This window comes from Trachinotus anak, unplaced genomic scaffold, assembly GCF_046630095.1.
Source record: "Trachinotus anak isolate AG129_WGS33_773 ecotype Australia unplaced genomic scaffold, CSIRO_AGI_Tana_v1 ptg000001l, whole genome shotgun sequence".
Taxonomy (NCBI): Eukaryota; Metazoa; Chordata; class Actinopteri; order Carangiformes; family Carangidae; genus Trachinotus; species Trachinotus anak.
In genome coordinates, this window is record NW_027273852.1 from 8,459,152 (window position 1) to 8,897,003 (window position 437,852).

The 437,852-nt window shown below is 39.8% G+C and overlaps 27 protein-coding genes across 50 annotated transcripts; 19 read left to right on the forward strand and 8 right to left on the reverse strand.

Annotated features, from left to right (window-relative positions):
* Positions 1-14,315: 14,315 nt before the first annotated feature.
* On the forward strand, positions 14,316-33,623 carry xirp2b (xin actin binding repeat containing 2b). The gene is made up of 9 exons (XM_071473941.1): positions 14,316-14,465; positions 17,477-17,638; positions 18,268-18,396; positions 19,071-19,160; positions 19,345-19,402; positions 19,501-19,589; positions 21,133-30,730; positions 31,817-31,947; positions 32,107-33,623. The coding sequence occupies exons 2-8, from the start codon at positions 17,588-17,590 to the stop codon at positions 31,906-31,908; spliced, it is 10,107 nt and encodes a 3,368-aa protein (XP_071330042.1). The 5' UTR covers positions 14,316-14,465; positions 17,477-17,587; the 3' UTR covers positions 31,909-31,947; positions 32,107-33,623.
* A 42,062-nt stretch (positions 33,624-75,685) lies between these two features.
* Positions 75,686-76,958, forward strand: b3galt1b (UDP-Gal:betaGlcNAc beta 1,3-galactosyltransferase, polypeptide 1b). The gene has a single exon (XM_071473978.1). It carries the CDS (start codon positions 75,828-75,830, stop codon positions 76,812-76,814), a length of 987 nt encoding a protein of 328 aa, XP_071330079.1. The 5' UTR covers positions 75,686-75,827; the 3' UTR covers positions 76,815-76,958.
* Positions 76,959-78,542: 1,584 nt separating this feature from the next.
* On the reverse strand, positions 78,543-101,892 carry stk39 (serine threonine kinase 39). 2 transcript variants are annotated; one of them, XM_071473954.1, is made up of 18 exons: positions 101,688-101,891; positions 99,934-100,046; positions 99,559-99,667; positions 98,780-98,918; positions 98,418-98,473; positions 96,831-96,940; positions 96,493-96,594; positions 95,985-96,118; positions 95,791-95,839; positions 95,065-95,130; positions 91,891-92,013; positions 91,222-91,251; positions 90,711-90,767; positions 89,943-90,004; positions 84,371-84,423; positions 84,095-84,163; positions 83,728-83,792; positions 78,543-80,053 (listed from the first exon to the last, which is right to left on the reverse strand). In XM_071473954.1, exons 1-18 carry the CDS (start codon positions 101,791-101,793, stop codon positions 79,979-79,981), a joined length of 1,518 nt encoding a protein of 505 aa, XP_071330055.1. In that variant the 5' UTR covers positions 101,794-101,891; the 3' UTR covers positions 78,543-79,978. The 2 variants fall into 2 exon arrangements, with proteins under 2 accessions (XP_071330055.1, XP_071330065.1); XM_071473964.1 differs by lacking the exon at positions 90,711-90,767 and having other exon boundaries at positions 79,833-80,053; positions 101,688-101,892.
* A 1,804-nt stretch (positions 101,893-103,696) lies between these two features.
* cers6 (ceramide synthase 6) lies at positions 103,697-120,340 on the forward strand. The gene is made up of 11 exons (XM_071473987.1): positions 103,697-104,033; positions 104,903-105,008; positions 105,123-105,253; positions 111,126-111,183; positions 113,101-113,151; positions 113,282-113,374; positions 115,978-116,106; positions 116,336-116,442; positions 117,958-118,114; positions 118,280-118,303; positions 119,325-120,340. Exons 1-11 carry the CDS (start codon positions 103,864-103,866, stop codon positions 119,481-119,483), a joined length of 1,185 nt encoding a protein of 394 aa, XP_071330088.1. The 5' UTR covers positions 103,697-103,863; the 3' UTR covers positions 119,484-120,340.
* Positions 120,341-122,373: 2,033 nt separating this feature from the next.
* On the forward strand, positions 122,374-128,878 carry nostrin (nitric oxide synthase trafficking). The gene is made up of 16 exons (XM_071473998.1): positions 122,374-122,540; positions 122,700-122,785; positions 122,889-122,972; positions 123,164-123,226; positions 123,330-123,411; positions 123,494-123,556; positions 124,849-124,947; positions 125,066-125,191; positions 125,681-125,779; positions 125,854-125,979; positions 126,445-126,553; positions 126,720-126,808; positions 126,934-127,059; positions 127,832-128,087; positions 128,200-128,292; positions 128,379-128,878. The coding sequence occupies exons 1-16, from the start codon at positions 122,445-122,447 to the stop codon at positions 128,513-128,515; spliced, it is 1,734 nt and encodes a 577-aa protein (XP_071330099.1). The 5' UTR covers positions 122,374-122,444; the 3' UTR covers positions 128,516-128,878.
* A 187-nt stretch (positions 128,879-129,065) lies between these two features.
* Positions 129,066-134,248, reverse strand: spc25 (SPC25 component of NDC80 kinetochore complex). Its single transcript, XM_071474010.1, has 7 exons — positions 134,136-134,248; positions 132,816-132,987; positions 132,407-132,472; positions 132,017-132,163; positions 131,771-131,896; positions 131,273-131,371; positions 129,066-129,450 (listed from the first exon to the last, which is right to left on the reverse strand). The coding sequence occupies exons 2-7, from the start codon at positions 132,964-132,966 to the stop codon at positions 129,326-129,328; spliced, it is 714 nt and encodes a 237-aa protein (XP_071330111.1). The 5' UTR covers positions 132,967-132,987; positions 134,136-134,248; the 3' UTR covers positions 129,066-129,325.
* A 668-nt stretch (positions 134,249-134,916) lies between these two features.
* On the forward strand, positions 134,917-136,654 carry LOC139618258 (glucose-6-phosphatase 2-like). Its single transcript, XM_071474048.1, has 5 exons — positions 134,917-135,337; positions 135,421-135,530; positions 135,606-135,720; positions 135,798-135,919; positions 136,013-136,654. The coding sequence occupies exons 1-5, from the start codon at positions 135,057-135,059 to the stop codon at positions 136,522-136,524; spliced, it is 1,140 nt and encodes a 379-aa protein (XP_071330149.1). The 5' UTR covers positions 134,917-135,056; the 3' UTR covers positions 136,525-136,654.
* A 1,423-nt stretch (positions 136,655-138,077) lies between these two features.
* abcb11a (ATP-binding cassette, sub-family B (MDR/TAP), member 11a) lies at positions 138,078-146,595 on the reverse strand. 2 transcript variants are annotated; one of them, XM_071474024.1, is made up of 27 exons: positions 146,545-146,595; positions 146,061-146,118; positions 145,793-145,841; positions 145,458-145,699; positions 145,291-145,375; positions 145,050-145,183; positions 144,779-144,950; positions 144,560-144,684; positions 144,288-144,462; positions 144,073-144,186; positions 143,847-143,957; positions 143,641-143,766; positions 143,354-143,557; positions 143,075-143,245; positions 142,782-142,971; positions 142,093-142,174; positions 141,885-141,990; positions 141,637-141,795; positions 141,435-141,539; positions 141,164-141,325; positions 140,873-141,076; positions 140,504-140,745; positions 140,237-140,393; positions 139,947-140,144; positions 139,637-139,843; positions 138,825-138,971; positions 138,078-138,750 (listed from the first exon to the last, which is right to left on the reverse strand). In XM_071474024.1, the coding sequence occupies exons 2-27, from the start codon at positions 146,105-146,107 to the stop codon at positions 138,550-138,552; spliced, it is 3,915 nt and encodes a 1,304-aa protein (XP_071330125.1). In that variant the 5' UTR covers positions 146,108-146,118; positions 146,545-146,595; the 3' UTR covers positions 138,078-138,549. The 2 variants fall into 2 exon arrangements, with proteins under 2 accessions (XP_071330125.1, XP_071330134.1); XM_071474033.1 differs by lacking the exons at positions 146,061-146,118; positions 146,545-146,595 and having other exon boundaries at positions 138,415-138,750; positions 138,825-138,935; positions 145,793-145,836.
* A 12,598-nt stretch (positions 146,596-159,193) lies between these two features.
* dhrs9 (dehydrogenase/reductase (SDR family) member 9) lies at positions 159,194-162,413 on the forward strand. Of its 2 annotated transcripts, none has more exons than XM_071474177.1 (5): positions 159,194-159,351; positions 160,613-160,929; positions 161,303-161,561; positions 161,653-161,816; positions 162,098-162,413. In XM_071474177.1, the coding sequence occupies exons 2-5, from the start codon at positions 160,617-160,619 to the stop codon at positions 162,319-162,321; spliced, it is 960 nt and encodes a 319-aa protein (XP_071330278.1). In that variant the 5' UTR covers positions 159,194-159,351; positions 160,613-160,616; the 3' UTR covers positions 162,322-162,413. The 2 variants fall into 2 exon arrangements, with proteins under 2 accessions (XP_071330278.1, XP_071330268.1); XM_071474167.1 differs by having other exon boundaries at positions 159,221-159,351; positions 160,593-160,929.
* Positions 162,414-163,440: 1,027 nt separating this feature from the next.
* rdh1 (retinol dehydrogenase 1) lies at positions 163,441-169,009 on the forward strand. The gene is made up of 6 exons (XM_071474155.1): positions 163,441-163,782; positions 164,847-164,882; positions 165,052-165,382; positions 166,141-166,399; positions 167,497-167,660; positions 167,755-169,009. The coding sequence occupies exons 1-6, from the start codon at positions 163,771-163,773 to the stop codon at positions 167,979-167,981; spliced, it is 1,029 nt and encodes a 342-aa protein (XP_071330256.1). The 5' UTR covers positions 163,441-163,770; the 3' UTR covers positions 167,982-169,009.
* A 34-nt stretch (positions 169,010-169,043) lies between these two features.
* lrp2a (low density lipoprotein receptor-related protein 2a) lies at positions 169,044-215,271 on the reverse strand. Of its 4 annotated transcripts, XM_071474063.1 has the most exons (82): positions 215,057-215,271; positions 214,261-214,633; positions 209,127-209,234; positions 208,487-208,609; positions 208,139-208,255; positions 207,622-207,732; positions 207,376-207,489; positions 207,146-207,262; positions 206,413-206,556; positions 206,185-206,304; positions 205,532-205,660; positions 204,890-205,059; positions 203,275-203,498; positions 202,618-202,824; positions 202,247-202,449; positions 201,884-202,024; positions 201,483-201,686; positions 200,687-200,879; positions 199,852-199,977; positions 199,539-199,669; positions 199,165-199,302; positions 198,777-199,058; positions 198,394-198,633; positions 197,983-198,102; positions 197,350-197,466; positions 196,815-197,195; positions 196,468-196,482; positions 195,870-196,118; positions 195,045-195,256; positions 194,715-194,899; positions 194,368-194,596; positions 194,038-194,215; positions 193,681-193,809; positions 192,645-192,811; positions 192,210-192,353; positions 191,900-192,009; positions 191,366-191,543; positions 191,031-191,244; positions 190,669-190,908; positions 190,281-190,469; positions 188,933-189,865; positions 188,667-188,832; positions 188,181-188,339; positions 187,781-188,070; positions 187,491-187,691; positions 187,211-187,237; positions 187,062-187,097; positions 186,719-186,961; positions 186,491-186,616; positions 185,669-185,788; positions 184,944-185,075; positions 184,122-184,323; positions 183,727-184,022; positions 182,388-183,054; positions 181,513-181,683; positions 181,202-181,425; positions 180,835-181,012; positions 180,009-180,205; positions 179,631-179,876; positions 179,255-179,383; positions 177,277-177,396; positions 176,384-176,500; positions 175,888-176,004; positions 175,571-175,708; positions 175,273-175,395; positions 175,001-175,129; positions 174,515-174,646; positions 174,256-174,387; positions 173,988-174,131; positions 173,734-173,899; positions 173,517-173,645; positions 173,179-173,402; positions 172,872-173,051; positions 172,144-172,263; positions 171,860-171,950; positions 171,643-171,710; positions 170,966-171,083; positions 170,753-170,873; positions 170,414-170,524; positions 169,473-169,589; positions 169,315-169,386; positions 169,044-169,214 (listed from the first exon to the last, which is right to left on the reverse strand). In XM_071474063.1, exons 1-82 carry the CDS (start codon positions 215,252-215,254, stop codon positions 169,044-169,046), a joined length of 14,553 nt encoding a protein of 4,850 aa, XP_071330164.1. In that variant the 5' UTR covers positions 215,255-215,271. The 4 variants fall into 4 exon arrangements, with proteins under 4 accessions (XP_071330164.1, XP_071330173.1, XP_071330182.1 ...); XM_071474072.1 differs by lacking the exons at positions 187,062-187,097; positions 187,211-187,237; XM_071474081.1 differs by lacking the exons at positions 208,487-208,609; positions 209,127-209,234; positions 214,261-214,633; positions 215,057-215,271 and having other exon boundaries at positions 207,376-207,484.
* LOC139618299 (coiled-coil domain-containing protein 89) lies at positions 215,114-218,316 on the forward strand. Of its 3 annotated transcripts, none has more exons than XM_071474127.1 (7): positions 215,114-215,317; positions 216,465-216,931; positions 217,319-217,449; positions 217,533-217,669; positions 217,765-217,841; positions 217,923-218,022; positions 218,120-218,316. In XM_071474127.1, the coding sequence occupies exons 1-7, from the start codon at positions 215,270-215,272 to the stop codon at positions 218,204-218,206; spliced, it is 1,047 nt and encodes a 348-aa protein (XP_071330228.1). In that variant the 5' UTR covers positions 215,114-215,269; the 3' UTR covers positions 218,207-218,316. The 3 variants fall into 3 exon arrangements, with proteins under 3 accessions (XP_071330228.1, XP_071330244.1, XP_071330235.1); XM_071474134.1 differs by having other exon boundaries at positions 215,218-215,356; XM_071474143.1 differs by lacking the exon at positions 218,120-218,316 and having other exon boundaries at positions 217,902-218,018.
* Positions 218,317-218,322: 6 nt separating this feature from the next.
* On the reverse strand, positions 218,323-221,587 carry LOC139618290 (ATP synthase subunit beta, mitochondrial-like). The gene is made up of 10 exons (XM_071474115.1): positions 221,425-221,587; positions 220,710-220,883; positions 220,443-220,617; positions 220,129-220,250; positions 219,837-220,021; positions 219,496-219,654; positions 219,262-219,384; positions 218,965-219,177; positions 218,672-218,873; positions 218,323-218,582 (listed from the first exon to the last, which is right to left on the reverse strand). The coding sequence occupies exons 1-10, from the start codon at positions 221,528-221,530 to the stop codon at positions 218,485-218,487; spliced, it is 1,557 nt and encodes a 518-aa protein (XP_071330216.1). The 5' UTR covers positions 221,531-221,587; the 3' UTR covers positions 218,323-218,484.
* Positions 221,588-221,652: 65 nt separating this feature from the next.
* Positions 221,653-241,511, forward strand: col28a2a (collagen, type XXVIII, alpha 2a). Of its 2 annotated transcripts, XR_011689708.1 has the most exons (37): positions 221,653-221,738; positions 225,656-225,796; positions 226,082-226,656; positions 227,306-227,326; positions 227,469-227,528; positions 228,665-228,718; positions 229,487-229,531; positions 229,622-229,648; positions 229,736-229,780; positions 229,890-229,934; positions 230,476-230,529; positions 231,185-231,253; positions 231,376-231,444; positions 231,608-231,676; positions 233,528-233,596; positions 234,463-234,531; positions 234,663-234,731; positions 234,878-234,946; positions 235,060-235,131; positions 235,329-235,397; positions 235,486-235,557; positions 235,765-235,833; positions 235,970-236,038; positions 236,125-236,193; positions 236,296-236,364; positions 236,474-236,542; positions 236,684-236,752; positions 236,994-237,062; positions 237,151-237,231; positions 237,571-237,606; positions 237,692-237,728; positions 238,245-238,802; positions 238,938-239,260; positions 239,374-239,418; positions 239,525-239,617; positions 240,468-240,659; positions 240,743-241,511. XR_011689708.1 is itself a non-coding variant. In XM_071474103.1 (36 exons), exons 2-36 carry the CDS (start codon positions 225,667-225,669, stop codon positions 240,748-240,750), a joined length of 3,714 nt encoding a protein of 1,237 aa, XP_071330204.1. In that variant the 5' UTR covers positions 221,653-221,738; positions 225,656-225,666; the 3' UTR covers positions 240,751-241,511. The 2 variants fall into 2 exon arrangements, 1 of the variants encoding a protein (XP_071330204.1); XM_071474103.1 differs by having other exon boundaries at positions 239,374-239,617.
* Positions 241,512-242,451: 940 nt separating this feature from the next.
* Positions 242,452-246,719, forward strand: bbs5 (Bardet-Biedl syndrome 5). Of its 2 annotated transcripts, none has more exons than XM_071474222.1 (12): positions 242,452-242,635; positions 242,865-242,947; positions 243,028-243,093; positions 243,680-243,729; positions 244,028-244,155; positions 244,251-244,386; positions 244,861-244,956; positions 245,388-245,450; positions 245,562-245,696; positions 245,924-246,007; positions 246,260-246,283; positions 246,365-246,719. In XM_071474222.1, the coding sequence occupies exons 1-12, from the start codon at positions 242,574-242,576 to the stop codon at positions 246,464-246,466; spliced, it is 1,029 nt and encodes a 342-aa protein (XP_071330323.1). In that variant the 5' UTR covers positions 242,452-242,573; the 3' UTR covers positions 246,467-246,719. The 2 variants fall into 2 exon arrangements, with proteins under 2 accessions (XP_071330323.1, XP_071330332.1); XM_071474231.1 differs by having other exon boundaries at positions 242,494-242,635; positions 242,819-242,947.
* A 675-nt stretch (positions 246,720-247,394) lies between these two features.
* klhl41a (kelch-like family member 41a) lies at positions 247,395-250,733 on the forward strand. Its single transcript, XM_071474210.1, has 6 exons — positions 247,395-248,564; positions 248,643-248,800; positions 248,912-249,019; positions 249,117-249,302; positions 250,185-250,331; positions 250,460-250,733. Exons 1-6 carry the CDS (start codon positions 247,476-247,478, stop codon positions 250,569-250,571), a joined length of 1,800 nt encoding a protein of 599 aa, XP_071330311.1. The 5' UTR covers positions 247,395-247,475; the 3' UTR covers positions 250,572-250,733.
* A 535-nt stretch (positions 250,734-251,268) lies between these two features.
* On the reverse strand, positions 251,269-257,077 carry fastkd1 (FAST kinase domains 1). 2 transcript variants are annotated; one of them, XM_071474189.1, is made up of 15 exons: positions 256,738-257,077; positions 256,098-256,609; positions 255,942-256,010; positions 255,376-255,501; positions 254,902-255,300; positions 254,263-254,373; positions 253,849-253,980; positions 253,277-253,763; positions 253,080-253,194; positions 252,864-252,992; positions 252,591-252,722; positions 252,375-252,488; positions 251,928-252,072; positions 251,722-251,836; positions 251,269-251,583 (listed from the first exon to the last, which is right to left on the reverse strand). In XM_071474189.1, exons 2-15 carry the CDS (start codon positions 256,430-256,432, stop codon positions 251,488-251,490), a joined length of 2,505 nt encoding a protein of 834 aa, XP_071330290.1. In that variant the 5' UTR covers positions 256,433-256,609; positions 256,738-257,077; the 3' UTR covers positions 251,269-251,487. The 2 variants fall into 2 exon arrangements, with proteins under 2 accessions (XP_071330290.1, XP_071330298.1); XM_071474197.1 differs by having other exon boundaries at positions 256,878-257,075.
* Positions 257,078-257,843: 766 nt separating this feature from the next.
* ppig (peptidylprolyl isomerase G (cyclophilin G)) lies at positions 257,844-264,656 on the forward strand. Its single transcript, XM_071474242.1, has 13 exons — positions 257,844-257,995; positions 258,537-258,620; positions 259,096-259,170; positions 259,257-259,364; positions 259,541-259,585; positions 259,674-259,761; positions 259,886-259,915; positions 260,017-260,156; positions 260,277-260,454; positions 260,539-260,724; positions 260,825-260,915; positions 261,128-261,267; positions 262,597-264,656. Exons 2-13 carry the CDS (start codon positions 258,560-258,562, stop codon positions 263,591-263,593), a joined length of 2,139 nt encoding a protein of 712 aa, XP_071330343.1. The 5' UTR covers positions 257,844-257,995; positions 258,537-258,559; the 3' UTR covers positions 263,594-264,656.
* A 379-nt stretch (positions 264,657-265,035) lies between these two features.
* Positions 265,036-269,376, reverse strand: cfap210 (cilia and flagella associated protein 210). The gene is made up of 9 exons (XM_071474254.1): positions 269,191-269,376; positions 268,166-268,365; positions 267,884-268,057; positions 267,544-267,749; positions 267,128-267,284; positions 266,903-267,042; positions 266,613-266,805; positions 266,268-266,432; positions 265,036-266,163 (listed from the first exon to the last, which is right to left on the reverse strand). Exons 1-9 carry the CDS (start codon positions 269,237-269,239, stop codon positions 265,813-265,815), a joined length of 1,635 nt encoding a protein of 544 aa, XP_071330355.1. The 5' UTR covers positions 269,240-269,376; the 3' UTR covers positions 265,036-265,812.
* A 2,401-nt stretch (positions 269,377-271,777) lies between these two features.
* Positions 271,778-279,915, forward strand: phgdh (phosphoglycerate dehydrogenase). The gene is made up of 12 exons (XM_071474267.1): positions 271,778-272,009; positions 273,528-273,679; positions 273,773-273,838; positions 273,934-273,988; positions 274,175-274,273; positions 274,377-274,509; positions 274,643-274,791; positions 274,934-275,086; positions 277,556-277,694; positions 277,966-278,093; positions 278,187-278,409; positions 279,479-279,915. The coding sequence occupies exons 1-12, from the start codon at positions 271,872-271,874 to the stop codon at positions 279,631-279,633; spliced, it is 1,590 nt and encodes a 529-aa protein (XP_071330368.1). The 5' UTR covers positions 271,778-271,871; the 3' UTR covers positions 279,634-279,915.
* Positions 279,916-281,470: 1,555 nt separating this feature from the next.
* klhl23 (kelch-like family member 23) lies at positions 281,471-285,080 on the forward strand. Of its 2 annotated transcripts, none has more exons than XM_071474285.1 (4): positions 281,471-281,630; positions 281,874-283,106; positions 284,081-284,233; positions 284,311-285,080. In XM_071474285.1, the coding sequence occupies exons 2-4, from the start codon at positions 281,882-281,884 to the stop codon at positions 284,619-284,621; spliced, it is 1,689 nt and encodes a 562-aa protein (XP_071330386.1). In that variant the 5' UTR covers positions 281,471-281,630; positions 281,874-281,881; the 3' UTR covers positions 284,622-285,080. The 2 variants fall into 2 exon arrangements, with proteins under 2 accessions (XP_071330386.1, XP_071330379.1); XM_071474278.1 differs by having other exon boundaries at positions 281,497-281,630; positions 281,840-283,106.
* Positions 285,081-286,245: 1,165 nt separating this feature from the next.
* On the forward strand, positions 286,246-292,693 carry ssb (small RNA binding exonuclease protection factor La). The gene is made up of 12 exons (XM_071474424.1): positions 286,246-286,402; positions 287,728-287,798; positions 287,881-287,984; positions 289,187-289,361; positions 289,710-289,817; positions 289,902-290,005; positions 290,537-290,608; positions 290,697-290,739; positions 290,870-291,010; positions 291,102-291,288; positions 291,376-291,504; positions 291,602-292,693. The coding sequence occupies exons 2-12, from the start codon at positions 287,739-287,741 to the stop codon at positions 291,679-291,681; spliced, it is 1,203 nt and encodes a 400-aa protein (XP_071330525.1). The 5' UTR covers positions 286,246-286,402; positions 287,728-287,738; the 3' UTR covers positions 291,682-292,693.
* mettl5 (methyltransferase 5, N6-adenosine) lies at positions 291,702-293,906 on the reverse strand. Its single transcript, XM_071474412.1, has 7 exons — positions 293,717-293,906; positions 293,520-293,634; positions 293,257-293,441; positions 292,577-292,659; positions 292,355-292,406; positions 292,227-292,276; positions 291,702-291,817 (listed from the first exon to the last, which is right to left on the reverse strand). The coding sequence occupies exons 1-7, from the start codon at positions 293,817-293,819 to the stop codon at positions 291,776-291,778; spliced, it is 630 nt and encodes a 209-aa protein (XP_071330513.1). The 5' UTR covers positions 293,820-293,906; the 3' UTR covers positions 291,702-291,775.
* A 571-nt stretch (positions 293,907-294,477) lies between these two features.
* On the forward strand, positions 294,478-335,891 carry ubr3 (ubiquitin protein ligase E3 component n-recognin 3). Of its 2 annotated transcripts, XM_071474299.1 has the most exons (40): positions 294,500-294,967; positions 296,192-296,331; positions 296,662-296,814; positions 297,063-297,218; positions 297,636-297,676; positions 297,856-297,922; positions 298,000-298,130; positions 298,371-298,599; positions 299,824-300,003; positions 301,011-301,144; positions 301,288-301,374; positions 301,455-301,520; positions 301,620-301,709; positions 301,810-301,938; positions 302,150-302,202; positions 302,311-302,444; positions 303,672-303,757; positions 303,847-303,988; positions 305,421-305,517; positions 306,572-306,713; positions 307,148-307,252; positions 307,344-307,514; positions 308,698-308,730; positions 309,668-310,113; positions 311,598-311,686; positions 313,921-314,070; positions 315,118-315,251; positions 315,958-316,068; positions 316,479-316,679; positions 317,887-318,023; positions 321,580-321,665; positions 325,035-325,140; positions 327,427-327,527; positions 328,641-328,765; positions 331,403-331,510; positions 331,751-331,876; positions 332,024-332,203; positions 332,904-333,113; positions 333,274-333,413; positions 333,911-335,891. In XM_071474299.1, the coding sequence occupies exons 1-40, from the start codon at positions 294,534-294,536 to the stop codon at positions 334,026-334,028; spliced, it is 5,568 nt and encodes a 1,855-aa protein (XP_071330400.1). In that variant the 5' UTR covers positions 294,500-294,533; the 3' UTR covers positions 334,029-335,891. The 2 variants fall into 2 exon arrangements, with proteins under 2 accessions (XP_071330407.1, XP_071330400.1); XM_071474306.1 differs by lacking the exon at positions 308,698-308,730 and having other exon boundaries at positions 294,478-294,967.
* An 844-nt stretch (positions 335,892-336,735) lies between these two features.
* On the forward strand, positions 336,736-401,837 carry myo3b (myosin IIIB). Of its 11 annotated transcripts, XM_071474387.1 has the most exons (39): positions 336,907-337,062; positions 337,202-337,238; positions 338,730-338,781; positions 342,902-343,085; positions 343,779-343,799; positions 344,435-344,569; positions 345,179-345,283; positions 345,545-345,644; positions 346,302-346,378; positions 347,152-347,297; positions 353,111-353,176; positions 355,311-355,466; positions 357,979-358,063; positions 358,150-358,266; positions 358,744-358,848; positions 359,216-359,299; positions 359,407-359,609; positions 359,685-359,783; positions 359,882-359,996; positions 360,090-360,216; positions 360,843-361,053; positions 361,856-362,003; positions 363,177-363,330; positions 363,495-363,583; positions 364,396-364,525; positions 371,630-371,709; positions 372,539-372,559; positions 373,735-373,812; positions 375,071-375,276; positions 378,010-378,121; positions 378,404-378,566; positions 378,997-379,077; positions 380,538-380,634; positions 382,097-382,151; positions 383,064-383,187; positions 394,077-394,177; positions 394,555-394,601; positions 395,004-395,157; positions 401,706-401,837. In XM_071474387.1, exons 1-38 carry the CDS (start codon positions 337,048-337,050, stop codon positions 395,134-395,136), a joined length of 4,059 nt encoding a protein of 1,352 aa, XP_071330488.1. In that variant the 5' UTR covers positions 336,907-337,047; the 3' UTR covers positions 395,137-395,157; positions 401,706-401,837. The 11 variants fall into 11 exon arrangements, with proteins under 11 accessions (XP_071330452.1, XP_071330501.1, XP_071330418.1 ...); XM_071474395.1 differs by lacking the exon at positions 343,779-343,799; XM_071474351.1 differs by lacking the exons at positions 336,907-337,062; positions 394,077-394,177; positions 394,555-394,601; positions 395,004-395,157; positions 401,706-401,837 and adding exons at positions 336,736-336,892; positions 386,351-386,736.
* A 3,167-nt stretch (positions 401,838-405,004) lies between these two features.
* On the forward strand, positions 405,005-407,272 carry sp5a (Sp5 transcription factor a). Its single transcript, XM_071474437.1, has 2 exons — positions 405,005-405,367; positions 405,719-407,272. The coding sequence occupies exons 1-2, from the start codon at positions 405,317-405,319 to the stop codon at positions 406,793-406,795; spliced, it is 1,128 nt and encodes a 375-aa protein (XP_071330538.1). The 5' UTR covers positions 405,005-405,316; the 3' UTR covers positions 406,796-407,272.
* A 10,713-nt stretch (positions 407,273-417,985) lies between these two features.
* LOC139618492 (glutamate decarboxylase 1) lies at positions 417,986-431,897 on the forward strand. Its single transcript, XM_071474451.1, has 17 exons — positions 417,986-418,433; positions 419,193-419,396; positions 421,152-421,214; positions 422,394-422,549; positions 422,978-423,220; positions 423,376-423,466; positions 426,049-426,161; positions 426,746-426,861; positions 426,974-427,053; positions 427,137-427,191; positions 427,607-427,723; positions 427,864-427,928; positions 428,912-428,990; positions 429,129-429,278; positions 429,389-429,496; positions 429,861-429,950; positions 430,118-431,897. Exons 2-17 carry the CDS (start codon positions 419,321-419,323, stop codon positions 430,289-430,291), a joined length of 1,776 nt encoding a protein of 591 aa, XP_071330552.1. The 5' UTR covers positions 417,986-418,433; positions 419,193-419,320; the 3' UTR covers positions 430,292-431,897.
* The last annotated feature ends 5,955 nt before the right edge of the window (positions 431,898-437,852 follow it).

Sequence of the window (437,852 nt, forward strand, 5' to 3'; positions counted from 1 at the left end):
GAAAAGAAGAACGAACATTTCCCTTGAATCCATCAGGAGGCCAGAACGCAACACAAAATAAGTAGTTAGTGGTCCACGTTTCCTGGATGTGTAAACAGGACACACATTAACCATATCAGCTTTATAGGTTGATTATTTGTCTTTTATGTTTACAGCTTTTTGACACTGAAAAAAACAATCAGTGCTGCTTTTTTCTATGATGTTTCATTTATCATGAGGAACTCTTGTGATAAGGAAATGGAGTGGATAGGGCATGGTTATAGGGGCCAGAAACAAAATTAGCTTCCGAGACCCAGCCCTCGAAAATAAATGGAGAGTACCTAAATTTTTACATTTTAACATATGATGATGATGATGATGATGATGATGATGATTATTATTATTATCATTATTATTGGCAAAACCAAGTTTGAGTTTGAATGTCTTTCTCCTAGCATGATTTTGAAAAGTATAGAATCAGTTACTTCTCATTGTATGCTATTGTTCCCAGTGATTTTACACTGTGAGAACAACAATGAGTATAATCTGTCCAACATGACTGATTTTAATAGGGGGAGACAATCTGGCAGAACACAGAATTGCATGGTTTGCAGTGTGTGGGAGCGAATCATGTCATATTCCAACGCTATGAACTGCTGATGAATTTGAATGACCATTCCATGTATCCATGACAACTACAACAAATGACTGTGTGCACGATAGTAAATCCTCATTTAGTTTGAATTATCCGGTATCTATGTCAAATGGGACATGAAGCATATTAGCCTCGTAGATTGGCATTTTTCAGGTCTCCCGGTCTATCTGACAGTGTGCAGCCAGTATTTCTTTTACATAAATAATGAGACCAGAAGTACCGGATGAACATTACACCATGTGGGGCTTAGGAGTAGTGAATTACTGGGTACAACTAGGCTGACTGGCATTATGCATGTGGCTCATTTGCATTCAGACTCCATTGTAGGAGCAACAGGCATGAGACATTATAGTTGATATATTTACAGACTTCCAAGCCCTGGAATAGAAAACATTTTTCTGTTAGCTTGAAACCCGCAGCTTGTCTTGTGGTTGATGTTGTGTTGTGTGATGAACATTAACCAAAGGGTGTTTATGTTTAGGGCAATGGGATTACTGGCTCAGTCTTTAGCACTTCCTGTCTCTATGTTACTCTTGCTATACATTTGCAGTACAGTTGTCCCAATCAGCCGCTCATGACCATGAAAAAGATTAGGCTGGCAGATGAAACTGAATGAATGAATGAATGAATCCCCTGCCGTCATGTAACTCAAACTAATATTGTAGTAACAGTATTTCACCACAAGATGGATGGAAGATACACAGAGAAAATGATGAGAAGACCCTGCCTTTGCCTGACAGGAATATTTTGTTGACTGGCTTTTTGAAGTTCCTCCAACGAGGGTGGACTCTTTCTCCAGGCAAAACAGAATAAATTATATTTTAATTACTGAAGTTACTGCCGGCAACAACAACGGTTTACACTTGAAAATGTACCCTCCAAATTATTCATATAACATATGTAAATTACTATAAAGATACCTTTGGTCCTCCTCCGCTGGATGATGCTGCTTGACTTTGCCCATAACTTTTTAATTATTGTTATGGAACAGTATACCTGCTGCAGGGGCTGTGCCTTAAATGGGTGCCCCTGTTGTGTACTACAACACTCTGCATGGCAAAAAAAAGATTGATTTCAATGTATCAAATCCAAATAAACATGTTGTGCTTCTAAAACAACATTAATAAAACATTCATCATGACTCCATTGCAAATCTGACTGTACTGTTAATCGCTCAAGAGCCAAAACCAGTGCAATGGTGAAATGTTTCTACTTTAGATCAGGCTGATGTGACTTATGATTTAATATGCTTACACCACAAGACACTCTCACTGCAGCAAAGATTGATTAAGCATGATACATTTTGCATAATGGGCACTTGTGTTTAGTAAACAATTTAAGTTAACATAAATCACTGAGGGCAGTCTGGTAATTGATGCAGGGAGAAAAATCTGTCTTGTGTGTATCTTTGAGTCTGCCCCAACCACTGCAGAGCAGATCCAGAGCTCTTCCACTGTCTGCATGGGCACAGCCACTCTACCTTTAACACAGTTTAATGCTACATTAAATGAGAGTGTCTCATGACTGCCCTATTAATCAATATGAGCCAATGTGTCGCGTGTCAGCTGTAATGCATTAATGAAGTTGAACCTTAAACCCAAGAACCTCAAGTTTACCACAGTTTAATGAAGTATGAGCAGTTCCTGAGGATGGCCTATTTAGTTTAATACTGTGCTGCTCAGTGTAGTTTAGTTCTAGTGTTTACAGCTGGTTGGAGCTTGAATTTAGTTCTTTTGTGAATGCTTTGTGTTTATCCTCGGTGTTTCACATGTGATGTGACAAGGTTTTTCCATAGCAACCTTTTTCTAGCACAACCACACGAAAATGTATCAAACAATTCAATTACTATAAACTTGTTGTTTCATCCCCAAATGTTAAGATAAATGTTGAAGCTGAATGTTCTTATGTTAAAACTAAAGCAACTGGAAATGTAAAACACATACTGAGGAGCATTTTTAATGTGTTCAGAATGTATTAAATTAAGAGATCAAAGGATACTTTACCCAATCAGTCATTAAAGCCCTATGACATATTTGGATGTCAAAGATATGTACTGCATATCTGTGATTTGATTAGATTTTTGATAACTCATAAAAATTTAAGCTTTTGCTCATTTTAATAATTTACCAAGTGGAAATTGTCTTTTATTTATTAGCATTAACCCAGTTAAATCATTCAAACATAATAACATAGGATCAAAAATAGTTTACTGAATAGCTGAATGATTATAGCTTAAAGATGAAATTTTGCTAAACTAACCCGACTCATGCAGACTCATGCATATAATGGGGAGCTGGGCTGCACATTACATTAAATGGAAGAAAAGAGACACACTCCTTTATTGGTAAAACACTATAAATTTCAGAGCAGAAAATTGCCTTTTTCAACGACCCTAATGGTAGGGCTAACACATTTGAATCACCTGAACACTGTTAGCAGGCATCAGAGAGCCTTTGGGAGTACTTGTGAAAATGTCATCACAAACATAGATATTCTGAGAACAGCATTACTGGCCTCTGTAGGCACTTTACTGGCCAACACAGAGCCACTTCAAGTGTCAGCCAACAACTTTTGGAGACACATCAATGAAAAAAAATCAGGATTCAGCTCAGGTCTGGAGTGTAAGATTGTTGGTTCTTTAATATGAGTATGGGTCGGCATACTAAGTCAGAGCATGATTATCAAAGTCCCTACACCTTGACTACACCCTGATGCTGGAGTGCAGCTGAATATACACACACTGAACCAAACAAGGGGTCGAGCTACTTGGCCCTGCAACAGCTTGTAGCAACAAAATAACCAGAATGAAATGGAACAATGCTGTGTAAATAGATTTTTGACTGATGAGTGTGAAAGTGTTGACAAGTGTGAAAAGGACAGGACTCAGGGAAGATGAATAGCACAGACAAAGAAAGCCAACTTTATCATCTTTGAACATGAGGAGTTTTGTAGATTCAAGTGTTAATGTCGTGGGATTATTAATTTTAAAAAAAGCTTAATTTTTTAAAGTATAAGGTAGATGCACTTTTCTCTAGTGCCTTTCAGCTTGTCCAGGTTTTACATTCTACATCTACCGGGTTCTTACTCAGACTAAAGATATGGACTAATTTGTCATTAGGACACATTTGAGCATGCTGAACATTTTATTGATAGTAATGTAGGTCACCCTTCTTTGAGTCATGGTGCTTAGTCTTTTGTCACTTGAGACAGTTATTTTTAGGCTCTTTTTGAGTTTCCGTCGTGGCTTTTGGTGCCGAGATTGGGTGTCAGGCATGACTATGTCATAGGACAAGCAGGGGCTAAATATACGCCCTGTTGCTATGAATGTTGATGGTGATGTTGTGTGTTTTTTACGCAAATTCATTGTGCCATTGTCTCAGTAGCTTAATTCACACATATTGTTCATGAGAGGCATCAGAATATTTGCAGGTTAATGACCTGAATGGGATTTTCTGGTTATTCTTGACCACTTCTCAGCTCTGTTACCTCCCTGTGTCAACATCTCTTTGTCTTGATTGTTGTTTCATTCAGACAGACTCTGACAGAGCTGCACGTGAAGATTGTTTGGCTGCCATTATCTTTTCCCTCTTTTCTTCAGCTTGTTGGTTACATAGAGCCTCACAGGTTGAAAAACAAAGTCTTGTGAGATCAGGGTAAAAGTGTCGGCTGATTATTTTACAGAAACTTGACACCCTAATTGACGGACAGCGGTGGGTGGAGGCAGTTAGGAGCCATGTACAGTATCTACCACACAGTCCCTCATGATGATCATAGGAAACACATACTTGCCATTCCATTTTAATGATGTTCCTCCTCTGCAAGAATGACCCAGATTCAAACAAGTTGTGTTATTTGTTTCTGCAGATGGAAGTTAAATTGATCAAATTGTGGTGGGATGTGCGGAGCAGAAAGGCACATGAGAAAAATCACTCCTTAGAGTCACTACAATGTAATGAAGTGCCATTTTAATCATTTTAAAGGGCAATTTTCCAAAGAAATCAGGTCAGTGAGTGTGAATGCTTCATAATCCTCCTCTGGATACAACATATCTAATTAACATGAGAAGTGGTCTGTACTTGACTTAGTTCTCCATCTTGTGTTTGCTGGTGTCAGTCATCAACAGAGACAAGGTGAAGGGGTGTTACACCTATTGGTGCAGATTTTTAAAACAATATTGAAAATAAATTCATTTCCTAGGAGAGAGGAAGGTTGTGAATACCACCCAACACTACCAGTGGTTATTGACAGGTTTCACTGGTTTATGAATAGAGGTCATTGCATGGCAATCCCAGTGCTCCAATTCTGCAAACATGCTGAAATATTTAAAATGCCTCAATGCATTCCAGTCACATGTTAACCTTCAGCATGAGGGAGGGAGGGCATAACACAACCGGCCTTTCTCTGCAAGGCTGATGCATTGTGTGTGTGTACTTACATGCTAATTGAAAGTTGACACATGATCAAGGTTTTATACGCTTCAAAGAATTGTCCTACTCAATAATATTTGGTTGCCATGGCAAAGCACCACTATTAAGAGCTGATCTGTGAGAAATGAATAAATGTGAAGGAACTTGACATCACCATGAGTCTTCAGCAAAGTGAAATATCATGACCGAATTTAAAATCTTCATATTAATTCAAATGTCAAATCAATTAGTCTAATTGACTAAATACATTTCTTAATCCTTTATTCAACCCATGCTCTTTGCTGTTACATGGGTGTGAGATAATGATAATAAAATACAGTAAAAATTGAGTGACATATTAGATCAGGACATGGGGTATCATTTACATTAATTTCATGCTGACTGCTCACAGGGGGAAATGGCCGTTTCATCTTTTAGCCAAATCGCAGGAAAGACCACAGACCTACACAAAAAATCTTTTTGTAGCACTGAAGAGCTTTTAGTATAATTTTAGTATTTTGACCTTGCTGTGCTCCTCTGTTAATGCTTTTTACTGAATTCAGTGATGTGCTACTCAGTTTATGTTGGATATTCCTTCTAGCACAGAAGTTGAGTTGCCAGCAAGTACGATGAGTCTGAAATAGGCTACATTTGGGTACAAATTTCAGACTAAAGTCAAGGCAATTGGAGATCGCTTATTTTTGAGGCTGTGTTTGAGTCTCCAGGAAATGGGTGCAAGTCTGTGCAATGTTCCCAAAAGTTATGCATGTGTGTGTGGCAGTGCAATGAACCAAGTCAGAGCTTTCCCTGTGCTGCCTGTTCCTCACTCCAGTCAGGAGGATCAAGATCAGCCACACAGCTTTATTAGCATACTCCCAATTACCATCACACACAAACACGTATGGGTGCACAAACACAAGGACACACACACACACAAGCAGTGTGTAGTGAGCAGAACCAGGCCCCACGCCACTGAGCATCTGAAACAAAGTGCTGTCTGCTTTTTGTTCTCAGCAGTGGCAGCACTGAAGGCTGGCTGAAGGCTTGAAAGCACAAAGTACCTGCATGTGTGGGTAGGCAGTACCAGGAAGAATTGATTATTTGCTCCAAAGACATTTTCCTCTGTGCATCAATGACCTCGGTCTAATGTAAAGTGTCTGTTTATTTTACTGACATTTCACTATTTTCAGTGCTTTTTAATGAGTTTGTAAATTCCCCAAAGAAGCTCAGCTATGTATTTTGATATGTGAGTTTGACAGTAACTTGTATGTTTGAACATTGTTATAATCATTAGCTAGAGTGATATGTGATTTTTGAAAGAAATATCATTTATTTTTAGGCAGTGAGATGGGGGGGGGGGGGGGGGGGGGGGGGCAAGAAAGCTGAATGTACAAAAAAAAAACACATAAAAAGCCAATTATGCATGAAATGATGAGTACATAAAAGCAGAGAGAGAGCTGCATTTTAAAATCAGACACCCTTTCTAAGAGAGTCACACATGAACTGTTTCTATTCTGTCTGTCATAATTCTCCAGTGAGCCTTTTCCTAAAGGCCAGCTTTGTACAGCTGGGACTGAGAGATTTGAGCTTTCGCAGAAATCCCTCTGTCTTCAGTGTCTTATGAGGCACAAACACTCAGAGCTCAGTCTGGCTATGTGGTGTACAGTAGGCAATAACAACTGGAAGTCTGCAGGGACAAATGTGTAAATTCTTGGAGGATTATGTTTTTGATAATGCCATATGTGAGAGTCTCTTTAAGTGTTTAGTTTGTTAGATAAACATCAATTTAAATGTTTCAAGGAATAGTTCAGCATTTTTGGGAAGAACAATTATTCTGCTTTCTTTCTTACAGTTCGGTGAGAAGATTGACACCACTCGCTGTACAGAACTAAATCATGGGGGCAATTAGCATAGCTTAGCATAAAAACTGAAAAGGGCTCTGTAGTTGAAAATACGCTTACCCGCCCCCTCCAAAGCTCACAAACAAACACATTGTGAATTAAATGCTATCTTGGTGAAAAACAGCTAAGCGTAGTGACTGTTGTTGAAATAGTTATACCAGGTAGCTTTATCTAAAACCTTTCTTTATGCTAAGCTAGATCCAGGCCCCATAATGCACAAACATGAGATGGGTACAAATCTTCTCATTTAATTCCCAGGAAGAAAGTGAATAACCTTATTTTTCACCAAACGTGGAATTGTTTCCTTAAAACATGAACCCATCATAAGGTTATTCTGAAGGGTCACAAAATGATTTGTGTAATTGGAAAATAATCCATCACATCCATTAGTGAATGCATTCTCTCATTTTCAGCCATACTAGCTGTGTAGCTCTATGAATGGTCATGTTGGTCTCTCAGTCCACCACTTTGCTACAGACTGAAATATCTCATTAACTGCAAGATGGATTTCCATGATTTTTTTTTTTTTTGCAGAGATATTCATGTTCCCCAGGCACTGAATCTAAATGACTCTTGTGGTCCCCTCACTTTTCTACTATTACCACCAACAGGTGAACATTTTCACTTATCCAGTGAAATATACCATTAATATATTAATTAAGTCTTAAGTCTAACCCCTAACCCTACCATCAAGACTGAATATAAATTCTTCCAATATTTTGGACTGAATACCTGGAAAAACTAGTCTAGCTGTGTTTACTGCTAATTAGCACATGTTAGCATGCTAAAGCTTAAGCCCAACTCTGATAGTCAAAAAGAATGAAACCACTTCAGCAAAAGTAGGAAATTATAATCATTCTTGTTTACCTCTGTTTGTCTTATAACCTGTGACAGAAGGCTGTAAGAAGGCATTGCTTTACTTTAAGGGAGAGCTGCTTCTTAGTTGACACCTGACATGATTTGGTTCAAATACTGTACACATTATATTATACCTAGTCATCACGCATTTTGTGCCTGCCTGCCTGTTTGGGTACGTGTGTGTGCTGTTTGTATTCAGTGATTCAAAGATCATGTTGGAAACCACCTTTCTTCAGCAGCCAGTGATCCAACACCACACTAAATATATCAGGGACAAACTTAGAGTCTGGGACGCTTTAACTGCCGTCCAAATACTGTAAACTACTTCAGGTCTGAAGTGAACATCTAATCTGTGCACAGCAGTGCTAAAATGTCAAAAATAGGATTGTTGGCATGACAGTTAGCAAAGACTTTGTCTACTCACGCGCCAAGCAACAACACTTGCAGTATTTTCTGTGAGTGGTAGTGGGAGAGATATGAGATCACACTTTCAATTACAATATGAGCGTAGATATTTTGAAGACAGTAAAGAAAGGTATATTTTGAAGCCTCCTGAGAATCTCTGCAGTTTTGTTGCTGGTTTCTCAGATGCCCATTTAGCATTTCCTCTCTTACAGGAATTTTTTTTATTTCAGTCCATAAAGTGATCAGATGTGAGGTTTAAGCTTCGTGTGAGAAGGTTTCTTTGCTGCAGTTTCCGTGCAGATGTGTGCCACTGCCTCGATGTCAGACTTGTTCTACCTAATTTTCTAAAGAAGCAGCATGAGAAACACCTTCAGGGGCTTATTTAATTTGCAAACAATTTGGAACCAAAGGAAAGGCATTTCTGCGCCCTGCGGTGCTGATTAGCAGCCAAGTGGTATATCCTCATTGCCCCCCCCCCCCCCACCCATTTACATAAAAAAAAAAAAAAAAAGGTATGCATATTATTATCTATGATACATTATCATTCATCACACATCACATCTTGTATTGTATGTAACTCTCTGTGATTGACAAAACCTCAGGTATTGAAGTTACAACTCTCTCAGATAAGAGCCGTTCTCCACAGCTCTCAGAGCATTTGTAGTAAAAAGACTGATTGATTCTTTGTGTAGAAAAAGCTTTTGAACTGTGACTCATTGCTGCTTATGATTTTCATTTACTGCTGCTCGTTAATGTCTTAATTGCAAATGTGTAAGTGTGTGTGTAAGCTTTAAGCTGAGCTTTTCAGTTAGCGTGTCTCTTGAAAATCATTTGTTGTTTATAGCAAGCATAGCATAGTAGAAAAACATCACAGATTCACATCACAGTGTTATGGTTGCAGCAGCAGTATTCACTGCATTTTGATCATTGAATGTATTTTTTAAAATTTGGTATGCAAACATGATGTTACACACATAAACTGACTTAAATCAAGCTGGTCCACCGCTTTGATCAAGACTGAAATACCTCGGCAACTAGCGACTATTAACCTACTAGTTGGATGAAGTTATATATAGATATTTGTGGTTCCCTGGTGATGAAGCCTACTTACTTTGGTGATCCCCTGACTTTTCTTTCAGGGCAACTATGATATTGTGGTTTGAGTGAAATGTCTCAGCCAACTATTGGATGAATTACAATGAAATTTGGCACAGACAGCGTTCCCCTCAGGATGAACTATAATTACTTTGGTGATCCCTTAACTTTTCATCTAACTCCATCATCAAGTTCATGACTGAAATTCAAGAAGGCTGCTAATTAGCATATGTTCGCATGCTAACACAGATGACGAACATGGTAGCATGTTAGCCTTTTCATTGTGAGCATTGTTAGCATGCTGACAATTAAGGCCTCGCACTGCTGAGCTGTAGAGCCTCACAGAGCGGCTAGCTTGGCTGTAGACGCTCAGTCTTGTTTATCAAAAGATGCCAACGAAGAAAGGTGACAGGGTTTAGAAACTAAAACGTTGTTTCATGCCAGCTGTTTTCAGCTGTCCATTCATGTGTTTCATTGAGTCTCTAAGGACAAACAGAAGGGACTGTCATCACCAGGCTGGTCGATGTGTGTCTGCTATAAATTAGGTCTTGTAATGTTTTCTGTGGACCACATGAGACCTAGCTTGTCAAAGATAATGGCCTTCCTGATAATGAACAAATAGCTTCCTCTTAGATTCGGCTTTCTCTCTCTATAGTAATAGAGTTAGTACCAATCAACAAAAGCGTCACACACCACTGCATTATTTTACCCTCGTGCTCTAAAATTCCACTCTGTTCATTTCATTTATTTGACAGTGATTTTTGCTATTTGAAAGCATAAAAACCTTCCGATACAGACTAATAATTTCAATTTTTGATATCTGCTAGACCTGCATATTTCTGAAAGGCTGGCCAATTGTGCGGCTCCCTTCGGTAGCTGCTACCAGGTGGCCTGCGTTCAAAGGCACAAAGTGTATAGCAGAGACCACCTCACACAGAGCAGTGACTGAGGCGCTTTAAGAAGCTGCTGCCAATCTACATGACGCCACAGTGTACAGACATTCTGGAGCTGCCTCGTACCACCTCTTAAAATACAGCATATCACTGACCTCTCAGACCTGACATCATCTGTCAGGCTTGTTGGGCTTGTTGTGTAGATCTGCATTCTTCATCTGACAAAAAAGAGGAGTGCTCTAACTTGTGTAGTTTTAGCTACATAGCAGTAAATAGTAGTTATTAATTCCCTGTTTTGAGGTTTTTGAGGTATTCCTATTCATCACCCTAAATGTGAATCCGGTTAAAGTTAAAAAAAAAAAAAAAAAACAAAATCTGCCCCTAAATAAAAAGCTTTTCTTCGCAAGTGTGTGAATACAAGAACTCTTGTGATTCATAGCCTCACTTCTAATGGCATCTGGTGGAGATGTGGCTCATTGTCATGCATCCCATGGTGCTATCTGCCTGTGGTCCACATGCAGTGCTCACTGATGTGAGCTACACCAAGCCTCTGCTGGGGAGAGGATCCAAATGAAAACACTGTTGATACGACTGGCAAAACCCATGAAATATTTGCTGTTTAAGTTACCCAAGTTATGGATGTAACCACACACTACAGCTGAAATGCATATAAAATTCCTTTAAGTGCCAGCAATCATATAGTGGAGACGTAATTAACAGGAGGAGACATCCAGCAACTGTCATAATTCTTATGGAGATTAAATATGAATTGTTGTTGTAGTGAATTTGTGATACTGATGACAGCTCTGTTAATGAGCAGTGATTAATTTCCGCACAAGATGATTGATGTGCTTTGTAGAACTACGGAAGTCCCATTAATTCCAGTTGAATTTCTGCATTAAATCTGAGACAACTGCTATCTTAAGATGAAGAAATGTATGTTTGCATGTAGAAAAATTGGAATCAGAAAGAACTATTACATAGGAAATTGCTGCTTCATGCAGATTGTATTGCAGGGATACTTTAGCAGCTATCATATCAAGATACAGAGATAACAGATATGAGTGTTTAAATTGCATTGTTAGTGGAGTGACTAGAGTTAGTATCTCTGTTAGTGGATATATGGCGCTACCATTGCATAATCTTCTGATTGCCTCTAACATAAAAACCACATTTGTTCTCAGCATTGCCATCTCAGAGTATATCAGGCAGAAGTGTCTGTCAGCTTTTGTGAATGTGACATTTCCTTTGTTTCATCAGAAATCTAATTAAATGTTGTAATGTAAATAGCTCAGGGTCCTCTCCTCTGGGCATCCCTCTTATTTAATCAGGCACTATAACAAAGAGCCCACAGATATTTACAGCAACAGCCTGGATGACTTGTTGCGAGAGGAGCGAGGTTTACAAATTCACACTTTAAGGCTCTCCACCAAACACTTGTGCTGGTTGGCAATGAGCCATTTCTCTTGGGGGGAGCCACCATTGGTTTAGTGCCTTGCTTATAGGCATGTTGTTATTAAAAGAGTAAAGAGCATCTACTTACCCAGCCTGTCTGTATTCATTGTAGATGAATACAGACAGGACTGTGAAAGTTTGGACTGTGAAAGTTTGTTATTCTCTGTAAATTATTCTTTTTAGTAACATTCCTGGGCAACATACCAAAGCTTTTTATTGATGTTGGAAATTTCAAAATTCTTTTTTCCAACATGGCAAGGAAACCATATCCATATATGTACAGTCAGTATTGACCAATACTAAATGCACTGGTCATGCAGTGGTCACATATTTGGACAATGACACATTTTTTGTTTTCGCTGTCCTCCAGAACATTGATTAAAAAATTTAAAAATTATTATGTGGTTGCATTGCCAATTTGTAGGCAGCTGTGGCTCAGGAGGTAGGGTTGTCCACTAATCAGAAGGTCATAGGTTCGATCCCCTGCTCCTCCGGTCTGCGTGTTAAACTGTCCTTGGCCTTGAGTGTCTGTATGTGCTGTATGTATGAATGGGTAAATGGAGCAAGTATTGCAAAGCGCCTTGGGTAGTCTGTTAGAAAAGTGCTATATAAGTGTAATTCAGTTCATCTGAGGGTGTTATATTGGGTGAACTACCTTCCTCAAACACAGATGCAAGTCAGCACTTTAAGGTAATAATAATAATAATAATTTATTTATTTAAAATCCAATCCAATGCTCTAGAGTAAAGAAGCAAAACAGTACTAAAAAACTGTAACTGTTCAGATCTTTATTGATTGCTCTGACCGTAAATATGGACAGGATTCACAGGCGGTACTTGATAATAGGATAAATCTATTGTTGGTTTTGCTCTTTTCATGGGATTTTATGAAATTAAGAAAAAAAAATAGGTATCACCAGCCTCTGATGTACAAATCCACATACAAGTTTAATCATTTTCCCTGATTTTTCTCTTTGCTTTGTACACTGTAATGCCTCCAACACTATGAGCTATCTAAACCTAAGGACCTGTTACAATGTTACACAAGACAAAACCAATTTCCTTTTTTATTCTGAAGCCATTTCCAAAAGAGTTGGACTTTTCTATAGCCAAAGACTTGGTGAAAGAAGCTGTCACTAAAATATTACGCTTAACAATATTTCTTCCTTGGCACCATGTGTCTCCTGAAAGCCTATAGTATCTGATGGAAATCACTTCTTATCTCCTGTGCTGGCCTGGCACTGCTCTTCGTTTCTCTCTCCCTCACTATGTCTGTGTGTGCGTGTGTTTGTGTGGTGCCTTGTTTTACAATATTTGCGGGGTCCAAAAACAGAGAACTCACTGTATTTGTGGGGTCCCAACAGCTTTGCAGGACCAAAATGCTGGACTCCACAGGTTCAAATGGCTGTTTGAAGGTTAAGACTTGGTTTCAGGGTTCAGGTTACAGTTAAGGTTACAGTTAGGGTCAGGGTTAGGGATTTAGTTGTGATGCTTAAGGTTACAGTAAGAGGTTAGGAAATGCATTATGTCAAGGATGCAATCACATGAATATAGTAAGACAAGGGTGTGTGTGTGTGAGAGAGAGAGAGAGAGAGAGGGAGAGAAAACGAAAATTTAATATCTTTTCTTTCCTCGCGCCCTCACTGTGTGACTTAACTCTGCTGTGGATCACAAAGGACCAGCTTCAAGCTGAATAAAGAGCAGGGTCATCATGAAAAGAACATGAGACCTCGAAATGCTCACACAGATTTCTTTTTTTCTCTATAATCTTTTCTTGCTCTTCTTAATATTTGACAGAAAAATAACTGTGATTTTCATTAACAATAGCCCAATTACTTAAACATTAAAATCCCCAGAGTAAATGCACCATCATATTAATCTATATTTGAAATGGTCAGGAAAACAGGTCAGCAGGATCTTTTGCCTTTCAGTCCGCTGTGTGGTTTGGCGGGAGCTGGAATCCCAGAGTGTCTCTTTAAGACAGGTGGTCTTTGGAAATGCAGGTATGAATTACACATGCTGCAGATGAACAGGGTTGAGTAGATGCCTAGCAGACATGTCTGCTCTCCAAACACTCGCCCAGCTTCCACGAGATACTGTAGTCAGCCTGGCGCCACCGTCTCCAGCTGGGCTAAACAAGATGAGCTGGCTAGCTCGTCCACACTCAGAGGTGTCTCTTGTCTTATTTACGGCCCCCCCTGAACCCTCCTTCTCTTCAACAAATAGCATTACATCACTGACCCCATTTCAGACCATATGCAAAGCACAGCACTTGGCCAGTTACATTTCACCACCATTTACTGTCACTTGAATTTGCACCTGCCATATCCACTTTGCGGTGCTTTAGGATTAACAGAAGCAGTGAATAATGAGAGATTCACGAGTATCTATTGTGGACTTGTATCTGCATAATTTGGCATATCATGACAGGCGGTAACAGCTGCTGGAGTATGCTGTGCACTCTGATGATGAAACCAGGGTGACCTGATTTATTAGTACACAAGCGTCTGCAGTGGAGTCACAGGAAGTATTTCCATATAGATTTTCTCGGGACTTGACATGGGAGGTACAGAGGCCTCACTCTCTAAAAAAAAAAACACCCCAGGCCCATCTTTCGCAAGTGGGCGGAGGGTCTAAAATAAAATCAGCTGTCACTGTCTGCTTGTTGGACAGAGGTGGACACATAGTACTGGAGCTGGTCTCCAACACTGACTGGGATTTGCTTTTGGCTTGGAAAGACCCTGCAGGCCAGGGGTGCGGTGGCCTCCGTGTGGGATTCTACCTGCTGAGCTCATATTTTTATAATTCACTATATCCTGGTAGGTAATGAATAATGGATGGTGATTGTCCCTTCGTGTTGAGTGGAATTTTATAAAAATATGTGAATAATTTTGGTTCCTTAACTTATATTTTTATGTCAATAATTCTGCATGCAAAGGAAATTGTGATACATTCTAAAAATTTATTTCTGATATCTGCAGAGAAAAACATGGAAGACTGACAGCGGTGAATTCTTGACTTTACATTAAAATTCATTAACATTGTCCTCCTGCTGAGTGCAAATCCAGTAAAAAAACAGGGATGAATTATGAATCTTACGTCAGGCCTGCAGGAAAATAAACTGTGACTGATGCGCTAAATAAACTGAATTTTTGGCTTGAGGAGAAGTTAGATTTATTCTGTTAACTAATTTCAAATAGATGGAGAGCTGTTTGTGCCAAGTTACCTCTAGGTGTTATCTCGCTCCACTTCCATGATGCTGGGAAAGCCATGAAATGAGGAATACTGAAGCATAATTACAAATAAAGCTATGAACACAAGGTTAATAATGCAGGATATCAGAGCTTTTGGAAAGGAAAGCCTTGACCTCCCAGCTTTCCTCTTTATTTCACTGGGAAACACGACCCTTCGTGGTTAAGTTTAAAATAGGCTTGATTTATTTTTGCAGGTACATGGCGCCTAGATTACTTCACTTTCTTGTTATTTGAGCTCTCAGCCCAACCTGACATGTCATGAGATAGCCTCAGACTGTTGACAGATTTTTTTTGGCCACAAACTTTAGTTCCTAGCACAATAATTTACAGTCTGTGAGTCTCTGCCCTCTAGACCTCAGATGGAACATGCTGCAGTGCAGAGTTTTCTTACTTCTATCTTTTTAAGTAAAAGATAGAAGTAAGTAAAACTGTCTAATTTTAAGAGTTGTGTGATACCAACTCGTCCTTTATCTGTCCTTTATGATCTGATTGGTTTACACGAACATAGCCATCATTCCTCCAAGGCTAAAATAGATCATCCTGGTTGACTAGTAAGTTAAACATCATAAACAGCCAGCAGGAGAAATAAAGAAATATACCAGCTGCTATCAGTGGTGCAATGCACCAGTAGTTGTTATAAAATGTGCTTTTGGTTTATAAGAGGCTCCACTCTTGAGTTTACTTTTGAATAGCTTATCACTTTCAGCTATCGAACTGAAAGAACTGATTTAAAAAATTGGGGTGTTTTGATCTTTTGATTTGGTGTTTCATTCACTCAGTACATTAATGAGTTTTCTGTCCCTGTGCTGTCAAAAATAATATTACAAATGTGGAATATCGTCTCATGCTGACAGTCGTACACCTTTTGCTGACATTATTCTCTGATACTACATGAGTTGAATATACACCTGGTTTCAAATAGGGTTAATTCACCACTGAGTAGAGCAGATTTTCCTCTAAAGCTGTTAGTCTTCAGAGTAATGGATAGTCTTATGAAGATTTTGATGCTTTATTTTTTTCTCAGACATCAAACAGTATGTATTCATATTTCATTTTTTATTTGCATCAGCACATTCATATCCACAAAAACTGAGGTGTGAATACTTGGAATTCACAAAAATGTTGTCTCAGCAGCAACTGGCCAGATATTGAGTCTGTGCCTGTTGGAAGAGTTTATTATCTCACTGACAGTATTTGCAGCACATTAAAACACTCCAGGTTAACGATAATGTTTATTTTGGTTCTGGACTGTTGATGCCGCTCCAGACATAAACTCTCATAATGTCTAATTATGCCTAAAATGGACCGGAGAATCCAAATCACAACTAATCCAACTTCCTTGATGATAACCTGAATATGATGATACATTTCTATCTTGATTGAAATGCAGTGTAAAAGGAACACTTTAAAGGTCCCATATTTTAGACTTTTCTGGTGTTGTATTTTAAGTTTTAATGTCCATAAGAAGATATATTTTCATTTTTATGTTGCGCTTCATTTTTTCTGTCAATCTCTGAGCCTCTCAGTCTGCTGCTGTTAAAACTCACCAGTAAATGCAAATGGTGAAGGTGAAATTCATGGGATGGCTGTGCAATATTTGGCCTCCTGAAATCCAATGACTGTGCAGCATTTCCTGTACAGACATTTTTCTGTCTTGTAGCTTGCTGGCTCAGTGATAGTTGTTCTGTTTTTAAATAAGTTGAAATGAGAAAAAAAAAAAAGTTGTGCGGTGGGCCCAGCTGGGCTGTGCTGGGAGCATGATGGAGGGCGGAGAATGTTTCACTGTGACACCAAAATAATTATGGAAGTCCTGATGGCTCATTTTAAGGCACAGTTTTTGATATACAGGCGGTGCGCATCTGTCTGTGGATTGAGCACTTTGATACTTTCACAGTCCTTTTATAGCACCTAGACCTGCTTTATAATCAAAAAAAGTCTCACTTTATACAATATGGGGCCTTTAATAATGATTAATGTGAGTAGTAACAGTGATTTAAAGTGCACAAAAGCTCATTTCAGTATTCCAGATTTCAAGGAGATTGATAAACAAACACCTGGTGCACAATGCTATTGAAGGAATAATTTTGTCAGTTCAGTAGTTTAGGTGTGGACCAAACTTACACAGCTCACGCAGCTGTAAATTAGTACACCCCCTTTCAATAAACCCTGCACATCCTGTGAGGCAGTGGATGTCAGGAGACATGTGTCTAATTGATTTAAATAATGTCCCTGTAGAGTACTTTAAAGACATCATTCACAAGAGCACCACCTGCACTATGGCAGCACAAGGTGCTGCCATTGTGATTTTGTGTGCCTTTAGGTTGAAAAACCTATGATTAATTTACAGATGTAGATTAATTACCATGAGATTGATGTCCTTTGCAAGATGCTCAAAACAGCGTTATATTTGTATATAAAATTAAAATGACTGCACAAAAACATAAAGGGTTCTGACACCCTTAGCAGTTCTTTAATAGGTCAGGTTTACATCACTAGGTCTTGTGTGTTACCTCTTTATAATTGGTTGACACCTAATAACACATTTTTTAACAGTTTGTTGACTATTTGTGCCTCAGCTGCTGGCAGCGCAGGTTTAACCAGGGCAGGACTTCCTGAAAGCTTTAGACCAGAGGAACCGGATTCACTCTGTGGGCTCAGAGGTCATCCCACTGACCAACTGTGAGGCCATGTACCAGGCAGCTGTCTCCACGCGAGCGGACAACACCATCCCCAGCGGGGTACTTAAGCTTGTGCATGGACATGTATTGTTTCAGCTACAACAAGTAGCTACGGTACCTGCCAGAGCTGCCTGCACTGAAAAGAACATTTTTGTAATTAGAAGCCAATTTCCCAATGGTCATTTTAATGGTTTGTTTGCTAGCTGACTATCTGGGTTGTACAGTAGCTGAGCTGTACTTTGATGGTATTTTCACCATTATTGTTGGTGTTGTCATGCAGTTATTACTGGAGGTGATGACAGTTTTGCAGCCAGGAAAAGGGGGTCAGCAGTCTTGCACAAATACGTGTATAAATAGAGGGGAAACATGAGACTACTCTCACAGGGCAGAATATAGACGGAGGCTGCAAAAAACATCAAATATTGTTGGTTTTACTTTGAAAGAGCACCTGCAATTCCTTATGTAAATTTAAAAATATGACATAAGCAGAAAATTATGTGAGTTTGTGTTTGTGTGTGTGTGTGTGTGTGTCTGCAGAGAGAGAAAACAAACTGCATATAGTATTAGCTGTACATTTGACAGTGACCTGTGCTGCATGCATACCACACAGACTAGCCCTCTGAAGCAGATGTTTGATTTCAGGTCATGTAGGAATGTGAGGCAGCTAATGATATTTCCTGCTTCATTAGGTCATGGAGGAGTCGGAGGTCTGTTCCCTGCCTGGGGGACTTGCCAGTGTGAGGAAACAATTTCAGACTCAGGAAACGGCAACATCACACAATGTAACCCAGTTCCATTTTCATCACAGAGCCGTGCAGGTACACATATTTGAACACAGTATTTGCCTTCATCAGGCTAATTCTAAGAGCATGAAAGAGATGACCATGGTTAAATGATGATAATGTTTCTTCCGACCTTAGCTAGTTTCTATTTGCACAGTTTCATTTTGCATTTCATCATTCTGCATCACTGCATGGGAAGCTTTCCAAGTAAAATAAATTTTAGGTTGGATATCAACACTGATGCTCCTGTTACATCTTATTGCACCAATAACGGAGCAAGGTCTGTGCGTTGAGTTGCAGACTTTCACTTTTCTAACAGCTTTCGTGAAAACCTCCAGGGTGCTTGTATAACACTAATATTATAATTCCATTAGAACTTAATAAAGTAATGGAAAGGAATTTATTATTTTGTGCTGTGCTGTGGTGTGAGTGAACAATTTGGCATATTCTTTGTCATCTTCCCTCCATGTGTGATTAGTCATTTTAAACTGCAGCGAGCAATCTGGTCCAGCATCCTCTCTGCATGGTATTCAGGCATGTACTATGAAGCTTTGGCTGGTGGAGTAAATTGCAGTGGAATAAACTCACATCTGTGGCTATGATGAGGTGGAGGGCTGGGTTGAGACAGAGAGAGTCATTTGTGTGAGTGCCTGCTTTTGTGGCAAGCACACATTCACTGTGTTTGACAACCACTGTCTTCATCTTCACAGGAAATGTCTAACTCAGAGATGACAGTGTTGAGCAGCAGCAGGCAGATCATCCCAGGCAGTCAGCAGCTGAACTTCAACCAAGAAACGATGGTACCGAACACATTCTGTCACTGTGTTTCTGCTGGCAGGCAGGCTTTGCTAATGAGCTAAACACTTTAATTGCCTGTTGGGTAAAAACCGTAACTGATTGCAATCAATCACATTGGTGTAATAATGTTTGTTTAGCAGCTTTTCCATCCATTTATTTTCTTATTCTTGCATTAAACACACACAGGTGTCATACAGCGACAGTAACCTGGCATCCAGTTATGAAAACCATCAAAACGAAACAGGTAGGATGTTTAGACATTTTTATTCTCTGCCATATACACTGTCACTGCCTCACATGTTTAAGGCCTCCCTTTATACTTATGTCTTTGCTGACTTTTAGAAGAGGACTTTCCCAGGTACACTACAAAAGAACTGAGGGATCGCTTTGAAAGAACAATAGAAGAGGCTGCTCCACACAAACCAGTTAAGGTAAGCATTTCCATTTCACTTCAGTTAAGCAAAAGAACTGAACAAATGTGAGGAAATTTCATTTGGGGTATTTAAGACTGTATTAACTGTAATTCAAGATATTCATAAAAGCTTTAATCCTTAAGATTTTAATCCTGTTTGCTTTGGCAACACTTGTGATTACTGTTGGTAACTGCAAGTGCAGTTTAATATTGCAGCAAACTTCCATTACTTCATGCAGTATTTTAACACACAGTATGTAACTTCTGCTGCTAGGGGTCTCTAAATCAAAACAAAAACAAAAGACGGCATTGTGTGACATCATGAAATAGTGTGGGATCATGGGATTTGTTGTCTTCACCACCATTGCTGGAAGCTTCTCCCGCTTTGGATTCCTTCAGTGTCAGTGGTTCAGGTGGTTTTCACTGGCAGCTGAATAATCAGCAGACGTGTCATCTCCATAACAAATGGACCAGTGGATTAAAACTGGTAGAAACGCTGAATAAAGCAGTTTCCCTTAAAAATTAATGATGTCTCATGGGAGCTGAGGTGCCTAACATTTGCCGTTTTTTTTTCTCTGATAATTTAAGGTCCGATGTCCAATGATTAAAATCCTTCATTCAATAAAATTATATAGCTGAAAATGACCAAGTTGTTAAAAAAAAAAGAAAAAAATAAGAAAAAAGTATCTTAAACTGGACACAAGTCAATTTTGAGCTTCTGGCAGGCAACGACAATGCCATCACATGAGCACAGAGGATATGACACCATTGAGAGGAGACCAAATGAAATGGGCCGTTACCAATATTAAAATTATGTTGTTTCTTTTTTAGGTTTGAGAATTGCTGGAAACATTTGGGATAATGGAAGTACACAACTCAAAAAATATATAACATCAGTCTAGTCATTTTTAGACATTTAAATGTGGAAAAGTTAACCTTAAAACTGATCCACTGGACAAACAGGCCCAAAAATGACAGATATCTTGCTTTGGAGATAAATACCTTTCATTTCCTGTGCCAACTTCACAATGAAAGCCTATCTGGCTTTTGCTAGTTAAAGTAGGAGTAGGAAATTTTCAGTTTGCATTGCAATAACTTAATACAGCTCTGTGATAGAACGAACAGTAAACAGTGAGGCTGATATAACCCTGGGTTACAGACATGCATTGTTTCCTCCTTTGTGTGTGTGAAGGCAATTTAAATCCAGTGGGAACGGTGGACAGTGAATGGCTATTGCTGCAAAATGCCACTCATAGATAATGTCAAAAACAAGCTTTGTTTTCAAGAAACTCTTAAGGATTATAACTTTAACTCATCCCAGTGATTAATTTGTTTGTGACTGCAAAAAGCATAATAAGAAATCATTTATTCACACAGTACCATTAACCTTGAACTGTTAGGTGCTTGTCTGTATAAGATGATTTGTGTTTTATGATCTCATTTTTACACTTTACCTGTAATTATTACAACAAAGTGAATTGTAACATACAAATAATTCTGCCATTAAGCAATGTGATAGAGCTATAGTTATTTACCCATAAATATCATTTTTGTTCCTTAAGATTGGACGTGACATCAATCGATCTAAGTGGTGCTCAAATGTGACACAAAACAACACAGTAACTAGTGAGATCTATGAGGCCCCCACTATTGAAGCAACAGCAGTCACAACAGCCGCAGAGATGGATTATGAGGACTTTCCACCCCCACCGGCTGAGGATTCTGACTATCTTCCACCACCGCCACCCGACTTACTACAAATGCCACCAGACAGTCAAAATATTCCAGTGAACCAGTACTCACCTGAGCCTCCACAACCAGCAAACCCGTCCAAATACCCACTCAGCAGAGAGGCTTACTTCAAGCAGAAGAGTATGAATGAGCTGAAACGTCTTTACAAGCATATTCATCCTGAGGTCCGCAGAAATATTGAGAAAGAGTACTACAATGAAAACAATGGAACTGACAACAACCAGTTAGAGAGCCAAGAGTACATGTATGAGGATGATGGTGGTAGTCCTGATGAGTTCAACGATGAAGAATATGTGGAATGGGAAGAGATCCTTCCGGGGGAGGTGCAGGCGATGCGTTGGATGTTTGAAAATAAGCCGCTGGACACCATTAAAGATGAAACTCCTGATGAGGATGACAACAACAAGAAAATAACTCAACAGGAAATAATTCTTGGAAAAGATGTGAGACGCACAGCTTGGATGTTTGAAACCAAATCAGTGGATGAGCTGGGTTCACAAAACACCAACTCGACAGAATATAAAAACAAATTCAACAAAGGAGATGTCCGTGCTGCAGCGTGGTTGTTTGAAACCCAAACTATGGACACTCTAAACAATATGCATAAGGAGGAAGATTTAACAAAAGAGATTGTGTTTACAGAAGAGGATGGAAATGCTACCATTTACATGATTGACAATAAGTACATGGAAATGCTTGGGCACACTGAAACCATTGATGAGAGCCACCTGCTCAGTCTAAGGGCAGTGTTGGAGGAAATTAATGGAGAAGTGAAAACTGTAACAAGTACTTTTGACACTCAGTTTAAATGTATCATTATGGGACAATCAAGCCAAATGCTGGAGATTAAGTCTGTACGCAAAATTGAAACTGAATTGGAAAACTCCATTGCCTCTCGTTGGCTTTTCGATACCCAACCCCTGGACATGACAAACAGAGAACCTACAGCTTTGAAACTTGTGTGTAGTATTTCCATGGAGGACAGCAATAAGGGAGACTGGGGCAGGTGGTTGTTTGAGATAAAGACATTGAATTCTCTTGATGAGTGGGAAAGCTCACAGATGGAGAAGAAAGAGATCACCGGAGCGGATGTGCGCAAACACTGCTTAGTTTTTGAAACACAGCCAATGGATTCTCTGAAGGATGAATCCAATGCCAGACCTCAGTCTATTGAAGAAATTATTGGAGGGAACGTTAGATCTGCGAGGCACTTTTTCGAAAGCAGCCCTCAAACAGCCAGAAAGAATTGCCCTGAGGTTGGAAAACTTAAAAAGGCAACAGTAAATGAAGAAATAAAAGGAGATGTGAGACACCAAAAGTGGCGCTTTGAGAGTCAACCTCTAGAGCACATAAGAGAGGAGAAGAAAGAGGTTACACGAACTGTTAATATTGAGGACGACCTCACACAAGAGGATGGCACAAGCTGCAGAGCAGATGTTCGTAAGAATTGCTGGGTATTTGAGACACAGCCAATGGATACTTTAAAAGATGATTCAAATACTCGCCCATTGACAAAAGAAGATATTATTGCAGGTAACGTGAGATCAGCCAGAGATTATTTTGAAACAATTCCAACCGAGGAGTTGAAAGAGCTTGCAGAAGTGGGCAAACTGAAAAAAACAGGAGCACTTAATGAGGACAAGGGTGATGTTAGACATCAGAAATGGCGATTTGAAAGCCAACCCCTGGAACAGATCAGAGAGGAAAAGAAGGAAGTCATTCGAACAATCGACCTGGAAGAAATTGATAAAGTGGACGTCTCAAACTACAAGCAAATCTTTGAGAGCACAGATATAAGCAGGTGGGATGAATCTCAAAAGATTCTCATTGAAGGTGTAAAATCTGGCTCTGTGAAATCAAATAAAAACCTGTTTGAGTCTACTCCACTTTATGCCATGCAAGACAACTCAGGCCACTTCCATGAGGTGAGAACAGTGCGGCGTGAGGAGGTTGTAAAAGGAGATGTAACAACCTGCAAGTGGATGTTTGAAACACGACCAATAGACCAGTTTGATGAAAGCATGAATAAATACCAAATCATTAAGGGCATTTCCAAACAAGAAATAGAATCTGGTGATGTTAAAACTGCAAAGTGGTTGTTTGAGACACAGCCTCTTGATGCGATTAAGTACTTCAGCAATATTGAAGATGAAGAAAATGTTGGGACAAGTACAACTCAGGATGTCATAAAGGGCGATGTGAAAACTTGCAAGTGGCTATTTGAAACAAAACCAATGGATGTCCTGTATGAAAGAGTGGAGGTGAAAAGTGACACTGAATCTGAAGAAATGCATAAGGGAGACGTCAAAACCTGCACATGGCTCTTTGAGACACAAGCACTTGATACTATCCACGATGAGACAGAGACCATTCTGAAAACATGCACAGTCAATCAAGAGGACATTAGAGGAAAGGATGTAAGAATGGCTTGTTTTCTCTTTGAGACTGAGAAACTGGAGAACCTCAGCGGGGAAGAGGCAGGCTCGTTCAAGTGTGTCACAGAGATAGACATTGCGTCTGGAGATGTGTCAAGGATGAAGTACATTTTTGAAAACCAAACATCCGATATCATGACTTCTACATCTGAGGAAGCGATGCAAAAGCTCAAGAGAGTTCAGACTGATGATATTCAAAAAGGAAATGTGGGGAACTGCAAATGGCTCTTTGAAAACCAATCCATTGATACGATACATGATAGCCAAGAGGAATCTATGAGCAGCCGCACAGTGAACGACGTACAAGGAGGAGATGTAGATAAGGGCCGTTTAATTTTTGAGACATACTCCTTGGATAAAATCCATGAGGTGTCCTCAGAGACAGACACGGAGCTGATGAAAATGCAAAAAATTATCCGTGATGAAGATGAGAAGGGCGATGTCAGAAATTATACCATTATGTTTGAAACTCAGCCCCTTTATGCAATTCAGGACAAAGAGGGCTATTACCACGAGGTCACCACTGTCACTAGTGAGGAGGTAACAAAAGGAGATGTAGTGGGAACCCGTTGGTTGTTTGAAACCAAGCCTCTTGACGCTATCAAGGACACAGATGAGGTTTATATAATCAAATCTGTCACACAGCAGGATGTGCAAAAAGGAGATGTCACCTCTGCTAAGTGGAAATTTGAGACACAACCTCTCGATGGGATTGCTGAAGAAAAGAAGGCTTTAATTAAAACGGTTGATGATATTCAGGGAGGCAACGTTAGGATGAATAAACATCGTTTTGAGTCTGATGCCCTTTCACAGGAATCTGTTAAAACAGTTAATGTGAGTGAAATACAAAAAGGTGATGTTAGGACTGCGAAATGGAAATTTGAAACCCAGTCCATCGATAAAATAAGAAGCATGAGCTCTGAAAATCTGATTGAAACCGTTAAAAAGGAGGAGTTTGCAAAGGGAGATGTTAAAAACTCAGTCTGGCTCTTTGAGAAAAATCCTCTTGATCACATTAAAGAGGTTGATGAGGATGAGAATACAACCATCACTCAAGAGGAGATTCCCAAAGCAGATGTAAAGACAACAACGTGGCTCTTTGAAACAACACCATTTGACGACTTTAATGACACAAAAATGGAGAAGACTGAAATCCTGGGCAAGAGTGTCAAGGGAACGCTTGAGGAGCTTTATAGTCAGAAAATGGTGAAGTCGAAGGGAATACTTATTGAAGCTGATGAAATTGGCGATGTTAGGATGGCAAAATACCAGTTAATGAATAAGCAGGCTCCTGAGATTCAACGAGAGGAAGTCATCAGGGGAGATCTGCAGACTATTATGATGAACCTACTGAACAGACAGGAAAGAAACGAGCGGCAGATAGTCATAGATTCAGAGGAGAAGGGTAATATCACTTCAACAGTGCAGCAACTATTCAACCAAGAGAGAGACAGCAGTATTGAAAGGGAGGAAATATTACGAGGTGATATTCAAGAAGCTATAAACAACCTTTTCAATGGGGACGGTTTAACGAAACATGGAATACTCATCCAAGAGGATGAAAAAGGAGACGTACGGATGACATTATATTCCCTTCTCAATAAGCAGGAGAATGTTAATGTTGAAAAAGAAGACGTTGTAAGAGGGGATATAAAGAGTGCTCTTCAAAGACTGTCCAGCTCAGACAAGACCAATCAGACAGTGAAGATAAAGGTAGATGACACTGAAAAAGGAAATGTCAACTTTTACTCCACATGTATTGAATCTGGGGCACTTGATTATCTTAAACAGCTCCATTTAGAACCTGATGAGACTTCACCTGACACAGCAGAGAAAGAGAAGATTGTTGGAGGTGACATCAAGGGCACAAAACTTATCCTCGGTCGTAATAAAACACAAATCGAGCGTACGGTAGAGGATGTTATACCTGGTGACATTAACAACACAATTAAAGTTTTCACTTCAGAGCCAACTGTCTCATTAGAAGGACTTCTAAAGGAGGAAATAGTCAAAGGCGATTTAAGAGCTGCTTTGAATTCATTGTCAGAATCAGTGAATCAGACAGTTGTTGTGGAGAAGGAGGAGGTGGTGAAAGGCAACATACCGAAAGCACTGCGGTGTCTGGAGAAGGCTCAGAGGTGCTACAAGGAGGTGGAGAAGCCAGATATCATACCAGGAAATATCAAAGGGGCTCTGAGATCTCTTGAGAAATCGGCAACATCCAAAGTTGACGTTGTTGTTGAAGATTTAGTTGCTGGAGATGTGAAGGCCACGCTAAAATCTCTGGAGCTGGCAAAGCAAGCAGTGAGGGAAGTTGAAAAGGAGGAAATAGTGAAGGGTGATATTCACACAGCTTTGCAAAACCTGCAGGATGCCTCCAGTGAAAGAAGAAAGTGTCAGCAGGAAGTAGATGTGCAGGGAAACGTCAGAGGAACAATTCAGCTCTTAATGGAGCCTCCACCATCACCAAGTATGCAAAGGAGCCCAACCCTTGAGGGTGATGCAAAGGGTGACGTCAAGATGTCAATTAAGTCATTATATGAGACACAGGAGCAAAACCAGCTGGAGAAAGAAGAAGTGATAAAGGGTGATGTTAAAGGCACTATTAAATCACTGTTGGAGACAGCACAACGTGAAACTACCAAAGTCAGGCCCAGAGCATACAGAAGAGTTCGAGTCAAGCACAGCGCTCCAGTTAAAAACCTAAATGTTGATGCACAGAGGAACATACAAAAGATAAAAACAGCTAATTTAGTTGAAACATCAAAAGAAAATCACTCACTCTGTAATGAAACTGAAACTGTTGGAGCAAAGTCATGTACTGTGGAGCAGACTGCTCAACAATCAACAACTGTGGTGGAACATAAAACTATTACCCAAAACCATGGCATCAAAACATTAAAGACAGAGTTTCGTAATCTCAAGTCCAATCCAAAGGGAATGATAAAACTAGATAAAACCAAGGTGAAATCAGATGTTTACATCTTAAAACCACAAGTTCCAGAGCCCGATTTGCCTCTCCCACCTCCACCTCCACCAGTGGTAGACAATGACCTTCCTCCCCCTCCTCCCACTCCTCCTCCTCCTCCTCCCTCTGTTGATTCTGACATTGATCACCTTCCTCCTCCGCCGCCACCGCTCACCAGTGAGCAGGACTTCCTCCCACCTCCTCCATCTCAGCAAGAACTGGAGAGTATGCCAGCACAGGCAATTCATCCTTCACCAGGAAAAGCAAAAAAGATGACAGTGAAAAAAGTGAAAGCTCCGGCTTTACACCCAGTCCCAAAACTGGAGCCTAAAGTGGACTTTGTGAAAACACAAAAGGTGGAGGTAACATCAGAGAAAGTGGTAGAAATGAGCAAAAACGAATCGAAAACAACAACACATACATCAAAGACTGTGTCACGTGAAATCCCTCCACTACCAGAGTCACCACAACCATTAAGAAAAGTTTACATATCTCCTGTGAAATTCACCCCTCCACCCTCTCCTCCTCCCTTCATGAGAGGGAAAATGAGCAAATTTAACACTCCTTTGATAAAAGCAGAAGAAACCTATCGGAAGCTGAGGGAGGAAAACACACCCCCAACCACTCCAACTCCCACTTACATACATGACTCAGTTACCACGGCTCTTGAAATGCTTTCCACCAAAGACATAGAGCAGTCAAATAATACATCAGAAATCACACAGCTGAGATGTGAAAAGAATCTTCAGTCAGACTTGCTACCATCTGATTTATCCAAGTATGTTGTAAATACCACCCAAGGCAATGTCTGCAACAGTCATGAGAAAATGCTCACTGATTCTATGATTATATCTACTGCTAAACAGCAAATGGTTTCTAATGAGACTTCTAAGGTTGTCTCAACTCAGAAGACTTCATCTGTCTCAGCTGTTAGACAACAGATGCAGACAACAACACAGAAAACAGTTTCCGTTTCCTCCAAACAGTCTGCTGCATCTGTCATTACTGAAAAAGTCCAGACCTTAAACACTGATGTTGCAAAAGCAGTAAACATGACTGCTGATAGAAAGAAAGACTCTAAAAATCAGAAAACAAAGGGCTCCAGCAAATCTGAAGATAAAAAGGAAGATGAAATGCATACTGATAAAATCCCTGTTCAAATAGTGAAACCTGAAAATGCTTTCACTACTGAGGAGAATGTAAAATCAAGCAAATCACAATTTGAGATCATGGAAACTAAGCATAATACAGAATTAACCAGTAGCCTTCACAATCAGTCCTCTAAAAAAGAAAATGTGACTTCAGACAAAAATGTAAAGGAGTCCAAATCACCACAGCGTGATAACAAAAAGAAGAAGGACCATTCTCCTACCAAGAGCCAAGAGAAAGTTTCTGATAAGCCAATGCAAATAGAAAAGGAAACGGTCAATACAAATGAAAAAACAGGCAAATCAAACCAAAAGGTGAAAAAGAATAAACAGGAAAAGCAAGTTGAGGCAAAAATGTCCAGTGAGAGTGAGAAACAGAGTATTTCAGATCTGAGCGTGGAAATGATGGAAAGTACTGAAGTGAAAGTGATCAGTGAACCCAAAGAAGTGAAGACTGAGTTAAAACAGGGGATTAAGAATGTTACTGCCTCTCCTGCTACTGCCTCAGCGCCTGCTGTTACTGAGATCATAACTGACAGCCAAGTAGTAACTCCAACTCCCACAAAGAAGAAAAAGAAGTCCAAAAAGTCTAAAGGGGGTGCACAGCTAGGTCAAGCTAAAGATATTTCCACAGAATCAAAGACCGAAGCTACAGAAACCAAGACGGTAACGTCTGAAAAATCTCATCAAACTCAGGAAACAATTGCAGTTTCTCAAATTCACAAAAGTCTAAAAGAAGAGCATGCTCAAGTCAAGAGAGAGGTCATTACCACAGAAGGCGAAGACCATCAGAATTCCCAGCAACAAAGAGGAGTTCAAAAGCATGTGAAGGCATCTCACAAGAAGAAAGGGCTGGCAGTTATTCAGCAGAGCACAGACGAACCAACAGAAGAAAGTAGGGATGTCCCAATTATAGTGACAGGCAAGTCAGAACAAAATCAGCTGGTCAAGTCCACAACAGGGAGAACAGAGGACTCTCAGAGGCAAGAGGTCCAAGTGTTAATCTCTCACATCACAGAGATACAAAGGGTTTCAGAAAAAAATGATTCCAAATCTTTGAAGACTCTGCTCAATACAGTCCCCAATTGGCTCATAACTCCAGAGAGCAAAAATGAACTGGAGGGATCTGTAGTGGAAAGCGATGCACATAAAAATGAAGCAATTCTCTCATGTGTGAGGGAGCTTGCAGAGGCTAAGCTAATGCATCTAGAAGATAATGAGACGATGGAGAAACATGAATGTGAGCCCGTTTCTGAGAAAGGCATCTCTGGTGGGGCAACACCAAGAATATCCAAGATCAGTATTGGTTCTGCCAGAGTTGAGAACCAAACAAAGAAAAAGACCTCTCAAGAACGAAGGAAGGAAGAAGTGAGTCAGTGCAAGTCTGTCGACCTTCGGGCTCCCTCGCCATCACTGAGGATGCGTTCTCCATCGCCGACGTTTATCACCATCGAATCCACACGAAGAACTGACTCACCCCAGACGGTAACTCCATCACCTACCCTCCTGCACAGGCCACCCACACCTCCTACACCACCGCCACGCAGGTGTGACACCCCAACGTCACGCCTCACTAGAATCACACCTTCTCCAACTTTTGACCGAGCAGAAAATTTGGCTCGACTCAAAGACACGACAGCCAAGCTCTCACGTGGCGTCACCCCACCGCCCCTTCTTTCACCCCAGCAGATCTCAGAGAAGAAATCAGAGATTGTGGAATCGCCTGCATCATTCCATCGGCAAATCAAAATCAAGTCACAAGATGTGGAGGCCTCAGGGACGTCACTTGGAACAGAAAGACACAAAAACAGTTTATCTGAGGAGACTCAGCAAACACATGTAGGAGATGATCAAGATAATATCTCAGAGAGTCTGAATGCAAATGAAATACAAAGGAAGTCTGAGACCCACACGCCATTGTGTCATGATGACCCAGATATTGTTGACGCCTCAGATGTTGCAGAGCCATCATCTGCATCTGTCAAAGAAAGGAGAGAGTTTTTTGAAGAGGCACAAAAGGCTGAAATTAATAAGACCTATGTGCGAAAGGAGCCCATTGCTATCCCTGAACGACTGGGCCCAGACATCGAGGAGTGTGACGATGAAAATAAGAACAAAGAAAAGGATGAGGTTCCCAGGGCAGACTTGTCTAGTCTTGTAAACAAATTTGAATCACCAGAAGAGAAAATACATATCAGAAAAGAGCTTATCCCACTCACAGAGCGGCTTCATGATGACGCTGAAAGCACAGATTGTGACAAAGAGAAAGTAGACATCAGGGAACAGGGAATGCCAACTTTTGACATCCAGGCTATTAAAAATGTTTTTGAACTGGGTGAGCAAAGTTCTTCATTCAGAGAGGAGAAAAAGGATCAGGAGGAGCCTGTGTCAAGCCTGAGTGAAACAACAGCAGACACTTCAAAGCGGGAAAGTCCTCAAGAGACAAAGAGAGGCTCACGGCAGAGCACCCCCCTCCCTTTGCAGAAAAATGAGCTCGAAACCGTGCCAGCAGAACCATCAGGCTTCTCTGAAACCAAATCAATCACAGAACACTTCTCAAATGTTGATGAGTTTGGTAACAAGGTCAGTGGAACAAGGACAGCTGTCACTGAGCACTCTGAGAGTGAGAGTATGTCAACCCAGCAGGCTCCTTTCTCCTACGCTGATGCAGTCAAAAGAAAAGCTGCAGCAGTGAGGCGAACGGAAACATACGATGAAGATGCTACTGAGAAGCTGCTGAGAAATTTCCACAAAACATGGTCGGAGAGTGAGACAGTTTTCAAAAGTCTTGGCTACACCATTTCTGAAGAGACGACATCACAAGTTGTGTCGCATCAGACGAAGATTGTCTCATCTGGTAACAACTGTACGGCATGAAACAACAGAACCTAATGGCATGGGCTATGGATGGGTGTAATTTTAATAAATATTTGTTTGTGCTGTGTTGCAAAAGCTGAATTTCTAATCACTGCATTACAGCTTATAGATTATGTAAGATTTTCTGCTTTTGGTTTTGGTCATTTCATGCGAACATGAACATGCTTACAATGGTAATGCTGACATACAGAAGGTAATTATTACCCTCTTGGTTCAGGGTTTAGCATGCTTAGATTTACCAATTAGCACTAAACACAATATACAGTTGGGGCTGATTGGTAACATCATTGGACAAATAAGAAATCTCAACACAGGGCTCAACACAGTTCATTCTTAGGGGAATATGAATTGCTTTTTTCTGAAGCTTTCAACCACATTTCATGGTTTTCATTAGTAAATGGAGTTTGCTCAGTGCAAGACCAGTCTTTCCACTACCAGTTACATCTGACACCAGTCATGTGATGACAACTGCAACAACTCCATTCACCAATAAACACCATGAGAATCACTTTAAAGCTGAAAACAGGAAAAAAGTAGACCTAGAGTTCCATCATCTATTTGAAGTTTTTGTACATTGTTTTTGACAGGGATGATGTCATTCTCAACATAATCGCTCTTAACTGGTCTAACTGGTCATGATAAACACTGACCCCATGCTATATTTTCTAGAGGCTGTCAATTAGCTGACCAGAATGAAGCCAGCATGTAATGTACCTTTCCACCAGGGAAATTACAATATACAGTGTGGTGGCTGAGGGTTTCAAACACTACCAAACGCATGTAGGTTTATGCTTGAATGAATAAAACAGAATCCCAAGGAATAACATGAACCATTCCTTCTGACGACCATTGTGTTTTAACAAATGAATGAGATTTTCACGTAACCTTTTCAAATGCAAACATAATCTATTGTACAGTTTTGTATTAGCTAGATTAACCGTAATTTAAACTGGAAGAAAAGCTGTAGCTCATTGTGGCATTGTGTGAAAGCCCAAAAGAAAATGCTTTTCACATTGGATAAATGAAGAAAAAATCTCACAATTTGCATTTTATCTCTTTCAAACAGGTGCGAGTTCCGAAGTCGGAGCTCTGCACGGTATGTCGGCGGAGAGCTTATCCGATGGATGCTCTGATAGTGGACAAAAAAAAGTACCATAAATCCTGTTTCTGCTGTGAGCACTGCAGAAATAAATTAAGGTAAATATGGCGCTCATGTGGTACAATGGATTCTTTGAACAATGAAATAGTAATTAGTTAATTTCTTGCTGTTTTAATGAAAGTATAATTGTTTAAAAAAATAATAATGTTCTACATGTGGTGCAGCTCTCAACAGAAGATTATTCTATTGTCTTCTAGCCTAGGAAATTATGTTTCTCTCCATGGACACTTCTACTGTCTACACCATTACAAACAACTCGTCAAGTCCAAAGGGAACTATGATAATGGACTTGGGCAGAAACCTCCCTCAGGAAGTGGCGGACCTTTCCCCTCAGATGAGAAACTTGAATGGAGATATTCCATGAGCAGCATAAGTTCAGTAGACAAAACACACAGTGGTGAAAACGAAATGACAAAAACATTTGATGAAAGCAAACCACACTGTAACAAAATATCTGTGGTTTGGCCCCCACAGGCCGATCCCCCAAAGAAGGCCTTTAAAATAGAAGAAGACATTCAGCTTACTAAACCACAGTGGCCCCCTCCAGACAATTCCCCCAAGTCACCCAAGCACCAACACAGAAAGGCTGTTCCCAGAAGTGTCCTTTGAAATCAATTCACCCAAATACACAGTTTAGTCAAATAAATTCAAAGAAGGAGCACACACGAATGAATGGTAGAATAACGCTAGCAAAGAGCCGTCCTGTAGGTACATTTAAGGAAGTGTTTGGTTGAAAGTTATGCAGATAAGTGATTCAAAAGGGAACATGACACGTAAGGATATGGAAACTGAAACTGTATATAAGTGTAAATGTTGTGGAAAAGCAGGTTGCAATAGTAAGTATTAGAGAGCGATTAAGACAGATGTGGACAAAGTGTGGAAACTGAATGTGGAATGAAGTGGTGTGCCTTGAACTGGCAGGTTTATCTCACAGGTAAATTTTCTTTCACTGGATTTTATATATTTACTTCCATTTAGTATTTGACACAAAATGATTGAATCTTATTTTACAAAGAAAAATATTCATTTTGCTGCAACAATTGACCCTTTAACTTGCTAAACTAAATTTAAAACATCGTGATGAGCAAGAGTATCATGTGGATTGATAGTAATTCTTAATCTACAGTTTAACCTACTGCTCTGGAATAAAAAGACAACTGAATGTCTAAATCTTACAAATCCCACCGCTCCTGAGGCATAGTCTAGTAAAAGTATAGCAAAGTCACAAATGGTATCTTCAAATGTAATTTGGCTGAGTTTCTCTTTCACCCTTTTTGTTTTATTGTAACATTAATTGGTTTATTGTAATATTCAGTCCTTTTTTCTTTTTCTTTTTTTTTGTGCTGCTGCATGCCAGTGCTGTTCTGCCGTTGTATTATTTTGTCAGGGCTTTTATCTTTCAACATATCAACATTTTTGCATTTGCCTTTTTCAGCACCTGGTGTGCAGACTACTCAAAGCATCTTGGAATTATTTTATTTATGATATTGAAAGTATATAATATAAACAAGTGAATTGGTGATAATCATGTTTGTTTTGGACATTTGTATCCTATTTTGAACAACAACTATTTTGCAATGAAGAATTTTATTTTTTAGATTAGACAGTCATACTGTACCTTGCTTTGTACAAGAAAATTCCTGATTCTGTCATGCTGTCAGGCTGGTTCACTTACTTTATTGCTGATCTAAGAGCAATAAAATGTTGAATTTCATTGTTTCATTTGTCTGTTTGAAAGTTTATGGCCTACTTTAAGTCTGGTACCAGCGTACTGTATGTATCACCACATCTCTACTCTATCCACGTCAAACACAAGGGGAAGTACTTCCCCAGAGCTTGTCAGGTGTGTATCAGATAGACGCCGCCTACAGTAGACAGGGTCAGGTCAGCAGATCCCTTTTGCGCCGTCAGTATAATCTCCTTTAGAAGCTATCCCCACCCTGAGGGGGATTTTGGAGCTCTAGCTGCAGGTGTAGCTGACAGCAGACCAGACAACCACTTCCATGTGGAGAAAAATGGAAGTTGAGCATTAAAAGAAAGGCAGATGAGCGACAGCTCGGGCACAGGCAGTGTGATACGGCAGCAGAGGAAAGGAAGTCTTAAATAAAATTTTACAGCCAGTCTAAAATAAGCTTATGACCAAATGTGGCTACTCATCCTCTTACTGCTCCTCACTGTGGACGTCCACAAGCTTAGCTTACAGTTTGCTGAGTTTGACCACCTTCACAACTGCAAGGCATATTTTCTATGATCAGAATCTAAACATGTAAAGAAGTATATTAAGGGTAAAATGAGGCTCTGCATAAGGTGAAGTTTAAAGTAGGGACACATAAACAGGTGATTTGCCTTACATATTACTTTTATATACTAACTCCATATACAGGCCTACTGAAAAATTGCACAGTCCACTGCACAGTATGTACTTAAGCATTTTAAAACTTTTATATTTACATGTTTTTTTTTATCTTTAAAGTTTTATCCTTTACATTTCTTTCTCTAAGTCTTATTTTCTCTTATTGTAATGATTGCTTACTGCACACTAACGTTTTAGCCCAGTCTCACACACTGAGTCCTGACAAGGCTGAGTTCTACAGGAAGAGAAAAGACCCCGCTTTCTTAAAAATGAACTGACATATTAAACCACACTAAACCTCAGCACCTGTCCGGCCACTCAGTACACACTTGCGCGGCCCGTCCAGCTGCTTCATCTGAGCTGGACTGGGCAGGAGCTACATGTGTGCTGCGCTGAGGAGCCGCTTTGCAGGAGTTGACCGGAGATTCTCTCACAGCGTCAATCTACCTTGCTACTTCCGAGCTCCGCACTTTCCCTCTTTGAGCGGATTGGTGAGGGATCTATCGGATTACACTCTGATTGGTCGTCTGTGTCACGTCAGCCCACTTGCGCTACCATCATGTTCCCCCCCCCCCCCCCCCTCCAGTCGAATAACACTACTGTGGGATGCTGGAGCAGAGCAGTAGCGTAACATCAGGACCACAAGTCGGAGTGGGATGGAGACACTGAGTGAGGTAGGCACAAAAACAACGCTTTTCCTCTTTTCTGTGGCGTGTGCAGCGCAGGCTGAGCCTCACTCGTCTTGCGGAATTTGGTGTGTAGGGACGGTTCTACTTTTTTTTGGGTGGGGGGATTTCTGCAGTGTTAGTAGATTTCGCCCGTCCTCAGATAATAATCTGCCCTTCCTAATTTCCGTGCGCTCGTCCGCAGGTTTTCGGGTGTCGCTGCTGTTGTGGAGCCTCGATCTGCGCTTTAGTCCGTGCCGGTTCCACCTGTCTGGCTCTGTAGGGATGCAGCTACTTTAGCTCACTCACTGATCTCCGTCCTATTTGGCAAGGACTGTCACCCCTGCACTTGTGCTCAGAAATGCGTAGGTTGTCCAGGACGATGGGTGATGCAGATGGCCAAGTTACACCGAAGCCTATTAAACTTTAAACACGCGTATTTATACATTTTAGTGTTTGTTTTTTTTTACTCGTCCCTGTCTTGCAAAGAGTTCCTGCTTCTTAGAAAATGTTTGAATGTTAAAGGTAGCATATATTCGACCTCTGATCAATAATAATTTTTTTTTTTTTTTTAAAAAAGTCGTGGATGACTGAAATGTTTCTTTAGGTCAAGGGGGGCCAGCTTGTAAAATGGTTCTTTATAATCATAAATTCTGTATTATTTATTATAGCTCAATAACGAATGATGGTGAGTGAGTCAGGCTTGTGAAATGAGATTTCCAGTGGCAACGTTAGCCTGCATAAAAAATAGAAAATAAAAAAATGCTCTGAAAAACGTCTTAAGTCTGATACAGTCTCTGGTGGTGTTTCAGTCTAATAAGTTTTCAGTAGTCATAGAAACTGTGGGAACATTTTTTTTTTTATCCTTACTATTCATTGTGGAAGAACATTTCTGTCAAGGAAGAAAGAGCTACTACTATTGTGCTGATGTGTGAAAGAGATGCAAGCTGGAGTTAAAACATGCAGGAGAAAGATGATTAAAAAATATCTCTCTTAAACAACAGGTTCAAATTCAGTTTATTTGTACTTTTTACTGTTGAAATTAGTTTTAGTGAAATACATAATCCTGAAAATCACTTTTAGAATCTTTTAGACAAAGTGTGTCATAGAATCATGTTCCTAATTTCACTGTTACTTTTCTGATTTTATACTATTTTACCTCTTATATAGCAAACGATGATGAAAATAACCAGAAACGTTCAAAGCCACGAGCAAGCGAGTTGTCTTGAGGACCTGCGTTTCTTCTCGTCGTTACTAGGGCATTTTAGATCACTATCTGGATCAAACACTAATCCTCTTTCTTATTTAACCACATGAGGGTTTCCATTACATGCCCATCTGCCGGTACAGTAAGTAAAGATTTGTACCAGGCTGCCTGTCTGTCTGGAACCATGGTTTTCATTTTGTTTGCTGCTTGGATCTTGGTCGCACCATAACTGCAGGTCTGTGTCTGTGCCCTGCTTACTGTGGCTGCTCTCACTAATCACATTTCTGCAAGGTGTAATTAGTCGAGGGAGTCTAAAGCCTTAATCCATGGTTTAAGACTACTGTATTGCTTAGTCAGTGTTGCTTCCAATGTTACACAGGGCTTACAATCAGCATTTATGTAAATGTTGTTTAAGTATCTGGGTATTGAGCTTGCTTTAAATAAATTGACTATGACACAATTTGAGATGAGAGATCTGAGATCTGAAATGAAAAGAATTGCCGGACATTGTTGGCATATTTCTTAATTACCAGCGCTCCCCTAGAAGGCCTAGTCTATTCTCATACAAACATTTTATATGTGACATGTAATTTGTGCAAAGTTGAGGTTTTCTTGTAAATCTGTGTAAAACATTATTCTGTTCTTGGCATAATGTTACACAGAGCTTTCTGTCCGTTTAGGGCTATAATGACTATTGTATCAAGTCAAGACAATAGCACAGAATTTACTTGTCCAAAACAGCCTGGGCTCAGGCTTGCTAATAATAGGTTGACATGTGCACAGCATCTTGTCTTACTGTATTTCTGCCAACTCTTTTCCTCTCGAAAAGCACAGCTTGACGCATTATTCACTGAGAAATGTGCAACATCTTCTGACCTCTTTAATAATTGCAAAAGGCCCATACAAATGGCAGCAACTTCGACAGAACTTGTCCTCTCCATATACACACAAGCACATACACGATGCAGCCTTCCCACAGTGGTTTTGTGATAAATAATTAGAGCAGAGATCCATTAGAAACAGCTGAGGTCATACTGTATATCACAATGCAAAATACTGACTCAAAGAGTTTTCTTTGCTTGTCAGGATTTAAAAACTTTGGCTATATGGGCTGGAAACAGCATAGTGGCTATAAGGGGCAACAAGGCCAGATATCTGGACTCATAAGATGTGACCAAAACCCTCATACACATACAGTGATCTCCAAAGGTCTAAGACCACTTTCCCAATTTAAGTGAATGGGAAAGGGGTCTCAGACTTTTAGACCCTACTCTATTGACAAAACATGCTGTTAATATAGAAATTCATTACTTGAAAGTATCAGTATGATTACAGCTTGGATGGAAATATCAGATCTCAGATTAGAAACATTTTTAGGGTTCTTTGTGGATCATATAGAAACAATTTGGACAGAGCTATAGAGTAGATCCTAAATTCACACATATACTGTATGTATGATGTTAAAAGAACCACAGTGCTCATTTTGGCTGTTTAGACCTCTTCTCGGCCTGGACAAGCATAAAGGTACAAAATTGCCAAATAAATCAAATGTACATTGTCAAAAGAATCACAAACTTTTTATTTGTGCACCTGTAACAGGTGCGACAAAACTTACACTGGAGAGTGAGGGGTCAGTCTGTGCATGCCCCCGTAGTCCTGAGAGATGAGGTCTAATCAGCCAAAGTGACTGCGAATGCCTGTTAGATTGTACAGAACCTGTAGCTGTTCTTTTAATCATCACTGAAGCAGCTGAGGTGGTTTTGCATTCAAGAATTAATTTTGAGTTGATTTGCTGAGTGCAGCTCATCCCTGGCCACTGTGTGGTGCCGTCATTCAGAAACTGAACAATTTTATTGAAATTTTGTGCAAATTTTATTTTATTTTTTTTCTGTGTGAACATGCTATAGTATAATGTTCCTGTGTGTTATGTATGAAATTAAGGTGTTAGTTTATTAATTAGTCTTGCTGAGATTAAATGGTGATTAATGACTGGAAATAAACTGATTTATTTACTGGCATGCAGCAACCACAAGATGTTTGTTGTTGCAGTGGTGCTCATCGGTGCGTACAACTATGGTTACTTGCTTCAGTTATAATAATGATGATGGTTAGATCTCTTGTGATACAATATCGATCCTCAGGTGTCGTCACTGCAGTGCATTTGTTTTACTGTGAAATCTTCTGTTTTCTGATAATCCAACCTTTTGTCAGTTTGTGGCTGTTTGATAGTGATGGTGTAACACTGCTGTGTGTGAGAGTGTTAAAAGGGCCAACACTCTGCTATTGAACTCTTTTAAAAAATAAAAGCTCTCCATAATACAGTCAATAACTACAGTACTCCTCCTTTTGCCTTTTTAGTCCTACATTTGCCTCTTCAGTTCACTGGTATCATGATGTACTGAAGATGATTTCCTTGCAACATATATCATATGGCAGAATTGCCCAAGTTCTAATGGTCTTATATCTTAGAATTCCCTCATCTAATGTGCAGTCAGCTGCAGTAGATTATATGACTCATGGGTTAATGGTGGCTTTTTCCATCAGAATTTTATGATTCCTATGGTATAAATATTGAGAACATGCTCCATTGGTAACAGCACTAGTTTTATGATTCTGTTTGGTGATGTTCACTGTGTTTTCATAACCTGCCATGTAGTGGCTCAGTATGTACACCAGGCCTAATAACTAATAGTTATTGTCATCATTCCTTTGTTGCTTTCTTACAACAGTCCAAACCCCAAATATCTGCAGTTTACTGTCTCTGCTCATTTTACCACAACAGAAATCATGTATTCTTTAGTATTTTTGCTCAAAAAAGGCCAAAACAATGAATTGACTGTCAAAATAGTTGATTCATTTCCTTCTTCCAAAAAAAAAAAAAAAAATCTACTTTTTTTTAGGTTAAATCTACATTCACAGATGGCAAATGTGTGATGTCATATACTGTAGATGTTACAGACTAGTTCCACAATTGTGCTGTACTACGAGACTGTGTTACATTTGTAGGATAAAATCAACATTCAGTTGCAATTAGCACTTTGTACAGGCATTATCAGTTATCAGAAACGAGAAGAGAAGATGTTATACTGATGATCGGATAGTGAGCCACTGCCTGATAAAACAGAAGCAGGAATTAAATGTTTAATGATATAAGAAAGTATTGGATATTTAGGATGTATGGCTGTAAGAGAGCTGTTGAACAAGGAGGGGGTCCTACAGGTTAGGCTGATTAGAGACCAGACTATAAAGCTGGGAACAGGGGAGACTTTAGTGTGGGAAATCTGTCTCGTGTCCCAGACAGACAGTTCCTGAAGAAGGAGAGGGTGGGAGAGATGTGCATGGGATTGAGGGAGGATGGAGGAGATGAAAAAGGAGAGATGAGAGGCTGCATGGGTGTGAAGAGGGATAGGTGAAGGAGGTGGATGAGACATGGAGGATGGAGATGTTGGGTTAAACGGGTAGTAGAGAAAAAGTGGTATATATACTGAATACTCAGGTTTTGATGCTATTGTGGATGTTAAATTAAACCTGTCTGTTAGCATGCAAGCATCATTCTTTCACCACTGAGAAACATTTTAAGAGCTTTTCCTCCTGGGAAGATACCCAAAATTGTTCAGAAGTGATGATAAGACCTCTGTCACCGCAAATTATCAGATGGCGTTAAAAATGTGATAATGCGTTTTCTATGTTTTGAAGAACCCCAGGCGATTACAGCCTCCATCCCACGTCTTATTCACAGGACCTACTGAAACACACTCAAATTGTCATCATCTCTCAGGAAAATAAACAAAGTTAAGTTTTCCCTGATTGTGAAATTACGACATATCCAGTGTTTGTGTCCTATTTGCTTTCAGGAATACACAAACTATTACACATTTCTGTGCTGTTTTCGCCAAAATAGCAATATGGCTACAGAAAAATAACCATTGTTTTGAGAATTCGCTGCAGAATCTATCCAAACAATTATAAGATTAAAGCAGCATTTAGCTACAATGCTGCGCACACATGGAACCATCTTCTTAAATATTAAAATTCTGGGATCCTTAATCACATATTGCATTCACATGCATTCACCTGCTTTTCAGTGTCTTGTTAGCGTGTGTCTGCACCCAAATATGCCCCCAGCTTTAATCATTCTGATCCTCCTACGCACACACACACACAGTAATTACTTTTTGTATTCAATCTTTTAACAAGATTGTGGATTAGCCTCTCAGCTGTAGTTAGTTTTTTTTATCTTCTTCTCACTTATGAGAATGCAGCGAGAAATTTCTAAAATATCTGCAATCAGTCCAGTTGCTCATGATTCAACCCTTCTTGGAAAACTGTGACCTGGGTGACTGAGAATCTTCACAAACATGTCTAAAACGTCACAATTTTAAATTAGCTGACAGGGGTGTCCCACTTTCATCCGTTGCTATTGTCACGTTTGTATGTTTTTGCATGTATTCTGTGTCTGATTTGTGTGAAATGAATGAATGAAATGCAATTCTGTATCCATATTCTGAATTTTGTCTTTAATGGCCTTTTCCTTGAGGCACCATTGCTGTGAAGATTTGTGAAAACCAGGTTTACATCACATGGAGATATAGTACATCCTCTTCTCCTCCTGCTCTTCAATGAATAGCATCAGTTTTGAATTCATATAAAAACTGACTCTGAATTTTTGAAGATTTAGTTGCACCCATACAGTATACATTCATTCAAGTACTGATGTGAAAAACATCATAATCACACAGGCTGCTGGGCATTTTCCATCAGTTCCATCTGTTTCATGCCTACAAATACTGAGACTGAAGAAAGGCATTTTTCCAGGAGACACTGAGGAACAATTCCAGCCCATGACTGGTTTCGAGCTACCTTATTAGAGGAATGAGTCTGAACTAAGGCCGCTTGAAGTTTGACTTGATTTCCCCAGTGACCAGCAGACCAAACCATTTTTATTGCTGTGACAAAAAGGGCCCTGGACAAGTTCTGCAGAAGCCATGACCAATGGCAAAGAGGAAAAGTTTCAGGTGCTCCCCCTGACATGAGCTAATGTCTTGACCCATATCATCTAATACTAATTCTAATCCCAGTACTTCTATAAAAACAACACTATTTTCAGAGTAGTAATTCAATCAGTGTGCATCTGCAGCTATTTTTGGCTCATAGAATTTGCTTATGGATGTTTCCACTGGACTCGGCACAGTAAGACAGCCTCCAGTCTACCATAACTGAGCTGGGTTGTAATCCTTTAACATATATGCTCTCTGAATGACAGTCTGCTTCAGTCAGCTGAGCAGTGTCGTTGTCTTTAACAGTCTCCATGCTCTGCTCAAACCTGATTTATTTTCCTCACAGTTCTACAATTCTGAGTGCCTCAAAAACTGACTTGTACATTTAGAGATAACAAATTGCTCTCTAGAGGGAAAATGGGCCAGTGCAGAAATCTATGCAGGAATAGCAAATTTCTTCTCCATCTACAAGCGAACAAACTGCTCTCTAGAGCTGACTTAGACCCTTGAACTGATTTAATGTGGCACATTGCCTCTCTTACAGAGTTGTACTGGTGCTGTCCCAGTCCTGTAGGTAGTGTGCCTGAGGCAGACCCTAATCGTGTGGAGGTTGGGGTGGTGGAGTTTGCGTCCAGTTAACAATCGCCACAATCTTTCCCTCACCCTAACTAAGTACCTAACTATAATTTATTTCCCATAACCACCAGCTTTTCCTAACCAGCACTATACCGTCATTGCCATGTGCCGACATTGAAAAGGAGCAAGAAGAGTTAGTAACACAGAGACATTTCAGTCCCACTCATTAAAGTAAATTTGTAGAGGGTACCTGTGGCTCCTTTTGCCTTGTACAGGTTCAGCACTGAATGTTTAGAAATGATCTATTTATAATTACAGCGGGCTTCTATTAGTTTAGAAAGCTGTAAAGGCAAAATATCATCTGACGCAGTATGTGATTTGTTAAGTCATGGAGTAAATTAGCTCTCAGTTTGCCAGCATGAGCAACTCTCTCTGGAGTTATGTCCCCTCATTTAAACTCCCACTGAAGCCCAAGCGATATACTCTGAGGGCTCACGCAGTACTCAGTTAAATATGCAATATGGCACGCAAGTCAGCCAGTCTAAAATTTTCACTTATTACGTTTTGCCTGCTCAACCTGATCCCCAGAGCTCGTCCTGATCTTTTGGCATAGCCTGGTGCATTTCACGGAGCAGACCTGTTCGCACACAGTTTTCATCTATTAACCTAATGGTATTGTAATATTTTGAGTGACTGTGTTTGTTTTCTCGTTCATTAAAGGAATTCAACAAAAATGTTCTCAGCTGCCTTTTCCCACTGTCACAGCTTTGTGCTATCGCCACAGGGCGAAATAAAACAAAACAAAACAAAACAAACAAAAAAAACAAAAAACACATTGCACACATATTGTTGTATTGTTAAGCCGGCCACCATTTGAACTGTGCTTGTAGAACATGTTGCATAACAAAATGTTTACACCAGACATTAAGAGTTCAAGCTTCATGTGGAGAGATGTAATTATTTGAAGTGTTTTGCTGCTGTTATTCACAGTATAGTATATCTAACCACCTTGTATAGGAAGTCTTTGTTTGAAATGCTGTCCTTTTGGGCCTTTGACAGTTAAATGTTGCTGAGCCTCTCCTCCATCTAGATGCTATGCTTGAATTTAATATAATATTTTACCTGTTATTCTTCCAGCGTTTGGACAAATGGAAGACTGGCCATCTGTGAAGACAAAAAAAAAAAAAAAAGTGTTGAGAGCTATATCACGGGTGCGTTTGCTGTGTATGTGGCAATTATGAAACAGGTGCAAAAAGGTTTTAGCTTGGTTGATGGGCAGTGAGAAATTACAAGCAAGTTACACAGTGCAGGACTGGTACAAAACAAAATGCAGCAGGACCTCATGCATAAGCAAAACAGCAAAAAGGTACAGAGATACAGCTGAGAATATGTTCTGACTGTCGTGACACACAGCAGCTATAGTTAAGTACTGGTTCAAATGATCTAGTCTGAGAGGTCCATCAGGAAACTGGCAGTGTAGTGATCTGCTGAGTTCTTTTTCTTGACCTCAAGTCAAGTGTACTTGTGTCTTAAAAACATACATTTGCATTGCAGAAAGAGGTGGTGCCCTGCTATATACATACTATAGTTGTGTCATCTAGGGCTCAGTGTGCCAAAATGGCAAGCAGACAAACAAAGCTGCCATAAGAACACAAAGTAGAACCTGACAGAGGGAGAATAGGAGTTTTCTGATGGTCGTAAAAAGTAGATTCATTTTCTTTGTATGTATGTGTGGTCATCTGCCGTGTGTTTCAGTCTCTATAATTACATTACTCTATAGTCATTACTGTTTTTAACCCTATAGCATCTATGCTGTGTCCTGCACAATGACCAGAGTTTTCAGCTATGAATCCCTCTCACTTGATCCAGGGCAGTTATCAGAGATATGAAGAGATGCCTGTGTTCTCAGGGCTGTCCCTCCCTCTCAGAGGAACACAGTAACGGGACAGCCTGTGAAGGTGACACTGTACCAGCACCTTGGACAGAGCAAAGCACAGCCTGCCTGGAATTGATATTCCTCAAAATCCCCAGCCAAAAGTGGATCCTTGGTGGTGATTGCAGAAAATGTGCAAGGCACAGCCCTGGAAGATGACAAGTATTTCAGTCTTGCAACATACAGCGCAATGCACTGTAAGTGCAACATTATTTCTAACTCTGATTTCTGTGTTTTCTTGTACAAGGGGATGAGTGTCTTGGATCTTTATATCCCAAAGCACTGGAGCTGTCACTGCAGTGGTTGCTTGAAAAAGATTTTTTTGTTGAAACTTGAGTTAACTTGGCCTCCAAAGCTCTTTCTCACTTGTTATTTCAGCATGCATGCAGAGAGTTGTGGGAGTTAGTACTGAATTTCTTTTGCTTTTGCTTTATATAAAAAAAAAAAACTTTTTCACCTTCTTAACTCAGTAATTGTAGATGGTGTATTTTTGTACGACATAATGACACCCTCAAAGTTTCTGTAGCAGTTTGACTTATTCAGGAGATATTCTTCTTCAGAGGAGAGAAAAGGTCAGCTTCTCTGCAGCTTGGTAGGCAACATCTGTTCAATGATATGTAAGGAGGGAGATCACACAGCCAGTGCAGTCAGTGCATCAGCTTTGCCCCTCTAAAGAATGAAAGAGCTCTCCAGTTGGACAAGCTTAATGAGAAAACGTGATTGAAACCAACCGAGACGAGGGATGTTATTGATTTGTTGGGGAGATACAGAATTGTAATGTCAGGTGTCTGAGAAAAATTGTTAGTCTTCTCTTCTGTTCGCTGAAACACCAACGTAAAAAAAAAAAAAAAAACCTAACAGCAAGTTGAACTAAATTAGACCAACTGATGAAAACCAGCATCTTCCTTATTTGCTTCTTGATGTGATGTGTTCATCATTCAGCCAATAAGTGTATCAGTTAATCAAGATACGATACGATAAAGACAGAAAACCACTGAACAAGATTTTAACAAGAAATGATGGAGGCATTGGACAGAGGAAGGTAAATAGACATGGTCCATGGCTTCATTGGTCCATTTGCAGAAATATCAGCACAAGATTAAAGAACTTGTCTTGAAGACTATTGAAAGGTATTATTGGGATGGAAAAATCTGAGACTGAGAACGTGGCTTATTTTTTTTACTTCTAGCTAAAAGGAGCTCTAAAATAACTTTTGTAAACAGAATGTTTTTGAGTCAAATGTAGCTTTGCAGCTATTATGGGGGATGATTGCCTGACCAGCCTGTGGTGTTATAAAAAGCCTTTCCTACGGGCCATAGGCAGCAGAAAAACAACTTTGACAGATCACTTAACATATTCAGCACATTAACATGTAAAAAAGCATGTGCAAGTCTAAGGTCACTTGGGAAAATGGCTTTAAAAGCTATTTGACAGGAAAAACAAAAAAGCAGCCAAAGTCAAAACAGTACACATTACATTTCCGTGGCGGGAGTCTTTTGCACAGGATGCCCAGGAGGATTTACTACAAGGTTCCTTCAAAACATGACAGGACTGTAGATAAATACATACATTTTAATTACATCACAGGGTGTATGAATGTTATCTCTAAAAGTATGTCATTCATACACAGAAGACAGCTTCAAACACAACAGATGACAGTGACTAACCATCTAACTTATAATAAAACAACCAAAAAGCTGATGTAGAAGTGTTAAAGCAGAGGACGAAACTTGAAAATCCAGGACAAAAAAAAATCCAGTGAGCTTGTTTAATTGAGAAAGAGAAGAATTGAGAAAGTCTTTCAGATAATCTGCTGTAGTATTCCTTTGTACGCCTTTGTGCCAGGCATACCATATTAATCTGAATGATAGTCCGTGTGATCTGAAAGTATGTGTGTAAGGGAGGTGGTCTGAGATGGTTCTCCCATTTCTTTATTTAAATTTTGATCAGCATCGTATGCTTAATCATCAGCTAGATTTGCAACTATAGATGTCAGCAGTGCAATTAGTTTGAACTCTGAGTGCAAGCCCATTGACAAAAGCCTTTTCAGTTGTCCACAACAGAATACAAATTTCTTGCGCTGTGCCATGTTTGTACAAATGGCCTTAAAGCCCAGTTAATTTTTAGTCAGTCTCTTATTTCCAGATTGCAGATTTTAGTGAGGAACCTGTGTGATAGGTTACAATATTGCTCATTCAAACAAGTGCCTGAAATGCTCATTTAGTGTGCTTTTAGATGCTCCACATTTCCTGTGCCATCTCAGTCTCTATTATTGCAATTAATTCCAATGGAAAAATTGATGAATTTCCTCTCGTGAATATCCTGGTCTGCAGTGTCGTTGTTTGTTCAACCTGCTTTTTTGCTTTGTGTGTTTTTGAGAAGGAGAAGCTGCAGTGAAAGGTTTGATTGAAAATTGATTTTCTGTAGATGGGAAATATACCACCATATAGATCCTGACTGGGATGTCTTTGTGTATCATGCCAATAGTCTCTTTCTGTGAATGGTTTCACTTCAATCACATAATCCCAGCATTGCTTTATACATATGTATTATATACATACCTGATATCAGTATTGATGTATGTCTATGTCTGTGTGTCTGCTCATATTGTGTGTGTGTGTGTCTGTAGTGTTCAGTATTCACAGGGCATTGTTTGAGTGAAAACAGCACTGTTTGAGCTGCTACAGAGGCTTGCTGTGTATTTGGGATAAGTAGTAGCCACTGAGTAGTGATATAAAACATTTTCTAGAAGGTGTAACCAAGGGGCCGCATGTTTGCCCAGCTCTCCTATAATGAGCATTCACCTGCTTCAGCTTCCTCATTAGCATGGCCCCGTCTGCCCTTGAGGTGACGGAGTCATCGTTGCAAGTCATGACATGCTCTACCTTGAAGTCACCAAGAACCGAGCTTTCAGACAGTGGAGGAAAAGAACTGAGGAAGCTGAAGCTTTTTCTAAACTGCTTTGTGCAATTAAAATATTTTTTAAAAATGCAAATTACCACAAAAAATACACCAATAAAACACCTCACATAAAATTCTACAAATACTGCAGGAACGCTTACAGTCAATGGCATTGTAAGCAACCCAAACAAATATGGGTTGGCTACAAATTGTGAGAAATGAATTCGGCTTATTTACAGTACATTTACTTATTTACATTACACTCCTGTGTAATATCATTAAAATGTTAAGTTATTCAAATTTGTATCATGTACAATAATTTTATTAATAATAATAAAATATTTGTTATTATTTTTAAGGTGAAGTTGAGGGTATTTGAGAGCCAGTGAACAGCACAGCCGGGTTGAGTCTAATGCAATATGGCTCCACATGGATATTAATTGCCGAAACAAGTAAGAAACCAAATTGTTGGACTTCATAAAGATGGGTACAAGAGCAGTGGGCTGCTGCACATGAGCCAAAACAAGAGGTACAGGAGGGCATCTCAAGAAGCTTGGCAGGAGAGGAATTTTCCAACACAACAATGGAGAGTTTGTGAAGAAGAGAACAGTAAAACTCTCATCATGTCATCATCTGGCAAAGTGAACTCAATGGAATATCTTTGGAGTATTTTAAAGCAGGAGGTAGGACAACAAAACCCCTCCAGCAAAGAGCAGCTAAAAAAGAATCACCTGTGAAGAACAGCAGAACGTTTTCTCCACAGATTTGTTCAAGACTGGTATCATTCATGCCCAGGAGGATCAACTCTGTCGTCAAACATTCAAAATATAATTTTTTTTTTTTTTTTAAACATAAAATAGAACAATGGAATCTCAGTAATGATGGCTAAAAACAAATCAAACTTTACCAATACAGTGCTGTGCTCTATTTCTTGATACATCATATGAGCATGTCACAGCACAATCCACCAGTTTGAAGTGAAGGCCAGTGACAAAAGGAACGAGAAGTACATATGCACTGTTCCTACTTTTTTCATGCCATCATTTCCTGTGAGTGTCCTCTCGCTAATAATGTCTGACAGGGACAGGTTGAAAGATAAAGGTTAATCACTCTGTGTGTAAGTGCTCAAGGACCCAAATCCTTTCTGCAGTGGCGTCCTTTGTATTCTGAAGGAGTACCTGCAGCTCCTCTGTTTCCCTCTGTAATTGCTTTGAAGAAGGGCAATGTTTCAGGACAAAGTAGAGATAAAGGATATTTTGTTGTGTTTGTAATGGCCTCAGCATTAAAGCCTCTCAAGTGTTCCAAATAAATTCTTTTGCTCAGTCAGTAGTTTTCCTAACAACAAGGACTGCAAGTAATAACCTATTGATATTTATTTATTTATTTTTATTCATCAGTTAATAATTAAGCCATACAATGTTACTCGTTGCTCTCTACAAGTTAACAAATCTGAAAGTGACGTTGTCAACATCTCATTTAAAATTCTAATGAAACCGGATTCATACCTTTTCAGGTATGATATTACGATCTCAGGTATCAGCGAGAAGTCAAAATTTAATTGTTGGTCCTTTAGCAGAGGATTTTAATTTGGACATTTCTGGTTTAAGCACTCTCACTGCAATCCGTCATAGCTCCAACCAAATGTGTTTGTACTGCTCACATTATGTGCCATGTGACTCACCCAATAATCCCTCTGTTTGATTTATCACTATTGTATTAAGTCTGTTGTGAGACTCTCAGTTTTATTTGAACTGGAAACAATGAGCAAATACTAAACTGGAACAGCACTCAGTAGAGTGCTTACCTCCACCAAGACTAAACAATCCTACATGTCTTTTGTTTACACCTTTAGCTCTGTTTATTTATTGTCTTCAATCCTTACACAAGACAACTGTGGTGTTATTACCTGTTGTGTGAGATGATGACATCAGCATTATACAACTCATACAGCTCTACAGCCACATGAATTGTCTCATTGTACTGTTTTTGAGTCATTTTATCAGTTGCGTGTGGAATGAAATAGACTTCTTAAATGTTACTGGTGGCATATGCACTGATACTTGCTATCAATGATAATTCCAACTCTGTGTGTAATGTGGAGTCAGCATTTTCTCCCACCAGATCTGGATCATTATTCAGATCTGTACAAAGTCATAGATTTCATAAATGTTTTATATCAAGATCCATACATTATTTACTGAGAAAATGACAAAAATGTTGAAAAATGCCCCGTTAGGGAAAGCGAAAATTCCTGCATCCACCCCTTAAAGCAGATCCACAACAGAATTGAATGGCTTCCTCCACGTCGGATCCTTCCACCAGGTTTGGTGCAAATCACTTCAGTACTTTTTGTTTAAACCTCCTGACAAACAAACAAACAGACATGGTGAAAACACAACCTCCTTGGTGGAGGTAAATATATTAACAAGCCTTCATCTTGTACCTCTTCTTACATCTTAGTATAGAGTCCAAATTAATGGAGCAGTTCAACCCTGCCAGGAAGGTGCGTTTGAAGTTTGGCTGAAGTTGATATCTGGAATTAAGAGGTGAACAAGACATCGCAGCTGAATGTGCTACTGGGCTGTATCTCACAGCCTCATTGTAGGAGGTGTTATACCACTGTGCCACCTGCCAGCCTCAGGTCTGATGAGATGAACCAACCAAGACTGTGGCCTCAGTAGCCCTGTGGAAACCTTGTCAAAACCTTATCGGGATGGCTCGACTTGAGCCTGTCCTTATTAATCATGCTTGTTTCTGCAAAAGTTTTTGTTTTTATTATTCATAGTTTTTCATCATGAGGATGAGGATTAGGTTGGACTTTCTGCGTCATGTTATTATTTGAACAAAGCAAATCAAGGTAAACAAAGCTTAGCTGTAGATCCATGCACAGTACACTATAGTCTGTGTTTCTGAGGTTTAAAGCTCTCCGGGCATATTCTTGCTCATGGGTTTGGTTTTTTTTGTCTGCATTTGTTTTAATTGCGGTTTGGCCTTGTTGACGCGTGAATAAACAGTCACCCTAAACAAAACATGAGCTGCTCTTCTCTCTAGTATTCCAGTTTTGTTTTTTTTGTTTTTTGGTTTGTTTTTTGGTTTTTGTTTTGCCATCCAGACACACAGAAATAAAACATTATGTGCGATGAAAGGGAGATAAAGTGGTAGCATCCATCTGCTCCTCAGGGAACTGACTCTAAGCAAACCTGCCATCAGTCTGATTTTGATGTTGAAAAGTGCCAAAAAAGATTGTTATAAGTCTCAATTTTGCAAATTGCAGCGTACACAGAGGAGCTCATAGCTATATATCCTGTTTTCCCCACTCCATATGGAAATCAGCTCAAAGGATAACACTGTAGGGGTTTAGATTTAGCAAAATGTATTTGTGTTTTTGAAGACTTTAAACAGCCTCTTCCATATTCTCTGCTCTCCGATCTGTCTCATCACTGGATTATATTAAAACTGCCAAGACATAATTACAGACAGTAACTATGATGAATCTAGTTCTGTAATTACTTTGCAGTTCTTTTTCATTCGCCATTGACTGTCAGCACCAGTTATCATCTGCGTAATGAGACACTGTTTTGGACAATGTATAGCTGCACTTAAGAGAGTTGTGGAAGCTTAATTGTACAATCATAACTTACTGAAGAAATCTTTCATCACTTCATGTCTCTACCTTAAATAACAGGAGAAATCTAAAATTCTGACAAGTTAGAGATTTGCCTTGTGATTTTGTTGAGGTCAGATTGTAAAATGCACTTCTGTGCAGTCGTCCACCTGGGATACTAATAGAAGTTAGTGAAATTTGAAGTCATCTCTCTCTGCTGTGAGATCAATCTATAAAGATGTTGGCTTTGACAGCTCCATCTGCCTTTCAGTGATTGTTTTTGGCTCATTTAATAAAGCTTCTAACACAGTAAAGCTCCCTATTGGCAGAGAATAGATTCAATAGAAATGGAAGTAAAGCAAGTCTAACAACATGTGTAACAATCTGTTATTTTGGCAGACCTCATTAGAGCATTTCTATTACTGAGAGGAGAAAAAAATCCCCCTAACAGTATCTCAAGCTTACCAACCTTACCTTAACATGCTATAGATCATTTGTTAAATCCAATTCAGGGTGTAAAAAAGACCAACTTGTGGTTATGCATTGGGTTATGTGTGCGACTGTTTCTTGGCAGGCGACCTGCTTAGACTCCAGGAGGTCACTTCACTTGGACAAGAAATTTTCACACACATAGCAACCCGTAAAATGAAGTATTTACTTATCTAACTCTCAGCAAGAAAGTGAGTAAGTATATTTCTTTCTCCCCCTTCATTTTAGTATGTGTGTGTGTGTGTGTGTGTGGGGGGGGGGGGGGGGGGGGGGGGATTACCCAGGGGCATAGTGGCTTCATTTTGAGGACTCTGGGCCCTCCTGTATAAACCGACCTGCCATGTGGAAATGTACTGCTGTTCTTCAGTGGAGGATTGTTCACAGAGCTATTGCTACAATCTGAGGTGATATGCACCTTGATCCAGCTGTGTGTGAGGGGGGAAAGCTGTGTGGTGTGAAGTAGAGAAAGTCTTTGATTGTAGCAGCGAGAGAGGTTCATTGGGAAAGGCAGAGCACCAGAGCCTGTGGATTGAGGTTGTTTTTTGTTTTTGTTTTTCTCTTTTTTAGGGGTTTTTGTGTGGGCCGAGTGATGTGTAGAGCCAGAGAAACGAGGCTAAGAACAGGCTCAGTAGCAGGAGTTATTAGCAGGGCTGGGGGTTAGTCGTCAATTACACAGTTTTATATAGTGTATAATCCTAATTGGGGATACTTGATTTGGTAAAATAATACTACTCTCTGAACATTGTGGTGGCCGGTGGGGAAGGTTATTCTGTATACTAAACATGCATGTGATTGAACCAAGAAGTTCAACAGTGAATTTTCACACAATTTGCCTCATTTTGATCAAGATTATAGTCTACATACTGTAACACAGCTAAGCGTTAACTATAGCCAGTGGTGAATAAACTGATGTATTGTCACATTGTTGGTTTGTTGAATTTGTGTAACATCAAAGTCAAATTGGGTTTATCGCTAATAGCTACAGGCGACACAAACTGTGGTTAACCACAACCTCTGACTTCTTGCATCAGTATGCAGCATCACACTACACACTGTTACACGTGTTGGAAATATGTAAGCGTTGGTTGTTTCAAACGTTAAGACAAACAACCACTGCTGATGTATTTGTTGGGATAATCTTCTCTAGACATGATAATAATAATGCAGCAGGGAATTTAACTGTGGCTTTGGCTGAGCTTGAGAAGAGCAGATTGACAGGTAAACTAGTTGTTGGGAAAAACAGGGAAGAATAATGATGAACAGGTAAATAAAGTAAAAAGAGTTAAGTTAAAAAGAATTTAGCAATTTTATCTACTAACTCAGGGTATAATCTAAACAAGTCCACAATGCATACACTACTGTGTAAAGCAATTCTTGTTATAAAAGAAACCTTTCATTCCATGTAAGACTGAAAAAGGTTTGTACCCACTTATATTCAGTATCAGTGAGTATCCATCATGCTCCTGCTACTACAAAACTACAATACAACATCAAATCCACAAAGTCCCAAAGTAAATTAGAAACATAATTGACCGTAAATAGACAGTACATGACGGCAGATTGCCTGGTCATTGTGACTGACCCTGAGTTGAGAAAGATCCAGACTCAGTGAGCACAGCCTGACTGGAAGACAATCTGCCAAACAAGCTGTCCTTTAGGACTCAAGAAGAGTTGGAAACAGATCCGCACTTCCGTTTTACACTAAACACAATCCAAATAAACTTCAGCAGTAATTATATGTGGTATGACAACCTGCTGTTTCTCAGTTCTTGGGAGCATTAGTCGTTCCCTCTGTCATTACACACAGATGCAAGCTTGAGCGCCTTTTTCTCTGAGCCCCAAGACTTTAGAAGTTATTTCATGTCTTAAGTTTCACCAAGTGCTTCACAGATTCAGAATCAGCACAGCCTCAGCTAATTATATATGTCACTCAATAAAGACTTAGGGGATAGTAGTCTACAAAAAAGACCTTGAATTTTTACAGATTTTTTTTTTTTTTTAGATAAAAGTACTGTAATATAATGATAACCATAATAATGAAAGAAAACTTCAACACAAAGTTTCACACACTAGTTTGGATTGTGTTGGAGGTGATTTGAAGTCTCTATCTTTTTGTGATCATGGGTTATTCACGTATTCATGGGGATTTTTTTTTTTTTTTATTCTCCTTGAAAAATCTGCTCCAAAGCCTCTGCAGCACTAAATGTCTGACTGGTCATATTTCTCTCTTTGAGCTCAGAATAATACAGTATTGCTCCCATTTAGTCTGGGTACAAAGGCAACTAACAACCAAGCCTCTGAATCAGACACTCTGATTGGCTGTGACAGCACCCACTGGAGCCAACAGGAGTGTCCAAATCAGTGACAGAGATACAATGATTGATATACAATATACACACAGAAGTCAAGCAGCAATGTGCCAGTCAAACGGTGAGACGGCTACAAATCTATACGCTCCCGTGGGCTTCAGAGGGTTAGGAGGCAGATTCTCATGATTAAATTTACTGTAAAATTTAGGGAATTGGTTTCTAATAATTTTGTAGTGTAATACTGATTTCATTTTTATTAAATGGCTAATAATGGGTAATTTGGTTTTGTCTGTCCCAAAGCACTCTTTGCAGAGTCACCGATTTTGAAGCCAACATTTCATAATTATCAGTTGAATACATCCCGCCATATGCCAGGTCAGAGTCACAGTGTCTCTAGAGGATCCTTAATTCTCTGTGTTCAGTATATTTTAGCTGTTCCTGTGGGCAAGCTCAGATGTGCAGCCAAACTGCCAAACGAAAACAATGCCAGTGTGTATTTTCAAGTACAAAGGATGTTTCAGTCCATCCACGCTGTTTAAAAAGGACAGAGAGTACATTAAAGTGGCAATAGACAAGTTTTTAGCTTGGACTCGTCATTATGAAGTAATTAGGAATAATAACACCATCAGCGTTTATCCCTATAAGGCTCGCTTTCACATTGCAATTCCCACTGCCACTGAGTACGAAGTCTACCTGGGAAATGAAGGCTCGCACAGTGGAAGTGCGTCTGCTACTAAGCAACCAAAACAGGAAGAAGTTAGTGCTTTTGTCTGTGTTTGTAATAACTAGCTTTCCCCAGTTAAAGGTAAATGGCAGATGGTGGAACAACCACAGCAGGAGCCTAGCAAAAGACAAAGAGCCCCATTTTTGGAGGTGGCGAAGAAGGTGAAGAAACCAAGGTAAAGCAAGAGTGAACCTCAGACAGGCATTCACCTAATGGAGGAACTTGAGAGGGTTCAAAACCAACATTCAGTTGGCAGAATTTCTGTGTGGGTGTTTTACTCTGCCTCTATCATAGCACTGAGATCAGGGTCTCTAATTGGGATTCTTTCGGGTGTTTCTTGCTTTAGACGGTAACCAGCCTGATAGGTAGCCATGTTGCTAACACATATGAAACGATGACAATTTCACTCGACCTCTTGAGTGGACATGCTTCTTTCGTCTCCCTTATTTCCAAAGTGGTGTTGATCGATTCATCTCCCGTCTTACTAATAATTGCTAGGCAATGAAGAAAATGGAAGGCGATCTGGTCTTTGTGACAGTGGGCGGGGGGTGGCAGTGGCAGGGGGACATGCTTATTTGGAAACATGCTTACATCTCACATGGTTAAGACTCTGGGTTTTGATTTTCTGCACTGTGGTGTGCCTGTTATATGCTCTTTTTTTTAAGCCACGCAAACCAGCAGCATTGTCTTTCATTTCACATTTCTCTGAACCTGAAGCATTGGAATTTGATGAATGGCAGATTCTTTTTGTGTTCTGCATGTTATTCCTCTTGGCAGTATTTCTGTGGCTTCTCCTTTTTGAAAAGTATGAAACTTTCTTTGCACTGCTGTGATGGATATAGATTTTTTTTCTTTCAAGTCAGACACCCATCACACCCAGATTTCTGAACTTTTTACAGGTATACATTTCAAAGATTTGTTCTTTGGAGGAAGGTGTGCACAAGATAAGCAGCTGGCCTCACCTCGCCCAAAGGTGTAACAAGGCTAAGAGAGTACAGCTGCTCTGTTAGGCTGTGCTTATGCACAGCTCTGTCTTGAGATAAATGCTAACACATCTTTAGCAGCTTTAGCATGTTCACAAGCTAATATTTATGAATGAATAATTCAAATTCAAATTAACTCAAATGAATAGGGGGAGGGGGGATATATTGAGATATTTTAGTCTGAACTGCAACAACAAATGACATAAAATGTGAATTAGTGAGCTTTAGAGGTGCTGGTTGGCTGACAGTGCGAGGATAGCCATTTCCCCCTGTTTTCAGTCTTAATGCTATGCTAAACTAAGCTAACCAGTTGCTGGTTATAACCTTACACTGAACAGACAGATTGAATACACAATTAGTTAGATTAGTTGAATAGATTTGTAAACTGTTATTATGGTCTTAAGCTCATTAAATCCACTAAAATTTTATATTATTGATAATATTGATATTTACACTTTCATAGGTACTTGTTGTGGATATACAAATTGAAGCTTTATCTCAGTGACTGTTCCTTTAAATTATTCTCTCACTAGCTTTCACCTCTTGATATGTCATTGGGTCAAGGCATCCAGTCATCATAAAGGGCACCTAGAGGTCATGTCTTTGGAGATTATTCACATAGTTTAATGTGAATTGCATTTGGAAACAGTTTTTGGCTCAGCACCTTAACTTTTTTTTTTTTTTTGCTGTGTGTTTTCATGTCCTTGGTGCTAGAAACATGGTATTCTGGTAATTTACCCATTTGCACACCACTTAGCAGACTGAGGCTCCCACCAAAAATGGCTTAGTGGACGCATATATTATTACTGTGTATGCACTTTTGACTTAAAGAAAGCATAATAACCACAACTCCTAACAGCCTAAAGCGCCAAATATCAGCAGCAGAAGGTTTATACATCAACTAGGCTGAAAATATAAATAAGGCACACAAGAATTGTGGAGATCTATTCATGGGGTCTGTCACTTTCAATTTGAATCAAAGGCTTTGTGCACATTTGGGCCTTGATATTTCAGGTGAAAGAAAATAGAATAGAACACATGGATTTGGTGCAACATTTACCATGTCTTCCTCCACTTTTCCTTTCATTCATCATCTTAGGCTACTGTGTCCACCGAACTGAATGCGCCTTGAACAACACTTCACATGGTGCAAGCTTTTTCTCAGATGATGTGGACATAAATCACTTTGTCGCTGCATCACAGAGACTGAAGATGGTATTGATTTTACTTTAAATCATGTAGCTTGTGGTTTCTTTTCATGATGGACGAGACATACTGTATGTCATTGGTACTGACTGTAGAAATCCAAAATCATATCTGTTTTATGGCAGTGAATATGCCATTTATCAGAATGTGGTTGTGTATTATTGAATGTTGGATTTCCATTACCATCTTCTTGTAAAAAAAAAAGCTTTATTAATAAGGTTTCTAAATACCAAATCTTTCACTGCACTGCAACGTAGGAAGCGTGCCACCTCTGCACTGATACTCTGATTCATTCTGAAACCATTTACTTTCCACTTTATGTGGGCTTTGTAATAGTCTTTTTTACTTCACGTGGCACTGACATGCTGTGTCAGACCAGCCTAAACTTTTTTTGGATATTGTTTCTCTAGAGACACTTATCTTCTGTTAGCTTTCTGCATCCTGCACCTGTAATAAGAGCCTCAGAGCTGTATGTTTCCCATTATCCCTCCCCATGAACTGTTTCCAGTCATGCTGAGTCTCAAATGGCCATGCTGGCCTTCTGCGTCATGCTTGCACCATTACACGCCCTGGTTGCATGATGCGACAGTTCAAAGATACACAACATACATTTAGCTGACAAAGACTAAATTGTGAGGATGGTAGCAAGAAAAGCTGGATACTTAACACCAGTGTCCCATTTTTCATTCTTCTTTTGATGATCAATGGAGACAAAAGGTCTGAGTCTGTGACAGAGTGACTCATGGTGGCCAGCTGTAATTGTGTTTGCCTCCCAGTTTTAACTTGTGTCATAAATTATCCAGAGTGCTGTGCTGATGAAAAGGGGCTGGAGGCTAGAAGAAGCAGATTTTTACAACTGGGACTAGTAAGGGAAATAGGCTTTTCCTTCACTTCTGTGTGTTGACTCTGGATCCCAACATATTGAATTTGAATGCATATTTCATGACACGGCTTTGGGAGTGAGGGAGAGGGGGAGGGCTGCGAATCGAAGAGAACCTGTGCTTTTTGAGGGGCACACACAGAGAGACACGGTGAGACACAGAGCATTACCGCAAAAGAAACTTGTGGCTTGCATTTTTTCGTGCTGTGTGATTGTGTCCGCGTGTGGGTGCGTATGGTAATAAAAAAACACTTCTGTGTGGCCTGTATGTGCACGTGTGGGTGTGCAGTGTGACATCGAGCTCTGTGTTCACAATGCATTTCTTTATTCAGCTGTTTAACAGGAGTGCAGCACATCACAAGTGTAACTGTGGTCAACAACATGTGTCATGGTGAAGTGCTTTACAAGAAGGCTTGGTGATCCTCTTCACATTGCCACGGGGCTGAAGGAGGTGGTGGTGGTGGTGGGGGGGGGGTAATAGGATTCAGGCAGAGGTGTCTTTGGGGTTGACGGGGGAACTGCAGCCTGTCAAGTAATGAGACGAAAATGCCAGATCCCCCTGCATAATGAATCATCATTAATGCTGATGTTACCACTGAAGGGGAAGGCGGTGGTGACAGAGGGGTTATGTTTGGCTATTTACATTAACTGTGCACGTGTGTTTGAAGCGACAAGAGGAAAATCTTAGGAATGATGTGCAGAGAGAAGCAAACTCCGTGTAATGGGAGCTTAATTACTTCCTGTCACATGCGCAGGTCCCACAGCTGCTTTTACACTACCGATACATCAATGCCTGACTTCATAAAGCACGCATTTAGAGACCCCCATTAACCCGGAGATGAGAAGTTTGGTTTTAGTAAATGAATTACCTCTGTGTCTTTACTATTGCCAGAACTAAGCATAACAATTATTTACAGCAAGCCAGGCAGGGTAAAGTATCTGTAGCATTGGTTACTCTTTTATTAATTGTGTTGTTTCACATCAAAAGAAAATATGACACTGCTTGTGTTAAAAACTGCACTGTGACATCATGCCGAACAACCTCTGCACTGTGAACGCCCACTATTATCAGTATCTTACTTTATTCTTCCATTAAAGTTACTGGATCTTTCAATTCCAATCTATTTGTGTACCAGATGAGCACCAACAAGAGAGCTCCGTGTCAGGAGGCATCAGCCTTGTGGAAAAGGGTTTTGAAAAATCACTGTCAACTTCAAAGATGATGACTGATTCTCCCATATGACTGCAGGGGTGGGATCCATTTCATACACAGTGGAAAAGCACATGGTCCATTTTGCCTCCCGAGCTGTGATGATACAGGTCGCTCAGTGCTTTCATGGCCATCTGGACAAATAACCCACCGACTCTGAGAGCAGCTCAGTGGAGGAGAAGATGGAGCCTACTAATGTCATGTTGTTCATTTGGTATTAAATATAGAAATTAAATATAGAGACCATGTTAGAAAGATGAGTTTGTTCATTTGAATTCATTTGATGCTGACTGGCATTGGTGCAGAGAAGATAAAGCTTTCTATATGCCTCGTATATTAAGCAAAACAGTTAAAAAAAAAAAACAAAGGAATGGTGCAATGGAGCTTCACTTTAGTTCAGGCAGAGAACTGAAGTCACACTTGCATTCTATTTTTTTCACAGCAGAGATTTTGATTTGGCCTAGGAAAAGCACAGTTGGAATAAATTTCCTTAATAATGGCTTAATTCCATAAAATGACCCAGTAAGCTGTGGCAGTGTGACATTGATCCTGCATGCACACTATCAGGACTTTGAAACTGGCTCACATAATGGAAAGCTGAGTCATTTTGATGTTATCAGTAACACGTGTGCTTTTACCACTATGTGAGAAAAAAGGTCTGTTATATTCATGTCTCACAATCACTGGCTCATTCATCAGCTTGGCCGCCAGCGGACTAATAAGGTCCACTCATATTCATACAGTGTACAGTGCAGCCATTATGACCTGACAGACCAGATTTCACTTCCCATTTAGCTCCCTCTCTTTCCTGACACGGAGCTGTCAAGTTGATGCTCATCTGATTTAACTCTGACACACGAAATTCGCAGTGCTTTCCAATGCCCAGCCGGTTTGAGAGACAGGGTGGGACTGACCTTTCGCTCAGGAAACGCTGATTGCTGATGGGCTTCTTTTGTAACTCCATGCTGAAATACTACAAGCAGCAGTGACGGCGGGAGGCTGCAGTGAGTGCAAAGGCGGCCACAGAGGTTAATGACAGTGAAGCGCTTGATTAGAAGCTGTATGATTAACAACTTTGTGGACTGCTGTGGTTACCCTGCTTATGGTTACAATCCTACCCACAGCAGAACTGAATTCCCTGCTGATACCCTAACTGTTTGCTGCTGCAGCTCCCACCACCTTATCCTCCTGATGTGCGAAGATTCTGGTTTTAGTTGACTTCGCTAAGATTAAATGTGTTTGCTAAGATTAGTTGTCCCAGCAGACTAGAGCCTTTTCTGCCATATCTAACTGTGCCACCATTGCTATAAACAATCAGTACCTTGACATAAGCATCTCTAAAATTTCATCTTGTAATGTTAAGTGTTGGGATAGTGCACTTTTCACAATTGGATATGGTCGTGGCATCATTGGACACAAATCTACTTTACAGTACTATCATGATGGGAGGTGATATAGTGGAGCAGTAGTTCATGCAGGCACAGAAGTCTCTTTATAATCACATGTTCTATTTACAGTGCCCTAATATATGACCCCAACGTATCTCAAACAACAAGGTGGTCCATGTACTGTAAGCTTGGCATTGATTTATTCTGCGTTCTCCAGTCTTGTCATAGCATGTCAACATTTCTGCACTAACTCCTTCAATTTCCCCAGCCCCCTCCAGCATTAGCATTCAGCTGTGGTTTTAAGAGATTCCTGCAGTACATGTCCATTTACATTCAGAGTTGTGTATCTCAGGCCTTCTTTGGGAGGTTGTGAGCTCAGGGACTGTCTGTGTAAAGCTTAGATTTGTTACAGCCCATCACATGAATAGAGCCACAGCACTAACAATAAAGAAGCAGTAAAGTCCATTGTACAGCCAGTGACGGTATAACATCATCTTGTCAATGGTAAGGACGTACTTTATCTCCGACAGACACAGACAGCCTCAAGCTTAAGATTCATTTAAGGACATAGTCATTAAAAGATAAATGCTTTGATACTTAGACAGATATTTTTCTTTCACTGTGTCCTGTTTGGCTCAATATGTCTATAGCAAACTATTCAGAAAGAATAAAACGTTTGACATTGCAGAGTTAGAAGAGCTCATTCAATAGACTCACGTGGAATAGATGTTATTGCGTAAATACAGAGAGTGAACAGAGGTATTTGTTTTCCAGACTCTGACCTTCTCACTCCCTACAAGCATAAAAACATCCCTAGAGCCAATATGCAAGAGACCAGGTCTGCAATAACCCAGTTGGAGACCTCCTGCAAAACAAGAACAACAAATTTGACAAATGCACCTAAATTAATTAATCTCCAAGCACGCATGAAGCAGTATGGAGGCATCATGATTTACAGGTTTTACCCACTAAATTCTGTTCGGCAGCAACACACATGCAGGAATTAGCAGCCAGCAGAGGGCACGACATGCGAGATCAGCTTCAGTGCATAAAAAACAGCCAGCAGCACTGCTGGTATTAAATCTTATTGATTTCTGTGTTTATGTTGCCAAGCACACAAACACTAACTGAGCCAAGACAACACTTTAACTTACTATTATACTTAATTACTTAACTTCGTGAAGTTGTGACGGTAACAGGCTGCTGGCAGAAGTATTTTGGTCTTGGCCTCAAGTGCATTTTTGAGAGTGGCAGCTGAGATGACGAAACAGCATCACCAAACACCGACAGCAGAGAGCACACCACAGAGCATCTACTGCTGTTTCCCCACACCACCAGCCTGAGGTGACATGATGTGGCTGACTGGCAGCAGCTAGTTTTGGGGGAAGGCGTTGCAACTGTAGTGAAGCTACATGCTGTCGTCATTTGTTGTTGCAAACATCCATTACTAATTTGGATGTTTTCAAGCACTGCAAAGCCTTGTTTTCCCGCCTCATGAGATGTTGTTTATTTTGTGAGCTTGTGGGAAAATAGTGAAAATTATAGATTTTGTCATTCAGCATCAGAGAAGATCACACCCTTCCACATCCTATGCTTCCTCCTTTGATGCTAGACATGCAGTGACAGCCTCTATAGAAATGACCCATCCAGCCTTCATTGTTCCCATGGTATCCTGTTTCATCCTGTTCTGAAATGTTGCAGAAATGAAGCTAGAAAAGGCATTCTGCAACATGACACTCTTTTTTGGACTCCATGCTGTTTTATTTCTGGTGCAAGTGAAAGTGTCTGGCTTCAGATGTAAATTCAAAAGATGGGAAACGTCATCAAGAGATTACTGGCTTTAGGATGTTTGATACTTTCTCTGCATGTTAAAATCAGGTTGTGAGGGGGTTTTCTGGAAACAGCTGCTCCGATAGTGAGGTAGCCTCCTCATTTTGTCTACATTTCACATTTCATTCAGCACATCCCTTTTTGTTGCACAAACCAACATAAAATCATCTTTACTTTCTCTTTCAATCCAGCTTTGACATTTTCATTTTGCGTGTAATCCATCTATCATCTTCATTGCAGATGTTTTTTGTGCAAAAGGAACATTTTAAGATGGCAAAGTAATAGCTGGTTATATGGCCTTGAGTGATAAAAAGACCCGTGTCTTTGTGCTTTTAATCATGAGCAGTTCACAAGCTCATTGAGAGCCTTGGAGTCTCCCACACATCAAAGCTGCAATAGATGTCCTGCAGATTACTGAAGTGCACTTTGCATTTCTGTCTTTATTTGGGCCTCACTATTTCTTACACTGCTCACTACTTCTGAGGAGAGGCATGATGAGGAAAAACACCTTCAAATAGGTCAGCAGAGAGACCAATCAGCCGCATCACCATCTGTCCCTCTAACGACTACCTGGCTGCTCAGTGATGTGACACGCTTGGCTGGAGAGGCTCCTTAGCAAACATCCTCTCATTAAGCCTCCGCATTTCTTCCCGACTGTACAACTGCAGACACGTGATCAGGTCTGTCTCTATTTTTTTTAATTGCACAAAAATATACATCTACTGGGCCCCTTCATCAGTATGTATATGCTAAAAAACAGTGAACAGAATCTTTCTTTGTTCTCGGTTTATCTGATAAAATTGGAATGCATTGCTGCGGACGCAGAGTTATGATCTACTTAAGGATTTTTATAATCCTGTTTTTTGATTGTGATATATACTCATTGTTATATTACTGTTCATCTGAAACACTAGTTCAACATCTTCTCCAAATAATCAATTTTAATGAAACTTTATAATTATGTTTTAGACAGATTTTGGATTTCTTTTATAGACTCTATTGACACGATGCAAGGAGAAAGCATTTTGCATCAATTCTTAATTTGGAAATTGCTCATATACACTCAGTTGCCAGCTTATTAGCTACACCTTGGCAATGCAGTCTAATACAGCAGTGCTGCAGTAAATCCTATCATCTTGAAGGTTATAATGTTCTGTTTCTGTTTTAAATTGTATTATGTTATACTAATAGGTGTTTCTGATATTTAGTCTACCCTCACTGATAAAATGGGATGGACATAATATTAGTAGAAGGGTCAAATAAGGCTTAATCGATAGAATGTAACCTGCTGAGGTAGCTAAGTCATTTATTTAATTAAATAGTTCATGGCTTTGTCAGTGGCAGTGGGAGTTTGTTTGGTAATAAGAGCTTCTCTTAAGTACAAAGTCTCACATCAAAAGTTAATGGATCTCAGTAAAGCTTTCAGTAACCAAACCTCAAGGTAAACGTATTGTGGGTCCCAAGATGTTTCTGCTGTCCGTCTTACCAGTATTGCCACGGCAACACACTTTAACACAGTACAATAAAGTTGTAAGCAGATCTAAGCATATATACCCATACAGTGGAGGTTGGCCTTTAAACAGATAATAAATGACAAGTTATAATGATATAAAATATGTCGTCATAGGAGAAATTTTAATATTGAGAAATACTGTACTTAATGAACACTTAAAACATCATATCTATTTACAACTGCATCGTAGTGTGTTATTAACCTTTCACTGAATGTTTATTTGCTGCCTATGAATGCTTATTAGGTGTTACCTTTAGTTGTGTGCCCCAGAGACACAGCCAGGATGCAGATTTTTGAGGAGACATTTCCAGGACTGCCAGACTGGAAGCTAACTATGCTGATAGTGTCAGCATGAACACCTTCAGTGAAAAATACAACCTGACATGGTTGACAGATACTGTTGAGGGTTACAGAATCATTACGATTCATTCATTCACAATTCAATTTAAATTATGACTGTTTAAGTGCTTATACAGTTAACTGCATAGACCCCAGCTTTAGTTATGTGTCAGAACAGCAGATGCACTTTGTCAGCTTGCCCAGTAAGGCCTAGTTTACCTCATCTGCATGACTGGTGGTGTGTGACTGACTGCTGCTGCTGATGTCAGTGCTGACACACTACACAATAGGTGATTAGTAGAACCACCAGTCTTGTATCTAAAACCAATTTTTTGTTCGATTTCATGACTAGCATGTAAACAATACCTTTTTGTTTCCACAGTAGAAAAGTGTGAGTGAATAATTTTGCTGTTGATGGAGGACGTGCTTAGCTGAGCCTGATGATGTCTGGGAGCCTATGTGCCAGGGCCGATGCCTGGATAGCCCCAGTCCAATTTATCCGATGGCTGTGTGCTAAAGCCAGAGATCCAGGGCACTCTCCGTAACACTGAACACATCACTCAAAGTTGTGCTTGCCTGACATTTGAGAACTGAATCTCACATGCGCAGTTGGTATTTTATGCAAGATAATCTGCATAATAACTTCGCACCAGAAGCTCTGAAAATCCTTGCCTGTATCATTATTTTCATTATTTGAAGCATGGGGTACATACTTAAATCTTCAGAATCTTCAAAGGGTGTCAGTCATGTTTGGGATAAATTCCAAGACCTGCAAAACGTCTTTATTTAAGTCTTGCTCTCTACTTTGCTGTATCTACCCTCTGTTGTAGATCTAAAGAATAAGGCTGCCATTATAGTGTAATTTTCTTATTGTCAACAAATCTCATGGCTAGACCAAAACAAATAATGATAAGTAATTTCCTAAAGCACCTGGGCACTGTATCATTCAGTAAAAACATGTTTAAATAGTACATTTGTTGGGAACTATTTTAAGCTGTGGATTAAGACACATTCAGTGCCTTAGTTGATATTTTCGGTGGCAGGATGGTATGGGAGAGACTGAGTCAAAATAAAATTGGAGGTTTATACCATAGAGAAATAAGTTACATCAGACTTCAGCTACACAGAGAACACTAGCTAGTACAATCAATTCACTGTGGTATGTGGGATGAATATATATATATATATATATATATATATATATATATAAAATATTGCCAACTTGTCATTTATTGGTCAAACACAAACTATTTAGCATTTATCCAGCAGACAGTAAATAGGAACTAAAGGATGAATGGCTTGCAAATATGCTTGCTATCCCCACAGTCATGCAAATAGCCTCAAGACTTTCTTCTGTAATATAATACCAGTTCACTATAGAAACACTGCAACAAAGCAATAATTGTTTAGGGTGTGAAAGAAATCTTATCTTAAAGCCATCTCTAGCAGTATCTGTGTATGTTTGTACCCTCAAGTGCCTCCATCATTCATACTCTGTCATATGCATCACACTCATGTCAGAGCTCTAAACTGCTGCCATGGTTCATACACTCATCAATTCATCGGGTGTTCACGTAATCTGGGAATTTGATTGCATTTAGACCCATAAATCTGTTGTATATGCTGACCTGCCATCTGTTTGGCAGCATTTCTTCCAGCACTGTCAGCATCATAGGGATAATTTGCAAGGACATTTTTGGAAAATGCAGAAGTGTAATTACAACTGCATATATAGTATCTGATGGGCTGAAAAAAGAACACGCTTTTATCTATTTTTAAATTTTGATTATGATTTTTTTTTAAATCTTTGTTTTTCTGTTGGAGAGACAGGTCTGGAGTTTGATTGCTGCTCTGTGCAGTGTCACATCCTGTTTAATTTAGTGTCTAGGCCTCAGTAATGAGGGCCCTTCACATCATATTACTGGGGACAAGACACAGAAACACACAGGAAAGAACTGGATCCACAAGATAGAAGGAGACACAGTAGCCACCGGCTCACTGACAGTTTTCTTTTGTAGAAGCGAGTCACTTCAGTTTTCAGTCTTCCCTGGAGATTATTCTTGTATAAAGTACAATAAAGGTAATGCTTCAATTTCATGTTGACTTGTTGAATGTCTTTTGAAATAGAGAGTCCTAAACAGTTTCATGAGAAAGTTCTGAGAACCCACCCAGCATTCCTCTTTACTTATGTGACTAAACACAGCAAACCACCACCACTATCTCAAAGAGCAACTTCAATGACTATAAATAAGCTCTTTATTTTACAGTTTTTAGAATGCACAAACAAATGTATTCCATATCAGTGAGGAGATACCCCGTGAAGAAAGGCTGTACTTCCATTTTTCAGGCAGGTAATGGCTGTTTGTTGTTTTGTCTGCTAGACACATTTAAGCTTAGTTTCGAGCATCTCTACTCCCCGTGGTGTAGTTTACTGGAAGGAATCATTTGTTGGACAGCACATAGAAATACCCCTCTGGTCCAAACAGAAAATGGCCATGGCAGAAAACTTTATATGGAAAATCACTCATTTCTGTGAGGATCGCCTCAAGAGTTCATGAACAGTTCTGAGAGGTGTGAAAAGGAAGTGTGGAAGAAAAAGTCAAATCTAATTTATGCAGATTTCAGAGCGTCCAATCTTACAATTTTAAAGCATCGGGAGCAACACAAGCTCGGATGGAAATGTTTTGAGTTGATGGAGGAGGTTTCAGGAGATCCAGTTGTCTTAAGCAGCAGCATTTATTGAAGCTCAATTGAGACTGGAGATGAGCAATTCAAGTTAACACTGTGAAATGCTACCCAGTGCCAAAGGTTATCTTCCTTATTTAAGCCCACACAGAAGACTGGGCCAGCTGGATTCTGTGTGTCTTCACAGTTATTCTGGAGACACATAATCAACTATTGCTCTTAGGTTTACTTGTATGTGGCCTGTGGAAACACCCCTTACTGCTACCTCAAGACCTAAAGAAGGAACAATGCCATCACACAAGCTACTATCCCTTCATCACTGACCTATAAATATATAAACATCCTAAAGTATAATGACAACAATTGATCACTCTTTCTCCACTTTCCTCAAGGTATTATTTCAGACTGTAGAACAGTCAGAGGGTTATAAATTATTGAGTTATTCAGGCCCTTAACTCTGACACAATGTACTCTCATCTCATCTCAACATATATTTCTACCAGCAAAATCAACGGATTATTTACTATGTCATATGCACTACATTTATTTATTTTTTCTCATTATCGTGTCTTTACTATGCAACTACAGATTAATCCCAAGTTATTGGCCATCACAGTTAGCAGCCTGTGAACAGATATATTATCCACAGTTTTCAGCTGTACAGAGATGTGTTGGCAATAACACATTTGAGTTCAGAGAGCAGTTGATCTGATTAACGCAGGGCAGTGGACTTCATTCATATCACGAGGCTTTCCAAACTGAAGCACTTTAATTAACTGTATCATTATTATGTGTGGTATTTCTATCGAATTAGCTATATGAAGGCCATGCGTAATAGATTGTATAATCCATTTTCAAACTCTTCAGAGTGTCATAAATTGAGAAATGAGTCATCAGCTCGTACAGCAGCTGTGCAATGCTGGTAATGAAGAAGAAGTTTTATTTTATTCCTCATATTTCTTGACATTTTTTCAGCACCTCTGTCCAGTGCTGTGGTGTTTAATATCCATCAGGCCAGCTGTGTGGAACAGTGATCCATCTCTTGGATATTTCACAGACGTCAAACTAAGTCCTGGATTCATAAAGCCAAGTTTAAAAGTAGCTCTCTGCAAGTCAGCATTGTTTACACTTTTCCAAAGTAGCTCATCAAAAATTGAGGAGGAGGTTGATGGCGTCCTTTACTGGCATCAAGGTGAGCGTTTTTATTCGGTGTGCATGCAGCGTGCAACACCAGGTGCCTTTGGGGAAGGGGGAAAAAAAGAATAGCAGGTACTGGGCAGCATCTGTTGAGGTATGAAGAATGCTGCTATCATCCCATCAGGGTGCCAGCTTCCTGTTTGTCCACTGCTCTGCTTTGGAAAAATCCAGCTCACCCTGCTTCATTGCTAATATTTTTCAGACACACCTGACGGCTGAAAGGTGCGACCAGTCCACGCAGTAACAGGATCTTTGACTCTGCCTGTCATCTCCAAGCGAAACTTGCAAATGAATCTCATTGTTTCAGACACAGCTAATGACTTATTTACACACTGTGCTGTGCCCAGGCTCAAAATTAGCAACAGTTTTACCAGCAAGTAGTAGGTAGGATGACTTCAAAACTGCATGTTCTGCTTGTTAATAAGTACAGCAGAGTCCCACAGGAGTGGAGGTTGCCTGAGGGCAACATCATGTTACTGAACAATGAGATAAATTGGAATTAGGAACCAAGTTGTATTCAAAATATAACATAACAAGGATGTCGGACACAAAAGGAAAAATATTGCAATCCTCTCCATAGGTACTGTATATAATACTAATTTGCTTTCAATTTTCTTTTTCCAGCTCTTCTCTTTCCATATTATAAGTCAGGGACATCATTAAAATAGATTCAATAAATTATGATTCATTCAACAAATAACAGAATTAACAAAATGTGACAATGTCCTCCAGTCTTTAGGTTACAAAGATTGCTAAAGAATAGAAGTTTTCCACATCAGCTGAGGTATACACGTTCTTGTTAATGACGTGATATTTCCCGAGTAGACTACATCAAAAACTCTGATATCAGCCACTGGCACTTCATTGTGACGTGGTCGTAGAAATGTAGGACTTGGACAGATGGTCAGGTTTAGGCAGCACTGTGAGAAAGTGGTTTTGGTTACACACAACCTACACAACCTGTTTTGTGATCGAAGTTACTAATATTTTTCTGATTTTTTACCAATGCAACAGTCTTTCCCTCACTTTAACCATGTGGAGTGAGCACCAAAGGACACCTACAGAAAAAGAGAAGTCATACTTTGTATATGAACATTTTGTGATAGTGCAGATATGTTTGTTAAAAATATTTCCTTATTATTTGATTAAAAAATGGATTTAAAAAATGTGATTTGGGTGACCATCAATTTTGCCAGCTGAAATGAATTGTCTTTGTTTGATCACAACATTAAGTAGTAAGCCAGTTAGCTGGGCATGCTAATAATCACATCTTACATTAGACCAAACAAACACCTTTTAAACACATTTGATTCTTTTTTTTTTTTTTTTTTCAAAATCTGAACATGATACTTTGCTTTAAATAATGAAATTCACTCAAGCCAGAGAAATCTAAAGCTTGGAAGGCCTGCCATGTCTTCTTGCTGTTGCTAAGCTGTGACAGTTACTGGTTTGTTAAATGGTCAAGTCTTTCTAATTTCTTACATTGTACTGCACCTTCTAAAAAAATTATCCATGCACTGCCCTTGCATTACCATTCCCTTTTGATTTAAAGTATAATTGTGCTTGTGTGATAATGAAACCAAAATGATTACCCACCATCAACCCCTGTGTAGAATTATTTTACACTTCACTTCCTTAAGCAGAAACTGTTCTTGCCTATTATAAAGTCAGTCCTGCATTTTACTGGTACATTATACAGCAGAAAGCAGTCCTCCACCCAAGCATATCTGTGTTTTAGAGTTACATTTGGTGAGCCTATCAACAGTTATTCTCATATTAATTTTCCTCAAGATGTGGTGATATTCAAGGGACTTCAGCTCTCCCAATGGAATAAAGTAACCGCAAATCCGGTTTTATGCTTTTCAAGCAATCAAAAGTTTTCATTCAGCGTAATCTAGTCTCGCTCATTTAACTGCTGGTATAGATTTTCCCCCAGTGTTTGGCTTGCTATAATAGTAGAACACAATTCAGATCAAGCCCTAAGAATAAAATATGTAAATGACAATATTCCCCTAATGTTTCAGTCGGGGAGCAATAACAAAGACAGGAGCCTGTGGAAAAAAAGATAAAGTGATTCTTTTCATCTGGTTTCAGATCTTACATCTCAGAGGTGAGGACACAGTGATGCAGGATGTTATTAAACTGTTAATTGTGCGTGTATGCTATATATGTATACTTACTGTGTCTTTAACAGAACATGCTGTTCTCATGTTGTCATTTCAAGGACTGCAAAAGTACTTGTCGAAATGAATTGAAAAATGTTTGTTTTGACAAGTTCAGTGAAGGAGACAATGTAACTTTAAGAAGTTGTGAGTTGTGTATTGGAACTTTTTTGTGGAAAAACCACATCAGACACATTTTTTTCAGAGCCTGGCATTTTATTATGTTATATAACATATCTGGGCATCTTTAATAGATGAATAAGATAGTATGAAACGTATAATATGTATAGACTGTAGAACAGAACAATGAAATTGTAAGAAATAATCCAATATATTTTTCAAATATCGCTCATTCTTATGAAATGTAATATATAATCCTCCTTCTGTTTACAACAACAGGAGTTTATTGGAGGTCACTTTTGTTTCATTCCAGCAGCTTTTATTGCAAAATGTCCTTTTCCTGAAGTTAGTTTTTATTTCACAATAACATTTCATCAATGACTTCTATTTCATTATTCCAGTTCTCACCACAAAATCTTTGTCGACTTTGTCGACTTTCACGACAGAGAAGGCAGCAGCCACTCGTGTGATTGGCTGTTGCTTTAGTCTGAATTACTGGACAAAAACTTTAGAAAAGGGCATCGCACAATTTCATGATATGTTTTTACTTTAATGTTATTTATTTTGAATTGAACACTCTGAGTCACTATAGCAACAGGGGTAAATAGACCTACAGTATGCAAAAGGGATGCTGCACTAATGAGAGGAAGTGTGTGTTTTCTCAGTTGATATACTGAAGCAATCTGTGTGCCCAGATCTTATAGTACAGTCTTCCTGGAGTGGAGCATTTATGCAGACAGAGTGATGGAAAAGCTTTACAGCCTTGTTTGGGTTTAAGGGATCTGACACCATAGTTGAAAAATAGTCTTTTAAACGCGGCTTTTTGTTTGATTTATGTTTTATATTAGAGTACCTGCAAAAATGGTTCATAAAATGTAGAGAGGTTTAAGTAAATGTAATGAAAAACATATTTTAATAGCTTGGAAACTGTGCACACGGTCACTCTCCTTTCTTTTCCAAGGTCACTGAAATCTCAGCTATAAGCTTACAAATGTGGCTTTCAGCAACATAGTGCTGGGCAGGGAGATTTGAGACTTTACCACTCGCTGTGCTTCAATTTTCTTATCATTTTTCCACACGTCTCTGCTCCATCAGGCGGTCTTGTCATCAGTGTTTCATATGTCACTCAATTATTTGTTGTTGTGAAAAGACACGCATACTGTAGGCATGTCCCGTGCTAGGATTCACATTTGAAATTAAAAGTCAACAGGAATCCAACCTTCATAATGTCATCCACATAATATTGAATATTAAATGCTCCACCAAAACAGCATGGTGTAGATATACTGTAGTCGTCACGCAGAGTGCATAGAAATATTGAAATGTAAAGGGTGTGTTATTGCAATTAATACTTTTAACTAAAGTTATGCCATTAGTGTGTCATGTGATTAAAAGTCTAAACAGCAATATTCAAAGAGTGTTGTGTCAAATGAAATCCAAGGTAATCAATTTAAATTTTTGGCACGGACTCTCCCCAATAAGCAATAAGCTTTGTATGAAGCAGTTAATTCAATCTGGCAATCTATTAGTTCAGAGACGCTGTTATTGGAAAAACACTTCAGAGACCTGTCTATACATGGTCAGGGGGCCATGAATCAAAACATTTTTGTTGTGTGCAGAGGAGAGCGTAATAGCCCTTTTTAGAAACTAGTCCTCCAAACAGTCAACCCAGAAGCTTAGAGAAAGAAATGTCATGTCCTGATGAATGGCTGTCTTTGTGCTGGGTTCCCTGTGCAAGTTTACCTCTTGCTATATAATAAATCATGATAAATTGGGTCTCTGTTGGTAGTATAGGGTAATTATTTCCCCATTTAATTACCTTCCCTGTTGTGTTTCCGTTGTTTGTTTCATGTCCTGAAAGTCCAGTGTTCAGAGGTTCAACCATTTACACCTGCCCCCCCCCACCCCCTTACAGACCGTATTTTACCATATTTTGCTATTCTTTCTGCCAGTCACCAGGCCAGTCTGGTAACACAGGCAGGGGATTTTATGAGTGACTCTCAGTGTGACATCCAGCCTTATGGAGACTGATTGGAATAATAGCTCTGCAAAGGTCTGGCAGCCTGCCTGCAGGCTCTGCTCGATGCTACAGTCATCTGACCACAAGCTAGAGCAGCCCACATCGAGGCATCCACACATGGAGAGAGCTAGAGGCTGAGCCTGAACTTTGCCAGGTGGTGGATAAGAGTTGACAACTAAGTCACTGTTTAGTGCACATTTAATGAGCAGTTCAACAAAGTGGGGTCTAAAGAGCACATTTTTGGTTTGATGGACTTCTGACAGAGGGCTTGGGTATTTCAAGTTCGACACCACAGCACACTGCGTTTTCCCAGCAGTGGAGACTTGTGACTGATGTCCAACTCTTTGGTTCAACGTTCCCACCTCTGGAGCCAGTGTGGCTAAAACTGACATGCCCCTTACTTTTAGAAGTTCCTCTTACTTCGGTCCTTCAGATGTTTTGTCAATAAAACATGGTAACCAGCACCAAAATAGAAACGTTTCCCAGTTTATGCTGGTGCTATTAAAAAATCCCCAAATACAGTAAACGGCAGCTTTTCTGTGTTTGATGTATTTGAAGTCAGACGTTACTTGAGAAACTCTTGCTCAGTGAGGTGGCAGCAGAGGAGAAAGGATAATTACACTGGTTCTCATACACAGTTCACTCTGAACAAAATCAGGCGTCAACCCTTCTAACACTCTCCTATGCCCCCTTCTCCCCCACCTCCTTTTACTGCATTTTCCATATGTCTCACTGTTTAAAGGAGCTATTTGTAAGTTTTGCTATTGCTACGTAGCCAACGTTAGCATTAACAGCTGTTTACTTACCAGTCTAGAAGAAACTTTGCAAAGTCAGCATCAAACTTCACTTCTTTCCTCACCAAGAGCTGTCTCCAGCACATAACTGCCATCACTCCTGTTTCTCCTGGGAGTCTCCCATATTTCAAGGTAATTGAATGACACCCTCCCGTTTTGTTGTTTCTCCCAGGAAAATCTCTGGTAATTTGCATAGCCCTCAACCTTTATTATAAATAACTGTCATACACAGATCCATAGGTCTTCTGTGTTTGTCTGGCGTTATCCAATTTGCAAGATTGTGTATGAAACACAAGCTAGACACACAATCCAAATACATACATACATACATACATACAACTGTCTCTATCACTTCTTTACTTCTACAGAAGTTAGCATGCTAACCAGCCAGCCCCAGCCTATTCCAGCTTGTCTCCTCACTTTCCAATAGCCGGTCACTGGTAACCTGCAATCTGCCCTGAAGATGTGGCTCTGCTCAGAGAGCTCACTGTAACCTCTTGTATTATAAAAAACAAAGATGGCTGATGCTCTTGTCAAATCACAGTCACCACCACCTGCTGAGAAAACAGGCAGAGCAAACCTACAAATAGCCCCATTCAGCCTGATATTTACTGTCACGCAGTTCAATGGCAAATAGACCCATTTATATCTCTCTATGTAATGCACAAAAATAAACCACACACATCTGATCTATCATTTATTCTTTTTCTGTCACTTTCTTCAGGCCACATTTTGTCAGCACGTGAGCCACTGCCGTTTGTAGACAGTGGCGCAACAGGACGTTAAGTAATTCCTTCCACTTCAGTTTTGCTTATGCACAGAGCATCCTCAGTTCATACTGAACTAATTAATGACAGACATTCACAAAGCAGTAGAATGCACTTTCCTCTCTATCATTCAGAGTCAGGGACATATTTATTCGTCTGTTTAATCTATCGATGTAGATGCACATGAGACCCAGATGAGAAATGTTTGTTCTGAGAAGCCACTGGAGGTTATGTTTTACAGACTGGCAGCCAAATGCATTGTCACATAAACAGTGTCTCAGTTGTGTCTCAAAATTTTATTTATTTTTTATTTTTTTGCGTCAGTCTGGGAACTGAGATTTCAAAGTGACAATGTGGGACGCAGTGACTGTTTGCTACCAGCTGGCCTTGGTGTTTGTGTATTTCAACATGTTGTACACATGTACACACAGCATGTGGCTTGCTGTTGTTTTCACTGTGTTATTAATCTAAAAGCAAACAGTTATTGCTTGGCCTGCCCCTGTTACTCTGTCCTCACTCCAACCTGACCCTCCTCCCTTCTCTGGTGTTAGGAAATATTGGCGCCCGTGTGTCTCTTGCACCTGTGTAAACTGTTGTTAATGGGCAGGATTGTTTGCTTCTCTGAATCCTACGACATCTAACAGTAATTTCAAAAGACGAGGAGAGGTCTGATATTGTACTCGCGACATCAGAGTTTTTGCTGCAAGACTCTGGGGGAAAAACGGTTCAGTACAAAATGGACTGAGAAGAAACACTATTTGTAAGACAGTCTCAAACTGATAATCTACTGTCAGAAAATCTATTCTTGAGCTGTCACAAATAAACAGTATAGATGTAGTCACAAGATAAGATGGTATGTTTCTCTCAAAAATGTCCAGCACTAATTCATGTGACAGATTACGTTCTACAAAGAAAACGGCATTGTTTCCTAAGTGTGTATGTGTCTTTTGTTGTTGATTGAACAGATTACCTTTGTATACAATATGGGTATAGGCTGCAGGTAATTGCACTCTATCCATAAACTGAATTCAAATCATGTTATTATGGCTGCATTTGCCTGCTCAAAGTGGGTTTTGCTACTCTTCAGCTTTGAAGATGGAAATGCAGACTTTTATTGCATTAAGGCCATTCCCTTGTGGAGTGCATCATCTCATCTGCCTTCCCAGGATGAAAAGAAAAGTCGCAGAGTGCTACAAAAGCCAGGATACACGATCTGCATGCTAACGTATAGTGTAGGTGCTCAGCCACCTGTGCAAAGGCGCAAACAAATGCCATTTCAGTCTCCATGCTGTAGAATGACTGTTCAAAAAATAGACATGCCACATTTCTGTCAGCACAGTAAGAGGCAGACAGTGCAGCAATGCAGCATTGAACAAATTGGGGGGGAAATGAAAAAAAAAACACCCCAGGGGAGAAGCATATCATGGCACAGAGTTCCCTTTGTGCCACCATATCACACTGTCGTACAGAATGCTGCCAACCCCACAGCTCCTTTGAGCCACAGAACAAGAGATCTTTTTTTCTTTTTGGTTTTGGTTTGAGTTTAAAAGGGTATTTGTCTCCTCTTGTAAGACGTCAGCCTGTGCACCAGGATCATGTACTGAATGGTGAAAATGTCCTGAAGCAAAATCTATAATTCATTTATATGCAAGCATGAACATTTAATTCAGTTTGCACTTGTAAAGCAATTGAACATGTTAAAGTACTGTATGTAAGTGCAAATTGGAGGCACTTGTACTCAACTTGAGCATTTACATTTCGATCCACTTTAAATCAAGAGGAAATGTTGTGCTTTTTTTTATGAAAAAATGAAACTAACTAGCAGTAAACAGAGCCCTAGAATTTGCTACAATTTGGTCGACTATAAAAGCAAAGTAAATCAATGTACACATTAAGATATCAGATATAATGATCTAACAATATATAACAGTAAAGCACTTATTGGGGCCAGTTTCCTGTGTTGAGTACTTTTACTTTTTAAGTGCATTTTGCTGATAATACAACATTTTCAGAGAAAACTGTTGCAGTTTAGGTATTTGCAATGCTCTTAAGAATACACCAGCATTGTGCTGTGTGTTGTTACTGTGCTTCCCTCATTTTTTATGAAAATAAGCTCTTTATGACTAGATTATAACGATTAAATATTCCGTGTTGCTTATTGTTCAACGTGAGAGCAAAATAAAACCACAATTGAAATAGCAAATGATCATATTATCACACAGTACATTTGGCCTGTCGCAAGCCAGGGATGTAACACAGCGTGCAGACAATCCTCACATCTCAACGTGTGTTGCCGATGAATAATAACTAAACCTGTGCTATGAATAATATAAATGTGTCTGACAATGAGTCACTTCTGCTAGACGGCTGATGGCACCACAATCTTTCCCATGTGTTTCCCTCAGTGGTGTTAGTTATTAGATATTGATTTCATTTGAGTCCTCTCCTTTCTTTCTCAAACTAGACTCACTCAGATGGAACAAATTAATTTTAGAAATTGAGTTGTGATGATTTTTTGATTCCAACACCCAAATGATAAGTTTGATACATCAAGTCTGTTTTCCATGGCACTGGTTATTTATTGTATATAAATAACATTATATTCAAGCAGCATTTCCTCATTTGTTTGACCTGTCGTCGTAGTAACTGATAGCAAAGTGTATAGAGTGGCTATTTTTTCATACTTGCCACTGCAGACTATGAAAAAAAAATGCAAATATCTTTTTAGGACTTGTCTTATGAATATACACCTGGTATATGTATATATATATATATATATATATATATATATATGTATTCATGAACCATTCCTCTCTCTCTCTGTCTGTCTCTTTCAGATGTAAATGGAGAAGCAGCGGTGTCCCCGAGAGAAACTGGACATCTGTATTATTTTAAAGCACTTTGCATTAAAACAGCATCACTTCTCTCTGAAGTAATCCATTACTGACAATTAATGTCAAACTGCACGCTGGAGCAGCTTAATGCTGCCTTGCTGGGTGAAACATTGCTAATGGAAAGAAAACCTTATAAGATCCAGTTCATCAAAATACACCTAAATGCAGCATAATGCCTTCAAAAGTGTCATGTTTATACCTGCTGACAGTGGTCTGCTGGGCGAGCGCTCTCTGGTACTTGAGTATATCTCGTCCCACATCCACTTATGTCAGCCACATGTCTGTGTCCATACGGAAGACTGTGAAACCCCACAAAAACATCACCTTCACCAACATCCGCACCCGCCCCCTCAATCCACATGCCTTCGAATTTGTGATCAATGAGCCGAAGAAGTGCGAAAGCGTCACACCCTTCCTGGTCATCCTCATAAGCACCACACACAAGGAGTTTGATGCGCGCCAAGCCATCCGGGAGACCTGGGGGGATGAGAGCACCTTCAGCGACATCCGCATCCTCACCATCTTTCTGCTGGGCATCAACACGGATGCTGTCCTGAACCAGATGGTGGAGCAGGAAAGTCAGATCTTTCATGACATCGTGGTGGAGAACTTTATTGATTCCTACCACAACCTCACTCTCAAGACCATGATGGGCATGCGCTGGGTGGCTACCTTCTGCCCCAAAGCGCAGTATGTCATGAAGACTGACAGTGACATCTTTGTCAACATGGACAACCTGATCTACAAGCTCCTGAAGCCCACCACCAAGCCGAGGAGAAGATATTTCACCGGCTATGTGATAAATGGTGGCCCAATTAGAGATATGCGCAGTAAGTGGTACATGCCCAGAGACTTGTACCCTGAGAACAAATACCCACCTTTCTGCTCTGGCACTGGCTACGTGTTCTCAGCAGATGTAGCTGAGCTCATCTACAAGACTTCATTACACACAAGACTGTTGCACCTGGAGGATGTGTATGTGGGACTGTGTTTGCGTAAGCTGGGTATACACCCTTATCAGAACAGTGGTTTTAATCACTGGAAAATGGCCTACAGTCTGTGCAGGTACAGACGGGTTATCACCGTCCACCAGATCTCCCCGGAGGAGATGCACCGCATTTGGAATGACATGTCCAGCAAGAAGCACCTGAGATGTTAGAGGACCACTGACCAACAACTTTTTTTTTTTTTGCCTTTTCTCCTTTTCAAACTTCATCAGTTACACACTGATTAATGTAAAAACATTGAGGGCTGCTGCAAGTCTCTATTTCATGACAGATGTTTTCATTCACACCATCTCTGTGTGTTTCTGCTGATTACACCTCATGATTGTTAATGAATGCATGACGCTTGTAAAGCGCCTATTCTCACGCATAATTAAAGTGTGGTGTTGTTATTGGAAGTAATTTTGTTCATGTGTTCCAGCTCCAGTCTAACCACACTATTTTTGATAAGCATTAAGTCAATCAGCATTATCCACTAAATAGCGTGGCCTAATGGGCAGGGACAGGTTCAAGCCCTCACACTGACAAGCTTTTTCCCTGCTGAAGTGTCCTTGAGCAAGACACTGGATATCTACCAGCTCCATGGCTGCTGACTCAGCACCCTGATATTCCTGCAGGGGGCAAGCCAAAAGAAAATCTCTGTGCAGGAAATAATACATGATCAAATTACTACAATAAAGCTGTAATATTACACATTTTATAGTATAAGTGTCAATCACAAATGAAAGAAGAGTTTCTGGACAATGAGAATGCAAATATTAATCTTTTCTAGCAACAAACCAGTTTGTCTGTTGAGATAAAACTGCGTCTGCACTCGCTCTGCTCTGCCCCTTTTTGAATCTTTCCTATGAGCAAAGTCACATACTAAGCGGAAAATTAGCTGCATTATATTATTAATCTCCAGACAGACCAAGCTTACAGATAACTGATCATTTTCTCCAGTATTGGTAATAATGAAACCACATAGCAGAATTCACCAGATGCTTTTTTTAAAATAAATTTTCCTGATGACGTTTTTGTTTACAGATAATCATAATTTCACCGCCTCTTCTTTCTGAAATACACAAATGTATATTTTTATTTACTTTTTTCTTTTTCTTTTTTTTTTTTTTTTTAAGATGCATTTTGTTGTTTTCCCACTTTGAAATGTTCATACTTGAGGAAGGCTAATTGTGTCTCTCAGCTACCAGCTCCTCATTACTCCAGCTGGTTACGTTCACTGTACGTCAGCTGCTATTTCAGCTCATCAGCTCCTCCACGCATCAAGAGAAATGCAGTATCATGTCGTGCAAGTATGAGTTAAACTGTTGGTGAAACCATTACAGACTGGATGTATTATCATATGTATCTGGCGTGTCAGTGATTATTGAAGCACTGCTACTGACATCATGGAAAAAAAGTTTGTGTTTCTCAGAAAATTAGGCTTTTATGGCCAAAAGTTTCCTTTTTGTTTTTCAGAGTTTTGTAGTATTATAAGCTAATGTGACATTTACTGTGAAAGCATCTATCCCGCAAGGGGTTGTTGTTATATATTGTATGTTTTTTATATTAAAAAACAAACACTTGAATAATTAAAGTTATATTACTGCTTTTACCTGTTGCCTTTTTCCACTTGCCTCAGGTATGAATTTGCAGATGATTATTTCTTAATATTATTAGTTAAGAGCAGGTTGTTTTGTCCCTTATGGAGTTATTTAAAATTATTTAGCTATTCAAAGCAGATCTATGTAACTTTACCTGAGAAGCAACATATTTGGTCACATATCTGAAATGACAGGTTAACGGTGTAATGTAACAGTAGCATAAGTAGAAACAAGTCATAAACTCCGTAAATTCACTCCATAAAATCTTAGTATTTAAGCTAATACTAAATACAGCACACCTTTTTTTTTTTAAATAATAGCAATTCTTTATTTGTTGCTCCTCGTCAGAAATTTGACATCAGCAGATTACAGAGAGGGAACAGGGGTAATATGCTGAAATGGTACACATACTGTACATAGAAAACACAATAAATTACTTCATAAAATAAAGAATTTAGTAGAAGTTAATATTTACCACCTCAATACTGAAAAATAATTTCGAGCTACTGGACTTGTTTGAACAAACAAATGGCTCGTCACCCTTTCAATAGATGCCTTTTGGTTTCATCCTCAGATGCATTGTCATACAGTACATTTTAGTAACTACTATATTTTTGGGAACAAAAAAAAAACTTTTTTTGTAGTGCAGCAGGACAGAGCAAGAAGATTTAACTGTTGTGGTTTTGTCTATTAGCCTGGCATCTGAAAACACATCAACCAGAGTGGATTACATGAGTACAGGTTCTGTTATGTTTTATGAGTCTGGTGACGAAAGCACACAAGTTAACTTGTCTCCAGGGGCTAAGCATCAGCTCGTCGGGGGCACACACTCAGCCCAAAAAAGTGCATTGTAGCTTGTCTCTTTAAGATACTTCACATGAATTGTGTCATTGCTAAAGTAATACATTTGTGAAATGGAAATCAGCAGGCTCTGCTCTTTGTGTGGTCTCACTCATTGACTACTTTCTTAGGCACAGAAAAATGAACAAGGCACCTCTAGCATTTTGAAGCATTAACACTGTCGAGAGCAGCAAATTATACACAGTAACGTCCAGGTCTCGTTTTTTTTTTTTTTTTTCTTCTGCACACTCAAGCACATGTTTCCCTTCTTGTCAATGTCAAACAGGTCTTGACACAGAAATACAATTCATTCTCTTTTTAGACATTAATTATGTTATTATGAAAATGTGCTTGTCCCCATAAATTCACTCTAAAGTCTTACATTCTGGGTGGGTTGGTGAGGTGTGAGTCAAAGCAAATTTGTTTTCACTGTGGCAACAAAACAGCATGAGAGACACAAAAAAAAAAAAAAAAATTCTCATTTCAATAAATAATGAGAGCTTTGCTGGACACAGAGGTAATGAGATGTAAAACAAAAATGAGTAAAAGAAAAAAAAATAAATAAAACATTCAAAGCTACATCTTAATCATCTTCTTTCACCACCTGAGTACATCTTTAGGTTCCTGGGCTGTATCCTGATCCCGGTCTGTGCGCTGGGCGGTGGAATGTTGTTAAGGTTAAAGGGGACAGTGAGCAGGGAAGTCTGTGCTAAGGAAGTGAAGGCGGGGCAGGTGGCATTGCTTAGACTCAGGGAAGGTGAAAGGGAGTGAGGGGGGTTGGGGTTGTTTCAGGGAAGGTGTTGGGGAAAATGTTGCAGGAGGTGGTGGTGTGTTCCTCAGTCTGTCTGCCCTGAACTGTCTCCCTTGTCTCACCTGCTTCAGGCATGAAGAGAGCATCAGCTAACACTTAGCTGTGCAAAGCCGATCAGCTTCACCTCGTCCGGGATCTCCGTGTCGTCGCAGCTGGACGCCTGAGCAAGGAAGGAGACATCAAGAGCGTCAGCAGGGATAGATTGCATCCTGACATTCAGATCTCCATCACCGAAACTGGTTCTGCAAAATCTCCATGACAGCTGCAGTGTAACACCCTGGATTAATCAGGCAACTGAAAAAAAACTGCTCCTCATTTCACAAAATGAGGCTTTTTTAGCCTGCTGAGTGTTATTCTCATAACTCCAAGAACAACATGGTTTGTATTTGATTTCACCAACAAAGAGATGAAAGCTGGAGAAAGAAAGAAATTACACAAAATGTGACAATTCTCTGGTACTTTAGGTTAAAAAGATCACATCAATGCGCTGCCTGCAGACGAGATGGACCAGTTTTCTCTTTCCATATCAATAATTCAGGTATTGGTTGATACCAAAAGCTGATCGGATACAGTGCTCTTTTTTCTTTTTTCATTTCAAAATCTATAAGCATCAATGTGTCCAAACTGAGCAGTCATCTGACGTGAAGCTTCTTTTTGGACATTTTTTGGGGGGTCTGTTAAGTCATTTTGTTTTTCCTCAGTTTTTGGTCTCCACCATCTCCTAAAAAAATATGTAAGGTGAAAGTCCCCATAAAGCTCGGTGGAGCTCATGGGAACTGCAAATTCAGGTAATAACTCTTTATCTGTTTGTCACCACAAGTGACCGCTCTTACATTTCATTTAGTCATTCAATGATTTGATAATATAAAAAATACTGATCAGAGAATTTACCCATGTGCAAATTTTTGTTATGTTGTTCTGGAAGGTTTATAAGATCACACTTACAATTTTATACAGACCATGAGTAAGAAAGAGGAATTTAATGTAGGTTTGTCACATCTGGACAATACCTTATCTGTTTTTAATAAGGTCAGAAGTGGTGTCAGTGCTGCTGCAGTATTTCAGATAAGAGCATCACTAGGATGAAGACGGAGAAAAACAAAACAAAAACGAAAATTTCATCTATTTGCAGTTTGTAAATACGAAATAAAAAATTTACAATACATGACCAAAAGTATGTGGACATATCCTGTTGACATTCTTTTATCTTACTTTCGGTCTTGGGCTGTTTTTCATGGTTTTGACAAGCCTCCTTAGTTCCAGTTACAAAAGCTACAGCATACAATGATATTTTAGACAAGAGTGTTCTTTCAACTTTGAGGCATTGACATGTCGATGCGCCCGTGGACTCAGTAAGGTCAGTAAAAAAAAACATGGTTTTCAAAGTTTGGATTGGAAGAACTTGACTGGCCTTGTCATTAACCCCATCCAACACCCTCGAGATGAATTTGGAAAACTGAATGCAAGTCATGCCTTTCTAGCATCAGTGGCCGACCTCACTGATGCTCTTGCGACTGAAGGGGAGCAAAACCCTGAAGCCAGGTTTTAAAATCTAGTGATAAGCTTTCCCAGAAGAAGGAGTCTATTACAGCCATATATTAATGTCCATGGTTTTGGAATAAGATGTTAAATCAGAGATATTATGAGGACTTTGGTGATATTCAGGTATCCATATACCGGGTTGGCCATGTAGTGTACAATCCCAAAGACAAACAGCTCCCACTGACAAAGCAAAATATTTATTTCACTGACAGTTCAACCTTTCAGCAACTCACGTCACCCCAATTTGTGGGACCAACGTGGGAGTCTCCTTTTTCATTCAGCTATTCTCACGAAAAGCCAGTGTGAATGGGTGACCTAACCTGCCGGCCTCCAACAATTCACACCTGATTGGAGACAGACATTCCACATCTCCCTGGGGGTCTCAAAGCCCTGCAGCTGTCTGATCAACATGGTGGGACGGTTATTAAAACAGGTCACTTTTTGTGAGCTCACAGAGGCGATAGTGACCTCTTGCTCAGTGAAGTCATAAAGCTGCTCGAGTGCCACCCACACTATAAACTGTCTGCATAAAAGGATATGAATTGTTCCCTTAGCGAGGGTAATTATTCTCACTCCCCGGGTTTTGTGACACTGCACTCATAACTCTTCGTTTAGAAAGGGAGGGTTGAGCCATAGTGAGGATTTTACACTCCCTGCAGCAGAGCAGAGTTAATATATGGAAATGTAAGCATGCGCATGTATCTACATGGTGTGCCCAGTACTGGCCTCACTCTGACTCTCCAGAGATCCATCCACCTGCAACACAGAGTAGCTGCTGATAAGGCAAACGTGGCAGAAAGGTCACTCTGTGTAGCACTGTGACCCGAAGCACAGATGTTGTTTACCCACAACAACAGAAATGTCAATAAAACATAATTTACATTTTTTTGTAAAATTCAGCAGGACTACATTATTGCTTTACTATTATTATATTTTATAACAAATGTCAGAGTTTCTCTAATAACCAAACAGAGGTGATGTCTTAAAGTGGCATATACTGTGTGTAACATGCAATTAGTCTTTTTCTGCTGTGATTATAGATAAAGTAATTACGTGAGTCTGGATCGCATGCAGACATTACAGTACTCAGAATGAGTGACCCACAGGTGAACTGTGGAGCGCACAAACAAATAAACAGCATCCAGCAGCTTTTGTTATGATTTAACAAGGTGCATTGCTGAGCGATGCCTGCAAGGAGAAAACTGTGCTTCTGCTGGTTGAAAACTGTGTTTGACCTTTAGTTTTTTCCTTCACGCTGGAGATGAGATGAGATGCCATTGGAATCGTGACACTTATCTCCATGAATGTTACACAAAATAAAGTCAGACATCATACAAAATAATAATAAAAACTAACAAAGGCTCATTTTCGGATGCAGAGCCATTCAGCTGTAAAATACATTTCAATTACATTACTACTTTTAATTTAGGGTTCCCCTAGGCTAAATGTGCTTTTTGCAGAAGCATTACACAGGGGAAAACAAACATGACAAAAATAGATATTGGATCGTACTCAGTAGTGGCAGACACTCAATACCGAAAAGCTCTGAGGCTAAATGTGATGGGAGGATCCCTTTTTATCAAAAGTCTTTCCATGAACAAGGAGCTAGTTTATGACTAGCTGGACACATATCAAAATGTGTACCTATACATAAAACTTTATATGAATGATATATGTTTGTATCTAAACATGGAATGATTATTTTAAATCAAATTTTATTCTGGCAGTATATTTATATTTGTTCCAGTAACAGATACTTAACTACATATAGAAAATAGTTATAATGTAAGTATGTAGAAGTGAAAAGAAACCTATTATTCTAAAAGTTTTTATTTTTATTATAAGAGTCATCAGTACTATAAAAAGTTTGACCATCTACAGTCACAACTGCACAAACTCCCCCTGCTGATGAACATTGTGCGATAAGTTCAAAAGAGTAATTGGACCTTGAGTTGAGAGTTGAGAAGTATATACAGTTGCTGTTGTATGTGATATGGAAGAAAGGGCCCTTGAGATTAGAAGATTAAAAAACACTGGTATTTCACGCATATATTTTTGCTAATAGCATCAGCCATTGAGCAACGTCTCAAAACTCCCTCACCAACAAAACAGCCTTAAATGAATTCTCTGCGACAGATATTGATTCATACTGAAACAATTTGGTTTGTTTGTGGCCTTTGTAATAACTCCAGCTCTCACATTCCTAACTGAACCTTTCATCAACAAGCTGTTTATAGATAGAAACTGCCGGGGACGAGGCTTTCGTCAACCATCAATCATCTGGAAACTTACCAGCTTAAAGGTCAATACTTTGTAGGTAGTCGGGTCATCTACAATCTTCTGAAGGTTGGCAGCAACTGTAACAGTTACAGAGTCAACACTATTAGAAAGTAATATTTTGTGTCTTCGGCTCTTGCAGAAATGAATTGTTATTGTTTAATTCTAAAATCAAAAATGATGCAATAAATATAAGAAATACAAGTCATTTCAATACATTTTACTGATGTCAGGTTCTAAGGGAAAAGCAAGAAATGCCTGTTCCTGATAATGGCACTTCAAGTAACATCCTAACACTTTCTAAGTAATGTTTTATGGCAAATGTGCTTAAGTATGTATTCAGACAACACAATTTTACGAGAATACAGAGGTGTCACATTACCAATAACAACATCGTGCCCGTTGACCAGACCAGCCGAGAACAGTTCCTGGGAAACGCCATCAGCAGTGTCTTGTGAGGGAATAACATGACAAATATTGGACCTGCAACAATCCACTTACCAGGTAATTGTGTTAGATATTGAATTACATACAGTCATGAGCATTCCCATTCAGAAACACTGCCCTTACCTATTACACGCATAACAATTCACAGAGTCTGAAGCTATTATCACAAAGGATGTGAGCACATTCAAATCAATTTAGGCTGAACTCTTACCTCGCCCAGGAGTGAATTCAAACCGGATGTCATTCAGCTCCTTTCTAGAGTTCCTGAAAGCAGAGACAAGTGGGCGGGTTTGCACAAGTAGTATCCAAAATGATGTCCAATTTGAATTTGTAATAGCAGACACATAACTGAGAGGCAGAACATCAGGAGACAAGCATGAGACCACCGTTGTGTGCAGACATGAAAATGACTTATGTGAAATAGGAGAAGTGATGATAAGGTGGACAAGCAGCACAGACGGTGCGTTAACACAGGAGGACCACATCCGTGAGCTTGTCAGACTTGGATGAAAATGAGTGTGAAATTATTGTCCTTACACCTACATTCATTGATTTATTTATTCTTTTTTTTTTACCACTTGGGAGCAGCAGAAACAAGATTAAATTGACAAGTTCACAACAGGCAGCGTATTTACTCGTCAGACAGCAACCGTAGCATTCATTTGGAGTAGCACACCTGATAAACAGTCCAGTATTCCCCTCACCTTTGCTCTCCACCAACTCCTAAGGGAAATATCTGTCTCTTTTTACCCGCTAAATGCTGCACTATGTTCATCAGCTGGTCGCTAACTTTGTTGCTCGATGCTGATCGGGCAACGTACAGTGATATTTTAGAGATTTCTTTCTGTGACTGAAAACAATGAAAGTGGTGTTAAACCAAACAGTAAAGTTTCAGGCAGGAAGACCAAATCAATGAAGTGAAAGACAAAGTCATTTAGATCCATCATTTAATATAAATGTAAGTAACTTTTACACGAGTAAAACAATGATTATGTACATTTGTTACCATAAAAAAACGAATGGAAAATATATTGGATTGAAATTTGAAATGACATTTTGAGATACAAAATGTACCTGTTTAGAATCTGTTTCAAGATTAAACATGATTAGATGTTTTTTTTTATTGAGTACACAGTGCTTTAAAGCCAGTGTATGTTTGAGGTGGTATGTATCCTCAATCCTAGACTGCAGTAAAATGTGAAAAAATAAGCATGCATACATCCAGCTCATTCAATAGTTTTAATAAATGTGCCCTCAAGCTTCTTTACAGAATCAACCTGCATTCATCTGCATCGCATGCATTCGAAATCTGTCTTCAATATTTGTGAGTGAGGGGGAGTTGCCGGTTTCTGGTAAAGGCAGAACCCCTAAAACAGTAGAAGATTAATTACCTCTGACAAGGTGGTTATGTTTTCACCCATGTTTGTTTTTTTGTTTGTTTGATTACGCCAGAGGGATTTGCACCAAACTTGGTGCAGGGATGGGGCATGTGCCAGAGAAAAATTCTGGGGGTCAATCTGGTTAAAGGGGACAGATCAGGACTTTTTTCATCACTTCCTTTAACAATGACTTTGCATTTTTCATCATTTTTCATCAACGTGCAGGATTGCTTGGCCTTAGCAGAAGAGTGCACTCTACTGAGTGCCATTCCAGTTAGGTTAGTGGTCTGGTTAAACAAATAACACGGCCAGCCCACAAGTGAGGATTTAATATCACTTAAGTGTGACTCAACTTGACTCAACTTGAAGAGGGAAAAAAAAAACATTAAAAATTCTGGCAGAGCCGGTCGACGTGAACAACATCTCCATTCCCTGCAGTGGAGGCAGAGGGGACACACTGCCAAGCCTGTCAAGGCAACGTGTGTCAGAGGATCATAACCCTGCCCAAATAAAATGTGCCTAAACTCTGCCTCCTCCAGAGATAAACCACAGCGGGTGTCGAGAAAACATTCTGACAGACTACATCAGGACTATGTGGGATGAGCCCTATATAGTAGGCTGAACACTGTCACGATGTGTGAGACTTAATATTACCTTGTTAAATACCACTCTGAAGATTTCATGGTTATTCATAGTTCATTGTTCAACAGCATTAAAATTAGCGTTTCACCTACCAATACCTTATTTGTTTTTGACACGTTATGAGCTAACCAGAGATGTTGTGAGATAGTGTGAGATGCATAATCCCACTGGGCAATGGCAGCTTTTTAACAAATTATTTTCACAGACTGTGATTCTGGGTAGAGGCTTCATAAACATTTCAAATATTATAGTGACCAGTAAAGCAATCTCAAGAGCAATCCATTAAAATTGACTTGAGTGTTTTTGTCAATGCAGCCCTGTATTGTTGACCGTCCCCAAAGTTACTGACAGTAAGTCAGAAAAATGTAGACATGTCACAGAGAAACACACGATGAGGCCAAGGCCAACAAACAGATGTTCTGCTCTGTTGAGACTACATAGGTGTACAATACAATTTATGTCACACTGACGGGCAGGCAGTAAACAAGTCAGGGAGCATTCACTGTCATGACTGAAAAATGATTGTATGTTATGATAATACAGTGAAAATATCCAAAGCTCAAATCTTAACTACTTAACTACTTATAGAAAAAAAGAGGAGTTCAGGCAATCACTTTTATGCAGTTTTATGCTTTTTAAATATGAGGTTCAGGTTTCACACTGAAAACACACTAGAACTGGCAAAAATGTTACTAGGGTTACAACTAAAACCTTAATGAGTTATTTTTCTAATAATGTCCGAGACGCTTCCTAGAAAGAACTGTCTTCTTTGACATTAATTATAGGGGAATCGAAATAGTGTTCAATCTGGAGACTAATTCATTCATTCTGAACTATTGCTAGAGTACCCATCTTTTAGGCAATACACACCGGGTCAGCTGGACAATACAATATTAAATGTTGACAATATTTACAACATTAAATTACTACACAGTTTGCTTGGTTTTTATTTCAAGGGAATTCCTATGTTCCCTATAACTAGAACCAAATTAATGAGTTCTTTCAAGGCAACTTTAAAAAAAAAATTTTAATCAGTGACCTGTAAAATAAAGCATCACTTAATTATCTTATAATTGATTAATCAGTTTATTATTATTTTTGGATAGCCTATTCTTCATTTAGGCTACATAAATGTCAGGACATTTGGAAAAGTGTCGGTCACAGATTCCCAGAGCCCAAGGTGACATCCTCACATCGCTTGTTTTGTCCAACTAAAAGTCTAAAACCTAAAAATATATAATAAGCCAAAGGGGGAGAGCTGGTGAGTAGCTGAAAAAACACAAGGAAATGTCACCTCTGGATCTGGCTCAGTGAAACCAATTTGCATCTGTGCTATTTTGGCTCTATTATTATATATTTTGGTGCTATTTAAACTCCAATGACATTGCACCAACAGCCAAGTATTTTATGTAAGTCTTAACTTCCTCTTTAAACTGCTGACAATGCCTTTGTCCTGCCTTTGTTAAAAAAAAAAAAAAAAAAAGAAAGAAAAGAAAAAATTGAACAAGTTCCAAACAAAATGTTGACATGAATCCAATCCTGCTGCTGGTTTTCCCCCATCACTGCTACTGAGGGAATCGTATTACCATAAACTCATGCTAATCAGCTGTAACTCATTTATTAGTTGAGAGAGGAGACCAATTAGCTGTTTATTTTGTTCTCGCAAATGCAGTGACACTCATGGATTATTATTTTACAATGACTATTTTAAAACCCTTACCAAATGTCAAATTCATTGTTCATCATTGTTGTTGTATTTGGCCATCATATCATAGCAGCATATGTTATACCATATGTGTTGGTATAACATTGCACCTGACGACTGACTTTAAGATCCAGGGTTCTATTTTTTTTAAGTACATCTTCTTGACAATGAGGACTAATGAAGAACTGATAAATTTAATAATTTAATAATAAAATAATAAAACCTCATTGATAATTCATTTACAAATGCCTGTTTAAAAAAAATTCTCTTTATACAAACAAAAACCACCACAGATTTGCCTAACATCTACTTTACATTAATATTCCAGATTAATTCTTCATTTAATTGCCCTGCTTAAATACACTGCTTCACTGCTCCATTTGTGAGGGCCATAAATATTTCTTATTCTGCCCCCAAAACATAGGAATACAGCCAAAGAAAATCCCAAAATATGAATGCAGTCTCTCATCTTATAATACCCTCTGTGCTGATTCACTTTAAAACATACCAGGCAAATCCTTCTCAACACAAAAAAGTCAATTTTCTCGAAATGAAACACTTCCTAAGGAATAAATTGCTCAGAACCTGTTTGTTTGCTCTTATCCCAGAATTTCAAGTTCAAAATACCGCAAAATGCTCCCAAAACTACTGATTCTAAGTCAGCGTAACACCGGCTGTTCAGATGGAGAGAGATTCGGCTTATTGTAGAGCACTTGAAGCATAAACTGTACACAGAGAGAGGCTTGATGTTATTCATCCTTTCAAAGGGTTTCTTATATCTTACTGCTACATCAAATAAAATGGAGTGTTCTGTCAAGTATATCTTTTATAGTTCAGGAAATATAAAACACAATCCCATCGTCACAACATCCCCCACATAATACTGAGGAGCATGTCAGAGAAGAGGGTATAATGAAAGGTCTTAGTAATCCACCAGGGCCATAAGAGCATTTAAACCCTTAGATTTCTGTGAAAAAAAATGCCATTAAGCTTTTGGACTTACATCTAAGAAGGCATCCATCCCACCTGTATCTCTCACACTGAATATTCTGTAGCGAGATGACCTGACATCCTAATGCAGCAGCCACATTAAACACAGTCAGTACATTTCTCTGTAAAGGAAATTAATTCATTCACTGCACGACTCTGCTTTGACATTTTTTTACAAGCTTGTTCTGAAGTTACCAGGATGACTGTATTTTTTTCCCATTTGAGCCTACGTATGTTGTAACTGCACAGCTGATAACCAGATTTAATCTGTTTGTCGAGCTGAAGCTAGGAAATCCACAGACTGATCAAACGTCACTAAGCACACGTGTAAATTGTGAAAGTGAAGAACAGAAAAAGCCCAAACTGTCAAAGCGCTCTCTCTCTTTATTTTTACTGCCAGGTTGGAATAATGACCCTTCACCAGCCACAAAACAGTTAGCCGCCTCCTGTTGTGTCCAGACCACTGCTCTGTTAGGAAGCACAGACTAAAATGGCTTTCTGTGCTATGCTGGACGCCGGGGGAGGGACCTTCACGTGCCTGCTCTGCAGCCATCTCATCTGGGAGCTGCAGGCAGACTTTCAACTGTCCAAATATGCACCATTGTCTGTCTGTTGATGCATCCCTTAAAATGCACCCCTCCAACCCCTGCCCCCACTCACCCCCCACCCCACCCACTCTCTCTCTTTCTGTGTGCTTGCATACTGGGGTGGTGGGTGGTGCTACAAGTGCAGACAGTCTAAGGGAGAAAGGCAGATTGTGGAGCACAGCCAAAGACCCAATGGAGTGTAACACTCTCCTCCCTATGACACAAGTGAGACAAAGTGCGATGACGGGATCCATGGCAATGCCAGAGCCCCTCTGCAGCAGACAGAGATTGATCATTATGTCTATTAGTAACCTGCAAAGTGAAGTAGCTCTACTCTGTAAATCTGCTCTGAATGTCTGCTTTTACTCCATTGAAACAAAGATTTCTAAACAGCTTTTTGACCCCGAGCTGCCTCCTTCTTAAGACTAACTTGTGTGCCAGCATATGATGGAGGACATTATCTGGAAACATCGGTCTCACCTTAGCCGTAGTACCATGTTCACAGCACCTTGAATGTATGGTGTATCCACATATGGTTCAACCTGCATGAAAAGAAAAGACAACCGACGGTGAGGCAGTTTTCGTCGTGCATAAATAGATTTAAAAATCAGGCAACAAAAACACTCTGTGTGAAAAACAGGACAGAGCTTTACAGGTTCTGATAACTGCAAAATACAGTTAGAATACACAAGTGTGTATTTAGTGACCACGCACTCGCCCACGTGGTTTATTTTTTCTGAAAAAAGTCTCCAATTTATTGCAGCTGCAGGAAAAGTTGTAAGGGGAAAAACAGAGGGAAGGATACATTAAGGTGTATTGTGAAAGAATCTATCAACATTATCAATATTGTATTACAAATGGGCTTTTTCTACAGCAAGAAATGGATTTTAGGGGTAAGAAATGACTGCTGAGTAGCTGTCAGAGTTAATTCCCGACAGGAGCACAAGACTACACCTCAAACTGCTTTGGCTCATTTTCAAAATGACAATAGCCTTAGAAAATGGGTTACAATGGCAGAGAGTCTTTAGATGAGATACACCCAGGCTATGAGCTGGCATTGTCAGGCAGACAGCCATTTACTCTGAGTTATTACTGCTGAGAGCATCCCTCCTGGAGAACCAACATTCACAGACACACACATTCGCCCACCGACGCACGCATAGACGTATACAAGCACACCACAGACAATCAGTGTGGCATCAAGGTCACTGAATCGTGACAAATTAGTGCCGCTGCTGAATCCCTCACCTCGGGATGCTGAATAGACAACCCTTCAATAGGAACATTGTTGGCATTCTCCTCATTCTAGGAGGAACAAAATGAGAGGCATAATTGCACAAATGCTATTACATCCCTGGTAAATATCAAAGAGCTCATCTTATAAAGACAACACAGGAAAGTCGATTCAAAACCAGCACAGGAAAGTCAATTCACAACAATCACCGAGGGGAAGTCTGGGGGCTTCGTCAGACAGTTTAAAACAGGTGCTTGGCTGTTTTGATCAAACTGCATAGAAATGTGTGTGGTGAAATAAACATTCATAATTGAGTTCATGATTCTTACACAGGCTTCAGCCCGAGTAGGCCAGTTAATTGCATTTTCAAAAATGTCCCTCTGCCAAGTTATCAAATTGTACAGCAGCAGAAAGGATACAGCCTGTGTGTCTATGACAAACTCATCTCTTCATCAAAATGCAAGAAAATATTCATCATTTTAATTGCATGTTAAAATTAGTGTACGAGAGGAAGAACTAACTTACGTCTTTGGCCTCATCTTTGACCCTTCGTGACTGGAGGGAAAAATCAAACACACATTTACATTTTATACCGCAATCATAATTATTTCTTTCCTTTTTTCAGTTTCTGAGATCACTGACAGGAAATTAAAAGCACATCCTAGTATGAATACTAGCAGGAACAACTTATTTCTTCAATCATTACTTTTGGTAACATATTATTTATTGCATCATACATTAAAGCAGGGTATCTTTATCAAAGAGCCCTTTGATCATAGCTGTCTACTTCCTCCTGCCTCAAATCCTTGCAGCTATCATCCAGCTCATTAAAGCGACCTCATGACAGGCTCTCTCAGAGATAAGCCATCTGCTATCCAAAAAGCTAACTGATCAGGGGGGGAAGGAATGCACAGGGTCAAAGACAGTGGGGAAGTTACATAACGATTAGATTTTCGGTTAGACATGACATGCAGCAATAACAACAAACACCTAAATAACTGGTAAATTCTGAATTCCATACTCAAGTAGTCATTTTATTACAGTGACAAGTAAAGCTTAGTCTAAAAAAGGATCTTGAACATACGTTACAAAACTTGTTACTGATACACACATGTGCATTTGAAGATGAATACAAAGACTAAATATGAAAGGACTGCACCCTGCTGAGGTAGGTCTGTGTGGGGTCTCACCTACCCTGCCCTGATTCACCGCTGCCTTGCCCTCCTCACTGCCCTCGTCCAGCTCGTCATCGCTCCACTCCCAGTCTCCGTCCTCTGTCTTGTGCAGGTGACCGCTGGAGCCTGGGACCCTCCTCACCTGGACCACACAGCCAGCACACCAAATATTATGGTCGTTATTCAAAGTTTTTCAGTTGCATATGTAGTTGCATTGTTCTCTCCACATGAATCCATTAGGTATTAAAAGTCTTTAGATCACTCCTTGAGATGAGCCGACATGTGAGGTTTGCGATGAAAAGCACGAGTAAAAAGCCACATTGTAGTCACTTAGCCGGTTGAATGCATCTGGTACGGCAGCGTATTGCTGCCACTATGACAAAAAAATGTTCTCTGTTATTAAAATATCCTTTTCATGATACAACAAGATATTGTTCACATCATAATGATTCACTTAAGAGTAAATCACTGCCTAAAATGTCTTTCATGATCTAACAATGATAATTTTAATTTTAATATTAATAAGACCTTGAAGGATAAAACAAATCAAACTTGTCATCACAGCTGTTGTGATATATAGTACACTGGCTTACAAAACTGCTCAGTGCTTCAAAAGAAACCTTAAGGTTGTTTAAAGTAATGCAGTCCATTTAGCCTGTACAGCCTAGATACAGCACAATCAGTACAGCACCGCACAGGGGAAAACATTGTAAATCAAATGGAAAGGCAACATAAGAGGGATATCCACCACAGTTTAAACCAGGTTAAACACCAGTATTAATATAACTGCAAATGTAACCAGCATAACAAAGCAGATAAGTATGGCAGAGTCATCAGTAAATCCTATAATTTGCTGCACTTCCACATCCTGGAAGAGTGAGTAAGCAACACATGACTAGTCTAGCAGTGTGAGATATGGGATAAGAGCACCACAGTGTTACAGAGGAGACAGCACACAAAACTGTAAGCCACTACCACCATTGTTCTCCTCCGCTCTAGACAAGGTCAAAGTTAAAGAAGCACTACCCTTCTGGTGGTGTCAGGTTTATTTTCCAAACCTGACATAGAACCAAGGCTCCCCCACTTCTGTTCAGGGTCCTTGAGCAAAACAGACACAGATCAATGCACTCTCCAGCCATACATGATCGCCTGACTAACATTCACACACACACAGAAAAATGCCAGTACAGGGTGCACAAAACGTGCAGCTGACAAAAATACCCACTGCAAATATACAGATATATATGAGAACAGAAACATCATGACATGCGGAGGTGAAATCAGCGTGTGCAGGGACACATCTGGGTAAAATGCCTTGCATCTTGAACTCAGGCTTCAGAAAACATCCATGCAGAACTCAATCAGTATCCTATCATCACTTGTGCAGTGGACCATAGATTTGAACTCAATACCAATCCCCTTCTACTTTCCTACTTTTCATTATGTAACAAATCAGTGAAACTAGCCCATCACCTTGGCTATAAACCACTAATGTCTAATCTATCAACAATAAAGCCTCCAATTTTCTCATCCAGAAGCTCTATTGTGGATGTCAGACTGCCCTCTGCTGGTTATTCAACTCACATGCACCTACCGTTTATACAGAATGACTCTGCATGTAATCTTTTTTGAGGTTCATATTTCTAATTATTTTTCTGGTGACAGCTGACCAGAGGATCTGCCATCTCCTTTTCATTCACCGCAGCATTTTCAAGGAGAAGTTCAGTCCCCTTTAAAGCCTGTTTAAAGAGTAACGTTTTATATCGGCTGTTCGGCTTTACGTCTCATCTCTTAAACCCCCATAGTGCTTGTTTCCTGGGAGATGAATTGCATGTGTTTACCATGACCACAGAAAGAAAGAAGAAAACACTACAGAAACAGAGCAAGAACACCAAGGAACAGAGGAGCAAAAGGGCAGAGGAAAGCTATTCACACTATTCAGTTCACAGAGGCCAAGAGATGTAGGGTGGCTGTGTATGGAGAGGAGCTGAACTAGTTTGGGCCCACCTGAACAACGTCTTAGGAGAGCAAGGTCACTGTGGTATTCCTATAAACTGGTCACAGCATCCTGAGATGACAGTGATTCTGCAGTATTGCTTGTCTCTGCAAGCTTTAGGTAATGTTTGCTGAGTGTATAATGTAGATGACTGGGGGTCAGATCAGCAAAAAAATACCAAGGACACTGGCTCTGTGGCTCGCGCATTTCAGCCACTGAAAGTATCACATGGATCAGACATTACCTTGCTGTATATACTCGGCTTGCTGTCTAATCTTACACTTTTAACAGGACTCCACAAATAAAAACACATAAAATGACTCATCTGTAAAAGTAGATTACACAAATTGCCAGCATTTGCTTAAATTTTATAATTTGGCAAAGGTGTTGCTGTGCAAATCATAAATGCTGCAGCTCATTTTAGAGCCAACCTCACATAATTTGTGTTGGAGCTGTACTAACAAAACTTAATATAGGAAATCCATGTACCTTTAGCAATAGGTTCATTCATAGTTACATCTACCACATCAACCATCAACAAACCAAATGAAATCACGCTACTTCCACCATAGCTGCATCCCTCTTTATTGACACCCTGCCCTGTTTGTGCGTAATGTTAACGTCATACACAGTAACAGCCCGGCTCTCCTCTATGCCCTCCATTTACTCCCGACCATGTCAGTGAATTTCCACCCCTCCACTCAGCTACTCTGCCTTTCGGCAATAGCCCTCTGTTCCCATTTCTGTCCTAGCCATCCAGGCGGAGTGTTATGTGAAGCCAATATCAGCTGTGCTTGAAAACTGCACTTCCTCCTAATAAAGCGCGGACAACTGAGCAAGCAAAGTGAACAATAATGTGCTCCTTTCTGTTACCTAATGTTAACAATTCATTTAATCCTGTTTGTCTTTAGTGTGCCACGTGCAGAGAGCTGCACTGAAGGGCCACAGAAACAAGACATAAGTACATCTATGCCATTTGACTCTGCAGTGGCCCATATTTTTAAATAATATGCACAACAGTTTAGGCATGATGTGTTTGAGGTGCTGAAGAAAGTCAGAGTGCGTAGCTTGTGTTGACTGTAAATGCAGCACTCTGGTGGAAAGAGATATTTCAGTCAATCCCAGCCCTCTGCCATAATTCGTTAATGTTTAGTCAATAACAGAGTTATTTTACAGGGAATGTTTGCATAAACATACCTTCTTAGCTCTCTGGGAAATCTTTGGTGCACGACACAAAAGCTTCTCTACCAGATATTCTTTGTTCTGCAAGAGAAAAATCCAAATATGAATCAAAACATCATTGATAAACATAGTGAACTGAGGGATTAAATTAATGAAAACCAACTGATGAGTCACAAAGATATCAATTATTGTGATTTTAAATGGTAGCCCTCAGAAATCAGCTTTGTCGATGAAGCATAAAAGGTGTATGAAAGTTGTGAAGTTATCTTTTTAAAATGTGAAAGTTAGATCACTGACTAAACCAGCTTGAATGGAAACAATACAGTGAGGTCCCTCCTGAATCACATTCATAAAATTAACATGATACAAATGATGATAAAAATAATGACTCTATTTTGCATTGCAGATACTCAGAGCAGCTGTTCAAAAGCTTTTCCTACCTCTGAACCAGAACATTTAGGACACTCTTTTAAATAATTATTATGTTAAATTATTGAAAATATGATGCAGTTAACTATAAAATGAACTATAAAAACTGGCAGTCACTGTGTTACAGAGGAATCAGCCTCAACTAGACAAGGATATAGAATTAAATTACAGATTTTGTTTGATGTATCCAAGTAAATACAACCATAATAATCAAATAAGAAAATATGAAGATACAGGGCATAAAATAAGCATCACATTACTAACAAAACTAAACAAAGATGATGAGTCAAATAGTTGAGATGAAACAAATACCTTGGCCTTCTGGAAGAATTTACACTTCAAAAGCTCTGCAGCTGTCGGCCTAGAGATAAAGAAAAGTACCACTGTTGGAAAATATATCTCAGCACAGCACTCACTGAATGTTAATCAGGTCTTTTTATTGATCACAAATTGCATCAGCTCTCCTCACTGAAATATTTGGTTGAAATATGGAAAGAGGAGCTAACCTTTTGGCAGGATCCTTCTGAAGGCACATAGTTATTAGCTTTCTAAATGATTTGCCATATTTCTTTAGCATTTCCTTGTCTTCTACACCCGTCTCTAGAGTGGGTGGATCGTTCTGTAGAGTAAGCATTAAAACCTGTAAAGACAGGAAAAATTGTCAGAACTCCCCACAAAACACTGTAGATGAGGAAAAGAAACTCAAAGCAGGAAACTGTAGCAGAAATGCTGTGGAAACTAAAAGCAACACGTTTCTTTAGGTTAAAGGTTCTTTCTTTATTAGTTGTTTGGTTTCCCAATTACAGCAAAGGCAGAAAGGTTTTAGTTTTTCTTTAGTTGCTAATGATGAAATTTCAGAGAAACAAACTTTAGGAGAAATGTTAGTAAGCCAAGAAGTTAATGGACACTGCTTTCTTCTTTTATTTTCCAGTGCCAGTGAAAGCTACAAGTATAACTGTGATTAGGATACCAGACTAATTAAATAACACCCAGTAACACATCCAGAGTACTCACCTTCATGGGAGGGTAACGGTGATAGGGTGCAGAGCCTGTTGCTAACTCTATGGCTGTAATCCCAAAACTCCATATATCTGCTTTGAAATCATAGCCTCGTACCTGTGGATACAGAATTACAATAATCCATAACATCAGAGTCATACACTCAAGTCTGGCAGACTTCATGTTAATGTCATGATCTCAGTGGTTAACAGAAATACAATAGATTTATTGTCAAATTACATAATGATATAGTCACACGATGTAATGCAAAAGCCCCCATACAGAAGCAAACTCACAAGGTCAGTTTACAATGTCACCAACGGCTACCTTTGTATGGACAGAGACAGACTCACCTGTTCCATCACCTCCGGTGCCATCCAGCATGGTGTGCCAACAAAGGTCTTTCGTACTTTGTTTCTTGTCATATCCCCCCCTGTAGCCAGGAATGCGCTGACTCCAAAATCTTAAAGACAATAAGAAACAATGCACAGTTCAACTCTATTAAAGATGTGAAATAAAATGGGCAAGGTATGTTGTAATGAATCTGTCTACAGGTGAGACTTTTTTCATATTCCCATATTAATTAATTAATTAATATTAATATAAATATTAATATTGGTCAAAACAGTACATTCAACAAAGCGTAAGTGTAAATATTCACAGCGTAAATGCAAAACCAAAAATATTTTATATATTTTAGTCAAGCTAAGGAAGATATTTGTCATAAATATCAGTTTATGTGCTATTTAGAATCTAATGACCGTTTTCTTTGGGTTACATGATACACTTTTTCACACTAAACGTCCCAGTAAGCCAAAACAGTGAGACAGCGATGTTGCATTCATGTCATACAGTTTGGACTGTAGTCACATGCAGCCAATTAAAACCAGTCACATCAGCCTCCAGCTCATTATTCTGAGTTGAAGATACTAAGGCTTGTACTATGAAGCTACGAAGTTCAACATAATTGACTTATGTTGAACCTTAATTGAACCTAAAATTGGGTTTACATGTCTGGCTACGGGCGCGTTCATGTGAAAGAGGCGGAGATGTTAATTATAAGCAAAATCATCATCATCATCACCATGAATAAAGTACTTAATGTGATGTAGGAAGAAATGGTGATACCTGCAGGTGATTTCAGTTAAAGCAACATCCAAAAGTGATATTCAACAACGTGACATGTAAACAACATGATCACATGACTAGGATAAGAAAGAAACTAGAATGATTTCCAATAACTAAAATCAGCCTAAGACTATACTATAAATAAGTGCATGAATTATCATTAAGTTTCTTCCTGTGTATTTTTCTCTATTGTGAATATGTGATGCAAAAAAAAACATTAACATGAAGTCAGACTGTTTCTGCTTGCCAATGCAGAGAGGAGAGAAGAGAAGAAAAGTAACTGATGACTGGTGAGGTACATCTGATTGAAATGTTCATTTATAATCATGGGAAATATTTAACAGTGAGTGGTTATTTTTCCTAAAAAAGACATCAAAGGGTTTCGTTTTTGTTTACAGTTATCGTCATAAAGTCTTCTCATTTTATTCTGAGCTGCAGTGATGAGGAAGAGAGTAAAAGCATCAGCGCTGTCGGGAAGAATCTGTGTTCAGTTCAAATGAAGCTATAATAGTTATTATATAGTTATTGAGTGTGATAAACGCTCCTCTACTTCTTAGAAGCTCTCTTTTAAAAGCAGAGTGGACACGTGCAAGGTCTGGAACAACAAAACGATTCCACTGATCTATAAGAATATCAACTGCTCTTTATCTTTTATCACTTAATTGGAAGCTATTTTGTTCCCCTCGGGCTCCTGCAGAAATTACTAGGAATTCAATGCCACAGTCTCAGCATATGTATATGCTTTTAGTTTTAAACCAAAGGAAGACTTAAGAAAGCGTAGCAATACAACTGTAGTACTATGTTCAACACACCTGCAATCTGAACAGATCCATCCTCTCCCAGTAGTATGTTCCCAGCTTTCACATCCCTGAGGTCAACAAAACACAGAGTCACACATCAAAGTCATGTAGAGCAGCATTGATTCTTCCGTTTGCGTGATCGAGTCCCACAGCCCACCACCATCTGGATCTCTGCCCAAGGGGCCAGCTCTCAGTGACCTTGAAATCCGGGAAGTTGACGGAACACAACTGAGCTGCAGGTCAATAAATACAATTACATGTGTGGTTTTTAATTTTCAGTTTTTAAATAACTTTTTTGTGCTTTTAAGCCATTTGTTTAACTCTCTTACCCTCTCTTACTAAATTCACAACAATAAAAATTTCCGACATGTTACCTGTGAATCTGTCCATTTCTGTGCAGATAGTCCAGGCCCTCTAGCACTTCTTTCAATATAGTAGCAATGATAGGCTCATCTAGAGCTCGGTTTTTGTCCTCTTCTTTGCTTGTGTGCTTAATTATATCCAGCATAGAGCCTTAAATATGAACCACAGAAACAACAGAAACAATGTGTTCATTTTGCACATTTTAAAGGCACAATACAAATAAACTGCCCAGTGTTCCACTGAGTCATTACATGATCGATATCTACAACCAGGCACAATTTATTTCAGTGTCTGATAATTGTTTGTTGTCCTCTAAACAGTAAATCATGACAGGCAGTACAATACAGTCACAGTGAGAGTCACAGGGATGTGCAAAGGAACATCATCAGACCACAGATGTTATATACCATGGCATGCAACCAAATACTGTGCTAGCGCTTTCATATAATTGTAATAAAACCAGCCTACATACTGTGCTGAGAAAATACTTTTTAAGGATTTAGATCTGATGTTTTTTAGGAGACATGATGAAAAATACTGGCCGAAATGCTCATAAAATTGCTCTGTTTGATTGCTCTAAGCAATATATTATGTGACATTATGACTATGCTATTTTTTTAAGTATTAGTGAGTTATAACCCAGGTAGATGTCATCTAGTTATCAGCAGATCAGAGCACAAACATGAAAAAGGGCATTTACAGTGCATCATCGTCACGTTTGCGGAGCGTTCATGCATTATTAAGACAGAGGCAGGATTTAGTTCCGTGCAGCTTGGAAGGGGAAGCTTACCTCCACTGAGAAGCTTCATTACTAACCAGAGTTCATCCTTCACAACAAACGAGGTGTAGTAGGTGACAACATTGGGGTGGTTGCACTGACTCATTGCCTGAATTTCTTTCTATTAAGAGAGATGTGACAGGATATTTCACTTTTAATCATAACTTAATCAAAACTTCATCAAACAACAGGAAGGAGCAACAAGCTTATGCAGCAAATGATCCAGTATTACAATCTACAAAGGGCGTCAATAAACATTTAATTCTCAGATTAAAGAGATCGATAATAATGCGGAATTAGAGGCAAAGCAGTAGTAAGGCATGAGAGAGAGGTACAAAAACACTGAGCACACATGCTGTGAAAATAGCCCGTATTTATTGTACTCACCAACAGCTCATCCATGCTGGTCTGGCATTTTTCCAGGTTGATTCTCTTTATGGCCACACGCTCCTGTCTGGGGGTACAGAGGGCTGCCTGCACCACAGCTGTGGCCCCGCTGCCTGGAATCACGGCCACAACAGAGCAATGACAAAGTAGGCAGGAGCAAAGAGGAACACACACACACACACAGCTGGAAGACAACTTTTAAAATTCAACATCAGTCTGTGGCTTCATGGCCTTTTCCACTGGGCACGTGTTCCTCACGTTTTTGTGTTTACGTTATGGTATTCATCCGTCGTGTGTGCTGGCTGAAACATTAGACACAAACTGTGACAGAAGCTGACTTGAACACGATGGGTTGTTAACTTGGTTCATTACAAATCAGACCACGCTGGGAGTAGTGAAGTTGTTCACACCAAGAAGCTGTGACACGCAACATATTGCTCGCCGACTGTTAGTGGCAGATAAGGAGCGGAGAACACATGTGATCTGACTGTTTACCAGTTGTTTGAGAGAGAGGGGGTCTCACAAACTCAACACAGTCGTCAGCACACAGCTGTGGTGCTACCTCTTATCAGCAATGATATGACTTAACAGCTCATCTGCACAGTACAGACGTTTGCCAGAAATATTCAGGCAACTTCCTTTTGTGACTTTCAGTACATTTGAAATTTTCCATTGTTGTTTTATTGAGTAATTAATATTTCCAACTTATAATGATTCATGACAACACTAAATTGAGTATTTTTTTTTACTTATGCGGATAAATATAACTTTCAAATTGCTGGGAAAGTTTAAAGTGTTTAGATGTCCCGGGAAGAGAAACACACTGACAGTAAACAATGATAACAAGTGAGTGAGCATGTGTTAGTTCACTGCCTTCGATTAGTGGCTATTGTGGGAGTTAGTGCTGAAAGAATTTATCAATTAATTGATCAGCTGTTTTACAGAAAATTTTCAGCAACTAATTTGGTAAAGTGCTTTTAAAGTTTTTATGAGGTTCTGAGTTGTGGATTGTTGGTTGGACATAATGGGTAAATTTTAAGACATCACCTTAGATTCTTTCACTGTTTTTTTGACATTTAAGTAAATGATTGATAAATTATTATTAGAACAACAACAAAAATCAATAGATTAATCAATAGAAATAATCGTTAGTTGCAGTCCTAGTGGGAAGTGAGTCTCCTGCGTTTTTATTTAGGGTGAGTTCAGTGGTTCTACGAGTCTACATGACCTACTATTGCCCTTATTCTAATGATCATAATTAATATTAATAATAGTTGTATAGTTAAGTAAGTACACGGTATGTTTGTAATACTGTCCACGTAATTGTGATACGCTCCTTTCTGTCGATGTGCCATCGCAGACAACACAACCAACAACACATTGTGGTCTTTACACAACAACAGCATCTGTGATTTCAGTCATGTCTAATGAACTGGACATGTGCCATGAACCGGCATCGCTGGAGTGGGTCTCTATCATTAACCCGAGCCGCTGAAAAAAACGCACTTAGGGGAATGTGACATTTTCAACCCCGGAGCAGCAGCCTGTGTTTCCCCCGCCTCGGCTTCGTCTGAGTCACAGACACATCTGCCGTACACCGGCGGTCTCTGGATGTGCCTGTTAACATCCGCATTGCAAAGCATTGCAGGAGGGTACTGCACACGAAAAAGCCGGTAGGCCCTCGTCGTCATTGCCAGCTGATAACCCGCCGCGGCATGCCTTCCCACGATCACGCCACAGCCCCGGGTACTAACCTATGACTTCCTGCAGCTCGTACGACTCCCTGGTAATTGGCCAGCTGGTTGTCAGCGCCGGTTGCGGGTGGTGGACAGGAGCCGGAGATTCGCCTTGATCCGCCATGATGATGATGATGATGATGATGATGATGATGCGCTTGTTAGCGGCCTCACAGATACAGAGAGAGAGAGAGAGAGGGGGGGGAGAAGGAGGGAGAGAGAGAGAGAGGGAGATAAAGAAAGAAAGAGAGAGAGAGAGAGAGAGTCAAATCTGACCTCACCTCCTCGGTACAAGTGTCAGCTGGCGGCTGCAGCAGCGCAACTACCGCTAGCGATGAGCACAACCCGGAAAATAACGGACCACACACATGCGCGTCCACACACACACACACACATGCAAGTTGACAACACAATGGTTCAATACCAACAGGAAGGCGTTTATTAAAATCACTAGTAATCATCTAGAGGCATCACTTCACATATTTCATTAATTTTATTTATTTATTTTTTCCAGTTTAATGCAATAATACAAATACTATGTGAAACTGCTGTCTGCAAGTTTTTTTTTTGTTTTTTTTTTTTTTACTATTATCACGTAAATAATAGACAGTGACTCGGATAGGTGACGATTCAATGTGTCATGTTCAGCCGGAACTGCAGGTGATGTTAACACTGGCCAGTAGATGGAGCCACGACGTCTTGATATGGTCTGCTGGGGTCTGACGACTGGAGAGCAAAGTTTACACCACACTGCAGAACTGAGCAACATTAGAGTCCACTGTTAGTTGGCTGATCAAATGCAAACATAAATTAATCAGCGAGTACTTTAATTTTCAATTAAAAATGTCGAACATGCCCTCGGTCTGCAGCTACTATGAAAATATTTTCTGCTTTGCTTTGTTTTGTGTGACAGTAAATTGAGTTATCCTTGGTTTTAGCACGGTTGGTACAAAAAAAAAAAAAAGCCATGCAAAAATTACATCTTCAACTTTAGGATATTGTGACTGGAATCACTCTTTTCGGACATTTTATAAAGAAAACAATTAATCGAGATAATAATCAGCCTTTTAACCAATGATAATAAAAAAATATATTAGCTATATTATTATTATATTTTATTGATGTAATGTGTGTCTACTATAATGCTACGGAATCCGCAAATATTCCCTCTGATCTATCTTTCATAAGAGTGAGTAAAGTTAAATCAATATTTTTTTTTATAGCGTATATAAAACATTTCTTACGTATGTTCAGGTGTGTACTGCGTTGCCAGTTTACACCTGAACTAATGCAGTTTAATACCGTGCAATAAATTCTGCCTCATTATATTCAGTTTTTGTAGAAATTGTTTTTAAAGGTGTTTTGATTTAACTAAAAAAAGTCCATTTGTAGTTCTGTTTAAATGTACTGCCTTATAATAAGAGGTGTTTCTGATATTTCACTGATATAAATGCGCTAGACAAAATAGTAGAAACTCAATATAACGCAGTGCTGTTCAGGAACACCATCCAAACTATTTACATAAATGCTAGATTGTGTCCCTTTCACTTCAAAAAAAAAAATAATAATAATAATAGGTCACACCACATTTTAATTCACGAAGTGTTACAAGGTCAGATTCACATCTGCTGATTGCTACATCAAAGCTGTCAGTAGGTGGCACAGTGTATCAAGCATGGTGTAGTCTTTGAGCCCGTTCCTACATTGTTGCTTTATTATTTGCGCTTACATTTCCCTGTTGGACTCATGCTGGTGAACGACCATGACGAGTCTGGCTGAAATAAATCCTTCAAGTTGACTTTGATGTTGTGCAATTTAATGTCGTGATTCCTGCTGCAGCATAACAGCGTAAAAACAAACGCGCCAAATAATAAAACATCTTCCAGGGTCAGATCATGAGGGAACCTGCTTTTAGGTTTGGTGTTACTCTTTTTTACACCGTGATGCAGCCGGCACAGCGCAAACCCACTGTAGCTGCATGACATTTCAACGCACCAATCAGTCGCGGAGGAGCTGATTGAGTCTACTTCCCTACAGTGGAATAGCTGAGGGGAAGCGGACGCACGGATCTCACACGGATATCTCATCATCGACCGAGCCAGCGCGGTCAGATCGGCTGGGAGAGACCTCCGGAGATACAGCGGGCCGTCGATTTCTCTTCCGACCCGGTCGCGGTGTGTGTCTGCGGGGCGAGATGGCCGGTATTTTGGCGTGGTTTTGGAACGAGAGGTTCTGGCTCCCCCACAATGTAACCTGGGCTGACTTAAAAAACACAGATGAGGCTACGTTCCCGCAAGCCGAGGACCTCTATCTGGCGTGTCCTTTAGCATTCTGCATCTTTATGATACGGCTGGTTTTCGAAAGGTGGGTCTAAGCACACGCCGTGATCCAGGTGGCCGCGACACGGTTTGTTATTATGTCGATTAAATGTTCCGGTGAATGATGCGGCACAGCCCTCTGTCCGTGTTCGTCAGCCTGTTACCTAAACAATGGCATCTTATCTGGTTAGCCCACAAATCACCGGGGTTGATCGTCCTTCTTTCGGCAGGCCTGCAGCATTACGCGTTGTCTGCATTTGATGCATCTGTCAGTGCACACAGTGCAGCCAAGTTACCCTACCTGCCCAAACCCAGTTACTGCCCTCTCAGCCCAAAACCCACATTTCAGTAAAGCACTATGCTGAGAACAGGCTGTTTTGTTCAGTTTGTTTTTTTTTTTTTCAACTTTACTGCCCCAGTTGAGATAGGGTGCATGTTGCATCACAATTTCTTCAACTGTTATTATACATACAGAAATATACAGTAAGGCACAGAGTCATCATGGTCACAGCAATGCACCTCATGCACATGTGGGTCAGGAGTCTCTTTAGGGTGAAGCGACTGAGGCCTTAAATTTCTCCACTGAACCCTGCAATCTGTCCCTGAAAGTGCAGCTTGTTAATTAAATAGTGAATATCATGTTGGCTTGTAGGTGTTGAATCCATGTGGTGCTGTATAAATCAATAGTTTATTTATATACCCATATCATAACTCAGATGCTTGTGTCTAGGACCAGATTACTGTTACTCACTACCAGTAAAGAATTTATGGAAATGCACGTGCACCTCCTGATGATGTACGTATGCTTCATGTCCCCATCGCTAAATGTGACTAATGCACCCTTAATTCACCTCAGTGATACTGTCTCTGCTTTGATTTTGATAATAGACTTGGGTCCTGACCTTTTACTTATAGGTTTATTGCAAGACCATGTGCGATGGGCCTGAAGATCCAAGCCAACGGGCCACAAAAAGCACAACCCAACGCCATCCTCGAGAAGGTCTTCACTGCTATAACCAAGGTGGTGCATGTGTTCTTCTTGTTCTTGTTCATGTTCTGTCATACCTTTGTAACCTGTACTGCAATTAAAGCTACCTCTACACTAACACACTGAGTGCTTCTTTTGTCTTGCCAGCACCCAGATGAGAAGAGGCTCGAAGGCCTGTCCAAGCAGCTCGACTGGGATGTACGGACCATCCAACGCTGGTTCAGACAACGGCGCAACCAGGAGAAGCCCAGCACTCTTGCTCGATTCTGTGAAAGCATGTAAGGCAAATTACATTTAACACCACAACATATAACTAACTTGGCTGCAAGGCATTTTCTCTGCATGCAGTGACGTCCAAGTTTGTGAAAAAGAATTACCACATTCGACTTTCCTGACGCATGTAGGTAATTCATCACACTGACCATCATGGCTGCTTTATTGCTTTACATTGTGTGATGTGAATTTATTGTTGGTTGGTAATGGTGTTTGAAGTGAAGGCTGATTTAAATAGGCTGCGCTGAATTGCCACTCATCAATAACACAACCGTGACAGTAGTAAAAGCAGGTAACATATAATGTGCGCAGTGATAGATAACTTTATCCCAGCGAGTTTCATGTTTCTGCAAGTTCATTTTCATACTGTATGGAAATGAGGGGAAATACCATGGCTGCTTAGAAGCACATTCTCACAAACTTTTTTTACTTAAATAAATGATGACATTAATTTAAAGGTGATTTTTAGGGCTATAATTAACTGGTCTCTTTATTATTGATTACTGCAGTGATTATTGTTTTCTCTATTACTTCATAATTATGTCCAAATTTTCCAAAAATAGTGAAATCACAATGTCTTCCAAGATGACATCTTCACATTGCTTGTCTTGTCGGACCAATAGTCTAAAACCCCAAAATATTAAGTTTACCATGATATAAAACAGAGAAAAGCAGCAACTCCTCACATCAGGAAACCGGAATGTCTGGCACTTTTGTTTGAAAAAAACCCCAGAAATGATTCTTCAGTTATCAGAACAGTTTAGTTGATTACTTTTCTTGTCTGTTCAATTAATCAACCTATTGTTTGAGCTTTAATTATTTTTGATAAATAGACAAAGAGAAGCAGAAATGCATCTCCTGCCATTCAGTCGCTACGTCAGTTCTGGTTAACCGTTTCTGTCTCTTACATGCTTTATGAAGATTGCAACATAAATGCTGGTGCTGCTGTGGGATAATAGTCAAATGTGTCCCAGTGCGAACCAGCAAACCCACTCAGGCTGTAATAGAGAACTGGCTAATCTGCAGGAGAGGGTTTGCCATCAGGGAGATTGTAGTTACTTAGCAGCGTGATGTTAAAGGCCAATGAGCGAGTGTGGCTGTCAGAGCAGAGTCATGTCTGACACCAGTAGAGCCAATCTGGCAGTTTGAGACACAGGGAGCCTCACATCTTCTGATCTGCCTGAGGCTGCTGTTCACTCAGGAGGACAGTGTTGGCTGATTAGACCACTGGACTCCTATTACAACCTTCGAGAGGAATCTGAAAAAGCAACCCCGTTTCCTTACACGCAAGAGGAAAGTGGATTTGTACTCCTCTGAAACATGTATGGGCTTTTTGAACACGCTTAGCTGGCATTCATTCTCCTTAAGCAGCGATTACGCCAAAGCCGTTATCTGCATACAGCATAATTGACTGCAGACGACAGTGGGCTTTGCAATAGTTTGGCCAGGTTGTGTGTCTCAGTTGCTTACGATGCAGTTCTTCAAACGGGGTTGGCTTCAATCCTTTAGCAGCGATTGTGCTCTAATTAGGCCCTCATGCACAGCTGTTGCAGACTGATAGCATTCTTTGTCTCTCAGTTGTCAGGATGGCTGATCTGTTGTCTGTTCTTTTCATTATGCAGACAGTATGTAGCAGACACATTTGCTCAGGGAATAATGAAGACTCTGCATGGAGTTTGTTTACCAGCTATTGTTATTGCCTCTCCTTTTCCCCAGATACACAGCAAAAAAGCCCTTCCAACAAGTTCAAGTATGGATTTTTTTTTTTTGGCAAGTAACCCACAGTAACCCCTGTTTCTTACAACAGTAACTGAAATCTTTCCAAAAATGTCTTAAAACAGATGTTTTGCAGTCATAGCAAGAAACAGTCATTGAAACAAACAGAAAATGACCCGCTAGAAGTATTATTATTTTTGTTATTATGATTATAGCACAGTGTCAAAAGTTTCATGTGTTTAGAATTATGAATTATATTTAGAAAGAGACCAAATGACAAATTAAGAGTGTAGTGCAGTGTAGTTTTACCTGTGAACCCCTCCCCTCTTCAGTGCTCCTTGGTTAGGACAGGCTGAGGCAGGATCATGCTTTGATGTCCTCAATGGCCTCAGTTCTCTGATCTCATCTTCCTCTGTCCTGTCTCTTCTCTGCTTTCACTGAGAACAAAGAAATGATCACAAGCAAAATAATGCAATTCACAGCTTCTCAAGACATAGAGACTGGGTATTTCTGTGACTTAATATCACTAAATAGAGTTACTATTTTTATCCTGTAATATCTATCTTTGTCCTTTGATGTGTGCTAAAATGGTTTTCAATGGATTTTGTTTGGGGTGGTTTTGGGGTTATACATATATAATACAAGCATGTACAATGGGTCTTTAAGGAATCGTTTTACATTTCAGGAAATATGCTTATCCCCTTTCTTGCGAAGATTTAGATGAGAAGATTGATACCACTCCTGTGTCTGTATGGTGAATATAAAGCTAGCAGTTACCTTAGCTCAGTACAAAGTCTGGAAACAGGGGGAAACAGCTGCCCTGGTTCTGTCCAAAGGTAACAAAATACATCTAACAGCTCACTAATTAACACATAATATCTTACTTGTTTAAACCAAACAAAAAATGAAGTATTAAAGCAGTAAGCTGTGGTTGTGAAGGGGTTATTTGCTGCAGTCTTTCTTGGCCAGGCACAGTGACTTGCCTTTGATGATAATTCTGCAAAAAGGAACTATGCAAGAACTAGCCTGGGATATAGTGAGATATATTATGTTAAATGTATTTTCCAAAATCTTAAACTATTCCTTTAAGTTATTTTTTGTTGTTGTTTTGAGGTGGACATTGCAAAATTTCACATTCATAATTAAAAATTAACACCAGCATTTTCTTGGCAATGAATGGCCAATTACTACGCTCTCTTAATCAAACGGAAGATTTGAATGAGATACAAAACCAAAGCCTGCAGTAGATTAACCTCTACAGAAACATGCCAGTAATAACAGCTGAGATTAGCAATAGCCCCATTACTGCTCTTCCTCTGACCAATATGTAAGTGTGTGATTTTCATACCTTTAAACCAACACACCTCCTTAGAAGCGGCTCAGTAGACACCAAGCTGACAACTAATAAGCATGTTTGTGCTCATCACATGCTTATGCTCATGCTGAGAGATGAGCCATATACACGTGTTCTTGAGAGACGACAGCCACACCCCTGTTTTTCCACAAAAATTAGTTGCAGTCTTCTGGCTAACACCACATTAAAATAACTAGCTATTAATGAGCTTTTTCATGTGGGGAATTGGAAATCATGCCTAGTGATCAGACCAAATTAGACAAATATACAAAGGTGAAAAGGATAGCTATTACTGCCTGAAGCTGGTTTAACAGCGAGAGGGAAGAGGGAATATACTGTATATCAAGGCTTCCTCACAACTGAATTTTGATTAAAGCTCGAGCCTCATGACTGATTTTTTTATGTTGAACCATCTGGAAGCAAACAGTTGCAGTCAACTACCCACCTGGAGAAGTGACAAAAGAATTAAATTAAATAAACCAGCAGGACCTGCTTTTTATCATTTTATTCCAAAGCTAGGTGCTACACACAGACTAAAGGTAACCTCGTTATTTAGTTTTTGATCCAATCAGTGCTGCCCCACCACAATTATGTCCTCAAGCGATGTTCTGTCTAAACAGGTACATTTGCTTTCATTGGAATCAGTGGATCTATCTCAGTTTAAAACCCACAGTTTGATCAGATATCATGAATGATTCATTAATGTATAATCAAGCCATTATGAAGGGATGGTGGTTCTATTTGTATCCTGACTCATTACACAAGCTTACTGCTATTTGGTCATATCAATAAACTTTAGTTAGCTGTTAATAAACCTGACTCTTTAACAACAGTTACTAACCAGCGACAACTAATTACAAGTGTAATTGACTAGTTGCTGCTACATCATGAGCAGAAAATAAACAGTGACCTTTCGATAATTAAATGAAAAACATTTCAGTCTCTCTACAACCAGTCTTTATCAACATTGTATTTGGAAAACATAACTCATAATTACAAAAAAAACATCTGTGCCTGACTTCAGAAAAAAATCTATTCATGGGAAGCTGTGTGAGTCATTGTGATTGTACATATATAGCAGCGATTCAGCAGCACTTGAAAAAGACTCTTGCGTGCTTGATGAACCAGTTGCCATGCAACAGTTTTTACTGCGTGCCAGGTAGACTTGTCCAGTTAATTTGGCTTTACAATACTGTTGATCAAGCACAAACAGCAGTTAATGACAGCTTCCACAGGCCACATGTTAACATGTTCGTAATTTCTCCACTGAGAGTTACACCTGAATATCTTGAACAAAAATCCACATGAAAGGCTTGCTGTGTCAGATGTGCCTGAACTGAGGAGGTGATATGGATTTACCCTGCTCTCTTTTTAAGTGTTCGTGTCATGTTGTGTTTGGAGGCTGTGGCTGTCAAAATGTGTTTGATTTGAGGTCAGCTGGAAAAAACCACACAGCACAACCTGCAGAACCTCATCTTACATACGCAGCTTCTGTCACAGCAATGGGGGTGAATAGTGGCTGTTTTCATGTGTCAGGGGAATCCTGCTGTGTTCTGTTCCTCTTCTACATGTTTTACTTCATGAAACTCTCACACTGTATTCAGATGTGTATGTTATGTGTATATATTTTAGGACATAGTCCCCACTGGGAAAAAAACATTTAATCTAATTGGTGACGAATTTGTCAAATGCTGTGACAACTCAAGATCGCACAAGAGGAGGTCTTTTATTCAAGCCTTGCAGTCAAAGTTGCTTTTGTTCCCTGCATAAGGATATTTGCTTTTGTCTGATGCAACTTCCAGAGTTTTGCAGAAAGGGACTTGCTAGTTAGCCAGTCTTAAATCCTTCCTCCCAGTTGCTGACTGTTATGAGTTGGGTATATATTCTCTCTCCCTGCTCAGCAAGGCTTTGATCACTGAAATGTCAGCTGAAGCAGTTTCGTCTTTGCCTGTAAGCTCAGACCTCATGATCACTTTCCCTACTATTGTGTAGTTGTGGTTACTGTAAACGATGTGCAGGGTTATATAAAGCACAGAGCAGGCTGGGCTGGGACTGGACACTGTGAGTGTCTCGTCTTTCCCTCAGGACCTCACCAATGTGAAGTCGGTGATGTCCCATTTTTGGTGAATCACCCCAGACTGCAGATGTGGAGAAGTAAGAGGACCTCGCACCACTTTGTGTGCTGCAGTGTGCTGCAAATGAAAAACAAACTATATAAGTAGTATACAGTACAAGTTGCATTAACTTACACATCCCCTGGTGATGTTTATATTTTGGAATGCATCTGTATTGTTGAATCAGAGGATGTGATGCAGCTCCATTATTTTCAAGTAATTGGTCTGAGAGGATTAAAACACTTTTCTTCTCTCTCTAATCTTCTAATTCTGTTGTTTTACTGCAAAAAGCTTGAGATTCTGGGAAAAAATGTAAAAACTATGTAGAAAAAAGAGAAAGCCAAGAAAAACCAAATAAAGGGATCAAATGCAAACTGTAAACACACTGCTTATCAGAGGGCGAATGTCTGGAGTATCCCCACACTTAGTCAATGGCCTACCAAAGCCATTTGGGAGCAGCAAGATATACCTCCACATTTTTCGAGGTTATAAGGTGCCATAAAATAAATTGTTAATTGCAAAAATAATGGTAGATCTGTTGAGGCTTGTTAAATATGTGTGTTCAGCAAAGTTAAGCTAACCCTGGACTTTTTGTAGCCTTTCATTTAGATCTACCCAGGATGAAGACAATGAAGTGTCATTCTACAGCTTTCATTCTTGCTGTTACTGTGTGTTTTTCTTTATTTCTTTCAGGTGGAGGTTTACTTTCTATCTATACATATTTACCTACGGAGTGCGTTTCCTTAAAAAGGTAAGTTTTACATGGACAATTGAGCACCAGCCTCCTGTTATGACTGCTAAAGTTAGTATGAGTCATTGGGGTTTGAGGCCATTTTGGACAGAGCGCAGTGTAGACGTCCATGGCCAGCATGAAAATCTTGTGGTTTATGAATAGCATGATGCCTAGTCATGAGACTGGGAGGCACAATGGAGGTTATGGTGTGAGGGACTAAGTTTACAAAGTAAAGCAATCCAGCCCAGGACAAAAACAGTTTGTTAATAATGGATCATACAAAGATCTGTCAAGGTAAAGGGGAAGCTGCTGACAAATAAAACACAGTTTCAGTTTCTCAGTGATGACTCTCTTTGAATTGTGAATGTAAGGTGCTGGAAGTTAATGTTCATATATATAGTATTACTGGGTGTCATGTTCTCCCATTTCAACAGTCACGTGAAATGGCACATGCTAGTGCCAGCTTGCAAAATGAGAACAGCTGAGATGACCGTAGTTACCTGTTGGCAGCTATTTTCTAAACTTTACATACATGACATATAGTGTTAATGTTCAGTGGATTAGACGACTATGTTTGTGTTGTATGGATCATGTTAAAGTGGTTCTCCTTATGGCTCTCCATTGTACTGTGATTGTTGTACTGTGACCACTGCCAGAGTGACTCACTTTTTAGATTAGCTTGTCCCCTGTGTGGCTTAGCTACAGCATGCTAACTTCTCTATCAAACATAATGCCAATTCTACATTCAGGGTGAATATTTTTAAAATTGAATTTTTTTTTTAAAAACACTTTTACCTTTCAACCTCTGGCAAATGTTCACTTGGTTTGTGAAAATTGTTGAATTGATCATGTTACCATGTATTTCCATACTGTGCATAGTTAAAGGGATCTTGGAAATTAGAGCATTCCTAGTACTCCTACCCAGTAAAATCCTCTGTTGAGGTTACTGAGGAGTGACCAGCAACCTTGTTAGAGTTCAGAACTTGTGGTCATTTTGCCCACTGAGCCAGTTAAATATTACGGAAATATGTGGCTGAGATGAATTAATATATTTCATGCATATATTCATGAAAATCCATAATTTAGTGTAATCACCAGAGCAATGGTTGAGATAGCAGAAAGGGGAAAATCTCCCAAAGAAACAAGTTGCATGACATAGCACTTTGTGAAAATAGTTCATTCCTTGGCAGTCCCTGCTGCAGACGCCATTCACTGTGGGGTTTATTAATAGAGCAGGTCTGGAGATGTAAACTCACTCACAGCGATGGGTCAGTGTTTGCTTATAATGCATTCTTTAGTATCACAGTTACCATTTCTCTTTTTGTCCTGATATCATGTCATTACTCAGGACTTCATTTGAGGATAAACCACACTGGTTCCTCGGTTATCCTGCTTCCTTTTACATCAATGTATGCACTGTTAGTATGCGCCCTTATACATTCAGTGTTTAATAAACCACATTGATTTCATTCACAATCAATCTAGGGAATTATACATTTTCAGTGGTTACATTGATATCCACGTGTACAGTGTTAAATAACAAGGAAATATTGAGCCCCAGCTGTACGTGTGGGAGCAACATAGCACTGCATTGATGTTGTAATTAATGGAGCCGGCTCTTTTTATGTTTTATTGAAAGGCTTTAACAGAAGTTTGTGTAAAATACCTTTTTTGGTTTGTTTTGACTAACTGACAGCACTGTTTTAACTTTATGAAATACATCATATGAGCTGTCGTCAGGGATGGAATATTCCATTGTTGTCCCTGGAGCTTTCACAGTAAACTCCATTATAGTACTTCCAAAGCTTTGGTAATTCACTCAAGAGTTTTATGATCTTTTATATTTCAAATATAAATAATCTAAAACAATCTAGTTTTATTTGTTTAAAAGGTTAAAATGTATTTATTTTGAGTCACTGTTTTTATTTTCTGCAGACTCCATGGTTATGGAACACTAAAGAGTGCTGGTACAACTACCCCTATCAGGTAAAAGTCTTTTAACACAGCACTTTTCACCCATCTTCAGTAATCATGATACAGCAAGATGAATTGCATAACCAACACTCCTACTTCTCAAATATTTATTTTAACCCTGTTGCTTTGTGTTTTTATGCAGCCACTGACTGTGGACATCCATTATTACTATATACTGGAGCTGTCTTTCTACCTGTCCTTACTCTTTTCCCAATTCACAGACATCAGGAGGAAGGTAAGAATGACTGCAAGTCACACCAAGATATCTCTAATAACATGCATCATTGAATATTTGGTGAAGGATCTACTGCACAGCAAAAAGTGACACTTTTCGTCACTTTTTGTGTCTAAACAAGACAATTCTGTTCTGTTTCTGCCATTTTAAGTAGAAATATAACATTGCATCATTATCCTTGTCTGACTGTCTCTTTTCTAACTGTCACCATGACTCTGTTATGTTTTTGCATGTGAACATTTGCTTTCTGCCTCAGTGTATTCTCACTGATGTGTGAAATAACAAAACATTAAAAGGGTAGAAAGGATTAGCAGTTTTTCAAATATTCAGAAATTGGATTCGCTTCATAAAAACTTTTCTCAAACTTTCGGACAGCCATTGGTTGGCGTAGAGTTTGTTCTGTTTAATTAAAAGTTTTTGTATAATCCACTCTTTACTTTTGTAAAGATAGTGCCATTCAACACGCAGACATTATACTGAACTTTAAAGAGCAGTTTCACTGTAATATCAGATTTAAAGTTCAATCTGTTGTTTAATAAATAATTATACCAGACAAGACCATGTACTGATGGGAAAAGGCCCCAGGTTTACTACCAAATCATAGTACTGAAAAATAGCACAAAATAATCCACATACACTTGTTACAAGTACTTACATATAATTGTTATGTATGTTTTCATGTATTAAGTGGTTAGGTGCTTAGTGTCAGGTGTCATTAACCATATACAATATATTAAGTGTATACTGCAAATGTATTATATACATAGTACTGTAAACAAGGTTCAAGGTTTGAAAGGCCCACCTTGGTCAGTGTTTGTAAAAGCTGAGATCCAGTTTCAGTTTGTACAGATATTCTTAATGGGAAACAACTAACTTCAACACACATTCTCACATTCTCTGTTTTAAATAGCTGTATATAAAAATGGCCACACATTTGGTTCATTAAGTATCAATTTGCATGCTTTCCAGCCATGATCTTACTCCTGTCTCCAGTCCATCCCCAGCTCTGCCCTCTCCACACTCCACTCACTGCACTCACAGCAGCCCCCATGATGCCATGCTGTGTATGCCTTCACTCTGTCATCTTCTTTGTTGACTGTTGGCATGTTGTCTGTTTTTGTTTCTCCTTTCAGTTTTTTCATGCACAGTGCTACACTGAGGAGGTCCTCTGCACCCCCTGCCAATTCCAGTATGTTCTCCCCTGCACACTCTGGCCTTGCTTTCATTCTGTATCTTGCACCATTGCTCTTCCTTCTCATCCTCCCTCTCATTCTTTCACTATTTTGGACTGGTTCTGGTTGCTTTGAGCTGAGACGTGTCAGTAGCTAAAGATTTGCTAGAGGAATGCTTCCCCATATCACCTGTCTGCATCCTTAGTCACCTGGAGCTCCATTCAAGGAAATCCCAAACCTAATGGCTCATACCAAGATGGGACCATATAATGACGGGACGGGTCATATATTTTCACGAGATATTAACTGTAGCCACAGTAGTGATTGTTTTAGCTAGAACTGTGGTGGAATGTAATAACTAAGTATACCACTTTATATTTTTATTCCACTACAGTTCAGAGCAGAATAATATACCTTTAACTCACCTGGCATCTATAGTTACTAGGTACTTTACAAATTAAGATTTTACATACAAACCATATGATGAGCTTCTTAAATATAATGTATTGTTATATATTAAACTAGTATATAAATTCATTACAAATCTCTCCACCATGATCATGTACAACATTAACATACTGCTCATTCATTTTTGCATCAGTAGTAATAATCTAAACATGCAGTATAATGTATATAACAGTGCAACAGTCACAGGGGCACAGGGGGCATTGTTCTGCATTTAGCACTTTTGGGACTTTCAGTACATTTTGTTGATAATACTCCATAAAGAGACATTTTCAATGCAGCACTTCTACTTGTAAAGCAGTATTTTTATATTGTGGTATTGCCACTTTTACTTCAGTAACTGATCTGCATGTTCCTCCATCAATGACACAATCAGATGAAGAGTAAACAAACAGACACACGATTGCAACAACACAGTGTTCATGAATGCTCGGACACTGAGGACGTGCTTGCTATTTTTGTTTAAGTGGTGATTAATCATTGCCTTGTCATAACTTTTTTTTTATATCTTTTCAATAGCATCGCCAATCACAGTGGCACATGATGAACATGCCTTAACAAAACTGAAATTTTATTTTGAAAGACATGGGTCCACACAATAGTGACATGTGCACCCACTAACTTGAGCAAAGCACATTTCAAGGACATGAAAACATATTCGTAGTGCTTCTTCTGCTCATTTTGAAAACAGGCTCCACTTCGTTGCACAATGGTTCCACAAATTGAGCTGATATTAGTCAGCAGTGGGGGCCTTGCCATTTTGAAAATACTGAATTTTCATCAGTGTAAACCCACAAGGCCACTGTGTGCGCACACAGTGGTCAAATCCATTTTATTTTTTCACATTTTTGTACTGTACTAGAAGCCCTGGCTTTGTCCTGCATGCAGTGACTCAAACAGCCATGAAGCAGTTTTTGAAGTGCTTTCTACAGTTATGTGACATTTCCTTGGCAATTGTGTCACCAGGATTTCCTGATCATGTTCCTGCACCATGTGGCAACTATCTCCCTCATTACCTTTTCCTACGTGAACAACATGGCACGAGTGGGAACTCTGGTCATGTGTCTCCACGATGCAGCCGACGTGCTGATAGAGGTGAGGACTGGCGAGAGAAAAAATGCTATAGATAGGGGCTGGGCGTGTGGGTGGATCTTTATCTACATTTAAATACAAGTCTTATATCATGAGCACTACGTCAGACTGTATCATACAGGTACAGATAGAGTTGCTGGAAACAAGAGCCTTTTTTTATTCTTATACTGTCAGAAATATTTCAAGCAGTTGTTGACATGATGAAATTAATTGTTGATTTATTTTTTCCTAGGCTGCCAAGATGGCCAACTATGCCAAATGTCAGATTCTGTGCAACCTCCTGTTTGCAATGTTTGCAATTCTCTTCATAAGTTCTAGACTGGGAGTTTACCCTGTCTGGTAAGTGTTATTCACTCTCCTGTGTGCCATAATTAGCATCCCTCCGACGATTGGCTTTAGTGTAGTAGTGTTACCTTGCCATTTGCATACACTGCAGCACATACAGACAGTCAGAGAGTTAAAAGATCCATGCAGTAGATGTCTTAGTTGCTCTGCACATTTTGGCAGGCCATCCGTGATCTCAGTGTTTTTTTTCTTTTCTTTTTTTTTTTTTTTTTACTACTTTTTCTACGACGGCTTTCAGTTCAGACACATCTCTGTGAATATTGTTGCTAAGAAATAGTTACTATGGATACAGCAGCTTTAACCTCTCAAAGAAATCCATACAAATCAACAAATGAAGCACAGATCATTATGGATATTGCTTTATCATTGAAAACAGTGTCTAGAGTTTCACCTAATTGTTAAAACATCAAAGGGTTCTGCACACATTAGGATCATTTTGGTTGTGTTGCTTTTTCACTTTTATATTTACATTACATTTATTCAACATTATAAGTTGTAGCTTATCTATTCTCATTTCTGTGCCAGAGAAATTAGGCAGATTTAAATATTTTAAATAATTTCTTTTGGCCTTTTTTGGCCAGACATTTAAAAGTCTAATGACAATAGGTGGTGAATGCCTGTTATAATGGGCCATTCTGATGATATTCGCAGAGTTACCACTAATCAGCTTTAGTCCCTGAAAGTGTGCTCAACAGTCATCATGCAGTCACCAGGAGCAGCGTTATCATACCTTTCGTTATAGAAGGGAGAAATGACTCAGTTTCCAAAATCAGGCAGACTGCTTTTCTTTGAGATACCCATCGATACTTGATCAGCACAAAAATGCTATTTTGAGCATCTAGATTCAATTTTGTTGTCTTTAACAAGTAGTGTGATTCTGAGGAAAGCATTTGAGAAACACAGAGGCTTTTGGATTAGTCTATGCAGCACTCAAGGATTTCTTAAAAGATTTTATACGGCGCCCCACTGTTCTCTGCCTTTGTTGCCACACTGTAATATGATGATCCAACAACTACATTTTAGTCAGCTCCCACCACAGCAGTAGTAAAGTTGTCATTACTGTAAAGCTGTTGCCATGGCTTCAGTATGTGGAGTATGATTCACAGACAGCCATTTGCAAGAATTGGCCCAGAGTTAAATTTATCACAGATACTTGAAATTTTGATCGTATGTCATGAAGCCAAGTGCTGCATTGCTTTTTCTACTCCATCAGCCGTTTTTTATTACAACAATTAGATTTATTGTTGTACATATATTGAACTACAAACCAAACACTATTTCAAATACACATCTATTTGTGCTATAAACACATCATTAAAGGTGCTCCATGAAAGACATACAAAAGAGCTGGAGCAGAGCCCACCTCATTTCTTTTCTTTTCCCAGGCTTCTGTTTGGTTTTGTCTACACTGTCATTCCCCCACTCTAATAGAGTGATTTTAATCCTTGAGTTTTTGTAATGTGAAATGTCGAGTTAATTATCTCTCTCCCCCCTCTGTGGCTATGGAAGGATTTTAAATACCACCTTGTTTGAGAGTTGGGAGATTGTAGGGCCCTACCCGTCCTGGTGGGTCTTCAACCTGCTTCTGATCCTGCTGCAGCTTCTTCACTCCTTCTGGTCCTACCTCATAGTGAAGACGGCGTGCCGAGCCATATCCAAAGGAAAGGTGAGTCACTGTACACAGCTCCTCTTCTGAGTCTTTCCACATAATCCTTCCATTTATACCTGTTCTTGCATAATGGTGTGTTTTGCTGCTATTACACCCATAAATACTGTGTAGCCACTTCTGACTTTCTCTTTCTGTTCCCCATGTTAATTTGCAACCTTCAAGGTGGGAAAATGGAATCCTTTACATGTAAGTCACCATAAAGGGGTACAGCTCAATCAACATGGTGTACCTTACATTTAGTTTGATGGCATGTCTCTAGCACCCGTGTATAATCATTTGCATTCATCATGATCCTGACTGTCAATCAGCCCTAACCTAATCAGTGCATGTTTAGCCACACTAGCAGCATGGCTTCGGGGATGGCAATGTCAGTCAATTGAACATCCCACCACTTTGGTCCTGACTGAAATATCTCTGCAAATATTGGATGGATTGGCATGACATTTAGTAGATACATTTATGCTCCCCTCAGGATGAAATGCAGTAACTCTGATGATCTTCTGACCTTTTCTGCAGCGCCATCATCAGGTCAAAACTTTGATTTGTTTAACTCTTTGGTTAAACAAGCCAATTTTAGCATTCTAACATTGTAAATGAGTCATTGTGAACATGTTAGTATGATGAGATTAGCATTTAGCTCCGATCACCGCTGGGCCTAAATTCAGTCTCAAATACCTGCCAGCATTGTTTAAATCCATTTCATCATCACCATTTGTAGCAGTAATTATTTGTCAGTTTATTCATAAATCCTGAATAGTTTACTATATTTGGATAAATTGACACCTGACATATTAAATTACATCATGTCTAGAGCTAATAAGTCAGTTATGTGACTGTCAGAAAATGAATTGCCAATTCTGGTAAACAGCTAATCATTTATATTCACTGGTAGCAACCTCTCAAATGTGAGGATTTGCTGCTCTTCTTTGTTTTATAGCATTCAAAATTATTCTAAATTGAACATCTGCATCTTTTCACCTGTTAATAGGATAGTTGGTAGATTTATATTTCTCCATATTTCAAGTTTGCAAATTGATTTTAAGGCTGTTGCAGTTTATTGCTTCATATTGATTGGCAGAACACCTCTCCGTTTGATATGCAAGAGCGCATTTGTGACACCACCTTGAGTGACTGCCACAGATAATGACACAGACCATAATTTTAATGAGAGAAGTCTAATCTCCGACCATCCCTCTTGTTGCTGCAGGTGTCTAAGGACGACCGCAGCGACATCGAGTCCAGCTCTGATGAGGATGACAGCCCTCCACCCAGTCAGAAGCATCACAACAGCACCACCAACGGGACCAATAAAAATCACGGGACCAACGGCTACCTGACAGGAGCCCCGTATCCCGACGAACACTGACTAAGCTAATATCACAACACTGGAGCCATGCTACAGACACCATCCATCAATCTGTGTGTGTGGGTGTGTGTATTTGAGTGTATGGTGGAGACTTGAACAACATTGCCTGTCTGGTACTGGAAGTTCTTACAAGATTTAAGTGAATGCAGTTTTATTATCAATTTGATTCTTTACTAATTTCCTTGCGCAGTTTATTCTCTTCATCTATATATTTGCATCGAACTGCACTCAGTGAGATATCAAAGCACTCCTATCGGTACAGCCCACTCTCTGTTTAGCCAATGAAAGCATTCCTCTTTATGGTGTAAGCATGCTACTTTAACATACAGTAGTTTGGCATACTGGGGGTGTGTTTTCCCTATGTTTGTGTCTTTCTATGTTATTTATTTTTTATAAATATGTTTGCAGATGGTAGTTGGACATCTATTCTACTCTGATGTCAGTGTTAAAGATGAAATCATCTTGAACAACAACACAGCTGATTTTTTCACACCACACATCACAACGAGTATTAGCAAAGTGCTGACGACCTGGGTTTACTTTTAATGCTACACCCCCAAAGATTTGCCAAAACGATGACTGAGTTTGTCTTCACTCACAAATGGATTGTAATGTGTGAAGTTTACTCACATTTAAAAAAAAAAGCAAACATTCTCCACTCAAACTGTATATGAGATGTCAATAACAGTATTATGTGTGTGCATCAGATATGGCTAGATGCTGTATTCCCTATTGAAGCATTTTGTTAAGTATTCTGATACATTTCTGGTAAGCATTTCATTAAAGGCCATTTGCTGTGTTACGAGGCAGACCTGAGTTGTTTTAATTATTTAATAAAAAAAACAAAAAAACATGAAGACTGCAAATATGTGTGGGTATGTTCAATACGCTTAATCAAAAAACCTATTTATCAAACTCTGGTGGTTGATGCTAATTTTATAAAGAAATTAATCTCGGGAACTCACATTTTCATTGATTATTCATGAATAAACATTGTGTGACAATTTGCATGAGGCCTTTTTCACAGCAGAGATTTTGACAAGTAACAACAGGAAAAGCAAAGGTGTAAGTAATACAATGAATCATGGATAATCATGGATAAATTCCATGTATGCTGCTTCAGTTTCACGGCTCTGATATTGCGCATGCTGGCTCACTGCCACTGTCATGGCTTAATGTGACACCTGAATAGAACTGAGCCGTTGCTAATGTTATTAGTAGCACTTTTGTGTTTCCCATTATGACAAGTGAAAATGTCTGCTGTGAAAAATGTCTATTTAGAAGCATAGGCCCAGATTCCTCTGCAGTGTCCTCGACAGACACGTCAAATTCAGTTCTGATTTCTTCTTTCAGATGAAAACAATTACTACTCAACCTACTTCATGATTTACACATGAATAATCAGTAAAGAATCGTCTCCAAAAATGGCCTGTTTTGCATATGAACGGCAGGGACATGTCCCTTCAAATATTTCCTTCAATATTAGAGTGAACTGGTTGACACTGTCGTTAACTCTAAAGTGCTCTTCCAGAGGCCACGACAGCTCACTTACGCATCACTCCCTCTGGCCTCGAAAATCATTGTACGCCATTACAACCACTTTGTGCCCAGGCTACTGTCAAAATGTCTTTGAAAGCGTCACTGCAACAGTCCTCGCAGCTTGGATTGGTTGTGTGAATATACCATACTTCTAACATCGAACTACTTCTACTTCTGGTCAAGCTAGCCTCCAGAGAACCAAAACAAGCTGAAAGATGCTAAAATGCTGCATAGAGCTGGGGGAACAGATAATGCTCTGTAGGTTCATCCCTTCAAATGACCCATTTACAACCCACATACAAGAAGCAAAATAATTTACTCTTGATATAAAAATATTGAGAAGCTAGCTTGCTGCCACCACAAGAGGACAGTTAATTGCCTGATGGATGAAAACAGGCATCAGATCCTTCATGGGAAAGAAAGCTGTTCTGAGATCAGATATAAGGAGAGATGTCACTTCCACGTCAGTATTTTTCTATTTTTAGTTTTAACTGGTCAAGCACTGCCAGCCTTGCTTGCCCTGATGCCACTGAGATGAATATCTGAATTTTACTGTGCTGATTTAAGTGAGTTTGACACAAGACTGTTCTTACATTCATTTGCTGAAAGTGCTAAGTTTCTCTGAAATTAAATGAAAAACCTACACCCTTGTTTGCATTAGATTTCATCATTAGTGGAACCACTTTATAATAAAGCAGCCTTTGTACAGGGTTTATAAGTGATAGGTCCGTGGCCAGAATTGAACCAGGGACGTTCGAATTATGCTGTGCACCTTAAAGAGGCTTTAATCAACATTTTTACATCAACAGTAAATTATTTTGCTTCTTGTATGTCAAAGGGGTCATTTGAAGGGATGAACCTACAGAGCATTATCTGTTCCCCCAGCTCTATGCAACATTTTAGCATCTTTCAGCTTGTTTTGGTTCATTTTCACTGCTCTCATAGTGTCATTTTCAGCCTCAGGGGGCTTTTTTTGTGAAAACACTCTAAAGAAAACATTGGACACTACCTGTTCAGCACCTAACAGCAGGTGGAGCATTTAGAAATGAAAAAGCCGGATTTTTCCCTCAGCAGTCGGTTGAGATCAAAGCAGAGATAAAAAAGAGAGTGAGTGTTAGATTGACGTTAATTGGAAAGGCACAAACAAGACTCCAAATGAATGCTAATGCTGGTCTGTGTATTCTGCGTTTTGTAAATAAGCAACTGTTATAACTATTTATAAAGGGTCACCTATTACAAACAGACAGGTTTTAAGTGAAAGACAGCAGCAAGAATGGGCCTTTGTTTTGTGTTTATAGCTTTCCCTCTCTTTATACCTGTGCCAGACTAACTTGCCATCCACCTTGAGTTTATATTTGTTCTGTTCCCTCTCACTGGAATTTTCCTTTGTATAGCACTGACAAAAGCTCAGGTGATTTCCGCATGAGTGACTTTGGGAGGAGGGTGGTCAAAGTTCTCAGTCCAAAGTCAACAAACAACCACAGTCTTAAGATGAGGGATCCTATCAGCACCTGCTCTGTGAGTATGTCTTTTGAAAAAGTTCAAAGTAATGTTTTAAATGGATTTTGCTGTAAGAGGCAGGTTTCAAAACTTTAACAATCACATCTAACATTGTGTGGGTTTGAACTCAGTTGATTCAGGTAAAGATCTCATGGAGGCTTAATCATTGTCTTTCAGTACAACCTACTGTATCAAAATGTGAAACGATTTTCAAAAAGTGGGGAGTACTTCTGCAAAGAACTTATGGCAGTTTTTCAGCAAAGGTGGGTTTGTTACAGTTATGGCATTCACACTCAGTTTTACTGACTACAGAAGTTATTGTTTGACTCAGTTATCGTCCCTTGCTGTAACCTTTCCCTGCTTTAGGGCTGAGTTGGAACTTACTTATGCTAAAGGACTGCGAAAACTTGCTGGCAAACTCATCCGGGCCTCCAAAGGAATGTCAAACAAGTAATTGGCTACCTTTTTTGTCTGTTTTGTGTTTAACATTATATCTTCCTAGGGGCTAACTGCCACGTGTTGTACAGAAATAATGGTATCATGGAAAATAACATGCACCAAGCAGGTTAGACACAAGCAAAACATAGTGTCAGGCTAATTAGCCCACAGCTCTAACCTTTTCCTTCTGGCTCCCCACTCAGTTCCACCTACAGTGCCTGGTGTCATGTGTCAGATGAGATGTACTCAAGAGCTGACGCCCACAGGTAGTTTTCAGCCTGAGTTCACTTAATAACTGTGCCTGTCCACAGATTATATTCATGTAAGGGAGGTCAGGAGTTAAAAACAGCATTGTTGTTCTCATTCCAGATACTTAGGAAATGCATTTCAACAAGAAGCAATTCTGGAAATACGACAAGTCTTAGACGAGCATAATAAGAGAAAGAGGCCTGTATGTCAATCATTCTTTATCTTTAATTTCTGTTCTAGCCTCCAGTCAAGATGTGTCTCTAACCTTTTCTTTGTTTTAATAGCTTGACAGTGCCATTGAAAGAACTGGAAAACTTGTTACTGTCAACTGGAGTGAGCAACTCAAGGTAAAGAATCTTCTTCCAAACAGAAGGAAAAAAAAACACTTTAAATCAGCTGTTATGGAGCTGCTGCAGAGTCAATTATCAGCATGCTAATCCATAAATCCTTAATCCATAAAATGTTGTGTTAACCAGGGGTCTCCAACCTTTTTACTCTTAGAGCTACTCATGTCTTATACTACTGGTTACATTTATTCAAATATCATATCAAAACACTCAAACTGATCTCTAACCCAAATCAGACGAATAAGATAATTTAACAAATATCATCACATATCAATATCCAAAACTCACATTTTGTACCAAAAACATCTGAAACTCACATCAGTGTCAATTTTTGTGTCAAAAATCTGAGTCATGATTCAGTCAAACCTGAACACACAGACATGATAACACCATTGCAAATAAATGTCCATGAATCTGCTTAGAAATCAGAAAAAAAAGCTCCTTGCAGCAATAGTTATCAGTACAAGTGGAAACCCCTGCTCTGAACTACTATGTTATGGAATCTACATAGAGAATCCCTTACAGTAAAAGTAGGATCCCAACTCTTCACAAGGTCATTGCATGACAGGTTGTAAAGGCATTACAGTCAGCCATAACTACACTTTCTGCTCATTATGTTTATTCAAAGCACTATAATGCTCACATGACTTTATAACCTTTCATGTAAAATGGGCAGATTGATCATGAGCCACAGTGATGTTTGACCTTATGAAGTATTATGACTATACTTACAAATACTCTTGGCTGCTGCTGTGGAACATAATACATTATGAAGCTTATAGCAACTTTTGTGCTGTGTTATGAAAGTGCAAAAGTTCATAGAAAATATCACAGATTTTATTTTTGTAAAATAATCATTAAAACATGCAAAGGAACAATAATAAAAACTGAATTAAGTAATAACTGAGATGTTAATATAGAAATGTCAAACAATAAATGATTTAACTAGCAGTTGTAATTAAATAAACGTTCAACCCTGTGACTCCGTCTGTATGTGGCTTAGTGTGTGGCATTTTCTCATTTGTAACAGTTGTTACATGTTTCAAATCTGGCAATTCAAAGTTGCTATAAACATATTTTCCAACCTTGAAGACTTCAAAAGCATATAAAACATACATCACCAGAAATAGCTTGACAAAGTACAATACAAATACAAAATATATGTTTAAAATGAGCTCCATATCGTAGTTAAGTGTTGAATGTAATCTTATTCCTGATTTATTTACCTATATAATTTTGTTATGCTGCGATTTATTTATGTGACATCTTGAGTTTCAACATGTCTAAAACAGATAAAGAAGAAATTGGTTGGACTGACAAAAGAACATGAGGCTCTATTCAACTTTGTTGAGAACAACAAACACATCAGCACAGAAAAGGAAAAACAAAAGGTACAGTGTATGGTTACCACACTATTTTCATCACTACATATTTTGTCACACTCTGGGAGACTGACAAAAGCTGTCAACATTGTCGCTAAAGATGTTTTTTTCCTGTTCTTGACAACAGATGCTTAACAGGCTGACTAAGTCGGCAGAGATGCAGACGCGGGTGGATGAGGAGTACTTTAATATCAACATGGAGGGTCATCAGATGAGACTCAAATGGGAAAACACACTGAAAAACTGCTACCAGGTACTGGAAAATGCTTTCATAGTTCTCTTTTTGTAGGCATTTAGTTGTTCCTCTTATCCAAAGTGGCTTCTTGTGAGTGAACAGGTACAGTACAGTTGGCAGAAAATGTTTTATAAGCACCAGGTCAGTCTACCACCCAAGTGATCTGGTTGGAGCACCAAATAACTAGTGTATTCTGCAAACGCATTTCATCCTGTATTCTCTGAGATACATGCATTGTACCAGTGTGCAGAAAGGAATAGGAAAATGGGAAAATGTGGAAACAGCAGGACATTGGGCTGCTAGCCCATGATCTTTTAGTTACTGTACAATATTTCCAGTCACTTTGACCTTGTTTTCCTTAGTGTTTTTAATTCTAATTTTGCCTCGGGTTACGACGATAATCACCCAACAGAAGGTGATGTATTAGGGTATCACATGCTCAACAGGGTGGATAAGGATTGAATGTGTGTACAGAAAGCATCACAGTGCTACTTTTTGCTTTTTCAGATCATACAGGAGCTGGAGAAACAACGAATTGAGGTTCTGTGCAACATTTTGAATAGATACAACCTCCACATGTCCAGTTTTGGACAGACCCTCAAACATGTAAGACATCTTGACATTCGTCTGAACTTCCCATGATGGCTATTGTAACTGATATATATGTGTGCCTCCTCCAGGGCCAAAGACAAATAGAACAGTTGGTCCAAAGGTTGGATATGGACAAAGACATACAAATCCTGATGGAGGAAACCAGAATCACAGCTGAAGATAACAAAGCTGAGTTTTTGATGGCTGATTATTTCGTAAGTCTACAGTTTTACCCTCAGCATCTGCTGTTGCATTTTGAAGGGAAGTCTGACTGTAGGCCACAGATTCATTCAGTGACTCATCCATTCAAAGGCATACCCAGTCATCTCTGCATGGGGTGTCTCTTTGATGAGAGTGTGCAAGCTGCATGCAACAAAGATGTACTTGTCATTTTGTGACAGGCCCTGATATGAAGGCTGTTTTTTAGTGTGCTCCAATACTGTATATATTCACCCTTTTTTAAACCACTTCTAATTTGAAAATATGATAGTAACCTCAATGGAATTTACCTGATTTAATAAAGATTATATAATGTATATGAATGTGCAAAGTGCAGTGCAATAGCAACAATAGCATGATTCCAAAATTTCCTGGAAATGCTCCATCAATCAATACTACACCAAGATCAGCAAAGTTACTGATGTGATTCAATAAATACATGGAACCCTCTGGTAAATCAGGAGGAGGACAGCAAATCACTGATGGACAAAGACCGAAGAAGAGAGGCCATCAAACTCAAACTCCAGCGCCTGGAGGACAGTGTTACAAAAACAAAGAAAGACTGTGAAGGTTAGTTGAGCGTGCTATCGATTCAATAATGCATTAAAATTAGACTATTATTTCATGTAGATGGAAAAATTGTCTTTCAGTACTTTCACTCTGCGATTCATAATGGACAGTGCAAAAAAAGGCCATTACATTTGATTCTAAGTCACCTCTAATGTTCTTGTTGCAGGAATTGAGAAACTGATAAAAATGTATTCTGAAAATCCTTCATTCTCAAACCAAAAGAACCTTGAGGAAACTGAACAGCAGCTTGATGAGGTAAACAGCATTCAGTGTTTGCAAGAAGGATGGAGAGTGGCGTATACATAGATGGATATTTACTTTAAATTGATCATAAATTAGATTTGCTGATGGGTTGATTAATGTCATCTTGTTGCCTGTAGAGTACTCTAAAACTGGATCTCCTTGAGGCAACTCACTACAAACTCTCTGTGTCACTGTCTGAACTAGAAGGAAGGCCCAGGCCCTTTCACCGATTTAGTGACAGCATTGTGAAATTGAAAGATAAGGTGAGACGACAAGTATCATCTTCAGAACAGACTGTTGGTATATATTATGTGGTGGCTTATTTGCTTAGTATTGGGTGTTTCTGATTGTAATGTCCCTGGTTTGAATCTCCACAATAATTACAAACGTCCTGGTTGGAAAACAAATAATTAAGCTCTCCCTCAGAATAATGGCTGCATTTAAAGCAGGCCCACTGGAAATACAGTGTGATGGTGAACTGATTATATTGGACAATTGGTGTCTGATTTTCACTGGATTAAAAGGAACAGGAGGTCTTTTAATTCAAGTATTCTTCATTTGGTTATTGTGTCAATTGCTGCCTGGGTGCCTCCGTTGGTTCCCAGATATTATAGGTGATTGCCAACCTGTTTTGTCTGATTTACCCCCACAGCCCCTGAAGTACCCCATCATCAATACTAGCTGTAATACAAGACACAGGGAACTTGGTCTATGTAATTTCAATAGGTTTGGGCAATTTTGCATTCATATCAGTCCTGCAATGAAATTATTCTCATTATGGAATAATACACTTACATACATCAACATACATCATTTTCTTGCTTAATCATCTAATCTCTTGATCTATAAAATATCAAAATAAGAGAAAAAAAAATTATTCCAATTCCCTTAGCCCAACGTGAGCTATTGTTTCAATAAATATACTAAAGATCAGCCACATATAACACAACTTGTATGTTCACTTCCCTAGTAAACAATTCAAAAGAGAAATAATGCTGATGATTAAACATAACCCAAACGATTATTCTTTCAAAGGATTGTGAGCACAGTGTTGTTCAACTGACCCGTCAAGTCAAACTCAGGAGGACACCATTCAGATCCCGGCAGTCACTGAGAGCTTCCATCATTTACAAAGGACCGGTTCAATTTGTGACACAACAGTCTGCAGAGCCTTCACCAGGTGCCAGCGAGCAGGTCTCCTCCACAGCTTCAACACGTGACACTGAAGCTGTAGACTGTGGCAGCATTGTAAATGGGGCCCTGCCTCACACAGCTGATGATGAAGGACAGGGTAAGAAATTTCCAGAGCACACACACACACACACACAAAGATTTACTTGTAATAACTACATTTGGAAATTTGCAATAAAATTACAGCTATGAAAAATACTAACACTTTGTAGGTCAAACACCATCAGAGTTGTGCAGTATAGGAAAATGCAAGGCCCTATACAACTTCACACCTGAACAGGATGATGAGTTGACATTGAAAGAAGGTAAATTGCAACTCAGCTGCAGATTATTTCAGTAACAGTAGACGTTGATATCTTTACTAACAAAATGATTTGTTTGTGTTTCACAGGAGATCTTCTAGACATTTACACAAAAGAGGAGAATGGTTGGTGGTTTGGTGAACTTAATGGGCAGACAGGACATTTCCCGTCATCTTATGTTGAGGAGCTGCCTGTCTTATGCAGTGTCAAATCATCTGATGCCTGACAGACCTGATGCATGAAAAAGATAAAAGTCAGCAGAATCAAAGAGATTATCTACTTCTACGATGCCAAACAATGAAATGGCAATGGCTTAAGGCCTCATACCAAATAAAAATATAAATCAACTTCCTAGGCTTTAAAATAGTTAATTAAAACAATAGCACCAAGTTCAATAATACACGTTCCCCTGCCAAATCTATGCTTTTTTTGTCACTGGAGTTATTTTGTAATGCTGTAAGGATTCATACTATATTTTAATTTTAATACCCAAATAATAACCTTTTTCATTTTTTACACCACATTGTGTACAGCCAAACTCAATTATTGTGTATATGATATTATGACAATAATAACATGAAAAAATAAATGAAAAGTGTTTACATCCATTTGTGAATGATCAGTTACTTTATTTATGTTTACTTTTGAAGAAAATCTAGACTTGGGTAGTGAAACTCCAGGGTTTGAAACAATGCAAAATACAGTGTTATGTGGACTGTAGCGTGACCATGCTCAGGACAAATAAGACAGGACACTTGTGCATAAAACACCAGTAATTATGCGGTAAGATGTTTTAATATAGCATGTTAATTACTGCCTACAAAAGTGTATTGTAAATCCATATATACATATTAGCCATGACAAAGCAGATAATGTGTTGGTTACAGGGATGTGAATACAAATTAAAAATAGTGCTGCTTTACATTTTAGTTGATTAAGATTATGAACAGATTCATGAACATGAGGTCCTCTCCTTGCTTACATTAGTCCACATTGCAGCAAGAACTTCCCTCTGTGGTTCCTTGTGCTTCCACCCTTAACAGCGAGCCTGAGAGATGAACTCCTTCCTGACATTTGCCAGGAATGCTGGTAAGTTATTGGTCTCTTGAAGCCGGCTTTCCAAGACTGGCAAACACTCAAGTGCAGGGTCACTAGACACAACTGTAGAAATTGAAAATTTGGGTAAATCTTATGCAAGCAATCTGCAATGCTGATTGCAGGATAAGGACAGTGAAATTTAACATATTTATTTTTGTCAACAAATCCCTTGACAAGACCAAAGCTTTGGGTGCAATAATCTGTTTCTGAATATTTTTTAAATGTCCTGCCTAAGGCACTCCTATTGGTGCCTACTGAAAATATAAATGGTTAAAACCTGGTCACAAATGTAGTTTTATTTTCAAAATCAAATAATCTCCGGAGATAGCCAGGCACTGTAGTTTTTAGCAAATGTTATTCAAACAGGAGTAGAAGATACATTTTTAATGTACAGTGGATTAATACACATTTGGTGCACTACTGAGCATTCACAGCAGTAGAACAGTGAATACAGGATCGACTCAAAATGCACCACAGTGGTTGTGTTGATGAGAATGAAGCAACACGGCAGAAACGTTTTTGGACAACAGTGAAGCTCTATGGCACAGAGAAATAAGTTACACCAGGCTTTAGATGAGTGATACTCCCAGGCCTCATGCGACTCGCCAAGCTTTAATCTGCAACTTGCAGGGCAGCAAATGATAATGTAGCCAATAAATATATAATCCGTAATATGCTCAAAACAGCAACACAACTCATACACAAGATGGCAGTATGGGCTACAAATACTAGACATACCCTAACTCACTGCTATGTTGCCAGTTTTGGCCCTACGGAGCACAATGACCGACGTGCTGTTTGTCAGTTAAATAAATAATGGGCTAGTGTAGAATAAAAGTAGGGTGATAAAAAAAATACACATACAGTCCAGTGCAGCGTAAGCACACCAAATTTTCATACATTTTTGGCCTTTTACTAGACTCCTAAATATTTATGCTTAATTAAACGGGGGGAAACAGTCACAACACTGCTCACGCATGTAGTAACATTTAGTTTGGCTATTGCAGGGTCTCCAGCTAGTTACCATGTAGTGCGTGAACAATTAAAACAAAACAATAAATTAATTAATTAAATTAAAAAAAAATTTTAAAAATCGATCAATTTCTAATCATACAAAGTCGCAAACCAGATGGAGAGAAACAAGGTAGCGTGCCAGTGAGAAGAAAAAAAAAAAGAGTGTGTAGCAGCCAAAAATGAAGACTGCAGGATGTTACAGTAAAACTAGAATTGCCTCCACCAATCAGACTAATTTCAGATCACATCCCTGTCATATAAAATATTAACCATTTGTGTGAAATTTGACATAATTGCTGTGTGAAGTCTTGAGCAATGGCTAAAGGTGTTTTATAAGGGCACAATGACCTTGACCTTTGACAACCATAATTGAATCAGTTCGTCCTCGAGTCCAAATGAACGTTTGTGCCAAATTTGAAGAAGTCCTGTCAAGGCGTTACTGAGATATCTTGTCCACAAGAATGGGACTGACGGACAACCCAAAAATAATGATGGAACAAGCTTTATAAAATGAGCAGAGGATTTGTCAAGAACACTGGACTGATCTTTTTTTTTTTTTTTTGTCCTCCATGGAGCAACCCCAAAACTGCATGTTTTTGATGTTTCACAAGTGGCTGTCCTACTGACTGTGCCCTTCCAGTGGGGCTGCCATGAAAAATTGGGAAGATACACAAACCGTATGTGTCAGTAGGATCGATTTTGGTGTTTTTTCTTTTTTCTTTGACAGCAGATAAATGAAATAATACCAGTCACTTAAATGAGGGAGATAAACTGATATCAATATGTTGGCATCATTACACTGCACAAAAGTTTGATATTACAGCACATTTTTCTGATGTACAGTGTGGGTGTTTCTGCATTTTAAACTTACTCTGGTAAGATCCGTCTTCTTTAATCCCCATCGTGACAACGTAGGCACTGTCCTGATCTGAAGGGTTGATATTCCGGAAAACAAACTGCAACTTTTCACCTTTTGAAGAGAGGACAAAAAACACATAAATTTACATATTTACTTCAACTTTAGAAAGAACCAGGACTTTACTTAAGACAAGCTACAATTAGCATTATTTGTTTTACAAAGTCCTTGAGGTAATGTTTACTCCCTTTTCTTTGATCTGGTATAACCACGACTAAACTGCTTGAATATAAAGTTACTTCTACACCTGTGATAGTGTTTTGCTAGGGAGGTATTAAAAGAAACAAAAGAGGGCAATCCTATAAGGATATAAACCTACTTCTTAGTAGACAGAGAGCCCACACACTTCAGGCAAGTGCAAATCCCCAAACTCACCAGATCCATTGCTATTAATGCATAAAAGCAGTGATGTACTCAGGAAAGTTACTGAATATGGAAATGTGTTCTACATACTTTTAACCAGTTGTGTTTTGCCGAGGATTGTTCGTATCTCCATCCCCAAATGATCCTGAAAGACTAGTCTGGCTTTCTGGAGATTCCTCAGTCTGTCTTTGTTTGCTTTATTTTGAGACTCAATTACTGAAAAAGAGAAAAAAAAAAAATTGTATATGGGCAAAGTACTAAAACAGCCGTATTCTACAGTTACAAATTAAGTTATGTGATCTACATACTCAATTTAACTTTTAAATATCAACTTACACTCTTTTCTCTTAGCTTGTTCTTCTTTAAGTTTCTCTATCTTCTGAATAATGTCATCTTTCTGCATCTCCTTCTGCCGAATCTCAGATATCACTTCAGAAATGGCATGGTGTTTCTCTTTCAATGATGATTTTTTTTGTTCCAAGTCTGGGGGACAAACATTGCATCAGTCGAAGTCTGTCACATAAACAATGGAGTGTTTGAAGCTGCATTACAATGTTTTGTCTCAAAACACAAGCATGTGCCTATAGCATGTATCAAAACCAGAGGAATTATTCAGCAACAAAAATACAGAGGGTGTGTAAACAAATCAACACAGAGCTACATGTGAGTGTATAGCATACATGTTGGCACAGATTCAATGCTGTGTGGCCAAATGCAGACACTCACCTCCTTTGAATGTTTGTATTGTCTCAAACAGAATCTCATCATCCTTAGATTTCTTTAAACATGTATCTGCAAAGGAAAAAATATCAATAAACAACCATCAAACTCCGCAAAGTCCTAGCATAAGAGCAACTCTCATGTCAAATTAACTAACTGTATATGAATGATAGTCATGGCCCTGAGTTCCTCAGTTCCACTCAGAGGCTATGTGCATATAGTAGGTTTGGCTTCACACATACACAAAAATTACAAAAAAAGTACAAAATTACAATTGTCAAATTAACTGTTAATTTTTAGTTAATGTAGTTTGAGAAAAGCTCTAGTGATCACTTAAGATTTGACAGATTTATTATAGCTTTGATTAAAAAATAAATAAAAAAGGTTAGTGAGTGAAATATGTAATTAAACTTACCAAGTGCTGTCTTCATAAACAGTCTATGGGACTGGCACAATTCTGTAGTTGTGTCCATTATCTCCCCATATGTTTTAAGTTGTTTGTTGTGGATCTCCTCCATTGCACTGGTGAACCTGACACTCATGTTTGGATCAGTAATGGACGTCATGATGTTCAGATGTCAGACAATCTGTGATAAGAAACAACAGACAGCACAATGCCCATTGTGTGCACTTAAAAGAACAATATTATTCTCACTACATCAACTTTCTAAAAATATATATAGCTTGTATCTTGTTGACTATAGATTGTCACTGGTAATATCATTTTTGTGATTTGCCTGTTTAATGTCTGGCAGCAAGCTCATGATTTGCAGTCCAATTATTGTAAATAATAGTATTAAGATGAGGGCATCAGTGTAAAAAAAGAGATCAATACTCTCATCCACTTTCAAACATATCTACCTGCAAGCCTGTATGATTGTGTAATTATATAGACAAATTACCAGACAGTGAATTTAAACAAAAAGAATAAACTGTGTTCTAAGTATCATTATATGGATACTACCTTATAACATAATCAGCCTTTCTAAATTAATATGATGAAGATTGTGAAGACTGTCTGATACTAAGAAGTTGAAAGCTCCATAAGAAAAAAAAATAGTAACTGGTCCTTAAAATGGGATTGTTAACTTCAAGATCCAGAAGTCAACAAATCCTGAAAGTGCTAAGGATTAAAGTAGAGGTCCAAAGATTTGTGGTTTCAAGTTCTCAAGTGTGAGCATGTTCTACTTTTCCTCAGTCTTCCATAATTGTAAAACCAATATATTTGGCTGCTCAAATAAACAAGATAGTCAATGACGTTATCTTGATATCTATGAAATTGTCATCGACATTTTTCACAGTTTTGTTTTGTAACCAAACAATGAATCGAGAAAATAATCGGCAGTAAATTAAATTAAAATCAAGTAGACGGCGACCGAGCAAACTCTATCGGCTGATGAACACTATGTTGTCCGGTTCAAAGTGCTTTAATTGACGCTGAGCTGAGATTGTTTTTTATTATACTTTTACAAAGCAATAGCATCCGTCAGAACTGGTCACAAATGTGGTTCTCCCGCAGAACCGAGTGACACTTCCTACATAAACAGTTTGAGTGGTCAGCCCCAGCTAGCAACATTAGCAGGTTAGCTAATGTTAGCTAGGAAACATTCGCTGTTCAGTTAGCCGTTGATTCCCCAGAGTTTACGTTACTTGCACAGCAAACAAAACCAACGACTGTGTTTACAAACTTATTTAAAATAAAGCTACTTCGTTTACATTTCGATGCAATACTCACAGGTAATTGTATGCCAGCGTTAAACGCGTCTTTTTGTTTTACGTCTTCCTACTGAAACAGTCGTTATTTTTAAAAATCGGCGGTCCGCATACAAGGGGCGGGGACTGAGCACCGGAAATTACGTTTATTATTGTTCTTCCGCATAGAGGTCTGCTATTTGCACAAAAAAGTCAGCTATTTGCAATTCAGATATACCGTGTTTTCCATTCTGTTATTTAAATATGAAATAGTCTACTTTTTTAAGCAGTAATACAAAATGTAAGCGCCATAAGGTTCCCACAATGTAAATTTTACCCCTGTCTTTGCTGCGACTTGACACCACCATGTGGAGAGTTTTAGAAAGTTCAGATTGGTCCATAGGATGGGTCCCAACCTTAGGTCCCAACCATGGACTGTATATGGTCCAAACGAGAACAGCATCAAGTTAAAAAAGACTGTATAGCAGTATTATGACATTGCCAGTGTTGTGTATGCACAAGGATGATTGTAGTTTAAACATGGAAAAAAAATAATGATGATAGGTCCAGTCAGTATGCTCAGCTGTGGATGCCAGATGGGCTGTGTTTTTCAGTTACAATATTATGGGAAGTCCATTTTGTTGCTATGTTCATAGAGAATGAGAATATTAATGAGGCTGAAAGGATCCAAGGGGTTACATGGGGCACTGTCTGTTTCAGTGTGTACAATGGCTAATATTTAACAATTGTAAAAGCAATGGTCTGTGAAACATCTAATGGCTCCACAGTCTGGGTGTAAACAGTTTTTGTAACGTCTTAAAATGCTGAGCCCTCATGGTTAGGGAACACATTTTTATTTCTTGTGGGTCCAAATTGAAGAGCTTGAAGTTGTTGCCATGGTTCTGTTGAATGATTTATGATGCCAGGTTGAGATATAAAGCTATCCGAGATGTGAAAGGGCTTCATGGTGTTTTTACTGGTGCTGCGGAAGCGGCTGTTGCAGTGGTGCACACAGAAAGGGAACTTCATGGATTTTGTCCACAGCAACGGGGTGCTGGTTATACAGCACCTGCAGAACAACTACAGGGAATGTCACGACTTCCTCAACTTCATGTCAACTGTGGGTGACCCTCGTAATATTTTCTCTGTTTATTTCCCTCTCTGGTTCCATCTCAGTCACAATGTTGGCACCAAGATGATATGGGTGGCTGTTATTGGAGATTGGTTCAATCTAATTTTCAAATGGTAAGCCAACTCTCAGGTCAATCATTTAACCTTTGGAGTATTTTGTGCAAATATTACCTTTAATCTGGTACTTGTTTTTTAAGGATTCTGTTTGGTCAGCGACCTTACTGGTGGGTCCAAGAAACTGACTTTTACCACAACAATTCATTCCCACATTTGGAGCAATTTCCTATCACATGTGAAACAGGGCCAGGTTAGTATCATGTATGCAGTATATTGTAGCTGATGCCATTAAAAACAACACTAACACTTATGTTTCTTTCTGCAGGTAGTCCATCTGGTCATGCCATGGGTTCATCATGCGTGTGGTATGTGATGATCACCTCTGCTCTCAATTTCACCTGGCTTTCCTCCAGTGCCACATCTGTCCAGAGTTTTCAGAGGTGGGCAGTTATACCATACCACGGTGGTACGTGGTGTTTTCATTACTGGCCACATCTAAATGTGTCTATCCTTTCAGGTTTCATCTTCTGAGGTCTGGTCTGTGGATGGCTTTTTGGGTCATTCAGATAAGCGTTTGTATCTCTAGGGTTTTTATTGCAACACATTTTCCACATCAGGTTATCCTCGGTCTTTTAGCAGGTGAGTTCCATCTTGCCTTCATAAATATACTGTCAGTTGTATGCTGCTGTAGTTTATGTATGAATTAATATTTGTTTTTTCTACATCTTTCAGGTATGCTGGTTGCTGAGGTGTTTGATCACATCCCCTCAGTCCACAGCGCAAGCTTGAAAGTATACCTCCAGACCAGCGTTTTTCTTTTCTCTTTTGCTGTTTGCTTTTATCTGCTCCTCAAATTGATGGACATTGATCTTCTGTGGTCAGTTACTAAGGCTAAGAGGTGGTGTGCTAACCCAGAGTGGATCCATCTCGACACCACCCCTTTTGCTGGTCTTTTTAGAAACCTTGGAGCCTTGTTCGGTCTGGGCATAGCAGTGAACTCCGAGATGTTCACTCAGAGCTGTAAGGGGAAGAACAGCTACAAAATCAGATTTAAACTCATGTGTGTGACAGCAACTCTCACATGTCTGCAGCTGTATGATTTCATCAAAATGCCCACTCACAATGAGGTTCTGTTTTACATACTGTCATTTTGTAAGAGTGCTTCAGTACCTCTTGGTGTGGTTGCTGTTATTCCTTACTGTGTTCACTTGTTGATCGGAGATGAGGACAAGAAGCTGGCTTAGATTATCTGTAATATTTCTCACATTGCTTTTTAGCTAACATTAAAGGATAGCAAATGGGTTGGGTCCTGTCAGCTGACAAGCGGACACCGCCCATCAGTCACAGTTACTGCACAGTTACATAAGCACTGAAACAGCAATATATGTTAAAATAAGTTGCATTACTGGGTCACTAATGAGATATTTTATGTGGTTTTTATGTGATGAATATAGCAAAGTATGTATAGCCTTTTGACTTTTTTGACTTTTCTTTTTTGTGTTAGTTTTACATGTACAGTATAACCCATTGTATGTGTGTGTATGTGAAGCATTAATATGATATGAAAGTTTGTTGTGAATAAAACTGTTAAGATTTTTATCACTTTGGAATTAATAGTTTTCTTATAACAGAGTTATATTGCATTACTTTGATTTGGGAGACAATTTTTCCCAAAATAATTGTCATACATTACCTTTAAAATATCTTTCAAAGACAAAATGTTTTTCTAATACATCAGTCTATCTTAACAATCAATGTTTACTTTGCCCATCGGCCCAGCATATTAGTAATAAAACACAAATTAATATATGCTAAAAAAAAAAAGAAAGCAAAACTGTATTATGATTATATCATGTAAGAGATTTCTCAACATTTATATTTTGCTGCAATATATAGACAATAACCCCAAAAGTATGAAGTAGTATTTAAACAGAGCCAGTCGTGGGCACCATGACAACAGGTCAACATCTGATATATTTTTCTATAATCCCTGGCATTTTCCAGGACCCACTGAATCATTCAGTTTTTTTACAGCATACAGTACCCATGTACTGTATGTGCTGTATATATGTACGTCGATCCTCTGTGTGAGGACACAATTTCTAACATATTGCTTAGCCTCTTTAGGTAAATTCAGATATTAATCAGCCAAAATGTAATGAGGTAGAACAAAGTCTCTGATGTGACTAGATTAGGCAGATTACTTAAACTCCTCAGCAGAACCTATTTCCACATCTTTTCCCACTGTCTGTGGTTGCTTAGCATCCAGTGGAACCTGAGGCCTGGCACTAAATGATGTAACAGTCCTCAGTGCCCAGGCTACTTGCTAAGCCAAGCTTGAAGAAACATCTGTGTGTGGGTACTTTATGTCATGGTGCTGAGAGCAACACAACATAGGACCACTCAGCAGACACAACTTTAGGCATTCAAACTTTAAATCTAAATATTTAGAAAACTCAATTTAAGTAGGAAGGCATTTCTACTTAACTAATTAGAAATCTGAAAGCAAAAGAATTTTAATTACATACATTATTGACTGAAATAAGGAAATACCAGTGACTTTTGTCGAGGATCCCGTGCATTGAAATACAATTGTTTTAAATTCTTGCTTCTTCAAAAACGTTATATTTAGGTTTCATCACATACATCCCCAAAATTCCAAGGTAACTGTTCATGTTTGGAAATCAAATGTGAACAATGGCAAGTTTTAAAACATTACAGTAACACACAAATATTAAGATTTTTGGGCACTATCAGGTACTATTACAAAAATCATATTGCTAAAAGAACACATAACTAGACTCAGAGCTTTTCTTTTTTCATTGAAACTGTACAGTTTTACACATATTCCTAATTAAAATAATCGCAAATTACACAAAGAACAATTCATGACATTAATATCTATCTAACAGTACAAATATGGCCAAATGATTGTAAAACCTTATTCTTAAAACTCTTATACTCATAAACGATAAATACACAATAAATATTTTACCATATAATTTTATCTCCACATAGTTTTTGATAAATCATATAATTACTAAAACTTGTTATTCAAACCAGAAGATGTGAACAATTTATGCTCTGTATGTTCTACCTGAAAAAAGCTTTCCTATGATTTCTGTATGTTTGAGGGCACCACATAAAGCTAATATCAATGCATCATCAAAGACTTTCTTAGTGTGATATCACAAGATGACACCACATCAATCAAACGTACAGTAAGGCCAGCACAAAAATCATTGTCATCGTATGCTCATCATATTTGCCTAGCTGATAGGAGCACCTGTTGTAACCAATTTATAATAGGCACCCCTCTTGACCATTAGTGTATCATGTGTGCCTTGCTCTATGATAACTCCATGAGACATCACTGCAATGACGTCAGCAGTCTGGATAGTAGACAGCCGGTGAGCAATTACGATGCAGGTTCGTCCTTTTCTTGCCTCATCCAAAGCAGACTGGACAGTCTGCAGGAAAACAAAGGTTTGTTAGTAAGTACTTTGCTTTATGTATATGCTGTTAGCATTTAGAAATGTATCACCTTTTCACTCTCTGTGTCCAGGGCCGAGGTGGCCTCGTCTAAGAGCAGGATCTTGGGGTTCCTGATAATGGCCCGGGCAATGGCAATGCGTTGTTTCTGTCCTCTTGAGAGCTGGGAACCCAGAGCACCAACCTGAGTCTCATATTTCTACCAGTTTGTAAATGTAGTGAGAGAAGTGGAAAAAGCCAAAGGTCACAAGGTCAGCAATTGTGATCTTTAAAAAATACATTTTTTGTGGTGGTAAATCTGTATCAGTCATCTGGTGAAGTCACTGTGACACAGGTCATGCATATATTTTAGGCATTCAGCTGCCAGTTCAGATTTAAATGTAATTCTTGACCTTGGTAACAGCAGTTGACAAAACAATCTCACCTCATGCTCCATTTCGTAGCAGTTGGAGCTTTTGAAAATGTCAGATGATTGAAATTGGGAGGTCATGGAGACAAAGATATTTATCATTCCATTTACTGAGCATTTCTTGGACATTTCACTCATGTTGGCTTAAAAATAGACTCATCTTAAAACTTAAAACCTCCAGAACCACTACTAAATGGAACTTTTGATGAAAGTGTTGTGTCAGTTTTGCTGACATTTTTCAGAGCAATTCATAATGACAGAACTTTATAAACTCTACATCATCCATCCAGCTTCTATTTTTCTTAAGTTAAAAACTGTTTAACAGGTTATCACAGTCAAATTAGCTTCATAAGCTATATTTTTTAAATTGTGTTGGATTTAATACTGATTACATACGAGAATATTAAAAGCAATTCTAGTAAAACTGTATCATAAATTGAAGTATTTCAACTTACATCTGGTAGTGTCATCACAAAGTCATGAAGATAGGCTTTTTTAGCAGCCTCTACAATCTCCTCCATGCTGATGATACGTGTGTTATCTCCATACTGTATATTCTCAGCTATACTGCAGTCAAACAACACTGGCTCCTGGGACACTATGCCAATCTGAGCTCTTAGAAAGGGCACATTGACTGTGTGAGATGGGCGACCATCAATCAACTGAAAATAAAAGATGACATTGTTAAGACAGTGCTAGTGGCTTTGCAATGTATTCAATTCATTTTGTAGTGAGTGCAATGAATGTCTAAATCGGTCTACACACCACTTGGCCCTCATCTGGGTCATAAAACCTTTCCAACAGTTGAACACTGGTGCTTTTCCCACAGCCACTGCTCCCAACAAACGCTAAAGTCTGACCAGGCTTCACAGACACAGCCAGGCCATTCAACACCTGGGTATCTGGTCGTGTTGGATAGGTGAACTTGCAGTCGAGGAACTCTATTTCACCTCTGAACATATCCTAAAGACGGATAACAAGCCTTAATTATTTCATCATGACAAAATTACATCTTATTATGCATGATTCCATCGTATTTAATGAATTGAACCAACCCATTTCTCTCCATCTTTGGGTTTTATGCTGATTTTAGGAACTCTGTCCAACAGTTTGAAAAACTGAGCAGCAGCAGTTTTGGCTTTGGCGTAATCTGGAGTAAAGGAGGAGGCTCTGCCCAGTGACAGCCCACTGACTACTATAGCTGTAATCACTCTAGAAGAACAACATATGAATGTGCTTGGTTATTGTTTGGTAATCACACAAAAACACAAAATGTCAGTCTGCAAAAGTCTGATTTCCCAAAAGAACATTGTTTTACCAACCTGAAAACAAACACATAATGTAACCCCTCAGAGCTCACAAGATAGCCTCCATATCTAAATGAAGCAGCGTTTGCCATGAAGATGACACACTGAGCAAAGCCAAAACAGAGGCCATAGATGTTGGCTCTCTTTTTAGCAGATTTATATGGAAGCTCCAGTTTCTGCTCATATGATTCCACAAATGACCTCTCTTTAGCTATGCCTGCAATGGTCCTGATGTTAGCAACAGCTTCACTGGATACCTGGGGGAGAGAGGGCAGATCTTATACAGTATCCTATGATTTTTACAGAGAAATTAGCAGATATCAGTGGTCCTAAGTGGCAAACATTCATATGGTAGACATATATAATGGCAGAAGAGGAGCTTACCTGCCCTGCTTCTTCCATGGCCTTTTTATCTTCATTTGCAAAACCTGTCAGCATTTTGGTTTGGAATATTCCAGATAGCCCAATGAGCGGCAGGAAGCAGATAACTACCAAAGTTAACTTCCAACTGTAGTAGAAGGCAATGATGAAACACGCTCCAATGCTGGCCATTGAGTTAATGATCATGCCAATCTGAGAACCTGTTGCCTGCAGAAATCACATCACATGTGAAACAACCATATCAAAACTGTGCGTGACAAATAAGAGGTACAGGCCTGTAAATTTGTCACTTACTGCCTGGACCATAGATGCATCAGTGGCCAGTCTGGTGGTCAGAGCTCCTGGGCTGTTTTGGGGGTCGTCAAACCAGCCAATCTCCTGTTGCAATATGGCCTGGAAGCCCACTTTCCTCAGACGACGGGTCAGCCGCTCTCCAGACTTAGCAAAAGAATATCCCTGGAACATTAAATCCGAGTCAGTCTGTATGTGAGTCCTATCTTATTCTTATTATTCTGTCTGCTCTATGTATACATTTAACATCTCAATTATAAACGCTGATGCAAACCTGTACAAACTGTGTAAAGAAACTAGCCACGGCCACAATGCAAAACAGACCACATATCCCACTGATTTGCTCCCTCTGTTTGTTCAAGTCCTGAATGGCAAAAGTCTGCAAACACAAAGATTATGTAAATCACCAAACAAACTACCAAAGATTGCTAACAATAGAGCAACAATCCATCGTGAGCATTAGGAGCAGCCCTTACACCAAGAATTTGGCTGAACAGGATGGCATAGATAGGGTTGACAGAGCCGTTGGCAGCAGCTCCAAGCGAGCCCAGCAGAATATAAGGCCACTCTGGTTGGTTGTACTTCAGGATACGTGCTACTGGGGCAGGCTCTACATATTCATCATCTTCACATTTCTGTTAAAAATATGCATTAGATCTATTTAATTTCCACAGGACAATTTGCCATAAAGTTAATGCATTATTAAAATCTATAAGAGGAATACATTTTCTGGTATGATCTCCATGCCTGAAAGGATCCTGAGGCTGCCCGATAATGCATCAGGAACACAATCAGACAATTGGCTATGAGATCGCAGCCGAACAGAGCTCCTACAAGAGTAATATTGAGAACATCAAATTATTTTAATTTTGATATAATGTTCTGTTCATACATTTTTCTGGCACAATCTATTTCAGCTGGATTTACTGTACCTGTTCATGGATCTGTAGCTTCCACAGCTAAAGCTCCTCACTTTCAGATCAAAGTCCTCTTTCTGAGCTTCACTGACTCCATCTGGTAGAAAAAGATAACAAATCAATACAGCATTGATACAAGTGTTTCAACAGACACAGGAACGATGCTCAGACACTCTACGGGGTTGCACTATGGCTCCTGCTGAGTGCTTTGAAATGTGCTATCTCAACATATCAGAGCTGAACTGTACTGGGAGGAATTTGTGGGTATAAGAGTGTTAAGGGTAGAGAGTTGTGCCTCCATTTACATAACCTTGGTTACAGTACTAGTTTTATAGCAATCAGTCTCAAAAGGCCTTTATCACAACAGACATTTTGATTTGTCACAGCAGGAAAAGCACAGGTGTGATTAATAACATTAACCATGGCTGAGGGGTCTTGTAATGTGTATACATTCTGTAGCATATTTAGTATATTTTCTGCTTGTCTTAATGCTGGCAGCCTGGCTAGCAAATGCAAGGAGCATGGCTAAACAAACCATAAAGGAGACTTCTTTTAATGTTTCACTAGTATTCACACACAAATTTGGCCCTGTACTGTAGTTCTAAACACATTTCAAACAACACAGACCAATGTGTGAATTGTTGCAACAGGTTTTTTTGGTGAGAACCGAAAAGGATGTGAAATGTGATGCATATAAATCTTACCATTAGTTGTGCTGGATGTGTTTTGGTTCTGCAGGGTGATCAGGGTGAAGTAGACACCTTTCCTTTCTAGTAGCTCACTGTGTGTCCCCCTCTCCACAGCCTGTCCATGCTCAAAACCAACTATAACATCTGCATTTCTAATTGTGGAAAGACGGTGGGCTATGGAAATTGTTGTTCTGCCCAAGCGCACCTGCACATATTCCAGTTGTTAGAGTCTCATTCCACAAAACACAGTGTGTTAATCACGTCAATTAGTGTGTTGTGTTATGTAGTGTACTGACAGTGTGGTTCACCTTATCAAGCGCTTCCTGGACCACAGCTTCACTCTCATTGTCTAAGGCAGATGTGGCCATGTCCAGCAGCAGGATCCTGGGGTTTCGGATCAGGGCTCGAGCAATTGCAATCCTCTGTTTCTGTCCTCCACTCATCTGGCCTCCACCCGCACCCACCAGAGTATCAAATTTCTGGAGAATATTTCATTATTATTACATATCATTGACCTTTTGGATTAGTTTCATAGTTTCAATTGTGACTGTAAATCTTCTGTGTCAGCTTTAAATATCGAAACATACCTGTGGTAGTTCCATTATAAAATTATAAGCATTAGCCTCCTTTGTTGCCTGGATAATTTCTTCCATGGTAACTTCAGGTCGACCAAAGCGGATGTTTTCAGCTATGGTTGTAGCAAACAACGCAGGCTCCTGCTCTACAATACCAATGAGAGAGCGGAGCCACTGGATGTTTAAAGTACGAATGTCATGGCCATCCAAAGTCACCTGAGAATGAAAATTTTATATATGATGCCCCACTGAAGCCCAAACTTTCCACTCATGTCATGCTTTGTTGCTCAGATAGTTACCATTCCCCCTTGTGGGTCATAAAACCTCTGGATGAGTTGGACTGTGGTGCTCTTTCCAGATCCGCTTGGTCCAACAAAAGCAGTGGTTTCTCCTGCTTTGATCTGCATTTTCAGATCATTTAAAATCTGAAAACATAGTTGGTTTTTCAGTTTAATTTTGAGAACTGAGACATGGATATTAAGACCCTCTAGGTGAAGAAAATTACCATAATGTCAGGCCGGGATGGGTAGTAGAAAGTGACATTATGGAACTCAATGTCACCTTTAACTCTGTCTAATTTGTAACCCTCTTCTGAGAAACAATCAATTTCTGGTTCCTGTAAACACAACATCACAGAACTTTATTTTATGGTGAAGAATCTTTCTCTTAAAATATAGTTTCCATCCTGGACTGTATCTGCAATAAAGTCTTGAATTGCATCCTGATTTTACCCGGTCAATTGTGTCAAAGATGGATTTTGCAGCTGCACGACCAGAAGCAAAGGCCTCCAGACACGGTGAGGCCTGACCAAAGCTCATAGCTGCTGTGAGTACTCCAAAAAATACCTGCAAACAAACAAAGCAACCACATGGTGAAACAACTACCACTGTCTCTGAAATACACGAATGATATAAAGTATCAGTTTCACGCATTTAATTTTATATACCTGAACAAGGCTACCAGGTGTCAGCTCCTTGGTGTCAATGACCAGTTTAGATCCATACCAAAAGGTCAGAGCGTAAAAGAGGAAAATGATGCACCAAAGGTATCCCTGAAACATTCCAATGATTGCGCCCTTTTTCACGCCCCAGTTCTGAGCTTCCACAAGGTTTTTGTCATATCTGTCCAAAGTTCACAACGTTTTTAATTTCATTTTAAATACAGGAGCCATTGCCCTTCATCATCAACTTCTTGTGATTTTAGAAAAAGATTAAATACCTTTCAACTTCTTTTTCTTCCGCACCAAATGCTGCTACTGTTCTAATGGATGACAGAACCTCGTCAGCCACTGCCCCTGCCTTTGCATAGGCCCTCAGCCCTCGTCCCGTCAGCCTGGCTACAGCCTTCAGGTGCAAGCAATCAAAAACACACAAAACATTGAAAAACATATCATTTATTTATCTAAACAGAATGTGTGATTCGCAACTGGACTCCTACCAAAGCCATCAGTCCAGCAGCTATACCAATCAGTGGGGTCGCAGCTATGACCACCAGAGTCAGCTTCCACCCTCCAATGAATCCAACCATGAATCCAAACACAAATGTAGACAGCCTCTCAATGAAGATAGACACCTGGTCAGCGATGGCATTATTGATCCTGTTGATATCACTGTAAAGGAACAAAAGTCACCAGAAACACCACTCCATGTAAAACATTATCCCAGCCATGCACTGATAACAGAGCAGCAGAAACAGTGGCCCAACTCACTCAGAAATCCTTGTGTTCAGTTCACCAACAGAGTTGCAGTCAAACCATCCAATCTCCATTTGCATTACTTTTAGGAAAAAAGTCTTTCGGATTCTGTGAGTCTGTCGTGCAGCCGCTGACACCCACAAGACAATCTACATTTTGGTACAAAATGACTTCTTTGAGTGGATATAATGTGCTACACTGTCATGAGACATAGGGGTATCAATTAAAGTTGAATATTGAAAGCAAAAATACTTACTTGAAAATAACTAACAATGAGAACTCCTAGTCCAATTCCAGCATAGTAAAATGCAAACGTGGTCATCTGTGCTTCAATATCCACCCTACCAAGAGAATAAAATGGTGACAGCAACAACTCTTATGCACTGTAACAACAATCACATCAGCAATAAATTACTGACTCACCCACAGTAGATGGTACTGTTTTCAGCTGTTTCATAAACAGAGCCATTTTTCCAATAGATGGTGTTGTTGATACATGTCTTGTTTGGGTCTTTCAGCTGTTGGATCTCAAGGTCATGCATCACAAATGTGTTTGTTATCTCACCATACACCAGGAGCATGAGAGGTGGAGCTGCACCATGTAGGAGGGCACACAAACTCCCCACTACCATCATCACAATGTCTGTCCAGGTGGCAAATCTAAACTGTAAAATAGAATTTGTGGATTTGAAAAAAATAAATAAATAAAAAAAACAGAAGTTGACTACCATTGAACTAAACATGGACATAGTATTTACCAGCTTAAAGTATCCAACACTCAGTGTGTTTTTTTCTTTCTGGTCATCTCTGTAAGATATGTAAATAACATATTTAACAAATAACAACAACTGCAAATATATTATGGTCTGAACCATGGTATATTACAGGCAATGTCAAGTCTGCACTTACCCATTTTGATTGTCTGTTGAGGAGAAGGTTGAAAACTATGTTTAGAGCTGCCTGTATTTATTTAGATTTTCATACAAAACATTATCATGTCAGTTTTGTGCAATGAAAGAAGCTCACTCACCTCCTTTACCCAATGTTGATGTAAGTTTGATCGATTCCTTCATGTTTGTTTCATCTGGCAATTGTACAAAAAACATCAAAATTATAATTTGGTTGTTTAATCAGTGGGATACATGCATCTTACTGAGGTACATTTTCAAAATAAGTTCAATAGAGCTGGGTTTTGATTCAAAAAGAAAGAAATAAAAGCATGACACATTCTGCTGACATGTGCCCAATAACTGCAGACACCTAGAATTTAAAAAATATCTGGAGTCAGTTTGCGGAAAGAATGTTTTTGTTCATGTAAAAAAGTTGCATTGTTAAACATTTTTCATCAAGCAGCATAGGTATAAGATATGAGGGAAAACATTACAGAAACACACTGCTTTGAACAGCTTACTGTACCAATGTTAAAGAACAGCAATTATTACTGAGGGGTCCCTATTGAGTATTAATGCAGCAGCAGTTTAGGTGGAGGAAAAACAAAAATGTACTGTACCTGGACTTCTAACAATGAATCTCTGTTATCCTCAGAAATCACAACACAACTGAGGCTCATCAGAGGAAAATCCTATGTCATTTGCAGGTAACCTATGCCCCCCCCCCCTTACCCATTAACTACACCTCGATTAGACTGATAAGGGTCATATCACCATTACAACTTTTACTAGACTGCGTTTGTAAGGCAAAATTCAGCTAAGATAATGTGTACTGGAAACTATTAGTTACACAGTTATATCATTATACCTTAGTTATACCATTATACCAAGTGGCATTTGTAAAATGTGAAATTTGGTAACACTGTTTGCTTACAATAAAAGTGTCCCTTAGCATAAACGTGTTTAGTTGTTATCACAAGTGGCTGTAAAATGGGTTAATGACCGCAAGGCCATTATTTGTTGTCAGGTGCTGTCTCAATAACATTACAAAATTAAATCAAATTGATGTGGACGGTAAAACTTTGGTCCCTTCTCGTCATTTTAAAATCATTTGAATGGTTTTGCCAAACTTTCATTATTACAAATTTTAATGAAGATACATGAATTAAGACTAAATAATCATCAAAGTAATTATTGTTCTAGCAGATCCAAGATTGCAAACCATGTAACACAAATTCACATTTCACCAGTCTAAGGTTTATTACAATTTTTACATGTACTACAGTGAAATTTGTGTGGCATAAGTAGCCTACTACTAGATCTAATAAGCTATTTGTACCATGCCTCTTAGATGAAGATCAATAAAAAGATCACTGTAATATATAAAATATAAAATTAAAGCTTTCTAAAAGTGGAAACGGAGAAACCTTTATACTATCCAAACAGATGTTTGAGGAGGTTAATGCCCACTAGGACAAGAAGCAGAGGACCCAGGTTTGGAATTTGCTCCTTCTTTACAACCAGTCATCATTCACAACACAGGTGATTGATAATACCAAAGGAAGGAGGGGGCTCTAGTCAAAGACACACTCTAATAAAAACGGTTTACTCCTCTGGATCTTTCTAACAGAGCTGAGGGCTGCTTGGCATGGAGAAGCCTGCACTAATAATTGTGATCAAATGTAGTAGAAGACAGAATCAAGCAAAGTATACTCAAGTCTGTCTGACCAAGACAGAGATAAGACCAGGGCGCAACCATCAAAACAATTGCTAGCTGTCTTACTTTGCTGAGGAGCATATGATGGTAATGGGGGCTAATGGTTGTGCCTGGATTGGTAACCTTATTTAGTTGTGCTTCTTGTTATGTGCTAGCCGCATTGACCAAAAGAGAGAGAGCGACAAAAGAGTGAGCAAGAAAGTGTCCAGCTACTCTCTCAAAACAAAAATTGTCATCACACACTAAGCATTGATTTATTTACATTTAATAATCAGAGCATTCACAATATTCACTCAGCAGGAGGAGGCACATAGGAACAGCTGTTTCACTTCATTTATTCATTTAAGCCCCAAGAATCATTTGCACATTGAGGTGACATGGTTTGAGATCATTGTCTTGAATTGTCCATGGGTAGTGAGCATGTGGTGAATGTCCAATAGAGCTTTATGGAAAAAAAAGGTACAGGTGTTTATCACGTCTCTGTGCCAGAGAGGACCAACTTTGTTATATAGAGTGCAGTGGTGTGTGATCTCCGGTAATGAATCTCAGGGCAGAATGCTAAACGAGTCTAGAGGTTTGAGAGTGTAAGCAGCAGCATGTCTGTAGATAATGTCCCCATAAACCAGTATTGACAGGAAGATTGCCTCAACTACACCTTTCCTACTATGCAAAGGGAAGCTGGATCTGTTTCTACAAAAAAAAAAATAAATAAATTTCCACAGTTTAGTGATGAGATTTTTTATATGATATGTAAACGTAAATGATTCATCAAGCCAAATACCGAGGTATTTACAGTGCATCCGGAAAGTATTCACAGCGCTTCACTTTTTCCACATTTTGTTATGTTACAGATTCCAAAATGGATTAAATTCATTTTTTACCTCAAAATTCTACACACAATACCACATAATGACAAAGTGAAAAAAAGTTTGCTTGAAACTTTTGCAAATTTATTAAAAATAAAAAACCTAACATGTACATAAGTATTCACAGCCTTTGAAAAAAAAAAAAAAAAAAAAAAAAAAAATTGTTGAGGCACCTTGGCAGCAATTACAGCCTCAAGTCTTTTTGAGTAAGATGCTACAAGCTTGGCGCACCTATGTTTGGGCAGTTTCTCCCATTCTTCTTTGCAGAACCTCTCAAGCTCCATCAGGTTGGATGGGGAGCTTCGGTGCACAGCCATTTTCAGATCTCTCCAGAGATGTTCGATCGGGTTCAAGTCTGGGCTCTGGCTGGGCCATTCAAGGACATTCACAGAATTGTTCTGAAGCCACTCCTTTGTTATCTCGGCTGTGTGCTTAGGGTCGTTGTCCTGTTGGAAGATGAACCTTCGCCCCAGTCCGAGGTCCAGAGCGCTCTGGAGCAGGTTATCATCAAGGATGTCTCTGTACTTTGCTGCATTCATCTTTCCCTTGCCCCTGACTAGTCTCCCAGTTCCTGCTGCCGAAAAACATCCCCACAACATGATGCTGCCACCACCATGCTTCACTGTGGGGATGGTATTGGCCAAGTGATGAGTGGTGCCTGGTTTCCTCCAGACATGACGCTTGGCATTCAGGCCAAAGAGTTCAATCTTTGTTTCACCAGACCAGAGAACTTTGTTTCTCATGGTCTGAGAGGCCTTCAGGTGCCTTTTGGTAAACTCCCGGTGGGCTGTCATGTGCCTTTTACTGAAGAGTGACTTCCGTCTGTCCACTCTACCATACAGGCCTGATTGATGGAGTGCTGCAGAAATGGTTGTCCCTCTGGAAGGTTCTCCTCTCTCCACAGAGCAACGCTGGAGCACTGTCAGAGTGACCATCAGGTTCTTGGTCACCTCCCTGACTGTGGCCCTCCTGCCCAGATGGCTCAGATTGGCCAGGCGGCCAGCTCTAGGAAGAGTCCTGGTGGTTCCAAACTTCTTCCATTTACAGATGATGGAGGCCACTGTGCTCATTGGGACCTTCAATGCTGCAGAAATTTTTCTGTACCCTTCCCCAGATCTGTGCCTCCATACAATCCTGTCTCAGAGGTCTACAGACAATTCCTTGGACTTCATGACTTGGTTTGTGCTCTGACATGCACTGTCAACTATGGGACCTTATATAGACAGGTGTGTCCAAATCATGTCCAATCAACTGAATTTACCACAGGTGGACTCCAATCAAGTTGTAGAAACATCTGAAGGATGATTTTTTGTTTTTTATTTTTAATATATTAGCAAAAAATTTCAAGCAAACTTTTTTCACTTTGTCATTATGGGGTATTGTGTGTAGAGTTTTGAGGTAAAAATGAATTTAATCCATTTTGGAATCTGTAACATAACAAAATGTGGAAAAAGTGAAGCGCTGTGAATACTTTCTGGATGCACTGTATAGTCTGTGACTCTTAGTACCATTTAGTGTTGATAAATGCAGTGTTAAAATCAATATCTCTTGCTCTAGAAAAAAGCATGAACTTGCTTTTGCTTGCATTAAGTACTAGCTTTAGGTTGATAAGTGCATCTTGAATAGCACTAGGCGCATTGCAGAGACCATGCTTTGTTTATCTATGATTGTAAGGAAGTTCTCTGAAAAATAATCTACTGCCATTTCAACATCTGAGATTTCAGAAGTAAAGTGAATGCTACAATGATAAAGGTCAATTAAAAATGCTTATTCATTAAAGATTCTTAGATTTCTTTTGACAACAACTCTAGACATATACACATTTGTTTTCTTCAAATGTATATCGCTAATACAAACAACTGGGCAGTGATCACTTATTCCAAGATCAAAAACACCAGCAACAATTTTATTACTTCTAATGGTTAAGATAAGATCTTTTAATATGGATCTGTCATGATTTTTATTTTTATTTAATTTATTTTTTTTACAATTTTGGCATATATAGCAACACCAATCCTTCCAATCCCGTCTGTTCTATATATATTGTAACCATTTATTGATACATCAGAATTATTAATGCCTTTAGCCAGGTTTCCATGACAACCAGAATGTCAGGGTCTGCCTGTGAGACCAGTATGTTAAAATGAAGAAAATTTTCTTGTTGACACAAACTCAACAAAAGGAGTTGGGACTGGAGGTAGAGGTAGGGCAGGGATTCAGGGTGGGTGTGTGCTGTGTAAACAGTCATGCACATGGAGAGGACTGGCCCACATGTTGAATGTTAGCTGATAGCATTTGGCTACAACACTCTCTTTTGAAGAGACATGATCCCAGAACAGGTTAAAATTATTGATAAAATCCACACTGAGAGACCTGCATGCAGACTGGAGCCAGGTGTGCAGGCTGAGTATGCGCTAAAATTCTCAGTTCTGCGACCAAGCGTTGGAATCGGGCCGGAGATAAAAACAGACTTTACACAGTCATGTTTATGAAGCGGACATCCCTAATTATGGAGTCTCTGATGATTAATGTAGTGGGAGGAAAGAGCAGACAAGGAGATGCTGATGTGAGGACTTCCTGTAGGGTAGCAGATGCTCCACTGTGTTCTCCTGCGCTGAGGGTGGCAGCTCAGGCTGAAGGTTCTGTTGCAGGCCAAGCTGCATCTCACATTTACTAAGCTATTCATTGATAACTTAAAATCCAGCCACCTATGAGTAAGATCCTTCATCCAGTTCAAAGTTAACGTAAAAATGTGGCCGTTTTCTGGCAGTGATTCTGGCAGGAGCGAAGCAGGAACGAAGCTTTTTTACAGTTTGCAGTTCTCTCTCTCTCTTTCTCTCTCTCTGTGAGTGGCTGAAAGTTCTGTTTGCAACCATGAAAAGCAGCAGCAAAGAAACTGAAATCAGTGATGTGTTCTGTCTGTCTATAGATCTCTTCTGCTCTGTTTAATCACAGCGTGGTATACACAACAAACTGCATTTAAATGACAGTCGCCTGGTCAGAGTGTGCATGTGTGCACGTGCGCACAGCGGTGTTTCAAGCACTGGTTTGCAGGGGATGCTGAAGTAAAACTATATCAAGGCTAAATTGAATTTAATATTATAAGCATAACATTGTCTTAATATTATAGCATAATTAAGGACCACACCACAGAACCACAAGGACCATATGGATTCACTGGTTCATTTAATAGTTAAATAAAACTGCAAAATACAGTGCAACAAATCTGCAGAGGCTAATCTATAACAGAGTTTATTTGATAGACAATATAATCTGTGAGATTTATTTGGGTAACAGCGTTGTCACCACGTCCAGAGAAGGGAAAAAGTGGATTAGAACCACAAAGACCACTCCACAGACCACTCACTACCTGGTGCAGACCACTATCTTCAACTCCCCTAGTGGTAGTAACCAGTGGTCTGTTTTAGTGACCATTGTTTGACAGACCACAGCTTTGGCTACAACCCCCTCTCTTACTGTCCCAAGGGAGAAATTTGACTTCGATTCTACAGAGCCAGACTATTTCTTGGTCAGGGGCAGTCTCTGCTGATTGCCTGGCAAAACTGTGAAATTACTGTGAGACGTTTAACAAGGAAAGAAACCAAGGTACAAGGTAGAATTTATCATCATTCTCAAATATTCAGTATGCAGCGGAATGAAATTGCTTTTCTTCAGTGTAGCAGACTCCAGACCAGGTGTGGACCCTGGAAATAAACTTTCAGTGCAACCTGACCCAGTCTGCCTTTGAATGATGCATAATGTCAACTCAGCTGTCAGCTGCAGTCAACAAGGTTGTTGTCAGAACACAGAGAAAAGAATCAACTGAAGTTGTTATATTAAGCCTCCAGTACAATTTTCCAAATGTAAAATCAATAACATAGCAAGAGCAGGCAATGGAGGCTTCACTGAGAGCAACACGAGTCTTAGGCAAACACAAGAAGCCCTTTTCAGAAAATGAAGTTATGAAAAAGTGTTTGAGTTATGTGATGGATGCCTTGCTATGAGGAAAGCAAAAGGATGAAAAGAGAGGGAAAATAGGTCAGATACCACTGTCAGATTCCTATGCAGCAAGACAAACAGAGACTCTTGCTGAAAATGTCAGTTCTGTGATGGCATTAAACAGACACATTTCATCTGATTTATTTAGATTTCAAGATGAAAAAAGCGGGAATTTGTGAAGATGTTAGGGGACTTAGATCCCATTATGGCCACACATGAGTGGGTGGGGTGGGGGGTATCTGTATGAAGCCATTATGCATAGGCTTCCTGACAGAGCAATAGATCTGAAGCATGTTGTCTCCATAGCTTACTGATGGAGCACCATCCATGACTGGGTAAAATGTATACAGAAGCCAAGGCATCATCAGCACTGCAGCATCATATGCTGCATACATGATTTACTCCAACATGGGGTTCAAGCAAAGGCAGAGTACTGGAGCCTTTTTGGGGCATTCGCATTGAGCTGCAAAACCTCCCGTCCGAACAAAAAAATGCAAAAGCCAAAATGTTTGCGGGTTTGTTCCAAAATGAATTGAAAAAGTGAATTGGAAAGTGAACTTCTGACAGATACACCATCCCACCTGGATTTCCTTAATGTCAAGCTTCAGGATAGAACCAACACAGTGAGTAAGCTCCTTTCTGCAATGCCTGGTTTTCAATGGAAGCTGGAGGCGTTTTGAACTATATAAACTCGACAAACCAGAAGAAACTAGAATTACGGCTAACGGTTGTATGAATGAACAAATGAATATTTGTGCCAAATTTAAAGAAGTTTGTTTAAGGCGTTACTGAGATATCACATTCACAAGGCCAAAACCATTTTTTGTGCCAAATTTGATTAACTTCCGTCAAGGCGTTACTGAGATATTGTGTCCATTCAAATGAGATGTGTGGATGGACAGACAACCCAATAACAATATGCCTCCAGCCCTTGCTGTTGCCTGTATGGATGCATAAAAGTCAGCTTTAGATTCATGCCTGGTGTTCACGGAGAAGCTGAATGAAAATTTCAAAACCAGCTTTGAGGGCTTTAACTTGGGAAAATAAGTTGTACTGCACTATGAAAACCCATTTCCTGTCAGAAATGTCACAGAATTCTCAGTGGAAACACAGAAAATCAGCCCGTGGCTCAGTACATCTTCTCTGCAAACTGAGTTGTTTGAGCTCTAAGAAAACCCGTGTCTGCAGGGAGCTCAGTGTGATCCTGTCACTTTCTGGATAAAAGGTTTAAAGTTTTCCTATGTCTGCAGAAGCTGGCCCTTTAAATCCTCATCATTTTTGGTTTGACATACTGATGCTCAGGGGTGGGTCTACAACATTTTTGATGGGGGGGGGGGGTGGGGTGGGGGGGGGGGGGGGGGGGGGGGTAGGCCAATAATAATGACCTCTACATTATTCCTGGCCAAGTAGGTAGGACATAGCCTCTCATGGATGCACAGCATTAACCCATAGTAATTTTCTAGTGAAGTATTTCACCAAACAGTTTTAAAACTACGAGTGATACAGGTTATTATTTATAACTCACCATGCATTAAGTCACAATAGCACTGATTCTGAATTCCTTATTGTGAACTACAGTTGGGCTTGGGATATTTTAGTAACAGACTAGATCACTATAATGTTGGTTGCAGCTTTCCTTTTACTGTAAATTTCACTGTAAGATTGGAGGTTAAATACCCTCTGGTTCTGATGGTGTGGGGTGTGAAGAATGTGAAGCCTCCTCTGCGTCACTGAAACTTTAACTTGGGATGAAGCATGCAGACTCCTGTTGGTCTATATCTGGGTCATCTGAGTGGCCACGACTCACTACTTTTATGACTGTTGGTGTCTAGATGGGGCCACTACCATCCTGCATAGCTAGGGTACACGGGGTCTTGTAGATAAGGGGTTAGAAGGAAAGCATAAACTTAGAAAATAATATTCAAATCTAGTAGTTGTCGAGGATGAGCTAAGTAGGGGAAAGGACAAGACACGTGTAATACTAATTAGGTACTGTGGAGCAAGTGACAGTGCAGATGTTGGTGTCCAATAGCATCTTCACACATGAAAGTTTAGGATGAAGTTTAGCCTTATATGGAGTAAGTTGTGGTAAACTGTTGCAGCCATGTGAGACCTGGGAACATATAGCCACTGTCAGACAAGATATCTTCACTGACTTCGCTGACTGTGTACTGATCATCATTTTCTCCCAGCTTACAAAAAATACTTCTGAGACATCTGAACTCCTGGTGATTGTCTTTTTCTCCAGCTCACAAGATTTCCACATCCTACTGATACACATACCTTGATCTGCAGAAAACTTAGTGGACAGTGATGACGTCCGCTTATTCCTCCCATCCCATCCTCCCATCCTTGCTGCTTGTTCCTTTGCCTGTGTGTCTACTGTCTGTCCCGGAAGAAATGTGAAATAGCAGTGCTTGAAATGACAATGCTTTACTGTTCAGTTACTTAGTCAAGTCACAAAATATTGTATTTCCTAAAGCTGTTTTTTTTTCTCTCATTTAAAAATCCAGTTAAATTAAGTTAATTTCATTCATTCAATTGGCAGGACAATGCTCTATTTGAGTGATGTCTTCGCCACGGTTTTTCTGTTTCTATACAGCACATGTAATGGACCTGGTGATATTTACCTTTTTTAAATAATTTCGCAGAACTTTCACTTTGCATACATGCTGGCATGCTCTCTTATTAAGGAAAATTTAATTATTCCTTTGAACCATAGTTCTCTCAACTAGACAGTCAGGTTTGCTGCTGCATAAATGCCAGCTCTTAAATGAACTACTAGCGGTAGCTGCCCCAGGACTTAACCTAAGTAATGTAATCTTAGCGTCCCATAACTTTCAGTATTAAACACTGCACATACCAAAAGTCAGTTTACGTACCAATGCCTTTGGTCTCCCTTCCTGCACCAAAAGTGTATAAATAAGTCTATCTTAAGTTATCTTCCTCCCAGTAGTATCACCGTCTTGCTAATTTTCCATGCGTGTTTCATTTACTCTGATAACAACACGTCGCTGGTTCCTCCCCAGTGCCGTGTGTTACATCAGGTGCTCCACAACCTCAACAACTCACAGGGCCTGCAGGAGTACTGTGAGGCACTGTGAGTTCAGCAGACTCACTCGTGAGAACTTATAAGACACATAAATATGAGCAGGATTTTGTGATATTACAACGAGTTCAAAGCCAATCATGGTTTAATATGCACCTCCAGTGCACATACACTGGGAAAGGACTTGTTGACATCTTGTGCCCTGCAGTTTCGATTTTGAAATGAATTTTAACTGACTGAAATTGAATTTCAAAGAAAGTAGATGTAGATGAGTTTTTAACAAGATAATTGAATTTTTGGAAAAGACATGTCAAACACAAATTATTGTAACTATAATAATAAAATATTTAAAAAGTGCAGGGTTGTTTCTGTAAACACATTATTGGGTTGATTATGCTGGTTCATAAAACTGGGTTGTTAGGGGTACTGTGAACCCACTGTGGGATTACTAATGCTGGGTCAAAGGTGTTTTAAGGAGTTCATTCACAGCTGATTGGATACTGCGACCCAACTGCTCGTTCATTCATTTTCCTGCTCGGCCATTGTCAAACTGTTTGGATCAATCTTTGGTTCAGGGATTCTCAAGACGCATGGTGGGAAGGATTTTTATAGTATGTTACTAAGTGACAGTAACATTAGCAGCTAATTCTGGCCATCACAAATTTATTACTGTTATGAAATGAGACAATGACAGTTACATTACCTGTCAGCACTGCCCACTTAAAAGTAAGTAAGGTAAAAAGAAAAATGACAATATAATGACTCTAAAGTGGATATAACATGATAAAATGTCAGTAATAGTAGCTGCTAAATTGGCATTGAATTATAGAATCTAGAATACTATAATGTTTTCAATAACATTAGCTGCTAACATTTCCCACCATATATGTAATATTTACAAGAAATTAAAATGTCATTAATGTTAATTTTGATTTTCGTGATCAACAATCTAAAAATAAGATGAAATTGTAAAAAAAAAAAAAAAAAAAAATGCAGTAGTTGCAAAGTTGGCCATTAAACTTTGCATTTTCTGTTCAAATGAAAACTATTCAAAAATGTAACCTGTTTGACCTCCAACAATCTAATGAGTGAAAGCGACAGGAACATTAGCTGCTGATTCTGGCCATTACAAATTTAATATTGTTGTGAAGTGAAACTATGACAGTTATATGAATTGTCAGTGTTGCTTTCAAAAAAGTTAGTAATAAGGTAAAAAGAAAAAAAGGACAATATAACAATTCTAAAGTGGATGAGACGGATGTGATGACAAAATGTCCAAAAGAAGTTGCAGTAGCTGCCATTTAATATGTATACCCTATAAAAATGAAACCTTTTCAATAACTTTAGCTGCTAAATTTGTCCTCCAACAATCTAATTTCAAGTGAAAAGGAAAAAAGCTACACTAACATTAGCTGCTTAGTTTGGCCATCACAAATTTAATATTGATGTGAAATCAAACATTGACAGTTACTTTACCATAGTGCATTGTCCACAAAAAAGTTAACAGTGAGGTAAAATGAAAGAAATGAAAGCCTAATGAATCCAAAATTAATGTTATATGAAAAAATGTTAGTGACCTTAACTGCTAACTTTGGCCACCACAAACCTTATGTTTAGATCAAATAAAAAATGTCATTAACATTAACAGGCTATTTGGTCATCAAGGTTCTCCTGAGAAGATGAGATGACTACATGTTAACATGAGCTGTTAAGTTTCCCTAACCCTACCATTTGGCCATTAAACATACATTTCCTATTAAATTAAACCTTTTCAATAACTTTAGCTCAATCCCTCTTTCCAACATTTGCTCGCTGTTTACAAATTGTGTTACAACCAATCACACCTTTGCTCAGTTCATGTGGAGTAATTGTTTCTTTACTTTTTCTGCTTTGATGAGGGTGTACATCTGTACAGCTTGATATGCTTGATAATTGTAAAGGTAATTTAGGGCCAGAATGTTTGAAAGCAATAAAATAACAAAACGGTAAGTGAGACAAAGGAATGTGAATGAGAAAACAACTGTAAGAAAAGGCAAACAAACTGTAAGTGAAGAATAAACCTTAAGGAGAAAAGATATTTGAAATCAGTTGTCCTGTTTTAATGATGTGACACAATCAGGCTTTTTTCACTCTCAGATCCTTCTTTGCTTTCATGGTTCAATTCTGTCATTCTCAGTTCAGTGTTTTTGTTCTCGGTTTACATTCAAAGTTTAATTTTTTCATTTAGGGGTTTTGCTTTACATTCACAGTTTGTTAGTTTTTGCTTTTCAAACCTTCTAAATTACCCTCATAGATAACTCTCTAGTGATTACTGGAGGCCAGGAGCCCACCGTTTGATCTTGAGCTGATTTTTATGGTAGCACTGCCTAATAGTCTCAAACACAGGGGCATGTTTTATCTACAGTCCCTCTAATTAGCACCGGGGATGTTTATCACGTCATGTAATCATGAATATATAACTATAAATGTCATGTATTCTCTTAAAACTATGCCTGTAAGATTTGGTGTGTGGGTTTGTGTGTTATAATGTTAATCACAATATTAACAATAATCAAATTATTAGTCCAAACTACTATTTCAAAATAACTTTTACATTGAGTTTATAAGTACTGAGTTTAAATAATAATTTATTTGTTTGCCTTTCACATATTTGCATTTGGCCATATTTTGAAATGTTTATACAGTTTATACCATGTTCAATGGTTTTTGGTGATCCCACATTTATTTTGCATTTTGATACTTTCATAAAATAAGCTTAATAACTTAAATGTCGGTTATATTGCAACACTAAGTGACTGATGTGTAATTAACAGATGGAAATCAACATGGTTGAGCATTTACACATTGCAGAGACCAGTCAACCATTCTCAAACATTTTATGAATAAAGTATGAAATGACGATGTGCTAGACCTTCACCATTATTTCAAGCCACTGAAACAGACTCTTCGCTGTGGGATGTGGATGTTTCTGTCTTTGTGTTTGTCATCAGTTACAAGCAGTGCCTCATCGCCTGGGAGTTTCTCTAGCATGCAGTGTATTGTATATCATGCACATCTGTAGTCATGCATACTAATTCATCTTGGCAGAAAAATTGTAAAATGACCGCTTTTTGTTTAGTTTATGTTTGCATTAGCATGAGAAATTATTATTACACAGCTATAATTGTTATATAATATGTTGTTGTTGTTACTATCATTTTTATTAAATATATAAGTATCAAGGCAATAAGACATAACAAATAATCCAGCATATGGGTAATACCTCTGCAAGAAAGTTAGTCTCAAATTTGGGTCAAATGAACAGCCCAGCATTCTGGATTAAATGTCCCATACCCAGCAGGGGGTTAAGGCTGGGTTACCTTTTAACCCTGCAGTTTTTGAGCGTAGGTATATTTGAAGATAGTGTAATAAAAAGTAATCAGCAATACATTAAAAGTGTGTGTCCATGAATATATTCATGTTAAGAACAATATACTTACTCTGTAGAGGAAAGGGAGTAATGGAAAAACTCCGCATTGGTGAAATATGAGAAAAAATATGAGAAAAATATGAATATGTTTCATATGTGAATTTCCCTGACATTATCACGTGATGTCCGGCAGGTGGCGCTCCTCACACGTCATCAGGGGGAGCGGCTGACGTTCCCGGAAGTTACGGGAGAGCAGCTTCAAGTCGAGTAGAAAAGTCAAACAAACGGGACAGAGCAGCCTCTTGCTTGTGTATTTCTTGCAGAGGTTGACGACCCGCAGCGAAAGATACTGGTTTCATGGTATTTTGGACCGCAGAAAGTACACACGTAAGTTTCTTGTTTGCAGTCGACCGACATGTTTAGTTTGTTCAGCCCGGTTCGGTCCAGTGTCTGAACCTGTCTGAGGTTCACTCGTGTGAGCCAAAATCTCAAAAAACTCAATGTCGGCCTCATGGTGAAAACATTCAGGCCATTTAATTGGCGTTCAGAAGTTCGTGTTTGGCTTCATCATGAATCTGCACAGACTTTGTTCGTATAATTAAGACTAAATTCTGCGGGAAAAACAGCTCAAACTTCTTAAAATCATTAATAGAACTATCAGGAAATCAGAGGTGATAATCAATAGTCAATTGAGGTACTTAAAGTGGTCTGGTGTGGTCTTGTCTGTATGCTATGAAGTTAACCACCAGGCTGTATTCAGTAGAACTGAATGATATAGTGAATATAATCAACAACCACTTTGATCATTTAATTTGTCATTGAAGGCAAGCCCATTTTTTTATTTTTTTTTATTTAAATAGCAGAGAATTATTGTTATTGGCTTCCCAAATATTCAGGCTCAATTGATCTGGCTAACTTGTGAAATGATAGTCATGTAAGTTGTTGATAAATTAGTCAATTAACTGATTAGTTAGCCAACAGAAAATTAGTTAGAAGCTATCTTACTTGTTGATTAATCTCATAAGATTGATTGAATCACTGGTTTCACCATCTCAAATGTGAATGTAAGTTATGATGATATTTCTAATATAATATTTTGGAGTTTGGGCACTTGATCAGATAAAACAAAATGCTGAATATGTGAACTTGGGCCCTGGGAAAATATTATGGCCATTTTTCAGACTTGATCATTTAAGAAAATAATCAGCTGATTAGTCAGTTGATAATTACGATGTTTTTATTTACAGCCTTGCAAAATTAATTTATTTAGACCATCCATTTAACATTTTTGTGTGCAATAAAAATTGCTCAATGCACTAAACTTCAGTTTCTACCTTCACATGTGCAATAAAGTCACATTCTTTCACACAGTCAATATTGGGGTTGAAAGTCCATATTTTTATGCAAAGTGGACTCCTGATCTTAAATGAATCTTTCACCGGACAAAACAAGGACCGGTACACAAACACCATAGAGCAACAACATGATAAAATAAAAACAACAGCGTTTTCACATGTTAAAAGTAGATGTTTTTGCAGAAGGAGCTCATTTCCTATTTGAGTGGAACAGACATTTCATAAGGTTCAGCATGATAGAGCAGCTTTCCTCTCCTGTTTTTCTCACTGCAGTGGTTTCTTTCTTGCCTCAGAAAAATGTTTCTGTATATCCTCGGGCTGGTGGCTCTTTGGTTCGTCTATCGCTGGTGCAAGGAAATCAAAAGGGTGTCCAACAAGGAAGATAAATATGTCTACGTCACTGGCTGTGACTCTGGGTTTGGTAACCTCCTTGCGAGACACCTGGACAAGTTGGGCTTCCGTGTGATTGCAGCCTGTTACACTGAGAAGGGTGAGGACGAGCTGAAGAAGGTCTCCTCTGACAGGCTGACAACCACACACCTGGATGTCTCCGACTCCGAAAGTGTTGGCAAAGCAGCCGCTGTGATCAAGACTTTGGTTGGAGAGAACGGTGAGTGAGTTCATTTTAACACATTTATTTTATTTAATGCTTTTTTAAATCTCATGGGTGTTATTTTAATCTCACTAGCCGAGAGATTTTACCGCACTTTTTGGATTTCAGATGAATCAACAATATTAATTTGTTGTTTACATTTGAAGCTGGGCAGTGTTAATAATGTGTTTTGAAATAAATCTCTCCAACTTTAAAGGAATGGTTCAACATCTGAAGAAATACACTGTAGCTTCATATTTACTCTACAGTCTCAAGAGGGGTATCAATCCTCTCAGCTAACCTCTGAGCAGTGGTTGCACTTCTAGGCGTTGCCCTGCATGTGGGTGTGACCACTCTCATCTATTTGTGTTTAACTTGTGTTTTGCTTCAGGCCTGTGGGCTGTTGTGAACAACGCCGGAGTTGCTCTGCCGTCCGGCCCCACTGACTGGCTCACGATAGCGGATTATAAATCCATGCTGGCCGTCAATCTGTTTGGAGTAATAGACGTGACTCTGAGCGTCCTCCCTCTCATCAAGAAGGCCAAAGGCAGAGTGGTGAACGTCGCCAGTGTGTTTGGGCGAATCAGCCCGGTTGGTGGACCTTACTGTGTGTCCAAGTACGGAGTGGAGTCCTTCAATGACAGTCTGCGGTGAGAGGAGACATAACCTTTTCATGCTCTGCAGAGACTGTTATTCCAGTGAGTGTGTTCTTTACTTAGGGCGAATCATTTTGTGTTTCAGTTTAAACATGGCACCATTTGGAGTCAAGGTCGCATGCATCGAGCCAGGGTTTTTCAAAACAAATGTGACTGACACATTGATACTGAAGAATAACCTGAAGAGGCTGTGGGACAGATTACCTCAGGACGTGAAGGATGACTATGGAGATACTTTCTTGGACAAAGGTGAGTTACAGTATTTGTTTAAATCCAAGAGGACAGTGTTAATGAACACTTCATTCCACATTTCTGTATTTTATTTTTTAAAGGCTGGAAATAACTATGTAATTTGGTATTTTGCCAATCAAACATTGTCTATGTCTATATCTATACCTATAATTGGTGCCCATTCATATAGTTTTTTTCTATGAAACTTTCAAGTAAATTATAAGGAAATGATTAGGAATTTTTAATTTTGCCCCAATAAAGTGTACTGCATATAAACCACGCTGACATTTCTCTTTCAGCTCTTGAAAGTTTGGATGAAAGTTTCAGGCTGTTCACAGATGCGGACTTGATGAAGGTGGTTGGCTGTATGGAGCACGCTGTCTCTGCCGTTCACCCTCGTACTCGCTACTCTCCTGGATGGGACGCAAAGTTCCTCTGGTTGCCTCTCTCATACGTGCCAACCTGCATCTCAGATAGACTTTTCCTTAAAAATAGCTCCAAACCCAAAATATCTGTCCTGTAGTTGCCGTCAAATTAGTCATTTTGTAGAACGGGTTTATACAAAGATTATTTGTGTGTCTTTTATTTTCACCGCAATAAATGTTTACTGATTAAGGGTTGTAGCGGCACCTTGGTTCAAACGGTCAAGATGCTGAGAGTTTCGAAAGGGTGTCTTTAAGTTTATTCTTTCCTCATTGTTTTCTGTAGCACTGTGAAAATTATAAAAGGGATACACACAGAAATGTAGTGCTTGTTTATACTTACAGAAGTCACATAAATGGACATATTCACGTGTAAGACAGTCTGCTAGCACAACACACTACGGCAGTCTCATAAATATGTGGCCTCACATTGCAACAATGACCATAAAACATACCAATAATTTCAGTAACATAATAGATTATTATTTTTTCACTTTCTGCTTTTAAACACTTGTTATATTTTGTAACATTACAATGAATATACCCCATATTGTTTAGATTGCCAATTGTTATGATAAGAGGAGCATTTGTTTGTTTGTTTTTGTGGGGTTTAGGTTTAGGACATCAGCTCATCAGCTCAGCTTGCTAGCATGATCTCTAACTCTTCACCTTTCATGGTTCTCCTCAAGCAACATATAAACAATACAAAGCAACGTAAATCACACATAAATTTGTTTCTCACAAGATGCGTCCATATGAACAAGGTAAACAATCAATTCATTTCATACCTGTAGCCATTTCACACAATGCTTAACAACTGCTTTGCGCCAGAATCTCCCAAAATGCAACAGAAAGACAAACATAAGGCCACAAGGGGGCAGCGTAGTACTGCATCATGTTTCCCCACAACCCCCTGTAAACAGTCACTGCACAAAGAAGTAATTTAACGGTCGTTTACAAGGGTTCTGCAACATTGTTAGCTGTTACTCTGGTTTATAAAACATGTTTGGTTCTTTATTATGTTTTTGACTTGACAGCAGACATCATCATGCTTGCTGTATTGGTTATTAGATCTCAGTTCATGGTATTTGCTTCTCAAGTTAGTTTGAACACAGTGTCACACCTCTGTCAATTTGTAAGGCTTTTTTTCTTCATGGACTTTGGTTCTGCTGCATCTGTTTAACATGTATGTTTGATCAATAATGTCCATTTGTTCTCAATACAGAATAGACAGAACAGTGTTTTCCCTGTAACCTTTGGGCTGGGTTGTTGTGTTTTCAGAGTGGATTTGAGGTAAAAGGGGGATGGCAGTTATCAAAACTGGGGGTCATGTAATCTGTTGTTGTCTATTACTCAATCCCATGCTGGTGAAACAGTTAGCCCCGCTGTTATATCCAGAATGGACTTTGGCTCTGCAGACATGCTGAAGTCAGTTCACAGAAACTTAAGCATAACCTCACCTGGAGCGTCCAGAGCTGACTGAGAAAGAATCGCCACTGCGTTCAGTTATCTCATTTTCTTCATCAGGAAGTCGCATCTACATCTAAAGAATGGTAGCCATGGTATGTGTGCATTCTTATTATACATATTGCATATCTTAAATTGGTATTAATTTGGCTTTGATGCCAATAGGAAGTACCCAAACAGTTGGCATATGAATGTCAACTTGATGTTTTTATTTGTTTGACACAAAATAAGGAACAGACATAAAGAGTGGCAGACAGGAGTAAACTAATTGAACAATTTTGTATTTTTTGCACCAACCAGCTTAATGAGATCTGATGCCATCTGGTGGTTGAGTAAATACATTAGTACATTAAAGGCTCAGTTCACCAACATACCACTCATCTCATTTTGGTTCTAGCGCCTAGGTCTAGGATTTCCACTGCTGAGATCCAGTACAGTGGAGGTAAATGGTCTGTTTGTTTGTGGTGTTGAAAGCAACCCAGAGTGTCACTTTTCAAAATGACGTGACCACCACAAACAACATTTAGTTAATCTCCTCGAAATCTCTTTGCTATTAGTGTTGCATAGTGGAGGGAGAAGTATTAAGAGTTTTAACTTGTGTAAAAATTGCAATAACCCAATGCAAGTTAAAAGTCCATCAATCATTATTTAGCGAAGACAGAAATTTTAGAAGAAAGATGCACTTCATGTATCCAATGGAAGGACCCATTATGCTGAACATTATTATATATTAATATGTTTTGTATTACTGGATCAATAATACTAATGCATTCATGTGTAAGTAGCATTCAGTCTTGGTTGAGGTGGTGTTATTTTGACTTAACTATGTTTTATAAGATGCTCATATTTTTTTAATGTGAAAAGTAACTCGTAATTCAAGCTGTCAAATAAAAGTAAACGTTTGTAGAAGTTAAAGCCGAATGTTAAATTGCTCTGTCATTTCAGCTGAATGGTCGGTTAGTGCTGCATATCCCTGCTGCTTGTTCCCAATAAGGATAAGGGTTAATGAATGAACAGTACAGAAGTGACAGTTATTGTTAGTAATGTTGTAGCCAGACACTTTGGATATTTATTATTTCATGTTAATCTTCATTGCTTCTGTGCGTGGGAGCTTTAATGTTTTGAACTGAAGAATCTCATGTCAAGTCTCTCCACTCAGGTGTCAACTGACAGTCTAATGACATATTTATTGGAGGTAGGTTGATTTCTCTGTCTATTTGCACTATTTGCATAAATATTCATAAGTAAATATATCTATTTCCACAACTTTTATAGAAAAAGAAGATGGCATGAAAATGTTTGTTTTAGGATTTATGTGTTTGTTTTACTCAAAATGTGAATTAAAAGTGAGCTGTGTGTTTTAGGTAATCCTGTCACATCTGGTCTTAACCTCAGCTTTACTTGTGGCTGCTCTCACTGCCACCCGCTGGCTCATCAGAGATTCCTACAAGGTTGGTGGCTTCAGCCAGAAGCATGTGTTCATCACAGGCTGTGACAGTGGCTTCGGGAATCTGCTGGCCAGACAGCTGGATCGAAAAGGTTTCCATGTCATAGCTGCTTGTCTCACAGAGAAAGGTGCAGCAGATCTGGCAGCAGAGGCCTCCCCCAGACTGAAGACCCTCCTGCTGAATGTTACAGACAGTGAGAGCATCAGGAGGGCGGTAGAGTTTGCGAGCAGAGAGGTCGGAGAGCGAGGTGAGCTGGGCGGACAGCAGGGGGTACGTACAGATAGGGTGCCAGTCAGAGTGAGGCACTGGAGGAGATAAGGCAACCTGGACCATACCATCATCAACCCATCATCCTCCTACTGATAGCATTTAACAGCCAGAAACACAGTAAAGCTTCTGCAGACATAAATCTTTACTACAGATTGATAAAAAGTTTACTCTGACTTCATTCTAAATTTGTTAGAGTCTTTTTAGACCTTGCTTTATTTGTAGAGTGGATTTACCTTACCTTTTTTTTTCTCACCGTCTCTATTCTAGTTTAACTCCTCACAGTCTCTACTAAATACTGTTCTCTACACATATCACCACTGATAACATGAGCAAAGTGCCAGTCCATTACTCCATTAGGATCTTGGGCAAATTTAAACCCTTCATAATAATTATGAATCAAAGATGTAACATTTCAGAATTGCTCAAGTTCATGTGTGTAAGGAGCTGATTTCTGTGCGGGTGTTGGAACAGCAAAATGAGGAGGGAATAGAATAACAATGATAACTTAAGGTTATAATAAAAATGTGAAATAGAAACAAATCTAAATACACATTAACATTATTCGTATATTGGCAGGACAATTAGTCAATGAGTTAGTCAGTCGACAGAAAATTACTTTCACTATTTTCTAACATTGCATTGACAACAGGATTAATCACAATAAGAATTAAAATATTAAACTATAATGATCATTAATTGCAAGATTGGTAATTCTCCTGCCTCTTTCCTCTGCAGGCCTGTGGGGGCTGGTCAATAATGCCGGCAGGTCCATACCCATCGGCCCAACAGAATGGATGCAGTTGGAGGATTTCACAAAGGTTTTGGATGTGAATCTGATAGGAGTCATTGAGGTGACTCTCCAGTTTCTGCCACTGCTGAAGAAAGCCCAGGGCAGGGTGGTAAATGTGGCCAGTATCCTGGGCAGACTGTCTCTCACTGGTGGAGGATACTGCCTGTCCAAATATGGAGTGGAGGCCTTTTCTGACAGCCTCAGGTAGAGGAGCAAAAAACTGATTTATCTCACATCCTCTTAAGATTAACACATTAGTGTAAAAAGGTTAGTAGAAACTAAACAAACCTGAAGTTTCTTCAAGAGTAAAGATTAATTGTTCCTAAGGTGCAATTTGGCTTATAGACTGCAGTCAGTAATTATAAATGCAGAAACATACACAGGTATCATTCAAAAACACAGCTGTCATTGTCACCAAAATCATCTGGATAAAACAGTGAGAGGAAGAAGCCAGAAACCAAACAGACCAAATGACATTCAGTTTAGAAAGATGGAATAAAGGATTTCAAAACTGGAAAGCTCCATCCTGATGAAAGAAAATTAAACTCATTGTCTGAAGTTGCTGACAGCCCTGAGCTTTCTGTATAGCTCTGACTTGATGCAAGCGACAGTGATTTTATACCACACATCATTATTTCAAGTAACTATCTTTTACACTGATTACGCAGTAAATGTTGAAACTGACTCAGCAAAGAAAGAACAGAAATTTTTTAACAGGGACTTGATAACTTTCAAAATTCTAAAATTCTTTAAGAGGAAAAATCTTTGGTTTAAAGTCAAAAACTGCTTTATATACAGTTACAGTAGGTAGTTTAAACCCGTGGTTCCCAACATAGGGGTCAGGCCCTTCCTTAGGGACACAAATCTGAGGGGCCAAGAGATGATGGGAAAAAGCTATGCTACACAAATGTGTGTTCTTATTTTTGACTAATTTCTTATGTTTTTACCCCTTTGGGCTTCAAACAGCTACTTGAATGAAACCATTTAAGAAGTTCTGAGAGGAAATTGCTCTTTAGTGGAACTGCTAACGTCTCATAATGAAACATGATAAACAAGGGACCACAAGTCGATACCACCACTGATTTAACCATTAAGTTCTTTATATAAAATCTTAATCTGAAAATAAACTGGTAACAACAGCTGTCAAATGACTGTAGTGGAGTACAATAACTACAGTACTTGCTTCTGGTATGTAGTTGATAAGTATAAAGTAGCAGAAAATGGAAATACTACAGTAAAGTGCAAGTGTGCCAAATTGTACTTAAGTAAATTTCTTGAGTTAATATATTTCTTCTGCCCAGGAGAGACATGCAGCACTTTGGTATCAAAGTGAGCATTATCGAGCCTGGTTTCTTCAAGACAGGAGTGACCCGTCTGGATTTTATTGAAGCTGACCTGCAGAGGCTGTGGACTCGCCTCCCTCAAGATGCTAAAGCCTCATATGGAGCCACATACTTTGAAGACTGTGAGTGGAAGCACAGTTGATTTCATTCAGCAGCACTGTTAATTAAATATCCTAAATGATCCCTTTCATCTGTTTTTTTTTTTTCTACCAACAGATTTGAAAGCTCAGGATTTCTCCATGGGTATTTTGTGCAGTCCAGACATCTCAAAGGTGACCAGGTGCATGGAGCATGCCCTGACAGCTCATTTCCCACGCACACGTTACAGTGCAGGCTGGGATGCCAAGTTTTTTTGGATTCCTCTGTCCTATCTGCCTTCATTTGTTTCAGACTTTGTCGTCAGTGCGCTTCTTCCTTCACCTAAAGATGAGAGAAGCATCTGAGCAGACAACCTCATTTTTCCTGTCAGCAATGCATATGTATGCACAATATGTTATAAAATTAAACACATTTTGAGAGTAAGTGGTAAAAAAAAAAAAAAAAACAAACAAACAAACAAAAAAAACCTGTCCAGACTCTGTTACAAAATAGGAAATTTATTCATTCATGACTCAGCAGCAGCAATTTAAACCACATGGGCATGTTCTGGATGATCACAGGTACAGTTTTTATTTGTCCTCATTATGATACAAAATAAATCATTCTGTGAAGAATTTATTCACTGTGTTTATAAAACAACTCGACATCCTGCATCCTCAGGTCATGTGTTGCTCCTCAAGATAATCAACTACATAAATTCAATTCCATGCAACCAACATGGTCACGTTCAAGTATTGTTCCAAACTATTTTGGCCATTAATCCAATATCATTACTTAGAGAAATGATCATGTTGATTCAAAATCACAAAGTCAGGGAACGTAGGTCGAGGTTAAGTACGATATGTATGCTTTGCACACGTATTTTAGCTTAAAATCCAATTTCTTTTTCCTTGCTTTAATTTTTCAGCCCTGAAATGAGGTATATAAACATGAAAGATGAAGTAAATACATCTTCAGTTTTGTTCAGTGGCAAAAAACATCATTATTCAACACAATTCTCTAATAACCTTCGATCAAACAAGTACTGTACATTCAGAATGCAGCTCACCTTTTACATGTGTTACTGTGTTTATGTTGAACTATTCATAGGATCTATTTCAAAGATATTTTCTGACAAAATCTTACTGTTCAAATTTACAAATATACAACATATTTATTAACATTTCTATCAGCAGCTTCAGTGCAAAGATATACATATTGTACATCAGAATAAAGAAAAAAACATTAACACAAGAATTGGCATAAGAAATGTCAGAAGGCATAGTCACAGAAGACTTTTTTCTTCATTCTATAGAAATGTATTTCTCTTTTCTAAAACAATTTGAGTTTTGTACACAGGCTGCATAAAAAAATAAATTCTGTGCAAAGTGTGTTTCTTTTTTCGATTCCCGTCCATGAGAGAGGGGTTATACGTCGCTGTCCTCTTTAACGAGGTTGGCTGTGTCTTTGAAACTGTCCTCGGTTGGCGAAAAGGTGCTGGGACGATCCCTCTTCTGAGGTTTGGCAGGGGGGACAAACGGAGAGGGCTCAGGGGCAGAAGGGTCCCCGCTGCTGCTTACAGGCTTTTCATCCTTCATCTGCGAAGCAAAGCAGAGGGTAAAGAAAAAAAAGATGAGAAAAGAACCTTTCCGTTTTTTTTTTTTTTGGAACTAGTGTCTTCAAAATGTCCAAACTCACCTCTGAGTATGTAGGGTTTTCAAACGTGGTGCTTGGCTTTAATTTTCGTTTGAATAAGCTCCACTTTGACTCCTGCACACAAACAGTGAGGTGGTGTCACACGTGAATAATTCTTCTTCCATCGTTTGAAATGGCCACATTGTTTGATAGAGACTCACCTGAACAGGTTTGGTGCTGACAGAAGATGTGTTCACAATGCCCACATTTTGATCCCCGCGATACGCCGGGTTCACAAAGTTGTTCTGCAGCTGTTCACCGCTCACATTAACAGTCACCTGTTTAAAAGTAAAGGATGCAAGGTTGTTACACCAATTTACTGCCTTCTGCCATGTCAGCTGAGTTCATTGGCTTAACTAATTTCCAAAATTTGTCACTTTCAAGGGTTAATAAAATATTTAGGCAATGATCAGGAGGGGCATCAAAAAAGTCTTTGCAGGTGCTGGTTAACAATTAGGTACTTGTCATGTCCATGTAAAATAAAAATGTCCATGTAAAATAAAAGAATAGTTCTAAATGAGACAGCAGTGTCTCAGTGTTCAGCAATTTCTTTTTTCCATTTGTTTATAAAAAATTAAGACTGTTTTACTGTGAAACTGAACTCCTGACCCTGGAAACATACACTCAGGATTTTAATTTAAAGCCCCAAATGTGTTAGCTTCAGATTAAATCTCTTGTTATGGTTTCCATCAAAGTCAGTGAACTTTTTTTCGTCCAGTAGTCTATTGATTCACTATGTTTTTGATCCATTCATACTGTATGTATATTTCAGAGATGTCCGGCTCACATATAGTCTGACCTCTCTGGTGGAAGTAAATACATATGTGAAGAAAATGAAATACGACATTAAATGTATTTTGTTGAATCTTGTCCTTTAGATCAATATTTTAGAAAGAAGTTAATTAAAACTAAAAAAGATGACTTTCTGTTGGAAGATGCTGAAATTATGACTGAACCATGTGCAGTGTGTGGTTTGCAGGAATATATATTTTTATTTTTTTGAGCAGTATTTGGTGCCATGCAACTGGGCAATGGACCATTTAAATGGCATGACACAAAAACAACAAAGAAAAAAATCATTCATTCATTCATTTACGAGTACCTGCGTGGCATGAATGACAGCAGGAGCACCAGACACTCCAGGAGCAGTGGCGTATAATGGGTTCTCAAATGTGATTGGCTGCCTCCCAGCTTCCATAGCAAAGTTATCATCCTATGGGGATATTGATAAAATTGGTTTTACAGTAAATATCAAACCACTATTCATTTGTTAACCTTTCTCAATTAATGCTGAAACAAGCAGTTCTAAAAGGAAGACTAAAATAAAAGTTGTCAATAAATACCACATAGGACACTTGTTTGTGAGTTAATAATGCTGACAGCACTCTTTTAATGACTTAGGAGAATATTAACTGCTAATAAGGATTCTTCCTGGACTCACCATCTGCATGGCCGTGTCAATGAATGACACGCCAATGTGTGATGGTCCAAGATCAACATTATCCCCCGAGCGAAACGTCACCCCATTCCCAGTGTCACTGGATTTTACCAGGCTGCTGAGGCTGGACAAAAACAAAACACTCCAAAGTTTGATCTAAATACTCTAGTGTGAGCTTCTATATAAGCAATAATAGAAAGGCGAGAGCTGAGATACCTGGGTAGTTTGGGCATGGAGGGGATGAAGGATCCTGTTCGTTTGTAGTTAAGGAAAACCCCGACAGCCAAAGCTCCAGTAATCAAGATGATAATGACGGCTAGTAAGACAGCCACAGCTAAACACAGAAAAAGTGGAAAATATTCAGTTGTGTGGTTATGGGATACTCGGAACAATGTGCTGTTAATACACATTTCTAAGAATATTTTTGCTGACTCGTCTGTCAGTGTTCATGACCTCTGGATGACCCGTTAATTTGCTGAAGTTAAACAGTGATTGATTGTCATATTATCTAGCTACTTATTGAGCAAAAGTGTGATTTTGGCCAGTCAACTTCTTCAGTATTTGCTGATCCAGACTGTTTTCTAAGCCGTTGCCCTGAGCAGCCGTTAGTTAGATAAGCCAGACGACTGACTTCATCACTTTTGGCCTTGATCTGTTTCAGTAAAGCTGAAATGTTACTATACAGCAGCTCCCATACATCAGCCAGTGCGTGTGTGAAGGACTCCCAGAGATTGTTGGTTGTAAGAATTTGTTTAGTCAACTTTTCAAATTACACAAAACTCCAACTATTCCATTATGAAAAACCATGCAAATGGGAAGTGGTATGAATTGATTTAGAAACTTTGAATGAGAATAAATAAATCAAATGATAGATAATAGGAGAAGTACAATACCTGTTCCTGCTGGAGCGCCCCTTGACTTCCCGATTTCACAGAAGCTGCCCACATAACCATATGGACATCTAAAAAAAAAACAAACATTACAAAGTTTTAATACAACAATGTACAATGGAAAACAGCATCTTAAAGTATGTTTGGAAAAAAGACATTATAGGGTATGACTGATGGAAAATCATTTACTGGTGTAAATGGCACCTGCAGCTACACTCACTTGCACTTGGGCAGACCACCTTCATCAGTGTAGCAGGTTCCACCATTCATGCATCTACATGCAAGGGGCATTGCAACAGGTGCCTCAATGGCTGCAGGAGCAAAAGCCAGCCACACACAGAATCAAAAACAACAAAATAATACTGCACCACAATCTCAAAAAGAACCACACGCAAGCAGCCAGGCACATGTGGAGAATAGATTTATGAATGTAAAATGATGATGCAACACAACAGCCACCACAACACCATAGACTGTACATGCAGCCAACCTGTTGTTGTTTACCTGCATCACATTTGTTGGAGTCGAACTCCGCCTGAGAGGAGCCTTGTGGGCAGGTGCAGGTGTACCCACCAGGCCGGAGGAGGCAGAGGTGACTGCACACGTTCTTACAAGGGTTTGGCACTGAAGGGGACACAACATGAAAAGTAACAAACACTGTTAGATACGGTTCAGTGAAAAAGCAAATCCTGTAACTGAACTGTACTGAACTGAACTGTAATGTATGTTGCCCCCTCTCACTCAGTCTCTCAGTCTCTCAGTGAATTCATATCATTGCTGCAGAAACAGCGTACTCTCTTCTCTGGCTGTCAATGTTTTGGGTTATAGTAGAATTTCAATGTGTTCGTCTTGGTGCTATCTAGGTTGTATCGATGATGAAATCTTGATTGATTTGATTGGATCAGGATTCTTATTCCTCATTTTGTAATCACATTTCTGTTTAATTCTGATTTTGTGACATTCTTATCTTGTTATATCTGTTACATGTTGACTGTAACTCATTGTTATTGCTGCTTATATTCGGCGGGACCCTCTTGAAAATGAGTTATCAGTCTTCCCAGGTTAAATAAAGGTAAAAAACATGAAAGTACTATTCAACATAAGTAACATAAGTACACAACATAAGTAAATGCCCATTACTATCCTGTTTTCCGTTCTTAGCTCTCAACCACACATACTGTACAGTAGTACAAAATTTATGAACACCATATGAATCCTTATTGTGTTCTGACCTGACTGGTTATGTCGGTGCTCTTGGTAAATGCGGACTTGAGTCAGCCAGGGGTTGATGGTTAGAACTTTAACTTTGTTTCCTTTCCCAAACTTATTGGTCCTCCACACTTCACCTTTCTCTTTTGTTGTCCAGTACACATGCCCTTCAAAGACATCCAGACTGTAGGGATGTCCAATATCTGGAACAGACAAAACACAATACTTTTAATGCACATCATACTCAGTCTTTAATCACCTTCACTATGCTTTGAATACAAACACTGAATGTATCAGCGCCCATGCTGCCCCGTCTCTCAGTGCTCTGACCTCCTGAGATGACGATCTTCCTGTCTGTGCCATCAGGCTTCATGGACTCAATGATGTTTTCTTTGGAGTCACACCAGTAGATCCTGTTTCCATTCAGATAGTCCAGAGCCAGTCCAGTAGGCCAGCCCAGATCCTCTTCCTTCACCAGTACCTCTCTGTGCTGACCGTCCATCCACGCTGACTCTATCCTGGGTTTCCTACCCCAGTCTGTCCAGTACATCATTCTGCCATACAGAAATAATTACACAGACATTTTTAAAAGCTTACTTATGCTTCACAAAGGAATTAAGGATGAGAATGATATAATTTTTAATACTAAAAGCTCATCAGCCTCCTACCCAAGTGATGGATTGACAACAATAGCAGCAGGCTGGTCAAGGTCAGCGTGGATCAACCACTTCCTGTACCGCCCATCCAGTTTGGCCACTTCAATGCGATTGGTTCCTGAATCTGTCCAGTAAATGTGGCTGTAAATGGTGATAAGTACATTGTGAGCAGCTGAGTGAAACTTGGAGCAACCTTTACAAATAAGAAGTCATAATCCTGGTGAATTACCCGCCAACCCAGTCCACAGCAATGCCGTCAGGATTAGCGATGTATCTCAGGTTCAGATCCACCTCTTTCACCGGGTTGTTACCATGATCATTGAACGTGGTCATATAGGCACGTTTGATAGAGCCGAACTGAGATCCTCGACCCAGAACTGTCCAGTACACAATACCTACAGCACATCAAGTGATAAAGGTTATCCAAACTTGGAGATCTTGCTGTTTTTATATTAACACAAAGGTTTCCAGCAGTGGTCTTACTGAGGCCTTGTCCCTCTGGATCCCACAGGTAGTCCAAGGCTTGGATGTGCTCAGCGTTGTCCACATAGTCTGAATACTCCTCAGACGACAGGTTGAAACGACGGATGCGAACGTTGTCTGGCAAGAGCAGCACTGGTGGGTTTCCTGTACAGAAATTGAGGTGTGGTGTAAGCTGTTAGCAATTTCAATTCAGGGTTTGGCTTTAATGAGAAATAAAAGAGAGCATTTGTAAAGAATTTTCTCCTTTGTATGAATGCCAAGCTCTTACCCTGGGCAGCACACTCTGTCCCATGCGGCTCACCAAACGAGTGAAAGCCTTCAGCACAAAAGCACTCATAGCTGCCCTTTGTGTTCTTGCACTCCTGAGGACACGTCCCATACACTTCACATTCATTCACATCTTTTCCCAAGAGCAGAAGAAATGGAAAAAATAGAGAGAATAAACATTAATTGAATGTAGAAAACTACTTCCGTGCCACTGTTTAAACAGACTGAGTGCATGACTGACTAATTGATGTCTTGTTTACCTTCACAGGTGTGTTTTTCTGTTGTTCTGGGCTTGTAGCCAGGCCTGCAGGAGCAGAGGAAGCCTCCCTCTGTCAGGTCAGTGCAGTTGTGTTCACAGATGTTGTCACTGCACATGTGCCCACTGCCATGGTCTGACAGTAGCAGATAAAAAAAAAAAAACACACGTTGAAAGTTAAACTTCATGTAGTTATAATTACATTTTTATAATTTTATCCTCTTGTTACCTTTTTCAAGTTAGGTTAGCTGGAATAGTCAAAATAGTTCATTGCATTGCAATCAATGTCGGTGGTACTGAATCTCAAGATATGTTTTTTTGCCTTACTGTAAATGGTCACAGGTTTTATTTCTCAAAATTTTTAGAACACCAGCTGATACATTGTACAGTCATCACTGTTTTGCCAAAACAAATCCAACATAATATGGATATATAATCATTTTTTTTCAAATATTCAGATCCTATTACTAATAAACCCTTTCCTACTTACGGCAGCCGAGCTCATCTGACTGGTCTCCACAGTCGTCATAATCATCACAGGCATACTGTAGAGGGATGCATTGTCCATTACTGCATTTGTATTCATCATCTGTACAGGGACCATGTGTGGGGCTTTGGCCTAGATAGAGAGAAACATATCAACTCAAGAGAAGCTGCAGATGCATTTAATTACGCTGAGAAATAGAGTTTGAATTGCTGTAGCTTGAGTAGATAAGTGTTAATGTTAGTACAGTAACCTCTATGACTGAAAGCATCACTTACAGTTTTCCTGTCTCTCATCAGAGCCGTCGCCACAGTCATCAACAGAGTTACACAGCTCGTGGCTGTAGATGCAACGGTTGTTTTCACAGCGAAAGCGGAACGGAGTCTCACACTGGATGTCCACTGTGGACGAACAGACACAGCAGGAAAGAAAGACAGAAAACCCATTAGCAACTTTAGCAGAATCTAAAACTTCACCACAATAATTTAGATAAATAGTAAGTAAATATGTTGTTTTATGAGATCCTGGGTTTGACAGCTGAACGAAATGCTGGACATGAGTTTTTATGCTACTTACAGCAAAGGTGAAGCTCCTCGTCTGAATTGTCTCCACAGTCATTGTCTCCATCACATTTCCACTGAGGCTGGACACATACGTGGTTTTTGCACTCAAACAGGAAGGGGGGGCAGTATGTGCCATTGGGAAAGCGGGTTGCTGAAAGTCAAGAGCCATTGTGTCAAATTATATCTGTGACTTAAACACCTGAAAATCAACACAATCCCTAATCATTATGACACTAGCACTACATGAGTATGCTGTGTTCACTTATGTCACATTTTTTGTGATAGCACTGAAGAGAGCACAAGGAAAACCATTAGATACGGGACACTCACGACATGACATCTCATCAGAATAGTCCAGGCAGTCTGCGTTGCCATCACATTTGAAACGTTCAGCGATACAATGTCCACTACCACACTGGAAGTAGCCTGGATGACAAGTCCGCAACTCTGCAACACAAACCAATCACCATTTGTGATTATAATGAAGAAACACTTATCAAGATGAAAAAAAGGCTGTTGTAAAAGTCTCACAGCACCTCAAAGCCCCAGAATTTAGTCTGTATTCCTACATTAGAGATTTATTATTTCATGTGTGTCATCTAGAATAACATTTAGATGATCTGTCCTGCACTCTACCAGCACTGTATGGAAGAAATCCTCCAGCTGTTCCAGAGTGAATAAACTCTTTGACCAAACAGCCATTGCCCGTCCTGTCTGTCTATGCTGTCCCTCAAAACTTGAAGTTTTATTGCTTCTTTGTTTAGTGCCGCCCTCTGTTACTGACAAACAGCCAGAGCCTGAGCCAAAACAAAGAACCTCCACTTACCACAGTCCCTTTCATCCGAGTTGTCCTCACAGTCGTTGTCATGGTCACAGACCCAACGGTCGGGAATGCAGCGCAGATTATCACAACGAAACTCGCTCTCTGTGCACGCGCGTGGAACTGGAGGAAAACATGACAACAAGGAATTTTGGTGTGGAATCAGGCAAATGAAGAGTTTTATTATGTTGTTGTTAAATTTCCATATTAGACAAGCATTAATTAGGTGGACACCTAAAGCCTGAAGTCTCTCTTCTTAGACTGATCAACTTTTCAATACTTTTCTCAGACTTGTAAAAACACATCAGGAATGCGCTGTATTATTTTCTTCTGCAGTACGACATAAATAGACCAACCCGAGCAACATGTGCAGCTGAGTTCACTAGAGACAGGCTCTCTTGGCCTCATCAGCACAGCAACAAGAGCAGCAGCACAACCATGATTTAACCTTAGTCACTGTTTCTCCTTTGAGAAGCTACATTATCCTTATTAACTGGCATGTTCTCAGACATGTTTAAATTCTCCAGGGCAAGGGGTGACAGACTCCCTCACTCCCTCTTTCTGACACTCTGAGGACAGCCTGTTTCTCCAGCAGCTGATAAGACTACCTCTCTCAGCACTCTGCTGTCGGTAGAAGTGTTGAGCCTCTTACAAAACCTTCCTGCTGTCTGATAAAATGATAGCATGACTAGTCTTTGTCATCAACACTCCCTTTTCATTTGGACAGTTCACACAAAACTGAGCAGGAATCCCATAATAAACCCACTTAAAAGACACTTAGATGACATCAAAACAATGTGCACTGGTTTTCACTGTTCACATTCTTGTCAGTGCTCACACCGAACCCTTAAACACTACTGAATGATGTGACTTTATCAGTGATAACAAACAGTCCTCACTGCAGCTGCGTTCATCAGAGTTGTCCCCACAGTCATCGTCCCCGTCACACCTCCACCTCAGTGGGACACAGCGGTGGTTGTCACAGCGGAAGTCTCCGTCAGGATTACAGGTCAGTTCATCTGAGAAAGGAGCAGACACATGACACACAAGACGCTCTTTGAAACCATTATGTCCAACTAAATAAATGTTTTTGGTACAACTTGTCTACCACCGTATGAAGAGCATTTCTTTTCAATGACCAGTTTGTTTCTTAACCCAGATTCAGCATCCTTTTTCCAGAGGTACATGAGGTTTATAACAAAAAACTTGCTACTTCTGTAGCATTGAAAATTTTAGTGTGGCAAGACCTCAACTCTAGTGTGGGACTGTTTTTAGCAAATACAGTTTAGCATGATCCTAAAAAAACATGTTTTTGAGCATAATCTATAAAAACTACTGAGGAAATGACTAGTTTGACAATCTAGAGCGAATTAGACACTAATAAATTGACATTATACTCAGTACACAAAGATTTAAAAGCCACTTTTTGTGCTGAATTTAATTGAATTAATTTAATTTTCATATTTTCTTGAAGTTTTAAGATAAAATATAATGTTCAGTTGAAGTTGCCGTATTTGAAAGCTGTAGTTGTTTGTGGCACTGCTGTTGAACATTGTGTGAGAGGCGTTTCTAATATTTAGGCTACCCTCATCGCTTAAAAATGTGGTAAACAAAATACAATAAATACCTCAAGTAAGTGTTACACAACACAGTTTAACAGCACCACAAACTACAACCTCCAAAATGACCATAAACAAAAGTTTTAACAAAAACTGAACATCATAAACTCTATAAAGGCGGGCTTTGTAGCAGGACTGTATCAGACTGAATTAACTATGTGCACCTAACAAACTGACAACTTAAGGTATATTGTGCATTACAATTATTTTTACTGTTTTAAAAGCCTCATTCATGAGCTTGTTGTCACCACAGTTACATCAAGATATTCACCTTTAAATGGCCCCTTAAAGACTGAAAACCCAATCACCTTTTTCTACAACTCACAGTCAGAGATGTTCCAGCAGATAAATGTATCAATAAGAGCAACAGCTGCACGACCTGACTGGAAATTTTTGGGCTTTTAAGTAATAATGAAAATGTCAGTTTGAAATGAAAGGCATCTTGTTTTTTAATTAAGCTGCAATAGTCGTAGAGGGAGGAGAGCAGCCTGCCTGAGACAGATGGGTGACCTCTCTCCATGCCAGTTCGTGTCTGTAGAGGATAAGACTACAGGAGATGAGAAGCACAGAGGGGAGAGGAGTGGAGGAGAGCTGGTCTGAGCCATCTCTACCACACAGTGCTGGGGGTCATAGATAGCGCAGCGTTAGCTAGTCCTGCCCTCCTAGCCCTCCACCTGGCTCATCTGCTACATTCTTACAGGAAGATTAGCACGGATCTCCCCTCCTGCGCGGGCATGGCACTAATGGAGTGAGAGCCTCTGATAAGACACGGGAGGGCTGCGGTGAGTGTGTTTGGATTGTAGCAAATTACAAAGAGGCTTGTGTGAACCCTGCCCCCACGCAAGGACAGAGCAACAACACACACATACATGCATATATGTGGACCCATACCACTGGACAGCTCATAAATCTGTGGTGCTCTCAGGGAGTGGCAAATTGTGGGGGAGGGTGAGTGGTGAGACCCTCTCCATCAGCACCTCCCACCACCTTGCTATGTAATGTTCCACAGGAGGCTGAGGAGTTGGCTAATTGCCCTTCACTCGCTCCTCGAATACATACTCCTGTTTCCAAGCTGTGATTTTTTTTTTATATTCTCTAGCATCATCTAAACATCAGTAAACACCAAATATGACTTAATCAACCAGGAAAGCTTTAACACCAGGTCTGATAATGTGATAACAATAAACAGTCTTCAAATCACTGCCACGATGTAAACAGGACTTCACTTCTGTCTCAAGGATGTTTGTCACAGACTCACCGCAGCCCTGCTCGTCGCTGTTGTCTCTGCAGTCATTGTGGCCGTTGCAAACGGACCACAGGGGCACACAGCGGTAGTTGGTCTTGCAGTCAAACTCTGTGTGGTTGTCACATCGATATGCCGGTCCCACTGCGGAGAAGACACCGTGATTGTCACATAACAAAGATAAGTAATGAAGACAAATGATAGGGCAGTTTTTTAAACATTAAAATCTGTGAAGTCACACTTTAAACTTAGTGTTATGTCTGTAGTTAGGTTAAAGGTTTGACTTTAATGTAACTATGATGCATATTAGGATATCAGGACATGTATCACACTGAAATGTCCATGTAGTAAAGTTTAAAAAAAAGGGAGAAAGAAACTCTATATCACTTACTGCACTCCTCTAACGGTTCATCAGAGTTGTCACCACAGTCATCATCCACATCACATTTCCAGCTCTGGGGGATACAGCGTCCGTTGCGGCACTTGAACTGTCCAGGGCGACAGGTCCTGGTGGAGCAGTGGGCGGAGTCCTCATCAGACTGATCACCGCAGTCATCCTCACCGTCACACTGCCACGATTCGGGGATACACCGCTTATTTGCACATTGCCACTGGTGGGTTTCACACTGGTGTGTAGCTAGAGGGAAGACATATTCATACATGAAGTCATAAGAAACACAGAAATGGGAAAAATGACACAACTTTAAGTAAAAACAGTAAGATCACGTAACATTTCAGCAAATAGCTATTAAAATGAGACACAACCTACCACACAGCACTGGGTCTTCGTCTGAGCCATCATGACAGTCCTGGTTGCTGTTGCAAAGGAAGTGTGGACTAGTGCAGTTTCCATCGTTGCACTGAAACTGTCCAAGCCTGCAGTGGCGAGTTGGGCAGGTAGAGGGCTCGTCTGAGCCGTCTCTGCAGTCCCGCTGACCATCACATTTCCACCAGATAGGAATACAACTGTTGAGGTGGGTATAAAAATGAGAGATTTAGATTAGGTCAAAAAATGTGTTGACTAATGTAGAGCAGAGCAAAACAAACTCCAAAACAGATTCCTGAACTCAACTCCCCTCCCCACATACCTCTGGGCATTGAAAGGCCGGGGAAATTTGGCCAGGAGGTTAAATGTGGCATGTGTAGCATGTTGATTAAATCATTACTACATGATTTTTTAAACACACTAAACATCTGAATTTAATTGCATTGCACTGAAAAATCTGGTGAGCATTATTGCACAAACAGCAGGTGGCGCAGTTCTTTCAAATGAAAGAGAGCAAACTGATTTGCTGTATATTTCAGTGTTTTGAAATGACATACCAAGTCACCAGTCCACATAAACACTGCTAACAGAATATTTTCTCTTCTCAGTAAATAAAAAGAGAATGAACATGCAACAAGTAATGCCAGGATGAAAACAGCAAAATTCTTTTTTGTGACTTAAAGGCTAATTATGAGAAATATCTTCTAACTACAAGAATGAAATGATGATGTCTCATTTCGTTCTTGTAGTTACACAGGCAGTCTGACAATAATACACAGATTTCTAAAATGTTTCACATCAAATAATACGATGAGAAATATTGACAAACCGTTCATTGTTGGCACATCTGTACTGGGTGCTGGTGCACATGGGAAGGCATCGGGTCACACCTCCTATTTGGACAGTCAGGAAATGATCGGGGCACTCACAGGTGTGTCCTCGCCCACCGTGACGGATCAGGCACAGGTGAGAGCAGCCTCCATTGTTCACCGCACAGGGACTGTTCACTGTCAAAGGAAGAGACACTGTCAGACAATCTCAGCTCAGCACAGCTGGGCAAATACAGGCCAGGCAGTGTTCAGCTGATAGTAAATACCTGTACTTAAATCAACTCAAGGTGGACGCATCAAGATAAAAAAAACAACTATTTTGAAAGCAAAAGTCAGAATCTGAACATCAGATTCTTTTAAACTCACAAATAGGCTGTCTGTAAGGATGGCACACATGGATGTCAAACGGCCTGTGCGTGGTGTTGACCAGGGCCTGACGACCTGAGCCGTCGTATTTGTTGCCTTTCTCCACCGTGCGTGTGTTCCAGTCAGTCCAGTATACGCTGTCTTCAAATACAGTCAGGGCAAACGGATGAGGCAAATTTCCATCATACACTGTGTGTCTGTGTTTACCATCCAGGTCGGAGAACCTGAGAAACAAAAAGAGTGAAAGGCTGTTAAGTCTCACTGCACTGCAGGCTAAAAGAGTGTGATTACCTCTTGATAAATGTACTTACTCGATGTAATTGAGATGAGCATCAGACCAGTAGAGCTTGTCGTTAGTGTAGTCAATCGTGATCCCGTTGGGCCACTCTATCTTGGTGGTAACGACGGCGACTTTGTTGTTTCCATCCATTCCAACACGGCCTATAAAGGCTTTGTCTCCCCAGTCTGTCCAGTACACATATCTAGCAGCAACACAAGAAAATCACTTACATCACATGGTATCTACATACATGTGAATCTTTCCTTATATCAAAATATTACAAATAACAAATAACAACAATAATCAAAAGATGGTAACTCTTTCTCTCACAGGTCCATGGTTTTTTTAATAACTTCCTAGAAAATGACTTGAAACAAACTATGTAATTTGGTGCTAATTAATAATTATCAGTAAAGCACAGTCTTCGGTTGCTACATTTCCAGTCAATTAATTTCAACTAATTGCCAGGGCAACCCAGGAAGTCTTTTAGACAGGAGGTCAGCTGAACAAACAAAAATGTGACAAAGGCAACAAACAATCTAACAAATATGAAGAATCAAGTTCCAATAATAAATGAATAATAGCTGACTATTTACCTGGATTTAAATGGAGCTCTTCTTTCAAGGAAATACCTCAGGAAATCAACAACTGCCTGGAAACGTACTACATCTGACTAATATCGGAAGAATAGAAACAAAGGTCTGAGACTTTTGTTTCTATTCTTCCGATATTTAGGCAAATATGCAGAATAATTCTAAATCTATGAAAGTGCCTATTATTTCACCAATTTACTGCTCTAAATGTCTCCCAACATACTGATACTAATGTATTGACAGAAAATTGGCAATAACACCAGCCCTACCAATATATCAGTCTACTCTTCCATGAGATTTGATTCTTACTCACCCGTATTTGGGATGCAGCACGATGGCCCTGGGGTTTTCGAAGCAGTAGGTATTATTGGCGTCAACGCAGTGTTCAGCCAGTTTCTTCACAAAGCGACCATCCAGTTCAGACACTTTGAGACAATCCAAGAAGCTGTCCGCCCAGTACAGTTTCCTTGCTATCCAGTCTACTGCAAGGCCCTCCCCATGTAGGACTCCATTGACCACCACCTCTCTGTTACTGCCGTCGAAGGACATCCTCTCTATCACTCTGCGGCTCACGTCAATCCAATAGAGACGCTTGTCAACACGATCAAAGTCCATGGCCACCACGCTGGTCAGGCCCTGCAGGATCAGAGAGTAAGCCTGCCCGTCCGTTGACAGGTTCCTCAGGTAATAGCGGTTGCTGAAGATGAGGTAGGGTGAGATGTTACTGTTCTGACGGCAGCTACGTCCGTCTGGCTCTCGCAGGAACCCAGGCGCACACTTACACACGTGTGAGCCAACGGTGTTCTCACAGACCTGACTGCACACGCTCGGCGTCTCTGCACACTCGTTGACGTCATCACATGTTTTGCTGTCGGACATGAGGCGGTAGCCGGGACGACAGGTGCAGATGAAGTTGGTGGGTGTGTCGGTGCAGTTGTGATCGCAGTGATGGACGGATGGGTCTGTGCATTCATTGATACCTACAGTCACAGAGGGATAAGAGAAACAAAGTTATTTAAGTCATCAGCAACAACACTTTGTCAAACCAATATCTTCATAAAGAAAAAGAAGCAAGGTGAAAAGCAATATTATTTGTGTTCTTGTATTTTTTTTAATTTAACTATTATTAATTTTACTATTATTAGTTCTTTCTTTTACAATTTCTTTCAGAATAAATAGTTTTTTTCTTTTTTCTATACTGTGGCTCATCATTCACACTTAAACTATACATATGAGATCCTCAGACATAATCAAAATCATAGCTTTTAATTTTGATTCTAATCCCAAATCTGTATCTGCAAAGGACATAACATCTCCCCAGTCATTTGCTACATGTTATATGAATCATTAATATTTGCCAGTTATTATCAATATTGCACAAAGCATAGTTATCCTATAATTTGATTGTTGTATTTCTAGATGGTATATTCAGTCCTTTCTCACACCACCTCCAGCACTTCTTTGATATTTCCTCTAGAGGGAGCTTGTACCAGCTGAGCCAAACCCAATTGCAGACAGACAGACAGACAGACAGACAGACAGACAGACACACACACACACACACACACACACACACACGCACACACACACACACACACCAGCCACTGGAAAGATAAAAGTATATTTTTTCATAGCAATCTCTTCACACTCACCACATCCCTTCTCGTCACTGTTGTCAGAGCAGTCGTCGTTCCTGTCGCACACCTGGACCAGGCTGATACAGTGTCCATTGTCACATCTGAACTCTCCCGGGGGGCAAGTTGGTGTCGGTGTGCGGCACATGTGCTCCAGCTCATCAGACTCATCACCACAGTCATTGTCCCCATCGCAGACAAAGTCGTGCGACACGCAGCGTCCGTTCTGGCAGGTGAACTGGTGTTGTTGGCAGGGCTGGTAGGTGCAGCCCTGCTCATCACTGCTGTCCCCGCAGTCATTACGTCGATCACACCTGGTTTTAGATGACAGGCCACAAAAAAATTAACTCAAGTTTCCAGACAGACTGATGCCAGATGACACCTATGATATTTTATAAGAGTTTTTCTCAAACCTGTAGGAACTCTGTATGCACAGGCCGTTGCTGCAGGTGAACTCATTGATGCCACAGGATCTGCGCGTGCAGTTTTGATGCTCATCTAATGCATCTGCACAGTCTGCGTCTCCGTCACACACCCAGTCGCGTGGGATGCATTTCCTCTGAGGTGGCTGGTTGTTCACACAGGTGAACTCTGCACTTGAACATGTGCGATTGGCTGAAAAAAAAAAAAATCCGGCAGGGGGGGTTTACGAGAAGTTAAATAATGATAATTATGACCAAATGTCAACCTGCATTTTTGGCAAGCCAAACATTCCAAACTGTATTTCAAAACATGCAGCCGTGACCTCAAATTCTTTATCCATCTAGTGTGATTGATTCCCATTGTTTGAAGTGAGTCTCCTACAGGGGCTCAGGCAATGCTGAAAACCTTAGCTTCAGGCATCTTACTGTTAGAGCACACATTGGTGAGATATAAGAGTCTTGATCCTCCCTGAGCCAGGAAGCCAGAAAAAGGAGACATGCACAAAGTAACGAGTGAGGCAGGAGAAATCAGGAATGTCAGCTCCTTGGACTGGTGACCTTCTACAGGAGACTAAGATTTTGGGCACTGACTGCCAGTGTCTCCCCCATAACACACCCCCAGGGGTGTGTATCCTAATCCATCAGGGTCCTGAATAATGGCAGGGTGAAGGAACAGGAGGGGGCAAAGAGGAGAAGTGGTAAGAAATGAGAGAATGGCCTAAGAGGGGAGGAGATGCACAAGATGATGAAAATACCCACAAAAAAATGAGAGGAAAGGGGAAAAAACAGAAGAGGTGATGAGAGGATGCATACCACAGTTATGCCTCTGGTCTTCATCACTCATGTCTCCACAGTCATTGTCCCCATCACAGATCCAGGAAGAGGCAATACACCTGCCATCATCACAACGGAACTGATCTGTGTTGCAGGTTCTGATCAGTGTGGCTGCAGAGGCAAATCATATAACATTAGACTGTAGATAATACAGCAGGGCAAACACAGTGCTGTGACTATATAACGTGTGCCAACTGATTTATATCCAATATAAATGTTAATCCTTTTTGTTTTCCTTTTTTCCTTTTTGTTATTAGCAATTATCTCAGGTACTTCCCCCACTGCGTTTCAACTAATAAAGAAGACACAATACAACACTGGCAAAGCTCTCAAAATAGTCATGGCAGCCCCACATTCCCATGCATGGTGAGCTATCTAAACAAAAGGCAAAGTGAGGCTCTGTAACCCCTGGTGGACAAAGGGAGGGGGAGGTGCTGTTTGTCAGGGGACACTGAGGGGCGTCACCACAGAGGAATGCCGCACACAATAGGAGGCCTGACTGACCACATCGTCAACAAAGAGATACACCAGTGACTATCACTCTCTGCTGCATCACTCACAGCACTCTCTCACACCCAACACACAGATGCAGCTTGGCGGAGAGACACAAACACACAATAACCGAGCGGCTGATAATGGGACGGGGGCAGACACACAAAGCCAGTAGGGCTGTTTTAGGGGTGAGAGAGTTGTGCGACACTCACTGCAGGAGAGGGGCTCATCAGAGCCGTCGGCGCAGTCAGAGCCTCCATCACAGTACCAGTGGGCGGGGATGCAGCGGCCGCTGGAGCAACGGAACTCACTCTGGGAACATGTGGATGCAGCTATGTAGAGGATGCAAAAAGTCACTTGGAGGACTTGGGGGCACTTGGGGGCAAGGCAAATACTGATTTTTTCTTTCTCATAAATTAAGGTCGATTAAACTTCTCTTTTATCCAGATTGAGCGGATTAAAACATAATACAATAATAATACTCCAAATAACTTCTGGTTACAGACTACGGTGGGTTAACACACAGTCCTTTTAGTTTCTCTTCTGGTGACTGTGAGGGGCTGTTTGATCAATGCTTCATCCTTGAACCTACAGGACTGTGTCCAAAACACTCTGTATTTTCTACCTAGTGCACTGTTTGCTTTCAGCTATTTTATTTGAGTGTCCAAAATCTCAGTGTGAAATTAATACACCGTATGTTGCCTTCAAAACTTTGCAACATTAACAAAAACATTCATAACATTTTTAAAATTCCACAAAGCAGTGATTTTTATTTAATTTTCAAAAAAGGCATTTTTATTTATCACAGCAGGACCAACACAGGTGTTACTAATAAGATTAACAATGGCTTTGTTCTGTTTGAGTGTTTCTTAGTGAGACGTCCACAATAGCAAGTTCACTGACACTGAATTCAACACTGATTAGAGTTATTAATTACACCTGTGGTATGATATGTCAAAATGTGTGCAGTGAAAAAGGTCCGTAACTACATTAGTATAACAACAGAAAGAGAAAAAACATAATATTGTTCTCACCACAATGTGTGGGGCTCTCGTCACTCATATCCCCACAGTCATTGTCTCCATCACACAGGTATGAACGTGGGATGCAAATGTTGGTGGACTGGCATTTAGTGTGCTCTGGTTGGCAGGTTCTCTCCGCTGAGATAATCATGAATTAGAACATATTTACTACAAGCAATAATTTCTCCAATTTGATGAAGGTTTACCTCTTTTTGATTTATGTAAACTTAAGGTACTCACGGCAGTTTTGCTCATCAGAGGTGCCGTTGTCATAGCAGTTGTTGATGCCATTGCAAACGTAGTCCTTTGCAATACAGCGGCCATTGTTGCAGGTGAACTCCGTGTTGGGGTCACACGGTCTGAAAAGACAGCCCACCTCGTCACTGTTGTCTCCACAGTCGTCATAGTGGTCGCAGCGGTAGTGGTAGGGCACGCATCGGCCATTGCCGCAAGTAAACACTGTGGGCTCACAGGTGTGGAAGGCTGCCAATCAGAAGCAAGGACAGGTCAGAGCTCTAGCCACTAGAGACCAAAGTCAGGAGAAAGAGGGGTGATATGCACATGTAGCAGACTCTTGTTTTACCTGACAATGCAATAAAGGACGAAAGCATCTGTGGGACTGCATGCAAAGATATGAGCACATTGATTTATGTGTTAGAGTTGATTTGAGTTATTACTTAGGGAGAGGGAGCATGTTAATGGAAATTTAATCAAAAGTGCAAGCATACACACCAACATAGTTGAAGTCAGGTTTAGGTCCTAAGAGAGAAATTTTTTAAAGCGAAAAAAAGAACTTGTTAGTGTTAGTGAAGGTAAAAGATCTAGACTTGAATAGAAAAGAGATTTGAGTTCTGATTCACTCATTCAGAAGGGGCTACACCTTGTATGAGAACTACTGTTACTATTAATCAACAGTGAAATTTTAGATGAATCCACTTAAAAATAAAATGAAGAAGATACAAAAGTAAGCAACACAGCAAATTCAAACTCCTTGTTTTCAAGAACGCCCTACCACAGACTCTCTCCAACTCATCGCTGCCATCTCCACAGTCATTGTCATTGTCACATTTCCACTGGGCACGAATACAGCGGCCATTCATGCAGGTGAACTGGCCTGGCTGGCAGCGAGTCCCATTATCAGGGATACAGTGCTTGTAGTCAGCCAGGTACCAGCGACCCTCTGATGGACACTGACACTCAGCTCCATTGGGTCCTAACAAAATAAAATAGCATAGAACAGTTTAAACAATTCAGTGGGGCTTTTGATTATTGCACTAAAAGAATATTACAAACTGCATGTACCTGGTGTACAGATGTGGCTGCATCCTCCATTAAACTGCTGGCAGGGACTGTCACACTCCTGCTGCTTCCTGCTGGCCAGAACATGGATGTCCATTGGCCGAGATGGAAGGTTCTGAATCATGACCCTCTGATCAGAACCGTCATGCTTGTTGGCGCGATAGATGCTGCGTGTGTTCCAGTCAGTCCAATAGATGAACTGGCCAAACATGGTCATAGCAAAGGGGTAGATGGCTGTGCTGACAATGACTTCCCGATTGGAACCCGTGAGGGAGGATCGCTCAATCTTCTGCCTGATTGCAGAGCAAAATAGTAATTGAACAGCAGTAGCTTGAGGGTAACAAGACAATGGGATAAACCAAACTGAGTACATATTTCAACAGTGGAATTCTTCTGATCTTACAAGCTCGCGTCCGCCCAATACAGCCTCTCTTCTTCATAGTCCAGGGTCAGTCCATTGGGCCACACGAGACTGCTGTTCACAACCTCTGTTCTGAAGTTTCCACCTAAGGTGGCACGCTCAATCTTTGCATGGGTTCCCCAGTCTGTCCAATACATGTACCTGTGGAACAAGGTACATTCTTTTTTAGTATTTGTGCCTTTTTTCAAAGTGGACAGTAGAAAGATGACAGGAAACCAGGGGGAGAGAGAGGGAGGGAGAGATGGGGACGTGGGGATGACATGCAACAAAGGTTTAGTGAGGTCCCTAAATTGCAAGATGTTTTGGAAGCGTCTGCCAAACTTTAAATGTAAATGTAAAGGTCCCTGGCTGGACTAAAACTGGGGGATGTGGTTCATTGTTGTTGCCCCTAACCACCCTAGAAGCATTTATTTCTAAATCCCAGTTTAATCTAATGATCAAAGAGATTGTGTGCTGTGTTAGTCTTACCCCCTGCAGGGATCCAACATGATGGCCCGTGGCCTAGACACATGGGCGATAATAGTCCTCTGAGAGCCGTCCACAGACATGGAGCTGATGCTCTGGTTAACATAATCACTGTAGTAAATTCTTCTGTTTATCCAGTCATAAGCAATGCCATCAGGAGCTCCAAGATCTGTCACACAGAGACCACAAAACATTAGTAATATCACTGGTAATAATCCATACATCCATAGAAAGCCTACCAAAACTAATAGTGTGAATGTAAAACCTACCTGAAGCCACCACTACAGGGGCTGAGGTGGGGGAGGACAGGCTGATGTAGCTGATCTTGCTTGCTCCTGCGCCTGAGCTCTGTGTGAAGTAGATCCTCCTGTCTGTGAGGTCAAAATCCAGTGCCACTGAGGTACGTGGCACGTTGACCACAGGGAAGGGCAACGCGTGGTCCTCTGGGTCAAGGCGCAGGCTGCGCACGGTGCTCTCAGTTGTGTAGATGAGATAATCGTCCCTTGACACCACACAGTTCTCATTATCTGCTGCAAGATTTCCAAAAGCGCAGCTGCATCTCTTGTTCTGGCTGCCTGCGCCAGAACCAGGGAGGGCAAAGCAGAAGTGGGCACAGCCTCCATTGGCCTCAATGCAGGGGTTGTAGTTAAGCTCCTGAGCGGTAGTGGGCTGGGTACGCTGGTCAAAGACGGTAACATCTCTCAGCATGTTGATGTTGTCTCTAATGACAGCAGGCTGCTCTGTGCTACCTGGCTCTTTGCTTGCTTGTAACACCTTCTTGAGGTTTCTGTCCACCCAAATGATGCTATTCTCAAACACTGTGATCCCATAAGGAGTTGGGTAGCGGCTGCCATACCTGACTATCTCTGTCTCCCCTCCTTGAGGGTTGACACGAGCAATCATATCCAGGGAGTCATCCACCCAGTAGACATAGCCAGACTGCCAGTCCAGAGCGAGACCTCGCGGAGTGATAATGCCCGATGACACTAAAATTGTGCGGTTGGTTCCATCCAAAAGTGCTCGCTCAATTTTTGGGTTCTGACCATAATCAGCCCAGAACAAGTATCTGTTTCTGGGATCCACAACAATATGGCGAGGCATGTCCACTTGGGTCTTCAGCAGCACCCTGCGGAAAGTGGTGTTCAGGCGGAGCACCTCCACATATGTCTCAGTCAGGAAAGCGTTGGTGAAATACAAGTTCCCTGAGGACAGAAAAGTAGAAATCTTACAAGCTGACATTATGAGGGTGATATCAATATTTTCTATTATGCCTTCAGTTATGGCGATGGAATTATAAATTGAGAAACAAGCAAAAAGATTTTCCTGACTGAAGATATTTCTGTTTTTACTCAACTAGCTGATTAAATCTTCTCTCCTGTTGCCTGTCTGGGACAATAAATTCAGAACCAACACCTCATGTTCAAGATCAAGTTATCTAAGTGTTGAGGGAATGCTCCAGATAGATTAAAATAAATGGCTGATCATTATGAAAATTAGAGATGCAGCACCGAGGGCACTGAATGAACATATATCAAAGATCCAAAAATGGTTTATTTGCTGCTTTGACTGGATTGCACATTTGTAGTTAAACAGAAACTGAGCTGTGTGCTGACATACCTGCAGCCCAGTCCACAGCAATGCCTCGTATCCCATTGCGTCCTATTCCAGATGTCACAATGCTACGTAATCCTGAGCCATCTGGCTTAATGCGTCTGACCCCGTTCTGCATTGCCACAGTGCTGCTGAAGTCGCACCAGTAGATGAAGCCAGAAGCCATGTGGACATCAATGTGTAGAGCATTACGTCCTGAAAGAGGATAACCATAGTCATTAGAGGCCATCATTGTTACTTCGAACACAATAACCATATGATGAATTCTGTGAATATTCTGTTCATTACTGCACCTTGAGAACATTTTTTGAGTCAATCAGCATTTTAGAAACATTATTATATTACTTTATTATATTTAACATAGTAAATAATACAGTATATAAGAATCACTGACCTCTCCCAGCCACAGGCACCATGGCCTCAGAGTGGTCTCCCCCTTCCAGACTGAAGCCTTTGATTGCAGACAGGGTAGAGATGATGACATAGGACTGGTAGGGAGCACAGGTCCTGTTGTCAGCATTGAGTTTAAAACCTGTGGCACACGCACAAGTAAAGAGACCCTGCGGCCGGGGCAGACATAGCTGCTCACACACTCCCACGTTGTTGGTGCAGCCATTGGAGGTACCTGCAGAGGCTGAGTTTGTGGAGAGAACACAGTGTGACAAACACAAGAAAGAGCAACGCACCAAAGAACAGATGACAGTGAACGGGAACTATGTAATTTTCTTAGTGATAATGTGTCCTTGCGTTACTTACTCTCTCTATAATGCACTTTCAGAACTCGGAGACCAGAAATGTTGTCTCGCAGCACAACCTTGTTGGCACCTGTGGACTTGTCCACGCGCTCTATGACCTCAAAGTCGCGGTCAGTGAAGTAGATGTAGTTTTGATGAACAGCCACACCCCAGGGGTGAGACAGGCCTGTCACTATGGTGATACGGTTACTCCCATCTGGATCACCACGCTCAATCTGTGGAGGCAGTGAAATGCAGTATCTGAATGTATTACAATCACTAACATTAACATTAATGTAATTATCACTTTACATTTGTGAGAAGATTATATAGGATGAACACAACGTGAAGACCCACCATGCCAGTGCTTGTAACAGCCCAATACAGCTTGTTCTCTTGGATGTCCAGGGTGAGGAACTCAATGTGATCTAGGTTGTTGGTGAACAGGGTGACAGGGTTTAAGCCATCCATGTCGGCTGATGCCACTTTGGCAGGAATGCCACTCTCTGTTCCCTGGTCTGTCCAGTACAGTTTGCTTTAAAGACACATAAAGATGTAGGTGAGTGTTAGTGTTTCAGACATTTAGTCATGGATCTACTGTGTGTGCTCATTACTTTTTAAGTCTTACATTCTACAGTGAAATAAGAGAGATACAAACTGCCTCTGCTGGGTTATTCAGTGGTTTTTGAAAAGGGATGGTTTGTAAATGATTTTCTTGTTTCTTGGTTGTACTCCATTGTATGGTGCTGGGGTCTGAGAGTGCAGTGTGGTGTTCAGTAACACTAGTTAAGTTCTCTCTAGAGGCAGAGCAGGTGGCGATGAAGAGGGTGTTCGAGCTCAGTAGCTGTGGGGATGAGGGACTGTGCCAGGACTGTGTTAAATGGGGCTTACCCACGTGCTGGGTCCACTGCGATGCCAACAGGACTGCCAGCGCCAGTTGGAGAGCCGTTATTTGTGATTAGAGTTTTCCGGTACTGAACCTCCCCTCTCAACTTCAAAACCTGACAGAGCACAAACACAAACAGATGCATTTATTGTTCTGCGTAACTGTGTTGTGACACCGCCTTTATTTGCACTTAATCTCTGATTGTTGCTATTCCAGATGCAATTACAAAGAAAAAAAGACTGATTGGGATAATGCCATGCGAAGCCGATAATAACCGTAAAAAACAACCACAAGGCAAAGTGTTATTTGTCTCACCTCAATAGCCTGTGTAGCTGGATTGGTGTAGTACAGGTTCTCTGTTAACCAGTCCAAGGCCAGGCCTACAGGGGAGCCCAGGATGGCTGCAGGGGCAAACTCTGTCCTGTTAGTACCGTCTGATTTCACCCTGTGGATCTCACCCTGGTGGAGAAAAGAAGACAGATTGATCTCAACCCCTGTTGTATGTGGACATGTAGAATGAATCTTTTGTTATGTTTTTCATGTGTTTTTTATTGTTAAGCCTATTTCTCAATAGAGGAGGATAAATAAGTTTTGAGCTTAACTGTGACACATACAGTTACAATATATGTACAGTATGTCTCTTGTACACTTGTAGACTTCTTAGCACTGTTTATCTCCGCAACACATAATTTCCTTGTCTACTGTATCCTGTTACGAAAACAGATTAAGAGCTTGGACACAGTGACTTACCGGGTGCTCCACCCAGTAGATGGTCTGCTCATTGTCATCAAAGTCAACATCATAGCCGTTGTGAAGCCCAGTAACAGGGACCATAGCATCATTACTCTTGTCATCTGGGTTCAAGGAAATGCCGTAAATGATGCTGTCTCTCACGACAACCAGGAAAGGATCCTCAACTTAAAGTAAAAGAGATAAAACAAAAGCAGTCTATAAACAGTGACTACAATTACAAACTGCTCTCCCTACAGTAAAAAACAAACAAAAGCTGCATCATTATGTTCTAATTTTTGATCATAATACACCTATCCTTAAACTCGAATTTATCTAAAGGCACTGAATTACTTAATAATTTAAAAATGACAAAACTAATTCTGAACGAGAGCTATTTTTCCTAGATGTGGACTGGGTAAACCAAAACTAACAGTTGCTTTCAGTGTTTGACATCTGGTGCAAAATAGGAATCCCAAGCTGACAGGCCTTTATCTATATAGCGGATTGACTGGTGAAAGTTGGCTCCACAATCTGATTTGCTTTGTCATCAGAGATTAGAATCAATGAATGGTTGTGGGGCATTTTCATTCTTGGATAATCGTTGGCCTCAGGGGGAGACTGTGTTCTGCTTGGCTTGAATGGGCTGAAACCTGAGATGAGTTAAGCTGTTGACCTAAGAAGGGACTCCTTGGACCTTGAATTAAAGGTCCCTTGTCTTCTTAAGACCTTGAAAGACACGCTTATATGATTCTCAATATTTATGACTGGAACAGCAGTTTACAAGAGAATCTAAATGGGAGACTGTTGACAAGTGCCTGGATCAATATATAATACGAGTTTAATGTTTTCAAATAATGCCCTTCTTAGCAACATTGAGATGGCAGCAAGTAAAGCACCATCATTTCTGCCATAACAATATTTCTCATTTACAAAAGTGACCATAGCTAAGACAAATATCTAATGAGTGCATCCACTCATCACCTGCATCTGACCTGACTTCCTTTTTCATCAAACTGAGTGATGAGTGTTTTCCTCCACTTGGCAGGATGCATACCTCTGGTGCAGGTGATTTGGTCGGCTGCAAGTGTCCAGCCCGAGGGGCAGGCACATGAGTAATACCTCGGTCCCACAGCAGAGAGCAGACAGATATGAGTACAGGGGCTCCTCAGGCAGTGATTTTCACCTACAAATTGTCATACCAAACAGACACACACAAAATCACATGCAATATCCACAAAAAGCATAAGACAATATGTTTCTCTAGGATTATTCTTAAATGTAATTACAAAAACAATGGACCTGCTGCAGCATTATCAACCAAATGTGTTCAGGTGGCTAACACAATGGTCAGTATCAGCTAATACTGATGGAAGAGACATTGGTTGGTTTATGTTCATTATCTTTGCCATACCTGCTGGCTGCCTGGCTGGGTGTACTGCCACCAGACCCATGGGCTGAGGGAGGTTGAACAGCATCACTGTTTGGTTCTCCCCATGCCACTTATGGGCTCGCATCACACGGTTGATGTATCTGTCGGTCCAATACACAAAATCCTCAAAAATGGTAATTGCGTGGGGATGTTGCAGTACCTTTTCATAGAGAGTAGCAAAAGAAGAGAAGTGTGTCTTACACATATTATTCACAAGGAAATTGTTTGTGCTTTGTTCACTTTTAGATTGTGAATATGAATAAAATCTATACAGATAATTCAGAGAGCTTGTCTGCCTTCTCACACACTCACCAGGTCACTGGCCAGAACTTGCTTTCTGTTGTTGCCGTTATAATCGCAGTAGTCAATGAAATCCAAGTAGGCATCAGCAAAGTACAACAAATTGTTTGGGTAGTCTATGGTTAGACCATTGGGCCAGTACAGCTTGTTGCTTATGATAACAGTCCTCAGCTTTCCATCCATGCTGGCCTTCTCAATGCGGGGGTTCCTCCCCCAGTCGGTCCAGAACATCAGGTGAGCACTGCAAAACAAACGGCTTCTTTTAAACACCAACAGCTTTAAGACTGAAAAGCTGTTCATGCACTGCATTCCAAAACACACCAATTTAAAATACACTTGTTCCTCTGAACATCACTGACCTGTCCCTTGGGTCCAGCACCAGGCCTCGGGGATTGGTGACATTTTCACTAACTAATACAGTCCGATGGGTGCCATCCAGCTTAGACACTTCAATAGTCTCCAAGACGTAGTCAGTCCAGTATAGGTTCCTGCCCACCCAGTCCACAGCGAGGCTTTCTGTCACAGTCACTCCACTGTCAAATATCTGTCGACAAGACACTCATTCTTAGTTAAACTTTTTTACTGGTGATGCAGTCACTACATGTAAAACCTCAGACTAAACATACATGAATGATCAAAAATGTTTTGTGCAATATGTTTGTAACAAAAATGGAACAAATTAAACTCACCACAGTCCTATCACTGCCATTTTTGTGAGCACTCCAGATTCTGTCCTGGCTGGTATCAGACCAGTATACACGGTCGGTGACCGAGTCAAAATCAAGGGCTACAATGTTGCGTCCATCTCGAACCAGTGAGCGGACGACGTTGGGCTGAGCAGTTATGTCATCTTGCACAATCTGATTTCGACTAGCCACGAGCAAGAAGGCCTGACGAGAATCTGTAAACAGACATCAAATCTCAGTTACCTATTTTTCGCGTCCATTCTCATGCTAATAAGGGCATTTATCCGCTTGCGCGTGTTTACCAAAATTATACAACAGGACTGTTAAACAGATCCTACTCAAATGGCAATCCTTAGGGAATGCACTTTTGTCCAAATAATGACCTATTGTATTGCAAAGCCTTTCAGCAGGTTATCTGTGTGGAAGAGGAGCTCATGTCAAGCACACTCCCTATAAACAGCCCTTTGTTAGTCATTATGTCCTAATTACACCAGTGATGGCCAGTGAGTGACACATATGTTATTTGCCTTATCTAAAGAAATCAGAGCAGCAAAGAGAGACAGGGGAGAAGAAAGACAGTGTGTCAGTCTCGCAGTCTGGGGGCCAAACTCCCCCTTATAATAGCTCATTCCTGCCCCACAGCCAGCACAGCAGAGTAAACTGATATATGTGCTGTAAAGGCAAATCATGCTGACATCCAAATCACTGTAGGACTAATGATATGCCTATTTTCTATTTTACTGCATTACGAAATTATAGGTTGTTATTTACAAGTCCCAAGGGAGGAATATGTTCCCTGCACAAAAGGTCGACATAATCCCTCCTCACCTGAGGCCTTGCAGGTACGCTGGTCTGCTTCAAGAGTGTAGCCGTCCTGGCAGTGGCAGCGGAAAGAGCCTCTCTCATTAAAGCAGTGCTGGCTACAAAGTCCAGGGGGATTACACTCGTCTATATCCTCACAGGTTTTGGAGTCATTGCTCAGCTGATAACCCACAGGGCACGTGCACTGGGCCCCAAACGGTCCCTGGATACAACCGTGGGTGCAGCCAGCATTGTTGTCGGAACAGCTTTCCTGGTCTGAGTTGAAAGCAGGCAAAGCACAGTTTAGTACTGAACATTAAGAATTAAACCAAATAAATGAAAATGTACCAAATCATTAATATGCACACTGCACTCTAATGATAATGAACACCAAAGCGCAAACTACTTTCCTTATAATTGCTATTTAACTACTTTCTATGCATATTTATGGAACATCGTCTTTACATTTACCACACACATTCTACCAGCCACAAAATTTTCCTTTGATCATGCTTTGAAACAAATCCATGACTATTAAAATAGTTAACAGAGATATTGTTCATGTTGAAAATTTGATCAAAACTACTTGCAGCATTTCTACCAATGATTGAGAGTTTGTTCCTACCTGGCAAAGGCTCATCTGAAAGTTGTGAGAAAGGCAAGAAAAATCACATATCATTTTCAGGTTAATACAGGTGTAATCACACACATGCATGATTTTTAACACAAAGACAAACAGATAACATTCAACACAAAATTTCAGTGAAATGAAGCCACTCTTGTTTATGGAATACAAGAACTTCAAAAATTAAACATAATCAGTTTGATCCTGTTCATCATGTGATGTGAAAATGTAATTGAATTTGAGGAGACCAACAAACTTGGAAATGTAATAAAATAATCAAGTCTTTCTGGTAAACAAAGAACATGTTCCATGCTGACTCAGATGATAAAAGCAGAGGGCAGACTTACTGCAAAGGGGAGACTCATCAGCACCGTTCGGACAGTCAGGCGTGTTGTCGCACACTGTGGTGAGGTTGATGCACACGCTGTGGCCAGGGCACTGCCACTGCCAGCTTGGACATCGGAAAGGCGGTGTGGGACAGTCTCGTTCATCACTCATGTCCCGGCAGTCATTGTCCCCGTCACAAAGCCAGCTGCGTAACACACAGTTTCCATTGTCACAGCGGAAGAGTGAGGACGGGCAGGTGCGAGGTGGGCAGGCGTGGTGCTCGTCGCTGCCGTCCTCGCAGTCCGGGTGACCATCACACTCCCAGGTAGACGGGACACAGCTGCCATCTGACTGGCACTGGAACTCGCTCTCGTGGTGGCACATCCCTGGAGGCCTAGTGGCTGAAATACATTATGAAACAACACAAACAGCATGTTAGCACAGGGCAAAATGAATACAAATCCAAACATGTTGGCAACCTTGTATATAATTATGCAAGACTGAATAATGCTACAGTAATATAACCTCTCACCAAGGAAGTATTTAAATACTTACGACAGCTGTGCTCATCTGAGCGGTCGCTGCAATCAAAGACTCCATCACATCGGTAGTAAGAGTTGATACACTGGTGGCCACTGGAGCACTTGAACTCATTCACAGTGCAGTTGTAGACTGAAAAATCCAGTTGAGTATGTTAATACTGATATTCAATATTTCTGCAGTTGTGTATGTGTGCTGAGCTCCACTGTTGTGCAACACAAGTAATGAGATCAATACACTAATAGGCTTAGGAAATGCTTGTTGAATTTTACAGAGCATTCAATTGACCTCTACAACTTTTTGAGCATGGTTAGCTTGTAAAAACAGAGTGCTGCTAAATGCATGACTGACTGAACAAATTATTGAATTTTCCTCCTTTGGGAAAAGGGCAGATAAAGCTCCAGCCTAAAATATGTCACAGTGAGAGTCTAAGCTGAAGCAAGTTTACAATTTGGTTGTGGCCATGACAGCTGATGCAAATAGATCTGATCAGCAATTTCAATTTATTTTAATAGGTACTGAAATATTAACAGAATGAAATATAAATACATTTTATGCAGTAAAAACTTGATATGCTCTCAGTAAACATCAGATAAGACCAGTGACTATACTGTAAGTATATCCAGGGAACACAGCAGCAGTACTCACTGCATCCCTGTTCGTCTGCCCCATCCACACAGTCCCTGTCCCCATCACAGACATAGTTGGGATCTATACAGCGGTGGTCTGGACACTGAAACTGTCCTGGATGGCATGTGTTTCCCAGATCTGTCAACACAAATTGTTAGACAAGAATATGAACCTTTTCCAATAAATACTAAACTACACAGGTCTTAATATTTATTTTTTTTTGAGGAACAAAAATTAAATCAATTAAATTTATTTCAATTCATATTCAACTCATTCTTTAGACATTCAGTGTTTTGTCTGTTTCCCGTCATATTTGTTCTGTCAATGTAATAAATATCTTTCTGCCTATTGTGTGTTCAGATTTGCCAAAACAAGATACTATGCAAATTCTGTTAATTTTAAGTTGATAGCCTCTACAACGATACTCACGGCAGTCAGCTTCATCTGAACTGTCCCCGCAGTCATTATCAGTGTCGCAACGCCAGGTATGTGGGATGCAGCGGCGGTTGGCACAGGTAAACTGATTGGCAGGGCACGTTCCAGGAACCTGTGTAGGACAGTTGTTCTCATCGCTGTTATCAAAACAGTCATTGTGCCCATCACAGCGCCATCCTGCAGGCACGCAGCGCTGATTGGCACAGGTGAATGCAGAGGGGGAGCAAGTGGTGTCTAAAAAAAGAGATCATCTTGATTAAATATCATAACATTGAGCTGAATTTTTTTTTTTAATCAGGGCATCAAGCTGTTTTTTATTCTGATCAGGTCAGGACAGTACAATCAACTAGATTTACAAAAAAAAAAAAAAGCATTACTGTTAATTCCACAGTTGACTTCGTCACTGTTGTCATGGCAGTCGTCAACACCATCGCATCTGTAGCTGTTTGGGACACATTTGCCGTTGCCACAGGAGAAGGAGTTGGCTCCGCACTGCAGCGTGGGGGGCTCATTTGAAGGGTCCTCCACACATGTCTGTTGGTTGGGCGACAGCTTCATGCCATATGGGCAGCCACACACCCTCTGTGAGTCCGGGGCTGGGAAGCAGAAGTGGCTGCAGTCTCCATTAGGATTTGTCTGCCTGTTGCAGAGGTTGGACCCTGAGAAGGGGAGTAGAGGGTTATTACAAGGAACATGACTGACAAGTACGAGCTGCAGCTATTCATGAATAGCAAAGTGAGAAGACCAGTGAATAAAGCTACTGACCAGTCTGAGAGTTGGAGTTAAAAGACTTGACATGCATAATGTGGCTGATTCCTCTTCTGATAACGACCATCTCCCCTCCATCGGTCTTGCGCACTCGTACAATGCCACCCAGACGCCAGTCAGTGAAATATGCATAGCCTTTATGCGACATGAGCAAGAGAGAACAACCTCAGTTATTTTATCTTTTATCACCTCCTGGTAACAGTAATTGATTTTTTGACAGGATATGTATTAAAACAAGAACAACAAACCACATTTCAAGCTCAACTGAAAGTCTGTGCTAGTGCTCTGAGCTCCCTCTATATTTAGATTAAACACATTGACCTGTGAAGGACGTTTATAGGCAACTTGTTGTTTATTCCAAGACTTATTACCTTCAAAAATGGTGAGACCAAATGGATGGGAGATCTGGGTTATGCGATCCAATGAAAGCCTGTTCTTTCCATCAAAACTGCTGTGCTCAATTTTGTCAAAGAAGGCATCCACCCAATACAGACGCATTGAGCTGGGTGGAGATTAAAGCAGGGGACAGAGAACATACACACAGTCACACAAGTAGTCAAATACTCAAATTGTTATAACAAAACAAAGACAAATTATATCAATCTTGAGTGTAATAAAGAAGGTGAAATAGTGTGTTGTGGGACTGTTCCTTTTTGGCACATGGCTGTATGACTTTTGGCTCACCTCCAGTCAATAGCTAGGCCATTTGGCCAGCCAAGAGTAGTGTTTACAATAGACAGGGCATGTGACCCGTCACCCCATGCCCTCATAATCTTCGCTGGTCGGTACCAGTCAGTCCAAAAAATATACCTGTCAAAGCAAAATAAACAAGGATCAATGTCATATTTCATTCAAAAATCTGCCTACTCTGAATACTTTGAAACATCCACCGTGGTGACAAAAACCCTGTTTATTTAGACTTATTTTTGGATTCTTCCACCTTATAGAGCTTTTCAGTTTAAGCCAACTTCTTAGTGTTCGCTACAATACTGCCCTTCACGTTGAACTAATCTCAGCTGTTGGACACAGAGGCCTTATGACTTTGAGGCTATTGGAAATAACAGCTTGCTCTAAATAAGGATTCCTTTTATCAGGTGGGGGCTTAATTTGAGGACATTTTATGAATGACTGAGTACATCTAACAGTGTGTAGCCACACTTCCCTATCCTTAAAAGCAAAGACAGATACAATCCACATACATGTCCTATAATAACTTCTCGTATGTTTTTAATCCATTTAGATATTCTAAAAAGATTTTCAAAGATTTAAGTGTAGAATATTCATTATACATGAGCTGTAAACTGGCTTTATTCAGATATAATGGGGCAGTGTCATGGTATAATGAATAGTAGCATTGCCCTATACAATAAACCTAAAATGTGTAGGGTAGTTTGAGAGGTGGCCCTGCATCGCCTACATAACCTCTATGTTGAGGAGAGCAAGCAAAATGTCAATATAAGCTTTAAGAAACAACAGTCACAAAATCACTAATCATTTTTCCAAACTTATATTGATTTACCCAATAAGAGGGTGCACCACAATAGCCCTTGGGTTGTTGAGGTTACGTATGATGGCTCTCCTGGACTTATCAGCCAGCCTCATGACAGATATGCTCCTGTATCGTGGGTCAGTCCAGTAGAGGTTTTTTGAAATCCAGTCGTAAGCCAGGTCCTCCACTCCATCCACTCTATTGGCTGCCAGTACCTCCCTGCCTGTGCAGATCAAAGCAGTCAGACCACCGTTTACCACAGAGATGAAAGAGGAACACATTTAAATAAATAGGCTGTCAGCTTGCATTTTCCCCATGCGGACCGGACTGAAAAAACTAGAGCAGGTCCAAAAACAACATCACTGATCAGAGCAGTGGTGTTTCTGCTTGTGGATTATCACATTAGTGGCTGCTATTCACTGTTTAAGTGATCATTTAGAAACTAAGCATCAAAACTGCTTGGCAAAACACCCTTGATTAGCCTAGTTAGTTCTAGCCATTTTCAGATGATTAGTTTGAGATGTAAGTTGATTATATGATCCATTTCCACTGTCCATTCACTCCCCCATTGTACCAGTCGGCCCCATCAGGCACTCCCTTAACTCCCTGTATAAGCCTGGCTGAATCACATGGTAGAGCTCTCTGCTAGGAAAGAAATTATCCAAGGATGTAAGCACAGAGAAAACACTGGAAACATTTTAGCTGCTGATAGTTTTTCACACTCAACAACACGTCTTCCCTTGTATTATTATGCTGTTGTTATGAATGTCTACAATAATGAGGATATTCTAAACAGTTCGGCTACAGCAACACACATGACGCTCACCTGTCCCATTCACTTTCTGTTTGTAAATAATGTCTTTGGCTGTGTCTGAGAAGAAGATGGCATCGTCCTCAGCACTAAAATCCACCCCTACAAAGTAGGAGGGTGATCCAGTGACGGGCAGGATGATGTCCTCCTGAGAGGAGAGGTTAAAGGGGATCCCTCTTACAGCTAGCTGGCTGGAGAAGAGCAGAAACTGCCTCACCGCTGCAAAAAGGTTAGAGAAGACTTTCTGAAACAAAGATACTCAGCCTCACAAACACATAATGACAGAACAAGAAAGGAAGGGTTACTCAAGATGAAACCAATGTTGGTTGCTGTACAGGTGGGTTACATCTTTGGAGCGATCAACCAGAAAAAATACTGAGGTCTGTTCAAGAAACAGAAGAGAAATGTTCTTTTACCCAAACACCGCTTTCCATCAGCATGTAGGTCATAGCCTATTCGACATTTGCAGCGGTAACCCAGTCCTCCATTGTCACTCCTGTGACTCAGAACACAGATCTGCTCACATCCGCCTCTGTCAACACTGCAAGGGTTTGGCACTGGAGACAAAACAAAAAATTCTGTTTTGACTGGCAAACTCATTTGAGATAAATTACAGATTGTGATATTTGACTGCAGCTATTTGTAGCTTCAGAGACAATGGAAGTTACATGGCAAAAAATCTGGGTAAATTTACACACAAAATTGTGAGAACTATGAGAACTGTGAGCTGCATCAGGACCACTACAAAGGAGACAAGTTTGGCTCGGTGAAGGGCTTACCATGTGGCTGTTTCAGCTGATGTATCACTGCTACTCCATGTGGAGTCTGAGATGTACTGTAAACCACCTGAGGACTGCTGTCAGTGAACTTGTTGGCTTTCATCACAGCCATCTTGGTCCAGTCCGTGAAATAGACATTGTGCTCAAACAGACTGATGCCAAATGGGTGTGGGATCACAGAACCTCCATGGACCACTGTTTTTCTATTAAAAAAATTGGTGATGACATTGACGTGTTAGAATATAAATCCATGAATCCTCCTACTTATGTACCTTGGGGACTGATTCTTGGGGATTAGCTTTTATGTTTGTGGCAAATTAATCTAAAAAATGTTAAGATGTTCTTTTTGAGGAATAACATGATGTATTTACCTGTGAAGGCCATCATATGTTGCAGTTTCTATGTAGTCATAGCGACTGTCAACCCAGTAGATGCGTTTGGCCTCAATGTCCAGTGTGATACCAGCTGGCCAGCCCAGTTTACTCCCAATGATCCCATAACGGTTTGTGCCATCCATGAAAGCCCGCTCCAGGCCTGGCTGTCCATTCAGTGCCTCCCAATCCGAGAAGAACATATACCTGTGAAAAGAGGGGAAATGTTTAATCCTCTCTGAGGTGGGATCGTTACATGAGGCTCACTACATACAGCTAGGCACACAGAAATAACATAAGGTGTATTCACCTCAGAAAAAACATAGGAGGCTCTCCTCTTTTTAATTAAGTACCCACAGCATCGCATTATATCTCCAGGTGGGTGGCTCTGCATCTCACCAGACAGCTGTACAGTAATTTACGATGTGTAATTCCTGTAGCCACCTGGTTCTCCTCCCCCCTTGAACTATACTATTGGATTACAATGAGGGTCATCACTTACATTGCTCCTCACTAATCCACCCAGGGCAATCTCCTAATCTCACACACACACACAACCCCCCATTTTTCCATGCCAATGGAGCACGACAGATACTGTATGCGGGGATTGGGAATGGGTGGATAGATGAATGGATGGAAACTGGGAGATGTGCTTACCCAACAGTGGGGTCCACCGCGAGTCCTCTCGGGTTTCCAAGGTTTTCAGTGATGAGTGTGACCCGGTTACTCCCATCAAAGTCCACCATGTCAATCCTGTTGACGCTAGCCTCCACCACATACAGTTTATTGTTCACCCAATCCACGGCCAAGTTCTCAGGGTAGTCAACTGATATGTTTAAAACCACCTGCACGTCAGAACCATCCATATCCACAGAAAACACCTGTAGACAAAAGACGCCATTGTTGTCAGGAAATGAGCCCTCAGGTGGTCACTGTTTCCAGAAATAAAGGGAAAATATTAAAGGATAGGTTCAGATTTTATCAAGTGCAATACTCATATGCATGTAGGAAGTCTTACTGTTTGCTGTAATTGTACCCCCTGTCCACATCCCTTCCTAAACCAATTTCAGTGTAAGTGATGGGAAACAAACCCACAGTTTTTGTTTGGTGTAAAAATGACATCTAAAGTTTATCTTCACCTAAAATCTGTGGTCTTTTGTTTAAGAAAATGTCCTCTTTGTGCTGGAACGAACAGTGTTTCCTTGCTGAGCTAGAGAAACGCACTGTTCTGGCCCCTTTCTTTGGGGCCAGAACAGGAAACAAGAGAAACAATTACAATAGACAAAAACTCTCACTGTACATATGAGCACTTCAAAGAATTTGAACCTATCCTTTAAGAAAAAAGTATGATTAAGCAGACGAGCTGTTGCAGGCAGTAATGTAAAGGTAACACTAAGAAACACATTTCAGGAAGAAGCAAGAGGCAGAGAGAGATTATCATTGTCTTGTTACATTTGTTAGGTCTGTAAGGTGGTTTTCTGAACCTGCCAGTCTGCTGATACTACGATGGCACTAGTTTCTCAGACCAGAAGCCTTGGCACCATGCAGTTGGTTAAAGGGGCACTGCTCTTTAGCAGCTCTGCTTCTTTTGAAACAAGATCCAGGGGTCTAAAAAGCAGGATTTTCAACTGACCTGTTTAAAGAGAAACTGAAGATGTGGAAATAGCCTGATTGTTTAACCTTTCCTGTTACATTCACATGCCCTGTTTGTGCTCTCCCTACTTCTAATCTGACACACTGCCATAGAGGTGGCTGATATACACAGTTGCCCAGTCAGAGATGTGTCCTAGTCTTTCAGCCCAGTGGCTGCAGTTCAAACCAATGAGAATCCATGGCATAAGCTGAACAAAGACTTTTCAGATGGCCAAAGAATGCATATAGATGGACAGTGCTACTGAAAATAAATACAGCATGATTACTCTGAACAAGATTGAGTTACAAAAATTGCACCCTGGTATGTGGACATCATACCAGCCTATCGGACAGGTTTCAAGATTAGGCCATTTGGATTCCATTCCACATCTACTTCCCGTTCATTATGACCCAACCAGGAGCCAACAGCTATCCTATTATTAAAGTATCAACATTGCTGATATTTTAAAAGATAACAGAGAGAATTCAGTCCTGGCCAGCTCCAGTCTAACTCAAGTATTTACTCAAATGAGAAACTGTCCAACTTCTAATAAAGTGTTACCCAGGCATAACAGACTGTTCTGAAGGGTAATGCCTTATGGCTAACATAGTAGTAAGAGTAAATAAAACATAAAAATACCTTATTCTGAATGGTATCAGTCCAGAAGATCCTATGAAGATTATAATGGAAGTCCACTCCTACTGCAACTCCTCTGTTCTGTGAATGAATCAAAGTGCGCAGACCGTTGCCATGGATGTCACCTATTAGTAGGTCTCTGCCATTAGAAAATATCAAGGAAGGAACTCCAGCTGGAGGGGAAACAATACAAAACAAGTCAAAAACACAGTGTAAAGAAATCTTTATCTTTTAAATTTTAAGGTTCGAGCCAGACTAATTTGTACTACAACAGAAATCAGTATGCAAATGCTCAACTAAAACATCATTGAGAAAAAGGGGAAATTTTAAGAAGTCAGACTAATGAAGGTGGAGGGCCATTATCATTTCACACTCTTTTTGCCAAAGCTAAAGGCAAAGAGGTCAGCCTCTCAGTCAACACTCTTTCTAAGTTCAGCAAAGGCAAGAGACTAACTAAAACAACATTCAGTACGCAACAATGCACCACAAAGAAGCACAGCCGCTCAGAGGAGCAGCCACAGAGGTCGGCAAAAAGGAAGGGGGTCTATGCTAATGCGCCTCATGTGAGCGATTCATTCTTTCTTTCAACATCTGAGCATACTGTATGTAAAACAACTGTTCAAACAGAGAGGAAGTGACACTCACTCGAGACGTCAGCTCGGCAGTATCTGTGCTGCTCCAGGGTGTAGCCCTCTCGGCAGCTGCAGCGGTGGGAGCCTATGCGGTCCTCACACAGCTGGTCACACACACCCCACATCGAACAGTCGTCAAAGTCTTCAGCATGAAATCAAAATCAAAGCAAATGAAGATTACACACTGATTTGTTCTTTTTGAGTCACATTACACCTTCAACAGGTTTTTAAGAGACAACATAAACCAGTGTTTTTACATTCTGCTGGTTGCGATGTACTTTTGAGTTCAAATAAACAGCATGTCCTTTCTCTGGGTCCACACAAACAGCAAATTTTATGATAAAGTCTCTGGTCAGAATCAGAATGTGGATGTACTGCAGGTTTGAAAAGTTACATGCACATTGTTAAGGTCTTATATGGGTTCAGCTGTTTCTCTGTAATGGTGGCATCCTGTGATTGAGGAGCTCTGTTGTTCCGCCCTTAGGCAGAAAACCCCAAATAAAAGGTATGAAAAGGCTGACCTTTATCAACTGAGCAAAAGAAGAAAACTTTTTATCACATGGGCACAAGTGTCACACATCCCATATTGTCCTTACCATTGTCTACATGTACAAAAAATCTCAAACATTGGGCTATGCTGCTGTAACGTTTATGAAGCGTATATACCTATACATGAGCGACTATTGTTGCTGCTGACAATGTATCCAGAAGGACAAGAACAGGTTCCTCCTTCAGGAGAGGCATGACAACGATGCTCACAGCTTAGAGAGGCACATCTCCAGATACCTGTTCCAACACAGAAATCAGAAAAGTGAGGAATATACTGCAGTGGCACAGTTTCTGTAATATCAGATGCTCTACTGTGTATTTGACACTAGTTGTGTTGGTACTAACTGCAGTTGCGGCCGGCAGTGGTGTTAGTTTCGTCCTCTCCCTCGGGGCAGTGAGCTGTCCCATCACACAGCTGATCCATGGGGATACACAGACCAGAGGACGGACAGGGCCATTCTCCGGGGTAACACTCTCTCGGCACATTATCTGTAGTCAAAACCAATTCACCATCTTTATCTTTGAGGGCTTACACAGTAAAGACAATTTTTTTAAAAACTGCGCAGCAGAGGGCTTTAAATGCGTCAGACTGTTGGGAATTGAATTCAGCGGGTGAGGTGTGTATTAGGGACAGGGAGCCTCAGCAGGAATGTGGTGCTGATCTTAAGAAAATTGCGACTGAGACTTCATTGTCAGGGAAATTACTGTCACTTTAAATCGATGCAGGGGAGTGGAGCTTGGAGGGGGTCACATGGGGGCTCAGAGGGCTTCTGCAGCCCATCCTCTAAAAACACACACTCTTCACAGCCGTGTGAAGGAATTCTAAAGCCCTTTGGGGGGCTGCGCAATCTTGTGCCACAAAGAGGCATTTGAATAACACACTTAAAGGAGCACAGGCATAGCGTCTTGCTATCCCGAACCGACCATGGTGACTGGAGATGAATCAGGTTCACTCAGAGAACTCCAGTTGTAACCCATTGTGGTGTTCTTTAACCAGCATTACTATTACCATTACCGGCCCTAACAGTAAACATTAAGTACATTCATGACAGCTGGTTTGCAATGATTAGATTCATACCGCAGCCTTTTTCGTCAGCATTGTCCTCACAATCATCCTCTCCATCGCAAACCCAGACTTGATGGATACAGCGGCCACTGGGGCAGGTGAAGTAGTTCCCTCTACATGTAGGATATGCTGTAGGTGAGATCAAGTTATTTGTTTATCTATCTGGGCAAAGATAAGAGTTACGAGACTTGCAATGGGGTAAGATTAAAGAAAAAGAGGATATAGAGACAGAGGCTACATACTGCAGTTTAGCTCATCACTTCTGTCTCCGCAGTCGTCGTCATGGTCACAGACGTAGCGTTGGGGAATACACACTCCGTTATGACATTGAAACAGACCCGTGTTGCAGTGCTGTGCTAAAGAAAACACAAAACAACAGAAACAGAGAAAAAGAACTGTTTTGATGCTACTTTTTTTCCATTGCTGCTGCATAGCGCCAGTGAAAGTTTTTTGGAGATGCCTGTTTCTAAAATTGACTGGTTTCTTACTGCAATTGGCCTCATCAGAGCCATCACGGCAGTCAAGTATCTGGTCACATCGCTGAGTCCGGTTGTAGCAGGCCCCATTAGCACATCTCAGCTGTGTACACTCGGGGTAATCTGAAAGATTAAATCATCATCAGGGGTATGCTATGCATTCAAATCAGTCTGACAACTGTGTTCCTTTCAGCTCTTAAAATGTGAGAAGCTCAGCGAATGGGAAGGATAAGAGACTAAAATTTAACGCCACCACCATAACAACAGCAGTCGCCACAGCATTCTTTATGCAATTGTGAGATTACCACAGTGTGTAGAGCTGTGAGTCTACCATGTCGGCACAATAATGGCATAGCAGCTGAACTTCAGCTTGACTAATCCACCAAGGAATCTGCAATCAACCTCTGACAACAAGAAGCATATTGTGGCCCATTCTGTCAGTCAGCGAGCCTCTTAATCTTAACAAATTGATTAAAATGCCACAGGAGCCTGACATAAAAAAAAGGAAACCACCCTGGAGAAGACTTACGGCAGTTTCTCTCATCAGATCCATCTGAGCAGTCCACCACATGGTCACATCGGTATTCTCCTGGGATGCACGCCCCATTACTGCAGCTGAACTGACCACTGGTGCACGTCCTTCCAGCTGGGGACAGATTGGAGAGTGGTTTAGCTGCACATAAGGAAGTTTGAGTCACATATTTCTTATATGTAGTTAAGATTTGAGCTACTTATAAATACATAGAAAATACAATAACGCAACACTCTTTGACAGGTCCATTTCTTGGGTTAGGGTTCAGGTGGTTAAAGCACAGTTAGAACAATGGCTTGGTATAATTTCCCTGCAGAATTGCTGACACTGTAACAATGTACTCACGGCAGTGTTGCCTCTCATCGGAGCCATCCTCACAATCTTCCTCATCATCACACACCCACACATCTGGGATACACTCGCCGTCACTCAAGCATTGGAAATGACTGTCATCACATGTTACCTGAGCTGTGGGAATAAACACAGAGCACAGAAGATTTCATTATTTATAACAGTTGACTGAAATCCCCTGTTCGAAAGTTAATATGTAAATTTGCTCAAGAACACTACTTGTACTTCACTTGAGTGTTCTCATTTTATGCTACTATATACTTCTACTCCACTACATTTCTGAGGAAAATATTTTGCTTTATACTCAACTAAATTTTACAGCACTGAAGTCACTAGTTACTTTGCAAATTAAGATTCTACATACAATATACATATAATCAATTAGTAAGATATGATGGACATACTGTAAACTAAGGAGGGGTACTTTTAATTGGGATACTTAAAGTATATTTTGTTAGTAATACAAATGTATTTTTACATAAGTAAAATTTTGAAAATTGAAGTTAAGGATCTGAGTATTTCTTCCACCTCTGCTATAATTCAGTTTGAAATGACACATCCAATAAGTATCCTAAATATTCCTACCCTCTCAGGTTATATACCGGCATACAGTGTGAAACAATGAGTAACTCACGGCAGTCATGTTCGTCAGAGTCATCCACACAGTCTGATGTCCCGTCACAGTGCCAGTCACCTGGGATACATCGGCCTGTCCCACAGCGGAACTGCCCCAGTTCACATCCTGCACACAGTCATAATTTGGCATAATTCAGTACATCATTTCAAACTTTTTCTTACATGCCATTCATTTTTTTTATCCTGTTATTATTCTTCATAAATGTTTTTGCCATTTTAATGTTGATGAAATTATTGTTATTAAAAGTATCATTACACAGTTCTGTCCAAAGGCTTTGTCACTCGGGTAATCTCAAAAAGAGAATTGATTCATTCTTAAATTCTTAATTCTTAAAAAAAAAAAAAAAACATGGCATAAGGGGGGCAGGGATGTCCTCCTCTGATGAACATGCTGTTAATAGCATTGACAAGCCTTGGAGACAAGCGTGCCAGCCGTCCTCCCGACAGTTACACAACCTTCATCGCACTCATCCTGAGCCTCCTTTTGATGTTCTCACTGAGTGGCATCTGTAGAGATAAGGTACCACCACTCTACCTTCCCTGACATTTTCCAGGAGAGATTGATTCAGGCAGCATAGTTTAGTGGCAGAGCACTCCATCAGACCCGTCCAAATAGGAATGTGCGATTCTGATTGTCTCTCTGACAGCCTGATTTATGGTGCATGCTGTTCCTGTCCAGTCTGAAATGTAATTGGAATAAATAGTGGTACTGGGTGGTACCACAACCATCTCAACCCAAATTCTTCATGAGAAGAGCTGTGAGGTGGTGATTGCTGGTGCACGCTTGGGGTTGGTGGTCTATCTCTGTCCTGCCTTATCCAGCATTTCAGAAACACTCTTTCCATTTGATCAAATACACTTAACAGGAAAATCAACCGCCTATTAACAGATTGGAATAACTCATCTAAAATCAAATGCTGCATTACCCCTTTGCTTTGGCTTTACAATTCCTCTGTAATACCTTAAAGCGACTAGGATTAATAGAGACATGCGCAAAAGTGTTATGCCTTCATGTGCATTTACCTGAGCAACTGTGAGTAAAAAAGTATTTTCAGTAAACTAGTGAAAATGTATCATTATCATCATTATCATTGTCCTTTCTTTTATGTGATGTACTCTTTTAAAGATGGATAGATCACTTCCACAACAGTTGTGGAGTCACTGCATGTGTTACTGCACTACAAGTCTTGTGTTTTCTCCAATCAAGAAATATTGTCTCAGATTATTTAAAACCACCAACTACTTTAACTCTAACCCAGTAAAACAGGCTGAATATTTACAGTACCTCCTACAGCAGCTATCCGGTCAGAAAACCTTTTTTTTTCCTGCTCAGTTTACTAATGATAAAATTGCTCACAATCTGCTCAAAGGGAGCCTTTGTTGCGAGGCAGTGATCCCTGAGGTTTCAGCATCACCTATAGCATGGCAGCAGGGACAAGTGTTGCATACAGTATAAGAATAGCTATGGGATGTGCTCTATGAATTGAAATACAATATTTACCCCAAAAATGAAGGGTACAGTCAATACATGTCAATACAAGTATTAAATGACAGCATTATTGTATGTGCAGGACCATAAAGTAAAAAAAAAAAGGTTTTTAATCAAAAATGAAGAATAAAATATCTTTTAAAGATTATTTAAATACAAACTTATCACATTAAAATAATAATGATAACATTATTCAAGAAACAAACCCATAAAAAATAATAAACAAAAGAACAAAATCTGCTTTGGAAAGTTGTTTATAGTTGCCATACATTCAGACCTAGGTTGACAACTTAAAACCATGTACACCAAGGAGAAACCAATCTGCTGGAGGCTTTCAAATGCAGCCTGTGTTCCCTGACAGTATTACTTCTGGGAAAGGTGACAGATACACTGAAGCTGAACTTTCAACAGCACTATCTTGTGTGAGGGTTCTTCTTACATTCTCAAAAGAACATCGTCTCTGTAACGTTTCCTTAATCCTCAAGTTTCTATGTCTTCATCCTGACAAAGTCACAATTTGACTATGTCAATAAATATTAGGTAAAAGACAGGGTGAACGGTGCAAATCTGCTAAATAAGAATGTTTAGTCTGATGAAGAGTGCTTTTCTTGTTAGTGTTTTCCCTTCTCTTCTTTCTGGCCTAGTCTTTTCTAATTAGCAACTTAAACCCACAGCAGGAGAGAGCGCCGCACTATCCATGTGGGAAGATAAGGACACCCTACTATTGCCCAACAAAGAGGAGCAGTAGAGGAATTTTCATTAGAATGAACCCCCCCAAACGCCTTAAACCCCGCTGTGAAATTACAATGGCACAGAAAAGGTGCCAGCAGGGATGCAAACTCATAACTGGATGTGTCACCCTAAAAAAGCCACTTCGGAGATGGACAGTGGAGAGCAGAGTACAGTGGGGCTTACTTCCTGTGATAAGGTAAAACAAAAGTGAAACATAAGCTCCCCTCTCGTGGCCACCTATTAAGAAAACACCTGTACACTACAGCTGAAATCTCTTTCTTGTCCCGTGGGGCGCCTGAGAGATGTCTTCAGGCTTTCATCAATATAGTCTTGTTTTGGCACAGCCCCCTGCACTCACTGAATGTGTGTGGAGAAAAGTGGTGAAAACGGCTGCTGGCAGCATGAAACGCTGGACCCGTCCATGCTGTCAGAGCGAAGTGCTGCTGCCTATTTCATATGGAAATCAATGCGGCAGAATGCAGTCAATTGCCAAACAAGTGACTTTGGCTCTTTCTGCTACACACTAAACAGTGAAAAACCGAGGGGCTTTGGCAGTGGCATGGGAGCAAAGGGAAGAAATAAATAGAGTGAGGAATAAAGCCTTGGTCTGGTTAGAACTGAGGAATACCCAACATGATTTTTGGTTGGTAATTTAACAAAAGCATGAGTGAAACGAATCACAAATTAAGTTGTCACAATGCAGTGACACAGGCAGTGGCCAACTTCCTCTGTACAGTGAGTCACAGCTCACCAGCTGCTAGTTAGAGGCTAAACTCCATCCTCAGTGTCTGTAACCTAGACTGAAGGAGCTACAGGAAAAGAAAGGATTTGCTCTTGATTTGTGCCAACTGCGTTCTTGTTTCTAACGCCGTGTTACTGTTGCACAAGGATTTAGGAAAGACCGGAAAGAAGCCGGCATGTGTGAGGTTTAACGTGCACATGCTAGCCGAGCTGGTGTGTCTTTCAAGGTTTGAACATGACATTTTTAACAATGTCATTACAGACTCAAACTGAAAATACAGAGACCCCGCAACCTGACCAAAACACAAGCGGACTGCCTTACATTAACAAACATGCTGACTGTGTCATTATTCTGTTTCATATTCTTCTTATGAAGGAAAAACTTAATTTTTAACACCATTAAAATTCTTACTGTGCATTTAATATGTTATTAACATCTCAGTGGTCAATGATTGATAGAAAAAAAACAACTCCTTTGACTGACAAAATATGTCTGGAACAGCAAAAATGTCAGAGGGTAGTTAACAAACCAGGACCGTGAAATCCCCCCACACTGTCATATTAGCTATTATTGCCAGTGTAAGCATTCTCCAGCAGTATCACAGATGAGGCCTGGATAATGTGTTACAGAAGGTTGTGGATGAAACAATTATCAAACTGAAGGATTTTTGTGGAGGATCAAGCAGAGATTAGAGAAAACACCCTTCCCCCCCTCATAGTAAAACTACACAAATAAACCATTACTAATCTTCTCAGCATATTATTCATTCATACATCTTTCGATTTTATTCACACTTGACCAGAAAGCACCTGATACTATTCTCTTGTGGAATTCACTGCAGCCACAACATGGCGTTGTTATTATAACTTCAGGTTAAAGGTAAGTGGTGGAACATCATCACAACCTACAAGATGCATTTTTATTTAAGCAGTCTATAGAAGTGTCTGTTAATCACTGCAGATCGGTGCTAATAATCAACACGAACATGCTGACAAAGTCTGCTGAGATTTTAGCTAAGTCATCATTTTGTTTACTTCAGTTGTCATCAGCAGATTTCTGCTGCAAATACTGAGACTGCTGTGATTCAAAGGAAATGCCAAGTGATTTTTTTTTTTTTTTCTCAAATGCCACAGTCTCACTGTCAATATGGGTATATTGTCTTTTTGGCATGCAGAGCTTTTTTTTGTTTTTGTGTGTCTGTTAGCCAGTGAGGAAATGGGCCCAGGATATTTCATAATAAATAAATAAGAAAGCTGTGGCTGCGACTCGTACACTTGGGTACAGTTTCTTTTCTTAACTCCAAACTGCTCCTTAGGTGGAAATAGTTCCATTCTGCAGCACCTGCAGTGTAATTAGTTGCTTGATTCACACTAAGGAGCTTACGTACTAAGGGTTGAGCAAAAAGAAAGCAGATTACAATTTGAGAAGTAGGATCTAGCCGTGCTACAAACACAAGAGACAAACACAAGACTGTCATGCATAAAGGGCAGTATCTGAGCATTTTCTCCGTCTTGGTCTTACAACAGGAAATAAAGTTCTTCCTCGAGCTGCAATCAAGTTTGAATCAGTGGTCTGCAGCGTAAAATCGAATGAGATTTGTACCAGTAACCCTCAGTCCTCGCAGATTGTCTGTAAGTCACATGCTCTTTTCTGTTACCTAGCAACAGTAAAGCTCAGGCAAAAGTTCCTCAAGAGAACTTCCAATCTGTCTGAGGAAGGCTTTGTGCTCAACCTTTAAAGCAATACTATGTGGTAAAACACTCAGCTCCAGAGGCAGAATTACTGTACCTTGTGGCCACTTCAAAATTACTGGAAGATTTAGTGAGGCTCCATTGAAGCAGTGGCTTTTTTTGGATCATCAACAAGGTTATTTTCATGTTTTCGTTTGATTCGGCATCCTTGATTCTCAAAAGTTGAACTTGTGTGAATACTTTGGTGTTTTGCTTTGGAAAAAAGAGCAATTTAATTCAGCAAAAAAATCAGCATCACTTTATCTGCAAAGTAAGTGGTTTGTTTTGATTGAGTAACAAGTGCGTTGGGTGACTCACTGGTAGCTCAACAACTTTTACCAAATGAATCATGCAACTGGCAGCCTGTGTGGACAGAAAAAGAAAGTAGGAGATTTAAAAAAAAAAAAAAAAAAAAAAAAAAAAAAATCACACTACTTACCTTCAGAGTGGCACCATCTAACACAGCACATGAAGACAAGGATGAGTTTAAGTAGCAGTGCTCTCCACATTCTGGCTGGTCCGTCCAGCTCCGCTGTGCAGATGGAGGAGCTGTAAGGACAGGGGCCGGGATGCTGTTGCTTTCCTCTGTCTGTCTTTCTTGGCCCGCTAGTTGATGAAAAGGGGCGTGCACAAAGGCCACGACAGCCGCTCCCCCAACCCAGTGTCGGCCCTCCAAATAAATCCCTCTGGCCCTGGAACCTGCATAATGCCATGCAGGTCCGGCTTGTCCCCGGTGCCAATGATTTTTCACTCACAGCTTGCTCTGGGCCCTGTTTATTTGTCCCACTCCTAGAGGGGTTGCCTACGGGTTCCTGGGAGAAAAATATAAAACTATTAAAAGTTTTGAATTAGGGTGTCCAGAGGGCCTAGAAGTAATCCCAGTGTCTCAGGTTGGAGTCCGACTAAGGAGCCTCGCTGCATGCTTTACACTCACTTCCCCCCATTGAGCTTTATATCCACGGACGACCAGAAAATTATCAGTCATTGTAAGAGTGCTTTTCACAAGATGTTAAAAACCCACAAATTGCCATGAATTCACTCTAAAGTATTTCAGGTTGTGTGTTATTAACTAATAGGACATGTCCCCAAAGATTTATAAAGTAACGTGAATTTAAATCAACGGAAGAGCCAGCTCTTAAAAATTAAAAGCTACCATATAAAACACAACAAAAATGAGTGAGTAACTAAAAATGTACCAAACTGAAAACAGGATATTAGTAACGTAGGAAAACTACCGCTGCTTCTTCCACCATGATTATCCGAGACGTTAGCTCCACGGTCGGTCTCCGCCATCTTGCGGCTGAACTGCGGAACCAACGCTCCCGGAGCACAGAGAGCCGCGCGAAGACGGTTGCCATTAGCGACCGAGCAACTGAAACTCCGAAATACTTCCTACGAAAAGTGGAAGCGAGCATTGGATAAAAATAACACATAAGTCATTACTCATCATGGCAACTCCGCCGAGAAATGCAGAAAACTTCCCGAACACGACGGAGGTATAGTGTGTAAAAGATGTCAGCAGGAAATCTGTGGAGGTCCGCTGTTAGCTAATGAATCTGCAGAGTTCACTTCATGTTTCATGTGAAGTCATGTTAATGTCGCAACTGTCACATAATGTTTCAATGGTTTTAAAGTCTTAAATTAACTTGAAGCTTAAAAGCAGCTACATTAGTAAGGTGTAAAATGCATCTGAATTAAATTAGCAACTCAAACGTTAATGTACGTTAATAAAGTTATTGTCTCAAATTATGTGTTCCTCCAAAAGGGGCTGATATGTAGACATTTGTGAATGTATTTGCTTTTTTTTAAGCATGGCTGAATTTAACTTTATTTAATTTTTTGTTGAACTCCATTCACCTGCACTGTATACGACAGTTTTCATTACTTCCCCATGCAACTAAAAACCAACCAGTAGGCTACCAGAAATAAAAATTTACATGACAAGTTGATTGGCAGAAATTTCATGGTAGCCTTTTTTATAGTTGACCTAATCTTTTAAGTCATTTTTAAGGAAAAATGTCAACAATGTTGACTATTAACTCTATAATTTGGGGCTTTTAAACTGTTGGCCAGACAAAATAAAGCAATTTTAATATGTTGTAATTGGATCACCTTACATGTAAATGCATCAGTGACAAGACAATCTAATGATACATAAAATTATCCCAATGACAGGAATCATTCTGCCTCCATAAGTACTATCTTAAGTATATTTACAAGGTATATATAGATGATAATGCATCTATACTTTTACTTTGAAATTTCTAATGTTGAGGACCTTTACTTGAATTATGTATTGTAAAGTATCTGACTACTTATTCCATTACCACCTCTTTTTACATGTTTCTGTAATGCCAATATCTTATGTATGTTTTTGAGGGACCCTGTAAAAAATTTGGGATACCACCAAGGTTAGGGCACTTTAACTGTCCAAATCAAAGTCCAATCAGTAAAATGGTCACTGGTTGATATTAATAGCTCATTTTAGATATATTTATTTTTCAAATGTAAAATGTTTCCCTCAGTTCATATCCCTGTTAATACTGATATCCGTGTCAGTCTCAAAACCCCATATCAGTCAAGCTCAAGTTTTAAACTGCCCGTCTCTCATGTTTTAACACACAATATTTTCCTTGTTCCCAGCATATGGACATAATTCAGAAGTCACTGGACAAACTTCTAAGCTTTTCTGCAGAGGATACGACAGAAATGCTGCGGTCTAGGATAGATGAACAGTCAAATTTGATCTGCATTCTGAAACAGAGAGCAGATGAGCTGCTTTTGCGATGCCAAGCCCTGCAAAAAATCAACACAGAGCTGGAGGACAGTGTAACAGACTGCCATAAAGAACTGGATGGCGAAAGAAAGAAAGCGGAGTTATTAGAGACAAGATTTATGGATTTAGCTGCCAACAATCAAGCAATTATTGCGTTTATGGAAGAATACAAAAATCAGAATGCCCAGTTAAAGATGGAAAACAAACAGCTGCAGTCAGAAAATGACACACTCTTCTCCCAGAAATTACAAGATAAAGAAGTGTTTCTGCAAAAACTGATGCAAGATATCAAACTGCTGACAGAGAATTATACAAATAAAGAAAATGAATATCGGTAAGTTTTTCTATTTGTCAGGCCACAGAAATTCAACATTTTTAACTGAAAATCATTTAAGTCATGTATCAAGCCTCTAAAATGTAAGGATTCACCATTATTCTGTTATGTTATTTGATTATAGAATTGTAACTAGAATATCTTTGGGTTTTGGACTTAATACAAGCAATACAAAGATGTCAACTGGAATTTTGGGAAATTGTGATTTGCATTTTTCACTTAAATTTTTTACCATTTTACAGACTATTCAAAAAAAAAATCAATCTATATGTATAGATTAATCAGTAATGAAAATAGTAACTTAAGTATAGTTGCAGCCATAGATCATTATTTAACATTTACTATACACTGATAATTTTGAAGCTGTATTTTACCTCTATGTTTCAGGGAGAAATTAGCCGAATACCAGTCAAAACTCCTTGAACAGGCAACACAGCATCAAGCCAAGAAGGCATCACTACTTGATCAATTACATGATGCTCAGCAACAGCTAGGAGATGCTGTAGAGGCGTGCAAAGGTGGGTAGTCAGTGTTTTATCCTTCTCTGAAGTGCTTCAAAATACAAGCACTTGTAAACTTGTGGCCTTCCTTCTACAATCAGATATGAAGCTGAAGCTAGGAACAGCAGAAGAAAAGCATGCTTTAAAGGAGATCAACATGAGAGAGAGCATAGCAAGCCTCACCAAAGAGAAGGACAAACTATTGTCTCTGTCTATGGAAAGAGGGAGAATGATACAGGTGATCAACAAGAGGATTTGTTCTTTACTAAAATTACAGCTCTGCACAGAATGGACCAATCACTTCATGTACATATAAATTGGTCTTGAATACAGGAAAAACAAGTCCAAATCCAACAGCTGGAGAGGAAATGGAAAGAAGAGAAAAAATCCCGGGCTGAAGCAGAGCATAGGTAAATCGTGCATCAACAACCTTTTTAATTGAACTGCTGAGTATAACAAGTACATCTCAGTTGTCCTTGACCTTGTCTCAGATTTGAACGGGAAGCAGAAGCTGTTAATGCAGATTTAAAAGTGAAGTCTCTCCAGTGTGCTCTTGATGAATCCATGAGGAAGTATGAGAAGCTTGAAAAGGTTTGTTGAAATCTTCAGTGTTGAAGAGTGAATTGATAGTGGCCCATATAGAGTTAAGAACATGCTCAGCTTGTTTTCCTTTCCAATTATTTTACAGGATTTCGAAGCCTTCAGAGAACACAGTGCAAGTCTCCTCACACAAGAGAAGGAGCTGAATAAGAAACTTCGCCACATGATAGGCTAAACCTTAGCATTCTGTCTTCTTGAGACATGTTTTCATTTTAAAAATTTCATTTTCCCCAAGAATATTTGCTCAATGACAGTGCTAAGAATAAATGAAGGAAAAACCATGACAAATAATTAATATATCACAATGTAATTTTTAATTTCATCTTCACCTTTCCAGAGAAATGGAACCACAACACAACATACTTAGCATGACACGTCAGAAGTTCCTCAAATAGAAATTATACTGTACAAATATTTATCTCATCAAACTTTCCAGCCTTGCAGATAAATCCCTTATGAGTGCTCCTCTGCCAGTTTCTCAGCCTTCTGGACTACTTCTTCAATAGGACCCACCATGTAGAAAGCTTGCTCTGGCAGGGCATCATATTCACCTTGAAGAGAGGAAAGAATAGCCATTAGTATTAAATTTCCATTAAGTTCATCCATTTCAAAATGTTTTAGCCTTGGAGTAGCACTCTACCTCCTAGAATGCTCTTGAAGCCTTTGATTGTTTCCTTGAGAGGCACCAGCTTGCCCAAGTGGCCAGTAAAGACCTCTGCTACCTGGAAGGGCTGCGACAAGAAACGCTGAATCTTGCGAGCACGAGCCACAGTCAACTTGTCTTCCTCAGACAATTCATCCATTCCCAGGATAGCAATGATGTCCTGCAATGATTTGTAATCCTAAAAGAAAAGCAATTTAGCTGTTAGACAAAGTTTTAGTTTCGTTTTTTAGTTGAATTCAAAATTTGTTAGCATCCAACATAAGGCTTGCCTGAAGAATCTTCTGAACACCACGAGCAACATCATAGTGTTCAGCCCCAACTATGTTGGGGTCCATGATGCGGGAGGTGGAATCCAGAGGGTCCACAGCAGGATAGATGCCAAGCTCAGCAATGGCACGGGACAGCACAGTTGTTGCATCCAAGTGAGCAAAAGTTGTGGCAGGGGCAGGGTCAGTTAAGTCATCAGCAGGTACATAGATGGCCTGTAACACAATAAACAACATTAGTATGAATAATCCAGAAAATGCAGTGCGCTGACATGTGATTAACATCTTGTGTCATCTCACTTGTACAGAGGTGATGGAGCCCTTCTTAGTGGTGGTAATTCTTTCCTGCATTGTACCCATATCAGTGGCCAGGGTAGGCTGGTAACCCACAGCAGAGGGGATACGACCCAGCAGGGCAGAGACCTGAAGAAAAATGACACAAATATTCAGACACAAGAGTTATATGCATAAAAAGTATTATTTTGTTGATGACATCTGTCAATAATGAAAAAAAATCTATCTAGTATTGTGAACCTCTGATCCAGCCTGGGTAAACCTAAAGATGTTGTCAATGAAGAGCAGCACATCCTGTCCCTCCTGATCACGGAAGTATTCGGCAACAGTCAGACCAGTAAGAGCAACTCTGGCGCGGGCACCTGGGGGCTCGTTCATCTGACCGTACACCAGCGCTACCTGAGGAAATGAAGAGCCGGGAAGTTCAGCATGAAATAATGCAGAATAGATTTAGATGAATCCCATCAAAACTGATAAACTACACTTTACATCATGTGCTATGCTGTGCTAAGGATCTTAATTAGAAAAGCTAAACTGTGTTTTAACAAATAACTGTGTTTTAAATGCATTGAAGTTGTTACCTTTGAGGTGGTGTCCTTCAGGTTAATGACACCGGACTCAATCATTTCATGGTACAAGTCATTTCCCTCACGAGTTCGCTCTCCCACTCCGGCAAACACAGAGTAACCACCATGGGCTTTGGCTACATTGTTGATCAGCTCCATAATTAACACAGTCTTGCCGACACCAGCGCCACCAAAAAGACCTTGAGGAATACAACATGCAAAATAATAAATTATCATGATGATCATGTTTGAAAATTTGAGTGTTGGCAAAAAAAATAAATTCTTGAGGGAAGTTTAATCCACCAACCAATCTTTCCACCCTTGGCATAGGGTGCCAGCAGATCTACCACTTTGATGCCAGTGACCAGGATCTCCTGCTCCACACTCATGTCTGTGAACTCAGGGGCTTCAGCGTGAATAGGAGCAGTCCTGCAAGATCATAAGGCTCATGATTAATTATACAATTTATAGGATATATTTTTAATGTCAATCAATCACAAGAAACCAAACCACCAAAATAAAACAAAAAGCTAAGAGTTGGTTTTGGTATTGCAACGGGTTTTATTGACATGAAGAAAAAATATAGAACAACTCCAGGATTGTGTTCTTCTTAATACTCACTGTTTGGTGCTAATGGGACCCCTCTCATCAATGGGCTCTCCAATGACATTCATGATCCTGCCCAAGGTCTCAGGGCCCACAGGGATCCTGATGGGGGCTCCGGTGTCCAGAACCTTCTGACCACGCACCAGACCCTCTGTACCATCCATGGCAATAGTCCTGACCGTGTTTTCTCCTGGAGAGACACATGAGGAGTCAGTAACAGGCATCCGAAGACTGATTTGTTGAGCAGTGTTTCAAAGCCAAGGATTACCTCGACCCACTCACCCAGATGCTGTGCCACCTCCAGCACCAGCCTGCTGTCGCGGCCAGCCACCTCAAGTGCATTGAGAATGGGAGGAAGACCTTCATCAAACTGGACGTCCACCACAGCACCGATCACTGCCACTATGCGGCCATTGGCCAGTGCAGCCTTAGCAGCTGGGGCGGCATATCCCCTGCCTGCAAGGACAGTGACAGGAAAAGGACAGTGACATTAATAAGGACGTATTAAATGCAACTTTAAATGAAAGAGCAGCAACTTGATTTCAAAATTAAAAAGTCACTGGAAGAGAACTATGATCAGCATACCCATGTGATTTACACTCAATATACAAGACAGAATGTAATTGCACATTTTGGTGCTTCATGATAGCATTACCCATATTTTGCTGTCACTGAAACTCACGGTTAAGATGTTCAAACATGCACTGTGTCAGACATTTGACTTGTACTGAGTTACTTGGAAAGGTCATTGATTGGAGTCAGTAAACCGAGGCATGACTGGCACAGCAACGACTGACATAACAATATGACCAAATGGTATCTTATATTTTAATATAACAGCTTCGATTGTATAAAAATCCCGGCTGATCGCAACTTAATAGAGACTCCATAGTAAAGTTGAGGCCTGACCCACCCAGCATGCATCCATTTGTGTTAGAGTTAATAAGGGGACATGTACTGCTGACAGTCGGCCCATGTTTAAAAAGTATGCACTTACTCAAATTAAGAGCTGCATGTCCCGCACTGATCGTCTTTAAAGAGTTAATCCCAGGCTTAAAAGCCTGCAGAGCCCCGCTGCAGCACCGTCCAACAGCACCCAACATGGTTAAGATGGCTGAAGGTGAAGGCACAGACAGAGCTCACACCGCTGCACCCGAGGGCTAATCCGAGCATGCGCAGTGTGTCGCGGTGTTATCCCCTGACTCACCGCAGGAGAGCAGCACCCACACCTCCGTAGCTTCCCTCAAACCCTTCACTTCAGCGGCTGCATCAGCGGTGGTACTGAGAAACATTCACGCTGTCATGAATGTGGTAAGTAAAGCCACATCTCACGTTAATCATATAATTAACACGATTCACGAATGGGTTAGGCTATATATAAAATAAAATAAAAAATGTTTTGAAATTATCCTTATGACTTTAACCGTATATTATTTATGATTATACCTGACCCAGTCCATTTCACCTGCGGAAATACCTGTAAAGGGCGAATACAACACATAGGATCTATCACTTGCCAAAAAGGGATTGCAGCCTCTACCTTGTCACTGAAAGGTGTTATCTGCCTCAGAATGATTTGATTTTTTTATTTTTAGTTAAACCATACTTACACATTTTCATTTTTAAAAGTATTTCTGTCTGACTTTGTGGACGCAATTATTTCTTGATATTATTTTACATAAACATTACCCACTTCCAGCTATACTTGATGCTCATTGTGAGCTCACACAGCTGACAATGTATATCTGCAGAGGATTGTATTGAGGCACAGATCTGGGAAAGGCTGCAATTTTTTATTTATTTATTTATTTGCTGTACTGAACTATTCAATATTAATTACAATCATTACAATAAGTTACTGTTTGGTGCTGGAAGGTAGAGCAATCATTCACAAAAAAACACATATATTTTTCCAATATGATTCATTTCATCTACGAGTTCACTTTGATTCAGTGTGCAAAGCAAGGCTGGAGATGACGCTACCCCTGTGTAGCCAAACCGCCCCCACTCTGGCAACAGGGAAGAGGAGGACCTCATCAGCACCAATGCAGCAGGCAAAGTCAGCCCTCAAGCACAGAGACATAATTGGACATGTGCAGCAAGGGATAGGAGGTTTCAGCCTTGGAGAGAGAAAACCATCCTGCCACAGCTAGAGCAGGCAGCATGGTGCGCAAAGACCGTTTTTCAGTCAAAGCAAGGGTAATGGGAGAGTTGGGATCAAATTTTGGGACATGGAAGCATTTCGGGCCAGCTTTATTAAACACGCCTCATATGTTGTCCTCCCATCTCCCAAGAACCTCAGCCAATGGTATGGCGAGGATCCTATACGTGCCCTTTCTTTCCATCTCCAGCAAACCTAAAGTACATTCTTGTTGGCTGCCAGACAAGCCTTACACAAGGCTGTTACACCTGGTGGCATAACCAGTTACTAAAGTGCCTAGCAGCTATGCTGGATAGCAGATAGACAGCCATCAATACCCTGCCTTCTCTGTCATCTTATCCACCAAGTATATGTGAGTTCGTCCTTGAGGGTGCGAAGGCCTATACTCCAAAACCAGAGGCAGGGCAGCTGAGAGCGGCATAGGATTGGAAGTTACAAGTGGACAAGGAACAGAAGCTCTACACCCCCTCTGAGATCACCATGGCCAACCTTGTACTTTGGTCCACCTCCCTTCACTCTCTCTATATGACAGAGCTTACTGTGTCCTGGGAGGACGCTGTGGATGAGGCCTACAAGCACCAGAGGCTTAAAGACACTGAACTGGTAGTCAAACAACATGGCTGGAAAGCTAAGGTTCACCCACTGGAAGTTGGATGCAGAGGTTTCGTGGGCATATCAACCTCCAGACTGCTTCAGGACATGGGAATCTGAGGCTCAGCCCAACGTCAAACCATCAAAGCCCTCCCTGTTGTTGCTGAAAGGGCAAGCCAGTATCAACGGATTAAGGGGAGAGACAACACCTAGGCTCCAAAATAACAAAAGAACAGGATGACATCAAGGTGGGTGGATGAGGGGCACCCACTTGAAAACCCTGAGGTGTCGTCATTCCCACTCACAACAATAAGATCTCAAGGAATGTGCAATCAAAGGATCGTATCACCTAGTCCTAAATAGAACCAAGTTGATTGATCTGCCAATCTTTTTCTCACCAGATCTTATATAGCCTGTAAAACCATGATTGGTTGGTTGGGTTAATGCTTCTACTGCACTTTACAAGTAGTTCTCTTCTTTTGTAATCATCAGTAACCACAAATGGGCAACACAAACAAAAGTATTCAGTCAGTGATAAACGTATGCGAAAGTCAACTTGACTTTACAGCCATTTTCACAACTTATAAATGTTACTGCAATAAATAGGAACACTATGATGGGTTGTCATTCATCATAAAAGAAAGTGACGGGGTGTATTTTGCCAAGCCATCATTCAGTGCAACATTCCTTTGTGTCAGAGAGTCTCCTCTAATTACTTCTTGCCTGGAGCTTTGGAATACAAAGCTTCTTCACCTCAAGCACAGCAGGCAAAACACTTCATGAATCCTCAGCCAGTCTGCACAGGATCAGCCCTATCTTTAAACCACACCAGGACAAGTATGCTAAAAGGTCACCTCTCCTAATGAATGGTCAGATGGTCATCTTTTAAGGTCTGGGAGGTGAGGTACCACCTGCAGCTTTCAGAAATTTATTTTCTGAAAGATATATTGCATGTCACTCGCCTTCTTAGTGCAACCCTCTTTTAATATAAGGATAATTAAAGGAAACAAATTACAACAGCCAACAAAAGATATAGGGCACTAACAGCACATACACTAATTTGTTAAGGTGAGCAGTCCTCTATGCTCATGCTTTTTCACCGCACTTCATCCCAAGTGTGGTGACTGTTAATGTTCTCCCTGATAATCATGATGTACTTGCTTGATTCAGATCAATTTCTAATCCATAAAGAGACTTCATGTGCATTGTTCATACTACTCGTTGTATGATAATTCAGAGATATTGCAGAATATATATCCTTAGGTTAACCCATTTCATGGATTCGTCCAGTTGATGTCTCTGTTGAGAATGTTGTGATGATTTAACTGATTGCCCATTTTTCCTCAGGCAGGATTGTTGTGGTCATTCCAAAGTCCAGAGTGTAGACCAAAGGTGACCAGGCCTTTGCCATTAGCGCCTCTAGCCTTTAAAACACCATACCTGTGGAATTTTTGCTGGCACCAATGCCATTTTATATCACCTCTTTAAAATCCTTCTAACACTATTTTATTTTTGCAATTTAGTATAAGTGCTGTTTTATTGTAATGTAACATTATTGAGGTTTATTTTAAATATTTTCAGCAACCTTTCTAACTTACTAAACAGTTTTGTTTGCAAAATAATCTCCATCCACTGTTAACTGTGCATGCTAGTATTATATTATGTGTATAGCAATTCCACTCCTGCTTGTATGCAATGATCAAAACAAACAGCTTTGAACTCCAACAGCAAATACTGTGCTAATAATGAGTAGAACTGAACAGTTAATCTAACTCTATTTAAGAGTATTGTATGTTTTAAAAAAAGTTGGAATATGCAGGAGTTCTGATCTAATAGCAGATAGTTGTTGAGGTTTTACAACTTTTAAATGACACAAACTTTGACAAATTACAGTACACAATAAGTGTACAGCGTTTAAAAATGAGTTACCCCATAGTAATCTGCAGGTGATCGTACATGTAGTGATTAAAATACCAAACACACAATGTTGTTTCACCGTTGCAAACATATCCCAGGAGCCTTTCCCTGCCCTGAGGGCAGAGCTGGAGTTTTGGCAGGGCTCCACAGGATCTGCCTCCTTATAAAGGAGGAGTGAGTGTCTCGGGGTCTCTCACTCTCGGCTCCCCAGAATGACTGACGCTGCTGCTGCTGCTGCTGCTGCAGAATCAATGAGCTAACTGGAGGCGGCTGTGCACTCTGGTCCTCTGCTGTTCCTGCTCCCTTTTCCAATACTAGATTTGCAGCATTTTTAAGGGAGGTTGGACTGTGAGTCAATGTGAGGAACATAGCTCAGTTATTTTAAGGATGCACAAAATAATATTCAGCAATTAAGTTTGAATTTTAGCCTTAAACTGTTGTGCTGTTATAAAACTGTTACAAAATGTTTGGATGCACAATTTGATTAGGTGTGCAAACTACTTTTTGGGAGAGTAACATTGACTGATTTTAAATTGTTGTTGCTATTTTTCCTCTGTAGTTGGGGCAAGGATGTTCCCCAACTTTATGTTGGTGCTGCTAGCACTGACCAGTGTCTGGGCCCAAGATTTTTATGAAGAGAGGAAAACTAACAAAAAATTGAGGGCCAAACCTCTGTCTGCAAATATTCATGACGGACAAGGTAAGAATGACAAACTCTGTGAAACAGAATATTCTTCTTTTTGGAGCTCATCATATTACTACTGTACTTTAGTCAGTCTTGAAGTGTTTTATGTGTGTATGCTTTTCTTGCTTTTGACTTTTGACTGTATACCTTTGATGTAAAGACATTTGTAAGAAAAAAATACAAGCTTTTGACATCAAATTAAATAGTCAGTCATTTAATCAGTTAAAGGAATAACACTTGTAATTTCATAATGTTGAAATGGCAATTAAGAGTCCTTCATCCTGTTTTGTGTGCACAAAGCCATCCTAGATGAGGACTGTAGCTTGGAGCTCTCCTTTCTGTTGGACAGTTCTGAGAGTGCCAAGGACAATCATGAGCAGGAAAAGCAGTTTGCTATGAACGTGGTGGACAGACTCCAAGGCTTACGGCTGCAAACCGGCCGCAGCTTGAGCTTGAGGGTGGCTCTGCTGCAGTACAGCAGTCATGTCATCACAGAGCAAACCTTCAGAGACTGGAGGGGCACAGAGAACTTCAGGACCCGGATAGCTCCCATCGTCTACATCGGGCATGGCACCTACACCACCTACGCCATCACCAATATGACCAAGATCTACCTGGAGGAATCCAGTCATGGCAGCATCAAAGTGGCTGTTCTGCTTACAGATGGTATTTCCCACCCAAGAAACCCTGACATTTTCTCCGCTGTTGCTGATGCCAAGAACCAGGGCATCAAATTCTTCACTTTGGGTATCACCAGAGCAGCCAACGAACCAGCCAATGTAGCCCAGCTCCGTCTACTTGCCAGCTCTCCTGCCGCCAGCTACCTCCATAATTTACAGGACGAAGACATAGTCGGAAAAATCGTCACTGAGATTGTGAGTATAATATCTTGTCTTTCAGCAGAGAGCACTAAGAAAGAAAAGGGATGTATTTGCTTTGAATACACATCTACTCAGAGTTGACACATGGGCAGGCTTGTTCAAGTATTTGTATAGAGATGGAATGATGACAATGCACTAAAGAAACAAATGAAAGAATGTGTATGACAGCTCTGGATTTAAGCTTTTCTCCACAGCTTTTACACAAAAAACTGTTCAACATCTGCATGTGTTCTGAGCTTATCCTCAGGATTTCCTTTTGACCGTCCTCTCTTAGGAAAAACAGTTTGTCTTGCAATCTTACATCACATTGCTTTAAGTAAGTTGTTTTAAGAAACAACTAGGCTTAACAATTATTAAATTTAATTAAATGCAATTAAATGCAATTTATTACACTTTGACTCCTCGGTCCCTAGATATAACTCATCTTTCTTATAGAACTTTCCAAGATGCTTTTAGCATTGAGGTATTCAGGAATGTAATCTACTAGTTTTTCTACTTTCAGATTAAGTGTTGTTTTGTGCCTCATTCAATGATCACAACACATCTACATCTCTAAGCAATGAACAAACCTGATAAGGGTCTGCAATATCTTGCTACGATTCATGTCTTGTCAGATATTTATCAGCTTTTGTTTTCTTTGCAGACTGGCTTGGCTGATGAAGGAGTAAGTATTATTACAATCGGACAACTCACTTACAGACATTTGACATTTAATAATGTGTAATTAGGTGAAGGTGCCCACCTTGACAGTATAGGATTACATTTGTGACAGCCTAGCAAACATATTTCTTCTTTTCTTTTTGAAGTGCCCTCTGGCTCAGAGATGTGCTTGTGATAAAGGAGAGAGGGGACCCAGCGGGCCTGCGGTGAGTATTTAGCCTAAAACTTTTCAAAATATCCTACAACCAAAGGAACAGTTTCCTTTGAAGTGTCACAGAGGTTTGTCAGGAGGAGGGATTTCTGAAAGCTGGTGCAGAGAAATCTGACATGAGCCTGATATTCCGAGTATGGTAATTGTGCCGTTTTGAACAATTGGATAATTGTTTGCTTTTTCCCTGTGAGTATAGCTTGCAGGCATTTGCACAAGAAGAGTAAGTGGATAGGTGGTCCTGTCCCACATTCTAAAAGCATACCTACGGCAACAGGGAAAGCAGAGGAGACACTGCGGTCTGTTAATCCCAGAGAAATATGTTTGTTGTTTGCCCTGTCTCGGCTAGTTACTGTGCATTTCTCATGCAACATAAGATGCTCCCCATGGAAACCAGAGGCACCACATTTAGAGCTCTTCTCCCTTTAAAACTGGACCTTTGGCCATCATAAATCTCACATACAACCCCTACTGCCGCCAGGGACAGTGAGACAGGGATATGGGATGAGGGACTGCAGTATGGAGCAGCAGATATAACACATAATTTTTTTTGTGATGCTAAAAGAGGATGATCCCCTCTCTTTCTCAGATGTCAGACAGCACAGGTAATGTGACGCTTTCCAAGACCTGGCAAATAATGATGTTGCTGACAGACAGCTGCATGGTCATTAACCAGGTGCTTTCTCCTCAGAGAGATTCTTCAAATTCTTACACACAGACTAAGAGGCTCTCATAATCACGCTCATTAGTTTAATGGTCACAAACTAGTGATTTCTGGTGGATAGCAACTGACGCATGCTGTCCAGGTGCATCTCACAATGACCCCTGGCTCTGTGGACAAGACACCTCATGTCCACCTATGGCTTCAACTGTCATGTAGTCCTCAAATCCATAATCCACATATAAGACACATTCAGACATCAGCCACCCTCCGTCTGTCTCAAACTATGTCTGTCTAGAGAAGAAAAACTTTGACCTCTTAAACAACACAGTCAAGACAACCTTTAATATTAAGTCTATGGAACATGGACTTATGTATTTGTCAGCAGTGTTTCAGTGTGCACTGACTGGAGAGCAAAAACCCAGGAGAAGAAATTCATCAAATCTTAACTCATATTTTGTTTCCTTCTCCAGGGGAAGAAAGGTCGCCCCGGAGATGACGGAGCCCCAGGGCCTAGAGGGCAAAAGGTGCATGCTTTTTGATGGACATATGGACTATGACTTTCTTACCTTGCGGGCTCTTTCAAATGTTATATAACCCTTCCTGAGTGCTCCACATCTAAATTCTATGTCTCTGTTTTGGAAGACGTTGTCAGGCCTGAACTGGGTCATCAAATATCAGTAAACTGTGAACTAGTTGCCAAAACTTAAAAATGAATGTTTATGTTGTAGCCCATAGCAAACAGTAGGTTATGATAAGTTCATATGAACTAATTTTTATATTTGTATTAACATGTTATATTTGTGTCACGTATTTTATTATGTTTGCCATCGATGATGATCAACTATATGCAAGTTTCAGAATTCTGTGTTAAAGTACCAGTGCATAGGATTTAGGGGGATCTATTGACAGAAATGAAATATAATAATTATAATTATGTTTTCATTAGTGTATAATCACCTGACTCAACCTGAATCTTTTCATTAGCTTAGAATGAGTCATTCATATCTATATATAGGGCCCGTTATGTTGCATTTCCATTTTCTACAGTAGCTCAGAACAGACAAACCAAACACTGGCTCTAGAGAGGGCCTTTTGCATTTTTACATTACCTGAAGGCTACCAAAAGTTCTCCCACATACTTGTTGGGAGAAGGGTCAGGTGATGGGTATTCAGTTGTTTACAGTCTGCAACTTCACCACTAGATGCCACTAAATCCTACACACTGGTCCTTTAAGGTATCCGCTTAAAGGTACCACGGATAAACTGATACTGATGCAATTCTGTCATTTCAGGGTGAAGCAGGATTAAGTGGACTACCTGGGCGAGAGGGTGCTGAGGTAAATGCCCCTTTATATAACCAAAAATAAAAAAATTATCCATTATTGTTTGTTTGTTCCCACATAACATTTAATTAATTTTCATTGCAGGGAAAACCAGGTTACAAAGGAGAGAAGGTATGCAGTTCAGGTGAATGACAATGACATTATTTTATTTTGCTGGACACAGTATGAACCTGTGCAATATTAATGATCTCTATACAGGGTGAGAGGGGTGAGTGTGGCACTCCTGGAATCAAAGGAGACAGGGTACGACTGCACAACTGACACCACACATACTACACACATATATATTCTTACAGTTTGAACATACTGTGTTTGATGTTATGGTCTCTCTCTTTCCTATGATGTGCTCCAGGGTCTTGAGGGTGCAGTTGGTGCAAGAGGACTTAGAGGTCTGCAGGTTAGTAATAATCCATGTGTTTATAGAGCTTGTTTTTGATAGTTGAGACTTTATATTGTTTAGACAATCAAATCAAATCAAGTTTTATTTACATAGCACCATATCACAACAAAAGTTATCTTAAGGCACTTTCCAACTGGAGGTGGTCAAGACCTTCTCTTGAAAGCATAGGAGAGGAAGAGACGCAACAATTCCCACCAAGAGCAAGCAATCAGACCAAAGAGAGCAAAGAGATGTTTTAATTTACAACCCATGGGTACTCAGGTATACTTCAAACCTGAAGTACAGTGCAGGGAATTTCAGATCACTATTCATTAACATCTGGCTGTATATTAGCATGACGTTCTAGATTCCTAGAAATACCTATTGGATCCCTGTACAATACTGTGTATGCATCCTGAAACTAGAGGAAAATTGACTTAACAGCTGCAAAGATCACCTCATACAGAATTATACACAAACACACATGCACACACACGCATATCCATCTGTTTCTGGGTATTTCATCATTAATGGGTATGGGTATGTTGTCTCTGCCCAGGGGTTACCAGGACCACATGGAGACATTGGACCAGAGGGCCCTCAGGGAAAGCAGGTCAGCCCCTTTTGAACAACTCTCACTTAACTCGTTGTGCACATCTGCTGTGACCTTTACATTTCCTTTCACAATTAGTGCAAACAAGAGGTTGGAGTTTTACCACCCCAGTCTTAACCATACAGCAGAGAGGCTTGTTTGTCTGGTAATAGACCCCTGTATGAACATTTGGCAATGACCCAAAGTCTTCCCCATCATTACTGATGTGTACCGGCATTGGGATGAACCATCAGCAAAAAATCTCACTACAGGTTCTCTTTATGGCTTGTATCCTGTTTCTGAATACAGACTAGGAAGTGCCTACAGCATTGTCAGCTTCTCAACAAGACCTGCAGTTAATAACATACATGGAAAATCAGTGTACGCTCAGTCTCTCACCATGTGAGGACATGTAGGCGGCATTTACAAAGACTGACAGGAGACTTGGTGGTCCCTATGTGGTGTAACTTGTATTAGATCCCAAAAAAGACAAGCCTTTGTATGTATTTATGTTATTTATATAGATTTCTAAGGAATTTTAAGTCTGTCCCCCCACAGTTGTTACAATCATATCAGTAGGACAAAATGAATAGGTCAGGATTCATGTACTTTTAATGTTCGTGGTTTAATCACTAGTGTACAAGGCTGGTAAGTGGTATTATGTTTGTTATCATAGGGTGAACGTGGCCCGGCTGGCCCTCCAGGAATTCAGGGGGAAACTGGTATTGGACTCCCTGGACCAAAAGTAAGTGGTGTTGTAGATCATCCTCTGAATACTTTATTGTACTTGCTGATAATTTGTGATTGTTTCTTTGGTCTCTACGTTGGGTTGCTGTTATTAAAATAAGTTACTATATCAATCTGCAGGGCGACATGGGGTTCCAGGGCAGACCAGGTCCTCAAGGTCCTCCAGGAGTGGGTGAACCTGGACTTCCTGTAAGTTAAGAAGAAAGTCTTTGCTGTGGAAAACTGTTGAGTGGTTTTGTGTCTGCAATATTTGTTTCAGTGGCAAATGTGATCTGTTGAGAAAGCCCACCCAGGTACTTTGATCTGAAAACTGTTTGGGTGACATATTGTACACTCTGGATTTTTTTTACAGGGACCTCAAGGACAACAAGGTGTTCCAGGGGAAAAAGGACCCCATGGTGAAGGGTTCCCTGGACCAAAGGTATTATTTCCGGTCTATCATTAGACAACTAATCAAAACAACAGTAACATTGTCTAGGTCAAAACTAGAACAAGCTATATTGCTTTGCTAATGTTCGTTGTAAGGTAGGCCAGTAAGAGACAAAAGTATTCTTCAAAGAAGAGCAGAGGAAAAACCGCTCTATCCCCTGCACTGATGACTCTGATGTCAAGGTGCCCCTCAGTAAAGCACTTAACCCCCAGTGAAGCTGTTCACCTAACAACTCAGGGGTAAATCTGTGCAACTGCATCTAATGCACATTGCTGCTGGAAATGCACTCAAGGCCTTAATTAAGTAGGAAATATAAATAAAGAAGTCTGTAAATATCTGAAGAACCAGAACTTGAAACACTGTCACACTCTCTTAAGTTATTCCACAATATGTGACAGTTGACAGGAAAAACAGGGAATGAGCAGTGGGAATAACACACAACAAAGGTCTCCAACTGGAAGTTAATACATTCTTTGATTTTGTCTTTGGCTTCAGGAGCTTTGCCTTCCAGATCTGCTTATCTTTTAATTATATCAGAGGTTAATTCTGTTGAGTCATTTTGCCTGTGTTTACATCTGTGTTGTTCCTGTGCCAATTGTGATGTCAACCTGAGGGGCCACAGATATTCTGTGAGTGATGTAGCATGTTTAAAAGCCATGTTATTTTAGTGTTCCTTAATCCAAATTAACCATTGCCCATAACTAACGACTTTCATTTTGACCAAGTCCAAGACCTACTTGCACAAATATTGCATGAATCAGTTGACCTTCTTACAGATGTTTGAGAGTGTACATTTCAGTCTAGTTTTATGTAAAGGGGGCATTCTGTAGTTCATGATCTGCATCTGTCAAAACCAGATCTCACTCTGTTCCAACTCACTGACTCACAGCTCAGGTGTCCACTCAAGCGTTACTATTGTCTCTGAAGTCAATGTGTCAAGCCTGTATAAACTGTATCTCTTTCCCCATGCTGCAACATGCTGCACTATGGAACATAAACTTTACAAATTCTTTGAAAATGCTCCATCTCCAATAGGAGATAGTGAAGATTCAACCATAGGTTTAGCATGACATGCAAGATTGGGTGTAATATGTCTTACAGTGTAAAATATGCATGGAGATTATGAGTGACAGCAGCACGTCTTACTGTACAGCTGCACAAAAAAATCTAACCACAATGAAATGAGATTATAATAAGAAGATATAAAGAATAATTAATAAGAATAAAATAGATTTTGTTAATACCCTCTCACAACAGAATCTGTGGGAAAACCTTACGATGGGAGGAGGATATTTATGAGGTTGTTGAGGATTCTCTGTAAAACATCTAAGTACACTTTTATTTGTTAGAGGAAGCACTAGGAAAATTGATGCTGGAAATGTCCTCAAGCAATGACACATCTGTTTGACCTGTGCCAGACTTCCTGGCTGTTATAGGTTTTACTCCTCTGCTGATTTCTACCTCTTGTAAAAGGGGATTTGTGAGAGGTGATCAAACCCACTCGCACACATGAATTTAATATGATCAGGTCTGCATGTCTGCATTTCATTTCACTTGAAAGTTGCTCATGCTGCTCTGATCAGCACCCCCTTCACTTCATTATTCCTATATAGTGGAAAAGGTTAAAGAACGATGCAGCCATGAGGTGCCATGAAGAAAGGAGAAAAACCCTGTTTCATTCCTTGTGCATAGGATCATTATGTATCAATCACAAGAGGCTAACAGGAGCCAACATGCTCCTATTCCATGCTGTCTTCACTGAGAACAATGCAGATTTGGCTGTGACCCAATCTCAAGTGGTTGTGATGTAACTGACAAAGATGAATTGATTTTGTTCCTCAGGGTGATCGGGGGCTCGCAGGACCAAGGGGGCCAAGGGGACAGCAGGGTGCAGGAATCAAGGGAGAAAGGGTGGGTTATAAATTCATCATCTAATAAAGACACTTTACTGCAGAATGTACACAACATCAGCTCTAATGAAATCCATAAATGAGCCCAAATGTCCTCTAGGCTACAATTACAGAGATGGTAATGTGGTAAAGTTTAAAGTTAAAGGTATATACTGTGTAACTATATATAGGTGAAGATATGCATGTCATCAACACAGTTAAACTATAACGTTTTATTTACTGCTTGAGGTATGAAGTAGTCTAGGCTTTGGGCTTATGATATGTTGGAAGTCTATTTATACACCATTTAATTTCATGAACTATTCCCGTTTGATATGGCTGCTCTCACACAGCCAATTAACATCTTTTAGTAGCTGATTCCAGTAAGTGATGGGTTGTAGTTCTTCTGCATCTGATGGAAGTATTTAAACCTTTTGGTCATGATGTATTCAACCATCTGGGAGATTGTTGTCATTATAGCTGTTTACTGCAGCCCTGGGTATTTCTGATCTGCCAAAATGAATGGCCTCTATGTAGAGGTTGCTCTTGAGTAAAGTACCTGAAGTACAGTTCTGGTATAAGTTATATTGAGGGCTCAAAAACAGGATGCAGAGCATGTAAGGTGAAAAGACACAACTTGATCTTTGTTCATAAACTAGGTCAGCAGCAGGTAAGTAGTCAGTGAAGGCACACACATCCAAAAAAGGGAGCAGACCAGAAGACAAAACCAAAAACAGGCAGAAGTCATTACAGGCAGGCAAACAGAACTGAGGTTGTAATGGTTTAAGGCACAATGCAAGTCTGTTCTGTCATGACGATTCTACTGGTACATATTAAATATATAGGAAGCATACCTGTACTGACTTGTCTATACTGTTTTACTTTCAGGGTGAATTGGGACCTCCAGGTCCTCCAGGGCTGACTGGACCAACTGGATTGGGCATACAGGGAGAAAAGGTCAGCGAATATTGTTGTCTGAATGTTAAGAAAGTCATGTATCTCATTTCTCTGTTACACTCAATGTGACATTCAAATGCAGTAGTTGCACATCCTATACTGATAGTCCTCTAATCTTAATTATTGCACAGGGGATTGAGGGTCCAAGAGGTCCACCAGGAGTCAGAGGGTTTCCAGGAGAAGGTTTACCTGGCCCTAAGGTTTGTTCAAACAGCTGTAAAATTCAAAATTGCATGTGCTTGTTTGGTCAAACAAGTACAAAACAAAACATCCAATAAATCAATGAAAAGTACTAAAGTATGTAGAGTACCAAGTTATTAGAGTACCAAGGTATTTCTATTTCTAGGGAGACCAAGGATTACCAGGAGAGCAGGGGGCTCCAGGAGAGAGAGGCATTGGTGAAGCTGGTCCAAAGGTATGCCAACTCATGTCCTGAACCAAATAAGTCAACTTAATTGTGATCCATATTATCAGTGCCAATTTACTGAATCCATAAAAAAATCAAATAATAATATTCTGCTGTTTCAGGGAGAGCCTGGAGCAGCTGGTTTGGGTGGCCTGCCTGGTCTTCCAGGAGAAGATGGCGCTCCAGGGCAGAAGGTACAGTACATTATGCCAAGTCTGTAGAAAACACCTACTATGCAAGTCAATTTCCTCTTAGAATCTGAACCATACCTTTCTGCCCTTTGTCCTTTGCCTTACAATAAAAAAATGCTTGATTATTTCCAGAATTCTTTGTCACAGCTGAGGAGTTAAAAGGATTGTCTCTTTTCTCATCTACCTTTCCTCTCTCTTAGGGTGAGCCTGGTTTACCTGGTTTAAGAGGTCCTGAGGGAGCACAGGGGATCGGCACCCAAGGGGAGAAGGTGTGTTTTAGATTATATCCTTGTGTAGTTCACATTTTTTATCAGATCAAATATTAATCAGATGATGTATGGCTGTAAATCTACTCAGGGCGACCAGGGACTGAGGGGCATCCGTGGGTTACACGGGCCTCCAGGGATTTCAGGACCCCCAGGACCAAAGGTAAGAATTAATGGAGTATTTTATAGTGGTGTGATGGCTCCCATCCTCATTCCATTTATTCTATAATGAAAATGTTGCTGTTGAAGATTTATGCTACTAACACTAACCCAACAAATAATCTACAGGTTTTTTGGCAGCTAGAATGCTATTATAATAGAGAAGAGCATGAATTGGATCTTAAGTCTCTTTCTGACTCTTACTTGCCAGGGCGAACGTGGGATTCCAGGCCAGCAGGGCATGCCAGGGCAGCCAGGACGGTCTATATCAGGTCCAAAGGTAAATAAATTAAAACTTATCATCAATCTTGGCAGGAAGAGAAGTAACAAACAGCCAGATAGAGTCTGATGCAATGTAATGCAACAAAACATTGTTGCTGCTAAGAATCACTGTGACTTTATTGTCCTGTCTCCAGGGCGATGCAGGTCCCTCTGGGCCCCATGGTCCTGTTGGGGAAACAGGCCACGGACTACCTGGTCCAAAGGTAAACACTGCTATTCTATGTTTTTAGAAATCGAGAAGACATATTTATATAGATCGCATCATGTTGTTGGTCTTTTGTTTAACCAGGGTGATCGTGGTCATCCAGGTTTACCAGGTCCACTTGGTCCAAAGGGTGAAGGCATTCCTGGCCCTGTGGTTTGTATCACCAGCCAAGAAATTACAAAACCTAACATTTTGTAGCCAGTAAAATCCTGTGCAAGTTGGCACAGTCTGAACACATTTCTGCCTTATTTTTAGGGTCCTCCAGGCCTGCCAGGCTTACAAGGAGAACCAGGCCCAGAGGGAATAGGAATTCCTGGTCCTAAGGTTAGTGTCTACCTGTTTTTTTTGTAAGTTTGTCTGAGTGTTTGTGTAGGAGTGTATCTGTGCGTATGGTGATGCTCATAATTCATTTGATAATGTCTGTCTGTTCCAGGGTGACATTGGCTTCAGAGGATTGCCAGGTTTGCCCGGCCCACCTGGAGAGGGCTTACAAGGACCACCAGTAAGAAACATTATGTACCACACAGCTGATAATGACACAAATTGACCATTAACAATATATATGAGCTGATCATTTACTGAATGCAAGTCTAGAAGTTGTTCCTTTCTTCTGGTCTGATTACTTTTAAACATTTGTTTTAAGGGTAGTGTTGGGAGACCAGGACCTCCTGGTCCAACTGGACCTCAAGGAGAAGGTATTCAAGGCCCAAAGGTAAATGTTGCTGCAGTTTGTAGAAATGCAAGATCCTCATAATCAGGCTTTATTCAAATTTGCACTTTCTTGTCCACATCAGGTAAGAGTGAAGCAATATGATGTAATTAATTGGTGCTGACATGTTACTAAGTACTGAACTGTCTGACAAACTAGCTGCAGGACAAATCATAACAATAATTTATGATCTTTGGATGTATCTTTCCTGTGTGCTTAAAGTAAAAGTAGAGTCTAATTTCAGGGAGAGCCAGGATCTCAAGGTATGACCGGGCCTAGAGGGCCTCAAGGAGACGGCTTTCCTGGCACTAAGGTGAGGCATTTAGATGTAGTTTTCAAACATTTTATTAATATGTGATTAACTGGTCTCTGACTGATGATATACTCTCTCCTTGCCACAGGGTGATCGTGGATTACAGGGTGAGAGGGGTATGAAGGGTACAAAAGGAGATATGGGAGATCCAGGAGTACCTGGTGAAGCAGTAAGTAAAACAAATCTTATTCATATTTATCGTATCCTCACGTCAGTAATTAACCTGCCAATATCAAGTCTCAGTCAAGCAGTGAATCAGTTGCAGAGTACAAGATGTTTCATCACTTAATCACACAAACTGAATCTGCATTGGGAAAATGTAAAATGTGGGAGCTGTTATTCTGTTGAGAAGGTCTCTCTTAGGCTTCATACTTCTCATAATCTAGAGAAGTAAGTTGAAAGAAGTGTGTTTATAGTATATGGAAGTAAGATTACTGCCAAAATAGGTAGGTTGTTTGATACACTAGTAATAAAGATGAATTTTTTTTCAATTTTTCTCAAATCCCAGGGGAGACCAGGAGCAAAAGGAGAACAAGGCCTGACAGTAAGTTTCTCACTTCAGCAAATGGTTGACCATTTGACAAAGTATTTGTGATATTATGCTAATGTAAATTTTCCATATTTTTCAGAGAGAAGACATTATTAAGCTCATCAAAGAAATCTGTGGTAAGATCATCAGTCAAATCTAGTTTATTAGTATAGCAGCTTGTGCTTTAAATTCTCAATCTCATGTAAGAATGACAGAATAGGTATTCTATCATCAGATTTTATTAGTTTGGTCCAAATTCTGGCAGCAGTATTTTGCACCATTTAGGTCCAGACTGAAACATCTTAACCACTGGATCGATTACAAGGTAATTGTGTACAGACATTCCTGGTCCCAAGACCACCAATAAGCCTCAGCTGTACTTTGTATAGTGCCAATTAGGATTTTTTTTGCAGACCAACAAGCTCATCTAAGATGGTTAACATTTTCATTATGAGCATGTTTGCATGCTGACGTTAGCATTTAGCTCAATTTAGCACACCCCTGTGTCAAAATACATCCTTAAAGAGCTGTTTGTATGACTGTAAATCCTCCCTAAGTAAACCAGAGTATTGGAGAGAGGTAGGGTTAGGGTTAGTTTCTACTAAGAAATACTTTGCACAAATGCTAAAACCTATGTACCTTATTGCTTTCAGGATGTGGTATCAAGTGCAAGGAAAGGCCCATGGAACTTGTGTTTGTCATCGACAGCTCAGAAAGTGTCGGCCCTGAGAACTTTGAAATCATCAAAGACTTTGTCACGCGGTTGGTGGACCGGACCACAGTTGGTCGCAATGCCACCAGAATCGGACTGGTCCTCTACAGTCTGGACGTTCATTTGGAGTTCAACTTGGTGCGCTACATGAGCAAACAGGAAGTCAAGCAGGCAATCAGAAAAATGCCTTACATGGGTGAGGGCACTTACACTGGCACGGCCATCCGAAAGGCCACTCAGGAGGGTTTCTTCGGCACTCGGCCTGGAGTCAGAAAAGTAGCCATTGTCATAACTGACGGACAGACCGACAAACGAGAGCCTGTCAAACTTGACATAGCTGTGAGGGAGGCTCATGCTGCAAACATTGAGATGTACGCTCTGGGGATTGTCAATTCGTCTGATCCTACCCAGGCTGAGTTCCTGCGAGAACTCAACCTCATTGCCTCTGACCCCGACAGTGAACACATGTACCTTATTGATGACTTCAACACGCTACCAGGTGATAATCACAGTCAGATGTTGTAAATATCATGCCTTCAGCAGCGTGTTCATAATGTTCATGAAAATATATAGCTAATTGCTGTCAGCTGACAGGTTGTAAAGTGCCTAACTGATTTCTTGATTTCTTTTTTAGCACTGGAGTCTAAACTCGTCAGTCAGTTCTGTGAAGATGAAAATGGGGCCCTTATTTACAATCGCATCACAAATGGACACTGGAACGGCAACAATGGGCATGGGCATGGTATTAATGGGAACAATGGACATGGAGAGAATACCAATGGATATAATGGCTATGGTAATAATGGTTATGCGTATGGTTATGGAAACAATGGATATGGGAACGCCGGGAATGGTTACAATTACCAAGAGGAGATCCAAAATCAGAGACGCACCAACAGTCGAGGCCGTGGAGACACTTTCACACTGCCCATCAGTGCTGATCCTCTCCCTATTCAGGTCTTGATGAAAAGACTTCTGTGTTGTTTTACTTAAAATATGCTATTTTCTCTACTGATGATAAAGAATTCATCACTTCACTGATACAATTTTATGTTGTCATCTAACTCTAGGTGGTGGAGGATGATGATGGTGAAGATTTAGACATCAGAGCACAAGTGCGTGGCGGTAGCAGTGTGGCTGTAGTAAATAAAACAAGATCGTTATTGCCTGTAAGAGAAAGCTCTGTCTCCAATGAGGCAGTCTTATCATCTTCATCTTCAGCCTCATCTGCAACATCTTCGTCAACACTGGGTTCAGTTTCATCCTTAAACTTAAATCAGTTGCAGCCAGTGGTGAATCCGGTCCTGTCTGGTGGTGAGTGCTGCACTCCTGCTCAATAAACCGTTTTCACGGAGAACATTTTGACATGTCACTGGCTGGATTCTGATTAGCTGCTTCGGTTTCAGGGCTGTGATATTGTGCTGGCTCACTGTCACACTGTTGTGTCTTACAGGAACACTTGAATAGAACAGAGCCATCATTAATGTTATTAGTAACGACTATGACAAGTCAAGATATCCGCTGTGAAAAAGCCTTAAGCTGTCTACCAAATCCATACTACATACTAATTCTATGCAGCGTGTCCTACATACTAGTTGTCATAGTATATAGTACCTGCTTGTCATTTTATTAGGTATACCTAGTTAAAACTAATGCTGTCCACTAGAACAGTCCTACAATAGATCCTACCACAATGAAGGCTAAAATTGTCCATTTCTGTTAAAACTGAGGTTTTAATTGAAATATATGGTCATTTTGGAGGCTGCAGATTTTGGTGCTGTTTTGAATTGTGCTACATTATAAATAGAAGTGTTTTTCTAATATTTATCCTACCCTGATTGATAAAAATGGGCTGGACATAATATTAGAAACACCTCTTAAGTATAAGTGTTTACAATAATTCAGTAGCACCACGAATTTTCAGCCTCCAAAGTGATCATACAGTTGAATTAACACCTCTTTTAACACTGTTTCAACAAAAACTGAATATTTTAATCTTCTTGAAGGGAGGATTTATTGTAGGACTGTTGGATTAGATTTCATTAGCTATATGTATGTACCTGATAAAGTGACAAGTGAGCGTAGTATGCGGTATGGGTTTAGGACCCACTGCTATTCTCATTGAGTACATAAATGTGTATTTCACACACCATTTCTCTTCCAGATGCTCCTCTTCTTGATCCCCGCTGTAAACTCAATCTAGACCAAGGCGGTTGCCGAGACTACAGCATCCGCTGGTACTATGACAAGCAGGCTAACGCCTGTGCCCAGTTTTGGTATGGAGGCTGTGGTGGAAATGACAACCGTTATGAAACAGAAGATGAATGCAAGAAGACTTGTGTTCTGTTCAGAACAGGTACGTTTTGGAGATTTTTAAAGCAAATACACATTTTCTCATTTTATTATTCTTTTCTGATTATTTTACTCTCCTGCCCCCAGCTGAATAAAAGGAGAGGAAGTGGATCGGAAAGTGGACTTTACGACTCTACCATGTGATAATTTCTTATTTTAATGTGATACATTCTGTCACTTGTGTTCAAGAAATTTCATGCACTTTTCTAACACTTTGCCCTCTGTTTTTGGTCAAATAGTTATGCCATGTTAAATAGTCATGACAAATCCTGAAAAAACTACCAAAATGGTGCTGTTTAAGTCACTGAGTGACTTATTAACTTGTACAAAAATTGACCATATCACCTCAAAGAAATTGTATTGATAGCGTAATGTATTGGTCTACTTAGTAGACCAGAAGAAATCTTTAATTCAGGGTTTGGCTGTCCTGGGTTTAAACAACTTCAGGGAATTTATTACAATTAAAAATTAACCCATAGATCATTTACAGTGTAGATCTTATTCCTCTTTGAGCCATGTGCTTTAAATACACTGAATATATTTCTAGCAAGACAGCAATAGTAAAATGTTTGTTTACCTTGTGTTGATGTCCTTCGCTGAAATATGCTCTGAGTACTTTTGTGTGCACTCTGTCTGTTGTTATAACAATGTGTCCATTCAGGTTATACCTGGCAGCTGTAATATAAGGCCATGTCTGTGTGGGTATTGCTTTCAGAGGTCTGCTGTGAATTTCACCTTGTGAGGTACTGAGGCATTCTGCAATCTATCCACGAAAGGCCTGTCTATTTGGGCAGTGTGTGTGTATCTGAATAAATGTTTTGTATGTTTTGTAATAATAAAATACAAAATAATGGTGGTTGGCTGCTTTGCATGTGTTTATTAAGCAAAGTGACCAGTATCACTATTACCATTACAACCATCATCATCTGTGTCCACCCTTGTTTGTGTCCTTAGTACTAAGACAGGATACAATCTGTTCGTGTCATAAGTGTTTTCTTGGTCATAAGTGTTAAATATTGATAGTTTTTCACTGCCATCAAAAGTTATTGGACACTATTTTAGCTTTTTAGTTTAATCTCAAATAATGTAATTGGAAATACAGAGCACTTAGAAGAATAGAGAAAGTATTGAAAGATTTTTCTTGTTCTTAACAATGAAAAGTACCTTAATCTAACTTTATTTTCTTTCTAATGTAAAGCACATTGAGTTCTCCCCTAGTGCATGAATTGTGCTATATAAGTTAAGTACAACAGACCTTATTCTGTCCATGTGTTTGTAACATCTTAATTGGCAGGACTTTCCTTCACACTTGCCTTTAACAGAACACTAATTGGGAACCCCATTGGGCTTTATTAGTTCACAACACTTCAGGGCATTCCCGTCCACAGTCATGGTGGACAAAAAAGGCAGCATATTTTTTTAAATTTTATAGCACTCTATTACTTGACAGACAGATGTTTCTCAAAGCAAATGACAAAAAAAAAAAAAAAGAAAAGAAAAAACAGGGACAATTAGCGAGATAATTGCTGTTTTGTACAGACTTGTTCAGAAATGGAAATTTAAGGCCACAAACACTAGTTGTGAAACAAAAATAACAGGGTACGTCATAAAGACATCACAATTGACAAGAACATTAACGTTTTTTGTTTTACATGACTGTTGTTTGAGTTTTTACTAATATAAAATTTCATATTTCGTATGAGTGGTAATAAATGTAGTGGTGTACTATAACCATAGACTGTATGTAAAAAGACTGTGACAACAGTTTATGTCCTTTCGGCTTGCCGTCTGTTGCCACGGTGATTGTGACGCCAGGCTTCTTCAGATTAGCCAGCATCGTAGGCTTTAGCTAGTAGCTAAACCAACCGCAGGTAATTAACGTTGCGAAACTAACCTCTGAGAGTGAAAACCTGTGGCCATGGCATCTGTTTTAGATGCTCTCTGGGAGGACAGAGACGTTAGATTCGACATAACAGCGCAGTAAGTTAACGCTGAGCTCGTTTATTATTTCATCATCATAGAAGCTGGTTAGCTTAGTTACGCTACATGGCCTGTTGCTAATACTTGGCTGTGATGTTTTCCCAATAACTGGGTTTAACTGTGTATTCTGTCGTGGAAGGAGACGTTTTAAGGCAGCGTAATGTTATAATTGTTTTGATGCAGAGACCAGGTAGACACTGTCAGTCTATCAATGTGTCTCTGTTAACAGGCAGATGAAAACTCGCCCAGGAGAGGTGCTGATAGACTGTCTGGACTCCATAGAAGACACAAAAGGAAACAACGGAGATAGAGGTAGTTGTCTTGGAGGTTCACACTATCTGGGCAACTTGATAGATAGTTGATAACTGGTAATTCCCTTTTTTTTTTTGTAGGACGACTGTTAGTAACAAACCTGAGGATCATTTGGCACTCTCTGGCCCTGCCAAGAGTCAATTTGTGTGAGTACACCTGCATGGATAAATCAATTTATGTACTTTAAAAAAATTATTATTATTATTATTATTGCCTCCATTAGCCGAATACTTCTTGGAAATGCATGGCACTAAATGACTTAAATTGTATTAATTGACATCTTCGGGGGTTTAAACTCCATTGTAGGGTTAATTACTTTCCTGTGCACCCTCAATTTAGTTTTCCTTTTGGCTTAAGTCATTAGTCATGAATTTCAGAAGAATCCAATAAAGAGAGACATGTACAATTTGGTGAGCTGAAGCTCATCATAGCTTTGTTCTACTTTTCTAAACTACCTCAGTTTCCATTATTATTCATTCATCATTACCACCAATATTGAAAATTAAGAAGCTTGAAGGTCCAAAGGTTGTTTTCATTTTTTATTACAGAATAACAAACTATTATGAGGCATCATATTAGAGATCGGACTGTGGTTTGTGTCTTAAGGACTTTACTTTGACTGCTCACAATAGCCAGTGTATGGCAACAAAATCCCTGATGACTGTAACAAGCTAAGTGTGAAACTATATGAAAAATACAACCAGTCTAAATGCAAATCTGTTATTTCTTCAGCTGTGGGTTACAACTCAATCATAAACATCACAACAAGGACAGCTAACTCAGTAAGTAAACCGTTGTTTTATTTTTATAACTATTAAATGTTTTATTTAATGGTATCAAATATCTTGTATGATATTATTTCAATTCCAGTTTTTGTCAAGAGTGTTTTTGTAGACTGATTTACTTGAGATATTATAGGCACTTCTTAAGTGAACAAATGTTTGATTGTGTTTGTCTTTTTATCCACAAGTCATTCTAAAATGAAAAAAAAAATCAATCTATGCAAGAACAAATGTCAATAAGTAATAAGTAATAATAAGACAAATAAAAATGCTAATTGAGGAATTTGTTCTTTTCCAGAAATTGAGAGGTCAAACTGAAGCACTCTACATCTTGACGAAGTCCAACAACACAAGATTTGAGTTCATTTTCACAAACGTGGTTCCAGGAAGTCCACGGCTCTTTACCTCTGTCATTGCTGTACACAGGTAAAACAATGCTGAGGGAATCTTCAATTCTCTGCTTACATAAAATGTATGCCCTAATACAGCAAATATTTAACATATATTTCATTTTGCTGCAGGGCCTATGAGACCTCTAAAATGTACAGGGACCTGAAACTTCGAGCTGCTCTCATTCAAAATAAGCAGCTGAGGCTTTTGCCCCGGGAGCAAGTGTATGATAAAATTAATGGAGTGTGGAATTTATCCAGTGACCAGGTACTGGTGTTCTTTATGAAATTTGTCTGTTGAAATAGTTTTCAGCATTTCCATTACACATATGTAGCGTAACAGAGGGATCTAAACAGCTGCTGTACATTGCAAACTACAAATCTACGAATCTTTTTCAGCAGTGAAAATTTAAAAGTAAAGCAACGTAATAAGTTGTCTCAACAAAATGAATTTTAAACTTGTGTTAGTGAAAAGCCGTCAGCAGTCAGCAGTTAACTGGATATAAATGTATGAAATTTAGATGATGCAGTGAAAGTAATGAAATGTAAATACAATATCTACTGTTTGCCCCTTACTCCTCCATTAAGTGGAGTTCCAATTCTTCTCAAGAAGTATACATCCAGTACATGCAATCAGCAAGGTTATTATAGTGCATTTGATGTGATTATTGGAGATAAATAATTTGCAGTGTGTGTAACTGGATTATATTGACTCCATGGTTGTTTGTTTTCTGTTTTTTAGGGCAATCTTGGGACTTTCTTCATCACAAATGTTCGGATTGTGTGGCATGCTAATATGAACGAGAGCTTCAATGTCAGCATTCCTTACCTCCAGATTGTAAGTATGATACACTAAATAATTCTACTCACTTGACTTAATGGTCAACTAAATGGTCAAATGAGCCTGAAATGCAGTGTTACAAATATATTTGCCGTTTTTACTGGTTTTTATTGACACTTTGTTGCTTATTTGTGGCGCAAGATGTTTTGAAAATTGCACACATTTTAATGGCAACAAACAGAGGTACTAGAAACTAATGTAGACAGTAGTAGTATTCGCAATTTCGGCTAAAATTTCTATGTACCATTTTCCAGACATACACACCATCTTTTACACACTTATGAGCACATGTAATAGATGATAACAGGCGAAGGGTTTAAAATTTAGGTAGTTTCACTTCAGTCACAGACACCACTGAACCGTTGCACACAAGCTTCTACTAATTATCTTGTTTTTTTTTGGGTTTTTTTTATCCTTTTCCCCCAAAGTGGTCTATCAGAATAAGAGACTCAAAGTTTGGCTTGGCTTTGGTGATAGAGAGTTCACGTCAGGTAACCTGAGTCCCACTCACCTGGACTGATTACAATAAAATTATTAATATTGTTTCTTCTCTGATTTGTTTGCTGGTAATCTAGAAATATACTCTGTCTTTTTGGTTTTAGAGTGGTGGCTATGTGCTCGGATTTAAGATTGACCCTGTGGATAAGCTTCAAGACGCACTTAAGGAAATCAACTCATTGCATAAGGTGTACTCTGCCAACCCTATCTTTGGAGTGGACTATGAAATGGAAGAAAAGGTACAAATATTAGAATCTTAGTAAAATCACTGACCCTGAACACCTCATTAGACATTAAAACTGTAAACCAACCAAGTTTAAAATAGTGTAAAATGTAATACTTTCATTTTAACAGCTGATTTCTTCCACCTAGATTCCCAGTAATATTTTGAATACTTCACTGTAGCTGCCCATCAGTTCAGCTGATCCTGTTGTCATAGCTCTGTTTGTCCTAACAATGATTGCAGCCCCAGCCGCTGGAAGAACTCACAGTGGAACAGCCTCCTGATGATGTGGAAATTGAGCCCGATGAGCAGACTGATGCTTTTACCGTGAGTGTTTCCGTTGGTCACTCTTATACTCCTTTGGGTGTCAGTGGTTTAGTTTTCAGACTCTCAGAATAGCTGTTAGCTAATACCTTTCAGCATGATGAACAAAACATGAATTTATGTTGCCTAGTGCTTATGTTTGTCAGAGTGGTGCTCATCTGACAACAATAATCTATTATTACAGACAGTAAGTACGCCAGTGAGTTTAATTAAATGTGCTAATTACTTGTCTTGTTTATGTGTGCTTGCTTTCAGGCCTACTTTGCTGATGGGAACAAGGTAAATTCTCACAACTAATGATAATAATAATAATTAAGTATGTTGTACGGTATGTGAAACTTGTTTATTGTCATTCCAAAGCAACAAGACCGGGAGCCAGTGTTCTCTGAGGAGCTGGGCCTCGCCATTGAGAAGCTAAAGGATGGCTTCACACTTAACGGACTGTGGGAAGTCATGGGCTGAAAAAATGTTCATTTACATAGTGTAATTATTCAGGAAATAATTTATGTATTTATAGCTCAGGTTAAAAGTTGTACAGCTTATGCATACATACTTTTCATAATAAGAAAACACTATATTCCATGTGTGACAGATTAATGGTGGACTAATTTGTATAGTATACTTGTATAAAGTATATTTTCCTCTAGTGGATAGACTGTGAAACATGATGCTGTTTGTATTGTTAAAAGTTCATAAATAAATGTATTTAAATAGATATTGGAGAGTACATGTTTTTAAACAATTTCAATGTTTAGGTATCACATACATACATGTCATTCATTCGCATTGGCAAAGAACCTAATGATCTCAGGCTAAATAAAAAACTGTACGAGGTGCTGAAGTATGTTAAAAATGTTAAAAGAGGACAAACTGTCACCTCCTGTGGCAGCAGCTGTTCACTGACCCCATCTGCTTGTTAGGTAATACCCCTTTGAAAGTACTCACGCAAATACTGACTCACACACTGCAGAGAAATAGTCATTACTATCAATGAATTGTGAGTCACTCCACATGAAGATGTCAGTAGAATACACATGATTGTAGTAAATTCCAGCCAGATCTTTTATCACGTACAGTAGAGCCAATGGTCCTGCCATTGTGTTAAGTGTTCTGTGTTTTTATTATGTACTTTGCTGCATATCTTGTAAGAATGTATTTTCAATGTATTAGATAGACATGAGAAAATAAAATGAAAAGATCAGAGGTTATTTTCGTGTGGCCGTACAACAATGTTGTTACTAATCACTGGGGTAACAAGGCCGTCACAGTTGTTTCTACTCTGCGACAGCTGTGTGAGCTCACCGATTCGGCCAACCTGAATTCTTCATGGATGGGATGGTTGGCTATATTTAGAGGGGCACAGTTATATTGAAGTGGCTTCAGACCTGCCTGCCTATAGTTCTCTGTCTTCACCAGCTGGGACGGTCAGTCAAGAACTGCTTCACCTTCATTTACTTCCAGTCCTAAAAGAATGGATCCCCAAGGCTTGAGGGAAGATCTCCGTCTTTTTCAGAGCACTTTGCTGCAGGATGGACTCAAAGAGCTTCTGAATGAGAATAAGTTAATTGATTGTATCCTAAAGGTTGGAGACAAAAGCATCCCCTGCCATCGGCTCATTCTGGCAGCATGTAGTCCTTATTTCCGGGAGCTTTACTTTTCAGAGGATGGCAAGGAAGTGGACAAAATGGAGGTTGAGCTGGAGAACCTGGACCCCAGTGTTATGGAGTTGATTGTGAATTACATGTACTCAGCAGAGATTGACATCAATGACGACAATGTCCAGGATATTTTGACTGTTGCCAATCGCTTCCAGATCCCCTCAGTGTTCACAGTTTCTGTGAATTACCTGCAGAAGAGGCTCTCAAGGAAAAACTGTCTTGCCATCTACAGGCTGGGACTGATGCTAAACTGTGCCAGACTGGCAATGGCAGCTCGAGATTACATCGCAGATCGGTTTGAGACCATAGCCAAGGATGGGGATTTTTTAGAGCTTGCTCCTCCTGAACTCTTTGCTATTATTGGAGCAGATGCACTGAATGTAGACAAAGAGGAGATGGTGTTTGAAACGCTCATGAGGTGGATCAGGAAAGACAAAGAGAAGCGCATAAAATCCTTAGACGAGGCCTTCGAGTGTATTCGCTTCCGTTTGCTCCCAGAGAAGTACTTCAAGGAAAAGGTAGAGAAAGATGACCTCATCAAGGCTGATCCCGAGCTTCTCAAGAAACTCAAAGTCATCAAGGAAGCCTTTGCAGGGAAGCTGCCCGAGAGGAAGAAGGGACAAGGTGGTGAAGAAGGAGAGGAGGGAGAGAAGTTGCCTGGCTACCTGAATGACAACCGCAGATATGGCATGTACGCCAAAGACCTGCTGTTGATGATCAATGACACTGCTGCCGTGGCCTATGACAGCCAGGAGAACGAATGCTTTCTTGCTGGGATGGCTGAGCAGATTCCCCGAAACCATGTCAGTCTGACATCGAAGAAGAACAATCTGTATGTGTTGGGGGGACTCTTTGTTGATGAAGAGGACAAAGAAAACCCATTGCAATGTTACTTCTACCAGGTAGGAAAAACTGTGGTTTAATTTGCCTTAACATTACACCTCCCTTTGTTTTAAAACATATTTCACTGTGCCTTTCAGTTGGACAGCCTTGCTGCTGAGTGGATTGCTCTGCCACCGATGCCCTCCCCCAGGTGTCTCTTCGCCATGGGGGAATTTGAAAATCTCATCTTTGCTGTAGCAGGAAAAGATTTACAGTCTGATGAGTCACATGACAGTGTCATGTGCTATGACACTGAGTAAGTCCAAAACATCTACCATCTGAATGTTAATTCAATGGGTTCCTATTTAGAGCATTTGTGTGTATTAACTGTTGAACATATTCTCTGTCACTTTATCTGCCCCTGTAGAAAAATGAAGTGGACTGAGACAAAAAAGTTGCCCTTGAAAGTCCACGGCCACTGTGTGGTCTCTGAAAACGGGCTGGTGTACTGTATTGGAGGCAAAACAGATGACAAGTAAGACTGCGACGTCAGAACATTTAATATAAAGTCGAAATATGATTTTCACAGTATGATAACCCTTCTTGGGAATCACCTTGTCTCACTGGTAAAGTAAATCAACCAACAAGATGTTTGCATACAACCACAAGAGGTCAGAGTGGAAGGAGGTGGCGTCCATGAAGACACCCAGATCGATGTTTGGAGCGGTTATCCACAACGGGAAGATTATTGTGGCTGGAGGAGTCAATGAAGAAGGCCTCGTAGCTACATGTGAGGCCTATGACTTTGGAAGCAACAAGTATGTGTCTTTCTTGTCTTTATTGTCGTATCAGTATAGGCCCTTTAGACTAACAAAGTGTTTATTGTTGTTACCATATTTGGATATCATAAATGTAATTGGACACCATAAATTTTAGATAATTTTTTTAGATTTTAATTTATTTTTGTTCTCACTTCTATATGTTGATAGCAAATGTCACACTGCAAAACATATACTAGACTATTTAATGTTTTATTATGATATTTTCATTTTACATTCAAATCAGTTTCAGCCAAATACTCATGAAATGTTGCAGTTGTTTAAATCAGAAGTTGCCAACCATTTGGGCTTGCGACCCCTGGTCACAGGTAATGGCGAAGCAGTTCACCCTTTGTTTCCCTTTTCACAGATTTCTTGATTTGAAAGATTTCCAGTTTCCAGTATTTGTGCTTTTATTAGAAGTACTTCTCAATTTGTCTTTTATTCACCCATTTACACACAGTCACACACTGACAGTAGTGAGCTGGCCTGACCAACAGGAGCAATTTGAGGTTCAGTGTCTCTTGCCCAAGGGCACTTTGACACATAGAGCTGGGGATTGAACCCAGCTCTACCTATGATTGATAGACAACCCACTAATCTAACTCCTGAGCCACAGCCATCCCCAAAATTAGAGAAAAGTCAGACCAATTAAGCATAATTTGTGTTGCAAAAATACAGTTTTCTTTCCTTTACTCATTTTGTGACTTCTCTCAGATTTCTCTTGACCCTCTTTATGGGGTCCCGACCACCAAGCTGAGAACCACTGCTTTAAATCTGTAGTGAAGAGTAGAAGTCAACAAACTCTTGCTGAGTTTTTTTAAGGACCAAAGAAAAAAACAGCGGAATCACATTAATCCAGCCGAGTGAACCTTGTTGCAGGTGGTCACCCTTCACAGAGTTTCCACAGGAGAGGAGTTCAGTCAACCTGGTCAGCTGTGGCGGGCTGCTGTATGCTGTGGGAGGCTTCACCATGGTGGAGAACGAGAACAAAGAGTGTGCACCCAGTGAAGTCATTGACATTTGGCAGTAAGTGTCGATTTTTGTTGCATGTACTTTATATGTTGTAGCAAATAACATGCATCTTTTACAATTATGACTCTTCTTGCACTCTCTCACCGGTCTAATACAGTAACATGTGTTAACCTCCTTACCAGGTATGAGGATGACAAGAAGCAGTGGAGCGGCATGATCAGAGAGATGCGTTACGCAGCTGGAGCCTCCTGTGTGTCCATGCGTCTGAATACAGCCAGAATGCCCAAACTGTGACAGCAGTTCAGCAACATTCAGTTTACTGCTGTAGGAGAGTATTATGTACACGCTATTATGTAGTGGCTCATTGTTGTCATTTATCATTTTAACATATCACACTCATCCCTTTTGCCTGTACTGAGTTTTTGTTTTAATAAAATGTATTGTAATTTAACATGATCATCAATGTCAGTTACTTTATTTTGGACCAGCAATTGTTGTTTCTTCTGATCTTACCCATTACACTTAAATCATATTACAGTTTGCATAGATATAAATATTTTCTTCTGTCAATCTGGAAATGTTCCTCTTCTACTCACCTACAGTGTGTCATTTGCAGCTATTCAGTATTAAAATATCATTGCACACAGTTCAGATGACACTAAAGTACAATACTAAGGACCTGAAGCCCTGTGCATGCGCCTGACGAACTTCAACTTTACCCTTATTACTGTTGTTACACAAGAAAAATAACTGGTCAGATATCTGCTGATGTGCATGTGGAAAAGGTCGACAATAAGTTGAAAGATTTGTGCCAATTTGTACACCATACTAAGAAAAGAGACCTATGAGCTCACCTCGACTTCATCTGATGCACATCTTATTGGAGTGCAGCACTTTTTTTTTTGCAGATAATAATACCAGATAACAGTAGATTAAAATCATACCATAAACCCCCAGTTGTAATAATTGTTAGATATGTACAAACTGAGAATAATGTTTTACATTTTATTTTTTACAAAGTTATTTAATACAAAAGCAAATAACACACAATCTTACTTACATGTCCATTGTTAATTTTAGGCTCTATAACAAAAAAATAAGGAGCACTTGAATCTTTGCATTCAGTAACTGCCAAGAATTTCTCTAAAACCAGGCTGAAAGCTCAGTGTTCAATGTAACATTTCCTTCACCAGTCAATAAATAAATGCCTTCAAGAAGAAAGCTCTCCAAATATTTTCTTCTTTAGGTATTCCTTCCAGGCATCCTGTGTTGAAAGCTCCATGGAGTTCCATTCAAAGTGAGGGATCTGTAATAAAAAAACAAAAAACACACACACTATTTTACTCTCAGGGTTTCATAAAATATTACATTGACATTTAATAAGATTCAGAACAAGAGATGTACAGTGCTACATGCCCTGTCAACTTGAATTGTGTCTTCTTACCTGAACAACTCGATATCCCAGAATTTCAAGGTGTCTTTTTCTCATCATGGCTTCACCTTTCATATGATGAGAATTTTTACAGAAGCACTTTGAATCAAGAAAGTCCACGGCAACTCTGAGTGATAAAAAGAAACAAAATGTCAAATATATTTCATTTCCGAGTGGTCATCTTCAATATTCAGGCTGTGTTGTGTTTGTGGTGCTACCGCTGAGCTCCAGGTGGCAGCTCATCCTTGGCGTTTTCCAGCGAGCTCGTCGCCCAGAGAACCTTCCCTTTGTCTGAGATCTGCAGTGTGCTCGGAGTGCTGTAAGGCAGCGGCTGTAGGTGTGTGTCCAGTATGCATTCAAAGTCTTAAAGGACAAAACATGGTCACATTACACTTCTATCATACAAATATTTGCTCCATTTCCCATTCACCTCTACTGAAGTGCACACAAGGGACAAATTCAAGCCTGTATTGCCAAGTAATGACACTGTACTTTAAAGTTTGTCTTTAGGAGTTATAAACTGAAATTGATGCATATAAATTCACTCAAAGTATGGGAGCTAATTTTCTTCCTCTGGTGCAAACATGATAGAACAGAAAAGGTGTGATAAAGTATCAACAAATCAGTGTTTAATATTGAGATGGACATTATTCACCACTACTCACCTACTGTGTAAAAATATGGAGTCAAAACTGACACTCGGACGCAGTTTATGCCACCGAGAACTTCACCCAGCATTTTGTGGATTTGCTGCTGCACAGGACTAACAATGCCATTCCCTGAAAAAAAAAAACCATTTTGACAGGAAATGGATGGTATGAATTGATTTAATTCAAACTTCTAACCCAGCAACACCAGAAGATATTAATGCATCTCATTACCTTTCTTTTGCATCTGCTTGCAGTAGCGCTCATGAAACCACGGCACCTGGAACTCAGGACACTCGAGGCACACGGCACGATTGAGCTCCATGAGGCGCAGTCTGGTCCGCATGTTGAGGGGATCGGGCAGGGCTGTAAGAAGCAATGTGAACAGTTACATTAGTTCTATTCGACAAGTGTAAAGTGCTTAAATCTCAAGATGAATATTCTGCCACAGATACACAAAGACAAGTGTTTTTTTTTAATATAATTCTACACCAAATGGACACATACTTTCTAGTTGGGAATCCAGTTTTCCCAGAAAGTCGATACTGAAGATTTCTCTGACCAGTTCTTCAGGAAAACAGTCGGCCACAGCCAAGGAGTATGCCAGGTGAACTAGCAGATGTGGGTCAAAGGAGTCTACAAATACATGGAGAGATGTTATGGATTGGTGTGATCCTAAAATAAGAAAAAAAAAAAAAGTCTATAAATTGACAATTCACTTACTGATATGAGGAGTGAAGCGCTGGATACAAGCATCAAACAACTCATCTGCTTGTGGAGGATCATAATTCAGGACAGAAAAGGGTAGCAGGGTGGCGTATGTTGCCGAGTAGTGAATCTTAAAAATGATATAGGAAAAGTACAATTAATATATAATTAGTTATTCCAGACTTAGCATGTTGTGTTGTCTCTTAAAGCACCTTGTCAATGTCTTTGATGGTCACACTGGCGATCCGGTCCATCAGAGGAGGGCAGAGGTGATTCATCCGGGTTAAGAAAAGGGACAATTCAGGCACATTGGTCCAGTTTATTTGGTCCATCATCCTCTGCAGCATGACCATTGTCTCTTCGAGTAGCATTTCTTCAAACCACTCCCCTGACACAAACTTGAGCTCTTCAAGCACCAAGTCCAGCCGGTCAGCCGTCTGTAGCCTCTCGTGGCCGCAGCGGTTCAGAGTCTGCAGCAGGCGGACAAACTTACTGGGAGTGTTGTGGCGGTACGACGGATCGTTCCGTACCCACTTGGCAATGGCGTAGGAAATGGTACTGAGGTCACTGAGGTTGCACTGCGTCACCACCGCCTCTACCCGTGAGGTCACGGCCTCGTCCAGCTGTGGGCAGGACATCATGGACAGAACGCGGGTCAGCATGGTCACCTCATAGGGGAAGACGCTGTGCTGCAAAAAGCTGCAAGATGAAATGTAATCAGTCTATATTTTATTCAATCAATGTGTGGAGCAAAAATGGCTTTTTAGCTCAAATAAATACTCACTTGACCAAAATTTTTTTTAGTTTGGTGAAGAGCTCAGGCTTCTGGTACTCCAACAGACAAAGGGCTTGGGTGATTCTGGCCACCTCCATTGGTTTATACACATGAAGGTTCCTCTTGATTACTGATGCAATTCTGGAAAACATTTCACAGAATATGAACCTCTCCAATTACATGACAGCAGGACAACTTCGTCCGCTGAGGGAGATTGTGTATAGCTCCCAAAAGGTCCTGTATCCAAGGTCAAGAACGAAATTTCAACCTCCACCTCAAAAATATATATTTTTTGTAATTCTGATTCTTTCTTCGGCTCTTTCAGCTCAGCTCTTTTTCAGCTGACATATATGGCAAAGCTAAAACCTCTGCAATAAGTTGATATGCTGGTTCTGCTGCTCTATGGCAGAGATATGAACTCACTTGTTCAGTAAACTAAGGTTCCTGCTTTGACTCTCTTCTAGTGCTTCAGCTATAGCCAGAGCCTGCTGTGCACTGAGCTCATCCGCCAACAGGAAGGCAGTGTTCTCCAACCTGAGAGGAATGAAACCACAAAGCAGACCAGTGAGACTCAAGAACTGCTTTAAAGGGTTAGATTTCTACTCATTTATTCCTTCACTTATAATGATACAAACTCAAAGGAGTTTTAAATCAAAAGCAACCGGACTAGTCACTCTAACGACAGTCGTTACAGTGACTGTCTTGGTGGAGAGTTGGTTTCGACTTCGTTAGAGCCTTATTGTGTTATAACGACAGTCGTTGGAGTCACATGCCACTTGTGAACAGTTGTTTTTCTTGGCACATGGAGCACAAAGGGAACCAATGACATCATCAGCCTTGTGAAAAGCCCCTCCCAGAGGTTAAATACCTGGGTCTCCACACCAGATAGTTGGACCAGTCCCAGCCTGGTCAGGTGCGAGAAAGAACTGATGAAGCCTCTTGGATGAGAGGTGAAACGTCTTCCTAGACAAATAACCAAGTCCAGTTGCTTTCGATTTAAAACTCCTTTGAGATACTATGACCTGGACAAATGAGAATATTCACAGGCTTAATGATACAAACCCTTCTCTGATCTCCGGACTGGCCATGGGAGCCAGAGCAACAAATAGTTTAGTGAAGGAGAACGGATCAGTGCTTGAATCCATCAGTTCTATCAGCCTTTGTTTAACAGCCAGCCTGAAGTCACAGTTGTTGAACTGCAGGGACTGATACAGCCCCATAATCAGGCTGATATTCTCTGCGTCCAGCCTGGGAACGTTGCACAAGAGGATTTGGTTGCACTTCTCCAGCAGAGGCCGGTGGCTGTACTTCATGTTGCGCAGGAACTGCACCACTCTGCGAGGGTTGTTGTAATGTGAGGGATCCATGGTGTCCAGGAGATGTTCTGCCTTGCCAATCAGGGCATCCCGCAGCCGGGGAGACACCAGGGATGACAAGCTTATCATCAGTGTAGTTAGGATCCTGGGAAAACAACACCAGAGAGTAAATACGCAACATGAGATGCTTACATTTGATCATATTTGTACGATGACCAACCTGGCATCATCGACAGACGACAGCCTCTGATCCACAATACTGGTGATGTGGCCCATTAGAGGACTGTGCTGAAGGTGAAGATCACCTAGACAAATAGAAAACTTGGACAGGGACGCCATTGGAAATCTGCAAGAATCAACATTTGTGTAACTCATGAGGGTTGAGACAATTAGACAACTCATCCATAAATTGACTAACAGAAAGTTTAATAACAGTTTTGATACTGATTCATCTGTTCAGTGATGTATCAGGTAAAATGCAAAACACTTGCTATTTCTAGCTTCTGCTGTTTGACAATTAGCTGCTTTTCTCTATTTTTATCACTGTAAATTTAATATTTTGGCGTTTAGCACGTAAAGTTGGAACAACAAGACAGTTGACTGCATCACTTTTGGGCTCTGGGAAATTATGATGGATAATTTTCACTATTTTCTGGCATCTTATAGACTAAACAGTTAATTGATTGACTGAAGAAAATAATTGTTGAAATGAAAATAAATGTTGAGCCCTAAATTTCATTACCTAAAAACAAACACAAAACAACAAAAAAATGAATGCAATCCTACCTGTCTATTCTTAGCCATGCCTCTGAAACCAACTGCTGAACAAGAGAGTCATGTGGATCCACATTCAGCCTACGAGATGGACAATAATTCAGCATAATGTCATTACAATTTCATACACACATTCTTGAAGCCGACAATGTTTGTATTTTAATGTACCTGAGGAAATTGTAAAGCATGTCCACCAACATAAAATCATCCATAAGAGCAATTTTGTTCTCAGCCAAAACCCGGAGAGTCAAGAACTGTGGGTGAGTCTTGATGAGCTCCACAGTCCTGAGCAGCTGAGGTTTCTCTCTCTGAAACTGCCACAGCATCCCCACAGCACAGCTGACATGGTTCGCTGCCAGCTTGGCCCTGTTCTTGCCCACCACATCAAACACCTGGTCTTCAGCCGCGCAAACCTGCAGCTGCTCCAGAACCTGGTCTCGGCTCACTGTCCCCCCATGAAGGAGCCTGCGAAGGCAGGAGTTCACACACCGGAGTCGAAACATAATCGCAGACCTGGGCTCAGGTTAAGTGTGCACCGAGGTCTTCATTGCACCAACACCGTGTCCACCTTCCACCCCAATGTCAAACTAAGAAGCAGCTTCAGCCAACTGGTATCACATCCACCAAGTAACAGTCTGGAGGCGAAGGGTGCTTGGTGCTCCTTTAGGGACCTCTACCAACTAAAGAACAAAACATAAAACACAGTATTTTAATCTACATTACAACTTCGGACATGACACCTGGTTCACTGCACTAAAGAGCAAACACTTGACCTGTCAGTGAATGTGGCTCAATGTGACAAGCTGACCTGAGGTTCAAAGGGTTTCATCTCTCAAGAAAGTTGCGAAGAGGCAGCCCCACTCAGAGACTAGACCCGTCTTTCCTTTGGAGCAGCATGAGACAGTTTGATACAAGGAGCTCGGTTCAGTTTTGTAACACGTTACTCACGTGGATGAAGAAACAGTCTCTTGAAATGACCGAGAGGACCAGATTACTCCTGCTGTCCTAATTCTGAGGCCGATTTATGGAAATTATAGAGATTTAAACATCATATCTTGCAAAAAAACAGCACACTGTCATTATGATCACCAATTCAAAGTCAAAATTACGTAGCATGTGTGCTATACTGTTTCACTTCCGTAGCCACTGACGTAATGAACCTTCGGGGTTTTGAAACCCTGGGTTTTGTTCCTCAGGCAGCAGCTCATTCATGCTGAGCTGAGGTTGTTACAGTGAGAAGTAATGAGTACAGTAATGTCCGCATGTATCTTTCAGAAAATATCAATTCTGTAAATTCCCCAGATCCATTTGCACCCTCAGCACATCAAAGAATCATTTATTTAACTTATTTATTATCATGACATAAAATAAGCAATGTCATTTTCAAGTTGGAATGGGGTTACAATTTAAAGATTTTAAATAAAAAACATGGATTAACAGTTTAATAGCCTTTGGATTTATGGGAAACTAAAGTGAGTCAATTCTGTTTGACGCTTTTAATCTGTAAATATGAAATCATGACTATGAAATCCAGTCAATAAGATTAGTAATATACAATTGAGAATCCATATATTTGTTCTCACATGAGACATGCTTCCATAATGGTATTTGATTTTCCTTAATATGGCTGTGGATAAAGATACTGAGTTATTGCAAAAAAAAAGGGCAGCACCAAAATAAAAATGAACAGCAGATCTTGGAGCTGCAACAGAATGTACAGTTTATATCAATATCTTTTTTTTTTTCTGACTAAGCTTGAAAGAAACATTCCTTGATTTTGTTTGATACATAAAAACAAAGACCGTGGGTACTCGGTACTTAGCTGAGCTATCATCCCCGGGCAGAGGGAAAGTTGCGCCTTGCAGATCAAATCCAGGGTAGAAATCCCCCTTTGACCTGCTGCTGCGTCTCCCCGCTGCGTTGACTGGCGCACGAGCCCCGACAGACGTTGACGTCCCCGCCGCGCCATCTTTGGAAACAGTCAGCTCCTCACTGAATGAAACTTAATTTCGTCGCTTGTTAAGAGCTGCTCGGTTTATGGAATAATATCTTTGGCCTTTTTACAGGTAATGGCGTGTCACATTATAGGTGTTTTAGCGACACATGTACGTGGTCAATACACTGAAAGTGGTTCATGTTGTGTAGCGGGGTTTCTCTATTATGTTATGTGGCTGAGGCTAGCTGAGCTTGCTAATGCTAACAGCAGGCCTAACGGTGAGCAGATAGGTACTGCTGTGCGAAACCGCAACGATTTAATCCACATTGTGAGTGTGTAAACGGGGACACTAGACTTTAAACCAGTCGGCAGTTAGAAAACATTATCTTACGAGTAAAAAAACAAATGAACATTAGCTCGCCTAATGGGTTGTATAATCCGGCTGAGTCGGTAACGTTTCTCTTGTTTAGTCGGTAACTTGAACAGAACAGCATTGATTTTCAATCAACACATTCACTATTTTTTTTTTTCACTTCTAATGGTTTTCAGTAGTTTTTAAAGAAATCGTTCAGGTGATCAGACCCCGTAGGTGTGCAAGATTTGCATCTTGTTTCGCCTGTTACATCCTGCTGTCCCTTATCTCTTGTCTGATCTGTGTTTCCTACCTACAGGTGTTGAATCAGTGGAGGTGATCATGGGGATCAAGGTTCAGCGCCCTCGGTGCTTTTTTGACGTTGGAATCAGTAATGTGCTCAGTAAGAAACAAACCTCACTTTTCTACCTGCTTTTGAAATATTTATAATACCAACAGTCCGATGGCGCTGCCTTGCAAATTAACGCTAAATTCATTAGGGTTGTAATGGAAACTGTTGTGGAGAGGTGTGATTCAAAGGTGTGGAGGGTGTATTTGGTGGCGCTGTGTGTTCAAATATTTAGTCTACCCTTTATAGATGTGAATGAGATGAAAAAACTATTTAAGAACAAAGTGTAATACAATAGAGTACAGTACCACAAACTACAGCCTCCAAAGCTGCTGTAAAATTAGATCAGCACCCTTCTAATTTGTTTAAACAAAATCTGAACATTATAAGTCTTGTGAGGGCAGGAATTATTGCAGGGGTATTGTATTAGTTTAGTTTTAGCTGGGTGTACCTAAGCACTATCAACTGAGTGTGGTGTTTCACCATAATTTCAATATAATAAAATTATTCTAAACCTGTCTCCTCGCAGTTGGCAGAATTGTGGTGGAGTTGTTTTCAGATATCTGTCCCAAAACATGTGAAAACTTCAGATGCCTCTGCACAGGTGAATAATGGATTTCCTCCTCAATAATATGGCAGCAGACATTTTTGGCACATTTTAATCATGATGATTACTGTTGTTTCATCCAGGTGAGAAAGGCATTGGTAAAGGAACTCAGAAACCCCTGCACTACAAAGGATGTCTGTTCCATCGAATTGTTAAAGACTTCATGATTCAAGGAGGAGACTTCAGTGAAGGTGGGTTAATAAAGGTTAAAGGTTGTGAATGGTACACTTAGTTTAGAACAAATGTAAATGCAAGGATACACAACCTGTTTGAATAACCAGCAATTAACGTGGGCTTAACAATGCCAAAATCTATTTTCGTGCTGCAATGCTGTTGCTTATGTTTTATTTGTTCTGTGACATCTTAGGTAATGGAAGAGGAGGTGAATCCATCTATGGAGGCTTTTTTGAAGGTAAAGAGGCCACTGTCAGAGCTGTCAGTTGTTATCCAAACCGACGTTGGCTTCAAGATGGCAGTACTATCTTATCCTTTTCCCTCAGATGAAAGCTTTGCTGTTAAACACAACAAGGAGTACCTGCTGTCGATGGCCAATAGGGGCAAAGATACAAATGGATCCCAGTTTTTCATGTAAGCACTATGTTTATGTGTTTATTTTATTGATTTGGTTTATTATTAGTTCTTTGTGTTATCCCCAACCTTTCCAAATAATGATATGCCTTTCTTTCTTGAATGGCCTGCTGTGACACTTCAGAACAACAAAACCCTCACCACATTTGGATGGGTAATTGCTACTTGATTTCATCTAAAAAAAAAATTGATTCCATAGTGCACAATGTACACAATATGTCTCATAGCTAAAGTCCTACACCACTTTTTCCTCAGTGTCCATGTGGTTTTTGGTCATGTGATCTCCGGCCAAGAGGTTGTTCAAACCATGGAGAACCAGAAAACGGATCCTAACAGCAGACCATATGCTGACGTGAAAATTATGAACTGTGGCGAACTGGTTCCTAAATCTAAAGGTTTGTCTGTTTGTGCAAAGCATTATCAGTATTTTCTTCTGCTATTGACTAAGCAGACAATATTTATATTTTATGAAACATTGCTATCAAACATTGCTAACACTCTTTACATATTTGCAGCAAAGAAGGATGGAAAAAAGAGGGAGCGAGCCTCCTCCAGTTCCAGCAGTAGCTCCAGCGACTCTGACAGCTCCTCGGACTCCTCCTCTGATTCTGAAGAATCTGAGAAAGAATCCAAGAAGCGGAAAAAGAAGGCAAAAAAGCTGAAAAAGAAACAGAAGAAGAAGGACAAGAAAAGGTACCTAATTTATTTTGACATTTTCACTTTCTACAGTGTAAACGGTATGTAGTGTCTTTATCATGAGCTGCAATGCTTTGCTAGGTCAGAGGCTGAAAGTGCTGAAGAGAAAGAACAAGAGGAGTTGGTTACATCTACTGTACGTCCTGAAGAAATACCACCCATCCCAGAGAACAGATTCCTCATGAGGAGAAGTCCCCAGGCAATCCAGAAGTCAAATGAGGAGGCTGAAAAGGATCATAGAAATAAAGAAGATAGGCCAAGAGAGAGGTTAGACTCCTTGACAAGCATTCATCACATGATCTGTCGTCTTTGTCATACTTAATTGTCACGTCAGTTAATTTTCATTACTTTTTTTTTCTCCTCCCAGTACTGGCAATACATATAATTCTCAATCAGCATATCATAGAAGACTGGTGATGACACGATCAGGCAGGAAGATAAAAGGCAGAGGTCCAAGGGTAGGTACAATTATTTGTAGCTAAAATTTTGTCACAGCAAATACAATGAGACTGGAATATGTTGGTCTCTCAATAGTTGCTTTCAAATGGCAGTGACATGTAACATTTTACTTCACCATTTACAAACATTTTATTTGCAGTTTTATTTTGACTAATGTTACTTCCAGCTTGTATAGAACAGAAGTGAGTGGTTTGTCATTTCTCTTATACAGAGGTACCGGACTCCGTCACGCTCTCGTTCAAGGTCCAGGGATCGTTTTCGGCGCAGTGAAACTCCTCCACATTGGCGTCAGGAGCTGCAGCGACAGAGGATGAGGGCAGTCACTGGAGAGCGCTGGATTAAGGGTGACAGGTAAGATGCCCTGACATTAACTTCTCAGAGAGTTTGTGAACACTGTTTCTAGTCAGTCTGCCTTGTGGACAGTTTTGAAAAAGGCAGCGCAAGTAGTGATGTTTGTAATAGTGGGTTATGTATCTTTAATCTGAGACTGTAAAAGTGTTTTGATGGATGAGCACAAATGTTTTAGGGAAGTGCAGTATTTAATGTAAAAGTGTTTCAGCTATGGAAAAAGATGTATGCAATTTCTTAAAAGAATGTGTAACAGGGAACATATAACCACGGAAACATCTCACTATCATTTGCAGATATGCTCTTTGGACTGATGAACCTAATAGTCACCTGTCACTCAGTAGTAATTCAATCTGTACAAACAATTTAAAGAGCTTTCATATGTGTTAACTCTTAGTTCTGCCTGCTAAGACTTAGTAAAGTAAAATTAGTAAATAAGTAAAATTCCCTGCTGCACAGCATTGTACATTTACACTTAGTACTTAGAATAAATTCAATAAAACTCTGCTGATTAGGGTTCTATCATAAAGGTCTACTGCTGCCATTGTTGTGCACTCAGATGTGTTTTGACACTAGTGAAGCCCAGTACAGAGTTATGTACTTGCACACATAAGGGGGGGAAAAAAGATATTAAACACAAAAGAAACACAAGTCTGTTTGGACAGCTGTATATTTTTTAAATGTTTTAATTTTCCAATTTAACAAAAATAGACATAAACATAATGATGTATAGCTAGTGAACATAGTGTAACGACATAAGCATCCCAACTAAACCAAACTAAATATGATAAGAAAAAAAAAAAAAACCCTCCCCGGAACAGTATATATAGACCTATTAGATGGACAAGGATGATGGATTGAATGTGGGTCAAGTATGTAGCAGACAAGACGGCTGTTTTATTTAAAATGAGTTGGTTACCTGCTATAGTAGACCGTGTGTGAGGTTCTGTTAAAAAAACTTAAAATGTATGCATCTAAAGGAAGGGTATCCCAACTTACATGTACCAAGACCCAAGCTTGATTTGAATCCAAACAAGTACATACATATTCACTGCACAGCAATGATGAAATGTCCACCATAAGACAAGTAAACCTGATTCTTAGCAAAAGTTGGCTACCCAACAGGTTCTCCGGTATAAAATGTGGATGCAATGCAAAAGCCATCATGACTTTCAAAGCTAATGACTGTCATTAAATTGTGATAATATTGAATGAATATTATCACAATTGTTTGGGGAAGTTAACATTTTTTGCATTATTGAATGCATATGCATTGCCTGATGTCAGTTGTCATGTTTTTTTTGTGTGTTTGTTTGTTTGTTTTTTAAATAGAGGCGACATGAATGATGCCAAGGATGAGGCTGCCAAAGCTCCAAGAAGAGAGAGACGGGCCTCCAGCACAAAGCATGAAAAAACAGCTGAGGGTAAAAAAGACAAGAAAACTCGGTCACATAGATCCAAAAGCAAAGAGGAGGACGCTGTAGAAAAGGATGAGAAGCATAGCAAACACAAGGCAAAGAAACGAGATAAATCTCAAAGTCGCAGTAAAAGCAGAGAAAAGAGTAAAAGGTCAAAAAGCAGAGATAAGGGACATAAGCACAAAAGTGATGAGAGGAGAGGTCGCTCAAGGAGCAAAGACCAAAATGTTAATAAGAAAGAAAAGGAATCAGAATCTGATCACAATAAAGATAGAAATAAGCGCAGTGAGTCTGACAAAAAGCATAAAGAGGACACAAAAGGACGAAATGGTGAGAGAACTAAGACAAAGTCTAAAAGCAAAGAAAGAACAACTACAAAAGATGGGCACAGATCAAGTAGCAGAAACAGGGATAGACGTGGAAATTCGGCATCGAAAGACAAAGAAGAAAAACGAGAAAAAGACAGGGAGAGAGGCAGGGAACGTAGCAGGAGTCAGGAAAGGCGAAGCAACAGTGAAAGGGAGAATAAGAGGCGAGGAACGTCCAGGGATAAGGAACGTCGAACAAGAAGTCCAGACAGAAATAAGACCAGAGACTCACACAGAAGCAGGCGCTCCAGAAGTAAGAGTAACAAGAGAGACCACAGTAAAGATCGATCATCTCATAGAAGAGACAAAGACAGAGAAGCTGGCAACCAAAGGAGAAGACGTAGTAGTAGTTCTGATAGTGACAGAAATGAGAAAAGAAAGAGTCAAAAGAGCCCAGATTCCAAAAGAAGAGCTAATAGTACCTCCAAATCCAAAGAAAGGAGAAGTCCAGCCAGACCAAGACCAGATAGTACAAAAGGCAAAGACAGAAACGATGGCAAGAGGAATAAATCGAGCTCTAGCTCCAGCTCTGACAGTGACTGAGTCTGTGATGTGTCCTAAAGGAATTAATTGGGATTTTTGAAGTTTGTCCATGTTTTATACCCATTACACTCGTAATATGCAGCAACAGCTTTCTATTGAGAGTGAGACATAATCGCATTCCTCATTCAGTGCAGAAAACCCACTTAACAGTTCAGCAAAAGCTCACAAGTCTGTCAAAGTGTGTCAAAGGTCATTTCTAAAACAGTTCACACCTGTGATAACACCAATAAGAAATTACAAAAGATGGAAGCCATGGTTGAAAGGAGAAAAAGCTGTAAAGCAGTAAACAAGAGTGAGAGGAGTAGAGCAGAGCAGTAAACAAAAACAACTAAACATTTAACTGCAGTTACAAACTCTGTAGCATCACATGAGCTTTGGCTGAACTCTGGACTGCATTTGGGCTCTGAATGGGGATTGTGGATTAGCTCCCCATTAGCTGTGCAACACTGATAATGGGTAGCTGAAGCTGCATAGCCAAATTAAAGAAAAGGATATGTGACTAAAAAAGAAATACTGCAGTAGTGGTTAGTATAAAAGTACCAGGTTTTCTTTTAATTATACATGACCAGAGGAAATCAGTTTGAAGGCTGTTTTTTTTTTTTTTTTTTTTTTTTTTTGGATTATTTGGTAAATTATATATTGGCTTAATAGCTCCAATTTCAGACTTTTTGTTTTAAAAAATAAAAAAAGTGAAAAAAACAAATTTAAGATCAACAGATCCTCTCTTTATAAGTCTTTCCCCTGAGGAGGTTTTCTACTGAAATTTGTTTTCATATTATTTAACACTGTTTTTTGGGGGGATATGGACTGCTTCTAACTTTGGCAAAGTCTGATGTTTACTTGTCAAATTATTTTTACAACAACCAATCTGGAAGAGAACACTCATAATTTCTTGCCTGCATGCTTATCCCTGGCATTGTTAGATGAAATATGTGCATTGTGACTTTTTTTGTACGTTGACAACCTTACTGTAATCTTGTTTGTTTTGAGATAACTCTGGATTGTTTTGTTTTTTTGAAAGAAGAAATGTCACTGTCATGCTGTAAGTAAAACATAAAATCAATTTGTATAAATTGTGTTTTGTGGAAGTTGGTTTTAAGATGAAGTCAACTACAATGTAGAATGAATTAAAATGCTCAATTTGGATTTTAATAAATGGTTTTGATATTCTGTAAATGCTGTTACAATTATAACACAAACAAAACAATACAATTTTTTTGCAGGCCCAAACATTATTATACTCCAAACTTATCGTGATAATCAGTGATTACATTATTATAAGAACTTAACACTGTACAGTTAACTGCAGTGGTAATTGGATCAATGTATACTAGAGTCCATATTTTTAGCCTGGAAAAATTTCTTCCCTGGTTCGGGCAGCTGATGTGAAACGTGCACAGAACACTTTGTTGTATGATTACTTTCAAACAACAATTCTCACAAAGTTCTCAAAATGTTTTATCAATGTTGAGCACAAGTGAGGTTTTTCTTTGCTGCAGTGTCAGTAATAAACTGTTGAGCATTGTGACTGCAAACTTCAGAGAGCGAACACATACATTGTGAACCTAATGAACACTTTGAAGAACATCTCTAAAAGTTGTGTCTGAAATCACTCACTGTTTACCACACAGCACAGTTTAGTGTATATAGTGCACTATACGAGTATATATGAGAGACAACATTTAGTTGCTTTACACAAACAGGAAATGATACAAGACATCGTCCATCACTCAATGACTTTGGAATCTCTCTAAATTAACCTTCAGAAACGGAAAGCAAAATGTCTTTCTCTCTAACACCACACACAAAAATCAGCTGTATTTAGTATACATTATGTGAAGACACCGCATATGAAACTTGCTTAGAATTGGCATGTAGTTTAGATTTGGGACATTTGTGGTTTTTATGTATTTGGGCATTTTCATGCCTTGAGTCATGAGATGACAGGAGAGAGAGACGGGAACAATAGCCTGGCTGAACTCGTACCAGGCCACGTTCTGCTCATGGTTGGTGCCGTTAACACCGAGGCCACCAGGTCATGTGAGTTGTGAGACGCCACCTGTAGGTGATGATGCAAAATGATGACAATTCAAGTGTCAAAAATCCCTATGTACTATAGAGGAAACTACTGAGTGTTTGTCAGTAGTAAATAAGAGAGTGATTTCAGACACAGCCTTCATCAAAGTATTTAAGAATGTTATTAAACATTCAGGGAAATATCACCACGTAAACCCAAGTCTCCTCTTTGCTTCTTGAATATCTACAGCTTCATTAAGCTTTTTAATGTTCTGGGTGACACCAGAGACATATTTGGGCATCTGAGCACCACTACGGTCCTGAACAAGGTAACTGGGCCTTACTCCACCAAAAATGGGACCAAGCCCTCCAATCCCTTCCCTTGCCGCTTTGCAAAGTGGAAACACGTTTCGCTGAGCCTCTGCCGCTGCGTTGATGACTTGTTGTGAGTACTGTTGAAACTTGTTTTTCTCCTCAGCAGCAAAATATGTGTTCTTCACCTCAAACTCATGGTCGTCTCTTCTCAGCTGCTGATGTCTGGCTATTTTTTCAGCCTGTGTATGAAAAATCGAAGTTCACTGTCAAAATATGCCTTCAGAGAACCAGGGCCATAACTGCCATGTCTGTAATGATGTGATTGAAACAGCTGTGACATTACCATTTGTGCGGCATTGAAGTCTTGTAATTTTCTTCCACCCTCTCGGATCTTCTGAGCCGTCACTCGTTGTTTGTCAGAAAATATTCTGTCAGCCTCTTTCTTGGCCTGAAGCATTTCTTGGGTGGCTTGTTTCGCTACTTTGTCCCTCTGCTCCTTTTCTTTTCTCTGATGAAACAGAGTTTGTGTTACAGGTGGGATAACAGTTTGTTAGCCGCAGCTAGATGAAGATCTCACTGTAGCCATAAAAAAAGAAACTGAAACATTTTCTGAACCCACTAGATTTCATGCTATACTAACGTGACTTGTTTTAAGTGCCATTGGTTGCAGGATCTGAACTTGTGTTACCATGGATTCTCTGTGTGCAGTGATCGACCTCAACATCGCAGTCCTCTTCTCCTCCTCCTCCCTGTGCTGTCGTGCCTGCTTTGCATCCTGCTCAGCGACAGCCTTAGCAATCCTCTGCTCCTCGCTGACAGTTTGCACCTGCTTTGCGACTGTCAGTTTGTTCATGATCCTCTCTCTCTGCATCTGGGCCTCTCTGAAGAATAAAAGAAGTTTAATCATTGTTACGCTTGAGGTGTCGAGGCAGATGACTGGGTCTACAGAAAGCTGGATGATGATGTGCTGGGTCTTACCTAAACAGCTCAGTTTCTTTGTCTCTCCTCAACTTCATCATTTTTTGTTTGGCAGAGAGGAAAAGTTTCCTTTGCTCCTCTTCAGCCTCCTGTTTTTGTGCATCCGCTGCTCTTAAGAGGTCTCTATTGGTGAGATGTTCCTGTAAATACAGTATACAACAGTAAACCTATATGCTAGAAAATAAGGATACAAATATGACATATGACATGTTGTTACGACCCCACCATGTTCGCTTGCATAAGGCTTCTCTTCTCCTCTGCTTGTCTGTCTTCCTCCATTCTTTGCTCCCAATGATAGAGTTCTTGAAGGCGTTGGATTTCTTCTCCGTCCTTCTTGTTCTCTGCCTTTTGTCTCTCTCTCACCAGCTCATTTTCCTTGATCCTAAAGAAAAGGGATCATATTCTCACGTGAAACAAAATATTTTTACTCGAGTCAAGTCTTCTCTGGTTCTCAGTATTCATCACAACCAGAAACAGTAGGGGCTGCACTATCATACTCTACTGTAGCACCATCTCTCAACTCTAAAACCAGGATGTTAAATGCACATTTTCATGCAGTTTTTACCATACAGTAAACAAACAACAATACTGAAAACAAAGCGACTGCAGCCTGCTCAAAGCTGGTCTGATGTGAAACTTACTGGTTTTTCAGGTCCTCTGCAACAACCTGTCTCTCCAGCTTCTTCTGAAGTGCTTTCTCCTGCTCCTGTCTCAGAGCTTCATTCTCCCTGCTCTGTACCATAGCCATGAAATCTTTGTCCACGTCTTTGGAGGCACTCTTTATTCTTTGCTTCAGTTCAATCTGGGCTTCCCTCTCCTTTAACACTTCTGTCAGCAAGAGTGCACGCTGTGGAAGTAGTAAAGATCATTCATTATCCCAAAACATCCACATATAAATAGCCTAACGACAGTAATTCTGAATTTCCCCAAGGGGTTAATAAAGTGTTTTATCTATCTATCTAATGCTCAAGCTACACTAACATGTAATCCTTTGACTCGGTCGGTTTGATAATACAGCTGAGTCTTGGCTTTTTCAATGGCTTCTTTACGCGTCTGTTCCCGGTATTTGGCTTCTTCTATATCAGTCAGTTTCCTTTTCTCCTCCTCAATCTGCTCCCGAATCTTCTTGGCCTCCAGCTTCTTTTGCCTTTGACCCTTTGAAAAATATGAAAACATGAAGTGAGTTAAGCTTTTGTTTTACTGCAGGATACTGGGCTTTTTGTAACCTGGAAACAATACAAAGGCCCTGTACAGGAAACATACATCGATGGTATTGGACCAGAGTTTCACTGCCTCTTTTGATTGCAGGTGCAGGGCTTCCCTCCGGTTCGCTGCCTCTTTCCTTCTCTCCTTCTCTTTATTAACCTGGTTCAGTTCATCTTGAATCCTCAGCCATTCAGCCTTGGTTAAGACTGTGACTTGTCGGAGATCAGGTGGCTGGATCATCCTGCTGGCTTCCCCCGCTGAAGACAATATTGAAAAGGAAGGAAATTACCCCAGGATGACCTCCTGTATATTGACCATTACATCCAGCGCACAGTATAGTATAGGAACTGAATCAATCCAGTTAGTTGAGGCGCTTCTAAAATATTATATAATGTATATTTATTTCCCCCCATGTCAAAAGGTGTAACAGTTGCTGTGTGCCCAACACGGGCTGGTTTGTGTTTATATGAGCAGAGCCATAGTTACCACTGAGCACACTGAGGTCATGTCCTCTGTATTGTTCATATGAATTTGGGGATTTTAATGACTGGAGCAGTTTATGTTCTGTAATTAGCAGTAGATTTGAATTGAGTCATTCATTATGGTGCTGGAATGATATGGGATATAATGAAATATATGCTGGTTCCCCACTAGAAAACTTAACAAACATTTTTGGGTGGCTAGTCAAAAAATAAAAATAAAAAAAAAATATCATGAGATGGGATTGCACTAAGGACTTGGACTCAGTATTTCAAAATACTAGCTATGGCCTTGCCTTGCATATGAGAAATATATCTAAATGCAAACCAATACTGGACAATACAAACAAGAAACAGTAATGTCCCGATGACACGATGGTGCAGGAAGGTTGTTTTCTTTTAAAAACTCAGTACGTGTTTGCTTGTAGACATGAAATTAAATGTTTTTTTCCCGAGCTACTCTGACATAGTTTTGCATTTTAATAGTGAGTCTCTTACAATCCTTGGTTAATATTACAAAACCTCCAGCCTGCAGTCATGTAATCATGTAAACCGTCAGCTAAAACAAACAGTCATCTAACTTCAATGACCCAAAGCTCTCACCACTTTTACTGGACCCTCTCCGTCGGCCGTGCTGCACCACCGATGTCATTTGTGTTTGATACGATTAATGATAATAAAAGAAAAATACTACAATGAAACAGAGCAGCCGATAAAGACACTTTTACTGTAGCTAATGCTAAGCTACATACACAGCTCTGCGTTTGTTAAGCTGTATCCAGGCAACGGCTGAACCAATCATCTGAAGCCTCGCTACGTAACGACAGGTGGCGCTGTGTGTTAATATATATATAATATATATATTGTTGCAATGCCTATATATATATATATATATATATATATATATATATATATATATATATATATATATATATATATGACCCTATATATAACCCTAACACTTCCTACAGAAAATATAAATGTTTTAAGAGATAATTGGATTTCAGGCAGTTCATTCTACTTTAATTTGAAACTTATTATAAATATTGTATTATAAATACAATCTAGCTGCTTTTAAAATCCCGTGAAAATGTGTTTTAAGGCATGTAAAAATATTCTGCTTTGATTAATCATTTGTGTCCAATATGTTTTTTCCAATGAATAAATGCATGTTTTTAATGATCTCCTTCTCCGTCATTGAAAAATCTATGAGTTTGGCAGTGTTTTTCATTTAAGAATATATTTGCTGGACACAATGAATTTTCCTACTCCACAGGAGAATTTAAGTTTCCAAATCACATTTCTATACATGTCTTACAGGACTACAATTAGTTTCCAACCTAATAGTGACAAAGTTACAAAATCATATTCATGTCTTAAATTCAGATTTGAGGTGAGCGCAGAGAAATTCCCCACAGTCAGCAAATACATGTGAAAACAGTTTTCTAGTTCATACTATGCCAATACAGCATTCTGCCTGAAGGTCAAATATAAAGTGAAACACATTTGAGTGGAGGGGAAAGAGGAGTTCCCATCCTGTTTCGTATCAATGTGTCTACCGTGTAGAAAACTCAGATAAAAAAGAAAAGTGGGTAATTGTCAAAGGACAAGACACAATGTTGAATGTTGTAGAAAACAATGGACAATCATAAGGTGGCAAGTCCTTTTTCACAGACTTGTTCCTGTGTCCATGGTACACAGGCCTTTTGCACAGCAGACATCATGACACGTCACTGCAGGAAAACCACAGGTATAAATAATAAATTGAATGATGGCTGATTTCAGTTTAGCTGCGTCGGTTTCAGAGACTTGCTGTTTCACTTTCAGAATTGCTTCGAGCCAAAAAGTATCAGAGAAAGATGAACAAATGAATTCTCCTATATAATTCTCCTTTTTTTTTGTGGTCTGAGCCGATATGATAAAGTTCTTAAAGTGGTCCTGCATTATTATCATTGTTTTGAGACCATATCTTTGTTGTCAAACGCCCCTGATATAAGGGTTTGACTGTGATAGACACTGAAATGTTGAAATGTTGAGCCAACCCTGAAATAAGAGGATGTCATGTGCAGCCTATTCAGTCAGGCGATGAACAGTGTCTCTTGAATTAAGACTGAAAAAAAAAAAAACGAACTCGCCTGACCTGACAACTGTTAAATGGACGAAGCAAGGTTGTGGTTCCTTGAAGGGATTAAAATGATTTCTGCTGTATTTGAACAAAAAGACCTGTGTTATATTTCATTTCAGTAACTTCCTATGAATTTATAGTGTGTGAGTTTATGGTGATCACATCTGTCCTATGGTATGACTATATTACTTTTGTCTAGTACCCTCATAACTATCCTAAAATTAATTACAGAGTATGCTTCTTTATCTAATCCTGACTTTACTAAAGTACTGTACGTCATTATGAATTTGAGTTGTATTCATTTTATGAGTCTTGGTACTTCTAGTCTACTACATTTCAGTGGGAATTATTGCACTTTTTACTCCACTACATTAGTTTGACAGCTGGAGGTGCATGTTACTTTAAGATTATACATTAAATGTTTGGCAATCTGCAAATTCCATATTTTGTTATTTTGTTGATTTTTGAAGCAAAAAGAAGTAAATACACCCCCTTCAGCCAAAAAAAAAAAAAGAAGACGCTGATTAAAATTTAATGCACTGTTACTTTTTTATGTCACATATTTTAAAAAACAGAAAAAAAGTGCAACGAAAAGGGGGTGAAAACTTACATGATATGAAATGTGCACAGCTACGGGTTAAATTTCCCATCACATCATTAAAACTGCATCTCTCTCAACCAGCTGCAAGATTAACCTAACCCTAACCCTAACCCTTAATGCATCAGTAATGATAATCAATCTGTATATACACTAAAACAAAAGTAAATAGTAATATAGCTCGAACACTGACCTGCATAAAGAGTACTTTCATTTTTGATATTCAAAGTAGGCCTACACTGTTGCTGATAATACTGCTGCGCTTTTACCTGAGTGACATTTCAAATGCAGTACTTATACTTACATCTTTGTTTTAAAGTAAATAAAAAAATAAAATAAAACACTGAATACTTCCTTCAGGCCTGTGAGCTCTATCAACCCGGCCTCCAGTCTGGATGCAGCTGCGTCAGAGCAGGGAGGCGGGTTCACTCTGAAGGGGGGGCTGGCCCAAATCCGAGATAACCATTCAAAACCAGCAGAGGGAAAAGCAACTCCCCGTGTCCATCACCTCCACCATTCAACACAAGTTACCCACCAAACAGCAGGCGAACAAACTCCAAGATGGCCCCGATCTCCATCCAAACTGTCCTCATCAGTGAGAGTGTGGATCCTCGCTGCAGGACGATTCTGGAGGAAAATGGCATCCGGGTGACGGAAAAGCAGAACATGACAAAGGATGAGTTGATGGCAGAGATAAAGGTAAAGAAGGCATGGATGGTGCGCTGTGTTGCATAATTGCCTTCACATGCACCGGTTGTCTTTTTTTTTTTTTTCTCTCTCTCCTTACGCAACATGCAGACGTTTTTGAATCATGTCTTTATACTTTAAAAAAAAAAGTGTAGTCGCTTTGGCTTCAGTCATTTGACGAGCTCACGTGATGTGTCGGCGCACTTGTCTTGGGAAAGTGTGTTGTTTTTTTTTTAAAGGCAGAAACCAAAGAGCACCTGTATTTATGTATTTTATCCCCTTTTCTGACGGAGGGTGTGTGCACTGTGACTTGACCCCGTGTGCTCACGCTATCTGCACACCCCGGGCTGCATGTGAAAAGGTACTCAGTGATTTCTGTACTTTGGTTCCGCCCCTTGTGAGGCTGATGCAACTCATCCCCGACTTTGCCGGTTGTCCCATCACTGCCGCATGCAGCAGGCTGGCAGCTTTTATCAGCCTCTGTGTGAGTAACAGGAGCAAATATTTGCTTTGGGAAAATTAGACGTGTCAGATTAGACACAGTGGGCTGCAATGCGACTGTTCTCATACAAACTAATTCAGATTCAGGGCCACATTCATTCTTTGACTCTTGTACCCAGGGGCAAAAATAAGACATAGGCCCTTATTAAGCATGCTCCCTCCTTTAGTTACCCTCAATTCAATTCGCTGTGCATCACTTATGGTGCTTTCACAGATACATTGGAAAATTATATATTGTTGCCTTTTGCCCAGTTAATGTTCACACTGGCTCTTTTTTGGCAGGATCACCAGCCAGCCCAGTAAAACATGAATGTTTTTTTGCTCACTGACTGACTGACTGACTGAGTGATGAAGTTACACCACTGGTCAGGTGATGTGCAGCGTGACATAGTGATAAGGTTGCACCATTGGTTGACCGGCAGCGTGTTGGAGCTTCCTCATTGGTCATTGCGCGAAAAAGCAGTGCTGCGAACTTAGCGCCTTTGTTGCCAGATTCACCGACTTTTCAGACCCTATTTTTCCACCAAAAAACTCATAGAGACAAACCTTAGCTACTCTCCATTGAGAGTAGAGTTGCCAGTGTTGCTCCGCTCTCAGGAGGTTGGGCCGTTCTCCGCATCCATCCCTCTCTATGCTGACTACGTGGCAGTTGACTTGAATGAGCTTCTAACTTTTTCTCTGAGTGATCATTTTACCGGTAAACACAGTCATTTTCTTTAACTTATGACTATGGTGATAATGTCGCGGTTATGTAAGGGCCCAGGTGAGGTGATCATCATGGGTTTTTAAGGCTCTTATCATGTCCGGTTCATATGGTGCTGTTGTGGTGCAAATGACCAAAAACTTAGCATTGAACAAAGCACCACAAAATAATGGACACACAGTGAATGTGTGTGCTTAGGGATCCCTAAAGATTTGGGATCATAGGGTAATTTGCTGCTTTGCATTGTTGCTAATCCAGCCTTGATGAGACTATCCACTGATATAAAACACCCTGAGATCAACAAAGTGCCTTTCTCACCCTCCTAGGACTATGATGGCCTTGTGGTTAGATCTGCAACCAAGGTAACAGCTGACGTTATCAACGCTGCCACTAATCTCAAAATCATTGGGAGAGCTGGGACCGGTGTGGACAATGTGGATGTTGATGCTGCTACCAAAAAGGGTATCATTGTCATGAAGTAAGTCCCCAGTCTTTGTCTCTGCATACATTTGACTTATATTGCAGTTTCACTATACCGTACTGTGCAGTAACGGTAGACGGTTTTCTGCAGCACACCAAGTGGTAACACGATCAGCGCTGCAGAGCTGACATGTGCCCTGCTGATGAGTCTCTCAAGGCAAGATGAGTCATGTCTTTATGAGCTGTTGTCAACATACTCATTCTTTGAATGCACATCAGTACTGTGAAATTAATACGTCAGTTTGTTCTCAGATATGTGCCTCAAGCTGCAATGTCGATGAAACAAGGGAACTGGGATCGCAAAAAGGTAAGCAGAGATTTTGGTCTGTCTGCTGTTCGAATGACTGTTTCCAGTTGGCACACAAAGCAAATTTACCGTTGCATGGTCGACTCCATTGTTCATCCGGTTGGCAGTAATGAGATGCGACACTTGGATCTGTGCAGTTTGGGATTACCTCACCTCAGCGTCTTTGTTTTGTTTCTGATTTTGCAGTTCATGGGTGCAGAGCTGTATGGAAAAGTGCTTGGAATAGTTGGACTTGGAAGAATAGGAAAAGAGGTCGCTTCAAGAATGCAGTCATTTGGCATGAAGGCAAGCAAAGACGAGACTGTGTCCTCACATTTCTCAGATGTTAATTGCTCTGTAACATTTAGATGAAACAAACATATTGAGATAAATGTTTTTTTCTTGACAGACTATTGGCTACGATCCAATTACTCCACCTGAGGTGTCAGCCAGCTGGGGGGTGGAGCAGATGTCTCTGGAGCAGCTTTGGCCCCAATGTGACTATATTACTGTCCATACTCCCCTAATGCCCTCTACTGTGGGTAAGTTTTACTCAGGCCCTCCCCACCGGGCAGCCACATTACTAAGATGTTGGCGGATTACATGGCTTTCCCACAATGTACATGCAAGCTGTAGAATTAACTTCTAAGTTGTGTTTTTTTGTGTGTGTTCAAGGTCTGCTTAATGATGAAACATTTGCTAAATGCAAGAAAGGAGTGAAGGTTGTGAACTGTGCACGAGGGGGCATCATTGATGAGGCTGCTCTCCTCAGAGCTTTGGAGTCTGGACAGTGTGGAGGAGCAGGACTGGATGTCTTTGTTGAGGCAAGGCCTCCCCTTGTCACACAAAAGTCTGACTACAGCAGTCTATAATGACAGCAGTTTGTTTTTACAAATCAAACTGTGACCACAATCGAGTCTTGAATATTAATAAGAGTGATCATTTTGTGTTTATCCTTGGCTACAGGAGCCACCTCAGGACCGCTCACTGGTGAACCATCCCAACGTCATCAGCTGTCCTCACCTGGGAGCCAGTACCAGGGAGGCTCAGGCACGCTGTGGGGAGGACATCGCTCTTCAGATTGTGGACATGGTGAAGGGCAAGAATTTAGTTGGAGCAGTAAGTTCTACTCAATGTTCTCACCTTTTTAAACAAATGACTTCTCAGACCTTGAGTTTTGTTGTTGCAAAAAACATATTAAAGGGATACTTCTGCAATTAGTATTGCACTTCTATAAAGTTGAGGGACTTATGTGTGTACATATGAAAGGAACAGATTTGAAAAAAAAAAAAAAAGGTCAAAGTGAGTGCAGCAGAGCCTGAGGACATCCTGATGTCTGGTTCCTACAATGGGTAAAGCAGCTGAAATAATGAATCCTTAACTTTCAGTGATGAAGACAGCCACAGAGCACTTTGCAACTGTTTTTTTCAGGCTGAGCAGTCATCCTTACGACAAGAAACTGCCCTTCACCTTCACAACAGAACTTAATAAAAAATACAGCTGTTAAGTAACATATGTGACACTGAGACTCACTTTACATAGATTGGCAACATGTACTGGGTTTGGTGGAAATGATTTTTTTTTTTTTTTTTTTTTACATACACAAAACTTGTTTTAGAATGGGGTCTAAGACCAAATCTAGGACGAATACATTTACTACTTCAGCTCTGGTAGCCATCTAAATTGCCAGACTTTATCTTTCTCTACCAAATCTAATTTGCTCCTCATCTGTCTGAAAGATATCTCTGCCTCTTACCTGTTAATTTATATTTTGGAACATGTGATTCACATAAACTTCCAACATGGTGGCATGAGGTCATCGGGGTCACCAAAATAGCTTTCAGTGTCAACCTAACAGACTCCGAGAGTAAGTTCACGATGGCTCAGAGCTGTGTCTCTGGACAATGTGGACAAGCGTATGATTGTTTTTTTTTTCATACTTTCTCACCAAAATCCACAAAATCTTCAAACTATGCTTCAGGAAATAATTCATAATTCAGGCACTGATGTTATAATCACACATATTTCCTTGTGAAGTCCTGTATTTAGGCAAGTCTGTATTCTGAAATGTGCCATCGTCTATCGGACTCAGCAGAGATTAGCATGTGTCATACTGTGGTGGCAAAAATGTTTTACCTTGTTCAATAATTGAAAAAGAAGATCTTCAGGCGTCAGCTGTCTTTCTTGAGTTTAATAAACATTCATGAATGGAGTCACACAAACACAACCAAACAGCAGTACAGTCAGTGAGTGAGTGGCCTGAAGATGTTACCCAGGGCCTTCTCCTAACGTCATGTATTTCCACAGGTGGGCATATATTCATTTTAAACAAATACTACAACATGTGATTTGATGATTGTGATCTTATCCTCCTTTTTAAGGGTATGTTAATAGGTAAAAACATTAGGTATATAGACGGTAAACCAATCTTACCACAAGTTCCATTAGTAGTGATTATTGGGCTTTCTCTCATATCACAGTCGTCCTCAGCAGGTGGAAGTTTGCCTAGTTGTCAGGGAATTAAAGATTTCCATTTATTTTTCTGAGCATTTTTAAAGGATTTCTCATTCATGTTGGCTTAAATGTGTGAAAATTCATCCCTTACCTTAGAAACAGTACTTGGAATCTTATCACATGATCTTCTAAGGTCATGTGATACAGTAGCAGTCAATAAACTTTCAATCTCAAAATCAGGGCCCTGTATTTCAAATGTGAGCATTGATTTGTTGAACCTTGATGAAGTTATCTGGCACATGATGCTCATCATGGTTTCAACTCTACTCATTTTTGCCTTTTTATTTAAAGTGCAAGATAACTTCATCAACGTTGAACAAATTGCAGTTGGTTGCAGGTACTTGGGGTAAGTGTGTTGAGAACCCTCCCGGCATGCATTGGGGCAACAGATTCATGGGAGATGAGTCTTATTTTATGCATTCTCCTGTATTTTACTCCTGTCCTTGAGTTCCACACGGGTCAGACCACAAGTGATGTTGGTTCTTGATTGTGGAGTTCTCCCCCCATGGACATGCAAGAGACTAATAATAGGCCTGCTATGAAAATGAAACATATTTTATGACTTATCTAATATAAGTATAGGTAATTAGATTGTGCTATTTACAGCAATTTCTCAATAACCTCCATGTTCTCATCTAAAATCATAATTGTATCAACCTCCTTTCATGGTATCTCTCAGAAGGCGAGCTCTCTGTCAAATGAGTTCATATATTGGGTTCACCCTAAAATAACATTGTCAATTATCAATAACCTGCACTTTGCAGGTCTGGGCTTCAGGGCTTGTTGCTCTGACAGCAGTCCCAGATAAATTTTTAAACCAGCTTTGAAGAATCAAGATATCCAGACACATGTCAAATCATAACAATCTAATATGGATAACTTGGGCAACCACATACAAGGAACAGGGTCTGATCTTTAATTCCGTCTCTGAATTTTAAAGGACTCAGACTAGACAGAATGTACCATCATGAAGAAAACAAGGAGGCTGTTCAATTGTGCATGGTCTAAAGCATCTGCTCTCAAATTGTTTGATCACATTCAGTTCACTCTGGTTTGGTGTCTTCTCCTTTGTAGGTAAATGCACAAGTTCTGGCCAGCACCTTCTCCCAGGAATCTCACCAAATGATTAAACTCGGAGAGGCCGTTGGAGCTGTGTTGCAATCATGCACAACTTCGAGGAAACCATTCAGCCAAGTCCAAATCACCACTCAAGGTAGAACTGCTGGTCTAACCAGTTTGTTAAACCAGCGACCTGAATGGGGTTGGGAAGATAATTTTGCAACAGTGGGGTTCTCCCTCTAGTGGTGTGACAGTGAAAGAGGCACTATATATGTCATGTATGTAGGCTTTTGTAGAAAGTGAAGATGTAGTTCCTTCTGTTTGTGTCTTCACTGTTTTTCCTATGATAAACTTTTTTGCTCTGAAATGTTTCGCTTAGTTTCAGTGGTGGCAGTTAACACTATGTACTGTTTTCTACAAACCAGGTGACTGCATGAAGTCCTCCACTGGTTACATGACTGCAGCTGTACTGGTTGGACTGATGAATCATGAATCCGACTGCTGTCCGAACCTCATCAATGCACTGAGCCTCGCAAAGGAGTCTGGAGTCATGGTACAACATCACCTCATTGTGACAATTGCCACACGACAATAAGGAGCGTGTGTCATTAGAGAATAATTTCATGCATGTGAACTGAACCTTCAGGTAAACCAGGCCCACTGTGCAGCTGATGGGGCTACTGACGGTGTGTGTAGGGTGGAGATCGTGGCCAATGGTTGCAGCTACAAAGCCAGTGGTTCAGTTCAAGGTGGTGTGCCAGTCCTGCTGGAGCTGAGTGACAGTGTGTTCAGACAACCGGTCTCTCTCACTGGGAATCTGCTGTTCTTCAAAGCCTCTGCGACTCCTCAGCTCCTATCCTCAGTGGCCGGTGAGAAACTTTAAGCTGGTGCATGAAACCAGATTTGATAAAGGGTCAAATCAACTATTAGTAATAATAGATACAACCAGTATCTATTGATAGATTTGTAAAGACAACCTGTTTGTTTTTGGGGTATTATTCCTGTAGTGAAGTGGTGATGCCAGATGTATAGATGAGTCAAAATGAGATTGTAAAATGCTGAATCCTTCTCAGCATTTTTCATTGAAAAACTAGTACAAGTGTGTGTAATGTAGTCTGAGGACCAATGTCACCACCAACAGTTTTCTAAATAGACTATTTCAGAATTATCAATTCGATAATAATGGTACACTCTCATAAATGACATCTTGTATCTAAGCATTTCTCTTCAAAGTTATATAAGTGACTGATGCATTTATTATCGTGTCAAGACACCAGAAAATCATATAAACCAGATGAAGGCAGGATGTTGCGCATGCATTTTCAAACAATAGTAAAACCAATTTGAATAATTTTCACATCAGATTCTCAGACCGTCATGTCAACAACAAAATTCATAAATCACTGACAAAACGAGTCCAGTGTAATACGCTCAAAGTTGAGGCAAAGTTAGCTCATTTGCACACATTAAAATAAAACCATTACAGAATTTTTCAGGGTTTTGTTGAGCCATTTCATGAAAAAAGGGCACTCTTAAATCACCACGGTATCTAAGGCACAAAAGAAAACAGGACTCACTTTCCGCTCCTCCAGCATCACACACCTCACACATTTCAGTCATGTCCATTCATCAATGGACAGAGGAGCAGTTTCTTAAATGCGTGTGATTCAGGACCATCAAATTTTTATTTTTTATACTACAGGGGAGATTTAAGTGATCTTTAGGATTATGGTAGAAAATGGTCTAAGTACTTGATGAGTCACTGTTGGAATCTTTTTGTAAAAATAAAGCCTGTGTTTCTGTCAGCAAAGCTTAGACTTAAAGCTTACATTTGAATAAAAGATGGAACTGAGTTATGACTGACTAATGACTAAATAACAGTTTTCTGTCTGCTTTAAATTCACACTTATTTTCTCTTTTCAATTGTTCTTTGTTTAGGACTGCTGGCCACAGAGGGAGTGGAGATTGAGTCTTTCAGCGCTCCCTCAGACCGCACTGGGGATCTGTGGTATTGTGTGGGGGTGTCCTCTCTCCTGCGAGACCTTGGTGCCTTGAAGCCTTTGGTTAAGGAGGCCGCACAGCTCACCATTTAAAAGACAGCCGCAAAGCGTGCACAGTGCTGGGATAACATTCAGTATCTGAAAATCTTAACACGTTGAAGTCCAGTGTAACTGATCTGTCTTGGTCTTAGAGTTTACAGCTAACAACTTGTTGAAGTTGAACTTTTGTAGTTGAAAACTTGCATTTTGATAACATTCCAGTGTTTAGATGGCTTGTTGAAGTGAAACTAAATGAGATGTTTAAATGTCGTGTGAGGTTTTGTTGTTTGACCCTTTCAAAGGACAGATGTAAAATAAAAACCACTTACTAAAAACGCTGAGAGAAATTTTCATTTACCTTTTTTTTTATTCATTGAGAAGAATTGCATCAATTCTATGGTACAAGCCTCAGTTTGCAGTGTTGCATCACATTACATTGTACAGGTGAACATCTCAAACATAATAGGGGAACATAATACAGTAACAATGTAACCGAGAGCTGGTTCCTTTGTGGATTTTCTTTTATGCAAAACAAGCTTATAAAATATGCATCACCTAATAAAAACATCCAACAATATAAAGTACGACCTAATGCAACCAGCACGACAAATGTCAGCAATTTGTAAAATATTGTATTCAATTGTTACAAATTTGAAAAAGTCCTACTTTCAACTACTTTGGTAAAGGGTTTAAAAACATTTTGCACCATTGTTCTATGCATTTAGTTTAAGGACAGTAATTCAAGACCACCTGTTCTCACTCTCCTGCTGCTTGTCATTCATGTTCATTCAATCCATTTTTTTTTTTTCTAAAAAAAAGCCACAAGTCCCACCATGTAAAAGAAGTAATTGTGCAGAAGTATTAGCAGTTAAATGAAGCATTGAACATCGAGCGTTTAGATGCATCAGTGTGTGAGTAGGTGGAGCTGGTTTTTGCTACTTTACATACAGTGGTGGTTCCCTTTTGTACTCTGTTACACACATTTGCATCAGTGTTTGGGAGTTCAATCTTTGATTTATTGTGTAATACTGGATAATCATTTTATGTCTTTTTAGAGTTATTTAAATTAGAGGCTAATCATCTCTTTGCTGAAACTGATTACAACTCATAGACATCTGAAGAGGCCCCCGACTAGACACTGCTTTTTTTTGTGAGGGGGGGTCAAAAGCCATAAAGGATAAGAAACCGCTGGTTTAATCATTAACAATGTGTTAAATCCCATAGTATCAGGAAATAGAAACAGTGAAGTGAAGTTTCCCTCCACCACTGAAAACGAGAGTGAATCAGCTCCTGTAGTCATCTCTGAGATCATGTGCAGGAGTGAATATTGTGCACAGTGCTGTTAATCCTCATTAGGATTAGATAAAGCCTTGGCCACACTGGAGCTGGGTTCAAAAAACCATGGCAACGACAGGAATTGGAGGGAGGCGTGAACAGTGAATAGTGAACAGTGAATAGTGAACAGTGAATAGTGAACAGTGAATAGTGAACAGTGCAGAGGCTTTTTTTTTGTTTGTTTTTTTTTTGTGCTGCGTTGAGGACGATGCTCATTTGTATAAGATTTGTATTCTGTTAGTGATGCCTCCTCCTCCTCCTCCTCCTCCTCCTCCTCCGCCTGTCGGGCTCACTAATGCGCTTGTACGTGAACGCATCATGAGACTGTGGACGGAGGTTTGGGCTATATTTAGATTCAGAGAGGAGAAAAAATAAATAGCGGTGTTAGGTGACCCCCCCCCCCCCCCCCTTCCTCCCCTTCCTCCCCTTCCTCCCCTTCCTCTGAATGGGTGTTTGGTTTTATCAAGGACCTGCTGGTGGAGACTTGAGTGTGCGGCAGCAGAGGAGGAGGGGGAGGGGGTGGAGGAGGACAGAGGGGGAGGGGGTGGAGGGGTTGTAAGGAGGGGGGGGGGCGCTGCACACACAAATACCAAAATAGGACAGAGCTGCCTGCGACTGTCCCGCAGGAGCTAAATTGAGGTTCATGTGTTTTGGAGAGGACACAGGCGAGTGTCATTGTTGAAGAGCGGCGGTTCTTCATGGATGTAGGCCGAGAGGTAAGCCTGTGCTGCTGTAGTGCTCCTGCTTCAATGTAGCCTCATAATTAAGTGGCAAATAAAGGGGGAATCGCTTCGCCGCAAGGCTGCAATCAATAATAAATAATAAATAATAATAAATGGGAATGTGACGCCTTGAATTTGCTTTGCTTTTTTTTTTTTTTGCCTGTCTATACAATAGGTCTGCTTATATCACTGACATGTTTTAGTGTGTTTTGTTTTTTTGGTTTTTTTCCCCCCCAGATACCATCATGTCACATAAAGAAAGCGAAATCTACACATACGACTTCTGTGATGGTGACCACGCAGCAGAGCTCCTGGATGCTCTCCGGCGTTTCTACATCAGCGGCCTGTTCACGGACGTTTCCCTACAGTGCGGCGAGTCCGGGCAGGTGTTTCACTGCCACAGGGCGCTGCTGTCGGCCCGCAGCTCCTATTTTAAAGTCATGTTCACAGCTGATATGAGGGAGAGGTCAAACAGCGTCATCAAGCTGGCCGGCGTTGACAGCGCGATCCTGGGCGCGCTGGTGAATTACGTCTACACGGCACAGGTGCGCATCACAGAGAGCAATGTGCAGAGCCTGCTGGAGGCTGCGGACCTCCTGCAGTTCGTCTCTGTCAAACAGGCGTGTGAGGGGTTCCTCATCCGCCTCCTGGATGTGGACAACTGCCTGGGGATGCACGCTTTTGCTCAGCTGCACCTCTGTCCGGGACTGGAGAGGGAGGCCCAGAGACTGATGCTGAGCAGGTTCCCAGAGCTCACGCAGCAGGAGGAGTTCTTAGAGCTGGACCAGGAGAAGATGAGATCGGTTCTGGCCGCTCAGAACCTCACCGTGCAGAGGGACGATGTGTTCATAGATGCTGTGGCCAAATGGGTGAGCCATGACTTGGATAATCGTACTCACTATACTGCAGACCTGCTGCACTCCATCCATCTGGACCTGGACGAGAGCTACTTCAAGGCTGCTTTAGAGGTGCACAGGCAATGCTTGCTAAGCAGCGAGGGGAAATTTAAATCAATGATGATTCAGGCTTTAAGGTCCAATGGCAAGGATGTGTCCGCACGTAGAAAAATGTCTTCCAGCATGTATATCATCGGTGGATATTACTGGCACCCTCTTTGTGAAGTTCACATCTGGGATCCTATCAGTGACACGTGGGTGCAAGGAAAAGACATGCCTGACCATGCAAGGGAGAGTTACAGCGTCAGTTTACTTGGAGCAAATATCTATGTGACTGGAGGTTACAGGACAAACACAGTCGAGGCCCTGGACACTGTTTCGGTTTATAACTGTGACTATGATGAATGGACCGAGGGTTGCTCCATGATTACAGCGAGGTATTACCATTGCTCTGTGGCTTTGCATGGCTGTATTTATGCCATTGGAGGCTACAGAGGAGGAGCTCCAGAGCGAGAGACTGAATTTTATGATCCTCTGAAAAAGAAATGGTTTCCTGTGGCCAAAATGATTCAAGGTATGCAAAATATTAGGCGACATGTTGTATCTGGGGATTGGGGCTTCAGATCACATCACATGACCTTCATGTAGAGTTTGGAGTTTGTCCTGCTACAGAACTGTAGATGTTCACTTGAAGGACTTGTTTCCATGTTGGCTCAAAAGCTGAGGACCAAAGTTCATTCTTATCCCTCTAATCCCCTGATGAAGATCGTGTTATATGATCTGCTTGTTTACAAAGTCAAGAACGAACACTGAACCTCAATAAATTAATGCTTTTCTGAAAATCAATTTTGTTCGTACCAACTGTTGATTACTGACTAAAGGTTAAAGTTTATTCACGCAGTTCATGGAAAACCCAACCTTTGATCTCCTGAATCTAGATTTAGCTGAAAGCCCTGGAAGAATTCAGAATTGGGTTAAAATAATGCACATATTTATATTTTTCTTTTACAACTTAAACGTACACCCATCAATATTTTCAGGTAAGGATCAAATGACTAGTTACTTGTAGTGAAGAGAATTATCACCCAACTCTACTGTTCTCCTTAGATCTACAGAGCTGGTTTTACAGCCTGCAACTTCACTGTTTTGGTTAATTCCCAGTGAATTAACACCATTTCCAGACACGGACAGCCAAAAAAAAAAAAAAAAAAAAAAAAAAAAAGCCCTCTTAAACTCATTGTACATCACCACACAGACAAAGTTATCGAGAAGTTGATGAGCAAAGCAGAGATAGAAGCAGAGCGAATAGACTTCAGAAATGAACTCCAGATAAATGCTAGAGTTGCTCTGTGTTTTTGTTGAATGTGTAACTTGTTGGCTGATAAGTTAATTTGATCAACTTTAAAAGCTGATAATGTGGCAGTCATTGTTGCGCTGCCCTCAAGCAGTAAAAAAAAAAAAAATCAATTAATCCATGTTTCAATCTTAAACATTTATAGATGTGAGTTATTGATCAAATGGTACATATAACCTCTGTTCCCTTTGAAGGTGTAGGAAATGCCACTGCCTGTGTAATGGGAGATAAAGTCTATGTGACTGGAGGCCACTATGGGTACAGAGGAAGCTGCACCTATGAAAAAATCCAGGTCTACAGGCCAGATGTCAATGAGTGGAGTATCATTACAATAAGTCCCCATCCAGGTATGAGAAAAAGAAAAAGGAATGTATGCAACAATGAACTGAATATTGTTCTCTAATTTAAAATCCTCTGTTTTCAGAGTACGGGCTGTGCTCCGTGTCTCTCAACAACAAGCTGTATTTGGTGGGTGGACAGACGACTATCGCAGACTGCTACGACACAGAGAGAGACGAGTGGAGACCGATATCAGTGATGAAGGAGAGGAGGATGGAGTGTGGGGCTGTGATAATAAATGGATGTATTTATGTAACCGGGGGATACTCTTACTCAAAAGGGACTTATTTGCAGAGCATTGAGAAGTACGACCCTGAGCTGGACTCATGGGAGATAGTGGGGACTCTTCCCAGCCCAGCCAGGTCACATGGATGTGTTTGTGTCCACAGTGTTTAGTGTCAGACCCTTATCACATATTTTTTTATTTTTTGTCATTTTGTGCCAAATGAATCAAATGGTAAACTGAATTCTGTCTTGAGTGTGCAAATGTCAGGTAAACTGTTGCACAAGATGCAAAGTTAGTCCATGTTTTGCACTGGATAACTGCCTTTAGAGAACTACACATTTGCCAAACTGTGCATAGAAGAAGAAGAAGAAGAAATATATACTGTGCACTGTACATACCTCAGAGGCTTCACAATTAGCCTTTTAGTTCAATTTTTGTGGGGTATTGTTTTAATAGACTGAAAGACTGAGAAGAGAAAGGCCGTGGCCATATTTTAGCATGATCACATCCACATTAGAAACATGCAGAATCCAGCTCAGACCAATGATGCACTAAGACACTCCAAAGAAAAAAAAACTTTTTTAGAAAAGCTGCACCACCATCTGATGATTAAAAAAATACAACAACAATGATGTGATTTCTGCCTACATTTATTAATCACATCCTTAAAAGGTAGACGACATTTAAGATATATGAAGATATCACCTATTTACACAGTTACATGAAGTTGCCAGTTTATTAGCTATGTCTAAAACTAACGCAATGTTTTAAAGATGTCCTTATTTAGCTGTATGATCATTTTTTGGGAATGTAGTATGTGGTGTTTATATCATTTTGGTCATCCCAAATTATATCAGTGGCTAATTAGCAGAAACACCTCTCTGTGTAATGTAATACAGCTCAACAACACCATAAACTACATCCTCCACAATGACCATAAAGGTGAATCAACGCCTCTAAAACAGCTTCAACATGAAATAAACATTAAAACTTTCATGGAGGGAGGAGCTATTACAGAACTGTTGTATTAGACTACATTAGTTAGGCTAGTCTAGGTGTTCCTAATAAACTGATAACTGAGTGATTATTTAGTGGCAGTGACTGTCGGCTCTTCATTGATGTTGGTTGTAATGTAAAGGCGAGGCACAATGGTTACTTACAGATTTATACAGTTGGTTCCAAAGACCCCAAAACAGGTAAAAGCAGCAGAACTTGTAACCCATAAGTTTAATGTTGAGTGTGGGACACTGGGAAAGAGTTATAACAAGATAAAGGTGTGGTCATACTGGGCGACACAGTTCTCTCCATGTGATTGGAAAGCATAATGGAAAATATGAATACTGTAGACTAGGAATCAGTGGACCATGTTTTATTGAATTGCCAGAAGTATCTTTCAGAGAGAAAAGCATTAAAGAAAGCACTAAGAAAGGCTGGACAGCAAAATATAAGTAGTATTCTTAAAAAAAAGTTTTGGAAACTCATTCTAGAGTATTTAAAATCACCAATCTGATAAATTACTATGCGGTTTTTTTTTTCATTTGGTTCATTTTTATTTATTTAATTATGACTATTTTGTGTTTTTTTTTTAAAACTTTGGTTCTAATTCTTTGTTTGGTGAAAAAGTTGAAGAACAGTGGATCCTCGGTCCACAATCCAGATCAGTGGGTGGCGGTAATGCTCACCAAAGCTGTTTGCCACTCGCCAATAAAACCAAAAGGAAGAAGATCATCTCTTCCCCCCCCCCCCCCCCCTCGTGGCTGCGGCCTGCCTCACACATCAGACGCTCGCATGGTCGTCCAGCAGCCAGGGGAGGCTGTTTCGCGAACGCCTGGACGAATTCTTTTTGGTCCTCGGTGTTCTCCGTAGCACGCAGTTCCACAACGTGTGAGCAGCGAAGTGAAGACTTTTGATTTGAACAGTAAAACTGCTGTTAGCGCCGACTCAACATACAGTAAGTTCAAGTTTTCAAAAGAGGGTGTAAAAGGGCCTTTGTGGTGTCTTTATTTTACCTGGTAAATATGCCGCAGGTTTTCAAAGGACCACAGCAGACAGATCTCGAGTGTCTGTCTGGCGTGTTTGAACGGCATGCCACTGCTAGAAAAGAGTTAAGCAAAATGTAAATGAATAATTTAACTGTACATACAAACGCGATTTATTGCTGACTAAATATCGCGCTGAATAAAAAATATACCGCAGGCGTGTCCAGACGCAAAAGGCTGGCTTTGAGTGTACAGCTGCTGCATATACGATAAGCTAACATGTTAGCCATTAAGCTAGTTGCAGGAGCAGCATGACATCAGGATAAATAAAGACGGTCTACTTTTCAGGCCAAAAAATGTGCCAGTTTTCATATTTATTTCATTTTGTCTCATTAGATTTCACTTACTTGGTCATATCGTCTAAGGAGGTGACCAGTTGCCTAATGTTGTTTTTCCACCATGTAACTGTAACAAATTATAAATTGCCTTATAACAGAATAATACACACAATGAATCCGAAAGCTGTTGTTGCTGCTTATGGTTAAAAAAGGATTGTCTAGATTGCCGAAATGGCCTTTCATGCAAATCTAAAAAAAAAAAAAAGAAAATCAGTAAAGATTGTAAAGATGTATTACAATACAGGATAATCTAAAATAAACTGCTGTGCTCACAGTATTTAAAAAAAAATACAGTTGGGGGAAAAAACCGTGTCAAAAGCTTTTTCCATTCACAATATCAGGATTACACTGAACAATTCAAAGATATGGCCAGGTTTTTTTTTTTTTTTTTTTTTTTTTTTTTTACAATTTTTTAAATTCAGCCTTTAACTGCCAAGATGTAGGCACTGCTCAAAAACTGTAGAGACCACAGCAAGTAGTGAAGATAAACAATTGTTAGAATAAAGTAATGTGAATAATTGATCAAAAAAAGTAATAAAAGAACAATCAATTAGTCATTGAGTTTATAAAATAATCAAAAAAAGTCAATACAATTTCCCCAGAGCCCAAGGGAATGTCTTTAATTTGCTTCCTTTGGCTGACCAACAGATCACAACCCATAAATATTGAATTTGGATTGACATAAAACAGAAAAACTGCAAGTCTCCACATTTAAGAAGCTACAAGCAGTGAATTACATTACAGCCAAATGACTTTAGCCATTGCTCAGTTAACAGAATTGTTGATGATTGTTGGTTGTTTCAGGACTTAAATTTACATAAATGTGTGTCTCATCCATAGAAGAATGAGAAATGAGGAGTTATATTCTGCTCTTGATTGGTTGGGTTACTGTTTTTTAGACAGGACAATCATGGCAGAAAATCAGGAAGAGATGTCTCCAGTTGAAATGAAAGTGGCACGACAACTAGAGGTAATTCTGATATTGAATTTTTGTTTCTATTTTGCAACAGTTACATTAATCTCATAGAGATGTATCTCATTGTTACCTCCAGTACTACTTTGGAGATCACAATCTTCCGAGGGACAAGTTTCTCAAAGAACAACTGCAGCAGGATGATGGCTGGGTGACTTTGGAGACGATGCTTAAATTCAACAGGTTTGTTATTCTTCTGTTAACTGCATTTCCTGTTAAACTGCTGTAAAACAAATACGTGTCATATTTTAGTGATATGTCAGTCATTTAATATTATATACCATTTGAATGGGTGCAACACACTTTAGAGATGGGCTTTGCACAGCTTATTGTTGTTTTATATTTAACCCATTAACACAGGAAGTTTAGCTGCAGCAAAAACTGTTTCAGCGCTTGTGTGGTCCCTTTGAGACATAGCATGTGCAAGAGCATCTTAAAATGAGACAGAGGAGACCGTCAAATAACAGGAGCTGGTTCTATCTGTGCCTTTAGGTAATGTTAGTGTTCATCTGCAGTCACTCTGCTGTTATTGCACAGCGTGGTTTGCTCTCTATTGTCACCTTCAGCCTCAAGGGAGTGTGTGAAATCACTGAGCCCTAATAGTAGTCTTCATTAGACTTTCACTTATTGTGGAAAACAGCCGGTCGTCACTGACTAAAATATGTCATGTGTCTTACAGCAACGTGGACTTTAACCTTAAAACAGTTGCTGAATGATCACAGACTATATGGAATGCACCTGTGTGCTTTGTTCTTAACAGCTGATGAGGAAATATTTGCTTTGACATCACTGATTTGGGTGTCACCAGTACAACATTCATGAATTGAATAGTGAAGCTTAAATAATAAGATGGGGCAAAAATCAGCTATAAGCAGCGGCCCAAAAAAAAAAAGGTTACGCAGAGAATATTTCAGTCAGGTTGCACGAGGAGAGGAAAATTGGAGGTTGTGTGACTGAGCAAGAAAAGAAAGGCAGTGATGACTAATCAGTTTGCTGACCCAGTGTGTGACTCACGACAGGCAGGGCAAGATTAGTGTATGCTCTCACCCTGTCCCTAAAGTGAACTTGTTACCAGCCAGGTCGCATTTAGCCACAACGCTGGACTCAGACCTTCCTATTAACAGCTCAGCACAACTGGCTGCATATTTGGAATTTGTTGTAGTCAGAAGTCAGTGTGAGTCAGCACACTTCTTATCAAGCCTTTTATTTTCTGAAAAGCAGCGGAGCAGTAATTCAGCAGCCTGCAGCATCCCTAGCTGTATACTGTGTCACTGCAGCGAGTTTTCATGTGGCTCATAAGTATTTACACATGCTCTTACAGCAGGACTGAATACAATTTTGGCTTCTTGTTGAAAGTGTTTGTTACATGTTTTTTCTCTTCCCAGACTGAGGTCTTTAACCACAGACAGCAGTGTCATCATTGCAGCTCTCCAGAAATCAAAGACTGGCCTCTTGGAAATCAGTGAAGACAAGACAAAAATCAGGAGGTCTCCAAACAAACCCTTACCCGAACTGAATGATGAATACAAAGATGCTCTTAAACACAAATCTGTGTACATTGTAAGTTTTTAAATCAAAATCTCATGAATTCTGATACACAAACAAATCTGTCTTTGTAGTTACCCTTGTCGCTAATAATTCCTTTGTATTACGTTAATTTTATATCTATATAAATGGTATTTTATGCATATATCTGCATCTCATGAAACTGTATTAATTGCTCTTAATTTTTTCATGTCCTGTTGTTCCTTCATTTTATGTAATGTTTACATTTTTATATTGCATGCCTTCCTATTTCATGTTGTATTCTGATTTCATTCAGGTATTCTTACAGTCTAATACTTGCCAACTTTACATTTTGCTGTTTGCTGCTCTGTATAATTAAAAAAAAAAAATTTTCTCATTTAGAAAGGTTTTCCTCTCGAAACGACCCTTGATGAGATTCAGGAGTGGTTGAATGGGAAAGGCACCATAGAAAACATTCAAATGAGGAGAAACTTGCAAAGGCAGTTCAAGGTATAATTTGTGTATTTGGTAACATTGAAATGAATGTTTTCCCCGTACTGTGGGGAAGGTTTCTTATTTTTTCTGTCTTGACAGGGATCAGTGTTCATCTGTTTTGACACGGAAGAGGCATCCAAGAAGTTCCTTGAACGTTCAGACATAAAATCATTCAAAGACAATGAGATGCTTGTGTTATCAAGGTAAGCTGTGCTGTGATTACACTGTAACTGATGTGCATTCAAGCCAATTATAACTATACTTAATGGTACCTTTTTAAAAAAGTATTGAGGATGTACTGTCACTTTGAAATTACTCTTAACTACTTAAAAAAAAAATGCCATGGCCTTTAGTCACCAGGCTACTGAAAAACTTTGGTTAGATCTCAAATATGTGCATACAGATACAAGGCATAACAGACAACCCAAAAATATTGGAAAACTGAAAGAATAGACTAGACAGACTGTTGGCTGTCTATAAGAAACACCCCAAATTTTTCATGCTAATATACAGGTTGACAGGGTTCCTACATGTTTTGCTGTAGTGTTTGTTTTTATATTCTTTTCAGTAATTAAGCAAATTGAGTAAACATGTGTCATTGCCTTGTTCAAAGAGCTGCAGATTTAAAATTTGTATTTAAAAATATTACCGAGACATGTAATTTATTCAGGGCTGTACAAATGTATAACTTATTATGGTATACAATAATAATTTGATTGCTGTTCTGTTTTCAGGGAAGACTACCATGCAAAGAAAGCAGAGGAGCGAAAACAGTACAAAGCAGAGACAAAAGCAAAAGCTAAACAGTGAGTACATAACAATACCTATTTGTCCTAATAACTTAATGTACATTTTGTATAAATGAAAATATTTGACAATAAATATATTATTTAGAGACAAGGAGCAACAGCAGAAACATGCAGAAGAGAAAGAAATGGTAAGAACCCCCCCACTCACCATCACCACCACCCACCCGAGTGTTTTATCAGCTTTTGTTCTAACACTGGAACAGGCTTATATGTACCTGATATGGTTGCCTTAATACTATTTTGTAATTTGTGTCGTAGGGTCTGCTTTTGGATGAACAGACAGGTTGCCTGTTGAAGTTTTCAGGAGAGCTTGAAGATGTTTCAAGAGAGGACTTTCATGAATTGTTCTCTGGGCATGGAAAGATTAAGTGGGTTGACTTCACAAGAGGGGCCAAAGAGGTACATAAAAATCTCCACCACTCAAGTCTCATAACTTAGTGTGAAGAGATGTGATAGTTAAAATATTGCATTTTTTTTTACTTCCAACAAGGGCACCCTGCTTTTTGATGGAAACGCAAAGGAGGCATTTGACAAAGCCAAAGAGGCAAATGGAGGAGAGTTGAAAATCAAGAACAACAGTGTTACATGGCAGGTGCTTGAGGGAGATGAGGAGAAAGAGGTCCTGAAGAAGATCATTGAAGCTCAGCAAGAATCGTACAGCAGGTCCAAAGGCAGAGGTAAATACTATTTTTACTACTATAATTACAGATCAGAGATTTACAGTATTTATTAGTTGGTCCTGATGCATCTTGTCTGCCTTAAAGGTGGCAGAGGAAGATCAGGTGGCAGAGGAAGAGGAGGACGAAGAGGAAGAGGTGGCAGAGATCAAGGCAGAACTCACTACCAAGGCAAAAAGACGAAATTTGATAGTGATGATGAGGATGGTAAGTTCAGCATCTTCAGAGCTTCATAATTTGGTGTGATGGCAAGATATTTATTGTCTCCAAAAATTTTCAATCATTTCTTCTCTACTTTGTGCTTCTTCTCCAGCACCTGCAGCCCCAAAGAGAGAACTAGAGGATGCTGATGGACCTGCAGCAAAGGTCGCCAAAACTGAAAACGGATCTTAGTCACGAGGTCACACCCAGAATTTTTCTTTTGTGAAAACATTTATTATATACAGTGAAAATGCAGAGACATGTTAAATCCATTCCAGTGAAAACTTCAGCCTTTGGAGAATCGTAGGAAGTCCACCTGGATGTCAACCTAGAGAACAAGTTACAATGCTTGGCATCAGTTTTCAGCCTTTTAAGTCCCTGTATTATATTGTGCCTCCCACGTTAATTGTGTACCTATGTTTCTCTTAAGATGTTTTGATTTTATCATTCAAAATAAAGACAGTAATTTAATTTCACCGGGACATTTTAGTTAGTTTCGTAAGACCTGTGTGACATCTAAACTCCGTGTGCCACTATGTGTTTTTTTTTTTTTTTTCCTACATTAAGTGATGAGAATATCTGCTTTGCTAATTTTTTAAGTTTGCATATGTGAATAGCAAATAAAACATTTATAAAAATAAATCGAGATCTGTTTTAATGCGTTTTGTCTAATACAGGGGACATCTAAGGAAAACATGTATTGTCTGAGACTGGTGTGATACAGCGTATGAGCATACCGATTTCTTTTTGTGGAACTTGTAAGACGCTGGCAAGTCGTATCTTAGTTCTGTAAAGAAAGCATGTAGTCAGACTTGAAACATTTTAATTGTAGAGAATACTCTGTTTTTTTTTTTTTGTACATTACCTGCTATTACTTCCATCTTTACTCCCCAGTCACTAGCCTTCTTTTGTATGTGCTGTAATAAGATAAGAGATTTCACCTAAAGTATGACTCAATATTCATGCCAGAGAATTACACCTGACACTTCAGTAAAGTCAGAAAAATGAGGACTTGAGATTTAGCTTGGACTTTGTTTAACCTCGTCATTGGAAGAACATGGTAAACTTGTGCAGGAGCTGAACTTACCTCTCGTGTTGATGTTTTATGAAGTGAGTACACTGCTGTCTTTGCCATTGTTAAAGCTAACTTGAGGAACTTCATGTCCATTCCTTTAACAAAGAATAAAAGCAATGTAAAACTATATGTAACATGACCCACTCTGGAGGGAGCTTTCGGATGCCTTGTTAATGTCATTTGAGAGTTACCATGATTACCAGTTTCCAACTTAATATCATTCATGTCAATAATTTAAGTCAAAACTGTGACTTGGAAACTGACTTTGCACTACATAATACAGGTGCCTGAAAAGAAAACCAACTTTTATGTCTCACCTCAGCCAGAGTCCACTGTTCCATGTCAACACATTTTATAGATATTGTGCCACATTTTTCTTTTTTTAACCCAGATGACAAAAATCTCAGCAAGAGGATATGTGTACCATAAATTAAAATTTTTTTAGGTTATTAAACAGAAAGCCTGTGTTAAACAGTGGTGGCTTGAAGTTTCAAAGACACGGGTGTTCATCAGACAAGGGTAATTTATGACGGATGCTACTGAGTTGCATGGGAATTATAGTATCGAATATTTCTGGATCTTGACACATAGCATGGTCTATAAATCAGACTACCTCGGCCTCTTCTATTACACATCTGTCTTTCAGTACTCCCACCTTGCACTGGAGCAGCCCCTTTAAACTGAGTACTTACCTTGGTTGTGTTTTGTCCCGAATGGTGGATTCATTATTACAGTGTCAAACTTTTTGGCATATGCATCTGGCTCCAGAGAACACAGGTCACACTGGACCAGATCCACGTTAGAAATCTCAAATTCCTCTGCATTTCTTCTGAATATGTCCAGTGCATCGTCGTCGATGTCGAAGCCAACGCACAGACTGCAGATGATAGAGCAAAGGGTGAGTGAGGGGTGAAACACTTTTAAACATTTTATGACGATGGTCAGATGCTCTTACCCTGCATCAAGCATCGCAGCCCCGACGCTGAGGACGCCACAGCCACAACCCAAATCGGCCACTAGTTTACCCTCAATGTCATCAAATGTATTCTGAATTGTGTAAAGCATGCATGCTGCGGGTGGGAAAGCAGAAAATTAATGAGGACAGTGTATGCTAACCGAGCAAACTTGGAAACAATCGTTATCTCCTCACACCTGCTATGTGAGGACTGGTTGGATATTGCTCAAGAAGGATTTTCGGCTCATCAAACGCGTCCACTTGCTGAAGGCAACTCTCTAACTCTTTAAGTTTCATCATTAGCGACTGTGCTGTCCCAGACCTATATTTTGATCATGGTTGAAGACGACTTCCGCATTGGGGTGTGCATCAACCAAAACAATCCGACCCGGTAAGTATGACAGTAGTTCCTCCCATCATTAAAAAACAAAATAACATTATTATTTTATTATTCTAATTTTATTTTTAACTAATAACGTGATTGCTAAGCGGGAAAACAAAGTAATAACTAATAATGGGGGATTCTTTGATTTGATAATATAATCTAATTCAATTCGTCATTTATTATTCACATTCATGCTATGGCCCTCTCCACAGCATTAAGTTCCATGAGTGCACTAAGAAAATATTTTATCTTTATCAGTCCGATGATGATGATGATGATGATGGTGGTGGTGGGACGGTCCCACAGACTGATAATAAAACGCTCGGTCACTAACAAGGCTATCAGTTGCCTAGAAACAAGAAAACAAAACAGCACCGAGGAGACGACTGTGTATGTCCCGAGCTGTTAAAACTAGCAAGCCACCACAGACTCTGCTGCATCAAATACCCCTACGAGGCTCAGGTGGAATAAATACTTATATTGGATTTATTTATTTATTCTTTGTACAGCATAAATCGTTATCGGAAATCCGCCAGCTAGCAACGACGTAACGGCCAGTATCGCGAGAAAGTCCGAGAACATGGAAACAAGACAACAAAAATAAATTTGTGGACAACAAGCCAGAGTGCATGATGGCGGCGTCGCTGCTGCGCCGGGACAAGAAAACCACTGCCGCCCACTTGAAGGCAGACTTAAACCGGACTGACAATAGCACCGGGCTCCGCCAACTTCAGGAGCTGCTCGACGCTGTGCTAAATCCCGAAAAACCAGCAGCGGACACAGAGGCTCTTGACTGGTGTAAATGTCTAATTGCAGGAGGCGAAGGTTTCGAGGAGTTCTGCAAAACGGTCCGGTCCTATGACAACGCGACTCTGTGCGGCTTGGTTTGGACCGCTAATTTCGTGGCATATCGATGCCGGACCTGTGGCATCTCCCCTTGCATGTCACTGTGTGCTGAGTGTTTCAATAACGGAGACCACACGGGCCATGATTTTAACATGTTCAGGAGCCAGGCTGGCGGGGCCTGTGACTGTGGAGACAGTAATGTCATGCGAGAGAGTGGGTAAGTCCAAGCTAGCTGCGAGCTAAGCTGCTATGCTATTAGCCACTATCGTTTTGACAGTTCTCGCTGGGGAAATGATCTAACTTAGCAAATCAAATTTACTCATCTGCGTAGTCGGTGACAGCTTCCAGAGAAATCTGTTTGAGAAATGCTTGTGTTCATTACTGCCAGTCTGAAACGGTTTTGAATATTACGATGCTCCTGTCATCTGTTAATAAGAAACCCTTGCTCTGCTTAGAGTTAGCCAGCCTTGCTAACCATAACAGAAATTACAGTGCCATAACTGGAGGTTACACAGGACTGGTTAGATTAGGAGTTTGTTCATCGCAATATGACATGAAGATAATCCTCATTGTTATATAGTTTCTAATGTTAACAACAGTAGTTACAGCTTCAATGCTCTATGAAAGAACTGGACTTAAACTTCAGTCACAGATTTTATATTTTGTTTTTGAATACCAAAATAGTGACATATCAGATTGTGTCAGTATCAGAGAATGTCAGTAGCCCACATGGTACTTTTATTTGGACTGACTTTGCAGCTGACTGATTTGTCTGTGTCGAAAACAGTCTTGAGCAATATGAGCAAGAGTTGTAGTAGGTTGTGTGTTGTAAGAAATCAGGCTGTATGTGTGTGCAACGATTCAAAATAAATCTCATATTCTCACCCTGGAATATTCACCAAATCCAAACCATTTTAATCTCATTTAATCTGTTAATCAGTGTAGTCTGATCTCAGCCCAATCCAATATTTAAATTTTAATCTTTTATATAGTCACAAGTGTTACATCTATAATAATTAGCCAGACATTAAAAATAGAGTTACACTTAAATCCAGCTTCCTGGTTAGTGAGGGTAATCACAGAACCTCTACCCTAGAAAACCAAAAAAATTGCACCTACTTTCTAGTTTCTCCTGTTAGAGTGATTTAAACTGCTACTTCCTCGTCTGTGTTCAAAACATCTCTACTTGCTTGTGTCTCTGTCCTCATTTGTTTGTTGTTGCAGTGATTGCACCTTGTCGGCCCTGTGCTGTTTGTTGTCATTGTTATTATTAATATTGGTTTAGATTTTATGCCTGCGAAAGGTGCAATAGAAGCAAACTTTACTTACTTACTCACTGAAGAATTCTAATAAAAATAAATGAAAAGGAAAGAGAGAGAAATGGCTACATCGATGTCTGTGAGAGGTCTGCTGTGTCAACATTTGATTATTTTTCTTACAGATTTTGTCGACGACATCGGTTGAGAACAGGGGAAAATGTCCCCTCAATACCTCGAGACCTTCTCTTGATGTCTGAGATGGTTCTTCCTCGCTTTATCCTCTGTATCATACAGTATCTGAGGGATGGATACATTGAACCAGGTGAAAACATTCACAATGACAGTCTTCTCTTTAGAAAGATATGGGATAATATGTTCACTCATCAATTTAAACAAAAAATGAAAGTATGAAACATGACTTTAGATGTGTCCTTGTCTTTCAGAAATCTGGTAACCAAAAGTCTGAAACCATTTTTTTCTCGTTCACTTATTTTGGTGTTATACATACGGGGTGGCTCTCCTGTTGCATATCAAATGCAAACAGAGCCTGCTGTGCAGGCCGGATACTGGTCTTATACAACTGTTTACATCCACAATTACGTTCACAAAGTACAGAGTCTCACGGCTTATATCTGTTATCTTGCTTTTCCAGACAGCTCAACAGAGAGAGATCTACAGAAAGTGTTACAGCAGCTGGAGCCTCAAATCTCTTTCCTGGAGGAGCTCACGAAGATGGGAGGAGCAATGAGGACTGTACTGACAAAGATCTTAACCAATCAGCAAACATTCAAGGAGTTGAGCATGGGTAAATATCTACACTAGTGTTAAGAAAAGCATAGGTTGATAATTATCAAGAATTACAATATCACAACATTTTAGGCAGACTCTGTTTGACCTTTTAAATCACATATAAAAAATATCTAACTTGATATAAAAAAACAAACACAATTTTATATCACTGTTAAAATATAAAGAAATGGGAAGAGCCATGTTTTTCAACATTATAGTAGTTGTTGCTGTAGCAGTGTACAATGTTTTGCTTCACTTTTGCAGGCCAAGAGGAGAATTTGTACGCTAAAAAGAACTACGACAAGTATTTGTCAGCGTTAAAGAATTCAGGTCTGGTGTCTGTGGAGGAGAAAGCCCAAGGTGCTACTGCTGATGTCTCTGTTGGTGCTGAAGGAGGTGCAGGAGCAATGGTCCTCTTGGGTAAGATAACCAGAACACAGCAGTGTTGAAATCCTTAATTATCTGCATGCATTTCACACAGGGGTCAAAGCTTTGCAGGCGATAGAAATCATAAGTTCTTGTCAGGTTTTTCCTTTTGCATCAAGCGCAAGGGGACTGAAACATAATTCTCTTATGTTTAATGTTAAATACATCAACAAGTAATCATAATTTGTCCCATAAACTTGCAATAACTACTTTCTCTGCTCCTTTTTACACAATGTACTTGAATGCTACATCATGGCTATTTCAGATGATATTCATACATGATATCATTTTGTTAAGCTCAACAAATAGAATTTGCAAACTGCAAACTCAGGCATGTGTTTGTGTTTGTCCAGTGGCCTGAGATGCTGCCAATTGCTACTTGTAGATAAATACTCTTGTTTGTTTTTTTAGGAACCACTGCACCAGGGAGCCCAGATGAGTCCAGTAAAGAGGTTTGTGCCAGCACCAAACACAAAAAACCTTTCTAACCATTTTCAAATTAAGTTGCATTTCAACTCCAAAAGATTATTTTGTCTATTAAATGTGAAAGAAATATTGATACTAACCCTACCCATAACCCTAACTGATTTACTGTTACTGTAAAACTTTTTGTTTTCTTTTTGACTCCCAGGAAGACCAAGATGCAGGGCAATCTGTTGGTCAGAGGAAAAGGGTTAAGCTGAGTAGCAGTACCAAAGGTAAATGTAAAGAAAATATAATGCATCAATACATATTACATGAACTACTGTTTATTATGTTTCTTTTCTGCCCTCAGACCCAAGTATTATTGAATCTCTAAAGCATAAATGCTTTCTGGAGGAGTTGCTGTTTTGGACAATAAAATATGAGTTTCCTCAGAAGATGGTCACCTTCTTACTAAACATGTTGCCAGATCAAGATTACAAGGTATGTCTTGTTTACGTTTGTTACATATTTGTGTATAAATACAATCTATAGCATCACTCTATAGTATCCCCTTTAAATGTCCTGTGTCTTTTGTTGTAATGGCACTGACATAGTTAACTGAAATGAAGCTTGTATGTATTATCTTTTTGAAATTGAATTGAATGCTTCTTCTTAAGAGAGACAACATTTTAACTGTAAGCTTTAATTGTGTTGTGGATTTTTCCTCTTACTCTCTGGCAGATCACCTTTACGAAAACATTTGTTCAGCATTATGCATTCATCATGAAAACACTGATGAAGAGCCACGAGTCGGATACCATGTCCAACCGCATTGTACATATTAGTGTGCAGCTGTTCAGCAATGAGGAGTTGGCTCGACATGTGACAGAGGAGTGTCAGCTTCTGGACATCATGGTCACAGTCCTGCTCTACATGATGGAGAGTTGCCTTATAAAAAGTGAACTTCAAGGTGAGTTCTCCAAATGCATCAGATTCTGCACATCTCATCACACTTCAAATAGTTTTTGTAAAGAATAAGGCAGCTAGTTGTAGTGATCCTTAAGTTTGCATCAACACACCACACTATCTCGTTGGCAGTATGTGTGGTGAAACTGTTGCTTTACCACACTGAAATTTGAGTTTAAAGATGGAGAGCTTTGTCATATCTCTAAATGTTAAATTGCATGCACCTACTCAAAAGATCCCATGTTATGGTTTGGGCCAGGGGGCATGGATGACATCATACCAGGTGGTGATAATTTTTTTGGTTCATCATTAGCTCTATATTCATAGAGATGAAATGTTTTATTTTTAGTAGTACAAAAACTTGCACACAGAGTCTGTGAAAGGTTGAAAGAAGAAAAAAAGGAATTTCCTTCAAAGGAACGAAATGCAGCTGTTAATTTTGCTTTGTATCAATCATTCATCCTTCTCAGTGCACAAAAAACATGCACAGATGTTTCATCTCCTTATTATTACAGGCTCTGAGTGACATAAGCTTGAGTTTTCCCTTTGAGTGCAGTCCTTTTTTTGCTGCGGCACCGGCGACAGCCAGGCCTGGATGCACTGTTTTCTGGTTGCCCGTCCATCTGTCCATCTGTCCATCCATCCCATTCTTGTGACATGATATCTCACTTGAGGGAATTTTTCAAATTTGGTACAAACATTCACTTGGACTCAAGGATGAACTGAGTAGAGTTTGGTGGTCAAAGGTCAAAGTTCACTGTAACCTCACGGCAACAAGTTTTTTGGCCATAACTCAAAAAATTCATAAGCTAATTATGACATAATTAAACGCCTAATAGAATAAAATATGATAACATTTAAAACCAAATGGTCAAAAGTCAACTTCCCTGTGACAACATAATGTTCTGCAAAAACACTTCTGACCATTGTTCAATGCTATAACTCGGGAAGAGGAGATTGTGACCATATTTCCTGCAACTTGTCTGGTTAGCAGAGGAATACAATCGTGAGGTGGTAATTCTAGTTTTAAATTCTGCAGATGACATTGTTAGTCTGTATTGGTCACTGGAGATGTTGAGTTGTGTAATTTTGCAAGTTTACAGTCTCATGTGTTTCTTCACATATTGGCCTCACATATTTTAAATAAGTAAATGCAATATGAGCCAAAATGCCATTCACTTCATGTGCATGTGTTTTTATTGTTATTATTTTTTTAAATTCTTTTCAGATGAAGAGAACAGTCGACATGTTGTGGTGAACTGTAGTGAGGCACTGTTAAAGAACAACACCTACTGGCCATTAGTTAGTGATTTTATTAACATCCTCTCACACCAAAGTGTAGCGAAAAAATTCCTGGAGGACCATTCGTTGTTGATGCTATGGATGAGCTTCGTGTCATTTTTCCAGGGTAAGTAATAATTTAATAGGTAAATGATAAATTGACAGCAACTATACTGTTTTTTTTTTTTTTGGTTTTTGTTTTGTTTTATTCAACCTGAGCAGAACAAAGTACTTCACAATACACCTCAATCACACACACAGACACATTCCCACATTGATGGTAACAGAGTTTGGGGTTCATTGTACTTGCTGGAATTCAGATAACACATGTATGAATTGAGACAGATGAAAATGGAAGAGGTGATGCTCCTGGATCCCACAGCATCCCTGGTTATGGCTAATTCAGATAGAAAGCCCTATTGTTATTTATTTGTCTCTTGTTAGCACTGGCCCGCTTGTACCCCATGTGTTCAATAATGGCAATCCAGTTCTTTTACCATTATCCAACCACTTGACTGTCAGATGTGATGCAAACACCACAAGATCAAACACAACAGTTGATTTAAGTCATAGCTCATACTTATGCAGATTTTCAGTTAGACCTTCTATACCAACAATATGCTTAGTCAAGACAAAGGTGTATTTCATTGGTCCTCTTCTAAAAATAATACCTGATAGTGACTTGTGGGGTGTATGACACTTTGTCACTGAATTAGAATTGTGGCCAGTGCTGCTCATTTGCCATGTGTACTCTACCACCTTCCTAAAAATAACACCCTCCCTTGTATAGTGGGCTTGAGTATCCTCTTGCAGAAGTTATTTGCACAGTGTCACCATTACATTGTATGCATGTCTGCTGCACGAAATTCCCTTGTTTCATAGAAAAAACCTGGCTTTTATCAGGCATATTTGGTAGAGATGTTGTTAATTCACAATTATCTACTCATGCATGCAGACATTTTAACATAAAATATTTAAGGGGTAAAAAAAAGTCTCCACGGAATTAAAAAAAAAACAAAACAGAAGGGCCAGTCTTAATTTTGTTTTGATTGATAGCTTACAGTATGATAATATTAAGAAGCCATGTAACATGTGTTGATAGTCTAACTTTTTAAACAATTTCTGCTGTAACAGGTATGAACTTGAATAAGCGGGAGTTGAATGAACATGTGGAGTTTGAGTCTCAGACATACTACGCTGCGTTTGCAGCAGAACTTGAGGCCTGTGCACAACCAATGTGGGGCCTCTTAACACACTGCAAAGTCAAAGTAAGTCCCATCCTTACACACAACTCCCATGTGCATTTCTGATCATCTTGATTAATGGAACAGGCATCTCAAGCTTCCTGTGCTGCATATATTTTCCATATAACCCGAATGAATTTTTAAAATGTTAAATTATCTGTTAACAGGAGACACAGGAATATACTAAAACTGTGGTACGCTACTGTTTGGAGACCCTTCAGATCTGGTTTGATGCCATTGGCTTCATTGACGAGGTAAATTCAAAGAACAAAGTGCTGAACATACAAGTAAGCATTCCCCCCTGTTTCTCATGACTTGTATATTTCTCTCATAGCCTGCTCCAAATCAAGTGACATTTCACCTGCCACTACACCGCTACTATGCCATGTTCCTTAGTAAGGTATGACAAAGGCTCTCATCTCTTAAGGCATGACTCTGCAGTGTAGCCATGTGTGTTTTTATGTGTTTTAAATTTAATTGTTCGGTTAAAAATTCTCAGGCTATAAAGTGCCAAGGCTTGGACCTGGACAGCCTCCTACCTGACCAAGAGATGCTGATGAAGATCATGGTACATCCACTCCAAATCCAGGTATAACACTAAAGGGTCAATAAACAGATTTACAATTTGCATTTACCCGTATATGCTCATAGCCAGGTGTTAATGAAAACTTTTCTTTGTGTGGCTGCAGGCATGCCTGTCAGAGATCCACAGCAACATGTGGGTCAGGAATGGTCTGCAGATCAAGGGACAGGCTATGACCTACGTGCAGTCACACTTCTGCAACTCCATGATTGACCCAGACATCTATCTGCTCCAGGTTAGGTTTATGTTTATTTATTTAAGAAGGGACAATGCACATGAATTAACATGAGCACTTGGGTCCATCATGTTAATTTTGCAAGTTTTAGCCACACAGGCTAATTTTCTTCTGTAGTCCCTGGATGCCTGGATCACACACAGTGCTCACTTTTATATCAGTTTTTATGTCATCATTTAAATCCTTTATCTATCTTTTTTTTTTTTAACAGGTTTGCGCATCAAGATTAGATCCTGACTACTTTATCTCAAGTGTTTTTGAGAGGTAAGATGTCTCATACATGTAATGTTCTTATTACTGCTTACTCCACTTTAATTCACACACAGTTTAGAGGCAGTGCACACATTTTATACACTGTTTTCTGCCACACAGGTTTAAAGTGGTTGACTTGTTGACCATGGCGTCTCAGCATCAGAATGCTGTGTTAGACTCTGAGCAGGAGAGACCAATGCTTGAAGGAGCACTGACCTTCTTGGTCATACTGACAAGTCTGCGCGTACATTTGGGTAAGTGGTATAATAAGGGATGCATACAGTACTGAGTACCACAATAACAAATACCTTACATTATGATAAAATAGCCCTACAGTGAATTCAGTTCCATAAAGCTTATAATGTATTTGCTCAGTATGATAGTGTGCCACTATTGTTTTATCCTTGTCTGGGCAACTCAGACAGGTAGAGACTGGGTGACCACTGCCTGCCTTGTTGCTGCATCATTGGGAGACTGCAAAATTATATTGTATTATAAGGAGAAGATGGGGCACAAGGTAGACAGTGCTCAGCAGACTCAACAGTACTTTTTAATTAAAGTTGCAATTTTGAAAGAATACAACTTTCGAATTGCAAGAGCTGCAATGTTATTTAGACTTTAACACAATTTCTTGTGTATCAGTGCTGTCAGTTGCAAATTTGGACAGGTGCATTTAATTGAAGTCAATTCTTAGAGTTGACCAAACTACCAAAGGAAATGTTTTCTGCTGTGCTGATGTTTGTAAATGGTGCAATCAGCCAAATATGAGTCAACAAAGAAATCTGTCTCGTATAATAATGTTTGAAAACAGAGAGAACTCTGTCTTTTTGCTGTTCACTGAAGGGAGCCTGTCTCTCAACACACTTGCTTATCAAATTGCCTCACAGTCCATCCCTAACAGGCAAACTGGTTATTTAAATTACTTTCAGCTGGTAGATAGTGATGGTGATTTGAATATTCCAGTCAGTTTGAAGGCAATCCCATCTTAAATTAAGTGAGAGGGAGGGTACACTCTGGACTGGTCACCTGTCAATCACTGGCCTGACAGACAACCATTCATGCTCACATTAACACCTATGGACAAATGAGAGCCACCAGTTAACCTGCAGGTCTTTCGACTGTGGAAGGACACCGGAGCATCCGGAGGAAATCCATGTAGGCATGGAGAGAACATGCAAACATCCACACACAAAGGCCTCTGCTGGCCAGCATCTTCTTGCTGTGAGGTGACAGCTCTAACTACCAAGCTGCACCTTTGGCATTTCATGCCACTGTTAGTTAAAGTGACACTGACCTATCCTTCGTTTACAATCTTTCTGCCAAAGACAGGAAGGAAGGAACAGGCAGACTCCTGCTTAAACTAACTAAAACCTTTAACATGATATTTGCTTAAACACAACCTGCAATCTGAGCTCTGCTATTGGTATCTAATGTGGGGTGGTAAGGTTTGTCTTTACATTCATTCTCATTCTCTCTAACAGGGATGACAGATGATGAGATCCTTCGGGCTGAGATGGTCTCACAGTTGTGTATGAATGACCGTACACACAGCGCACTATTAGACCTTGTATCCTTCAGTACTTAACAAATACATCAAATGGCAACTCTGTTTAGTCTTTCAGGGCTATCTTTTTTTCCTTAAGAGTGTTTTCTTAGATTCCTGAGAATCCCAATCCAAAAAGTGGCATTGTACCAGGGAGTTGTAGTTTTGAGGAGATGCTCTCTGCTGTGGCCGACTTCAAAGCACCGGTGTTTGAGCCTGGAGGCTCTATGCAGCAGGGCATGTACACACCTAAAGGTAGGATGATTTAATAACAGACTATTTTAACAAGTAACAGTCACCCTTTTTGAAATGTGTCATGGGGAATGTCACAGGAGTGACTTGTGAGGTTAATGGTGAATTTACATAAAATTTAATGTGCTGAGACAAATGCAAGTAAAAGTACATAAAGGGATTTGGTTTGTATCAAGAAACCAAAAACAATCTGATGGCTTTAGCATGTTGATATTAGTTATTAGTGCCTGAAGTGTGATAGGACCAAAATCTGCTAACACTGGAGAACAACCCGCTTCAGATATCAGACAGAGCAGGTATTTGACATTTCAAATTACAGAATATTTGTCCTGGAAAGCCTGTAATTCCAATGTGCTAATATGATAACACCTTAGTAGTTGCCTGTCCAGATTATTTTGATATCAAGATTGGCACAGTGTTGCATAGGCTCAAAGCAAAAAAAAAAACAACTCAATTCTTAGGCTCAATCATGTTTTTAAAACAAACACAAAAGGCTCTGTTTGTGGGTGGGAAGCCAATAAGGTTTCTTGTCCTCTATGCTGCTTCCTATGTGTCATCCAGCAGGGTTTATACCTGGAGGACAACATTTAGAGGCAGATATGCCTGCCTGCTGCCCTCCACTGGACAACTCTAGTGTTAACAGTAATAAGGACTGCAGTGTGGAGGGAATTGGGCATTTCAAATTAGGCAAAAATGGGGAAAACCTCCAGATTTAAGAAATATTGGTACAGTGTGCTATGTATAATCACAGGCATTTCAAATTACAGAATATTTGTCCTGGAAAGCCTGTAAATCCAATGTGCTAATACTTTCCCAACATCAATAGTGCTTTAATTGCTATCTCATGGTGTAGAACCCCCCACAGATAAGTCCAACAAAATTAAATCCAACAAATGTTCTTTATTTGTGCCTAGGGACAATCAAATATTTTGTTCAAAATTGCTGCTCATTAATTGCTCTCCAGTAATGCCTTTATATATTCTGGCATATACAACAATGTTTTTCAATAGTTAAGAATCTTTACTCTAAGTCCTTGGTGCATTACTCACATTAGGCTGATATTAGCGACATAGTATGGCACATAATAGAAACAAATGTATGCTCAGTGCCTTCTTGAATAACAACATATCTTACACAACCCACTGTCAGAGAATAAATGTTACCTCTTTAAAATGAATATCTATATTGTATCATATGTATTGTGTTTCAGACCACATGGTTATATTATAATTTGTGGGTAGAAAAGAATGAAAATGAGTATGAGGCCTGAATAGGCTCAAAGTCTTCAGCATTAGGTCTGTGTCATTAGCTCAGCTGACCACTTGGGGTCAGGCTTACACCACTTATATAGGGAAGGTGAAAATAGGATGAAAGTGAGTCAATGTCACTTTGTACCAGAGGTTATAAAAGCATTTCTCTCCCTTTTCTCAATTAGCGGAGGTGTGGGAAAAGGAGTTTGACCCCATCATGGTCGTTCTCAGAACAGTCTATCGGCGTGACGTCCAGTCAGCAATGGACAGATACTCAGCATTGTAAGTTAACACTGTTGCCTTAATTTCCCCTACATAAATTGCCTGTTTGTTTAATTTAGAATAGTGGTTTTTATTTTAAAATTTCATTGCATAATGTCTGCATTTTGCTTGACATTATGCTTCTGTTCTTTTGTTGGAGTATTCATGATCAGTCATCCCTCACAAAGCCAACCTGAGTCATGCCCTGTTCAGTGTCAGGGTCCCCTTTCTCACCTGGCCCTGAGGGGACATGATAAGGAAGGTCAGGTCTGCTGGCTGCTAGAGTTGGTCCCAATTAGGTAGCTGTCGAGAAAAATCAATTTGTTTCAGGCTAAATTGTAATAGAATTGAGGAAATCTTTCTTGTTTGATTGTGGTACAGACGTCTCCCAAGACAAACGTGTCAGTGGAGGTGGTGAAGGAGATACTTTGGGGTTAATTTTCTTTAAGGTCACTGAAACGTGTGGGGGATGCTAATTATAGCAAAGGGTCCCTCACTGAGTGCTGCAGTGTTTGAAATGGTACTTGGGAAGATAACCTTTTTGTAATGGGATTTTAGGCCAGTTTTGATGTAACTGTAATTGAAAGTGCGGATTTATCAGTCATGTAGGTAACTGCACTTCTTTCACACGCAGAATACCCTTTTATTTATTGCCAATATTTTGTTTTCCAAACCAGATGAAACAGATTCATATTTCTCCTTGAAACACATTGAAGCTGCCATCGCCACCTTCAGAGTCTGACACCAGCCTCATGTTGCTCATTCACACTGTTTGCATATGATGGATTGCCTGTCAAACTGGCGTTTTATATAACAATGATCCCATCATCACTAATAGAGTGAGCGACCGTGCTGCCCATTGGCTATTCTGTTGCACAGACTGAAATCTTTTCTACAGTAAATTACTTTCAGTTTTAGGAGTAACTTTGTCAAACTCTTATTTCGCTGATTGTTTAATTTATGTGGATTTTTTTTAACCTTCTGTTCTGTGAGCTAGCATGCATTCTTATGGATGTGGTAATTGCTGATTGTTCTCTGGTATTTTTTTTTTCTTGTTGATGATGACTTCACCCAGTTTGAAACAGTCTGGTATTCACACCGGCAACCCATGGCCGCCTTACAAGGAGAGAACTCCTCTGCACCCGTGTTACAAAGGCCTAATCAAGCTGTTGCACTGCAAGACACTGCACATTGTGATATTCACTCTCCTTTACAAGGTGAGCCTTTCAACAACTATTCAAGTGATAATGCTGTGCTGCCCTGGCATCTCAGTTTACACCTTTAGCTTAATCGTTTCTGTCTGCCATTTTTAATAGGTGCACAATATTACTTGGCAATTAATTGGTACTGACATTGATGTTCCAAGATATTAGTACAACACAGGACTGACAATGCAGAGAGTGCACCACACAATGAACAGACCTCATTGTGTAGATTTGCATTATATAGAAACAAAAATACACAGGCAATGACAGGTGATCAGTCGTTCAACTGCAACAACATTGGCGCAGTTTGCATCAGTAGTGAGGGCTGCCTTATTCTTCTGTATTATTACAGGTCAAACAGTTTTTATCAAATGAGAAACGGTGACAAACTTGCAGAGGGTTTTACATGTTCTTTATTTTAAACTAATCGTTTGATATGTTTTTAGATATGGATGGATCATCAGAACATGTCTGAGCATGTGCTGTGCATGGTGCTGTACCTGATTGAGCTGGGCTTGGACAACCAAGTTCAAGACAACAAGGAGGATGAGGTGAGATATGGGGGCTATGAGTTGCAGCCAGTCTTCTCACTGTGTAGACTGCAAACCAGCATCCTACAAAATGTGCATCTTATGCTTCCAGGAGCCTTGCATTGAGGAGCACTGCCATGACAGCTGGTTCCCTGGCACCAACCTCCTCTCCAATCTGCACCATGTCATTAACTTCGTGAGGGTTCGGGTTCCTGAGACAGCCCCTGAAGTGAAAAGAGAGACCCCTCCCAGCACCAGCACTGAAGCGTCCTCTTATGGCCAGGTAAAAGGAAGCTCTGCTAAAGGCTGAGCTGAATTACAGTACCGTTAATTACAGTGCAATGTGGCTGGGTGGGGAAGAAAGCCCAGATATTTTTCTCAGGAGACCCAATTCATCAGGTGTCCAAAAACACACTCCAGGGGGTTCCCAATGTTGCAGTGCACCTGCTGGATGGTATTTGAAGGCACTGGTGTTGCTGACAATTTTGTTTTGTGTCTTTTTGTCCTCCAGCAGCTAATGAACCAGCACAGTGACAGCTGGGTGTGGTTTCCACAATTAGGCACATAACATGGCACATGTCGCTTATGTCTAATCAATGGCTCCGTGTGGCAAATAAACAAAATAACACATGTACCAACAGCATTGTAAACAATATAGATTCATAGACACATTTCACACAGCTTGTAGTGGATGATTCTGAATAGAAAATGCAGTCTGTAGCAGTAAAACCTGTGGAAAGATTGAATTAAAGTTTGCATTGCGCTCAACTGCTGCTGTTTGATTATCACTGATGCCTACCACCTGCACTCCAAGCACCAGTTTCCTTAAACAAGCGGCATGCTGGCACAGCCAAATGGAGTGCAGCCACAGACATCACCTTGTGATCAGCTCCCTACTAAGAAATAGTCTGGCACAACCGCTTTGTAATGTAAACAATTTTTTCACCTCTGTTTTTGTGCAGATTAAAGAAATGGGATCTAAAGTATTAATTTGCGAGCTTCAGATGTGCTCGTAGACTAGCTGTTTCTCTCTGTTTCCAGACTGTGCTAAGCTAAGCTAACTGGCTTCTGGCTTCATATTTTTGGTAAAGGTATTAGAGTGGTACCATTAGCAAGAAATTAAGCAAGCATATTTCCAGAAATGTCTTTAAATAATTAACCAATCTAGCAAGTACCAGTTAAAATAGTTTTTCTCTAGTCTTTGCAGTGCAGCGACTTCACATGAATACATAGATCAAAAAATCACATAACAGACTATAAGTGTTGTTGACAAAGTTTCGGGCCACAAAAACCTTGAAAGATTTGTATTGGATTTGTATGAGATTGGTTTTTCACATTTTCTTTGAGCTCAGCCCTGCCATGCATAGGCTTTATTTATCATCCTACATTGTTTATTTGGTAACTTCATGTTCCTCTTTCATATCCTCATTATCATTATTGCTCATTTTGCTGTACTCGTTCCACAGAACTCCAGGCGTCTTTCAGGGAATTGGAGAGAGGTAGTTGTCTGCACCCATTTCTATAAAAAAAAAAAAAAGCCTGATGGCTCTGATGCCACCAGCAGTTGCATTTGTCTATTTTATCTTTGTTATGAGAGAATTTCTGTGCACGTGTTTGTTTTGTGATTTTCAAAGGAGGTCTGCCTTGGTGTGTTATGGCGTGTGTATAATGTCATGCTTCAGCAGTTCCCCTCCCTCTTGACTGCTGAAACTAATTACGTGTGTAATGCAGGTTTGAGTAAACGCTTTTTAACTGCACGTCAGTATGATTGATGTTGCCTTGACTGGGCTGTATGATGTATGTTTATTTAACAGTGCAGCTGTGGTCCTTTCTGTCAGGTCAGGTCAAGGCAATCTTTTAGATGGCTTGTGTGCTTTTACGACAGAATTTTCCCAGGAATCTGGTTGTTCTGAGCACTATCAGCAAAGGTATTCATGAGACGTCAGCTGAAATTTTATAATGAACATTTAATTTGACTTTTATATGTATTGTCCCTGTCTGACTATGGTAATGAAGCACCTCCCTAATCCATCAAAGTCTATCAGACTATTAGTGATGTAATTTTAGGAGATGATGTTTGTGCTTAAAGACAGGTCTGCCAAAGCGCCCAGATAAAGGTGGAACCGGAGAGGATGTTGGTCACAAAGTTTTTCTTTTCTCTTTGTTTGCATATTGTGCTGATACAGTGTGGGCTTGATACTTAATATGTATCAAGTGACGTAAAATAAGTTTATATGTGTGTCACAGCATTTATGCGCCATGTGTGTTTACAGCAGGTTCTTGTACCTTTTAGAACATGGCATTAACACTGTCAGACTTGGATTACCCATGTAAAAACAAATGTGTGTTTTCATGGTGTTTTAACATGTTTTATATGAAAGTGTTCACAAAATATTTAATTTTAAAAATAAACATATATGTTTAATGCTTTCCTAGAACCTGCGTGAAGCTCAGGTGTTCAGCCTTGTGGCGGAGCGCAGGAGGAAGTTCCAGGAGATAATCAACCGCAGCAACACTGAAGCCGCCCAGGTTGTCAGGCCCAAGAGCTCCTCAACACGCTGGGTCCCACCAGGCTCACACCCCCAGCTGGTGACGGAGATTCTGGAGATCCGAGAAAGCATGCTGTCCCTCCTCATCAAGCTCCACCAGAAGTTGTCCTCCAAGCAGAACTCTCTGTCAGCGTCCTGGCTAGAGGATATGGACACGAGCCGTCATGCTCATGGAGATGGCATTACAGCCATTGAGCGCATCCTCACCAAGGCAGCCACGCGCAGCTGCCAAATCAAGCGTAGCATCCAGGACATTTGTGGAAAGGTGTGTCCTCCAGTGCCACCAAAGAAGAACAGTCCCACTGACAAGAAAGCCATGGATAAAGAAGAAAGGTAGTGTAATCTACAATTGATTTGTACAGCTCCATTTTCCATACTGATATTATTATCTTTGCAGTGGCTGTGCATTGATTTTGTGGTCTTACAGCTATTTGAACACAAAGATGCATCACCATGTGTATTATTATGATCTATAATCAAGACATAATCTATAATTTTGTCTATAAAACGACAAGAATAATATTACTGTATAACAGTTTAATTGGAACAACAGCTCAAAGCCAGTCATGTGTGCAAGGATGCATGACATGTATCCAGTAAGCACTTGCTGCTGCAAAGAAAAGGCTTTAGTCAAAATGAATGCAAATCAAAGGAAGTTATAATTAATCACTGAATTGATTGTCTCAGCCTGTCACCTTGTATCATTTAAACTGCTGTACAAATCACTGTGGGGAATTGGATATGCAGAGTGGCAAGATACAAATATTCTTTATGTTACAGTTAACACATGGCCAAAGCAGCAGCTGATTAAGCCTCTTTGTTAGCTAAAATTTCAAGGTTTTTATCAATTTCTGAAGATATCAAATGTCTGCATACAATTTTCTTTGGTAAGAGAATAACCTATGCACACATATGTGTTGCCATTAACTCTGCCCATTTGCAAGTGAAGTCAAACTCAGTGGGTTTTGGCTTTTCACCTCAAGTTCACCCACTAGTCTGTGTCTCCCATTCCCCTCCTCAAATGATGATGGAATGGGCTATAACCATTTGATAATGGCCTGCTTTTTGGGTTGGCTTCACCCCACAGACAAAGGTAAAGGTAGAATGTAGTCCCATTCACACGAACTAGGTTTCCATGGCAACAGTCAGGCAGCAGTGTGGTCAGTGGCGGTGAGAGGCTGCTGCCTATTCCTCAGGCTGGTTGTCGGCGCCCCTGAAGCCATCAGTGAAAATTATTGAGCTGTGACGCTCCTGTCTGCATTTATTTATGTCCTCTTATTAGGGACTTAATTTGCAGTCAGCTCTCGCACTGTAAGTCTGCAGAGTGGGGCTCAACCCACCATATTAGTTTAATAATCACCTTTTCCAACTTTCACAACACAGCTTTGTTGAAATCAGACACCTGGTACATATGTAACAGTGTCCCCTGCTACACTGAAGGCTCTGTTGCTGCACATGGTGTGGGTGATCAGGGGACACATGCCCTGCACAACAGACGTGCTCAATCCCAGGACACTGTACTGCATTTGTGAAGTGGAAACACTGTAATTAATTCTTTAATGGAGCAAGTGGTTGTATGAAATATATCAGTTTTCACTTACTGAGTGCATCTTCTCTCATGGAAATTATTTAATTGTTTCGATACTGGTTAAAATTATTACTGGTTAAAAGTCTTTAAAAGTCAGTAGACTGTAATATTATAGTAGATAGTACAGATGTAGTTTTCATTTAGTTTTGAATTCAAGTTAAAAAAAACTGGGTTGTTCACATAGCTGCATATTCATTAAATAGTATTTCACTCATTTTTTTTCTTTCAGACGTCAAAGGGCTAGAGAGAGACAGCAGAAGCTGCTTGCTGAATTTGCCTCCAGACAGAAGAGTTTCATGGAAACAGCTATGGATGTTGGTAAGAAAAGGCCAGCTCACCTTGTTTGCCAACTTGTTGCTTTAGTTTTACAACTTTCAGTTACTAACACAGACTAATATCTGCTTGCAAAGTGTTTGCCTCCTGTCATGGCAGAGTGCTGGTGAATGTGTTTTTTTCCCTCTTAGTTAACTCATGCATGAGGTGAGGTTTGTGGTAGAGGTGCTTAACAAGTGCACCTAAACTTCTCATTTATTTCTAATCTAGTGCGCTTCAAGATATGCATTGTTTTGTATGGTCTCAAACTGAGAGTGCTCATTTTTCAAGTCCGACAATTTAGTCAGATTAATTTCTCTAAAATAAACAAATTTCTTTGGGCAGTCTTTTATTTACCATAGAGCTTCTTCTTTGTACAAACAAGCAGCACTGACTCAAAATGTGGAATGGAAATCCACAATTTACTCTGAGCACTGTTCTGGATATTTGTTGCTTCAGCAAGACCTGATTTGGGACTGCTCTACTGTGTGCGCTACAACAACCAGTCTGATAGAATGTGCTTATCAAACTTGGTTTGTTCTGACAGTGGCATACAAGGCCTTTATAAAAGCACAAAAACACACATAAACACTTTTTGTTTGAAGGACATCTTGCTACTGTAGCCCTTGCAGAAAAGCGCTGTTGGCTGAAATAAACCTATCATTGCTATTCTTTTTACACTGGGGCAAGGTGACAGTGGGCCAAGTCAGTGCTTGTGGTTTCTGCGGGCCTGTTAGGAGAAGCTGAGAGGAGAGTGTTCCTGTGGGAGTGTGGGTGGCTGCTGGCAGAGGCACATAGGATCAAAGCACTAATAGTGGGCTGGACTCTCAGGGCCTACCCTGACACACCATGGTTAGTGGATGAATAATGGCTGCTGTGATCAGATGGACCATTCTGGCAGGACTCTAGTCTGACCTCCATCTGCACACTTCTTCCTGTGCAGTAACTTTAGTTGCTTTACTTCAAGCTTACTGCTGGCATTGCATCACCTGCACTGAAGTAAAATTTAAATGGGATTGAAAGATCAATCAATCAAGTGAATGCACTGTAGGTATCTTTTAATTTGATATATTTAATATTTTCTTCAGGAAGTGAAAGATAATTTAAGGTATTCCTCCTCGTGTTTGCTTTTCCCCTTCTGATAACTTTGGATTTCAAGAAGTATTACATTTATGGCAGCTGAATTTGCTGTTTGGTCTTGAAGATGGCCTTCAAACCAAATTTTGTCACAGAATAAAACAAAGTTCACTTAAAGACCTTGGAATTATATTCACAATGGCAGGAACCTTTGTTCTTATGTTTATCTTTGCATATTTTGTGTCTGAGCTGGACCCTGGTGTGCATGCATGAGTACTTAAAAGAGGAATCACAAATATATGCTGTAGGAAGCATAAAGCGGCAGCAGTACACCAACAGTTTGTGTCCTTGCTGTCTTACCCTTTGTGTGTGTGTTTGTGTGAGCATGCGCACACATTGGTGGCTCTGTGTTCTGGGACGGCCTGGGGCTAAAGCTGTCGTGTTGACATCTAATGCAAACAGCTTTCATTTCCCCAGGAACACAGTGACCTCTCCTGAGAACATATTCTTCCAAAAAGCAATAAATCAATTTCCAACACAGCTTGACATTTCTCGACAATGCTTACTGCTCAAATTGAACACAGTTCTTAACATTTAAAACTAATTTCATATCAGTAATTAAATTCTAGTGTTGTGCCAATCATGTCGATACAGGTAGCAGAGATTGAATTTACTTATGTTCTTAGTATTGATATTTGGATGTTATATACTTCACTGTTCAAGTCCCACTTTGGCTGTCTGCCCCCATTCCTCTTTCCATAACTGTTTGAATAAACCAAAAATCATAGTCAGAAGTATTTTAACTGTGAGTGTAAGTTGAGTAGTGTTGTGTAACTGAGCCCTGAATTATACCCCTGAATTTCAAGTATATAATTCACAATACGAATTTCCAAAGTTACTCAACAAGAAAAAAACTAGACTAATAGTGAAATAATACAACCACAAAATATACCCTGGCACACAAATGAAAACTTTTCTGATTTTCTCTAAATTTCTTTCAGCAATTATTGTGTTTAGCTGTTGCAGTGTATCCCATTGTTACAGTTTTATGTTTATGTGCTTAATAATTTTATATTATTACTATTGTGCCATATTTTCTCTGAAAGTATTTCCAAGGAAGCTTTTCCGAACTTAGATTTATGATTTTCCTTTTTTTGTGACAGAATCCCCTGACACTGAGGCAGCCATGGATCTAGGAGCATCTGAAGTGATGGAGTCTGAGGTTCTTTATGACTGTGTGATCTGTGGCCAGAGTGGACCTTCCACTGAGGACCGTCCCACTGGCCTAGTAGTTCTCCTCCAGGCATCCTCAGGTACTGCACTTCCCAGCATCCTCCTCTAACAATTTCACTGTCTTGATTTTGTTGTACAATTATAAATAAATGGCAGTTCATAAACATACCTTCATAGACACTCACATTTTATTTCTTCATTAGCAGTCAGGATAAAAACAGTTATTCATGTCACCTTTGATCCACCATATTGGGAATCAGGTTTTTAATAGGCAGTTTTACTGATGTTTTAATTAGGTCATTTATCATTCATGTTGATCCCTGCTCACTTTTACATAGAGCCTACTGTTGTAAGAGCTAATTTCTTCTCCATTTTTGTAGACAGGGAGGATCACTCAGTGTCATCCATAAATGGCAGTTTTGATTAATTAGTCACATAGTATAAAGGTTCAGAAATCTCTGACCTCAATGTCAGAAAACATCTTGTAAAATCTACCACCAATGACCAACAGCAGGTCCATTAATTACTTCGTCCATTCTGACGACCAGGAACCGTTGTCTTTTAAAGCTCTACATTGTTCTATTGTGATGAAAAGCATAGTTTTGCTGCTGGAAGGTAGCAGCAAAACATACTGTATAGGACTGAAATGATTAGTTAGTTAATTGATTAGTCAAGCAAATGAAAATCAATTGGCAGTCATACTGAATATCAGTTGATTGTTTTTTAGTTGTTTATCAAGCAAAAATGCCAAACTTTGTCTTGATTCAGCTGCACAGTTACTGCTTCAGGAAAATTTGTTGCCGCTGTTTAAAATCATTGTAAATTGAATATCTTTGGGTTTTGGCTGGTGAGTAGGGCAAAAAATGAAATTTGAAAATATCATTTTAGGATTTGATAAATTACGATGGGCATAATTAGCTATTTTACTAGATTGTTTTGAAATCTAAATGATTAACCAAAAAAAGAAAAAAACAATGATTGATTAATGAATATTGTAATTAATTGTTGCAGCCTGATACTGGGAGAACTGTGACCCGATCACAATCCTAGACTTTTTTTATGTAAATACTTAATAAGTCAGACAGGTTCATAATTATTAATTACTGACTTCTGTGATTATCTTTCAGTGCTCGGGCATCGCTGCAAAAACAAAGAGGCTAAGAAGCTACCGACAAGTGACGAAGAGCACATCTACCCTGCAGACACGTGTGGAGTGGCTCATGATGTCAGGCTCACACTCATGCAACGGTTCTTCAAAGATGTGGGTGTACTGCAGAAAATATTACCACTTTTACACCAGAGAGAGAAAAGGCTGAACGCGCTTTTACACACACAAATTCATATCCCTCATCGTGCTCTGACAGCTTCAGCAGCTCAAGTTATAGGGCTCTGTCTATGAATTTCTTGACACTGGGTTTACATCCATGTCAGAACTGACTGAACTGAACTCCTGAAGAAACCGTAGGTTGCTGGAGGGTCTTTGTAAATAAACACAGTGCTTTATGGTAGGCGTAATTGTAGGCCAGCAATTGGTTGTCACGTACAACCACTTTTAAGACACAACGTCATGTGACAAACAACAGAATGAAAATGCATACACCAGTGGGCAACATTCACTCAAAAATAAAACTATAAAGCCTATTTGAACCAACAATGATTACACTAGTTGACTTGGATATTAGCAGACATAGTGCTGTCTATTTACTCTTGTAGTCTAGTTGTTGCTGAAAAGAAGCTGCCTTTTAAATACCTCATAAGACATAGCAGAAATTACATAAATTGGTTTATTTTCACTTTGTTATATGGTGTTGAGTAGTAGTAGTATTAGTAGTTTGTTAATCCAGACATTTAAAAAATCTATGAATTCATCAGCACCACAAAATAAATAAAAGGTGCAGGAGGTTGAATACTTGAAGACCTATTTGCATACTCTAATTGATGTGATTTTTCTCTTTTGAATTCTGCAGAGTTCTTGTCTGCAGTCTGTGTCAATAGGTTGGGATGGGGGCGTCTACGTCCAGACCTGTGGACACACTTTGCATATAGATTGCCACAAGTCATACATGGAGTCTCTGAGGGTAAGAGAAAGCTTGAACCTTGTGAAGTGATGAGTTAGTCGACAGAAAATTCAATCCCAATCAATGACAATTTTGTCAACAGTTGATTAATCATTTAAGTTATTAGTTGAATTAATATACCAAACAATTTTCGAATTTAGCTACTTGTGGGAGTTGTGTCATTATTATTGTTGCATTTGATTACTACTTTTTTTTTAGCGTGACTTAAACTAAAGGCTGAATTGATAAAAATCACTGGAGGCCTGGAGCCACCATTTTTGGATTATATTCCTAGTGTAGATGCAGGATGGACTAAAGATTTTGTGTCACATTTTCAAAGTCTGTGCAATCCTAAGTGTTATTCTTCTTCTTTCACATTTTGACTTTAGATTGCATAGGTCAAATTTAACTTTCATGTGTCTTTTTTTCAGAATGACCAGGTCCTCCAGGGTTTCTCTGTTGACAAGGGTGAATTTACGTGCCCACTCTGTCGACAGTTTGCCAATAGTGTCCTTCCCTGTCGCCCCGGGCGGTCCACAGAGGCTGGTGCCTGGCACACACCCACAAACAAAAAGATGTGTGTGCTTGTAAAGGAGGTAGAAGATCTTCAGGAGAAACTTGGCCTTTTCCCTGTAAGTTTTACAATAAAGCCAGGAGTTTATCACTAAAAGCCCCCTGTATGTTTTACACAGCTGTGCTTTAAAAACAGTCAACTCATTAGTGGCGGGTGGTAACATAGACAGTGATTATAATTAGTACAAACAATCAGCTTATGCCAAATCATAGGGGGGTGTTGACTACTGATGCAGATGGAAACGGGGTGGTTAATTCCCTCAGGAATTCAGAAACAAACTCCTGTTTCATCAAGCACCTGCCATCCTTTAGCGTCAGCGTTTACCAGATCCAGTGGTACAATTCTGTTTCTGATCGTATGAGATATATGGATAAATGTCATTTAAAATTTATATTATAAGCTATAGTTCTTATGGTTGCCGCTATGCCTTATGCTTTCTTTATTCTACTTGCAAAAGACAGAATGGGCAACCTTTTCATACAATTGCACAGAACTTTTATTAAAAAGGTTAATCGCTATAAGCTCCTCTATATTGCTCAGGGCATGTATTGGAATAATCCTTTCTTTGATGAACCATTACATTACATATTGATTCCTATATATCCCCTTTAGGTGTTTGAAAGTCAGAAGTTTGAACTCCAACGGCTTATAGCAACTTTGTCCTACTGGAGTAAAATGAAGTGGAGAAAAAGACTGTGCACAAAGAAACAGCAAATTTAAGCTGTCAATTTACAAAGGGATACACATGAAAATCAGTTTCCTTTCAGAAAACTGTAGTAAAAGTTACAAATAGACATTTTCTATGATTGCATGTTACTGTATTACACTGTCTGCAGTCTTTTTGTGTGACAAATAGCTGGGAAATTTTAATTCTTGATACGATGAAATCATCATATCAGTTATTTCAAACTCCTGTCTAAACTGCCTTTGTTGGAGGAACATGAGAAAAGAACATTTTAATAAAGGTAAAATGTGATCAGTCCTATTGTCTCAGCTTGCTGTTAATGATAACAGAAAGATGAGTAGTGTAATTAGTGAGTATGTTTACATGCAGACTGGATTATTGAGTTTATTGTAAATGCTGTCATCTTAAATCTTTGTCAGGGAGTTTGTGGATATAACTGTAATTTTCTTTCATTTTGCATGTTGTGCAGGTTTCTGGAGTTGTTGGTTTGATCGAAAAGCTGTGATTTCTTACCTCAGGCTGGCTTCCCAAAGTTCATTCCAGAAGAATTTTGACTTGAATTTGTTCTTATTTTTTAAAGACGGAGTCCAACTTAAGTAAAGAGATGGAGTTGGTTATCAAAGACATCAAGAACACCACTCAGAAGAAATACATGGACTATGGCAAGAACCCTGGCTCCCCTGACAACGATTTCCTCTTCATGTACTCAGTTGCAAGGTAAGGGCAGAGCCACGCTGTGATTAGTGAAACACAAGTACTTAGTCTTGTAAGGACACTTCAGAGATGATGAAGTTTGGCCATCAAGTCTATGTACGTCTTTCGGACCAGGATTGTTCCTCGTCACTAATTCTCTTTGTAATTTTTATGGACAAAATATCCAGCACATCTAAGAAGTAGTGTTCTGATGTAATTCTTCTTCTGCCTCAGATAATCTCTAACTTTTGGCCAGGGTGATTAGGCTTTGAGTTGGGAGTGAGGTGCTGCCTTTTGAGAAGGAGTTAGTTTCTCAACAGATTGGTGCAGACTGTTATGGTGAAAAGGGAACAAAGCCTAAAGCAGCACACTAGCCCTCACCTAGGACCATGTTGTCAGCTGTAGGTAGTAAGTTTCACATCATGAGTTTGAGACACTATGATGATTTGTGTATGGGCTTTGGCTCAAAGAGTTTACTTACATGGTGTCTTATCTCAGTGTTAAGATAAAGTACCCACAGTAAAATTGCAGCTTCTGTGCGTTAAATGGAGATGGATGATGTTGGTCGAGCATCTGCTCAGATGCCTTCTGAACACCTATGTGGAGATGTCCAAGGCACATCCAACTGGGAGGTGACTGTGGGGACAAGCCCAGAGCATCCAGGAGAAATGTTATATCCCATTTGGCCTGGGACTCTCAAAATCCCACAGAAGGAGCTGGAGAATGTAGCTGGGGAAAAATGTTTTGTGCGGCCTTATTTAACCTGCTGCCAGCATGACCTGAATAAGTGGCTGGAAATGGACAGATGGGTTGATAAAAACAAATGGTCACATGCAAGTATATACTTTGAATTTGGTGTCCTTCTTCTTCTAATATTAATTCTTAAATGTGGCAAAAAGTTGCATTAAACAAGAATGTTCATGCACCTTTTTTAATGATCTGACGGACTTATTTGCTTTGTCCTGTTCCTTTTTCTAGGACCTTGCAAAGCTGTTGTACATGTGTATGCGTCCACATCGGTTGTTAGTGTTATGAGCAATGACTCGGTCGTATTGGGTTATCTCTTAGCGATTCTGTGTGGCTACTGACCTCTAAGTCTACAGCACTCAAACTTGGAGGTCCTCTCTCTGCACCACCACACATATTTTTACACACACGCACACACTGACTGTTGAGACCAGTGGAATAAATGTCGACTTGCTCTTCCACTTGACTCGGCCAGCTTCTCATCTTGAATAACTGAAAAAAGACAGTAGTGTGCTCTCTTCAGTGTAAGAGTCTTACTTTATAAGTTTTTCACTCCTGAAAGGATCCTTGAACTGGAACTGAAATTCAATACTCCAGTTGCTGTATAGTACTTGTACCAAGTATATGGATTACTTTGCCTTTTTTTCTAAGTTGTTCAGAGAGCTGTGAAGGTGTTTGATTGTTTTCTTCATATTTCTCATTAAGCTGTTGTATTGGTCCTGGAATTGGTAGCAAGAACAGTCCTTTTTTAAAGCAGCATCAGCAGTTTTGTCACTCTAGCCCACAATAAAGTTGTGTCAAGTTTTGCTTTATTTTCACTTATTGGGTCTGACTGAGTATGTTTTTATTACCCCCTCTGTGACGGAATTTCAGGTGGTCCTTCATAAGATGGCTTAGTCTCAGTTGCAGTACTTCTTCTTGGAGTGAACTAGTCATCTAAGAGATATATGATGCAACTGAGATGTCCCAGTTTAATTTTAGCCAGGAATCGTAATTGCATGTCACACCCACCCATCCTCTGGTGAATCAGCCAGAAACATAATCATGGGTGAAAAAATGACATGGTCCCTTTCTCAGGTATTTGTACTCCTCAACAGTTTGGTCACAGGTACAAGAAATGGCTGGCCCCCAGTTCACCTTGGGGTCTCTAACTCCAAACCACTCCCAGTCCAAAAACTCTGCCCTTCCTAAAGTGGAACCATTCAGACCTTTTGCCCACCCAATGCTGTGATTCCCTCAGCCCTCCACCCTGAACAGAAAGATCCCCTGAGTACGTCTGGGTGCCTGTTGGCTCTCTGAAGTTCAATGAACAACGCAAATTGCCTGAGGAGTGGAAAATTCCTCTGTCACAGGGGCGCTCTTATCAGCAAAAGCCAGATGGAGCTTCACCGTGGCTGCATTATCTATGTGAAATTGCTTTTTCTCCCAGGAAACCCAAGGATTTGCCCCCACCTTCCCAGCCCATAGAAAGAAATGGCCAGTGGCAGGATGAAAACGGGCTAAGATCAGTCTTATTTTAGTAATTCCTATCTGTTTTCACCATCTATGTACTTTGTTAAAGGTTTTAGTTTATTTTTTCACTGTTGATATTGGGGAATTAAAATTGAGGAGTGAAATGTGTTTGGATATGCATGGGAAATGCGCATTGGGGATTATGCATGAACTGTGGTAGGAACAGCTTTTATGCTAATGGTCCAGCTTGTGCAGAATCAGTCTTGGAAAACTGTCATTTATTTGATACGGAACTGCTGCTGCAAAACAGGCATATTGAATGGCAAATGGCTTGACTAGGCAGCATCTTTCATCTTCCTAATCAAACTGGTAAAAAAGGCAGGCTACACACCCAAAAGCTGAATATGATGATACTCAGCCATACCAGATACCAGCACCCACACTCCCTCTCTCACACAGACATACTCTCTGCTTTAATGGCTGGTTCTAAAGGAACATTGCACCCAAAATTTATGGTTTTTGTATCAGTGACTCATCTTCATGTAACCTGCAATACATTGCAAAGAACCTTAGTGCTGGCTTTCCTTCAGAGACAATAAGTCAATATCAGAAATCACAAATCCGCTTCAAGGGGCTTTACAATCTGTATAGCGTACTACTCTCTCTAGCCTTAGATTCTCAGAAAGTACAAAGGTAACACTTGTGGTAGAATGAAGGTGATCCATTATAGACCTGCTTTATAACAGTAGTAAAATTTTAAATAAAAGAATAAACATTTGCCCTATAATTCACACCTCGTGAATTCAGTAGATACACAGCTGAAATATTGCTAAATAAACATTTTCCAAAAACCATGCCTCCCACTTGCTCTTTGGACAGCAGTCGCACACACTGGCTGATTCACAATCACTGTACATTAATGTGGAGGTTCAATGTGAGCTCTACTGTGTGTCGGCTGATACCTAATATGATTCTTAGCCAATGACCTGACTGAGTGGGACTGCACTATTGAATAAGCCAGAGTTGGGTCTTTTATTTAGTACACTGATGAGAACACACATACATCATGGTCTCATAGTGGTACATGAGAGGGTTGGGCATCTATGGTTTGATCTTGAGTTTTAATCTACAACATATCAACTTAACTGATAATAAAATGTGCTTTATAAATACTATTGTGATGTTTTGCCTCTTTCAAAGCAAGATTGAAAATCCTTTCGACATGGCCTGCTATGCAGGGTCGGTGATTACTTTTGGGAGTAGTTTTCCTTTAAAAGGTTATGCTTGACAGTTGTAGGGTTGATATGTTTATATGTGTGTAGAGTGTGTTTTTTTTATATGTGTACATGCCTCTAATAATGCTCTGGCTCTTTCTCCTCAGGACCAACCTGGAATTGGAGCTTGTGCATCGGGGAGGAAACCTCTGTTGTGGAGGAGCCAGTGCAGCTGCCAAACGCTCATGTCTCAGTAAGTACTTAACCCCCAGACCTCCTCATCTTTTATATAATTTATAATTTCTATTCTAGATCCAATTCCAAGTCAACTAATATACAGTATGTTGAGTCTGATGTTTTATGTCAGTTGGAATGCCTTTGGCCTAATATTATTTCTCCTGTGATCATCAAGTTGAATTTTGAATTTTTTATTTGAATACAAATTAAAACAACATTTTACATAACAATTTATGTGTTTAAACACTTTTGTAGTCACACCTCCTTGCAGAACATGCAACATTAGGATTAACAGCATCCAGTACTGACAGTAGTTTCATTTGAGAAATGAAATTACAAAAGAAAAACATTTAGTAGACCAAGTGACCGATTCCATTTTCATATATGTCTTGTCTATAATATAGAAAATATAATATAGAACATGTGGGTGCAAAATAAGAGCTTGCCCATTTCTAACCATGCACTGTCTCTGGGTTTTCAGTGACCTGAAGCATTTTCACTGATTATTTGAAAAAAAAAAAAAAAAACATTTTGTTGTTGTAAAATGGTGGTTTACTATGTTTTAATGCAGGTGGCTTGAGATCAAACCCAAGCTTCCATGTTACAGCAGTGAACCATTTAAAGAAAAAAAGGGGAAACTAACGGGTGATTAGCAATGGCGGGTAAGGACAGATGCTGTTGCAGGTGAGCTGTTGGAGGCAGTCAGGGTAAATGAAGCAGATAAATGGGTCAAGAGTTGTTGTAGTTGATTGTGTCACAACTGACAAGGACATGTGTCTAGGTGAGGATGAAAGCCGTGATCTTAGTTGAACCTTAAAAAAAAAAGCTGGACATCAACCACTACCAACATTTATTATATGATGACAAAATCTATAGTTTTAATTAACCGTTATTTGTGGATAAAGGTACAGGATAGCACAATATATAACATATATATGAAGGAGTTAGAGTGATGGTTGTTGTTCAGACTATTTGTTAAATTATTCTGTCAAGTTGTGCTGCAGTGAAGTGGCTTGTCATCCTTGAGTGGCTGAAGAGAGATTTCACACCAGAGGTTTGCCATTTTTGAGCTACATTAACCATGTAGCCGTGCTGACAGCCAAATTTACTCAGTGCATTACTGTTCGTTCTTCTTAGGGAAATGGGTCTGAAAGAAAACGGCAGACGTGTGCTAACTGTGAGAGTCCATGGGGTTCCTAAGCCGGTTCCCCAGTAGGCACTTGTTCTCTTCAACTGATGAGGATATGATGGACCACAGAGGCAAGCTGCCTGCAGTTCCCTTGAAATGGGCTAAATCGACTCTAGAGAGTCCAGCCTCCGAATAGCATGTCCTTGGTTTAGTTAACTGGAAATATTTGAATTAATCTTGTGGACTGTGTGGCTGCTACCGTACAGGGAGTTTAATGGCAAATCACATTGACCTCAGCTATGCAGAATTGCAGTATTTGGTGAGTGTTGACAGCTGTATTTGGGGTTTTTGACACCCCTCATTTTTTGTGTGTCTGGTGTGATTTTTTTTTTACATGTATACACCTGCAGGATCATACACACCAAGATGATGTTTGTAGTTGTCAAATGTTTGCCATGAAAAGTGAGCATACAGCGAGATGATCATCAAAACTTCTACTGTGAAGAAGGCCTATTTTCTAGACAGTGTATTGGTAACAAAATGTACATCTACTTAATGAAGATGTTGGTAACACAGTGTTTTTACAGTCTTTAATCACAACAGTTGATCATCATGCACTGTGACATGGGAAACGGATTAGGATCAGGAAACTGATTAATACGTTAGACCAAAGAGAGAACTGCTTCCATGTAGGCAGGTTCAGTCATGTGGATCAGACCGAGTAAAGAGTCGTTAGCAGTGTCGGCTTTCAGAAACCAGGCAAATAGTCCTCAGAGCAGCCACTCGCTTTTGAAGCTCTATGTTGTGGACTCATCTCACAGTAGAGGACAGATAAACTTCTCTGGCACACAGGACACACCCCATTACCATAGAAATGCTTCTTTTCTTTCACTGTCTCCTATTTTCTTTAGTGCCCCAGTGTTTTACAGTTATCTTGGTGGTGTAGGAAGCAGAATAATGTGCTTCATTGTTAGAGTTTCTCAGAGCAGACAAACCTTTTAGGAAGTATTTTCACCATACAAGATACTCGTCCCAACTAAACTGAAAGTATCTCAGAAGAAAACAGGCTGTTTCACTTAAAATTTTCTTGAGATGACAGACACCTGGTCAGATCTTGGACCTGAAGCTTGAATTCAGTCTCTTCCATCTGTATATATTTTGGATTTTTATGACAGTAGCAGGAAATTAGGGCCCTTATTTTATTCACCTTCTTCTATTTCTCATTTACCTTTCTCCCTCCCTTTACTTGCCTCTCTCAGGTTAATTCCTTGTAAGAGATAAGGGGTTGTGAGGGAAGAGAGGAAACAAGCCACAGAGAAGACAAATTGGATGCAACAGACGAGTGGCGCAGACGCTTTGCTTTCTTAATGCTGTATCTATGTTAGCCTGTGGAGGGCAGTGTTGCTCTGCGTATTGATAGTTCACACACAAGTCAAATTGCAGAGCTGATTATTGGAGGCACTTTGCTGCATTACAGTATCATAATTCCCTGTAAAACAAAATCAAATATGATTAGTGTTGCTCATTGGAGAAGGTTTAGGTTGTACAGTAGGTTGTTACATTCACCTAAAGATAAGAGTAAATGGAACAGATTGGTTTAGTGGCACTGGTTCCAAATATGGTTCATATATGATTTAAATCTGTTGCTCTTATGCTATTTGAATTTCTGGCTTTAAGGTGACTTGGATCAAGTTCACAGTTAGTAAAAGTAGGTTGATTTATTTCTGGACCAATAAGAGAGACAGGCATTTTTCCACTTTGAAATATAGTACTATAACATCTAAAAGGAGTAGTAGAGCTTTTTGCCTTTCACACATGTTGGGGTTAGCTGTAATGTCATAAAATTTGGTACTTGTAACACGTTTAAAAAAAAAAAAAAAAAAAAAAAAGTCTTTAGAAGCTTTGAACTGTCCTGCTTTTAAAAGCTGGTGTGTACACGAGAGATGGCTTGTGTGCAGGGTTTCTCTCTTCATGTTCCATTAGTTTCACAACTAACAGGTGTGACCTGACCAAATACTTGCTCGAGGCTATCAAGCGCTACCATGCATCCATCTGGCCCGGCCTGGTTTTATTCGAGCCAGACCATTAGCCTGCTGTTGGTTCAAGTCAACTGCTTTTATCATTTGATCTACACTGGCTGCTGGTGGCGTGTGACAATGGACACTGAGATAAACAGACACTTTGCTGGTTTTGTTCCTGTGAGGGCTTGTTGGAACATAACAATGATGTGTTTTGTCCCCCCCCCCCTCCTTTCAGATCAGCTGTTCCATGTGCTGGCCATGCACATGCGTCTGTACAGCATCGATTCAGCCTACAACCCCTGGTCTAAGCTGACTCAGATCACACAAAGCAGAGAAGCAGAGTGAGTGACTTTCTCTCCTAAGTACCTTTGCAAACAGTAAATCTATAAATCTGTTCATACGCTGCACATACCCCCCAGTCTCTACTTTTCCTCCCACTTTTCCTCCCTCTCTTAAACATGCAATCAAAGCACCACTTTGTCCTCTCCTTAAATGCCACCATTTCCTCCTGCCCCCAACAGCTTTTCCTCCACACAAAGACAAGCTAAAAACAGAAAAGGGAACATGCGTGGTTTCCATAGATACCAATAATTGCTGCATCTGGCAAATTACCGGGCACTCCACAGAGAGCAAAACGACCCTGTCAAATTCACTGTGCTGAGAACAACTGCACCACACCAACACCACACCAGCACGCCATCTCAGCTCCCAGCTGTCCACCTAGCTTCGACAGAAACCTGCATTTAACAAAATACAAAAGACATAGTTTCTACCTCACACATGCTGTCTTTTTCCTTCTTGAATCACTACTATACGTCAGAACATGCTGTTTTATGTGCAGATGGGTTTTGGTTGTCAGTTGTAGTTGCAGCACTTAACAATACAAGATGAGCTTTGACAACCTTTCTTCCCTGTTAGCACTGTAAGACAGCTTTTAGACCTGTTACTACTAAAGTGCTCATAGCTATACAGTATCCTCAAAGGAGCCATTTGCTGTTTAAAAATACTTTGTCAGGGTTTCAGGAGGGACCACTGTCATTGACACCCTTAGGCAGTCAACCTGATCTAGCCTAGTTAAATAGGACAGAGAGAGATATTTCTACATAGATGCAAAACATTGCCCTGGTCTTTTTTTTATTAGATAAACCGTGGAGGAATGTATGAAGATTTTATCCTGTGCGAGTATAGTTTGTATGCAGTGGTCTTAGCAGGGTTGAACGCTCTGTCCTCTGAGGCTTTCCTCTGATGCACAGTAGAATTAACTGGTGAGTGCTCTGGTAATGGAAGGTATTATTCTTTAAGTGCAGTTCCTCGCATTCAAAACCCCTGAGGCCTTTCAAGAGGAGAGCGGAGATTGGAACCTCACTGAATTGTCAACAGAATAGAAGACATTTAAATGGAGATGGCACACAATATGAATATGTAACTAGGGCTGAAGGAAGTTGGTCTGCAAATACAAGGATCGATGTATTTGTTAAGCAAATTTAAAACTATATGCACAGCAAGACCTTTGCTCTCATACCTTTTTCAAACATGCAAAATGTAACAGTGCTGTCTTGATCGAGCTGTTAAAGTTATCGGTTTTTAACATTCAGACATGAAGGACTCTTACATTATTATTATTCAGAGATGACAGCAGATTTATGGAGAGAGTCACAAATCTCGCGTAATATTTGACACCTGCCGCAAGAGGAAGCATAGAGAAGGACAGAAAACAGCAATCCTAAAAATTTTATTATGGTGGCAGGGAAGAGGAGTGTTTTTCCATGCACTCACAAGTTGCATCAACCTTTGATTTTAAAATGTGTTCTGTGGTTGAAGCCTTTAATGAGGGGTGCTCACCTCTGCAACTTACAGACATTGTCTCATCATTTGAGTTATAAGATAGCAATTCTACCTAACACACTGAATGACACCTGAACGAAGCTCCCATGCATTAGCTCCAATGCTGTATGTAAAGCATTTATCTGGATTTTCATTTATTCATCAGCTGGCATGAATGAAAACTGTAAATAAAATGTGAGGGTCTTTTTAACAGGTTGACTTTGTCGCACAATAATGATTTTTATAAACTCATCTGATCAAAGAGTCTCCTCTTTCAACTCATTCTTTTACAGTGTTTCCTCTTTTATAAAACGGTTCTTCTTTTACTACAGTGTTGATAGGAGGAGGAAAAAGACACATTACATTTTTTTCTGTGCATGTTTAATCTTGTATTGCTCTGGTTTTTACATTTATTTGATGGCATTCAATTCAGACCTGGGCCATGCTAAAAAGTGTCAGAAATGTTACTATGTCTGACATAGTAAGGTTGCTATTATGACATTTACTAAAAAATATGGGGGCGCTTATTCAGACATTAAACCAACATGTTAAACTTCTATCACATTAACATGATGGAATTTTGCTTTAATGTAATGCATATATAAAAGCAGTATGGCCAATATTTATAATGGATTTGTAATCTCAATTAAAGGGAACACCTTTATTTGTACTATTTACATGAGCATATACATCGTAGTTGGCAAATTAATAAATGTTTCTTGTAATTTCTTTTTTTCCATCACAATAGCTCTTTGACAGAACCTTCTGATTAATGAAAACTCCATCTTTTGCCTGTTTTGCAGTAGCTTTGATGAAGAGAGACCTGAGGTACCCATGCTGTTTCGAGATGTCCCATCACTCCTGATTATCTTTGTGTTAACGATGCCACAGCCTCTGCGAAAAGGTACAGTGTCTCTGTGTGCATCATGACACTGCACAAGAGCAGGAAGTTGCTCAGTGGCTGCTCCACAAGGGCAATCCCATTATCAGTCATAATCAGGGCTGAGTGCAGGAAAGAAGCATTTCACATCTCTTATCTATGCTCCTGTTGCTGCTATTTGGCTGTGAGGATCAGAGAGACACGACCCTGGTGATGGGAGGGCGGCACCTCCTTCGTGTGCCCTTCATCTATGGCTAGTCTGTGGAGGGGGTGCAGAGGACCACCTAAAGACCTTGCACACCACCCTGCAGTTACGTTTAATGGGAGAAGTGTGGCAGCAGGCAGATAATCTCGCTGATGACTGAATTTGTTTGACCACTGGCAGGGACAGTTGAGACTTTTGGACAATGGTAAAGATACATTTATTGCAAAGAGTAGCTTTTGATTGAAACAATCAACATTATAGTTAGATATTGTTTGAACTTTCATGAATCGTGGATTGTTAGTTTGTCAGATTTTTCTCAAGGGTTGTGGTCCTTAATTCTTTGTGGTGCATCATTGATTCATCATTAATTTAATCATTGTAATCACTGACTTTATTTTATTTACTTTTTAGTACAACAGTATAAGAGAGGCACATAAATGAAGCAGTAATGGACCTAGTTAATATGCACAAAGCATAATAAATGGGGTTAAGAAACCAATGTCTGCAAACAGATTTTATTTTAAGAGAAATAGAAAGGGAGACACATGATTGGTCAATGAAGGGTCCTTTGCACCTGATGGTTAAGAAGGATGGCCTCCTTTTTGAATTCTGTTGTTAAGTTGTATGTACTGACACTTGTCACAGTGACCAGGACAGCCCTTTGCTGTGGAAAAACAAATAGCACTTTGTTGTTCTTTTCAGCACCAATCTTAAACATCTTTCAGATCACATTTTCCACCTGAAATGCTTTGCTAATTATCCTGCACACTGCTCAGCCAGGCTCTCCATACAGAACTGAGGAACCAAATACAATGCTGCTGTGAATATCTGCCAACCTCCCTCAACTAGATTTTTTTTTCTTTTAATCTTTGTAATCTTTTTTAAATTTAAAATAACACATGCTCACAGTATCACCATCTCCTCCTGCGTAGAACACTTTTCCTGTGTGGTGAAGATGCTGTACAACCTGCAGTTCACCCAGGCTCTGGCTGCACTGTCAACCAAGTTCAGCCCAGAGGAGAGGCAGGCCTGGAGCACATCTGGAGCACTCAAGAAGGTAAAAGTGAAATCACATTACAATAATAATGACAGGCACATGCTTATTTCACCTACTCTATATTTTCTAGTATCAAGCATAGGCCTTTTTTTCCTTTCCTTTTGTCCCTGCTCTGCAATGCTCAGAGGCTTTAATGTTGTAAATGGGGCCAACTGAGGTTGTGAAATCTCTGACAGTAGTGTAATTTAATTTGTAAGTTCATTACTTAATTTGGTTTAATAATTATTCTATTTATTCTATTGGGACTGTTCTTATTTCTGGGTTTTTACTTATTTCTCGTTGTTGCTGATTTTGTTGGTTTTCCTTTGCTTCTTGCATGAATGTCCCTCATGGGCCTCTGTAGTCAATGCATATCTGTGTACTGTGAATCATGATGTTAAACTTGAAGTAACACTGTCTAGTTCTTTGTAAACAAACAAAAGTTACGTTTACATTCAGTGTCTTAAAGATTTGAACTCTGCATTGTTTACATCCAGGTTTACTCACTAGCACTCTTCTGCTTTGTCTTGATTGAGACACCGCTGCATTTCTTTGAGCATAACCACTACCTATTGATGAGTGGAAATGTGTGAAGCACATTACCTAGGTGTGTGCATATGGTGTGCATGCATGAGGCAAACAAAACCTGGACCCACTCATTAAATAACCATTCCATAGTACTACTAGAGGTCTAAAACCTAATACTAACCTAAACCTGATCTAACTAATTAAGCTTGAATAGAAATTGGTTCCCAAAAAGATGCTTATAGTATACAGATAATGGCCCAGCAATTCTGACAACATAAAACCTTTAAGTGTTTCTGAAATACTATTACTATTTCTGCTCTTAGTGCAGTTTCAGTCCTACCACGGAATATTTTCAAAGGGTGTTAAATGTCTACTTGTGTCTACTGCTTGTTGAACCAGTCGTTTCTTCTGATTGTACAATAGAACCACAGTAGGTCCACAACCACAGTAGATCATTGTATATGAGTATTGAGATTAATTAAGCCCTTTCCGATTTCATTTATGTGCCTTCCACAGTCGACAGAATCGATCTTCATTATCTGGAAAAGTGTGATTGCTGGAGAGTGTTGCATTAATTGGCAATCTATCTTCAGTCTATTAAATCTGTATGAGTGAGTTGCTGGCTTGAATGTCAAAAGACAAATAGCTGAAACCTTCCCCCTTTAGGGTGTTCCAGCCATAATGGAGTCCTGGATCAGTATCTTCCTACTACACTGTCATGATCACTATTGCAGGAATTCACAAGGTGCCATTAAAATGGATTTTAAATCCACAATGAGAAAAACATTCATATTTGGTAGAACTCCATTGTAATTAAATTGAGGTTGTTTAAAAAAGATGCAGTCTGAGCAAAGATCAGAGCATAGAGGAAGGAAATCCATGGAGCTGAAATTCCTCCCCTATAAATCTGACAAAGGACAGCAGCCAAGATAAGACTGCTGTTTTATATTCTACCACCTTCAGCTTGATAAATGCTTGCAGCTTTTCCTCTTTATAAAATACTAGCTAAACCAGCTGAATTTTTATCAGAACACACATTCAGTAATGTCTGTACCTCTTGTCAGATGTTATATTGTATGGAAAGAATTACTGTCCTCTACTTATTCTGCATAAGTCATTATATTCTACAGTGAATGAGGACTAGGAAGACATGTGAAGCATTCTGATCTGAATTATATACGTATATTTACATATTTTTTTATGTGTTTTTGTCATTGGTTAAGGGTCATTAGATTGTCTGTGACAGGTCAAAGATGATGCTGAATAAGTGAGTGGAGAAACATAATAAATGTAGATGTTTCCATACAGAGTATGAGGTGTCTTCACACAGGCCTTCACAGTTTGTCTGTTAGATTTTGGACCACCATGTTAGACAGCACCCTTCCACCATCGTCAAAACACCAAGTGAGGAAGTGTGTTTTGGAAGATTGGTGTTCATCCTCAAGTCGACAACCACTTCCTTAATGTCATCTCAAACCTCTGATTGATGGTTTGTTTTACCAACCTGGGGGACAGGTGTCAATGTGCACAACACCAGACCTGGAAGAAAACAAACAAACTAATAGAAAACATTGGAAATATGACCACTTATTCAGAGGTTACACTGAAGCTGTTCTGGTGACTAGTGGTGGCCTAAAGCACACTGGTGTTTTTTTTCTTTAATTTGTCACCCATCTATCCCTCGATGCAGCGACCAATTTAGGATGTTTCACTGTTGTCTCCGAGTTTTGTGATAGCTCTTTTTTAACAATTAGATTATTTATTTGTTAATTCTAGTAGCAAATCTGCACTTCACTTCCAGGACAAAGGTACCCACTTGATTTTGCCAATTTAGACTGTTCTCCTATCAATAGATGATATTTACCGTAGATGGCTTTTTAAGACTACACATAGATGAGCTTTGGGAGGGACTGCAACAATATAGAAAAATAATTTTTATAGCCAGCCAAAAACTAGTTTTGGTAAATGTTCACCCCTCATTTCACCTGAAAGTGGGACTAAATACATTGAAGCTTCTGTCTGTCGACCTCCAGAGAAGATTATAGACTATGTTCATAGTCTACGGCCATTTGATGTTCGATTAAATTTTGTCAATATTATAAAATTCAGTTTTTTGATTTTCTGCTACAGAATGCTGCAAATGCTGAGAAGTCTTTTGAAGCGCTGCTCAGTCATGTTATCAGTGAGCTCTCGAAGGACAAGACTGTCTACAAGGTGAACATTGAAGAAACATCAATGGTGAGACACTAAAATGACTGTTTTAGCACTTCAGACCATAACTGCCTGCAGGACGTGTCCTCAGCCTTTTTTTTTTTCCTCTGCTCTTTTTCATTTTCTGTTAAACCATGAGATGGCCATTACCTTGAGAGACAGTGATCTAATATCTCTGCTAATCTCCAGGGGAGATATACATCACAGTATTATCAGCGAGCTGTTGGCTGTTTATTGATCAAGTGTTGCTGTTGTTTCCCTCTCCAGCTGAGCTCCAGTGTGTGGTCCCCACAGTCTATTGAGTTTAGCCTCCAGCAGTTCTGCCTGCCCTTCCTTCGCCTCTCCTGCCTCCTGCAGCATCACCTCTATGGAGACAACCTAACTGGCTGCTTGGTATGTTATAACGTAAATGTCATTTCGACCTCCTTACACTACCCTACCCATGTATCCACATTGGACTTGCATTAAGTTAGACGTGAGTTTGACATCCTGTTAAACAGAGTGAACTCACCAGCTGTTGTCTTGTTTGTGTGTTCTCAGGAGGAGGAGGAGTTCTCGTCCTTGGCTGTGTGTTTGGGGCTCTTACCCTCGGCCCCTCAGCCTTCCAACACCGTGCACAGTGCCTCATGTCTGGAGTGGGCGGTCAGCGCCTTTGACTTGGTGACACAGTGGTGTGCTGAGGTTACAGGGCTCTCTCAGATGCAGGCTGAGCAATCACTGGTACGTGTGTGAATCTCAGTCAATATATAAACTCTGCACAGTCATACAAAACATTTAAGGTTCTTAAAACACAAAAATCAATTAACACTTAAGAAAATATCAGCATATTGTCAAATGAGAAGTAGATTTTTTTTAATGGCCTTGGACTTTCACTCTCTCAGCACTGTAAAAATGCAAAGCACATTTTTTGAACTTGACGTCCTGTGAATGATTTATGTAACCAAACTGCTATCGACACTTTGAATTTAGCTCCGGCCTTGATTGACAAGGTCCTTAGCTGTTGCTGTCTGACTGTCTCTGAGAAGAGTGACTGCACTACTAACCATGTGTCCTATACCCTCATCATTCAGTACTGCCGTAATCTTGGATGTTACACATGATTTGGTTCAAACTTGAGTGTCTTGCATGTAAATTTATATTGAATCCTTAACATAGGGCATTATTTATTACATCTTATAGGTGAACAAAGAAGAAGTCAGGTAGATTTTTCACTGGTAGATTTATTCAGTGTAGGCTGACAACAAGACAGGTTTTTCTCCCTCAGCTTATTCAAAAAAGTGAAAACACGGACGCCCACTCAGTTGTATATTTTAGGGCTTTTGTTAGAGTTTCAGGACAGAATCTATAAATGACTGTAGAGCATAGTAAAGCTGTGGCCTGAATGACTTTTGAAAACTTGTGTCTTTCTTCTCCTCTGAAGACCTTGCTTGTCCAGGATCCTCAGTGGGCGGCCCCCCGCCTTCTGCAGCTACCTGACAACTACAATATCATCTTCCAGTACTATCACAGGAAGGCCTGCACTGCCTGCAAAAAGGTGCCAAAAGACCCTGCACTCTGCCTTGTTTGTGGCGCCTTCGTCTGTCTGAAAGGCGTGTGTTGCAAACAGCAGGGTATCTGTGAATGTGTTTTGGTAAGTTTTTTTTTTTTTTTTTTTTTTTTTAAGTGCTTCAAAAGCAGGGCTATGTTGTTATTACTGTGTATGTAAATTAATGATTTTACACACCCACACAGCTCTTTGACAGTGTTATGGTCAGTTTTTGCAAAGGTTAATTGTTGCTTGTCATTCGTAGCACTCCCAACATTGTGGTGCAGCTACAGGCATCTTTCTACTGATAAATGCCTCAGTCATCATCATCATCCGTGGACATCGTTTCTGCCTGTGGGGTTCAGTTTACCTTGATGCCCATGGAGAGGAGGACCGCGATTTACGGTACAAAACATCACAGGCAGCCATGAACAACACAATATTGTGCAATGAGCTTTATACAGTTAAAATGTTTTACTACTCCTATGCTCTGTCCCAATTCCATTATATGTACTTATGTACACAGTATGTATCTAAACTAACTGTCATATGTGTACTGTCAGGTTTCAAACAGTTCGTTTTGAATTGTTGCTCTTAATTAAGCTTCACAAAGAGAGCAAAATTTCGGAATTTGTAATTTGTTTTCCCAGTTGTGAGCAGCTCCTCCAGTTTCTTTGTGCAGTGCGTTGTTGGACATTGACATGCAACAGCACACTTAGAAATTGTGTTTTTAGTCTGCATGCTGACATATCTGAGTAGATTTAAGTTTTCAAGTACAAACACACAACATACTCAAAACCTTCTTAGTATTTGGTATGAATTTGGGACACAGCTTTAAATAATTGTTGCTGCGTTGAAAAACCCATCTCTCACTATTGTTTTCCCCTCTGCACTTTCTCCAGCCGCGGCAAGCCTCTCTTCTTATGTGAAGAGAGGTATCGAGTGTTGGAGCAACAGTGGGTTTCACACACCTTTGATCACATCAATAAGCGTTGGGGGCCTCACTATAATGGACTCTAAGATCTTCCAAAGTCCACTGAAAACAGCAACCCGTGACGGAGAACAATTTTTTTTTCTGGCTTATGTGTCTGCCTCGATCAAAATATTTGGGAACTCTTAACGTGATAAACACAAACATCCGGTAAGGGTTTTGCTGCCACAGCCTTGGTTTATGTGAAGTTTGGTGTACAATCATGCCTAAAGATTAACACGTGTGTGTGTTTAAGTGATTTATTGTGTGGTTTTCAACAGGGAAAAACAGAATTCGGTAAGATCAAAATAAAAAGCACAACTTTGCCCAGAATTTAAATTGGTTTGGAACAGGCTTTTGAAGCCTGTGATATATTTATTTGGGTTGAAAAATATATATCAAGTGCTGAATGTCCCTGCAAAGTTTGATTACTTTTTGCACCATTTATGATGATATTAATGCATATCCCTTTTATTTATCAAAATGTGCTCTGCTGTGCTGGCATGAGTTTCAACTCCTGATGAGTGTAGCAATGTTATTGCAATGTGCACTCATTGTCTGCTGACATGTGATGGTAGGCAGGACAAGTCCACCCATCAACACACTAGAGTTTTTTTGCAAACAAGCAAAGGCTCTTTTTATGGGTCTAGTTGCAATCCATCCTCAGGAATTTTTTTTTGTTTTTGCTGTTTTCAAATACGTTTTAGATATTTAAATAAATGCTGCTGCTCATTGTTCAAGTAAGTAATTTTAACTTTTGTGAAGATTTTTTTTTCTAAGGTTGTGCTTTGAGTTTACAGTAGATGGCTGGGAATGTTGACTCAAACTCACTTTAATGTTTAAGGAGGTATGCGGTCACCTCATTATGTTCACTACAGTTCTTGTAGTCCTGCCCTATCTGCGCTTTTTTTCTTTCTGGTTGGTTCTGAAAAATTAACTCAAATGCCAACTCAAAGACAGCTAAAATTATAACTGGTCTAAGATTCACTGTTGCTGCTCCACAAAAAAAAAAACGTGACGTCAAACACGCAGAACTTAAGTAGCATAATTTTAAAGGAATGTCATTGCACAGATTTGGTGTCCTGCTGCACTGGCAAAGCTGAGCACCACATGAGAGCTGAAATATTATATTGGTTCTGTCCGAGTATTTTTCACAAGATATGAAACCCAATGAAATGTAAGTTGCTTTTGAGAAAAAAATGCCAATACTCTTCATCTTTCTGTGCTGTCAATTTTTTTTTTTCCTTTTTGCTTTTGATTGTTGAGTCAAAACTGCAGTACAGAGCATTTATTGTGATGACTATCCCTTACTCATGCATCATCTAGTTGTGATTTATAGTTGCATTCCAACATTACAAGATTATCAGATTTGAGTATCTGTTATACACTGTGCATGACATCCTTTAAGCCACCATTATTTAAGTGTCTTAGCTACTTAATTTTCTGGTTATCGTCTTTTTTTTTTTTCTGAAAGAGAGGAAATTTATCCAGCCGTGCCTGCAAGATTAATGTTAATTTTTTCTGAGTGATAAACAGCATATCGCTGATATCCCAGATGTCTGGTTTTGAAATGCTGGGCCACATCGTGCTGCATCAAGAAATATTAAAGGAACAAGCTAACACTTGAAAAAACCTCCTCTTGAATTCATGCATGCTGCTTTTCTGTTTACTTAGTTTCTCCTCTCTTTGTTATTTTGCATTACCCACTTTGTAAATGACCGCAACCAAATAGCCAATGAGTAATGGGTGTAAATTGTAACTGAAAGCTCTTGTGTGTTCTCCTGTATGAATGAAGAGAGAATACAGTATATTACTGTAGGTGCTGACTCAAACTTTCTGAGTTTGACCAGAAAGTGTGACTTGGACATTTAATGCAAAATGTAACATATGTGAATAAAATACAAACACACTGATTTGTGGCCTTTTTTTCTTTTGCCAGATTTGATCAGTCTGTGTGTGAACTGTCATTGAGATTACATTTTCCTGTCTAGTAATCTGTACTGTATTGGTCCTGTCTCCTCTCAAGATACGACACTCAATGTCTTTGCTGCTTTTGCAAAAGAAAACTCAATAACCTTCACATTTACCTTTCTCTGGAATCTGAACAGTAGATAACGCTACAATTTTGTATCTACACTACCATTAAGAGTCATTTGTAGCAGGTGTAATTGATGTCAAGAAACCTGACTGACAAAGAGGATTTTATGACACTATTGATTCGTCTCCATAAAGCTGAAATGTTACTTTATATAATGGCCTTTTCTCCAGTCTAACAACCACTGACTCGGGTTGTAGTGGCCGAATGTGGCTGTTAGGATACAGACGTCCATCTCAAACTGTGCTCACTAGGGGTCTCAGATCACTAGAGCTCAAATCTGAAGAGGGAGACACCTTCCAGAGACACATCCTGTGACCTTTTGAATGAATAATATGCCTTTACAGAAGAACACAGCTTGTGTAAAAAGTTGCAGCATATTTTCAAAACGCCACAAGCCTCATGCACCTGTACCCACTCCTGAGACCACTGAAATATCAATGTTTGTCTCCTGACAAGTGGAATAAAGGATCATCAAATTGCACACAAGTAATTTCTTTAAAATGCTGTGCAAGTTTATGTAAATAGCCTACTGCCCTTTGTCAGCCTCCCACTCTGAGAGAAATGTCATTGCCATGTGACTGAGCATTTTGTGAGTAATTGGGTTGAGACTTCATAAACAAGGGAGGCCCTCTGGGTAAGGACCAATGGCAACACAAAAGCCTCTGTTATCTGCCAATTAGACTCAATAGGAAACCGTCCTAGTGTGGACCGGCGGAGGAATTTTATCGGGGTAAAACCACCGAGACAGTCAAGTTTCACGCCGGGAGCTGCGGTGCTGCGGCGGGCATCGCTGGGTGTCACCTCCTCCCTGTGCAGGTTGGTAAACCCAGGACATGAATAGACCATCGGAGGGTTGCGTAAAGTGTTATTGGCCAGTTAACAGCTTCCGGCCTGCAGGACAACATGCTCAGGTGTCTATACTGTGAATAATTAAAGTCCTCCACTGAGTAAAGGAGGAAATCAGTTCGCACATGTTGCTATGGACGGTAAGCTGCTCGCAGTAGTGAAGCCAATATAATAAGATTTGTGTAAAAGTGTCTCCAGCGTTCACCCATATCTCAAGAGATGGATATAAGACTGTGCAGTAATCAGCTGATGTCTGAAACGGTTTCCCCTGTTTTGCAGATTTTAGGGATGGAAACACTGAGGCAGCAAAGTCAAGGTAGGACTCATGTTTCCTCGTCTTTATACTCGCAGAAAACACGCACTGTCAGATTGTCAGGATATTCTTAACTTTTTTTAATTACTGTGACGTTTTGAAAAGTGGTGTTGATAATTGCTAGTATACAGCTGTGGTAAGCAATTCCCTGTTTGCAGCAACATCAGCAAATTCTCATTGGAAACTTTACTGAAAAGAGAAGTAATGTATAAAATGGTGAGAATGCATCCAAATCACACAGATACAGGAGCATTACCAGTGACAGGCCCAAGAGGTTTATAGGTTGAGCATAAATATTTTATAACATTAAAAAAAAAACAACCTTTCTGCTGTGTCCCATAGTTCTGCAAAAGCTCCAGTAAGATATCATTTCTGTGGGTGATTTTATGCCAGTGAATGACATAAAAGTACATTATTTACGGTCCAATTTTGGCCTCAACATCTGATCTTGTACACAAAATGTAAACAGCTTTATCCAAATAGTTAATATACAAGCACAGTAAGACTCAAAATATTGTATGTGTTAATCAGTAAATTTTAATAACGGCTGCATTTCCCAATAAAATGGTCCTGATCAAAACATGCTGTCAATCAGGAAGTGATTGTCACCAGTCTGCAGTGTCATTCTGTCAATATGACATAAACAGAAAAAAGAGAAAAATGTGCGTTTGATGTAGAAATCAGTATCTGGAATGATGCAGAGTCGAAATTACTTTTTAAAAACAATTTTTATTTATTCAATATGACGTATTATCTTAAATGCACAAATATTTAAGTCTCGAGTCTGACTTAACACCACAGTGATTCACAGAACGCAAATAGTAGTTACTCTGTTTTGTATCAACCACAAAGTTTTATTTAACATTTCTGTAAACTAATATTTCAGATGGTCCGTATATGACAAAGAAGGAAGGGAATAGCTTTCTTTCGTTCTTTTTCTTTCACTTCTGCCGTTCTGTGCTTTGAGGCTCCTAAAACAATCATAAAATAATGAAACCGATATAATAACAGTTACACTTGTCACTTTTGTCAGAATGAACAGTTTCATGAGAGACATGCAATGCAACTCTCAGAATATGACTCAGATTGACCTTAATCATCTTCAACCTTTATTTGTTGTGTGTTTACACAAACAGAAACACTGCTCTGCATCACATCCCGGTCACTGCTGAAACAGCTGTGATTGTTGTGATTAGATGGGAGAGATTACTTTATGACTATGGTTCATGTTTTTACAGAGATTCCTTTGATGATGCTGTTGTCTTTTTGTTAATGAGCCTAATTATCAATGGTGCAGGTGCACTGCTAAGATTACAAGCGTCTAAGTTTGAAAAATGTGTTTGTTTCTGGTCGTGTGAGGCTTTGGTCAGCCAGGGTGAGAACAAGGGCACAGGGCCTTAGGCCTGACTCGTGGCTACTTGAGGTTTACTGCAAAGCCTCTTCATATCCCCTTAAAAGGGATTATAGTTCAGAGTTTTTTTTTTCTCTCCACAGACTTACCAAAGGGTTTACCAAGTGGAGTTCCCAAAAGGCTTTACCAGAGAGGGTGGGATTGTGTGTGTTTGATGGAAGCAGAAAATTAGATTACTCACTTTTACTTTGCACTGTTTCTGGTGACAAAGATGGCCCCTGTGCTGCAGCTGGTCACATCATCTAAAGCGTTTACCACCTCCAACCATTTCTGAACCTTGGCATTGTGTACATGCAGCGAAAATGCAGCAAACGCTGGGAGCATATTATTTAGCTGAAGAAGCATCTTCATTTAGTAGTATCACACATAGACATACACATACCTCAGCTTTTATACAAATTCAAAGCAAAGTCATTTTTATGTGCAAAAAAAAAAAAAACTACTTGATAGAGCCACAGAGAAGCACTGAGCAGCATTTTGAACACCAGCTCCAATGTCTCCTTTTCAGGCATGCTGCCAGAGTTTGGTAAACAAAGGGTAACCTGAGCATTGCCATCTAGGACCAGTGGTGTCCTGTTCTAAAGCAGGACTTGTGTGTCCGCTGTCCATTTTAAAGAGCAGCATTTGGTTTTTGTCTTTGTTTTGCGACAATAAGAAAGCAAATATTCTGCCCAACATCTGCTCACTTTTATATCGTCTGTTACATTAAAACAGTGGTTCACAAATTGGGGTTGGACAGAGATCACTGCAAAAAAATGACGGGACGGGAACTGAGGCTGAATGAATCTGATTCGAATGCTGTGATGCTAGCAAGGCTATCGGGTTAGCAAACACATCAGCTGAACCTCAGTCAAAAAGAAATACAGAACCCCTATCTTGCTCTGCACCTCAATGGTTACCAGTCGTTTCTGGATTGTGATCCATGAGTATCTCCTCTTCACAGGTTGCACTTGTCTGCAGATTCAAACCAGGTCAACCAAAGCTTAATAGCCCTTTTCAGGTCGCATTAATATTTTTTTGACTTGTGGAGGAGTAAAATTGGCCAGCAATTAAGAAGATTAGATAAAAGTCTGACGCATAAACCTAATTTTGTGTATATGCGTAAAAAAACCCCCCAAAAACCTGCTGTCTGGTCTCCATACTTCTATTTCAATGAAATTAAACTTTTACACTTGAAATTAGACTCCTTTTGTTGCTGGTTTCCCCACTATTGTAAAAATTAATCATTCATATGCCAAGTAGGGGGTTGGTGTGGGAAGGCACAATTTTTTTTTTTGGGGTGTCCCTTAGGGCTAGAAAAACTTTGGGAACCTTTGCTTTGACAAACATGTACGAAAATCTGAGCTCTTCTTGGAGCAAGTTCTGCAGATATTAAAGTTCTTTCCAGCCGGTGTGACTGTCTTCAACTATATTAGATCCCTGGGGCTTTGAACTCATGGCAACATAAACATCCAGCACTGTGGTTTCTCAGGTGGAAGAATGTCTTGTTTTTAGTTACTGTCACTCAGCATTTACGTTCTGTTATGTAGATGTGGACAACTTGTTAAAAAGTAGCCAGATCAATGAGTATAATGAGTGTGAACAGTGGAGTTCCCTGCACAGTTCTGGGCATTTGACTTTCTAGACGAATCCTCAGCTCAATCCTTTTGCCACAACGTACCAACTGCAACAGCAGCTGCAGAAATGCTTCCTATGTTATTGTCACCGGCATTCAACAGACTAAATTGTCAGACGAAGTGGCAACAGCCTAATGTATGAAGAACATTATGTTCAGAGGGGAGACAAGCAGAAATCATGTGACCTAGCAACTATCACCTGCTTCCTGGTAACCTGTGTGCAACCTGAGATGCTTCATATCAGCCACCATTATGAGTGGATACATCTGCCACTTGAATATTTAACACTGCTGCAGATCAGGTTGCAGATTACTAGTGAATTATTAATCTCCAGAGATTAGCGTGAATTAGTCTGGTGCATCTCGGTGCGAGGGAGAGAAAGAAACGCTTTCACAGAAACAGGTATGTATGATGATTTATGGCTTTATGATCTGAGCTTTATTGATCTTTAACCACTAGTTTGAATATTGAATAGATGCAATTGAGTAAATGACCACATTACTTATTTGTATATGCAGGTTGCATGTTGCAGACTGTCACTGTGAAGTATATGAAGTAAATGGTTTGGTTTTTTTGATGACTGATGATGAAACTGTGGACTAGAGTATTTGTGCTGTGGCTGCCTAAAATATTGCTGCGGTGATGTTAAGTCTGATGTTAACTCGGTTTGCACTTTTGCCTTAAAAGCTTGTACTTTTTTAAAGCTCTTGCAGAACGAGTTAGTTGTAATAGTAGACATTAGCCACTAAGATGTATTGTTCATTTAACTATATGTCTTGAAACAATGATCACCCTCCTGTGGGCCTGCAGCTGCACATGTGACGTAAACCTTTATTTGTAAGTTGCAGGAAAATGTTGATATTGTAGAGCAGGTATCTGGTGCTGCCTGTCATTACAGACTAAAAGCCGCCGGAGAGAAATATGAGCCGTCTGTTACAAAAGTTGGTGAAGGTACCGTGGCAACAAGTGACTGGTGATGTGTTCAATGCACTGTGTAGACACATGTTACAAAGCTACAAAGCAGAACAACAGTTATAAATGGCAATAACAGTAAACGGGTTTGGATCTTGTTGATTACTAAGGCAGGCAATGATGGATAAATCACTGACAGTTTAAGATGGGCGATTAACTTCAGAGCAATCATTGATGGATTATTAGACTAAAGATGAAACCGGACTTGTATGTGAGTGATTCGGCCTTGTATGTTAGTATTTAAATGTGTGATGTGTATGAGACTGTATAATTCCATCAAGTGTTTGGCTAGTGCTATCACATGCTGCTCCTTGAGGGACACGATGAAGGATATCGGTTGTATCTCAGTGCTGCATGTTTGAGCGTCTCCACAGAATAGTGGTATATCCATCTAATATCAGCCTGCATGCACAAGAATTCATAAATCTGTCCTCACATGTGAGTTGCCACATCTCCTGAGGATTAAACATCGGTCAATGTTCCTCACATCAATCTCCTGTTCTCCTCCAAAAAAAAAAAAAAAAAAACTTCTCCTTCCATTCTTCAGGGTCATTCAACCTCTGTGATGCATAACACGTTCATGACAAGTGGAGCAGTCGCGAGACTGTACACAAACATTCCTCTCCATCATGTTTATCTGGAATATGTGTCATTTCCAAAAATAGGGATGCATGTATCCCACCATGGCAATGTCATCTCCTAATGCATCATTTTTGTCTGTTTCAGCTGTTTTGACACTTAATGCTTTGCATCATTGGTCTTATATGTTGTATTTGGTCACAGAAACATCACTTGTAGACCTAAAGGATGATTAATGTTGGCCTTCTGCGTCGCTGTTGATCGTCAGTCTTTATAACCGTGTCATAGGCTGAAGACATTTTATGAAACACTTTACGTAATCATCATTTCTCATGACTGTTTCTGTGGAGCCGTGGTGCCAGTTCACTGCTCATCCAGGACGGCACTTGTCAAGCTAATCTCTGTCCAATCCGATTGATCTCGAGGAGATTGCACTTCTTAGTGGGCAGTGACAAGGTCCCCGTGGAGAGAGCTAATTCAGTGTCTGCGTGTGAAATGCCACTTGTTGCCAGTCCTCTTGAGGAAGGAATTGCTGTTGCTACTGGTGTTGTTATATTATGATCACTAGAGACTCCTTAGTTGTAATTTTTCTCAGCCTTGATGAGTCAGAAGAAAATAACACTTGCCATGTAAGTAGAGTAATGCCATCTCCACCTACAGCTGTCTGCTTTGTTTTTGCTTTGATTTCTCCTGCTGTAAACCTGTTAAGTGTCTCCCTTGACGGTTATAGTCTTTTCACTGAGCTGAACAAGAAGGCCTTTGGGAACAAATGTACCTCTGTGCGCAGCCCATACATTTTAATTACCTGCTTCTCTGTGGTTTTAACTGTAAGACAATGTGTTTTTCTGTCTTGCTGTGAGAGTGTAAAAGTCTGTCTGCTCTGTTGTGAGGATTGACTCTTTATTCACAACATTTTTTTTTTTTTTTGTAGGACAAACTATGAAGCATTAGAAAGCGATTTACATCCCCCATAGTTTATATAAACCTTATAATCACAACAAAAGTATTTATAAGCAAATTTTTTTTTTTATTTTGTCATGGTCTGAGATCTGAAAACACTGTTGATCTGGGATTGTGTTATCTTCCAGAAGGTCACTGTATGGACTGTATCCCTACAAGTCCAGCATGATAGGCCTGGAGAGCCTGGGCGATCCATCAGGTAACTGGGATATAGTGGAGACCATCGGTAAGGGAACATATGGCAAAGTCTACAGAGTGACCAACAAGAACGATGGAAGTGAGGCAGCAGTGAAAGTGTTGGACCCGATCAATGTAAGTCAGATAAAAGCTTGTTTATTGCCTAAACTTTTGCAGAATTCAAAACCACTGTGGCCTCTGTACGTCATTGTACTTTCAGTTGCCTGCTGGCTATATAAACGATTACAGGTTTTGTTATAGTATCTGTCAAGGCTAACTTATTTATATGCAGAAATATACTGTACAGTAAATATACTGTCTCATCTTTTCAACAGCATAATAACCATCACCTAAAGCTGTTTGAACTAACTGTAGTGGGAGAGAAGCTGACTGAATGGATCATTTAGAAGCAGCTAGGACGTCTTTATATAGTGTGTTAATTTAAAGTAGTGCTCTTAAGTTAATATAATCTGCCAGAGCATCCAGACATTCGCACAGTTACTTGAAGCAATGGTTGCCTACCTTTTTGGCTTGAAGCCCCTTAAAGTGAAACTGTGACTACTTGCGACCCATCATGAACGGTTGCATGGGTTATATCCAAAAGAAATAAAGTGAGGACAGATTTTTTTTCCCCCTCCTGTTTTTATCCAGTTACCCTAACCCTTACAGCTTATTTATTCTTAGTAGTGGAGAGGGAGAGCCCCACAACCATTCATTTTAACAGTTTTTTTCATGACTACAAGAACTCTTAATATTGTTACAGAAGGGAAAAAATGGCAAAGACTAAAACCTTTGTGTTTTTCTTTGTAACTCCATGACTTGTCTCAGCATTCAAGCCATTCAAACAGAGTAAGTTGCTGGTACTTTTTCCTCCTCTCCATCTTGATGCAGTTGTACTTGCTCCAGTGATATATATCAACGTCCCCCCCTTTTCATTTATTTCCTGTCATGTTAAGTCTAACACACCCTTTCCAGAAAGTGTAGCTTCTGAATTGGCTGTATCCTCGCTGTATATCTGTTCATTTGTCTGAGTGATAAGGGCGCTGCAGACTCTGCATTGGCACCATATTGTGCCAGTGAAACTTGGTCTGGGGTGTGCCTGTGATTGTGTCAATGGAATAATCCCCATCCTGGCAGTGCTATCTACCATGATGCTCCCCTGATGCCCATGAAGATGAAGCGGCCTCCGCTCCCATCCCTCTCCCTGATTAGACTGCTGACACTCAGACATCCAGGAAGAGAAATTCAGCCTCTCTAACTGTAGCTCTTCTCCCCCTCTGAGATTTACTTTGATAGAAAAGTGCTTCCAGAAATAGTTTAGCACCCTGGCCCATCCCTTCCTTTTATCTTTAGGAGTCCAATTTAAGGTAACTTATTACGTGGTTTTTGTTACATATCAGTGTATTTTTCTCTTCACGTTTAAACAGATACCTGTTTTGCAATTCTGTATTCCAATTTAGCTTGTTTTCTGTTGCTGTTTAAAGGATGTGGATGAGGAGATAGAGGCAGAATACAACATATTGAGGTCCCTGTCCAACCATCCTAATGTGGTTAAATTTTACGGCATGTTCTACAAGTCAGACAACCTATCAGGTGGACAGCTGTGGCTGGTACTGGAGGTGAGCTCTTCATAATGTTTTTTATTCCTGCAAGTTCACAGAGCTAGGTCTGCGCTGCAGTTTGTACAAAGTGATGCTTAATGAAACTGGCTATGTCTACGGGAGCTATGTGACACCCAGCAAGATTGCAGCTAGAAGAGAAATGGCGGGACAGAGGAAGACTGCTAGCTGATGTGTGTTGCCCAGGTTTCAAAATATTCAAAAAATTAGCTTTGTAAAGGTCTTATGAGAAATAGAATGCATTAACACGTTATTAGGGCTCAAGAATACACACAATTTGTTTTGGTGAGAAACAATGTCACAGTGAAAACAGTGAAACAGTGAATGTCACGTAAGTGCTAGAGTTTGCTGACGTGACTCCACAGGGTACCTTAAACACATAAGTCAAAATACTGAATTTTTCTGTCTGTGAGCCCAAAAATATTTAAAACTCTGAAAGTTTGGCTGCTTAAGTGAAACCATTTTAATATATATGTAGTATTGAAATATGCCGCAGCAACCTAGCTACATGAATGTTGATGCTATCAGGCTGCCAGCCCTCCCCATGAATCATAATCTAGAGTGGTGAAAGATGGACGAGTCACTGGAGTTTCTCTCTCTCCCTCCCAGCTGTGCAATGGCGGATCTGTCACAGAACTCATCAAAGGCTTGCTCATGCGAGGCCAGCGTCTGCAGGAGCCTGTTATCTCATACATCTTATACAATGCCCTCTTGGTAAGATGGCCCACTGCAAATCTGCTAATGTTAGGGAGGAGGTAGGATGCAAACATGCATCAGAGAGCGTGCTGAGGATTTATTTTCAGCAGAGAAAGTGTAGAAGGTGGTAATAATTGTCTCTGTGGGAGTTCTTTTGTGTAGTTTGTACTGCTGAACTTTTAATGCATCATATTCTAATTTATACTAATGACAAATGACTATTAATGTGACCATGATTCATGCTGAGCACCTTGTGCTTTATGTCCTCTAACTTAAAAGGGTCTCCAGCATTTGCACAACAACCGGATTATTCATCGTGACGTCAAAGGCAACAACATCCTTCTGACAACCGAAGGAGGAGTCAAACTGGTTGACTTTGGTAATGGTCTTTGGAAGAGACAGTTTAGGCAGTTCATGGATTACTAGAAAGAGAGAAATACACCAATGTCTGAGAATTATCTGTCAGCTTCATCTTTTCTCTGAAGTGTATTATTAGATAAATGAGTAGTTTTTGGTATTGAACTCATCTATGGGAAGTGTCAGCAGCACATCCCTGCAACATCGCTTGTGAAGGGGAACACAAGCACAGGATAAATCATTTAATGTGCTCCACACTTTAGTCCCTTGCTCACCATAACATCTTTTTATTTCATGGACCGTAGCCTTAACCTAAGGCTATTATTGCTCATTTAAATTGCATTATTTGATCCTTTGCATATTAAAAGAAAACTGTTATGGCAAATGACTTTGAGTCACCCCCAGGCATGTTTATGTCCTTTGTGTCATGGAGATGAAGTGGACTCATGCTGATAAAAATCTGTCCTACATAATTTGAAATGATTATAGCCCATTATTATTACTGCTTGGCATGTTGCCATACTAAATTATATGCCAGGATTTATTGATTAATTCAAACATTTAATCTCTCCTGTAAATTCTACTCTTATTCTTAGGAAATTCACTTCAATAAACATACTAATATCTAAATCTTAATTATTATAACAAGTAAATGAATGTTTGTTTGTTTTTTTTTTAGGTGTTTCAGCTCAACTGACTAGTGCACGATTGCGGAGGAACACATCAGTCGGGACTCCGTTTTGGATGGCTCCTGAGGTCAGACTCGCTCACACTTCAGTTAACACACACATGCTCATCTCTAATAATGCAGCGGTCAAACAGCACCTGTGTTTCAGAGACTAATGGAACATTTTAAATGAGCAAAGTCTGTTTTAATGTGCTAGAAGGAGAGAAAAGGAGAGGGAGAGAGCCTCAGTTATTTCTGTGTGGCTCTCCCCTGTGTCATTGTGTATTCCCCTCCACAGACTCAGCTCTTGAGGTCGCCTCAAGGTTAATAGCTGGGAGTCTGTGGCCCCTCGGCTTACTCTTTGGCAGAAATGAGGTGCAGTGATTGCACCGGTAGGGAGGGACCTCAGGGGCAATTAGAATAAACTCAGCTGTAAAATGTAGTGTCTGTTATAATTATTGACTGTGGAAAAGAGAAGCTCATACCACCGGCCACTGAACTGACCTACCTTTCGGTGTTTAAATAGTCCATAAATGTAGAGGTGTGTAACTCTGCCAGATTTTTGGCAGTGAGTAAGGGAGAGGAAAGAACATTCAGTTTTATGATCCTTTTGAACATAAATATCTTTAAATTTATACCTAATTTCACTAAGGTTATATTAATAAAATGCTTTATTTCAAATGAATTTGACTTAATGTCCAGGTAAATTCTGATACTCTGCAGGTAAAAAGTGAATAAATCTCACCTCACTGGCTCATTTCTTGATGTGCTTTGATTAAAAAAAAAAAAAACCCAGTATTTTAGGGCTCAGTGATGGTCTAAATTAGATGTTCAGATGGTCACTGTGGTGTCATGTTGCCAGGTCATAGCCTGTGAACAGCAGTATGATTACTCGTACGACGCCCGCTGTGATGTGTGGTCGCTCGGCATCACTGCCATTGAGCTGGCAGACGGAGATCCCCCACTGGCTGAGATGCATCCAGTTAAAGCCCTCTTCAAGATCCCACGGTGAGTCCACGAGAGGGCGCTCCAACCACACAGCTGGAGGCAGTCTACACAAGCCATCTGTCAGAGGGACAATGACAAACTGAATTGGACAGTAGAGGTGATAAAAGGCAAAATGACATTGGCTCTCCTGAAAAATTGATTTATGTTTTGTTTTGATTTGAAATTTAGAAAATTAAAAAGTGAACTGGATCTCTGTGGCTTGATCCATGTTTCTTGTTGCCATTTTATTTTTTTGTGTTTGCCATTGTCTCCTATCTGAAAGGCAGCATCTGCTGAATAATCAGTGTTAAAATTCATCATCATCAAGAAATGTAGTAGTGTATGGCCTACTGCAAAACTACAACAAATTAATGCAGTGATTCATTCTGTAAAAATATTCACTGCTGGAGACAGTGTGCGACTGATGATCATTTGAGAGCTTGGTGGCTACACGCGGTTGACCTTTTGTTATCAGCACAATCGTGCAATTATCTCTCAGTTAGGTAGAGATATGCCCTTCTGATTGCAATTTGCATTGGTGATTAGCTCCATTCACACTGAGATGAGGCTGTCACCTCCTTCTTGTCACAATGTTATCTCCTCCCTGCCAAGCCAGAGGAGGAACATGGATATCTTGTTTGGTAGGAATTATGGGAGCTAACGCAGTATTTCATCAGCACCAAATTTAACCAGAATTTTAAAATAATTACAGGAGATGGGACGGCTGAATCGGTAAAATGGAAGGATGGTTTTTCTCAGGCATGTGATTAATAACACGTCACTTTTTGAGAAGACTAGATGTAGCTTTGTGATTGTGTGTTTGGGAAAATAAGAAAAAAAAACTGTGTGGTTTCTGTCAAGCAGCAAGCATCTTTCCTTATCAAACAGCAGTCTAATAAGAGAGGGCATATGCATTTACCTCGTCAATGTCCAGTTCCATTTTATTATTGCAGATTTGCAAGACTCTTTGACTTTGGGGATAAATAGGATGTTCATAGAATTGGACATGTATCTTCGACTGACATTCCTCCATCTCTGTCCCAATCAAAATAGATATTTTGCCCTTTTTGTGTGAATTGGGACCTTAAAGGCTGAGCAGGTGTGGTATAAATCACAGCAAATGTGTTGAACCATGAAATTATTCTGTTAACATGTCATTTATCTCAAATATATTTTCCCATCACTGCAGCAAGGCAGACAAAATCATGAGGAAATGTGCTGTAAATTATGACTCCTGTATGAATTACTTTCTAAATAGGGAAATGTATTTTACCTTTGGGTCTTCAGTGGTGGTGGGAGTGATTCATGATGAAATCAGAGAGATTCATCTTCACAGGTTTTGATGATTGCAAAGTTCTACTTTTTTTTTTTCAATTTAATACGTCACAAACCATTACCAGAGGAGCCTTTTCTGAAGTATTGTCCTTGGATAGTACATGTTTTATGAAATCCATATAAGCACTAAAACATGCAGTAAGCATTTTCATCATTCTGATATTTTACAGTTGTGCACAGTAATGCGTTTCCAGGCTAAAGGTTTCACTGTCATGTTGTTAATCTTGTGTGTATCATCCACCTTATCATTCCTCTTCTCTGAAACACATTTAGATAGTAAAAAACACTCCAGCTGTGGTTGATCTTATAGATTTCCTTAATATGTTGGAGTATTGTGTAGTCAGCCCTCTGTAGGCGCACTATTTTACCTGTCTGTGATACTGTTTGTTATTCTTCTTTCCTTTCCGTCTTTTTTCCGAGAAAATCATTGTAAGCTCTTGCTGGACCGTCTCTTTTGCCAAGCTAAAGATTTAATGGTTCCTGGTAAAGACCATACAAACGCCCAGTGCTATCACCACTTTGACTGCAGGGACCAGCAGTAGATAGCCATTATGTCACAGTTTTGTGCAAGTAGAAACATGCACCAGTGGAAATGATTCTTGTCCCAGCAGGCTATAAACGATAAGAGGAGCTCTGATATCTGTCAGATGAGATGCTGATGAGCTCCATGAATTAGGGTCACCTTGGTGCGTGCTCTGTTTGTGCTTCAGAAATATCTAATTCTTGATGAGTTGTGACATATCCTTGATCCATGTGTGTGCTGGAATCTCAGGAAGCTCATTCTGCTATTACCTGTAGCTTCAGTGATTTTAATTTTAAGTTGAATCACAGGCTTTTGTGAATTTGTCCTGTATTATGAAATTAATTGAATGTGTTACAGTGTGTTTGACAGGTATGTGAAGCCCATGGAGACTATGAATGAAGGCAATGGAGCATGTCAGAGGGTAAAGTTGTAAAATCATCAACTGCAAAATTAATTACAGATGCTCAAGACAAAGGTGGTGTGTGATATTTAATATGCGCGAAGGTTAATTGCTAGAGCCAATGTCCTCTACCCTCGAGTGTCCATGTAAAGTTAAACCAAAGTGCATGTAAAATGCATTGTAAAGGTTAGAGGAAATTGGCAAAAGACATCCAAGGTTGTATTTATTCGGCCAGATCGGTGTCGATACTAGCCACATATTTAATAGTACTTGTATCTGTCAGAGCAGAGACCCAGAACGAGTGAGATAGCAGTAAATGATGGCTTGTCAGGGGCAACAAAGGCTAATCAAATCATGAGGCAGCGAGAGAATTCCAGACCAGTGTGCAGGTGAGAGACAGCTCTTCATGGAAAAAGCCAGAGTTAAAATCTGTGGAGTAGAACAGCCGAGGATGAGGGCTATCACAGTTTCTATCACAGTAGACACAGTTTCTAGTGTTTGGCACAGAATGAAATCTTTCAAGAAGTGAAAAATCAGGGTTAAAAAAAAACTAAAGTTATGTCTTGCTTTTGTGTTGAATAATATGTTATGTTAATATGTATTTAGAATATTTGCAGATTTGTTTGCATTTATTTTACATGTAATTCCTAGATACTCTCTTGGAGAGTTATTGGCAAAAACTGTTCAAAAATCTTTTATTCGTCAACAAGACACAGAATCTTCAGCCATGCTAGCAGCTCTTTGGGTGAGGCTGCACTTAAACTTTGAGCTAAATGCTAAAGTCAGTACGCTACCATGTTCACAATGACAGTGCTAACATGCTGATGTTTAGCAGGTATCATTTTTATGATGTTAACCACCTTAGTTTAGCCTGTTAACACGCTCACATTTGCTAATTAGATCAACCAAAGTTTTGGACAAATAAAAATTTTTACCGGACAATAGCGTCGGATGAAAAGTTAAGGAATGACAGAAGTGATTCGAATTCATCCTAGGAGGGACATGTAGGTCTGCACCAAATTTTATGCCAATCCATCAAATAGTTGTTGGGGCATTTCACTCAAAACAACAAACCTAAAACTCATTTTGGTGCTAGTGGAAAAGTCAGAGGATAAGAAAGTCATTAGGATTCATCCTCTAGATACCGTGAATGTCTGTACACAATGTTGTGCCTATCCATCATGTAGATAATGAGATATTTTGCAAGATAAATGAAAACATTTACCTTTGCATTACAGGAAAGGACAGGGAATCACCAAAGGTATTAGAGTTGGTCATCTGGGCACCATCAGCGCCAAATTGAATCTCAATCCATTCAGTATTTGCTATTATTATTATTATTTCCATCTGAACTGACATGGCTTCATGGAGCCTTGATGTTAGATTGACTTAAAATCTCTTGTTCATCAACGAAAGTGAAACATTTTATTTTTGGGTGGTTATGATTAATAACCTGCCAGCTTTTAACGCTGTCACAGGTGAATGTCAGAAGTAATGCTGATCTGGAAAGTGTGTGAACCCTGCCAGTGTTTCTCTCAACAAATTGCTCATTGTTATTGAGAAAATCAGCCATTATTTAAAATGACTCAGATGACCCTGATTTTCAATGTTGGCATTTTACGTATAAAAACGAAAGTCTGTTTGGACAGAGTAAAGACACGGCATTCTTTAAAGTCACGGCTTTCCCATCACCAGACACTGATGCAGTCCTGACCCCTGACTAGAGATTGCTGGCTGGTTGGATGATTTTGCAGTCATGAGTAAAGGCTTTTACATCTTCATCCTTGATGCAGTTATTTTACTGCTCTGTGCGGTGTTCAGGACTGCAGCATTTGGCGATGTGGTCGCCATGACATGATAAATGTGGCAGTAGTTCTCCGTGTTCATGCACGTGTGCTCAAAGGAGTACTAGTGCTATGGCTGAGGTGATGGATGAGTTGAAATTCTAAGCAGGTGGTCCATTCATATAAATCTTTATTTTGGGTCCTCATGCTCATTCTCTGTTAAGCTCATCTAAAGGCCACTGTGTTTCTGCCCTGAGAGCCCAATGCCCTCTGTAATGCCCTTTCAAGCAAAGACATATATGAGTAGAGAAGGTACATCACTGCTCACTCCGTATTCTCCTAAAATTTCATCAGAATCAATTCCCAACTGAATCAGCAAGGTTATACAAGGCAGCTTTAAGATAGGTTTGCAGCATCTGTAGCTTCATCTTAGTAGCAATTTTAACCTTGCTAGAACTTAATATTGCTCTGTGTTGTTTTATTGCATTTTAATCACCTGGAATTAAGTGCAATATTCAACGTTTCATTGTCCAACTGAAGAACTACTTGAATCAAAATTAACAATGTTCCACATCATGTGGAAACCGGAGGAATTATAAATTCTGCATTTACTTATTCAAATATTGCATTTGCCTGATTTTTGTCGTCCTTCATGGCTTAGTTACAGCCGTCAAATGCTGTTGACACCTCTGTGATTTTGCCTCAAACCACTCTGAGGAACATCTGACAGTACAAGCGCTGCCTGGTACTAGATTTGAATAAGCCATTTGTGTTTACAATATGAGCCAGCAATCTCACAAATAGTGAAAGAAAAAACTGCCTGAATTTGCTAAGCACAATGAGCGCACTTGACAGTGTTATCAGCAGTGCTGCTATATTGACTTTGTAATGTATAAGCAGTATGGTACAACATCAAGGCGAGAACGTGTCTTCAGGCTCATATTAGAGGTTGCATTGAAGCAGTCAGTTACTGGCTTTGATCTGCACTTTGGAAAGGATTGCCTGCCTGAATCCTTATCAAAGACTCAACGAACTTAGTACTGCAATACATGACAGATTTTGTACCCCAACATCCCCTCCCTTTCAAAAAAAAGGGGGAAAAAAGACGTTAAATATATTGTAGTTTAATGTGTAGCTGCGTCTACCTCTGGTTTGTTTGTAATAAGCAAAATGCAAGTGTTTTAATTTTTTATAACCAAAGAATGCATATTCTATTTGTCAGTCTGATGGCTTTGTGAAACAGCACGAGAACTAATAAATACAGTGAATAAATATCTCGATCAGGTCTGTCACTATTTCCCTGACGGTGACAAAAGGCTCAGCCTCCAGCTGTCAGACTGGCAGAACCCTGTGAAGATGACTGTGCTCAGGCCCGTCCAGCCTTGGCTCCTCATACAGACCTGCCTCCTGTCATCATGTGCACTTGAAAAGTGTTAGTCTCATTATAGATGGCCTCCGTAAATGCTGCTGACAGAGGTATAACTAGCTCCCATAACTTTTGGCTCCCAGTGGCAGATGCTTGCTGCCAGACAGTGGAGGAGCTGTTATCATTTGTCACTTTTTCTGTGGCTGCCACAGACCTGGACCCCGACCAGCTCGTCCTCAAACCAAGAACCTCTCACAGGAGTCTGACGGTCACTCTCTGTCTGCCAGTGATCATTTGTCAACAAACTCAGGAGACAAGCTCAGAGTCTTTAATTTGCTGTAATGATGATTTCATTTAAATGCATTTAATGAAGTCACTGTTTTTCACATATTGTGCTGACTTTCGTGTGTTGTGATTTTGTTTCAGAAATCCCTCCCCCACATTACGAAATCCAGAACAATGGTGCAGAAGTTTCAGCCATTTCATCGGCCAGTAAGTGTCCTCCAACTTCAAGTTGTCAGCCTTTGTCGGTTTTCTGTCTTAAAAGCAGAAAGTGGGAAAGCAGTCATTTCCCCAAAAGGGTTGTGAAAGCACACAGTAGATGGAAACACTTACTGTTCCAAAAAGAACAAGAAGAAAAAAGGTTAAGATGTGTGTGGGCCAGATGAGGGAGTGATGTGGTATAGTTTAGGGATGGACAGGAGGAAAGATCTGCATTTGTATCTATAGCTAAATGTAATACCTGACTTTTAACATACATTGAAATCATAAATTGCGAATATACTTTTGCAAAAATAAATAACAAAAAAAATAGCAAACAGTACTCTATATTGCATTGGTCCAGTATGAAATGATAAAAAGACTCAGCGGGAGCAGCTGAACAGAAGCTATAGTACGTTGTCAGCAGGCAGGAATGTGCATGTAATCATGGAGGGAATTGAAATTGATATTTTATAGCCAGATTCTATCAACCCCCTTGTCTTTCTGTTCATTAACTTTCATTTGTGTAAATCTGCCACAGAGGAACAAACTAATTCACCTGAGTTATCAGTTCTATCTAAAGGCCCAGATAACTTATCATTTCCTCTGCTGTGCAAAGCTAATAATGTCAGGGGTGGCTTGTAATGGTTGCTCAGAATATACAACCTTAATATCTACTGCACAGAGGTGTGTGAGCCTGAACCATAATGAGAAAATAAAATTCAATTTGTTTAGAGAATTATTTGTGTGGGCATGGTTTCTGGCTAACATTTATGCTGGAGGTTTGCACTGAAGAGCAGTAACTGAAAAGACAAACAGACCATCTGCCTTAAAGCGCCTGTTGGCTTTTTTGTGTCACTTAAGTTATTGGTTGATCAGAACAGTGTCAAGGCAAATTACCCCTTAAACAAACAAACATACATTGTAGTGATGTTCGTTTTTATACTTTTTACAGTGTCATTGCAATGGTTTTCATTGGATACTCTTTGAATTGCAGCTCTTTAATCTGGGTTAATGGATTGTGTGATATCATATCAGAATTAATCTCCCCTAACAAAGCCCACCAGAGTTCAATGTGGGGAGGCTGGACAATGTTATCAAGGTTTGCAGGCTGTTTGTGAAGTCTTTTCAGCCATGTCAAGCCTGTATGTGTGTGTAGGGAGACGTGGGGTGGGGGTGGGGGGGGGTTTCAGGATAATAAATCCATCACCGGTCTGCACTTGTGCAGCCAAAGAGCTGACTTCTGTGACAAAGTGGCCTGCCGTGCAGCATCCCAGCAGCACAGCCCTGCTAATAGCGGCAACCTCTGCTTAATGTCCTGACGCTAATGAATTCACGGAATTAACTTTCAGAGCCGAACAAACTGATAAAAGAAACAGAATTTTAGTGTAGATTAGGTGGTAGGAATTAGATTGGTGTTTTTCTCCTATCTTACCTCTGTCTGCAGTTGTTGGTGTTGTAGTGCTCTCTCTCACACACAGACACAAACACACACACACACACACACACACACACACACACACACACACAGACACACACACACACACACATTCACATCTTTCAAGTCCTTAGCTGAACAAGTAAATGAACAGTACAAATGTGGGTTTTTGATGCATGTGCTTTCTTGAGTTCAGGTGAGGATGTCAAGTCTTGTAATTTCATAGTTTTTATCTCCTAATACATCATAACTGTCAGAAATAAAAGTCGAATGTGGTCTCCTGTGTTTTCATTGTGTTGTGTTGTCACAGAGCCTCTGTATCAGAAGGAAACTGATGCTGAAGTGTAGCTTATTACATCACCTATTGGCAAACACTGCACATCACAGATAGGACTTACTGCTGTGCCATAGCAGGGCTTGTTTGCACTCGGAGCCATGGTGATAGTGACCATGTTGTACTCAGACAGAGAATGACAGATTAGTGACCCAGACTTTAAAAGACTTGCAAGGAGCTCCCCGCTGGTGTGAGTGTCTGTCAGAGCTGATCCAGACAAATCAGCTTCCTAAAATGTTCAGGTGATTGCACAGTTAGCTGTTTAATTCTCTCTGATTTAAAGGCGGGTAAATGATAATGTGGGATGCTTTGTCTGTTGGAAGGCTTCCTCTGTTTGTACACTGATGGTGAGTGATATTTTTGTGTTTGTGAAGATGTCTGATAAAGGATTTTGAGGCACGTCCATCTGTGACCCACCTTCTGGAGCACCCCTTCATTAAGCAGGCCCATGGCAAAGATGTGGCACTCCGTCAGCAGTTAGCTTCTCTCATCCAGGAGCAGCAAGAAGTGGGCTGCAAGACCAAAACCAAGTAAGTCTTTTGAAATATAATTCAAAACCTAAATATACTGTAATGACGGAGCTTGTTGCTTCATCTGTGCACCGTCATTGGTTGTCTCTGCTGCTGCAGATAGCCATTGACTGAGTGTTAATGTTTTTTTCTGTCCAGTAGGGGGCAGGGTCTCATCTTCTTACACTCAAGCATAGAAATGATGATGAGTCCCAGTAATGGACATTACAGTATGTGATTAAAGAGAAGTTAGGGGAGTGTGACTAATTCAGAGGGAGTGATTGTGCTGACTAACCTTAGATTAATAAATGCCATTTAGACCAGTGGATGTGGCAACCATCTGATGGGGAGACCTTAGTACAAAACATTTCCCACCTGCCTGATTAAACCAGTGATGGAGTAAATGAATTATTGTAGACTGAGTGCTGAAAAGGGTTATTTTCTTTACACATTATAATAGCAGCTACTATACAATTTCCTTATGAGATAGATAGATAGATAGTGACACTCTCATGTCAGTGAATGACAGCACATAAAGCCTTCTGTTATTTACTGGAGAAATACTGACTTTGGCACTGTTTAATCTTCATTATAAAGGAGTTTGCTGAACCTGCCCTTGACTGAGAGTCTTGATGTTGTGCCAGCTCTGTTTACTCCCGAGACAGTGCACAGTCGTTGCCTGAGCCTGATCCCGAATTCCTGTCCACAGTGAAAGTGGATAATGGGATTAGGAGCTTGTAGGGCGAGAACTGGGCTCGCCTGGTTTAGTCTCTCATGCCACAGATCAGCACACAATGACTCCAGATAAGAATAAAGACATAGAGAACTTAAAAGTAGCTGCCGTAGGTGGAATGGTGTGATTTACTTCAAAGCAGGAGAGGTAGAAGCTGGAGGTCTCAAGTCCTCCTCTAAAGGGACATGATGATGAGTATTCACTTTATAGGGACCACATATTGAGTATTTCCACTATATTCAGAATACAGAATGAATACAAAGGCAAGGAAACAATTCTTACCCTGAAGCTTGAGCATCTTTATTCATATGATATGATTGATTATTTATTATAATAGAATATAGATATATCTTCTGAATGAGAGATTTTTTTATGTTTTGGGTAACCAGCAGTGTTTGAATGGTTTTGTTAGTAGCTTTTCATAATTTAAAGAAGACAAGTGTAATTCTATATTTTTCTTATTGTCAGCAAACCCCATGAAAAGACCAAAACCAACAATTTGTTAGTTCATCTTTTGCTATTTCTGACTTCCATACTACATCTGTGACAAGCCAGTTCTTTCCTAGTTAAGACATAAATCTTTAAAAACAGATCACAAATCTACAGTTTAACTTAGCAAACAATATTATTACATAGCTAGCTGAGCTAACTGTCAAAATAGTTGTTATCTTGCAAACATATAACCTGCTTAGATTGCAGAGTAAAAGAGGTTGACACATTTGGCACTTGATTAAAATACTGTTTAACAATGATGCAAACTGAAAAAAGATTTTAAATTTATTTTACAAAAATAATATGTCTTAAATTGCAAATGTTATGTTATTTAGGTTAAATTACAAAAATTATTTGGGTTAATTACTATATTACAAGTATTTACCTTTCGTTATGTGAGCAAAGTCAGATATTTCACATTCATTCCAAACTGCATAAATACTCAGAAACACATGTATACAGGGATAAATTAAATTGATTGTTTGATGTAGCACTAGACCCGTTCATGTGTTATTTTTGGCAGCTATGCTACAGTTTGTGATGCTACAGCGACTTCCTGTTTACATAAGCTAATTTCTGTGGAAAGTGCCACAGCTGTCTCCTAGCAACAAATTTCCTGAAATCTTTATTGGTGCATTAACTAATGAACTAAATGACTACTTTGAAACTAACTGGTTACTTAGGAAGGACCTTATACACAAACTAAGTTATGGAGTTCAAGCAGCAGATAGGTGTTTGTGAGATTGACTCAGGGTAAAATACGGTGCCCATGTTCCTCGTAATGACACCCAGTGCGGGAATGTGGCTCACTGACATGTTTTTGATGAGATCTATGACAGAGGAGTAAGTTATGGTTGGTTTTGGCTACACAGACATACATGTTAGCAGAATCTATTCCTTGCTGGTTTCAGTCTTTTCATCTGATGACAATTAAACAAGTACAAAATATCACAAATCCACAGTACATTGCAGTCTACCGAGCATATACTGTGCATATAGGCACATAAAGCAGTCGACACTCAGAGACACAGCTCTCTTTTCTTTCTTTCACACACTCTATTGTGTCCCATGAGGTTTTCTTCAGTCCCATTGAGCCAGCAAGCTATTGTTGACCTCTGCCCACTGTGGCTCATTGGAGAATGATAGGTCAAAACACAGATGAAGTGCAATCACAGCATCTGATAATGGGAGATGTGTCCCCTGGGAGAGCTTTAAGGGCTTCACACCCAGCCAGTCAAACTACTGTTTCTCATTTGGTGGTTACGTTACAGCTTTCTGAGGCATTGTCATGTCCTTGGCTTCATACAGGCACGAGCGGATCAATACTCGTAAAACCCTCATAATAGAGAGCTGTCCTGATGATGATCTGGTAAACCTGGAGTTCTTAGATGAGGTAAGATTTAATGTGTTTATCTCATCATGCATTGATCGGCCCAAGGTGCAGTGTTCTTGATGCCATGTATTTTTTCTTGTCTGCAGGAGACAATAATCAGCCATCTCCAAAAGAGGTATGATGAGCTGCAGGTGTACACCTATGTTGGTGACATCCTCATCGCCCTCAACCCTTTCCAGAATCTCAGCATCTACTCTCCTCAGGTTGGTTTTCAACCAGTCACACAAATGATCCCAGTGGTTTCTGCCTCACAATGGAAACGATGAATGATTGCACAGAAGTTCTGCTGTAGTGGATGTACATGATATACTGTCTATGCATATGTATACACAAATATGTACACAAATCTCGCCTAAAGTCTGACTGACTTTGAACAAACCATTTTCAGCACAAACACTGTAGTTCAACCATTTTTTAGCAACTTTATATGCATTTTTCCGAAATTTTATTCTTCATTTTTTCTCACCTGATATTGAATAGAATTGCATATTCTGAGCGGTGCTCATCACAAGAGAACCTCATCTGTAAACTGCATTAAATAGCGTTTCCTATGGCAGAGAACCCAACAAATTTTGAATGTGTGGGTGCATTACATCTAGGTGAAAATTATTTTAAGCTGATCTGCGTCTGTTAATAATCCATTTTTGACGAGCCTTATGTATCCACATGTCTTCTCTTAGTTCTCTAAGCTGTACCATGGTGTGAAGCGGGCTGACAACCCTCCACACATCTTTGCTGCTGCAGATGCAGCCTATCAAGGCATGGTGACGTTCTGCAAAGACCAGGTATTCTGCTGAAGAATAACTTGATGAATGGAAACATCCAACCCCGTGATTGTAAAATGTATAAAAAATAATGATGAATCTCTGTACAGAAAATTATAATGTATGTTTTAAAATGTTTTAGAGGGATGTTCTTGAAATTTTTGATTGCATTTAGGTATTTTTCCTGTGGAGGTTGAATGTACTTTGTAGTCGCTTGTAGACATTTAATTAATAATGCCTGAGAAACAGCCAAGTCTCCTTTGAAGAAGAAATGTATTTCTCTAAAGGACTTTGACCTGGTTAAATAAGGGAAACATTTATGTAATGTAATGTAAATATTTCTTACTTGATGTTTTAGTCACTAGATTTGTGTTTCCTTTTGCTTTAGTGTATCATCATCAGTGGGGAGAGTGGTGCTGGAAAAACAGAGAGCGCTCATTTGATTGTTCAACATCTAACCTTCTTGGGAAAGGTATAGCTGTGTGCTCATTCTCTCATTGTTGAATCTGTTAATGCTAGAGCTGAATACTGCATGAACTCTAAACTATCCTGAAATCTCAAACATGTTTTTGTTCTTAGGCAAACAATCGGACATTGCGTGAGAAGATCTTGCAGGTGAATCCCCTCGTTGAGGCCTTCGGAAACGCCTGCACAGCTATCAATGACAACTCCAGTCGCTTTGGGAAGTACCTGGAAATGAAGTTCACTCCGACTGGGGCTGTAATTGGGGCCAAGATATCTGAGTATCTGCTTGAGAAGTCGAGGGTCATCAAACAGGCCACGTATGTTCGCTCATTCTTTGTCTCATTGGATTTGCATTCGTCATGCTTCTGACTACTCTGTTTTCCTACTCTCAGGGGGGAGAAGAACTTCCACATATTTTATTACATATACGCTGGGCTTTACCACCAAGACAAGCTGAAGACTTACAGGCTACCAGACAGAACGCCTCCCAGGTTTGTGCTGCAATTCTTTGACAGGCTCATTGAAATTCTGCCTTCCTTCACTTCCCATTGTGGAAGCTGACATTGATAATCATAATCTTCATCTGCAGGTACATTGACAGTCGGCACTGCAAAGTGATGCAAGACATCGTCTCCAGCAAACTGTACAAGGAGCAGTTTGATGCAATTCAGGAGTGCTTCCGAAACATCGGCTTTACTGAAGAGGTATTCAAATGCTCAGCAGCATATACTGTACTGCTTTTGCTTTCAGTGCCATTGAGTGCTATGTTAAATGTATTTTTTCTTCTCTTTTTTTAGGAAGTCAACTCTGTTTACAGAATTCTCTCAGCCATTTTGAACACAGGCAATATTGAATTTACTGCCATCACGTCCCAACACCAGACCGATAAGAGTGAAGTGCCTAACTCAGAGGCCTTAGAGAATGGTGAGATGTGTGTGTGTGTGTTGTAGTAGTCAGCAAAACTTGTTTTAACCATAGAAACAGGTAGGTTTAATGGTCTCCCTAAAGGAGAAAGAGATTGTTATGTGATTTAGGGGAGATATTAAAAGAAAGTCTACTTTTTATGATTTGCTCTCCCCTGTGTGATGATGTACTCGTACTCAGACTGTACTCTGTAGTAAAATATTTTCTGGTCAGGTGATTTTTGGTTTTGAGAAGGGAACCTTTTTATGATCGATTTTATCTGTAAAGCATGAGAGAGGACGGAGGAGAGACATGTGTTCATAAGTCTCTGTCTCTATCTCTGTTATATTTTTTTATGCTGTGTAATATCTTATGTTCTCTGTCATACATGTTGTTTCACTAAGGAAATAGTATATTAGATTTCTTACAAGCCTGTGTCGGCCAGGCACTTTTATGTGCATAAGAAAATAGGGGAAAACTTTTTGTATCAAAGTGAAACTGTAATGTATCCCTGAGTCCCTTTCCATTTACATAAAAATGCTAAGAAGCAAATGCATTCACAGTGAAAGAAACCGTTCTTTGCTAACGATTAAAGCAGATGAGCTCTTCATTATCAAACTGATCGACTTTCTCCTCTGTTTTCTCAGCTGCGTCTCTCCTCAGCATCGGCCCTGAGGAGCTGCAGGAGGCGCTGACCTCTCAGTGTGTGGTGACCAGAGGTGAGACCATTATCCGCACCAACACTGTGGACAAAGCCGTCGATGTCCGAGATGCCATGTCCAAAGCCTTGTACGGACGCCTCTTCAGCTGGATAGTGAACCGCATCAACTCCTTGCTGCAGCCTGACATGAATATCTGGTGAGTGTGTGCTGGTGATGAACATCTGTCCAGACGTCCACTGTTGCCCTCTTTTCGTCTTCTATGTCTCAAGTGATTGCGCAGACTTTCTGCAAAGCTCTGATGACCTTTATGGAGGTCTGTAGAGGTAGATGCAAACATGTAGAGGAGAATATCAATGGGCAAGCACAAGACAAGCAAAAGGAGAGCAAAAAAAAGTTTTAATAAATTTTTGATACTGAGTTGCGTGCAGAGAAAATAATGTTCAGATGATTAAAAAGACTTCAGAGAGACTCCAAAGAGGCTGTTCATTGATCCAAAAGAATTCCTTTATAAATATGGGCGTCAACTGTCAAGGGGTCGTCTCTGAGATGTACAAAAGCCAGAGTTCCCGTCTGCATTCCAGTCATCTTTGCCATTTTCTTATTGCCATTAATAACCCGTAGCACAGGCTAAAGGTGACCTCTACATACAGTGGTTAATGACTGATCATGAAAAGTAGCAGCTCCAAGCACTGAATATAAAATGCTGGTTGTTAAGTCTTAATGCTGTGTTTTAGAAATGTGTGCTGTTTGTGCAGATTGTGAAAATGACTCAAGGTTAAATCAATATACACTGAAATAAAACCATTTAAGAAGCTCAGGCCTTTTGAAAGCTAATGTTTATGATTTCTTGTCAGACTAGACCATCCAGACCAGACTCTATATTTGGGTTGAACTTGGATTATTATAAAAGTTTTATCAATTAATATGGCTGCTGGGGATTTGCTTGTTCTGTTACATAGAAGAATTAAGTTTGTTTGTCCCCTTTTTCTCCTTTGAAGTGCGGCAGAGAGCAGCATGAATGTGGGAATCCTGGACATCTTTGGATTTGAGAATTTCAAAAAGAACTCCTTTGAACAATTGTGCATCAACATCGCCAACGAGCAGATCCAGTTTTACTTCAACCAACACATATTTGCTCTCGAACAGGTGAGTTAGACACAGAAGTAGGTTATTAATATGTTTGTGCTTATTTATCACGGTTAGGTTGCCTTTGTAATAGTCAACACATGATTTTCAGCAACAAAATCTATTGAGCAAAACAACACACTGTTATGGAAATTAATATTATTTGTGTGTTTTCACATCTATCAGGGCAGAGACAACTCTCAACATCAACATTTTGCTTGTAGCCAGGCTGTGATGTGTAAAGGATTGTTTATACTGTTGTGCACCACCAAATTACTCTCTTAATTGATTTAATGAAGTTGTTTACCCTGAAGTGCGAGAAGTCTTTATTTTCCTTGATGGAAATGAATAGACATTAATCAAGAACCATTTTGCCATAATGCCTTTTAGTCTGTGTTAACTCTGCAACAATCCTTCTAAAAGGGAAAAAGAAGGCAAGGTAATTTTATTTATATATCATGATTCATTACATGCAAATTCAATGTACTTAATATTAAAATACATACAGCAACACATGATAAGAATAATACCCTAAGAAATACAACCAAATCATTAATTAAGGGGGGATTACACTCAGTATTACTGTTTTTTTCATTTATATTTTCCAACACTACAAGGCTAAAACTGTTATTGGAAACAACATTTGCCCCTTTACACATTAATTACAGCAATGATCATTGAAAATAAGGCCTTAAGCTCATGGAAAAGTTTCTCATCCACAAATGCCAGCTGCCCCTGATGTGCGGCTGGTGCTCAGTGGAAAAGGATTTTTATTTGGTGTGGATGTCTCGCTGTACACAGAAACTGATTATTCTGAGTTAATGACTTAAACATGAGGATGGTTTAGATCCATTGGTTCCACTTTATTAGTAAAATATATATTTAAAACAACTTTTTGATCTGAAATTAAATAGATGCAATAATATGATATGACTCTGGGTTATTTGCAAATTGAAATAAATTATGAATAAGTAAGTGACTCTATTTGTTAGTTCAGTGCTGTTCTGTTTTATGCATTCAGTAAAAGACTCTATTATGCTGTAAACTTCAGCCATAGACACACACAGTTGTTTGGTTTTGTTGATTAGAAACTTTTTTCCCTACACATCAAATCATATTTAGCCCAGATTGTTTAATTGGGTCATTTAGAGAAATCATTAACTAGATTGTTCTATATTCACTGGTTTTAATTAGATGGAGTACCAGAGTGAGGGAGTGGATGCCAGCCTGGTGGAGTACGAGGACAACAGGCCCATCCTGGACATGTTCCTGCAGAAGCCCATGGGCCTGTTGTCCCTGCTGGACGAGGAGAGCCGCTTCCCTCAGGCCACTGACCAGACCTTAGTGGGTAAGACTGGAACTACACCTGCCAAACACTCAGACATTAAACAAATAAAAATCATGAAAACAGAACTTAATAAGAGGTCAGAGGTCAGTATCTTCTTCGTATGCTGGTCCATCTCTCACTAAGTGTAATGCATTTTGGTATTGTTTTTTCTTTTTCATTTGTAGATAAATTTGAGGACAATCTGCGCTGCAAATATTTCTCGATACCAAAACGTGTGGAGCTTTGTTTTGGAATTCAGCATTATGCAGGAAAGGTATCAAATGAGTGTTTGGATCTCTGCTATAAATGAAATAGTGACTTGATAACAGTGTGGATTTAGCAGTGTATCAACAGTGGCTCAGACTTTTAATTAGTCTGTGACAAATGACACTTGTGGTCACAAGGAGCAGATGTAAATCTTTCTTCTAAATTTTTTCTATTAAGTTCAATACTTAGACTAAACATAGACACTTGTATTAAGGTGGAGCATGGGATTTTATGGATCTATGGTTTTAAGCCAAAGTTGTTTATATAGCTATTTGGAACAAACTCAAATTTGAATTTAAATTACTTCAATGGTGTTATTGTTAATCAATTTTCACTAACTATATGATCATTTCATGTTTTATTTTGTGGTTTAAATTAATTATTTAAATTAAATACAAACAGGATTAGCCATTGAAGCATGTGTGAGGCAGTGTTTCTAATGTAATGCAACACAACTGAACAGTTAACAGGTCTTTTTCACACCAACCCTTTTGACTTATCATACAGTAGTGGGAAAAGCACAAAATGTTACTTATACCATTAACAGTGGCTCTGTTATATTCAAGTGTCTCATGCATGAACAATACCAGCACCCTGAAACTGAAGCAGCTACATGAACATCAGTTTAATCCTTTTATATGCTATTTTGACCACATTTTCCATGTCATGATATTCATAAATATTAGAAGAATATAATGATACAAGTTCAGACATATTGCCCTGGCCTTAATAAAAAAAAAACCCAAAATAATTGATCATATAATTAAGATGCATAAATTTTAGACTGTTAATGTGCATTTCTTATGTCCTTCTCAACAGGTAATGTACAGTGTGAATGGATTTTTGGAGAAAAACAGAGACACACTTCCTGCAGACATCGTTGTGGTGCTGAGAACATCAGAGAACAAACTTCTGCAGCAGTTGTTTTCCAGCCCCTTAACTAAAACAGGTATGCTTCTATAGGTGCCAATAAAAAAACATAGCCGTTTAGAACATCTCAAGCCCTGACACTAACAGCAGCATTATTCTCCTGCTTACCACAATGGAAATGGAAAGGGAAACTTTTCTTTGAGACAAACTATTGTTAACAATGCCGGGTTCTGACTGTATTACTCTGTGAATTGTGCTGGTGTCTACTGCTTCCATAAACGCTCAGGTAAGTGGGCTTCTTAAAGACGCGGCTCCCAGGCATCTACTGGTCCCCCTTCATTTCAAGCCTCTGTGTGCTGTGCTTGGATAAATCTGCAGTCTCCATTATCTCTTGAGAGGCTCAGCTCTCTGCACGGCGCTCTGTTTTTATTTTCACTAAGCTGTCCCTCTTGGTTTCCCACTGCTGAATGCTATCTACAGATTGTGGGTGCAGTGGGATATTTTTATGATAAGGTTTCTAAATACCCAGGGGATGAAGAAATAGTATTTAGAGAACACAAAAGCAACTCTTCCCACCTCTTTTCTGTTGGTTAAGTGAAGGTGGTAATGTGCTCGTCATTAACCACGGCTGAGGCCTCCTGGTCACTTGACTTAGCTGAAATGCTAATAGATGTGTTAAATTATCAGATTCCCACTTCCTTCTTTATTTCAGCTAAGCCACATTATGTGATCTGCTTCCTTTTTAGGGACCTGTAAATGCCTGCTTTCACTCCCAGTGGCATTAAAAGGAGCTTCAATTCACAAAAGGCACCTTAGCTGAGACTCCAGTAGAAATCTGTGATGTGTCTGTAAACTTCAATTGCAGGTTGTGCACAAGGGAGCCTTCAGCCACTTCTTTCTGCAATTAACGGCTTCAGAGGAGTACACTCCATAAAAACAAATTCAGTGAACACTTCATTTCAGTGCACAAAGGCACTGAACAGAAGCTAAGATGTGCTGTAATGTTTATTGCTGCTGACATAATGTCAGTTAGGTCTAAAAGCTTCTTTATTTCCTTTTGTTCCACTGCACTTTTGTCTGTCCTGCCATTCAGACTGGTGGATCGAGTTAATGTGATGATTTGTCAGAGAAATAAACTGTTCCCATGTGGTGCAGTTTTAACCTTTTTATCCTTAAAAGCTTTGCCCACGCTCGCAGTCAGTGTATAGATTCTTTTGCAAGTTAATTTAGAGCAAGTACGTCTGCAACGCGTGTCTCTGTTATTTCTTTGGAGTTGGAGGTCCAATTTTCTTATTGCATTTTTGTGAAACTGCAGATCATCTCATTAGATAAAAACTATGAAACACTCCAGCTCCAGCTTATCATTCTGGAAAAGATGGAGTGCTGTTTACGGTGAGATAGAGTATAGCATAAGAAAATTATAAATCTATTCTTCAGGGTAGAATTTGTGGGGGGATTTAATTTGCATTTTACTTCACATTATAGATTCACTGTTATCTGTGAAATTACCATTATCTGGAGGGATCTGATGGAAATCTGTTTTGCACCAGGGTGGTTTCACACTGGGTCTCCTCCTCATAATGTCACCACTAGGGGACACCCTTGTAGACCTGCAGCCTGACACAACGATGGAAGTAAAATAATGGATCTGGGATGTCAAACGACACACACATGCACTGAATGTGTCTGCTGAGACACATATCAAAGGCAGTAACACAGAAACAATCCCTCTAAACCAGATAATTTTTCTTTACTTTATATTTTGTTTAAAACAGGCACACAGTCCACATTTGTGTAATTTTTCTCTCCACACACCAGATTGAGAATGTGAGTGTCCGAGTAACGACGCAGTTCATGTTTGGAGAACAGTAGGAAACTAGAAAGGCCCCAGAAAGTAAAAAGCTCCCAGGCAGTGAATAGCGAGGCCACTTGAGCCCTGCAGAATGTGGGTCCTTGAAGCTTGGCCATGTGGTGGTGTTTTGTCAGAGGAAATGGGATGTATTTGCATGGACAAATTCCTCAGAGCCAGGGCCTTTCCCAGATCAGGGGGATCACAGTGTTTGAATTGGCTGAGTTCAGTCAGGCCTACCAGGGCCTGGGCAGCCTGTGGTCATATATATATATATATATGTGCGTGTGTGTGCATGTGTGTGTGTGTGTGTGTGTGTGTGTAGCCTCAGGGCTGCCTGGCCCTGCTGTTTGTAGCACAGCACATCTGCACATCCACACTGTACCTTTGTGAGAGCACAATGAAAATGAAGATGATGTGCTTCCCTATGAAACATTAAAGTTAACAGATAGTGGAGTGTAAAGACATATATTTACGTCTTTTTTTCCTTGCATATTGAAATGCACCATTTATCTTTCCCAGGGTTCAAGCACTTTATAATGCATGCTGATGAGTGGGACCTGCACTATGTTGGTGTAATTTATTATCTTGAATTATTGGTAAGCAAGCCAGCTGAGAATTTGAAGTATTAAACAGCCGTCAGGAGCACCGGGACAATTCCTACCTGCCATGAACAGTCAACTGGATTAGCAATAATAGAGCAAGCAGGAATGAGTTCACCAACCTCAGGCGTGACTCTCACGTCTGGGCCACACCACTTACCTCACCTGTGTGTGACGGCTACCTTGCTGAACTACTGTGGCTTGCAGGCATGTGTGTGTCCGCAGTGCCAGCTGCTGCTGCTGCGGCATTTGATTTCATGTCATTATCCAAAAAGTGAATAGAAAGCATTCTCATGGTTTTTGTTTCCTTTTGTTGAGAAAGCAAGAGAGAGACAGAGCACAGAAAACTACTGCCCTTCACCTAAAGTTCTGTTAACTTGTTCATATAATATAGCCTACAATGGGTTTCTGCTGTGACTATAGAGAACACAAAGCCTTCAGTTTCTCTTTTGATAACATGCAATTGCTAAAATGTATTTTAAAAAACAATATTTATATTTGAATTTTTTTTTCATAATTGTTGGTCAGTCCCAAATCTTTGTATTTTGGAATCTGGATAAATTTCCTCCCAGATGAACATTGCCCTTCACATCAACAAATAGGGTAAGCCCACAAAATTAGTAGTCTGGTGGTTTGCATGAACAGGGTGGCCTGGGATGGAGTCACATTCCTGGCCTGAATTATTGTTTCAGTCCATCCCTGACTTAGCACATGGTATTATTTTTACAAGGAGATGACTTTCAGAGGGGACTTCATTTAACATCCCAAGAACAAATCTAAATGAAATCTCAATAATAAAACTGAATGTTATGAATTGGTGACTGAATGTGGGTTTACTGTATATTTGTCTGCAGTGGTGGCGGAAGTAAATATTGTACTTATTAACGCACCACATTTATCTGATTTACTAGTGTTACTAGTTACTTACCAGATTAAGATTAAACCTGATTATCTCCTAAAATATAAGGCACCATATATTGTGGATTTGCTACTTTCACTTAATTAAAAGATCAGAGAACTTCCTCCACCACTGTAGTCTTTACTTTTTTATCCAAAGCATTCACTGTAGTGTTTATAATGCTGACTCACTGAATAAGCCCAAACTCCTCTCACTATCAACAAACTCAGGTCTCACATTTCTTGCCAAGATTTGACAAGATTGACAAGATTTCTGTCATAAATTTCTATCTTCAGCAAAGTCTCCTTCATATTTTACAAATGCACGAGTGTGAGTTAATGAAATAAGCTCACACAACTATATTCTCCTGTAACAAATCTGAGGTTATAAGGTCAAGCTCATCATGTGTGTTGAACAATTTACATATTTGGTTTTACATCTTCACATGAAGCCACAGTTGCCATTCTCCCGTCCTCTGCATCTCACTCCGACTCCCTTCATGTTAGGAGATGCTCCTGTGTAGAAATGACAGGCGTCTCCCAGAGATATGACACATTCGGCTCTTTGTTCTCTCCCAGCAGAAGCCTTTTTCATCCCAGTGGGCAGATACCAGAGACATCCACACACTTTTGCTACCAAGAGAGACACTCACTAAGTAATACTTTTGTTCATTTTCTTTCCTAATCGTGGTATTGGAGAATTTTTTGAGTCAGCAGTGGGATTTTTGATGGCCCCGCACATCAATAGCGAGGAGTCGGTCCTCCTAAGTCACATGGTACAACATCCTTTGATAAATGCAACACTGTGTTGTGTCACTAAAAGCCAATTACACCATGCTTTTTATGATTGATCTGCTCTGACAGTAGTGGATGGCATTTAAATCAACAGCCCCCGGAGCCATCTCTAGGCATAAACGGTGGTGGTTATGGAGGGTGGGGAGGGTGGCGGGGGGTTATGGGTGCTTTAATCTCATTTGCTTGGTTGCTGAGTTGAGTTTCTAGATCACATGTTTTCAAAAAGAGAGCGGGAGAGCGACGGAGATATCCAGCAAGCCTCTGCTCAGTCAGCTCGGGAAGGCTGCTCTCTCTTACAACTTTGATTGTCCCCCGTGTCGACAGCTCGATCCACAGCTTCTGAAGTACAAGGCGCACACTGGCACTCATAAAAGCGTGTAGGGAGGTGTCATATTGAACGCGGGATTGCTTTTTAATCCCAAGCACATTGACTATTCTTGTCAATAGAACCCCAATACAACTGCCAGCTTGAGCTTTTTTTTTCCTACAGGATTCTTGCTGGGCTTAATTTTCAAAGTGAACGCACAGATGCCAAGGAAGGCTTTTTCTCTTTCTGCCCCCCTCCCTTCCACCATTACTACACACACACACACTGCACTGCCTCTCTCTGCGTTTGTCCTGGAAGTCCATGCCAAGAGCAACATGCATGAAGCAGAAACGATCAGTGGGACGCTCCTCCACCGCCTGTTTCTTAAGACTGAATGACCTGATGGGAAATACTTCCCTCACCTGCTCTCCTCTTTTACTTATTAACGTTTTTACATTAAAACTCCTCTTCTCTGTCATTTTATTTTCATCATTTGAGAGAACCGACAAAAGTAAGAACTGCCTCTCACTGTAACAAAAAACATGTGTGACCTTTTTCTGTAACTGAATCCACTGTCAAAGAGCAAATCCTCCTTTTTCTTGCTTGTCTCTGTGCTTGAATAATTATTATCCACATCATTAGACAAGTTCCCCACTGTATCTAAATTAGAAGGTCTTCTTACAGGCTGGACATCACAGGTGTTCCCTTGGTTTCATGTCTCAGGAGGCGGAAATCTTTGAGGATACTGACTATTAACCCATGCTCTAATCATCTAGTCAGGAGGGGATATGAAACCCGCCAGAAGAATGAATTAATACAACCCACTAAGGAATACACGAAGAAAGCAGTGAGTGTCCATTTGCAAGGCTTAGGTACAACTGTCATAGTTTCTCTCATCGCGGCGCAGCCCCTTCATCTCCCCTTGATGGTGTCATGGAAGTGAGAGGCGTGAAAGCACAGTGACACTCCACGAGCCCGTTCCACTCGCAGCCGCTAATTCATCATGACAAATGTGCTCAGATGATCTGGCCCAGCAGCACTAATGGGGAGAGGAGAGAGCGCACTTCATTTGCACAAGACCCACTCCAATTAATCCATCCAGCTTTACTCTGGGCTAATTGGAGCGGGGCCCTCCCTGCCTGTGTGCTGGTAATATACCCGACACAGTTTAACGGCTCCTGTTCTCAACGATCATACTTTTTTTGTGTGTGTGTTTCTTTGTGTGGATTGTGCCGAAGGGCCGTTTGAGGTTGTAAAATCTGTCCCCCTGATGCTAAACATAAGGCCCTCTCACAAACGTGTTTATAATGAGCAGTTAACTGATCACATTTCCGTGTTACCACATTTTACACTTTCCTTTCTGCTATTTTTAGGTTCCAGTTTTCAACCTGTGGTTACTTTTTCATGCACATTATCAACAAATATACAAGTGCAGATTTTACAACATAGTATCTAGAATTTAGTTTGTTTGCCAAATGCAAAATGTATTAATAACAGAATAACTGAGTAGATAAATAAATAAAAATTAGCAGATCACTGTCAAATGCTAAAAGCAGCATCACTACTAGCTTAAAAGACTCTTTTGAAGTGTTCTCACATCATATGTTTTGGGTTGTTTTGACTACAGCAGTGTGTGTGTGTGTGTGTGTGTGTGTGTGTGTGTGTGTGTGTGTGTGTGTGTGTATTTTGTCCCATGAGACACCACATTGCTTCAGCTCACTGAAAAACCTTTGGCACAAATAGGACATTCTTTGTCTAAAGTTAGAAGTGGTCTGGCTGGTAATTAATCTATCATAAATTGATTTTGATCTCTCCAGTGTTTGATTGATGCTTCTAATACACACTTGATAGTGCAGAGTCCTCTGAGAAAGGCAGGCGCTGATCCAGTGTTTAAGTGTGTGGCTCGCTGTCAGACCATGTCCTCAACAACTGACGTGAGTCTTGAAGTTACATAGGAGAAGCCGACTACATATTTGCATTTTAGAAGTTCGCCTGTGTGCGGTGGAAAATCTAGAACAATTGTTGGCCTGTCACTTCAGCTTTATCTTAAAAAACTTACAAAGGTTTTCCTCCTTGCCATACACGGCTGCTTGGGTAATGCTGCCTCCTGTGTCTGCAGACATATTTTTCTAAAGGTGTGTGTGGCACATCTGTGCAGCTATTGTTTATTCATGGAGTAAACCCTTTGAAATGTGTTAAGATACTTCCCACTCATTATAAAAATCCTGCCACCCATGGATTAGGACTTTGATGTCACCAATCCTGCTTCAAAGGCGTCTTTCACTGCTATTAATCACAGTTTAGCCTCTGAAGATATAGCCAGAGAAAACATTTGGACATCTTGTGCAGAAACTTTGAAATGTTCAGACTGTCTTGCATATGCTATGTTCATATCCTTTCCGCTGTGTGTGGGGCTGTTGGACTGCTGTGCACGCAGCTGCACTCCTGAGTCCATGGATTCAGCTCAGATTTAGGCTCTTTCTGAACTGTCTTTAATACTGTGCTGCAGTATGAACACTACTGTTAAAACAGTAGTGCAGTTTAGTGTAGTTGTTCACCTTGTTTGCCTTTTGTCTAGCGTGTTGAAAAAGAGCACCCCAACATTTGTAGATAGTTCACTCTTAGTAATCATTTCCTTATTTCATACAGCAGCTCAGATCTTTTCTAAGCTTTATACAAGCCCTGAAGTTACTACTTATGAATATCTGATGGTTGTGGTTTTGTTTTAAACAGGAAATCTGGCGACGTCCAGGGCCAGGGTCACTGCAGCCTCCAGATCTCTGCCACCACAGCTCAGTTCAGGACGTACCAAGGTGAGGCTTGTGCTCCTGTAGCACAAATCATCACATCTGAGAGCATATTGTTTTTTATTTGTTGCTCACAGGCATCACACCATAAGAAACCCAGTAAAAACCTGTGCTGTGAAGCATAGCCACATTAATTGACTACCCTGTTATGTTTGCTGCCTTGCTTGTGGTGATGCAGCATCGCCATCTGGCATTCGGTATCTACAACATAAAAGTAGTTTCTCAGACTTACTAACTATTGTAGTTTTTAATGAGCAGTAAAGTATTGTGAAATTTAAGGTTTATTTTTGTGCATTCTCCAAAATCACAAAAGCAGAAAAGTACATTTACATGCTTCAGTAAGAGGCCGTGATAGTTTTATTGCCATAATATTCCACAATAATTCTTCATGTAGCAACTCTTAAAGGAACATTTTGGAAATGTGATAATGTCTGTTAATCATGTTCATACTGAGATTCCTCATGCAGAGTTTCGTTGAGCACCTTTTTATGGTGTCACACACACGACACTGTATTTTAGGAGCATCAGTTGCCCAAAAATTTTCTGAAATAGCAGGGACTCTTTCACACGCTTCATTTCACTGTTTCTATTGTACTTTATTTAAGGGGAAGCATTTGGGGATATCATAATGTCTTTAAGATCTAATTTCTTATGGAAGTAAAAATATCTTTGTCCACTGTTGAATTACTTGGTCTGTGTAAAGGAAAAAAAGAGATCTCATTATGATTTACAGTGGAAAACCCCTTAAAGATGAATTTCACCTTCTTTACTTCTTGTCTATCCATTTCTCTCTTCCTTTATTTCCATGTTATTCGTCAACATGTGCCACTCAAAGTCTCCCAAATACCTATTGAAGGTAAGACTTCTGTTAAAGATTGTAAAGGTTTCTGAATCTAAATATACGTTTTCTAAATCAGACCTGTTTCAAATTGCAACCAGTCTCCGGAAGCACATGATATCAACTGAACATCATCGTAATCCAAACTGAAACTTTAACTATGTTTCACTAACTCTGAACCATGTGCAGCTTCACTCTTCTAACATCAATCACAGTCTGTTTTTGGAAAATGTAAATCATTTCTTTTGAACTATTTTTTCACACAGCCACAATTCTGCGTTATTAATGTAAACAAAGTCTCTGTGATGTATCTTTTTAGAGTATAGAATTACTTAATATGAGAGACAAACACTGGCCATAATTTTGGGGGGGGGGGGGATAACAGTGGCAAAACAGTTCTATTTTGTTGAACTACTCAGTTATTCTTGAACAAGAAAGGATCTCTGAATAACAACTTGGTGTGATTGATGTACTGTGTATGCCGTCATGTTCTCAATCAGAGCTGGAGAGAAGTTGACAGAAAGTGACACTTATAAAAAGTTACCAATACAACCAGATTAAAGTAGTGTGGCGGTTGTTAGGATAGTGGAAGTGAGTCCCAGATAAGGGTTTGTACTTCTGTATGATCTGAAGAGTCAAAGCATCTGATTCCTCTGTTCATGTAACTCAGAACATTTGATGTACCTTTCTTTCTCTGTGCAAGGATGAAATAAAGTCTTAAGATATGCACTTTGCTACGTAGACTTACCATAAAATATCTATTGCATCATTAATTTTGATGAAGCCATGAATTGCGAAGGCCATTAAAAAGCTTATATTGTGTCCTCGTTAATCTGTCGTCGTCAGGATGACTGTCTGCTTGGTGACGGCTAGTCTCATTACTCAGAATGCTCTGCAATCTTCCCATGCCCCACAGCAGTGCAGAATTATTCTCCAGATTGTTAGCTATAAGTGTTTATGGGCCTGCGTTATACAGACGGCACAGTTAGTACAGCTGTGTGTTCCCAACTGGCCCATTTAGAAGAAGGAGACCTGCTGTAATAATACCTTTATCTCTACAGAGCCCACCGAGGACATCAGGTTGCAAATAAATGGCATCTCATTTGAATGTGCTGTGTTTTCAGTGATACTCCTGAGCCTGAGTCTGGCCCGTTTGTCAGTGCAGCATGTTCAGTGTGAATGTTTGTGTTCAGGTGGACACCATGGAGATGATGCGTCACCCAGATGAAACCACCAACATGAGGAGACAGACTGTGGCCTCCTATTTCCGTGTAGGTGTTTTCCCTCTCATGCTTCTAGCCACTATCTCACAACAAGCAACCATTTTTAAGAGTTTATGTACTGTTCTTTCGATCTTTCCAAACTGTAACGTAATTTTATTCACGTTTAGTAGTTGCACTACTGTCCTGTGTGATTAATGTCGACAAAATGGCTTTTTAGTGGAACACTCTTGTGACACTCTGTACCAGCATAACTCCAGTATTGGTGTCGGTTAATAGTGTGTCAGCATTGTCAAATTTCCCTTTGATAAATTTTAAGTGTGAAATTTAGAAACCTCCCAATATTTTTTAATTGATGTACCACAAAATTTATGAAGTTACGTCTTCACACATTCTCTCTTGCCTCTGCCTGCAAGCTGTAGGCAGACATTTTTTAATGAAAATGCTTCAAACACAGGTTCAATCTAAGAAAAATTTAATGAACAAGTTGTGACTTTTGACAGTTACGGTTTAGGTTTTGCAGAGCACCTAACAGTCTCTATAAACCATTTCGAAGCTGCAAACTATGCTGTTTGTAGCTCATACAAAGTTGATTAGCTTAGGACTATAACGCCTGATGACAAACATGCATGTTAAAGTAGAGCCAATGATAGTCATCACTAAAATCCACTATGTCACTCAATCAATGGAAACAACAGAAATACATTTTTGCCAGATTAATCATTCCCTACAGACATTTTAGATAGAATACAAGATATTCTGAAAACTGCTGTCTAGTCAGCAACAAATGTCTAAAGTTAGTGACTAGCTGGTGAATAAGGAGTTGGTGGAGAACAAAACAGAGCAAAAAAAAGAGAAAAAAGGAATAAATATTGGACTTGACTTTATCAGAGAGCCAAAAACTCTTCTTCAAATTAATGCTAATCTTGATCCACATCTGCTGGATGAGTGAAAAAGCAATAATGTGCTAACACATGTGCCATAAGGACTTTATATGATGATATCATTTTAGATATTTGTGTATGTTAGATGTGTTTACAGTTTGTTCTGTTGCCCCCAATTTGCAAAAACTCTGTTATTTCCATTTCCTGTTGGATGCGATTAATCCTGTCAGTTACTATTCAGCTTAAACTCTGTTATCAAACACATCTACGTTGGGACAAAGTTGGATGCTCTTTGAAATGTAAATGATCATAACTGAACTTACACCATCAGACTTTGATAATGGGACTTCACATGCCAACTGTTCTCTGGTGTTCTCGGCCTGCTTCTGCCCACTGTTAATTGTCGTCTCATTGTGTTTCTGCAGTACTCCTTGATGGACTTGCTGTCTAAGATGGTGGTGGGTCAGCCGCACTTTGTCCGCTGCATCAAACCCAATGATGACAGGCAGGCGCTGCGCTTCTGCAAGGAGAGGGTGATGGTGCAGCTGCGCTACACGGGCATCCTGGAGACGGTGAACATCCGCCGGCAAGGCTACTCCCACCGCATCCTTTTTGAAGAGTTTGTCAACAGGTAAGAGTGGCGTTGAGACAGGCAGCACCTCCACTCTTCAGCACACACACGCATGCTGAGTGCTGACACAGCCCCAGAGATAGTGCAGAACAAGCGAGCCACGCTCTGTATCACACAAAAACACGGGTTGGTTAATTAGATAGGGGTACAAGTTGAGCAGAGCAAGAGGCTGACTAATTGGCAGTCATTAGTGATAGTGCAAGACTAAATCCTACAGCTCTTTTAACTGGGTGGATACTACAGTCTGAAAAATATGGATGAAATTCAAACAGGGAGGAACTGTGATTATAAGGGGTGATGCATTTTAATGGATTTCCTTTTACTATTCATAAAGAGTTTGTTCTTTCACTCAGTGACCTGGAAAAGCTCAAGTGCAGTCTCCTTGTCCCATTGGTATACATTAGAACACAATTAAAACAAGATTTCATCATTAGGGGGGCTGTATGTAAGGGTGTTGTTTTTCTTTCTTAAAAATGTGGGACATGATCTGATAACTGCTAATAAGTGTTACACACTACTGTTCGACTGTCCAACCCCAGATTTTAAAAAGTATATACCTAAACATCCTCATCCAGGAAAATAGACATACTTAGATGAATCTGAAAATTCAAGGAAACTTATGTTTGATCAATTTTCCTTTGAAAAATGTTCCAGCCACCTCTAATGTGCAGGCTTTAAGATGATATAAAATTTAATTAACTTGGGCTTGTGGCCTGTAGGAGAAAAAAAAACTTTGAAATGGTGGGTTAGTCTCACTGCTTTAGGGAAACTTTAAAAATTTGGGCTCAGTTTTGGCAAACTAAAACTTTGAATGGCCACATGGGTTTTCCCTCACATGTTCCACTTTCACTTCCACTTTTAAAGAGTGATTACTGGAATGTCATCATTCACCTGACCTGATGGTTTCATTGTTTTCTCAGCAACACCTCTGCATGGAGTGCGTGTGAGTGTGTGAATGTGAGGGTGCATTACCACTTCTGACTATATTTTAACCTTAATATTGAATCCATATCATCCTACCTGAGCCTGGCAGAAGTCGTACAGACAGACCCAAACGGCTAAACTGCACCTTTAGTGAAAACTGATTTAAATTTGTGCTCTCATATCAAAGGCTCGTCTGATGTTTCCAAGCAGTGCTTTGTATTTACCATCAAAGAAATAACAGGTATCAACAGGAATTAGAATGAAAGGCTGTAGACTGAGGCGGGGAAGGGAGTTCAAAGAAGTTTTTCTTCTTGTTGTTGTTCTTGTTTTTGACCAACACCAGAACACAACCAGTAGTTTTGGAGCCTTGATGTCCCTGTGCAAACAGTTAGAGCCACTTTGTCCTATGCTGGTATTTTGCAAACTACAACAAGAGGATCAGTGGACAGATCCAGACAATGTCGGCGATAAAACATGCCGTGGAGCTGATGCACACTGATAGGCCTGGGCTGATGGGCATCTTCTGTGGCCAGTGAAATACGAGACGATGATCCGTTCAAAAGAGCTGCAACAATGGGCCTCTGTTGAAGACTCACGTCTCAGTCAGGCTCATTTTTCTTCTCAGACTAAGCAGGCGATTTTCCAACTGTGGTGCTTCTAATAACATTTTAAATAGTACTTTGGAATAAAGTGTTAAGATTTTCAATCTCTCCTCTTGAACAGGGTTGGGTAAAATGACTTCTAAATGTTTTCAGTTACTGACGAGGAGTGACATGCTTGTAATTAATCCACTGAGCTACCACAACTGAGGAATCTAATCAGATTTATCTGAGATCAGCTTTGGATTGTTTACTCATCCAGTAATCCCGCATTTCACATTTACACTTCATTAATACCAAAGTAGAAGCCAAAGTAGTAGATGAGTAAAATTTAAAGCAACAGTTTGACATTTTGGGAAATGGGCTCATTTGTTTTCTTGCCAATGAGTTAAGAAGATCACTGTCGCTCTTGTGTGTGCATGGTAAATATGAAGCTACAACCTGGAGATGCCAGCCAGCAGCTAGTCATTTTTACTCTACGGTCTTTGCACTGATTAAATAAAAGAGGTATAACTTCTTAAATCGTTATGTTTTGGTAGGTAGATTAGGTAACATTGGACAGGCTAGTTGTTTACTCCTGTTTCCAGTTTTTATGCTAAGCTAAGCTAACCAGCTTCCAGCAGTAGCTTCATATTTAGCTTTCAGACATGAGAATGGTATCAATTCTTTTTAATTTTACCTATCTGCTACTTTAGTCTACATTTATGTTAAGGGTAGACTGTGGAATTTAGGATTCATTGAGGAGTAAATAAGCTAATTTCTCTAAATATCAAAATATTACTTTAAAATTTAATAATGATGTTTTACTGACAACATTCCTGGATCCTTCATTGATGCCAATGTCTTGACCTTCTTTTTCCACAATGTGCTGCACTTAACATTTAGTTACAAAAAAGTAACCACTGTGTTTTGTGGTTCACCTTTCTCCGAAAACTTTTCTGAATAACTACAAATGACAAAAAAATAAATACATAAATAACATCAAAAATCAAAAACTTTAAAAAAAAAAATCCTGTGATGTTGTGAATGTAGATGAGGTAACATTTTTTTATATATTTATATGTGTCATCTTTTCAAAGTGTTTTAAAGTTTAACTTTCTTTATTTTGTAATCTGATCACTAAGTTTTTGTTACAACCTCAACCCAACTCTGTTCTTGAAGTGCCGTAACTACATTAAATCAAATTATGAATTGCTTCCTCCTCTCATAGATATTACTACCTTGCATTTCGGGCTCACCAGATGCCTGAGACCAGCAAAGAGAATGCTGTTGCCATACTGGAGCGGGCCAAACTAGAAGGCTGGGTGCTGGGGAAGACCAAGGTAATGTAACAGTGAGGAAATCTGTGTTTGTAATTCACATTTGCTTGTGCATTTTTTTGTGATTAAAAGTTTTTTCTTGAACAGAAATAAAGTATATAACAATGCAAACAGACAGACAACAGACAATATAGATATAAAGACATGAGAGGAGGCGCACAAGTATAACAAGTACCAAAAATCATGTATAGAAAACAGTTCAAACTGTCCAATCCTGTGCATGGCAGCACAAAGACCTTTTCTACAACACTGGGATATTCTAACCTGATCTAAACATCCTGTCAGGTTTTTCTGAGGTACTACCATGTGGAGCAGCTAAACCTGCTGCTGAGAGAGGTGATAGCTCGGGTGGTGGTGATGCAAGCTTACACTAAAGGCTGGCTGGGTGCGCGACGTTACCGAAACGAAAAAGAGAAGAGAAGCCGTGGCGCCATCATCATCCAGTCAGGTACACTGGTATTAATTAAACAGTAAACAGAGGAAATGGATTATTCTAACTTTGGTCAAAAATATACAAATGAAGGATGTGTTCTGATGTATTTTTTATCACAGAATGATGAAACAGGTGCAATTTTGATGTGAGTCCGACCACTGGGTTTCTTAATGACTTCTAGTCTATTATGCACCGGCAAGTCTTCATAAAAGAGATGAGCTTGATAACCACAGCTTGACCTACGAGGGTTAAGAGCAATGCTTCAGAGCAGACAATAAGACCTCAGAGAGTTCAAAGGGATCCATCCCTCTGCCACCTGGTTTAGCAGTGTTTTGAAGTGGGATCTTGTGTAGTATATGCAGTCTGTTTTGTTTCACAGGGGTAGGTCAGCAATCTCTCTCTCTGTCTCACACACACACACACACACACTGTCTCTTTTCTTTAGCCTGGAGGGGCTATGTTGCCCGGCAGAACCTCAAGCAAATAAAAAAGGAGCGGGAAGAGGCCGCTATCCGCATACAGTCAGGTAGAGAAATGTTTATATTTTCTTCTGAAGTTCTTCGTACATTCAAATGTAGACCTCTGGAATTTCTCCTGTAGTCCAGTGTCCAGTGGAAATTCATGCCACTTTTTCATTCACTTTCAAAAGGAAAAGGGATAAAGGCCTGAAAACCTTACATCTTTGTGAAACACCTTTTTGATCTCAATGAGTGGCCCACGAAACAGTAATAATTAATTAATAATGCATAAAGAAAAGCTTTTGAAAGTTTGGGCAGCATTTGGTCCCCATGTTTCAGAAGAACAGTGCATACTGAGATCCTTTTTTCCTTTCATCTCTTTCCCAGTAAAGGCAAGAGAGGGGCTTATCCCTTCTGTTTCCTCACGACTTCCTCTCTCAAATTCCTGGCCTATTACACAGCTCTCACATTCCAGAAACAAGATGCCTTTTTATACTGTCAACCTTTTCATCTGAAATGTAAATTAATTCTTACTCAGTGTGCCTTGACGAAGATCAAAGTGGGCACATTAACCTTCCTGGGTCCCCCCCCACCCCCCCACCCCCACCCCCCTCCTTGGAGCCTCTCACTGGAGGACAAGGGAGGGTGCCAAAAGGGGCAGGAGAGAGGAGGGCAGGGGGAGGAGATTTGGCATTGTTTCCCCTGGCTCCCCTAAGGGCTGCCCTCATCTGGCACATGGAGCATCTCAGTCGCCTGCACACCTTGTGTAAATGTCCTCCATTAAAACCCTTGTAAATAACGCTGCAGAATGGGTAAACATGGTTTTGGTGTGAGGAAAGCCTCTCTGTTGCCGCTGTCTTTCTCTTTAGAGAAGTGTGTTTGTGTGTGGCCGCTGGGGGTTTGGGCAGGAGGGGGGGGGGGGGGACCTGAACCTGACACAAGTGGGGCCTCAGCCCCCCGGCAGAGCACTCCAGCACATTCACATTGTGTGTTCTCTGCAGCTTATAGCCTTTGAGGTGGACTGCATTTGCATTCTGAAAATAAACAGATGCCTTTCAAATGTATGAGCCTGGTGGCTTCTCAGATCTCAGCGGGGCCTGGGGGACATGCTCACCATCGATCAGATTAGACCATGCAAAATAGAACCATGGCTCAACAATGTACTTGAGCTTTCTTTTCCTGCGCATATAATTTTACAAGAAAAACACAAAGCCCGTTGACGGAGTAAATCAGCAGGCTCCATTTACCATCCATCTGAGCTCAGTATGTTTCAGTAATCACACAATGTTTTCCCACTGCTGCACTACACTCCTTATATGGATGCTCAACACATTTCACTTCCTCCCAGCAAATGCAGTGTTTTTAATACAAAGCTGTTTCAGCGCTTTGATAAATTGTGTTAATTACAACAATTACACTTGATAACTGCCCCAGTGGACTATATGTATGTTGTTTTGATGGATCACAGAGGGAGGAAAATGGTTTTCTGACCATGTGTGAGAATGTCTGACATACGTGTCCTGTGCAGCTTACAGGGGCCATCGGGTGCGTCGGGACCATGGACCCCAAAGGCACAAATGTCACCCTGAGGCTGGAGGAGAGACCACCAAGGAGGAGCATATGAGGTGAGCTTTGACATCTTTTGGCCTTTAGGGTCAGTCCTTATCGAAAGACTATTTTCACTTTCTTTATTGTATTCTTCTTATTGCACAGACAATAGTCTTCAAATGTGGCTGAAAATAAGACCACCATTAGAGACTACTTACTGAGCGAGACTTCTCACATACCTGTCACTCATCTTTAGTCCTGCTGTTCCTTTTGCCCTATAATATACTGTTGTTTCAAGCAGAGGAGAAAGCTCCTCCCTGCGCACCACCTCTTTCAGTTTTATAAATGTAATAAATATCTTTCCACCAAGATAGCACACTTGTCTGACCACAAATGGGGTTGGGCGCTTCACTGGTCTCCAGATGTACGAGCAGAGGGCTTTGTGTTTATTCAGCATATGGGCAGGCCAGTCATTAAGAAAGTATGTGCTAAGCGGGAGCACAGCCACTGACTAAACAGCAGCACACATGGTGTCGATGGCGACTTTTAGCGAAAAGCTTCACCACAACTCTCACATATCGGTGATTACAAATTCCCTAATTTAAGGTTTGGGAGTACAGACTAAAAATGTATCTAAGAGGAGAGGTATTCCTGAATGATTCTGGGTGTTATGAGATTTTTTGAATGTGGAGTGGTTCAAGCAAAGAAAGCAAGAAAATTATAATAATGACAAATTCAATAAGCGTGTTTAGAATTACATTGCTCACTCCATCTTAAACAAGTTCACACGTATGAGAAATCGCGCTTAAATCTTTGGTGACTTTTGGTCAACGCTGTACATCTCTCTCCAGACACAAACTCCAAAATACTGGATTTACACATCTGAAAATGTTATGCTTGTTATATACTCAAACCAAGCGGAGCCTCATCAGGGATTTTTCTCTCCATGTTTACAATCATATTCCTTGGTGAGAAAAACTTCAAACCTCCACTTAACAATTCTGTTTAATCAGTGTTGGAATCTCTCCATATAGATTTATTTTGACATGATCTGGCCCATTTTCCTCCTGTAAGATCTATGTTCTCACCTACATGCTGTTCTTTTCCCTTTTGATATCCCTCCTCTCTGCCACGCATGAATTCTGTTTGCATCCAAACAGCAGAGCCTCCAGTTGCATCACCAAGTCCAAACTGGATGAGATTTTGTTTTTCTTGACTCAAAGCATGACTGCGACTGGCATACAGCTTTGTGTTTGCAGATGTTGTTTCTGTACTGTTTGTTTTTTTTTAAATAATGCAGCAGTGAGTGATCACACAGAAACATACCTCTGTCTCGCTCTCTGCAAATTGCATAATCATAAACCAGAGCTGTTTTTACCACTAAACAAGGAGACAAATATACAAATCATCCCTAGCTCTCCTAATGTAATACTGTCTGTACAGTTTTCACATCACCATGTAGTTACCAGATATTTATAATGTGCGTTATTTTGTGATATTTACATTCATTGTACTTAAAAATGCATCTTATTTTCACAGGTCTAACAGCCCAAAGAGCAAAGAGGCACATACAGATCACATACATACAGGAAATGTAAGTAACAGAATATCAATAAACATTTTCTTATGCCTGACTTTAGCCGTGTATGTAAAATGCTGCTCCTCTACAAAGCAGCTTTAACCCAGATTATTTCTTTGGGAATTTTTGAGTCCTTGAGACAAAAGAGTTCTCTTGCTCCAACCTCCATCTCAGCGGAGAAGACAGGGTGGTACGGGAACGAGAGAATCAAAAGGCTGGAAATTCACGGCTGAGAATAAATGCTCGCTCTTCCCTGAGGTGATTTGTCTTTGCGCTCCTCTTTCTACAGATGTTAGACCCCTTTTTTAGTAAAGACCTGAGGTTCTTTGGTAGCACTTTGATATCCTGCTCGGATTCAATATGTGAAATAGAAGAGCCACTCCGTGACTTGGAGCACATCACAGTCTTTGAAGTCTGATCCAATTTTTGCTGCTCACCATTTGATGTTGAAAGGATGAAATGAGGAAAATGTACAGTTTTGCCAGTAACTCTGCTGAGCATATGTAAGATTAAAAAAGCAAAATCCTTTGGAGGATGTACTTAGAAATGTTAAGCAGATTAATACTTTCCTATAGCTCTTTTATTCAAAGATAAAATTAAATATGAGAGGAAGTCTGTATGTGCTGTTTTTTAACCTCACAATTAAGTCTGTGTGGTGCTGTTTGCTTGGAGGTAGGGCTACTAAAGGGGAATATGCAATTGCATTAGCATTTGATTAACATTGCAAAGCACATTAATGGGTTTGAATTATATGAGTGCCAAATTGTAAATTGTAAATAAATGAATACAGCATCTACATGACTAAATTGGAAAAAAAAAAAAAAAAAAAAAAAAAAACATAACAGGGCTTGCTTTAACTTGAGTCTATTTATCCAGTGCTTTCATTGACATTGCTCTTCTGGGTGTGTTTACGCCTCCTCTTTCAAGGTTGGCCCCGACAGCCGAGACAGACAAGTGAAAGACTTCAAGAGAGACAAAGGCAGAGCAGAAGACAGTGTAGCGAAGCCTTGCAGGGAGACAGCTAGACTGCGAGACATGCAGTGTAAACAAGGTAAGCCCAAGCACAGAGCTGGCGGGTGCAGGTAATTACACAAAGAGACAGCAGAAATCCCGCTTTAATGGATAAAGTGCCAATTTTAATGCGGGACCCCTTTCAACCTTTCATCCCAGCCAATCCTCTGCTGCCATTCTTTGTTGACAGCAGAGGGAGAGAAGCATTATGGGTGATCATTTCTGTGGTATTTTAATAACCCGGGTCAGCTCATCATAAACGTCTCATGGCAAAGGGGGGGGGCTTTCGAAGTGGCACGAGCACTTCAAAGCTTTCGTTCTCCTGCACGGCGAGCCCTTCACTAAGGATCTCATCAATGACTCTAATAGACCTGCACAGTAACGGTGACAAGAAAATACACAAACCCTGATTTGTTGAACATATGTTTGGTTTGCTTTTTGCCCCAGGCGATGAATTACATTAATTCCTGCTGCCTGGAAGGCTGAGTGGGTGGCTGCACAGGGGGCCTCCGATTACGGCCGTCACCCAGCCCACCACTAGGGTAGCCTGGGTAATGGGGGCCCGGCCCTTCATTAATGTTATTAGAGGGGTGTGAGGTAAGAGACGGAGGTGGAATAGTGTTTAGCGGCACGGCTGAGAGATTACGGGGATTAGACATGATAATGTAACACAGACAGGGCTCTCTAGCGGGCCTGGGATTAGTGTCAGCACGCCACAGCAGGTCTGGGTTAGATAGCGGCTAATTCGGTAATGCTGCATACAGGTGACCCCTGCTCCCAGGCATCACTGCTGCTGATGGAAGGCAATGTTTGATGAATTTATAATGTCAGAGTGATTATGGAGGGAAATGTTGCAGTTAATGCTGGTATGAGGGCATTTTGCTCAAATGTGTGTTTTGTCATACGTCACTGGAGCTTCCAGTCATTTTCTAACACAAAGGTTAGAAATTGAAACAGCTGAACGGCTTTCTTGAACTCCACAGATGGGGATGTTCCATTTTATTTGTAAAAGACACATTCCTTTGCACATAGGATCAATTTTAGTTAAAATGTGTTCAAACATACAGTATTTAAATTATTTAATTGCTGTATTATATTAAGAAAAAAGCTTTTGAACCATGATATTTACTGTAGTGCTCAACTGTATCCTTTAATGCACCAGTTAAAATGGCCTGGAAGCATGAAACTATCCAGTTTTGACAGGAACAACATATAAATTTGAAAAAATAAACACCTTTGTTTCCCTTTGTGTCTTTTTTAATCATAACTAGTAAAAGTATCCAGCCTAAAGTCATTTAAGTCTAGATTTAAAGAGAATTAAAGAGAATTTCAATCTGTTTCCAGTAGCAATATGTGTGTCTGTGTTTTGAAATAAAGAAGAAAGCAGGTTGCTGCTCAAGAATGAAGATTTACCTGAATTTTACAAAATACTTAAAAACAAAAAAGTCGAAATATACAGAAAAGTCATAATATTCTTGTTACACTGCCATTTTTTTTTTTTACTTGTTTCAAGATCATTACACTTAAGTTACCAGCAAAAATGAGACTGTTCTTGGGACCCTCAGATTTTTTGGTCCCAACCCCCAAGTTTGGAGCCAGTGACCTAGAGCAGCTTACAGCTTTTCTAGTTCAGACTTATTGGTATCATTTATTGCAAGCAGTCAAAGACTGCACCGTGGACACATTAAGTCATACCTGACATCATATCTGACAGTTCAGTTATATAAATTTCCTGTCAAAAAAAAAAAAATCCTCTTCTCCTTCTGCCATAGGCTTCACTAACTCTTTAGATATTTTGTGTGGAGAGCACACAGATTTTCAGGTATTCATCGCGCCCCTTTTCCTGCCTCGTTTATGTTCCAAGGTCTGCTTGTGGCTCCGACTTCTTTCAGGAAACCCTATTTGAATATGTTGAGGGAGGCCATGGTGGCTCAGGCACCCAGGGCACACTTTGATCCCTGCAGATCTGAGGGCTTTTTTTTTTCATCCCGAGATTGAGCGAGTCATGGAAGCCTTGCCCTGCCAGATGTTTGGAGACCAGGCTCCTTCCTGTGTCTCATCCTGCTGTCGCCTCTGGTGATCGCATCGGTTCTCTCGTGCTGGAGCTCGACCTGGAGTGTTTCAGGACACCAGTGGAGAAAAACAGAAAATTAGCCATGGAAATTGAATTACCCCACCCCTCCAGACTCACACACACTCGCACACACTCCACACCCTGCTCCCATTAATGCCAAAACACCGGGGCGTGACCTGGAAGCTCTCAGCGTGTTTGACGGACGTTGGGTCTTTTCTAAGTGATTTGACAAAGCCTGGTGTTGCAAGTGATGACTTTAGAAGTTTTTGCTTTAATATATGACACAAAGCAGACCAGATCATTTGGAGAGGTATCTGTTTTACTGCATATCTGACACCAGGCTAGACGACTATTCTCACTCTTTAGCCAAATACCCGCAGTGCTGCATTTTATGGTGGGAAGAAAGCATTAAAGCACTTTGTACTCCAGGCGTTCTCAGATGTCTGTTGCACCAACCTTTGATTTCACCATGTTTTTGTCAGTGAAAAAGTTACTCATACACAGTGTACTCATGTAAGCTGCACACTCACGACGATGGCACCTCTTGTCACCTGTCAGCCTGAATATTAATACAACATGTTTGGAAATGAGTCACAGAGGCGTGTGCAGAAAGAAAGCCTTTGCAAGCAACCAGCAGATATGATCAGAGTGCTGCTTATGCTCCTCAGCGTGGTAAACAGGATGGTGCCGAGGATCAGTCAGAGCTGACTTTATGGTTCATGAAAGCTGAGCTACTTATGTTAACAGGCTTTTTGAAGATTATAGTTGTGGTAAACATACATGTCAAGAGAGAGACAGTGATAAAGTGGAGCCACAACACAGAGACCAATTACCTCTGCGCCTTGGAAGATAGTTAACCTGGTCGTTGGAAGCGATGAGACGAGGGAGAGAAAGAAAAAAAAAATAGTTGAAGTTTATGTTGACTTATTGTTTATATTGACGTCTCCTCGGTGCACAACATGGTACAGTCAAGAAGAATTGATTTTGTTTGTGGCCTTGAGCTCTCTCTTATGCTTTACAGCCACAGCTGGGAGAGCTTATTGGAAACGTGGACGCTGTTTTACCCACACTGAGGTCAAACCCACACCCAACAGTACATCTCACTTTCTTCTCTCATTCGCTCCCTTAGCTCTTAAACATCTTCCCGCATGTCATCCCACAAGGTCTGCAGCCACCAGGTGCTGCTCCACAACCCACCACCACCACCACCACCACCACCAAAGCAGCAGCAGCAACAGCAGCATCACCGTATCAACATGCATCTGCCAGACAAATGATCCACCCTCTCCATGTTCTCTAGACAAATACTCTCCCTCCCTCTCGCTGTCTCTCAGCCTTTTGATTTATCTGTCTGTCTCCACATATCGCCCGCGTCTCAACCGGATGCCTTCAGTTTTAGGCAAATTACAGGCTCGACGTAGCGGCAGCAGAGATTTGGAAGGGATAGGAAAGACTCAACTTAACGGAAGGAGTTGCCTCTGTCTGACGCTACCTACGTAATCCTCTTAATGTCAGTGGGAGTAGTTAACAGGATGTACTTCCAAACTACTCATCATCACAATTCCAACAGAATAATCTCCTCAGACGTAAAATCAAGGTGGAAAATAATACTCCAAGTTCTCTGTAATTTTGCACATGTGGATTGAGTCATTTGATGTAGTTTAACAAAGTTTTTCCAAATACAAAACCGTATTAGTTTGTCATTGTTGTTGACAAAAAACAGTTTTATACATTTGAATAAACCATATATTATCTAACTGGAAAGGCTTAATGCCATTAGTTTGCATATTTAATCCATTTTTGGCCTGGTTTCCTTGTCATTCATGTCTCCCTCCTTGCTACTTACTTTTTACTCATCCTGCTAGGTCACAGTTGTAAATTGCACGTATTATGTCCCTGACAAATGATTGACTTCCACAAAGTTAAGAGATTTTTCCTCCACGCAAACATTTCTTTAGGAGTCAAAGTTCCAAATCTGCTGTCACGGGAAATGATTGATTTCAGTGTGAAAAATTGCTCGTAAGTAACAACATCCTCTGCTTGCATTAGTGAAAACAGATGCAGGAACTACTCTTTTTTTTTTTTCAGCATTATCAGCAGGACTTCACCAGTTTGTCTTATAATTCAGCGCACATGACTTGCTGTTTAAGTATGATGTCCAAAATGACGAGAGCGGTACTAAAACTCAGGAACCCTGAAAAGTCCTGGAAATCCTCTTCAGCTTCAGATATCTGTTTAGGGTCTTTGTTTGCAGCTGAGGAATAATGTCTGTATTAGTTTGCACACGTGCATGTGTGTGTTCGTGCACATGTTTGTATGCGTGTGTCTTGGTTTATGTGCCTGTGCGCGCACGTGTGTGTGTGTGTGTGTGTTTGTGTAAGAAAAGGCGGTTGTGAGGTAAAGAGAGGGGTCTGGGTTGCACATGCCTCATTTAGACATCAAAGGCCACTGCTGATGATTTTTCCTTATAATCCATGCCTTTTGGTGCCTCTGCTCTCTCCATCTGAATAAACAAAGCCCAAGTGGTTCTCTGTGGTCTGGGAGAAGTCAGGTGATTGCAGCACGTGATTTGGGTAGTAAATCGATACATCTCTAATTTATTCCACTAAAAATCCCTTTTAGCAGCTCTTTTATGTTGTTTCTGAGGAGCATTCTGATTTTCAAGGGATTTCAAAGTGGTATTTAGAGATGTAATTCGAGTCATCTGCTGCACTTTGAAAATGAAAGAAATACCTATCTCAAAAAGAATTCCAGCCCTTTTATATCTCAAGAAGCAAACTTGTACAATATGTAAGTCTCTCACCAAGAAGAGCAAACTCTGCTTGGCTTTCTTTTGATAGGGAGAAATCAATATTGTATGAACCGCACTGCCTCTGTATTCCCAGTCGACCATTATTCCTCCCCACCCCAAACAGCAGACATTACCCACGATCATTTAGCAAACCCCCAATGTGAGCCACTGTCTGACCCCTTCCCAGCTCTGTCTGCCCATGTCCAAGCTGTGCTCCCATGCCAGAAGCCAGTTTGGCAGCCTCCCTGCCTGTAATATATCTGCAGGAGCAGCATTCCTCTGGGGCTGGCCCGGATCAAATGGCAGTGATTTCCCAAACAGAGGCACAGAGATGGGAGGCCTGACCCATCCTCTGATCTGCTACACGCTCTAATAGCTGCAGGTCAGAATGGATAAATGGTGATGTTGAGCCCCCCTTGTGTCGTGGTTTGGGCTCCAGATCTGCAGTGGTAGATTCAGCAGGATGCAGGGCCAACAGATTGAGGCTGAATGATTTTTAGGAAAACATCAAATCATGTTTTTTCCCCAGCTAATGCTGCAATTACGATTTAAATTGCAATTACTTTCTATGAACTTAACTACAGGCCTGTATTTGTGTTCTACATAGTACTAAACAAAATATAATTGTACCAAGCATGATGAGAAACTTTTTCTTGTTTCAACATTATAAATAAAATAATGTAGTTGTTTGGAGGAACTCCCAGTGTCAGTATCATTTTAACTGGGCAGCCAGAGAATAGTCGGCCAAAGTCAAGTAAACTTTTGTGAAAAACTGACTACCAGCCATTGCTCAGGTGGTGGAGCAGGTTGGCCACTGATTCCAGCGTTGGTGGTTCGATCATCAGCTCCCCCATATCCAGGTTGCATCGAGAAGAGGATCCAGCATTAAACCTATTCCAGATCAAATATGTGGTTGGTCATTTGCTGTGGCGACCCCTCACATCAGAGTTGAACTGATGGGCATTACATTTGGTAATGATTAAATATAACCATGCCATTAAATAGCAGTATTGGGTTTATTAATTACCCCTTATGGTAACAATAACCAACTGCTGGACAGTCACATCTGACAGTATTTTGATATAAGATGCTAACATCTCTGCTCTGTGGACTGACAGACACACAAAAAGTCTGCAGCTGGGGCACCTCGGTGGCTCAACTGGTAGAGCGCATACCCTTAGGGTTTAATCCTAACCGCAGCGGCCCGGGGGTTCGAGTCCAACCTGTGGTCCTTTGCTGCATGTCATCCCCTCTCTCTCCTCAACTTTCCTGTCTCTCTCTCCCTGTATCTATAAATAAAGGCATAAAAAGCCAGAAATAAATAATTTTTTTAAAAAGTCTGCAGCTACTCTTGCAGCTCCATGAAGTTGTATTTCGACACAGTGGTGCTTTGAGCTAAATCCTAATGCCAGCAGGCTCACAGTGAAAATACTGGTATAACAGGTATAACATATAACATTTACCATGTTGACCATCTTTTGGTCATAGCCTATAGTAGCGAACAAATTAAAAAAAATTATCAGATGCACAAAACTTACACAAAACCATCTTTGATTAAAATGTACATACACCAACATACGGATAACGATCAGCCAAGACTTGCTTTTGGCCAACTCTCAGAATTAATGTCAACTGGCTACAGCTGAGTAAATTTACGAGTGGTAGTTGTTAGTATAGCCAGTGATTAGCTTAGACAGTTAGTTAGGATGTTAGTTAGATTGAAGATTGCAGCACTTGTGATTATATCCAATTGTGATATTCATATATATAAACTGTAAATCGTTCAGCCCCACAAAGCAAATAGGAATTCAGATACTTTCATACTTGCACTGAGGTCAGTTCATTGTTATTTTATTTTATTTTTTTGGTAGAGTTCCTATTTTTAACATAGATAAACATATGTTTTTAAAACGCATAAACAGACTCTGTGCAGTCTATTTTACAGCATGATTCAGTTTTGAAACTTTATTCAAGGCCGTCAGAATTTATTATTTGTGATTGAGTGCTTTGATGCAGTTTCAGGGGAATTAAATGTTTGCTTATCAAACCTATTTCTGCATCATTAGTCCAACAATGTCCTACATACAGACAAATTTAAAAAAAAAATTGGTCCAAATGTGTATACGTGCCGGTTTATTTCATGTGTTATCAACATATGTGATGCAGATACAGCAGTTCTCTCAGGTTTCACAAAGCTAAACTGACAGGTTGTACAGTTTATCTCAATGTAATATTTAAACCTAAGTGATTTTGATGCAGCCAAACCAAGCTACTTGTTTAGAGGACATGCACGCAGCTGTTTCTTTCACAGCTTATTTTTAAAAGCTACATGAGATCTATGCAAATACCCTCAAATACTCTGGGGTAACAAGCATTCACACAGTGGACGGTTAGCACCTCTGAGGCATGGATAGATAAGATTCATGGTCAAAGTTAGCTAATATCTCAGAACTGACAGGAAGTTTCTGGGCATTTACAAAGTATGACTTTAGTAAACCTGTGCTGGTTTGAATAACATCAAGAAAACCGAGGAAAAGGGGGGGGGGGGGTGGAAGCTGCTCTTTGATGTATAGGATTGAGATGTGATGAGGTCTGTTCAAAGTGAGTACAAAGTAGTGTTAAGATGGAAAAAGCAAATGCAGCTTTAGTCAAGGTAGAGAAGCCGAGGTAGCAAGAGATGATGAAGAAACATCCTGTCTCAAGGAGATGAAACGTTATCTAACATTAAATATAGACACTTCTTGTAAAGGCGTCTCAGCTTTAAATACAGTTTCGTAACCTACAAATTTTGAAACCCTGTGCGTGCTGTACTAGAAGAATGTTGTAATTTTCGTATCTTTGAATAATCAGTATATCACGGAGCTCATTATCTTTAGTAAGACATCAGTAACACTTCACTGTGTGTTGTGCAATGAATAATTCATTCTTCAGTACGCACTTGTTCTGAACAATTGGGGAAAACAGCTTAACGCAGCCAAAGATTCGGTCATCTGCTGGAGGAGAAGCAGCAGCGAGTAGAGGAGTCATTCAGTGGGTGGGAATCTGAATGTGTAAATTGCTTCTTACTCTGTATAACAGAATAGCTTCCGTTTCAGTAGGAAAGTGAAAATCTACAGCTAGAGCCCTGTAGATCTGCTGAGTCACTGATTTTTTTGGCAGAAGTGTACTGTTTAATGGACGTCATTTCACTTTATAAGGGCAGTTTGATAAACTCACTACAGGTTCAATTCGATTCACTTCAATTGTATTTGGGTGGTATCAAAAATGGCGGTATCAAAACTGTCTGTATGGCTGGACACCATAATGGACAAGTGAGAAAGTGTAGTTTTTTTATTTAGATGAATTGATCCTTTAAAGGAACAGTTTGACATTTTGGGGAATGCGCTTACTTTCTGAGGCTATGTCCACACTACTATGTTTTCATTTTAAAAAGCATCTCTTTTGCTATGTTTTCACCTCCCGTCCATACTACGCCTGAGTTTTCGAGCCCCGAAAACTCTAAACCGCTACACCCGCCTTTGCTTTCCTCGTTCGTAGTATTTTATGCAACTTATTAGATAAGTACAACTGAGAATAGACAATGTGCTTCCTGTTTACATACCCAGTGTATGTGAATGGTCATGTAGATATGCATTTTCAGGTGTGTTAGTATGGACACAGATTGTTTCTGATATGAAGCTAAAACGTTTAAAACAAAAAAATAGCAGTGTGGATGTAGTCTGTGTGGTAAATATGAAGCTACCACCAGCAGCTGGGTAGCATAGCTTAGCATAAGAAATGGAGATGGAACATTGAGAAAGAGTTAGCCAGGCCAGACTCTATCATCGTATCTGGAGTATCTGAGAAACTCAGCAGGATCTTTAGCAAGCACCTGTCTCTTTCAAACTGAGCAACACACTAAAACTAAAACTGGTGCATCCAAAAGATCGCACACCCAGAAAAGCAGTCGAGTATATGAACTCAAATGCAATGCACAGACATGGACTGCACAGATCTATACACCAGTGAAACCAAACAACCACGAAACAAACACATGGCTCAACACAGGAGGTCCTCAGGCCAAGACTCAGCAGTTTACCTAGATTTCAACGATAGGGGACACTCCTTTAATGACAACCACATACATATTTTAGACAGGGAGGACATGTGGTTTGAAAGGCCATCTATGTCAAAGTAGAGAAAAGATCCCTCATCAGTAGGAGGTCTACGACACCACTTTAACCCCCACTTACAATGCTGGCCTTTCTTCTCTTACCAGGAGATTTAACAGCTGTTCATACTTGTCTTAATGTGACTCCAGAAACAATTGTCATTGCCTCAGGTGACTCCGGTAATCCTAATGACTGCCGTTAAAACAACCAGGAGCACTAACGAACTAAGTGACATCAGTGGTCTTGATAACGACCCCACAGAGGCTAAACACCTTGGTCTCCTCACCGGTCTGTCAGAAATGAAGAAGCCTTTTGGATGAGAGGTGAAACATCTTCAAATATCTACAACCAAGTCCAATTAACCTCAATTCAACTTTTCTTTGATGTCAAGTTGTGTTTTTACTCAGGGGGTTTAACAAGAGATAATGTGTTGATTTGTGATAGGTTGATGTTTTTTTTTTTTACTTTTGGACAGGGCCAGGCTATTAACTATTTCCCCCTGTTTTCACTCTCTATGCTAAGCTAATCTAACCAATTAGCTTTGTATTTAACTACAAGACATTAATCAATGTTCTCATCGAGGATGTTGCCCAAAATATCAAACTATTCCAAGAACTCTTCACTGAGCATTTGTTTTAGATTATTTTACATTGAACTTTGAACTTTTTTAAACTGCACTTTACTGAGCTAAACTCTGCTGTGCAGAGGATTTCTGCCTCTCATTAGTTATTCTGACATCTTGGCTAATTTCAGCTGTGGTACATTAGATCCTGCTCTCTGACCCTGATCTTGTGTATTGGCAAATAATTAACTCCACACCAGCAAAATTCTGTGTAGCTAATCTGATTTTGCTCATGTGATCCAGAAAACTGTCTCCAACAGTAAAACTGCAAAGACTAAAACACTGAAACGACCACTATCAACAAGGCTCATTAAACCTTGCTTCAGGAGACAAGCCTCCCACAACAGCATCAGTGACTACTACTGCGGTTACAAGATACATCAATATACATTGTAACTCCTCACTGAGACAAATATTAGATGCATTCAATGTCATGTTGCAACTAATACACACTGTATTACAATATTTTATTTACTCTCAGGCCCTGGAAAATGCTAATTTCCAGTTGTTTTAAAATCTCCATCAATCATTAATGCAATAATTACCGTACATATCAACTGTGATATAATAAATTAGATTATCAGCACTTGTAGATGTTGCCCCACTTTTTAGTGTCATCACTCTGTAGTCACAATGTTAACTTTTCCAGGACTGTCAGCAAATCATTGGAGTATCTTTCTACTTAGTCATTGCAGTGTATGGTGTTTCTTAGGCAGTTTTCTGTCATAGAGACTCACTTAGACTAGTCACATTATTTGCCAGGATGGTCACAGCTATTGTTGTTAATGGTACCACTCACAGTACATTTTCTGTTTCTATTGTGAAGTCATGGCAAGATCTGATCTGAGAATCAGTGTAAGCTCATTCAGAAATTACTATATTCTCTGTGTTTGTGGGTTTCAGTCACAGTAAAGTGAAAATGCTTGCCTAGTCAGGAGTCTATCCAATATCACACACCAACGTCTCACCTCTGCCTCTTGCAGTGTAGCTGTTTGGCAAACTTACGTGCAGTCTGCTGTGCACCTGTGAGGGGAGATGTAATTAGATGTGGTTCATGTGTGTGGATTTGTGCAATGTTAAGCTGTTATTGAGTCAGCTCATCAATGATATTACATAATCTCACCTAAGTAAATTTAAATGTGTTTTTGCCACTTTGTCACACGAGGGTGCAGATTTAAAAAGTCTAGGGCAGAAACTGTTTACTGCTGCTCTCGTCACCGTCGGTATCATTTTGGTGCTTGTTGTTTTTTTGCTTGGTTGGATCGGTGCCCTCATTTTTCCTCTGTTGCAGGTCCAGTGATGAAGCTGCAGCAGAGAACTCCTCGCCGGCGGGGCCAGCAGCCCAAGCTGCTCAACAGCCCTGAAGACAGCCTGTACTACAACCAGCTAAATGTGAGTTCAAAGTGCCGATAAAGGCCTTTGTCTGACTTTGGTTCCACATGATAATACAATTAAACCTACCTGTGCCAGACCCTGGAGCCCCACCCCCACGCTTCTCTGCCTCTTGTCTTGAACATGTGCTTATGCTCTTTATCTGTTGCTTTCATGTCAGGATGTCTGCCTTCACGGTGAATAATTGATGTGGTTTATCAAAGCTGAGCAAGATGCATGCTTCATCAGACTCACTTGAGCCCTTTGATCAGAAAAAATTATGCTGTGACTTCTGATATTATCAGCATCTGCTCGCATTCAACACAAAATCACTTTGAATTAAAAATTAATGACTCTCTGCTCATCTTTTGACTGTGTGCTCTTGGCCCTTTCCTCAGAGAACTCTGGATTACCAGGGGAGCAAGAGGAAGCCGAGAAAACTTGGGTAAATAACTGCTTTCCTACTTACAGCAACTCTAAACAGAGCAGGCCCTTTGTGGAATAGGAGAATCCAGAAATGGAGTTGTTTTCTTATAATGTAAATGGAGAGCCGAAAATAACAGGCTTTTTATGAGCAGTTGCTCTGCGTCATTAGAGAGGGGGGTTACATATTAAGGCTTTGTCAGCATGCTAATTTTAATTGTTGAAGGTCTGACTTGTATTTGTACTATAAATGACATCCTGGTTCAGATCAGTGTGCTTAAGAAGATGCCTGTACACCACATTGCTGCATCTGCAAATATTGCTTTTATTTCCAGATGTCTATTTTATCCCATCAGGACGACTCTGTATCACTGCTCTGTATCACAGTAACTTCTCACTACTTTCTTTTCTTCTTTCACATCAGTCAAATCAAAGTGCTGGATGGAGAAGATGAGTACTACAAATTACTGTCAACTGTGGAGTCAATCCCTGAGGAAGACTACACGACCGCCCCCTCTCCCGCCCTTTCTAGTGGGCCTCTCGTCAGTCAGAGCTGAGCCTTACAACCATGTCAACCGGTAAGACAGACGCACCAGACATGTAGACAGACACTCCAAAGAACATCCTCAGTGTTGGATGTGCTTTGGTATGTGGAGCAAGTAGCAGCAGTGCAAAATAAGTGACCTGTGCAGGCGATGCCTTCAGCTGTAAATCCAAAGAGGTCAGAAAGTGTTTACAGGAATGACTTACTCATCAGTGACATTATAATAACACTTTTATAAGGATTGTGTCTGTGTCTGTGTAGTAAATCATGAATTTGAATCTTTGAATATTTTATAGCCATAGTGCTCGGTAATAGCTAGAGATGTTACATTTTGCAAGGAGAGGGGCTCCAGACGTCTTCATAGTGCATGTTATCAGGCTTCTTTCTAGTCTTGTACTTGACTTGCTGTTACTGTGCCTCTCTCAATATGGTAAGATTTACAGTATTATTATGGTTAGGGCTAGGGTCTGTCATTTTTCTAGACGCTTTTTTCACAGTCTTGAATCCTTCACTAAGTAAGTGAAAATAAATTATATAGATGTTGCATAAATAAATTATAGCACTTGTCACACAAAGTGTAGAACATAGAGTGTGTGTGTGTGTGTGTGTGTGTGTGTGTGTGTGTGTGTGTGTGTGTGTGTGTGTGTGTGTGTGTGTGTGTGTGTGTTGTTAATAGTAAACATTTAGCTAAGTCAAAGATCCACAATTAAACACAAAAATGCTGAGCCATACCTTTATATCAAATGTATAAGCACTGATAAGGTCTGCAATTATTATTTTTATTATCCATATATGTGTTAATCCTTTTATTGATTGATTCTTTAGTTTATGAAATGTTAGAAATACTGACAAATGAATGAGACGAAGAATATTACCGTGATATTTAATTTATAATCATATGAACCGAATTAAAGTAAGCAAATTGTCATGTTTTGACCATATTTGTTTTAACCTGGTAAATGACATGCTCATTAAAATGATCATTCATTAGTTTCTGTTGATTTACTAACAGATTAAATGACCTATCATTGAAGCACTGCCCCACATTTACAATAAAGAGCCCCTCATCTTGCCCTATGTTCAGTGGTGTTAACCTGACTTGAGAACATCTACCTATTTTCGAGCATTACATCTATTGTCTAAGACGAATCCAGAGACAGATCCCTCTGAAACCCAAACCTCTCCTGACGAGTCCCACAGTGAGCTGCCTGTAGTTAGAGGGGCTTTGTGCTGTCTTAGTGCTGGAATCACCACACATAGCCTCACAGAGGCAGAGCTAGACCTCACTTTGAATTTCACCCTAAATACAGGAATTTTCTTTTAAGATGTGAAGTGTCGGAAATGCAGGGCTGGCGAGTTGATTTGTAGAGCTTTTTTTTTTTTTTTCTTTTCAATTTGCATATCATTTACTGCATCTCCCTTTGTTGACACCCGAGGGCCTGAGAGGAGATTTTGATCTTAATAGGAAGAGTAGGGTGGTATGACTGAGGATCTCATCCTCCTTATACTCAGTGGGGAAAGCATTAGAGCTCTGCCTAGACAGCAAGACTGGCTTCACTTAGGTTCAGGTTCACGGGAATCCTGGTGGGTTTAAAGAGGCCCAAAGTGTTGATCACATCCCGCTGCTCAGTCCTTGGGAGGTCTGACTCAGGTTCAGACATTGAGGACTGACTCATCAACTAAACATCAGCGGTCATCCACTTTATTTTTTTAAACTTTTTATCATGTAACATTTATACAATTAAAGCACAGTTCAGATGAAATTTAAGATGATGGAGTTTTATCACTTGGCAACACTATGGTTTTAAACCTGTTATTTTCCAACCGTAATTATGCTGTTTGTTGTTTTGAGCAACCACAATGCTTGTAGCATGGTTAATCCAAGTTGTCTGAAATGTTACACAACCAATACACAATGGTGAGACTGTTTACTTAAGTAAAGATATCAGTACAATAATAGAAAAATATTCTGTGTAGCATGATTAATCCAAGTTGTCTGAAATGTTACACAACCAATACACAATGGTGAGACTGTTTACTTAAGTAAAGATATCAGTACAATAATAGAAAAATATTCTGTGAAGTTCTACATTCAAATCTAAGTAAAGTTACTATTATTTGCAGTAAAGTAAGTAAGGCACATCACTTAGGTAAGTAAGTAAGTCCTTGAAGATTTTTATGCAGAAATGTATCGTCATTATTATATTATGATCTGCTTATTATCTTATTGGATTATTGTTAGCGATTAATGTTAATTAAGTAAGATACTGTTGGGCAGTTCACTCTATAACTATGCATTGTATTTTATAAGACCATCATAGATTTGTATATAGTAACTTCATTTGCATGGTAACTAGTGACAAAAGTACGATATTTCCCTAAATATAGTGAAGTAGAAGTATTAAGTAGGATGAAATGGAAATAGTCAAGTACCATGTGACTGGATTTGAGTACAGTACTTGAGTAAATGTACTTAGTTACATCCCATCACTGCTGCTACAAGACTATGAAAAGATGTAACACAGCATCAACCAATATTTAATGAAATGAAAAAGACAAAATAGAAAACAGCTGATTCCATGATTCCGAATTAGCTCACATAATTAAGTTGCATCAATAATAAAGCTCTGCTCTTTTTAATTTATCATCATATGTAAATCTACAGAAAATTCAAAAGTGATACCCCAGACCACTGGCAGTATTATAATGTGGCATCACAGTTAGTTCAGAAGCATTTCACCTCCGGTCGTAGCCACAGATCCTGCAATAATTAAAATCCTCGTTGTGCATTACTCCCTTGCTGGGATAGTTGGTTCCTCTGAAGAGCAGTCTGAAATAGGTCACCCCAGCACCCTGTAGTGCATCTTAAAAGTACACTGAATCAATTAAGTGTGATCATGCTCCCTTGATTATTTTGGCCCTGTTTTACCATGGAGAGGAATTTCAAATAGGCTCACTAGTTTGAATAACAAGGTTGGACTGTGGTGACAAATGGTGCCAGAGTGGGTGTTTCTTCCCCTGTTTTTCTCTGCCAAATTAACTCCCTGGCTGATTGCCTGCTTTAGCATATGAGAGGAGGTGAGCGGAGGTGTGCACGTAATTGCCTTAGTTAGCTGATTATGTGTTGCAAAAGGAAAATGTTATGAAATACTGTCGTCACTCTCATGTAAGATGTTCTGACCTAATGAACCGATGCTTCTGTGTTTGCTCGGCCTGCTGGTCTTCCTACAGGTCTGAAGGCAGGGACAGACGCTGTGTCAAGTCAGCGTTCAAGGCCTGACACCTGTGTTTTCCTTAATGCGTCTTCATAAATCCAGCTCCCTCTTGTTTTTCCTCATTAAATCTGACAACATCTGGTGTGCGAGAGAGGACTCCTTTAATGTGGCTTACGTTACTGCTGGTGTTATTCTTGCCATTTTAGCTATTTGCTTCATGTGCTGCACTTTCATTAGAGCTACATCCAAGGCAGCCCCAAATACTGTTATCCAAAGTTTTAAACCACCTTTATGAAAATCGCTCGAGCTGCAGCCTTAACAAATGATGAAAAGCTTTTATTTTCTAAAGAAGTATACTTACCTTTTCACCTAATAGTGATGTCTCACTTCAAAGAGAGCACGCGATTAGGCCAACATTGTCCTGTTTCTATATCCTTTGAGTTCAAAGGGAGAGTTTGAATACCAGTATTTCATGTGCAGCCTTTTCAAATACTGTTTTAATGCAGTTTACGTGCTTTTGATATCCAGATGTGTCAGATTTTCACCACAGTAGAGTATATCACACTTTATTATGATTGCATACCACAGTGTTTTTGCATAACTAAAGAATTAATGTCAAGTCTTGTTCCTTAATAGTTTTTGTTCCCACAAACTTCAAGGACAGAGGACGAACAGATGCCTAAAATAGCTACAAACTCAGCATTGTGATGCTCTTTGCTGGCTAATGACTGGTGCCAAAGAAAGCGACATACATGAGCGTCAACCAGATGTCAGATGTGTGTTGAGGGCTCTGAGCAAAAGAACATTCCCCAAAGACGGCATTAATAAAGAAACTGGTCGAGCCGGGTGGAGACAGAGAGAGTAAGAGGCATAGAGGAAGAAGGAGATAAAAGAGTCTGTTGAGTAGATACATCAAAGGTCTGTTAATGACAAGGGATGCCATTAGGGTTACAGTGGCTTTTGTTTCAGCTTCCTCACACCTGCAGTTTGTTGAGGGTGCTCTATGCACTGTTTTGTTGTTTAACATTTGCATGAATATAAAATGCATGCATGAGGAGATGAGAGTTTGTTCCTGGCTGCTAATCTTAAAAGTGACCAAATGTTTTGGTCAGAATTACAGCTTCCTTCTCATTTGCAGAAAAGACTTGTAACCATTCATTTCCCTCCCACTGTAAAGAGGGATAAAGCCAGGAAAGGCTTACATAGAACAATAGGAACAGTATGGAAAAGCTGTTATCCTGTACGCCATGAAATTTACTGACTTAAAAGTTTTCTTGGTGCCTCCGGTGCTGGAATGGGATTTGACAAATCAGAGCGTGAAATTGTGATTAGCCTCTCTGTTTGTAGACGGACTGGGGCACTAGCAGACTTGGCATGGCCAAAGGTGTAACCTGTTTTGTTTTGCCCCAGCACTGCTTTCCCAGATGGTGGGACCAGCTGCCACTGAATAAACGCTGGACGGGTAACAGTGTGAGAATTACTACGGCCTTGTTTCAGTTTGGGATGCAGAACAGAAAGCTTGTCATTTTGCCACCGCCAGGAGGTGCAGGGACGTATCACCTGGTGTTCAACCCACAACCTTTATGATTGAGGTCAGAATCGAATGGTGTGCGGTAAAACTGGTTTTAAAGGTGCTATCCGCAAGTACTTGCTATTCCTACTTAGCCAACATTATCATTAGCAGCTGTTTAATTTCCTCATCTATAGTCTAGAACAAACCTGGGCAGTGCAACCTCCTCACCCTCTCATGTTGGACTGAGGGTAGAAAGGCCGCTGAAGTGACATACTATTGCCTCTTGAGGTGCAAAGTGGTATAACAAGACAGGATGGGACAGGACTCGCTGGTTAACATGCTAACCTAAGTTAATGTCTCCACCAATACCTCCACCAAGCAGGTTATGTTTTCATCTGTGTCTGTTTGTTAGTGGAGGGATGGGGCATGGGCCAGGGAAGATCCCATTAAACTTTGGTGCTGAACTGGTTAAAGGACATTTTTTTTATCACTTTCCTTAACATTGCATTTTTTTACATTTTCATCAATTTCTCAAGAAATAATGTACATATTTCTCTTATTTGTGTAGTTGTGTGAACAGATTAAAAAAATTAAAACTATCAAAAATATCATTTTGCAAATATTTGCGGTCCTGCTTCTTAATTTCAACTCTTTTGTGTTTTGACGCAGCTATGATCCAAGAATCTATTGTGTACGGTTGAAGTGTTGTTGATGACAATATTTGAAATTTTCTACAATTAAATCATTGTCTACCAAAAGTTACAAGAAGCATGCAGTGGCACTTTGTGACTTGCACAAGTGCTTAGGAGTAATAACAACTAGAAATAAATAATTACAGTGAAAAACTGTTTAAAGATTAAATTATAATTTTTCTAAATTAATCAGTTTTCCTTAAAACTGGCGACAGTTGAATATCTAAGAATCTTTTTCCATGGCATCACAGTCTGATGTCTTTTTCTTATAATTTTTCCCGGGAGAGCACTGCAGGCTGTAACCCTGTGTGTCATCATTAAGGTGGAGAGTTCCCCTCTTTAAGGCTGGATTAACGCATCCAGGGTGGGCTGAGAGAAGGTAAATTGACCTGTCCCGCCTTACATGACCCCAGGCCAACCCTGCACATTGCCAAGGCTTTGCTCTTTGCTCTTGAATATGCAGAGGTCCCGAGCTTCGTAGGCTTGTGAGGGAGAGAGAAAAAAAAAAGAGTTGTATCGCATTGCAGGGAAAATTAGTGAGACCAAAGTTGGAGTTTCTGTGTGTTGGGGGCTGCGAACAATGGCAGCTTTCTGTCAGACAGCAACTTCAAAGGTCTGCTGAGTGACTGCTCTGAGTTATACTTTGTTGTAGATCACTGAGGAAATTCACAGATGTTTTCTCATACGAGACACCATTATAGCGGCTCAAGTACCCAGTAGCCTCGAGCGTCTCTCCCTCTCCCATCTCCCTCTCTCTCCCACACACTGAAACTCACTCTCACTCTCACACATGCATCCCCCTCAACCCCTCACCCTCTCCTCTGCCCACCCCCATCCCAAGTCTCTGATATGTCTCGTATGAGACAGATATGGAACCTGTTTTCGCTCCAACTGTCCAGAGAATATGGAAAGTTAAAAAGGGTTCATGTTGTGGCATTGCCCCTCGACTCTGTCAAATCCACAGAGCTCACTCTCAGTTCACTCAAGATGTCAAAATCAGATGCAGCTCCATTCCCCCCCATGCACATGCGGTCAATACAGTAAGCTGTACATCATTTAAAGTAAACAATGTAATTTGAAAATTTGAACATCGTTAATAAAAGGCATTTTGATTGTGCTGTAAAATTCAGATATCAACATAGTTTTTCTCTCTCTTCTGCAGATTTCCATTTTCCCCACTGAACTGGACCAAAACAAACTGCAACGCAACAACATACATGACATTTATTGTAAATTTTTATTTATTTGTAGTAAGTTGCTGTTTTATATGAATCAAATAAATGTGTTTAAACTACTGAGTCTTTCTTGTAATTAATGGTCCTTTTCACATCTTGTGCAAAACTTTGAAAATTATGAAAAAAAGAAGAATATACTTTAGCCACCTGAAAAGCACTTTTATGGTGATTGTCATGAGCTGATTCTTTGATCAGGTTAGATTTGTTTGATATCTTTGTGTCTTCTTCACAAGTAGTAACCTTGAGTAACCTGTACAAAAATGACTTTTACCTGTTGAACTTTTAGACAGGGGATCATTTTGTTTTGAACTCATAAATTCAGATTTCTGATCAAAATAGGAAACTAACATGAAGACGCACTTATTTACCTCGTTTTCTTTGATTTTTATTGTTCGTAGATTATAAGAATGTTTGCTTGGGTTTCCTGCCATTTAGATACACTAACCACTGCAAGTCTCTATCTTCTTTTTAAATATTCTGCTCATCCTTAAATGCAGCTTCATACACATCTGCACCTCTGAACAGTGTTTCTGCTGCTCCACTCTCTGCTTTATGCTTTTAAGTACTGTATGAAGCACACGAATGGTATTGACTGATACCATGTTCAAACCTCTGAGCATACAGACAGAAAACTATTGCAGCGGGGGTTCCTCCAAGTTAATTTTCCCATCAAATGCCAGAGGAAAAACTCCTTTTAGCCAAACCACTGCTGAGGTGACCCTGTGAAACTTGAGGCATGGCCATAAGACGGTAAAGGTTTGGAGCAAGTAAATTACCTCAGGGACTGGACATTGTGTCAAGCACACAGTCATGAAATTCTTACAAACTATATCAAAGTCCTGCTCAGCCAAATCCATTCCTCAGCTGGAGCCCCATTGAGATGCATTAAAATGTAAGAACTTGCATTTAGGGCTGAACCGAGTATCTCAAAGGAAGACACCAATAATTTGGTAATGCTGATGGTTCGCAAAATTCATGCAGTTGTCATATATGGCTGAAATTTCTCTTGCATAGTATGACAGCTCACATGTAAAGCTGATTTATGTTGAAATCCACCCAAAATCAGAATTAATATTTCATATATTTACGTCCAAAAGCCACTGCTGCTGTTCAAAATCATGGAAAAATGTATTCTGTTTTAGGGTGGATTGTCCTTTTGATTTAAAAGTTGTCTGGTTCGACATAAAAGAGCAGATTACAACAGTTGACATTTATCTGACATTTAAACCTGGAAGCAAAAACTAAGTGATGGAAATTTGCGGCAAAGATACCAACTTTTGGAGTAGACTGTAAAAATGTTGACCACTGTAAAGTCTGAGGTGGCCACTAATGCTTTTGGTAACAGCTGGTTAACTGGGGTTACATTGAAGCATTTTATAATTGTTTTTCACCTGCTCACCTTGGTATCAAAAGCCTTTAATATTATATGATATAATATTAATAAAGTCAGTAAAAACCCTTTATTAATCACTTATTAACATACTGCTGACTTGATGGTTGGTATAAAGTGTGAAATCCAGGAGTATTTATCAATATTTTACCAATATTTCTGACTAATTTATTACCTAATAGAAAGGTTTTTCACAACCTGACAACTCAAAACATTTTCTTCATAGTGGTTTCCAACCGATCTGTAAATCTCCTCACCTGTTTGAAGCTCCTTTGTGTCAAAATGTACAAAGTGAATATATGATTTAGACAATGATTTATTAACCATTTGTAAAGCAATTAGTTACAAATGATAAAGTGTTTGTAAAGGGTGCCTTATAAAAAAAAAAAAAAAAAAAAAAAAGGTACCTTTATGTACTGATCATGAAAAAACTTCCACACATTCAGAGATTGCACTCATGTATAATGTGACCTCTGTAGGATGAATTTCAGGAGCCACAGAAGTGCACACACTCTCTTTGTGTAAACAACATATTTAATTTGGCTCAGAATTCAAAGCAGTGAACTCCATAAGCTTCATCACCAACAGCTGCCATAACTTGATGTAAACAAGGTTTAATCTCCATTGGTTTTTTTTTTTATCAGTCAACGGTGTGACTACATTACTCCTGTAGCCAGTTTTGTAGTTTAACATGGCTCCAGTGCAGCCCAGCAGGACTCCCCCTTTCCCTCATGACTGTGTATAAAGCCGTGGGAGAGGACTGGGAACATTAATCCCTTCAAAGGAACAGATCTAATTCAAAATCTGCCGCTCCAAACTAGTTGAGAGGACAGTGATTGTTTCTGCAGGGAAGCCAGATAAAGATCAGAGAGTTGATATAGAAAACTACAACTTCCATTTCATCTGCGCTGCCACAAAAGTTTGGATACTATCTTATGAAAACTGCATACTTTTGCCTTCATTAACTGTTCTGAAACAAAAAAAAAAAAAAGATCTGTCAGTTTAGTCTTTGTTTTAAAGTTCCCGTACATTACAAATACCTCTGTTTGATTTGGATTCTGCAGTGGATTACATCCTGTGCTTTTTCTGAATGTGGACTTTCTCCCCAGACATATGACAAGTTTATAAAGAAACATAATTAAGACATCACTACTTCAAGTGCTGCTATTGTCACCTTATTTAAAACAGAGGTTCCCCCTGTGTGACATGTTAAGTAACATTGATTTGAATTAGCTTCTGGATTTATTTTTTTTTCAGGCTCTTAGCTTGACAGGGTGTAAATTTTAGTGCTCAACAAAGAGGGTAAAAAAAAAAAAAAAAAAAAAAAATCTAAATTAGGAGTAAGTTCTGATAAAACAACTGATTGAAATGAGTGAAGGAGAAAATAAGTATTTAAATAATTCAGAGAGGGCATAATTAAGTGTTTAATGCCATGTTGTGGTTCAAAGGCACAACAAAGAAATTTTAATTCAAATTAGAAATGTAAAAGAGACGCAGATTCTTCAGAGATGAGAACTTTGTGTTGAGTCACTTGATTTGGTCTCTTTCCTCCATCAAGCAGTGAGGCAACGCTCTTGGAGATCTCCAGAGATAACAATGTCACATTGTCACACAGGGTTCTGCTACAAATCCTTAATTACAAAAAGAGGATCAGATGACTACAGCATCCAATACCGGGGTCTCCAGGCGGCATGGGGGTCTTTGATCAAGAAAATCCAATTATTTGTGTATATACATTTCCCACATAGTGATTACTTCATTAATTGTCCCGCCTTTATCTCCTCCCTTCCCATCCCCCCTAATAATCAGCTCCTTTATCCAGACCAACAAACACACCATAGGAGCTTTGTGGATTCAAAGGATTTGCTTTCCCCTCTCAAAGAGCCGCTATTCTTTGATGATTGGGCAGCGGCAAACTTCAAAGTAATAAATCTTATTTCTGACTGGCTGGCGGCCCACCAAAGTCCTTATCAAATTCTAAGAAGTGATCCCTCACTCTTCAGATAGACCAAGGATATCTCGGAGAGAGGAGGCACTGAAGAGTGAAGACCTGCTCGACGAGACATTTTGCTGCGAATGCGCGCATTTATCTAAATTAGTGCTTTTTATTTTTATTTGTTTCCACCGAGAGGGAGGAGGACGCTTACCATGGCAGCAGTGGCAGTACTGCGGAATGAAACACTCCAGGCTTTTCTTCAGGTTTGTGCGCAAGTTTCTGTTTACTTCGATGACTTTAATAACTTGTAAACTTAACCTGCTCGTCCACGTTGATTTGCGTTTGGATTGCCATCTCGTAAAGCCCACGCCTGCTCTGATAATCACCGGCGCTAATAGTGCGCCTGGTAATGATTCGTGCTGCGACATAACCTCAACTTTTGTGTCACATCGTTCAGGTTACAGGAGGGATTTAGTGCAGGCGAAATTCAAAGTGTTTCGACCGATCGCTTGAGCATTGAGTTCAGACAGAGCATCGCAGAATGTGTGTTTTTACCTCATGAAATGTGTTCAGTAATGATTGTAATGTAGAAAATGTGTGTGTCGATTATCCAGGATCGCACTCCAAACTCTTCTCCAGAGAACTGTAAGCACTCTCCGCTGGCTCTCCTGGCTGCCACTTGTAACCGGATCGGGCATCACCACGGATCAAACCCCACAGATTTTCTCCAGGTCCCTTACGACCCAAGTCTTGGCTCCCCTTCGCGTTTATTTCACCCGTGGACTAACGAGGGAAACCCTCAGAGCAGCCTGGCCAGCAGCTCTACTTTCGGACTATCCTCCAAGCCCCAGTTGTCTGCGCACATCCAGAGCTCCTTCAGCTCGCACCACGAACTGCCCCTCACTCCTCCGGCGGACCCCTCGTACCCCTATGACTTCTCCCCGGTGAAGATGTTACCTTGCTCCATGCAGTCCCTGCAGTCCACCTGCCCCCCCACCTACGTCCCCGCTGTCAGTTACGCGGCCCCAACTCCCATCCCGCCCGCGATGCCAAGTTTTGTCACGGGACCCTCCGGCCTTGTGCACCAGCAGCAGAGACAGTTGTCTCCAAACCCTGGAGAGGATATTCCGTGGTGGAGCCTCCAGCAGGGGAACCATGTGAGCCACTCTTCCTCCCTCGGTCCCCATCGCTTCCAGCTGCAGAGGGGCTTGGTTCTGGGACATACGGACTTTGCGCAATACCAGACGCAAATCGCCGCTCTGCTGCACACGAAGTCCCCTCTCGCAACTGCGCGGCGCTGCAGGAGGTGCAGGTGTCCGAACTGCCAGTCCTCCACGTCCAGCGACGAGCCGGGGAAGAAGAAGCAGCACATTTGTCACATACCGGGCTGCGGGAAAGTTTACGGGAAAACTTCTCACCTCAAAGCGCACCTGAGGTGGCATTCTGGAGAGCGGCCGTTTGTGTGCAACTGGCTGTTCTGTGGCAAGAGTTTCACCAGGTCGGACGAGCTGCAGAGACACCTGAGGACTCACACGGGGGAGAAGCGCTTTGTTTGCCCGGACTGCTGCAAGAGGTTCATGAGGAGTGACCACTTGGCAAAACATGTCAAAACTCACCAGAACAAAAAAAGCAAGTGCCACGACAAGACACTTGACCACGTCAAAAGGGAGGACACAAGGAATATGTTGTAACACGCTTTATTGTCATTTTAAACAGTAGAAATCACTATAGTGCAATACAGTCAGTCCTGCATTAGTTTAAGTACACAGTGAGCTGCGTTTCTACATTGGGTATTTTGTTTATTTTGTTGGTTGATTTCTTACATCCTGACAATAGTTTCTAACATTGCTGGTCTGTGTAGCACATTTTTGTATGTATATATAAAGTTTCATAAGTTAATTTGGGACCATGGAGAAGTTATAGCTCATGAGTTTGAATTCACTGTCTATATCATATCAAGGAAGACAAGTTTTCAACTTGTGTTTTGATCATTGTCTTCGGTGGAAGATTTCACTCCCCTGTAAATTATATTTAATAGCTTTTGTTGAATGAAAGTGTCCGTTTTTTGCTCCATATGGGGTGTTTTTAAGCATGCTCTTGAAAAGATCTGCTATTGTTGATATGACCCAAATACTGTGTGAGAATAAAGATTATAACATTTTTCCTCATCTCAGAATAATTCATTTAATCTCCCTCAGTTATATGAGTGATGAGACGGTCAGGTTTTATATTTGTAAAGAAACTGTATTTCATGGTTACTTGGAATCATCTGTGTGTGTGCTGTGTAAACTGTTGTCAACGTTTTACAACAGTCAAATTTAGTTCAACATTTCAAACTATTTTGTGGAGTAAAATTTAAAATCAAGTGATGTGAGTACCTGGTGTCGTCCCTTAAAGTTAAAAACGTGCTTGTATTTTGTTTCCAGCTGTTGGCAAAGGTCAGAAAGGAGTCATTTACCCAAAATAGAATATTGTTTATTATACTGAAAATGAAAGAGATGTCTACATTTTTAAAATCACAGTCTAACCTGCCACCTGTTGTGTTTCATATGACATTTAACAAAATCCAAGGAACAGTTAAGAGGTGATGAGATGGCTTAAGTTGAGTTGCTCTGCACTGTATTTGAAAATCTTCACAGATATATTTGGCACAAGTACATATGCCATTGAAAAATTTGCAACACAGTGTTAAACGGTAAAATGTATCTGTGCGAGCCTTGAAATTTGGCCACTATCTGAGTAAAAACTCATATAATGCATATAAGAGAATCTTCTTCGTCCAACCCTGTCTCCTCGGAATGACCTGGGCGCTTCACAGGTGCTCATATTTTAAGACATAACTTTAATAAACTCAACATTTTGCCTTTTCGCTATGGAGGTATTCACTTCAATACATGATGAGATGAGAAAATATTTCTCATTTTCATAGGAAAAGATGCAAAAAAAAGTAAAAAAAAAAAAACCATAGTGAATAAAATGAAATAGTACAATAAGCTGTTTGGAGAATTTATTCACATCTTCTGCACAGATGTTTTTTTTTTTTTCCTACCATCAGAATGAACTGTAGTGATGTTCTAATTTGTTAATGCACTCTAATAGATGTGGTCTATTTGTTTTGTGCCTCAGTTTCTGCACTTCACATTTACCTCTGAGGACTTTGTAGTGACACCGTAGGCTGAGATGAGACCCATTAACAGAGAAATACTTTGCTTTTTTACTGGAATATCACCGGATCCAGGTTATACACAAGATGCGCGGCAGCTTTAAAGTCTTTGTTTTTCTGAGTCTCTCAGGGTCTTAATGGACAGCAGACCACAGTCCACAAAAAGCTTTTTTGATCAAACTGGCTAAGGAGTCTGTCTCTTTCTGACCCACAGAGTCAAAATATACAATCACAGGGCAGATTGCACCTACAATAAGTGTCATGTAATATTCACTGCTCCACCACAGGGGTTTACTGTGAATTGCCTTGCTCAAAGGCACTTCAGCGTGCTGCAACTGTGTGTTTGTGTGTGCCACTACTTGCTGAGCAGTTGTAGAGTATTTCATGTTGACCTCGTCCACACAGATTTTCCAGTGGAGAGTGGGGATTATAAGTGTTCACTTTCTGGGGAAAGAAAAAATACCTTGAATTTCTGACCTTTGAGGCTCTTCCTTCCATGACACTAATCAGCCCGATGAAGCGATCAGCTCTTCTGCAGCTAACAGATCTAAACTGGAGTAGAGCAGACAGTAGCCGCTGCCTGCAGTCAGAAGTCTCACTGCTGTCCTGCCCGTCTTATATGGGATCACTGAAAATGTCAGTATGAAGACAACAACTGCTGCCATTCATTGGAATTTTGAACTGTCAGTTTCTGCCTCAACAGCTCCCCCTTTTGTAAGACAAACACAAATATCCCCCCCAAAAAATGTAACTCATAACAGTAAAGGTTTCAAGAATTTTTCAATTTTTTTTACATGTTAGGTGTTGTCCTGGAAAGACTAATGAACAAAGTCAACACGTATAAGTCCATTTATTAAACAATGCAATCAGATTTTTGTGGTTCCTTTGTTGTATGGTTGTTAGGTTTGCCACAATAACAGCCAGAAAATCTCGTCTTTTTGAAATCCAGTTTACGTTATTTAGTTATTCTAATGCAACACGTTTCATCTGGTGACTTACTGGTGCGACCAAGTGACTTTTACGATACAATTCACCTTTTGTTTGTAAACAAAAGAGATGGGTAGGTGCTGCAAATTAGCCTCAGTTAAGACACCCTCTGTTGCATTACTGCCTATATGCAACAATGCTCATCTATAACTATAGATAAATAATAACAACGACTAACACCAGACGACAATCATAATAGCAAGTTATTATGTTGCTGGTGTTGTTAAAGGTTAATTTCTAGCAGTAATATTTGCAAATAGCAGGCAACAGGACTGTTTTTAATGATCATCAAATGAAAAACAAACTGTTTTCATCTATGACTCAAGAACTTCAAAGCATCTCATTTATATACGCTAGATACGACAGTCAAAAATTCCCGCTGCTTTGTGCTCTTGGTGAGAGATGTGCAAGCGAGATTGTGAGAGTTGTATTCAGTTTTACCAAACCCAAAGAAGGAACAATCTGCATGAATATTAACATACATTCATCACAAAAGAGGCGGTATGAAGGGGGAAAAAATTGTACAGTATAAGAGGAGATTTGACCATTTGAACTGTAAAGTCTTTATCCAAATTTCATGATCCTATTATAAAAATGATGCCTATAGATGGATATGTTGAATGCACCCAGACTGGCTGCTCCCAGAGGCATTGTGAGGCTCTGATTTGGTTTCATTGTCCGAGACAGCGTCACTGTTCTTCAGCACTGCAGGAGGCCATAATACTTAACTGTTCATAGAAAAGGATATTATATGTTGTGATTTTAATTTATTTTCCAAAAAGGGAGAGAAAGATTTAAGAACACGTGACCCCAAATGGTTTAATCTCCAATACAATTGAAAGAAAAGCATGATTATTGTTATTGTTTAAAGCATTATTGCAGAATAAATGATTATTCCTAATTATCTTATTCCTTATGTCATTCCATTCAGGGTAAAACTATTTAAGCACCTTATTTTGCATACAAGCAGTAAACAGACAGTTAATAATATGACACAAAACACAATATTTTTGTTGTAAGCAGATATCAGGGCATTTATTACTGTATTTGTCATAACTATAACTCTCCTGAGCTGGTTTATAAACAAATAATGAATGGCTGACAATATCATATAAAACTGCCATATGTCTATATGAATATGAAGCATCTATATATGATATTTATAATATTTAATATGTACGTTTTGAATTTTCTTTTGTTATTTATTAATAAAGCATTTTTAACTCTCCATGATAACTGACAAACACGATCTGCTGATGAAGGTCACAGGATGCAGCTCAAAGCTCCAGAAGCAGTGGAGTAGATGGACCTTAAGTTAAGATTTAAATACTTTAAAAGGACTTGTATCTGGTTACAACTGTATTATAGCATGTTACAAAAAAGTTATTAAGTTTTTATATACATGCTAAATAGTAGGCTTGTCATATGTGGGATAATGAGTATCAACCAACAACATTAACAGTGGCAATAGGTGCTTAAAGAAGATTTAACAAGTTTATTATTACATTTCTGATTTAGAATAGAAATAATAATCCAACGTTAACTACCATGTTTAGGAATCATATTTAAAATAGAGGTTTAGACATTCAAATGAAAAATGAAATCGTTCTTGGTGATCGTGTGAGCTTTGGGGATCAGGTTCAGTCAGTAGTGGGACAAACTTTTTCATCAGATATGCACCTATTCTACTGTAGCTTTGGCTCCACAGAGGCTGTCAAAATAAAGTGACTGGCAGGCAGTAGCATGAATTAAATCCCTGATGTCAAAAACTCTGCTGTTCCCGATGGAATATACTTATGCTGCCTCAAATTTTGCAGCTGCTGTTACATTCAGTAGGGCAAGTGAAAATAGTTTGTCTGGACACTTGATAAATGAATATTGAATCTGTTAGCTGAAGCTATAGACTGAGTGAGAAACATCTTGGTTACTCTTGTCAATGCTTCTGTGCCTTTAAAGACCCTGAAAACATGATGTAATTCTGATGCATTTCTCTATAACATTAAATATTCATCATAAAATCAGCAACAATCAAAGTTCAAATTTGGGCAAAACATCATTAGGTATTCTTAGTTCTCCTTCATACATCCATGGTTTGATCAGCTTTGACTGACAGTGACCAAACAACCCCTTTAGAGATTTTGACTTAGATTTAGCTAAATCCTGATTGGTGCATACATCACCTTTAAATCCTAACTGTCGCACCCACTTCAAAACAGTTAGAAGAGCACAAAACAAAACAAAAGATAGGCCTACAGAAAATATTTCATGTTAAATAACCAAAACAGTTTAACCTTTGTCAGAAAACTGTTCGTGTATGACCACACAGTTCACAGTAAGCAGCTGATGGAGGAAGTAGGTTTTTAGGACCTTTAAGTTAACTATGACATAGTAAGTGAAAGACCAAATTAACATTTCAAGTACTTCCCATGTGGACACTGAAAAATGTATGAATTACAGTAGATAGAAGGCAAGGGAAGAGTGTAAAACGGAAACCAAAAAACAAGTGCATCACTGGAAATAGAACCAAGCAAATTTCTGACCTTTAACTTATTTTGGTTCCATATTATGTCAGCTATACATTGAGGGTTGAGGATTTGAGGTTAGATTTGTTTTATAACTGTTGTTAGTCTTTGTTGACATCAGATCAAACAGCCTAGACCAGATGTCTTTCTGGAGCCCATCTTATAATTTGTGTCAGTGGTCATTTTGATGGGGGAATGAACCAACCGGACTAGAGGTGGTCAGTGCACATACAAATGAGTCTTTAACGCCAAATCTTCCAACTTAACTGACTATACTGATTTACCATTGTCATTGAACGAATCTGTAGCCTTTAGCCATGGAGCTTCCCTCACAGTACATTATTTTCTTGTTAAAAACATTAAAGTTCCTCTCCAGACATGTTTTAAACTATGTAAAAATACTCTGCTTTATTTAATATTTTGTTTAACATAGTTCTCTCACATAAACAAAAAAAAAAAACCTTAAGGCAATGAACACATCTGCATTGTGAACAGTAATGTGTTCACATACTGTTGAACATACTGAAGTGTATGTGAACAATGACGTGATTCCTTGGCTTAGATAAAAGTAAACAAACTCCATAGTCAGTGACCACAAATCTTTGAACTAAACTGGATGAAACAGTGTGAATCAGCGAAGTGATTCGTAATAGTAATTTCCACCTCTACCCCGGACTTACTGTAGACGAAAACACACAGCTGCTTTCTGGCACCTGTAACTAGCTCTTCTGTGCATTCACAGAGGAGCTATAAGTGTATGCAGCTATGAGAGGAGATAGGGGGTTTTCATGTCTCACAGGAGACCAGTTTAAACCACACCCAGTGGTTAGGACAACACAACAGACTCATCCCGTCAAAGATAATAAACCTCCTGTTATTGTTGTGTAATCAAGATGACCTCATATTGCATCTCATCCCATTTTGCAAAGCACAACAGCAAGAGAAATGAAAATAGATAAAACAAAAATCCCTGTTGTCCTTTAGTTTATGTAGCCTACATGTGTTACTTTACCAAAGGCAGAGATGTCATTACTTCATAATTTCATCATAATTTCATGAAGATTTATTTTTCATTGTTAAATACTTCCTCTGATTGTAACCAGCCATTTTGAGTAATTTACATTTTTATGAGAAAATTAAAGGATTGTACTTTTGCATATTTTAATTGGCTTTTAAGGGAAAAATGGGGTATTGGGTATTTAAACCATGAAAAATTGTTAAATTGGATTCTAACTTTGACTTGTTATTTCTAGACATATAAAAGTGTTGTGATAAAGATTAAATTTCATGCCACTTCTGATTAGAATGGCGACACTTGAATGGAGATTTATGTGTAAGGGGTCAGACAGAGTCGGTCTCAAGCTGGGCTCCATGTTTTATACATCAGTACACAGTGATTAAAGTGTAATTAAAACGTGATTTTTCTTCATAACTGATTTCCATCTCTTTATTGAATACATAAATATGTTTAGATGCAGATAAGCATTTACATAGCTCCACAGTGTACACCCAGTAATACAACGCAGTTAAAGTACTTGAACCAGCTACTCCCTGTGGATGCATTCAGGATCCAACCTTGTTTACCCTCTTTGAGCTTAAACCTTATTTAGAAGTTATGTTTTTGTGAACCTTAAATTAACAAGGAACATTCCTGTATTAAAAAAAAGCTACATTTATTCATATGTGTTATTGTCTCTAAAATAACATGAAATCATTTGTAGCTGTATTCTGTTTGGTTGGTTTGTAGCTTTATTCTGATTGGTTAGTTGGTTTCCAGCTCTATTCTGATTGGTTAGTGGGTTTGTAGCTGTATGTAGTTGATTTGCAGCTGTATTCAGATTGATTGATTTGTAGCTGTATTCTGATTGTCTAATTGGTTTGTGGATCTATTCTGATTGGTTAATGGGTTTGTAGCTCTATTGTGATTGGTCAGTTGGTTTGCAGCTGTATTCTGATTGGTTGGTTGATTTGTAGCAATATTCTTATTGGTTGATTTGCAGCTGTAGTCTAATCGATTGGTTGGTTTTTTTTTTAGCTGTATTCTGATTGGTTGGTTTGTAGCCCTTTCCTGATGGATTGGTTGGACCCACAAAACACAATTTTGGCCTTGGGTTCACTTGGACTTAAGGATGAAATGATTAGATTTTGGTGCTCAGAGATCAAAGGTCAAGGTCACTGTGCTGGTTTTACCCATAACGCAAGAATTCAGACAGCAATCATGACAAAATTTTACACAAATTTTATATGATTTCTAATTTCTTATAGGATTTTATATTTTTATAAAATCGTTTTATGTTATAGTAATTTTGTGAGCTTTGTATTTGACCTGTTTGCGTTATCTTATTTCTTATGTTAAAGTAAATTCAATGGTTAATTCAGTGATTGAACTCAGTAAATACCCCTTGTTCGTATTTCTCTTATCAGTTTCATTCTTTCATAATTAATAAATGCATAAATAAAAGACCAACTGTCTGGGAAGTTGGTGAAAGACAGACTGTGGTTTGTGTGGTGATGGTGCAATGATCGATTTGAAGTAGTGTGAAGATTACTAAACGCACAACCTTCACCTGAGGGGACACAACAATATCAACTTATATCTAATTACAGCTAACTAGTTTTTATGAGATGTCATGTTTTGTGCTGCTCATCAAATGATTCAGAGGTAAACAGGAATAACTCACAAAGAAAGTGATCAATTCACAGATATACCACCTAATCACAGAGTACATTTTCATTAATATATTGTCACAAAGTCTCTTGTCAGTGAACTCATCATAATCTATTTTATAGACCTTGATCTGGAGTACAGAAACGAATTAATTATTCATCAATATCTAATTACAGTGGCCCTGTGAGCTCAGCACACTGCAACTTAGGAAAGCACATGCAAATAGACAAAACACAAGCAAATTCAGAAAACATCTTCATCCATTTGCCAACACATGCACAGCAAATACTCACAATGCAACAAAATACACGAATGTGCTGAAAATACTCACAACACAATGAAGGTGTTTCAAGGGGACACTAATAAGTGATGAACCTAGCAGAGATGCACTTGTTATTCAATGCCTTGAGACTTCTGTTAAAAGTTAGTTAAAAGCATTAAACAACAAGTGCGCAGAGATGTAGCCTATAATACATCTATGCAAGTGCATCCCAGCTGGGTTCATCCCTTTTTTTTTTTAAATTTAGTTATTCCATTAGTGACAGTGAGGGAGTCAGGAGGTCAGAGAGAGAGAGTGCCAGCAAAGAGTCAAGGGTCGGACTCAAACCTGGGCCGCTGTGGTTAGGACTATGCCTTCATGGTACGTGCTCTACCAGGAGAACCACAGGGGCGCTCCCCCTCATAACCTTTTTGTGTACTCTGGCAACACCTTGGTTGTGTTGTGAGTATTTGCAGTGAGATTGTGTTGTCAAATTGATGAAGATGTTTTCTGAATTTTCTTGTATTTTGTCTATTTGCATGTGTTTTCTGAAGTTGCAGTGCCTGATTCAGTCCCTGGTAACTACTTAGTATTTCGTCTCTCTTGTTATCAAATATTACCAGTTAAACAGGCAACTGACTAAATCAAATTTGAGAAAGGAATATAATGCATTTTAAAGACTTTTTGGTTTTGGAGAAGGGGGGGTTGTCTTGGACTCATGGCCCCAGCTCTTCTAAAAATTCTGGCTACGGCCCTGAAATGGTCACAGAAGATTGCTGCTGATGGTATCAAAGCTTTGCCTGCTTTAACAAGATCAAACAGGGGTTTTCACACAGTGCAGCGTTAGCCCATCTTATTCTTAATCCTCCGCGCTGAGCTCTGGGTTAAGAGTCAAACGTCACCAGCATGTGTCTTCTCTCAGCAGGTGCCTGTTTGCCGTAGGCTGAGTTTTTGAATAGTTGCATATAGGCTGATTTTGATTTTAGTGATCGAAACAAATCTTTCGCAGTTGACTTTAATTTATCAATTTGTTATTGCAAATTGCTACATGAAGTACTTAATACTCAGGACAGACTCATTGTGTTTAAAGCCAGATTTGTGCATAGCTCTTGCAATTCACTGACAGCTGCAGGCTCACACAGGAATAAGTACAGGACCAGGCAATGTTTGTTACCGCAAGGGAATTTCTCATTTCTTTCACAGGCTTATTCTCAGTCTCTGGCAATTCAGACAATTAGACTTGTTCAAATGAGAGTTTATCCACAGTTTGAAACAGTTGAAAACAATCACTGTCAAAAATACAGTCTGTCTCACTGACAGCCCTCCCCTCCTCCTCTCTCCCTCTTTTTCTCTTTCTCTCACACATACACACACTCTCTCTAGGTTTGGATCATACACCATCTTGTGGACAGCCTCATACAGCTACTGGTGAAAATCAACCCACCCCCTTTCCCTTTGGTTTTTACATCTTTTGTTGTATTTTTTTTTTTTTTTTTTTTACACCTCTCCTTTGCAACTGAGTGACAAAAATCAGAAAACCTGCTTATGTGTCAATGCCATTGCAAGGTAGCCTTATTTTCTTATTTCTTATTTTTGCAAAGACCTGATGGCAGTGAATATGTATACAATAGATAAGAGAAACACATTTCTTGTGATGAGTACTGATTGCACAAAAGGTTGTATTATCAAATGATCAAAGCAGGCAAAGCAGTCCCAGCCCCTCAAGGGCCATACCTTTTCTCTATGGTCTTTTTTTTTTTTTTTTTGGTTATTTCACTAATTGCCTATTTTCTACAGCACAATAATACAAATACTCACATGCCCATATGTGCATTGACATCAATTACTGTACAATGATTCAATCATTTCTTCGGTCCATACCAACGGTTTCCCAGAGTTACCATGTTTTTATTATAAAATTCTCTCTTTGAGCTTCCACAGACAGTATTTCCAATCAAAAAGGGGATTTTGTAATAAAATGAACAGTAACTCTGGAAGATGCCCACTTGATTTAACTAACTCAGGCTGGTAAAGCCTCATATTATCTTTGGCTGGACGTAAAATTCACTTTTCACAGAAATAGAAGTGTAGATTTTGTCTCATCACTTATATTAGGAAGGGATCTCTTCAAGACCAGTGTAGATTAGTAAAATAGCCAGTTGTCCTTTAGTGTACATATGGACATCTGAGCCACGTCCTGCACTTTTACCTTGTCCTGCCTTGTAGAGGGGCCCAGTGTCAAAATCTGGTCTTTATGATTTATTTTATCACCTAATATTATGCTTACATGATGCATATTGCAAAATAAATACATGTTCAGTGAAATGACCAAATCTTAACTGTCCCACAGCAAATCTGTGGTCTGTGGAGAGACCTGGGGGTTGATAGGGGCCCGTAGCTTAATTTTGTTCCTCCTCCAGCCCAGAGAGTCTTTAGAGAGGTCAGGGCTGGACTGCATCCTTGAAAGGCTGAGACACATGAGCAGCATGTGGAGCTGCCCCGTACTGAAAAAACACCGCAGCCTCAAAAACCATCCATATGTGTAAATTACATTTGGTGTTGGTTAACATGTGCTATAACCTTTGATCAGATTCATACTGATCCATCAGCAGGGTATAACAAATCTTCCGGAACCTAAGCATGGGTGATCTTCGCTTGCGATTGGCTGTTTCTTGTGCATGTCCACGTATGTCCCGGTGTTCATATATGATGGCGACATGTTCCAGATTAATGGGTCGGTTTATAATTAGTTTCATGAAGTATTTCTGGAATGGCCCATTTGTGCTCTGCTCCTGCAGGAGTCATTCTTGGTTTCTCACTGCCACCTTGTGGATTTCGGTTCTCCGTCCCCCTCTCTGCGTCCTGATGTCGCAAGCTCCATGTTCAGCGTGCAACACCAATCCGTCCGCAGAGAAAGTGAAAAAAAAACAAAACAAAAAAAAAAAAAACAGGTCTTTTGACAAGTGGATATTCCGGATTTAATAACTAGACAACGTTGGGATCATCTGCATGTGTAAAGCCAAGATGGCAAAATCATTGACGGGAATAAATAAATAAGTAAAACCAATTAAAGGAGTATTTAGGTTCATGATTGCGATTGATGATTTCTTTATTGTTCTCCTCTTGTTTTTTTCCACAAGAACAAAACCAGCCCCCCCCCCCCCCCCCCCCCAAACACCACCACTACCACCACCACCTCCCCCTCCCCTCTTCGATCCCAATCCTTCCTCACGTAATGTGTTGCTCATACCACCAAACTTCAAGTCCATGTTCGTGACCAGGATTCAAACCAGAGCTATATAGATCCCGGAGACAGTGATCACTTCCAAAAAAAAAGTCACACTTCAGGGGCCGAAAGCGGCGCCATTCAGTGTCACACACCTGCAGACTGTCTGCGGACCGGTCTGCTCCACCAGTGTGCGGCACCGGTGGAGGTAGGCTCCCGTCTCCCGTGACTCATCCGTGCGCAATGACAATAAACAGACAGGGCTCGCTCTAAATGTCAGCAAATCACAGCCACTTCAACAAAAGCAAGGTCACCTTGATTTGGATCTAGTGGAGGACTGAAGCTCGGGTCTGTTTTTTCCTTCTGCTTGGAGTGAGCCAAAAAGCGCAGCAGCCTTTCCGTCAGGACTTCATCTGGTGGTTAATTCACTTTGTTCCTTTTTTTTCTTTTTTTTTTTTTTTCCGCCTCGGACTGCACCTGTTTACCTGGATACACACAATCACGGTAAGCGGCTTCATTCATTTCTAACAAGTCAAAACTGAATGAACGGTCTTTATTGTCATTGGAGGAGCTCTAACAGGTGTTTTTTTTTTTTTTTTTTAAATACGGTTTACTCCCGTCAGTGACATAATTAACCTGTAGTTTGTCTGTGACTTGAAACGTGTGTAGAAAGTGTTTATTCCCATGTCTCCTATAGACAGGGACGCACATCCTCTGTGTGACTTTTACCTGCAGCACTGTCAACAATGCAATATTCACCTTGAGCTGATATATTCGGCAAGTTTGTGAAGCCAAAGCGAGGATACTGGTGATAATTCAGAGCCAGATTAATCTGCTCATTTTGCATATGGCCTTACCTACACGTATTCAGTATCTTTTTTTTTTTTTTTTTTAACCAGTTTAGAGGATGAGCCATCTATGCTAGAGCAATTAGGTTGTACCCTTTATTATGAGGATGAGCTCTCTGTAAACCATCATCCATCCAAAGCTGGATCAGGATGTGATGGTGAAATAACGTGCTAATGAGGTGCACTGAAGATTTTTTATTTTTATTTATTTTTTTTTTTTTGGTCAGTGAATAGTTGAGTCTGAGCTATTTTTGGTTTTTGTTGTGCCGCCCAGACTGAGTCTGAACTTGTGAGGCGGATTGTGTCCTAGTCGTCTACAGGTCTGTGTCGACAACTTAAGCATCTCTTTCAGGGCACATCTTTTTTTTTTTTTGAAACGCTGTACATTCCTATAGGGTTTCTTTCTCTTTACCAGCGAGCCTCGCTCTTCATCTCGGAGAGTAAAAAGATTTGGGGAGCTGAATAAAGAAAAAAACAAAAAACAAAAAAAAAAAAAAAACAGGCTTTTTGAGGTGAAGACTTTGGCACAGGGTCTCGGGAGCGATGGCGGCGTCTGCACCCTCCTCCTCTGGCGGCGAACCGGATCCCAACTCGACAAATTTACGACCACCGGGCTCAAGTAGGTCCATCACAGATAAAATGCTGTTTCACGCCTGCTATTTACTTTGCGGGCAATGCCATTCATCATTTCCATCGAGGGAGAGAGAGAGAGAGAGAGAGAGAGAGAGAGAGAGAGAGAGAGTGAGAAAAAAAAAACAAACCTGCTGCCATTTGAGAAAAGCTTCCTTCGCCACAAATCACCGCTGCATTTCATTCCCCACCCGGACCTCCGGGCGTCTGCGTGACAGACGGAGGCTGCTGTCAGACCTGACGTGCTCTGCTCACACTCCACTCAGGGCAATTAGCCCGGAAAACAAGCTCCAGGCTGCACCGCCATCTTAAAAAAAAAAAAAAAAGATGATTTATTAACCTAACAAAAGTTATGAATTATTATTATTATCATCATTATTGTTGTTGTTATTATTATTAGGAGTGGTATGTTAATGCATTCATATTTTTTTTCTTTCTTTCTTTCTTTCTTTTTTTTTTTTTTTTTTTTTTTTCATTGGTTTGGCTAAAATGTGCTCTAGCAGAATAAAGTGCCAGCATGGAGAAATGAAAATTGCCCCTCAAGTGCCTGTTAATTCACCCATACGTTAAATTGCCCCTAATGGCACACTTAAGCATTGTAGCCTTGAAGAAGAAGGGGCACTGTAGAGACCACAGTCCTTTCATTGTCAGCTGGTAGCAAAGACAAGCCTGGTTCTCTGAGCAGAGGTCTGAAATTCATGCTCCAGGTGTAGATGTGCTCCTGACGCAAGAAATGCAGTTTTCAGACCATTTTAGCTTTTAAAAATAAAATCTCATGCATTTATCTTTCTACAGAGTGTAAACGTGAATATTTGTTTTTACCAGTATTTTTGTTTTAACATTGGAATGGCTTGAACGCTCTGTGAATTAATGTGTGTCTGCTTAAAAGCAGTGATTGTATAAGTGGTGTCAGGCCCATGCAGAAATAAGCCGGTTCGCCTCTATTAGCTTTATAGCTGCAGCTCTGCAAATGCAGGCTATAATCAGGTCTCAATGCTATTTGTCAGCACATCTGCTCTTTTTTCTTTTCATTCCGTTTTCTGTTCTTTAGTTTTCTCCTTGTTGTCCATCTCATTTCCTCTGGCCTGAAAAAGAAAAAAAAAAATCATTGTGAGGAAGTAAAGTGCGTCCAGTGAGCTGAGCAGGGCAATGATTTATCTAATGATCCAAAGCAAGGGTTAAATTGCCCATCCTCCTCCCACGCCTACCCCCCCTCCCACCCCCTCCTCCTCTAAATTACCGCTTTTGAGGATTTCGTCCACGCTTCCCATCCAGGGCGCCCCATCCCCTCTCTGGCTGGAAGCCCTTGATAACGCGGTGGTTCTCTATCTGTCACCGGGCAGCCGGCTCACGTCTCCTGATGCTCGCATTTTAACCAGCATCTTTTCACTCACTTAGATCTTCAGGCTGGCGTGGATCCCAAACGGCTAATTAATTTGAAGTCCTCGCCTATAGGTCAGGAACGGTTGGGGCCTACATAGAGTGGAAATGGGCTGATCCAGATCCGGGGGCCCGGGGAGTGCGTCTAAATGTTCAAATCATCCCCAGACACCAGACACCCACGGTGGCTATTTTTGTTTCAGCATGTGACATCAATCAACCTCATACTTTCCATTTATTTTCAGCATTAAATTGTTCAGATAAAAAAAAAAAAAAAAAAGTGCACCGACTGGGTTCTGTATGCATCTCTAAGGCCATCTATTTTTTTTATTTTTTTATTTTTTTACCAAAAAATATTTTTTAGGCTATGACGCTTGGTGCGGAGTTGCTCATGGATGTACTAGAAAATTGGGAATGAAGATATGTGGTAAGTTCACATGTTCCTTTATTTACTAATAAATTATGCAAAAATGTGAATTGTCAAGGAGAGACACAATCTCTGGTTTCAGCGCCCGGACGCATGACTGTGGGCTACATGGCCTGCATCACTTCACCCGCGGCTCGATAGAAAACAACGCGGATTTCTGGACGACAGGGATTTTGAAATATCACCCAAACAAGCATTAACAATTTAGACATTATTTACATTATTTGGCCAATTAAATTACCTCCTCTCATCTGAGATTGGCCATTTAACCAAAAATGGCAAAAAAAAAAAAAAAAAAATTGCTTCTGAGCTGGAGCTGATGGAAAGGAGGAATTACGCAGGATGGATTTTCCACTTTGTGAGTCTATTTCAGTCTCATACAATACAAACCAAGGGCGGACTGACATCCTCCATAATGGAGAACGTCATGCATCAGTGATCGGCACAATTTTTCCTTTTTTTGACCATCACGTTTTGCTGGTTTCATTAAGGCCATTTAATTACTCGAGATTATAAATAAGATTATACAATGAAAGAAAAAAAAAGACAATAGAGCTTTAGGGAAAACAATAGGTTCTGTATCTCAGAAATCGCTTGTTGCACAAATTTCAGATTGGATTTCTGTAAGATTTACTTGTGGACTATATTCTCCCCTGCAGGTTTTATTGATCAATGTACATCTATTAGGCTTCCACCGCGGCCCACTCAAATGTGCCTGTGGGCTGTATTGTTATCGGAATACCTGTGATGTTTCCTGCCCAGTGAAGTGCGCACTGTCTGAGGAGCTTTAATAAGGATTTACAGCCGCTCCACGGGTTGCTACATGACAGCGATTTGTTTTTGCTTGGCTGGAGTTTGGTGCTGATGTCACCGGGCACAACCTCCCACAGAGCCCTCCGCCCATAAATAGGACTCCCAGTGCAGGATGGGACCCTTTTCTCATCGACACACACACACACACACACACACACACACACACATAAGCACACACACAATGACATAATCTACAGTGTAGATCCCCGGAGATAGAAAGGGAGGGAGAGCTGGGATATAAAAGTCAGAAATGGGAGAGAAGAACTATTAGTGGGCCTGGTACAGTGGAAAAGAAAGCTGCAGCTCTCATCATGTATGGGAAGTGTAACCATCCTCAGGACTCCTCTTCTTCTTGTAACCGTTCAGGATTTTTGCAGAAGAACAACAGTCTGGAGGAGAGGAGCAGGATTGTGAGCTCCTTCAAGGAGCGCACAGCCAAGAACCTGCTGTCCTGCGACAACAGCGGCGGGGACGCGCGTTTCAGACGCACGGAGACGGATTTCTCCAATCTGTTCGCCAGAGGTGAGTTTGAGAAGAAGGCTGCAGGTGAATGGTAGTTTCCATCTAAGATTAAACATGATGAATTGAACATAAAATATGAAATAAAATCCAAGAATGTGTGGAAACTTTCATCTGGATTCTAATAACCAAACATGCAGGTTGTGCAAAAGTAATTCAGAAGATAGTTGTAATAAAACATATTCTTTTCAAACTAACTTTTTTTTTGCATTTGGTGGTGCATGGGTATTAATTCAAGGCTTTAAAAAAGTGTTGAAAGAGTTGCACAAAATAAAGGAGTAAAAGCATTTATCAGCCTGCTGAGAAACCCAGAGGTCACCGTGGACTTCAACAGTAATTTGTGAGAAAGACCTGTAAAAATTCCCAGGATTAAAAGAATATTTAGATTCTCAAACGAACATTAATTTGATGGATATATTTTTATTTCGTAGATCTGTTGCCTGCCAAAAATGGAGAGGAGCAAACCATGCAGTTCTTGCTGGAGGTTGTGGAAATCCTCACCAACTACATCCGGAAGACCTTTGACAGATCCACCAAAGTGCTGGACTTCCACCACCCCCACCAGCTGCTGGAGGGCATGGAGGGCTTCAACCTGGAGCTCTCTGACCAGCCCGAGTCTCTGGAGCAGATCCTGGTGGACTGCAGGGACACCCTGAAATACGGAGTGAGAACAGGTAAGAGGTCTGAAGGTGCAGCATGGTCTGCTCCAATCAATAACTCTCATTAGCCTACATGCCAGTGTAATGATTACAGATAAGGATTTTCCATCTCAACTGATGAATTGTTTTCTGGGGATTATGTTGCTTTGTTGTCTGTCTATCAATGGCAGGTCACCCCAGGTTCTTTAACCAGCTGTCCACTGGATTAGACATCGTTGGGTTGGCAGGAGAGTGGCTTACCTCTACAGCCAACACTAACATGTGAGTACTGTGATACAGAGTCCCCGATCAGGTAGTTCTTTAAATAATCTTTGCACTCTATAAAGACAGTCATGCAGATAACGACTGAGATGAACGTAATAAGAATTAGATCCAGACTGGAGGTAATCAGAGTCATTTATTTTATTTTTTATAAGCTTATCTGTACTCATTGTTTTTTCAATGGCCCATGTAAAGGAGAGGCTTTCAGTCAGAGGAAGACTTAGAGTGGCATACAGTAATTACTGTCTCTGGCTGAAGAATACCCTCAATGTTCTAATAGACTGTCAATCAAGCAAGAAAATAAAAGCCACGGAAAGAAGACATTTGTGCAGCTACTCCCCCCGCAGTATTGTCGATGTTGGCCTGGACACAGGCTGTGGTCACATAATTTAGCCCTGCAGGCAAACTAAATTGCATATTGATTCACATTCAGAGTTTACATGGTGTCTTTGTTTCATGTAATGCTAGTTCCTGTGACATAACAATTCCAGGGGGGAAAATGAGCCTCTTCCCCTCAGACCATCTGCACACAGTATGAGCAACCATCACTGGGGACCCAGCAATGGCTTTAATGTATACTGACCTATCGTAGGTGCATCTCTACCATAATGGAGACCAGTGCAGGAGCCCTGCAATACATCATATCTTTCTGAAACTCATGATGATGATGATGATGATGATGATGGAATAAGGAGATAAAACTTGACCAGGAGATCTTGGGCTTCCCGGTGGCCAAGTGGTCCAAGAGGTTCTTTCCCACCATGTTTCCTATTCCCATTCCTATTACCATAAACCATTAAATAAAGGTGAAAAGCTGAAAACATTTTTACCATTAAACAGGTCACATGGGGCTTCAGTTGTTTGATTGTTACAACCTGTACACAGTGGGAGGTAAATACACAATTAAATAACTTTTATAATACAGATAGAAACCAGTTTCTAAAACTGCATTGTTTATAAAGGGGTTATAAGTCATAAGTAATGACTTTATTAATGGTTAATAAATCATTTACTAATGTTTTAGGGATCAATTATATGCCACAAATTTTGAAAAATCCCTTTGACTGATTAGGCTTTATGACCACTTATCCTCTAGAAAAGACGTGGACAGGATCTGGATCAAATTTGAATGATTAACAACTTATTAATAACATTTACAACAGTATTATTAACAGATAGAAATTATTAATACCAACAAAATACCTTTCTAACCACCTTCCAATGCCAAAGTCCATTATTAATTGCTTACAACTGGTCTATACAGCATTACTAAATTATTTTCTAACTATTAATACAATTTGTAAAACCTGCATAAAGGAGGTTCAGGTTTCATACCAGTTTTAACCTTTATTATAAGTCTCTGTTGTAAATGTTGAACCTATCTTAACAGTCCTCAGACCTGTTTTTCATGGTCTTCTTCCCCCTTGTTGGTTCAGCCATGAGTCTGTGTTCCACGGGCTTCCACATCAGGGGAGCTAGCTTGTGTGTTGTTGGCAACGTCACAGTGTATGACTTGAACCACAGGGTGGAGGTTGCTTACATACTTGTAATTTACCTTTATTAATTACCCCATCAACTGTAATTACCCCTGGCAGATATTGACTGACACTAATAGACTGACAGTCACATCCAGGTCTTACATAATCAGAATGAGTGAGCGTCGTCTGCACGAATGAATGCAGTGAAATTAATGTGCAACATAGGCGAAGTGGCATCTGACTTGTTTATTTTTTACCCTCTATATAAGAGCTGTGTGTGTATATGCTGAAGATGCTGTGGGGCACAATGCGGCATTCTGTAATGTTCCACTGATTCATTTCCTTTCTTTGCATGAATAGACAGATACTTATGTAATTAGAAGCATATTGGTCTGGAGAAGATGGATGAGCCTGTCTGTGCTGTAATTCCAAATCGACTCCTCGCTGAGGCAGAGGGGACTTTAATGTACTTTGATGATACAGAAAAATTATATACTGTACTTCAAGAGGATAAAATGTGAAAAAGAGTCCTGTAATGAGAAGGTTTAAAGCTCCTGAAACAACTTTGCTTTGTGAGTGCAACACCAGGTCCTTCTTATTCTTTCTGCAACGTTTACAATGAATGTTAATCCAATTAAATGTATATTGTTTTTATATTTTGAACATTCTTATCGGGCCAACTTCACATTTCTTCATTACTTTTCTGCAAAAACATGCTCCTGATGCACTATCAATGAGCCCAAGACTGTGCAACATTTTCTGTGTCATTTCCCTGCAGCAACAACAAGATGATGTTGTCACTGAAGTGTGACTGTGTACACGAGGCTGTATCTATTCCATTCGTATTGAGATGGCAACATGCTCAGTGACCATGCTGTAAAATTAGAGTATACAAATGCCTGTTGTTAAATATCATTGTATTTCGTATGGATCCCATCAGTTGTTTCTGAAATGTGTGTTACTCATATGCTATTGTTCAATTAATACACAACTTAACACCGATATGAGGTAAAGATTACACTGTTTGGTCAATTAGCAATGAAAGAGAGGTTCACTTGGCTTTTACCTCATAGTCACTTTCTTTTTTTTTGTGGTTTGTTCCAGGTTTACATATGAGATCGCCCCTGTCTTTGTGCTAATGGAGCAACTGACCCTGAAAAAGATGAGAGAAATCATTGGCTGGTCTGATGGAGAGGGTGATGGAATATTTTCTCCAGGTAAGAGTCAAACCAGTGATCAACAGGAATGGCCCTCTGAGCTCTTTTTTTAATGCCATGGCTCTGAATTTGTGGTTTCACAGCTAAAAGATCTCATCTAGGTTCCAGTGATGGAAGAGGATCTTTTACTCAAGTAAAAATACCAACACCACAATGGAGAAAAAATCTTTTACAGGCTAAAGTTACGCATTGAGTATATAAGATTTGCGTCAAAATATAATAATGCCCACATGATGCAGAGTGGCCTTCAGAATGCAATGTATCATTGGATTGTAATTATTGATGCATTAACATGTATATCACTTAAAGTTGCAATTTGTAAACATGGGCCTAATTTTAACTAACTTGTATGCTGTTGGGTAGCATCCTTTAATGCATCATAATTTATTTCTCAATCACATTTTTGTATTAATAATCTGAATCGGCAAAGTAACAAGTGATTAAAGCTTTCAAATAAATGTAGTGGAGTAAAAAGCACAGTTTTGTAAGTATAATTGAGAAGAAGTATAAAGTAGAATAAAATGGATCCACTCAAGTACCTCAGAATTGTGCTTGAGTAAATGTACTTTCCACTGTCTCTGCAGGAGGAGCAATCTCCAATATGTACAGTGTGATGATTGCCAGGTACAAGTTCTTCCCTGAAGTCAAAACCAAAGGCATGGCAGCTGCACCCAGACTGGTCCTCTTCACCTCAGAGCATGTTAGTCCTACACTGTGGTATAGTTACACTGAGTTTGACAACTAATATCAGTATCATAAATTAACATTTAATTTCAGCCCGAATTGTGATAGATCATCATCTGTTCTTGCAGAGCCACTATTCCATAAAGAAAGCCAGTGCAGCTCTGGGCTTTGGAACAGAAAACCTGATCCTTTTGAACACAGATGAGAGGTTCAATTTCTACTTAACCTACATGCACACATCCTTGGAAAAGATCAAATATCTGGATTATTACATGCTTTCTTCTTTTCCAGGGGGAGAGTCATTCCAGCTGATTTGGAAGCCAAAGTAATAGAGGCCAAGCAAAAGGTGAATGTCAGCAACAGTCACACCACTTATTTGCTTCTGTCAGTGACTGCATACAATGAGAAACCACTCATGGAGCCCTGGAGTTAACATGTACAGAAGGAAACACTTACGTTTGCCAGAACAGCAAAGTTATTTCAGTAAGGTTAATGCTTCTCTGTTCTCACATGTGACGCTGCCCTGGTCTTAAGTGCCTCTCCTGGAGGTAATGCTTCAAAGGCAAAGTGATGTGCAGACTAGAAGAAATTGGAAAGCAATTATGCCCACACAATAGGCACAGACAGGAAGAGTGCATTATTTTAGAAATGTGTTTTAGCCCATCTCTTTGATGTCAACAATCACTGGGAGAGAAAGAGCGTAACAACTTGAATTCAGCCCAGAATTGTCTCTTTTTTTTCCCACTGCTTTTGGTTTGCAGGGGTATGTTCCGATGTTTGTGAATGCTACTGCTGGTACCACCGTCTACGGAGCCTTTGATCCCATCAACGAAATTGCAGACATCTGTGAAAAGTACAATATGTGGCTTCATGTGGATGTAAGAGAATATTGATAATCTTCAACATAAAAAAAAAATAAAAACAGCTGTAGATATCAGCCCCCTGTTAAACCAGTGAAATTAGCATCATCATTAGTTAATAAATCTGTACTGTAATAAATGTGTTGTGTCCTGTGCAGGGTGCTTGGGGAGGAGGTTTGCTGATGTCCAGAAAACACAGACACAAGCTGAACGGAGTGGAGAGGTAAAAGAACACAACTAATTCACACACATCAAGTTCAGTTTAGTTCAAATAGACATATAATGTCTTTTGTGACTCTAGAGTAGCTTTTCAAAGTCAGGGAAAATATATTTTATTCATTACTATATATGATGACGGAAGGTTTGAAAAGACATTTACCAGGTATTGTGCGGCATTTACCAATAGATGCTAATTGAGTCGCAGTCCAGTGGTTTGGGGGCTTGACCATGAAGAGAGCTGGATACAGGGTCGCTGCTCTGCTGCCAATTTGTCTCAGTGGTGACTTGTGGTATTGCAACATAAAAAAAATGATGTGGCCAGAAAGGTTTTTTCCTATAGACTGCTATTATTAAAGAGATGGCTGCAAAACTGTTGACAGGACTCGTCCAATTGCAACTAAGGTCAATTATTACTTCTTTTATCATGTGTTTTTAATTCTCACCCACAAACCAAGATCTCAGTGTGTGATTCACTTATCAGCAAATGCTAATGCATGTAATATCCTGACTGACCTCAGAATGGTGGAAGCTGAATCAAGAGCAGCTTGACAAGCACACTTGTCTGTAGCTAGCTATAGCAAGTCACTTGTCAAAGATTCCAGGATTATCCACAATGCACATGTGCAAACCTCCCACAAATGCTCCTCCCTTCTCATTGTCCCATTGACAAGCTCCAGCCTTTGTCAACAAGACACAACCACACCCATGGCCACCAGGGTGTCCAGAGTCCCCAGTCTACATGAAAGTGAAATAGTAATTTGCTGGAATGTCCCTTTAAAACCGGGCCCAGAAAAGTGTTAAATCTCAAATTTGTAGTCAGCTCAATGGCCACAGATATTTCAAACCATGCCTTTCAAAAGACCTGTGCATGGATATTGGAATGAAATTGAAAATGCCAACGTACTTCTCAGGTTACCACTTCTGTTCCCAGACTTTATACACATACACACTCACTGAGCTGCCTTTACTGTTTCAATATCTGTGCAGGGCCAACTCAGTCACCTGGAACCCTCATAAGATGATGGGAGTGCCACTGCAGTGCTCTGCCATTCTGGTCAGAGAGAGGGTGAGAATGTTTGTCACTTTCCTGCTGCACACAACGCCACTGCACGTATACACAAATAATCGCAAATCTATGCACACGCAAAAACTATTTTCTACTTTTCTGACATGTCTATCTCTTTTCGCAATCGTTCCATTGCAGGGATTACTACAAGGCTGCAACTCCATGTGCGCTGGCTACCTCTTCCAGCCAGATAAACAGTACGATGTTACATACGACACAGGCGACAAGGCCATCCAGTGCGGCCGACATGTTGATATCTTTAAGTTCTGGCTCATGTGGAAGGCAAAGGTGTGCATTTATCTGGTGACATATATTACTCATTGCCTCTGTCAATAATGCTGCCATATCTAGAATGAGATGGCAACAACTCCATGTTCTGTGTTTAATCTACCTAAAAGGGAACAGTTGGATTTGAGCAGCATATTGACAAGTGCCTGGATCTGTCTGCGTACCTCTACGATAAGATAAAAAACCGAGAGGGCTTCGAGATGGTGTTTAATGGAGAGGTGAGGTCATTGTCGCAAACACATGGCAAAACTATTTCAAATGAATACACAAATATTCACCGTACTGAGCTATCAGATTAATATGAATCAGAATTCACTGGTCACTAAAGATGATCTGCTGGAACAATGAAGGGAAACTGTCTTTATTGTGCTTATCTGAGCTTTTCTGCTTTACACACCTGCACAACATCTGGCTTTTCTTAAGTGATGAATGGCTACAACAGTACATTTAATATCTTAACTTGGTTTTAGGATTGATTGGGTTATTTTGCATTGCTGGCATGTTGACAAGAAAAGCTGAAATTACAGACGGCGGTTTATATTGGCGCTCATTACAAATGTTGTTCCCATTTCCCCTTATCAGCCACAGCACACCAATGTCTGCTTCTGGTACATTCCACCGAGTCTGCGAGTCTTGCTTGATGGTGAGGAGAGGCGGGAGAGGTTGCACAAGGTAATGACTCATTAATCTGCTTTTTTAGCTTTGTTTCACCCCCCCCGCCCTCTCAGACTGGTTTATAGTATCTGCGTAGACACAGTGAAGTAAAGCATAATCGTGTGTGTACATATGTGTGCGTTTTGCAGAGTTTGGATGGTAACACTCTATGCTTTCCACAACAGGTGGCCCCAAAGATCAAAGCGATGATGATGGAGTCTGGGACAACAATGGTGGGCTACCAGCCACAAGGAGACAAGGTCAACTTCTTCCGCATGGTCATCTCCAACCCTGCTGCTACCAGGTCAGACATCGACTTCCTGATTGAGGAGATCGAGCGACTGGGGCATGACTTGTAAGAGCTGCACATATATTGTAAAGCCAACCCACCCTCCCACTCCCCTCCCAACATTTGTCTTTTCTGACTCTGGAGAGCCTAGAGCTTGGCTTCATGTCCCTTTGGTCTTATACAGACGTTGAGATTTTTGCTTACAGGTCCTTTCTGACAATGCACAACGAATAATAATATGCCCTTCGTCTGTCTCTTCTGTCTTTAGCAGCAATGACATATATTTAAAACATTTGCACAACAGGTTATCTGGGTAAAAAAGGACATAAGTCAAAACTTGAGAGAAACACCTAAACACACTGGTATCCTTGCTAAACCATATGTTACTGTAAGTGTGGAGCCAACATATATAATGTCAATGTGATGAGTTTAACACTTTTCATGTAAATATGAAAAAGCAAGAACACCTGAGCACTTGGACGGTTCTGTCATACAGCAGCTATAAAATGTCATTTTACTGTTGTACTATATGAAGATCAATATTAAAAACAGAATGTGATCAAAGTATTTTTTCACATGTAACAGAGCACAAAGTATGGAACCTAATAACATTGACATAAATGATATTAATATTGAATATATATAATGTTCTGACTATTGGTGCTCCATGTCGTCTATGTAATTATCAAGCCAGATGCACCGCCATATTGTAACCTAGCTGTTACTTCCCTTTGATATTATGTAAGTGGGAATATATAACACAGTCATTGTAACAGTTACTGTACTTGAGTGCTGTGTTTTTAGAGATTTTTGTGTAGATTGTGTATAGTATTGTTACATTGCCTTTGTGCCAAATGTGTCCACGTTTTACAGTGAGAAAATCCTATATGTAAATCAACCATACAGTATAATATGTAATAGAATAATCACTTTATTTATTTCGAGAGATTATAATTGTGAATAGGTTATCTGCTATTCTGTTCCATTTGTAATGTACCTTCCTTCATATTTGGAAACTCTGCTTTATTATATATCATAATGTATCACAATCATGATGTCTTTTAGTGTATTTGTGAACCAAAGAAGGGTCGTGTTACGTTTATGAACATGTACACAGCCCTTATTCTCCCTTATTGATGAATTCAGATGTTTATAATAAGAATACTTAATTTATCGCCCTTAACTTTTGTGCAATTAGCAATCTATGTTGTGTAACTGTGCAAAGTCAGTATGATTCACTGACTGAATATCGTCCAGACACTAGGCTAGATGTGGGAGGCTTGACCAGCAGTGCGGCTGCTGCTGGGTAAAAAGCACAATGCTAAACCATGATCATGGGGCAGCTTATTTAGGGACATATGATTGTCTGTATTATAATGTGTTCAGTGGAGTAAAACTATAATATGCAATATTTTGTTTTGTCTTAACATGCTCAGCGTAGGCACACTTTTATGTTGAGAAAAACAATGTGAAAAACTGGAATTTATTATGTTTAAGAATTTTGCTTGAACAATGAAATGCACAACAAGGTTTATTAAACAATTGTACATTCCTGGATTAGCGGGAAAAATTTCCCCCCCTGTCAAACTCAATGTCAGCACTTTAACTTCACACCATCATTTGCAGAGTATTACTGTTGTATCCGCGGCGCTAATAAAGACATAAACTGTAGAACATCTGTGGGCACAATTTCTCCAGTTTGTAAAAAATAAATAAATATGTGTGGCGAACAACACTGATGTGAGAGCATCTTGGGGAAGACCTAACCTTTGCATTGTAGGTAATAATAATGATAACAATAATGTGGTTGTCAGAAACTGGGCTCGGACACACAAGGTGAAAAATACAGAAATGACCCTAAAGCTTTGTTAATATACTGAATAAAGGAATGTTTCATGGTTTACATGTTATATGGGCTATGCATGAACAAATATATACATTTCTTTGGTCTGTAGGACAGAAATACATATATTATAGTATACTATAATATAGTTCATTGTCTTTAAATATGTTTTACAGCTGGATCTGCGAGACCATAAATACAAGTAATGCACTATTTTCTGCATCATCAGTTCCAAACCATGTTTATAAGCAATTCTCATTATCAGTAAAAGGTTATGAAGTTGATTAAAAAAAAAACAAAAACAAAAAAACATGTTACGTATGTCACTTTCAAAGATGGGTGAATGAAATGAGATGAGAAGATTTTCTCTGTTCTAGTGTCCAACCTTTAGACAAATATATTCAAATTAAATGTAGAGAAAATTTGACAGTAATGTGGTCTATATGAAACCCTACAGTAAAGGGTAAATTTGGGGTAAATGTACATGTTTTCCATTTATTTTTATTTTTTTATCTTTCTTTTTTCCCTTACATCTTTTCAATCCACCTGGCTGTCACCAACCATTGGTCAGATTAATCACCCTGGAGGGACTTTTTATTGGCTGATCATCACACAGCTGAGATTTCATGAGAACCCCCTGCCAATTCTTCCACTCCTCTCATTACTCACACTTTTGAGGTATTTATCATAAAACGCGTTAGACTGTGCTCTCTTAACATTTTTTTTTTTTTCCTGAGGAGGCTATTTCAAGGCTCTGCCTGGCTGCGTTTTATTTCGACACAGAGGGACTGGCTGTTTCAGTGGCTCACCTCCCATCCTCCACCAGGCAGACGCTGTTTCTTTGTTTCACGGTTGAGCGCAGCAATCATTACAGAGTCAGTGTCACTGGCTGTTTTGTAAAGTTACAGGGAGCAGAGGATTAAAGGAATAACCACTCATAACGGGGTAAGAGAAATGACAACCCTTGACTTCTACCAACACCTACAGGGAGAGTGTTTTTTTGGTTTTGTTTTTGTTTTATTCTTTTTTTTTGTTTGCCAGTATGACTGAAGGTTAAATGTGCCAAAGCGTAACGGTGGCTAGTGACTAATTTGGCAGCAGGTGTTGGGGAATCTTATAATGATTAAAATGCAAATGAAATCAAGCCTTCAGGTCCTGTAGTTTTTCACAGTCTAGTAACTCTGGACATGAATGGATGGCCACCCAAAGTAAGTTCATACAGTCTACTCAGAACAATGCAATTATATTTCATGGAAATACAAGGTTGTAGCTGATTTAGGCTATAAAATCAATATTTAGCAATATTTCTTCAACCATCAGTATAAGCATCAATTTTACGTAGGAGCATAATTAAACTTTGATCAAGAGGAGACCCGGTCAATAAAATGATGAGGAGCTGGAGCAGCTCTGTTTTTGCAGTAGCCTCTGTCTCTGGAGGGTGAGTGGGCTGGCTCTGAACACCAGACTGTGAAACACTTAATGTCTGTCTCTGCACTAGTCTGTTCACCCTCCATTTCACACCTGGCACACACACACACACACACACACACACACACTCATTATAATGCTGCCAATGAAACACAGACTCAATGCGCTGAATAAATTTCCATCACGCACATATTTTTTTGTTTCTGAGAATTCTGAGGCCGAGGCAAAGTTTCCTCTCGCACACAATAGGCCGCTCAGCCATCTATCCCTTCTTAGTTGTGTTACTCCTCTCTCTTATGAATCTTGTCAGTGGTGCCAAATATATCTCCTGCCTCTGGGAATCACTGCCACATTAGCTTCCTGATAGATACTGACATTCCCATTGTGTAAGGCAAGTTTAATGAAATGATGATGATGATAGGCTATTGACTGCGGGCTACTTGCCAGCCCTTCCCCCCTCCTCTCCACACACCATTCAAGCTATGGCTTGAAAACAAATTTCCTTTAAACCTTTTACGTTTTATTTATTTCTAAGACATAAGTTTGGTTCAGCATTGGTAACATTTTTGATTTTGATTGAAAAGATGTGTAGTTGCCTCCCCAATCTGTTCATTTTGTTCTTGACATTAAAAAAACTGTGATAACAGAATCAATTGTAACACCTTAAAGCCTCTGACTTCTCAAGTAATTATAATGGGTTACACTTATCTAAATAGCCTCCTCTTATTGACTGCGTGTCCACGGCTTGATTAATCTTGGCAGAAAGTAAATTTTAAGCAGGAGATTAATAGTCCACAGACTGTAATGTGCCTGGCTCCATGGCTGGGGAGTGTAAACCTAATGTGGTGCTTGTTAAAGTTGAAAGGCTGCTAGTAAATGTCTCTGTTGGACATTTTCTAAAGGAATAAGCATGAGCCCAGGAGCAATTACACTGCAGCTAAACAAGTATCTGTGTGCTGATTGCTGTCAAGCATGCTAAATGCACGAAACAACCCCCAGCATCTAGTGCTGTAAAGTGTTCAAGTATGCTCTGCTGTTGTTCTGCACGGTGACTGAACTCATTTTTTCTTTGCTGAATAGGAACTATAGGCCAGGGCAGGGCAGGAAACATGTGTCTGACGGTGGTGAAATTAAAATGATAAACAACAACAATAATGATGTGATAACTGCTTGTACGGTGTTTGACTCTGCTGCTCTGTCATCTCAACACAGGCTTTTCTAATTCACTTAGCATTCCATCTCTGCCTCCCAGCACAACAGAATACATAATGTCAGCACAGAGCAGGTATTTATTACACAACCCTTTCATCCTGCAAAAAATGACCTCTCACAGACACACGACATTAGGCAACTAACCCTGACAACAACAGCTTATGATGTTTGTAGCTGTGGCTTTTCTTGCTCTGTAGAAATGTGCATGGACCCGCAGATATTTATCAAATTATAGACATTTTAATTTCTGGCCACTTCTTCATTAATGTCTTCCTCGCCTTCTCAGTCTTGGTATATGTGGTATAAAAGCCCAAACAAGAGTCCAGTGCACTTTTTGCAGCTTTAGCTGTAAATTCCTTGGAAGGCTGAAGAAGTATAAATCTGAGGGGGCTATCCAGAACAGTGATCGCAGAGTTTTAAGGCGTCAGCAAGCTTCTGCTGAAATACAGAGTTTATTTATCTGCTCCTTGAAAGTGCAAGTGTCACCACGTAAAGTATATTTCTTACTGGCAGTAAATAATGGATATAAAGATCTGTAACTATGAAAAAAATAAAGAAAGGGCTGCAACTAAAGATTGTTTCTATTATTGATTGTTCTGCTTATTATTTTCTCAATCATTCAAATGGTAATGAACAGTAGAAAATTGTGAAAAATTTTAATTTTTCCCAAGAACATCATGATGTCTGCAATTTGTTTTTACAGCAGCAACAGCAGCAACAAAAGTACAACACCCAAAGATATTCAGTTTACTGTAATGACAGGGAAAAGCAGGAGTTTCTCACACTGGAGAAGCTGGAACCATCAAATATGTATGACTTTTGTTTGAAAATAGACATAAATGATTAATCAATTAAAAGACTGGCAGACAGGTATTTTTTCTGTCAATCAACTAAACTATTAAATGACAAATTGCTTCAGCTGTATGTGTATACGGTGATATTACTATCTATAATAAATACAGATGATAAAAATTCATGCTAAACCAGGGTAGAAATTCTTATATCTTATTATATCTTACATACAACAATAAAGGAGATCCAAATAATCCCAACTGATATATAACCTAAGAAGAATTACAGAATTATTCTCTCTTGAGATGATGAGCCTCTTTATCACAAAATAAAAGTACCAAGCAGTTAATGGATGTCAAAAATGTCATAAACAATCAGGCAAATGTGTCACTTCAGAAAACCTTCACAACTTCTTGTACTTCTTGTGGTCACAAACATCCTGAATGGTACTGGACCGGAAAATTTCGAGATCTTTCGAGGATGAAGGAGAGTGAGCTCCATGTCAGTGTTGTTCTGTGAGGACAACACATAAAGATGTCTTGTACCTGTGTCCCCAGAGGTGTTTATGCAACTCTGTGGTGAATTTTAGGCTGTAAAACAACCACACTGGTAAGTGACAAGCTATTCATATCATCCATGACATGTGGATTTGTCTTGTTTGTTTTGAAAGGTCATAAAAATCTGATGACTGTCAGAAATGTTTTGAGATCACATCTCTCTACATTTCTCACATTTTAGGCAGGAAACAAAGTGTAAAATAATCAATATTGCAGAGAAATACCTCTGCAGTGATTATATGTGTTACAGTGTTGGCTCTGTTAGTGAACACCACAATATTAAGATTAATATCTTCTTGTCAGAATAGCGCTTGATCTCGTCTCTCCCTCTTAAATGAGAGTACACTTCAAGCTAAAAGTATCATTCAGTGTAGCCTGAAGAGAGAAGAAATCAAGGTGAGCTCTATGTCAGTGGACACAGAGACTGACAGGATAACTGATGATTGATGAGGAGAATCACAGTGCTGAGCAAGTTTATTTCAAATTATTTGATAAGAGCTGCTGCACTACAGAGATATCCAATTACACATACATTAATCTACTCCTTGAGCCCAGTGTCCTGTATAGCATTATCCTTATTATCACTGTTTGATCACAGGGACTATTTTATTCTCTCGCATCTTCCCTGGCTCGCGTTTCTGCTCCGAAGCAATTATAGGATCAAATCAAAAGCAGCTGGGATCTGAAAAAACAAAACAAAACAGGTTTTAAAGTAAAGATGAGATGTTTACTGGTTTTATTAAGTTAATGGTTATAGATGGTGACAGGAGGTTGTTTCCAGGCTAAGACAGTCGTCACTCGTCTTCCTAAACTGTAGACTGTTTTAGATCAAAATTCACAAGGCAACACTCCAGCAGGTAACCTACAACACACCAGACAATAAAAACAACAAGATAAAGGCAGAGCTCTAAATGACTGCAATTACACACATGCTTCAATTTCAGGCTGTCACGCCACACTGTGCTGCCCTTGAGCAAGGCATCTTTGCATTCAGGTTTTACTCAAGAAAAAGTATGTGCTAGCAGCAGATTGTGCTTGTGCTTAGAAAGTTGAATGAGTGATTTATTTTTACTAGTCCAAGTTCTGTGACAGTCAAACTGTACTGTTAATGTGATGGTCAACATTTAGAGATGTGACAAACCTGCATTTAACTTGCAATTTTCTTATGAAAGCATGACTTGATTTCCTGTCAGACTTGCGACATTGGACTTGACTTGATGCTTAAGTGTTACTTGCAAAAAGAAACCACACATATTTCATAAATAATAAGGCAAATGTAAACCTTCAGAAAAGATCCATATCTTCTTGAATTGTGGTCAAAAACATCCTGAACTGCAGACTGGTATACTGGACTTGAATGTAAAATGTTCAGGTCTCTAATAGACGAAAGAGACTGAGCTCCTTATAACAGGTAATGCATCTTAGTGTTGTTCTGTGAAGCTAAAAAAGTCAGGATGAAAAGAAAAACAAATGCTGTTGGGTAGATTGTATTAGTCACCTCCAGTTTTATCATTACATTGTGAAAAGCAGATTATCCACGGCAGCATCATTATACTGCCAGAGACTTTCTGTGAGCCTGTTAATAACTCCAACAAGGAGGTTATGAATTTACCCGTGTCTGTTTATTTGTCAGCAAGGTTACACAATAAGTATGGAACTGATTTGCACTAAACTTGGTGGTGGGATGGGGCACTGGCCAGGGAACAGCCCATTAAACTTTGGATCAGATCTGAATCATTTTCTATGAATTTGAATTTTTTTTCTCTGAAGTCTGGCATATGTCGCTTCACTTTGGCCTT

Bases quoted from the DNA above. Each gene is read 5' to 3' on its own strand.
- abcb11a (XM_071474024.1), bottom strand. From the start codon at position 146,107: ATGAAGGAATCGATCAAACTTACATCAACATTGGGTAAAGGAGGTGA. The intron at 140,394-140,503 runs GTTGGTAAAACA...TTGTTCTTCTAG, and splicing joins CATTATGTGTTTGTTTTCAG to AGTGATTACAGCTATAGTAG. The intron at 138,751-138,824 runs GTGATACATTTC...GTTTTCCTGCAG, and splicing joins TGGACACAGAGAGTGAAAAG to ACTGTCCAGTCTGCTTTGGA.
- sp5a (XM_071474437.1), top strand. From the start codon at position 405,317: ATGGCAGCAGTGGCAGTACTGCGGAATGAAACACTCCAGGCTTTTCTT. The intron at 405,368-405,718 runs GTTTGTGCGCAA...TCGATTATCCAG, and splicing joins CACTCCAGGCTTTTCTTCAG to GATCGCACTCCAAACTCTTC.
- LOC139618258 (XM_071474048.1), top strand. From the start codon at position 135,057: ATGGTGTTTTTACTGGTGCTGCGGAAGCGGCTGTTGCAGTGGTGCACA. The intron at 135,531-135,605 runs GTTAGTATCATG...TTCTTTCTGCAG, and splicing joins CACATGTGAAACAGGGCCAG to GTAGTCCATCTGGTCATGCC. The intron at 135,920-136,012 runs GTGAGTTCCATC...TACATCTTTCAG, and splicing joins TATCCTCGGTCTTTTAGCAG to GTATGCTGGTTGCTGAGGTG.
- ssb (XM_071474424.1), top strand. From the start codon at position 287,739: ATGGCAGAAAATCAGGAAGAGATGTCTCCAGTTGAAATGAAAGTGGCA. The intron at 287,799-287,880 runs GTAATTCTGATA...TGTTACCTCCAG, and splicing joins AAGTGGCACGACAACTAGAG to TACTACTTTGGAGATCACAA. The intron at 291,011-291,101 runs GTACATAAAAAT...ACTTCCAACAAG, and splicing joins TCACAAGAGGGGCCAAAGAG to GGCACCCTGCTTTTTGATGG.
- col28a2a (XM_071474103.1), top strand. From the start codon at position 225,667: ATGTTCCCCAACTTTATGTTGGTGCTGCTAGCACTGACCAGTGTCTGG. The intron at 236,543-236,683 runs GTAAGAAACATT...ATTTGTTTTAAG, and splicing joins AGGGCTTACAAGGACCACCA to GGTAGTGTTGGGAGACCAGG. The intron at 238,803-238,937 runs GTGATAATCACA...TTTCTTTTTTAG, and splicing joins TGACTTCAACACGCTACCAG to CACTGGAGTCTAAACTCGTC.
- ubr3 (XM_071474299.1), top strand. From the start codon at position 294,534: ATGATGGCGGCGTCGCTGCTGCGCCGGGACAAGAAAACCACTGCCGCC. The intron at 302,203-302,310 runs GTAAGATGTCTC...TCTGCCACACAG, and splicing joins ATCTCAAGTGTTTTTGAGAG to GTTTAAAGTGGTTGACTTGT. The intron at 307,253-307,343 runs GTGAGATATGGG...TTATGCTTCCAG, and splicing joins AAGACAACAAGGAGGATGAG to GAGCCTTGCATTGAGGAGCA.
- klhl23 (XM_071474278.1), top strand. The intron at 283,107-284,080 runs GTATGCAAAATA...TTCCCTTTGAAG, and splicing joins TGTGGCCAAAATGATTCAAG to GTGTAGGAAATGCCACTGCC. The intron at 284,234-284,310 runs GTATGAGAAAAA...CTCTGTTTTCAG, and splicing joins TACAATAAGTCCCCATCCAG to AGTACGGGCTGTGCTCCGTG.
- cfap210 (XM_071474254.1), bottom strand. From the start codon at position 269,239: ATGACATCGGTGGTGCAGCACGGCCGACGGAGAGGGTCCAGTAAAAGT. The intron at 267,285-267,543 runs GTAAGTTTCACA...CCTTTTCTTTAG, and splicing joins GCAGAGGACCTGAAAAACCA to GATCAAGGAAAATGAGCTGG. The intron at 267,043-267,127 runs GTGGGGTCGTAA...CTGTATTTACAG, and splicing joins GCCTTATGCAAGCGAACATG to GAACATCTCACCAATAGAGA.
- LOC139618299 (XM_071474127.1), top strand. From the start codon at position 215,270: ATGGCAACTCCGCCGAGAAATGCAGAAAACTTCCCGAACACGACGGAG. The intron at 215,318-216,464 runs GTATAGTGTGTA...CCTTGTTCCCAG, and splicing joins ACTTCCCGAACACGACGGAG to CATATGGACATAATTCAGAA. The intron at 217,842-217,922 runs GTAAATCGTGCA...ACCTTGTCTCAG, and splicing joins CGGGCTGAAGCAGAGCATAG to ATTTGAACGGGAAGCAGAAG.
- stk39 (XM_071473954.1), bottom strand. From the start codon at position 101,793: ATGGCGGATCAAGGCGAATCTCCGGCTCCTGTCCACCACCCGCAACCG. The intron at 91,252-91,890 runs GTAGGTGAGACC...TTTTCCCTCCAG, and splicing joins CAGCGGTGAATCAGGGCAGG to TCACGAAGGGTCAAAGATGA. The intron at 90,768-91,221 runs GTAAGTTAGTTC...TGTTCCTCCTAG, and splicing joins TCAAAGATGAGGCCAAAGAC to AATGAGGAGAATGCCAACAA.
- ppig (XM_071474242.1), top strand. From the start codon at position 258,560: ATGGGGATCAAGGTTCAGCGCCCTCGGTGCTTTTTTGACGTTGGAATC. The intron at 259,171-259,256 runs GTGAATAATGGA...TGTTTCATCCAG, and splicing joins CTTCAGATGCCTCTGCACAG to GTGAGAAAGGCATTGGTAAA. The intron at 261,268-262,596 runs GTAAGATGCCCT...TTTTTTAAATAG, and splicing joins CGCTGGATTAAGGGTGACAG to AGGCGACATGAATGATGCCA.
- nostrin (XM_071473998.1), top strand. From the start codon at position 122,445: ATGAGTGACTTTGGGAGGAGGGTGGTCAAAGTTCTCAGTCCAAAGTCA. The intron at 125,980-126,444 runs GTAAGTCTACAG...CTGGTAAATCAG, and splicing joins TTTTGATGGCTGATTATTTC to GAGGAGGACAGCAAATCACT. The intron at 126,809-126,933 runs GTAAACAGCATT...TGTTGCCTGTAG, and splicing joins CTGAACAGCAGCTTGATGAG to AGTACTCTAAAACTGGATCT.
- myo3b (XM_071474317.1), top strand. The intron at 359,784-359,881 runs GTTTGTGCTGCA...CTTCATCTGCAG, and splicing joins CCAGACAGAACGCCTCCCAG to GTACATTGACAGTCGGCACT. The intron at 360,217-360,842 runs GTGAGATGTGTG...CTGTTTTCTCAG, and splicing joins CTCAGAGGCCTTAGAGAATG to CTGCGTCTCTCCTCAGCATC.
- b3galt1b (XM_071473978.1), top strand. From the start codon at position 75,828: ATGCCTTCAAAAGTGTCATGTTTATACCTGCTGACAGTGGTCTGCTGG.
- klhl41a (XM_071474210.1), top strand. From the start codon at position 247,476: ATGGATCCCCAAGGCTTGAGGGAAGATCTCCGTCTTTTTCAGAGCACT. The intron at 249,020-249,116 runs GTAAGACTGCGA...TCACTGGTAAAG, and splicing joins GGAGGCAAAACAGATGACAA to TAAATCAACCAACAAGATGT. The intron at 249,303-250,184 runs GTATGTGTCTTT...ACCTTGTTGCAG, and splicing joins TATGACTTTGGAAGCAACAA to GTGGTCACCCTTCACAGAGT.
- mettl5 (XM_071474412.1), bottom strand. From the start codon at position 293,819: ATGATGAAACTTAAAGAGTTAGAGAGTTGCCTTCAGCAAGTGGACGCG. The intron at 293,635-293,716 runs GTGTGAGGAGAT...TCCCACCCGCAG, and splicing joins AACCAGTCCTCACATAGCAG to CATGCATGCTTTACACAATT. The intron at 293,442-293,519 runs GTAAGAGCATCT...TATCATCTGCAG, and splicing joins GCTGCGATGCTTGATGCAGG to TCTGTGCGTTGGCTTCGACA.
- bbs5 (XM_071474222.1), top strand. From the start codon at position 242,574: ATGGCATCTGTTTTAGATGCTCTCTGGGAGGACAGAGACGTTAGATTC. The intron at 242,948-243,027 runs GTAGTTGTCTTG...TTTTTTTTGTAG, and splicing joins AGGAAACAACGGAGATAGAG to GACGACTGTTAGTAACAAAC. The intron at 246,008-246,259 runs GTGAGTGTTTCC...GCTTGCTTTCAG, and splicing joins AGCAGACTGATGCTTTTACC to GCCTACTTTGCTGATGGGAA.
- fastkd1 (XM_071474189.1), bottom strand. From the start codon at position 256,432: ATGTTTCGACTCCGGTGTGTGAACTCCTGCCTTCGCAGGCTCCTTCAT. The intron at 253,195-253,276 runs GTGCTTTAAGAG...ATCATTTTTAAG, and splicing joins CCATCAAAGACATTGACAAG to ATTCACTACTCGGCAACATA. The intron at 252,993-253,079 runs GTAAGTGAATTG...ATGTATTTGTAG, and splicing joins GCGCTTCACTCCTCATATCA to ACTCCTTTGACCCACATCTG.
- lrp2a (XM_071474063.1), bottom strand. From the start codon at position 215,254: ATGTGTTATTTTTATCCAATGCTCGCTTCCACTTTTCGTAGGAAGTAT. The intron at 208,610-209,126 runs GTGAGTTACTCA...TTATTCCCACAG, and splicing joins CTCTGACGAACATGACTGCC to CTCAGGTAACATGTGATGAC. The intron at 194,900-195,044 runs GTGAGTTTAATT...TCTTGTCGACAG, and splicing joins ATGGCAGTGATAGGACTGTG to ATATTTGACAGTGGAGTGAC.
- LOC139618290 (XM_071474115.1), bottom strand. From the start codon at position 221,530: ATGTTGGGTGCTGTTGGACGGTGCTGCAGCGGGGCTCTGCAGGCTTTT. The intron at 220,884-221,424 runs GTAAGTGCATAC...CTGTCCTTGCAG, and splicing joins ACATGCAGCTCTTAATTTGA to GCAGGGGATATGCCGCCCCA. The intron at 219,655-219,836 runs GTAACAACTTCA...TCATTTCCTCAG, and splicing joins TGAAGGACACCACCTCAAAG to GTAGCGCTGGTGTACGGTCA.
- spc25 (XM_071474010.1), bottom strand. From the start codon at position 132,966: ATGACGTCCATTACTGATCCAAACATGAGTGTCAGGTTCACCAGTGCA. The intron at 132,164-132,406 runs GTGAGTGTCTGC...TTTGTCCCCCAG, and splicing joins AATACAAACATTCAAAGGAG to ACTTGGAACAAAAAAAATCA. The intron at 131,372-131,770 runs GTATGTAGAACA...TCTCTTCAAAAG, and splicing joins CAAAACACAACTGGTTAAAA to GTGAAAAGTTGCAGTTTGTT.
- xirp2b (XM_071473941.1), top strand. From the start codon at position 17,588: ATGTACCAGGCAGCTGTCTCCACGCGAGCGGACAACACCATCCCCAGC. The intron at 19,161-19,344 runs GTACCGAACACA...AAACACACACAG, and splicing joins ACTTCAACCAAGAAACGATG to GTGTCATACAGCGACAGTAA. The intron at 19,403-19,500 runs GTAGGATGTTTA...GCTGACTTTTAG, and splicing joins AAACCATCAAAACGAAACAG to AAGAGGACTTTCCCAGGTAC.
- rdh1 (XM_071474155.1), top strand. The intron at 164,883-165,051 runs GTAGGTTGATTT...TGTGTGTTTTAG, and splicing joins TAATGACATATTTATTGGAG to GTAATCCTGTCACATCTGGT. The intron at 167,661-167,754 runs GTGAGTGGAAGC...TTCTACCAACAG, and splicing joins AGCCACATACTTTGAAGACT to ATTTGAAAGCTCAGGATTTC.
- phgdh (XM_071474267.1), top strand. From the start codon at position 271,872: ATGGCCCCGATCTCCATCCAAACTGTCCTCATCAGTGAGAGTGTGGAT. The intron at 272,010-273,527 runs GTAAAGAAGGCA...TCACCCTCCTAG, and splicing joins AGTTGATGGCAGAGATAAAG to GACTATGATGGCCTTGTGGT. The intron at 274,510-274,642 runs GTAAGTTTTACT...TGTGTGTTCAAG, and splicing joins CCTAATGCCCTCTACTGTGG to GTCTGCTTAATGATGAAACA.
- LOC139618492 (XM_071474451.1), top strand. From the start codon at position 419,321: ATGGCGGCGTCTGCACCCTCCTCCTCTGGCGGCGAACCGGATCCCAAC. The intron at 419,397-421,151 runs GTAGGTCCATCA...AATATTTTTTAG, and splicing joins TTTACGACCACCGGGCTCAA to GCTATGACGCTTGGTGCGGA. The intron at 427,724-427,863 runs GTAAGAGAATAT...TGTCCTGTGCAG, and splicing joins ATATGTGGCTTCATGTGGAT to GGTGCTTGGGGAGGAGGTTT.
- dhrs9 (XM_071474167.1), top strand. From the start codon at position 159,322: ATGGTATTTTGGACCGCAGAAAGTACACAC. The intron at 159,352-160,592 runs GTAAGTTTCTTG...TTCTCACTGCAG, and splicing joins GGACCGCAGAAAGTACACAC to TGGTTTCTTTCTTGCCTCAG. The intron at 160,930-161,302 runs GTGAGTGAGTTC...GTTTTGCTTCAG, and splicing joins GACTTTGGTTGGAGAGAACG to GCCTGTGGGCTGTTGTGAAC.
- cers6 (XM_071473987.1), top strand. From the start codon at position 103,864: ATGGCCGGTATTTTGGCGTGGTTTTGGAACGAGAGGTTCTGGCTCCCC. The intron at 111,184-113,100 runs GTAAGTTTTACA...TATTTTCTGCAG, and splicing joins GAGTGCGTTTCCTTAAAAAG to ACTCCATGGTTATGGAACAC. The intron at 113,152-113,281 runs GTAAAAGTCTTT...GTTTTTATGCAG, and splicing joins GGTACAACTACCCCTATCAG to CCACTGACTGTGGACATCCA.